The following is a 474,115-nucleotide window of genomic DNA, read 5'->3' as shown; positions in this document are numbered from 1 at the left end:
AGTGCGGATGTGCACCGGTGGTACAACAGCGACACCTGGTGTCTGTCATGGGTATAGCAACATTTTCCACACCAGCCTTACAGTGACCAGTCTCTTCAACGTTGTAGACAGGATTGAATGTGCAAAGTTAGAATACAAACAGACCCGTTTCTTTAAAATACATATATTACAAAGCAATGTATTCACCAACTGATAACCGCACTTTTTTTCCCTAATTACTTAAAACACCAACACCAAAAGTTAACATGTTTAAATATTGACAAGCACAAGAACAGGTCCCCAAAATTGGAACTCTTTGATGATCAAATCAACAAATAAATAATCGATTTATATCTAATTGCATGAACAAGGTGATAAAATAATTCTCAGTTTGGCACATTGAGGTTGTGCATGTCTGCATCATGTCTCTGGACGGGAAAGAATTTCAAGAAATCAATCTGATTGTCTTCAAAAAGATGACACAAGGGATGTGGGGAGATAGGCGACCGGCTTAAACGAATGTGTGATGGTGCCATGAATCAGAGCAGCAGTGGAATCGACCTAAAATCAAGTCACACTGCATTTCTTGCACATTCTTTAGAAATACAGATGTGTGCCTTAGATTTGGCACAGGTGTTATAAATAGAAACCGGGGTTCGTGTGACAGCCCGGGTGGTGTGAAGAACACTACACAACGACATGAACAGATGTTTGATGAACATTGGGAGCACATTCAGATGACACATTGGTTTGGATATATTAGTTATACTCATATCCGGTCCAGTATGTTTGGCCAAGAATGCCACAGTGCACCAAAAGTGAAGCACAGAGTAGGTAGTGTAATGATGTGGGGGCTGCGTTGGTGAAAAAGAAGTCTTGGGGAGATGGCTGCCTTGTTTATTTATTTTTTGTTTTTTGGTGAAATAACGCTGAAATGAAATAGATATCCCAGCATGAAAATGACACAAAAGCACACTGTTAAAATCACACAAGTGTTTCTGAAGAAGCAAAAGTGAAAAATGTGACCTGGCCAAATATGTTGTCTAACTTCATTCTGGACAACTACCTCTGTTGTGTTTAAATGATCAAGTGAAACAGGAGAAAAACTTCTAAGATAAATCAGCTGAGAAAAAAAAACAACCTAAAAATCAAACCTTATGAGGCAGCTGCAGCTGGATGAGGGTTCTGTGTGAGACACCATCTGTCAAGTGAGATTTAGTCACACTGTTCAGTCTGTAAAAAGACACAATGAGATGTAAGTAAAAGAAAAGGACAATCTTTGAATCTCAGTACATTTCTTTGATATCATGTTTTGTGTATGTGTTTGTCCAATAAAATAAAAAATCCAGGATGATTGTTTTTCTCCCTCTATGTGTGACAACAGGAACTGCAACTACCGTCATTAAACCCACTTCCTCATAGTTTTTAGGTTTCTGGTGCTGTGACAAAAATTCATTGAGACATGACATGCAAGTGGAATTTGCAAAGGAGGGGATTTTGTTTTCTTCTCTCCTCTTTACCTGTATCGTGGTGCAGAATTTCTTCTGAAGTTGTGAACTTTTTTTTTTTCTAAAAGAGTTTAGTACTGTCACGTTATATTCGAGCCTTTGTCAAGGCAACAGAGCAGTCAGCTGAGTGTTCACTTCTCCAGAGGAGGAGGAGGAGTTTGGCAGGCTGGGCTTTTATCTGTGCATTTTTGTTTGTGTGTTTGTTTGCAGTTTGTACAACTTTCCACAGTGTTTTAGAATGGGAAACATTTTTTTTCACATCGCAGCTTTGATCTACAGCCTCCTACGATTATTTCCCACAGGCTCTGGCAGCGTTCATATGAGAGCACACAATAAGTGGCAGTGTTGTTTCAGATTCAGTCACATGCAGCAAAAAGGCTTCCTGTAAGAGCAGTTAGCCCAAACTGATGAACATGACAAAATGTCTTCTGATCATCAGTAAACCTCACTGTCTTTGAACCTGGTTTTGATCTCATTCCATGATATTTTTTAAAGGATAATAAATGTCTGTGCTGTCCTGTGATAGAGTGCTTTATCATTTCCTCTGCTCTTCAAAAACTGCAATATGTCCAAAACTCAGCTGCCCGACTGCTCACTCACTCCCCCTCCAGAGAACACATCACTCCCATCCTTCAACAACTTCACTGGCTTCCAATAAAACAGCGAATCAACTTCAAGATCCTTCTCATCACCTACAAAGCCCTCAATAACCTTGCACCTCCATACCTCACAAACCTCCTCCACCCCTACTCCCCCACTCGACATCTCCGCTCCTCTGATGCAAACCTCCTCACTCCCATCACCAAGACCAAGTACCGCACCCTTGGGGACAGAGCGTTCTCCATCGCTGCCCCTACCCTTTGGAACTCCCTGCCCCCCACCATCCGGAACTCCGATACACTCCCCTCATTCAAAAGCCAGCTCAAAACCCACCTGTTCAAAATCACCTACAACACCTGATAAAATGTTCCTCTCCCCCCCCCATGTGCCTAAAGTCTGTAACAGTGTTTTTCTCTTGTTTATAATGTCTTGTTTTTTTTTTTTTTGTTTGTTTTTTTTTTGTTTTTTTTTTGTCTATGCTTTCTGTTTGTTCCTTATGTAAAGCGTCTTTGAGCATTTGGAAAAGCGCTATATAAAACCTATGTATTATTATTATTATTATTATTTCAGTGTTTTACATCTGGAATCAGTTGCCTCTTAAGTTTACAGGACACACTCTTTGCTTGTTTACACCCTGACATTGCTGTCTCTCAGAGAGAATACATAACAGACACCAGGGAGGTCCATTTTCCAGCAAAAAATGGATTCATTTCCTGTCTACATGTAATGACACCCCATGTGGCCTCTAATTTCAAAAAGCGTTCAACAGGCGTTCAAAATGGCCTTTTCAAATCGTAGCCATCTCTGCTTCTGCCCCTGCTGCCCATTGGCACAGCGGCAGGAGCAGGAGGATCACAAAGGGGAGGGCCAAACGGGCCCCCTCTCCCTCCTGCACCAGAAGATGTGTGCTCCTCTGAGTGGGAACTGTTTGCGAACGAGCTCCGAGTCCTGAGCCAGAGTGGTCAGCTCTAATTATCAGGTGCTTTGAGCAGCCTCTGTCTGGAGTGGACACCAAGAGGCCTCTCCATCTGAAGCGCAGCCAGAGAAGAAGAACTCTTGTGGTTCCCATCAAGCGTGGAGGCCTGAGAGGGAGAGCCAAACATGGACACGTGCACCTGCGCCTTGGAGCTGCTGGGGATGCTGGTCTTTATTGGGGCCTGGCTGTGCGCCTTAGCCACCACCATCTTACCACAGTGGCTGACCATGTCCACTACGCTGCTGGCGATGGAAAGCTACGAGCTGGGCCTGTGGGAGACCTGTGTGGTCCAAGAAATTGGAGGCATGGAGTGTAGAGCTTATGACAGCCTGCTGGGCCTATCCAGCGACCTCAAGCTGGCCCGCATCCTAATGTGTACTTCCCTTGCTGTGGGCGTCCTGGGAATTCTAGTGGCTATACCTGGACTTCACCTGGTCCACAGCTGTAAAGACCATGGAAGAAAACGAATTAAGAAAACTTTAATCATCATAGGAGGGGTGCTGGGGATGATTTCTGGAGTGCTGTGTCTGATCCCTGTGTCATATATGGCTCATTTAGCAGTGATACAGTTCCATGATGATAGCATACCTGACGTGGTACCTCGATGGGAGTTTGGAGACGCCTTGTTCTGTGGCTGGGCGGCGGGATTCCTCAACATAGGGGCTGGGCTGCTCCTGGTTACCTCTTGCTTGTGCTCACAGGTGGAGCCTCAGCCTGTGCTGCAGCGGAGATACCAGGTGATGAGTACAGATGTTAACCTCAAGAAGCGCTCAGAGTACGTCTAAAGGGGGAAATGACCTGTATAGAGACAGACAGCACAACACAATCACTTGTAGAACTGCACTTTCAACTGCTTTGCCACGATGATGTCAGCAACATGTTTTTTTTATATATATCAAATGCAAAATAATGTGTAATGGTTGCTATATCAAAAAAACGGTTTTAATCACCTCGTTTCAGCTTTTTTAAATGACTCACCAGTACAATCAAACATTACGTTTCACGATGACCTGCTGTGATCAGTACATGTACGTTTTTTAAAGATTCTCTTTTAGAAATTGCATGGTATCCCTTGTTCTGGGACAACTTCAGGATCTTTCACTTATCAACATAAAAAAATTGCTTTATTAAGCTATACTCTATTTTAAAATGCTGTGATTTGTAATTTATTCATAATGCTAAAGCATAGAAATGACATTTTGAAGCACAAATTGTTCTTTGTCTTGTTAGGTTTGCTTGTGAGCTGTATCCTGCAGCACATTTCAGATGATTCACATAAGGTGTCTCTTGTTTCATTAAAATGTTCATTTTTGCTTGTGCTTATGTATGTTGCCTAATGAAATGCGCTGGATATCTTTCTGTACGAAAATGGTGGTATTATGTCAGAGGTAGAAACACGGCTGCTCTTACTCTCATTTACCATCAAATAATTGGAGGTGGGGGGAGGAGGGGTTAGGGTGGGCTAAAAACAACCGTCTTGGTTTGTTAGGTGTATCTGCGGTGGTGGAAACACAGCTTAAGACTAATTCCATCAGATTTCCTGGTCACTCGCTGAGCTAAGCTGTGTTTAATGAATGCTTTAATGGACAGTGTGTACTGAGAAGAATGTGGAACAAGTTGACATGATTACACAGATTTGCCAAAGTCAGAGTGTGTCTCCGCTGTCCCAAACTGTCCCCGTCATTCACACACACCGGTACAGCGACGTAAACGTATTATTGCATGGGAGGAGGATGATTAATGAACCTTTACGTCCAATTGATGGAACTCTCTGAGGAGTCAGCTCACAAACAGTGAAGTTAATGAGAGATAATGATGTTGTCACGGTAGCATGTTCCCCAAGGGGCCCGAGACATGTCAGACTTAACTTCTAAGTAGCTAACAGTGGGTCTGTCAGAGCCAGAAGAGCACAAAGCAGATTGAGAGGCACCCTTCTAATATCTGCTGCCACGCAGAGGCTGCAGGAGGACACTGAAAACAGACGAAGAGACACCTTTGTGTATTTATCAGAAGATCCCAGCTGTTAAGAGGCTGGGCAGTGCCCCAGCAAGAAGGAAATGACATGTCTTCTTCATGAGGAAATTTGTATAAATGCATCTAATTGCAAACAAATAAACATGCTCCGAGAGGTTGATAAGCAAGCTGCTTGCACATGCTGCTGACATTTTGCCCAAATGACTTATGATCTATGGCAATGATAGTGAAACATAACAGTTAAGATGGTGATAAAGATCATCCGAGCCCAAGTTAAACTTTGACAAGAAATGATAGATAACACATTAGTTGTAAATTACTCAGTACACCCATATGTATGCATCTTGGTCTTGTAGATCTTTCACAGTAAAGAGAATATTCCCCAAGCCATAAGATTGTCCATCAAGGACCAGAAAGATGAGAACAAGCTCATTACATTTGTAAATAGTCAAAGCAAAAGAGGCAAAAACTTGTCAAAACAGACTTTTCCTCACATTTTTGCAAGGGGAATGTTTGCTGCACGGTAGGTTACACACAAGAGAGTTTCATCTGTGATCTACGGATAGTGCTGAAAGAGGCATTCGCAATCTATGTTGAACTAAAAGTATCAGTGCAACAATGTTAATCTGCTCGCCTGCTGCTCGAAGTGCACAGAGTTATTCTCAAAGTCCCGAAGAAATAAAATTCACGGTTTAAACATTTCTAGATGGTTGTAATGAGATGCTAATAATGCCAATAAACTGGCACTAATCTCTGAACTACATAAAAGAACATTTAAGGCATAATAGCTCATTTGACACAGGCTTTAGCACCAGTGATCTGTTTGATCTGAAATTAGTGTAATCATTTCAACTTCACTGTCATCCAGCTGTGGTTGCCTTTGGGAAAAATTATAAATACTTTGATTTCAGACATTTGCAACAATGACTTTTCTTTGCAAGAAACCTCTTATCATTCCTCCACTATATATCATATCCATAAGAGTGGATGATTTAGCATGACAGATTAGATAAACCGTGACAAACTGGGGGTATTATGTAAATCTTATCTGTGAGAGTGGTGGGAAGGTGGGGAAAACAGAGATATGTATGAACGGATGGAGAATTAATTTAATACAATTCTCAGATCTCTTGTCTAAAGGAATGTTTTAAAATAACATTTAGTTATGCTCAGTTATGTCAACATCCTGAAACGTCTGTGATAAAGCCCTGCAGCTCCTTTCTGTTGGGGTCACAGCAGTTCTGCCATTCAGCCACTTCTGAGACTTGTGTTTTAGAAAGTGAGCTGTGCTCTGAAGTGAAGAGGGCCTTTTGTTTTCACCAACTATCCGCCTCCAGAGAGGTGCAGCAAGCCACTGGACCAGTGTGTGTGCATGCCTTCCCTGGCAACAATCACCACAGTGAGCCGACCCCCTCTCCATGCTCACATGCCTGCTCTCGTCATCTTCCTACACAGGTCACATGAGCCGTGCCCCAGTCAACCTGAATTACTAATAACCCTCCTCACATGGGGCCTGTCAGAAGCCCACACCTTGCCATGTCCTGTCACCTCCCCAGGCCTGTGTGCAGCGATAACACTGATCAGTCTGTACAGGTCCAGGAATGCTCAGCTGCTTTACTGCTGACGGCACTCCTTGATAACATTGAAAAAATGAAGTTACGATATCTTTTGATAAGAATCTGTCCGTGAACTTCAATCCAAAACATGTTAAGGGAGCCATAAGAACTCAAAACAGATTGATAATACGCTTGTTGACATGTCATGTGTAGATTTTACAACCCTCATTCTGTAAATACTGGAAAGTTATGGGAAATGGAAATAAATGTAGAATGCAATTTGCAAATTTCATCAAACAATGTTTTATTCACAATAGCACATAGAAAACAAATCAAATGTTACAAATCAGACATTTCCTTATTTCAAGGAAATATTGACCCATCATTAATTAGATGGCAGCAATATGTGTCTGATAAAATTGGGATAGGGGCAACAACAGGCTGTAAAAGTAAGTGGTATTAAAGAGAAGCACTAAAATGACTGTGCAGTCCTTCAGAAGACAACATGGGCAGAGGTTCAACAATTTGCAAAATGATATATAAAAAAATTCGGAGAAAATTGTTAGTGTTCCTCAACGTAGATTTGTAAAGACTTGAAATATTCCTTCATCCAAAGTACATGATATGATGATAAAGGATGAAGCTCTATCAGACAAAGAAAGTCATATACGAACATGATCCTGCTGTCTTCTCTGGACCAAAGCTCATTTAAAATGGACTGAAGCAACATGGAAAACTGTAGCAAGACAATGCTACACCACAATGCATCTGTTCATAGTTGAAGAGTCCAGGTGCCTGAAGGCCAGACCTTACACCACTTGAAAAAAAAAAAGATGCATGATGAAACACAAAAAATGACAAAGATGAAGGACTGATGATCAGCTAGAATCCTGTATCAGAGAATGAGCCAACCTTCTTTTTTTATCCCAAAGGTCCAACAACTGGCCTCCTCAGGTGCCAGATGTTTACAGACTAACATCAGAGGGTTGTTGGCCCTGTCCCAACTTTTTCGAGACACGTTTCTGAGATCAAATTCAAGTTGAGCGAATGTTTTTCATGAGATCCCGCAAACGAGTGAATTCTGTTTTTTTTTCTTTCGCATTTGACATTGTTTCAAGAATTGGGGGCACCAACCAACCACCAACCTTCTTTTATGATATTATTATTATCACTCACAAAACAGCTTGTGGGTGACAAACCTGTATTTCAGCCCAAGTGGTGTTAGGGTTAAAGTTGATTGCACAAGAGTGAGGTCTATGAGTGTTGACAAAATTTTGAACTGGGAGCTTGAAAACCCTTGGAACATAAAACTCTAAAAGATGAGGCCCTCTCCCAAAAGGACGTACAACATTAGCTAGCTGGTGAGCATAATTTAACACGAAACAGCTCAAAAGCTGATCTCACAAGTTTACTCGACCAGATTGAGAGACTGCATTAGTATAGACCAACGAGAATTAAATAGAAGCTAAAAATCCATTTTTTAAAAATCTGGGGGAAATGTTCAATTCAATTCATTTTTATTTATATAGCGTCAAATACAACAAATGTCATCTTAAGGCACTTAGATAATAAAGTCCAATTCAAGCCAATTGGAATTCAATTAATTGTAATCATAATTATTCATAAAATAATCCAATTCGTTCATATAGAGCCAATTCAAAAACAATTTCCTAGCTAAGGAAACCAACAGATTGCACTGAAACTTTTTTTTTTTTTTTCAGTCCAATCTCCAGCTGCAGCTCCAGTTCTCAGCTGCTAAACTTGCAAACCCTGACACTGTATGTTCGCACTGGAGACAACAGAGGACCTGCATAGTTGAGACAGGACGGTGAACACAGTTGAGCTTTTAAACGCTAACTTGAGCCAACTACCGTCCGCCCTGAGTTAATTATAAAGACCAAAACATATGATCAGATAGACATAAATATGACTTCACACGAATGCTCAACATGAGTAAGAGAAAAAATAAGCAGCAATTTGGCAAACATGTTACCTGTATTGACTTAAAGGAGATAAAGTGTTTACAGCTTGTTTCTGCTGCTCTTGAGTGACAAAAAAACGTCTGTCTGAGGCAAAAAGATAATATATATATATATATATATATATAAAAATGTTTTTATATATATATATATATAAAAACATTTTTATTGCTACTGGTCTACATATCTGTCATAAGTTGAAACGTATTCATTTGTGCTCTCCTTGCACCGCCAGGCTTGTTTTTCAATGATTGTGTAATTAATCTTACACTCAATCTATGGTCAAGGTTAAACCACTTTTATTCTTCAGGCTCTGATTCTGTAAGGATGAAAGGTTTTCGTTTTTAAGTTTTAATTCCCTTATTTAGCCCGGTTAGCGATTAACATATCGCTAACCGTCTTGATCCTAAATTTGCCTAAAATCTGTCCCTTTCTTCAGGCATTTGACACAGTCTATTTAATTTCCCATGGACGATAAAGCTGGAAAAAAAAAGAAATAAAGAAAAAGAGATATAAAAACTTCATGAGATTTCTTCACTGTGGAATGCAGGATTGTCCATGCCCTGGCTATCTCTTTTAGACAAATCAGAGTTCTGTGGCAGTGTTGTTGCTGTCCAGGGACCGTGGAGTGGGCCCTGCGTTTGCTCAGGGGCCCTCCGTGCAAACCAGTAGTACAGGCAGAGAACGCCACTTATAAGCATCAGGATGGAGGCGAAGATGCCCACTCCTATTCCGGAGCCAACTTTCTGCCTGATAGGAGCAGCAGGGAGTTGGTACTCAGGAGGAAAGTTTATGGTGTGGTTGTTCAGCACAGAGCTCATGTTCCACACCAGAGGGACCAGAGAGAGCGTCGCAGTTAGCACATACAGCGCCCCCGCCAGTGCAAAGAATGTCCTGATGTTGCTACGATTTTCCAATGAGAAGTAAGCCAACCTGATGGCCGCTCCGGCACTGATGTTCCCCGCCAGGCCAGAGATCACGGCGAGCATCATTAGCACCTGGGCCACGGGGATCTCAGGTGGAACGAAGGTGCCCGAGATGCTGATGCTCTGACAGTTCTCTGCACTGGGAAAGGCGTGGCTGTGGAAACACGCCCTCCAGATACCCACCCAGGCTTCACCTGAGGTGACGATGGACACATCGTCCACGTACCACAGCCGCCACTCATCGATGCCGACTGCTGCCATGGTGAGGATCCATGCCAGTACCCCGGTCACCAGGCCTAGGAACTGCCAGTGAGCTGTGTGAACCAGATAAATCATTGCCGTTCTGGGCGACTGCAAAGATTCAAAGAGACAGAGTGCTGTAGTGTGCCATCACTCCTGCTGAAAAGACAAATGTGCAAGATTGTGTGAATACAAATAGGATGTTTAATTTGGAGAAAAAGTCTGTGTTGTTTTGTTGCCTCTGAGAAACTTTAAAAAGGTCATTTCACCAAAATGAACAGTAACTGGTGAATAAAGAAAAATGAAAAGATCCTTCAAGTCTAAATAATGAGATAATGTCTCGAGATATTGACGTTGAATCTCAAAATTCTGACACAGAATCTATAAATTGGAAGTCTTCATGGGCCCTCTGCATGTCCTTTAAGCAAACAGCTGAAAACAGACTGGCTTGGATATTCCTGCCGATGTCTTTGAAGATTACTTTATACTTTGTTAACAAATCAGGAAATTTTAGGGATTTTGGAGGAATTACATTCAAGACAAAAAGTTAAAAAAAAACGACAACCAACATCTTAAGATGAGACACTTTAAGACTTATGAGCTATTATATTAGTGATTATAGACAGCAGTAACGACTGAAACGTCTTTAGTGAGTGTCACACAACAACAGGGAACCAGTTACCATGACCAGAGCCTCCATTGCTCTGGATTAACCACAAACCTTGAAAATGTATTTAATTGGCAAAGAAAACAAGAATATTAAGGTAATGCTGAGAGATGTGGACGGGTCATAACTGGACTGGACTTTAGATATATGAAATGCTGATTATTTCAATCTCATTTAAGCAGATTTCTGGTGCTCCACATATTTTCAAAAATCATAAGGAACATGTGGTGAAGTTAACCTCCTAAGGTATCATCCCATACTTTTGGGAACTGCATCCATAAGAAAAGTCCAGTTTTAAATACTATGGGTGCCTCTATAGCCCACCTGGTGGAGGCACAGCAACACTGGTAATGAGATCAACAATAAGGAAATGAAAGTCAGCACAGCGTTTGCTACCATCCAGTCGTCACCACTCATCTGTCAAAGCGCACGATGATAAATGTTCAGATTATTAACGGAGTAACATTAAATGGCAGCTAAAGCAAGCACCGTATTTGAAATTCTGAGAGTTATGTCCCAAAATTTCATGTGAGGATATAAAAACAATATTTTCGATTTCAACTACCTAAATATTTTACAGGTCTGGACTCAAATTTTTAATTTTTTTTGCTGTGCTTTAATACAACTGTGTAGTCCGCTCAAGTGTCAAAGCTGTTCCGCAGTTAATGACTGTTCACTAAAATCTCTGAAGGTTACACGGTCAAAAAAAAAGAAGAGACAAGTCTGTTGTATTTTGCTCTTTTACTCACCTTAACGCGTCCCAACTTCAGACGTGTTCGTTATGAGTCTCAAACTGAGCACCTGTCCGCATTTGGCTCCAGCCGCGCGTGACATAACACACCAGTAACACCTGGATTTTAACGGGAAACCAATGCCATGTCAAAGTCTTTACCCTCTATGTTATCAGTAGAGCGAAGGGTGTGGTGAAGTTAATGACTGACGCTGGAGACAGAGTGAAACGCTGAGAAGAAATCCTTCAAACTCTTCGGTGGGATTTCAGCAGACTCTTTATTTGATAAGAAGGAGCATAGCTGGCAAAGTGTTAAAGAGTCAGGATGTAGCAGTGCATGAGGTGTAGGACAAACTCAAACGTGCCAAACAAACGTTCTCCACTAGGCCTTACTTCTGGGAGCCTGATTTCATCTATAAAGTCGGAAATTCTAGTATCAGATCAGTCAATGTTTTGTAATCATTTTGTTCCATATTTGGCAGCAAAATGAGAAACCTGAACGCATGTTTTTTTGCGTCTGAATGAAACTAGAAGTGACAACTGTGGTAACAAAGCATTCCGTTAAACAAAGTAAATTAATTAAGGTAAAATACACAAACACTCGGTCAACTTGTAAGTGGTAATATCATAATATAGACAAGACTCTGAATGTGAATAAAAAACAAAACAAAAAAAAACAACAACCTGCAGAACAAGAGCGGAAGGTGTTGATAGTAGTTTGGGTGATTCTCCATGCACTTCAAAAAGATGAATTTAGAGGAGCTTCAAGTCTGAATAAGATGTGCTTCGTCTGTTTAGTGAAGCTGAATGAGTGCTCTTCAAGTATTTGCACAGCTTCTGTGAACAGGAACACTCGCCTGGCCGGTGCACCCGCACGCCTCCCTGTCGCTACGTCTCGTCTTTAAGGCAGAGGAAATGCTTCTTCAGTGAGGAAAGTGAGTTCACAAACATTGTAGTGAGAAAAAGGCCATTAGTTTCTGCGTTAATGGACGTTGAATTTGAGTTGAGTGTACAGAAATATTTGGATTTTACAGAGGGTTACAGGGCGAAATTGTTTAAACGCAAAAACATGATAAATACTCATGGCCTGGGTACTCCGATCCGCTGACGACAAAATACTGTCTCCTTCTGCACAGATTCAAAAGGCTACAATAAATTACTAAAAAAAAAAAAAAAAAAAAAAAAAGTAAACGTACAACAAAGCAAAAAATAGCATTTAATACATAACATATAGTGGTTGGTCGATGCTAAGAAAAGCAACATCTTTCAAAAAGGAGTTACTTATAGATGCTGGGAGTCCATGTGATGCTATTATTGTGATCCAGTCCAAAGGCCTGATGCTCACAGTGTCAAAAAAAAAAAAAAAAAAAAAAGAAAGGAAAAAGAAAAAGCACCAGTCCTTCTTTAGACAGGCTTTCTGTCTGCCATTCAAATCTTTGTCCCCCTCTGCTGGACACAGAGAGCAAGTGGAACTCGTGGCCACATTTTCTCACTCAGTTTGGGCCATTTCAGACCATGCAGCGTTCTCACAAGGCCAGTCTCTGTTCTATGGGCAGGCTGTCCATCAGGCATTTAAGCTGCTCCTCACCAAGTTTGATTTTGTCCTCGAGCTTGCGCTGCTCAATGATCAGCGCGGACTTCATCTTCACAAAGTGCTCGTAGTCTGTAAGGCTGTCCTCGGGCAGGTAGTTAGACAGGATGTCATAAACAACACCTTCTCTGCGGTCCAGGTTCTCCTTCAGCTCCTTTGCATCCTCATGCTGTCGGATCAACAGTTTCCTCTTCTCAGTCAATGTACGCTGGGGAATAAAAAACAAAAAAAAGGATATGTTTGACTTCCAAAGGAAACACCAAGACCTTTTTTTTTTTTTTTTTTTAAAAAGATGCATTGGGTCGTCAGTGGATTGCTCACCCTCTCCTCAGGAGTAGCATCCTCCTCCAGACTGTTGAGGGCGTTCTCTACTCTGGCCAGACGGCCCGAGAGGGACAGCAGCAGGCTCACCACCTTGTCCAAATCCCCGACAAACATCCTGAACTTGTCCAGCTCGTTAGGTTTGCAGACCTGTTGGACTCGGGCCTCCACCTCGTCTCCCAGAGCGTTGTTGTCCAGGACGTCCTCCTGAAGGCTCTCCCTAGCGTCTCGCAGCACCTGGAGCTTCTTGCTGAGGCTGTCGATCAGCTCTTGCTGCATGAAAAAAAGGAACAAAACATAAAAAAAACAAAAAAATAAAAAAGACTAAATCCAAATTTCATTAACATGGATGAGATCTTTGGTACCTTCTTGTTGGCCAAATCGATGTCCAATTCATCCTCAGAGTCTTCTTCCTCGTACTCCTGCATGTCCTTCATCTTGATGAGGAGCTCAGCTTTGGGAGCAGATGTGCTGTAATATGTAGAGCTGGTCACCATGGTGACGGCTGCTGCCATACTGTCCTCCTTTTCCCTGAAATGCAAATATGTAGATTGTTTCTCAAATTACCAAACAAAACTCTACAAACCTGGAAAACCGTAACCGAGCTACGCAGTCTTCTATTAATCTGGTTTGTAAGTATAGCTGACACAGCCCACAGGTCATATATACTAAACCAAAGCATGTGTGTGTAAAACATGGCTACACAGCTACTCAAAACCCAGTTTTTGGGGAGGGCTTGCAGAGGTGTGGCTCATAAAAGTGGGAACGGGCTCAGTAAAACTGTAGAAGAACTAATTTTCCTTTGATTCAGACCATGTTTATATCAGTGGTTAAGGCCACTGATAAAAATGAAAACGAGCCTTTTTCACTCGTATGGAAGCTGTGTGAGGCTCACCTCTCCTCGACGGGCCGCGAGTTTGTTTGTTTTGTCTGCACCTTCCTGCGCTGATGAGCTCCCTCCAATAGCTGCTCCTCCTGAGGGAAAATACCCTCCATCAAATCCATCGTGGTCTTCATCTTGCTCCGATCCAGAATATCAGCCAGTGATTTATCCTTTCCCATGATGTCCCTGGCCAGCTCCTCTCTCTTGTGCTCCTCCTCCTCGGTCAGCCCTGTGGTTTCACCCGCCCGGTTGCTGCTGGGCTCATCTGTGGGCTGCGGCGGCTGCTGGCTGTTACAGTGACCTCCTACGGTGATCATGTAGGCTTCCCTCTGAGGCATTTGTTGCATCCGAGTGTCCGGGGCATTGTCAGGCTCCCTGTGCCGGGTAAATGCACAGAAGACTGAGTCCTGCCCTGCGGCTCCCAGACTGCCGAGCCTGGTCACACCGGGCCCCTCAGCTTCGACCGGAGCGAGGTCACTTTGCTGCAAAAACGGAGAGTTCTCCTTCTCCACGTCTCCTCCCGAGTGGACAATCTTAATGGGCACCTTTCTCACTGCGGTATTCTGGTTTTCCAGGACACGCTCCATCCTGAAACATCAAGAAACAGCGAGAGAGAATCTTAGTGGAAATAGAGGTTTTCTCTGGAAGAAGAAAATCTCTCGTTGCAGTCATTCCAGCCATGCCCTGATTTCAAGTTTCACTGCATGATGGCAACTGAGATTTTTTTTCCATGCCCAGTGTGCTGGAACATCCAAGACATCTGGACTCCTCCCACCCCTTTGGTTTCAAATAGCTGTAATATTCCTTCTGCACAGTCTTAGGTTCACAACAGATGATACCAATTTGTTTGGAATTAAGAAAATGAACACAGACTCATGTTTGGGGCTTTAGTAGTACATTTCACATTTTCAGCATTTCAGGGAATTATCCTGAAACTACCAGTGGCTTCAATAGAAATGCAGAGAATCCCTCTAATTTGCCGCAGCTTGATAGCACTCACATGTTGATTCTACACAGGCAGCAGCTCTCAATAAGCTCCTTTGTACATGTAGCAAGAAGACACAGGAGCTATGCGATCTGTGCTGTTACTAGTTGGAGCAACACTGTGGGAACTGTGAATAAATCTTCCTTCTGGTGAAACAACATTTTTTACCTGTTTGATTCGTCATCCTGAAGTGACACTGGAGGCTTGTCGCTGAGTCTCTGTGGTGAAAACTGTGGAGAGGGTGAGCGCTGCCCCTCCATGCTGGACAGCCCGGAAGATCTGTAGGAGGAAGCCTGGGGAGAAGAGGCAGGCTGAGGATTGGATGTTGATAGATGATGTACTGCCCCTTGTCCTTTGTCCACAAGTCCTTTGCCCTGCTCAGAATCTCCCTTAGCAGAGTGGGTGGGGTAAGGTCCAACCTTAGGGGAACATCGGGCAAAGGCTTCACTCTGAGAACCGGTGAAGGATTCCTGGGAGTAGACCTCTGGGCATCTGTTAGGGGGAGAGGGCTTCCTCCTCGGACCAGACGGCAGCTCTGTTAGGCTGCGGTCGTCAGGCTGGGGGGGGGCGGGCTCAGTGAGACTGAGAGAAATAGATGTGGGTTTGTGGTTCAGGGTGGCAGGAGCAGCTCTGTGTCTGCAGTCGGGATTGGCTCCTGTCATGGGCGGAGCGGTTGTCACTGAGTCATTTTCAAACTCTGCTGGCTTTTCTCGCACTTTGCAGTCACCTGAACCGCTGTCAGAGAACCTGAGGAATACAACAGAAAGCTTTTAATTACACAGCCAGGCGGTGCGGACTATCATCTGCAGCTCATTCAAATAATAACCCGGCAGAGGCCTTGTTCATCTCCCCTGCAGCCACTGTGATTATGCACTATGACAGGACACACGTCTCCTGCTGCCCTGCAAGCCTCCTTCCTGGTAACTGCTCAGCTGGCAGCCTGAAGAGGAATATTTTGGTTCCCACAAAGTCTGCAAGGAGGAATAAATAATCCTCCAGAGCAGAGAAGCACGACGGATCACTTTTTCCTGCCGGAATCACATTTGCAGTTTTTAACTCTTTGGAGGTAAAGTTAGGCAATGGAAGTCTGGGGAGTCATTAGAGGTCTGATGGTGAGGTGATTGTAAACAGACTTAAACCTTTAAGTGTTCAATCATTCAGCATAATCTAACCATACAGCACGGGGAAAAGCTGTCATTAACTGAGCCTCACTGGGTGTTTTGTGTGCATGAAAGAACAGAAAACGGCCTTGCACTGTGGTTTCATGCACACAGATTCCATCTTCATGCATCCTCTGATATAAATTCAGTTAGGCGCACTCAAAGAACATGAACATATAAATCACGCAGCTTTGATTAAAGCCACAATTGACTCTGCAGTCACAGGATAAAATTCAGTGACTTGCGGGCAGACAGACGCCATAACTCAAAGCTCCCACTTGGGACCCCTACAAGCCATAACAAGTCACCCAATGAGCAACTGCTGCTGCGTACACCCTCCCTCGTGCCTCAGCTTCAGCCCAGCACAGTGTGAGAAAGTTACCTTCTGGAAGCATGAAACGTGACACCACACAGAGCACTGCTGTATCCAGTCGGATGGATGGGAGTTACTGTATGATACTAAGATGTAAATCCTCAACTGATGAGACATTTATTTATTTATTTTACATAAAAATGAGATTATTTCATGAGAAGTCTGAAAATCGTTAACATAAGCATTCTCTGAGCATCACATGCAACTCAAAGCTGTCCACTGTGAATCTGTCGTCATCGCATTAAATTACAGTTCTTGTTACCAAAGAGACAAAACAACCTGTTTTAGTTGTTTTTAATCTTTGCAAATGCTAAAACTGATGATGCAAACACTTCAATTTTTAGAAAATTTAGGATAACAACGGAATTAAACGATGGAAATAGAATAATATCTACATATGAGGACATAAACCAACTCACCCGATGTGATGATTTAATCCTATCATTTCCTCAGAGCAGAACTAGAACCTCTCTGCGACTGAAGCCACCTGTTCGGCGTCTCTTTCCACCTGTATCAATATCACTATCTGGGTGGAGCACACCTCACTAAGCTCATCTACCAGACCTTTCAATGATAATGTCACCCTCAGTACTGTTGTTGTAATGCAAACGTTGAGTGTCATATGGTGTGGCTCCTACAATGAAGTTGCTCAAGATTGGTTACTCTACACCTCTCGGTGAGTTTCACCTGTAACAGTTTAGATAATGCGTTAAGACTCTTGAAAAACTGGTTGCAAACATCATGAAGTCATCTGGAACACGTCACTACATAGCTTAAGAATGATGCAAAGTCAGGAAAAAGGATTTGCTAGATAAATACCCATTTCTTTCCAAATTCACAGCTTTGCACAGTGGCATGTGTTTTCCTGTCATAAAACCCAAACCAAGATAACCATGATGGTAGATTTCTTCATGAACAACATCAGCGCAATGCCTTAATTTCAGCAAAATGACTGAATATAGTTGGCTTCCACTGAATTGAAACAACAGGTACAATGGGTGCCAGCACAACTCAACAATAATGTTTGACTGTTTTTTATATTCCTACAGGATCATTGACTGTTACTGTTTACTCCATTCAAACACACAGTTGCCATCTTTATCGCATGATGCCAACCACTTTATAAACACGAGCAGCTTCATGGTGTTATGAAAGTTATTTAAACATGCTTACGGTAACCATTCCAACCATAGATGGAGTTAACGTTTTCATACTTTCCTCCACAAATCACAGCTGAGGATTAGCCCGTTCAGCAGACTGCACGTCACCGTTTAAAAAAAAAACCAACTACATTTCCATCACTCCATCATCTTCTTCAGGCAGAAAGCCAAAACATGCCACTCCTTGGTCCGATCAAGCAGCTCACAGCTCTGAGATGCTGTAAATGGGCACAGCTGTGAACTAAGATAAATGCTGACCATCGCATTTTCAATGGGTGCAGTGACGTGAAAAAGAAGCTGCATTCACTTTCAATTCCAAGGTTTTATGCATCAGGACATAATGAAAACAATCCGCTGGTCCTCAGCAGGTCTTAGAATGAGATGAACACAAGCCCCGGATGAGCAGGCACACATGGCGTCATTATTTAGTGAAGAAAAACTCGGCAAAAACTTCAGTTAATTGAGGTTTGTGAACATTCATTTATAGACAGCTGGCTTAAAGTCCCGCCACATCATGTCAGTAAAGCTGAGGTCTGGCTTTGACTGGTGCTGACCTCGCGGTTAACTTGCTGGGACGTCCACTCTTGGGATGACTGAAGAATGATGACACGGTTTGATATCACATGTTGTTGTTGTTGTTCATGTGAGATTGTATTTGCCTTATTATAAGGCCTGACGGGGGTGGAATGATTTTTTTTTTTTTTAAATGCTTTTAAGTATTGATAGAGGGTGTAGTCTCATTATCACAGTTTAATCTTTCCTACTGATTGTGTCACCACGCTAACATGTGACAAACTGAAGCACATGTCAGTTTTGAAGGTATTAAGTCAGAAACTTCATAAAATGGTGATAACAATTAACCCTGAAGGAACCCAAATTTTCACATTTCATATGTAAAAAAAATAGAAGCCAGTGTGAACCAAAGTGTACCAAACAATACTGCATTCTAAGGAGCTACGCGACCAGTATGGATAGTAATGCAACTTCACAGAGAAACAGATCTTATTGGTGATAATGTCACGCCTTCAGGCTGCCCCCGTGAACTCGGGTCCTCATTAAATTCCAGCAGAGGGCTGAAGAAACACTTCCTCGCTGTCACGGACATGGTCAGAAGCCTCGCCTACACCACTGAGCCTCCAATAAACGACACAAAGCGCGGCCAGAGAGAGACGGCTTATGTTGCCACAGCTGCTCCAAGGCCCCGCCGCTGCTACGCTTTTTCAGATAATAAAGACTTCAGTGTTTCCTCTTCAGGCTTACTCCCCTCTTTCAGTGATTAAGCTCGAGAGCAAAAAAGACAGCAAGATGAAGCATTATATATGCTGAGATGCTGGTGGAGGAGCGCAACAGACCATGTTTAGATAAAAGAGAGCCACATTCAATGTAAGATTAGCACTCAACTTCTACTAATCCTGTGATGACAAATAATAAGAGCAATACAATCCCTCAGATATGTCTTAAGATGGCTAAAGAGACGCTTCCTTGTGTCAAAAACAGTTGAAAAGTGTACTGCGTGGTGATGATCAAAAGCAGGCACACAGTTGTAGACACTGGTGTTCCAGTGGGTGCCATCAAATGAATTTACTCACCCTCTGTAAGTGCTGAGCTGTTCAGCAGGTTTACTCTCCGTCTGGGAATATTCTGCATCAGACTTTCTTGCGGGAACTGGAAGCCTCTGTAAATGAGGTCGAGCACACACAGACGCACTTATGCAAAAACATTCAAACAAAGAAGGCTTCCACCCCAACACCCAAGTTAATGTCTTTTTAAATCTCCTCCAACTACCTCGTGCTGCAGCTTCCTGGTTTGTTACTGTTGAAAAATTGGATTCAGCGGGCTGATGCCGCTCTCTTAAGCTGAGGGTGTGTCTTTATGTACAAATAAGGACTAATATTTGACTTGGCTTTCTTCTTTGTTGCTTGCACTTCAGTCAGCAATAAGGAGAAAAGCTACCCTATGGGGCTGATACATGAGTAGCTACATTTGAGTAGTTAAAACCAAATTACAACCACTAATGTACCTTTAATTGTTTTTTTTTGTTTTTTTTGTCATAGCTCCAACAAAATGCTAGTTCATCTGAGATTACAGACCTTGTGCCTCACCTGCCCATAGATGTCTGCTGAAGGAGATGATCGGGATCTCTCATGGAAGCAGGTGCTCTTGGTTCTTTCTTCCGGTCCTGGATCTAAAATGTTGTCAGCTGAATGGTATCGCCCAGAGGCTTTTTTCTCTGAGGGTTTCCTCTGTATATTCCACCTTGCCTCATACTCAGCGAATGTGCCCAGCCTTTGCTGATCTTGGATGGACTGTGCAGAATAAGGAAGTCCCTGGAAATCCTCAGTGGACTCTGTGCCCTTGACATTTTTCATCGTGTCCTCTGTTGCACTGCTCCAAGCTAGATCTTGGCCTTGGTTCTTGGTATGGCTTTGAAGGGGCATATGATTAGGAAGTCCTGGTCTCACACTCTCTTTCAAGAGATTTTGCTGGTTTAAAGAGGAGCTTACTTTTTCAGTGAGAGTTAGATCTTCATTGACCCCGACTTCATGGATTTTGTCTGGTTCAGAGAAAGACCTAACCTTCTTTTCTGCAGGGAAACGCTTCCGGCCACCAATGCGAGTTACTTGACCGCTGGGAAGCCCTGAACTTCTTGTTACCGACTCTGTAACGGTGGGCAGAGGGTTGACATCTTTGCGAGCATGTGCTGAGGATGGGTAGTTGGGGAGGGCCTCAGCTGTGGAGTGCTCCAGTAAGACAGGCTCCAGATCTTTCCTCCTGAAAGACGTAGCCTTGAGGACCCTCGCTTGCGCTTCCTTCAAATGATCTTTGTAGATGTTGGAGAAGGACCCATCTGCAGATGTTGGGGTGGAACTTTCAGAAGACTTCCAGACATCCTGACCTTCCTCCATCTCACATTCAACACCAGGAAGGGCAGCTGCGCTTTTACTTTTCTGCAGTTTTGCTCTTCTCATCTGGATTTCGCTTCTCAAAGTGGTGGCAAAACGGCTGCTGCGCATCACCTGCTTGCCTTCAGGGGACTCCTCAGAGTTTGTGCCTCTTGTTTTCTCCTCCTGGCCCGCGGCATCCAGAGATAAGGAGTGAAGCATCGGCGTTGCCTGAGGGCAGATCTTGTTGCTCACTTGGTTGTGATGTCTGAGGTCTTGGGGAAAGCCTTTGAGCTGTGGTGGCAGAGACCTCCGTTGTTCAGACTGTCTGCCTGTGAGATGACTGATGAACTGAGGTTCTGCATTTTGTGTGCTGTGTCCTCTCTGGCCTCCCCAATCACCAGAGCTGGGTTTTGCTATCAGAACTGGGTTCTCTGGTACAGTAGACACTTGGTGCTTGCTGTATGCATTACTATCTTTACTGTGTGAGGAGTGTTGCTGTTGTTGGGGCAGATGATACTTGAGTTTGGTGACTGTCTGCGGGCTAAGAGAGCTCAGCTCGTTTCCAGTCTGTGCCACACCTACGCCCGATGCACTCCTCCCGTCCTCGGGTATTCCTGACAATGACAGGGGGCTAGGTTGTGTGGGCTGACATGTAGTGACACAGTAGTATCTGCTATGTCCACTGCTCTCAGTTTTTTGCTCAGTGGTTGCAGAAGACAGGGAGGTGCTGAAGTTCCGTCTCTGGTTCTGGCTCAAATGTTGTGTCGAGCCGTTAGTGGGCAGCTCCTGCAAGCTACTATAGTAACTACCAACATTATGTGGCTTTGGTGCAGATGTGGACCAGGGCTGAGGATAAAAAGTGCTTTTGTCACTATGGTGTCTTTGATGGAAGGGCTGGCTAACATGGGGCACTTGGCCTTGCCGGACATCACTGCTGGAGAGGGAGTGCTGTTTATTTGAGTTGAACTGTTTGGGACCAAACTTATCAGAGGAAGTGTAAACATTTTCACTGTCAATCTTGGAGGAAATGCGGCGGTTTTCAGTGGAAGCCTTACACGCCAAGTGGGAATCAGCTCCTTCAGGGTGAGCCATAACGAGCCCCCTTTCATGTACCCGCGTGGCAGCAAAACTATCGCTGCGTGCAGGAGGAGGGGGAGGGGGAGGAGAAGGGGAAGCAGTCTTTTTTTTCTCAGGGACATTCCACACAGGTCCAAAGCTGGTTTTACTTGAAGTGGAATGTCTGCAGCCAGCCGGGTCCTCGGCCTGTGGACCATCGTGGCCTGAACCAACTCCTGGCATCTGAAAGTATGTCAGCCTGTCATCCTGTTTGACTCCCTCCGCAGCAAGGCTCTGGCTGTTTCTGCCATTGTTGTGCTTTCCTCCTGCATCCCACTGACTGACTTTATAGAGCATGTTCTCCGTTGATGCGGCGTTGCTTTTTGAGAGGGTGTAGTCTGGTGTACTAGAGCTGGTGGAGAAGGAGCTGTAGGCCGAGTCTCGCTTCCCTCCTCCAAGGTGCTCCATACTGTTGTTTGACTTAGCAGGCGACAGCTGACCGGCAGGGTACGAGTGCGAGACATGCTCTAGACTGTCCACGCTGCCGAGAGAGCTGAACTGGTCAGACACCCTGTGGAGGTTCGTCTGCTCCCAGCCGGCGGAAAGGTCAGTTGCGGATGAGCTGGAGGTTAAAAAAAATTCCGAAGAGAGAAAATATAAAACAGCTTGTTTTTCTGCTTTTAACAACCTGTTTCTGTTTAGCAAAGACAGACATTTAGTAAGAGACTGCTGTTGACAATGAAATGATGGGTTTAACTTTGTTACATGTTGATCTAGGAAGCTGTAAACTTTTTGGGCAACAGAGAACACAGCAACTTGAGTAAATTTAGATTAAGCAAATACATATCGGATACATCCAAATTCTACACACGGTGCAATGCAATTTATATAATTAATTAAAAGTGTTTGATGTCTGGTACTCAGACCCGAGAGAGGAAACTTTAAGATCCCAGTGTTACCTTGCATCATATCTGGTGTGCCAAACTGCCGTGGGTGGAGACTGTGCTTTGCCAGTCTCTGATTGGCTTTCATTGAACTTGGTAGAGTGCCAGGAGTGAGGCCTGCTTATGGGTTCATTCCTCCTGCAGAGAAGGCAAAAAAAACCAAACAAAAAAAAAAACCAGACTGGATTAGCAACCAAACCCTTATGGAAAACAGTATGTGCTTCCCCAAATGAACCAGTGCATCTACAGATTATAACTAAAGCTATTAATGGAACTCAAAGCAACAAAAAAATCCTCTTTTGTTTGAGGTTGATCGATGATTCTTTCATGAAAAAGTTCTAGCTTGATTCATTCGTCTTTCTGATTCATAAAAACATGCGAGAGAGATGTTTTTAAAAATCTCAGCAGTCTCATCTCTGATGAAAAACCATTTTATTTTTTTTAAATTCACTTGAAATCTCAGAGCACTGCTACTGTTGGTGGATCTGGATGTTTTTGGGGCAAGCTGAAAAGCTTTTGAAAAGGAAAATTGTGTGAGGACAGAGGCTGGAGCTGAGGTTTTGAATGATACACTGAAATGTTTCTGTGACGTAATTCTTTTATAGAAGTTCAATGATCTGGTACATTACAAAATAATGCAAATAATGTATAAAGCTAATGCAAAATTACTCCCAGTCAGGATACAAAGGTTCTTCTCACTTCAAGATACAGGGTATAATTTAAGAGACACCTGCAGACTTGCCGTGCCCATGGCCAAAAAAGAGATTAAAAGGAGATGTATATCTGTTGTTGGGGTTGCATTGTGGAACGATGCCAATATAAAAGTAAGAAATTGTTGTCCTTTTTTGGTTTTCAAAAAAATGGTTTGTAAGGCGATTTTTGAGGGCTACAAGTGTTTATAATTTGTGAAGGATGTTGTACTTATTTATGATTTTGTTGTATTTTGTTTTATAATTTTTCTACTTTGACTCTGTTACGTTATCGTTATTATTATGTGTATATGTATATCTATGTATATGTGTTTGTATACATATATACGTATGTGTATGTATGTGTGTATGTGTGTATGTATGTATGTATATATACTGTACGCTGATGGGCAGATTCATTTGTTAAATAGGACAGGCTTTAATATAAGCATTATGCTTCAGCCTGTGCCTTTTCAGTCACTTTATGATGTTTGAGGTTATTATGATTGTATTGTTATTATTGTGTGACTGAATAAAAAAATAAAAATAAAAAAAAAGAATAATTAAAAAAGAAAGAAAAAAGTCCTTTCTATGGTTCGTGTTTCAGGGAATGATTTGCTACATCTTTGTTTCCCAGACGGGAAGCTGTTTGAGGATTTTTATCTTTGTTTTAGCTTTTAAAGAATCTTTGAACAGTCAGTGAATCATAAGAAACGTACCCTTTATAGCAGCTCTTTCTGAGACGGCATGTAAGAGGGTAAGCATGAAACATATGAAGAAGATCAAGCTTAATAACTTCATTTCTTTGTAAATACCGACACAAGGCATTTTGACATCTTACTGGCCGACAATACACAGCATGCTGTAGAAATGGGATGAACGTCATTTATCTAGTGACGTGAACCACGAGACGATGTAGAAAGGCATGCCAGTGAGGGCAGGTAATGGACCACAGGAGAGGGAGAGTTGCTTTGAGAGGAATGACCGTAACATTGTTACTAGATGAATGATTTCTACGATTATGGGCGCAGGGCAGGCAGGAAGGAAGCATGAGAGAAAGACAGGGAAGATGTACTACTTCTTTATGGTTAAGCCACAGGACCGTACCTCATGGAACTTCGTAAAATCTTCGTAAGAAAGCTTCTTGCCACATGCACGTCATTCTCAGAGGGCATTTTGTGAGCTACAATATCCACCATTTTCAAATTCCTGTTCAGCAGGGGAAGGAACACACATACTAAGAGCCCACCGACAACAGACGGGACAAACAGCATTTTACACTGAAATCTGTTGGATTGCTGAACATTTGCAGGAAAAATAATAAAGAATATAAAAAGGAGGCCAAATGTCTCATGAAATCACCAGGACAACGGTTCCGCAAATCTCTTTCAATTTAACTTAGTTATCCAGTATGTATTCTGTAGCACTACTGTAATGTTATAGCCCCCTCTTTTGGTCAAAACAGACATTTTCCATGTTAAGACAGGATTCAGTTACAGAAAAGTTTGGGACATTTGAGAAAGGCCACATGTGATGGACAGAACAGAACAACACAAAACTCAGCTGCAAAACAAACAAAAAGCACAAAGTTTCAAGCATCCCTCATTCGGCTCATTATCATAACAGGACGTCGCTGAGGTGAGCGGGCTGCGGTCGGACTTTGCCATATGGTCCACGGGGAACACAAGCCCAGCATGAGACAGTGGGGCTTAAGAGAATTGAGAATCTCTTGCACAATCAGATCAGCCACCTCGCCGCTTTATCCAAGCTGTCGTCTGCCTGCCAGACAACCTTTCTGCCCCCGATCACTTCCAGAACTGTGTCAGTTTTGGAAGTGACAGGCACGGGGGCACCGTGTGGCTCACACCTGCAGTGAAACCAAACTCAGTGCACTGGTATAACAATAATCACCCATCCAATTCTGTGGAGAAAAGAAAAGGTAATATTGAGAGGGTGAAACCTTTTTTAATAATGATTTTTCTTTGATATAACTGTTTTCCAGGTTCGTATTTCTGGATAACCAGCAGAAATCAGCTCATTGATTTACTGAAGTTTTACTTCACAGATGGAAACACTGGTACAAAATGGGTCAAATAAATAAATAAATAAATTCCCTAAAATTGACAGAAAGCCATCAGTGACCTGATGACGAGTGGCGCAAACAATGTCTTCCCTCAGATGAAGACATGAAAAACACACTTTTTGTTTCAATTTAACAGCAATTTCCTCCAGATTGAGACAGAAATTTTGTTAAACTCAATAATGTGGGGCAATTCCACAAAATGAGTTGTGGATTAGATTAAAGGCCTATTTAGAAGACAAAGATGGTCTTCCTCGTCTCATCTCAGCCCCCCCCTGCCATTTCTGGGGCGCTCGCAGCTAACCACACATGGCGCCTGCTATTGGTATGCAAATGAAGCTGGTTTTATTAGGCCTATCGTCAGGGCTACAGCTGGGCCGGCACAGATATGCTTGGAAAGTGAATCAGTTGGCTGCTGTGGGGGCAGGGGGAGATACTGTTTTCTGAATGATCAGTTCACAGCTTAGATTTCCAATCAAGTGTGGCCAGTACCAACCAGTCTAAATTCAAAAAGACACATCATGTACATATGTGAAACCTCAGAGAGAATACATTAAACTTTTGGGCAAAATCATAGTTAGCTACTTAATGATTCTTAAGGAGAGTTTTTTTTTTGGTTTTTTTAAATGATCGACATAGACTGACCTAAAATCCAGTGCAGAATAATTTGCATCTGCATTTGGTTTTGAAATGCTAAGTCTTGCTGATCACGGCTTAACCTAAATGATGGATGACCTCCTAGAGACTGATAAGACAAAAGCATTCACAACAATAACAGAGTATTAGGGTCAAAAACCAAGCAAAGGGGGCCTCACCGACAAAAATATCATTCACTCACATGTGATGTAAAAAACAAAAATATCAGTGGGTCAAACACACGTGAAAGGTTTCAAAATGAGGAATGACTAAAACTCATAATAAAGTTCAGTTTGACTCACCAAACATCTGGACGAAGGAGCACACAAATGACACGCAGAAGAAATGTGGTATCCTAAAAACAACCCAATAATATCAGGCTGGAGCTGTGTTTGGGCAACAAAGTGAGACCACTTGTACCCGTGTGCTGGTCAGGCACCACATTCCACAGACACTCCAAAGACAGGCCAAAATGAAGGGGCATGCGGCCACTGAGGCCTGAGCATCATCACACAACTCTAGAACTGGTCCCCGACCTACAAACACGAAGCAACTGACAACTCACAGAGTATGAAAGTCCAAATGGTCATCACTAAAACTAAAACTAAAACCAAGTTTTCCTGACAGAAACACTTTGAACAGAAGGGAGATTTCCTTAAGGATTACTGGGGTTTTTCCCCTGAGAGGGGGTAGAAAAGTGTACAGAGAGGGAGGAGGGCTATTGTCACAGCCAGTCCCCTTTGAGTATTCCCCCTACCTTGCATGGTCTCATTGGCTCTAACGGGCTAATATGCTAATGATGGGATGAAATGCCGGACTCTTCTCTTCGCATATCCCCTGTTGGGAGGCAGACATGCATTTCTAACATTACCATGGCAACAGGTTGATCTTTTGGGTGCGAGAGCACCCCGTTTCCTGAAAGCTCTGGGCAAGTAGCTGTGCAACTACCCACAAGGGGATGACGGCAATGAATGGCAAAAACAGCCCTGTAACAAAAACTAGTGAATTTATAGTCTATTTCTGACCAGTTTGATGTCATATAATGAGCACAGCAAAGTGTAACATGTTCTCTGGTTTAAAACGTCTTTACAGATTTAATATTAACAGAAAGTAGATGCGATCAGGCAGCTTTTATCAGTTATCAGAAAGATTAAAAATGCAAATGTGTCCTTTGATGCATCGGTTCTTTACCGTTGGACGTACAGTCAAATGCAAAGATGTCTGGAAGAACTTTCTTAAGAAAAACAATGTAGTCATAATTTTCCACTTGTAAATCTTTGAGATATCCCAAAGGGGGGAAAACATTCCTGCAGAGTGTGTGTTTTTTTCTTCCCCTTAATAAAAAATGTGCTCTGGCACACCAGCCAGAGGTCTGGTGACAGGCAAGCAGATTACTGAAGAAAGATTGCAACCTAAAGCTGATAAAAAGGCAATAAAAAATTCAGTCACCTATTGTGAGGGAAGAAATCGTGCACACAAGGATTTTATTGTGCGGAACTGCGGCCAGATTATGTTGTTCACAAGTTTAACAAATGCATCCGGTATCAGATTTAATGTTAATGCCATCAAATAAGACAACAAGAATAAACAAATTTAACAAAACATACATCATATGACTTAAAAAGGTAAAGTGGTATCAGTTTTTTTTATTTTCTATAAATGGCTTAATTTGCCGCAGGTCGCTGACCTTTGATAAAAAAAAGTTTGACCCCAAACGTTTACAAATGATCACTTTGAAACCCGTCCATGAAACTCTGAGCAGAAGCTGGCCATTGAAATTACAGACATCTGCTCCCTAACAGCCAGGCTGGTTCGCTTAGCAAAGCAGTGACACAGATGAGAGCGCAGCATCACCTACTGCACAAAAGCTGAGGTTGATAGCATCCAACCCGTGCTTTACAGGTGAGCCGTTAGATCCCAATCTCTCACACAGACCTTCTTCAGCTAACCCCACAATCAAACCACACATGTTTGGGGTGAGAGAGGTGGACATTCCTGGGCTGAGTGGCATACCAGCTGTCAAGTCACGGGTTGCCTGCGCTGACCCATGGCCCAGAAACACCGGCAAACCTTTTGTCTGAGGCCGAGGCTCTGAACTACATCACAATAAGTTCTTCATGTCATGCGTCGTAAACACCGTCTGCTTACTGCACCTCATGTTTTCTAAGTGCAATCAGTGGCTAAGAGTGAAGCCGCAAATTTGTTGACAACCTGTTGTTTATAGCATGAAACTGGATCTCACAGCCCCAGAGTGAAAAAGCAAAGCAAAAACATAGAATAAGGGAATTAATTATACTATAATATGTTGAGGAGTGCAATAGTAAACCAAAAACGAGCTATAAAAGTGTCATATTTGGTACAGGAGTGCAAATAGCAAAGTATAAAACTGTTAAGACAATAAACGGTGTGAGAGGCTGTTAAGTGTTTAATTAATGTCAGCCATGACTTACTGTGGTTGGAGTTCCCCGAGGGTGATCTCCGCCATAAAGACCTTTTATAGGCGTTATGCGATGACACATATTTCTAATGTTAGGCAATAAGTATGAGTGAAAAACACAACCAATGGTGGAAAACAACATTCCAATGACTACTTTATATAAAACTGGTGATTACACTGTACACAATAAGTCCAACCAAACATACAAAAGTTATTGCCGTTTTGTTATTATGAGTAGTAGAATCCCCAAAACCCTTCTCACTGATCAACATGCTGTACATCCCTCATGAACTGTTCACCAGGAACCAGCATGTCTTCACATCATCACAGAAGAAAACCCCATTTGATGGAAGTGTATTTTGCTGTTAAAAGTTCTTGTAAAAAGAAGTCAAATCTACCTTGACGACTCGCTGGCGACTCACCTTGGCAACGGAACAATCCATAATGGACCAGAGGGGTGCAGTTGAGACCAGGAAACGCTAAAATCCCTAAACTATGATTTCCTCGCTTGAGACGCAAACAATTTTAAGAAAGCTACTTAAGACAAGAATTCTGTGCACGGCATTCCAAACATTCCTACATAGGCTTATTAAGAAAAACAAAGCCCACTGAATGTAAGCCCCTGCACTGGAACCCCTTCTGAATGCTTTCACTGTAACTTACGTCAGTAAGCTTTTCCAGGTATAAGTGTACTGTGCACTTTGTGCAGCTTTCACTAATCTAAAAACAGCCACTTATGTGGAGGATGGTACGAGAAACCGCTTTATGGATGCTGAAACAACTGCAAGGACGAAGCATAGAGGCAGGCCTCTGCTACAGCAGACGGCCTCTGAGCACAAAATGATAAAGCATGTTAGTGACTCTGGTACTTCTGTGACAGTTCCAGAAGGGGGAAACCAAATGCCACAACAAACTTCAAGCCTCATGTTGTGCCGAGTGATCACTCAGCAATTAGCTGTGTCAAATGTGACCGTAAAAGAAAGACAGTACAGACTGCAGGGGTCCTTATAAAGGATGTCTTCAAACTGCATAAGTAGACTAAATACTGTGAACATAGTACGGAAAAAGAGATGATCACTGTGATATAAACCCATCCATAGCATGACAGGACAGTCACTGGTGGTTTAAATGTTTTTAAACTCCAGTTTTAATTTCCCCTTCTCTCCCGAGTTACAAATATACTGCAGAAGTGCCTTCCAAATAAAGTTTAGTGGCCTCGAACTTGCTACAAATTAACTAAAGAATTAGCTGCTCTGAGCCAAAATGCAACTTAGGTTTCACAGTTGGCGAGGCGTAAACATAAAGTGGAAGGCATGTAAACACGATGTGTAAATGGGGGAAAATGATAGTGTATTGTGGCAAACTGTGCATGAAATGTGCAACTTGGCTGCGACCCGCTCCATGGTTACTGTAGTTTTAATGCATGGGTGAGTTTAACCCAATAAAACCCACAACGTTGATTTATGTAAACTTCAAGCATTTCTTTATTTAACAAGTTGAAGAGTAGCTTTGATGAGGCATGAGCAAAATGCTTTCCCACACAGAACCACCCCTATCTGATCACCACGTCACTTGAGACAACTACTTTAAAAAAAAATAATAAAAAATGACATCACGCCAGCTATCTCACATTAGTCACCGCGTGCAAAAATGCATGACTTGCAAATCAAGCTCCGCCCTTCAGAGACCACACCTGTAGACAGGAGCAGGTTCTGACAGCTTTCCGATCCCCATTCAACTATCCAACATTATCTCTCAGATAAAAGGTGTTTCACAACTAACACTTTACACCCACAGACACAGCCAAAGCTCAAAGAATAACACAGTGGGTGCCGTACAGTCAGGGTTCAGTTGGTGCTGTGAGAGCTACATGATAAAATGTTACCGAACACAAACACTTGTTTTCAGACTGCAGCTGAATGAGAAGTAGGAGAAAAGGAGGCTGGAACTGAAGCTTTGAGGTTCAGTAATGAACCACAATCACTTTGCTGTGTTCTAAATCAGATGCAGACTTGTTATTGTGGCCTTGGAAAATGACTGACTTGAGATGCTATTTGAGACAGTCGGAACAAAGCAAATTCTTCAACACAGACGAGCAGACGGAACCGAGAGCCTTGTGGGATTGAAAGATTGTGTAAAATGCAACGTGAACAGTAACACTGGTACTTGTATGGAAAGGTCTTTCTCCATTTAGAATTACGAGAATATGGAGATGACAGTAACCAGATCCTTTACTCGTGCCTCCTGCTCTTTGGTAGCTTAATCCATCCCAAATTTACTCCCCTCTCTCCCAACGTTTCAACAGAAAAATGTTGCAGGCACAAATGGTGTGAACACAAAGACATGTCTGCTGTCTAGCAAGATAGCAAATATTTAGACAAGATTTCTTGCCAAAAAAGATTAATCTTTAATTTAAAATCCATCAGTCAGAAAAGAGAAATATAATTCAAAGCACCCTCAGCTACGCCTTAAAAAAATGGTATTAACCCATTGAGACCTGAGAAGAACTCTACACGTACCTGCAGTCAATAATTTCTTAACTGGTTAATGCAACAACTGTCTCATATCACTTATTGTGGTATTGTTGCATTTTGTTACACGTTTCAATCAAAGAGTGTTGGGATCTGAGTAAAAGATAAATAAAAACTAGGGCTGGGCGAGTTAACTCGTTACTATTGCGTTAACGCATTAATTATTTAATGCGATAAATATTTTACCGAGCATTAGCGCAGGTTTTATTATTTGTTTTATTATTGTAAAAGTCTGTTGCTCACAGGCTTTTATTTTGTAAAAGTCTGTTGCTGTCTGCTGCGGAACTGTAAAAGAAAGTAATCGGCGGATCCACCAAACATGGAGAAGGGTACGGAACTTTTACTCGGCCATTTTCATTTTAAAGTTCTTCCAGACGGCGGAGTCGACAGAACCAAAGTCATCTGTAAACACTGCCAAGTTGAATTGTCTTCTCACCGTAGTAGTTCCAGTTTAAAATATCACTTAAAGGCGAAACACACAACTGATAGCAGCAAGTCATTCAACAAAACAGACAGTGGAGCGAGGCTTCTACATAAAAACTACATAAAAATGCTGATGTTAAAAGTGTGTTTGCACAACAAATGTTATGGCACTTTCATTCATATGGCAGCACATTTAAAATAATTCTAAATGCTAAAAGCTATACTCTACTTTTGAATTCATTTTTGGATTTTGCGTACAAATCGTGATTAATCAGGGAAATCATCTGATTAATTAGATTAAAAATTTTAATCGTTGCCCAGCCCTAATAAAAACAGAATGTGATTGTTTGAAATCTCAAAAATAACTATTTAATTCACATTAAGGCATAGAAAACGTCAAATTTGAATGTTTTATTGATTTTTCAGCAATTGAATCATGCACAGAAATCCTTTTTACACCAATCTACATCCTATTTTTTTGTGTCTGCCGCGTATGCGGTGGGTTTGGAGATTTACTGATGCTGTTGAGGTGCGATTATTGTGAGAATGCTGATTAAGCATTCTCACTAAAGTGATCCTGTTTCCCTTTATTATTCCGTCATCTTAGTTCTTCCATACATTTTTGGGACTCCAACTACTCCTGCATACTTTCACGGATTTTAACATTTTTGGTCTCAAAACGTCCAACTCATTCAGGAGAATTATGCTGTTATTTTTTGGTGTTTTTAACTTTTATATTTTTTCAAATTTAACGTTTATTCAAATTTTCCCGTCCATCAAATTAATGGGAAATGCTTTCAACTCTTCCTCCTCTTTTCAACCTAACTTCTGCATACTTTCAGCTAGAGACACTATTCAGACTTCAAACGGGTCACAAGACATTCAGACATTACCAAATTGTTCAGCTTTTTCAAATATTAAGCCAATTTTGAAATATGACAGTTTCAAAAACATGAACATTTTTGCTCCTTCTTGATTTTTATGAATGAGCAGCCAGCAGAGTAAGCAATGATTACTTGCAGCTTTTTTAATTTTTTCAAATAAATTCCTCCAACTTTCATACAGTTTAACTTACAAAAACAAATTATACCTTAAAATGTAGGAAAATTTGTCCTCTTTCAGCCAATGTAACCCATAAAGACCTGACATTTACAGAATTTCAGCTATGAGCCTTAAAGCGAGAGAAACCTTTCAAATTCTCTCACTAACTCCAATGGAAAGATTGGTCTGCTACAGCAGACAGCTTCAAGTGTGTTCAACTCGCTGCCATTTAAAAATATTTCACTCCATTGAAATATAAACTACATTACTGTGTTCCTCTAACCCTTCTGGTGCTGACGGTCTTCAAATTATTTTCCTCGCTCTTATAGTTTTCTCACAGAAGGTCATAGTATCTCTTCAGCCATTTTCTGCTCCTGCTGGGCATGAGCTCGTTAAGCCGCAGCCGTTTACAAACATTCCTATCACTGTGAGGACATCTCTCTTCCACTACTCTGCTACATATTACACTGCAGCCATTTTCAGCTTTTTTAGCATGGTCATCTATCCCCAGTCAGCTTTTCAGCATTCTCACTCCCGTTTTGCAGGAACAGCTTTTTCTAGTTTGATTTATCCTCCCTCCTGTAAAAAACACTGGGTTTGCTAGGTCTAACCATAGCTTTGCATCTCCATAGAGTTGCTAGTTGGGTCTCCATGCGCATTTGTATGATCCCGCCGAATCAGAAAGACCCAATTTAAAACACCTTCCTGCTGCCATTTCAGTCAATCTTTTATGATGTTAAAAACCAGTAACGAAGGCTTTAAGATTTAGACCTTTTTCACTCAAAACCCAAAAGTAATCTACCTCAAAACATTCATGTGGGTTCAGAGTGGCCTACACAAAAAAAGGGAAAAGCAGATCAGCCTTTTGCTTCATTAAGGGGAAAAAAGGCACAAGTTCACAAGTGCAATTTAGAATATCCTAACTCATGAGATGAACACAGACTCTTACTGACAGTACATCATCATTGTTTCTGGATTCTAAAATAAACACGTCTATTGAGAATAAAACACAATAAGAGAGACTCCCAGCTTCGTCCTTGTGGAGAGATAAATGGTGAGTGAACTTCCTTGTATGGTAGGATTTGTTCAGGGATTACGCTATGATATGATACAATGCAGAAAGAAATGCAGACAGCAAAGGGAGACAATGAGACCAGTGTTGCACACTCAAGGCCATTTGTGAAAGGGCGACTCAGTTGACAAATGATTCATCAGTTAAACCAGATATGAAACCTCAACAATTAGACAAGAGTCAATACACTGCAAGAACCGGCTTTAGTCAAGAATTGTGAATATAATTCTACACTTTCTCCAGAGTTTACAGTTTCCTTGGTTGAGTGGAAAGACGGTAAGTGGAAAGAGGGTGAAGGCTCTATTAGAGAAAACAACACAAACCAAAAAGGCCTCATCATTGAGCGAACAAGACTAAAAGTCAATTTATGGCCGGTGACGCAAGACGCAGACAACCGCCGACAAAGCAAAATGAAGCATAAACGTCTCAAGTCATTAACGCAAGCGCAAGGGCAGTTAAAAGAGGTATAAATTAAGCTTAACTGATTCAGTGAACTGAACTGGAATAAAAGAAAAGGAAAATAAACCCTCAGTGGCATGGTATCTTTTGCATAATCACTTCCCCTTGTGTGTCCCAACACCTGCCTGCGTGGGATCTAACAAATACAATGAGGTCATCCTCTCTTCCTTCTTTCAAAAAGTGTCACAAAACCAGGAAGTCCTGCTGCAAGCAACCTAGTTCAACCTGGCAAAACAGGACCATCCAGCTACAAAGAGCTCAGCAGTGACAAATTAGAAATCAGAAAGAACAGACCAGCTTACAGACACACCACACAGGCAGCTGCTTGGGCCGGGAGCCTTCGTCTCCACTCCTCTGTCACCTCGGTTTGTTGGAGATGTTGCTATGGTGAATCATTAGGCTTGTAGTGAGGTGACGTTAACATATGCAGGGGAAATTAGGCCCTGAGCACCTACCTTTTCACCACGATACTGAGGTTCTTGTGGGAGCCTTTCACGAGGCAGATTGCCTCCTGTCTGAAGCCACTCAGGGGAATCTCGTTGATGTTGACAAGCTCGTCTCCCACCTGGAGACTCACACCTGCTGCCTTGCTCCCCTCCTCAACCTGGAACATAAACAAAACAAGAGATTCTTCAATATTCAGGATGCTAAGCTAGGCCGGCAAGTGAGAATCCTTGGCACATAACATTTCTGCAATCCTTAAGCAATAATCAGTATCTCTTCATGTTTTGTTTTCTCTACAAAAATAATTCCTATGCCCCTTTTGTTTCAATAATACCAGTACGATAGGCATTCAGGGAACCCTCCCGGGAACATCACAGAGTTATATAACGTGCTAGCAGTGGCTAAAGTAAGCTGTTAGAAGGCAGCAAAGCTCAGTTCATTTTTGGACGTCCAGAAACACCAACACCCCCATTTTGTCAGAGTTAATAAACAGCAGTTTGGACATCATCAAACCAGTCAGAAAGACTGATAATGGATGATCCAGAGAGGTGACCAACTGGCGAAAATTCAACACCGTTATCACTCTTCAATTAAGCAACAATATTGGTAAGCTTATTAATTTACACAATTGCCTAGGTGGCAATCATTTTCTATTTTTGTCAGCTTTTCTTCCTGCTTTGGCTGCAGCAGTTGTGTCTGATTGGTAAGCTCATGCTAGCTCCGCCCGTTTAATCTGAATGCGCACATATCTAGGTTAGAAAAATCTGGGTTGATTTACCGAGTTGGCAACCAACATCGCAGTAACGCTTTCCAAGATCTCCACTGTAGTTGTTGCTTAAACTAAATAACCAGAAAAAAACCCTGAAACGTTGAACCTACTCTCTAAACAATGTGGTGCTAGTGTCATAGTTTAGGTCTTTTCTGCTGCATCTGGGTCAGGATGGCGCTCCATCATAGATGGAAGGATGCCATAAGATCATGACCCTTGACCAAAGAATGAATAAAAAAGAAAAAAGTAAATATTTCGGAATGGACAATTCAAAACCCTGATCTTAGTCCAATAAAAGTGTTGTGGAAGGACTTCAATAGAACAGTTCATTATAATAAATCAAACAACATTCCAGAATTCAAGCTGTGTGCAGCAGAACAGGCTAAAATTCCTCCAATCATCAAAACTGTTTATTTTCTGTGACACATCAGACATTAAAAAGCAATGAATCACATGATTTTGCCATTCACAATCATGTAATTATAGATATTTTCCCTCAATAAATAAATGGTCACGCATTTTATTTTATTTAGTCAGGGACCATGTGCAAAGTACATTAATTACAAAGTAAAGAGATGACCTGCACCAGATTGTAGTTTAGAAGCTAATTTCCATCTGCAGTCCCATCTGCATGTCACAGACACGACTCCATTGCAGCTGCGGAGCTGTGGCCATGCCATACAAGGCTATGGGCGAGGCTTACGACCGAGTGACGAATCAAAGTTTCGCTTTCTCTCACGCGGTCATTTGTCTGTCTCTAAGTGGGTTGACCCTTCAATGACCAGTGCAGCCCAAGTAGATCGAATTACACTTTGGCGCGGCGCATACTCATATGACTTGTTGTGACCTACCACATTTTAAAATGAGTGACACAAAAGTGGTTTCCAGCGAAAGTTGGCCTTTAAAAAAAAGAGAAAACTTGATATTTTTTATCTTTTGGAATTTCAAAACCTTCTGGTGATACAGATCTTATTCATTTAGAAAGATAGCAAATTGGACGCTTTTCTTGCAACAGTACATTTGCAGAATGATTGCAAAAAGCATGCAAATCTGAAAGATACTTTACATCAAACTCTATGCATCTTAATGCACGTGTACCACTGGAAAATGGGCCAAACCATTATGCCACATTAACGGCAGAGGTATCTCTTTAAATGGCAACCAGCTAATTCTGTAAAGGTCACACAGATTTAAAATGACTGCAAAGAGACTTCTCGTGTTTAAGACGCTTCCCAGCCTCTGTGTTATTAAAGAGATTCAGCAACCTTTTATCAGTGCCTTTCAATAGTTTAGAATTTTAAACAAGATATATATATATATATAAATATATATAAATAAGATAGACTGATATACTGAAAGTTGTCAGGCCATCTTCTTAGAACTGGAATGGCAACACCCAGTCTGAGATAGGGCTGCAACTGACACCTTATCCCGTTTTTTTTTCTAAAACACCTACTTATTGGTGTAATTGTTGAAAAAGAAAAATGAAATCAACAAAACTATAACTAACATTTCAGTATCTCTTACACATCCTCAATGACGAATCATGTGACACTCATCATGAACAAAACATTCATAAAGATGACCTCTCTCTCACAGTTATCATATCTTAAGGAGAGCTAAATTATTAAACCGAGGGTATTATAACTAGAAAAATAAAAACAGAAACCAGCAGGTAGGCCAGCTTCTAAAGACCAGAATCAAAAGCAACAAAAATAGTTCAAAAAGCTGCTGTCCAAACCAGAGGTATGATTAAAAAAAAATAAACAGTATTGTGTTTGTTTGAGGGAAGACACCTGAAATAACAGAAGGGGATGTACGATGAAAAGAGTACTGTGCACTGAACTCATAAACGGCTGGTGTTAGAATATCACCGGCGAAGACACTGACGTGAAGATAGAAGACATTAAACTGACAGGCGCGTAGCCACAGCTTGGTATTTCTAAAGTGTTAGAAGTAAAGCGCGTTAAGGTCAGAGCTGTCCTCACGCTGACGCAGAGACTCAGATATGAGACGCGGAGGACAGCACAGCCCAGTGTGGAAAGAAAAGCAGCGAGAACTTGCTCAGCGGTTGGCACATTAACACGCAAAAGTCAAGCTCTGCAGCTGATTATCAGTTCTCCTCTGAACCTGTGACCGGGGGGGGGGGGGCTGTATGACTCATCTAGAAAAGTATGTGTAGGTTTATAGAACATTATGTCTTATATGGCCTTTATCCTCAGCAAAGAAAACTGGAGCCCCAGATAGCACCAATCATACTGTAGCTTCTTCTCATTTTTCTATAATGGAGGGTAAAGCGGGGTGGATGGGGGGGTTTCATGCTGGCTGGCAGGTTTCCTGGGCCAGTCCCGATATGGTAGTGTATTTTGTGCAGAAACAACACGATACATGCACCGTGAGCTGCAATGCTTAAAATGGACACAAACACTCAAGTTTCACTCAAAGTGGAAAACAATTTAGCTAGGCTAAGTAGTTTGACTAATTTTTAACCGAGCAGGAGCACCAGATAACATTGAGCCAAACTGGTTATCCGTCACAAAGATACACGAGTGGTTTTAGCTTGTGCAAGATTAAGACGTGGTGTTCGATAGAGGTGTCGGAGGTGAGGCAGAGAGTAGTGGCAGTTTTTGGCCAACTCTACTTAAACCGGATAAAACAAGAGAAATAGTCTCTGTTGGGAATGAAAACACATTGAGCATTTCTGTATGCGATTACAGAACAGTTTATGTGGAAATCACAGAAAATAAACTAGAGAGCCGTTTTTCATTGTAATGCCAATAAACATGTCACCCAGAGGAAAAGTGCGGCTTGCTGATTTGTTGTGTCCATAGATTGTGGACAACAATGAGGCTGTATGGCATGCCGATAAATGCTCAACAGATTCATTGCTGGTTTAAAACTGTCATAATGAAGCCAATTTAAAAAAAAAAAAAAAAAAAAAAAAAAAAAAAAAAAAAGGGTTTGGTAACACTGTTGATTAGATTAAACTGTGTAACAGCACAAACACTAAAAGTACAATCAGGTGGGGCTCCAAAGGCTTGGCTTGAACAGACACAGGATGAGGTTCAAAACCATTACTTCCTGAGAACAAGTAAAGATAGAGTGAAAATACATTTATATGCCTCAAAAAGATCGAACGGTCAGTTCAAAAACCAAATGACAGCCCAGAAGTGTATGCATTTCTCTGGACTATCTTAAAGGATAAGACCGGTTTTTTGACATTGGGCCCTTGATTTCACATTATAACATGATGTTCTACTCACCCCTGCTTGTTGTTGAACATTTGGAGCTGTTCCGAAGATATTCGAGAGGCGTCTGGCTGCTCTCTTCAGATATTCGGCCATGAAACGGTTTCCTATGGGCAAGCTTATACAGGCACAAACTATGCTGTTTATAATTTATTAATTACTCTACACTAACACTGATAACGTGGAGGTGCGTCGCTTACTTAAAAAAATCCGGGTTATTGTAATTTTGATTTTTTTGTCGTAAAGTGGGTGTTACTCTCTTCATCGTCGTGCTACTGCCACAGACAGCCCACAGACCTGCTGCCTATTTATTCATTCGGCTAAAATTCAAAATTAGTAACCCGGATTTTTTTAAGTAAGCGACGCACCTCCACGTTATCAGTGCTAGTGTAGAGTAATTAATAAATTATAAACAGCATAGTTTGTGCCTGTATAACATTGCCCATAGGAAACCGTTTCATGGCCGAATATCTCAAGAGAGCAGCCAGACGCCTCGCGAATATCTTCGGAACAGCTCCAAATGACCAACAACAAGCAGGGGTGAGTAGAACATCATGTTATAATGTGAAATCAAGGGCCCAATGTCAAAAAACCGGTCTTATCCTTTAAACAACAGCCTTATATCCTTCTGTGGGTCATGAAGGGAAGGATGTGGTGGCAATGAGGGTGAAGAATGTGTCTTTTCTGCTGACAGATGTCCTGTGCAGCATGCTTTCAGGGCACTGACCCCATGTACGGTTTTAGGCACTGCCTGCCCACATCACTGACTTAATTCTTTGTAGATTGACAAGGCACGAGCAACCACATAAGCAAACTCAACCGATGCTGCCCTTTGTTCATCCTTCAGGGTTTCAAGTTCAGTGACATTGGCCTCTACAGCTGTAGACAGATGTGTGCAGGTTTGGTTGTGCAACATTTTGCTGTACAACACTGTAACCTACATATTTGCAGTACAGTTACTAACACTTTTAGTGGCACGAATGGAGTTGAGTTCACTTCCCAAAAGGACTGAATTCAATTCTCTGTCAGGTAGAAAGTTTAAAAAAGAGATCAAAGAACAATTCTTACATTTGCTCATCCTTTAACTATGTTTGCAGTCTTTACAAAACCCTGACAACCCTGTATTTTGAAGTGCCGTATTACAGCTCCTTTGCAAACACAGGCTTTGAGCTGCGGCTAAATATAACAGCGATGGCGGCAAGGAGAGTCACAACAGCAATGCTGCCCAAAGTCAATCGAAACAATAGCTTGGAAACGGCTAAAACACCAGAGAAGAAGAAAAATACACAACGGTCTGATTATAATTCTCTTTGGGTTCGTAAGTGCATGAGTCTTTTTATATATTTTATATTTTTGACTTGATGTATTGGTCATAAAAATTGAGCTTCCAGAGGTTTCAAAGTAGCTTGAAAATCGATGTTCGACTGTTTCTATTCATGTTACTTTGATCTCTGACTACTCTTCTGGATTTGAAAAAAAATGCATCTGTCCAACTGAGTTTCAAAAACTGCAATATACTCCAGGCCGCCTACAGAGTGCCTGATCACATTTAACTCCACTTATTCTTTCCTAAAATAAATTCAGAACTTTAAATGGACATTTTTGAAAAGCTAACTGGTCATCAATATGATACCGATCCTGCTTTTGAAATCCCAGTAAAAACATAAATTCAGTTGGTCATTGACCCATTAAGACCCGAGATAAAATATATGCATGAAGCCTGTTTGCGTGTCTCTTATGTGACCTTTGCAATAACAGGGTCTTGATTACACTCGGATCTAATTCTCAGGTTCTACCGAAGATTAGGTTGAAGTTAGGCGATAATGTTTCAGTTGCTGTTGTCCTGTTTTGTAGAACAGCCCGTCTGCTGCTGCTATAAGGTCCATAACAACAACAACTTATTTTTCTAGTGGTACTAAGAATTACTGTGTGTGCATTTATCTATTTGTATTGCAGTGGTACAGTTTTCTATGCATCTTGGTATTTGATTATTATTATTATTTTTTTAAAGTATTTGTTTGGGCTTTTTATGCCTTTAATGATAGGACAGTGTGAGAGAGACAGGAAGCAGGGGGCAGAGAAATGGGGAAGACACGCAGCAAAGGGCCGCTCGGTGCGAGAGTCGAACCGGGGCCCGACTAAGCCTCTGTAAATGGGGCGGCTGCTTAACCCACTACGCCACCGACCGCCCCGGTATTTGATATCTTTTGACAGGTTTGGGTTTTTATTGTCGCTACCACTTGAGATTCCAGGTATCAGTTGTGCTGTATGCCTGTGATGAATATTTTCTCTCGTTTTGCCAATACTTCTATAATATGTTTCTCAGTGTTCAGCACACTGAGTGTATGTGTCATAAAATGTGCTATATTACTAGAACTGCCATTACTGTTAATAGGTAAAGTAGAACCCAGCTGATACTGTATTTTGGAGTTGATGCAGATCCCAATTTTTCTGATGGTTAAATCAACCAAGAACCTGTTTGTCTTTCCGGCAATGAATTTTACAAACTAGTTAGAAAGCTAGAGTGGAGGCACCGTCTGATTCTCCGAATACTGTGAAAGGACTGTAAACAATTGAGTTAGGGTCACTCTGCTAGACGAGCCATTTTGAGATCTACCCAAATACCTTTGACTGGACAATGCTCTTCCAAGAGGAAACTACTTCACATTGACATACACTGCTACCCATTTGACAGTGACAGGTCAAAATTGTCCGATAATGTCAGTTGGCTGATGTTAAACGGACATTATATCAGTCGGGCTACCATGGAATACCATGAAGTTTATATAGTTCAGCTTAAAATCTGGATACTGTTCTTTTTACTGTAGCACAGCACTGTTTCTTAAATCAACCTTTACAATAACATCGTATAAGAGCTCAATCTAAGAATGATAAATGCTCCACCTTTTCAGCTTTGTCTCATTGACACATTCACAAAGACACTGATAATACACCTCTTACCATGTATGTATGTATGTGCAGTCTATATACAGTGTGCAGAGCTTTTTTCTGTATCATCAAAAACCGGTGAACATGTTGTGGGCAATGTGGGGTTCAGTGTCTCATTTGTGACTGAATTGCAGACCTTCCAATTGAAAGATGACCACTCTGCCAGCTGAGCCATGGCTGCCCAAAGATACACAAGACACACACTCCAATTCCCTCTTCTCAGGCCAACCGAGAAATGCCCCCCCCCACCCCAAAGCACTGCTACATATCCGTACCTCAACAAACTCACCGATTTGAATCCTTTGACTGTCCCGTGCTCTCTGAATCATCTTTGCTCTGGAGGTTGAGCAATCCTAAAGGCAGTCAAATCTAGCCCACAACGTTGCCACACAAAAGATTCAGTAATTGGTAAAACCTGTTTACCTGCAGGTGATTTATCACTGTGTGTAATAACAGAGACATTTCTGCTGTGCGTCTGGCACTGGTTCTTAAAGAGCCAGCAATATTTTTTCCATATAAAGTTTGATCCTGGCAGAGGAAACATGTGTATGAGCCGCAGGCCCAGATGGCTTGTGTAAAACAAGATTATTTAAGTTTATTGAGACTAAGGACTTTAAGTCCATGAGGACCTTGAGCATAACCTGAGCTATGAGTGGAATCTTAAGAATTTTAATTAGATCCAGGATTTTTTTTTTCCCCAACCAATACTCCGAACCTGTCATCAAACTGTGGGCCCGTTTTTCTTTATTATATTTCCCTGCAGTGAGTCGTTAAAAAAAAAAAAAATGCAGAGAATACAGCTGCGAGAGCGCTGCCAAGAAAAAAATATTAATTAAGGGAGAGAAAGGCTTGTTAATGCTGCTCACCTTTGTGCCAAGAAAAAGTAAACTGTGGGCACACGGCTCACACTCAAACTGGATTTCACAAGTCCATCTTAGGACACTTTTCAAATCTTCCAGGGGGAAGGTTGAAAAGGTGTACTGTGGCTGAACAGAAGGCAGTCGTTTGAGACTTAAAAAGATTCTGCCGGGTGATACGGTCGCACACCATGATGTGAGAAAGAGAAATGACTTTAACATCTACTTCATTGTATAACTTGTTTATGTCTGAGTTCCTCACAGAACCACTGTGAATGCAGAGTTTGACGTCAAATATATAGAAAAAGCTCAATCTCCTGCACTCATACACTTCTGTCAGTTCAGGCAGGATACAAATGGGCTATTTCAAAACAACACACACAGAGTAAGAAAAGCATGCATTAGGTTTATCTCAGTTTTAAAGTGCAGAGCTCAGCTCCCACTGTGTGTACGACCATGTCTGCTTATTTATGCCGGACAAACAATGGGAATAAGAGGCCTCAAACACTTTCTTTGTCAAGAAAGTGGGATGTGGGTCTACAGTGAAGAGCGTAGTAGGTTTACTTACATCAATAGCCATAACCTGAGTTGTGTTCCAAAGGAGCACAAATCACCAACCTCACTTAATTCATCCCATCGTGCCATCCATTCCAACAGGCTTCAGGCTGTCATGGATAATTCACTACATTTGGAAAAAAAAAAAATCAAACAAAGCTCCAACTTTCCTCCCCTGCTCCTGGTACCACTAGCTTACCCTTCGAACTGAGATTCAACTCAGCACAACAGTGTGAGAAAGGAAATGTCCAGGTGAGATCTACCAACACGCGGCAAGTGTTAAGTCTACTCAGTGACTTATTTTCTCTTTAGGTGCCAGATGGGGAGACTGTGGAAGAACCATGTTTCAAAGGAATGTTTCAATACGAATATAGAGACAAAGTAAAAAAAAAGGGAGCAAACATCTTACCATCTGATAAAAAAAAAGGTCCACTTTTGGAGTACAGATCTGTCACTCAGTGACAAAACAATCCCACCAAAGAACTGCAGCCAGTCTGGGCAGTGGGTTCACCCTTTACTGTGAAGCAATATGACCCTCCCACTCGATCTTACCCGACTAAAAATGGTCAAAACTGTTTGCGAAACCCGTGGTAACAGGTTGGTTCCAGGTGTATTTCCGCAAGCCCATATGGTTGAGTTTCGACCCTCTGTCATGAACTTTGGACCCCTTTTTTTTTTGTCAGCACAGAAATGACTAACAAAATTCAAGAAGAGAAGCAGCCCATGACGAACAGGTGCTGCGATTTCCCTGTGTCAATTCAACACGCAAGGTCTTTTGTAGTAAATCATTACACGGTCAACAGAGAGGTGAGGTTACAGGATTTCAGAGGCACTCTCCTTCTTAATGGAACTGCATACATATCGTAGCTGACAAGACCTACTTAACAAAGTCATGGCATAAAAGAATTACAAGCCACAGAGGATGTTCTGTTTTCCGTTTTTGTTCTGTGGGCGTACACAAGGCTGATCATTGAGCCAAAATGTGCCAAATGACCAGAACGCTTTGACCACATGTCAAACAACTATTACAACCCTTAAAAGGAGACGGCGACCGCTCTCTTTGTAGAGGAACTACATTTCCAAACACTTGGACGGAACGAGTGTGGGCTACTGTCATAGTAACAGCTGTCCGAGACTATACTTTGACAAGGTTTAGCTAAATGATCACAAACCTGCCAGTGCGATTGCTTTTCAGTTGGCATGTTAACCTCATTCACCTTTTAAAATTATTTTTTTGCAAGGCAGTATGTTAACAAACACCTGAGGCTTATGGAATTGTGATTAACTTTGCAAAAATGTACTCTGAAGTCAGAGAACCGAATAAAAATCTCATTTTTGCTGTCAAACCAAGTTTGGTTTCACTTTATTTTGCAGACGTTCACACATTTCATTTGGATATATGAAAGCCTTCACCTTCTGAGTAAATTGCATTCCAACATTTCTTCTAGTGCCGCCATAAAATCCCAAGACTATCCTCACTTTAGCTGCCGAGGTATGGCAGTAAATTTCAAACTGACCAGACAAGCCACAGACTGATTCTGTGTTCCACTGGCATGGCTATAAACAACAGGTTCCTATCAGTGTTCTCACAGAACAAGACAGAGAGTTGAGTATTTGCCATATTGAAATAAGTCTTTTATCGGCCACACTCTTCCATATTTTATTCTAATCTCTTTATTTTAAGTCAGCGACTTGTACAGTTAGCTGTAATGTTTTAAAGGTCAGAACAGTCAGTCAAGTTAGATTAGAGCAACCTGTAAAATTCACGTCTCAGATATTCTCTGCAGTCACTGCCAAATGTCATGTTCGTATGAACGGAATCACCAAAATGAAAAAACTTCTTGAAGGTCCTGTGACGGTTGACGAGGATCTTCCCATTAGGGGAGATTAAGGAGGGATTGATGTCATTTTTAAACGACATAAAAATGGCCTTTTCTGACTGATATTCTTTCAGCATCTTTTTAATTTTTTTTATGTTCGTAAGCCTAAAATTTTAAATGATGAAATTCAATATTTCAAATGTTGCAATGGAATTTCACATGAAGGAAATGTTTTATACACTAGTGTTTGAGAGATGGATCAAAACAAGTCCAAAAACCTGCTCTGCAGCCAGCAAACTTGCGCACAACCCCTTCATTCTCGACCATCTTTTCATTTCATTCATTTACCTTGGTTATGAGCAGTGGCTCCCGATGTTCCAGTCCCCCTCTGAGCGTAAACCCCCACGGTGCACCTCCCGAAAGAAAAACCTCCACCAACTTCCAAGTCTCTCCATCTCTAGTCCTCTGATCCAGATCTCCCGATTTCTGCATCACGTACCAAATGTTCTCGGTTTCTGCATCATCTCTATATCCCCCGGTATCCATTGTACTGTTGTAAAAGAAAAGAAACGAGAGCATTGAAGCAAGTCCGCTCAGCAAATGATTATAAGTCCTTCATCTAGAATACGAGACAATTATGTTTCCCAAAGGAGCAGCATGGATTAGGTTCTCGTTCGGACCCATTCTCCACTGAACGGTGTCCAACACAAGCTGCTGAGTGTGTTCTTTGCTTGTAAAATCCACTGAGATCACCTAAACAAACAGGCTTGTGTAGAGAAGCAGAAACACAGTAATCATATTTTTTCGAAAAGTTGCTCAAGTGTTTAAGAGTAAATACTTTTATCCTCCTACTATTTTCTATATTCAATATTTTTGTTTTCCTTTCACAGTTTGTCAAGTCTGCTTTAGGGATAATGATTTATTATGGAAAATATGCAACAATAGAACATACATAATAAATGGGTTAGCGCTGTGTTATTGTATATCTCTTGGACATATGAACACTATTTTACCACGTGACACACAGAGATGTAGCTAGAAAAACAAAAGAAGGCTGATCACAGCGTGTCAGTGTTGAAGTGATATAATAGGTTATATCATTCAAACATGGCCATTAATGAGAAAATATCATCTGCGGTCACTTCTGGGCACTTAGAAAAAGCACGAATATACTTTTATTTTGGCAGGAACATAAATACCAGATGAGGATGTGACAGCACGAAAAAAAAGGGGTGATAGTTAAATGAAACCATTACTGAATGAAACGTGACTTTTAGGAAAAGTGAACATTTATGAAACATCTTTTCACAGTATTCAGTACATGCATGTAGCTCCCATCTTAAGAGTGGAGCATTAATGCAACAGTTCAGAGCAGTCCATTTAATATATCATCCCACATGTTTCAGGTTTAAATCGGGTAAAGCCAACATTTTGGTGGTCGTTTCACTACTTTTGCCTGGACGCCTGAAGTTATGGAGCGTTTCTTTTAAAACGAACTCGGACACAAACTGAACATGTGAACGCCGGTCAGTAACTTCCCTCGTCATGGAAGATGTTTTGCCTCCGTAGTACATATATGGATTTACATGGTATAAAGAGCAGCCATGTGTGACTAACGTAGGAAACCTGTAACACTAAGCAAACACCTGTTGTCATACTCCAGACGGGCTGATTTAAACTTAATGCTCTTACATGCGAGAGAATTAAACACATCATTACTGACGAGCAGCACAATGGAAAACATGCTCGGCTACATCAACAAATAAAGCAGAGTCAAACAGACCCCCTTGTTAACACAGGTAACCCGTTTCAAGTTTATAAACGCTACTATAAAACTGACTTGCCATGTCCATGACTTCCAAGATAATAAAAAATATCCCCAAACTCCCACCGGAACGTCTGGACTTACCTGGAAATTCAAACTGTGGATAAAACCGGTGAGCACGAGAGTTTCTTCGGGTGGCACGCAGCTATATCCCGGGTTTACGTTACACTTACTTCATGTTTTCCCAACAGGCTTTATTTTCAAAGTACCCACTCTTGAACCGTGCGCCGTTTCGGGCTGGAAGCCAACAATGCGACGAGTTTTAAACGCAACAGTTCAACCCGTACCCTACTTCATTATACAATCCCAAAACGAAACACTGACACACTCAGGAGAGTTTAAATTAGCTAAGCTAAACTAGCTCCATCCATGGGCCTGTTGGTAGTTCCGGCTGGAGCGGAAGCGCGGACGTGGAGTAGATTTGAATTTTGAAATCGAAATCGTAGTTCGGAGGAGTTGGAGGTTTGGAGAGACGTGGCGGTAGGGCGGTTGGCATAAACTGATTTGTGACTGGATTGTATGGCGTCTCAGGGTGAAGATGAGGGAGATGATGAAATGGAAAATGGAGATTGGAGTCAAGTATGTGGTAGTGGTAGGGCAGGAAAAGAAAGAAGGACAAAGGAAGATAATATGAGGGGAATGCAAAGTAGTAAGCGAAGTTTAGAAGGAAATAGCTCAGACGAAAATAATATAGTGTGTAAGAAGGTTGTCAGGGAGGAAACCAAAATAATTATAAAATTCAGGAAAGAAGATGAGGGTATTCAACTAAGTCCATTAAATTTATCTAGGGAACTAAAAAAGAAGTTTGGTGAGGTGATTATGGCTAAGATTCTGAGAGATGGGAATCTTTTGATTATTGTTGGGAGTGAAGAGCAGAAAAACAAAGTGTTGAGTGTTCAGAACATTTGCAAAAAAATGGTGAATGAGACAAAGATTTTGGGAGAAGCTAAAATAGCTAGAGGGGTCATTTATGGAATACCGGTGGAAGAAGATCTAGAAAAGTTCAGACGTAGTATTAGTGGAAATGAGATAAACAAAATTAAAAGATTAATGAGAACAGTGGAAGGAAAGAGAGTGGAAAGCCTGTCAGTAATGTTAGAATTTCAAGGAGAAGTTCTTCCGGAAAGGATCAGAGTGGGATGTATGGTATTTCCTGTTAGGCCATATAATTCTCCTCCGCTTAGATGTTATAAGTGTCAGAGATATGGACACATAGCAGCAGCATGTAAGGGGAAACAAAGATGTCCAAAGTGTGGAGGGGAGCATGGATATGAAGAGTGTAAAAATGAAAAGGATATTTGCTGTAACTGTGGAGGGCAACACAGGGTGACTTATGGAGGTTGCGAAGTTAGAAGAAAAGCAGTGGAAATAGAACAAGTTAAAGTTGCTCAAAATATAAGCTATGCAGAAGCTGCAAAGAGAATGAAGAAGCCAAGACAGGTGTCAGGGGAAAATCAAATAAATACAACATTAGAACAAAGACAAATGAGAACAGATACAGTGGTGACAGCTGAGATGAATACAACATCAGAACAAAGACATATAAGAACAGATACAGGGTTGACAGCTGAGAAGATTATGTTGTTCATTGCATATGTCATTAACTGTACAGAGCAAGTTAAATATAAAACAGAAAAAATCAAAATAATAGTGAAAGGAGCAGAGAAATTCTTTGGGATAAAGGACATATCTTGGGAGCACATAAATAAAAAGTTGGGGGGAGAAGGGAAGACAGGAGGACAGGAAGACAGAACATAATGAACATCCTGCAGTGGAATGCCAGGAGTTTGATTGCAAATGGACAGGAGTTTAAAGGATTTATTAAAGAATTTAAAAAAGATTTAGATATTATATGTATTCAGGAAACTTGGCTTAAACCTAATTTAGATTTTGTTATTAAAGGATATGAAAGTGTTAGAAGAGATAGAGAGGGAGGGTCTGGAGGAGGATGTATAATATTTATAAAAAAGGGAGTTCAATTTAGAGTAATAGCTAAAGGAAAAGAATTAGAATACATTATTATTGAAATTTGGACAACAAAAGGGAACATTAAAATAATAAATTTTTATAATCCATGTAAAAAACTATCTCTAGAGTTAATGGAGGAATTTGGGAAGTATTTAGAGGGTAAAGTGATTTGGTGTGGGGACTTTAATGGGCATAACTCATTATGGGGCAGTCATAATGATCAGAATGGGGAAGTAATTGAAGAAATAATGGATGTTAAAAATTTGGTAATATTAAATGATGGGAGTGGAACAAGAGTTAATTTTAGAGAGAATACAGAGTCAGCCATTGATTTAACGATAGTGTCAAATTCTTTAGCATGTAAAAGTTTATGGAAAGTACTTAAAGAAACGACTATAGGAAGTGATCATTACCCTATTATGATAGAAATTCAAATGCATATAGAGAAATATTGTATGAATGAGATGGAAAAATGGTGTTTTAGATCTGCAAATTGGAAACTTTTTAGGAATAATAGTGAATTAAAAATACGAAAAGTGGATGTAAATAGTAGTATTGAGGATTTGAATCTTAATATATGTAAAGCTATAGTAGAAGCGGCTCATCAAACTATAAGGATAAAAGGCGGGAAAAAGGAAAGGAAGTTGGTACCATGGTGGACAATAGAATGTACTGCAGCTATTAAGAAACGAAATAAAGCGTTTAAAGTATTAAAAAAAAATCATAACTTTCAGAACTTGAATGAATACAAAAAATTACAGGCGATGGTAAGAAGAACTATTAAAAATATAAAAAGAGATTATTGGAGGAGTTTTTGTAACTCAATAGGGAGGGAGACAGAAATATCTAAGGTATGGACAATGATTAAAAGAATGAAAGGAATTAAAAGAGTGACTGCATATCCAGTATTAAATAATGGAGAAATAGCAGCAGTGACAGATAAAGATAAGGCAGAGATGTTAGCAAAAGTGTTGGTTAAAATTCATAGTTCTGAAAATATCAGTTTAGAAGGGAAAAAAGGGCGAGAAAAAACAATTCTGGAAAATAAGGAGCTTTTGGAAAAAATGGTAGAATCGGATGATGTATTGAATATGTCATTTACAATAATGGAATTAAATAGGGCACTTAAAAAATATAAATTAACAGCACCAGGGAAAGATCAGATTTGTTATGTAATGATCAGTAATTTAAGTGAATTTTCTAAAAACATTTTATTGGAATTGTATAATCGAATTTGGGAGGAGGGAGAAATACCAAAAAGTTGGAAAGAAGCTGTGGTTATACCAATTAGAAAGCCAGGGAAAGATGACTCCAAACCAGAAAATTATAGACCAATAGCTTTAACATCCAATATATGTAAAATAATGGAGAGAATGATAAATGAAAGATTGTTATATTATATAGAAAGTAAAGGACTTCTATCAAAGGTTCAAAGTGGATTTAGAAAAGGGAGGAGTACAATGGATCCAGTAATATGTCTAGAGCATGAAATTAGGAAGGCTCAAGTAAATAAAGAGAGTGTAGTAGCAGTATTTTTTGATATTGAAAGAGCGTATGATATGATGTGGAGGGAAGGGTTATTAGTTAAAATAAGAAGAATGGGTATAAGTGGTTGCATGTTTAAATGGATTAAAACATTTTTAGAAGGAAGAAAAATACAAGTGAGAATAGGGAAGGAATATTCTGAAAATTTTATTATAGAAAATGGGACACCACAAGGAAGCATAATAAGTCCAGTATTATTTTCTGTCATAGTAAATGATATGTTTAAGGAATCAGAAGGAGGAATGGGTTGTTCACTGTTTGCTGATGATGGAGCAATGTGGAAAAGAGGAAGGAATTTAAAATTTATTGTAAAGAAGCTACAGGAAGCAATTTCAATGGTTGAAAAGTGGTCATATAAATGGGGATTTAGGTTTTCTGTGGAAAAAACTAAAATAATGTTTTTTACAAGGAAAAGAGTGGATGGAGAAATTAAGTTGAAAATATATGGTCAGGAATTGGAAAGAGTTAAGCAATTTTAATTTCTTGGGTTATGGTTGGATGAAAGATTGACTTGGGGTGTACACATTAAGAAAATAATAGAAAAATGTAGGAAGGTTTTGAATATAATGAGATGTTTAGTTGGTACTGAGTGGGGGGCTGATAGAAGGTCATTGAAAGCTATTTATACAGGTTTAATTAGGTCAGTATTGGATTATGGGAGTATAGTGTATAATTCAGCTGCAGATACAAATCTAAAAAAGTTAAATACTATACAATATCAGGCTTTAAGAATATGTACAGGGGCCTTTAAAACATCTCCTATAGCAGCAATACAGGTGGAAATGGGTGAAATGCCTCTAAAAATGAGAAGGGAACAATTAGCCTTAAACTACTGGTCAAAATTACAAGGTCAGAAAAAAGATAATCCAACAGTAAAAGTGTTAGAAACAGGGTGGGAAAAAGGAAAAATTAAAAGTTATGGAACAATAGTAAATGATAAAAGTAGGGAAAAATATTTAGATAAAGTAGATATAAGTCAAACGATTCCATTACATACAGTTCCACCATGGATAATACCTGAAGCAAAAGTAGATTTATCATTATTAGAAAAGAAGAATAGAAATAATTTTAGTTTGAATAAATATATTGTACAGGAGCATATAAATCAATATTATAATTATGTACATATATATACTGATGCATCAAAAACTTTAGATGATAGGATAGGGATAGGTATGATTGTACCGCAATTTAAAATTAAAGTGGGGAAAAGGGTAAGTGATGGAGTATCAGTATATACTGGAGAAATGATTGCGGTACTTTTAGCAGTTCAATGGATAGAAGAGGTTAAACCATTAAAGTCAATTATATGTTCAGATTCAAGTTCTTCATTAGTTAGTATTCAAAATAGTAAGTCAGAAAGTAGACCAGATATATTAATAGAAATAGAACAAACACTATATAGAATTAGTATGATGGGGATTATAGTTCATTTTATATGGGTACCAGCGCATTATGGAGTTGAGGGAAATGAAATGGCAGATAGAATGGCAAAACAGAGTGTAAAAAGAGTAATGATTGATATTAATGTAAGAATGAGTGTAAAAGAGGTAAAGGGTATTATAAAACAAAAAATGGAAGAGAGATGGCAAAAGGTATGGGAGGAAGAAAGAAAAGGACGTTGGTTGTTTAAAATACAAAGGAAAATAGGGAAAATGAGAAGAACAGAAAGAAGTAGGAGAGAGGAGATCATTATAACAAGACTTAGAATTGGACATAATGGATTAAATAAAAACTTATATATGATAGGAAAACATCAATCAGGGAAATGTGAGTGTGGGGAAGATGAGACAATAGAACATGTTATGATATATTGTAGGAAGTATCAGGTTCAGAGAAATAATTTAATTAGAAAGCTTAGTAGGATGAAAATGAAATTAGATATGGTAGATTTATTGCAAAAAGAATCAGGAAACAGATGTTATCAGGAAATTTTTTATTATTTAAAACGGTGTAGGTTATATAATAGAATATAGTACAGATAAAGTATATAAATGAGGGTATATGAGTAGGGAGTATGTAAAAGTGTAGGCATAAATAGATATATGGGCGTATAGATGAGTGTTGACGTATAGGTATGTATAGGTATATATATATATATATATATATATATATATATATATATATATGGAAATAGATAAATGTCATGTGATCCACACTCCATATCAGTAGGTGGCGGTAATGCTACTAAAAGTTGTTTGCCAACCGCCAATATAAAATCCGAAAGAGAGAGAGAGAGAGAGAGCTCCATCCATGGACAACAGGGATAACGAGCGTAGCACTAACGGCACAAGCGTGCCATCTAGCGTTGGCTAACAAGCAGAAGAAGCCTTTTGAGTGGAACGCGTGCGTTTCCATGACAACTTTTTAACCTAAGGGTAGGCAATAGGATCAAATTCCACCGATTCGCGGAAGTTAGGGAGTTGGTAAACGTCACCAGGTAACAAACTATAAAAAAAATATCGACATATGAAACAATAATCACCATAAGAGGATCTCAAGGAGTTTATTTGACATTTTGGGGAAATTATTTAAAGTATGTTAAAGAACTGGGGGACCTGGCTTGGAATAGAGAGCGAAAATGGCCAAGTTGAAGAAGAGAGCAAGTCTGCCGTTGGTGGAAAGGAAGACAACAAACCGACAAATGTTTGTGAAAAGAAACAGGCTCCTCTTAAAGATACTCAGCTTTTAGAAAAAGCCAAGGGTTTCAGTGGTGAGTTTTGACAAAGCGCTGTAAGAGTTGTAAAGGTAGACTTTCCCGAATGTGCCCATTTCCCTTTGCCGGAAGATGAATTTAATTCCAGTGATGCTAATGATACCCGCTTTCTTTGTAGGTTACATGTATACTTTTGCCAGCAGTGCCTCTAAGAAACTATCTGACTCTGTTGTTGGAACAGCCCAAACCCTCAAGAAAAGCGTGGAGGAGGGGAAACTAAATGAAATTATTGATAAGGTAATAGCTTTTCCCTTCGTAGTTTAGTAAACCTTCTTTGTGCTAAATTATTTCGAAATGTTTGAGTAAATGTTTTCTTCCCTCAGACCATATTGGGTGATTTCCAGAAAGAGCAACAGAAGTTTGTGCAGGAAAAAAAGGCAAAAGAATTTGGCAAGTATCTCAAGAATATACCAACTATTTGTATACGAACACTGTTTCTATTGTAGCTCTTCACCAAAATGTACTCAAATAAGAGTTAGATATTGAAAATGGGCTTAAAGTGCAGATTCTAAACCTCAGTTTGAATCCATTTACATCTAAATTGAAGGAAGTATTTATCAATTAGGCCTCTTTGAATTTTTCAGACTGACTGGAGGGGAAAAAAATACGGAGAAGGCTCGTAATCCCAAGTGTACAACATGATCTGATCTGTAAAACACACGAAGGGAGTTTGATAGCATGGGGATGCATGGATCCCAACAGGCACTGGGCCACTAGTGTTTAATGATGATGCGATAGAAGCGTCCGGATGATTTCTCAAGTCAATAGGGGTGCACTGTCAACGCAGATGCGTCCAACTGTGGCAAAGTTATCAAGCATGCCAGACAACCCAAGAGTTTTTGAAAGTAACACCTTGCTGAAGACAAAACTAAGGGCGTAAAAAGACGGTCAAACAGACCCTGAAAAAGAGGGTTCGATACATTTAAAAAGCTGTCATTTCTAAACCTTTCATCCTCTTTCGATGTGAATATCTTCAAATTACATTTTGGTTGATAAGTAAAACATTTCTGGTCCTTTTTATACTTTTATACTTACTCCTTCTAGGTGCTGCTGTGCCACCATGGGTTGGTTATGATGATGAGGAGGAGACTTTACATGAGCAGATTGTGGCTCTCTCAGCTGTAAGTATCTTCATGAAAGCACAATCTTTAACCCAACTATGTCATTATATTGCCAAAGCAATTGAAGCTCGCATTTTATTTCGTATGATGGCAGGACAAAAGAAATTTTCTGCGAGACCCTCCTGCTGGTGTGCAGTTCCATTTCGACTTCGAGCAAACGTATCCGGTCGCCATGGTGATGCTGGAGGAGGACGAGCTCCTCAGGAAGATGCGCTTCCATCTGGTCCCCAAAGAGTGAGAACATTTGACTTGCATATTAACTTTGTTGCCCTGTGTTTTCGTCTTGTGCATCCCAGCAATAAGAGCGCGTTTATTGTTTCATTTCTAATTCGTGTTTTTCATTTTAGGGTGAAGGAGGAAATCTTCTGGAAGAATTACTTCTACCGTGTGTCTTTGATAAAACAGGCAGCTCAGCTCACTGCTCTGGTAGCACACCAGGCTGCCAAAACCGAAGCTCCTAATCAGAAAGGTGCAGTCAACTGAAACGCATTCAGTTCGGATAATTTCATCAGTATGCGTGTCTTTAATGTCTATATATCAGTCTAAAGTGTGACAAAAATTAAGAGTTCTCCTTAGCAACTCTGTGAGCACAGCGGTTTTGTGATTTTAATAAATATCACGTGGCTTGAAAGAGTATAAATATCACTACAAATACACCTGAAAGATGATGCCCTGTTTTTCTTTACAGATGCGGTTAAGCGTCAGTCAACCCCAGCCGTTCACAGTCTCAAATCAAACGAGGTAATCCAATTGCTTTCAGAGTATAACATGGCCAAGAAGTTTGCTTATTAAGCAGCGAGTGGACTACTTCTGACAATCTGACCTCCTTTTTGTGTCACATCAAGAATGAGGAGATCTCCACCAGTCCGCCGGCGGCCGAGTTCATCAGTGAGGCTTTTGGCTCGTGCACGATAAATAAGGACGAGCTATGCAAAGGAATGAAACAGCTGGTTTTGGACCAGAGGGAGCACCCAAACTCACAGCAGGGTAGGTGTTTGGGTTAACCTGGGTTATTATACGTTGGTGGACCAGTTTATTAGCGTTTAATTGGCTGGTTTTGTTCGTGTTGCAGAGGAGACTGCAGACTGGGAGAAAGAGTTACAGGAGGAGCTTCGGGAATACGACATCTTGGCTGATAGTGAGAACCATGATGAAAACTGGGACAGAGAGATTGAAGAGATGCTAAAGGAGGACAGTTAGAGTGATAACACAGACTCCCCCACCTTTAAGGTCAGAAACATTGCAGTGTTTTATTATAGGACTGGTTTCTGAAAATGAAGAGTTACCACAGGATATCATCAGTAAGTTTAAGCTTGGGAAACTGACTCAGCCATGTTTGTTAAAGAGCAGTTTGATGGTTTAATACTGTTAGCTCACATCAGCTGCTATGAGTTTCCGGTCAAACCAGACCAAGTAAGACTGTTACAGCAAAACCAGCGTTACCAGAGCTTCTCGAATGTGCAAAGCATTTGCTGCCTTTTCCTTCAAAGGTTACACGGGATCGTTGTCAAGGTACCTTTTAGACACAAAAAGCATCTTAACGAGTAAAAACCTGAGATAAAGAAAACAAAAAGTAAAAGCTGTTTGTGACGAATGGACTTTTATGTGCCTTTATCATCCTTCAGACATCAGCATGAATCAAAACCAGTGATATTTTCTTGGACTTCTGGAGGATTTCGTGCGACTAGTAAACCAATCAAATATATATATATATTTTTTTACTCTACAACGGCCTGAGCCAACTTTCTTTTTCTTTTTAAATATATACATGATAAAGCATGTTTTGATATCACTTTACTAAATGCTGTTAAGTATTACTGGATAGAATTAAGCTCAATGTAGCAACGGGCTGTGGGTCCCGTGTGTTTTATCAAAAATAAATCAACGAATGACTAAACATATTTCTGTTCTTTGTGTCCAAAAGCATGGCCTTCTCTGCAGATCTCGACTTGTAAATTCAGAGGAGACATGCCATTCCCAACAAGCTATTTTTGGGAGTTTATATCAGACTTGGCTCTGAAAGAAGGGTCTAATTCCCAAATAGTTTTTACTCTAATGCAAACTGCAGTACGTGTGTCATCATATTTTATTACATTCTGAATAAAAAAAATCCTTTCTCTCTGCTGCTTCTCTGCTTCATACACATCAATCTTGCATTTACGGAGCATTTCAAGAGGGAAAAAAAAGTTTAATCTGAACATCGTGTAACACTGTGTAACACATTTTCTTTTTCCATTAAACCTACAACACTACAGTTCACTCCTTCGAGTCATCGGTAAAGCATGAGGGAGAAAAGAGAGGAAACTCTCAGTTCTTGACTCTCTTTCTGCTCCACGAGGGCCCTTTATTGCTGAACATGACAAGAAAAGCACAACTTTTCCCCCTTATGTTGAACATAACTGTATATTTTACTTTATACACAATACAGACGGTCGTAAATTCTCTCAAGTCACATATCAGTTAAACAAGAAAATGCTCATATGAAGTTCTAGAAAAAGTGGGAATGGCAAGATTTACGTGTTTCAACATGTAAAAACAGGTCTGACACGTGATGCGGTATAGTGCAAGAAAACACAAAATACAGACACAAGTTAGTTTAAATGTATTCCTACAGTCCTGTGTGCAAGGTATTTAATGCTAAATATTTTAACAGGAATTTTTCCAATAAAGTGGCTTAAAGTGACAGTTTCAACACATGAAGAACATTGTAATTGCTCTTCGTCATGCAGGCTCATTTGAGCTCTTCTTTTGTTCACAGCGGTAAATAGGTGGCTACATACTACAGGATCAAACGTGGCCGCCACAGGCCAAAAAGGCTCGAGGCACATTATAAAACCCTTTCTGTGAATGAGTAACGCAGGTTTGTTCCTCAAGACTAACACTGATGATATTATTGTATTAAACGGTGATTCATAGTAAACACTATAGCCCCATTTTATTAATATCCAAATCATTCAGTCAAGCCTTATTAAGAGTAAGGTTAAAGCTGTATCAGTCTATGTTTTTTTCGGTTTGAATTTTTTAAATCAAACTAAAGTGTGTGAAGTTAAACGTAGGGGGCGGGGGAGCTCTGTCCAGCAGCAACCAGCTGTTTTCGAGCAGAAAAGCTTTGTGAGGCAGGTCAAAGAATCCTGATTCAAATGGAGCATCTATGATTCAGTTTAAATAAAAGATAAATAAGAGAGAGTCACAGTAGTAAACATTAAGGAAAAAGTAAACTTGCTGCCAACCAACGCAGTGTGTTTTCCTGCCACACTGCACTGGCATGAAAACACACCTGTCATAACACAGTTATATAGCCTCTTTTTTTCTTTTTTTTTTAAATATGGACATCGGTCAGTGGTTCAAGGCATTCAACAATTCAAGATCAACCAAACACCAAACAGTCCAAATATGCTGTAAGAGTTGGGCCTGTAAACTCATTTTTAAGCCACTTCGCAGTTGTACAAGTTCAGACTGCAGCGGTTCATTCCAGTGTAAGCACAGTGAGTGGATTTTAACTGATAAATATGTAAAACTGTAGTCCATCACTAAGTTCAGGATAATCACAATGAAATGTCAAAGGAATAAAAGGTGAGATGAAACATTGCTCTTTGGTTCTGTAATACTTTTGACTTCCCTTTATGATAGAGTCTGATCTGAAAGGTTGACCAACACACTTGAGATTCTGCCTTTAATTCGCAGATCAGCTGTGGTCACACTGAAATCAAGCAGAAATTCACTCAGTACAGCATCTTTGTGTCGAGTGGTGCAACACTAGATTTTGCGGTGCATTTCTGTCTCAGGAACGGTTGGTCACGTTCCTCACACTGAACAAACCGATAACTCAGCAGGACACGCGTAAAAAGTGCTACGTTGTCAATAAAAAAGTAGAAAAAAAACCTGAAACACTGATGCACAAGAAAACCATCTAAGTGTGTGAGTGTGTGTTTGTAACTGCGTTTTCTCAAAGGTGAACCGGAGTTTTCCGCTACATATGGCAGGGTAGCCGGCAGGGGAAGGGGTGTGGGGACAGTGGATTCTGATGAGGACAGCGTTTATGTGAGTCCAATTTCTTCCAGCACGCTGCGGGGGGTTTCCGCTTCCTGTGAGGGGAGAGAAGAACCACAGCACCAGTGAAGTGATCCGTGAGCCACACACCAACTACACTTCCAACTGTGCACACACGTACATGGGACACCACTTGCCTGCTCTTATGTCAACAAATTAAAGATGGCTTACATTTATATACATTTCATATATTGTTTGCATCCCCGTTTGTTCACCCACTTTGTCACTTTTGTCACTTTCAACAACGATACATTGGTAGTAAAGAGAAACCTTCAAAAAGTTGCATTAAAGGTAAAGTTTTTACATTTTTATTGAATCAAATTAAAGCACGTAAAAGAACAACCGGCTCATACTGAGCGACCCACTCAGTGATTTACTTAGTGATTTATAACACAATATTGACACTATGTTTAATATTGCGATTGATTCTGAAAAAAAGCTGTTAAAGCTACATAAATCACCTTTATATTCATATGCACTAGCAAAAAAAAAATATTCTGCATATATATATATTAATTATAATGATTATACATCCAATAAAACAAGATGAAAGAGTCAAACTCTTGACTGATTAAACAACTGGCCTGTACATTTTCTTGTCAATTTTAATATGCTTGATACAAAAGAAGGGAGTACTTTCCAAAACAGTCTAATTTATAGTATCTCCAAATTGTACATTTCGAATTATTTGCAAAAAAAAAAAAAAACCCAATTCATTAATTTATAATTGCTTGATTTGACTCTACCCCCCTTTCCTCATTCAGTGACTGGGATACCTGTGAAAATGGCCCTCCGGCCCACATCTCCACCCATCAGCTGAGTTTGCACTGCGAGCTGGCAGGTTTGCCCGGTTCCTTTCCCTTTCCAGCACATAGTTTCCAGAGCTCGTGGTGCAAGCTAGCAACTTTCTCACTGCCTCGCACAGAGTGCCATGGCTCCGTTTTCTCCATCTAGCCTGCGCTAACTTCTCTTCAGTTTCTCACATCGCATACAAATTAATTGTACAGCCCCACCCTGCAAGTATAAGATTGGTTGGTGCTGGTTCCTCCTCATAATGACCTTGCCTTTCTCAGACTTTCATTGGTGCTCTGCAGGAAACATCTTATAGACGTGTTAGAAGACCAAAAAACAACTCGATTTTTAGCAGAACTGGACTTTAAATTCATAACTGGCCACTCACATTTGTTGTGAATTGGTGAATTGAGTCGAGATGCTTCACTGCACTTACATCCTGGACAAGTTGACACCATCCTTTGAGGTTATTCTTTAAGCTTTCTAGCTGCTTTCAAGTCAAAGCCAGGGATGGCAACGTTGGAGCGTAGTGTTTGTTTCTTTGTTAAATGAGCAGTCATGACTAAATATACAAACAAACCAAAAGAAGATGACAAATTAAGTGTTTGAAACAGTTTTCGCTAAATTGTTAACAGGTATTTTGGTTTATCCACAGGCAGTCAACTATACTATACTAATACTAATTTTTCTCTAGTGTAGCTTTAAATCATTATTCTCACACCTCCGTGCATCATTGTAGAGACTATGCCTTCGCCCCCGAACTCCTGGCCACGTCCATGTTAAACATGCTCCTAAGAATCCATTCTTGATGATTCAGATTAGTGGTAATGACTCTTCTTTTTTTTTAAATTCCACCTGAACTATGTTTTTTGGCAATTTCTTTAGTTGGTGACTGATGTTTCTATACCTTTTCCTTTTTGAAATCTCACAATCGTAATTTTCTGTTGGAGCTATAACAATTGAGTGAGAACGCAGTGTCCTACCAAGTAAAATCTATCCCATGAAGAGAGATGTGGCCCATAGTCCAAAACATGATTTTCTGACAATGTTCATGAAATGCGATAAATAAGAAATCTGTTTTGTTTGACCCACTCTCACTTTGGAATATAATAATGAAGTCTTTGAAAGTATTTAGTTTCGATTGCTCACAAAAGAAAAATACTCTGCTGATTTATAAATAATGCTATCACTGTAATGCACTGCAGCTTTAAATGATATAATCTTCTGATATTCACAGAGGTGTACTTCTGTTGATTTTTGTCCCAGAAATCATGAGCACTGATGGTGTGTGGCAGAAAGAAGGAGAGGCACTTACTTTGGAATCCTAAAACAAGGTTCAGCACAAAGATAAAGAGAGGAGTTTCATCAGAGCAGTGAGACAGAAAGGAGAAAAACAACACATTTCTACACAATAGCTTCTTTAGAGCGAGTGTATGTTTTCAGTGGGGGAAAAAAAAACTCAACGACCCTGAAACATCACTAATCCTATTCACCTTTTTCTTGTTTTCCTTAAATGAGGAATTCCTTACCGGCTCTTATGGAGGCCGAACGTCTTAATCTGCAAAGCAAATTAGTCTCGACACAATCGGTTTGCGTCTGACACAGATGAACACAGCTGCAGCAAAGGTCAGCCTGCATTCAGCAGTCGCTACATGGCAAGGAAACGTCATAGACTCAGGGAGAGACAGGCGGTATAAAAGGAAGACACCGGTGAGCTTAAAGCTCAAATAATTGTCAAACATTTATTTCTTCTTTCTAGTGCTAAATGTATCATTCAGATTATTAGGATGGTTCATTGCTGCCACTCATCTTTATTAGGACACAGATGAAAAAGAACAATCACATAGAAAGTTTTTTAGTGCTTAGTCTGTGCGCCTTCTTGATTGATAAAAGACTCGTAAGGTTAATTATTTAGATTAATTTCACCTGTATGTTACATTGATATGGCAAAAAAGATGCCTCAATCTGTGCAAAGTGCAAAAATAATTTAGCGTAATCCCACTTATACCACTTACCTTAAGAAAAAACATGCAATCACAGTCTGCGCAAGTTTCAACAGCAAAGTTAGCAACTCGGTGAAGTAACAGAAAGTGATTTAAAAACTACTGGGACCTTTAGTGTTTGCTATAGTCCGAGTACAGGTTTGTTTTTCATTTTCAAGCTCTTATCATGATTCCCAGAAATCATATCAAGGACAGGTCAAAGACAACTGATACAAAGTTAGAAAAAAACCAAAAAACAAATGTGAGCAATCAAGAAAAGACATGGTGAAGGAACAGAAAGCAAATGACGTGGCTGACAAAAGCATGACCTGTGAGGCCACCAATCCAAAGCTCCTTTTGGGTATTACCAGAAGTAACTAAAGGTCAAAGATTCACACGATCGTATTCTGCTTTTCAAATATTTCATTTTTGAGTAAAAAAAAAATACTGGGGTCTTGAAAGCATTTTGTGCAGATAAACACAGACCCTCTTGTGCAACTGCACTACAACCTCTGCAACAGGGGGCAGACTCTCCCCACACAGCGAGGGGCAGTAGCACAGGTGAACAGACAAAGAAATGGGCATTTCTGTCATATAACATCCATCCTGAATAAAAAGCACTGATCTAATATGTCGTATTCAATCAGAAATATGTGGTTCAAACTAGAGGCCTTTAATCATGTGCCATCCTGACCCAAAAGTGTTGCCCAATGCCAGGATTTTGGAAGAGGCAGTACAGAATGGAGTACAGACTTTATTTAAGCCAAAGAAAAAGTAAATGTAATTCATTTCCACTTACTAAATCTCCTCTCAGCTTTAAGCTCCCCGTTAGAGGCAAAGAGAGGCAGCGAAAGTTTTGGAGGTTTTAAAAAAGAAGATGGAACTCTTCTTTGTTTAAAATAAATGTCAAACATCCCATTTTGAGCCATGGCAAACACATGATGCAAACCTGCTACAATCCCTGGTAAAAGCTGTGGAATCACCGCACTTTGAGGATGTGCATTCAGCTTTTTTATTTTGTAATGAAATAAGTTAATTCAAAACAAATATGACAAAAGGCAATGTGTTTAATAGCTGAACTTTCTAGCTTTGCAAAACACACTTACAAAAGAAAAGGGTTTTAGGAATTTTCCCTCAGAATGTTTAATCGGGTGTTGCCTCCTGACAGTCAGCGACTGCTTCTCTTCAGCCCACTATAGCCTCCCTCTCTTCCGTTTAGATGTTAGTGATGGCTTACATTTGGCTTTTCTGGATGTAAATCCCATTATCTTCCGCTGGTTTCATGTAGTTCGGTCACAGACACTGATTCCCGTTTCTGCCCATTTGTTTTTCATCCCAGTTTTTCTGTTTTCAGGCCTGATGCTCGCTGAGTTATTTGTCCCGAAGCTTTGGCGTCTCCCTGGGTTGGCTTGTATCTTTCCCTTTTACAACCTCCCCAATCCCTTCCAGTTGAATTATCGTGTTTTATAATCCTTCCCATTGTTTCCACTGACAGCTCTCTTGTTTGGGGCCATGTTTTCTGCCAATCAGCCAGGTGCAACAGCTCATTAAACTCGGGAAGCTTTCTTTTTTAACTGCAGACTCATTTGCATATTTAGACTTGTGCAGGTTTTTGTTTTAAGAGAGCGAATTCCAGCAGATTTCAGAGCTTTTTATACAACTGAGTTATCCCTGTTCCATTTAGTCTCTACTCCATCTGAAATTAAAACAAAACTTCAGCTATTAAATCATCTCATTAAATCATTTTGTGCCTGAAGCTGAATGAATATCCTCCAACTGTGGTGACTCCATCATTTTTTCCAGGGGTAGAACTTAACTGTGATAATATTAACGAGACGTTTAGCTGTTTAAATGATACATAATTCAGTAGACCAATGACAGGCATGTAACAATACATCGTCATGAATTGTACAATGACTCATTCAACAGTGAGTAATGTTTTCATGTCCCAGTAAAAAGGACACTGAGCTTCTTGTCTGTGTCTATCAGAACATTTTGCCAAATCCAGGCTAAATATCCTCGCTTCCTTTCATTTCTGGTAGTTCTAAGATTACGTTGGACAATAGTATTGTTACATTGTCAAACCAATGACAATGTCAGGTGCTCAGAGGGCAGAAAGAAAGGTGCCAAGCACTGAGGCGCTCAGCATGCAGGGTGGATAGCAGCAGCAGCAGCAGCAGCAGCAGCGATGGCAGCCAATCAGTACACAGGCACATTAAAGTACTCATGACGGGGCTGGGGAAGAGAAATGCAAACAGCTTAGAAGACGACGTGGCATGGGGTTCACACACTTCACCCACAGGACATGCAGGACAACAGAGCAGCAGGCAAGAGACAACATTTCAAGACATACTATGCTCTCTTTTTCCGTTTCCTCAGGCAAGAAATAGTCTTGTTAGATTTATATATATTATTTTATAACATATCAATTTGAGGCTGGAGATGGAAAGCTTAGCTGAAGGAGTGAAAATTGGAAAGCCTGAGTGGTAAGCTTTGCCTAATTTGGAAATAGGTACTCACGCTTCAGTGAGGGAGCAAAAGGAAATATAGTAAAATCCAAAAGTGTGAACCACTTACTTTTAAACTGTGCACTGACTCATTGTCACACTCACACTTCAATTGATCTAACTCTGGGTATATCAATGTGTTGTGCAAACACGACCTAAATGTATAACGCATATAAAAAAAACACTCAATAGAGGACAGTAGTGTGGATTAAAATGTAAACATTTAAAACGCAAACAAAGACAAACTTAGACAGACTCTGTTTTAAACACAATCATGTCCCGTCAGCTGTACAGAGACTACTTCTATGAACAGGAGACCGTGATAACCGCCTCACGAAACAAGAGCTGAGCTACACACAGACTGATACACCGCATACAGAAATGTATAGACACAACAAAAACACTCAGACTACAGGGCTCTAGTGGTACAGACAGCCTAAAACCACAGACACAAAGTATTCACCTTAGCGGGCCTAATTCTGGAAAAGACCAGAGGATTCTGTGGCCATATTTGGGACCATCACACCTGTGAGGCAAACAGTTTCATAAGCACAAACAGAATGATGCACAGCCTGTCGACTCCCACCAAGTCCGACAACCTGCGACAGTACTACACTTCTACAGGATGAGCTGAGGGAGCCGGAGGTTTTACTGTGCGCCACCTCAACAACTCCACCCAGTTCACGGGGACGTCTCTCACGCAGAGCTGAGCTGCGAGGCTTCATTATTCCAAAAGAAGATCTGCTCACTGGAACCAAAGTAATGGACAGCCTTTAAGTATTTCATTAAAGGCTTATCAAAATAGCTTCCCCTAAATCCTCTGTGGAATGTTTTCTGGATAGTTAGTGCACTGTGCACCTACTAATACTCAAAAATCTGTTCTAAAGCCCCCGGATTGCCTGTTTTACTTTTTTTTCTCCCCCAACTGCACAGTGTTTGGAATGCACCAACCTCAAATTGTATTATGTCAAAGTAATATACTTTCTATTCTTAACATAATAATCACTGCATGGATTTTGCTCATCTTGTGCACCCCCCATTATAACACAGTGGTGTTTTAAAAGTTCCAGCTGCGTAGCCTAATTACCAAATTACACAGTCAAGGACTCTGCAGAGTTAAATTGGCTCTCCACTCCAGCACCAGAAGCATTTTTGTGGATGGATCTGATTGCTGTTCTGATTCTAACAACAACAATATTAAGAGGAGGCACCACAATAAAAACAATGATTGTGCTCCTTTTTTTTTTTGGTCCACAAATGATTCAGGTTTTCTTTTTCCTGTCGATTTAATTTCCTCTTTGTTAATCGGGTCATGGAAATTAGAAAATTAGAAAACCGACAAATAAAAGGATCAACTGAACTCTCCCTCCCTTCGCATGGTGGAGCTACACGGTTCCGAACACAGCAAGGAGCCGCCTTGTTGCACCGGGTAACCTTGAAAACACACCCCATCCTGCAGCTGCAAAACTCACCAAATGGGTAAAAATCCTATTTCCAGACAGGTTGAGAAGTCCCTCCCCCCCAATATGACTTTAAATCTTTAATTTGTTAATTAGTTTGAACTTTTATTTTACAGACACAAGTACAAAGGAAATCATTTCATGGCCCATCTTCATTATGTTTAAAAAGCATAAAACACATGTAGTACTCGATGCCGGTAAAATGTTCTAAACAAGCTGAGGCAGAGCCAAGTTTACCATTGTGTTGCATCACCCTTCCTTTTAATTACACTGTTCAATCACTCAGAAACTGAGGATGTTAATCAACGGAGTTTTGGGAGAGGAGTCTGCATCTACGCTTGCTGAATACAAGATTTCAGCTGCTCAACAGGTTTTGGAATTCAATCTTCCTAATGTGCCATACGTTTTCAGTAGAAGACGGTCTCACGTAAGTAGTGTCGAATGAGGTGTGGCACCGTCCTGCTGAAACCACAGACCTCTTTGGACAAAAAAGTTTCCTCAAAGGCAGCACCCGTCTCTCCAAAATTCTAATATAAGCTCTGCATCTATGGCACAGTCTGTGGGAGGTACCCATGCCATTACACTGTGAGAAACAGCGGCAGACTGCGCTGGGTGGCAGTGGTTTACCGATCTCATGCAGTGCCATTAGAGGGCTTGAAGGTCACGCACATCTAACTGTAGTTTTTCTTTGACCTCACACAGATTTCCCAAAACTCCATGAATCTTTTACCAGTATGATCCATTGTGTATGCTGAAAGACCAAGATTCATTACAATTTTACATAGGAGAATTTGTTTTTTTTCCTCACACAAAGTGGGGAGCCATGACTCATCCTTGCTTGGAAAGACTAAGTGGTGGACGCTTCTGTTTTTATACCCAATCCTGAAATCTCACCTGTCATCAGTTAATTGCCGATTGTAGAATATTTAACAACTTATTTATTACTTATTCATTCCATAAGCTTTACTTTCATTCTCTGTGTGTCACCAAATGTATTTTGAGTGTGTTGCGGCGTTCTAAAGACAACGAAGCACGTCTACAGGAAAGTAGAAAAATTAAAAAGGGACCAAAGCTTTACTTTTTTAATTTTTTCTTAAAATGTTAATCCCACTGAAATAGTACAAAATCAAGCTGTGTATGTCAGGTTATTTATTCCCAATAAAGTTGCTCTCATTTACGTATTTTCTTACCGTTACTTTTGTCAGACGGCTAAACGCGTGAGAAACTTAGACAGAAAATCAGCCCCTTTAAGACAACGTGCGATCATTTAAGGGATTTCCAGAGCGTCCCTCTGCTCTAATAAAATCCAGATTTTATAACCAGAGCGTCATCTGAATTCAGCTGTAAGCTACATGTACCATGATCTCCCACAGGGAAAGTTTTAGGCGGCAGAATGTCTTGAATGTTTATTCACACATTTCCACAGCGTTGTGCCGTCGGACGTACTTAGGTTAATAACTCAACTCCGCTCCTGTGCACGTATACTGTGACGAGGTCGGTGTGCCAATTATATGGCACAGTTTAGCTATAACCGGAGCTCGACTTAACCGTGCATGTAACCATGGTAACTTGGAGTAATTTTCTTTGTACTCGTGTCTGTTTAATGATGGAAAGTCAGCAGGTTTTGAGACACAGATCGAGACTCGATTGTCTTTTTTTTCCATGTTCTCACGGAGTAAGAAATGAACATTTCATTTATCACATTGGCATTAGAGATTTTTGGAGTAAAAATGATTATTTTGGATCAGATACCATCAAGTGTAAAAGAGAAGAATAAATATAAAGTAGAAAAAAAAAGTGTCAAATACAGTTTCTAACTTAGTGATATTGTTCAGAAATTAGCAATCGGAGCAATTTCATTCATTGCTGTTAGTATAACAGGCTGGTCACAACACAGGCAGCATAGCCCTTTCGCTCTAAATTACTCCTCAAAAATGATAGATTTTTGCAGATAATCATGTGCATCAATGATAAAGAAAACAAAAAAATTCTGATTTTCTGTAAATATCTAATCAATAAGCAAAAGCAAGGTCACCAACAGCTCTGGTGAAGCTGAAAAGCGTAGGACTGTGCTGCCCGTTAGTGAGTGTTTTCAGGCATGTCTTAAACAATCAAGTTTGAGGTCATGCCCACTATGACCCTTCCAGTGTGTCATGTTTGTTTCACTCAGAGTTATGGGACAGTCAGACTAACAAAGGTACATGCAGGTAGAAGTTCACAGCACGCAGAGCTAGAAAACCCATGCTGACTGACTGCACCAGTCCACTTGTTACCAATTGCCTGGATGAAGGCATGGATAGAGTCAAGGACCTTTACAAGATCTCCTCATTCGGCAAACTTCCCCAGTCTTCATTCTGGCTCTAGAAATACAGAATTGAGCCAATCAGATACCCTTTTCTCTCTTCCCCTCAGTGTAAGCTTGGCTTGGCCTACTCGAGGTTTTCAAGTCAGAGAACATCTTGTCACTCCAAACACTCAAAAAGAAAAAAAACAAAACACACTTAGAGCTTACCATAACCATTTTATGGCCACAGCACAGTATGTTGTCTACAGTCTGGGTACTTGATGGTCCAACTGACTGTAAATCAATGAACAGCTTCACAGTTGGTTCCAAGACATTATGGACTTGTCTGGGCAGCTACTTTACAGCTGACAATGATGGACCTCACTAAGATTTCCTAATACTTCCCATCTTTATTCCCCATTCTTCTTCACTAAAACTTTGAGCCAATTTAAATTCCCAGGTGGGCTTCAACTTGGCTGCCCAATCCTGAGTAATCTTACACATGATGAAGATGGATTGGTCAAACATAAAAAAAGCAGAACAGTTATCTTTGTTAATTCATATACCGTTCATCGTGGTGACTTCTGGCAGAACTTTTAGCATTTTGCTTTATAGAGCCTTACTTACTTCCTGACATATTTGTAAGGTTTTGTGCCTGCCAGAAATACTAACTTGTGAAGATCGGCAGCCTAGTTTCTCTACAAATAACAGTGCTTTTCTCCAGTGGATGTTCACGGGTTGCTTTTTTTATTTCCCTTCCCAGAACTAATTTGCTGTGGCCTTTTGGAGAACTAGCTGACTGAAAATGTTGTGCAAATAAATGCAGCTAACTCATCAGCCTGACTGATCAGACCTATGGCACCCTTAAGTATGCATTTTACATATTCACTTCATCAGTGAGGTTCTTGGGGCCACTGTGGGCTGCGTACCTGAGAATCTACAACCAATCACTTTTCAGTGATTTGAAAGATTTAAAAAGAAAAACAGTCTAACCGAACCTCTACTATCATATATCTTGTTGATGTCTGATAACAGGGCAAAGACATCCAATATGTAATATGTTTAAGTTTTTTTTTTCTTAAATACAGCATCACATTAAAAGCCAAACTTGGCAGATATATTCCCATTTACTTAAGCTGAAAAGCAGCTTTAATGATATTCAAGTCAAGGACAGTAGCATTTGTGTGCTCTCAGCAATGCAGACAATCACACTTTGTTTCTAGGCTGCAACGTGAGCTCTGCTCTCTTCCACCTACAGTATGAACCGGGTCTGACGGAGCGCTGAAGACTGAAATGTAACTTTCTCCTGAGAACAAAATGACTCCCGTTAACGTTAACCCATTTAGACCCGAGGCACTCTGTAAACAGGAGAACGGGTATACTCACATGTTGCCTTGAAGAGAGACTGGTTAGTACCTAGAATAAACAGGTACCTCAAGAGATATGAGGGTTGCTATAAGGATAGTATTAGGCAGAAAAACACACTGGCAACTTCAACATTCATGGCGTACTTCAGTCACTTGAAATATTGCCGTTGCTGGTGTGTTCTCTCTGCTGGCTCTCAGCATTGTGTTGGGGATTCTACAGTCTATCTAAAGCTACTGAGCTAAAACTACAGCACGGTTTATTTGGAGTCTGACAAACTGTACCTGCAAACAGACGCGTCTGAAAGTCTATATTCTGCAAATCACAGGAGTGAAGAATACACAAGCAAATAGAGAACAATGTGTCAGCAGCAATCAAGATAAGAGATCAAAGCAAACTACATGCAAAACACACATAGTACCGTGAGGAGCGTGACAAGAAACAAAAAAAAATAACACGAGAAAATGCATAAGAAAGCAGTCCTCACTCCCCCTCCACCCACTACGGCGAGCTGAAGTGAAAAACAGTGAGACAGAAACTCTATATACGCGGCGGGTAAGGCAACTCTAGTGAAGGTTAAAAGTAGCAAGGTCCAAATTTCTTAATTTTCTTTTCTTATTGGGAAGGAAGTACAGTGAAATTCAACAGACAACCCTAAAAAAAACACACCATTTATGATCCACATCAAAAACATTGGAGGAGCAACACAGATCTGAACTTCTCTCCCAACTTGGAGCAACATTTACAATTATGTACGAACATGTCACCAAAAAAAAAAAAAAAAAAAGTCACCCTCTTTCAGTTCTAAGGTTATTATACATCATGTTGAGATGATGTATAGCAGGCCTTAAAATGAGCTAAATACAGCCGGAGTTACATACACATGGTGTATTACAGCGTATAATTATTAATTCAACAAAGATTAACACAACGTGCAGAAGCAGTGTGTGAAAAACTATGTATACTCCATGATTCCGTAGTTTGTGAAAGCAGCTTTAGCTTCAAAAACTTGTAGTAATCATTTTCTGTGTGATGTTATCAGCCTCTTTCGTCAAATAATTTTTCTTTACATGGTAGGTTTCCTACAGTTAATTGAGGTTTGTGGGATTTGTTAATGCAGAACCCAAATAAACGGTCCCATCATAGCATTTCAACCAGGTTGAGGTCCGGACTTTGACTGGACCACTGCATCTCCTAGATACTTTTCTTTTGCAGTCGGTAGATCTGCTGCTACATTTAGGACCAAAATAATAATTTAAAAAAAAACCTAGAACTGAAAGGAGGTGTACTTTCTTTTTTCACACGAACGTATATCATTTTCAGTATCTGACTCCATCTTTGACTTACTTTGCTGTGAGAACAAAGTTCAGTGCAACCATTTATGATTCAATCCCAATATATTGCTCTCACCACTCACAGGCCATTTTCTCAGGTGTATCAGGGTTTTCCATCTTTTCTGTGGATTTTCTTTTAAAAAGGTGAAAAATGAATGGAGCAAATACGGTAGAGCTGGATTTATGGCCTATCCAAACGGAATGTCTAGTAGCACCTGCACACACTTTTCTGATGTTGAATGGTAGGTGTGTGCGTGACGCTCATTGTACATCGTTTCGGCCGCCTGGGGAACCGAGCGGCGCTTGGGATCGTTTCTCCTGGAAGTGGAACTACAAATGTGTGCAAATTTCTCAGATTCTTCTTAAAAAGAGTCTTCAGCCTTTGTATTAACTATGAACATATTTGATATGTCTCTCAGTGGATTTCCATCTATCCATTCATTCATTCATTTCCTATACCATTTTCACTTTGCACTTCAAGTCTACTTTGGACTTCCTGGAAAACTTTCCAAAGAGGGTTCCCTCTACAAATAAGAAGGTGTTTTTTTTAACATATTCACTGTCTACGGTATTGAATACAATTTAAAGGAAAGAGAGGGGCAGATTACAGATTATTGGAAAAATAGAGAAAATTCCACAGAAGTACGAACAGACTATCATTTAAACATTGAATTTGTTAAACATCTCACCTCCTGCAGCAGGTCGGCCTGCTCAATGGCCTTCAGCACATTCTTTTTTGACGTCTCCTGAGCCTCCCCACCCAGCAAGAACTCATCCAGAATAAAATAGGCCTTCTCAAAGTTGAATATGATGTCAAGCTCACAAACCTGTTAAACAAAGATTTAACAATCTCACTTCTTACAGTATTTTTGAGTCCAAGTTCAACAGATGGCAAACATACGGAAAAGTAAACATATCATGGTTGCACGTAATATAAAACTAGGGAAAACTGGGGTCCAGAAAGCACAAACGCACACTGCCAAAGTATTTATCCAGCAGCTCTACATATCTGTGGATGATCTCCAGCGTGATGAGCTCGTTGTCCTGGTCCTCTATGGCACAGCAGAAGTACAGGCTGGCATATCTGCAACACAACAGCAAGCCAACCAACTTCAGCTCGACAAGCCAACAAACTGCAACGTCAACCAGAAAAAAGAATGCAAGAAAAGTCTACTTTACGGGTCACTTATACGGGAACCTTGTGTGAAATTTATATCGTCTCCTTTCCCACTTAGATGGTGCTGAGAAAGCACTTCAAAGTTATTAACAAGACGTCGGTTTACTGTGTGAACTGCATGGCGTTCATTTAAAAGCCAGGAGCTAGATGGAGAATGCTGAATCAGTTGAGGCCCATTCTGCCATGGTTCTTTATCCCTGATAATCCCAAAGGCACTCTTTAAGCATGTGATGATTGGCTAATAAAGGAGTTGGTCAGTTGATCCTTTGTTGCCAGAAGAGCGTCTGGGCAAAAAAGTACTGCAAATTAGATTTTCGACCAACAAGCATTTAGGACTTTCCCACATTTCAAACAGACAGAATGGCGGCTTTTTGCTGGTACTGGACTCATTTGATCCTGAAACTTTCTTCATGGTCCATGTCACAATTGTGTGCGGTTTGTGCTAATGAGTGCAATACAGAGCCAAGCTCAGGAAACACAAAAGGCTCAGTTGGGTTGTTCAACTGCCTGTGATACGCAGAAGTGAGGAAGCATTTTTTAAATTGTGGCTGACTCATGCCAGTGTGCGTGGCTGTAGGAAGTTTGAAACAAGAGCAGAGTCAATGTAGTGCAGGTTCTCAGAATAATATGCATCTTTTTGTTGCCTTTGGCAGCTTGAAGGTACAATCAGACATTGTTCCAATGAATCAATTGGTCTTTGATAAAAATCTGTTTTTTTGCATAGTGTTGCCTTTGACTTAAGGCTGAAAGCTCAGAGGCTTCCTCAGTGCAAAACATCAACCAAATCAGCAGAAAACATTAGCAACACTGCCAATAAATGCAGCTTTTACTGTGATCGTGGCTCAATTTTGACACATCAGATGGGTTCCAATTTGCATCAGAAGAATTTTGATCGCTAAAGTACCCAGGCTTTTATTAAGTGGCCTGTAAATAAGCAATCAAACAAAAAGAGGTGGCCTAATTGAATCGCTTTAAATTGTTGGGATTATACACAGGAGATTGTCCATTGTTTAGTTTCACATTTTCCTTATTCAAGCAATCCAACAATCAACACCAAGCTCTTTCTCCACTTTGTGGACTAAGGCTCAGGTGTACATATCAACCATGGAAAAAAAAAAAATCTGTGTCGCTGTCTTTCTCTGTGGAATAAAAGATGCTTAAAGGACAAGACCGTTTTTTTGACATTGGGCCCTTGATTTCACATTATAACATGATGTTCTACTCACCCCTGCTTGTTGTTGAACATTTGGAGCTGTTCCGAAGATATTCGCGAGGCGTCTGGCTGCTCTCTTGAGATATTCGGCCATGAAACGGTTTCCTATGGGCAACGTTATACAGGCACAAACTACGCTGTTTATAATTTATTAATTACTGTACACTAGCACTGATAACGTGGAGGTGCGTCGCTTACTTAAAAAAATCCGGGTTACTGTAATTTTGAATTTTTGTCGTAAAGTGGGTGTTACTGACGTCATCGTCGTGCTACTGCCACAGACAGCCCACAGACCTGCTGCCTATTTATTCATTCGGCTAAAATTCAAAATTACAGTAACCCGGATTTTTTTATGTAAGCGACGCACCTCCACGTTATCAGTGCTAGTGTACAGTAATTAATAAATTATAAACAGCATAGTTTGTGCCTGTATAACATTGCCCATAGGAAACCGTTTCATGGCCGAATATCTCAAGAGAGCAGCCAGACGCCTCTCGAATATCTTCGGAACAGCTCCAAATTACCAACAACAAGCAGGGGTGAGTAGAACATCATGTTATAATGTGAAATCAAGGGCCCAATGTCAAAAAACGGTCTTGTCCTTTAAATCTGCAACAGTGTGAGCAGCCCTAATCACTTTTTAATAACACTTAATAGCCTTACCTTAATAGAATCCAATAAGTGCCCACTCAATGTTTTATTGTCTAAAATTCTGTAGAAGGTAAACAAACCCATGTCTTATTCAGCACCCCAAGTCCCTGTTTTCGTCTCTCCCTGTCGGGTCACCCTGGGTTCACCAATAGTTTACATGCTTTGTCTGTTGGCACGGCAACAGGACACAATGAGGAAAAATTAATACCTGTTCTAATTGTAGTCTGAGGGCCACAACGACTCCCCAAGTGAACCATGTATATGAATGATAGGTCTGCGAATTGCCCAGGAGAGCGAGAGAATGTTCCGTTTTGTGAGCGCACAGCCAGAAAACGTTCATGTCCATTTACTACCCACCTCTTGTATACAACCTTTAGGTCTCTCCACTCCAGAAAGCTGCACATTTTTGGCTTCCGAGCCAGGACGGTCTGCACCAGCTCTCTGGTGATCTTCTTTTTCTCCTTATCAGACAAAGGCACGTACCATTTCTGAAGCCTGAGCTTGCCTTGTCGACTAAACAGAAGCATGAACTGCATCTGAAATGAAAAGATGACAAAAAAAACAAAAAAAACAGAGGTGTGACTGAAATGATGAGGGGAAGCAGTGGGCGGTTAGAGACAGCTGCATGAAAGAGACAAAAAGCTTTCAGAAGAGCGAATAATAAGACTTCCTAACGGAAGAATGATGCAGCCAATCTTTTTTTTTTTTTTACAACTTAAGCCAAATAAAATACATAATAACAGTTACCCATGTCAAATTTGACTGAATTAGATCAAGCAATCTCATAAAGCGTTTGGCAAAAGAACAGCCCTTGCTGAATTAAAGTAATAAAAGCTGTCAGTAGGTCAAGAAGTTGCCCTTCATATGTGCTCTGCTTCCATTTGTTTAAGATTAACGGCACACTGTCTCACATTCTATCTGAACAGATTAGCAGAAACAACATATTCTTTTTAATCTTAAATCGTCACATTATACTGACACAAATCATATGACACTGTAATATTTTATTGTCAGTTATTCTGACCATTAATAAATAATAATAACGCTTAATTAGACAAAAAAAAAAAAAAAAAAAAAAAAATCCCATTGCAACCATCTGAACCGCTATCAACACACTGTAACGGAAGTACCGTTAACACCGTAATTCAGTGATTAGCATTAGCATTCTTTGCCACCCCCTGGGCTTGTTTGGAAAGGGAAATGTCAACAGGTTTAAAGCACATATTTTTACAAAAGCCAAATAAGATATTATCTAAACTACTTACCTTGAATAATAACAACACTGTATTCCCCTCTGAAGAAATGAGCTGCCCAATACTAGTAACACCCTGTAACACGGCCAGTTGAAATCAAGCATTTTATTGGTTACCGAGGCGTTCCTGACAATTTCCATTGGTTCACATACTTTGATAATCCCCGCCTTTTTGACGCTTTAACTCATTGGCTTAAATATTATTGGCTGTTATAGCCAGCAATCACACCACAAGGTTACGCCTATTTAAAACTTCTCACAAGCATAACTTGAATGTTCAATACATAGACATATAAAATATATATATAATACATATGTCTATGGCTAAATAAAGGAAAAACCAGGAAGAGTCTGGCTTTTTCCCTTCGAGGAGGGAGAGATTTGAATCTTAGAGAAGAGGAAAGTTCTTCTCTTCTTCTTCTTTTTATTTTTTACTTTTATTTTTATAACATTAAGAATATTATATGAACTAAGTTACTTTCAGTAATTTAGCAACAGGCACTCCAACTGTTTCAGAAAATGGCTGAGTAATCTTTGTGTGACTGATAAAGTTTGGTTAAGGTTTGAAATTTTTACCTTCTTTGGCATAAAAAAAAAAGAAAAAAAAATTGCTGGAAGTGAACTCACACTTGCCCGCGTCCTTTCTCATTTAGGAAAAGACGTCCCTCCTCTGTGGAAGTCAGACACACTGATCACCCAGCTGACGTCAGGGCTTTAGGGTTGGCACGCTTACTCACTAAATGGCTGACGAGCTCATGCTTAGAAGTAAACCGATGCCAGAGCACAGCTGATTGTGCCAGTGTTTAGCCTCAAAAGCCTCCCAAATTCATCTAGGACGATTTTCTCTTGTTCCCTCTCAAGACAGTAACTTCAGGTTGAGAAAAGCCAGAGGACTCAGCTTGCACCTGTTGACCATAGCATCAAATCTGGACAAAAAGAAACTGCCAAAGATTGAAAAACATTCCCAACAGTGGCTCTAAAAGCCAAGACTCAAACATCCTGCAGGGTAATGAGATGCAGCAACACTCAGTCTCTTGTGTGAGAGGGTCGTATGGACCTGAAATGCATCACTGCTATCAAGAGTCACTTTTGACTGTTCAGGTGATGGCATTTACAGAAGTACAGGTGCAGTACAATAGAGCTGTCTAAGGGTCACTAAAGAGTCTTAGATAAGGCCATGACAGGCCAGTGGATTACAGTAATCCTGTCCACCAGTGCTGGGTATCACACACATACCATTCCAGCACCGCTGAAGAAGAAGATGGAGGTCACTGCTCTGCGCTGGTGTGCTACTGTGCTGTTCCTCCTCCTTCTATCTCAGGGTAAGTCACCATACACCTACACGAGGGACATTATTAACAGAGCCTGTCTTGAAAAGTTAGGGATATACTCATTGTTCTGGTGATGATATTTCCTTATGTAGACACGATGATGGTTACACAGGTAACGAGCACAGGTGTGAAGTACTGCATAGAAATGTTGCTGCAATTAAGAGTCGGCCATGCTTCTCTGTGAAGAGGCTAATTGGCTATTCGGTATTTGTGCTGGTTCAGCAAGGTTTTTCTCTTTGTTTTACACCGTTGCAGGCTCCTTCTGCACGTGTAGACTGAGTCATTAGAAATGTCTGTTAAGTTGTACAAATGGCTTTAAACATTTCACAAGTTTACGTCTCACACGGTGAGTTCATTTTCCCCTGGAATTTCCTCCTCCTTTTTTCTTATTTTCTTCTTATTTTCTGTGAAATTCCATTTTGGGTTGATTTATTCTACCCTTTGCTTTTGTATTGGCACAGCCCTGATCACCGTTCATTCCCAGGAGGTAAGACAGCAACCTTAATAGAGGTATGAAATGTGATTTTAACTGATTTCGAGAACGACCTTGGATTCACTCCTCCTTGGATGTTCTTCAGGAGGAGGAGGAGGAGGTGGCTGTCCAGGAGGAGGAGCTGCAGGTGGAGGAGGAGCTGCAGGTGGAGGAGGCGCTGCAGGTGGAGGAGGCGCTGCAGGTGGAGGAGCAGCAGGAGATTGAGACATGGACGGGGAGCGTTAAAGCCTGCACCTGTGACTGTGAATCTGCTGATTCTCCGACACGCATCCCCACTGCCTTCTCACCTGTCCCGTCAACCCCAACGCCACCACCTCAGGGTGACTCACTGAACTGCATCCCAGGTTCGGAAGCAACCAGGGTCACCTGATCAGATTTGACTTGTTTTACCCTGTCTGTGTTAATTAGACAGATGCTGGATGTTCTTTATTTGTCAGGCAGGTGTGAAGGGCGATGACATGCAGGCGAACGTCATGAGCATTAAGATTAACGATGGGCAGAGGGGATCCTGTGGTTTTGTTTCGGAGTCTGTGGGCACTCTGTTGGTTCCAGATGGTTTGATAGATCTCACCACTAATGTTAGCTGGCTGTGTCCTCATATCCCCTCTGCCTAACTCTCAGCTCAGACTGCTCTGATGAGCAATCCCCATCTAGTATCTTGACATTATCGTTTTTTAGCCACTCACTTACTTTGAAATAAAAGGGGTTTGCATTGTCAACTGCGCTGAAGAAGCCTGGAAGATAGATAAATAGATAGATAGATACTTTATTGATCCCGAAGGAAATTCAAGCAAATGCTTTGGAACGACAAATGCCATTCAGATAATCTCATTACCTACGCGGGAATGAGAAGAGCAGATTAGGGAGCTCAAAATAGGGCGTGCCCTTCACAAAGTAGCATGATAGTGTGCAAGGAAGCACACATCAGATAATACCCTGATCATCTTTTCCCGCCTTATCACACAAGCTTTCCTGGTATCAAAGCTCACAATAAGCTAGATCACCTCAAGCAGTAACGTTGGGCAGAATAACCTCACGAGAGAACAAATACCTTTTGAGTCAAACATGGAAAAACAGGAAAGTATCCAGTCACTGCAGCTCAGGTCAAATACAGGCTTTAGATTCTCTTAATTTCAAGTGATTTCAAAGACTAAATTAAACAGTAAACCTTCGACTGTCCTCCACAGAATGTCCATACCACAGAGCCCTTGGGTTTGAATCTGGATCTGTAACCGCAGACCAGATCAGCTGCTCCAATATGGATCAGTACACTGGCTGGTACTCCTCCTGGGTCTCCAACAAGGCTCGCCTTAACAACCAAGGATTTGGGTGAGTCTTGGCAATCCTCTCTTATCTCTAATACATGTCACATACTGCGCATTTATCAGAGGGGGGGGAGAAAAATAATTCATGTTTGTTCTCGGCAGGTGTGCATGGCTGTCCAAGTTCAATGACCAGCACCAGTGGCTCCAGATCGACCTGAAGGAAGAGGGCGTGGTGTCTGGCATCCTCACTCAGGGCCGCTGTGATGCCGATGAGTGGATTACCAAGTACAGCGTCCAGTACCGAACTGTGGAAACTCTCAACTGGGTCTATTACAAAGACCAGACAGGGAACAACAGGGTAGGTACACAAAACTGTATTCAGGTAATGTGAAAGATGTCTCCATCCCATTCTTTACACAGTAACTCCCGACCTTCCTCTGTCTGCACTGTATGTCACAGTTTGCTCCTACTTGCACTGACACATTTCATACAGAAAGTGGTTTCTGCTGTAAATGTTCGGAAGGTTTTAGAATTCATAATGACTTATTCGTAGATTACTAGTTACTGTGCTGAATCAACATGTAACGTTGGTGAATGAGCAAAAGCATAACAATGAAATCTGTTGATTTACACCCCGTTTGCTTTCTTCTCTTCAGGTCTTCTATGGGAACTCTGATCGCTCCTCAACGGTGCAGAACCTGCTGCGCCCACCCATCATTGCTCGTTACATCCGCCTGCTGCCGCTGGGCTGGCACACCCGCATCGCCATCAGGATGGATCTGCTGATGTGCATGAAAAAGTGTTCCTGAAGCGTTCTGCCCTCACTTTTTCCTCACCGTCCATCCGTCTCCTGCCGACCTGCCACTTGCCAAAAAAGAAGAGCATTGTTTAAGCTCTGAAAGATCCATCGTGTCACACATGACCTCGAACATTTATATCTGTCTTTGGTGAGGCTTGAAGAAATTAACATCTTGGCAGGTCGATATATTTGGTGCCCTTTGACGCATTGTTTATTTGTCTTAAAGTTTATTTGTCTCGAAAATGTATTGTGTTGAAATGTACATAGGAGAATCCAGCCCAAAACGTAATCTAAAGATGTGTCACCGCCAATAACGCAACAAGAACTTGAAAAAAATTTAACAATTTACTCTTAAACTTTCTGTGAATTGAAGTAAAACACTGCTTTGTGGAAATAAAAAGAGATGTAACAGTTAAAGAGATCAAATGACTTGTTTTATTGAAGATTTACTGTTACATATATAAACATGAATATTCTAAAATTGATAAGCATTCATTGATTTATGGGTTTATATTCTCATGAAAATGCTCTGTTGGAAAAAAAAAGCAGATAAACACTGACTATGCTACTAATTTGTGTCTGTAACAAAAGCACAAACGTAATACTTGATTTCATTTAAACAGCTGATAAACATTTTGTTATAAATATTACCAAACAAGTAGTCACACATCAGTATTAATATAATACACAGTGCTCCTTCAGCAGGACAATAATTCAGAGAGAAAAGAAAACGTGTACAGGGTGTGCACAGTCCTTACAGTTGCACAACACACAACACAACACGGTCATGTCTGGAGTCGCTGTGTTACTGCTTCAGTTCTCACACACGCCGCACACATGACAAAACATGACAGAGTGAGGCAGAATTTACAGTCAGGGCAATATTGCTGAGCCCACAAAGTCTCTTCAAAGTGCAACGTTAGAAAAAGGTTTGAATTTATTTCTGCCAAGCTGCTCTCATGGCACTTTATTTCCAACACAAACAAACGTTACGGTACAGATTCTGCCCTCACTGTGCTCCCACTCTGAGATTTCTTCTCTTCCCAAGTGGTTCGCCGTGAGCAATCAGTTAAAAACACAGCAGTGCAGTGATTCCCAAGCAGGCGTACCTGTTGCCAAAGAGGGTTCATGTAGATGCTGAAATGAGGCTGAACTGAAAAATACAAATTACAGTGTACTGACAATTAAAGTCAGCAGTCAAAAATGAAAGATGTTTCACACTGCACGGTTCTGTTAGCTAGCTTTCCATATGTTTTGTTTTAGAAAACATCTGAAAAGCTAGTTTAAAAACCAGTGTGCACAGTTGGAGTGAGCTCAAAGGCTAGGTGAGGAAACTGCTTAATAAAACTGTTTAATAGATGGACATTAAACTAGAATCTAAAAAAAAAAATGATGACACGATGCTAAAAGCAGGGGGACAAAAAGAAAAGAAAAAGACGATAGATAAAAGATTAAATGGCAATTGATAAATTATGAAAAATCTATAAGAAATTGATCAGATTAACTTAAATACTAACAATAATCTTAACTGTATAAAAAAAAAGCGCAATGATATCCACTTTTATGTAAAATGGAGTGTCAAAAACCCAGAGGGACACGGTAACGGGCGGTAATGATAGAGGAGTGCTTTAGTTCCTCTTAGAAGGCTCTTGGAGTACGTCAGGAAATAAATAAATAAAAGTTGGGAGTCACTGCACCAGTACACCCAGAATGGCTTTTATGTTCCTCCAACTGCTGTGAAAATAACCCTCCAACAATGACAGGGAAATAAGCAGTTCATGCTTTGTATGTCACATTGTTACAGCAGCTAATTTTCTACGCTGTTATGAGTGTATTTGTGCGGGTTTATAACTGATGCGACCACTTGGGAGTTGCTCGTGTGAAAGAGAGCAACAGATTAGACATTCAAGGGAGAGCAGTGATCAGAGTGACCAAAGCACATCCTTCAGTACCAGCTTCAGATGTCCCCTGTCATTTACCGGAGTTTGCTCAAAGCGCTGCAACTATTAGGAATTTTAATACATCCATTGAGGTGTGTTGTAACACAGATTAATATTAATATTTCAACACGTTTTTTTTTGCCAATTAAAAAAAAAAGAAATTAGTTACAAGATTTGCTGCATTTGAAAGCACGTGGAATGATTGTTTCATTGTTTTTTTATAACAACAAACGCGCGTTACATCTTCATAACATGTAATACAGGATTCACATACATAATGTATGATGTGTGTGCCTATTCGCTAGTACAGGATGACCTGTCAGAATACAGTGTGCAGTGCTTCATAATGTCCTGCAGAGGGTGACACAGGCTAGAATATCTGTCAGTTTATGGCACCAGTTTCTAAAATGGCTGCATTTCATTAAGACGTAATAACCTAATTATCCTAAAAAAAAAAAAAAAGAGCAATTAAGTGTAAGCTCTAAGGCTGTCGGATTGTCAGCACGGTTAAGCACAAGGCGTAGACTTGTGGTCGCACATTTGAGCATCTGCAACTACTGGGACAGAACACATCCACGGGTGGGACGGCTGAGACAGTTACAATCCTGGGTGAGGTGAACAAAAGTTACTGACGTTACCAGTCTTTATTCGTTTAGAATGCCTTAGATTAGTCTTAAGGAAATACTACACAGTAAAATTGACTATATTTCTATATTCAATAAAAACCAAAATACTTACATTCAAAATCTACAGTTTATCTATCCATATATAGAGAGTCTGCAATTTATTTACTTTATAATACAAATTATAATCAGAATTACATAAGCAATAATATAAAGTCTATCAAACATGGACACTTTAAAAAAATGAAGACATAAAAAGGCTTTTGGCCTGTTTGCAAGCAGTGTTTACAACAGAGGGTTTGGTAATCCTGTGTGTGTGTGTGTGTGTGTTCAGCAGGTGCACTGATTTACAAAGGGAGTTGTTGGAGCAACAGAAGGGAAACAGGATGCTGAGGTGGATGCGAGAGCTGCAGGGTGATGAGGCTTACAGAGCTGTCTCTTTCAGGTCGTTGAGGTTTGGCATGCGGGATCTGGACGGGCGTCCAAAGCCGTGCCCGTTCTGGCCTCCCTTGATGCCCATTTGCTCCGGGTAGGGGTTGCCCTCAGGGCGGCCAAGAGCGGATGAGTGCCAACCGGACTCCAGCTGTCCAGGCAGCGGGTAGGCTGTCTGTCGGCTCTTAAGCTGGGGCGTGCTTAGCCCTGAGTGACCCCGGCTTTCGGGGAAACCACCTTGAGCGGACGCTGAAGTAGCAAGCGGCTGGTAGCGCATATCGGAGGACGCCGTCTGGTTGGAGGACGAGGATGAGAGGTGCAGGAGCTTGCGCAGTGACTTCAGTGGCTGGCTCTGAGAGATACATTGCGCATTACAAATAATAACGATGATCATACAAACATTTCAAAACAACATTTGGAAAATACTGATCTTTCTTCTGTGAGACTTACTGGAGAGTGTGAATCGGACAGTTTCTCAGGCGGCCAGTCCTTTTCCCTGTCTCGGTCTCGCTCTTGGTTCCGGTCTCTGCTCTTATCACGAGTCCGGTGGCGGCTACTCTGATGACCTGAGGACCTGGAGGACTTCTGGATGACTGTATCCATACCTTCGCTGGGAGCCTGCCACACAGAGTATGAAGGTATCACTGAACACAAACTGTGCTAAAAGGTTTTGAATTCAATGAAAAGCTTAAAATGTGCTTAGAAAACAGATTTGTGGGATTCATGCCATCATTTATGTGTATTGTTATTATCATTAGTGAAGTTATATTTGAGAATACACCTTTGCATTGATTGGTTGGTTAATTTAGAAAAAAAAATCATGACATGCATCTGAGGCAAAAGCCTAAGGATTTGCTGATCTGAGAAAGAGACAAAAATCATATTTTCAAATGATCTACTCTTCATTTTTTGCAAATTATTTTCTACCAGCTCTGAGTCTGCCCGATTCCTTCTGGCCAGATTGTGTTTATTTGTGCTCTGTCTTCAGCAGTAAACCCTCCCTCTTCCAGCATCTGAGCAAACTGTCACATATAAATAGAAGTGTGAAAGTAGCCTCAAACACCTGTTTCATGCTGAGCCGTTTCTGCCACAGAGATGGTTGTCAGTTAAAGTGTCAAAAACTCCAATTCCCCAAAAGTTGGGATGCCGTGTAAAAAAAAAAAGAATAAAAATTAAATGCACTGCCATATTTGACTCATATGCCAGTTGTTAAAAGGGAAATATTTCACGATTTCATTAAAAATATCAGCTCATTGTGAATTTGATCGATTTGATTTGAATTTGGAGGACAAGGCGTCCATAATTTCCAAAAAGAATTTCATATCTCAATTGATCTGACCACAGAATGGTTTTCCACTGTGCCTCAGTCCATTTTAAATGAGCTTTGGTCCATAGAAGATGGCTGTGTTTCTGGATCACGTTCACATGTGGCGTCCTCTTTGCAAGATGAAGCTCGAACCTGCATTTGCAGATGAAGTTGGCTGAATGATTTCTGGAGGTGTTCCGGAGCCCATGCAGTGATTTCCTGACAGAATCCTGCCTGATCTTAGTGCAGTTATACCTGTAATAATAATATTCATCCCTTGCACACAGAGACATCACCAGATGCTCAAACTCTTTTGATTGTATCATGAACTGTAGATGATGGAGTATTCAAACTCTTCATGACGTTAAGGAAGATTATTCTGTTATTGTGCCACAATTTTTGGAATTGGGTCGTTCACTTATTAACTATTTTTGAACTTCCCCCATTCACATATACTCTCTATTAAAGTCAGCTTTGAATACACTTTGAGATGATAAAATGCTTCTAAGTGATACAGGTGAGCAGCAAATCTCATGTGCCCTCGCTCATCCTCAGTTCATGCAGCTCAGCCTGACACGTGCTGTTAGATTGTGGCTGAAATGATCAGAGGCTAGTTTGAAAAAGATGGTCCAAACACAAAAAAGAACCAGTCAGATCCATCTTTTTTTTTCTTTTTTTAAAGTAGTTTTTCCCCCCACTACTGATGCTTTTCTAAAACTTAAAAAGTCCAGATGTTAAATCTAACATCAACTCCCTGTAATTTAAATACATCTAAACTTAATGGCTTTGCATTGTTTAAGAGTTGTACTGAAGCTGTGTCTGTATAGATGGATCTGACTGGTTGGCAGTTTATTATCAAAAACAGCTCTCTGTTGTTATAAAACGATCTAAGAAAGCCAGGCTTAAAATGGACCAATAAAACCGTCGTGATTAAAGTTGAAAATACATGCAATGTCAGACGGGTGACACAGAGGTAGGAGGTGAGTAGGATATTGTAAAACAAGTTGTACCATGGGAGAGGACACTACAGGGAGGACTCTCACAGAGGAGCTATGCTTTATGTTATTCTTTGGACTAAACAGAGGGAAAAGACATTTCTTGATGACAGGGGGCCTTCCTTCATGGACTTCCATCTGTAATATAGAGGCACATGACTGGTGGCACAGGTAAGCACGATGCACATGACAACAGCAACAAATGGTTTCTGTAAAGCTTCAGAATCAAACATCTGAAAAGCAGTGGAAGAGACAACAAACAGGGTACTGGTGCCATTAGCGGGGGAATCTGCATCCAAAGCAGGCCTTCTTTCTGCAGATGTACATAGGAGACAACTTACCATTTGGGGTTTTTTCTTTTTCTTTTTTATTGCTCTGAAGAAACCCTGCTTTTCCTTCTCTTTGGATGGCTCAGATGGATTCAAGACTACAGTATCTGGGCCAGTCCTGAAAATAAAGCAGAGAGGACAGAGTGTGACGTCCCAGCGATGAAGTTTTTTTTACTACGAATGAGACCTGACAAACTGTGTTAAACCCACTGTGTCGTCATTTGAGAGCACCGCTTCAACAACAGCGACGGACTGTGAATTAGCGTTGCTGTCAGGCCGTCAGGGTTTAGAAAAACTTTTATCTTTGACAAACAAAACAAGTATTTTTGGAGTTGGCTGCACGATATATTTACCAGGGGTCAAATGCAGGCTGACGTTTGGAGTGATTTGTCAAATTGTTGCCATCCCCGGACAAGCCAGAGCCCCGGCTCTCACCCCTTCTATCATGGAAGGAGTTGTCTGGCCGAGGAGAAGGGACTGCACACAAAAAACACAAAAAACTGGGTCATTCAGCTTACACGTGCAGCTAAAAGAGCTAACTAAACCCTTCGAAGTGCAAAACGATTTCAAACCATCATTAGTCATCAATCTATTAGAGAAAAAAGGCCTGGTATTGTTTCTATGAAAAACCTAATGTTTTGATGAGTAATATACTGAAAAAAGACAATTAAATAAATCCCGATCGTATATAACACACACAAACGAGAGAATATGGTGTAACTCCGCTATGTTTGTAGCGAACAGCTGTTTTGTGTTGCCCCATTCATTGTGATGTCAAAAAGAGACAAAGTCAGACAGAGTCAGACAGAGTCCCAGTACTCCTACACACCCTCTGCATCTTTCACACCAACAATAACAATAACTTTCTTTTTGATCTCACATTTACATGGGCAACTGGCTCCATTGCTGGCATAATTGTTCTATGCCAGTTACCAAAGGATTCAACGAGCCAAGTTAGACAGTACAAAGTTCCAGATTTTCAGGATGTAAACAATGAACATGACGACCATGACAAAGATGTGAGCTTGGTTGAGATTAGGATCGAGGAAAAAGCAAAAGCTGTGGCATTATATATGGTGTTTAAAGGCCCTAAATGAAAGAAGTTGGATATCCCGTCACAGTGGACACCTCTATGCTGCTGATTTCAGAGGACTTACACAAACAAAAGGATGATACTTGAGGTAGTTACCACCTGCACATGTTAATAAAAGTTCATTCTAAACCTAAGATAATATGTTTTAGTGCCACACTGCACACACCTGAACTGTGTTTGCTTAAACAATTTTAAGAAAAGAAAAAAACCCACAAAGGTTTTAACATTAACCATAATTGTCCCCTAATGAGTAGCAACTGTTATTACAGTAATGCCAAAATTTGAGAGTCAATGTCTTTTTTGCAGACATCGTACACTAGTTAGGACTAACAAGCTTATTTTCCAACCGTCTCCAGCTCTGCACATACCACAGTCACAATCTTTAGCTAAGCTAGCAGTGTGACATCGGTCTGAACAAAAAATGTCCAATTTCTGCCCATTTTGGTGCAGAGAAGAGTCTAATCGATGAACATATGTGAAGGATTTTCTCCCATGCAGTAAACTCCACTAAAATGTCCAGATCTGAACTAAGCTCTTGACCTCCAAACAGTGCAGAAAAAAGGAAGAAAAAAAAAAAAAAAAAAAAAACAACAGCCAGAGATATGGCGTCAGTCTAAACAAACCTCTGTAGAAGCTGCCCACCCGTCTCGGCATGGATTCACTGTAGATGTTGCGGTTCTCTTTGGAAGAGCCCCCATCTTCTGTTTGCTGGTCGTGATATAAGCCGACCTAAGTCACAACAGAAGCACGAATCATACAAAACCTCAGAGGCTCAAAGCATGCTTCTTTGTCCGAAATAATACCTTTTATTTACCTGAAGGAACAGAAAAAAAACACGGGGGTGTATTGACTTACGAATGGCCGTTACAACAAAACATCTGCGGAGGCTACACATGCCTTCCGGAATCAAACTGAAATCTGCTGCGATGACAAGCTTTACTGTGCTATCGTAAGAAGTCACATTAGAGGAAAGCAAAGCAAAGAAGAAAATGAGGAGGCATCTGATGCAGAGAGACAGAGAAAGAGAGACGGAGAGCAGTTCATGACAGCAGTATCCACCCACATCCGCTCTCTCAGAAGACTCGATGTGGGTGGGGAATGGTAGGTGCAGAAAGAATGTCGGACCTCGCTTTTTTGCCGCTGTGTGTGAAAAGATGCGGTGTTGTCCCTTGTTGAGTCCCTTATTGGGGGTCTGCTGTGGGTGACCTCAGTGGGTGCCTGTTCACTCTGTTAATGAAGACATGATGAAGCATGAAGAGAGCTCAGCATTGCAGCACATACAAACACATACACATGCACACACTATATATACTATATATACAGTATATATATATATATATATATATATATATATATATATATATATATATATATATATTTACACGCATAGCATGACTCAGCATATATCTTAACTAGAAAACTGCATTCACAAGATATGCAATGTTCATAGATGAAGCTGCAGTAATGGTAAACCTGCCTTTTCGGTTAAATGAGTCACAAGAAATGGCTAAAAAACCTAAATCATGAAATTCTGGGAGTAAATTCTGGCTGCATTGCTGGACAAACTGAGACTGAGGCAGAATTATCCAACACAACCTAATGTAGGCATTTAATATGATTAGATCCTGAGGACTTAGGCTTTACTTTAGTTTGGAAGGGGTTGTTATGGGCTGATCACTGACCCTGCTCATGTCTTCTTCTCTAGAGGAGCTTCCAGAGTGGCGGGGCAGCGTGCGGTGTTGTAGCTGCGGAGACAGCAGCTGTAGGCTACTGGCTCTGGTGGGCATTCCCTGCCCGACTGACAGCCCCTCGTCTGCCCCGTGCGTCCGCTGATGATCCCTGCGTACGTACATGGAGTGGCGGTGCGGCCTCTGCTGGGAGGAGAAGGGGCTGGTGTACCCCTGACCGTACGACAGAGGGTCATGTGGGGTGGACAGAGAGTGAGCATGGCCCCTTTCCACGCTACCTTCCCCAGGATCCAGGGCATCTGATGATTTGGCCTCCTCTGAGGTCTTATGGCGGGTAGACGAGCGCCTGTAGGAGGAGTCCAAAGTGTTGCTCTCTCTGTCTGAGCGCGTGCTGGCTCGACCAGCTGTCCCGGGTCCCAGTCGTTCCACTCTGCGGGATGCCGGGCTGCTCGGAGCTGTGAGGTCGAGACAGCTGGAAGGAAAATAGCGAGACGTGGGCTCATCTGCATACAGATGCACATCATTTAAGTTCCCCACTGACTTGGCATCACTAAGTGTGCCATAGCTCTTAGACAGGTTCAGATAGGCAAACTTTGAAGAGGAGGGTGCAGAGTTGTGGGAGTCCATGTAGCTGTGTCGACCGTGTTTTTCCCCCGACTGAAGTGTGTTGTTCTTCCCTTCCACGAAAGAGTGGCGGTTCTGCTGTGAGCGAAAGTTGGATTTGAGGTACTTGGCGCCTGGACCATCTGACATCTTAGACCCCATGTTCATCTCAAAGTCGCCCTTGCTCTTGGCCTCGCCGGGACTGTGAAGATGGGGGAGGTTGCTGCTGGCCAGGTCCATGCTGCAGGCGGTGGAGTGGTTGAAGATCTGCGGCTGGTAGTTCTTGGGATGTAGGGTGGGGCTGAGGTTGATGCCTGCGGACATGTTGCCGTTGAGAAAGCCGTCGTTGCTGGGATGGACGTCCTCGTGCCGGGGCAGGCTGGAGCACTCTCTGCTGCTGGAGCGATGACTTCCTGAGCTCTTCCCCCCATGGCTCCTGTGCAAAGACAGAGAGCAAGGACAACATCACCTTCCAGTGCACAATGGCTGATACAAATGCGACCTTGAGTTAATGAGGGGCCGTTTAGGACTTAACTAGTGAGAAACTCTCACACATACTAATGAAACACTCTTAAGGCTGAGTTATACTTCTTTTAACTGCCCTTGCGCTTGCGTCTTGCGCGTATGTTAATGGCTCGAGACGTTTATACTTCATTTTGCTTTGTCGGCGGTTGCGTGTGCTGCGTGGCGATTCACCGCCAGGACAGTAGGTGGAGTAGCGGGTTTTTTCAATGACAAGCCTACTACGATGAAAGGAAATTCACCGCCAGGAGCTCTTTGGCAAGTCTCTCTTCCATAGATTCATGCTTCTTCTTCTTCTTGTAAATAGCCGGTATTTTGTCAGATTTTCAACACCTTGGGGGTCTAAACGACTACTTTATCGCCTGAAAATGTTTCAAATGTTGCTAAAGTTATATATTTACAGAGTTTAGCCTATAGCTTAAGGAAATCAGCTTTTCAGGCCGGCTGATTTCGGCTCGGGCAGGAGTGAAGTGCACTGTGTGTAAACGCTCTGCATACTGTCAGATCGATCAAGTAGTAGGCGGTTTCGACCACAGCCAGTGGCTTGCGCTTGCGTCTTGCGTGAAGTTTAGAAAATTGAGGTGACACACGCAAGCACGCAAGGGGGGGCTTGCAACCGCGCAAGGGCTTGCGTTTCGGCTTGCGTTACCGACTATAAACCAGGCTTTACACTCACAATTGAAACACTCTCACACTCACTATTGAAACACTCACACATACATAAATACTCTGTAAACCTATGCACGCTCATATATAAAACATTATACACACTCGTCTGAAACACTTACACATACATATGAGAAACACACACGCATACATAAATACTTCCGTGTCATATACACATACATATGAAATGCTTGCATGCATACAAGTGAAACATTTATACGTATCTATCTGAAACACTCATGCATTCACATATGAAAATGTTATATATACATATATTGTTGAACACTTATACCTTCATAAGTGAATCTCTTGCATATGATTACAAAGATATAAAAAGTTTAGATACATGTGCAAGTGTTTCACATATATTTGTATAAATGTTTCAAATGTGTATGTATACATTTTTCAATTATAAGTGCGTATGCTCTTACATGAGGATGTGCAAGCGTTTCACATGTATTCATACAAGTAATTTCAGTTGTGACCGTGAGAACGTTTCAATAGTGTATGTAAGAGCGTTTCAGTAGTATGTATGAATGAAATCTCACTAGCATACGGAAGGTATCTCACTTTCACCGGAAGGCGGAAGTAAAGAGTGCAGAATTTGAACAGCGACAAACTTAGTGCCAGTTCGGTAAAGTTGGAAAGATATTGGCAGATTCGGACTTCCGGGATCAATAACTCAGAAGTGAGACGTTGTTAAAACACAAAACACGCATATTTTCAACCGTAGTAAGACAGACAAGGAGCTACAACCTAACTTTCATCAAAACGAGCCATCCACGGAGCCACACCAATAACATTAGTGTTTCTGTGCAGCCGGCTGTGAGAGCAGCGAGCAGAGACCGTCTACAAAGTGCAACCCAAGAGAGACGTTACAAAAAATAATCATACAAAAAATTTCTTTCAAACCAAGAGTTGTAGTGTAATCTGTAGGAGACCAGTGAAATGTGTAGTGAGTTTGGTGACACTACACTGTATCCTAGTGAAGTTATTGGATATTTATTGATTATTTTTTGTAACGTCTCTCTTGGGTTGCACTTTGTAGACGGTCTCTGCTCGCTGCTCTCACAGCCGGCTGCACAGAAACACTAATGTTATTGGTGTGGCTCCGTGGATGGCTCGTTTTGATGAAAGTTAGGTTGTAGCTCCTTGTCTGTCTTACTACGGTTGAAAATATGCGTGTTTTGTGTTTTAACAACGTCTCACTTCTGAGTTATTGATCCCGGAAGTCCGAATCTGCCAATATCTTTCCAACTTTACCGAACTGGCGCTAAGTTTGTCGCTGTTCAAATTCTGCACTCTTTACTTCCGCCTTCCGGTGAAAGTGAGATACCTTCCGTATGCTAGTGAGATTTCATTCATACATACTACTGAAACGCTCTTACATACACTATTGAAACGTTCTCACGGTCACAACTGAAATTACTTGTATGAATACATGTGAAACGCTCGCACATCCTCATGGAAGAGCATACGCACTTATAATTGAAAAATGTATACATACACATTTGAAACATTTATACAAATATATGTGAAACACTTGCACATGTATCTAAACTTTTTATATCTTTGTAATCATATGCAAGAGATTCACTTATGAAGGTATAAGTGTTCAACAATATATGTATATATAACATTTTCATATGTGAATGCATGAGTGTTTCAGATAGATATGTATAAATGTTTCACTTGTATGCATGCAAGCATTTCATATGTATGTGTATATGACACGGAAGTATTTATGTATGCGTGTGTGTTTCTCATATGTACAGTATGTGTAAGTGTTTCAGATAGATATGTATAATGTTTTATATATGAGCGTGCATAGGTTTACAGAGTATTTATGTATGTGTGAGTGTTTCAATAGTGAGTGTGAGAGTGTTTCAATTGTGAATGTAAGAGTGTTTCATTAGTATGTGTGAGAGTGTCTCAATAGTTAAGTCCTAAATGGCCCCTCATATGAGTTGATGCAGAGCAACAACGTAATCAGTGAGATTGTGGCTTTACCAGCAGATTATTGTTGACCACTTTTGTTTCTCTGTTGGAGATTTATTATGTCAACGATTAATGACACAATAAACCTCAATGCCATTCTGGAAACTCCTCCCTCGCCACTTATCATCACCTCTAGTTGGACCCTAACTGGTTTATAGAGTTGGGCCTTCTCTCATCAGGTGAAAAAAGTAAACTTATTGTGGTCAGCTGAATCGTGCAGGTGATGGTGGTGCTGGTTCAGTTTAGTTGTGTTTGAACTTTGGTTGTTGCGGTTTTTTAGGCTTGAATGGCTGAGAAAAGTGTTCAAGTTAACAAACGATGACCGACTGAGATTCAATTCAATTCAATTCATTTTTATTTATATAGCGCCAAATACAACAAATGTCATCTCAAGGCACTTAGATAGTAAGTCCAATTCAAGCCAATTGGAATTCAATTAATTAATAATAATCATAATTCATAAGATTGAGCGTGAGAACCAGTCAGACGGTCAGTGTTTGTGAAGAGGAGTGTATCCAATAAGAATTGGAACACTTGTCTAGTTCCTGGCTGCCACAAAAAGCAAAGAGCAAACTTGATGGGACCTAATTATAGACACAACTTTTACAACAAGCAACACTCATGAGCTCTGTCTTGTAAGTTCTAGTTGACAAATGTACCAGATGGATCATCGAAGATGAGAACACATGTGCCTGACTTCAGGCTCATTCTGTTATCTAGGAAAAGCTGTAAAGACTCACTTTCCTTCCCTTGTTATCTTTTAGCTGGAAATTAAAATCAAGAGGCACCGTGTCTGGGTTTCCATTCACTACAAAGCAAGTCTGAAGCGATCTTTTGAAAACTTGCAAAGAAGAAAAATGAATCACGTACACTAGTTTGAAACGAGTACACTCAGCCATTTACTGTTGCCAGAAGAAAGCCATGTAGGCCATGTTGATTGTGGCTTATATTAGCACCGCCACAGAAGAAGATGTGGAGTGCTAACTGGAAACAAACCTCGGGAGAGAAAATATCCCAAATACCCAGTGGACATCCACAAGAGGTAAATGGTGAGCTCTTCTCCTGGAATCATTTTAATTTCTGGCTATATCTGAGGTATCATATAATATCTGGGAAGGTGTTGTTTGCCAAGCTCAGACCGGAACAGCTGGCGGCGTCGGGATGGTAAGACGTGATTTGAAAAGTTTCCATGACCTGTAAGCACGTGTCAACTCTTCGAAACGGTCACAAACAGGCTCAAGTTTTTTGTGCGTCAGTGGGAGTTTTTTTTATTTTACCATTTCCATTCACCTCTGCTTATTTATGTCTTCTAAGTGCAAATTAAAAATGGAAATGGAAACCATGTGGCATTGAATTATCATCTTAACGTCACTGACCAAGAACACAAAAAACTTGGAGGATTTTTGTGTTTTAGTAGGGGAGGGTCTTCTGATGCAGGCCAGGCCACTTCAGTATGTGGCTAATTGATCTCAGGGTGATGTTAGCTGGACACAACCCGTCGCCTTCGGATAAGACACATCAACACACGTGTCTAAGGAGACAGTGACGACTTTAAACTAACTATGGTGCTCGCTGCCGACCTGCTGGGGGTGTTGTTGTCTCCATGATGAGGCTTCCTCTTGGAGGAGCGCACAGGTGTAGGTGTGGGTGGGCCGGGCCGCTCCACCAGTCGCAGGGTCTGGAAGGCGTGGTGGTTCAGGCACTGCTCTGTGAGAAAGCGCTCCGTCGGGTTCAGCAATAGAAGGTTCTAAGGCACAAACAGACAGAATGAATTCTCCAGACAAACATCCTGGAACATCCTGATCTCACCAGCAATCTGAAACAGTCACGCTATTATGAGTCATCGTCATTATCATGTAAGTCAGGATGCTACTGCACTTCATTTTGTCTTCCAGTCACCCAACAAGTCAAACAATGATGTGAAATATGATTGGTGACATTTGCTTTTTTCTTACCTAAATATGTGCGTTTAATAACCTGTTTCCATAGACTTTAATGAATTCTGAATCCTGTATGAATGCACTCAAAGTAACACGTCATGTGAGGAAGGTTTGCGAATTTTTTTCTTTCGGGAAAATGCACGAGCACAACTCTTTACAAAGCATACAGCTTTGCAAAGATAATAAACAATCATATTTTGTTGAAGTGAAATCTGACCTCGTCTCAACAAACTGAGAGAGAGTGATGCCTGTCCTCTCTGAAGACAGTCCTGGGATGACATTGTGTTAAGAGTGAGTCATTATCTGCAGGGAAAAGTGCACAAGCACAGCCCACATTCTTGACATGGAGCTCCTATTTACAGTGCAGACACGGCAATAACAGCAGTGCTGGAGCCATGATATGAACTGAGAGATGCCGCAGCAGTGAAGAGGCACTGTGCAGTCACGGTGTAAACTGGAGGATAATGATGCACTTATCAGATCTCTAATTTGTGAGGTCTTTTAATAAATTGTCTGCCATTTTGTTTGTGACTCGAAAACAAACTGAAACTGGTAAAAGGTAACGATCCCCTCAGCAAGAGGAGCATCAGCGTCTAACCAAACCCATGAGCCTTACCTTCAGCAGGTCGAGCAGGCCTCCACCGATGATTCCCAGGTATCTTCGCTCCAACGTTTGGGGGTGGTTCACAGCAGGAAACTAAAGCATTAGTAGAAAATAGTCAGGACAGTCCATGTGACCGCTGGATGATAAAATCCCTACTTTTTAGAAAGACTAAGACAATAACACATTGGCCCTCATTTATCAAACTTGCGTAAGACGAAAAACATGCGTAGGTCGTGTGTACGTTCTTTTCTGCGCAAAGGTTGGCATTTATCAAATCCATCGTGAGCGCAGGAAAGATGAAATCGCCACGACAGGTCTGAAGCCGTGTACGCACTTTTCCATTTTGACTTGCGGTGACTGCAATAGCATACATAAACAGCAGCGTCACTAGTGCGTGCCTCATGAGTCGCAACAAATCCCTAGGTTAAAATTACAGACTTATCACTTCAAAGAAGGCCCATGTTTTATTTGACTTCAACATAAATATAAACATAAACGCAAATTAAATAAATTAAACAAGTACAACTCCGTAATTGGAAGAGTGATGGCTCATTATTCAACCGCGCACCCTCACACCGAACGCATACGCGCACGCGTGCCACTGTGGAGAGGTTAGGGCTCCTAAAGGGCAGGTGGATCTGTCTCTCGGCTGCGGGGGGAACCCTTCTATATACGCCCGAAAAGGTATGCAATATTATTATTGCATGCGGGGTTCTCCATAACATTGCCCAAAAAAAGGGAGTGCCATTTCCAGATGTACATCCAGAGGACCCCGTACCCAGAGATCCCTACCACCAGCCTGCACAGCTAAGAGCGCTCAGGAGGAGAGAGGAACTTATTCAGCGATTCTGATTTTTGGTAAGCATTCTGTTATTCAAGGAAAAAAGACGTAGCTCCGATCAGGCCAGCCACCCTCTCCTCCAAGGCACTCAAATCCAAACCTGGATCGGAGCTCCCCCCCCCCCCCGTTTGTGACATGCTGCGTCGGAGAGCTGCGACCTTCTTTGGTGGCAAATTTCATATCGGACCACTTCTTCCTGATCTTATTGGAGAAAAAGTAAAACATCGTTCAATTTTAGATTTCATTTAATCTGGAGTTTATCACATTTTATTGACCATCACAGTAGGGGAAAATACATAACTCGTCCGGTCTGCGATTTACATCGCCAACGCTGTTGACAGCGTTTCTTTGCCACCTTTCGTCTATCCATGTCGTAAATTCCAGAGGTGCGGCCTCTCAACCCCCTTTTGTAGAAGGCGTGATTAGGATAATTACGATGGATTTCAGCCGCCGGATTTATCAACAGCCGCTCGGTCTTACGATGGGATTGGTGTGGTACGCATGTTCTGTAAATCTCACTTGAGCCTCTGCGTACGACGAGTTCTCCGCTCATATCTACGATGCTTTCTACGACGGCTTGATAAATGAGGGCCAATGTGTTCCTGTTGGTACAGAACAGAGGAGTGAGTGTAATGAATTAATTACACTTACAATTCATTTCAAATGGTGTAAATAACCTGAACTGTGAGATAACAACTCAAACAAGCTAGCTACGAAATGAAATGACAGACGATACCTTTTTGACACTTTGCAGCTTTTAAGCTCTTTCAGTGCCACAGACATGTTCTCTTATTCTTTCTTTGATCTGTGTTTTGACCTGATCTTGTCTCAGATTCTTCCGTACAAGTTAGTTGACCTCATAGCTTGAGTTCAACAACATCCACTAAGAGGCCCTTACATAGGCAGGTGAGTGCTGTCCTGATTATGTTGGATTAATTCAGCTGGGCATAGATGGAGTTGAGTCAAGTCATCAAAGCAGCTCAAAATCACTGATTAAAGTACAATGTGTGCTACCTGGGCTCAGCTGTAAAATGTACACCAATATGAGGCCCGCACTGAAAAGAATGTTGTGTGTGTGAACCAAAAAGTGTATGAATAAGAAAAAAAAGAAAAGAAAAGCAGCATTATTGAGAAGGTATCTTCAAATTCACTGTCAGAAGGTTGGTTGGAGGCAGTGAAAGGATGATAAAGACGACCTGGGTCTGATCTATCACCAGCCTGCCACAGCCTTCCTTCACAGTGCATACAGGATAGATGATACACGATGAGTCATTGTGATCCAATCAGTCACGGCACAGCAAGCTCAGCCAGAAAAAAGAAAAAAAAGAAGAAGAAGAAGAGAGCATTGAGACGTAGCAGGGAGAGAAAATAAATAAGGGAGGAAGAAAAGGAGGAGGCAGAAAGAGACGGCAAAGAAGTGAGAAGATTAAGTCAAGAGTGACACAAGAGAAGCTGTAGCAAGAGCAACATGGCAGGAGAGCTCAGCAGACTGAGGGTAAAGAGTGTGAAGAGTGGTCTGATGTTACCCTCAGCCCATGGAAGCGAGGGTTGTTATAGAAGAGCTTCATCTGCTCCGGTGGCAGGGGTCCCAACACTTTCTGGATGGTGAAGAGCTGGTCAATCTCACTCTCTCCCGGGAACAGAGGCTGCCCGTCGCTCAGCTCCCCTAAGATGCATCCCACTGACCACATGTCCACTGCCTTCCCGTAAGGAGCCCTGCGACCACAGATTCAAGGGGTTGGTAATGAAGGCAAGGCATAAGTATAGCTAATAAAATGATATGCTTGTGTAGTGACTAGAGTCCTGAACAGAGCTAAAACAAAATAGCTGGTGTACCCGAGCAGGAGCTCTGGAGAGCGGTACCATCTAGTGGCCACATATTCGGTGTAATTGGCATCGGTTCCTTCTGAGAGATTACGTGCAAAACCTGGCAAAGGAAGACAGAGTGAGCAATTTCACATAATGAGGAGGTTTTTGATGTGTTCCACATGCTAAGAATTCTAAAAATGATTTCAGCAGGGTACCACTCTGGAAGCTCATTATGCTCCAAAGGTGCCAGTTACAAAGCAGATGAGTTCGGTAAAAGCTGCACTGATAAAGTAGATGTGATGAGCTGAAAACCACACTTGTACAATTACAGTAATCAGATTAGAATTGGAAAGTTATTTAATACACATTAAGCAACACAGCAAAAATATGAATCATAATTCTGAAGCAAATTCAGAGCAATAGCAGTCGAAAGGCCACCTTCTTTCACATGTTTCTAGCAATTATGCTAAGCTAATCATGCCAAGCTGGGGCTGCAAATTCAGAGTTAGAAATGGCATTCATGTTTCTACAGCAAGCAAGTGTAGATCTGAGATATGGAATGATACGAGTGCCACAAAGGAGAAAAAGATCCGTTCAAAGAAGAGGAAAATAAATGAGGAAATATATGCAAATATAAAGAAAAATAATAAATAAATGGAAATAGCTATATATATACATACAAGAAAATGTGAATAAGTTTAAGCATTTATTTTCACATATATCTATTCTTTTATTTATGTATATTTCTAATTTGATCTTTTTTAAATTCTTTGACCAATATTTAGAAAACAGTTTTTTCCCTTTCTGCTTGTCTTCCATTCTCTTTGCCATTTAATTTGTAACTTAACTTTGAACTTTTGCTCCGAGTCAACTGTGCTCGAGCACGACTTTCCTTGTTTAAATTCAAACGTCGGTTAAAGCACGTTTCTAAACAAACCAGAGGCAAAAAAATTTGTCACATCTTCCACTCATATCACACATACTTTGCTCTGACTTTTGGAAGACACACGACCACTACTGCACTTCTGGTGTGGCACTAAGCTCTATGACCCATCAGATTCTGTGATCCAATTCCAAGTTGAGACGCTCCTATCATTCCATACCCGGAATTCCTTTAAAATGATGAATTACGCTGATGCAGTCATGTCAAATGGGTCATTTCCCAAAGCTGCCTGATCTCTTCTTTACGATCAAAACAACACATGATGAAAATGGCTGCGCAGTCCCAAACGTAAACCTTCACAGCAGAGTCTGTTTGGCCTGTGTCTGTTCTCTCGATGCCTTTGGCTGACACAGAGCAAACAGCAGGTCTCCAGTCTCTCACTCCAGATTGCCTGCATGATGTCGGCAATGCCATGTTTTACGTATCTCTCTGCTTGTTGTGCTGCCACAAGACTGAATCAAGGCATGATTAGACTCATGTTTCCAAACATGTTTCTTTAATTGAGATGAGAGAAGAATACAGAGCAGCCGCCTGAGGAGCAGCAGAGCTTTAGATAAGCAGATGAGCACGCTTGCTGCCCTCCTGAAGCACCGGTTTCAGCCAAATATAGCATCTATTGAAAATACTCCTTGTGCATCACAGCGCTGACTGTTTGGCCACCTTTCTCACAGCTCATTCAACGTGAGGATTTATTAGAGGTGCTCACCAAAGTCACAAAGCTTGAGGACGTCATCAGAACTGATGAGAAGATTTTCTGGCTTTATGTCTGAAGAGGAAGAACACAGATGGAGAGTGAGCTGGCTTGGGGGGGGGGGGCAACGTCATTACATCGTCAGTTTCTGCCACCACACCTTCTTCTCATTGAGAAGACTAAATGAATGATTTAGCTTTAAAAAAAAAAAAAAAGCTTCTAGCGGGTAAAAAAAAAAAAAAGCACAGATTGTAAAGAAAAACTACAACCCCTTCACCAAACGGCATCATGTGAGCCTGGGTACCCTACAGGCCATTTGGATGCCGGCTCTGTTGCTCTTAGAGTGCCAAAAGCTCACATGGGCCATCTGGCTGCCTGATTGGCCGCCAGCGATTTGCCGAAAGCTTTTTTTTTTTTATGAACAATATGAGGGTTGGTTATAATCAACCAGTCAGACAGTATTTAAAACCTGGACTTTGTGAGAGAAGAATCAGCTCTATGTTTTCAACCTTAAAATCTGACTGGTTCTAGCTGCTTTTCATAGCGTGAGCTCAGACTGTGCCGCACTCTGAATGCTGCATGAGCCTCTCTCAGCTGGGAGGGCCTCTTCTCACCGTATCCCTCTGTGTTTTTAATCATGTGTTCAAACTAAGCAAAAACTAAGAAAAATACAGATACTACCTCGGTGAACAATGTCATGCTTATGGCACCAGTGAATAGCTTTGATTAACTGGAAGATGTAGCTGCGTGCTTTGTCAGTCGGGACACCGGTGGGTAACTCCTCAAGCAGCTCGAGCATATTCTGAAAGAGGACAGAAGAAACAAACAAACAAAAGAAAACGAAATGAAGGTCAGGTGGCAGCGAGGTCTTTATAAAAGCTCTTCCTTCAGACAATGCTTACCTTCTCCACATACTCAAAAACAAGATACAGCTTCCCTCTTCTGCGGAAGGCCTCCTTCAACTCGACAATATTCTCCTGCTTGAGGGTTCGGAGCATCTTAAGCTCCCGTAACGTTGTTTCTTTAACCTCCTCATTTTCTGCATTAGAGTGAGTCAGAGAGGGAAAAAAATCATGATCACACTGAGCTGCTGTGTACGATTCATTTGGGATGCAGCCAGCAGGAACAGAGGGGATGACCATTAAAATCACAAGTGTCCTCTGATGAGGACTTCTCATTGGAGACAAGAACTCTCTTACCTTCGCTGTCCTTGAATTTTTTAATGGCCACAATTTCATTGGTCTCCTGCAAGAAAAACACACGGTTGGCCTGTTCAGAATCAGTGCTACTTTTCACTGCTGCTGACATGAATTGTGGCAATGGAAAAACACAACAACACACACGGCAGAAATCATAAATGCACATGACTGTTGCTGCTTTCCCTCTTGCTTTATAGAAAGTTTTGAATTCAGTTGTGTGAACTTTAATCTGCAACACAAGCACACACAAAAAGCCCGCCTTATTAAAGACCTATTGTGTACAAGTTAACATCCGTTATACCTGTGTGTGTATCGTGCAAATTGGCAGTTCCTAACATAGGAGACATTTGCTCTTCCTTTTTGAAATACTGCCCCCTTTTTCACCCTTTCAGGCTGTTTCTTAAAAAAAACATCTGCTGTAGGGACACAACAATCAGTCAACGGGCAGTAAATAGCTGGGTAAAATGCCATAAAGTTGATGTAAACATGTTCCAAATATTCCTGCTTTTGCTGTTACATAGTAATAAAAACATATCTTGGGGTTTGGATTGTTGGTCCGAGCTGTAAATTATATCAGGAAAAAAGCACAAATCAATGATGAACGTAATCAATGAGAAGGGTTGAAAGTAAACTTTGCTTAACATTGAGCATGCGCAAGTTGGGTGCCACTATCCTAAATTAATGATTCACTGAAGAAATGTCGCAGGAATACAGAACCAGTAGATTTCGAAATGTTTTATGCTTATGAAAACAAATAATCCTTGTCAGGTTTGACTGACACAAAGTAGTAATAATGGAGCAAACCAAGAAATCAAGAGCTAATCAGCAAAGAGTCACTCTCATGGCTGCCTGTCCATCAGAGGATAGACTTTAAAGTTCTGATGCTGGTATATAAAGCTCTGAATGGTCTAGGACCAAAATACATCAGTGACCTCCTGACCCAGTATGAACCTTCCAGACCTCTCAGGTCATCTGGATCCGGTCTTCTATCAGTTCCCAGAGTCAGAATCAGACATGGAGAAGCTGCGTTCAGCTTCTATGCTCCACATGTCTGGAACAAACTCCCAGAAAGCCTCAGATCAGCTGAAACACTCAGTGTATTTAAGTCCAGGTTGAAGACACACCTTTTTTCAGCTGCATTTGAATAAAGCTCCAAATCTGAAGCTTGAGTTTCAAAACTTAATCACATTTTAACTACTGATTTTATCAGATTCTATCCATTGTTCTTATTTCTTTCTTTTTTGTTTAAAATTTAAATCATGCTTTTTATTTCTACTGTTTTAATGCATCTGTAAAGCACTTTGAATCACCTTGTAGTTGAATTGTGCTGTACAAATAAACTTGCCTCATCTATAACAGCTTCCTCTTCTTCTTCTTCTTCTTCTTCTTCTTCTTCTAATCCCTTTACAAAGTTCTCTGTGAGACGCCCAACCACCACTAGCCCCGTTTCTTGACATGTCCTACTTAGGCCTGGTATTTCTGCCCACGGCTCAGAGCTGTGCTCCAGTTCACCCCCCCCATCCGTCCAACCGTCCTCTTCCGAAAGCCAAAGGCAAGCATCGCACCACTCAGTGAAAAGCAAGCCCCCCCCCCCCCCCCCCCCCAGCACTGAGAGATATAAGACAACAAACATCAGGGTCAAATCTTTATTTGCATTACTGTACTGTCCTTATCTCGAGAAAAGGAGCAGCGAGCAGCATTACAGTCCTGACATAATAACATGGTTTACGTCTAATGTTGGCTCACTAATGTAAGGAATGAAACGTGATCAGTAGATAAAAAGAGTTCAGTGTGTCCGCAGGGCCGTAGAGTGGTGGTCCCAGCTGTCATTGTTCTGACAGTAGAATGAACTGTCTCTGTTAAATCAAGTCATATTTGAAGAGGGGATATAATAATATATCAATTCTGATTTACAAGAAGTCTTTATTGTAGGCACTTTATTGTATTTACAACTCACAAAGGTCCACAACATTAGACGCCTCTTTGTTGGCTGCTGCCAAAGATATTGATGATCAGTGTCATTTAAAAACCTAAAGAAAAGACGCACTTTAGCCGTAGCAGATTTAGATAAACACTTGCCCATGTGAGAGCAATACAATTGGCTTTCCTGAGATCTCCGTATTTGTTTTCTCTCTGACGCTACGTGATTCATAACCAAACTTTCTGAGTATTTAAGTAAATTGTAAAACATCGGGAAACACTGCATCAAAGCCTCATAGTCTGAGTGACTGCATTAGCTGCAAGTAATTTGATACTCAGCGGCAATATCTGGCCAAATTACTCTGGCTTGAACAGCTTCAATTTCATACAATTTCAATGAGATTAAACTGTTTATATGTATTTTATAAATGCAGTTTTTGGCTGACTACTGCTGTTTCTTTCTAGTGTCATTTAACAGTGCTGGCTATGTCATCGACTATGTTTTTTTTTCTTACAATTATAAATAAAGCTGCATTGAACTAAATCAAAGCTGGAAAAGGCCTTGGCGTGCCAAAGAATCCTTTCTATTATACTTCACTTGTACTATGAAGATTTTTCAATCTAGGATGAGTCCTCATCGGGATTCTTGAAACCAAAACGTAAGTTAAAATATTTGAACTTTTTTCGCTGAATTTATTAAAACGATAATGTGCAGAGGAGCCAGTTATCGGCACACCTTTCACTGTACTTTCCCTGGTCACTGCTAGCTGGACGTATGTGTGGCCGCATGGTTCCACGGGACTCCAAAAACCCATCAGCCAAATAACAGACACGCCTCCTTCCCAACATATCACTTCATATAGCACTTTGAAAAGTTCCTTTTTTGACATCAACATCAATAGAAAATGGCTTTCGACCCTCTCTGATATGGACACAGCTGCAATCCGGTCGACAGACTCTTATTGTTCCAGTAGAAGTAAGAAGCGCTGTGTCGCACAACCTGAACGTCTCAGACTTGACTCCTCACAAGCGCCCCTCCCACCGCCACCTTCGCAGTATGCTGCTAAAACTACACAGCTACACAGCTGACTGGAAATCTTCGGGGACCCCATGTAACCCCTTTCTTTGCTCTAATTCACAGCACGTTACGTCATTTAAGTTATTTCCGCTTCAAGTACCAACTGTACAATGCACTCCAGTCACGCAGACAGAAGATCCACACTCATACCTCATATGCTAACCTCAATCCAAGAGGAGATTATAACAATTTAATTAGTTTGTATATTATTATGAATTATCATGAATATTATGAGTGAGCGATCAGAGCAAAGTGCCGGGTGCTCGGATCCTTTTACAGTAACATTTTGCTCTCAGCTCATTAGGAATTCCCATCTGCCGATGAACTCCTTTACACGGGAGCAAAATCAAATTGGATCAATTATCGTCTAATATAAGCACGTTGTCACACTCCGATGACCCGTAGAGCACAGATTAAGCTCCTGAGTCAATCACTTGTGTGTTACTGCCTAATATCAGGCAACCCGAGCAGCAATATCAATATCTAACACAGAGCGGCACAAAGGAAGGGGATTTTTGTTTTTAACCAACACAAAACTTATCCAGGAAGAATTAGGCTGAATATAAAAAAAACAAACTATCCAGTGTGAAGTATCGTGTGCAAAGAGCTGCCGCATACGAACTGATTTTATTCTACATTCCAGGCAATCTTAACAGTCACTTCCAGGGCTTTCCCTTGAATCCTATGAATTTCTAGATCAGCAAGTATTATACATTTAAAACATCTGGAAGATATCTGCTGCGACCTGAACTAGGCTTCGGTCAAAGTTTACAATGTGGGATTCATGTTCAAGTTTAGCTGCTGATTCACAAATCAGTTTTTTTTTGTGCACTAGACTTTTCTGCGAGGTTTGACGTCTTTCCTGCACATATTCTGTAGATAATAGTATAAAGCGATCGCAAAAAACGCCAAGAGCCCATATTCACTTTATTTACACTTTCCAAACAAGAACTGCTTGGCTTTAGTGCGGGCGCCCTGACCGTCGCATGTCTTGGATGATCTTCCTTTTGTGTATGATCTTCTTTTCAGAGAAACCCTTCACATCGTGTCACTGAATATATAAATAGCATTGCTGTCTGACTCCACGTCCGCTAAGTGAAAGAGGGATTGGCTGCGACACAATCAGGACGATGCTTGCTGAATGCACCATGCATCTCGGAGGTGTATGCCATTCTGTAAACAGAGGACAGCATAGCATACAGAGGAGACATTCAGCAAATGAATGTTATAGGAAAGTTTGCAGGGGACCTGATGGGACAACTGCTGGTAAAAACCATCATGTCAAATAAAAACGTTCCACAGCACAGGCTGAAAATGTATCCTTGCAGTCAACAGTGCACGTATTACAGCAGGCAGGAGGACCCAGAGGAGGGGATGTATTTGCATTGTTATATGCAACTGCTGCAATGAGTTTGGCATTAAAAAGTTTCGTTCAAATAAAATCATGAGAAAATATTAAGAGTTTGGCTTTCAATAGCCAAGGTTTAAAAATATGAGAGAAAAATGATGAGATCAGATTCAACTTCAAAAGACTGACTTCTGAACTTCGCTGTTAAATTTATTAACAGCTCTGCAGGTTCCTCAATCCTCCAAAACAACACTTCAGAGACTTCAAAGTAGTTTTAATCACACTTTGTGTTTGGGGCATGAAAAAAACGACTGTCCGTACTTACTGACCCCACTTGTCAAGTTCATTCAGTTTTTTTTAAAGACACATCATGCTATTCGAGAGATATCCCAAGTTTTCAGCTGATAGCTCTTTGGGAATCAGCTTGTTGAGGTCTGAGCTCTTTGACTTTGCAACAGGCTGAAAGTGACAAAGTGCCTAAATATTCAAGAGAGCTGCGTCTTTCATAAATGGTCTGTGATGTAAAGACAGAACACTGGTGCAGCCCTGGAGTTTGGGGCTTCAAATAAACTCCAGAAAGCCTGGAGAACTATCAAAAATGACCTAAAGAACTCTCTTGTTCTATTCCACACATTGATCAACACATCTTAAATAATCTAAATGAACATGTATGTGGTCCACGCTCACGGCCTATATTGTAACAAGAAAGCTTAGCCTGTGTCACTGGTAAATCACAGGCTAATGATTATGCTTTTTTCTGCTGTTCCTGGTACACTGCTTTGGCCATTATTGAAATGAGCTGGGTGTGGCTGTATTTGGAGATAAGTTCTACTTTAGAAGGATACCTACAGAGCTGGACACTCTCACCGGTGAAGTTTATGATTTGCGGCCACACTCTTATTTGATTGTGGTTAGTAAATCTGCCCCGTCATGCTGTTTGGCTTACAGCTTCAACTCTTCCTCAGTAGATCTTTTTATATATATACGATACCCAACAGGCCCTGTGATGATAGATTTTCCTCTTTTGGCCCACTGAATACAACTAAATTGCAGATTGCTGAAGCAACACTTCAGGCAATGCAGACAAGTGTAGATGATATTCAACATGAGACCCCACATGTCTCTGGATATAACTCCAACCTACTTTAACACTGGAATGGACTTTAACCTCTAGGTACGGTAGACGTCATAATTCAGAAGAACTTTTTCATTACGTAAAAAGGGAATTTCACAAACAAAACTGGGGCCAGTGACGCCAGATTGTTTTTTTATCAGCAAGTACTGATGTGAAGGTTTGGGTCTAAGGCAAAGATACTCATTGCGCGGCTCGCGAGCCAATTGCGGCTCCTCAAGCGTTAATTGGTGGCTCACACTCGCATAGTAGCTTATAACAATATGGTAACAATAACAATAGTTTTTTTCAAATAAAATACAGCGAATACTGCACAGTATTAAGTATTTTTATTAAGTTTGCGTTTTTGTAGTATTAAGTATTTTTATTAAGTATTAATTAAGGCTTAATGTTGTTTCCTAAAGGGGGCACTGTTAAACCTGGCAACGCAGCCCGCTTAAACCACCGTCACACTTGACCGCAGTGCACGCTAGCTCCTTTAGCCAGCTCGAGATGCAGGCACAATGGATCGTTTTTTAATTAAAAAAATGCAAAAACCAGCACAAAAACCATGCTCACACTGAATGTCTCACTAATTACAACAACAAACTACAAATACAACATGAAGAAAGTCAAGGACATGCATGCCAGCTTCCGCTCATCCCAGTATTAAAGGTGATAGAGAATGGTTGAATGGGGCATTAATCCTTGTTCTGTGATGTGATAAAAAAAAATTGGTTGGGTCTGTAATGGCTCAGAACCTCCCTAAAAGGCTCTCTGAAACAGCTGTTACTATGCTGGGTTTAGAATGCGTCTTTTTCCTTATTAGCGTCGTTTCAGAGCTTATCTGGCAACCTCATTATGAAATGCAGGTAGGTGTTGGCGCTATTCGGTTGACGATGCTTGATTGGCTGCCCTTGCTCTCACTGACAACAGAGCTATAGAGTAATACACTGACTGAAAAGAAAGCTCAAGCTCAAGCTCATCAGAATCAGAATTCGTTTTATTGCCATTGTTAGTGAACAGTGTTCACTAACTAGGAATTTGCTGCGGCGTAAGGTGCAAACATGTAACATAGGATATAATAATAAAAAATAAAGAATAAAAATATATGAATATAAAATGTACAAGGTGTGTACAACAATACACAGTATCCAATATACAGAGCAACAACAGTGCAGCGTCATTAGTGCAATTTTATTGATGGTAAAGTGACTGGGGCAGGTTATGAGCTGATTATGAAGTGTTCATAAGTCCAACTGCAAGGGGGAAAAAACTGTTCTTGTGACGGGAGGTTCTGGTCCGAATGGAGCGAAGCCTCCTGCCCGAGGGGAGTGGTGCAAATAGAGAAGGGTCAGCTGTGATCCGACCTGCTCGCCCCATAGTCCTGGAGACGTGCAGGTCATGGATAGATGGGAGGCTGCAGCCGATCACCTTCTCAGCAGAGCGCACAGCTTGCTGCAGTCTGTGTCTGTCCCTGTCGGAACTGACCATCTACTGAGCAAAATTCTGATTGAAGCCTGCTCGGAATCGTGCAAGCTTTGTGAAACTGTACTCCGTGAAATGCGCAGCGCAAAGGAAAAGTCGGCAGTTGTATGTACTGGGGATGCTGTTAAAAATAAATAAAAGCCATTGATCGCGAACATTGCTTTCCGGGGGAAGAATATGTAACGATCGTAGTCCGCTTTCACAGCCTTGGAAGGCACACCAGTTCCTGTTTCTGGCCGAAGGGGCGTGTCTGTAACGGGGTGGCTGTGGATTTGGGTGTGGGGGGGGCGATTGCTGAAAAAGTGACATCACTTTTTCACAAAAACAGATTGGGGGATATTCTGGGGGATATTCAAAAAAGGGGAGTACTTGAAACAGAGGTTCTGACACTTGCTGGCACTTCGTGTGTACTCCCCACAGCGGGGAGACTCAGAACTAACACCAAAAACGTGAAAAAGACGATTTTGATTCTCTATCCCCTAAGGTAAATGTGGTCTTAATTGAAAATGTATTGGCTGTGTTGTTACTTTTTTTGTGGGATGTTTTATTTGTAGAAATGCATATTTGCAAAAAAGGACTTAGTATGTTGTCGAAAAAGTGGCTCTTCCCTTGATTTTGCTCTGCCAATGTGGCTCTTGTGAAAAAAATAGTGAGTATCACTGGTCTACGGGCACAGGTGCTGCATTTTCACATTACTTTCATACTGTGGTGATGTCACAAGGTACTCTTTTCTTACATAAAAGTGTATGAAAAGCCAAATAACATCCAAAAAGACCAGAGAACAGATATCGACCAGTTAGGCCTTTCTGTCGTCTGACATGTCAGTTCATTTTCCCCCCGATAGAAATTTTTGCTCCTCCTAAGTAGTCGGCAATAGACAAAAATCACCAAGAATAAGCCGCTGTTGTCATGAAATTGTTTTTAACTACTTCTTTGGATTGAGTTTTCTTTTACTAAAGCTTATTAAGGATGTCTGTAACACGAATGGTGAGAAATGATGATTTCTAGTGATGAACGACCCCAGATGACAAGCTTCAGACAAAAAGAGAAACTCTGAATGGATAATTAGCTCACGAGTGCAAGAGTGCTGCATAACACCCTGGGGCTCTCTATCCATTGTTAGCATTGTTAGGTAGTTATCAATAACCAGTAGGAACTTGTGAAAAAGTTTACATTCAATGCAGTGCATCACCGTCATCAACAAGTGGGCCGAGCCAGACGGTCTGCGCACAGCAGCACTTTAGTTTTAGACTTGAAATAGCCAACGTATGTCAGGGGACAAGGACGACATTAACACTCAAACAGGAAACGTGTGTCCTCTCTGCATCTCTCCGTCTCTTTCACTAGCTCCCAATTGGACCTTGTGCTCCTCTCAAGGTGACCCATTTATTTCATGATGTGAAAGTCCTTTTTTTCCTCTTCTGTCCCAGTTTCAGTTCACTGGGTGCAAAAATAGCTGTTCCCTTCAAGGGGGGGGGGGGGGGGGGGGGGGGGGGGTTGCTCTGATTAATAAATCTAGACACTAGTGACATGCAGCTTATTGTGGCAAAATAAAATCTAAGCAGGCTGCATGAATTCTGTTATCTGTGGAAAGTGTGCCCTTGGTTATGCGACAAAAAAACATGTGGTCGAAGCAATGATAAAATAAAAGATATAGAACATTCCATCAAGACAGGACAAACAACAGATGACAACAGAGTAGTGGTGACTCATTTTATATTACACAGCAGCTCCTAAAAGAGTCGGTTTACGTGTAATCTAATCAATACACTAATTACTCATTTCTTGACTGTTGTGTATATATATATATATATGTATATATATATATATATTCACCAACACAAGCTCACAGGCAAAGCAAAGCAAACCTGAGAAATTATATCCAGCATATCACACATTTCTTGTTCAGTGGGCAAATTGGCACGGCATGAGAGGGTAGATTATCCATTAATCACTCAGCTAAGGAGTCCTAATTCACATGGCAAGTTAGAATTTTCAGCTTACTACAGCGGTGGCCACACCCTCAGTAGAAATCCTGTGTAGGTCTTTACAGACTTGTAATTAATATGTGGTCAAAACTGCAGAACACAACCTTTTTCAACCTTTAGGACATTAACATTAGTGAAGTGCTTAGATTCTGTCCTACTATCTCGTATGTATCATGATGTCATAATATCTTCTAAATTCCCGTTTTACACTGCAATGTGGAGCAAACCTGCCCACTGAAAAGCATGCGTGTGCCGTGTGATACTTTTTTTGCATCATTTGTATCAACAACGATGGAAAATGCAGAATTTGTGAGACTATTTCAGATATGAGTCACGCCAACGGAAAAAAATGAGGATTTGCATCACTTCCGCCTGGTAATGTGTATGTAGCCTCAGTATCTGCTCTGCACGGCTCTGCCTGTCTCCTTCAGTCTATCTCCTGCCAATGTGTACATTTTGGGTCCTGCTCCATACATTCAACGTTGAGAATAGCAACATAGCGAGTGACAAAACATCTTGCCTGTGGATATGTTATGCTAAATGTTTGTCACTTACTTTAGCATTGCTTGGAACTTTGTTAACCTTCACTTAAAGCCAGAGAGCATGGTCACTACTTAATACTAGACACCGAGCACATAGATATAACACCACCGTGGTACAAATTCGATCAATCTCATAATTATATTTCTTCAAAATACGAGGATGATGGAGTCGCTGCATGAACAGATTATAATATATGGTTTCATACTGGCTGTATCATTCTGAAAAATGGCAATAACTATCATACGCACTGCTTCACCATTGGCTGAACACGTTAACTAAGAGTGGCTTCATGTTGGCGTCTGTCGTTAGCCCACAGGGGTTCTGTGAACCTGAACCATGCCAGGAAATTACATCCCCACGCCATGGTGAAGCTGCCAACAGCCTTCACCATAGGAAGGGAGGCATTGTGCCTGAAGACTCCTTTTGGCATGTGCCACATATGTTCTCGCTCACTTGCTAATAATAGCGTGACTCATGATCATATGAGGCTCTCTGCTGCTCAAAAGAGCACTTGCTGCGTTATGTGCTCTCACATCACAAAATGACTTGTTTACATTGATCAACATGATTTATCTCGCAACGCGAGAGTTTGTATAACTGTCTGCCAGGTTTCCTGCACACTCATAAATCAGTTGCTGACTTCCTGTTTGAGGAAAAACCAATTTACTCACTTACTTGGCTGTCTTTTCTCTTCCTCCATGTCATGTAATCCTTGGACATCCCTGTCAAAAAGATTTTCTGTCGACAGTCGATTCAAGTTCATGTCTTTCCTTTTGATTTTCATGGCAATGTGTCATTAGCCACTGTTGTCCTGGACTACCGCATTCAACAGTCTATCTTTTTCTCTTTCAGTTAACTCATACCTGGGGTTAGAATAAAATTGTAATTAATATCTTAGGTAAAGCTTTTGCTCATATGTGAAGACTCAAGTGTGCGATTAACTGCAAAAACACAAAAGTGTGAAAGACACTGAACTGAATATGTCAGATGATGCATTCAAGTTTATTCGCCATCATTTTTTTTGCTTTTAATGTCAAGCACTATTTCAGTTGAATGCTACAGGGAGCCAAAGTAAAGCTTGAACTTTCAGTTCTGTTTTAAAAGTGTGCGTCATGCTTTACTGACATATATATTGGTGAAGGAGCTTAAGCTTCCATCATGAGTCAGAATTTTTTGGAGGATATTTAAGGTTGGGTTAGGTAAGGTTTTTTTTTTTTACCAGGGGAGATGTCACACAGAACGTTTGTGAATGTATAATATAATTAAAATGGCAAAGAAGGTCCTGTGTGGAACACACAGATATGTATAAACAGACATGCATCAAGGGTAATTGGACAAAGGCCCCATGATAAGAAAAAGTAGGTAAGCTTGAAATCAAGAAGCAGGTACTGTGCGTTTGGATGGCTTTGGCCATGCTGTGTTCATGTTTTAATCAAACAGAGTTTGATATGTAGCGGTACAAGACCCAACCTTTTCAGGGGGTCCATAGTATTCTTGTTTAGTGTGCATCAAGGTTCCAAACTCGTTCTCCATTTTTTTCAGTGAAACTAAATCTGTCACACCTTTGGAGGACTTATACTCCAAGCTGATAATTGGCCATCTGTGAATGTATGTTTTTTTTTTTCAAATCTATGCTGACTTCTGGTTTTCCTTATTGCATGACGTACCTACTACCGCCCCCTTCCGCACTGGCAATCTATGTCTTTTTGCACAGGCGTCGGTTGTGTGTTTTGGTCGGCAGTTGGAAGTCGCATTTGCCGTGTTTTCATGTGCTGTTTTGTTTGTTTAAACTATGGTGACACGAGGAGACCCACGTTAGGAAGGAAGCGAGAGCACCCATTCAGACACAGGGAAAACAAGGCAAACACCACACAACCCGAGTTCAAACCAGGAACCTCAACTGTGAATAATTGGCCTTTTACATGAGAGTAGTTGAGTGTGTTGTGAGTCACGGCCCTCAACATACTGAAATTCTGTCCTAAAAATCAACTGTGAAATGTTATAAAATTAAACATGGCTCTATCCACTCAGTCGTAAGCACACTTCCAGCATTTTTTTTGATGCCTTCTCATTTCCATTGTGACACCACATTTAATGGGATCTTATTTTATTTATAGAAGGCCATTAATCAGGGGATTGCCAGCCCATATACTGTCAACGAAAACAAACATGACCGGCGCAAGTTTACCTAAAGCTGTGTTACTGTACAGGCCGTACGATTTCTTTGTTGGCACATACTTTCCCAGTAATGGCAACATATTTAAGAGCTGCATCTGAATCCAACTGAAATCCTGACTTAACGTAGCCTGCCAACACCATTGCAGCCACAGCTTTTCACAGGAAGCTCAGTTCAATAATTCTCCTTACAAAAAACAGGTAATCCTGACTTTGAATTAATCTCAACGGAACAATAATCGAGGAGACATGACCCCCGCAGTGGCTCTGATAATGGAGTGGCTTGCCAAACAAGTTCATGGGATGACAATTCAGGCCCATTCAGGGTGCTGCTGTGTGTTCTGCACATTCCTGTGAGTCGCTGCTGCTCTGTTTACCCTGTCCCTTCCACAGTTCTCATACTGCTACATGGTACAGAATCACCTTGGCCATGTACAAGCCTTATCCAGGATTTAGATTAGCCGCAAGAGAGAAGCCTTTGTATTTGAATTACTTCAGAGGTAAGTTTCAACAAAGGGTTTCATTTTGTAAGTCAACAGGTCCCAGATTTGAGTCGGAGATCTGAAAACACAAGCGTACCACAGAAGCCTGCGACAAGCAGAAAGTGTGTCACGTGTTCAAGGGCAACGAAAAGAAACCTCAGTTCTTTAAATATTTTGTTGGCAGTAGAATATTCACAGTGCAAAGAGGCAACTATTGCAAAGGAGTGGAGCGATGGCCTCAAGCTATGTAATCGATGCTGAGCAAACACATCTTCTAATGGGTAGTTTGACTCAGGGTCAAACTTAAGTAAGCAAAAAAAGGCGTGAGTTTCGCCCCCAGCGCTGAGGATCCCAGTTTCGGCAATACTGAGAATTCGCAAACAAAACCGAAGCACCAAACGATAAACCGAGCAACACCGATAAACGAGTCCAGCCGGTATTTTATTCCAAAGTAAACATTTAGGAAAAACACAAGATGCAAGATGAGGAAGCATCAATTCAGCACACAGGACTGAAATCTTCCTTAAAAAAAACCAACAACCTCAAAGTGAGAATTAATGACATGATCTGAGTTTTTCAAGTTTAATTAAGCTGTTGTTTGGGTCTGTGAAAGATATGGAAATTGTGAACCAAAAACAAGAGATGACAAATCGATCGAACTTAAAGCACCATAGATACACAGCCTATATATATATATATTAAAATATGGTCTGATTATGGTCTGATCTGTATAAATATGCTGTTGTGCCCAGTTTACTGATGATTGTTTCTTGCCAGCTTTCTACCTTGCCTTGAGCAGTTATGAAACGTTTTTGGCCAGACAACGCATCATAAGAACTTGTTCTTTAAAATAAAAAAAACTTTGCAAATGAGAAAGCCATTTGAAACTCATTTAAGTGTCTATAAAATGTCCAAGGCGTCCACAATTTGTCTAAGAAGTCGGTATTCCTTTTCCTGACATCTGTTTTAGCTTCATCTTCTTTCTTTTAAAAACAGCTGCATACTGATGTGTTCCAGGCTCCACAGTTATGACTTTTAATTACAGCAGCTTATAATAAATTTGTATAATACATGGGGTTTTATCAAGCATCAACACAAAAGAAAAAAAAAAAAGTGAATATGATGCTGCAGCATCCTTGGAGCATCTTGAATGTGTTAAGCCCCCTCATTTTGTGTTACCAGGCCACTATAAAACACTGCAATCCCAAAAGAAACTGGACCGGAAAAGACTTAGAGAGGCCAAAACATGTACTTTTGGTTATCCATAATTTACATGGACAAGAGGCAAATTAAAAATGAAACAGAACTACAAGACAAAAGCTTCTCCGTCTCCCGATTTGCTCAACACTTTGACATACTCAAACAGTATGTTGCAACTTTATTCTGCATATTGCCTTTATCAAAAGCTGTGGCAACACTTGGCAAAGTAGCACAAGATTGAGTGATTAAGCATCAAAAGATATCAAAAATAAAAAGCGTGCACCTGGTAGGGGTGAGGTAATGATGTGGGGTTACGGCAAAGTTCCATATTTGCTTAATCTTTACACTGAGTCTGCATTTAGTGAGCTTGTATGACAGAACCGCTAAATTGCCCACAGCCCTGCCTTTCTACACACTGAGACCAAAGAATATACATATACATTCACAACAAATATTTGTGTAAGTGTCTCATTTTGACGGGAACAAAAGAGATTTGAGAGGACCTCGGGGAAACATCTGTTGATTCAGATGGAACAACTTTAAGAGCTTTGTTGGCCTCTTCAAGAGAGGTCGACCAACACAGATAACTTTGAAAGAAAGGTGGGAACCCAGGGAATCTTCTAAGTAAATAAGGGCGAATTAACTCCAGTGTCTTAATGTCTGTTAGTCTGTGATCAGAACAATTAACAATGAAGTGTCCATGTCAAACAACAAACCCACTGCTCTCCAAAAAAAGCTCATTGGTGCTCAGCTGCAGTTTGATGAAGATCACATGACTGGACTAGATGGTTGTTGGAAAATCTTAGACAAATTAGACCAAAACAGTTTTTTTTGGGAGGAAAAAAATCCTTAAAGAACCTTGCCCCGTCCTGTCAAACACAGTGGTGGTAGTATCATGGTTTGTGCGTATTTAGCAGCAGCTGGGTCAGGACAGCTCGTTACTACTGATGGAACAATTCATTCTTAATCATATCCATGAATTTTACAAGAATATGTCGGGACATCTGTACAAGAACTGGATCTCAGCAGAAAGTGGGTTTATGCAGCAAGACATGGACACCGCGCTCACCAGTTTTTTTTTCTCCAAAGAATCGTTAAAGATGAATATAGCAAATGTTTTGGAATGGCCAAGTCATAGTCCTGACCTGAATTCAACGCAAATGTACTGGAAGGAAGTGAAGTGAGCAGCTCGTGAGAAAAACCAACCAGCATCACAGATCTGAAGCTGTTCCGTACAGAGGAGTAAGCTACGACTTTCACAGGACTGACCCAGAGTTATCGCAAATGTTCAGTTCGAGTTAAGCCAAGGAGTTCACAGATCCCGAAGGCAAAGATTCACATACTTTTACCACTAGATGTCTAACATTGGGCCATTTTCCCCAATTAATGTCCAGGTATAGCATTTTTGTCCACTGAAACTACTTTTTGTAGGACAATGAAAATCGGATGTTTTTTGGTCCTATTCCATTCTAAAGGTTCACAAACTTTCAAGCATCGCTTTAGGCTACGATGCTGACAATAAAAACGTGATAGCTTAAACCACCAAACTGACATCAACACTTTCTCTGTGTCCCCCTGCTTATGCCACAATTAGCCCAGCTGTCTCTTCTGCTGACACACGCACCCCGTGGAGTAGATGTGGAGCTTTTTAAATAGATTCAGATTATCATGTGGAAACTGGTAAATGTAACTGAGCATATAGATTCTTTGTTGATTTAAACCCACGTCTTCATTAAATCTAATCATCCATGTTAAAGACATGTATTGTATGAGTAAAATACTGGTGGGGGGGGAGGCGTGCCTCTGGTGAAATAAGTATGTTCTGTAAGTGCAGGCAGCTGCAGCTCCATATAAATGTAACCATCTTCTCTGGCCATGGCTCGTCCCTGACCGGAATCAAAGCACCACCAAACCTTCGGTCTGCTTATGTGTTTTTCTGCAATGTAACGTGTCAGCTGATTACGTGTGCTTGTGTGCACGAACCGTGTGTTTGACTGTGCGCCAGCATAATTATGCAGCATAGATCTGCGAGCTGGCCCTTGAAAATACACGGAGGTTCATTCACACTAACAATGCAATATTTTCCAGATGGCAGTGGTCCATATTGATCTGCAGCCAGAGAATTCATCCTCCTGTGCTTTCACACGTCAAACACAGCGCAGTCACCTACAGATATTCCATCATTACTGTGTATATCATAACATTTCCAACACACACAGGGCCCAGAAAATGTGTGGCAAAGGCTAAGGAGTTTGGAGGATAAATGATCTAATTAAAATGACGAATGCTTTAATTATTTACATACATATGCACATATATATATGTTGTAAAAGGAAATCTGAATTTCCTCAAGGATGTCGAACACTGCCATACCATTGATGAAGACGGATTTTTTCACAAATAAACACGACAATGAAAAACATTACACAAAGCAGACCCCATCTGTTGTGTGGACCAAATTGAGATCTATTGATGTGTGTGCTGTTGTTTAAAATGGCGACATTGGCATTTGCAGCTGCCTAGCCCTGTGATCAATCAGTTTGAATAATAAAGCCCGGTAATTATAGGCTGTGTTTCCGGCTTACAGCAGTGGTATCCTTGTTTTTTTTCCCTCTCTTCTGAGAGCTTGCTGAAAATAACGTCTCTGTGTCGCCTTTCTTACACTTAAGCTAACTCTCTGCCATTAAAAACCTGGCTACACTGAGTTAAGACCATTGCTGTGATAAACAATGTAACGAGGGTAGATGCACAGTTTGCAGAACAAGAAGAAATGTCAAGAACTTTGATTAAAAGGGCTGAGAAAATGTTTTGTCTCCTTTTTGCAGAAAGTGGGAGGTAGTTTCTCTTCTTCATAGTGGATTGCTGTCATTTCTTGGCACAGCGTCTTCCTTAAATGGACCAAGATGACAAGGCTATTACTGCAGTGTGGGCTGTCTAATTTTCATGGTGCTGCTATTTTCTTTTTTTGTCGCCGTTACGGTTTTCCTTAATCTTGTGCTAAAAATGAAATGCATCAAGACAACCTCATAAAGCCACTTTAGCATGAAAAAAACAACAACAAATCAACTATTGGAGGAAATGGATGTAAATTGACTAATTTGCTTCTTTTCAAAGCAGATCTTACTCACGAAGAAACTAATCAGACATAAAGGGGCTACGAGTTATCAAGCACCCTTTGTACAGAAGTGTTTTGTGACCTGCTTTGAACAAACCTCCTTTAAAGACAATATATTGAGCTGATGTTCTGTCTCTGTGCTCTTCTAGATCGCTAGGAACCCCGAACAGACAAAAACATGACGTAAACTAGCCTCGATAAGATCATTGGACACACAAAGAAAACTCTAACTACCACGATGAAAACATGAACTGCAGCCAGAGCCCAAGACAATCAAGGTATGTAACTTCTTGATGTCCCAAGCATGATTAGACTTTAAATCCAAACTCCAAGTCCGATGAAAGAGTGATATTTGAAAGGGAAGTCATAACATTGTTTAGTTTTCAGAACAAAAACATCTGGGCGTTTGGGGATTTTTTAACAAACGATGCCGAAGTAAAAAAGTGCCCTCCTGCCGTCAGTCATGGTTTAACACGTAATAATGCTCTAATGAGTATTTACAGCAACAGGGGTGTGTGTGTGTGTGTGTGTGTGTGAGATGGGCTCAAGATACCATCAGTGTAATCTTTGCAGGGTTTTCTAAGTGTTGGTAACAAACATGAATACAGAAGTAATACGCTGACTTTCTGCCACAGCGTTTTCATGTGAAAAATACAAGACTGGAGATACATAACCACACAAAAGGAAGTTTTGACCTTACCTTGTGTCGGCACTTCAGAACAACACCATAAGCACCTAAAACAGAAGTAAACCGCATGATTACCTGTCATTTTTTCATGAATATTCATCACATGCTTCATATGATCTCTAATCAAAATCAAAGGCTACCCCAATTTGTCTCATTTCTCAGGATCACACAAAGCGTTTGGTCCAATGGGGGGAACAAGTGTTTCAAACAAAGCTGAATCAACAAAGTGTTTTAAATTGCCCTTTTGTTGCTTCTTATATGCGCACAGAAATCGAGAAAAAAAACCCACCTCCCTTTGTTTAAGGACAGGTGGTTCAGAAAGTAGGACACAAGTGTTGGCAAGCAACTGTAGTTCTGATGTTATCGACCCTGGCAGTCACACACACACACACGCACACACACACTTCCCCCGAGGGTTCGAAAGGAATTTTTGGACTGAGCAAGCATATGACAAACTGTTCGGTGCTCCTTCACGAGCCCATCAGTGCTCTACACGAGACCGCTCTGTAAGTACTGCCGTTGCTTTCGTACCAACAGAGTTTAGGCAAATCCTGAAGACGTATCAGTTCACAAATGAACTGTAAATGAACCCTTTCCAGAAAAGCTGGGAGGTTGTCTAAAATGCAGCTAAACTTATATTCAAATCTGTTATTTGTCAAATCGTTTGAACCGTTCCTTTAAAGACCCAAGTTGAGAGGAAATGATGAGGAAATTATTTTCTGTGTCTCCACCACACATGAAAAATTTAAACAAGGTTGATAGCAGCAGCTCAAAAAAGTTTTGGGAAAGAGGCAAAGACAGACTAAAGTTTACAGAAAAGCTCTTTCTTTCCAAACAAGGATGGGCCATGACTCAGCACTTTGTGCCAAACTCCATCAGAAAAATATTGCGAAGAAGCGTGGTCTGTCAACATATATACAGTGCATAATGTTGTGAGAAGATTCAGGCAGCCTGGTTAAAAGCAAAGGACAGAAACCACTGCTGGGTGTGCGCGACCTTTGAACCCTCGGGCAGCACTGCAACGAGAAACTGCCACCCTGATCAGCGTAGCCACATGAGCCCAGTAGAAGCTTGGAAAACCATTTTCACGCATTGGGTTATCTCAGATGGACAGAAGGACAGCGGACATGTGTTCTGTGCTGAGGAAAACTGTGATTTAGGAAAAACTGAAGTTGTAACTCTACCTGCCAAAGACAGAAAGACCACCCAGGCTGTTCTAAGTCAAAAGGTGCAGAAGACAGCGTCTTTAATGGTATGGGGTGAATTCAGGCCCAGGGCATAGAGTGCGTGCTTTACTGACCTACCTGCAGCGCAGAATGGTCTCTTACTGAAAATATATGGCTCATAATGAGGGGGAGAAGTAGACAACAATGACTATAAACTATTATTATTTATTGTTCTAATATACAATCATTGTAAATATATATATTTTTTTTAAAGAAAACATTTTGAACTACTTGACTGATTTTGAATTTCCCCCGATGGGGGATGAATAGAGTATTTTTCTATTCTAATCTATTGAGCAGCTGAAATATTTCTAATCAGCAAGAATGGACACAGATTCCTCCTCTTTTTTGGGCCCTGAGGACTCTGAAAAACATGTAATTCTGGCTGTGTCTGTTTAGTAAAGGTTCATATCAGTTAACTATTTTACAGATTTAAGTAGCGTGTTACATTCTAGACAACTTCCCAATTTTCTTTGACAAATATTATGGATTCGTAGATTTTCTATTGTGTAGTTTTCACTCACTCTGACCCTTCTGCCAGTTAACTTACAGACACTTATTAATTAATTACAGACAGCATTCAGACGCTCTCAGGATTGCTCTTTAGTTCATTTCATAGCTAGCTGGGAGCTTTTAAAAATGCTTCTGTGCTCATGAATTTTAAAACACTACTAAAAGCAATGAATCTTTAACAGTTAACTGGACAGAAAAAAGAAACCTCAAAGAAGAGAGAGTGGCCTGGCATGGATTCCAGGTGATAGGATGACTTTCATTCAAAGAAACCGCCTGTATTTAAGACCCTAAAATGTCAATAGGCAAACACTGTAGTTTAGAAATGTTGAAAAAGAATGGCTTCCTGCTTCAAGATGGTCACCAGCTCGTACAAACCCCACCTCCTGAGTGAATAGCTCCTAAAAAAAAAAATTATAATAAAAATAAAAAGAATAGCACAGTTTGTGTGCTAAAAGATGCAAAACCACCTTAAACTTCTCCTCTTGTTCACTCCCCTGTCCGTCTCTCCTAAGATACGGTGCTGAAGATAATTACATGAATGTTTTTTTAATTTCTGGAGTGAACCTAAATGCAGCACTTAGCACCAAATCATTAACAACATTGACTGACCTCAAGATCACAGAGGAAAAATCTATGATGCTGGATCGAGTGGAGCGCACTGCATCATGGGTTCAAAGGCAGCGGGTGGAGTTGGACAGAAATACCTCTTATAGCTTTACATCCTAAAGTGGCACTTAAAGTGCTGACTCTCTTCCAGACAAACTCATCATTGGACAAGCACTTTTTTAACATCCATCTCAAAGTCTCCCTGTGTCCTCTACCGGCACGCAACCCAGACATTATAAATGTAGGGGTGTAAAAACTGGGAAAAGCCTCACCTCAGGGCTGCTGCAACTTTATATTCACAAAATGGCTCAAGGCAACAGTAACGCCAAGAGAAGGTTTTAGAGAGAAGCCTACAGGCTCCTTCTAAATGAATGACAGCCATATGTTTCCCAACACTAGCTTTGGCAACAAAAGACATGTTGTTTAATGTAAAAAACAAAACAAAAACACAATAGATGAAACATTTCGCATCTTTTGAGGCTATCTGGCAACTGGTCAGTGACATGACTGAATCCCAGAGAGGTTAAGTCCCTGAGAAGTAAAGATGGGGATGGATGAGCTCACCTGTATGTGGGTGTACTGCATTGGTAGACAATTTAAGATTCCATCATCTATGGAACATAAGATTAAAAGATCCTAAACTAAATTGAGAAGGACTGAGGTGAGGTGGAAAACTGTCCTAAAGTCTGATGAAACAAGCTTTTAAATTAATTTTGGGAATGACCGACACGGCACCCTTCAGGCTGAAGGGGCCACCTTGCTCATGATCAGCACATAGTTTAAAAGCCAGCGTTTGCAATGGCATGGATAACTTGCACAGCCGTGAATGTGTCAGTATTTCTGAACAATATATTGCAGTTTTGGAGAGGCTGCCATCCTTATGAGGTCCTTTTTTAGAGAAGCCTTTGCTTTTTTTCAGCAAGACGATGCTGAACCCCGTTCTGCACGGTTCCCAAATGCAGCATTGAAAGATGTTGGAAGAGTAGGTAATGCCCTGGTTCTAACCTTTTTTCAGACTTGGTGCTGGAATCAAGTTCCAAATAAGCATATATTTTCCAAAACGTGATGAAATTTCTCAGTCTCACTATTTGATATGTTGTCTTTGTACCGTTTTCAGTTTGGAAATAAACTGATTGCAAATCTTTAGCAACGTGGCTTTAACCATCAAATGACTGACCACCAAAAAGCCCTTCCACAAATTTGTAGGTGTACACAAAAGACTGTGGCTAAAAGATTAGACTGGAAAATGTATAAAACAGTCTTCAAATCAAATAAGCGCTCTTACCTTCACCCACAATCCCAAGGACTTCAAATTTATTCATTACATCACCGATGTTAGGGATCTTCATGAAGTCAAAAGGTGCGCTGTGTGAGGTGCGTGGAGCTCATGCACAGGGGCCCCGGCTACAGGATGGCGTGAGGCAGCCAGCTGTCGGCTCCCGAGGTGTGTGCGTCTGCTGTCAGCCATAATATCTGCCACATGCCTTCTTTAGTGGCTCATCTTCACCTGCACGAAAGCATTGCACCAAAACAATGATTTGTTGTGGGAAAAAAAAGTTAAGGAAAAGATACTTCAGTTGCAAATACCTGGTATATATTGAGTTAAATGGCAACTCTACTTTAGCTATCTGGCTCTCAAAATAAGTGCAGCAGAGGCTGACATCACACACCGAAAACCACTGGATCCAGCAGTTCCCAGAAAGCAATTTAATACCGTCTTTCTTTAGACCTCCCTCGCCTAAATGCCCTCATTTTTCAGTCTCTTTACTTCAAGTTTATAACACAGGCTTTCTTCCAGATGACTGAAGTCTTAAGCATTACCCAAGATAACCCTGATCATATTTGTGGGACTACTTTCTTTACAAAGCTACTCAAGACATGATACAACCTTCTCCAAGTAGACTGTGGAGCTCCCCACAGATTGTGTAAATGCATCTTAATGTGGCATATCAGTGGATTGCCCCTTAAATATAAATCATCTGAATAAAAAATGATGTCTATATAATTGAAAAATAATGGAATTAAATACCCATCATCGATGCCCCTTCTCCAGATTCCTTCATGTGAAACACCAGCACACACTTTCTAAATGCGATCAAAGCGTCTCCTCGGGTATCCACTCACTCTTTACGCTTATTAAATCAGATAAAACTCCAGACACCACTTTCTCCATTTCATCTTCTCCTTGCTGGAAAGCTCAAGGACTTGCATAGCCGACCCACACTCCCAGTCTCCTACAGTGCTGTGGGCACAGGAGCTGCTCATCGCTATGCAAAACCTCGGCACCAAAATAAACTCTGTCTCCCTGAACACTAAACACTGCTGTGTGGTCTTATCTTACTCAGCAGTAGGTAAACTGATAGCAACTGTGGTTCATCTCCTCACTTCACAGCCTACATGGGGTTGGCGTGCAAGCTTTTTTGTTTTCCAGGGCAGATTTGAAGCCCTTTACTCACAAGGCCCACGTCTAGAAGGCTTATATGATCAGGAATGCACTGGGCATCGCTGTGGATCATATATTTTGTCTGTATCAACAGAATGACTCATGCGTGGTAATGGACTGAACGTGTGGAATTCACTGTGAAACCTGTTCACGTGATCAGTGCACTGTTATCTATGCTGAAATGGGTCTGAGGTCATTAAAATTACACAAGGTGATGGGAAATGTGCAAAAAGAATTACCCAGCTCACAACGTCACAAACATTTATGGGTTTGTAGCAACATATTTTTTGGGGAGCTTCACAAAACTAGAACAACAACGAACAGAGGTCTCTGTTCATGGCAAAGATGTTGCATTGTGAGCAAAATAAAACTGGATGTTAACATCCCACGTGCGTTTTGTGCTGATGCTTTATAATACACATTTCCTACACCCTCAACAACAACTAAACACACATACCAGAGCGAATTGTGTGTGGGAGCGCGAGTATGTGTTCGCAACGACTGCCCACAGAATGAATGTTCCTCCCTCATTTCCAATGCAGAGCAATAAATCCAACAAGTCAAACATACAATATGACTACACTGAAGCCAACTTAGCGCGAACTGACAAATTAACATTTCTGGAGGCTTGTTAGTTACGTTATCATTAAGCCAGTTGCGTTTCTGCTGCGCTCTGTCTGATTCACTAAACATAGAATATCACAAATTAGCCAAAAACAAACCTCAAGCTTTCCTGGTTTTTTTTGTAGAACATGAGATATTCATATTCAACAAATACTTTACAAGTCTTATATAAGTAACGATAAAATAAACTACTCACTCAGTCAGTGTTTGGGGGGGAAAAAAATGATGGAACTGGGCCCATATATATCCACCCACCAACGACGATATTTTCATTGCAGCAGGCAGCTACAGTAACTGGATCGTGCGGTTGACAAGCTGCAAGCACATCACCAGGCAACAATTGGAGTGACGTGGCAGCGACCAATGAAAACGGCTGAAATGCTTGTTTATTACAACGCCCCTTTCTTTCGAACCAATCACAGAGCATAATGATTTCTGTGTTGCCGTCTTAGGGTGTTTCGTATGAGGTGGGATATTATTGTTCCAATTTCTCAATTACATAATTCACAAAATGACACCCTGCGTCCAGTATGATAATATAATTTATCTAAAGGTCATTCCAAAATCGACTGCAGCTGCAGAAAGCCTGCATTATAAGGGCAAAATATGGGAACCAAATTATTTAACAGGGAATTGAAATTCGGAAAAGCACTACAAAAGAGTTGAACAGGTGCTTTGCCTAGGGGTTGTATGAATGTACATCTCACCGTTGTTCTTAAGTTTATTGAATTGTGTAGATATCTATACACTTTCTTTGTGAGGACACAGGGTCATTGTTTGCACTCAGTGAAAAACGAAGACGATGGCCGGAAATTCCAAAGTGACCCATCAAAACTACATCTCTCATCCAGTGAATAAAGTCATACACAAATTCATTTTCTTCCATTGACCTATCTGAATTTGCTTTCAATCACCATGCTTAGACAAAGTAAAAAGCGTTTCTATGGCAGTACTTTATCAACATGTCAACTGAACACCAAGAGGTATGGATTCTTAATGTTGCACATATCGGTTGTGGACATGGAGGTCACATCTTGCATTCATTATTACAGACAGAAAGTTAAAAGCTATGACTCTCCCATAGCAATAAGACAACAGCTGTGTTTATCTTTATTCATCACCCCAACCATGACATTCTCCACATAACTTTTTTTTTTTTTTTTTACTGTTTTGTGCTAAGCAATGCTGCCACCCACAGGATTCGACCTAAAACTGGAAAAAAAAACAAGCAGCATTGTGTTTGGTTTTAAATTATCTTCACCCATTGCAAACCTTTTTATTGCATGAGTAAGAGGCTACATGTGAGTGAATATGACATGATTAATAATGACTTCAACACAAATGTTGTTTTACAACTTGTAACTTTCCACTTGTTAAGATATTCCAAACACAATCATAGTCATTATTGTAGCCTTAATCCTGACAGTGATACTAATCACAATCCTGTCATTACAATATATCTGTTAAACTGATGATTAAAGAGTTGTCCCATTCCACATGTTACACTATTCTTAATGTTCATTGATCTGATGGAGTATGAAAAGGCAAGTAGCCTACCTTCGGTGGGGGAGGTCGGAGATTTGGATCCACATCCAAGGAAGAAACACCTAAAGCAGGTGTTACCTCCATAATTACAGAGTCATAAATATGCCTCTGTGAACAAGAAAAGTGATTTGATAGATCTTTAAGAAACAATGGTGATGTTGATAAAAGATACATGACTGAAAACCTGTGCTCTAGATTTTGGAACATGTGGCAAAGTGTTAAAATCTACAAATGGTAACTGCATCTTGGAGCAGAAATTATACAGAGACTGATTTGCATTTTGAGAAAATTCATAGAATATAACTGTTTGCCATGCTCGTCATGTTTTATTTTTGATTTAACTTTTATTATTTTTCATTCTCTTATTCAAAGCTCCATTGTTTTAATGTGGAAGATATTGAATGAGGTGTAGAGATTTTTTTCAAAGTATGATCAGTTTTAGCTCTTGTAAGAGAGTGATGATGTCCCTTGCATACCTGAATCAAACTTCAGCGTCACCACTGACATATAAGTGCACGGAACCTCTTTAACTGCTTGCATCTTGACCTATTTGAAAGATCCAATTCTTTCCCGCTGAGAGTTGGGCTATAATAGCACACTTCAGTGTGAAGAGGCACAACGCTGTAAAATATTTCTCGGATTATGAAGACTTCTTATTTGGTCTTACCAAGACATTGCCAGCTGTGAAATTAATCTTAACTAACAGGGATATTGCAGCTACCATATCATCCTATAAGTTCCTGAAATCCCATGAATGTTTAATCATTTTCAATGATAATTCCAGATCCAAAAGACAGTCTAAATGTTTACGTAAAAAATAAAAACACAATTTATTCTGAGAAACATTATTTATCATCCTGTAATATATTATTCAAATCACTGTTATCAACTGAGGATGAAACAAGGGACAATTCTGTGCTATTAGAACAAACACAACATGTAGTGGAGGAATTATTCACATTACCTTTTGAATTATAAATGATATAATACCCTACAGCTATAACAAGAACACTTATTCACTCAAAATAAAACTTAAAACGTTTCATTACAAAATGGCCACTATTACTGTTGAATAACTGTACATTATTGCTATTATTATTATCAATACAATCTTGTTGCTGATCAAGACAAAATTTAAGGCTAATTGATCCATGAAAATGTATCTCATTTTGTAATATGATGAAAATCACAAAAAGAATCATGAAGCATCTGTCTAATTTTATCAAAATGAATGTCACCGTTGTCATACAGACCGTTTTGACTCAGTTTGTGAGGATGAGCATACTTGAAAATGTTTATAATTTCAAAATAAGATATAAAAGAAGATTCGATTGGCCCATTTTATTTCCTCAGTTTCGTGACTTCTTTGAGTGTGTGTGTTTGGATCATTATTGTGACCTTTGTTTGATGTCGTAGAATAATAGACTTTATGGAAAAATTGTGGGCGGGGAAAAACACAGGCGTTTGAAACCGGAGTGCGACAGTTATCGTGAGTCATGTGCTATTTGGTTAATGTGATGACGCATTATTTTCTATTTCAATTGAGAACGCGCCGTCACCTCTTTAACAGTTAACCAAAAGGTTCATATTTATATTTATATATATATATATACATATATATATTTTTTTCTTCACTTACGTATACTCTAGATATTGAATGATAATAATAATAAAAAATCTTTTTTCATTATTTTGTTTTAGAAGTATAAAACCTAGAAGATTACGACCGAGTCGTTTATTTAATTTATTTAAAGTACTCTCATGCTGATATAGGTTATACAATCCAGCGGTGTTTGTGTGTGTGTGTGTGTGTGTGTGTGTGTGTGTGTGTGTGTGTGTGTGTGTGTGCCCCCCCCCCCCCCCCCCCCCCCCCGACCTCACGTGACTTTTTGGAATAGCAGCCCTTTGTTTTCTTATGTTATTTTAAGAAGATGCCCGTTGGCAAAGTACTCTAATGGAGTTAATTTGACATGTTTCGAATTTTTCTCAGCTTCAACCCAAGGCCAGGGACGCGAGAGGGAAAAAACCTTGCGAAGAAAACAAAAAGAATAAAGATGGATGACTCTTGTTACTTTCTGGAGTCCCAAATTACAGATAGACAAACGCTGATTGGATAACTTGAGTAAACCTGTTTTTGATTGGCTGATAACGCGAATAGCACTGTAATGGATTGGCCTACTGAACTACATGCTTGTATTTCCCCTGTCGTATTTCACGATCTTTGGCATAAATTACGTGCGTGTAAGCATACACTACATTCGTGAAAAAATGGCAGCTGGCGAATAGAAAAAAGTGGATCTTCACTCGAAAAAAGACGGCACCTGTAAGTTTGTTCTGGAAAATAAATGACGTATAGTTTGGGAAAACTGTCAATTGGAGCTACTCGACCCTAGTTATGCGTAATTCTCCTTCATAATAGAGGAGAAACCTAACTCAGAAGGTTAACGTTAAGGCTAAGGTTAGCAAACCTAGTTATTAGCCAGCAGTGGTGGCTAGCGAATTAAGCAGTTCCAGTTGTCAACATTGGGCCCAGACTATTAACTGCAGCCGCATTACATCACCGTAAAAACGGCTCGAGAATGCAAAGATGGGATACAGACATGATAGTTAGCGCAGCATTTCATTTAAAGTGAACCTGCCTCGGCGTTAAGCCACGCTAGCTGTTACCGAGTTAACATTAAAATACTGAGGGGTGAGGTGTCATGCCCAGCTAACAGTAAACGATGATAGGAAGCATTCAAGTTAAAGAGTAAAACATTGGAAAGTGAGCAAATAAGATATAAGATGACCTTTAAAATAAGTTGCAACATTAGGTACTGTTAATAACCATATCTTTAGATATCCTCGGTGGTGGTGAGTTTTTTAAAATGTTAGGTAAATCATAATATTGTCTAATTTTCCCGTCAACACCGAATGCTTTTCATTATTTTCAGCATCAGCTTTATTTATTTATTTATTTATTTATTTTCCTTTTTGTCAGCGGTCTTTTGAACTGGGAACACCCGGCTCCTGTTTTTTCGTGTTGTTTTGTTCTCGCTAAACTTGCTGTGTCGTGCTTCTGTCTTGGGTGACATTAGTTGCTCACTGAAACTTGAAAACTACGAGGGAATGTACACATAGTTAAAACACGTCGTGTGGGCTGTCCCAGCTGCCTACAGGCCTGCCGTTGGGCTAAATGAAAAAAGAGTTAAAAAAAAAAAAAAAAAGAAGTTACAGGCCTGCTGTGTCAGTGGGAGTCGATTGACTGGAAAACCACACTACTGTACACAAAGGAGGTTCCAACATGTTTTACTTTTCTAAAGCAGTTATTTCTCCTGTGAGCAGCAGCACCAGCTATCCCCCTTAGGCTTCAAGAGCCTTCAGGTTAAGAGCTCTTGTCAGGAGAGCTTCTATTCTCACTTGGAAGTTAAACCAAATATGTTAAATTTCCCCTTTATTCCTGGAAAAATAGACATGAATGTTAACTTTTGCTTTTGCTTCAACCTTAAAGCCTGCTGAGACAAAGCATAGCATCAGTGTTTGTTTTTAATAGTTAATATTTCTGTATTGAAATGTAAGTTTGTTGTTCACATAATAAGCTTTATAAAGTGCATTGTTTCCGTTTGCCTTGTTTGCATTTATTGTAAAGTTTCTTTTTTTAAATTTTATATATCATCTTGTATTTTCAGAGTTACGGACAGATCAACAAACTGGGTGAACCTCCTGCACCCTGTTTCTCCTCGTAAAAGCACCACTCTTGGTCATCTGTCACCATGGGGAAAACTCCGATAAAAGGCACGGAGTCAACCTTTTGTTACTGTTTGATTTTTAAGAGAAAAACCCCCAGCCATCTTGACTTTGGAGGTTTTTGGTTGTCCAAATTAGTCTCTGAGAGACTGGTTTCTCTATCGAGTGTTTGTTTCAGACGGTTGCTGTTACAGACTCAGGTTGTCCACTCAGATTCAAGTCAAAGCTGGTTGTGGAACAGTATTATCAGAATATTATACCAACTGTATTTGTAAAAAAAAAACAAAAAAAAAAAACTTTAATCATAATACAGCTGAGGACTTTTCACTTGATATTGTTTGGATTATCAGCTTGGATCATCATACAGTTGTTTGTTGAATACTTTAAGTCAGTCATAAGAATTTTTGTTTTTATATCTGAGTTCTCTTCATTCTTGCAAATGTGGGGGGAAAAAAGACCCCGGTCTTTTCAGACGAATGCTTAAGCGATGTCAGAAAGGAAGAGATGTTTGTTTTGGTTGAGGGAAATGGATGCGACGTAAAGCTTCACCTTCTGCTCAGATTTGTAGCAGTTTTGTAAGTGTCGTTAAATTTCTTAAATTCTTTTCGTATTACTTTTAGATCAAAGAGATGGTAAAAAAGAAAAAACAGGAAAACCAGTTCCACCACCAGGTGCAGCCCCTGCAGCAACTAAAGGTGAACATTTTATCTGATATCTTGTGTTTTTTTTACTTGACTTTACTTGCATCCTTGAGTCCTATTCCAGTAGATTACTTTGAAGCTGTTTATTTAATGGGAAGAGCCTTAGGGTTGTTTTACATGAGCTTTGTTTTTTTTTTCTTTTTGATTAACCAGCTCTTCTTGTGGATAATTTTACTAAAAACCGTAAGATAACAGCATTGGCCTTTAGTGGAGGGTGTCTTTCATTGCACGTCTTTGTGAAGAGCTAAGGCTTCATATTGGTATTTTCTCTCCATAACCTGAGCTGTTGTGGGCTTAGAGTGGAGCAGGTGCCTAGAATTATAACTTAAAACTTCACAGCGAGACGGATAATATCAAACAATTCTGCTCAAGTATGATAAGTGGATTTTATGGAATTTTCACTTGCAAAACGTTTTATAGTTCCATCAGTTATTACAGTTAAAACTTTAACAGTTTCATGGTTTATATTTAGATGCTTTCAGCTGGGAAGAATATCTCAAAGAAACCTCATCCACACCGGCTCCAGCAGGCTGTTTTCGTCAGGTAAGAATTTGCTGCACTTTAATCTTGGACAAAAACGGTGTCTGTCTGCCGTTGGTTCTGTTTAGTTTAGATGTGAGTAATTACTTGGTTTAGTTTTATTTATTTATTTATTTTTTTGGTTAAAGCTCTGCAGGTGGATCACCATTCTAATGCACTCCACTAGTCAGTGGTCTAATTAACTTTGGAGGGAACAACGGTAGGCGAGTGCAGTTCAGAGAACAATAAATAAATAAATGAGTAATCACCCTATATTCTGCACATGCAGTCTGTCCAAAAACAAGACTTTAACAAACAGCGTACACAACCTTGTATCTCAGCTGTCAGTGCCTTACAACTAAAAGACCACATCACGATTCTCTCTGTGGCTTAGCTGTCTTGTTATGTGGTTTTAATGAGGAAGTGTACTGTGAATCACAGCAGAGCTGTTAATAAGGCTCTGGCTGTTGGTTGACAGTGAGTAGATTTCACTGCTGAGACATTCTGAATTTGTCCTTATGACGTATTTCAGTACATTCCCCTAATATGGAATATTAATCAATCCAGATTTCTTTGTTCGTGCACTTTGTTCAGCATTCTGAGGGTGACCATGTTTCTATTGATTGCAGTGAGTTGGACAAGCTGGATTTGTATCCTCTTTACTTAAAAATCCTGCAGTTCGAAGTTTGAACACCCCTCCCACTGTTGGCTGTCACACAGTCATACCGCTCTCTCCAGTAGAATAAAACTAAATCTGGGAAATTCTGCCACCAACACTCGTATTTTGCTCATATCTGCAGGCAAGAGTCCCACCGTCCAACGACTTCAAGGTGGGAATGAAGCTTGAAGCTCATGACCCACGTAATTCCACCTCGGTTTGTATTGCCACAGTGATGGGTTTAACCGGGGTTCGTCTGCGTCTCCGCCTGGATGGGAGTGACAACAGCAATGACTTCTGGCGACTGGTTGACTCCTCTGATATCCAGCCTATTGGCAGTTGCGAGAAGAATGGCGATATGCTGCAGCCACCATTGGGTAAGAGGAACAAGGGAGCACATTGATAATGGGATTTATAGCTATGTGTGGGAACATGTCAGTCGTCTTTGGTTAGTTTTTACTCTCAACAAATGGTCTAACGCTGCAAGTGAGATTTTTAGAGACTCATTCCATTAATAGATCTGATCTATATGCATCTCAGCAATAAAAGCTCAGAAATGGAAAAACATTTTTAAAAAAAGACCATAACAATAAATAAAATTCCATTCCAATTAAAATCCAACCTGAAGTCAAAAGGTTTGGCAGAAATATTCTTATAATAAAAACTGAAGTCAGGAAGTGTTTAAAGGTGCACAACATAATTCTTTAAGTGTTGTACTTTGAACTTGTTCTTTTTCAGATTCAGTGCTCATTAGAAATCTAGCAACTTAAGCTGCATTTCAGCTGCAGGAACCAGGGGCTAAAATATATTAACCCCCCCCCCCACACACACACACACACACATTTGCACTGGTTGTGGTACTTAAAGCTGGAATAGTCGTTACTGTCTGTAAACGCAACTTTCAAACTAGGAATGAATGAGGAGACGTTTCAGATTGTGACAAGAAAGCAGATCAGACGCAACAATGTAACATTCATCTCTGATTGGGTAGCAGCAGTTGTGCTTAAAGCACAAATAAAAACACTTACAATCTTGTAGAAATTTGTAACATAAACATTTTGTAACACTGGAACAGTTATGCCCTGAAGCCTAATTTCAAAAGATCCAAGTGTGTAACATAGACCGGTCTTAAGTTCATGCAGAAAAAGTAGACTTCCTGGTGTTACTGTGGGCCAATGGGGATCACTGTCGAGGTGCAGCCATACTCTGGGGGACTCGGGGCAGAAATATTCTCGTAGTTTCTGGATTAAAAAAAAAACCCGGGTCAGAGTGTACCCACGTCCCATTGAAGAATTGGTGAAAAAAGGTTACTCCAGTTCAGTGAGCATTCTATTTTCATCACAAGAGCAAACCAAACATTACTCTTAGACAGTAGTTGATTTTAACACCAAAGAACTTTAGGGTCGGTTAATAAAGATATGTTTTGTCATTTGAAAAGGTAAAGTTCAGTTTTAAGTTCAAATTGTTTCCTCCAGGATTTCGAATGAATGCCTCCTCTTGGCCGATGTTCCTGTTGAGAACCTTGAATGGAGCTGAGATGGCACCATTAACGGCCTTTAAAAAGGTTCGTATTATCTTTCAAAGGCTTTGAAAATGTCTCTTTATCAACACTAAGGCGCCATATGCATAATCTTGCGTTTATTTTCAGGAACCTCCAAGGCCCCAGCAAAACAATTTCAAACCAGGAATGAAGCTGGAGGCCGTGGACAAGAAGAATCCATACCTCATCTGCCCTGCCACCATAGGAGAGGTAAAGGGCGACGAGGTGTTCATCATGTTCGATGGTTGGCGGGGTGCCTTCGATTATTGGTGCAAGTACGACTCCCGGGACATCTTCCCTGTGGGCTGGTGCTCTCTCACCAAGCACAGTCTCCAGCCACCAGGCAACAGTGGTAAGTGTTGGACTCTAGGTGGCAGCACATACTTGTGTGTGCGCCTCACCGAGGCCTTAATGATCATTGAGGCAGATGCCATTGTTTGTCATCAATTTTTCATCCATGTTCATTTAGTAGCAGTGGAGCGCCTCTCACCCCACATTCAGGAAATTGCACCCGCAGCTGGAGTGATATAAACTCAATTAGCATTAATCTCCTTGTCTTGTTGCACAGCTCAAATGTGCAACAGATTTTTAGCAGGTGGTGAATGTGCAGCAAAAATAAGTTTAATCTTGCACACGATACTGCAGGTAGAGTGTGGAGTCCTGTATGTGTGTTTGTGCGTCTCTGTTCGGGTGGGTGGGAACAGGCAGAATTACACGAGGGAGGCACAGGAAGAAAATTTATGCCCCTCACATCAGACCTGTTTACATTGCAAAGAATTGTTTACATAAAAGCAGCTCTGTTAATACTCAGCTGCAGCATGTCTGTGTCCGAGACCCTGGATGGACAGGATAAGATGATCAACCACCAAACACCTGGAAGACTTACAGCTTTACTGAGGTTTTCTCTTAGATTTACTTAAATTACCAGTTCACGAGTGAGCTGTAGTAGGTTGGAAGTGGAAATGAAAAGCACACATCTTTTTTCTCTACCTATGTGCCGTCTAATACTAATCGTCTGTTCAGTGCGACGCCTCCAGAAAATCTTTTCACTTACTTACGAGAATCGTAAGTGGACATAGAAACAGAAAATATTTACCATTAAGGTAAATGGTGTGTTCTGTGAGCAGGTGTGTGCGTGTGGAAGGTTTCTCTGTCAAAATGCTGAGACAATACTTACTTAGGCAAAGAAATGTGTTATGTTGAAGGAAAAAAGCCTCCAATGAATAAGATAAGCAGTAGGAAAGGTATGAAATTAAAATGATAGTTGACTTTTAGAAAATCGATGCCACATCTGAGTATCTAAGAGGGTTTGATTTTACTAACCACGACAAAATAATTCAATAATACTTTATTTAAACCCAGAAGGAAATTCTATTGCCGCAGTATAGATTGTTGTTATGGATGAGGCACAAAATAAAGTGTTAGCAGAGAGAAGGGTGCAGTTGAGACTTTAAAGATTGGTGTTCGTAGCTCGGCAACAACAGAGCTGATGATGTCATGCGAAGTGTTGGCAGGTAACATTTGTATTAAACACGTTGGGGAAAAAAATAAAGATATTTTACTAGAAACTTTAGATTCCAAAGAAAAGATTCCATTCACAGTTTAGATGCTGCAGAGATTTAAAAAAAAAAAAAAAAATGTGTTTGTTCAAAGCCGATATTTGTAGAAGGCTTTCATGTCAGTCTGTTCCCTCCACAATTCAATTCATTTTTATTTATATAGCGCCAAATACAACAAATGTCATCTCAAGGCACTTAGATAGTAAGTCCAATTCAAGCCAATTGGAATTCAATTAATTAATAATAATCATAATTCACACAGTGTGTCCTAATGCTGCCTAGTTGCTGTCATAATATGGTTTTAATACAAACAAATGCAATGCTATTTTTTTTAAATTCTTATTACTTTTTCAAACACAGATGGAAAAAATGATGAAGTCAGTGACTGAAGCTGACAAGCGTCACATGTCTCACTCTTGAGTTTAACTTTAATTTCAGCCTCCAGCAGGAACACTGCGTTAATAAGAGATGATGACAAATAGTTTGTCTCCCTAGTAAAACTTGGTGAGACCACAGTGATGGGCCATGCTTCAGCTGCTCTGTTAATGCTGTCGTTGCAGTAACTCTTCCAAAGAGCCTGCAGATTCTCCCATCGTCGCCCTCCAAACCCAGCAGACGGTCCATGCCGTCCTCCTACAGACTCCCCAACCCTCTGCCCCCTTTGCCCGTCAGGAAGGGGGTCAGAGGTCGTCGGCCCAAGAGCGAGACCATCGCTCTGCTCAAAGCGGTGGCAGAGGCGGCGGCTGCCCAGAACGGAGCCGTCCCAGACGACGCACAGCTCGTGCCCCGGGTCCACAAGAAGAGGGGGCCCAAACCTGGAAGCAAGGTGACACTTGGCTTTGCTCTCAATGATTCCTAAACGCATCATCTGATTTTTGTTTTATCTCCAATAGTATTCCTGCAAATGAAGATGATGTTTTTTGTTTTCTTTAGAGAAAGTCCAGGATTTTTCAGAGCCCAACACAGCTGCCGAGCATCCAGGTTCCACAGGAAAGCCCTCCCAGCCACAGCTCGGTGGTGTCAACAGGTAACCATTAATGCTCATTTGCTCCCCGGTTAGCTGTTCTGCTCTCATTTATTAAGATGGCTAATTTGTTCAACGTGTCGTGCGTGTGTTGTTTCAGTGTGTGTGTATGTGAACAAGCATGGAAACTGCGGCCCCCACCTGGACAGGAAGCAGATGCAGCATCTGCCAGACCACTTTGGCCCGGGGCCTGTGAACTCTGTGCTCCAACAAGTAGTGCAATCATGTATAGACTGCGCATACCAACCAAAAGTCCTGCTCAGTGCTCTGCAGTCTGATTCAGGAGGAGGAGAGGTTGTCAGAGGTGAAAACACACTCCCAGTTATCATAACCTGCTGTTTGGTTGGAGTAGACTTGGAAAAAATGTCATGAAATGGCTTCAGAAGATTCTGGATAAATCGGTCAAAGATGTTGTCTGTCACCCCAGTGAGAACAACCGGTGGAGTTCGTGTGATCAGACTCCCGTCAGCCTCCAGCGCTTCCTTTGTGTTGCGCTTCTTGGAAACGATGTGCCGCCATCTTCAGTGTGACAACCTGTTCAGTAGCCAGCCGTTCAGCCACTACACAGTTTATGACCGGAACAAGTCGGGTAAGTCCTGCATTCAGGTGAGAAACACCTGTGCTTTGTTAGAGTCCCTGTTTGACCTGAGTTTGGACACATAAAGTAGTCCTGGACTCTGAGTTTTTCCTCTTTTCTGTGTTCCAGTGAAAGAGGAGGCGTTGGATACTCCGTCTCTGGCCCGGGGCAGTAAACGAAGTCTCCCTGGAGTCTCGCCATTGTATGCAGCCCCTCTGTCTCCCAAACATTTACGTGCTGAGGCCCACCCATCAGAAGGTACAGCCCACTTTACACTGACACACAGAATCTTGCCTGAGAACCATGAACATGTTCAGAAAGTGAAAGACAAGCTGCAGCCAGTTGCAGAACAGTGCAGTGAATTGGAGAACTAAACCCTAATTTATGGATACACAGTAGTGACATTGTGAAGCACAAAAGAACACCCTCGACTCCTCCAGGAAGTCCTGCACAGTCAACTTTTACTGTATGTGAAAGTCCCCTGATGCCTGATGGAGCCTGATGGAGCCTGATGGAGCCTGACTTGTGTTAGGCACAGACGTCCACAGACGGCCGACAGGAGTAAGGAGGCAATGACCGAACCGAGCTCTTTGTTTTCATACATCTCACACTCACTCACACTCTGTCACTGGCTGGTGTCTGCATCCCCTCTGCTACAGAGGTTGTAGATCAAAAACATCCCAAACAGCCAGATAAGAAGACAGGGGGAAATACCTGCCATCTCTGCAGAGAAATACTGGAGAGGGGCAGCTGGGAAGGGCACAACAGGCATGATGCAAAAATAACTCTTAGTGTTTTGTTCACAGAACATTAAGGATGACAGATGAGGTTACCAGCGTAGTATGACTGCTTTTTAAGTACCATTACATGTTATTTGTGTTTTGTGTTTTTTGATGGTGAACTGTGATGTTCAGTTTGAGATCTATGGTCATTTTCATTTTTCAGTTTAATGAGCAACATTTTAACATGCTTTGTATTTTTCTTTCTCCAGCAGAGACTCTGCCCCACGAAGAGAACGGTCACATAAAAGAGCAGCGGTACATGGATTCTGCCTCCAATTCCATGACCCCGCGGCCCCAAACGCTGAGGAGCTCCTCTGAGTACCACTCCCAGGGCGGCAGCCTCTACCACCTGGGCAACAGCGCACCGATGCGGCGTCACTCCTCTCACCTCGCAGAGCTCAGCTCCACACAGCCTCTGAGACGGGTCGAAGGTACGGAAAGAACCGGAGAATGAGAGTGTTATCATTTCAGGTCATATTCTCCAATCGCACATTATCCTGCACTGATGCTTCATTTGTTGGATCTGTCTGCTTCGCTAGCAGCCAGCTCCACCACAGGTCCCGAGGCTCTGGGGTCTGATCGAGAGAGTCTGCAGCTGCCCAGTAAAAACCCCTCCTGCTGGTCCATAGAAGAGGTGATGCAGTTTGTCCGGGATGCAGACCCCACAGCATTAGCACCTCATGCTGAACTATTCAGAAAACATGTAAGTTTACAGAAACGTTTTTTTTTTTTACATGCCACACAAATATTAAGTTCTGGTTTCAGACGTGTTTTCATGAGAGGAATCTCCTGTTTGTTTCCTCAGGAGATCGATGGCAAAGCTTTGATGCTTCTGCGGAGCGACATGATAATGAAGTACATGGGTCTAAAACTGGGCCCTGCTCTGAAGTTATGCCATCACATAGAGAGGCTGAAACAAGGCAAACTGTAACGGGGGGTCATGGAGGGACAGACCCGACCAGACCCACGAGCAATAAGCCCAGAAAGAGCCAGTCTTTGGATCCTGACTCGCGGGCCATGCAGGGGTTAGACATTCCGCTGGATTCTTCCTGGAGGAACAGATCAGATGTTACAACTTCATCCCTACTTACAGAGTGGAAACAGTGTGCCGTGCATTGCTGACACATTACCTCATCCCCTTATCAGTGGACAAAAAGCTGTTCAAGTCTCATAGACAACACTGACTTTAGAAAAAAAAAAAGAAAAAAAAAATCCCAAAGGAAAGTGTAATCCCTGTCGTGTTTACATTGCATAGCACATGTGGACACTTTTTTTTTCTTTTTTTAACTTAGATGAAATGTTTTGATCCTGGTTTGGGATCCCCAAAGATGGAGAATGTTTATATAATGTTTTTATTCTTGTTGAATTTCCAGTTAATAAGGAAGATTTGGTATAATTGTTGTTCTTCCTCCTGCTCATGAAAAGAATTTTATTGTTGTGTAGCTGTTTTCGTACATTCGTCTGCCTGAAGGACGCCAACGTCTTCACATTTTTCATTTCACACCATGCGAGACGGACGCTTTCCTTAGCTCGAACCCCGTCAGTGTCATAGCTAAGGGTCTTGTTATATTTTTTTTAAATTGAACTTAGTCTCCCAAGAGCGTCCTGCGGAATCACTACCTGCTGTGAGGCATCGTGGATTATTGTCTTAGTGGGTCCAGAGTTGCCTCCTACCGGTCGTCATGCAGTTCAACATCGGTTTACTCCCAAGGTCACACGCGAAAACGGTTTATCAATTTCAATGGACGGAATGTTTAGGAATGCACATAGGACATTTCTAAGGGCTTCTGATGTTAGGTTTTTAATGTGGGTTTTTATCAGTCGTGTATCCCTTGAGCTCGCTGGCCTGCCTGAGACATCAGTGTTGACACAAGTCACTGTTAACAGTGTAAACAGATATGTACAGTTTTATGGGTTTAACCATGAATATCAGCAACCGAATGTAAATTTTGTAGAAACTTGATATTTTAAGAAAATCATATACGTAAGATAGAAATGTGAAGACAAAGGGGATGGGGGGTGAATATTTAACTAAATGATTTCCATTCTTTTTAATACCTGCAGCAGCCCTTTTAGTTGCGATGCTCCCAGTGCTCGACCCTGCCTTGCTTTACTTTCTGACATTTCTCAGGTTTATGTGCTCTTTGTTAGTAGAAGCTTTTTGTAGCATAATGTTTATAATACACTTAAAAGAATTTTCCTGTTACCCCCACCTCTCACTTTAAAACTTGTGCCATATTTTTTTCAACACAGGATCGAATTGCTGTTGATTTCCCTCTTGCATCTTTAAAGTACTTGAAAATATGTTGCAAAACATCACCTGTTTATTAAGTCACACCAGATAAAGGATGTGTTCATGATGTGTTTTTAAAAAAATTTTTTTTTTTATATATATATAAAACAACCAAAACCAACAGAATACACACGTGTGTCTGTACTGTTTACACTTTTTTTTTTTTTTTTTTTTTTTTGCTTGAGGTTGCTGCTTAAAGGGGAACTCCGGGGCATTTGAAGCACGTTTCCATTGCTAGAGGTTGTCAAATACTGATAGTAGGACACAGAGAGGTGCAAATCTGCGCTCCCTGTGTGGAGATCGCGCTGTTCGCACAGCGTGTCATGCGAGGCTAATACGTGGTGGCTAAGGGGCAACTGCTAAACCTTCCACGTAAAACAACAACTTGCACACTGCAGAAACGTCACACCACTTTATAAACCATCCGACAATAAAGTCACAAGCCTTACCATCAAAACCATATGCATGGTTCTCACATTACTGGCATGGGGACGTTACAAAACAACTTTATAAACAGCATGTCACTTACCGGTTAGTTGTACGCTCGCGCATGTGAAAGCCCAAAAGAGTCGATGGACGATAATCCCATATACAAAACAATTAATCTTCTCTAGAAAAACTGCGTTCAAGTATTTAAAACATTACAACAATATTACTGGGCATGTATTGTAATGTTTTAAATACTTGAACGCAGTTTTTCTAGAGAAGATTAATTGTTTTGTATATGGGATTATCGTCCATCGACTCTTTTGGGCTTTCACATGCGCGAGCCTACAACCAGCCGGTGAGTTACATGCTGTTTATAAAGTTGTTTTGTAACGTCCCCATGCCAGTAATGTGAGAACCATGCATATGGTTTTGATGGTAAGGCTTGTGACTTTATTGTCGGATGGTTTATAAAGTGGTGTGACGTTTCTGCAGTGTGCAAGTTGTTGTTTTACGTGGAAGGGTTAGCACTTGCCCCTTAGCCACCACGTATTAGCCTCGCATGACAGGCTGCGCAAACAGCGCAATCTCCGCACAGGGAGCGCCGATTTGCACCAGTCTGTTAGCCTGGGTGCCAGCCGAACTTAGCCCCGCCCATAAAAGTTTTGGTCGGGAAGTTCGGTCTGGCTCTGCTCAGTTGGGAAATCATTATGCCCGACCAAGAATTGGTCGGACCAATCAGATTGCCAGGGCGGGCTTTATACGATGATGGACAGATGATCAACAGGGACATTATCGACTACGTCACTAAAGAGCTGAACACGGCTGCCGCTGGAGAGCTAGGGCGTGTAGATTCTGCCATCGAGTCTGTTCTACAGGATCTCCACATTACATTAATTTTGAAAGACGAACAGAGGAACGCGATAAAGGCTTTTATCGATAGAAAAGATGTTTTTGCCGTCCTTCCTACAACAAGTGTGTGTCGCTTAATCTACGTCACATACTACGTTGCTCTGATTGGTTGTAGGTCTATCCACTTGAGCGAAGAGGCATTTTTTTCTCCTGGTTCGGTTGAAACACGCCCCATACTCAAATCTCTATTGAGCGGTATCAGACTCACATTCTGACTAGAATCGTGAGTATGACGTAGTCAGGCTACCAGTCTGTGTCCTATCAGTATTTGACAACCTCTAGCAATGGAAACGCGCTTCAAATGCCCCGGAGTTCCCCTTTAATTACAACTAGAGTCCAGGTCTAAAATGTACTGTGTGGCGGATCAGGCAAAGAAAACGTATCACCCCTCACACTGTACTATGCTTTAAGTCAAACTTATTATGGATAGAATGTCTTATTTTTCCCAAAAATCTCATGAGAAGAAGAACAGCAGTTTGGCTCCATTTACAGCTCTCATGATGATGTGTGATGGACAGTAAGAGTCCTGTTAATTTCAACAGTTACACATTTTAAAAACAAACATTTTTACCCAAATCACTTTCACTTTAAAGTCCAAAATTTCCTTCTTCCTTCCCTCAAATCAGCCTCTGGGGCATTCGTTTGGGAATTTCATCTGACAAGTGACAGAAAAAGGGCTGTTTGTGTTTATGACCTCAAACGCAAGACGACTGTCCGAACAATTTGAGAACAAGTCATTGGCATTAAAAAAATTCTTCAGATTGATGGCACATGCTTTATCGTAGCGTGTGTTCCTTGGACTGTTCGCAAAGCTCACAGGTAGACTCACTGAACATTTCAGCAAAGGCAAACCAGAGCCGACTTCTGAATAACTACATCCCACTTAGCTCAGAGTTTAGAGGAGAAATGGTTGAATTGCTCAACTGTTGCCCGACAGATCCGTGGGTCTGGAGGGATGTCAGTTGCCATGGTAACGACGCCATCACTGATCTGGACTAAACTGAAACATGGACATCTATACACTTCTTTGAAATAATTTGCACAGACATCAATAATGCGTTTTAAATTGTTTCAATTTGAAAGTGATGATGGTGAATCAGGCAAAACACAAATATGATGAGTTCATCTTCCTTTTCTTTCTTTTCTCTTTTGTTTTCCGGACAATTTCCTCCGATTTTAATCCAGTTTCAACAAGAAAGCACTCACATTTTTCAATAAAAAAAACAAAAAACCACTCGGACAGAAAGGAAATGTGGATCGGGAGATTTTAGTTCACCTCCGTACAAAAGGACACATACAGTACAGTTGGCAAATATTTCACTTCCAGCACATTTCGACTGGTCTTTTTTTTTTTTTTTTTTACTTTTAACTGTGGTCAGAAGCAGAGAGCACTTCCAGAGGTCGACGCCTTTATATCCAGTCTCATATCTGACCGTCCAAGTCCATAAAAACACCATAAATAAAAGTAGCACAAATAATAAATTAGGGAGAAATTCAGTCCAAAAAAAGCGTTTCGGTTCAACCTGCTGAAGCAGAGCGCTCTGCTGCTGTGAGTTAAGATGTTCTGGAGTTGCTAAAGTACATGGTTATAAATAAAGGAACTGGTTAAAAAGTACAGCTTGTGGGTATTTTCCATTTCTGATCACTCAGAGCGTCTGCATATGGCTGTTATTAGTTCTTGGCCTGCGACTTGCAGATTTACATAACTGCTGGAGTCACAGAGGGGATAATGCAGTTTTAACAAAATAGGTAAACACCATGTGAGTTTTTCCAACTAAACTATGACAAAGTGCACTAAATATGATAAATAAACAGCACAGACACAACAATACGCTCCACATTCATAACTCATGACCACGAGAAAAAAAAACGTGCTCCACAAACCAATGAAAAAAATAACACTCCAAAATGTTTCACACCGACTAAAGGGGGAGTCTGATCAATGATGATCCTAATATCCGGCTAATCACACACGAAACAGGCCTTTCTTTTTCTTTGTTGAGAACCTTCCCTTCGGCTCCCCTTCGCAGCTGATCTTAAAAAAAAACGAAATGACCATCGACACTTTCACCTTATAATCTAATGGAAGCAGGAAGAGGCTTTTACACACTTGCTGCGAGGCGTTTTGAGAAACTTTGGCAAATCAAGTCCCCCACAATGCTTTTGTTATATTTGAACAGGCCCCTGTGGAACGGTCAGTTTAAATGTGAAAACAATGAAAAAGCCCCCCCCCCCTGCTTTTCGACAAAACAAGGATGTGTCGTGTTGCATCTGACAGATGTTGCCAGCATGCATTTGATGAAATTGTGGCTCTGGTCTTGCCAAGTCTTCATTAGGCTGTCAGGCTAAATCCCAGCCAATCAGCAGAGAACGATTCGCTTCACTGAGCTAACGATGACTGAGGGAATTTCCACTGAGGCAACGTGTTTGAACTCGGTTACATCCTCCCAGTATGCAGCTTTTTTTTCTTTTCTTTTTTTTTTCTTTCATATATATATATATATATATATATATATATAGGTTTTCAGTGCTTTTACCTAAAGATGACATGAAGAAACAAACTATGAACCCGAATGGAAGGATGGAACCCACGTGTCTTTGCTGTAACGGTAACGATAAAGTCCGACATGTCTGAGTTATCCAGACAAAGACACACAGAGCATCCATCAAGCTGCCAAACACAAACACCGATAAAAAGACATTTCTGGTTTAGTATAACACTGTAGACTAGCACATTATCAAAAAGAAAAGCCCCCCAAAAAACTCCACCAATTCAGAGAAGTCCAATGGAAACCATTTTGGTAACTTCTACTGTCAGATGTTCAGGAGCCTCGCTTTTGGCGACGAACTGCTCTCTGATTAAACAGACAAGGGGTTGGCTTTGATTACCAAATGCCGCCTTGTGTGTTTTATGTTCTATTCCCACAGAACTGTCCAGCGTTAATCCTCCCTCTGCTGAGCGCTGTCACTTCCTGGGGAGCAGCGCTGCGAGTCTCTGCTTCTTAATAGGAAGGAAGTGGATCTCCTGTGAGCTGACTTTCTTCAGTTTGATGGCTCTGTTTTTAGAGACCTTCTTATGAGGGTTGTTGGGGTCTTGCTGGTCCCTGTGAGGCGCTGATGGCATCCCGTAGAGCTGCTGCAGGGACGCCGCCTGGCTGCCGTCTCGTTTTATGGAGAAGTTCTTGGTGGAGACCCCCGAAAGGCCTTTAATCTTCCCACAGAGGATGGCTGGGATCGCGTCTTTCACAGATACGATGACCTTGGCCGTCTGCGAGGTGCTGACTATCTCGAGGTTTCCGCCTCCGCTGAGAGATGCCTCTTGACCCAGAGAGCTAGATCCAGCAGCGCTGGTGTCAACCAGCCACTTGTGCTGCCGGCTGAACTCCAGCGAAGCCAAGCTGCCCAGCAGTTTGGAATCTAAACTCTGAGTGCATTCAACACCCAGAGACAAAGCAGTGCCGCTCGTGTCCTGAGCTGACTGTAAAAGCACTTGTCTGTCTGACTGAATACACTTTTTCCTCACACCAGGCATTGATAAATCAAGCACACTGTCCTCCTGTGGACTGAGATATTCCTGTTTTGGTTCGATTGGGTATGCTCTGACAGATAGATCGAGAACCTGCCCTTCCTGCAGAGGCATAGAAGATGGCGACACGTTTGGCGGCTGGAGCGGTTGCATGAATTTCCTTGAAGACAACGAGGGAGAGGTAGTATGTTTTGGTGACGTCTGAGTGCTTTTACTCACAGTGCAAACTGGTTTTGGCATGTTCCCCTTGGAGTCCTCAGTCTGAGGGACAGGGATGGGGATGGGAAGAGGGACAGGCAAAGGCACAGGGAGGGGAATGATGACAGGGTAGGGGACGAGGAGTGTGGCAGGAGGGACCAAAGGGGCGAGAGGGGAGGTGTAGGGAGGTGTGAGGGAAGGGAGGGGGAAGACAGAGCCGGGCGACTGACAGGTTGACGAACCCGCCTGAGGAGGGAAGAGGTCCTGCAAGATGGCTGCAAACGCTGGATTCTGCAGGAGAGAGAGCAGGTTGGCGTCCTGCGTCTGTCCAGCCGCCTTCGGGTCAACAGCTGAAGGTAAAGCAAACGTCAAAGGATTCTGACACAGGACGTTGTTCTGGAGCGGCAGCTGAGCGCAGTTAGTGCTCTGAGGGATGACAGCGGGACCCATGTGCTGGAGGACCTGCTGGTCCAAAACCAGGGGGAGGGAAACTGGACTCGGGCTCGTTATCAAGTACGGTGCTCCCCCCATTTGGCCGAGCTGAGGCCCGGCCGCTCCGGCCATCTGGAGGTGGATGGGCAGCATGAGCGGACTGTCGCCCAGACACATTGGGTGGAGTACAGTTGTGGCGACTTTAAGAGCCACTCCTGCTGGAGATTCAGCAGCGGGACTCACCACCGACGGCGCGGGATTGTCCGCGGGATTCTCGTGGCCTCCTTTGTTCAGCAGGGAGTCAGCAGGCAGTGGAGTGGCTCCTTCTTCCACTTTGCGGAAGACTTCTCCTCCTCCCTCCTCACGGCGGCACGCATCAATCTGCGGCTGTGTCGCGGTCAGAGGCACGTCGTCGTTACTTTCCATGGTTCAGCCAGAAGGGTTGGTAAAAATCATCAAGTGTTAGTTGGAGGTCTCGTCCATTATTCCTCTGGGTAGCCCTGAAACGCAGGAAACAGAATGTTTGACGGTGAGCAGTGGTTAAAAAATGTCAGATTGTGGAAAACGCCACGTCCCCAAAACATAGAAAGACAGTGTTCCTGAATCCTCTGGAATTTCTACCGAGGAACGCCACTGGAAGGACACTCGCTGCTTGTTGTGTCTAATGCAGCTCAGCAAAGACTGCTGTTATGGTGGAAGGAGAAATTAGAGCGTTTGTTATTTTGTTTATTATTAAAAGTTGTGGGGTAACAAAAGGCTGGGAAAGCAAGAGGTTCTAAAAGGGTTGCTACCAGTGACGTTCATTGGCAATGGGTCACTAACGTAATTAGGTTAAAAAGAGCACGTTGACAAAAGCAAAGCTGGAAAAAACTGTGTCTACAAGTTGTGAAGTCATTTCAGAAAAATGTTCTTCAATGTAAAATCGCAAAGAGCTTGAACATTCCATCATCTACAGTACACAATATCATAAGAAAAATAAAATCAGTATTGGACCCTCATGGTCTTCGGGCCCTCAGGCAAGGCTGCGTTTACATCAGGCTCCCATGTTGATACCCACTTATTCAAAGCTTTTTCAGGGGAAGCGTTCTGCTGTAAATTCATTCATCTACAACCCTGATCTGATGTGACATTTTCTCAAGACTCGACAAAGCTTCTGCCACACGAGTTTATATAACAGCTTTTACGGTCTGAGGAGAACTTCCGGCAAAATGTGAAGTAAAATCAGAAGAATAACTTTAAGAAAAGGCCAATAAATGGGACCAAGTTTGACACAGTTACTCTGTGGAAGTAGCCGCTAACTGATCTGAGTTCAAAACCAAAAGGTAGGCGTAGACTAGTTCGACCTGAAAGCAACGATAGTAGTTCTAAGTCTTGTGTACGACACTTAAAATTACTTCCTTTTGTTTCAGCTGTTTTTCATTTTTTTCTGAGGAAATAGTACAAAAAGTGTTATCTTCATCAAGCAAGACACAAGATTTCTTCTCCAACAGCTGAGATACAACAGTCAAATCAAATCATTGTGTCTTTGCAAGCAAAAATTCTAAATATTCTGAAGTGCATTCTTTTTTTAGCTTTTACTGGAAAGTTGCTTGACAGGAAATTGGGCAGAGAGCGAGAGGAAGGACATGCAGCAAAGGGCCCCGAGCCGGGATTCGAACTGGGGGACGAAGAGGTGCGTGTGGCCCTAAAACAACCCACTGAGCTTTGGTCTCTTTGAACAAAATATGTTATTAGTAGATGTGTTTTGTAAAGATTTTCTTTCATTTTCCTGCACCCACCCATTGAATAATCGAGCAAATGTCTCAGAGATTCGTCAGAGATTAAAAATAATCGGTAGTCTACCTCCTGTGCGGCCTTAAACAACTGATCTCAGGGGCAGTGCGCACAGTTCTCACTCGATTCTGTGTCCTATCTGTCCACTCTCCCAGTTCCTCCACCCGTCACCTTTGCTTTGGATGAGGTGGTAATATGCCACTTTTAGATAAGGAAGCGTTTAAAATGGGAGGCACTGGCACACCAAGCCTAAATTATCTTCATAAAAAGATGACTAAACCCAGTTTTAATCGACACATCTCTCGGTTAAAGACTATACCTCAGACTGTGAGCCAACTATGTGTAGGCTGTCCTCACTACACAACACATGTCCCGCCTGCGATCGCTGACAACCCCCATCCATCTGTACTCCTAAAGCGTCCCTTGGGTGCCTGGAGAGACATTGCATCCAATATCAGCAGAGTCAATTATTCATACTGATGGGTGCAACAAGGACAATGGTTGGGGGGGGGGTACGTTGACTCCTTTGGAAGAGAACAACATTCGCTGTGCCGTTTATGTGAAAAACAATTAAACGCAGTTATAATTTTCTAGTGAAACCCTGACACCTTTTCCCAGTGAGCAGCTTTCATGTGGAGTTGGGTTGCCTCAGTGAGCAGCAGGGAGGACACCTCCACCCCCCCTAGGCTGGTTTTATATTGTTCTGTAACACAGATGAGACACTGTAACAGGGCTCTGATGGATTACACTGTGCAGTCTACAGGCAGGCAGTAATCTTGTTTGAAAACATCCTTAAACATACTTTATTAAAGTCCAATAAAAGCTTTTCCTGCACTTCTAACTTTAAGCTCCCGTGCTTATTCCCCTGCATAGTCTGGAGGGGTTCAAAGAAATAATAAAGGGGCGTTAGTTCCATGAATGATGGCGAACTACATTCCCTTCTTGGTCCTCACAGGGCGGACTCATCCTGAAAGTCATGAGATCACAGGCCAGACAAAAAGGACTTGAGCAAATAGTTGACTCAATGAAACCAAAGGAACGTCTGGGTATGCAGATAGCAATGAGAGACTCTTTCAACATTTTCTTTTTCTCCTAATTGGTACCAAAATTTTCTCTGTTGCTCCCTTTTCTGTAAAAACACAAACAAAAAATTGGGTCTGAAAGTCTAATTTAAGACGTTAAATAGGAAATTCAGATCTATTTCTCCACTATTTGGATGCTGTGGTCTTACTTGCATTCCAGGAAGTTTGAGCCAAGATATTTCCTGCTTGATAACACGGTCATGAGGTCTGCGACACGATAATGCCTCCCTGACCAATATGAAAGGAGTCTTTCTTGGTTGAGACTCCCCTACTGTCACAGACTCCAATGATTTGTCCCGGTTGTGCACAAAGTGAGGAAATAACCCAGATAATGACCTCACTTAATCGTTCCTCTTAGCTGAGCTGCCAAGATGAAGCCACTTTTTTTACGAGAGAAGAATTCACACTGCATTGCCAGGCACCGCTCCAGATCAGGTGACCTGATGCTCAGCAGTAATCACCGCTCCAGTGACATGTTGTCGGTCCCTCCCGCCGCCAGCCTGCGGTGCAGTTCACAGGTCACTGCGTCACCTCCAGTACACTCGAATCATGTGAGAACAATGTCAAACTCTGCAGACAGCAGGCAGAAGAAGGAAGTTTAACCAGCACACTTTGGAGTGATCCAAAGTACACAGGCTCTGCTCATCTTTGTTTTTTTCCTGTCACGTTATCTGACTCGGTGACTCTGCTTTGTCTCTGTGTTATCACAGATAGGCAAGGTCGAAGAAAGATGTCACATCAGCATAATTTAATAACACTCTAATAACACCGATCTGCTACGTGTGAGCCGAAGGACTTAAGTTAGTCCTTCTCCCCTGATGCATTAAAGTCAGCTTGCATAACCCATGCACTTATGGTCAAAGAGCGCAGCTGAAATTCGGACATAGGCTGAGCACACAATCAAAATAGAAGCTCTGACAGTTGTCCGACAGATAACCTAACTTTATTTCCACGAATTCCTTAAGTCAAGATCCTAAACTTCCCAAATCCAGTGTGTCGTCTGCGCAAGCGTTTCCCGTGTCCACACGGTTACAGAGTTAGTGGGTCAGGCTGTTTTAAAGCAGCTCGAGTGGAACACAACTTTCATGAAACGTGAGCTAATGTAAGAGGCATGCAACAAAAACAAACCTTCAATTACGTGTTCGAATGAATGCAGAGAATCTTTTCTTTTCTTTTTTTTTTTTACAACTGAGCAAATCAGCAGCACATTTGCCTTCGTAAATCTCACACGTCATCTGTAAGAGCTCTGTGGTCACAAGCCAGCAACAGCTAATTGAGTAAATAGGCATGAAGAGACCCAACGACGAGCCAAATGAGATCCCTCCCCTGTCCGTGTTACTGTAATCATTTCCACACACACCCCCCCCCCTTTGCCTCATTGATGGAATGTATACCGTAGTAAGTCAATAGCAGGGAGAAAACAACAATGCCTTAATCTCAATTGAATTGAGCTGCTCTGCAGCCCACATACATTACAAGAACTATTCTGTTCTCTCATATAATGTTCCTCATGGGTCTAGAGTTCCACATGAGCAAACAAAAGCAGCGGGGATGGATGAAGCACAACAGATAATCTAAAGGTCATCTCCATCAACACCCCTCCGCTCGACTAGCCAATTACATCTCATTAGAGATTCACAGACTGCCATCATGATGCACCCTCCTTTCACATCAGCAGATGATCTTTTATTCAGCATATAGTCCTCCAGCTGATCCCCTAAATGCCCCCAATGAAGCCTCGGTCTCTACAACAGCGCAACACCCCTACCTAAAACAACTGAAAGGGTGACAAATGGTTCCTCTTTTTTTAACTTCAACCAGATTGCATATAAATCTACCTGCACTACAGTGGCAAGTATTTCAAATATGACTATCAGAACACATCACCCTTGATATAAGCTGAACGTTATTTTCAAAAAGAATTAGATCAGAGACATTGGACAATTGAGATTTGGATGTCCATATGAGTAGAAACCATGGGTGTTAATGTAATACATCCATGGTAGAAACCAATTGTAGGGTTGCTAAAATGTTCTGTTTTCTCATCAGCTTTTCCTCCCCCGCTTTCACTGCACTTCACCGGGTCAGGACAACAACAAGCACAGCCCATGAAAACCAAGGCTATCTGCAACAGACCCTGGCTGTGCAACTGCCGGGTTCATGTGAGGATATTATCCTCCCTTCTTCAGGGCTAATGCTTCCATTTCCCCGTAGCGACGGTGCTCACGGAAAGATATGTGTCGTCTCTAGCGCAAGCCGACGGCTCGCCATGAAAAGCAGGGAGGCTGTGCGCCGCGTATGCGCACACCTCTGAATGTCGAAGGACCGAGGGCGCGTGAGGCAACCGCTGACGTTGTAGCAGTAAACACGGCACAGAGAGGTGTCCTCGTGCTGAAAGATAACCTGTTATTGCTAAAATCTCTCCTTTGCTCCCTCAGCTGGCGTACATTTAAAGGCAGAGCTTGCGCTGTCAACCGCCGCGCGATATTGACAACGCAAGCTAGCTGCGCATATCGCCTGAGAAATTGGTAAAAAAAAGAAAAAAAAAGAAGAAGAAATAGTAATTTTAGAGCCGAGAACACACAAGTCGCCAAGTAACTCATAATGAATCGACACGCTATTGTCATTTAACGTTTCAGCCTATCAGCGACATAAAAAAACCCCATAAAAGCCTTAGCTCACCCTGTTTCATCCCCCTTTCCTTTTAATCCTTCCATTAAATGCGCAGTTTTACTACAAACACCAACATTTTCTCACCTTTCAAAAGGACGAGAGCATTAGCAGCTGTCTTCTCGGACCGCTCCCTCTAAATTAACAATGAAATGAAACCCGTAATACTAAAAAAGAAATAGATAAGGTCGCTATTTATCTCTTCATTGCGGTCCCGTCGTAGAGACTCCAGACGAGAGCTGCGCACGCAGCACGCAGCATCGTCAGCGAGTTTCTCCTCCTCCTCCTCCTCTGTCTTCCTCCGTCTTCCTCCACAAAGAAACATATAAAAAATAAGACATTTGGAATAGAAATGTACAATAAATAACAGTAACGCATCCTAAAAGATTTATTTTAAAAGGTTATAAGGTTGAGCATTTATTATTATTTTCTCTAGCACGTCTTAAATTATTATGTAATTTCTTCTCAGGCTAAATTCAGTCTTAACTTGTTTGTACTTACATTTCTTTGGGCTATTTTATGTTTTTCATCTTTAGCTTTATTTAAGGATTTTTTTTACACTGTTATTCTTCTCTTCTGAGCATTTTAAAGCATTTTCTAGCACTATATGTGGCCTTTGTAGAAGAAATGTGCTTTAAAAAGGAAATGGCTTCGTCTTTTAATTTACAAAAGAAAGCAAAAATATATGATGACACTGTGTGTAATTTGGATTCACAATCCTGGCATTATATAATTGGGAACTTTTTGGAAACGTTTGACCTTTGTTCTTTCCCAATAGTACAAAACCATATTTGCCCGGTGACAGGCTGATGACTGAGGCAAGAGGAGAATGGAGCTTGGCAGCTGAGGACGAGAGTCTGGTAGTGACAGGCCTGGGTGAGCAGGATCCCATGGGTTTCCATATCAGTCCCAGCCAGCCTCGGGCTCTGCCTCAGGGCCTCTCATTGTTCCGCAGGGATGCTGTTTAATGCACTATAATGAGCCTCACAATATACCCTGGTGGCATGATGGTGACTTTGGTGTGGTTGCCTCCTTCGGGCGTCTCCCCCTTAGTATCCCCTCAGTATGTGGTCAGCATCCCTCACGTGAAGAAACACAGCAGTTTTAAATCTACAGTTATGACAGAAGGGGAAAATGACACGATTCTAAAGAATCATCTTGTTTTCACAAGTCATTGAAATGAAGTAAATACAACCTCAGATGAGCAATGAAACATGACATATTACATAGACAGGGTCCTTATTAATTTAACAAAAACTAAGCCTGAATACAGTTTACCCCCCACAATGATTATACAGCTTGTACATCTATCTTTAAGAGTAATGCCATTAGGTAACAGTTTTCTGTATGACGCCTGTATCAGTCTCTCATGTCGTTTCATGAGGAATTTCGGCCCACTCTTCTTTACAACATTCCTTCAGCTAATTGACGTTTGTAGAGTTTGGTTTATTCACAGATGTCTTAAGGTCCCGCCACAGTATTCCAGTCAGGCTGTGGTCTGGACTTTGACTGGACCACTGCAACACCTTGATTCTTTTCCTTTTCAGTCATTCTGTTGTAGCTTTGCTGCTGTATTTGGAATCATTTTCCTGTTGCATTGCTCAATTTCAGAAAAGCTTCAGCTGTTAGACACAGAAGGTCACATTTGACATCTCAGTTTGTGGTCGACCGAATGACTGCAATTAGCCCAGTTCCTAAGGCTGCAAAACAAGCCCAAATCATCAACCCTCCACCGCCGTGCTGCGCTTGAAAGTTGGTAAGAGCTATGTGTGCTGATTTGGTTTCAAAGGAGCATCAAAATCTCGCTTTAGATGTGAAGTCGGTGATCACTAATCACTATAGATTTTTTAGTAAATCACAGCTTTTTTTTAATTGAAAAAAATGGAAAAATGGGATTTGAAAAACAAAAGATGTGTGGATATGACTTTAAAGTGCTATATGAAAGGTAAGTGCAAATATTCCTCAAAAATGCTCAAAAACAAGGTTAGTGTTGCTAAATATTTCCAGTAGAAAATCAAGCAATGAATAAAATAAGAAATTGGTCATCATTGCAGGATGAGGTCATATAAAAAAAGTCATGAAATCACATTTGCATTCTGCTTTATGCCAGCCTTTTGCATCAGTTTGCTTCTCTCCTACTGTCTGTTGTCCTATGAAATGTGAATAAATACAGCAGAATGAAGCAGCTATCATTCACACATTTTTATGATTAAGATAAAATCTCAACTTTGATGTCACTTTCAAACCTTTGCGAGACTGCCTCTCTGATAACCCATAGATATTTTAAGGGTCAGTTGATGAAACCACCATCCACTTATGTTAAAGACATGTCTGTGCTGGGATTTTGGCGATACTAACACGTTTGATGATCATTCAGGAAGAAAGTGAGAGGCCGCAGAATGTCTCAAAACACTGACAGGCACAGGCTGCTGCTCGATTTTCTCAGCTCTGTCATGCCGGTGACACTGCGGCTGTGAGTACGCGTTCTCACACAGCAGACAACTAGGTCCCACCCTCAAAGTGACAGTAATGGTGACTCTCCACTCTATGAAGTTGCCAGATTGTTCTAATAGTGGCCAGATTTGTCTCTAGTCGCCAGTAGTCTATTGAAAAGGAGAAAAGGGGAAAGATGTGGTCTTGAAATGCTGCCGTCACAGACATGAAAATGAGCTTTACCAAAGGCTCTGATACAGCCTCATACCATCTCAGAGGCTTTTGGACTTATTGCTCAAACAGTCTGGATGTGTTTTGTGTTTGGTCCAGAGCACACATTGTCAATTTATTTGAAGAAAAAGAAAAAGATCTGAAATACTGATTTGTTTGATGTCTGAGAGTCCAGAGAAGTCGACGCTGTTGCTAAACAAAGTTAACAAGGCTTTTTTTTTTTGCACAGGGGAGTTTATTATGGCATTCGTGAATGTATCGCTGTATTATAGGGCGTGACAAAGCTTTCTCACAGTGATCCTTTTTCAGTTTGGTTTTATTAACTACTAGTGAATAACATATCTTGATTCAATTCAATTCAGTTTTATTTATATAGCGCCAAATACAACAAATGTCATCTCAAGGCACTTAAATATTAAAGTCCAATTCAAGCCAATTGGAATTCAATTAATTGTAATCCTAATTATTTATAAAGTTATCCAATTCATTCATATTGAGCCAATTCAAAAGCAATTTCCAGCTAAGGAAACCAACAGATTGCACCGAAACTTGTCTTCAGTCCAATCTCCCGTCCTGAGCGTGCCTGAGGCGACTGTGGAGAGGAACGACTCCCTTTTAAGAGGAAGAAACCTCTGGCAGAACCAGACTCATGCAGTGCTTAATGCAAGAGTTGAAAGATAATGGCTGGACAACTTTGGTTTTCTCCCTTGTCCTTTTATGCATTGAAATTCTTCTAGATTGCTTCAATGATTTTATGATATTATGCAGTATAGATAGAGAAATATACAACTCCCCTCCAATCTTTTCTTGGAGGAACATTGTTTGATTTTTTTCCCCACACATGTTTTTAGGAACCGAAGCCCATTTTTGCACCTCAAAGTCTCAGCCTTTTGCGGATGCTGCTTTACCGAATCGTGATTACAATAATCTGTGGGCATCACCTATTTAAAAATAAAAACATCACTGTCATTATAATGATACATTTTTTCTACCTCATTATTAGGCCTCATCTCAACTTTTATTAGGGTTGTGTTGATGGCCTGAAAAAAAATCATTTTTCATGCCATCCCGACCTTTTCTGATTTGGGGTTGCAGACGGGCTTCCTTCTGAAAAGCACAGTCAGTTTGACACCACCCTCTCTGTCGCTCTCCAACCTGCTCCACAACTTCCATGCTGTCCCGCACAGCTGCGCTGACGGAATAATGGGAAACCGTGTGTGTGTTCTTTTGGATGCCCTGACTTGCCTTTGTCTCCCCTCTTCAAATTTAAACAAAGATAAAAAATAATGCTGGGAAGGCCTATACACTATCTACAGTGTTGTCTGTGAACCCTGAGGACAAATAATGATACAAAGCCTGCAGTACATCACAAAGACAGATAGAGATCTTTGAAGCTGACCTCCATGAGTAGCTGGTGAGATACTGCAGAGCTAACCTTGACATGCCACATGAAATTCCCAGTCTGGGCACAACAGTCTACGTTACATTTGTGATGCTTTCCCGGACATTTCTCCTGAGACCAACAGCACTTGATTTCACCACCGGCTTACCGCCGAGCCCTCTCGGCTCCAGTGTAAATCAGGGTCAGGGATCACGGTGAGTGTGACTTTTGATGGGTACTCAGTTGAGATGCCAAACAGTTCAGGGCTTTGTTTACATTTTTTCAAGTTCTTCTCTCACAGTCCCAGCTCAGCTGACATGCAAGGACCCAGAGAACAAGGCGTTTTTGTCCATTACCGGCCCATCTGACATAAGCCAGAACAACAAAGGGAATTCATGCACTGACTGTTTGGCTGGAGCAGGACCAAGAAAATGACAAAGCAAATGTAAAAGCGGCACGTAACCAAGAGTTGGGTATGTTATACTGAAGGAACTTGCTGAAACTTTTCAAATATTCTTCTTTTTTTCTTTTCCTTCCCCCACCCCAGAAAATTTCCAGCCAGTACACAAAGTGACCTACTTTAAAATTTATTTCAATTTGCATTAAATTGCCCAGACGACTTTGCTCCCTAGATTCAGCTAAAGATCACCCTCTAGTGTTCATCCGGAATCAGTGTCCGTGTTGCCGCTTCCGGGTGGTTTACTCAACATGTATTTAACCAGGAAATGTCCCATTGAGATAAGAATAACTATTTTACAAATTAGTCTGGACCGAGATGACAGAAGCAGAGCTAAATCAACACAACTACACAGTGAGACTACATTCAGCACATGTACAATACCGAAGTATTCACATTAAAAAACAATGACCTGTCAAAACAGACTTTTTTTTTAGGCCTGAAACATTGTTTTAGATAACTTTCTGTGTGCAGAGAAATAAGCATTTGATAAGGGGATTTTAGTCATTTTCAGGACGGACTTCTGTCTGTTAGAGAGAAGCTTGTCAGATGAATCATTAAGAAAAATGAAATGGAAAAAAAAATTGATGAGCAACACACATGATCTTCCACTTACTAAGTCTATGGAATAACTATGCAGAACTCCTAAATTGTGTTTTGGAATGAGGATCAGACAATGAAAAAAAAAAGAAAATAGATTGAGTATTACTCACTGAGACAAATGTTGTCAATCATTGATGATGATGGTGTAGGTATTGGAGAATAATGTGTTGAAAAAGACCCTTTATGAAAGACATGGATTCAACAGAGGAATTGGAGAGAAAACCTTAAACAGAATTAAAGATAGAATCGTGTTTGCGAAAGCCCTTTAAGTGTTTTGAGTCAGAAACGCCAAGCGGATTCAGTGAGAAGAATCAGGGGTTTTTATTGCTTTATGCCTTTGACTCTGAGAATCTGCCAGACCACAAACAGCCAGAGGGGAAATCTGCCTGTGGTGTGCAGGGGCTGCACTGGCGAACACTTGAAAAAAAAAACCCTGCAACACCTGACTGATGCTGACACATCTAACCCTGAAGAATCAGACCCCCAGTTCAAAGGAATTCAAAACGAACTGATCAGTTTGATCTTGAAGAAACTGACTTGAATTAAACCGAAATAATGAACCTGAAAACTTTTACAGTGAGACACTTCAGACAGTGATGATCACAATTTACAAAGATATTTGAGATCCAGTCAACGATAACTTCCCCCACTATTCAGGTTGAAATGATCAAGTTTGATTTAATCCTGTGAATTATTTGAACAATTACAGTGCAGTTCAGCTGTGTAGCTTGAGTTGAAGGTTGTTGCCATGAATGCATCTAATAATCATGAAATACAAAAAGAAACACCGCATGAAGTCAGAGAAGTGCATTCATCATCTAACCCCGAGTTGGATGTATATTATTGATTTGGAAATGGATTAAAAAAATCAAGAGGACAGCAGCTAACCAGCTGAAACCCTTTAATACAAAATTTATCGTGCTGTTTTCAATGGTTTGAATCTAATGTCCAGCATTTTTTTTTTGTAATTGACTTTTTTATTGCTTTTCAACAGTACGACAAAAGGAACAACATATATGAACAATGACAAGAATAAAACAACATAACATGAGAAAAGAAAACAAACAAAAAAAAACAGAAAAAAGAAAAACCCACACACAAAACATTACTCGCCAAAAAATGCTTACATAAACTAAACTAATCCAAACATAAAAATAATTACATACATCTACATACACAGGGTTAACATCTCAAGCATCTCACCAGGATCCGGTTATTTCCTTCCACTTCTCCATAGTTATCTCACCCTGTAGATCCTCATCCCATGCTCTCTTGAGACCCTCAAGTTTTGGTGGGTGGGATTGTCTCATAAAACTGTAATATCTAGATGCCCCACCCCTAGTCCCCTGGTTGCTCTGGACTAGTTTTTGTAACTCAGTTTGAGGTAACAAGGGGAGTTTTCATTGTGCAGACATTATACAGCTTCTTAATTGCAGATATTTCCAAAAGTCTCGTTTTGGGATTCTGTATTTATTTGCAATTTGTGTAAAAGACATAAAATTGTCCCCCTCAAAAACATCCCCAATATAGCCAATCCCTGCTTCAATCCAGGACTTCCAATAGAGAGTTTTTTTTCCCACTTTCAATAGTTTGTTATGCCAAAGGGATGACCTTCTAGTAAAAAAAGGGTTTAGTCTAATAAGACGATGTGATGCTTGCCAGGTTTCCCTTGCAAACAACAACAGTGGGTTTCTATATGGAATTTCTCCTTCAGTTTGTGAAATAAAAGCCTGTAACGGGATTGGCTCAGTAAGTTCTTTTTCAATCACGACCCAACCCGGAGCTTGGTCCTCTGCAGTATATATTTTGGCCATCTGATTAAGAGAAAAGGCATAGTGGTACCAGTCCACTCTTGGCAGGTTGAGACCTCCGTCCTCCTTTGCAGCACACATTTTAATTCGATTTAAACGAGGTCTTTTACCTCCCCATAAAAAGGCATCTACTGCTGTATTGAATTTTTTAAGTAGTGCAGGAGGGAAGCTCATGGGTAGTAGGTGTATGATATAGTTAATCTGTGGAACAACCATCATTTTAAGAATGTTTATTTTTCCCAGCAGAGATAACCCTAATTTAGCCCAGTTTTGTAGGGTGCTCTCGATTTTCAAAAGTAGGGAGAGAATATTTTCTGTCATTATGTCTTTTAAACCTGGTGTAAGCTTTATCCCTAAATACATTAGACCTGAAGGAAGCCATTTAAACTGCCAATTCTGTCTAACACTTGGTGGACACAGTCTAGAGAGGGGCATTGCTTCTGATTTTCCCCAATTTATTTTGTAACCTGAGATATGAGAGAAGGTATCAATCACAGACAGAATCTGAGGGACAGCTGTTTCCGGATTTGTGGTCAGTAACAAAATGTCATCCGCATACAAAAGTAATTTGTGTTTCATCTTTCCAGCTTGGATACCTTTGATATTTGTGTTATTTCTAATGGCAGCTGCTAAGGGTTCCAACGCTAATGCAAAAATTAGGGGGCTCAGCGAACAACCCTGCCTTGTACCCCGGTGAAGGAGGAAGTGTGGGGACATTCTTCCATTTGTTAACACTGAGGCCTTGGGGTTACAGTATAGAAGTCTAATCCATTTTATAAATGAGGAGCCTAATCCAAACCTAAATAGTGTCCTAAACAAATATCCCCACTCCACTCTATCAAACGCCTTCTCAGCGTCGAGAGACAAAGCGACCACAGGTTCAGGGTTATTTCTTACTTGCCAAATTAAATGAAGTAATCTCCTAACATTATCTGCAGATGACCTTCTTCTAATAAAACCAACTTAGTCTGGATGAATAAGACTGGGCAGGTGCGCCTCTAGCCTTATAGCTAATATCTTGGCCAATATCTTTGCATCTACATTAATTAGAGACACCGGGCGATAGCTTCCACATTGCTGCGCATTCTTACCTTTTTTATGTATCAGAGTAATTACTGCCGATTGCATACTTTCTGGCATTTTGCCCCTTTCAATTGCATCCCTGAATACTATCACTAACCTTGGTGCTATTAGGTCCACAAATTCCTTATAAAAATCTGTCGGTAGTCCATCATCCCCAGGGGACTTCCCAGAGCTCATTTTTTTAATAGCTTGCTGAACCTCTTCTAATGTGACATCTCCCCCTATTTTTTTTTGTTTTTCCTCGGACAGGGTCGGCAGGTGTGCCTGTGACAAGAACTCATCTATATCCTCCTGGTCAATTGTACCCTGGGATGAAAACAATTTTTGGTAAAATACCCTAAATGTTTCATTGATCTCCCCCCTGTCTGCCATTAAGGTCCCTTTTTCATTCTCCACAGAAGTTATTAAAGTGCGATTATACTGTTGTTTTACTCTCTGGGCCAGAAATCTCCCTGCCGCTTCACCTTGCTCGTAGTATTTTTGTCTACATTGAAACAATGCATACTCTGCCTTCTTCTGTAGAATACAGTTTAATTCAAGTTTCATTTTGTTTAGCTGTGTAAACACCGCTGGATCTAATTGGGATGCATATATTTTTTCAAGATCTTTAATTTCTTTCTCCAATTCAAGTAATCGCATAGTATTTTGTTTTTTCAAATAAGAACTGTGTTGAATTAAGCGGCCCCTCAAACAGGCTTTGAATGCATCCCATTCTAGGCCTGGGTTGGTAGTTGATCCTTCATTAAATTCCCAATACTCAAGAATTTCCTTTCTAATAAAGTTACAGGATTTTTCATTCTGAAGTAGAGAGGTGTTGAGTCTCCAACGGCTTCTAGGGTTTTCAGATAAAGACCCCAAACCTAACACCACTTCAACTGGAGCGTGGTCTGATAATACAATATTACCTATTGAGGTAGTGATAGTTGTACTCACTAATTGTTTGGATATTAGGAAATAGTCTATCCGTGAATATGAAGAATGTGGGTTTGAGTAGAAGGTGTATTCCCTATCTTGGGGGTGCAGAGTCCTCCAAATGTCAACTAGACCCAGCTCCTCTTCTAAAACATCAATAGCTACTTGGGATTTATGTACTAATCTTGTATTGGCAACCATTGACTTATCTAGGGTCGGGTCTCTTACCTGATTAAAATCTCCCCCAATAATAACAACGTATGTATTCCCCATTTGTTTCACAACATTGCAAATGTCAACAAAAAAATCTGGAGAATCTATATTTGGTGCATAGACATTAATAAGAGAGCATCTGCTGCCACATAGGTCTACACTGATAGCAACCCACCTACCTTCCCCGTCCGAGAGTTGTTTGTGGATAGTGATGTTTAAATTTTTACGAATTAGTATACAGATGCCTCGTTGGCTTGATGAATAAATATTTTACCAACCCAATCCCTTTGTAACTTAGTTGATTCCTCATTATTTAAATGAGTCTCCTGCAAAAAGCAGATGTCTACTTTTTTTGTTTTAGATATAGAAGAAATTTCTTCCTTTTAATAGCAAGATTTGCAATGTCCAGCATTTTTAACAGAAAAGGTGTTGAAAACATTGTTTTGATTTCAATCTATCTTTTTTTTTTTTAGAATTAAAGAATAAAGGGGAACAAAGATGAGAAAAACAAAAAAACACAGGGGGTTAGGGGGGGTTATGGGAAGAAGACAAAAACATCAAGTTCAGGTTAAGGATTAAGAGCTAAAGAAACTTAGCTAGGAAGAAAGGAAAAAAAGGTTGTAAAGGTTAAAGTGTGAAAGTTTCGAAAGAAGAGAGTTTTGTGAGTTTAGCAGAGGTCAGACTGAGGTGGTGTCCTTTCAGATCTGGAGGAATCTCTTCCTAAGAGATTTCTTTTTTTGGTTTCTGTTTCTATAAGTTCTCCATCAGCTCTTCCGAGTTTTTCATTCCGTCCATCAAGCCCTCTGACGATTGTTTTCTCTCCACTTCTTTTGCTTCAAGTGCCTCTGTCATTGCAGATAAAGATTCCAGAAGGCTGGACTTCTCCTTCTGCCACAGCTGCCTCTGGTTCTCCAGGTCCTGCTGGGCCTCCATCACAGCTGCTTTCATGCTACTTCTGCTCAGCCAGGAGACGGGACTTGTCCTGCTCCCACTGGCTTTGTTGCTCTTTAAATTCAATTTTATTGAATTCTAGATACAGAACAGTTGTTTCCTTTTCAATTTCAGCTTTCTGAGATTTCACTTGTTCTTTTACCAGTTCCACCTCCCTTACTTGGGGAGCTCTTGGCTAAATTCTTCTTCTTCTCTTCTGTGCTTTCTGCTTCCAGTTGTTGTGCTTTCTTGGAAGCAAAAGAATGAATGACGTTCTCTTTGTAAAGCAGATAAGACAATATCTTCACTTAAGTCAGCCAGGCGCTGTTTTGTTGTTGAAGAGTTAATATTGTTTGGTCTTTAGATCCTAGAGTTTGATGAAACTCTTATTCTGATACTGTGAGTAAACCTTCAATGGGATTGAAATTCTCACCTCCAGCACTGGCGTTGCTTTGAGCAGCCTGCTGGTTTGTTGTGGCCTTATCTCGCAGCAGTTTCAGAATGTCATGTGTGGCAGACTGTTATATGAAACTACGATGGCCTTTTCAGATGAGGTGGCTGACAGTGAGGGGATCAAAGCAGGTTGTGGTCCTTTGGCTGCCTCCTGGTTCAACAGGCAGAGCTGCAGGCATGTTGGGTACAAGAGCTGACACTGAATGGATCCCTTTAGGATGTGGAAAGTATATTCAACTTTCAACAAGAGTCATGATGTATATCTAAAAACAAGTGTCACCTACAGAGAAAGCTGCCTGTCCTTCTATCAGTGCTGTCATGGACCACATCCTGTCCAGGGTGAACCTGGCCAGTAAGCGGGAGGGTCAGTGAAGGGGGATCTGAAGCAGTGATGCGCACAGGAAGCTGACAGAGAGATGATATTAAACGGATTAAAGCAGAGCTTTAGATACCGAGGAGTCATTTTGACTAATAAATCCTCTCAGCTATTCACAGCTAAGTACGATCATCTTGTTTCGCAGATCAAAAAGGGATTTTTAAACATGAGAGTTGCTTCTTCAAACCTTAATTGCCATTCCTCAATCCTTAAAACATTTCTTCTCTCCAACATTCGTGTTTCTAGACAGACTTGTCTAAAAATGGATATGGCCCAGTAAAAGGCCTGGAATGATACTTCAAGTTCTTTGTTCTCTTAAAAAGAAAAGTGGCTGAAGCTCGCCATAATTCAGAAGTTACTACTGGGTATGAACACTTGCTCCGGTGGATTAAGTTAGATGTGGACACAGGCTGGCCACATAGAACCAGGCTTCCTAACTAATGAGTCATTTCTGCTCTCGCCATCCTAAAGCTGTAGAAAAGGTGGAAACTTAACATACTTGTGACTAGGCCAGCCAGTATGGATAGTGGTGGTGGCGTGAAAGGTTGCGTAAAATTCCTTGTCAAGGGACCTGTTTTAGTAATTGCTGGAAGAAAAAAAAAGTTGCATCAACATAAAAGGAAACCGTTCAGCAAAATATCATCAGTAAAAAAATCAAAACAGTTAATGAAAAAATTTGTGTTTTATGATTACTGTTATACAACTTTAAGCAGGCTGCTTCTGCTACTTAATGATTTTAGGTTTATGCTATGAATAAAATATTTTTCTATTATATTATATTCTATGTATAATCTTCACAGTGCAGCAAGTAACTGTTTGCTCAGCTTGTGCAATAACTTTCGAGAAGTAAAACATGCGCAGTTCTTCTTCTCTACGACGGCAGTCACCATCACCACAGACCCACAGAGTCATTTTCAAAGCAGTCACATTTATTTATCTGTTTATACACATTTGCTAAGCAGCTTGTTGTGCTAGCAGTTGGCTTCGATAAGATTTACTATGGGATTTCCACAACGCTTACTAAAAAATAAATACAAGACAAAAAGTGTTCCACAACTCGAAAATATACAAAGGTTTTGAAATCAATGTAAACTTTGAAATCATGTTCTTTTTCCTTTTTTTTTTCACTTAGAAACAATTCAACAACTTTTGTGACATTTCAGAAAAGTTATTGTATTTACAAGTTTGTACAAAAAACTCCAAAAAGCTAAGCTGATACCTACAGTACTGAATGTAGAGGTTGAGCCAGGGTCCAAATCAAATGGATCTAGTACCATATGCTCTGCTGTGATTCTCCTTTAGTACTTCACTCAAGTAAATGTGAGGAGAAAAACAGTCCAATGCCATCAACATGCTCGAGCTTTTGGCCATCTATGTCCTCCACTCCAAAAGTGTATCAGACTGTGAACATTATTCAAGGAAAGTTAAACAGCTCCATGAAAGGATCTATAAATATCTGCAGGTACAGCAAGAGACAAACAAATCTTTACAAACATCACTTTATCAGTGCAGACGAAAAAAAACAAAAAAACCCATCTGGAATGAAGGTTTAGAGGCTAAACTCATGGTGTACCCTGTTGTGTGTCGCTGCACTGTATGGAGTGTCGTTGAGGCCAAAATTGAGTTGGCATTGGCAGTGAACCTGCAAGGAAGAACAATCTTCTATCAGACAGCGTGGTCACATGGATTCTGTCAGCTGTTCGTCGTGGTCCTGTAGCGTCACACCAGTAAACACAATGTGCATGTGAAGTTCCTGGGACAGAAACACAGACTCGGAGTGCGAGGGGGTTCCAACTGAAACCTCACGTGTAGCTTATGGCTGTTAACGCCATGTTCCATGACTCTTAAATGTTTCTTTTCCTGTTCGTCTCCGCCACCAGTGTCTCAAATAACATCGTAGATTTGTCTCTTATAAACAAAATAATCATCTAAATAAAACCAGTCTTTAAAATACCAGCAATTCGCTGCTTGTTAAAATTGTAGTTCATTTATTCTTTTTTTTTAAAGGCGAAAACCAAATCTCGGGGCGCACAGAGAATTTCTGTGTCTGGTATAAAAATAAACGTATTTCGATTGTTAATTTACACAGAAAAAAGGAGAGTTCTATTTTGGATGGGGGGGGGGTCGAGGAGCATTTGACACAAAATAGCAGCAAATGCCAAAATCCTGAACAACTTTTTTTTTCATCAGACACGATAACCCGGCTCCACATTCGACATCCTCCGTCAAAGCTGAAAAATCCCAACCCCCCCAAAAAACACCGCTGCTTTGTCACTTATTCTGTCACTTATTGTCTCCTGTCGAGTAAAATAAGGCATATCTGATCCTCCTGAGCACTTTCCATTCATCTCTTCCAACAGTTCATAAACCCACCAAGTCAGCAAACCAGAAATGACCATTGTTCTTTAACCTTCTTCTTCTCTCTCTGCGATTTCACCACCTCTAGCTTTTTGATCACTTTTTCATCTCCCATATTAACACATGCTCCCTTCTCGTCTCCAGAGATTGTCAAGTTATTGCTTGCTAAACCATTATTAACGCATCTTGTTTATTGCATAACAGTTTTGAGATGTTGTAACAATTAGCTACATAAAAATGGAATTGATATCAAGCTTTAAAAAGGACTTTTTTTTTGTTGTAAATGCTGTTTGCAACAACAATAGAGAGACTCGAGGTTCACATATTGTAGTGGGTCGGGCCAGGGGTCAAAATGATTTGGTATAACTGGCTTAAGGAAATGTACAAGTTGTGTGTTTTATTGCATAGGTATTCACAGAATACATAGAGTAAATAATAATCTATTTTCACAAGGTACCAAAAAAAAGGTTCAGCCGGTGAGAATTATTTCTTAAACTATGGAGAAGAATTTGACAGCAGAACAGATATGATGAAACATCAATGTGCTGGACTGAAGGAAGGCAACCGGTTAGTGTGGGTATACATGGCTTTTGGAAATGTGCCTCCAACCAACAGGTACATTTTTCTTGTGCGGAATAATGAAAAAAAAAAAACAGTTTTCAGTCTCATCCACAATGACTATATTTCTGATTGCTTTTGTTGTTGAATCAAAATGATTAAATAAATTCTTCTGCCTCAAGCACATTTCATCTACATATATATCTATATATATCTATATATATATATATAGATATATATGTATATATTTATATATACACACATATATATATATATTTTAATTTCATTCTGGTCCATTTGTTTTCTCTCTAAATGTACATGATTCTTTCACCTCTGACCTTGCCTACATGGAGCCCTGTGACGAGCGGTCGTCTTGGGGGCTTCCGTCTGAGCTCTCTGTCTCCCCCTCAGAGATGGCCTGCATGGGTGCCGAGTACAGCCTGCTACGCACGCTGTAGCGGCTGCTGTTAGCAGGCGGGGGGATTCTGGAGCGCCCCTGTCTGGAAGCAGCAGATGTAAGGAAGGACTTTGGGGAGAAGCCCTCAGCGTTGGCTTTGGGATAGGGGCTGGAGAACTGGTCTTGTCCTGGCTGCTGCTGCAGGGGGGAGGCGGGCTCCTCCGGCTGTCTGGGGGACTCCGTCAGAGAATCTACAGGTGACTTAGTAACGGGGCTTCTGAGGATCTCTATAGCCGACATGCGGTAACTAGAGTCCGAGCGGCTTCCCTTTTTCAGCAGCAGCAGTTTAAACTCTTCGTTGGATGTGCTGGACTTCTTTACGTTCCTGTAGATGGGGCCAGGGGATCTGTGCAGGCCTGGTGGGGTCACCGCAGATGAGGGGGATGGCAGCGGGACCGGGGAGCTCACAGTGCTGGAGGGCGGCGTGTTTCCCGATGCAGCACCATGGCGGTTCCTCGCGCCCAACTCAGTGGAGTCCTTCCTCCCCAACACTTTCCTTTTGGACCTGAGGATGATGTAATGCATTAAACAATCTGTAAATCCTCAGCAGCACTGAAACAAAAGAGGCCCCGATCCAAACACTCACCTGTGAATCATAGCAAACAGATCTTCAGTGGTGCGGGACTTGCTGGGTGACAGAAACACGTTGTCATCCTCTGGTCTCGACTCATCGTGCGGTGAAGACGAGTTGTCACTGGGTGTAGAGTCTGCTGACAAACATTTTGACACATTTTAATATTTTTTCTGCTCTATGTTCTGTATCAACCTTCTTGATGCTTCCTCTTTTTATACATTAGTTCTTGGCACAAGCCTCAGCCATGACATAAAGAATAGTCATTCGTGACTTCGCTCATTGCCCTTTGTTACTTTCATTGGAACGGTGAGCCATATTCTATTTTCTGTCTCAAGCACTTTGTGAAATGAACAAAGTGTATGTATTATTGTCATTATTACAATGAAACAAGGGTTGGGAGGATACATCAGCGACATTGACAATCTACCTTTACTGGAGTAATCATCTGCCTCTGCTGTGGACTCCTCTTTGCTGTCCGGCGAGGCACTTTCGGCTGAAACACTCGATGAATCGTTTTCCACCCCACTGCTGCCTTCGTTGCTCAGCGAGCTCTCTTGTGATGTCTCCAGCTGGCTGTCAGTAGCAGGCGCTTCATCCAGACTGTTTGACCTCTTGGGTGAGCTGTGCAGAACTGGAGGAGATAGACATGTTTCTTCTTCAGTCAGTTCATGTTGATGCGGCAGTAAAGGCTCCAACTGTGAGCTGTAATCTCCAATGCAGACGAACGTTTCCTGTGACTCTCTGCACGGCTCTTCTTCATGACCAGAGGAGCTCGTAGGGACGTCAGAACCTTTCTGATCTAAACATGGTTCTAAGTACAGCCTGACAGATGTCATGCTTTCTGAAGGAGCCTCTCCTGTTTGCTGCTTACTCGCCTCGTTCCAAAGCTCTTTGTTTGCAGTAAACACTGATTCACACAGCTCTTTTGTGGATTCACTATGATGATGATGCGAGTTGTGCAGTGGGGGACTTTTGCGCTCTAAAGTTGGACTACTGGAGAGAATGCTGGCTAAGTTCACAGTGGGACACTGGAGTCTGGAAACTGCTTTGTCATCATGTCCTTCTTTGTGTTCTTTATTGATGGAGCGAAGCTGGACTGAGTGCAGCACTGACGGTGTGATGGACAGCGAGTGGGTGTTGAACACCTCTGAGTTGGGAGGTGCTACAGGTTTGGCCGTCACCACAGCATTTTGTTGGTTTTCTCTCTGGGTCCTGTAGGCAGAGGCCTTATTGCTCACACTGTCAAGGGCACTTAAGTCAAGGTGGGAGGGAGGAATAATCGGCAGTTCCAGATCTCTCTTCAAGGTTGCTCCGTCCCTGCAGGACCGTGACTGCAGAGACTGGGTGGACAGAGAGGACTTCCTCTCTGGGACTTTGGGCTTCCTCTTGCCACTTGCTGGGGACATTGGCCCAGGAAAGAAGGCGGAGGGAAAGGAGGAGGTGGGAGTTTCTGACTGACTGGAGTAGCCGCTGGATGGGCTGGCCAGGCCTGCCAGCTTCTCTGGCGACGTCAGCTTAAACTCCCCTTCCACTGATGGGAGTGAGGGGGTGGTGGCTCTGGAACCCGACTGGGATGTCTGGGACTCGGAGCCTTCCTGTGACTTGATGCATTCGATCACAGTCGTACCTGTCGCCGTGCTGGAGTTTGATAAGGATCGGTAGGGATCGCTGGATTTTAGATCATTCAGGAGCCACAGATCTGCATAGTCTGACTGTACAACGCCCTCATCCTTAAACGAGTGTGCATCTGTAGAGCTTGATACGCCGAAATCAGGTAGATCAGCTGAGCCCTTCACCCCCCAAACCACAAAGGGTTCTTGGACTAGCGTAGAGTTTTCTATGTGACCTTGCGAGCCAGACAAAACTAGCTGCAGTTTCCTCTCCTTGGAAGACAGAGGAAGTCGTTGCCCGCATGTAATCTTTGGTTCTTTCTTGTCAGGAATGTTTCCCTCACTGCAAATTTTTCTTAAGGACGAACTCCTCTTTGGTGGAGACGGCTTCGCCTTTGGTTTTCTTAAAGAGAGGCAGCGTCTCCCCAGCGTCAGGTGACCGCCAAAGTCCGACAGACCACAATCAGAACCAGGGGGTGCATAGTTATAAGTGAAGCTTCTGCTACCTTTCAGACCGCAGTCAAAGTGCATGGAGGTGTAGTAACCCTCAGTGTCTACAGAGTAGTGTGAGACCGTGTCTGCTTTCTCTGAGGGGGGTTTGTCAGAGAAGCTGCTCTCACAGGTGGCCATGCTGGTGTAGCTGGGGCAGCCCAGGCTGCTCTCAGCCTCTCTGCTGAAGCCCTGGGAGCGCGATGGATCTGCATGGGTATAACCCCATTCCCCCTCGACAGGTGTGCAGACTCCTACTTCCTCTAATATATCCATAGCTGTAGAGGAGAAGGAGCCTGCTCGCTGGGTCCTGAGTCCCTGGTAGGTGTCCAGCGTAAAGCTGGTCTGGTCGTCTGTAGTGTGAATGGCAGCATTTAAGGAGAGCTCAGAGTCACAGTGTGAGGAGCCCGTCAGGGGGGGGGAGGCTGCATGGGGGATCGTCTCCGACGTCTGGGAGGGGCAAGTGGAGCTGCTTCCACTCCAGTTCCCACTAGAAGACTGGTGGTCCTCTTTATGATCCATCTGCCCACCCAGCACCCCTGCAGCTGAGACAGAGCAGACGGGGCTGCTGAAGGTGTCGGAACTGGATGAGATCTCGTAGCTGCCCATGTCGGCCTTCCTGGGCAGCTGCGATCTGGCCCGTTCCATCCAGCTGCACTCCGGACTCTCCGACAGCTGGGTGAACTTCAGGCTCCCCAGCTGGTGCTCAGACATGGCCTGGTGATCGGTGCTCTCTTCTTCATCCTTCAGAATAATTTCCCTGTGTCCAGGCAGGAAGGCCTCAGTGTTAAAGAGGGAGAGGTCCTCCTCATCGTCGCTGTCATTGTGCCCATTGTTCATCATCCGACTGGTGTCTCTGGGCAGACTGCGTGAGCGCAGGCAAGCTCCCACAGAGGCTGTGAACATGGCGTCAGCGCTGTCGGGCAGGGAAGAGATGTTGCCTGCAGAGTGGGATAGTAGGAGGGACACTCCCTGGCCTCTTTGGACTCTGATCCTCCTCCGAGACGGAGCTCCTGAGATCAGAAATTCTTCCGTCTGGCAACCTGAGTCTCTGGTGTTGAGATGTCTGGCCAGCTCCTCGCTGGAAGGAGTGATATCTGCACTGGTGTGAACGATCACTGTCCGCTCTCTGGAACCAGGAGAGTCATCAGAGTCTGCCGATAGAAAGAAGCAAAAGCACCATAAGAAAAAGAGAATGCCATTTTACACATGAAAACTGGGACGTGAATACTAATCAGCTCTTCATACAACATTTCTGAGACTTGGGCTAATTTGTTTAAATATTAGTTTAGAGATCTTTTTTTTTTTTAAGGGTTTACAATAAATCAGAAAGGTTTTTGTAAGACGGTCATTTTTTTAGCGTGTCATTTTCTGTCATCTCTCCATTGAAAATAGTCAACAAGTTCTATAAAAGGTAAGCAACAAAATGTAAGTTTCTACAATGACTTTTAGGTTATTTTAGTTTTTAAAATATAATGGCAAAGAATTGCTGTTTGCAACAATGTCTTTAAAGTGAAAAAAAAAAAGGTTACCCAACAGCACTTCCATGACAGAAATCCTGTATTTCTGACTGACAGGGAGAGTTTAAATTGCGTACCTAAATCTTGCTGCACCTGTCTGGGAACTCCGGCTACAGTCCTCCGTCTCCTCAGCTTCCGTCTCCTCTGAAGCAAAGACTGCGAGTGAACAAGCGAGCAGCGCACACTAGCATCTCTGTCAAAGCCAACCCCTGCAACGGAGAAAGGACATGTGAGGAATCTTTTATTTGGTGGCAACTTCAGAAATTCCTTCTTTAACTCTCACGTCGTTGTGTAGAAAAAAGAAAAACAAAATACAAAAGAAATGCTTGGCTGAACTAAATTAGGTGCTCTAAGAAAATAGCAGTTAGGAGAGGCTGTTAGAGATCTGAGAGAGCTCAAAGCCACAGCTAGACAATGCATCTGCTTGAACTCAGAATGTGGAGTTATTTACAGCTTAATGGAATGTCTAAGCTGCAACATTTTTTAGAATAAACATAAAGAAATGGTAAACAGAAACATGTCAAATGACAAACATGGCAAAACGTGTTTTTGGGTTTACAAACCAAGAGAAGAGAGAGGAAGGCTTCTGCTTCAGTTTACCTCTTAATCCTCATGTTGCCCCAACGTCACATTATGACTATCATGTGACAACAAGTTGGGGCTTTCAGCACCATGGCAATTGTAGGACTTTGCTTACAATGTGCATTTTTATGTTCAACTGTCTCTTACTTAACTGAGTGTTGGCAGACAGCTCTCCTCTTGGGCCACAGAGACCGAGAGTAAATAACATCAAGCTGGCCTTTTCAACCATTTGAAATAGAACTAATTGGCATTCGTGTCACAGCATCGTGCCTCTTTGCATTTGCAGGCACAAAGTGTCAAAGATGACTTGCACATTGAGAGTGACACTGAGGCAGCATCAATGTCTATTAACAATGATACGGCTTTATGCTGAAATGCAGTGTTCTGCTTTTTTCCCCTAAATACTGCAAAAAATGCAGTATTAATGAGAGTAAAAAAACAACCAAAAAAACAGAAGTAAAAAGAAAGGAAGTGACTGTATGTATTTCATGGCACATTGTGCACCTTTTTGTCTGTTAGCTTTCTCACAATATTCACGGTTTCTGTGTGTTAAACAACCTTAGCTGTTGGTTTGAAACTTGGAAAATCTTATACTGCTGGGAGATGAGATGATTGGGACTAATTTGATATCATTACTAAGAGTATGAAGCTCTGGAAAAATTGACAGCTTAGCTTAACAGCTTCAGCAAAGACTGGAAAAAGCCGACCTAGCTAGTGCTTGGCAAGCACTAGTGATTACAAGCTTGTTCATAGCTTTACAATCTATAATATTTAAGCTGTTAAACAATGGGGTGATGGTAGGCAGAAGTATAATTTGAAAAACATGCTACTTGGCTGCCATGACTTAAATAAGAACACTAATATCATATATGTGCGCTAACCATTCAGCTAGTATAAGAAGACATTTAGCGTGACTTAGCTTAGCATAAGTATTGAAGGAAAGAAAATAAGCTAACTTGACCCGTCCTCAAAGTGACAAAGTCAGCTTATCAGTTTGTTTAAAGCTAATTTCTAAAAATTTTAACAAACTTTTTTCCAAAAAATTGGTTCAAAATATAAAATTCATTAATTTAATTGGATGTTGGTAACATATATTATATATATAATATATATATATATAATATATATATATATATATATATATATATATATATATATATATATATATATATATATATATATATATATATATATATATATATATATATATTCCAAAGACAACATATTATGTTCTGAAACTGCATATAAGAGGCGATGCGCTTACGTTACTCAGTAGGCTATGTCATTCCATGCCTTTATAAGAGAAAAAGAAGGGCACAGCAGCTCTGCCCTGTCACAATAAACAGATTTAGCCTGAAAACAGGAAGTGATTTAAATTTACCAGTCACATTAATAGGGATGACACATGAGTTGACGACTTGGGAATTGGTTTTCATTCTCTCCTCTGGGGTAGGCAGCGGCAGAGCTTTAGACCAGTTAGTCTGCTTGTCCAGGGTGGAGGGGATGTTAGGGATGGGAAACTTAGACCGGTGACCTAGAGCCACCCCGTCAGTGTCGGGGTCAGAGGGCGTAGCCTGCAACAGATGGATATTTGCATGATTAGATTGTTACGGTTAGATGGCGTTACATGAGAATTGGTGCGCCAGAGTTTAATAAACAAAAGAGACCAAACTCAGCTTCAGAGAGGGGAATGTATAGAGTACAGTGTCTCAAGTCAAGGATTACACTGGTATTGTCAAAGTGTTTATCTGGGAAAGAGCAGAAGACTAGATGTAGAGATTAGTGTCCTATTAATCCCAGTCCTATGGCTTACTGCCTGAACAGAGGCAAATCATTACACATGACCTTCTCAGCAGCTGAGGTTGGAATTGGAGTGAAATGAATTTATTAAGAAATGGAAGATAAAACATGCTTCAGAGCAAAGGAGAATGGAAAGCACAGGAAACATTCAAAGAATCAACTCATAGAGTTTTGTGCAGAGGAAAAAGAAAAGAAAGAGAGTTTAAACCTGACAGTGTCCGAGCTCGCACAAACTCATGACCAATGAAAAGCTTGATGCACACTGTGCAGTAAATCATAACAATCGCAAAGGAAGACGTGTCTTTCACTCACAACAACAGCGCAGGGCAGAGATGTAACAGAGTAAACTGTCATTTCCAGTCACAACATGCTGCTTTGGAAACTCCTGCTCATACTCCGGAAATCTGTGGCACCTCTGTGAGCTCTGTGAGCATAATAATGAGGCTCTGGAAAGATTTGAGAGGAAATACTTCACGGCAGCATTCCTCTGAGCTTCAGTATCATTCACTGCTTATTGCCCCCCCCTCCTGCAGACTTCCCCAAAAACTACAGATCTTTTTTCCATGGGCCCACTCAGACTCTCAAGTTGGAATTCTGAACTGAAGAGCATCTATCACTTAAATCTCCTTGTAATACAAACTTAGGATATCAATGTCTTACCTTAAGTTGCCAACAGAGAGACACGTGTGAAACTGGAAATGATTCTCTGGCTGAACTGGTTCCCACCTCCACAACCCGACAACCTCCCACCCCCATTTAAAGCCAACTCTCCAGCCTTTGTGCCCTCTGTTCCCAGCAGACCAATGAGACCCCGACAAAACCCCAGCCACAAAAGAAATTGGTTTCCTTGGAAACTTCTCCCAACTAGTAGAAGAAAAAAAAATCAAAGGGAGACCATTTACAGCTGATTTGTTGAGAGAGCAGAAAGGCGGTTTTAGGAGAGTCTGAGAGGCAGGATGAGCCAGACGAAAGAGTGAAAAAGTGACGGGGAGAGAAATGGAGGAAGAGTGGATACAGGAGCAGAGAGAAAAAAGGAGTGGCAGTGTTTGCTGTTTGTCTTTGTCTCATAGTGGGCATCGAGCATGATATATCTGACCAAAAAGCAGCTCAAATGGAGAAACATGAGGCTGTCAGCTGTGCAGTGAGGAAACCGCAGCACAGAGGGATCATGGGTAATCACAGACGCAAGATCCCAGAAGTCAACCCTGTCATTAGAGACCCAGCCTGCTGGGCGGCTGGGACTGCGGCCCTCACGCATACATTCCTCACATACTTCAAACTCAAAGCCTGGCCCTTTGCATGAACCCCTACAACAGCTTGAAAGCGTGTGACATGGTCGAATTGGATTAAACTTAAAGTGGTGACCTCCGTCGTTGGCCCCGTGCTCGGCGGAGCAAGATGCCACAGAAACTGTGAGGAGCCATGCATTTCAAAAGACTTTCATTATGTAAATTCGAGGAAAAAACAAACAGACAAGGTCAGGTGAAATAAAGTGAAATAAAGAGGAGTCAGGAGCCAGGTGGGAGGGGAGGACCAGTACCTTTCTGCTCCAGGGAGAGAGGTGGCAACATTCGGTGGGGGAGGAGGAGCGGGTGGATTGGAACTGAATTACAGGGCAAAAAAACAACAAGACAATAAAAACAAAAGACAGAAATGAACATGGGGATATTCTGCATGATCACACTGAGACGGTAATACAGGGATAAACTTAGAGGGAATGTAACAGAGATTTGGGTCAGAGCAGGCTGAATTAATTACCCCTGAGAACAATTAATGCAGCACTGGTGAGAACTGAATATGAATCGGGGCTGTGAAAAGGGAAACCATTCATCCCCCATACTTACAACAATATGATGGACATTACAAACACATTACACAGCCCACTTTCCTCTTTACCTGTGTTTGTGCTAACTGTGTGGCCGCATCTCTAAAATGCCTCTCCGGCTGCTCGGGAAGAGAGGAATATGACTTCATCACTTCAAAGGTTTAGGAAAAATCTGTCCATCATGCACGCTTAAAGCTGTATCAATATTATTGAAAATACAAATGAGCGGCACGTCTGTGCACGCTCAAATGTGGAAGAAGTGTCGCTTTGGATAAAAGCATCTGCTAAATGCATAAACATAAACAAGTGTTGTTTTTCACTTTTTTTTTTCCTTCAAGCCAGCTCCAGTATAGCACCTTGGACATAGGCATACAGTTAATAAGTTGACATATGAGATTAATTATTGACATGAATAATTCGCGGTTACGTTTTCATTTCAGTTGCTAAGCATTTAGTCTATATATCAACTTTGGATTTGCACAATGATAAGTGGAACATCGAGAAGATCTTTTACAGCTCTTCAGTTCAAAAGAGGCCAAAAATGTCTCACCGTAGTTGAACTTGTGCCCCTCTTTTCTTGCCTCGGGGTGACGGGAGGGGAGGGGTACATGGGCATCGGGGGCAAGTCTGAGATGGTTACCCTCCGATGTCTGCTGCCCGATGGGGTCCTCTGGTGATCTGGGGCAGAAAACACGTAAAAGGCTGATGACGCACTGTAACATACGCATCCAAAACACACACTTACGGTCTGTGACGAAGAGGAAAAAAGACAAACATTTCAAAGCAAAATTTGAACTCTGTGGCAAAGATGAAAAACGTTTGGTATTGATTAAAAGAGATGGTGACTGAACTCCAGAGCATACACTGGAGCGATGTGTTTCAGTTCAGTTGCATTTACAAATTAAGTCCACGAGGGGGCAGACCAACACAAGAATCCCAAGATCCAGCCCCTCATATAGGGATGCATCTACACCAGAGGTGATTTTTATTTAAGAACTTTTAAATGAAAGAGGTATAAAACAGGGAAGTGGGGCCCACCTTGGTCCAGGGCCCACAGGCTGAAGTTGGCTTGCCTGTGCAGCTCTTCTACACATGCTGGACGTGTGGAGGGGTGCAAAACGTTCCTCTGCTGGTGCCAGGGAGCTTGGAAATGTACCGTCAGCTTACTCTCCACATCCAGGTTAGATACGGCTGTCAGAGAAAGATATGGACAGGGTCAGCAAAAGTTGAAAAATAAAGAAAGTTATTATTTGAACTGCATCACAAATTATTTTCTAAGTCTATTAGACGACCTGTGCCAGCTGTTAATTACACAGATATCTTGTTACAGCCACGTTTAATCTGCCCTTCTCTACTTAGATACTATGCAATAGCTTATAGCTTGTTGCCAGTTTAGTGCAATCACTCAGTAACAGTTTAGCTAGCAGAACCAGACATAAACTAAACTCAAATTACAACATCATTGATTCATTTTGTATAAATAGGTTATAGCACACCAGATCTAAGGGTTCTGTTATCTTGGTAAAGTAAGTATAGCTTCACATTTTACTCAAACATGTTTGTGGTGACACACCGGTTAAGATCGTCAAGGATAACTCCACAACTTCTGACAAAAGTAAATTAAATCAGCCTTCCTTTGTGGCTGTAACGTGAGGCTGCATTATTGTAGCTGAGGCCTGAGAAGGAAAAGCAAGACAATCAGACCCAGTGTTAGCGGGACCTGTTTACTAATGCAATGCTATTCCCCACAGCCAAACAATAGGTCTTAATGTAACCTGATAGTGTGACTTTTATCCTCTAAACGTTGACCAATACCTGGACTAATCACACTGAACTCCCCCCACCCCACCAAACGCTCACACAACTCCTCAAGTTACAGAGCGGGAAATGCTTGACTCTGAAATTACACCAAAAGCATGAAGGTGCTGGATGAAAGGGAGAGGTTTGAGAGGGGCTGTTTGGTCTGTGTGCTGTTGTGTGTTTGAGTGCTGAACACCTGAAATGCACAGAGAAGTGACTCACAATAACCATGTGAACATTCAATAGATACGCCGTTTACCCAATCAAATGACCTGAGAATATTGTAAGTTTCAATTTTGTTTAAAAAAAAAGATCATCGACTGAAGTCAGACTTGATTCTGTCAAGCACCGTTTTTTTCTAAAACCAAACGTACAAGCAGCTTTTAGAAACGGACAGGAGTGAATAAAAAATAACAGCATAGTAAGATCGTTGGTGTAAGATTGCATATTCTATGTCTGAAATGAAACCTTAAGACTGTCATGAAGATTAACTGCTGAGTCTTTGCTTTAGCAGACAAGCACATCTGTCAGTCTTCTCCTACCTGGTGGATAAATCAGGACATGTTCATGACCTGCGAGCTCTGCTGAAACACACCCTGCCTGACCTCCATGTCTGATGAGGGGCGGCTCTGGCTGAGCACACTTCGAGTTTGGTTTGTAGTGCAGCTACGAGCTAACTTTAGTCCCTTTCAGTCAAGGAAGACATAGCTCAGCTCCAGACTGCTTCCAAAGGTCAGGGCGGCCCACTGAAGCTCAGCAACTGCTGCTTATGTTGAGTGTATTTCTAACTGCACTACTACCCCAGCAACAGTCTGGCAGGGTTTCTCCAAGAAACATGGTGAAATACAGGCAGCACCCAGGAGAGGCAGTGGGTCTGTCTGCTATTCAAAGACAACCTTTTTGTTAAAAAAAAAAAAACACCCCGGAGTGACCTAAAAACCCTCTGGTGTGGCCCTGCTGAGCTGGGAACACTCAGCACATTTATTCTGGTGGAGCAGTGCTGTGGATCCAACTTGGCCCCTGGTCTCCAGCAGCTGTTGTTTCCTGTCTCCATCTCAGAGCTTATCGTTGGTAAATATTAGTTTTTTTTGTGTTTTTCAGCGAGCTGTGCCCGCTCTTGCAGCTTCGAGCGCAGCACCTTCACCGAATATTAGCATGTGCGCACAGTTGTTGAATTTCCATAAATATCCACCCGAGGTAGAGCTGAGTTGTTTGGTGCAGGACTGAATGCTGACTGAACATTGTGCCATTGTACTCAAAGCCCAAGACATTAGCTGGTGTTAGTGCTGTTTTTGATCAGCGCTAAAGGGGCTTGACAGCATTTACAGATGTGTGCACAGATTTAACCAAAAAGAGAGGAGCTATGCAAAATCTCAAACACTGGTGGGTATATTTTCAAACTTTGCAGAATAACGCTAAAACGCCCAGAATCTTTGTGATTTCACCCTTTATTAATGCTAAGCTAATCAATCAACTTAATCCAACTCTGCAAAATAACACAAGTAAGTACTTAACCAAGACGTTCCTATGTGGGTTGTAATGTGTTGCATACCATTTGATTCTTATCATTCCTTCACTGATCATAATAGTCAGTAACACAGATTCCTGTGGCTCCATCTGCATTTGTTGCGCACGATATTTGTGCGTGACACACGGACCGCAATGTATTTCTGCTGAGAACTGCAGTGAGATAAGGAGTCTCACTATGTGTTTGTCATACCCCGCCCTCCCTTGCTCCCTGCTGAGATATGAACTGCTGGCCCTGTCGTGACACCCTCCGTGTCTCCATCACACTAAAACCCCATTTAACAGCAACAACAACTGGGGCACACCGGCTCCATTCAACTGTCTTTGCTTTAATCTGCCCCGCTCTAAAGAAGCTCATCAGTTATTTCCTTTGCCCTCTCTGACTTTTAGTTAATGCATGCATGAATGCATGACAGGCCTCCAGAGAGGTTGTTCTGATGGGAGATATCCATATGGGGGAAGACTTTAATGGTAGTTTAGTGGTCAGCTGCTGTTTCAAACGAGGCCAAAGAAAACACAGCAGGCTTCTGTCATCTCATCGACCTCTTGCAGCTTTCTCTTTCTTTCACAGCCAGGCTGAGAGATCGATCTTCAAATAAGCCAAATGGATTCAGGTGAGAAGATGAAGTCTTCTGGCACTTATTTGAGTTTTCATTTTGACTCAGCTTTTTAAAGACAAGGAACACTCTCTGTGCTTGTCACCTGTCATTACTTTTTAAATGAAACACCTTCTGTGAACTTCCCTGTGGAGCTGAAATCACACACTCCATTATCTGCACCATCCTATCAATCCTCTCCTCCTCCTCTTCTTCATCTGCAGCAGGATTATCCCCCTATAACCCCACTACTATCAGCCCTGCAGGCCGGGAGAATGGGAGGGGTGACGTCTTCAGACTGCTTCTGCCTTGTAATTTACTTGGGATTGGCCCAGACAGGAGCCAAGTCAAGCCCACCCCTGCACCTACACTCACACTCTCACACACCTACAATTTTCCTGTGGCCTGGGAAAACACAGCCAGTCTGAGGCCATACTCGGATAAGAAGAGAGGTTCATGCAGACAGGTGAGCAACATGGCCCTCGTTCAACTCTGTGCACTTGATAAGGCGAAGTCTGCTTCTACTAAACAGACGCTGCTTTCCTGCAGTCGGGTTTTGTTCACACTCTGTTACACAGGTTAAACAAACCAGGCAAAACAATTAAGGAACATCTGTTGAAAAGAGGAACGCCTTCCTCTCATTATTTCTTACATCTTGTGACAACCCTCCAACAGAGCGCAGGCATGTCTGTGTTACTGCTGCGGTTGCAGTCGTGCTTGCAGAGCAAAACGAAATGGGAGGCTCCCGCTGTGCAATCAAAACCCCAGAAAATGATATAGTACCTTCAGATGTGACTGTTAAGCACCATCCAGGCCCCATGACAGTGCCGTGTGGTTTTAACTCGGAGCATCAGAGCAACACATTGAACCAGTCAGCAATCTCCCCGTCAGTCACCTCCGCAGAAAACACTGTGTCCTTCATATCTTTCCAGATATATTCCCTCAGTTCTGCTGCCACACTGCCCTCCTGCTCCACTGGAACATCTGTTCACACTCCTCCCCCATGTCCCCTTCCCCATCCAGCGCAGGGTACAGATGGTCCGCCAGGCCGTGACTTGGGCTACCACTAATCTATTTATGGTGTGCTACAGGAGAGGAGGAGTGTTAATCCAAACAGCTGCAAAAATCACTGACCGCCTAACACACAATGGAGGATGTAGAGGAATGCCAGAGGATGCACAGGATGGTGGATATCAGCATCCTTTCTGTAATTGTCATGACATTCAAGGAGTTAAGTTTGGAGCTGTGATTCAATGTTTGCAGACATATCTGATGCTCTGAACAATACAAATCCAGTCTTTTTGATGGCCAATGAAGGAGGTGGAGAACGAAACACGCAGCCGACGATTCAATCCCTCACATTTCATATAGAAATGAAAAATGTACGCGTCTAAACCGAGATGTTTTTCACTTCACGCTGCACAGACATTACAAATGTACGAACTTACCTGAATGGAGTCAGAAAAAAAAACTGAAAAGGATACAGGTGACACCGCAGATAGAATTATCCACATTCAAAAACAAAAAAAGCCAAGTAAAAGCCTCTCTCGTCACAGAAAATAATGTCACTGTTGCAGTGTCGGCCGCCGGAGAAAGTCCGCTCAGAGGTCTGATTAGTAAAGCACAAAGAGCAGAGTCCCAATGCCAGCAGACACACAATAACATCCGTCTCCCCGGTAATCCGCTCTGAGCCTTCATCTGCCCAGCTGATGGTCGCTGATGCTGCTGACCCGCTGCAGCAGGTGGGGCACCAGATTGTTTACACTCAGCGAGGATGCGAGGATACAGCCCGCAGGCCTGATACGATAATCTGCTGAGAGAAATCATGAGGGGAACAACTGCAACGGCTTTGTTCTGGGGGGGGAGTTGTTGAAATGTTGAAATGATAATCATAAAGTGATGTGTAAAAAGATATGCTTGTCTATGAAACGTATCATTTGACGATGCAAATGTTTTAGATCACTTTTGGACAGGAATACAAAATAAAAATCAAAGAGTGAGCTAGACTTTGGTACTGCAGTTAAAGGGCCAATTAGAACAAAAAAAGTTCTTAAATCTGGGGAAGGCTGTCATCAGTTTAAAATAAAAGACATATGTATCTGTAATATGTTTGTCTGCTAGTTGTATTTATCATATCAACCCATATTTAACAGAAAAGCATATTTTAATAACAATTATGCACAATGTTTGAGCTTGGCAGGAAAGGTCTAACAAAGCTGCATGATGGAAAGTGCAGGATCTAGGATCAGTGGAGCATGACCAACACCAAAGGCTAAAAATCTGATTAGACATTGCTCTGATTCCAAACTGTTCTTTGAAAGCCCCCAAACTTTATGGAGATGCAATAGTACAAAGTGGCCCTTTAACATGTGTATTTTTCTTTTTTTCTCTCCTGATTGTTAGTCTAAGAACTACCTGATTCCTTGAAAAAGAAAGTTTTATTTAACAAACAGAAGTACAAGCAGGGACTGGTTCAACTCATCGGCAACCCTGAATAGGATAAAGCAGGTATGGAAAACCAGTGAATGAATGAATGAAAGAAGTGCAAAGGATATTATTTCTATTCAGTCTCCACTCACCAACTTCATTGTATTTAGAAAATAAAAAAACAATTCTAGAATTTGATGCCAGCAGCAAACTCAAAATGCTGCAGAATCATGCAGAATGAGATCTATCATTGTCCTGCTGAAATGACTCCATACCTCGAGGGAGAGATTGTCACTTTGATGGTAGCACATGTTCTCCAAAACTCTTACTCTTAACTGACACAAAGGCTGGCTTTTGCAACTTTTTGTAGCCCTTTAGTGGTTGTGGCTTGTTGGTGAAAAAAAGACATCTTCGTGAACCCGCTGCTGTTCGTATTTTGTAATTCACACATGGCAGATGGAGCCGGCTCAGCTCTGCATCATTGTGTGCTCATATACATCAAGCAGGTGTCGCAGCATCAGCTGAGTGATGGCAATGTTGTTGATTAGAGCAACGTGTTTCACAATGTCAGCTTGTCCTTGCACAGACAGCCTGTTTTGTCTTTGTTACTACCGCCCTTGCCAGCTCATAGTAGATCAACTAAACCCCCCCCGGTTTCGGTCCGTGGCCGTGAATCTAGCTAGGAAAGGGTTGGAAAGACTAAGTTTGTGGAGGATGCTCCTTTTATACCCAATCCTGACACCCTCACCTGTCACCACTTAATCTCCTGATTATAGAATCTTCGTTCTTTGCCTTTTTTGCAAACTTTTTCCGAGAGTATTGCCGGCATCAATTTCTAGATTTGTTTATGTTTTCTAAATCCAATGAAGTTGGCCTGGGAATCATATCTTTTATACTTTTTGTCTGTTTAATAAAGATTCAAATGGATGAAAAAATGATATATTTAAGTTTATATGGCACTTTTTGAAAACTTCGCAACATCTCTAGAAATGGGCTTTGGAGCTCGAAAGAGGATGCAACACTAATTCCCTTGATAATTTACTAATACGTCACTTCATCAGCAAACTGCCACCGAGCACATCCACTTTCAGCATGTGCGGACCAGTCAAAGCTGAGACTAATTTTAGAGTTCCTTGTTCTTCCTCTTCCTACCACACCTTTTAAAGGAGGCTCTTTCTCGTGTCACCTGGCTTGAAGCTGCTCTCAGCAGCCTGCAGGTACCACTGCAGACGGCTGCTCGACTGTAATCACACCGCTAGTCGACTTCCTGAAGTGCTTTACTGCCCCTCAATAGTTAATTACGTGTCTGAATAAATGGATAAAAGGCACACGATGACAGCTGACTCGATTCATTGGCTGGTAAAACTGAATGACATTTGGTTGAACTACTTCTTTCATACAGTTAAACTTTTATGTGAAAGAATTACCTCACCGGTGCAGGAAAAACAATGAGCGAGCAACTGTCCTTGTTTAATTGCAGCTCACTAAAGTCTACTTGTATTTCCTGACTTGAGGTCAGAAAGCACGCGCTGGCAGCGCTACAAGCCCACACATGAAAATTCGTCTGGTGGGGGAATGAAATCACACGTGTGCTTCAGGAGACATTGCTTTACGCTCAGATCTTGGACCAGCGCCTAGACCACAGAAGTGCCCGCCTGCTCGTGTGCTGGGAGGTATAGTAAGAGTGGAAATGTGGAAGTAGTGGGGGAAATCCCATCAGATATCACAGTTTCCACTAAAAAAATGCATTACCTCACAATAAACACAATGTTCTGCTGATGGCAAATAATGAGACAGATGTCATAGTGTAAATATTCAGCGGACTGTATCAACACTTTCAAATGAGCAGAGACAAAAAAGATATTTGAACAACAGGAAAAAAAAGATCTAAAACCCGCCATCAAACCTCAAAGCTTCCCACTAGTGACACACCCCTCAACAGAGCTGTACAATTTATAATGTTTATCCACATCTAAAACACACACACAGTGTTTAAAGCACATTGACAAAGAATTATTTTGGATAATATCTGAGACCACGCTGCTGTTCTGAAAATCCTCCCGAACTGCGCCCAGAGCTCAGAGCTGCAGAAGAGGTGCGGTGTGTGACTGAGGCCTGTTTTCTCAGCTGCTTCATATTACCACTACAAAGTCTGACAGCAGGCTGCGGCGGCTTTGAAATACTTTCCATTTTGAAACCCCCAGAGTGGTGCATATCGCAGGGTGGGCACAATGCCAGTGAGAAGATCTCTCACTCTGAGAGGGAGAGCAGATTTTTGGGAGTAGTGGAGGCGGACGTGTTAAATGACGGTTTCAGTGTCTGATGTTCTCTAAAACACATCGCTTGTAAAACTTTTCCTGTCTGTGTAATGCGCACGGGAGCGTGTGGCAGGTTGTACTGCACGGCATTGAGCAGGCTATGTCGTTAGAGTGTCGTAACAGACTTTTTTGACAAAGAAAGTTTGCATGAAGGAGAGAGAAGGATGGAAAATGAATGAAAAGTTCAATTCCCCCAAAAGCAGATTTTTGTCCAGTCTCAATTCAATTCAGTTTTATTTATATAGCACCAAATTACAACAAATGTCATCTCAAGGCACTTAAATAATATAGTCCAATTCAAGTTCAGTTCACTGTAATCATAATTAATTTCAAAAGAATCCAATTCATTCATATAGAGCCAATTCAAACACAATTTCCTAGCTAAGGAAGCCAACAGATTGCACCTAAACTTGTCTTCAGTCCAATCTCCCGTCCTAAGTGGGCCTGAGTGGAAAGGAACGACTCCTTTTTAACAGGAAGAAACCTCTGGCAGAACCAGACTCAGGAAGGGTGGCCATCCGCCTCGACCAGCTGGGGTCAGCTGGGGACTTCTGTCTTTTCTGCAGCAAGGCAAAGCTAAAGGACCGACAACAGCACCAACACAAGCAAGCACAGCCTTCACCTCAGATTGCTCCACATTTTTCAGACTGCTGTCAGGTGGGAGATAGACTTGTGTTTTCAGAGCACCAACACAGAGCATACGTGCTACCACGAATGCGCTCTTAGGCAATAAATCAGTGGAGCTCGCATGAACAGGGTTTATGGAACTTTGTTGCTTATTGAAAACTCAGCATTACTATGTATGTATGATGTATTTGTTGAATTTTATATCCAAACCTAGCTCATTTTGTCATGTCCATGGGGTTTTCCCCATGTCTTTAGTTCTTTTGAGTTTTATCATGTGCTAGTTTATGTCACGTCTTAGTTTTAAGTTCATGTTTAGTTTAGTTTTGCCATTGTTTTTTCCCCTCATTTCCCATGTCAGGTCTTTAGTTCACTCACGTCACCTGTTCATTGTCTTCAGCTGCACCCATTCACCAATCACCCTCCTCAGTATTTAGTTTCCAGGTTTCCCTACGCACTTGTTCAGACCCTTGCACCTTCACGACGCCAACCCAAGCCATGTTAAAGGCCTACAGAAAGGTGATTTTTTTGCACAAAACTGAAATAGCAGATCGATTCCTTATATACCATGGAATTTTTTTATGATTTTAAAATAATTTTAGGCCCCTGGATAGTCCTGATTAGGCCCAATAAACTATCACCACATTTGACTCGAATTTGGCAAACTGGAACGACAGGTGCGTGACATCGCGAGTGCCAGCTGCTGGAACAACCCCCAGTAGTTCTAGTAGCGAAGCCAGCAGTTTGCCAGACCTGGACAGCTTCTTCACGGCAAATTTCGATGTGTGCCGCGGGACGTCGCTTGGAAATATAAAACGTTGGGTTCAGTGCAGTTTTTATTGCGAGTAGATGTACGAAGTGCTGTGGGTGCGTGTGTTGCCCTCAGCAGCTCACACCACCGGGGACAGAGGAAGCAGAGAGACCTGGCGGAGAGCGGACACACTCTCCGCCAGGTGGAGAGTGGAAATCTCGGCAGAACGATCATCAAGAGCCCCGACGTGGACACACCTCGGGGCTCTTGATGATCGCCGCCGACGATCGGCTGATTTCAGGGCATCCATCCCAAGGTGTGTCCGCTCTCCGCCAGGTGGATTCCCCCTGAGTGTCCGCACCGCAGGGAGCTGAACACGGCGGGATGCGCTCCGGCTGATTTCACCAGAGAGGAGGCAGGCGAACAACGAGACACAGAGTTCCGACCGCAGGTCTCTCTGCTTCCTCTGTCCCCGGTGGTGTGAGCTGCTGAGGGCAACACGCGCACCCACAGCACTTCGTACATCTACTCGCAATAAAAACTGCACTGAACCCAACGTTTTATTGCCTTCACCACTCAACAAGCATACTACAATAGCGGCCGCCAGGAAAAACCATGGCACATGTGACGTCGATCGGAAGCCCCGCCCCCAGTCTGGAATTCCAGGAAGGATTTCCAAGCGGCAAATTCAAAATCGCAAATTTCATGCGTTTATGAAATGTTTTGGTGTAGAGTCCAATGATCATTATTGTTCCTCTGTGTATGTATTATCATTATGTATTGGGTGTAGTGTCAGCTTTCTGTAGGCCTTTAAGTTCTTTCATGTATTACCCAGTGATGTTCTTTGTTTTGTTTTTTCTTAGCCATGTTTTCTTCACCACAGTCTAGTTTTGTCTTCCGGCTCAGACCTTGTTTTTGAAAATAAATCAGTTTGCTTTTACTTCTGAAGTCCGTATCCTTGTCCTTCTACGCCTCGCACCCACCCTTCGTGACACATTTAAAGTTATCATAGCACTTTCACCAAATGTAGACATTTTTAATTTCAGGTTAAAGACATTTCTTTTCTCATGTGTCTATGCATGAAATATCTTTTAACTTATCTAGACTGTTGCCTGTTTTTAAATTCATTTAAATTATTTTATTTGTTTCTCTTTATATTCTTTTATGTATTTTTAATGCTTCTTGCACTCCCTGCTGCAATGCTTTTATTTTATGTAAAGCACTTTGAACTGTTTGTACATGAAATGTGCTATATAAATAAATTTGATTTGATTTGATAAAGAAGCTATGCTAACAACAACCTGGAGTTTAAACCAATTTTACTCAAACAATAAAATAAAAATGCCAGTAATGAAGCCAGGATTTTTCATAGTCAGGGGTCATATTGGGGCTATATTTAAGAAACAGTGGCCAAGTATGTTCAAGTCTATACACCTTTCCTTTTTACAATTCACTAGCCATTCAAAAGAATTTTTGCTTTTGGCTACAGTTTGAGATCTGAGCCAAGATCTACTGTTGACCAGAATTTCCTAATCGTACTTTCTTGTCTTGTATCCTAGATACTAGATAATGTTGGAGGTGCAATCAACCCTAAGTAACACCGAAAAGCTGAAACAGGAAAAGCCGGTGGTTTTTTTCAGTTAAAGTGAAACAATGATGAGATTCACTGTAATCAAAGGCTCCCTGATCAAAGTCTCAAGAGTCACCTCTGAGTAAAGCCACTGCATATGGCCTCACCTTCTGTTTTATTCTCACTGACTCATGCCTTCTTGGCAATAAATAGGAAAACTGCAGCATGACAAAAACTCTGAGAGCGGCTCCCAGAAACAGCTTTTTCATTTTTCTGTCCATTATGTGTTTACTCAGCGGGGTCAGCAGGGGCCAGGACCCACATTCAGCAACCTTTTACCTCCTGACCTTTACACACCTCATTATTAGGCCTGCATATAGACAGGAGGTCAGCTCACATCATTAAACACTCAAGTAAATAACCAGCTCATTGGCCATCCACTCCACTTAGCCTCCCGTGACAGTGAATGCTGGCCTTAGAGGTTGAGTTAGCATATGTTTTATATAAAAACAACACATTCATTAAGTTCCAAAAAAGAGCTACTGCAGTGAGTTTGTTCATTTTGAGGTCTTTAATCATATCTGGGACACGGAATTAGTGTCAAGCAGGTATTTAGCGGTGTTTATGCACCATAAAGAGGAAAAAGAACAAAAAAAAAGGGGGGAAGAAATACAAAGCCTTCACACTGAGGTCCACTTAAAATTTCCCTCAACCCTTAAATCAGCAAGAAGCTCACTTTACAGCTCTGCCCTCCTGATTTGACACAGAAACTGCAGCACACCCTCTCATATCACATCATTTAACGGTCTTTGAGGTCACAGCTGATTCCTATTCGGATGTAATAGCACTCCCGCTGAGCTTGGCCCGAGTCCCTGCTTTCGCTAGCTAGACCTTTGAAGTACTCGCAAACTGCTATGCCCAGCCTCAGCAGAGGTGGAAGGGGAGTAGGGCTGGGTAAAAAAATCGATTAAATCGATTTTGGATCGATTTCATTTAAAATTTGCATAATCGATTTGTAGGGCATGAGATCGATTTTTTTTTTTTTTTTTTTTTTTTTAATTTTTTTTTTTTTTTTTTTTTTTCATGAATGATTTTTTTCATGAAGTTACTGGTTCCAATCCACACGGCTACGGTAAGAACCATGTGTTCCCCAGTCCAAGCAGTCATCAACCCACTAATTCTGGGCACCTGTAATTATACCTAGAACTAAGTTAGCTACCATAAAAGAAGTGCTCCCCCAAGTGGCTAAATCTAAAACTACACTAAAACCTACCTATAGGTGAGACTAAAATGGCTCCTACAAATGTATTTAATTAAGTAGGCTGTCACGTTGAATATAGTGTAAAATCTTGCTAATACTTCTTTCCACTGGGTGGCTTCAGGTGTTACTAATATAATGTAACAATCTGTTAACACTGTCAAGCCACAGCCCTTTGAAATATTGATGTCAAAATGCAACATTTTGAGGTTAAATCCTGGCGCCAAGAGAAGCAGATGGAACCGATTCGGATCGAATCGAATCGAATCGAATCGAATCGTGATTAATCGATTTAAAGCCCTAAGAATCGAAATCGAATCGATCCAGGAACTTGGCGGTGATACCCAGCCCTAAAGGGGAGTGTCCCTGCTGAAAAGGCTTTCAGGCTTTCCGTACCCTCCAGGTACACCTGGCCTATTAGTCTCACAAATGAAAACCTGTGCCCTTTGACCTCCTGCTTTTGTTCAGTCTGCGCTCCCGTCTTGCAGGCACCTCAAGAAAGGCGGGAATTCTCGGCAGGAGCATTTAAAAAAAAAGAAAGAAAAAAAGAACGCGTTCCTGGCTTTACTGGAAATAAAGGTAGAGTTAACCACAAGGCAGAGGATAATGAAAAACCCTGAAGTTAGAACAAGGGAAAAAGTAATGTGAGCGGCCTCTGCACAGTCAGTTCTGTCAACAGGAGCCTGAGGGCTTACGGGAATGAGGCTGCATTTAAAAAGCTGAAACAAAAGTGTTTTCTCTCTGGCCAAACAGGATGAGCAGCGCAGGAGTGAATTTACCTTCCCACCAGCAGAAAGCTAAGAAAAACAAGAAGAGAAGAGCAAATAAGATGAGTCTTTGACATGTAAGCCTCTGCATGTCACGCTTACAGTGAAGTCTGCGTCGTGATGCCTATTAACTGTAAATGTTATCTGCCTTCAAAACAGGGCCATCAGGATGGCACTGGCAGGAGAATGTATCTTATTTCAAAATCTGAGCCAGCAAGCTGTGAAGTCGCTCACCACTGAACCACTGCGCTGCCACAGAGAGAGGGAACCGTTATTCATCACTTACAACATCCTCCAGCAATTTGCTTGTGCCAATGCGTAAACAGTGAATCCGCTGCTATGGCCTTTACAATCACAACACTGCATCTCAGTTAAACATCTTCGGGAGATTCTGAACTGGTGTATGACACGGTATACATCACCATAATCACACAAGATGAGGGAAAGTCTATTGGAAGAATGCATCTCTTGCATCCCTACAGCAACAAGTTCAAAAAGGCTTTTGGAATCAATTCCTAGGTGCACTGAAGCCCTCTTGGGGGGGACGTGGTGGTCCAACAGCTTAATCTGACAGTAGATGTTAGATATACACATGAGCACAGTCCCAGAACCCATCATTACAAAAAACTTCAAAGCATCTACAAAAAGAGTGGGTCCTTTTACCCCTTACAAGGGTTTATAGTTGAAAAGTCAACTATAAACCCTGCCCCCCTCAAGAAAGCAATCCGTTGTCCCTGATTCCCATAACCTAAAAAGAGGCAACAAAGCAGGTGCTATTTTGATCTCTACTAAGTGGGCTAAAGGCATAATTTTGTCTTCAGGAAATCCGAGAAATTTGAGGAAACTAAACTGCCTCCAACAGCTGGGAATTAGTCTGTGGTACAGCATGTTCCTCACCAAACTAAAACAAAATTTGTCAGCAAGCCACATGCTAGTTAGCATGGGTAGCATTAGTGATTTCTGTATACGTCGGACTACCTTGTGTTGCTGTGAGCACAAAATGCATTTACTTTACGGAATTGTGGTGGAATTTTCTCATAGTCTTCCAACACTCCATTTTTAATTTGCATCTGAAAAATCTCTGTCAAGAAGAAATGTATGCTTTTATATCGCTGGATAAACCCCCTGAGATGGGCCCAGGCAAAGAGTTCGCAGAGCCTTTGGACTAACTTCAGCCCGAAGAGAAAGAATCAGGACGCCCCAGAACTTGGGATAAACACACAAAACAAAGGGATGTGGCTAAGCAGTTGGGGCGAGTGAAATAGGATTGTGTTGTTGGACTCGCTCGGTACTACAAGATTCAAACTATCATTACATGGCTTGTCTGTAAAATGCTGACTGAAATGCCGTGTATTGTATGACTGCTGCCAGCGCTCAAAAATGGAAGCCCGAGCGTGTTTTGTTCAGATGTCATTCATCAACTTGTTATTCAGTGTGTGAAAAAGCTGAGGGGTTAGAGGGGTTACAGGAGTGCATAGAACTACAGTTTCGGGTCACAGACGGAGCCACAGAGGTTATGGAAACACACATGTGTATCTGTGTGTTCAGGTGTCTGTACCCTCACACCTTTGGACAATCGCTTTGCAACCTGACTGAAGGTAGACAGGAATATGCAGACTCTTATGTAAGTGTCTGAGTGGTTTAATCGCAGAGGGTTTTTCTCCACTGTTTCCTGTGTAAACACCAGGGCTGGGTGAGCCTCAGACTCTGGTTTCTCCAGTTTACTGGCATCACTCACCGCTCACATGGAGCACAATAAGCAGAGCAGACAGACTGTGAAGGGAGAAAAATACAACGAGGGGAAAAAAAAAAAAAGCAGCCCTGAACGCAGACATTCGGGAAGGTGTGGTTTGGAAAGAGAAGAGGAGGATTTGAAAGAATTTGAATCGAACGACTGCAATGGAAACCTTTCTTTAACTGACAAATATGGACGGGCTGAGGTCAACTTTGCAGGCGGGTGACCTGTGTTTGTCTGTGGGAAAGTCATTAAGCGGGAGTGGCATTAGTCTGAGTTGGCAGGACCGAGCTGAGCTGAAACATCCCTCAACCAACTCTGCCTGGTGGGATTCAGTTGAGAAGGAGAATAAACTGGAGGCCTGACTGGTTCAACATAAACCAACAGTTGGCAGGGAGGATGGAGTCAACCCAGCAGCCCTTTCAGTGGAAACAATGGAGAGGATCAGACCATACCAGCTCCTGGTGGCTTCCAGCACCACACCCAGCTGGCCCCAAAAACACATGCTGTTTATGAGGAGTTCTACTGGCAAGATTTAGGGAGAAGACATATACCTGACAACCAACGGCTATTTGGAAGATTTACTTTAAGTTTGACATGCCCGAATTAGACCACGTGTACATATCTATTTTTAGCTCATCTGAGTAAGCACACTGCCACAAAAACACAAACATACACTGCTGGAGATCGTTATGCTAAAATTTTGACCTGCAGTGTGACTGCCAGTGTGTGGGCGTAGATTTGAAACAGAGAGGTGTGTGTGTGCACTCGTTAGCACAGCAGACGACATTAATGAACTGGAGTGAACAAGCTGTGGAACTCACAGCTGGGCTGTTAGCACCACACTGACACCTTCTAGGAACTCATGCCAGCAAATTACAAAAAGGACGCTATTGTCTGTATTACTTCAAGCTTTGCATCTCCATGGAAATGGGCACACATGCACCAAGAAATGTGCTCAAGTGAGGGTGTACCTTCACGGTTCATCATACATCAGCTGCGGGAAGGAAACTCAAGTACAGTGTCGCAGTGACCCATGAGTCCTCTGCAGATGTGTGTATGAGCAGCAGTGGGGGAAATTAACTACCAAATGTAGAATTTAAAGTCAATCAAACAGATTGGTTCCAGTCAGATGTACTTTTTTCTATTTATTGGTACTTACCTATTGATCATCAGCAGGAAAATGTAGGATGTCCGGGGGGGACGTGAAGAAGAAAGAAAGAACACATTATTAGCTGATTGGAGCAACATATCAGAAATCCATCTTGTTTTGATTTAAACATTTTTCTTGGGGCTCAAATGAATCTCTAGAGAGCGCACGAGCAGTAGTGTTATTTTTCATGAAGTTAGGGACAACTGTACTTTGCTTTTCCCAGATAAAATCTTATCATCCAGCATGTGAGACTGTCCCGAGCAGGGAAGCAACCCTCTTCACCTCCTTCTAATCTTGACATGTGTGCTCCCTGGGGTGTTTCTCTTTGACACAACTTTACAGATGCCAGACTTGGGCCTCTGATGGGGCAGAGCTCACGCGTCGGCAGCCTCGCTGTGAATGCGGCTTTATCCCGGGGGAGTTTGTTGAGAAAAATAAAGAAATGGTCCTGGGTGCAGGCTAAGAAGAGAAAGTAGGCCTGACTCTTGAATAGCCTGCTGCCCCTGGAGGGTTTGCTCTTGTGAGTGCTTTGTGAATGGCAAGCCAAAGGGATGAATGCCAAGAAGCATTGAAATCACAGAAGTCGCTGGTTATTATGCTACAATGGACAGGCGCCATCCAAGTGAAAGAGCAAATATTCTTTTTGGCTAAAAAGCAGTAGCTAAAGAGCAGCAGTGCCCTCTAGATTTGCGATTCTGTCTTTTCTCTAACGATTCCCTCATTTCTGAGGACAAACCGTATGTCTCTTTAATCTCATGCGCTCTGACTTACGCTGAGATGTGCCCACAACTAAACTGCAGCAGCAGCACTTTGGTAATGATGGGTCCTGTTGTTATGTCAAGATTTAAAATTGATGGGTGAAGCCAAAGACACAGCACCCATGACACACTCTGCTGGGTATGTGGTGACAGTTTTACGCAAGTCAGAGGCATTGAGAATACAAGTTGCTCTTGTTGTTATTTTCCTCTGATGCACGGAGACATCTCCCGCGGAAACAAAGACACAGCATGAGTATGTAGTGTCCAGTAGTCTGTCAAACTGGATAGAATTCTCCTTAAGGGAGAAACCTACAAGAACCACAGGAGAAAAGTGCATGCAATGACAGATTTGGCACCACCGAAAAAAACAAAACAATTCTTGAGGTGTCCGTGCTCTTTCTGTCCTCTAAGGTCCGTGTAAGGTAAATTCAGAAATTTGCATGTTAGCGTGTTTTATGTGTTCGACAATAGTAGGTTAAAAGTTGTTAAAAGACTGAGAACTGTGTTTTACTGAATTGTGGTGTTGGACTGTTAAACAGTTGGGCTATCTACTTCAGTTGCAGAGGAATAATGAGAACAAGAGGAACTGGATTCATTTCGTGAAGAGTGAAGCAGAAATTCAGCAGTACCACAAATCTGGCAACCCACCAGTTTAGAGAATCAGATTTATGCTCAGTGGATTTAAAGGGCCAAGGTAACAATCTTGAACCGCAATTGTTACAGGAATGAATGTGCACAACTTTCAGGAGTAACTACAGTAGGTGGACACTCAGTGGGTTGACTTTGTGCAGAGCTACGGTGATAAAGTTGAGGATCACCAACAACACCTGCCTCATTTTTCACCTGGTAGCTCTTGTTTCACCTGGGATCAACTGATATGATAATGCACGATAAGTCCCCTTCCTCCCTGGCTTGCATGCTCATGCTGCTAAGGTATGTCAGCAGAACATACCTGCCATGAAAAAGTAGAAAAAGGTAAATAGCATATCGAAACAATGTTGTAAACAAAGTCCGAAGCTTGCAGGCGACCAAAATATCTAATAATTGAAGAATGTAATTGTATTTACCTGGTAATCATTTTAGTAATTTATTTTTAGCTGAGTGAGTAATTAACAACACATTTGTCTGTGATGTTACAAAAGCAGAATATTGATTTATTTCTGTTTAAATCAGACTTTAAAGCACTCTTTTTTTCTGGGTGTGTGCGCCTCATAGTCAGTTTGAGTGGCTGCACGTATTTGAGACCACCGGCGCACAGCAGAGGTGGTAGGGGAAAAGTTATCTTCATCCAGTCAAGCTGTTTCTAATGGAATCCAAATTCCACCAGATGGCCTTTCTCAACAGATGGCGGTCAGAGGCATACCGTAGGACAAGTGTGTCAGAGGCTAAAATATAAAGATAAGACTGAGAGAAAATTTGAACCTGAGTTACTACACTGCCGCTTCGACTTCAGTTACACTCACAACTTTGGAATCAGAGCAAATGCTGAGATATGCAATAAGATTTTCCAGTAACAACACAGGAATCCAAACTAAAAGCAAGCTGTGAAACAATGCGTCCGCACGAAAGATAACAAATGACCGTGAGTGAAACTGAGCTGCTATGGCCGATTCTGGTGTCACTCAGGGCCCACAGTGGAAACTCTTCTGTATATTTCCTGTCATTTTACACAGGGCCTCAGCTTGACCAAAAACACAAGCCAAACAAGCTCCTTTCGGGGGCCAAGAGTAGCGACATAATCATAACAAGCGAGTTGGGCTCTTTCCCCAAAAGCACCTGTGGGAGCTGCAGCCAAGTAATAAAAACATACAAGCCCTTAAATCTACTCTGCATCGCTCCCAAGGTCGCTACCCAGGAGAGCAAATCAGGGCTGAAAAATACAACATCTGCTTGCAGTGCGCCGCCGCCATCGATGCCCCTGACACGGGAGAGGTTTCTGTGGAACTATGGAATTTAACTTCCTCGCTGAAAGAAGAGGAGGATCTCCTGCTCCAGCTGAACAAACAACTCTTGCAGCATATAGTGGTGTATGTGGGTGTGTCAGTCAGGGAGGCGGGAGTGCGTATCGTATGAGTGTGTGTGTGTGTGTGTTCATACAGGATGTCTGTTTATTGAGGTGAGCATCAACCTAACCCTCTGCCTTTCAGCATACCAGCACTGCTGATAATACACTAATATGACAAAAGAACAGAACCCAAACACTTCCCACATGGTGCCATTCAAGGAACTGTGGTCATGTGCCACAGTGTCAGCTACTGTGCCATGAGGCATTTTCTGACCGTTGGGTGTATCTCGTAAATAAATGTCATAGATGCGTGCTTGATAAAATAAGATTAAATTAAATCAAATGTTTCAGGGTTCCCCTTTATCTGATTCCAGGAATACAATTTTTTTTTATAAATGCCTCAAAACACACAACCCCCAAGAGTACTTTTAACCAAAGCAAGCACCACCCTTTGATCCTTAAATCATCAGAAAGACATGGAACTTTTTTTGGACTAACATTTGGTACTCGAGCAGGAATGTGTCTTTAATTATTCTGTCTTCATGGCAAAGAAGGGGCTTTGATAGCACTTTGTGAATTCGATCAGTATTTTCTTGGTTTGAATGTCATCACTTTCCCTCGAACAGTTGCTGTTAAAAAAAGCAACAAAATTCCAAAGAAAAAACACAGATCGTTTCGGTGGATGAGTCATTTGACTTGCTTGGGAAAATAATTCACTTGAGACGATTAGAAAGGAAACTGAAACCACCGCATGTTTATGAATAACTCTTTCTGACTTATGGAATAGTATTTTTACAGTGAGAATGTGAATGATATACAATGCCGGCTCGCGAGGAACATATCGGGCGCCACATGTCAGTTTGATGCCGCCGTAGGCACATCTAAGATGTATCAGAGGAGGCTGCAGAGCTATAAATGCCACACGTCTGACTGTCATGATATTTAGAAATCTTATCAGAGAGGAAGCGGGTGTCACTGAGCACCCTACACTCTGCTACAGTTACACGTTACAGCTGTAGGCACTTTCACAAAGCTGCTGAGGCAGCCGCTTCGGTTCCACTGACGCCTCAGGTGTCTAAACGTGACGCTGGCAGGCTGGATTGCCATCCAGGGACTCAAACCACCCCAACACGCTCTCTCACTCACACACACACACAACATAACATATCCCCTGGCATTATTGCTGTCCGGTCTGCCTAAATATCACAAGTCAGCCGGAGGCCTCCAGAGATTCAGGTCCTCCCGAAGCAGTGAACCCAATCTGAGCAGCTGCTTTGTGTTTCATAGAGAAGGCGTGTAGAGTTTCTTGTCGCAGTTATTCCCATAAGAGTAGTATTTCATTTGAAGTTTGATGTTTCTGTGCCTTTTTTTTTTTCACTGTTCTGACAAGCTAAGCTTCAGCTAAACCAATCTATGCACGTGCGATAAATATGTTTCTTTGTTTCCTGCAGAGAGTTCTGATCGCATTACGATGCAAACATTCAGTGGGCTGCAGCGTCAGTATCTAATCTAAGGTGTTATGTAAGTAAAGCCATTTCTGGATATAAAGTAGCTGTAATAATGTTGATGAAAATGGAACCAGTTGAGAAAACAACCCTCATATCTATACAATTTTTTTTATACATGAAGCTTTTTTTGTTGTTGTTGCTAAACGTTCCACTTTGTTCACCAGCTAATAACTCGGTTTGTTTGTCTACTGTTTGGAGTCTGGCACCAGGGATACAATGAATTGAATGGAGCTGAGATAGGCTGAACAACAAAATAACACCTTTTAAAATCATTAAAATATTTCATTGTTGATATATTTCTGTAGTGCTGATTGAGAGCCTCACAATCAGCTAAGAGGTGATGAATTAAACAAGACGCACAGAGAGAGCAGCGCGCCTGACAATGAATTATTCAACGCATGCAACAGCTGCAGTTAAAACTGATGGTCTGCAACAGAGCAAGTGACAACTCTATTGAATTATCTAGTAAATTGGGGGGGTTCTTAATAAGTGAACGTATCACCATGGGGATGACTGTTGTTATCGTAAGGAGTCAACCTGATTTCATTGGACAACTAGATTTCAAAAGGACCAATAAAGAGTAAATGGATGCTTCTTTGTGTGTGTGTTGAATGTGCATGAGTGTCCGTAGCAGTTTGTGAAGGGCTATGAAAAATGGAAGCTGCCCCGTGTGTGAAAGGGCTTTTTAAAGGGATTTCGTCTTTGTGAGTCGGCCGATGGCGGATCCCACATGCACAGAAAGGATCTGTGGCTGTGCGCCTCAAAGGTGGCTCTTACAGCTCATGTTTGTGTTTAATTTTTCCTCTATCTGACGATCAGCTACTCTCTCTCTCTCTCTCTCTCTCTCTCTCTCTCTCTCTCTCTCTCTCCCTGCCTATGATCTGAGGATTTTTTGACCTTATATAGATAACACACCGGCCCGCTCCACTCACAGCGCGTCTTCGCATGATCTGAGGCTTGGAGGACGCTCCCAGGAGTGCTGCCTGTCCCTTCCCATAACGCAGGCATTAGGGCGAACTAGGCATAGGCGGCCAATAAAGAGAGAAGGAGGGCATCTACAAAAGGCAGATATGGAGAGATCAGCGGGGAGAGTGGAATTTCTTCATTACTCTCTCCAACTTCTAAAGCCCTGCTCTGAATCATCGTTGTGCTGCAAGGCAACCCAGTCTCACAGAAAAACGTGTAATAGCTACGTTGGTCCACAAGGGAAAACGTGGTATTGTCACAATTTGGCCCCCAAAATTGTGACAATACCACGTTTTCTTTGGCCTATTCATTTACATTGCTTTGCAACCAGGTCACGTGACTATCAAGTTTCCCTCAGCTAAAAAAGAAAAATGGCCGACTGTCAACCATTTTAAGAAAGCATCTGCATTTGTATGCATTTCGATGGCATTTCTAGCGAGAACTATGCATAATATTTTCAGAATCTTCGTTCAGAGAATGTAGACGATCTTTCGTTTAGTAGTTTCGCCGAAGATTTTGGTATCTCCTTGAAAAAACGTAAGAATATCACGTTTTCTACCGTTGTTAAGGTGGTTGCTATGGACGCTGCTATCTCAACGTCAAATGTAGACGAAAGATCGTCTATTCTATTGACTAAAAGCTAACTTCTCGTAAAACTCATGCTATGTTATAATGAATCCCTTAGCTCAGGATTAAATGCTGACTGGGCAGAGCCTGCACAGCTCAACAGCGGCCGTACCACAAGATTTCTGCAGAGCAAGCCCAGCCAAAAAGGGCCAACCTGGACTATAAACAGGTCCTGTCGCTATGCTGAGATATTCTCAGTTTCAACAACGCTCAGCTTGGAACGCCTGCAGAAAGTCTTATAAACAACAACGGCAAGCAGAAAGCAGCAGGCATTCTCTCTCATGGGGAAAGATGCGAAAAGTTTAACCTCCAACTGGTTTATGTTGAAACGGGTCGACGCATGCCATTTCCCAGATGGTTATTTTATACAAACCGGTCCATGTCCAGCCAGGTAAACAAAGATCTGACCTCCCCACACTCTTTGATCCCAGACTATTCCGGTGGTTACACGAACCAGGAACTGCGACCAGGAACCCAAACAGTCAGCTGGTACGATCCGTGTGTCAACACTGTCAGTCATCATTTAACTGCAACCAGTCTGAGATCTCACACTAACTGTGCAGGCTCACCATCCATTTCAGACGATAAAACATAGAATTAGCAATAAAATTCACAACTTTTCACCACTATAGAGTTCACAGAGTGACTTTTCCATTCGTCTGAATGAGCGACGTTGCATATGAAATGTTTCCATATCGAACACAGAGCAGATACTTGCTGTTTAAGGCCTTGTGATGACCGCATAGGAAAATAGTTATTTAAGGTCTGGAAAACCCCAAAGTTCTTGTTTCTTTTAATATTTTCTTCACTAAAACACAAGCTGCTTCATAGCCCGGTGATCTTTTCTCTGTAGAGCGAAGGATGAGGGTTTGTATTGGGGTGAAAAGAGCTACAGGAAGCAGCGGTCTATGAGCACGGGGCTCCTCAAATACTGAAACCATAAAGGCTGGGGAATGAAAATTCATGTGCTGGCCTGTTATGATGCAATCCAGTCTGTTTTCATATTACAGGGGTTGTGTATATCACGTGTTGCAGAAATATACTAAATGCAGTGGATTAAGATGTTACAATCCCAGCTTTTTTTCTGGGAATTCATGCCAGAATCCGCCCGCACTCCCAAATAATAGCTGCGGGATATGTGTGCGTTCATGTGTGGCTGTGTTCACATACTGCAAATTACATGAGAAATATCAAGCTCATACCAAAACTTCATTGTTGCTGAATGGCTTTCATTATGGGCAAAAAAAAAAGAAATACAGGTTTCCTCCAATAGCTTTCCTTATAAAAGGGCTGCTGGCAATTCCTCTGTGTGGTATTGTGTAATTTCTACATGCATAACAAGAGTTACCATAGTGGAGAACAAAATATGTAAACATACTCTGTCAACAGCCCTTTCCCACAACACGACTGCAAGTGAAGCAGAGACTTCATCGACCGTGGCCGATATCCAGTACTTTTTATGTCTGGCTGTCTCACAGGAGCGCAGAACATAACGTTGAACAGTAATTGATGCCTTTCATGTCAGCTTCTGAACGTCACATGGACAAGTCATCTCCATTTAATTTACCCTGTACCCTAAATAACCCCTGATATGTCCCGCACAACCCTCTGATTCTCACACTGTAAAGGATGAAAGGATGATATGAACTGTTCATCTTTCTGAAGGCAACAGAATAAACGGATAAGGGTCCTGTTTATCAATTAGCTATTTTCAACACAACAGCCGTTCCCAGCAGCCCTCGTGTTTCCAAAACACCTTCAGTTCCTCAGAAAATACCTCAGAAATAGATACGCTCTGCCAGGAGACGATGAAGTCACCACGGGGGCCGGCCCCTGCATGACATGCTCACATTATGTAACCAAAAGTCAGAGTCGGGCTCACATGACATCAGCCTGGATGTGCGGTGAAGTCTAAACATGCTTACGGCACCTGGTTCTTCCTCTGATCTCGCTTGTAAAAGTCAGAAGGTTATCAATAACGAGCTGACAGCTCATTATCAGCTGACTGATAGTTTAAGATTACATACCCCCGCACTTAAAAGACCACTGTACAGAAAACAAAAGGTCTGTTTGATTGGCTTTTTCAACCAAACTGCACTGAATGCATGCAACACTCAGACTGCTGCTCCACACAGGCACAACTTCAGTTAAAACCCAGAGTAGGAAAACACACTCTCTGGGGAACTAAATACAGTATAATCTTCATGTGCTGCTATTGGCCAGAAGTGCGTGGTCAGATAGCCAATGGTGTGGCTCCGCATTGTTACTGCATGTGTGTTCAGCTCTCTTCATCCCTCTGCTGTGGTGTGTGTGTGTGTGTGTGTGTGTGTGTGTGTATGGGGGGAAGAGGAGGGGGGGGGCGGTTCAAAACAGGGCCGACCTCAATACTGAAGCCAACCAAGCAAGATGATTTCATTGTCTCGTCCTTTCATTGCACTTACCCATTAACACACATAATCTGTGAAATAACCAGCCCTCACAGTGGCACATCTCGTGCTCACTTTCACTACTGAACTGACTTGCTCGTGCCCATTAGCCCGCACATACAGTGAGCATCGTAAACAGGTCGCCAGATCATGTCCAACACAAAAAGACTGAATCAGCACATTCCTATCATTTGATCGGTCTCAAAACGCCTTTTCTTTGGTCTCATTCTGCAGGAAACCATTCTCCAAAGGCTGCGTTGGTTTTCATACTTCTGTCTGAGCATAGTTACAGAATGATGATCTGTCTCTCTCAGCACAAATACTGGGCCAGTATAAATACAAGCAGGCAGCTTAGGCTCACCCTGCCTGGCAACACAGCTCCGGAGCTTTGGCAGCTCCGCTCCGAGTAATGCGTGATACCGACCGGAGTTTCCCCCCCTCTCCTCCACTTCATGAAATATCCTGCAACTTGTCTGAGAGGGAGCTACCTTATAGACTAAAGTGAAGGCAGGTCCTCTAAAGTAGCAGCTTGGACAATCTGGGCACAATTACACCCACTTTAATTTCATAATGAGTGTTTTCTAAAGGACAGATTGTAATTTTGACTGACCTTCCAGGCTGATATGATTGTTAACGTCTGCGTGGATCTTACTGAGTGTTTATCCACTGTGAAATCTGGTCTTTAAACTCATCTAGCTGCGTCACATTACAGTTATGTCCCAGTTTAACTACAGTGTGCTGTAGACCGTTCAGTTCAAGTCAAATCTGTTTGTCACCAAATGTATCAAACACATCACATAGGGCAGTACGACCATCTTAAAGATCCATGAAACTGAAGTAGAATCCGATAACCAGCAGTCACATCTGCAGCTATGGGAGGTGACTACATCTGGAAACAAAATTTTAAATATGAAGACACCAAAACTGTTTCCTCTTATTTCGTGGACCAAACCATGTGCAGGTTAGTCCAGAAGATAATGAAAATGACTCACGAGTGCTTCAAACTCATGGTTAATGTTTAAACAATCTGCTTCCTTGAGAAAATAGTCATAAAACTGCATCCATTTTCAAGGCATTCTCAAATCCACACCTTCCCAAATGCCACAAGACCTTTCTGTGAGGGAAAAACACTGCCAAGTGACATTAAAATTCTCATTATATATGCGGCTACAGCGCTAGAGACCCTAAGGAGAGCACCATTTAACGAGGAGGATTCTACCAAACCCAAACTTCAGGCTCTTTTTAACTGTAACACATGGAGAAATGTGCATATGTGTAATGCCGAGTGTGTGTGCGGGGGTAGGGAAGGGGGTCAGAGATGCTTTCTCCCCATGTGAAAGACCCCACTCTCAGCTACGCATGGCCACCAGCCACTCCCATCAAATGAGCTTTTATCTTGTGAAGAGAGCCACTGATTTGTTTGCGTGGTTTCGTCTTCAAGCCCCTAAACAATTTCTCGGCCTCACTAATTGTAACAGCCAATTAAACTCTAATTCCTCCACTTCCGAGAGTCAAAACACTGTCAAAGGCTCATTAATCTGCTTCCTGATGCCTCAGATCTTAACACTCTGCCAACGCGCGAGCACAAGAGTAAATATTTGATAACTGGCAAACTCTGTCTTTCCTCGGCTCCGTGAGCCTTCTTGTGTGGTCAAGATGCTGTTCGAAGAGAGCTGCAGGAATGCGAGCGCATAGAAAAGCCAACAATGCTTTTAGAGCCACTGAAAGCCTGTACACAAGCCACTTGTGTAGTTCCTGTGGTTCCGTGAAAGCGGAATGAGCTCCCCTTTAAGGAGAGGCACAGTAAGATATGGGGGGGTGTTTAATTGGCACATGTTTCTTAGGGCAAAGTCAGGCCACGGTGAGAGCGGAACAGAAGAGGAAGAAAATGGACTGCACGGAGGAGGAGGTAAAAAAAACTTTGGCAAACTTGAAGCAAGAGGTAAAGTATATTTTTCCACTTTTTTGACTAAGCAGAAGAGACAGTCCGCTGTCTGAATCAATGTCTCAGAGAGTGTGGAAATGATCCTGAGAAGTGACTGTGATTAGCTTGGCTCCACTGGACATGCTATCACAGTGGGGTGAAACTGGCTCCACGGGAACGAGGAAGACGCAGCGAGAGACGCCGTGAGACGCCGTGAGACGCCGTGAGACGGGGAGCCGAGCAGCGAGGGCTTGATCATGTGAGACAGGGAGAGAGGGAGAAGCAGCCAACGGAGCGAGCTTGGTAATTTGCTCTCCGCGGTCTGACAGCGATTTCTGAGATGGTAATCACATCAACTTTGTAGCCGAGGCACAGTGACATCACTGTGAGCTTATCCCAACCTGGCAGGCCTCAGTGGAAATCCAACGCACCAGTCTGGGAGTCCAAAGCCTCGCTGCAGCTCTAAAGACCCTCTAATCATGAACAAGAGGATTGTGAGATATCAAGTAATATGCTGAGGGTGTTAAAAAGCAGCATGTTTAGGGCTGACGGATCAGAACATCACTGCTGACGACCAGCCCAGTTATTAAGAACTTAGGCTACTCCTATGAGCACATCAGGAAGAAGCTTAAGGAAATATGGTTTTGTGTAATCCAAACTCAATAAAAATAAAACACTGTTTACTGGGGGGAGGTGTGGGTGACTATTTTCTGGATAGGCACAGTGAGCAAGCAACCATTGGGGAATCCCGGAAGATGTGAGATTTAGAATATTAACAAGTCAACATCACAGTCTGTGGTTGGTGGAGTTTCTTCCCTTTGGGGCGAGCCAGATGAGGTTTTATACAAACTGATCAGCTGCTGCTTCATGTAGCCTCACTTTCCCTGAGTGACGTCTGTCTTTTCATCTAACTAACAAGAAAATCAAATGAGATTATTACCCCCCCGGACTGAAACAGACCTGCGTCTGAGTCGGCAGATATTTGAATAAAAACACCTGATTAAAGAGCAGTTTGGGTCAGTGACATCACAGATGACACACCAGATGTCACTCGAAGCCTGTGTGGGTGGAGTTTGTGATCAAAACTGAATACTAATGAGAAGAAAAAGGGCTTTTCCACATGCTCTGTCTTTGAATGGGTCAGCATTACACTTCACAGTGGGAGGAAGTGTACCGCCTAACACGGGGATCCCTTTTAAACAGCAGATTAGGGGCGACCAGCGTCCCAGATTAAACAGATCTGTCTGAGGTCAGGTACGTACCCCATGTGTTTCCTCACTCACATATACGGACAACACTTTGCATCTCAAAATGACAGTTATTATATATCCTTATCACTCAAAGGGGGCAGCAATTCCAAGTTTTCTTGTCTCTCACAATGTAAATACACCTGTAACAGCTTGAATTCTTTTTAAATGGAATATTAGACTTTGCTGCAAGAACTGTTTGAGAGCTGATTCTAAACTGCACTCAACAGCTGGCCTCTGAGCGCCACGAGCCCAAACACGAGCACCAACGCGCGACATGGCGGCATTGTACAAAACGTCAGGCATCTTTGGTCGTGGCGGCTGTGTCTGTGAGCACCGGTGAAAAACAAACAGTAATTTCTCATGTGTTGAGAGATGAGAAGTTAAGAGACTTCGACGTCTGATCCACCCCTTTTTTCCTCTCCGTCTGTGAGAGCGCAGCCTGGAGGGACACGAAGGAAAAACAAGCGGCGGGTCACGGTGATGCTTACCTAGTGTGACCCCTGACACGATCCCTTCAACAAGCCCTGATGTGATGTACATGTGTACGTTTGTATGGTGAACCTCTCGTGCTTTTAAGAACACAAAGAGAGCACGCTCTGACCAGGTCCCTCTAAAGACCCTCCACAGTTTGTTTGTAGAGGGAAATGAGGTCTCAGTGGATTGTGGTTTTAGGCTTGTCACTCTCTTTGGTGAGAAAACGGCAGTTTTGCGGTGCAATATCTGACAAGGAGCATGAGCAAAATGACAGAATCACACTTCCAGTTTCCTTTGTTGCCGCTCAGCTATCTGTGACCCCCGTAGAAAGTAGAAGTCCAGATGGGGAGGTCACATCTGCGCTCTGAGGAATGCATCCCCTGTCACCCCTATACTCCTCCACCCTCAGGGCTTTGGGAATGTAAAGACTGTAATGTTCTTCTCTTCGGATTTTCTAGACTTGCACTGATGACCGTGACCGAGGGGAACCATGTGGCACGACAAGGACTATAGAACGAACTTTGAGAAGAGGTGGGGAAAAAAAAAGACAAACCTGAAAAACTAACCTCGAGCTGCTCAGTTGGATGAAAACCAGAGTGTCATAACAGACAGATTCAGTCAAAAAATCCAGAGGATCAGGGAGATATACTGTGCAAATACTCGTGCTTTCCAGTAGCTCTACAAGCTAAAAAAAAACAAGATTTGAAAAAAAAAAAAGAGAGAATTCACACCATACAAACACTGGACCATCCTCATGTTTTCAAAGTTACATGTGAAATTCTGTTCCCTGAACAGCAAGCGCCCTGTTGACATCTCATCATAAACTTTCTGCCCACTGTGAAGGGCTGCTGAAGAGCCTCTTTGTCTCGGCCATCAGCACCGTCCCACAGAGATCCTCCCACGCCGACCGGAGCAGCGGGATTACAACACCAACAGCCCGCACTGTCGCCACTTGCAAAATGCAATTCATGAAAACAATCCCAGCTAATCCAACGCTAATAAGCATGCAAATTGTTTTGCTCAACTTTCTTGGCAGTCAATATGCAAATTTGTGTGTTTGCGGCGGGCCAAACGCACCTATTTGTTCTGGAGTTTAAAAAAAGGGAGTATTTGTCCACGTTGCGGTACGAATGAGGTCGTAAAACTTGCTGTGAACACAAAACAACAAGAAATTTGTGTTCTATGTTTGACAGCGTGTGACCTGGGACTCTAAATGGATTCACACGACCCATGCATCCCAGTGTGTTTACTGCTGCTATGGAAACGGTCATATCAAGTCAGGACACCTCGGCTCAGCTCGGGTTTGCTCTGCTTTCAAACTTGGGAACAAAAAAACACAGGAAATGAAAGCCCCGTTCAGAAACATGTAGAGACAAACTGCAGTCTAACATCTGGCTAAAAAGATTTGAAAAAAAAGTTGCATTGTGAGGCTCACTCATAACCTGCATTCATTTTTGTTTTGCGATTGTCATTCATGCCCTTAGTGCTATTTCAACTGTAAGCTAGACTCCAGCAACATTTGATGTCTTTTGAATGCAGAACGAGCTTTGATTTGCTCAGACGCAGAAGTTTGGTGGGAGAAAAAGCTATTTCTGACAAAGCAAAAAAAAAAACCCGATCAGCCTCCCAGGCAGCAATAAGCGCAAAGCTTGATGTGCGAAAGGTGTATACAGCTGCGAAGCCCTTCAGGGTAAAAAATAACCGTTGTGCGCTTGTGAAAGGGTATGACCGACAGTATGAAAACACAGATTGCATGTCTAACTCTCTGTCTGCCCACACTCAAATAAGACAGATGGCTTTGTTGATGCCACTCCTTCTTCGTTTACTTTTGTGCACTTGCAAAGATTTTAATCAGGCTGCTGAAAGACGGTAACACCTGGTCCAAATTAAATTGCATTAAAATACCACAAATGTGTATATTTTCCCAATGGGAAGCCACAGTGGGATTCAGAGCCCTGACCCTGGGTCGGTTCCATCACCGCTGAGCAACAAAGGCCCGTGCTGAACATATACATTTCACAGATGGAGAATGACGACGCAGCTGCCCAATGCCTTTCAAAGAGGAAACTCGGCTTTTTCTTTTCTTTTTTTTTTAACTTACTGGCACGAGTGGCAGCGCATGACATCACTGGGAAGACATGTGTGCTGCCACTGCAGGAAGGCATTGTTTGTAGGAACTCAGAGGGTGTGCGCAGTGATGGAGGGGTGAGTGATGAACTGAACTCTGAATTAACCCAGAAATGTTAATGGCTCCATGAGTTTGGGTTATGCTAGTGTGGTCCTCCGTTGTCATAACTCTACTGCACGAAATGAGACACGGCTTCTCTTGTGGTGCAACATGATATGCTCAAAAGGCATTTAGAAAACCTCAGCCAAACATGTGAGCTATTCTGCAACATCTTGAAAAAATTAGACCTGACCATCGGCTGTTGCGATGAAGATCTTGTTCGATGAAGAAAAACAGAGGTCAGAAATGATTATGTAATGAATCAATGGTTCGTACTCGCACAATAATGACGTAACAATGCCTTAAGATACACAGTGTAGACCGCATATACGCAGTAACAACAATCATTTGGATTCAAAAGTCCGCTGACAGACTCTGGGACTGTTTCACTCCCTCACATCAAGTCATAAATTACGAGGTGTTTCACGGATGAGGGAGGTTTAAAACAGAGAGGTAAATCACTGTAGGATACCTTAGCCTTGAATCCTTCCCAGCAGCTCATATTTCTTTCGTATTCTTGTGGCAGAGGTCATGAAAACAAAAGCTGTGAGAGGAGGAACCAGTCAAGTGATTGTTGTGCAATCACTCAAAATTCAGTGTAATGCCAAAACACACAATTGAAAAAAAAAAACGTATCTGTACTCCATGATCGTTCAAATCAAGAGATGCATCACTGACACAGCTATTCGTTTTTGTTCCTATCCTAATAAATAACCTAGCGTAAAGCCAAGTACCTGAGCCGTCTTAAATGAGGAAACCAAGATGTTACTTTAAACTCGCACTTGCTGGCAAACACCTACTTAATGAGATCAGGATGGGCGCTCTTTTCACCAAAAGACCCCCAAGGAAGCAGAACAGGAGGTGGGATTTAGCCCTGCCTGTATACATGTGTCATGAACAAACGTCAGACTCTGAAGAGTGATTAAGTCGCTATGCACCCAAAACTAATGCAAGTGACCCACTGAGCCAGACTGAAATGATATTTCATGTGCATGAATGTGTCTCTGAGCTACATAAATTTAGGTTCAAGGAAAAGTTAGTTTCTTCCTTCCCCTGTTAGTACAGCCCAGAACCTTCTGCCCACTCATCACACCATGTGCCAGAGTACTGTGTTTCACTCTCGCAGCCATGCAGGTTGAGCACATAGATCAGTCTCTGGCACGTTACCAACATCAACAAAGATCAAGAAACACCAAACAGGGTGTGGAAATGTGCTTCATGGAGCAAAGGCTTGATACAATGATAAAAAAACAATTGAAGAGGGAATTTTTTTCTTTTTCTTTTCTGGACCCCCGCTTTCCAGCTCTGGCCTCTGTAAATGATTACCATTCTCTTGAAAGCCACCATAAAAAGCCCCAACACAACAAAAGGCAGCACAAGTGCCAGTGAGAGACAACTGGCCAAAAAGCTGGGAAAGCCTGCGTGAGACTCAGTCCTCCCACTCAGCCTTTAAATGTGAGACGACTTGCGCTGTCCTTCTCAGTGACTTTGCATCTTATAATTCCCTGATGTTGATACAAAAAACACTTTCAAAGATCAGGGCACCAAGCCCCTCCCCGTGTCCTCAAGTCCTCAGACTGTGTTTAAACCAGGAGATCAGACACCCGTAATCTCCATTGTCCCGTCCGGGGTAGACGACAGGGTCCTACCGTGGCCCACTTTAACAAGCAGGGCCATCTGCAGAGTCACAGATGGCCCCGGTAGTGTCTTACAGGTTCCCACCCTCAGATGGAAGGTTAACCTGATATGAGCTGATTCACTGAAATGAAAAACCACACAGCCCCACACACAGAGCAAGGGTGAAGAAAAACAGAGAAATTGTTGTTGCTTTTGCTAAGTCGTCATAATCTGCCCGAGTATGCAGTTGGGTATTTGTTATGTTTCTAAGCCCGGAATAACACTGTGGCTATTTTTCACAGCATACCTGCTCCCTCATCCCAGCGCTCCGTCTACGACCTGGATTTCCAAAGACATGCAGCATATGCTTGTGATTACTGTGTTATTCCATCAGAACGAAGTCGTCTTTGATCCACCTCACGCACTCCCTTTTTTTTTGCTGCACCTATGAAAAACACACAGCTCCCCCACCTCAGAGTCGGCCCCGCTCAAACTAACAAGGAAGCCGAGACAAAAAGCTTCAGCTTTATGATGGGAATGAATGGTCATCATCAAGGAGACAAATGAGGCATTTCTGTTGCAGACTGGTGCCACCGTGGCATTCAGCAAACAGAGAGGGTCAATAAAACAGACCGGGGCACACTTTAAGGACACATGTAGTGAAAGAATTCAAATCAATAGTCATCAATGGGTCCCGCCAAGTTGGTTTCACGGGGACATTTCTCCGCTTTCTCAAAGTGCTGCCGAGGTAACGGCGCAGGCAGCCAATGAATGGAGAGGCTTCTGACTGACAGCCTCATTCAAACTGGCCATGTGACTAAGATCTCTGCTACTCATTGGCTCCTGGCTGACGAAGCTGCAAGGCGTCGTCCCAGCACGAGAGCCGTGACACTGGCCCCGTGTTGAGGTGAAGACGGGAGGCCGGGAGACAAGTGTGCCCCGTCTTTGTGCCTTTCAATGGAGTCGTAATGAGTCACACAAACCTTCCCAGCAGCCAGCCAGCTGGCGTGCAGCGAACTGCGAGGGTAGATCTTTGGCCCCAACGTTCGTCTGTCTGAGTGTGCCAGTCATTCGTGACCTGCTTTTCATTTCATTCGCACGAGTGCTTTAATGTCTGTATCTAGTAGTCAGACATGTTACCGAGTTTGTGTTTATTTTCTATACAGGGATCATCTGACACACCTATGCTGCGTTGTGCTGGCTGGTGGGAACTCAGGGGTGTGGGCCCTCTTCACTCCTTATACCTGAAACAGTGTATGTAATCTCAAGCTGACAGCTCTAAATACACGTATTAGTACGAGCAAAAGGCTCCGAGGCTTCACTGGGATGGGAGCAGTCAAGCTTGCATTTGGAGTCAGAATGCAAATGCAACCTGGTCTGCTTTGAAAGGTTATCTAGGGAAATTTGTAGTGTGTCTCTCAAACAGAGACGTATGTGTATAATTTGCTTATTCCAAATACAGAAGAGTTTTAAAACTAGTAAACAGCCAGTGCTAACCACCCCAGCAGTCATATGACTGAGAGCATGTTTAGACATCACAATAATGCAGCAGTTCCCCACAGATGCAACTGATGGGGTTGGATTTCCTAAACTGACTACTTGAACAAATTTTCCATGGAGTATAGACATCATAGCTTAAACCTCACGAGTGCTTTCGGTTGGGAGGAAACATTCATTTTAATCATTTCAATTCAAAAATAAGAAAAAAAAAACAATAAATAACCTTCACACAAAGTTCCCACATGGTTAAAGGAAAATGTTACACACACTGATGTCTGGTTAGAGTTTAGAGTATTCCTGCAGGACAACCGACTCGAAATGAAAGTCCGTGCCACTAATGAAAGACACCTTCCACAGAGCTATGAGCTGGGCTGGCGGCCAACAGATGGGGCTTTTCAGCCGGTAACAACACAGCAGCACCTTCGGGGTACTTTCCTCCCTGTGCAACGTGCACCGTGCGCAGCTACCATTTCAGGTCCATCCTCGAGCAAGAAATACTTTCCTCAGATAAAATGATGTGAACAATCCATGGCGGGCTGATCCTCCGTGAGTCCTCTGATGCATTTTGGTCAGCAGCCCTCGTTTTTTCCCATGAACAACTTGCCATAAAAAGTTATTTCCAGGAACTGTTTCTCTAGGGTCTGACAAGGCAGAAAACCACAACTCTAGAGACTGGGACAGTAAATCATGCTTTTTAGACGTTTGTAGTCTCTTTTTATTTCCAGTTTTCATCTACAATAATCATACTTTAACCAAAAAGAAAAAGAAAAAAAGAAACCTAATGCCATTGTGCAGATTCCATTTATCCCCCTGCTTTGAAGGATGCCCCCCCCCCCCCCCCCCAGGTTATCCTCCACGGTGTACAAAACAAGGGCCAAATTTTAAAATCACATCATTAATTTCCTTCCTATTTTTCCATTAGTTTCTTCGGGAATAAGAGAAAACCAGAAGAAAATCTGACTGCTCTAACGCTGCATAACTGAGAATGAAGCATAAACCCTCACATTTATAAGTTGCTCTGCGATGGATGGTTCCTGGAGTAGGGTGGCGGCCAAGACAGACTGGGCAAAGCATCACAAAAGACCTACAGCAGCTTTGATGGAGGATAAAAATCTGGGTTAGTCCCAAATATCATTTTCCTTTATTCCACGTCTCCCCTTTCCAACCATCAAAGGCTGTGGAGCACACAACAAATGGGTGTTATCCCTCCACTTGACGACTGATATTTCTTGGCTTCTCAAGTGCACGGTAAACATGGATGTCGTTTGTTACAGAAGAATTACACTACTGTTTAACGGTAGGACGGATCTGGACAGTTCTGAAGAGGCAGAAAGATCTAGCATTGTATGTTGAAATCTAAGCAGGTGGAGTCTGAGGGTTTAACTGTTTCCGGACCATCATTATAGAGTCGCAACAATACAGCGTTTCATTCAGCACTCGTTTTCAGTGCTCATATGTCAGTGGAAGTTCCCAGTAAGTCAGACCTCCCCAGTGGGCATTAAGGATTAAGGATAGATTGATGACAAAACTTCCTGTTTTCCACATAATCAAACATCTGTAAGCAAAAGCTGTGTAAAGCACTGGAAGTCTGTTGTCTTCTAAGAGCTGGAACAATGGTCAGAAAGAAACTGAAAGGATTTACTGGGAAATCAAATGAATCCAATAAACTGAGCCAAGAGACATTTGATTACTCATTTGACTGCCGGGAAGTTCTGGAAACCCAGAAAATAGTAAGCTTGGATTATGTTCTGTCAGTTGGAAATTAGTGCCAGGAAACTGTATCAAATATTAAACCAAACAGATTTAATCAAAGCTTCGGTTCCATGGGTTGATTGGTGGTCAGTAAATGTTTAATTCAGAGGGCTGTGAGCTGAAAAGCAGTACATAATGGAGGTCATCTCTTTTTATGGCCCAGCACTTTTTTGCTGCTATAGCAGGATGGTCTTTCCCCAGTGGGGCTGCTGGGAGCGGGACTGGCTGAATCCCAAAATAAGAAACTGGGATACTGAGAAGATTTACAGTGATAGAGAGAGAGAAAGAGAGAGAGAGAGACCCAGAAGCTCAGGGAGAGAAAGAGAGAGAGAGCTTGGAGTCAGACGAGAGGAACAAAGTATAAAAAATGCCTGAGGGAGCGGAGGCACAGAAATTACAGGCAAGAATAAAAGATGAATCTGGATGGTGAAGAAGTGTCCCAGAGGGGAGAAGCAAAAGTCACAGAAGGGTGAACTAGTGCTGGTTTAAGAAGCCGTGTGACCTTCATGCTGGAGATTATCTATAATTTCTTTTAAACTTTGATTCCAACTCAGTTTGCACCAAAAGACCCTTTCACAACCCTGCATGTTGAGAAAACATGCAAAACTCAGCTAACACACCCAGATAATGCAGTTGGAAGTCAAGTCACTCCTGCATCAAACTGCTCCAGCTGTTAGAAAAGAAAGCTAGAAAACCGGGCGTGGAAATGTACCGTCTGTGAGGCCAAAAGGTCTGAGAAAAAGGCATCAGTATGTGGCCAGCTGGGGGTATGACTGGAATCTTTAGGTTCGGAAACCTAAAGGTGGCCTCTGAGGACATAAACACAATCTGTGTCGACGGTGACGAGATGCTGAAGTGACAAAAAGCAGAGCTCCGAGACCTCTGTATCCAGGTCAGCGATGCTCGTTCAAAGACACTCCACTGGTCTCTTACAGGCTGCTTTCAACCCCTTGAGCTAAAAGCACAAATCAATGTGACAAGAGCAGGCTCACAGGATGGTTCAAGCACAGCAGGAAGCAGATAAGACCGTGAAAAGGGAGTTTGGCCTGAGATGACTGAAGTCTTGCGAGAAATGAAGAAGAAAGCTTATCAGACACCCTCCTGGAGTGAAAGAGACAGAAAAATTGAAGTGGCAGGAGATTCTTTCTGAGTGAAGCTCCATCTGTGTATTCTTTTCAGTGTCAAAAAGATTCAGAAAAGTTAAGTAAAAGGGAAAGAGGGAGCCCACCAACTACTCAGGCTGAAGCTCTGTGCGGCGGAGCGCTTTATTACCAAAAAATGAAAAGCCGGAGGAGCCTGCGGTTATGGTTACTAAGTTAGGACAGAGAAGGTAGAAGAAAAAATCTGCGTCTAAAACCAAACCTAAACCTATGAGCCTCTTTTCATCACCCTCATACCAAACAGGTGCTTCCTACTTCTGCATCACCTGAATGATGGTAAGATGATTGATGAAGAGGCTCTTTCAACTTTAAAGACTCAACCTGGCTGCTCTATGAGCTTGTACACAGAGGCGAGGTGAAGGGAGTTCACATTCCAGTCATCTCCCAGTCTAAACACCTGCATGGCAGAGACTGCATGTTCACATGTGTTTCCTTCCTGTTAAAACAGCAAGTCAGTCTAGCTCACTTTTTCTCCATTATGCTGCATGAGAATATCTCCTCGAAACGTCCGTCCCATGACTGCGTTTATTTTTGCCCACAAAGAAAAGCTATACACCGCGGTTCACAGCAACTCTCTATTGGGAAAATGAAAGTCTTTCAGACAGAGGGGGTGGATTCACCTCCTATAAGGCTTTAATGTTTTTATAGCTGTGAGTCATCATCTCAGATCCTCTATCTCTTGCTTCCAACTAATCTCTTCTTCTCACAAGGACTAAAAACAGGATAGGCCATGAGAACTTGATCTGACTTTTTATTAAGATCCAGAGATGTGTCACAAAAGGAACTCCATTGCATAACATTTAAATGTGTCATTAAGGCGGCGGCAGTGTCGGGGGTGGGATATATCCTTTAAAGACACTCTGAATGAGAAGAGGACACTAGCACAAGCGGTGTGAAATGCTTCTGGCTAACGGCGGCGAGACAAAGACCAGCCGACAATGGTTTTATAGCCCTCTGAGCTGTCAATATTTCTCCTGGTTGCCACGGAAAGGAATGCGGTGAGGCGCTGTAAAACGCACACTGCAGTAAAATTTGTTTAACCTGATGTCTGACGCGTATTTATTTGTTCTCTGGAATAGTGGGTGAAGCCGCTGCATGGATGTGCGGACGGTGGGCCGGGCAGATGTCGGAAAGGAAACAAGAATAGAGAGCCGATCTCTCGCTGTGGTTTTAGTTGGTGAAGTTTCTTGCTTTGCGCAGAAGATTTGCTCGGATGCAGGTGGCACAGGTCACGAGGACCACAAATCAAAAGCCAATTGTTTCTGAGCGGACTTTCAGCACAGCTCAGTGAGTTACCTTACAGAACCTGGAGGGAAGTAAGAGACAAGAAACATCAAAAATTAGCCATGGAGCTGTTCAGCAACGAGTAACAACCTGGACGAAGGGCTTAGTTTACCTTATTGAGTGGACAGTTCAGTCAGACCAGGCCGTCTACTGTGTTTCACAGGTCTGCTGACCTGTGGCAACCTAGTATCACATCAAATGTTAAATCCACTCTAATTGGCAGGTCAAGTCTTTAGAGGGCAAGTGATAAGCAAAATGGGGGCGGCCGTGTTTGCTCTTTTGTGTTTTGATGGCTTGTGTCAGCAGGCTTTTGAGGTCAGGGGGTTGATGACTTTACCACCCCCCCACCTCTACTTAAGGATAGGCTTTTAATTGTCCCTGTGGTGCCAGAAGTCCATAAAGGGTAATGACTGCTGGGGAAATTTATTTCATAAATGCATATGAGTGCATGTCTCTGTGTGTGTTTCTGTGTGTGTGTGTGTGTGTGGGGTGGGGGGGGTTAAACACACATACCTCAGGGCAGGGAGATATCTTATCATGGCTCCTGATTTCTGCAGCCTCAAACAAACGATACTGCCTCTTGCCAACAACAAACTAAACCTCAACTTCTTCGGGAGGAACCCGATGTTACAAAAACAGGATTTTTCTAAAACACATATGTGACACTGGAAAGGCCCTGAATACAAATGTAAGCCTACCCACCTGAAAATATACACAGCACCAGCGGAGGGATTTGAGATGAGTGTATAAAACTAACTCAGGAGCACTTGCTCTCCCGGAGGGCCCACCACAAGAATGTAAGGTGTAATAACTCCCACATTTCCACTCCGGTGAGGCCGTGAAACGCCTTAACCTTCATTTGAACAAAACGCCTCCTTTGATAAACAAATAGAGCCTCCGGTTTCTCCCTAATGACACCAGCTCTGCGGGCCAGTTCAGGGCTGGGGTCCAAGGTCGCAGAAGTGCAAGCGAGCGCTGCGGTTTCCCGGCCAGTGGATTTCTGGAATGCTTCACTTGATAAAACGGATTAACAGAAACGACTCTGAATGCAGCCCAGCGAATCTACCTGGGGGCCGAGGCGCTGAGATGAACACATATTCATGGGGTCTGCTGGGTGGGAGACCGCCAGTTCGGTTTGGTACCCCTGCAGAACTTTCACATCATTACGGTTAAAAACAATATCTGTTTGTTTCATTTTTCACGCTCTGGGAGTAGAAATGAGTGTCATCAGTTGTTTGACAGCTGAATGCAAACAAGTTGCAGCATCAAGGCCGTGTAGGCTTTCTCATTGCCTGTCTGAGAAATAGGAGGACAGAGGGGGTGGGTGCACAAATGAGTGAGCAAAGTCTTTGAAACCTGCACTATAATTAGCAGGGGTAGTATATCAGTGGCTGGTTGTCTGGACCTGCACAAATATGCCTGTGGTTCTGGTAATGAAAGAGAAAAGAGAGCTAGAGGCTCTTGATCCGAGTCACACTGATGTATTTACTTTCTTCGGTGAATTATTGGAAGTCTCTAAACCTGTCTGTCCCTCCGCCTTTTTTTCAACTCACATCTTCATAAATGAAAATTGGACTGCGTGAAACAGCGCTGGCGTTGAAGCTGAATTCCAGTCACTGACAACGTTCATTAACTGAAGCTCTTTTGCAAATTCCAGCGCTGACGGATATCGACCACGGATGGAGTGCGTATTGACTCGTCAATGCGGCTTCACTTAGTACATCAAAGTCACAGTAATGGACAGACTGGGTCAATGAAACGCAGAAGGGAGAGCCTGTCAGCGAGTTAATGTGGTTTCCTGCTCTAAGCTGCTCCAGTGGAGTTGAAAAGTAGCTCAGGTGATTTGCTTCTGCTGGGCCCACAGAGCAACTCTACTTCCAGGCTCACAGAGATGCATTAATGCTACGGTCAGGATCTCTGGGCTTAATCTCTGAGCTGTGATAAGCTAAATGAATGCATCTGATATTTAAAACTGTGTATAAGTCAGCTGGCTGATTTCTAAAGGTTTAAGAGTGAAATGTCCAGCGTTTGAACTGTAAATGCTTCCTGTTAGCAGGAGCCATCTCCTCCAGTCGCCATATCAGAGAAACGTGCTTATCTAAAAGATAAGACTTTGACATCCTGTCTGATCTTTTTTATGTTGGCTCTGCTTGTTGTCTTATAAAATTAAACACCATTCATATTTCCAGGAGCATGTTTATACTAATTTTGCTCAGGTAGAAATAAAATAAATAATGAAGGAAACTAAAACTATGAGCATTTTTTTCTGACTGATTTTTGTGTTGTCCGGCAAGTCGTGTCACAAGACTCTGCTGTTTGCAACACTGCTGCACTTTGGATTTAGGTAGATTCCGGGGTGATGAGGAATCATTACTGTTTTGTTTGCTGACGAGGTTTACTGAGCAGTGAGACTACTGTTTTCCTCTGTTTGGGGCTGTGAGACGGTCTCTGGCGCAGTCTGCACGAAGAATGTGTTTAAACTGCCAGCCATGTGCTCTCAGACCAGAAAAGCCAGAGGGCCACTTGCCGCCGCAAATATTACAGCTCCCCTTCCACACTGAGCCGGTGTAACTTAAAACCCAGCAGAGTGCTCTGACATGGGACCGCACTACAGAGTCCGGTCTGCCTGAGGAGCTCTGATGGTAGTCCAGTGCAGACATTGATGGGGTGTCACAAGAGAGCTGTCCAAACACAAGGCTGAGGGATATATGCCAGGTGCCTGGTCTGTTTCTGTGTGTTGTAGTGTGTGTGTGTGTGTGTGAGAGAGAGAAAAAGACAGAGAGAGAAGGAAAAACGCAAGAAGGATTTCTTTTTTTTAGCGTTGGATCACGAAAAGTGCATTTTTATCTTTGCTAAAACATGCCTACATTTCAAATGTCAACTTCCTTGAGCACTACTACGTCTCACAAATAGCCGGTGCCACTGTGAGGGGGCAGCGAGCTCAATGTGAGATGAAGCAAACCTGACAGACAGTGCTATCTAAGCAAACCTGCATGAGTCAGCATCTCATGCCGGATTTAAAAACACGCCCGACATGCAGATTTTACCACAGACGATTCAACCTCAATTCAAATCACGTCCATCTAATGCACAACCAGACAAACTCTGTGTAACCAGCAGGGTACCGACGTGGGACAGCCCTTGAGATACTTTACCAACAGGTAGGCATCTGCCTCAGAGTGTGGCAAGTGAATCTGTAGCAGTGTCAGAGCCTCATCCCGAAGGCCCACCCCCACCCTCTGAGGTCTCCATGCCTCAGACTGCTCCATTTACACCAATTGTCCTTCAGATGAGAGAGGATACTGCTGTGTTGAAGGCTACGCCTGGCACCATTAATAACTAAAGCACAAAAAAGGGCAATTAGGCTCTCTGAGGCCAAAGGGGTTCACTAGAATATCATTTAATGTTAGTGTCTCCGTTCATAAATTTCCACACAGCAGTAGAAAATGGCTGGACGGGACTGTGGACGGCTCATTTTGAAGTGCCTCTTTGTAACATCACTGTATCAGCCCGAACTTTGTCCACACCTGCATGGAGACTGGTGGAATCAAGAGAGCTGAGTCACAGGACGCTAGAGAAAGCGAAATCTCTTACACTCGTCCAAAAACAAGTGAAACTGTTAAGGTCACAGAGGAGTAGGAATAGATAAACCATTCTTAAAGACCAAACAGCAAATGTAGCTGCTTCTATCATCCATGACCAGGATGGCGTTTCAATAACGTGACTCCATATCCCAAGATGCCATGCACAAAACCCAGAAACACCTCTCAGTCAAGAACCGCAAACGTTCACTGATGGAGAAAAAAAAGAAGAATTTCTGCAGATTAAAATTGGGTTTAAGAGGTCACCTCCCCCCTCTTTTTTTTTTTTTTTGTGGTAGTCTACTATCCATCTCACACATAAATACCTTGAGGCAAAATAACCCATTCACAGACCACAGGAAGCAGGCTCTGTGGAACATGCAAAGACTTGCTGAACCTAAACTAAAGGGGGTTAAATCCACTGGGGTATGTCCAAGCTGAGGGGAACTTCCAGGGATGGACAGGCTGCTTCTGGGAGGTGGGAGGTGGAGAGGTTTCAGAGAGGGTGCACAGGTTTCATAGGCAGGTTTACACACCACACACACACACACACACACACACACACACACAGAGGGGGGGGGGGGGGGGGGGGGCGCAGAGATTAGAGGATCCAGGGATGGCCACATGCTGCGTTATCAGGGTAATGAATTCTTGCTATAGCAGGCAAGCAAAGTTCAACACACAAAGCGGGGAAGCCATGAACGGCATGTCAAAGTTTTAGACTTCTCGGTGACACTAAGGAGACGAGAGTAGCCTATAAGGAATTTTACGATACTTTGACGTATGCGTTTAAACTTGCCAAAAAAAAAAAGAGTCAGCGTTGTAAGTTAACGAAGTTAGAAGGGGGGAAAACACTCAAAATAGCTCCCCTCCCCGCGCCACCCAACCGTCATTAACAAGTTACCTGCGACTGAGTGACAAAAAGCCACAACGTTAAAGCTAAAGACTGTTCTTGGGACAAGTAATACCGGTGTAATAGCTAAGCGGCTGCTGCTATGAGGCTGGGGCAGCCTGACTGTCACACGCCCCTCTGCCCGGGAAGAGGCAGAGCTGCACTGGACTCATGGCGACCAAACGTGCGAAAGAAATATTGAAGCTTATATTGACTTAGTCATAAAAAAGAAATAAATTAATAAGTAAACCTTGTCGGAAGTAATAACGTAGCTATCGTATGCTATAGTTGCTGTACTGACCTGACACTAAGTAGCATGGGTTGTGCCGGACTTGGCTAACTTTATTCAACCACGTCATTAATTTTGCTGAAAAGTGGTGGAACTGATGCCTCCTCGTGCGGTGCTCTGTCAGAGCCGCGCATAGGTCTCGCGCTGGCAGCTCCTGTATGAAATACATTTTTTTTTAAAAACTCGGATACTCACGCACTGCCTCCTCTTTGGGGTCCAGCTCGGAGCAGGTCTGCTGAAGTTGGTTAATTTTACCCTGAAGCCCCCTGACCCGCTGGTTGGTGGATGCGAGGTCGTTTTCCAGTTCCTGGAAGATGGAGCAGGCATGTTTGGCCAGGTCCGACAGCTGCCGCAGGGTCCGAGATAGAGCCACATTACTGATGGAGACCAGATCCTCGAAAACCAAACCCTCCTCGTTTGGAATTTGATACCTGCACAGGAGCTGAGGTTGCACGACTCTTTTGGCAAATGGCATGTTTTTGTGGACTGGTGAATAAATCCAACAAAAGTCGCCCAAAAGTGAGCAGAAAGCTGTTGTCTGCCCTCAGTCCCTGATCCAGCTTCTCTGAATTCAGCTGCTGCTAATGCCCCCCATCCTTTCATTTGTTAGAGAGGACTGTTGTGCTCCTCGCCGCTGCGCCGGGTCATCTGCTGCCCTAATGCTGGTGTGTTTTTCACTGCTCTAAACTGGAGGTGGTTTTTAAAAAATAGTCAGTGGCAAGACCTGGAGTGGAGTTCCATGGCTTTATGGATCAGGACTCCTTGGCTTCAGAGCAGTCAGAAAAACAGCCTGGTGGTCCTGTTGAGACTACATTGTGACATCGTAAGAGGAAAGTTATAAATATATGTTAATCGATATGACAGAATACTGAAAAACACCACAGAATATGAAAAAAAAACTAAAACATATCAACACGTATTAAAGAGTTTTATAACACATTCAGGAAATCATTGCCTTACCACTTATCACAAAGTACTTTTTTTTGCTCGGTTTTGTGTAACTATGAATATATTCTCTTTGTTCCACACATGTATTAAGCATTATTTATTTTGGATTAATCTTTGAATGTCCAATAAGGACTCCCTTTAGTGACTGGTATGTGCAATTTGCAGGGCCAAAGCAAAGCTTTGAGATCCTTTCAAGTTTTCCACATGGTGTTACTGAGACTCGTGTGAAGTAAACAATGACAAAGCTGAAGCAAGTTTTTGCTGATTTATTTGAAATAAATTGAGATGAGATGCGCCAACAACTGTGTTTGCCAGAGAGAACAGGAAGCCGTTCGGCTGAGAAAAGTCGTCCTTTTCAAGGCCCGCATCTGTGAAAGGATACAAGAAAGTCTTTGGAGCATTTTAAAGTATCCAAAAGTACAGTACTCTTGATTATTCTAAAACTGTTTGACAGATAACCAACAACCTGATGGTCAAACTGAATGAGATTCAGAATTCCTTTGAAGAGTTGAAAAAACTTTACAGAGGCACAACCATTAGAGCAACATCCCTCCTGTCCAACCTATTTGGCAGAGTGGCCATTCACCAAAAGACACATGACAGCCCGTTTTAAGCTAGCCAGAACCGCACCATGTCTGTCAGACGATAAGAACCAACATTTGAAGTGTTAAAGGGATAGTTCGCCTCTTTTGACATGAAGCTGTAAGACATCCCATATTAGCAATATCATTTATTAAATTTGACTTACCCCCTGCTGCGTCCTATGAGCCGAGTTCCAGCCTCGTTTTGGCCTTAATGAAGGTAGTCCGGCTAGTTGGCTGGGGCCACAAAAATAAAGCGTTTTGCTTCTCAAAACAATATGCGTTCAAAAGAGTAATACATTTGCATCACAAAATCGTTCATCCAGAAAAAGTCACATCTCACAATCGCTTGGCGCTATTTTCTCTCTCCCTTCGTATCACTACGGGCTGTGTAGAACATGCAGACCGAAGTGCAGACCGAGCAGCCCCCTGCTTCCGAGCAGTAAACACCGTAACAGGTGCGGCTATCGCTAGGTGGCAGCATGCAGTGATGAGAAGGGAAAGAAAATAGCGCCAAGCGATTGTGAGATGTGACTTTTTCCTGGAGAACGATTTCGTGATGCAAATGTATTACTCTTTTGAACGCATATTATTTTGAGAAGCAAAACGCTTTATTTTTTAAGCCCCAGCCAACTAGCCGGACTACCTTCGTCAACGGCAAAACGAGGCTGGAACTCGGCTCACAGGATGCAGCAGGGGGTAAGTCAAATTTGATAAATGATATTGCTAATATGGGATGCCATGCAGCTTCATGTAAAAAGAGGCGAACTATCCCTTTAAGCAACGATTCCCATCAGTGTGTGGAAGAAAGAAGGCACTGAGCATCTCCCCATCAATTACCGCCCCCACAGTCAAACACGTCGACGGCAGCATCATTCTGTGGGGATGCTTTTTTCTGTGGTGCTGGCAGAGGAAAAGATGAATGCAGAAAAATACAGAGCAAACCTGAGCAAAAACCTGCTCTGGAATGTTCAGAATCTCAGACTTGAGGCAAAGGCAAACTGTAAAGACAGAGGTGGCTTCAGGAACATTCTGTGAGAACAGTGGAGGATTTCAAAGAAACCTAAAAATGAAACTATGCACTGACTCTCCCCATTCAGCCTGGGTGAGTTCAATTGTTTCTGCCTAAAATGGGGAAGAAAAGGGAGTAAAATTCCAATGGAAAAACCGTGAAGGTTTGAGGCTATCATTGACGCAAAATGTGCTTTGATGAAATGCTAAGTTGAGCGTCTCAACACTTACATAAATCATGTTTTAGCAAAACACCCAAACAGTCAAAAATCTGTTTAACCATGCCGTTCTTGAGATGGGCATGAAATATAACTAATGTGGAAAACTTGAAAGTGTATACGTACAGACTGGGAGACCCGACAGCCTGGGCCGAGTTTCATTCACATTTGCTGAATGAGTGTTTTAGTTAAATCCCACCAGCTGACGGAGCCAGAATCGACAGAGGTGACAGTCTGAAAGCTCATCCTGTGGCCTAACCAATGTCCACACCAGAAGTGCAACCTTTGCAAAGCCCTGCTGCACACAAAGGAGAGACCAGAGGAGCGGCGCATGCCGTCATCTTTGAGTAATGTTGCTACAACAAAAGGGCCAACTTAAATGGATAAAAGTGAGTAATCTTAGTTGTGAGAAGAGTGAGATTTACCATGTAACCACGGGGATGATATGGATACATTTTCTTTACACTGAGCTTGTTTGTTTCTTTTGAATACATCTGAGTGACTGTAGTTTAAACCAGGCATTTTAAATTATATGAATCAATATGGAGGCCTAATTCTCTCACTGAGAATTTGCTTCTGAGAGCACTAAGTATCTGTCTCCAACTACATGCATCATTAATAGTAATAACCATATAGCCTACATGATGATAAGACAGTTGTAGGCTAAGTGGAAGACAGCGAGATGGCAATTATATTAATCAGGCGTGTACTTAAAGAAAACACACGGCTGACTTAGTTTCCACATCAAGTGCAGCTGTCATTATGCAATACAAACCATCACTTTCAAGTAGTATTTATAGTTCAGTGATAATGGCTCCCTTTTTAATCGGTTAATTTAATGACTACACATACCCCACTCTTGATGTATAAGATTAAACTAAACCTACAACATGCGCAGGACTATGCCAAATATTTGTTGTGGCAAAGAGGAATTTCAAGTGCCCTGTTGTTGCCGTCTGGCATTCAATATCTGTCTCTCAGACTGAACTCCCTTACTCTGGCTCATTTATTCTTTCCATTCCCTTTTTCAGATGTGGGAGCAATGTATTCTTCCCATTCACCTTCACACAGGCTCAAGCACTATTAGCTACTTTCCTTGGATTAAGAATCTCTTTCACTCTGCTCTCATCTTGTTGTTTTAATTACCCAAAAAGACTAATTCAGTCGTGCTTGTCTTGGGTTCTCTGCTACACTCAATTTAATGTTGCAGAACACATCCTCAAAATCTACTATTTTCAGGAGAAACAGGGGAGAAAATACACAACCCAGAGACTTTGGTTCATCTGTAATTTGAGTTTGTTTGAACTAAATGCTAACATTAGCATGCTAACATAAACATGCTAACGTGTAATTGAGCCGTTTTGGTCAGTTTGGCACAGTTTTTTTGAGACAAGGCCACCCAAAAGATGAAGAGGGGGCAACCACTTAAAGGTTTTTCTGCAAATTTCGACTATAAAAACCTCTTGCTAAGATTGTCTTAATTTACAACAAACTTTTTAAGGGCCTCTGTTACTCTAGACTACAGGTGCTTAATCTGTCTGACAGGAGGCTCCAAAAAAGGCTCCATAATAAAAAAAATGCATGATGTGAGACAAATAAGAAAAAAACATTCGTGAACACATTTTCAATCGTATTAAAATATGTTTTCGTGCTTGTTTAGGGCTTGATAATACTATTCCAAAAGTTTCCTTTCACCATATAATGAACCTTTTAAGAACATGTATTTCTGGGGAAATTCTAAAGGTACTTAATACTGTTATTTATCACAAGCAAAATTAATACAACCAATTCATACTCCTCTTCTGGTGAAAATAATGAGCAAAATTTACTTACGGAAGCCAAGGACATATCTAATGTCTGCACAAAGTGATACAACCAAGACCGATAGGCTGAACAAGTGACCTTACAAAACCACAGTAATGATATCACTGCGGTGATGTCACATGTTCATTTGTAGTAACAATATCCAGACAAAACCATAGTGCTTCCATGGTCCTGAATAAGGGAGAGAGCGAAAGACTTGAAAAACGGGCCCATTAGTATGTTCAGTGTCTTAAATGAGAGCCAAGTGTGTGGACATATATTTTCGGGCGTCAGAGAGGATCTGGGAAGCCAGCCATTAGTGGTGAAATAATTGAGCATCGGCGGCGTGTCTGTGAAATCCCAGCTGCTTTGTGATGGCCGTGGGGTTATGACTGCAGCCTGTTTGATCTCTGTCTGATGGTGTGACAATAGCTTCTCCTGCTTCTGTCAATAAATCACAATGCCAGTAGATTGCTGTTGTTTCTCCCACAAAACCTAATCTGAGCATTTCATTAAGTTTTCTGTTTTTAAGGGTGTCAACATTCATGCCGCTAAGAGCACCAAGTCAATAAATATCAAAGCAGTAAAAGGGTGAAAAAAGCAATAGTTGTAATGAAAGAGATCACGAGCAATAAAAATAGACAGCTTTATTGACTAGTTTCATTTGCATCTTAAGCCCATTAGCTCAGTTGTGCACGATTACAGTCCAGCTCACAACATTTCAGCAAACATGCAGAATCGGTCATGCCATCACGAAGTTCAACCGTCTCATCACTTCAGTCCTTTCAGTTGCGTGGACACATACTACAGCAAGCTTTAAGTGGCACCGGATCTCAAACCCATTTCTGTGTTAGCATCCATTCAGCAGATCGTGGGACATTTGTGCTCTTTTCTTTATTTCTTTATTTTTTTTTCCAACTAGAATATGGGCAAAATCATCATGACAGCAGGGATGCAGCTCGGTGAAAAACTCTGTCTGATAATAAACATGAATGAATAAAAACAGACAAGGCTCAAATGAAAGATGGCAAAACTTTCATTTCAGGGTCGACATTCTTCAGTGCTCTAATGATCACGTGTGTCCCAGCTTTACTCTGTCAGCCGCATTTTGTGTGCAGGCTTAAAATATATAGCCAATTCAAATTCACCTCACGTCTCGTGTGGTTTTGGCCAACAGCACTTACAATGTTGTGCGTTTTAGTTTTTCTTTAAGTGCAAACAGTAAATGATTGAGAAAGGAATCTGTAGCACCATCAGTTGCTTTAGACCACGGATGGGGAGACACATGAAGCGCATTGTATATATATAAAAAAAACCCACAGAGGATTCTAGTTCCCATGATTACCACAGAACATTTACACTCGCCACACTCATACTGTACTGTAAACAATTTAAGATTTATATGGAGAAACTAACAGGAAGTCAAAAGAGAATAATAAGTTAGAATGTCACAATGGAAACATCATGATACTTTAACAGGTGCATCATACACAGTGATCTAAAAATACACGTTTATTCCTGCAAAACGTCATTGAAAGTCACATACAAATGTGGGGCAGGAGTTCCCGATCAAGGAAGAATTATATCCCTGTTTGTTGAGTCGACAATGCACTTTTGCTTCCGTTATCAGCCCTTTAACATTCACTCAGCACTCATGACTCAAAACAACTTCCTGTTTCTGGCCTCAAACAGAAACTCATGCTCTCCGGTGAAGGCTGCCAACGTGACCCCAACCAGACCTCAGGCTCGGTCATGTCGAGGCCAGAGGCCGCAGGAGCTCCAGCTTGGTCTCCAAGGTGACTCTCTCCTGGTGAACCACCTGCAGCCAACCAAAAGAAAACATGACCTCTGATCACTGCAGTTTAAGAGAAAGAGATGCATCTCAGGCGCTTAAAGCATTGTTTGCTTTATCTGCCGTGGTGACGACAGTCAAGAACACAACCCTGCCAGAGGCCCCAGAAAGGTTCAAATATCAAATCTGTCCTAAAAGTAGTGCTAGAGGAGAGGCCGCAGGATTGATTCAGAGAGCCAAAATGTGTTACAAATTGTGTAAATGTATCATTTATATCTGAAATCAAGGCTCTGACCTGGTCACTCCCTTCAAGACAGAACAAAGCTCAGCCCAGCGGTTATGAGAAGACCTTTCCTCCACGGGGAACACTACCAAGTGAGTAAAGCCTGTTTGGTATCGTAACAATTCTCCCTAAGATTAATCCCCTAAAAGATGTCCTGTAATCTTCACGATAGCCTAAACATGAAGGCGTTGAACAGAGAGAGAGAAAATCCCTGATTCTCAGAGTTTTACCAGCAGTCAAAACTTAAGATTTGTTCTGAGGCTGATGAGTTCCACAGATTTACCTCTTCACCTGGAAATGATTATTATGTGAATGTGGAAGATGTGCCACATTTACACTTCCTGTCAAAAGTTCAGACATAGTTACCCGTTCATTTCGCTTAAGCATGTGTAGTAGGAGAAGCACTCTGAATCATCCTCGTTCTGAAACTTTTATTGAAAGCACTATAAATAGTTCCCTCTTTTCGAGATGTTCTCTGGAACGGTGTTGGTGCAAAGTCAGGAAAGAACTTCCTCTCCATCGAGCCTCCTCTCCGTGCTCACACACCCTGTTGTAGTTGGATGCCTGACCGACCCAAGCTCTATTTTGAAGAGGACAGTTGTGAGTGCCAGTAGCTGTTTTGGTATTTCAACAAGGCCTGAGTCTATATAAAGACACATATGCCTTTCTCTGCAGAATTCCACAGATGCTTTCAGGACGCAGACAGAATATTTATCATCCCAGATGACCTTTTGAAAAAATGTGAGAAGAATATGATTATAAAACACTAATATCGAACTGCATTGTACAGAAGAATGGCACAGAGTAGGCCATTTGTTACTGGTCCTGCTCTCTTTGTCATCCTTCAGCCTCAGTTGCATCAAAGCTATAAAAGCCCTGCATGAGAGCGTGAAGGTTTCACTCTTGGATCCCTTACAAGGAGAATGACAGGCATGCAGCATGTGTTCGTAATGTGAGTGCGTGTGCCACAGGCAGATCCCCAATGCAAACAGGCAAGTCTTAGCCATTAGTTCAGCTATGAGTGATGGGCAGGGGAGCAGACAGTTGAGCTTGGGGCTTTTCAGCAAGTTGGGCCGGCGGGAATATTTGCTGTCAGTTGCAAATGAGTAGAATCCAACTTCCCACACATAGTGGAGAGTTTTTGAAAAAGCGTTAACACAAAAAAACCCAACACTCTTGTGGCTGGGGTTAAAATGCAGTGTGCATTGTTGTCTCTGTTTCTTGACTGAACTGTTAGATTTAAATGTGCACTCTCTGATGTGCTCTCTAAGACAGACAGGACCCGTTTCCCAGAAGAGGCAGAGGGCAGGGAATGTCATAAAGTTCACACAGATGGACTCACACTTCTTCAACAAAATACTGTATTGGTATCTACAAACTGTGCTTCAAGAACTAGAGAATAGACTGACCTTAAGTTGCTGTTGAAGCTCACTATTGAGGCGTTTCAGCACCACGTTGGTTTCCTTGTTCTTACGGATCGCCATCTGGATTTCCCTTTTTTGTCTGGACAGCAGCCTGAGACAAGATCACCCCAATTCATCAGCTTTTAAACTCACTTCTTAGCTTGATAACAAAGGGTACACAACTTGAAAAATATGAAACACACGCTTGATCTCTCTGGAGGTGGAATAAAATGCTTTGAGCTAAAATGACCCAGAGCTCGATGAAAGGATCAGACCAATAGAAAAGGCCACAGCGGCTCCACATCCATCAACAAGACATCGCTGGGAGCCACCACTGTTATTGATGGTCACCTTCTACTGCACTGACAGTTTCAATGAGATGTCTGGTGGTCAATACGGAGACAGAGGCACACATGCTAGAGTCATTATGGTGAATTAGTGCGGGCTTCAATGTCTGGTGAATTCCCCTTTCTAGGTGGGTTTCATGGGATTTCCTGACACTTTTGGAGTACATAAAAGGACTCACCCAAATGCTGCAAGACGCCTGACGCCATAGTAACTAACGCCCCTAATCAGTACATATAAAAATCATATACAGCCATTACCATAAAAAAAAATCAAAACGGGGATACAGTACGTCGAAATTATAGAAAGGGGTTAACAACATGATTTTTTAAAGTTATTCTTAGACTAAGAAATGTTTTCTTAGTACCTAACTGGAAGAGTGGCATAAAGCCATATGGAAGGCTTACAGCAAGTTGCAGTCACACTAGAAACCGACTGCAACTAACTGTCATAATATTGTAGGCGCATCTGTACTCTCTTTTGGTATCAGGCCACACGCCAACAAAGCTTTGAATATTCACAGAGATTTCTCAAGCTTTCAAAGCCTAAAATAGCAAGATGTTGTCCGATTCATAATAATTGATGGTTTTAGCCACTAGAGGGCAGTACAAGAAGGCATAGCAGTTGTAAAGGCTGGCGTTTCAGTCTCCGGATAAAATTGATCTGGCTAACTTGATCGCAAACAGCAACTTATTACACATGAAGCAGATATAAGAAATGTCTCATAGTCTCTGAGTCTTTTACAGCTGGGGAAGATTTTTGCCGCTTTAGCCCCTTAGCTTTCTGTTATCATTGCTAAATTAGCTAATCATTTCTGTTGATTTAGTTAGTTAGTGACAATACTAAAAAACAAAAAACAAAAAAACAATACTATGCTATTTTTTTTCCCGCTACTGCTACCAGCTTTAGGTAAAGTCGCTCAATGACAATAAAACGTAATATGATTATACTGAAGTGTGAGGATTTAAATGTTTGACGAACTTTTGGCTTGGTTTGGCAGGGGTAGGAAACGGCATGGCGGGAGGCGGTACAGTCTCCAGGTTTTGGCTCTCCGGGTGATACTTCCTGCGGATTGGCTTCTGTGGCGGCTGATTGTGAGAAGTCCCAGAGATGTCCTGAAACAAAAATGACCATGGTTGCAACAGACACGCAGCCACTGACTTGCACAACAGAACCGGAATGGCCCCTTTGCACGTCTCGTCTGCAAGAAGCTCTGACCTGTTTTGAAGTATTTGACAGGTCTTCAGCACTTGGTCCAAAGCCAGGGTGGCCTCCCTGCTCTTGAGGTTTCAAACTGCTCTCCTCCTGCAACGCAGACAGAAAGCATGAGCAAAATTAAAGATCTGAAAAACTGTTGGATAGAAGATATCTACCGGCAAGAGAAGAGTGTTGATGTCATGATGGGGTGAAATGACACAAAAGAATGGCGATAAAGAGACTAGATGAAATGCATCTGCCCTGACCGTGGATAAATCAGCCCCGTCCCCATAGGGAACATGATGTAGTGCTCTCCAGACACAGCTACTTGGCTGCTCTGGGGCAACTGTGATGAATTAACATGATTTAACGGCATCTCCTTGCTGAATTTTAGCTATTCTTCTTTTCTGGACATGATGCTTAATGCATCACCACCTGCTTTCATTCGGCAGAGAGGTTAATAGTGCAAAAGAGTGAGAACAGGCCTTTCACAGTGAAGTTCTTCATTTCACAATACTCATAGTTGTTAAGTTGTTAAAGACACTGGAAGCGTTCCTTAGAAGGCAGCCCCTGGATGTGGATGTCGTCTGCACAGAGCTTCACATGCGGTAAAGGCTGGTAGTAGTGAATTTGTCCACGTAATTTTCGATGGGTTGCTGTCTCCATTATGGAGGCAATTGAAACGTCTGGGCTTTCCTGAATGGCTTAAACAGTTGGTCCACGTCCCCAAGAAACCCAAGAATGGACTTAGCTGAGAATGCAACGGACTTGCAGATAAATGGTCCTAATATTTTCACGACACCGCTGGACGTGAAACACAACCGCAGCACGGAAACTTTTAAGGGCGCCGTAGTAGTTGCTGCAGTGGCATTAAACCACAGGAGCCCAAAAGGCAGTGTGTGTGGTCACATGAGCTGTAGGTCAGGGCCGTTTCACTCCAGTGACGCGAGGGCCGGGATCTCTAAACAAGTGTCATCACTGGTCATCGCTGTCATCAATGGTTTATTACAACAGATGTAGTCTCCATTCGGGTCAATACTGACTGCCTCCACTCTCAGGAGGAGCGAGCACTTATTCCTGACCCGCTTCAAAAACAATTACAAACAGTTAAGAGGTATTTAAGAGACGCAAAGATGACGCAGCAGCAGGAGCATCAGTCCTGGTGGTAAGACCCAGGGCCCCAACTGCACCGCAGTGTCTTGGAAAAGATGGAAAAGGGAATAAAAATATGATGAAGTGAGGCAAAATTGAATAAAGTGGGGGTTTTCAGAGAAGTGAAGTAAGTAATAAGTAGTAGTGGGGTGAGGTATGCAAAGAGAAGAAGTAAAAGCCTAAGTAAAGTTAGGGTAAAGGGAAAGCTGGTTGAAAGAATAGATGCTATCTCTTAGTATCTTAAAGGTGTGGTAAAGAAAGAAAAGTGAGGCCAAATAGAAGCTCGGAGAATAAAAAAGTGAGAAGTTAAGTGACATGAGACGCAATACGATTTTTTTTTCCCTGAGAAAATGAGAAAGCAAGGAAAATTGTAAATGTCCAGATGTGAGTCTGCAAACTGAACTACTCCTTAGAGTTCCCCACAGGTTCAGGCGGATTTTATGTTGAGGAAGCCATTTTTAACGACACTTATAGTTCACTCGCGTACAAAACATGTCTCTGGGCAGGTACGGGTTACAGTTTGTCTTAGTAAGTGAAAAATATACATGCAACGTTAATCTTTGGGCTCATCTGGTTTTAATTAGGCTAAACAAAGAAAGCCAAGATTAAATTAAAGAAAACGGGGGGGGGGGGGAGGCGCTTTGTCTACAAGACCAGAGACTATATGCTTTATCATGGGGAAAATATCCGATAAATTATGGGTTAAACGCTGAGATGAAGGTATGCTCACCACTCGTTCTGACGGACTATAAATCATACACTGGAGATATATGGACCCCGTTATGATCTCCAGTAAATACTGCACGTTTATTTTCATGACCATTGCAGAAGTACCTCCTCACATCCATGTAAGTTGCTTGTTTCTATCAGTTTATTTTTATCTTTTTGTATCCCGTTTTTCTTTTTCTGTGACGTCTGTGGCTGGACCCCAGAGGATGGGGGTTTTCCCTTGTTTGCCAATTACACTTTTTTCCGTCCGTCCGTCCTTTCTTTAATTTTTTTTTCGTTTAAAGGCTGAAAAAGCTTGGTTAAAAAAAGAAAAAGAAAAAGAAAAAGAAAGGAGCAGCTGTGGCCTTTAACAGCGAGACTGCGTCTGATTTGTCAAAGAAATACCAGAAGGTTGGATTTCATTAATATGAAGTTTCAAAGCTTTACTCCCAGGAGGACAACAAAAATAATGCATAAAGCTGTGTAAATACAAGGGGAAAAGGGTCCATCTAATTAGGTCTAATAAATACAATATTTTGCAATCTGTACATTTTGTTTTTTTATGCCTGGCAGGCAAACAACTGATTTAAACAAACATACGGGGGGGGAGTCACAAATGCGGCACGGTAATCAGCATGTGCATCATTTATCACTCGGCAGTAATGAAGCTTATAAAGGGGATCTTGAGCTCGCATCTCGCAGGCACCACAGTGTAACTTTTCGAAAGCATGAACTGAGCGAGGATACTTCCTAATATGGGGATTGCTTAGGTTTCCTAGAATCGGCTCCCTAGTGACAGAAGAGGAAACAATAAAGGTTCTCGTGTGCAGCAGTATAAAAATGACAAAAAGAGAAATAGGAATGAAAGGGCATCAGGTGGTGAACATGAGGTTTTACAGAGGAAATATCATGTTTAGCTGATCAGAGACGGCTTGCTGGAGGATGAGTGACTCTGAGTAAGAATATATCATTATTTTTTCCTGTGTAATGGTTTCCTGTTAATGTTTTTTTTTACAACCATTAAAAGTGTTTAGAATATTCATCAATAGGCTATGAAACATCCACAGGATTAAATATGCGGTGAAACAGGCCTTCGGCATTCAGGATCTCACAGAAGAGACTAAGTTTAAGTCACTTAAGCCATAAATAATTCTTTACATCTTCATTTCCTCTCAGTGCACAGACACAGACTCTGATGGTCACCGCTGCCATAACCTTTGAGTTTATTTATGCCTGGAAATAGAGGCTCGTAAGCTTGGCAAACACAACCCCGGTGACACAATTATGAGGTGGAAAACGCTGACATTCTGAAATGGAATTTTCCCGCTGGGTATCTTTAAAAAATATTATCATTTTCTTTTGCAGAAATACTTGGTGTTGCTGCTTTATGAAAATGGAGAAAGCAGGAACAGTAAGTTGTGGCACAGCAGGTTTCACTCTCACCTCTTCCTTGAAGTGGCTGAAGTCGGCGAAGTTTGGCTGCTGCACTTTATTCTGAGGAGTTTTCTCTGAGACGTTGATAAAATGAGACACCTGACAAGAAAAATATAAGGTACTGATTGACCGAAGCTTTCTTTCTACATCAGTTTATGAGAAATTTACACTGGCGTGGGTCAGAGGAACAACAAGTGTCTTTTCTCATTTGATAGAGGAACAATGTGCAGACTTACCTGTGAAGTCGATGGTCTGGGAGGGAGGGCCGGAGGAGGCAGGGGCCATCCACTCTTTATTCCTAAAATCCCCCCAAAAAATGATCTAAAATTATGTTATGCCTCTGTTTGCTCTCAGGAGTCCGATTTCATTCTTTAAACATAAATATGTCACCCACACTGTCCTAATCAGTACCTGACTTTCACTGCTGTGAGCTCATCTTTCACACTAAACAATAACAAACAGCCGTTTCCATTTCTGCTTTTGTCCCCTTGAAAAGGGAAGTGCCACAAACAGAACCTGATAGCTGGGTCGGACAATGCGCGGTTGCTCCTGGCTGCTCGCGCCGTCACCTTCTGTGTCACAGCACTAGTGTTGTGGGAAGAAGCCGTGGGTGCGGACAGTACCTGGAGCGCCCTGCTGGAAGAGCTTGTTGAGGTCCAGCGAGGATGCCCTGGAGTGGGTTTTCTGCGGTCGAGGCGGAGGGGTGGGCGGCTCCTCTGCCTTTTTCACGGCATCTTCGAAAGAAGTGCTGGAGTAGGACCTGTAGTGGCAGAGCAAAGAATGGAATGCTGGTTAATCAGCAGCACACGATAAAAGGGTACTGTTTAATCCAGTCCAAAGAAAGACAGGGGTCATTTTCACCTTGGTCTAGTTTTTGACCTCATCTGTGGGTCCAGATCCTGAGGCTGAGGCTCTGTGAGAAAGGCTGCATTCGACAAACACAACTGTGTCAGGCTTTTACTGTCGTTGGAGTGGTCGCAAATGAGAAGCAGCTACTTCCCTTTAGCCATGAGCTGCAATCTAACCTGGTAACGCAGCTCATTCAACACTGCACATCAAAACTGCAAAGGCATGCTTTTTTTTCCATGCTACAATCTCAACTAAATCACACTACAATTGCCAACAATCAGAGGACAAAAAAAAGAGATTCTCAGGCCAGTGTATGGGGTTTCTGTGGTATTACACTACGCTGGCTGAATCTGAAACTTGCACCACTTTATGTACGTGAACAGAAAAACCTCTTTGATTTTCCCAAGTTTAAAGGAGTTTCAGTATCACCTGGCCTCTCAGGAAGGGCACCCAGCCGTCGAGTCGGTTTTTCTTGAGATGCGGCCAAACTTTTCACCCCGGCGTCTGGACACACGAAAAGAAAGAAATCAGAAGTGCAAACAAAGAGGTGTATCTAATGGTTTTAGGCCTGAAACAGCGTCGCTCAGCTTTTCTCCCATTGATCTGAGTTTATTTTCTAACAGTCCGAGGGGGTAACAGGTGTGGAAGTTTGTTTGGTTTTATATGCATGCAGGATAAACTCATATGCTGAATCTCGCATGTGCTCATTTTCTCACATTTTCAATGGGAAAAACTTCTTGCCACACAGTTTTGGACTTTTCAGACACCAACATCCACCAAGGACAAGTTCATTTAATGTTGTGACTTAAGAGGAGCGCCAAGTTCACTCAAAATAAATGCACCTGTTTTTTTATCTGCATTTAAAAAAAAAGTATTTTTTTATATATTTGTTTCAGCTGAAACTTAAAAAAAAAAGACTTATGTTTGACACAATATTTACCTTGTGTGCTGGATTCTTCTTTCAAATCTTGTTTTATTGCGGCAAAGCTCGGCTGGGACCTCTCTATAATGCTTTGATCCTAAAAAAGTTAACACAAACACACCATCACCGCCTGCGAAGACTGATATAATGTTTAAGTGTGCAGTGCATTTCAGGAAGCAATATATTCTGCTCCAAGTCAACACGCTGCTGAGACTCCAGTGGGTTTAGACTGAGCAGGACTGTCTCATGATCAGCTTGTTAGTGCCCCCTACAGGCATAGAAGTGGGACCTCACATAATTAATCAGTCAGAGCAACTGAAGATTCAGCTCACCATCTGACCGGGCCTCAGCTCTGCATCCTCAAAGACAATTAAAGGCTCGGCACTCTGCCGAGAAAACGCAGTTTCAGGACTTCTATTCTGAATCGAGACTAAAGTACAATCTTAACAATAAAGCCTGTTGAAGGTACATTGCTTACTTCAGGGGTATCGGGTGTGTCCTCTTCATGCTGCAGGAACCCAGGCTGCAGGGTTGGAGGGAGGCTGTCTGGGAGGGGGTAACCATTCTTGCGAGCCACAATCAAATGAAAGGCTATGCAGAACTCAGAGAAAGTAAGAGCTCCATCTCTATCCACATCACTCAGCTCCCTGAAAAAGAAAATGAAGAGAAAAGAAAAAATTCGTTGACAGGATGAAGAACATCTGCTAAATCTGAAAGCCGAGTTATAATCAAATCCTCAAAAAAAAGCATATTCCTGATTGTAACATTTAGGAACTGTGTTACTTGTTGCCATGAACTATATCTTCAGCCCTGCAGCAGCTAGCCTTCTCCAGCCCTGCAGCAGCTAGCCTTCTCCAGCCCTGCAGCAGCTAGCCTTCTTCAGCCCTGCAGCAGCTAGCCTTCTCCAGCCCTGCAGCAGCTAGCCTTCTCCAGCCCTGCAGCAGCTAGCCTTCTTCAGCCCTGCAGCAGCTAGCCTTTTCCAGCCCAAAAAACGGATACACTTCTTCCCAGCATTGTTGTGCCTCCGGTTCATATGAGCATGTTTCTTCACACGACATCTCCCTTACCTCAATGGCTCGCGTTTTCCATCATCTGCCTGCTCGCTGTGGCCCAGTTCCCTGGACATGCGGGTGGACATTTGCGCAGGTCAGCAACAGCCTTCAATGGTGGTGGCACGCTGGACACTAGGCTGTTGCCTAGAGACACTTCCACCTTTTGGATCACTACAAACACAGGACTTCCAAGTTTGTCTTTGTCATGCTCTACAATCTATTCTCTTATTTTGCTGCAACAATTTTCTTCCTCCTGCCTGCAGGTAGATCCTGACAAACCTGCTATGAGTCACATCACTACACCATCAAAAGCCTACTTTAGCCTTGCTGCCAGGCGCATTGTAATCATTCTCATGCTGTTAATCTCAGGTAACATCCATCCCAACCCAGGCCCAGTTAGTGCTATTCATGCAGTTCCTAATCTGGCATTTAATGAATTCTGTGATCGCACGTGTTTGGGGTTCATGCATATCAACATTCGCAGCCTGTTGCCTAAACTTGACCTGTTGAAATCCTGGATTCACACTATTAATCCTGATGTTCTTGCTGTTTCTGAATCATGGCTTAAGAAAAGTATTGCCACTTCTGTTATCTCCATACCGGGTTTTAACATATTTTGCCAGGACAGAGCCACTAAAGGAGGTGGTGTCGTGTTGTATGTTAAAGACCACCTGCAATGTTCTGTTTCTCTGTCAAAATCTGTTCCTAAGCAGTTTGAACTGTTAGTGTTAAAGATCATCCTGTCTAAGAATTTTTCTCTCTCTGTTGCTGTCTGCTACAGACCACCCTCGTCTGCCACACTGATAGACGTTATCCTCACTAACGCTCCCAATATTTATAAAAGTGGTGTCTTCAGTCAAGATCTGAGTAATCATTGTGTTATTGCCTGCACTCGCTCCAGTTCATCAGTTAAACGCCCTCCTGTGATCGTTTCCAAACGTTCCCTGAAGAACTTCGACCTGGAAGCTTTTCTTCATGATACTGCCGCTGTGAACTGGGACATATTTAACACTTTCACTTCTATGGAGGCGGCCTGGTCTTTCTTCAAGTTGACCTTCAGCCAGATCATCAATAAACATGCTCCACTCATAAAATTACGGATCAAGGATCGTTTTAGTCCCTGGTTCTTCCATGATTTGGCTGTGCTAATCCACCAGAAAAACACACTTTGGCGGATAGCTCGTTCTTCCCAGGCTCCTGCTGATTGGCTCGCTTTCCGGCATTGCAGAAATAAATGCACTCAGGCTGTCAGAAAGGCCAAAATCACTCACTTTTTGGACAAATTTGCTTCCTGCGGCTCAGATGCAAAGAAGTTCTGGAAAACGGTTAAATCTATGGAAAACAAGCTCACTCCTCCCCATCTTCCCAGTGCATTGACCTTTAGTGACTCTGTTATCACTGATAAGTCTCGTATGGTCTCACTTTTTAATCAGCACTTTGTTAGCTCAGATCCTGTTTTCTCTGCCAAGCCTTCCAATGCTGCTCCGTCGTCCTCACTATCAAGTACATCCTCCAGCTCTGGCTCCTTCTCCTTCAGATCCATCACGACTGCTGAAGTCTTGAAGCATCTCTCCAGCCTGGACCCCAGTAAGACAACTGGCTCTGACGGGATCGATCCCATGTTTTTAAAAGCTGCTGCCCCGGTTATCGCAGCTCCCATCTGTCAACTTTTTAACTTGTCTCTGGATCTGTCCATCTTTCCTTTTGATTGGAAATCGGCTCTTGTTTTCCCCCTTTTCAAAGGGGGCATCAGCTCTGACCCCAACTGCTATAGGCCTATTTCCATCCTGCCGTGCCTGGCTAAGGTTCTTGAAAAACTGATTCATGAGCAGCTTAGCCTCTTCTTATCCTCCAACAACATCCTGTCTGACTTACAATCAGGCTTCCGGCCTGGTCATGGATGCACCACAGCCACTCTGAAGGTCTTGGATGACATTGTTTCCTCTCTGGACTCCAAGCTGTCCTGTATCGCTGCCTTCATTGATCTCACTAAGGCCTTTGATTCCGTCGTCCATCGCATCCTCCTTCAGAGGCTCTTCAACATTGGTCTGTCGTCCCACTCATGCTGTTGGTTTGCCAGCTACCTAAGTCACAGAACCCAGCAAGTAAAAACTGAAAATATCGTGTCAGCCCCTCTCACCATCACCAAAGGAGTACCTCAAGGTTCTATTTTAGGTCCATTGCTGTTCTCCATCTACATCAACGACATTACAAAAAGTGCTGGCAAATCCAAAATCCACCTATATGCTGACGACACCATTTTGTATTCAGTGGGCCCTTCTCTCCACTCAGCGGCAGCCACACTTCAACTTAGTCTCACCTCTGTTGAACAGCATTTCCATAGTCTCCACCTTCTCCTCAATACCACAAAAACCAAATGCATTATCTTCAACCGGAAACACACTTCCCCTTCTGCCCCAAAAATCCTCTGTGCTGGCGGCTCTGAGCTGGAGTTTGTGTCCTCTTATAAATACGTTGGCCTCTGGTTGGACTCCTCCCTCTCTTTCACCACCCACATCAAGCACCTACAGTCTAAAGTCAAAGCTCGCCTGAGCTTCCTTTACAGAAACAAGGCCTCATTCACCCGTGCAGCCAAACACAAACTTGTAAAAATGACCATTCTGCCCATCCTCGACTACGGTGACACCATCTATAGAGCAGCTTCCCACTCCACTCTTAGCAAACTGGACCCCCTCCATCACTCCGCCATCCGTTTTGCCACTGGAGCTCCATTCACAACTCACCACTGCGACTTATATAAGTTGGTTGATTGGACATCACTTCACACCAGACGGCTTCACCACTGGTTTATTCTCATCTACAAATCCATTCTTGGCATTACACCTCGCTACCTCTCGTCCCTTCTGCACATTGCCCAGCCTGCCCGTAACTTAAGATCCAATGCCTTCCTCAATTTATCTATTCCCAAAGCCCGGACTGTCTTTGGACGTAGTGCCTTCCGTTTTGCTGCAGCATACGACTGGAACGCACTTCAACACACCCTGAAACTGTCTGTCCTCACCCCAATCTCTGTCTTCAAAACAAACCTGCTCCAAGCCACAGTTGATTCCTGCACTTGTTAATATGCCCTCCTGCCCTCCTGCCATACTGTTTACTGTTTGTCTGTATTTTGTTTTGTACTGTATTTATTTATTTTAATTGATTTCTTTTGTTGTATATTTTATATAACCCTATTCTTTTAACTGTTAGCTCCTCCTCCCCCTTCCCTTTATCGAGCCTCTGCTCTTGCAGGCTGCTATTGAAAATAAGAATTTTTGTTCTTAATTGCTTGCCAGGTTAAATAAAGGTAAAAAAAAAAAAAAAAATATGATCTGGTATTCACTCCTAAAAGAAAAAAAAAATTCTCATTAAAGAAAAGCTAGATCAAACACTGTATTATAATAAGGCTTAACTTTCCCCACAATATTTTCATTTCCAGCTGATATGCTGTGCACTGACTTTATGACCAATTAGACTCGCAATTTTCATAATTTGTTCCACATTATCAAGTTCTTTCCAGGAAGCTTTCTCATAATTACATGACATTTAATAATGCTTAATTAAAGACCAGTGAAATGAAGTGCTGCTGTATTAACTGTTAGCATATAACTGGAGCGGGTAATCTGTGCGTAATCATATGCTTCAGTATTACAGATTTGCTCAGTATTTATTAGCAATAAAAGTTAAAAATCACAACAAATGACTAGATAAAGTGTTTGGACACGAGTAAATACACAAGGAATTGTTTGACAAAAGTAATTTTGCTAACTGTATGCTGTAAATTTACGCTAAAGTAAGCCAGGTGATGCCAGAGTGCACTCAAGCTAGAAGCTTGAGTGTTAAATGTGAGGGCTTTCCTCTATTCGTGCTGCACTGAAATCGGCAGTAAATTGAGCCCATTTGTGGCTTACGTTTCCAGAGAAAGACAACATGCAGTATACAGTTAACACTGTGGTATTTTTCACAGTATGAACAAATACTTCCAGTGGAAAATAGCTAAAGCCTGCTTAAAAAGTGGCTAATGTTATCACATGCTAATTAGCATATTCGTGAAATTGTGTTCGTGTGTTTGCTTATCCTCTCCTATTTTTGCTCAAGTGTACTGTATAGCAGTACAGCCCGGTTCCCAGTAAAGCTGCTCTCACTTTTTCTGTTTCTGTTGTCAGACAGTGAAATCAGTCTGAATAGTTTTTACTGAAAAACACTCCATTAAGACTATATGTTCCCACGCGGTCCCTTTCAAGGCATTTCCAGGCATCAGCTCTGCTGCGATAAAAGCCTGATTTTATGACTGCAGCATCATCTGACAAACTACGACAAGGACACTGCACATGGGCTTTAAGCACCTGTGACTGTTTGCCCTTAAAGTTGCTGCAAGGCACTTAAAGAAAAAGTAGGCAACAGTGAGAGTGACAGCAAAAACAGTTTAGTATTTGTTTTAAGCAAAGCAAAAACACAGTAGCCTCTTAGCTGAGCAAACTAAGAGGAAACTAAGAAAGAGGAAAAGGCTAAAACGTGTTGTACTCTGTCAATTTAATTTGTGTAAAAAGTAAAATAAATGTATTCACTGTGGTGGTAACTAGATTTCACTAGCTTTGAATAAGAACCAACCAAGCTTTGAACCACAATTTCTGTCTTTGTGCTAAGCTATGCTAACCCACTGTTGGCTGTAGCTTCATAAGTCATGAAAGTGGTTTTAGTCTTTTTGTTTATGTACAAAACTAAATGTCAAAGTCTTCCTTTAATATTGTAACAGCCCACACATTTAAAATTATGTGGCACAAAGCCAGATTTTTTAGTTCGGATTAATTTATTTTTGAAAGCTTTTTTGTTAAAAGAAATATGAAAAACAGGGATCATCAGCCAGATCAAAATGTTCTTGTTTCTGCTCCAGATGGTATACTGAGGCACTCTGCTGATAAACAGCCAACTGACCTCAGAATGGAACAAGGACAGCTGTTACACTGAGTCAGCGCTTACCAAATGTGAGACAGCTCTGGTATTGGTAGCTTGGATTTAGTGAAGAATGTCTTTGCTACAGCTCCTGTAAAGAGAGCAAACAGTGCTAAGAAAATTAAAAAAAAGTTTGATTGAATCATTTTCAATCAGAAGCAGGTATTTGTGGCGTCCATACCCAGGATCAGAGCCCCTAGGTCAGGTTGGAGACTTTTGAATTGATTGGTGTAATACTCCAGCTGTTCCTCTGTGATCCTCCAGGGGTCATCGTTCACTGTGCCCTGCTGATCGAGCCTCTCTACAGAGGAAGCCTGAACATATATAAAGTAATGCAAATTAGACATAGTTTAATGTACACTAAATAAACTGCAAAATTGTTGTCATTTTTAATCTGTCTGTACCCGAGCCATAGCTGGATGCTCCATAGCAGGTTTGTTTCCGTAGTGGCTGGGCGAGGAGTGCTGCTCTGGCGGAATGATTGAACGTGGGGAATGTTTGCTTTCATAGGCTGAAGGACATGAGAGAAACACACCTTTGGAGAAACCGGAGCCTGACATGCAGAGATTTCCTGCTGATTACACTTCTGAAAAATGTGATCTGACAGAATAAGAGATCTAAAGATCAAATGGACCAGGAGAGACATCAGTGCATGGAGGAATGAGCAGGAGCCTAAGATGGAGTCTTAGTATATTTCAGTTTATTTCTTATTCGTATTTTCCAACACAAGTGCGCATGTGAGCTCCATCAATCTAAAGACAGAATAACCACTTTGTTAGAAAAAAAAAAAAAGACTGGAAACTGTCTTACTGATCTGTGTGTCAACCCCGTTTCTCTGCTTGGTGTTTGGGTAGCTGCGGTAGGTCAGCGGAGAGTGCGTTGGTGAGCTACATGGTGATCGAGGAGGGGACCAAGACTCCTTCGTACACAGAGGAAGCATAAACATTTGTTATTCAACACACTTTAATGGTATCTAGCCTTTACACACAGATTTTTAGTTACCCTTGGGGCAAAAGTGTTCCCATCCTTTAGCTAATGCAGAAGACCTTGACATCAAATTTAGGTTTGACTCAGTAAGCCGAACACGGCTCGGCGTTCCCTAATCTCTCATTAAACAGTAATTTCTGCTGTAACGATTAAGACTCTCTGCAGCCCTAATGGCCCTGCGCTAAAAAACATATCTGAACAGTAATCCATTCTCGCAGCTCAAAGGCTGAAGTGTACATTAGAGACGCAAGTTGGCAGCACACATTATGCTTTGCAGCACTTTGAATTTCATCACAGACCTCACCTTCTTGTCTGCACTAGCCTCCAGGTTTCTGACGGTGCTCCTATCCGCCGGGGTCCAGGGGACAGAACCAGGCCCACACAGAGCAGCCTGAGCATCTGTGCCCGGGGGAACGGCTGCGTATCGCATCTCTGGCTCATTCTTCAGCCCAACAAACCTGGGCAGAGGTAGATCTACAGAGACATGATTAGGATTCTTTCTGATTTATTCAGTTTCCATGTAAGACTGTTTTTCTTGAAACTGACTAAAAGAAAAACAAATTCAAAGATTTTCTTTTTAAAAGCTGTCCGACCAGCAATCTCTTGCATGGTGACCTTTGCTACAACTAGAATAAGACTTAGGGAATTAATCATGATGAGCCTCTTACAGGCCTTATACAACAAACCACAGTGCAAATGAACCTCTGAACAAACTTCCACATATAATCCATCAAACTATGTGGCGTTATGGAGAAAACTGATTTCGTCTTTGGTCAGGGTCCAACTGATTGAGTAGTCTTGAAATAAGGGCAAACCCACTTAGCTCTTTCCACACGACTCCCCTTTCAGCCAGATTAGACCAAATCCTGCCATGTTAAGATAATCTTCTGATCCCCTTTTGCACTCATAAGACGCCTCCTCTCTGAGCAGCAGACTTACTGGTGGTTACACTCTCCAGGCGGATGGGCAGACCAGACTGGGCAGCCGCCAACAGTTTCAGGGCCACGTAAAACTGAGGTGTTCCAAAGTAACCCAGATGCTTTGCTCCACACACTTCGGTCACCTGAAAAAGAAGAATTATAGAATTTCAAATCAAAGGAAAAGTAAGGTCCATATGGTGCAGTACTTTCAAACCAGTTCAGTTTCAAAAGAAGTGTTAAAAAAAAAATCTGACACATTGACCTACAAGGACCACAGTGAGTTAAGCATGTTATTTTTTTAGACTCAGATCAAGATAATGCGCTGTACAAAATTATGAGTTCTGTTTTCAGAGTAAAGCTGAGGGAAACAGTATGTGAGGGATAAGCAGCACAGTGGGATCTGTTTATCCCCCACTCTTTTGATTAGAGGTACAATGACTGCTTTAGGGGCAGCAACGGAGATTAAGGTTTGTAGGACAATCAAGGAAAAACAAACCACAAACATATAGTTAAAAAATAAAATGTCCTCTGTTATATCATGCTTGTGCACACACACTCTCCTCAATTATTTATCCTAGACTACAAGACACTGGTTAGTGTTTTTGTACTGGAAGACTAACTTGCCTTATGTTCACTGTATGCAAGCCAGTTTTGGGTAATTTTCCTGAAGGAAAATTAGTTCAAGACAATGGATGTGTAAATAATATTAAGTTACAGTAGGACTATTGAATTATTTTTAAGATGAGACACCCTATGGATGGGTCATATTGTATGGGTAACAGGCTAACATGTTGGGTAATATGGTAATTTTCTGTATGACAGAGAAGACTGGTTCTAGAATTCCTGCCATCTGACAGGTTAGCTTAGCTTAACATTTAGAGTTGGTGATAAAGAAAAAAACAACAGTAGAACTGCATGTCAGTGGGAAATCTAAAGTTAAAACCACCACATGTTGCTTTCCACTATAGTTTTTCAATGGAAATGTTTTAATTAACTAATTCCTGCTTGCTACTTTTACAACCAAATATTGAGAAAGTAACAAAAGAAAGGATACTATGAGCTAATCTGGGCTAGCTGATGGCATGCTAAGCTAACCATCAGCAGTTGGTTGGTTAGCTTAACTTAACTAACCTAACCATGTCCAAAACCAAAAGGAACATAATTATCATCACACTTTAAATAGATCACCACTTAATATTTCACACAAAGTGTAAAAAAAAATTATTATTATTATTGGATAAGTTAAATCACCGCAGGTGGGAGGAACCCTCATGGTGTTTTCACTTTTTATGAGGTAGGGGATATTTATATTTTTATAAATAGAATTAAGGATCCTCGATAAAATCAGGTTTATTAAGTATCCAATTTCTCTGTTAGCGCATGAAAACATTAATTAATTTTCCATTTACAGCCAATCCCAACTGCAATTGAGTGAGAGGCTGAGTACACCCTGGACCAGCTGCGAGTCCATCGCAGGGCCAACACATAGACAATAAGACAGACAATTATACGCGCTTCTACGGTAATTTAGAAACACCATTTAACACCATTACTGTGTGATGAAGCCAGAGCACCCAGAGAGAAGGCCTTGGCTGAATTTCGAACTAATAACCTTCTTGCTGAAAGACAGCATTGCTAACCACTACACCATTGTGTATCCCTACATGATAACATATTACTAATTCAGAAACCTGGACAAGCTCTTATCCAATTGTGTACATCTTTTCATTGTTTGTCACTGCTGCTGACTGACAAAATTTATCACAAAGTACAAAGTTCAAGTCTTTCTTAAAAATTCACATACACTCCAGACTGAAAAACACATCTCTTTTCCCTGGCCTTCCACTAGCTGAAATGGAGTTTACCTTGGCTTGCTACTTTTATTGTTACTGTTATTGTTATTTTATTGCTAATGTTATCTCAATTTTTATTTTTATCTGTGATGAAGTTATTCTTATTGCTATTTTATTGATGATTCTCTTAATATGTGATGCAGTTGCTGTTGAAGCACTTTGGTCAGCTGAGGTTGTTTTAATGTGCTATATAAATACATTTTGAATTGAATTGAATACACTTGAAATTAAAGCTGAGTTCATCACCCTGACCTAAGATGATTCCAGCAGCTTCTAAAAGTAAGTCACTTTTATCATTACTACAAACACGCTGAAAGATTCCAGAGGATATGTATTCTTGTGGCAACAGGGGATTAACACTAGCTACCTAAGACAAAAAAAAGAGAAGATTGTAAGTCAAGCACTTGAACACAATGCTGTGCAAACCTACATGAACACACATTTTAGAAAAGATTTGCTGCTATATGTGTTCTAAATAAGAATGACAAGGGAGCAGTTAATTCCCATGGTCTAATGAGGGTGGGGGACTGGTTAAGTGCATGTGGCTCATACTGATTTATGAGAGATTATTTATGCTTGACCTGCATTGTGTTCATTTAACAGCTTTCACAGGGACAGGACATACAAAACAAGTGGTGTTGCGTGAGAGGCTGAGCTCAGGGGAGGTCAGGTCTGCTGCAGTGTTAGTCAGTGTGCACAAGGCCTGTGGAGAAGATAATGAGATTATTCCAAGGGAAACTGCGAAGGTCTGGAAGAACCAGACTGACAGGTCCGATCTATGGCCTGAGGAAGAAAAGGTATTTAAGGGAGAGGGAAATAAGCCAACATTTCAACGTACATAATGTTACTACAGGTTTGACTTTGAGCATATTAGTGAGTCGCATGCCTTGTTTAGACTGTCAAGGAGAAAACTACATTTGAAAATGAGACAAACTGTTGCGTGCAAGCTCGCTGTCACACATTTCCACTTCCTTTATTTTTCAGTAGAATTACCTGTTTAGGACACCATCAAGTATTGCCACAGAAAAAAAGCTGATTATTCTAAATTACACAATTCAACTCATACCAGAGTTCATATATTTTGTGTTGATCATATTTATCAATAAAAATAATTTGATTGATTTTAATAAAACCCACATGTTTGCTGTGTCTTTGAAGTAATGATGCAGGCGTCTATTACACTGAACTTCACAGGGAAAGGCTTTCTATTACTTTAGCCTGAAATGTAGAATTTTTAGTTCCTTGTCTGATCACACGTTTACATTAAAAACTATATGATTAGTTTATGAAATTAGAATGCATTATAAAAAGATTAAACCAGAGACACAAGCTTTTGTGGCTAACTGTATGTGGATAGGATCCTAAATATATATAGTTTCTGCTATATCGATTTGAAAAACTGATTATTGAAAAAGCTAAATTAGATTAGATCGCAGCCAGCCTCAAACTAATCCTTTAACTCTTAGAAGGGACCTGAGCCCAAGGTTGAAAACCACTATGCCAAATGCCAAATACGTTCAGGTTTAACAGTAGGGCTTACAGTGGCATAATTCTATATGGTTAGTTGCACAAATACAAATCTATGTAGTTCTTCCACCACAGCGGGCAATGCTAACACCATCAGACCTGGATGTGACACCAACCAGAAGAACCTAAACAACACCTCATTCAGCCAGACCAGTTTGGCAACTTCATCTGTCAACATAGACGTGAACAGGCATCTGAACATGCCTCCGAGCACAAACACTGGCTGGTGTTGCTGTTATCATACTCCTGTGATAAAATGCTACGGGAAACATTTGCTTTGTTGACAGCACAAATGATATCAGCCAATAGCAGCGTGACCTGAAGTCCATATGCGTCTGAGCAACAACTGATCTCACTGCAGCAGGAGGAAGTGTCGTGCTTTTCTATTCCTCTGCTGTCAACACAGCTATGACAAAACGCTCCTTCTTCAGTAAGTCTGGTCTATGTAGGTGGATAATAAATTATGCACACGGCAGATGATAAAAAAATGTTCTTTGTTTTGACAAATGTCAGTGTTTTTACAGTAAAACATAGGGATCCCGAATCATAACATGTGTGATTCAGCATGCAGCCAAGAGGAAATAAACCTTTCGCTAATACTGTGTGACACGGTGACCCAGAAGAAAGCCCTGACTCCGGGAGTGATCCTGCAGGCATCCTGCTGCAGGGCTGAGCACAGCTCAGAGGGCTGTGTGTCAATCATCCCCGTGTGCTGGCGGCAACCCAGGCCGGACAGGAAGGAAGCGCAGCTCAATGCCAAACTTCCTGACACCCACACAGACGCACAATGGGCTGCCACTGCCGGGTGCCGGCCTCTCGGGACAGAGGGTGTATCGTGAAATGGAGGCGGCAACACGCAGTGTTGTTCATCTGAGCTGGAAAAATGTGTTTCTGTTCCTGTGATGGGTCAGCAAAATGACTTGGTAGTTGTGCGTTGGAGCCAATGAAAGGACCGTATATCACCAGCTGTCAAGGGTGTGTGGGATCAGCCCCTTAAAACATTATCAATACCATGAAAAAGAAAAAAAAAAGGTATTTGTCCTATCTATAAAAATAGATATTTGGAACTTTTTTCAATTCAAACACTGATGTGATAGTTTTGCCTGGTTTAGGACATGTTATTGTGTCTTTATCTTGGTCCAGGCAGCCACTGATGCAACCATTCATATATATATATACATATATATATATATATATATATATATATATATATATATTCTATGCCAAATAGCACACTTCTGAAAAATCTCACATTATGTACAGTGAGCATCATACTGTTAAGGCTGATAAGTGTTCTCAGCAATAACTCAGACTAACAACGTGACTTTGACATAATATTATTGATGTTTTCTGTGATGGTTTCCACAACAGACACAAGTCTTTGATTATCATGCTGGATAGAAAAGGATAGAAGTCAATGGTTGGCAAGAGCTGCAACAACAACAAATCAAATGATGGACACATCATTTGATAATACTGTTAACTGAGATGGTTAGGGTGATTTAGAGAAAGTTTACAGCTATTGCCGTGCAACTTAAAAGTGATGTGTGACACAATCAAACTAAAATGTTAATACATGTGTTGGAAATAAGGGGAAGAAACTGGAAAGCCTTTTAGGTTCTTTAAGGACAAGGAGGTGATTTTCAAGCCCTAGCTCTTATTGGCAGCTGACGGCTACAGATTCAGTGCCAACCTTTCCACCTTTAAAACCTCCTCCCATCATTACAAATAAGAACTAAAAGCCTGACCTAACCATAAAATCTGTCAACTGCCTTTTGAGGACCAGCTGACTGCAATAGACCAAACGCACAGCTATGTACTGAGAAGGCTTCCTGTATGACAAAGGGGGAGAGGAACAGGGGGTGTGTGAAAGCTCTCTTTCACACACAGCGTTGACAATGAAAATATGACTCAATAAAATACATAGGAGACGCCGGATCAGTGAGATCCTGCTCACCACTGGGTTTGGGGCGCAGCAGCCGCAGTTCTCAGCCTCTCACACCTCATCACACACACACGCAGCCACACACACACACTCACTTTATGCAGGGATTCGGGAGGTAGCTGGGACGCCTTGAACAGCTCTGCCACTTTGCTGGACGACAGCTTTCCTGAAGTGTCAACCTGACACAGACCGTGGAGACCTGAGTAATACCTCTGCTCATGTTCATTCAGGGAGATGAAACTACTCCCAGACGCCGCAGCGGATTCCTGATCCATTCCCGGGGTTGACGCATGGAGGATCCGCTGGAGAAGCACTGCAGCCAAAACAGATCAATACATTCTGCTCCAGGTGCCGGTTCCTGTTTCAGGTCGGGAAAGAAAGGGGGGTTGGAATAGCGGTGAATGGTATCACCTCCTAGTGATCCCCGTGAAGACAGACCGCCTGCTCGGCTCAGGCTTGTCCACTCCTACTGCCTATTGTGGCTGATTGTAACACTTCTGCTCTGCGCCTGCAGGGGGCGGCAGAGCACAGGAAGGGAGGAAATAAGAGCGTGCTTCATATTCCGACATATTGAAATGATATATTTACAAGTTATTTTGACACAGGTCATTGATTTTGTTAAATTGTATAATTACAGAAGACGTGTTGTGTTTAATGGGCCATCCTGTATGCAAATATGCAAAATGAAAAATGATGAATGACATGACTGGAAAATTATAGTATTTCCTCATAAGTCAGAATGTACTAAGAGTAGTTAAATGTGTTTCCACTAGTATTAAAACTTCAGCATAACCTTTGACGTATGAAAATAAAAACCGAAGCAGAACTTTATGTACTTTTCAGGAGGTTTCAGACAAAAGATGCTGGCGAAGTTAGAATAATGCTGAGTATAGCTGAAGTGACGCTAAACCAAGGCTAAACATTCTTCCTCTTACAAATGGAAAATTGAGCTCTTGGGCTGTAAAACTTACTTTATTACAGATAATCGCATAGTCACACCTGCAGTTATTGCCCATAAGGTGGTTAATGTTAGCCAGTGTTAGTAAACTGTGGGGTAATATTACAGTTAACTTTATTACTGTTCTTTTCCGATGCTGTGAAATTGTATTTACAGTGATATTGTTCCCAAGAAAACAGAGATTATTTATTTACATATTTTCCTGTTTTTTTTTTGTTATATGAGCACACAAACCTAAACTGGATCTTCTGTCACAAGGCAAACTGAATGTTTTATGTGTGCATATATTACAGTACAGTCTGACTATTTATTAACAAAGAATAGTAAAATATTCTTTTCTGTTTTTTTTGTGCATTTATATAAATATAAGAGTAGAGAACCAACCCAAGTTTTCGAATAATACTTTCTAAAGTAGCAACAGCACCACTTTATTTAGTAATGACATATCTGATCACCTATGCCTCCAAATGTATTTCATCATGAGAAGGAGGGAACTTTACATCCTGCCAACACTGCGCTGCTTAAAGCCGGTGTTGTGGATGATAATCCACAGGAGTAAATCATTAAATGCCTCTCCAACCACCATCTTCCCAGGAGCAAAATAGGCAAGGCAAGGCAATTTTATTTGTCGAGCACAATTCGTACACAAGGCAATTCAAAGTGCTTTACAGTTACATAAAATCACAAGAATCATTCCAAAAAAACATAAAAAATAATCATTAATTAATTAATTTAAAAGTGAAGAGTGCAGATAAAATACTTTCAGGTGTCATATGCACAGCTAAATAGAACTGTTTTCAGCCTGGATTTAAACATTGTCAGAGTTGAGGCCTGTCTCACATCTTCTGGAAGGATGTTCCAGATGTTAGGAGCGTAAAACTGAAACGCAGCCTCACCTTGTTTAGTCCTGACTCTGGGCACCAGCAGGAGACCCCTCCCTGAGGTTCTCAGAGTCCGAGTTGGTTCATATGGCTCTAACATGTCAGAGATGTACTTTGGCGCTTGACCATGAAGAGACTTGTACACGAGCAGAGCTGTTTTAAAGTCTATTCTCTGAGCGACAGGAAGCCAGTGCAAAGACCTGAGCACTGGACTAACATGGTCGTATTTCCTGGTTCTAGTCAGGACTCGAGCAGCAGCGTTCTGGATGTACTGCAGCTGTCTTATAGCCCGTTTAGAGAGCCCAGTGAGCAGGCCGTTACAGTAGAATACCATTTCACACGTTACAATGGCGATTGTCATCCATCCAACAATCACAGTAGATACGAGGTGTTTGACAGAAAATGTGGTTTTATGTTGCTAAATTACAGTTGTCTACTTTAAGAAAGTGTAAAGCTCACAGACTGCAGAAGCTGCTACATAATTTGCAGCTTTTATAAGACGCTGAGCGGTTGGCTTGTCAGTCTGACTGTGTTTTCCTTACTCAAGACACCAAACGCTCATTGTCTCCGGTGTGTTAATCTGTGTTGATTTATGATAGAGAAAAGCCCTTTACTGTATAGATAACTGCTTATTTGAGTGCTATATTTTATGTGCATGTGAAACATTGTAATATACTTGGCTGACTTTACTATAGAGTTAGCAGCGTATCCCTTTAAGAGAGCACTGAAGTGTACCCAATCTAGATGCCAAGAATACTTGTTAGTTAAGTTGTTTTGCTTTCGAATGCATGCTTTGCCAGGTCACAAGTCTCTGTTATTGTTGTGCTGTTTCTGGATGATCTGGAATTAAAAAAGCTGAAAGAACTAGTATACACCTAAAGCTACTAGTATTTTGTCTGTGTTCAGGAACACTTCTTTCTTTCTCATGATATAAAGCTCCCCACATATACTTTCAGACAGAAATTTTGGACAAGGGGGCAAAGAGCGGTTGTCGGGTGTTGTCAGTTTTATGGAAAAACACTTTATGAGAGCAAAAGATCGTTTATTATAGGCCAAGTGCACAGTTTAGTGGGAGACTTTGATTGGATTGGAAACTAAAAATACAATCTGCTCTCAGTTCAGTCGACTGAGATTTAAGTGACAAAATTGGAAATTGATCCCCGAGTGAACTTCTTACAAACAGCTGAAATGGTTAAACAATTAACTAAAAATCTGTCAGGGTAAAATGGATGATTAACCTTAAATATACAGTGCGTCTCATTTAGAGACATTAATTATTCACTGAGAGTTTCTGCTGTCCATTAAGTTTTTTTTTCCCCCTCCAGAAAGGTCTTTTGGTTAACATGCTGAGCTCACTAGAGTCTGGGAGGTTTTATTTTGGCATTGCATAATAAAATGATTGTTAGGCCCGATAACTTGGAGAAACAAAGAATGAGAACAGTACAACTTGTCAACAAAAAAAAAGAAGAAGCTTTGTCAGACACAAACTAGTGGTGAGTTGTAACCTGTGTGCAAAACCAAGGTTTTGCCCCACAAGGAATGCAGCTGCAGTTCTTATCTGAAATAATAAGCAGATTTGGTCAAACACTTCACTCTTTTCGAGATAGCTGTATTTGAATGCAAGTGTTTTTGTTTCCGAGTCCTAGAAATGGGGAAAAAATATTGCTCCTTTATATAAGAATGTCTGAGACACTGGGTCACAAGCTCAGAGCTGAGTAAACAGAGGCACTCTCAGCATTGTGTTTTCCTGTGCAGGTCGGCCTCTCTTGCATTAGCAGACCTGTCTGGCTCCTTTAGGCAGCTTGAACAAACAGGAGCACATAAACTGCAGGATCCACTGCACTGTATCCAGGTAGTACAGTGCAGTGACTCCCATTTCATTACAAGAGGTCAGGTTAGTTTAGGTGTGTCCTGGTTTAACCATTAAACTTTAGCCAATGAAGTCCTTCTGCTGACCTCCTCAAATCACTGAACACTGGGAGCTACACCTGAGCTTTTGCAACTTCGGTTTATTTTGCTCCTTATTGTCCGGGGAAATGTTGGAAAGGATCTTCTTGCTGTTCTGTTTGCCGTCTGCTTTGGCAGCACAGCTCTGTGAACCAAGTAAGTAATCTCTTGAAATATAACTTTTGATTAAATCATTTGTGTTCACACTCAATATGTATACCATCAGAAACCACATATTGTTACGGTAGTCGCTCAGGCAGTCAGAGAGGAATGTATCTTCTAATCTCTTTGCTGGAATACAGTCAGATTAGATGCATCACTGAGCTGTTTGTCTCCTAACAACTGGTTTAAATCAACAATGATAGTAAAACATATGCGAGTCAATCGCCTGCCAAAAAGGATGAGAACAGCTGATTGACATTATTTTGGCTTCACTATCAGTACTTACATTTGGATTTATTAGAAACTGAATGGACACAATACTGCTACATTGTTTAAGGCTAAATGTGTTGACGTAAATTCATGGCATGTAGAGAATACTCAATATGTTTCCTCCTCTAGATGCTCCAAATGCCAACAAAGTTCGACTAAGCATCAAAACTGCTCTCGGAGATCAAGCTGTACGTACCTAATTTAATATACCTCATAATCTTGAGAGAAGTGTTTCTATAAATCTCTGACAACTTGAAAGCACATAACACAGCGCCTGGCAAAGGTATTGTCCTCCATCATCATTTTCCTGTTTTGCTGTCTTATAACCTGGAATTAATAACGTATTCTTGGGGATTTTGTATAATTTGATCAACACGAGATATCTAGCAAGTTGAAGAATGCAAAATATATGTGACTGTGAAACAAACATGAAACAAATACAGAAAAATATTTGAATTTCACTTCACCAGTTTGAATAAATTCCAAACAACTGTTCCATGTAAACAACAGGTTGAAGTGCAACCAAACAGGAAAAGCTAAGAGGGGTGAATTCTTCTGAGGCGATATAGAACCTTTGTTGCCAGAAAAACTGAGGCCTTGGTTAAAATGGAAATGAAAATAATGCAATCATTTGCAAACCAATGTTTTTTAAATCAAAAAAAAGATATAATTTTGAATTTGATACCAGCAATATCTTTCAGAAAAGTTGGTGCAAGAGAAACTCAAGACGACTGGTATATTTGCTGACGCCAAAACCGAGAATTTGAAATCTTTTTTTTCCAAATCGTGGACACCGCATCTTCCAAGTTAAAGAAAAAAATAATTATTTGGCTCATTATCAGTACAGAGTTCAAACACCAGCATCTGTGATGGGATGAGCAACTTACACGTCTGAAATGAATTATGCAGGTGTTCTTCAGGAGAGACATCTTTTCCACAGATGGCCTTACTTATTTCAGCAGTACAATGACAAACCAAAGTCTGTGTTGGCTGTATTACCACAGTGACTTTGTGCTTAGTTGGCCTTCTTCAGTCCACACATGTAACCCAATGAAACCACTGGAGCATTACAAATATTAAAGGATCTGCTGAGCTGTTAAGCATCTTAAGTCAGAAATTTAATTTTCAAAACTCAAGTAATTCGGCTCCTCGGTTCCCAAAACTTTGTGGTAGATGTTACAAAATAGTGTAAAACATGACTGTCCCAACTTTTTGTTTTAAAGATGCTGCTGGTATCAAAGTCACTTTTATATAGTTATTTACATCACCTCACAACTTTTTTTTAAATTGTATTGATACCCTGAATATTGTCTACAATTCTCTGTAAGTGCATGTGACTTCTTTTAATGAGAACAAGGTCCATCTCATAATCTGAAAACCCTAAAGGTCTTTCATGCAAAACAGCCATGATCTGATGTTGTTGGTATTGCAGTATGACTGGAATGAAAACGAAAGGTTCCTTTTTCAAGCAACTTTGGCTTTTGCCATGAGGAATCACATCGAAGGACAGGAATTTAAGTAAGTAAACTGTTACGGGTTCTTATTACCTTCTTCTTGTCTTTTGTTTACCACTATGAGATCTGTGAGTCATGGTTTATGAGAATGACGTGGTCTTTATTGTCTTGTGGAACAGTGTGTCAAACATCGTCGTGTGTAATGAGACTCAGAGAGTGTCCTTTTGGTTTGTGGTAAGATCGCCGCTGGACGCGTCACGCCTTGTTGATAAAAGAGACGTGAAGGAGGCTGTGAGGTAATCAAATGATCACATGGAAAAACATTAAATTACACAACACAAATATAATATCTGGATACAGATACTGTAAAAATTAAACTTGGATTTAGACATATAAATTATATTTCTCTATATTTCTCGAAGATTCTCAATTTTGTCTGAGAGAAAATATGGGATAAGTGTATTTTGGCTAATTAGCATTAGCATAAGACAGAAGCGAACCCCAGGGAGTACTAAACCCAATGGAGATGCCTGTTTTTTTCTTTTTTTAAAGAAATTTTTAATTCAGATCTATTTTCATGAGGGCGAATATGAATATGAGAGTGTTATTTTGCTAACAGAAGCAAAAATTAGCCACTTTAAGCTCATACCAAACCTAGTCAGAAAAAAACAAGACCAAACCACAAGGCTAATGCCTGTTCTTTTCATTCTGTTTTAAACTTGCCGTTGCTATCTAGAAAAAAAATATCAATGTAAATATATTTGCCAAACAAACTCACAAGAGGCTGTGCATACCTATAAATGTGCTATTAACGTAACATTAGCTTAACTTAGCCACCGTGAGCAGCTAATTCTAGAACAAGTACATAAGACTAGCATCTGTAGCTAGTTTTATGGTCATTTAAAGTACAAAAACACGAGAAATTTGGACAATAAAATGTCATGTGTGTAAAAATGTGTATTTCTTCAGTTCAAAATGACATATTCCTCTTAGAGATGAAGTTGGATTTACAACCAAAAAACAAATCGTTCAATAGGCTGTGGCCTTACTTGTGGGATTTGCAAGCAGCTAAAATAAGCTAATTGGATGAATGTTGAATTAGACTGATGTTCATTTGCCGGTCTGCCTTTCCAGCCTAAAGCAGACCAGTTGCTCTGTTCCTCCATAGGTCAGTCAGCTGTGGCATTGTGTAGAGAAAGAATTTTGTAGCCCTGAACCACACAAATGTTTGCAGTGGTCAAAGGATTTGTCAATGAAGGTGAAGGGTGAACGCCACTTTTATTGGCACAAAGTCATGACTGCTTTCTGCTCTCAGTCGTTGAGTTAGAACAAAAGAAATAACTATTCCATTTTCCAGACCGCTTCTGTAATTTTAAAAATGAAAGTGGTGCATTTATTAACTGTCAGGTAACTAAATATTTTTGCCTTCTGGTTAAAAACACATCTACAGTAGAGACAATAATTCATTTATTGCACTACACCTGTACAGGTCCCAAGTGGTGATACACGAGGTCATATGGCATGGTTCAAAAATCCCCAAAAGTTAACTTAATAACTTCCAAAATGCGCTTTGTGACATTTTTTCCTGTGACAGGAATACTCAATAATCTCCATAAGGAGGCACTGATGAAAAAGTTGCCAGGAAAGAATTTGGGGTTGTACCTAAAAGTGCAACCTTGACCAGAATAAGCTAAACTTCTAAACTAGATAATTGGAATCATCAGTGACATAATGTCACACCATTATGTGCAGCAAAGTGTGACGCGTAAAAGACACATGGTGGCCAACAAATAGTGATATTCCTATAGCATAGTGTGGTAAACTGTGTTGAAAATATAACTGCCTAAAGGTTGTTATTGCTGTCAAAAATAAGGAAGCAACCACTGTTTACAGTTTCATTTTGAATCCAACCTTCTTCACTTAATAGAAAGTCCAGGAATCGCATCAACAGTGCCTTTCTGCTCTCTGATGAAACTCTGGAGTTTATCAGCATCCTTCCCACGCTGGCAACGCCCGTCTTCCCCAACACCCCTCCGTGGCTCATCGTGTTTGGCGTGGTGATGGGTCTGATCGTTGCCGGCATCGTCATTCTGCTTGTGACCTCTGCGATCCAAAGGAGACGGTGAGCTGACGATCCTGGATTTTCTTAGATTTATCATTGTGAAGACATGACAGCCGAGCTTGATTCGCCCAGAGCTATAGAGCAGGGATGTCCAAAGTCGGTCCTCGAGGGCTGCTGATCTGCAGGTTCAACACAACTGATTCAGATTAAAAGGATCTCTCAACAGATTGTTAAGTTCTGTACAAGCCTGTTAATGATGTCTTGATCTGAATCAGGTGTGTTGAAGCAGGGCAACATCTAAAACCTGCAGGATAGCGGCCCTCGAGGACCGACTTTGGACATCCCTGCTATAGAGTAATACAGAGTTGCGACACGCTTTGATGTCGCTGCTAGGGCTGTCACGTGGTTCATGTGAGCCTCCGGAGTTCCAAACTTCACAGCGCTGTCAGTCAGTTTGAGCGGGTTTTAGCGGAACGGGGCACAAAAACGATAACTTTAACATTTATGACGCAATTTTCGGTAAATATTGACCCATAATGTGCATTGATCACTTCACCGACAATGTATTTTGAGTCACATATTTCTTTCTGGTGTCAGATGGACAATGAGCTGAGTAGCAAAGCTGAGCTGAATAAATTATTTTAAAGAAGCTTTAAATGACTTGGAGGGAAATATGTGGCTGTAGATGCTTTGACTGATGAGCCGGGATCAATTCTTTTCTGTAGTAGACATCATTTTTCGAATATATCTCATGTGAACAGAATACATCTGTAACCCTGTTTATTGTGCTTCAAGCCAGGAAACTATTGTAAAATATTAACTAATTGATTAAAATATGGCCCTGTGATGGACTGGCAGCCTGTCCAGGGTGAACCCCGCCTCTCGCCCGATGACCGCTGGGATAGGCTCCGGCCCCCCCCGCGACCCGACCGATGGATTCAGCGGGTATAATGGATGGATGGATGGATTAAAATATGAATTTAATAACTTTTTTTCTGGTTAAAACTATATTAATGACAAAATAAATGTGTCAGTTGTGCAAAAAACACCAAACAGATTTAAACCAAACATTTTATTATAAAATGTCATCATGGAAAAAGTAAAACAAGCCTTAATAAAGAAGTTCTTTTACTGCTATTCATACTGTTGGGTAGATTAATCTGCAACAATGAACTGTATTTGATCAAATTTAAGGGTTTGGACATTGTAGAAATTTCTGAAGCCCTAATAAGGGTTGATCCATGGCAGCATGACAGCAGCGACCACCACATCTGCTGACCTCATGAATGATCACGTTAATTACCTCACGTTAGCCTCCGTTACTAAGCTTTCAGTTAGGTCCCTAAATCCATTACATTTTTAACATCAACACCGATATTTCATGCCAACCAAATGTAAAAATAACGATATCTAAGAGTATACTTCTGATAGATAATGCTTAAAAATGTAAAAAACGTTTAAAATGCTGTTATTTTATTAACTTACCAGTAGGGATGGGAATTGATAAGATTTTTACGATTCCAATTCCATTTTCGATTCTGCTTAACGATTCAGTTCTTTATCGGTTCCCTTATCGATTCTCATTTGGAGAAAAAGGACAACAAACCGGTCGATTAGCATCAACTTTGTTTAGTTTAGAAGTAACACGAGTCATGACCTCACAAACCCAACAACGGTGAGGTCCACATTGGTCTATCATGGCCTGGGTAATTTAACTCTTCCCTGCTCTGGTGAAAGGAGAAGCTGGAGGTAGAGGTGAACTGGGGGTAGTACCACCAGCCTCTGGCTCTGAGCCAGTCAGGCTCTGTCTCTCATGATTTCATCTAAATGTAATGCATGAGAAGGCATTCATTTAAACTTAACCGTTACTAATAGCAGGTTTTACAATGAGGCAAATGGTGCTAACATGATAGGCAGTGTTTGTTAGTTAGTTACCTGCAGTGTTAGCCGAGGACATGCTAACGTTGCTAGGTTCAGATTCACCGACGTTAATCATTCATTCATAGTTATTGCATGTTGGTAGTATTTCCTCCATTTGGTGAAATATTCACTTTGCAAGTTGCCCTGTTGTCGTCTTTTTTAGGGATGTGTAATCAAACTTTCGAGCGTTTGTACGGCTTGGGCACCATGTTTACTGTTGGCTGCTGGCTGCGCTGGACTCGCCACGCAACGTTGCGTGGTGACGTCATTCGCACCCACTGGAATTGATAAGGGAGTCGTTTGCAAAATCGCCAAACGATTCCAAGGAATTGAAACACTGGGAACCTGTTCTCAACAAGAACCGGTTCTCGATTCCCATCCCTACTTACCAGTAATTGTTCTTGACGAGCAATTGAGGTTAACGGAGCTGCGTCTCTTGTTTGGAACTCTGGCGTCGCCGTGACCCACGTGACTTCCGCATTCCTTTCTTACAATAGAAGTCTATGGGAGTGTCGTCACTCTCTTTTTACAACACTCTGGATTCGCCTTTTTTTTTCTTTTTATTCCAGCAAGAAGAACGAGAAAACAGACGAGGAAGACGATGAAGAGACACGGGTGAAGACGGTGGAAAATGGCTCAGCAAGTGACGGTGTTTACAACACTGCATTCTCAGATGATGAACGGTTCACACAGATGTAAAAAAAAAAAAAAAGGCCTCTCACAGAAAAAGTCTGCCATGTCAGAGATAAGATGGGAAAATTTTTATTAAGCTGCTCTATGTGGAACTTGTTGCACTGAGATATTCTTTTAGAAATGTGCAAAGTCATGATTTTAGTGTCAAACTTTATTTTCCTGATTTCGTTTTCTTTTGGAGATGTCTTTTTTAATAACTTCATTGCCTTTTATTCCTTAAATGGGTCGGTTTGGGTTGAGGGATGATGAATTAAAGCTCGCTGTGTGATATGAGTGTAGTTATATCAACAAATGTTGCTTTGATGATGCTTTTAGAAAGAAATCCGGTGACTCCAGTAACCATTTACAAGAAAAGACACGAAGGTGCCTGCTTTTAAAGCGGTGTGTAAATATCATGAAATGCTGAGTCAAAACCCTAAAATGTGCTTATCTGTGCACTAAGTTGGTGCAAAGTTTGAAGATAATGTCTGAAAAGGAGTCAGCCTGCAGTCGGTTTAAAACTCATGTTAGATTAACACTCTACCGCCCCCTGCAGGCCATCTGGGGTAAAGTACCTGAACTTTTACTATAGCCTTTTGTCATTTTGTCCACATATGCATTGTTCTGCTCACTTCAAGTGACGACTAAATAAAAACACAATGAAATATATTTTTCCCTATTGTCCCTGGATGAGAGCAGACTGTTATGCTAGTTCTGAATGGTTTCACTTCCACAAAATCAACTGGAAGAGAAGGTAGTAACTCTAAAGGAAAGCAACCCACAGTCTCACACAGACCAACTGGCTTGCCTGGACGCATTATCATGTTGATAAAATAAGCTTGCTAGCGGCACTGATTATAGACTTTAAATCCAGTTAGTAAAATGGCTGTTCCAGTTGGGATATTTCTGGACTCACTTTCAAACATCTCATGTGATTCGTGTCTAAGGTACATTTGTTCGGAAAGCTGCAGAGAGAAGGCGCTTTTGCTCTTTTGGGCATTTCTTCACAGTTGAATGAATCTCTTGAGTGGAGAGAGAAAGATGTGAGGTTCTCAGAAACCGTAGAGTCGCAGTAATCACATTAAATGGAGTACACGCACTTAAAATATAACAGTGTAACAAATAACTGGAGTGAGAGTAAAAATAAATAAATAAATCACAGAAATTACAGAGAAAATTCTGAAATGAAATGAATCGGTCTGCCAAATGGCCCAGTGGTGTTTTAATGACACATTCAACTTTCATTGTTGTTCTTGTTTTTTTTAAACTTCACAACTACAGCTGTAGTTTGTTAAGGCAAAATCAACCTTCATGATCTGGAGTGGCTTTTATCTACAATAAATTAGAAGAAAAAACTAACAAAAAAAAAGCTGCAAGGCCCCCGTAATCTAGAAGCCTTTTTGTCTGGCCTGCCTTCCAAGGTACTCTTCACATCGTCTCTTTGTGTTTCCAGATAAAACTCATCGTAAAGACTTTGATTATCTGACACATGATGCATTCCTCAGGTTTACCTTTAGGTGGCACCATCGTTCTGTCATTTGCTGCTTCCAGGAAATACACCGACTTCCTCTACTCCACTGCATTTGTTCTTAGATCTCTTTCAATGAACATAAACGCCAATGCACCTGTAAAACACTTCAAACATTCCAAAGCGGTGTCATTTCATTTTTGAACCGAAAGCTCAGACATGAGCTTATATTCGCCTCATTTAGTCTGACTGTTGCGAGTTAACTTGATGTTTACAGCCATCTTTTGTGAAACATTCCCACTACTTGCGACCTCACCTAACCCCAGCCAGAATAGGCTGCAGCCTGCTGCTGATATGCAGTTAACATCTAGCCCTCTCCTTTTTACTCTGCATTTCATTCTCTCACCCAACGAGTCCAGTTTTCCCTTCAGCACATTTTTTTTCTTGACAAAATTCGGCCGAAGGGATGATTAAGGCCTAAACTTCTTAATCTGCTGAGGAGGAGACGAAGTGGCAATAACTGCAAAAAGCCAAATGCATTTAACCACATTACTGAAAATAACGTCCATATTTTGGTCATTCCAGCAACTATCGGAATAATAAATGCTGTTTGGGAATCACTCATTATGCATACTCAGAGTGAAATATTGTTTTCCTGCTGCCCGTGTTCTGGGCTAATCACAGGAACAATGTCTGCACGTGCGTGCTGCTTCGCATAAAAGCTTTTGCTTTATTTTGTCTCTTAAGAAGGTGAAAAAAAATCATTCAGAACACGCTGACACAAAAGACGATTACAGATAATCTCATGTGCGGGGGGGATTTAAGGGGGGTGGACATCGAGTCGTGTGAGTGTGCATCTCAGACACTTCATTTCATGTGTGGTCTTTCCAGTAAATATCCTGCACCCAAGATAATGTATGCAACAACAACTGAAGCTGAGGTTGATGTTTATCTACATGTGAATGTCACTTACTGTACTTTTACAACAGTACACAAGACTTTGATAGTGCCAGTCTGATCATTTTCAGCTGTGAGCAGTTTTGTTTTGCTGTAAAAGTGACAAACTTGAGGGAACCATACTGTGAAGCTGCATGATAGAAATGATCACAGTCCCTCAGTCTGAGCGGCTCTGTGTACGCGTGGCAGTGTGAGCCCACATCTTTTAACTGTACACTTTAAATTCTCCAAATATATTCTGAATCCAGAGATCTTCCTGTGGTTACGCGACTGTTAGACTATCAATATTAAATATCACAATTCCAGTCAATATTTGATGAGGCCTATTTTCCAACAATGCTGCTTTCAGGATTTAGAATCAATATTTAAAAAAAAAAAAAAGAAGTTAATTTTTCATAAGTTTGGCTTTGAAAGCCCCAAGTGCATTATTAATATCAGTTACAAGATCAGTGTGAACAGTGACGGGTTCCATATGCATCATCTGAACACAGTGGAAGTGAAAACTATGCACTGCACTGATGGCCCCACAGGTCCTCACTGCACTGGCAGCTGTCTGGATTCTTCATGGCAGGGAGAAAAACAAGAGGATTTCTGTCAGAGGCTCTGTCTTTTGTCACCCCTGCTGTGTTAAAGATCCATTTCTGTCAAAGACCGTTCTCCTGTCTCTAAAGTGTCTAATTACTGGAGTCTAGAAATCCCATCTCTGTACTTCTTTTTCTTTGTCCTCACTTTGTTTATGAGTCTCATTGAGAGTGGCCTCTGCGGTTTCGCCTCCCTCGCTCCCCTGTGTTTCCTTCTCCTTCTCCTTCTCCTTTCTCCTGTCTCGGATGATCTCCACCAGCCTCCTAAACTTCTGGTTGAGCTCGTCCATGCCTCCCTCCTCCTTCCTGTCGTCCTTCTCTGCGTCGCTCTCCAGTGAACTCAGCGACTCGGCCCTCGAATCGCGGCCCTCAAACTCGTATGTCTGCAGCGAGTCATAGGGCGGCTGCGACATGTCAAAGGTGACCTGATCCAGGCGGATATTAAGGAGCTCTTCCATCCGGAGAGGCTGCGGGTTGGTGGCTTCTGTTCTCTCAGGCTCCGCCCCTGACGCCCAGCTCTTGTTGTGGCCAAACAAGCCCCCCGGTAAGGGCAAAGACTGTGGGGTCATGTCTTTTCTCTGGAGTCTGCCCACGTTCAGTAGCTGCAGCCCCGCTGAGTACAGCCCGCTGCTGCCTGTCCCGTTCATACACGTCCCCAGGCTGTCTGGGTTCAGCGAGCCCACAATGCTGTACGTGTCTCCTTTCAGATACGCAGGAAGGTTTGCGCTGCCGACTTGGCTGGCGTTTGAATAATTTTGCTCTGAAACGGAGGGAATGGAGGAATCAGTTTCAATGTCATCCACTGTGCAGCTGGTGGCTCCAGTGCTGATCTGCGTCTGGGATGACCCTGGCCGACCCTCTTGCTGGTTTGATGAGAAGCTGGTGTGACTTTGGCATGAAGACTCATAGGTCAGATCTGCAGCGATGTCGGCTGCTGTCGACTCCGTTTCTGTTTGGTTTATCTGGAAAGGAAAAATACGCTGAGATAAATGGATGGAAGCAAAAAGTAACTATTATTCCTGAGAATAAAAAGAAATAATGACTGACAGAAGTCATCCTGATTTGACAGCAACTGGTTCTTTGCTGACTCGGCTTCTTAATCTTACAGGTAGGTCAGATTTGTATGTAGATGACACAGAAACCATGCCCTTGTTTTTCTTTGTAAAGGATGGAGAGGGATGTGAGGGCCTCATGAATATAGAAGTCATGTAAAAAAGAAACTTCTTTCCAATGCTGTACTTATGAAAAAAAGGTGCTAAAATGATGTCAATACAACTAAAAAACACTAAGTGTTTGGGATCATTGTCCTGTTGATGACCCAGTTTCAGCCAAGCTGTAGCTGTCGGACAGATGGCCTCACATTGGACTCGAGAACACTTGGATACACAAAGGAGTTCATGGTGGACTCGATGACTGCAAGTTATCCAGGTCCTGAGGCTGCAAAACAAGCCCGGATCATCAGCCCTCCACCATTGTGGTCGACAGTTGGTCTGTGCTGATATGCTGTGTTTGGTTTTCTCCAAACGTGCTGCCGTGCGTTATGACCAAAACATCTCCACTTTGGTCTGCTCTGTCCAAAGGACATTGTTCCAGAAGTCTTGTTTGTTAAGATGTAACTTTGCGAACCTAAGCTGTGCTGCCATGTTCTTTTTGGAGAGAGGATGCTTTTTCCTTCAACCCTTCCAAACAAGCCATACTTGTTCAGTCTTTCTCTAATTGTGCTGGCATGAGCTTTAACATTTAACATGCTTACTGAGGCCTGTAGAGTCTGAGATGTAGCTCTTGGGCTTTTTGCAAATTCTGTGAACAGTGTAGTATCTGACCGTGGGTTAAACTTGCTGGGACATCCACTCCTGGCTGAACTGGCAACTGTTTTTATCACTTTTCATTTCCCATGCACAATAACTGACTGAAAATTCGCTGTAAATTTCCTTCCCAGATTGATGAGCAGCTTCTCTAAGATCATTGCTGATGTCTTTCCTCCTTGCCGTCACACACACCTGAATGCCAGTACTGAGGTTGTATTTACCTTATATTAAGATGTTCTGTTCTGATTCAGTACTTTCTGTTTGACACGAGCGTATTCTCTACCACGTGGGCACACTTTTTTTTTTTAGTCAAACTTGACACGGTAATGTAGAAATAAAACACGAGCTGGAACAGAATTTTATCAGACAATATAGCAGTCAATTTCACAGACTCTGCATTTCTTATTAATAGTGTAAAGTTTTCTGATTATAAGCACGCACGCACATATTAATGCAGTGTACAAACCGCATTAACACAGCGCATTAATGATGGCTGCTGTGCTGTTGTTGAAGACCTGGTCATGCATTAGCAGGAAGGCCTGTATCTTTTATCAATTTACTCATTTGTTCTTTTATTTTAACAACTCCAGGAGTCGATAGGCCCTATTTATTTTTCTGTTCAGCAGCTGTCCTTCTGATTCTGATCTCACAACAGATAAGTTTATTTCCTTCATAGAAAGGATGAGAGTCTGAGTTTAACAATAGTTGAAACGGCGCTCCTACCCTGCTGTTGATTTTATTGCCGTGTCTAATAACTTCTGCTGCACACGGTGCTTTAATATGCAAATGATTCAATCGGGGGAGTGTCTACATCCCTTCATGTCTAACATCTGAGAGGAAATAGGTTTTGAATGATTGAGATGATCAAAAGAGAACCATGCATTGGCACAGCTCCTTAGAAATCTGACATAAGAATATCCACGTACATTTGCACCTTTGTGTTCTTTTTATTTGTAAATCTGCACAGTAGTATGCATTCATCCCGTGATGTTTAAGTTGGAATACTTGACATTTTTGTATTCTACATTTTAAAATTCTATTTACCCCACATTACTAAATCTCTCATATCCCCGTTAAAACAGCTGCTCTCTGTCATCTCAAATGAAGAGAAAACCAAATCTTCGCGAGTGTTAAATCGAACCTAATGTCTTCAATTTTGACCTGATGCCAATTCACCTACTTTGAGTGTAGCTCTTCGACCGTTGGGGCGAAATAATTTCTTACTGAATTTGTGGGAAAAGAAAAAAAATGAAAGACTCTGGATATTTAAACGATGGGATTCACATGGACACATATTTTTGGGCTTTTTTCCCCTCACAGGTTTTACTTTAGTGGTAAAAAGCAGATGTCTGTCAATGTGCACCAATCATAACCAAACTCAACACGCATATTAAATATAAAGCAACTGTGTTGTTGTTTTATTTTGACAGTATTTTCTGACCTCGGTCTGGTCCTTATTCTCTTTTGCACCAGCTGCGTCCGCTTCGCTGCTTTCATTTCTGTCTGTAATTGTTTTCTTCGCCAGCATATGTTCTGCTTCAAAACTACCGAGGCTCATCTCAGGAGAGCGCAGCAGAGGCTCAAAGGTGCTCTGGTTTGGGATGAAGAGGGAATTGCCAAAGTGACCTCCTGTTAGCCCTTGGGTCAGCTGAGTTAGCTGAAGGCCTGCCTCCAGTGGCCCGGCTGGATAATCTCTGAGAACAGGCAGAGTGTTGATGCCGTAGCAGAGACGTCCGTACAGCGGAGCGGAGCCCGGACGCTGCTGGGGGCCCAGGCTGGGGCGCGGGTGACGGCTCCAGCTGTACGTCCTGGCCCTGGGCGGATTCTGTTGGGTGTACCATCTGTGCCAAGAGATAAAAGTCAGAAAAGCACACAGTCGCACACAGCCATGAGCCACCATGACAAGGATAAACTTGGTTTTTCTTTTTTTTTTTATCTTTTGGAAGAGCTCACATGTTTCCGTTGTTGTGCATGTGCTGTATTCTGTGCATGCTCTGCAGCGCTGTTATGTCAAAAGCTGCGGTGTCGGCTTCCCCTCCCCCCTCATCATCGTAGGATATGATGTTTTCCCTGACATCATCCTCCTCAAAGGGTGAGTGGGAGTCTCCTTTCTGATGCCGCAATGACAGCGAGAGTGCACACACCACTAAAGGGCAAAAAACAGACAAATGAGAACACACTCCTCGAATGTTACAGAAGCAACCTGACAAAACTGCTCAGTATCTTTCAAAAAGTCACCAGAAAACATATTTATAGTATTTCAAAGGCTTCAGAGAAATGACCAAACCTACCCAGCAGAGTGGTGACACAAGCCAGCATGGCCAGCAATGTGACCAAACTGAATATGAGAGACGGGGAGGCAGAAGGCACTGGCAGACAAACTGTGTGTCTCTCCCATCTCCTGTCCCTCGGTCGGCCCCTGTCCTCCGTCTGCATGCCTCCTTGCAGACACGGGCAAATGGTCACAGTGACCGTGCCAGTGTTGGTCAGACCTGAGGCCCCGTCACGCAGCACGACGGGCACATAGAGGGTGAGCAAAGATGAAGAGAAGCCAGAGAGCGGCTCCAAGGCTGACTGGAGCACCAGGCTAGCTGTCACACCTGATAATGTGACAAGAACACACACACACACACACACATGCACATGAAGAATGTTCATAACCCAGCAGTCATGCATCAGTTTGGATGGTGACATGTGTCTGATTTCTGCATGACATGAAGAAAAAAAAACCAAAAGAAAAACCTGAGCCTACCTCCAGATTCCCTGACGCTGAGGTTGAGAGCAGAGCTGGACTCTGGGGAGATGCTAAAGTGGACCGGGGTGTCCTGTCCCTCCTGGTCCCTGTCGATGGCTCGAAGAACCTGAACTACCTGTGAAACATCAAGACGTTTAAAACAACAACTTGGAGGTTAGAAATTCTGTTAATTCATCCACCTGAAGTAGATTTCGACGAGTGACGTGAATTACCCCAAGAGACGAATGCAAATCTGTCACTTCCAGCAGCAGCTGCTTTAATTCAGTGCAGAAACATCTGAAACGGCTGTGTGTTGCACTTGAGTGTGTTTTCTTTTTAAAAATAAATCAAGTGTCTTATTTCTATAATTAAAATCATTACCATAAAAGCGACCTGCGGATGAAACACGGGGCGGCTTTAATCGTGAGGTGGTCACGGCAAACATAGACTGCTAAAAACGTGATCAATTCAAAGAAAGTGCAGGATTAAATTAAATCAGGGCTGAATTATTACCCTACAAAAAGCATTAACAACTAAAGCCTAGCACAACGTATTTCACCAAATTCACCAAAACTGCCCATATTAGAAGGAAAAATGAATAAATAAAACAAAATATCCCCGTCTGTTAGACTGTTGAGGGGATTTTGTCTGTACTTTATTGCAAAAATGGAGGAAGACAAGGCGAAATTATTCCAGTTTGCAGACAGAGGCTTTAGCAGGAGTCTGAGACTATAATATCAGGCAAAAACAAAACAAGAACAGACCTGACCAGGGGCACTGGAGTCACATACTGATGTTGTGTACTGTCTGTCCAACTCCGGAGCATTATCATTCTGGTCTAGTGTCTCTATGGCAACCACGATCCTTGACACAAGATTTGGGTTGTCTGATGAAAAAAGAAACCAACACTAATATTGAAATGATCACAGAATTAAAAAAAAAACAAAAAAACAAAAAACTAAATTTTTCACTCCAGTCCACTCAGTGAAATGGGAGTTTCGTCAGCCGTGAAGCGCACAGTGCAGAGCTGATGTCATACCCCTTTGTGTGGCGATGACTGTGATGTTATGCCACTGCTCCTCCTCACGGTCCAATTCCATCACTGTGCTGATAAAACCCGTGTTGGAGGCAATGCGGAACAAAGCCTCGGGGTCTGACTGGGGATCAATGGAGTACCTAAGACACGGAAATAGACACTATCAAGAGTTGAAAGGAAAAAGAAAGCACTGACAGAGGGTGGGCTGCTAAATGAGTGAGCGATGGTGTATTAAAAACCTGATATTGGTGCTTTGTCCTGTGTCTGGGTCCACAGCATGGACCCGACCAACAGAGCAGATGGGGGGGCAGTTCTCAGACACATCCAGATGGTACAAACTCTGGGAGAATCGCGGTGGCTCATCAGCATTGAGGACCATGACCCGGACTGTTGCCTGGTCCTTAAAGGGTCCTTTCCTTATGTATCGGGCATCTACGAGAGGGTTCACAACTTCCACAGAGAAAGTATACGAATTGCGGGTTTCGTAATCCAGAAGCTGTTGGGTGAAGAATGAAGCAATCAGTTGGCTACACTTTACTAAAGGCCTCTCATATATGATTAATATGTTTATGTGGTCTATTTCTGACCACATACTGTAGAGTACTTCATAATTCATTTAAAGTCCTTTTCCCACTTTTATTTATCTCTATATAGTTCACATCTTCCATTTGGGACTTTCTTTTATATCTGGCTCTGATAGATTTCTGAGTAACTAATCACCAGCTTCTCCTCATTGTTTACCCTTAATTTAATACTTCACAGCACAATAATTATCTTTGAATGCCCAGTGTTATTAAAACCCTTAAATGTAAAACGACAGCTTCACACTGGCTGCTTTTAACCTCCTCACTTCAAATGAGCTGCTGTTTTTTTTTTTTAAATAGCTGATTTCTAGTTCATAATTGCTCATGAATAGTTCATTTTGGAGATGGTCTCAAACTATCAGCGACAGAGGGTGTCTGAAGCGTTTTAAGGCCTAAAAGAAATGTGTCCTTCTAAGCGTAAACACCCACATATCCCTTTAGAGCTTCTTCCCAATTACCGTGTGTCTGTACCTGCATCTCGACCCTCACCTTGTTAAGCACAATGACAGCCTCTTTGTCTCTTCCAGTCACATTGAATATTTCAGCCTCCTCTGCGTCCAGGATGGTAAACTCCAGCTGTGCATTTTCTCCCAGGTCAGGATCGGTGGCGGTGACACGACCCACCTCCACACCTGGTGCAGCCAGCTCCGACACAGAGAACGACCACGCACCTGCAGGGAGGAAAACAATGAATGTAGCAGTTGGAGCACTGGCACTGAATGTTGATGAGGACAGTGTTTGGCTCAGTTTTGACTCAAAACAAAGCTGCTATTTACGTAACGGACACAGCTGCACTCTGAAAAACATTTCATGATGGGGTTTGAAGCATTGTTCACCCTTTTTTGTTAATATCCACGTCAAAATGCTTTCCTGCAATGGAAAGATTCCTTCTTAAAGCAATTAAAGTAGGAAAGTGGGCAAACAGTCTCGGAAAGTAAAAATGCATTCTAAGCAAATGCAAATATTCTTTAGATCAAAGATAAAAGGAATTGTTAACAAATGACCCACTTTAAACCAACATACGAGTGTCTTTAATTCGGAACTGTACGATCAAATCATGTGTAGTTATTGATTTAAATCCATTCGATCATAAAAACCTATGTATTTTGTCCACGTTCTCATGTTTAAGCTGAGAAAAGTCAGCCAGTCATGGGTTTTGAAGTCTTTTTGGCTTTTTCTGGTGAAACAAGAATGACATAAAAATGTCCGCCTCTATGTAGACGGAGATGTGGTCAGTGCTCCCTCCGGTGAAAAAATGTCTACATCACCTGACTTCTTGATTAGGTCGACATCAGTCTAAATTAGTTCACGGTGCAATGAAATGTCTTAAGATGAGTAAACATCTGGGTGCCTGGGTGAAAAAGATTCTTAGAAAAAAAGGCTGCTTTATGTTTTTGATCTTATTTAAGTCCCTTTTCCCATTCTGTTAAAACATGCTTAAAATTGCCGATCCATGGCAAACCCAAAGTCAACTGACAGCTGCTTTAGAACCACAATGTTTGATTACAGATGATCGAACATGCTGAATATATATATATTTTATTTTGTCCTTCTAAATTATAAAGCAAACTGACGTCCTTCAAATATCTTGTCATCTATTAGTTAGAAAGCACAATCCGCCTACAGCCTGATATTTTAGACAGTCCTTGTCCATTTTAGATAAAAACATCACAAAGAAGAAGGCTTTCTACAGTTTTTTCATTTAATAATGTCCAAAAATGTCCAACATCCAAGTACACTGACCCTTGTTATGCACATTTCTGGGCCTGAGACTGCCCTGGAGCTAGTTGACATATCTGATTCATCATGGTCTCTGTGTCATGTGCACCCCATTTCCTTTAGCCATCTTGTGAATTCCTCTCCCACAAAACTTCTACAAGTGGGTGTGATGAGCTGACTTCTTTGGTTAAGACCAATTATCTACAAATCAATAAAACTATATATTGCATTCACTGTAGTCAGAAGATATCAGCATGCTAACACACCAAGAACCTTCGACATCGGCGTGCTAACAGAGTCACTACATGTTAGCATATTAATATTATTATTTAGCTAGAAGCAAAACTGTACAGCAGAGCTGCTAATATGACCAACAACACTAATGTGGATCGACAAACTTAGCATTGAGAAAATATTCGTGTTAAGAAACAGATGATTGATCAGTAGTTTTATTTGGCTGACTAACTATTCAGCAACAGCAGCAAACACGAGATAGCTCAAACTACTGAAATGTGAAGTTACGAGCATTATGCCAGACTATTGTTTGGTTCTGGAAACCTGGGCACAGAGAAACACACAAACTCACAGTTGCATTAATTCAGCCTTGCAGAGTTAATCTGTTCTACTGTTATTGTTTAGCTTGGATTGAAGTCCGTCCCCTTTGCAGGCATGAAGGAGCAGCCAGTGATCTGTGGCAGGTTACGCCGTGCACTTGGAATACAACGATGAGTTCTGCTTGGTGTAACGCAGCACGGCAACATACAGCAAATCCAGAAAAATGATTCTGGTTTCATCAAATCAGCCTGCCTCCTCCACATAAGGAAAATTCAGAAGTCCTACCCCTCGGTTTCAAAGAGCATACCAAATGAGCCGTTTGCTTAAACTGTGGCATTATTGTCAAACTGAAAATAATGGCCTGCAGTGAGGTGGGGAGAGAGGGAAGATACAGCCAGATATTGGTAAATAAATAACCCTGCCAACATTTGGAATTATAATATTGCTTCTATAAAGCTGTGTATTGCAGCACAATATATCAACATACAGAGAGGGAGCTTTAAAGACTAAGATGAATGGCAGTAAGCAGAGACTGTCTGAAAGAAAAAGCAGAAAATACGAGGGAACAGAGAAAAACTAGTATATAAAGAAATGCAGGGTATGTCTGAAAGTGTTAGACACATTTTGCAGTGATTTCGCTGTCTATTGAAGCAGAAAGCACTGAACTATAAGATGAAATATTAATAGCACGGAACAGGGAAAAGCTTGGATAAGAAAAAGAGGACATGATCTTTCACTCTTCTAGCTCGAGATGCAGTCCATTTGAGGTGCAGGGACCACCAGGGAATGCTTATATGAACGTTGATGCCAGCGCTTTTTGCAAAGGTCATGTTATTTCAACTGATGTTATAAACAACGACAATTCAGAAAATGAAAGAGGAAAAGTGGACTCACAAGCTGTTTAGCTACTTTCGAGCTTATGTCTTATGTTGAAACTGTCAAGACAGCTTGTACCAAAAGTAGGCAAAACATATCAGAATGCTGTCACAAGTGCCATTGCAAGATATTCAATCACTTTAATCTTCTTACACTCACATTTCTCTACAGCTACAGGGAAAGCAGACATCAGCTAGATCTGGGATCTGATAAGGTAATACTTACTCCTTCTGAAGTGAGGAGGGTTGTCGTTGACGTCGCTCAGTTTCACAGTGACGGTTGTAGTCCCTGATAATCCGCCCAGATGCCCCCCCATGTCTTTGGCCTGGAGGACAACCAGATATTCATCCCGCGTCTCCCTGTCCATGTCTGGTACTGCTGTCCGCAGGACGCCTGGTGGAGAGGAGAGCGGAGCATACAGCAAAAAATCACAACAGCTACAGATTCCACAGGGACACAGTGTCCCTTCTCATAACCATCAAAGCGAGTCATTTAGAATTCGGATTTTTTTTTTTTTTAAAACCTGACTTCAGGCCCCCTTTGTTTCCAAACACATCATATAAAAGTCAAGTTGTTGCAAGTGAAGATGTAGTGGGAAAGGATGAAACATGCTGTATGATCTGAAAGAGCTGGGATTTACAACATAAAGTGTAATCATCGGCTGGAGAGACAATCTTAAAAAAATTGCTTTAAATGGGATGTGTGGTACATGTGAGGATATGAACAGACCTGTCTCAGGGTCCACAGAGAAAAAGTCCTGGCCCTGTATTATCCCATATACCAGTCGGGCACTGTTTCCATATGTTGGATCATCAGCATCTACAGCTGTGACTTGGATTATGGATGTGCCTGTGAAACAGAAGCCATGACGTGAGGGAAAAGTCACATAATCTTTTTAAAATGAAAGTCATAAACTGTCATTATGACCTAAATCTATACTTTGAAAACCAGATACTTGTATAATCAGTCAGTGTTGCATAATTGTCCTCCTTGAAACTTTTTGGACAATATGATCATTTTAAATCCATATGGAGGACATGAACAGAAAACTGGACTATTGATTTTACAACAGAAATAGGTTACGATAACTGTGCCTATTAGCCACAGTATCTGAAAGCTGACACAGTCAGTTTGTTTGTCAGTCCATCATTTTAATTCTGACTGAAATATCTCAGCAATTATTGGATGGCTTGTCAATCAAATGTGACGGTGTCCAGCAGATTAATTCTCATCTCCTTGCCGAAAAGTCCTCGGCAAGCCGAGGACTTTTAATACAGCACCTCCATCATTGTCAGTTAGCGACAAGTATCTCCATGACAAATGATATTTTCACTGTGAAATCCTCACCTATACTTTGCGTTTGCTGCAAAAGGGCTGGTCAGCATACTAACAGGATCAAATCAATATGCTGGCAATTCTCACTTAAAAAATTTTATGTTAATGTGGTCTTCGCCTAGCCTGAGTGCCAGCCGAACTTAGCCCCGCCCATAAAAGTTTTGGTCGGGAAGTTCGGTCTGGCTCTGCTCAGTTGGGAAATCATTATGCCCGACCAAGAATCGGTCGACCCAATCAGAGAGCTGGAGAGCTAGGGTGTGTAGATTCTGCCATCGAGTCTGTTCTACAGGATCTCCACATTGCATTCATTTTGAAAGACAAACAGTGGAACGCGATAAAGGCTTTTATCGATAGAAAAGATGTTTTTGCCGTCCTTCCTACAACAAGTGTGTGTTGCTTAATCTACGTCACATACTACGTTGCTCTGATTGGTTGTAGGTCTATCCAATTGAGCGAAGAGGCATTTTTTCTCCTGGTTCGGTTGAAACACGCCCCATACTCAAAACTCTATTGAGCGGTATCAGACTCACATTCTGACTAGAATCGTGAGTATGACGTAGTCAGGCTAGTCTTCGCCCATGTTATTCTGGTAAATACTGTATAACCTCGCTTTGCCTCCTTTGCAGCTTTTGACACCGTGGACCGTAACATACTGACGAAACTGTTCTGCTTAAGTTGATCAACAAGAGACAGTATTAATGAGGTTCACTTCCTGCTTGACACGCAAAACTGTTTCCGTCAAAACAGGAAACTGCTGATTTCCATAAAACATGGAATCCCTCAAGGCTCCATCATGGACCCCCGTCTATTCTCTTTGTACATCATGGCCCCTTTGTTAAATCTGAAGGTATTTCACTGATAGTACTGTTCAGCTGTCTTAAAGGAATGGTTCGGCGTAAAATGATAATTTGAGCATCACATGGTCATGCCACATAATTTATATGGGTGATGAGCCTTTCTCCGAAAGACCGCGGCATTCCGAAGTTGGCTAATTTGAAGTGTTTTGTTAGAAACGCAGCCAATGCAACTGTACGGGGCCAATTTGGAAAATATAAGAAATCGGTTGTTTTTCCGCGATAAACAAGCTCAAAAGCGCTACATACTTCAGCTGTGCCATAACAAAGGCCTCGTCAAGCAAACCGAGGCACAGAGAAGTTCATCGGACCACACAGCCTTTCACTGGCTGTTTTTTGAGGCATCACCGGTAGTTCCAACTCCTAGTCTGACCCGGATGTAGGCCTACTGCTTCAAGTTATCAAAGGGAGGCTGAGACGCAAATATGGCAGAAGACGACCATAATTTTTTCGAAGACGAGCCATTTGCGTTTGAAGGCCAACCATACTTGTTTGAGCCCGAATATACAGACGAGGAGTTGCGGGAACGGGAGGAACAACAGGCATGTGCGGAGCAAGCGTCAGTGGGCGCTTCTGCTCGGTCGCGTACTGGAGGTACATGGTGGTATAGCTTCGAGTGCTGCGAGGTGATGCCGTCGGAGGAGGAGAGCTTCTGTTGCCAGGAGTGGGAACTGTTAGGCACAGATATGCTGAATGAAAACACCTGTTTGTCATTTAAAAGACATTTTGTGTCGCTAATAGACAAAGGTGAGTTTTTTTGTTTTGTTTTACATTGCATTTCTTATATTTTCCAAATTGGCCCCGTACAGTAGCATTGGCTGCGTCTCTAACAAAACACTTCAAAATAGCCAACTTCGGAATGCCGCGGTCTTTCAGAGAAAGGCTCATCACCCATATAAATTATGTGGCATGACCATGTGATGCTCAAATTATCATTTTACGCCGAACCATTCCTTTAATGACAATAAAGGCTGACAATTAAATGAAGAAAAAAAATAAAATATAACATCTGGTCAACCTGACTCCATCAGCAGTCTCATCCATAAGCCTGGTCCTCAGTATAGCAGTGTGTATGATACAGTGAAAATCTTGGTGATTTCTTTTTGTTCATGGGACCAATTCTGTCCAACTTTTCCTGTCAAAATGCAGCCTCCAGACTTCCAACTGACACATAGAAAAGGCACATTGGCACATTGCTCCGCTTCTGGCTCCACTGCACTGGTTTCCAGTGAGACAGCATTGATTTTAAGATGTTATTTGTTCTTACAGCCCTTCGTGGTTTAGCTTCACAGAACACTACTGATATATTAATCCCTTCTTTCTACCGCCAGGTTACTTAGGTCATCATCACAGCTTCTATTCTCAGTCTGTCACTCACATCTTAAAATCAAAGGTGACTTTTCAGTCGCTGCTGCCAGACTCTGGAACAGACTTCCATTTCATAATTTATCTTGCTCCACCGCTGGTGAAATTAAATCTCTCTTGCTTTTAATTCTGTATGGTTGCTTGATTTATTTCTTTCACCACCATAAATGAAAAGCACTTTGGGACAGCTTCTACTCTTTTTAATTATACTGTATGAGAAGATGACTTTACTAAAAGTTGTTACATGGATTCATTGGAATCAATTCAAAGCAACGCACATTGAAGCCGAGCAAAGTCATTGCTCTCAATGACGAACGGCGCCGCCGCTGACATACCTACGTTGGCCATCTCCGGCACCATGGCAACATAGGGTGCACTGGGGAAGACAGGTGGGTTGTCATTGATGTCCTGCACTCGGATGATGAACTCTGAGGAGGGCTCCAGGGCTCGGCCAGTCTCACGGTCTGTAGCTGTCGCAACAAGACGATACTGGTCTTTCTCCTCTCGATCCAGAGACTTGGTGACATGTATGTTCCCTGTGTTGCCGTCAATAACAAACACAGAACCAACTCCCTCCCCTTCCAGCATGTATTTAGTGTGCCCGTCTCCTCTGTCCATATCTGTGTGCAGCTGCAAAATCAAATACAAGCAGAGTGAATCGCCATCGCACCTTTAGGCAGCAGGACTTTCTGACGTGAGTAAGTGATGCAGGTATCCCTTACTCACGCTCCCTTATTTGTCTGGCATGTACAGCAAGCCTTAATGTGTGAAATGGGTGAGTTATGTTAAGATGGGATGTGTTTGGTGAATCTGAGAGGAATGGCACCAGGTGTGGATGATATATATGGGACCAGGCTGAGTGCGGATGCATGCAGCTAATAAACTCATTGGACCAAATATGCCATCGGGGGATTGTTGAGGGCAAATCCACATCAAGGCGGAAAGTGGCCCCGCAAATGCCATGTATGTATATTCACAGATGCATTCTGATGACCCAGGCAGTATCCATCTGTAAATCTTTCAGTCTCTTTCATCCATCTGCCCCTTCCATCCCCTTCTAGTACATCCATCTGTCTGACTCTGCCTCTACCTTTTAAACCACCTCTTTTTCTTCCCCCCTCTTTTTTCATCAAGTTACTTCGGTTACACAGATTGCCCATCTGCTCACATTCTTTATTCCCCTCTCTGTCTCCCTCCAAGTCTGTTTCGCTCTCTGGTGTAGAGTCCTGGATTGGTATTTAATAGCAGAGGGGATATTAGTGGCAGCTAGATAGGTAAAAGGCCAAATAGATAGAAATAGAGATTACTCAGCCTTCATCACACTGAGCTTTCTGACCAGGAACACTCACACTCACTCTCTATCCTTAAGGCACATCTGCACATGTACATAATCCACAAGGCTTACTCACAACCCTTGCTGAGGACCTTAGATACTAAGAAGAACTAAAGCCTTGACTTTAAAAATGCAGCTTCACCATCGTCTGTTTTCAAATTGTAAAGAGCAATTACTAATGATTTTTGCAGGACATATTCATTTTCTTGCCATGAAAATTGCTGGTGCATCAAAGAACAAGACACATTTAATTGCCTAATTAATAAGGGTACAATTATTGAAACCATTTGAGTGCTAAAGACAGATGTATGCTTAAAAGTAACTAGGATTTACAGCACACTGCGTCAGAAGGGCTCCAGAAATGTGAACCAATCTGTTTTAATAACAATGTTCACACGAGTGCAACTCTGCACAGCATGCAAACAGAGAGGAGGAAAAAAGACGTGTCCACCATGTGTTTGCTACATGTTGTGGACGATGAAGCTGGGGATTATACGGCCTCATAATGGTATACCCTATAAATTGCCACATCTTTATTCATCCTGACACCCACACCTTCTCTCCCCTTTCTTCCTTAAAACCAGCTTTGATTTTGATCCCCCTCCTCACCACGAGAGACATCTTTGTTAGAAGTCTGTGCCCCCCCCCCCCACCTGTTACCTCCCCCTCGCCTCCCACTTTCCACCCAGACCCCCTCTCCCCACTGTCTAATTGCTGACTCAGTCCTGCTGTGCCTCATACAGCATGGAAAAACACTCTCACAGTGTGGAGGAAATATATCCACCCCATCTAACAAAGCAAGAAAAGGAGGAAACTGCTCTCCTTCGCTGTAATCTCCATTTTCCCCTCCTCCTCCTCTCACTCATCAAGTACACCCACCTCAGGGTTTATATCTACTTCACACTGCGTTCACCGGCAGAGACATTCTTGTTTCTTTCGCACTGGTTAAAGCACCTGTGATTTAAACTGTTGATAGAACACCTCAAATCTTGTAATGGTAAAGGCTTTGACAGGATCATCTCTATCTATTTTTGGCCAAGTGAGCTCCCTTTGACAGAAAACTTTGTGCTTCTGACCGTTTTACAAAGCAGGACAACTTTACAACATGAATATCAGCATCAAGGATGTGCTTGCAATCGGAATGAGCAGTCTCGTGTGACCGCTGATTGCTTTGACACCCCTCCCTGACTGTATCAATAACAACTAGAGAGCGAGATTAAACATTTATGAGGTGTATGCTGCACTGGTAAGAATCCAATCTAGACTGTCACTGTAAAGTATACTGCTAGCTACAAAGTGGCTGGCAGCAGTCCCTGTTAGGGTTCCAGCTGATATAATCCTACTCTGACTACACTGTAGCTGCCAGCGGCTGCATTAGTGAGGAGTGGCTGACTGTGAAAAGCTACAAGTAAACCCCTGGGACTGAACAGTTCAGGTGCGCCGCGGACTAAATCATCTCAGTCACTTTTCATGTCGCGACACCGACAGCAGATCAAGGCTGCTGGTGCGGCGGCTGGAGAAGCTCAAGTATGTGACACGACGGCACGTGGCAAACATCCAAATTCTATTTGTGCCGCACTCCGGAGCAAATGATGGAACAAGATAATAGAGATTGTCAGCACATAAATGGCACTTCCAGAGGAACTATTATTGTTCAAAGAAAATGTAAAACGTGCTCCTCATCAAACGTGTTTGCATGTTTCAAATATCCACATCAATGCTCAGTTCTTGCATTTACCCGCGCTGGGTAACATCTGAACATCTGTTTTAGGAGAAAACCCATTCGAGAAGACAAATAGGAGGAAAATACCACGAGGCAGAAATGAGCTTTGCTTTCTGTTGGAACTTTCTTAGGCATGGGTCCCAATTCCAATGAATCGGAAAATTGGATTTTGATGGAAAAATTCTGTATGACTGCCTCTATTTGCATTACTATAGGTGTAAAGTAAAATTGCTGGGATAGGTTAGCAGGTACAGGGTTTAATCATATGAAGTTTATAGTAGCTGTAGTTGGTCATCTACCAATTTTCAGGAATTTGCTTCTTTTCTTCTTTAGCCATCCGACAAAAGAAACAGAAATATATGTGAATAAGAGCGTCTTTACTGGAAATTTGGCTGAATTGATAGAGGCGTAAACTTTACTGTTCACTGTTTTCTGTAATTTCCTAAAAAAAATAATAGCTAAACTAAGGGTAATATATTAATTTGGCCTTAAATGTTATGTAAACTGCCTTAAGTGTTCAATATTGCATTTCATTTTCTAATTGATGAGGAACAGAGTTCATTAGTTCCCGAATCAAGTTTAACACATCCCGGCACACGTGAGAAAGATGTTAAATTTTCCATGTTTTCATCTTCAAACAGCAGAGAACTAGTTTCATTAAATGAATCTAGGCTGGATCATAGCTGGTTACTGGCTTCCACAGACCAGGCCGCTCTGTTGATGAAGAAGGGTTGCAAGAGATTTTTGTAGCACTCTTAAATAAGTACTTTATTTCCTCTGAAGCCTTCTAACACCACGACGCTGCAGCCTGGACACGCTGACACCCACCATGAGAACTCACTGCCTGTAGCATGTACTTTACTGGGGCTGTGATAACATGCGGGTGTTCTTCCCTCACACTTCTTACAAAACCTCATTTCGTGTTGCAACTTACCTTTCAGAACATTTTTAACAATTTGCGCATTTAAAAAGTGACGGAAACGAAATGAGCCATTTCAGACAGTGGTGGGGAAATGTCCCAACAGTCCCCGTGGTAAATGACACCGATGTTGATATGCCAATTTCTGCATCTCAGCCAAGTGTAGCGGACAACTTTTGGGTGATCTTTCACTTTTTTTTTTCGAAAGCACAAACTCGGTTGTATTGCACACATGAAGCAGGGCGACAGACAGACGGAGGCCACCTTGGTAAGTTTTATCACTATAATGGCAAACATGTAAATGAATGTATTGAGAGTCGTGTGTCTCTTTGTTTGTTCTGAGTAAATTATGTTTTTTGCATGTTTAACTTTCACCGACAAAAATGTGCCTGCAAAAAAATCTTTGTCTGCCCTCTGGAGAATTTGTGTTTGTGCTTTAGCACAAACACAAATTCATACAAATAGATGCGGGTGACTCACATGCGCATGCTGACAGGTTGTGACAAGAGCTTACGCGTCCAATGAGCACAGGCTCGGGCCCTCTGTACTCCTCGATCACAAAGAACTGGTTCCACAGCCAGCTCCTGCGGCCCCGGGGCCGCGGACCTGAGAATCGACGTTCAGTCTCTGCGACCCTTTTAGAACCGCGAGTCCTCTCAAGTTGAACGTCACCGCCATCCGTGCCCACATATTGCTCAGGCTGGACAGCGCACACCTGCTCTGACCTTGGCACCGGGCTGAGCCCATTAATTACACCTTCAACCTCCCCATTAGTCAAGCTGCTCCTTTGCTTGCGGTTCACAGCGAGTTCAGGGCTATGTTTAGACGTTAGGGGTGTAGCAGAAGATTCAGGGCGGCTAAGCATGCGAGTTTCCTTTGCTGGGTTTAGCCTCCCAAAGTCGAAATCATTGCGTTTTCGGTCCCTTAGCTGAAAAGCCACATTTGGCAAATATCTTTCATCCCTCTTCACATCCTCACCGAGGCCTCCTAGTTCTTTCATTCTCTCAAAGAAAAAGTCCATGGTCTCTGGAAGAGATGAGACTTGTTGCTTTTTTGCATCTTCCGCCGAAAGGCCAGCAGCCTCAGAAATGCCACTTCTTTCCCCTTGACAGAACAACAAAAAGAGAAGTACAACGCGTGCTGCCATTGCTTTTATTCACTGACCAGTTTGTCTCAAGGAATGTCCGAGGATCAGCTGATCAGACGTTGCTTTTTCATGACGGTTTATTACCGCGGCTCGTCCCTCGGTTTCTCCTCTCCTCTCCCCGGAATGCGTCTTCATTTCGTTTCTCACACTTTCCACGCAGCGCACATGCTGCACAGGATCACCTAAGAGGAAACATAATTAGTGGGATCTTGACTGCATTCATTAATGTGGGTAACAAGTGCTTCAAGATACATGAGTGAAAAGATACAAACAAGCTGACGTCTTGCTCATTATCTAGCAAAGTGGAGGTTATTTTAAGACGAGTTTCTCCATGAATGTTTCTTTGCTGTTTGTGAACAGCTTTGTTTGCTCATCTGAGGTCTCGGCCAGCTGCTGTAAAAATAGCTGCGAGTTTTAACTCAGGATGATGCAAGAAGAAAGCTCGTAAAAAGGAGAGTTACTTTGTGCTATTGAGGGTGAATCCGGTTGTTGATCACGCTCTCGGAGAGAAGTGGGGTCTTTAAAATTTTCAATTAATTTAGAGCCCGAGGACCTGGCGATGAGGTGGTGCTCAGGTGCTTTACAGCGCCTTGTCACACACAATTGCCTGAACAGCAGATGATTGATGTCATCCCTAATGATGGTCTCCCTATGCCTCAGTACCCAATAGTGAAAGAAGTTCCCCTTAAGAGATTAATTAGACTCATAAATAACATAATCGATGACTTGTCCTCATTTCCCAAAAGTTTAATGATCTTCAGTTCATCAGTATTTGAGACAGACACTGATCTATGAAACCTGACGCAGTGGAAAGTGTCGGCGACAGGATACAACCGAACTGTGTGATTGCAGTTTTTTTCTCCCTTTCGTGTCCCCTTTGCATCCATCACTCTGCTTCACTGATTTCCTGCAATGAATGGAACATTTTTTGACATCTACTTTCACCTTCATGCACATATGAAGGCATGCATTACCATCTCCACAGAGCAACAGAGCATGAGTCACATATGCACAGAGAGACGGGGTTTTCAAACATATTCGATCAAGATTTTATCAACGCATTTTCCTTTGTTTCAACTCTAAAAAGAATTCCTATATTTTGCCCAAATTTGGCAAAGGGACATGAGATGTAGCGCTGCTCATACAGACAAACCTAAATCCTCTGCTCTGCTCTATCTTATGAATGTCCAGATAAGCACGTGCTTTGATTAATTTAGAGGCAGAGATTGTGCCTGTAGAAATTCAGAAGCCCTTGACGGCTCTGTGCAGTACAGTAGAATATGAGCCATGACATTCTATGATGCATAAAAACTGATATGCTCCATATGAAAGGAAAGACAGATAAAAATTAAACCAAAGCACTTATCCCCCCCCCCCAGATATTGACCCACTTAAACGAGTGGGCTTGAGACCAGACAAATGAGCAATTATTTATTATTGACCAATCAAAGTCCACCTTCAAATGTATTTATTTCCTTCATCAAATACGCCAATAACACAAGTCATCCACATGTAATGCCTCGTTCACCATCTGCATCTGTTTGCCTGCATCTTAAATCTTTGAAAACACAAGAAGTGGCCCTTCTATAATACTTTTGTCTTCCCCAGCTATTGTGCATTAGCATAGACTGAGCTCTCGGCTTACATTTCTCTCTGCCAGCTTTGCTCCAAAGCCCACATCGCCAGCAGTACATGCCATTCACCGTTGTTTGAAGTCTTTAGAAAAGGAGTGTGTATGAAATGTGTGTGTGTGTGTGTGTGTGTGTGTGTGTGTGTGAAATGTAAGGCAGGGGTAGAGGATGAAAGCGTGAGGACGATTTGTTGTTGCTGCCTCAGAATGGAATGATGAGTGGTGACATAGCCCCAAATTGCAAATCGTTGTTTCAGTCTCACTTCACTCTGCATCGAGTCGCCTCACTGCAACAACGCTATTTCACTTTTATTAAAAATAGCCTGTGCATGTCAGGCCTTTTACATGGGGAAGAAATGGGAGATGGAGGCATAGAAGTAGCAAAGGGTGGGGGGTGGTGGTGGGAGTACTCTAGGGAGGGGGGGGCAACGTTAGTAGCTTTAACTGCCAGGACTTGGACAGATTCTGCTCCATTTGCACATCTCTGGCTTTCTCTGCCTCTGCCGCTCCTCTTAATGCCTCCAAAGCTCCCATCCATTTTCACCAGCTCGGTCGCACACAGGGAAATCTCTTAAGTCCATCCGAATCAGACTGCTGAGGAGAGGCCCACTGTACTCAGCACATCAGTCACCTCATTATTGTCAAGGTTTAACACTCAGACAGCTTAAGTGATAGCACAGCAAGCGCATTGTTGCTGAGCAAAGAGTCCAGCCGTGTACTTTATTTGTCAAATGAAAATGCCTCGATGTGTTCTGCGACAGTAGACAGTGAAGGCGGAGGGCTGTTAGGTTTCTCAAAGCACGCTCATGCCTCGTTACAGTCATCTTTGGTCTGAGTTGCACACAAACACACACACACACATCTGGAACACTTATTAGTATGGAGATACACTATAGCCCGGAGCGTGACCTTGTCTTGTTAGAGCAAACCGGAAAAATGACCTACTTGATGCATTTTAATGTGATTAAATACACTTGGGAAAACTGTTATAATGAACGCAACGTCCCAAAATATTGCCGTCGGCTGTTAACCGGGGTCCACTCCGATGATTTTGGGAGGCGAACATCCCAGCACGCTGCAGGTGAGTAGCCTATGGCGCGCGCAAATTAAACGAGCGCGTGCGCTACACATACCTCGCTGAAAAAACAAAAAACAAAAAAAAAACGAGGGGAATCTCGGCAGTATCAACTAAATGAATGATAGTTCTTTTCCAACAGTGCCTCCTTTAACCCTTTCGCTCAGCCGACCACCACTTCACCTAAAAGGCTCAAACATGGAACCAAATGAACCAGAAATGTTTGATTTCTGCTCATTATTTAAAAACTGACGGAAACTCGCCGTGACAGAGAGCCCCCAAAGACGAGAAACCGAGCGGCAAAGCAGAGAGACGACGGCTGGAAACTTGTCACGTCTCTCTGTGAACTAGTAAATCACGAGGATATAAAGTCATTCATTGGAGTAGGAAAGAGCTTACTGTGTGTTTGCGGCGGTGTTCCGGTGGTCCCGAGGTTTGACGGAGCTTCCCAGCCAACGTGAGAAAGGATGCCGAGGTTCGTTGGAACTCAACGCGAGGTTTGTCCACTTAGCCCAGTCTGTCTCCCGCTGTCTGTAACTCCCTCCCTCACTGTGACTCTTTCTCTCTCTCTCCATTAGTCTGTTTGGACCACAGAAGGACCGAGAGTCACCCTAAAAGCCTACTATTTTTGACACATGTGACCAGTGAGTAACACGCGCGGTGAGATACACGCGCACACACAGTGGAGACCTACCCTTACAAATGAGGCTGTCTGATATTGTAATTCCTGGGCAAGAATGTCTTCTGATTCCTAGCTTTTTCTTTTTAATCCTCACTGTTTTATTGCGTCTTTTGTTTAAAGTATCGTGTGGTTTGGCTTTTCTTACAAGCTTTGCAGTGTCTTCTCATTTGCTTGGACATTACCAGTTTGCAGAAGCATCTCCAGTGACTTTGAATTTCCTAGTTTTTGCCACTCAGAAGCTGCTCCAGAAAATTGCCATTGGCTAGTACAAGTTAACAAGATCCATTTAATCAGTGTCCATGTAAACTTCTTAAAAACATGTCTCATGGGTTTGACTCTACTAGTTACTAGTATATTTCAGGACTTGACCAACGGGATCTGTCACGATGTTTTCTTCATGGTAATAATGAACAACCTAATAACCTGCACATTTCTGTAACTACCATAAATCAGGAGCACAAGGGGAATCTGTGAGCTTAAATTGGAGACACTAATCATGGGTGCCCACCTACTTAATTCTTGCAAAGATTCAGCTCAACATATCATTTAAATTTGGACAGTTGTGCAAGTAGCTTCAATATTTTGTTTGTAAATAACCCAAAGCCCTTATGTTAAGATGATATGATTGAATCTATCTTTAGCTGCATTTTGGATTATTTCATGTTGCATTTAGGCACAGATGTTTGGATATTCTTCATTTCAAAGAAGAAGACAAACGTGTCGTTTGATTAATAAAAGAGCACCTTAATTGAAACAGATGCGTAGCCTCGGTGTTTGAGCTTGTAGTATTGTAAGAAGTGACTACTGGGCACAGTCTTGATCATTCTTTGTTTTTTTTGATGACTAAGAATCAAGACAGCCTGTAAGCAAGTTGGGTAGAAGCTGGGATGACCCTGAGGTTGCTTGTCAGATTCCTTGTACCCGGCAGCGTGCCGAGGTTTATTAATGACAGCGACACAAACTCAAGCAGCAACCAGCCTGCTGGGGAGATCTGTGAGTACACCAGGATTTAACAAAACATGTTCTGAGCTCATACTGTGAGAGGGAGCTGTCGAAGGATTTTTGGCAAATTTCTGCTTTTTAAGGTCATGTTCTCAAAGTGCTTTTAGATGAATGAAAACAGAATACATGCACCATCGTAGCTTCGAAGGCTGGGTCTGTGACATATCACATTCTGGTCGAATCCAGAGGAGTTTTCTCCATTTGCATGGACATTGTGTGTGAGGAGCCAAGACTGCCAAAGCTTAACAAAAAGCTTTGAGGCCAAGCAAACGCAGAAATGCTGCTCGCTCAATTTTTTAAGGCTCAAAACTTTGATTTATGAATCTCTCCTCTTTTCCTCTATTGGAAAAAAAAACACATAGCTCTGCACTGTGCAAGAGTGTCCCTGCAAGCTTTAAAATGTGGACCATCCAAATCGGTTTCCACTTGTTTTTTTCTTTTCTTTTCACTTGCTCAATAATTCTGCCATTAATGATCCTGCAAGGATGGGAATTACGGACGAGGTCGGGGAGTAAGGGAGGCGATCCCCTCTCACTCGCGCAGCTGCAATCACTCATAAAGTGGTACTAGCACACATCTCCACCCGTGTTGCAGTTACGCAGCTCTGCGTGTCGTTTATTTCACACTGTTAATAACACACAGACATGCTGGCTGCACACATAAGAATACTTTAGCTATTAAAGTCATACACTTTGCATTACAATACTTCTGAATGAGCTAATCATATTGTCGTGGAGAAACAGAACTTTATGCAGCACTCCAACATTTTGACACGTGCTTTACTGCAGCGTTATTCATATGCTGTAAACCACTCCCAAATGGTAAACTGTGTTGCCCTGGAAACTTTTCATCCCCACATTTTGGCTATTTTCACTCAAATATAAGAAAGCTAAGCACCGAGGGTGAGGGTGAAGGGCTTAACACGTTTCACCCTGTCCGTCCAGAATCTTTGTGCCTTAAATAATATCTAGTTTACTTAATTTATGGCCACAGCACTCAAACAAAATGAACAGGAAACTTCAGCTAAATCTAATTTATTCATTCATATATTGAAGTGTCATAGAAAATCCAGATGTATTCTGACAGCGGACACAAATCTGTTTTCAGTTTTCTGTACTTGGAATGATGAAATGATTCATAATGCTTTAACGTCTACATCAAAAAGCCAGCCAGCAGAGCGCTGTTAGAGTACATTTTATCATCAGTGCTAACAAAACATCAGCTGTTTATTAAATGGAACGATATGCAAGCCCAAATCATTTGAGAAATAGCCTGGAGGGTGCAACTGCCTGGCTTGTTCATTAATTTAGTATCTGCTCCAAAGACGCCGTCAAGTCTCTTCAGATTACTCCCTGATGTTTGCTTTTCTTTTCTTATGACATTTGTGTCTTTACTCCGGCAAAGTCACGCTGTGTTTCTCCCTCGTGTCTTCGCCTTTCCTTTTCTCTGTAGTATTCTTCTTTCAAGTCCTCCCTGGTCCTGCGAGTCCATCCCTTTGAGGTGACGTGATAGATGTCTACACAGTTTCCTGAGTATGCGTCCCTGTGTGTGGCTCTGTACACAGCTTCTCGAGCTATTGATGTGGCCTCCTCCACTGCCAGTGCCCAGTGAACGCCTTGGTCCAAAATGGAGTAGGCATAGGGGGATCCCGAGCCCACAGAGAAGAGCGTTCCCTGCAGGCGTGTGCCATCGCTGCATACATAAACCAGACTGGGTCCAGAGAAACTTCTCTCCTTTTTTTCACAGCACTGCTGAGTGAAAGAAGAGCTCTGAGTCTTTGCCTCTGACACAGAGACCTTTTCATCAGTGGCATCTCCAATCGTTTCCGGGTCAGTCTTTTGACTCGTTCTTATCTCTGTGGGATCAGTCTCTGTGACTCCAGAGTCACAGCATCCATCATGCAGCTCCCCTCCATCCCACCCACACAGTGTGGCAGCCACACAGAGCTCAGTTCCCTTAAAAGGGTGAAGCATGTGTGAGAGCAGTTTGGCAGCTCCTCTTGTGGACAGCCGGCGACCATGGCGGAGTTGGTAAAGCCGCAGCTCTCGAGCGAGAATCCGTTTCCAAAGCGCGCAGTCGGCCGAAGTTCCTGAGGTGGTGCCCACCAAGTGACTGTGAATGGGCAGGATCTTCTGGGCGGCTGGGCACGCCACGAGGCCGGAGCAACTGGAACGAGTGTCCGCTGCAGCCAGTACGCCACCCTGAAAGATGAAAGCTAAGGTGGTGGTCCCGTGAGACATGGGAAAGGGGAGCGGAACAGGCTGAGAGGATGCAAATGGAAGGTTTGTGGGCAAGGAGGATGTTAAGAGAGAGCCTTGAAATGAGACGTCATCGGAGCTCTGGATGGGGCTGATCTGCCCGAACTGTATTGGACTTTCATCCAGATATTCTGCCACAGGTATATAAAACTGCAAAAGACTTGTGCTGTTGCCGAAGGGTAAACGGCTTACATAGTCACAACCTCCAGTCTTTTGTCCAAATGAGAGTGAAATTCTTTCTGTGGATATACCTTCATCAAATGCGTCCCTGCACAGATCCTGCAAAGCCATTGAGCGTGATGTCCTGTTTTTTTTGAATAGCCACAAAAGAAAATACTCTAAAAAAATATTCTTATCCAGTATTTCCTGATGGTTTTACAAATCCTGTCTCCAATCAGGTCCAGTCCAAAGTATTGATGTCAGTTGCCTCATAGAGACACATACACGGTCTCTTTTAGCAGCAGTCACCGTTTATATAGACGACAAGATGATGCTCATGTTCCTGTGTGGTCAGCTAAAACAACCTGTCAGCAACTTTATGAATGTTTCATTCTCTTTGAAACATAAACACTGAGTTGCCCATGGGTAATTAATTTTAGCTGTGATATCAGGTTGTTTTCAGATCATGTTTCTTCAAAGTCTTTCGTGGGCGTAGGCCAACGGGAGCGCAGGATGACGGCGATGTCTTAGCCAGTGCACAACAAATTAAGGTCAGACTCTACGCTTTGATGCAGACGTCTCATGGAGGAGTTCCCTAATAGAATAACAAAGGTGAATCAAACTTTTTTCTTGCACGGCAGACTGTATCTAGGTAAGCCGTCTACGGCTCGAGCCCTTTGAAGGTGGTTCATACCAGTTGCAGAACTTGCAACACCAGAATATCAGGTACTGCTGCATTATACTGGGTGTACGCTTACAGCAACTGCAAACTGTTTGGGAAGTATGCTGCGAGGTGTCACACTAGGAGCCTATCTTAAATGACAGCAAACAACATTGTCGTATGGGGTAATAATGAATCCACGGATTAGATGCTCTTTAAGTTCTACTTCTTAACCCCAAAAGACCGAAAAAATGAATCGGTTTCAGTCCATCATTTTTGGATATGTCTTCACTTCCTCCTTTCTAATGGTAAGCAACTTCAACACAACTTATTTTTGTTGAGAATTAAACCACAATATATTCTCTACATAAATCTGAACATAAATGTTTTCTTTAAAGTACTTTCATACTAAAACTGAATTCGGTTACACGTGAAAACAAAGTGACGCTGTGGTAGTGATTGCTTTTCGAGCTGAACTTAGTGAATATTGTAATTATCTAGCTCATTACCTAAATTAGATTACAGAAATCCACAGCACTTCTCAGTTTAATAAGGCTTCATAAGAAGTTTCAGCTCATTGTTTATCGCTCCGGACATCATACTGCACTCAGAGTGTTGTTTTCAGATAAGAGGCAGCTGGAAAACAACTCTCATTTCCCACCCCACACGCATTTGTTTGAGGGAAACAGACTGAACACTTGCCTGTTTTTCTTTACCCTCAGTTCATTTCATGTAATTTCTTTTCACTCTTCCCAGGGACAGTGTGCGCTACAGGCTATTTCAGCCAAGAGTGGTGACATCATGCCTGACAATTTCATAGGGTTTGACTCAGTCCCTGACAAAGTGGCAGATGGCTCAGTGGTCCGTGTGCGGTATCAGTGCTTCAGGCCATGTCATCTTGCGGTGGAGGTGGTGGTGTCAACATTAAGGAAGACAGATTTGGTGGTGTTCAGGAGAAAATGGATCAGCAGCACAACTCGAGTCTACAGAATCCAGCAGGTGCTGCTCAGATTGCCTCCGTCCATTTCACATCATCATAACTTTTTCAGCGGTAACATGCTAGACACCCAGAATGTGACAGTTCGCGCCTGGCTGGATTATATAAAAAAAGGCAGTGAAATCAGCACATACCACAGGTCCATGTTGAAAATTTACAAAGTGCTTCAAGTAAAGCCCCTTTCCCAGAGGATGAGCCAACCTCCCACTGGGTGCCCGTCATGGTCTGCTCAACTGATACGGCAGATGACCACCGACAGAATCCACCAGTGCCCACATGAGACAGGTTAGACTCTTAATCATATTGAAATTTTTTCTCCAAAGCATAAGGAAACATGAGAAAGCTGTTTGCGAATGTAGTCTTTTGTTGTGTTCTTTATTCACAGATGTAATCGATATGCTCAAATTCCCTATGGCAAGTACTGGTGAGCACTTTGGGGTGGTCCGCAGATTCCAGCCTTTCCTTAATGGAGCCCTGGAGAGAGCCCGAGTTCATGCTGTGACACGGCCCAGGTGAGATTTCACACACTGACTCCTAATTTACCTTATTTAAGATGGAATTCTTTATGGGTTAGTTCAAAAACATCGCCTGTGGTGTCAACAAAGGCAAAGGTAGTCTTTCAGATGTTAAATGTTGATACCAACACACATACCTTAAAGATTACAGCATACAATGCCGGTGGTTTGTGTTGAGATCAGCAGGTTGACAGGCTACAGGTCAATGATTGTTTCCTTTTCAGCGCAGGCATCTGTTTGAGCACACTCCTCTTTTAGTTTTACTTCAGTGTCTTCATGAAATGACTTTATGAGCTTCACCAAGCCTCTTCACCAGAGCATATAAGCTTTTTATTTACGGTCACTGAAAGACAGCGAGGTCAGGCGTTTTTAGCAGACAGCGCAGCGTTTTAAATCCATCCTCGCGCTCGAGTGGCTGAAGAAATGATTTGTCAAATCTCGTTGCTTGGTTTTCAGCGTCACCTTATCTGTGTGGATCTACCTGCTAAAACGGTGTCAAAGCAAGCGCTGTGGGATCATCCATCATGTCAGCAGGAAAAATTTCTATGACTCCGTCCTGCTGCAGCTCTCAGACACAGGTGGGTCACAGCAGCCTGTGTAGACACAAACTGCCATACAGGATTTGACTGAGGTATCATGAGACGTTCGTGAGGGATGATGTGTGTTTGTGAGACTGAGGAACAGACTGTGTCATGTATAAATAAAGCTTTGGATTTCCTCTAGTGAAATATCTGTCTGTCATGTTTTCCTTGTAGGAGAAATCATAATTCAGGCACATATGACAACAGGAGAAGATGAAGCATTCCAAGCCACTATAGTGTTGCCCCTGTGGAAGTGGATTAGATTGGACTGTTACGTACTCGACTCAAAGGTACAGCACCCCAACTTGAGGGTCTGGGTGGTTGGATTAGAAATTGAAATTGAAACTGAGCTTGTAGTCAATCGTTTTCTTTTTGTGCCCTGGCTCTTGGTTTTTTGCTAGAACAGCTGTAAGATCTTGAAAGATGGTTTCTTTCCAGCTGGGAGACTTGAGGCGATTGCAGTGTGTACTTCAATTTAAAGTTGTTCACAGTTCAATGGGTTTTTTCTGGCCTGATGCCTTGTTGTGTCTGCCTTTCAGGTAGTGCTGGATGCAACATGGGATGAAGAAACTCACCGATTTGTATACAAGTAAGACTGGAAAAACACTGTCCTTAGTCCAGAAGTGACTTTGTTAGGTTGCAACATTATTAGGATTTCTGGTTATATTAGTATCAAATATCTTATAGATTTCAGAACAGTATCTACTTTGATGACACTGACGGATACTTTGTGATTGGAGGAGGGAAATACATGCCAGGCATCTATGGCTACTTTGGGCCTATCAAATACTACCGCTTTGGAACAGAAGAGGTGAAATGTCTACTCTGTCATCATGAATTAAACATCACTGTGCTGTTTTCTGGCTTTGAATTCCAGGTTCAAATGTGGTGCTTTTCATTTCATAGGTAAAGAATCAACTTCACCCCGAGTCAACATTACAGGGGCTGGAGAGGGCTCATAAAGAATGCCGAGAAATAAGAACATTTACGAAAGCTTTTCTACGAGAAGTAACTAAAACTCACCTTTTCTCAACAACCAACGAAGGTGAAATATTATTTTGGCATGACTTATAAATGCAATGTCCATATCCACAGACAAACCTTGTACATAGTGTTTGCCTTATCCAGGGTGCAAATACTCAGTTGCACCGTTAAGGAGAATGTGAACATTGCCGTTGACAGATTCTGTTTTATTTCAGCTGTGTGTACTCCTGACTTCCTAAGATTGTGGGATCAGTTTGGAAAGAAAGAGCAAACCTGCACACAAGCGTGGACGTGGGAAACTCATCTCAAACACAACACATTCTTTCACTTCTTGCTAGGAAAAGAGGGTGAAATCAGAGCAGGTGCTACAGATTTACATACAAACCCAATAAGGTGTGTGCTGTGTTAGGGATTTATTGTGCAGCTCTACAGCACTGTTATCTGTTTCTGCAGGATCTTTGGGTATCAAGCACCTCAGAACTTCTTTGTTTGACCTGGCAGTTGGTACAATGTTCCCTGTGGTTGAGGGACAAGTGCAAATCACAAACAAATCAATTGCTTTGCTCGAAGTATCCTCCTGCTTTGGAAATCACAGAGCGTCGCTCTTCTTGGCCACCACCCACCTGTCCGGACTGGGACACTCAGTCAGTCAAGAGCAGGTAGATTTAATACCTCCCATGTATCCTAATTGCTACTTACTTTAGCAAACGTTTAATCACACTGGTAACAATGACTCTTAATACCGACCTCCTGTGTGTTTCAGGGTCACGTCTATAGTTTGATTGGTGCCTTGGCCGATGATCGTTTTGCCCTGATGCATGCAGGATATAAACACACACACGGAGCTGATGGGTTTCCTAAAGACTTGAACATGGCTTATGGCTACTATTCCAATGCTGGGGCACAGACTAGCGTCGACACTTCCCGGGGACACGAAAATAAGGTATCAATCATTGTGCATTTCATCGATGAATATAAGCAGCATTACAGTAAAGGTGTCGGCAGTAATGGGGATTGCAGTGGTAGAAATACATTTAGACTGTGCTGTTACAGGTAATTGTCTTAGTGTAAAGGTATCTTTTTGGGACGTGTACTTCTTTCCTTACATTGCCCATCAGATCTAAATAAAACTACAATCAGGCAGTTAGTTTAGCTTTGCTTTAGCACAGAAGAAAAATGTTCATACACAAACAGTAACTCCCTGTAAATACACAATTAGTTGTTTTTTGCACATTGTTTTTGTGAGGATTAAACAAATTAGAACCCATATTACCTAAAAAACACTGAGGCCTTGACTTACCTGCACTGGTTAGAGTGCTGGGCCTTTATTAGAGGCCTTTATTTTTGTAATTTGTATAACTGGTCATAGCTTTCTGTAATGTTTTATTTCAAAGGCTCAAAACTAAATCTGTAAGGGTGCACAAAACATTCACTCCCCATTTCTACATATGCAAGTGTTGTTTGAGAACGTTTGAACTTGCATTGTGTTTTTGTCCCCCTACCAGTGTTTGTTTACCTTGAGCACATTGACAAATTTACCTTTTGCAGTTGACTTTAGAGAAACCACACAATGTGCCGAGAGGTTAGATAAAATTAGTAGCAAGCAGGCTACCAGCTCGACAATGTCACAAGCCATTGTGTGTCGTTATGGTGAGGAGACAAATGCAGATTCTACTCCAGAGGCAGGCAGGTGGACGGATTACTGAAGTGTGTTTTAAAACAGGCTTTAGGGCACTGCTGATGCAGGGCATCCAAGAATGCAAACCCCCCCCCAAAAAAATACTGAGAGCTAAACCTGACAGGAACAGACAAACTTGGAACAAGGATCTGGTCCTGAAAAGAGAAAAATAAAAAACGGAGAGTATTTATACAGAGGGAGCTAAGGGTAGGTGTGGTAATTGGGTAATTGAATCCAGGTACGCGGGAAGAGGAGAGAAAGCAAGACTACAAGGAACTGATGAACTGATGAAAGGACTGATGAATACAGGACGTGAAACAAAACAGAAAAAAGCCAAAATTTTAATCTAGCCAAATTTAGCACAGAAATCAGAATGACTATCAGTGAAACAGGACCAAAAACAACAAAAAACTACTGACCTGAACAAACAGTCAAACTCATATATTCATATTCAGCTAATCGTAAAAGTGAATTGATGGGGCGGTCGATGGCGTAGTGGGTTAAGTGGCAGCCCCATGTACAGAGGCTATGGTCCTCAGCTGCAGCTGTCCCCGGTTCGAGTCCCGTACCGAGCGGCCCTTTGCTGCATGTCTCCCCTCTCTCTCTGCCCCTTGCATTCCTGTCTCTCTCCAACTGTCCTATCATTAAAGGCATAAAATATATATAAAAAAAAAAAGTTAATTGATGGGAAGCCTTGATACAGCTTGCAGACAGAATTATTTATAAAGAAACAACTCTTTGAAATTTCTGTTGTGAGCTCTTGAGTCACGGATGAGCTTAAACTTCCTGAAGCGAAATGAAAATAAACCACGGTGACAGTCTTTGGAAATCCTGAATTTCTTGGTATAGGTACTTCAGGTCCACTTGCTTGTAAAAATCACTGTTCTGTGAAGAATCTTTGAGTACATGTTGATTTTTAAATTTGTCTAGCAGATCCCTTTAGGTGTCAGGTCCAGTTTTTTTCTAATTAAGAGTTAAAGCAAAAGTAAAGCCTCATCTCTCCCCTAAAGATTTGGAGAGGGCCGTCCGTGCCCTCATAACTTCTCAGCTTGATTACTGTCATTTTTTTGCAGGTAGCTTTAGATCGGTCATAAATTCGACGCCTGCAGTTAGTTCAGAATGCTGCCCGCTCGGACCGATTTGAAAACGCTGTTTACTTTTTAAACGCCTTCATGGACAGGCTCCAACTTACTCCCTTGACCTCTTAAATGCGCAGACCCCAGCTAGAGACATAGTCCAGCCAACCAGCTCCTCTTTGATGCGCCCAGAACCAGGCTAAAAACAAACGGGGATTGAGCTTGTGCAGTAGCTTCCTCTAAATTATGGAACATCTTACCTCTCTATGTTAGATCTGCTCTCAGTGTTGAGCAGTTCAAATCATTGCTCAAGGCTCATCTCTTTTTCTCAGCCTTCCTTTCAAATTGAGCACTTTTCTTATCCCAGCAGAAAAAGTGTAATTTTTATGATGTATTATTTATTGTTGTTTTTATGGTTGTTGCATTTTTATACTGTGAAGCGCTTTGGTCGACCTCGGTTGTTTTTAAATGTGCTATATAGATAAAGTTAGCTTGACTTGATTGAAGACCCCCTGCTCTGCATCAAATCTAAATCAGCAGGATTTTTATTGAGACAGACGTGCACACATACCGTGCGCATCGGCAGACTGAACTGATCCCAAGTGGTTCCCAATAAATGAGTCAAACGGCACCATTGTAGGATAATCGTGAGTCACCAAGACAAATGCTTAATCCGGTACGTCTAAATGTTAAAAGCGGCTTGATTATTTCATTAAATTGATGAGACGAAAGTGGTAAAACAAATTGGGTAGCCTTCTCATTGAATCCCAGTTTTTTATTCAAGAAACATGTTGGAAACATGTTAATTAGCAAGATCGAACTGGTTCTTGAAGACTTAAAAGGTGCTAATAGGCAGTTTTTGTGGTCTTCACAAACACCCACACTAGCTGTTTCTCTTTGTTTCCAGCTCGAACAGATGTGAGTGGTATTGATTTTTTTTTTTGATCCTCTCTTGGCAAGAAAGAGAGTAGACATAAAATGTTAATAGAAATGTTCTATATCAGATGTTTGACTGTACAGTAATAAAAAGTCATGCACAAGTTAATTTGCACGTACAAACGTGCTGTACACCTGACTGCAGTCGCACTCAACGTACTGTCTCCAAAATATGATTAATGGCTTGTTTGTTGGTCCAGCCGGCTGGATCAGAGGAGGCTGGGTCTTAAATCTTCATTTAAAAATAGAGCTGTCTTGATGAATGGGGGAGAGCACTCCAAAGATAAGGAGCCTGCTCCGAGAAAAGGCTGCCTCCAGCTGATTTCCTGTTTATTCTCTGACTATTTCAATAAGCTGCATCTAATCAAGAGAGCTGCATAGAAAGAGCAGAGAAGCCTTACCGTCCGCTCTAGTTTGAATAGGCAGGCGATGCATCAGGAAAACAATATTTTCATCAGCAGAATTTTAACTAACCGGGAACTTTTAAAGGACTCGAGTAGATGATAGAGCAGAGCAGCGCTTGCTTACAATTATGATTAAGAAATATAGAACAGAAATAAGCCTGCCTCCACTGCACAGAGCTCCTCTTACTGACGCTGAGTGAGCTTGATTAAAGAAAAAAAGGTGATATCTGAGCTCAAACCAGGAGTCAGCACTATTTAAATCACAGTCTGATGACAGTAATGAGGCTGTTTGCTTACGTTGCCAGAACTGTCAGTCAAATCTCAAATCAATTAGTTGCAATGTTTATAATAGTGATTCTGTTTGGATTTTCCATAGCAGTACACACCTGAATATATCTATCTAATCAACCAAGAGGATTTACACAGCCTGACGCACGAGACGAGTGATGTGTTCCAATTTTTAAAATTCCAGGCAGAGAGGGGAGACATAGAATCTCAGGTATGTCTGACTATTCATGAGATGTTTTATTTAATTAAAACTGTGTGTGGATATCTGTGTAAGATGTACGGTATAGAGACATAAAAAAGAGGCGTTCGGCCCTTTTGTAATTTCTCCTTTGGGGTCAGTGGCAGAATCGGTATCCAGAACAGACTAATACAAACTCTATTAACTTTAGAAACGCTTGGGAACAATGCTTTACTGGGGACAAAATGGAATCTCAAAAGACATAGCGAGCGCGGTGAAGTGGTTTGAGAGAAGCGCTTTGCAAATGAAGGATCCCTCGGCGACGTACGACTACTCCATCCTCCTGATGAAGGTTGTGCAAATTTATGAAGACTCCTATTTTGTGAATGAATTGAACACTGGACAATGAGTGTGCGTGCGTGGGTCTGTGCGCACCGTCTTTGTTTTGACACTTATTGATTACCTGATTGATGTTGATTCCTCCAGGGCCAGGGAGTGAAAAGAAACTACACTCGAGGATTTCAGCTGCTGAAAAAAGCGGCCGCAATGGTGAGCGAGTGGCAATCAATGGCTGTGTTTACAACGTACAAGTTCAATCTGAATAGCAGTGTCTGCTTCCTTGTTTTAGGGTTCAATTACCGCCTTGAATGGTTTAGGCTGGTACCATGGGACTGTGCTGAACGACCACAAAAACGCAGTGAAGTACTTTGAGCAAGCTGCTTTAAATGGAAGCGATGATGGGATGTTTAACCTGGGAATTTATCACCTGAACGGGAGAAATCCTGACAAACCTTGGAGGAACGAGGTTGGATTCTCACACCTTGACAAAGAGGAGTTTTTCGCACTTTTCAGGTACGATGGCGTACTTGATATGTTTTTGATGTTACCCACAGAGTGCTGCGTTCCAGCAGTTTCTGAGCGCATCTCGACATGGCCACGTAGCTGCGTCAGTGGAAGCAGCATGGTACCTTTCCACAGGAAGCCTAGAAGGGGTGTCTCAGGATGTGGAGAGGGCTGTGATGTAAGAGGCTTTCATTAGCTTGGTGAAAAAAAGCATTGTTATGGGCTGTTGCACTGTAGCCTGCAGCTCAGTGGCATCTCATTTCAATGACGGTGGCTAATTCAAGGTCAGAAACCCGGCATTTGCATACCTAAAAATAAGAGCCACTGTCACCGCATTAATGCCGGGCACAGAGCAATACTGCTGTGCCAAGTTCTTCTGGTGTCTTAAGAATTTAAAGAAGCTCCTTTTACTAATGCTTTTTTTTTTTTTTTTCAAGGAAAAACTTCAGCACATCTGGAACTTTTTAGATCATGCTAGAATATTCTATATTTATGTAAAGTAAACTGTATTCCACAATTCACCAGCAATCTTTAAACCTCTGCGCAGAATGCTTAAAAGGGTCTGTGAACAAAACGGACACCTTGGATTTATCATCAGAGAGGCTCTTCAGGCCTACATCCAGGGCTCTTGGTAGGGACATTAATTTCAATTACTTTTCGATCATCCCCATTTAATCATTTTCTCTGACCTGTACTGTTTGTCACCACCTCTTCATGTTTGCTTTACTGTGTTGCTAACAGGCGAGAGGCATTTGTGAAGTATGTTTTGGCAGCTGAAACTGGTCTTGGTTTGGCACAGAGCAATGCTGCACACCTGTGTGAGGTAAATATACGCTCTTTCTCTAGTTTCAAACCCTTTGCGTGTATTGTTAAAATTATCCACCCATCCATTCATTTTCTATACCCGCTTAACCCAACTGTCGGATCGCAGGCTTGTTAAAACTAGTACCAGTGATTTTTAAAAATTGATTGTTAACACAGTCCTGCAATCGATGTCTTATAATTGGAGTTGTGATGGGGGCTGATGGACAAATTGCACTTCATTCCAGTCATGCAATTAAAGAAGGGAACAATGCCAGGGGGATAACGTAACCTTCATTATTATGCCGCTCTTTCTCACCATGCACCCAGGAGCTGAATCTCAGTAACGATTGTCAGTGGAGATATCTCCACTATTCTATATTAAACTCTGATCCTCATCCATCCGGTGAGTTCAACTCATTTCTTTTTGCTTTAACCTTGCTCTGTACTGTCAATTTGGTCACTGAGCAGCAAATATTTTTCCTCTTTATAGCTCTGCTGAAAATGGGAGACTACTACTACAACTACTTTTCCTCCAGCAGACGAGAGGAGTCATTATCCATGGCTGAGCAGGCCATATCAATGTATAGCAGAGCAGCTCTAGTGGGCAACCCTCAGGTGACAGATTTACTTGGGCTGTAATCTCATCACCCTATGATAAACTTAATTAGACTTCCACGGGCTGAGGCCCACCGCAATAAAAACCACAAACAGCATTACACAGTGTTATTATTTGGAGACTTTCCGACTGAATACCCCTGCTGTTATGAATCTGTTTTCACACTGACTCGCAGGGAATGTTCAGCTTGGCTGTTTTGGCGAAACAAGGGCACATTTTTCCACCGAGCGTCCTCGGCTTGTTCGATGCGTCACGCCGCGATGAGCCGGACTCTGTGGCTGAGAAGATCTTAAAAAGGTGCTTTTTAAAAAAAATCCGCTGCCACAACAAGGCGCAATGATAATCAGATGATAACATTTGAAGGCAGTTGGAGTGGCGTGCTTCTGTCGCGTGTGCAGAAGTGTGAGGACTGAGGGTAAATCTCTTATCACGAGTAACATGGTTTCCATTATTTTGTATCCTTAGATGTGTAGAGGCTGAGGATGAGGAGGCCGTTACGCCTTGTTCTTTAGCTCTGCTTGGTCTCCAGATGGGAAAAGCCTTGAGGAGGATGACTCAGAACCGTGCACAGCTCTTCTTGGTAGGCATGAGCCAGTCGAGTCATACTGTATGTAGTAGGAGGAAAAAAATCAACACACCACAAGTTGCCCTCCTACTGTATGTTATCATTATCTGTCTTTGAATCATGGACACATGTGAAATTCCAAATTTGACTTTGATCACGAATAAGACATTAAATAATTTAAAGGCTGCACTTTTGAAAGAGAAACTGTAATGATTCTTTTCTCTCCACAGGCATATGCATCTCTTGTCTCCATCTTAGTCATTGTTATCACTGTTCCATTGCACAGCTGCCTCGGTAAGTTATGGTGTTGTTCACTACTGCTCACCACTTGCGAGTATCCGTCACAAGATGGCGTAATTTCCCTATGTCTGTATGTGTTTTTTACAAGCTCATTTGCCATGGAAGATGTCTTAACCTTGTTTTACCGTTTTCATCTGCAAACGAACGCAGAGCACAGATATTGTGCATTTTCTCCGAGGAGAAGGAGATCCTCTGTCAGCCAGCAAGGTGTTGACTCGAATAGAGAGCGAGGTGGCATCGTGGGAAGAACCTACCGAGCAGCGGAGGACCCGTGGCTGACCATGAATGGCGAGCAGTGGCTTCGCCAGACCAGCGATCTGGCTGTGACTCTTTCGGGTGTGTGCCTGTGCGCTTTCTGGACCGCACTCCTGTATCACCTCCTATGACATACAATGCCAGGTGCAGTGATCCAATAGCCACAGCAAAAGCCCTCAGACACTACACATTGTGGGAGCCCACATTTAGACGATGAGTTGCAGAACTATTCATGTTAAGCTGTTGTGCCTCTGAAAGTGACTCATTTTAAGACTAAAGGAAGAGTAGCACCAGTCAGGTTATGACAGCTACTTTATCTTGGTGTTTCCTTAATAACCACTAACCATTAATTTGTTTATAGAAAATAAAACACTTATTTTGATACTGAGCCCAGCTTACACCTTACACCTTCATAAGGGTGTGGAGCTTAAGGAGGAGTGTGACTCTTACAAATAGAAATAGAATAAGATTCTTTATAAATACATAGAATGAGTCTCAGAGATGGATTTGTTGAGAGATGTTGTACCAGCTGTGCTCTAATAAGTCAACTATTAAGGCTTGTCCCATAGTCCTATCAGTGACATGTCGATGATAAACATCGTGCAAGAGACAGGACATGCAACAAAAGCATGCGGGGTACTCAAACAGTATGTCTGGTTTGAAGTCAGAGCAGTGGAATTTCAAATGTTATTGATTTAGGCTCTTGCTGGGCAGGTGTCCTTGGTTAATAAGTATGTTAAGCAGACGTCAGCTTAAAACATGGCTATGGAAAGATCGGCGGGACAAGAAGTTAACTTAGCAATGGTTGACACTTCAAATGCACCTTTAGAGCCCTGTTGGTGTATTAGTCAAACAATAATGCATCTCTGTGGTGTCTTTGTTTCTGTGTTCATAAAGACAGAGTGGAAAATAACCTTTGAGGGATGGAGGGTTTCTACCCTTGCCAGCTATTATGAGGAAAAGTTAATGTCACTTTGGTGCTAACAGTTATTTACAGCGCTGACTGACTGTGATGTGATAATGTGCAGTTTATGGCTAATGTTCAGGGAGCTGTCATTTGTTAGATTAGAAGTTTCCACAGTGTAAACAGCTCCATGCAGAGCTGCTTCACTTTAGAGTGACTGTGTATAATTTGGGGGTTGACTGATGGTCTCCCTCTTCCTTTTTATAACTCTGTCACGGACGTCATCTGTCTCTGTCTTTAAGGAAGCCGGTTAACAAAACAACAGCACAGCACGCGTGTACTGCAGTAATCTCTTAATGTATCATTGCAGTTTTTGTGGTAACATTTTCGACAGGTTACCGTAACTACCATCAGCGAAACTCAAAACAAAGCAAAACCCAGTTAAAGGGAGGGAAATCCATACTGTTAATCCACCTGAAGTAAATAGTGGGTTCTTTAACTTTGTCAGTAACAGTACGTGCTATAAAAAAGTTCAACAGCTAAGCCATGCAAGCAGCTCTGCAAGTCAGTACTGTGCATCAAACCCGTGACAAAAATGCACCAGATAAAGCTGGTTCCTGGTTTGCCATTCGGCCGTGGCCCTCCTGTGTGGAGCTTTGCATGTTCTCCTTGTGCCCCATGATAGCGGCGATAGGCTACCAGCAACCCTGAACAAGAGATCTAAGTAAGCATATGTGTGTAGTGATCTCTGTAAGTGAAAAGGTCAGGTTTCAGACAGTTGTAAACACTTGATCATTAACAGTGGCAGGTGTGATGATCAGGTCATGAGACGTTAAACAGAGATGTCCTGCTGAAGACTGCTTTGCTGAGGATGTATATGCTGTCTGCTCTCAAACTCTTTGGAGGTGGTGTGTATGTCTTTAAAGCTCAGGACTGGGAGTTTGAGTGTTCCTGCGTAATATCTTAGCATTGGAGCCACTCTCCCTGTCTGGGATTCACAGCTCCTAATGCTCTTACTCCTACTGGGACCACTTTGGATTGCACCTTCCACATCTGCTCCAACTGTTTCCTCATTTGGAAAAGGGCTTAGAAGTATATACAAGCAAAACCATTCAAAAGTTTATTGACCGATGCTGTATAATACAGTGCATTAAACATCTCTACTTGTGCCATCAAGTGCAACTCCATCAGCATTGTCAGTGTCAGTACAAAGCTGATATTGTTTGGGGTGTCTTTCTCTTGATAAGATGATCGGTTTGGTCAGTTATCGGAGTCATTGGAAGTCATCACCATCATCTTATGTTCTAACTTTCATGGCATCTCGTTGTTGGAAAAGATATTTCACTTGAAGTCAGATATTTTAGCGTAGACTATGTTTTAGAATCAGTTTCTGTGTTTACCTTTGGTGTTTGGAGCAGTTTATTAAAGTACTGAACATAACAGCTGACTCTCTTTTCACTCTCTGACATCATTCCTATCAAGTAATGATTAACTGATGCAAGTGTTTCATCAGGGTCCATAGTTACACCACAATTCTATGCTGTAGTCGTGGCTCAATATGAAAATTCCAAAACTAAACCAGCAACAAAGGCCTCTCATCAGCAAATAGAAAATCAAATCTTTAAATTGCCACTTTGTTGACTTTTAAGACTGGAGGGATTTTGAGTTCTTACATTCAGCATTGATATTTTCTGTCACTGCATTTTCTTTGGATTGCTTCATGGGTTGACAAAACAGGGATTTATGTGATTCAGAGTTGTTATCCTGTGTATTGTTGAGGCTGACCAGCATCACTCCACGCTGAAAGACCAGCTGACATACAGTCCTCAGACAGATCACCATTTCTATCTGACTAAAACTCCCATGCTTTATGTTTTGTGGTTGCTTCCAAATCCCCTGGCGGTAAACTAGCTTACGTCACACGTTCATGGGATGTGACAATGTCTTCGCTACTTATATTCCACATCTAGAGCTACGCAGCAGTGACAGAACTATCTATTCAAGTCACTTTGTTGAGTGAAAGTTCTACTCTGGGTTGCTGTTTCACCACCTATGAAATAATTTGATAGCATGCACAGTATATGGCCCTGCTGCATTTTAACGTCTAAAAATAGCTTGTATCTCCAAACAACCTCAGCTGGACTTTGGAAACATCGAACAGTTTCCCTGCAGATGGTGAGGTGATAAAAGGACATAAAATCTAAAACATGCAGTCATAATGTAATGAGCAGGTTGAATTATTATGATAAGATTATTTTCCATCAGTTTTGTGTTATCCCACACAATAAGGCTGCCTAATTTGAATTGTTATTTAGATTTAACACGTCCTGCTGTAGGCTTCATTTAGTCATTATTTCTGTATGCATACATGTATTTTGGATGTCTGATTTTTCACTGTATGCTGCCTTTGATATTTCAAACTGATGTTATCGTCTGTAATGGATTTCGAAATATGAAAATGTATGTTGGAGAGAAACTGCCATAATTCAAAGTAAATGCAAAAATGTATAGATTCCTCAGTAAATTATTTAAACCAAATAAAATCTACTAAAATAAAACAAAATATCAATGTAATATTGAATGGATATGTGAAATAAAATTATATTTCTGCTTTTATTTCCAATCGTTTTCTTTGTCATTTAATTTTCTATTTCATTTATTGATTTAATGATTCGTCATTCATTAATTTCTATATTCTTTATTCTATATTCTTTATCTCTGAATGTATATTTTCATTTACGTTTCCCTTGATTCATTTTCCTAAAGCTATTTATTAATGTATTTTACTGGGATTTTAAAGTGCCTGTTTTAATTAAATTATTGTACATTTTGGACATAGAAAAAATTATTTCTCCAATATTTACTCTTTGCATTTTTCCACCTATATTTATATTTTCCTAAAACCTTTCATTTACATGCTTTTTTTCCGTTTTTCTTGTACATTTTCTTGACTCCATTATGCAAATTTTTTTTGTATGCATTTATGCATTTCTGCTTCATTATGCAAATGTAGGAGCCTCTTGAGGAGGCTCATTATTGATGAGAAATGACATAGCTGAAGTGGGCGAGTGGGTTGATGGCATGGTAACGTGCAGCATGTCAATTATTCATGTGTTTCTGATGTGAGTTCAAGACCACCATGTGAGTGTGGACCTTTTTCAATTCTGAATTCCGTTCGGTTAATAACAGCATAGACCACTTGTCTCGTGGTTGGGTTTAGGCAATAACATTTACTTGGTCGAGGTTAGAGAAAGATCAAAGTTAGGGAAATGCATTCTTTTTAAAACGTGACCATTTTTACAATTCACACGCAGTTGTTCTCATGATCGCTTGAGGTCCTATATTCTATGGACGTATGTATAGCCTGTTAGCTTACATCAACAAACGCTGTGCTGGGACATATTCTGGTGTAAGACAGCCTCCTTTTACTGTAATGATAATCACTATTGTAAGCAGTTTTTGCACAAATCCCCAGTTGCAGACCTGCCGGCCTGCCAGATGAACTCTATTTGGCCTTAAGCCCTGGTTGACCACAGGAGTCAACAGCTCCTGCGCACATGGACTATTTTAATGCGTGTTAAATGTAACAATTGAGTGAATGAGTGACGACAAACTCACAAAGTGAGTCAGGAATGTTATCAGGGTTTCTGCTCCCCTACAGAACAGGATATTTTTTGCAAAGTATCCACAATTTCTGGTGATACAATCCCAACTCCCTTGCTGACTCAAGGTCAGAGTAGCACTTTGCCTGAAAATGTCATCAGCAAATGAAAAGTACTGAATGTTCAGTGTTGAGGCACTGTGCCCACATGGAGCTCGAACAGACAGCCCTCCTGGGAAAACTTGTGTCATCATGAAAGTGCGCTACACTTCATCACGTTAACCCACAGTGGGAAGTCATTTTGTCAACAGTTCATAGAGGTTGCACTGCTTGCATAGCACTTATTGGCAGTAAGTATGATAGTTATTACTTTGAATTATGAGTAAATGGGCAAAGGCAACGAGCCAGGAGATCATTTCAGGCTCATCTGAAGACTGTTTACTGTTTTCTGACCCCCAGTTGTTTAACTTGTCACCTTGTGAAAGAAGTGTGTATTTCACTCACGGGTTTCTCTTGACATCACTGTTGGATGTGGTCATAAAAGCTGCAGTGAATGCCTCTGGTTTGACTGAGCCAGAGTTGCAACAAACCTGATACCTTCATCCGCAAAGGTGTGTTGGAGTGTTACGATGCAGTTTCAACCACAAGACAACAGAACAAGTTAAACTCAGTCTGAACAACATGAAAGCTCAAACTCAGCAGGGAAAATGTGTGTTCTGAGAGGGATCAATTGCCTAAGCAGCCTTTCATATGTATGAAAATGTTATAGCTGATGCAGGATAGCATCATGAAATGCTGAAAATATTGTCTATCGAAGCTTCAAAACATCAGTTGTAATTGAATGTTTCTTGAGTTGGCAATACAAGCGAACGATGTGACTTTCCATGTAATTTACCTGCAACTCCAAAAGTTGGAACATTGTGTAGAATGTAAATAAAAACAGAATGCAGTTATCAGCAGATCTCATGAGAGAGTATTTTATTCACAATAAAACAAAGAAAAAAGATTTTTAAAAAGCTGACAGTGAGACATTTAACTATTTAATGAAAAACGTGCTCATCTTGAGTTTGGTGTCAGCTACATATCTCAAACAAAGTGGGACAAAAACAGGACACTGGCGTCTCTCCTTGTCTGTGAATGTCCGTGGAGTGAGGAGCTGGACCTTTGGAGAAGAATGGAGTTCCTTTCTTGTCTGAAATAGTATTCTGACTGCTCAACAGTCCTAAGTATTCTTTAACTTATTGTTTTTCCAGTCCAGCACCTGGACTCTTTTACTACAAAACCATGCTGTTGTAATAACCGCAATGTGCAGTTTAGAATTGTCTTGCTGACATGTTCAATTCAATTCAATTCATTTTTATTTATATAGCGCCAAATACAACAAATGTCATCTCAAGGCACTTAGATAGTAAGTCCAATTCAAGCCAATTGGAATTCAATTAATTAATAATAATCATAATTCATAAAATAATCCAATTCGTTCATATAGAGCCAATTCAAAAACAATTTCCTAGCTAAGAAAACCAACAGATTGCACTGAAAACTTTTTGTTTTTCGGTCCAATCTCCCGGCCTGAGCGTGCCTGAGGCGACTGTGGAGAGAAACGACTCCCTTTTAACAGGAAGAAACCTCTGGCAGAACCAGACTCAGGAAGGGTGGCCATCCGCCTCGACCAGCTGGGGTTTGAGAAGACAGAAAGGGGGGGAGGGCCGCAGCGGCGGCGGCGGCACTGTAACACCATTCAAAGGATATCTGTTGGAACAGGGAAACACGAGTTAATGACCACAATAATATCACATATACATAAAGAGAGTAAAGTGAGGAAAGGTGTGACAGATGAGGCCCCCAGCAGTCTAGGCCTAAAGCAGCTTAACTATGGGATGTTTCAGGATTACCTGAGCCATCCCTATTCAAGGTAAACACAAGAAACTTGTGCTAACGAAAAAATAAATAATAAAATAAAGGACCAGACTCAGTGAGTAATTCCCTATACTCCCTATATAGATCTGCTCCTCACACCACAACAACCATCTTTTTACAGCCACAAGCTACCTCAGCCTCTCACCAACTGCACACCAGTCACAGCGGGGTGGGGATGCAAACCCTGGTTCGGGTAGGGGGAGAAATAAAAGAGGTAAGATAAGCGGGAATGGGATTCAAACCCTGGTTCGGGTAGGGGGTAATGAAAGTATAGAGGGTGCCAGAGGTGGAGGCAGAACAAGACACACTAGCAGATACACTATCAGATTCAACAGACCTAACTATAAGCTTTATAAAAAAGGAAAGTTTTAAGCCTGGTCTTAAAAGTGGAAAGGGTGTCTGCTTCCCGGACATTTACTGGCAGCTTATTCCACAATAGAAGGGCCTGATAACTGAAGGCTCTGCCTCCCATTCTACTTTTAGAAACTCTGGGAACCTCAAGTAAACCTGCAGTTTGGGAACAAAGTGCTCTGTTAGGAAAATATCTTACAATGAGATCTTTAAGATATGATGGAGCTCGGTTATTAAGAGCTTTATATGTAAGGAGAAGAATCTTAAATTCTATTCTGAATTTAACAGGGAGCCAATGAAGAGAAGCTAAAACTGGAGAAATATGATCTCTCCTGTTAGTTCTCATCAAAACTCTGGCTGCAGCATTTTGGATCAACTGAAGGCTTTTCAGAGAATATGTGGGACAGCCCAATAATAAAGAATTACAGTAGTCCAATCTTGAAGTAACAAATGCATGAATTAGTTTTTCTGCATCACTCTGAGACAAGATGTTCCTGATTTTAACAATATTACGAAGGTGAAAGTAGGCAGTCCTAGAAACCTGTTTTATATGCGAGTCAAATGATAAGTTCTGGTCAAAAATAACTCCAAGGTTCCTCACTGTAGAACTAGAAGCCAAGGAAATACCATCTAGAGTAACTATATAGCTAGACAATTTCTCCCTGAAACGCTCAGGTCCAAAGATAACGACTTCAGTTTTGTCTGAATTTAGAAGCAGACAGTTCTGAGTCATCCAGGTCTTTATGTCTTTAAGACATGCTTGTAGTCTGACCAACCTATTGGGTTCATCTGGTTTTATAGATAAGTACAGCTGAGTATCATCAGCATAGCAATGGAAATTTATGCCATGCTGTCTAATAATGTTACCTAATGGAAGCATATATAAAGTAAAAAGAATCGGTCCAAGCACAGAACCCTGGGGAACTCCATGACTTACTCTGGTGTGTGAGGAAGATTCTTCATTTATGTTACGTCCACTTGGTGACCCAGTCAGCAGACAATAACACGACAACCAATGAAATCAAACAAGTCTTAGTGAAAGTGAACAACGTGGTTTATTAAAACAAAAAGACACACTGAAGTGGGGGAGGATGGGATAAAGAGATTGTGCCAAAACAAATGAAATTAATATAACAAAAGGAGGCCTACCTAAACTACCTCTGAAGAAAATAAAGTGCAAACAAAATGGCTAACTGGCTTCTCTAGCAAAAGAACATTTCAAAACATTACAGGAGTGGCACAACCAATAAACCTAGTGAGATAACAATTTTCACCTACGTGCATGAACAAATGTAAAGGGTACCCCAACTTACCTAGACCCAAAACCTCCCACCACACACAGTCCAAATTAAGAGTCAGAGACACTACTTAGCCAGACGAGGACAGCAACAAGCACAAGCAAAAACCAAAAAAGGGGCCAAAGGTCTGGGATGTCCTCCATTTTAAGGCCTCTCCCTTGTCACCATAGGCCAGCTGGGGAGGTAGAGAGCCAATGAGCAGCCGAGCCTGCTTGCACAGGTGAACAGCATTTCTGCTGTAAGCACCTAAAAGACACAGGGGAGGGGGGAGAGACACAGACACAACGCACACTCACACATACATGCCTGGCATGTAACAATTTACAAGAACAAACTGAAATCTATCAGATAAATATGACTTAAACCAGCCTAATGCAGTTCCTTTAATCCCAATAACATGTTCAAGTCTGTGTAATAAGATACTGTGATCGACCGTATCAAATGCAGCACTGAGATCCAACAGGACAAGCACAGACACAAGTCCGCTATCAGAGGCTAAGAGGAGATCATTGGTAACTTTCAGCAGTGCAGTTTCTGTGCTATGATGCACTCTGAATCCTGACTGAAACTCTTCAAACAGATTATTTCTGTGTAAGTGATCACAAAGCTGAGCTGCAACTATTTTTTCAAGAACTTTAGACATAAAAGGGAGATTGGATATAGGTCTATAATGAGCCAACACTTCTGAATCAAGAGTAGGTTTTTTAAGTAAAGGTTTAATTACAGCAACCTTAAAAGTCTGAGGTACATATCCTGTCAACAAAGACAGATTGATCAAATCCAAAATGGAAGTGTCAATTAATGGGAAAACCTCCTTGAACAGTCTGGTTGGGATTGGGTCTAAAACACAAGTTGATGGTTTAGAAGAGACTATTGCTGTTGTTAGTTCAGAGAGATCAACTGGGCAGAAGCCGTCTAAATACAAATCAGGTTCTAAAGATACTTCTAAAGCTGCTGTACTTGATGATACATCACTGATAATAGTGGGAAGGACTCCATCAATCTTCTCTCTGATAGAAACAATTTTATTAATAAAGAAGCTCATGAAATCATCACTGCTGAGAGTTAAAGGAATAACTGGCTCAGCAGAGCTCGGACTCTTAGTCAGACTGGCTACAGTGCTGAAAAGAAACCTGGGATTAAACCTGGGATACATATGCAATGCCTTTCCCGAAAAAGACATCTAAATGTGAACATACGTGACTATATATTGCAGGATTGATGGAGGCTTTCCAGGTGTATAAGTTGTCACTTCCATTGGCACTAAAGGATCCCAGAATCATGCTTGCTCAATTTAGCAATTTCCTTTGTGAACAGAACTGTCCCCAGATACTCTGAATCTATCAATGCTATTTTCAACTCTAAATGATAGAATAATAATAGAATCATTTTGCTAAATTGCTCCAGAATTTGGAGACAGTTTTTTTGCAGATAGCTGAACATCTTTAGTTCTGAGAGACTCTGCCTCTGTAAGGTGCTCTTTTTTTCTTTCTAAAACCAGTCATGTTACTGACCTGTTGCTAATTAACCTCATTTGGCACAACATCTTCCTCCATAAAACATATAATTTAAAGAAAATAATAATAATGAATCAAGCGGAATCCATATCTTTAGCCTTTTTGCCAAACATTCGGTATTTTTCAACAAATAACGTTCACATTTCGCTGCTCAAAGAGAAAGTGGCTTGACCCCTTGCATCACGTTATTTGCTCTCTGTCTGCTTCATCATCTTGAAATACGAGCCACCGCTGAAGCATAAATACACACTTTCCATTCCAGTGGCAAAAACCTTGACGACAAAAACTGATTACCTTGAGCTACAGTCCCTGTGTGTGCTCACTTGTCATCAGGCTGCTGTGGATCTTCTCCCATCAGCAGCCGGTAATTTCGATGCTGTAAACCGATGCCATAAAACCATTAGTAGTATCGTTAATAACGAGATTAGCTCTGCCTTCTACCAGATTGGTGCTGATGTGCATGCCACCTTACACACATTGCTACATGCATGTTCACGTTAATTCCAAGAGGAAATGCAGCAAGTCCATTCATCCTTCGGATTTGTGAACTGATGCTGAGTATGAGGAGCCTAAATCGATAACACCGGTCGATTTAGAATCAAAGAAAAACAACACTCAGCATGCATGAGTTAGGCTAGAGGGACACAAACAGATCAACTGCAACTCCCATTATAGTCTTCATTTGCTGGAAAGGCAGTCAAGAGAAGCCAGGATTTTATTTAAACAAATAATGTGCAAAATTGCAAATGGAAGGTCACAGGAATGTTCCTTTTTTGTACACATACACAAAAATATCTTTGTTTATTCAAAGTCACAGGCTTACAGGGAGGTGGTATAAGGACAAACACAGATTCTTGTTGTTTTGCTTCACTCTCACGGCTCTCTTTAGCAATATTTCCATCTACTGCATCCACTAGTTCACTTCAGTTCAGTTTTTGGGCTGAAAAGCGTGAAAAATATTTAATTTTATTGGCAGAATTATTGGCAGAAGTTCAAATAACACAAAATATGGTTTAGATTTATCATTTTTATTCATTTAATAAAGGTCAAACGATTGTGATGTAAAGCAGCCCTTGTGCTCAACACATTTTATTGTCCTCATTTGAATCCCTCAAGATGCCAAATGTTTAACAATGATTGACCTTGAGAGTTGGACATTCAGTTTATTGCCTGATAGGAGCGGCACTCTTAAAAGCAACGAGAGTCTTTTAACCACTGAATATTTACCATTGTTTATGCTACAGAAAAGGCAAGTTTATTTCAAATTTCTGAATTTAAAATCCAGTTTTTGGAAATTTGCCTATTAAAACCGCATCCATGAAAGCCCAAGTATTTGAGGAGCAATGATGGGCAATGGATCTCTAATTTTTCAGCACAAGCATGAGAAAAGTCATTGGACTGCTTAAAAACAATGTCCCACAAAGAAAGACTGAAATTGATATACTAAGAAATTTAAATGTGTGAAGACCAGGTCTCAAATAAACAGCAATTGAAAATGACAACATTATAATATGCTTTTGCATTCCATCCCATATTTTCCTGATTTGTGAGTGTACATAAATACTTGGATTTTTAAGTGGAACAGGTGAATACAGTAAGTCCATTTCATGTTAATGATGAATATATTTTTCACAGTTATTATTCTATTTTTTTACAGGTCTTGAAAGCGGTGGTTTCTCCTTATTTCTTAACAATAACGATAATGGAAGAAAAAAAAAAAAAATAGACACACAATATGTCATTGCACCCAAACAGCTGACTTGATAGTGACTTTTGTAACTGCTATCAGCTCTAAAGAACAGTTAAATATTTACTGTCGTATAGCCTATGTGTTTTATCACTTTTCATTTCATTCCCCCTTTGTTCACCAACATTGACTTGAATTGTGCAACTATGTTTTATGTGCGCATATTTCAGGAAGAAATAAGGTAAAAGAGCTTAATTCCTTCCTCCGAACTCCTAAATCTAACACTGATAACAGGCAGCTGCAGCTCAGGACACATGGGCTGTTACCAACTGTGTTCATTAGCTTACTTTCATTGGGCCCTCACATTCAGCACAAATAGATAAAATATCGGAACTTTTGAGTAATTGTGCTGCATGACGGTAATTTGACAAAATTAAAGCTGACATACTAGAACTTAAATAAAGTTTTTTTTTCTGCAGGGTACTGACCGAAGTTGTCTTGATTAATGATCCATTAAAGAGCACATATGGCATGGAAAAACGTAACAGCAACCACTGATATCAATCACCTACCTCTGACAGCATTGTCCACTGTGCCAATAAGTGATTATTAGCAATGACTGAATAATGAAAAGAACTATAAACGACATGGTTAAAGCCTGATTTTGATCTGAGCGTCCTGTTCTTTTGAGGCTCTTTGACCTCATAAATACATAAAGGCCAGAGTTCAGGTGCGACTGTGTGGGCAGTGGGATGGGAGGAGCAGATGCTTTAATTGGGCTCTCAAGGTCGAAGCGTTCCAGCAAATGCAGGAACATTTACGGCTGCTTTAAAAACTGAAGAGACGTTGTGTTTTTTTCTATACCCAAACACTTCAAACACCCCAAATGTATGACTTCTTTGCATTAAAAAAATGGTTTGAAAGAATAAATCATAGGTACTTTTGCCCAGTCAAGTGTGGATCCTTAACACATCACCAAATTTTTGCCAAAGGACTGCTCTGGTGTCAAGGATCCTTTGAAGGACCGGGTCCTTCTTTTGGTGAAAATTCAAGGATGCCTCTGTTTATCCTTCTCAAAGGACCCACAATCCTTTACGCACCTCCAAGATAGCATAGAGAGCTTCATAAATGTGCATTTAAGTAAGTTACCGTATTAGCATCTTAATGTGTCAAGAGATTACAAAGGTCAAATTGCCAGCATAAATAGCTGTTTAAGGTGGGACCGCTGAGCTGTGCTCTTTTGCTTTTATAATTCTGAATTGAAGATGTAGGAGGAATGAGGAAGAAGGAAGTCTTTGCACACCTAAGAAGTGCCCTCTTTGGAAGGTTCCATCCTACTAAGGGAGCATCCTTGACTTCGAGATGCGCTAGTATTCAGTGACCTGCTTTATGTTGCCGTAATATTATTGTGGTTAGACTTTGCGATGTGTTTCAGTCTGAAGTCCCTGTTACAAACCTGCCATTCAAAGGCTATCAGATATGAATGTGCTTACAGGGTGCCATCTTCTTCGAGCACACTTATTTTATCTTCTCATCCATGATGTGAAACGCATGCATGGCCAGCATTATCTCAGCTGACAGCCTAGATCAGTTTGATATGTCCAATCAGTAACTAGACTTTCAACTCAATCTCGGTAATGGAACTAGATGAAAAAAAATGACTATGAGCACTTTAAAAATAGCAATTTTCTTTATTTACAAATATTATATCATCTTAAATACTGAGGGATATTATATGTAAAAAACATTGCATATTAAATGCTACATAAAACATTTTGAAGTTGTTCAAGGACGAAAAGAAAACCAAAATTTCCTTCCACACGTCATATTAAATATAAAAATAAATCAACGTATCCGCATCCACTCCCACATGAAGTCATATCAGACAGTGAGTCTGTACAATACTTTGAAAACATAAGGAAATAAACACTACATGCCCAACAACTGAGGGCTCATGAGAATATGTGCAACTCTCCAGCACGAAGGCGACAGACAGTGATTGCTACAGTACTTCGGATGATCAATGACATAACACAACCTGAGAAGTAAGGAACAATCACAAGTGTGTTATAAACATATTACTGCATTAAGTATTGCATATGGACACTTTTAACATAATGATCTTAAAGATGCGTGGATTTGACGTCTTCGTCTTGTGACATGGCCGGGTTATCGTACATCTCCAGGCTCTTCCTGCTGTTTCTCGAGATCTTTTCATCCTCCTCATCTTTGTTGCAGCAGTTGCTGCACCTGCAGCAGCAGCAGCGCGTGCCGCAGAAGCTAAACATTGAAGTCACCACAGCGTCCCATGGCGCCATGGAGCGAAGGGGCCGGGGCAAAAAGTGCCAGGTCCGGAGGACCTTGGGCAAGAAGCGGGGGCATCGAGACTGCATCACATTGATGATGATGACGAAGATGGCCAACGCAACGATGGGTACGCCAACGCCGACCAGGACTTGCCAGCCAGCTAATGACAGGCCAAATACACCCAGAGGGAGAACCAAGAAGCACAGAATGAGGTAGAGGGCGGCAAACCAGCGGTATTTGGCTGTTTGGTTCCCCAGCCCTCTGGCCAACCTGATGGGCAGCCGTGTGAATGGGATCGGATACCACAGCAAGATGCCCATGATGTTAAAGAAGAAATGGCAAAGTGCAATCTAAAAAACAGAAAAATACGATTACTTTATTATTATTATTCACCATTGTTGTTGAAAGTGTCAGAAACATTTGCTCATTAGCTAAATTTTGTTATCTGAATGAATGTACCCTTAAGGTGATTAAGGTTTATATGATGCATTCTCTGGTGTCTGTGGATATCTTTAATTTAAAATAACTTAGTGGAAATCCCTGAAACCAGTTGTAGTTATAGATATACTGCACTTGTTCATAAAAAATTTGTTTCACAAAAAAAATTTGGATCCCAAACTCTATCCACCAATTTATCATCAGACCCTACCCATGGATTTTTAAAGCCTAACCCTTCGGATCAACAGACAAACCAGCATCGCCACTTTAAGAGCTAACATTGCTAACATGACTGTGAACAGGGGCATCAGGACAACATTTGACTCCGTCTTACCTGCAGCGAGTTCGCGAGCGTTTCTCCAGGGCTCGCCATAGCAGCAAGTATAGATGTGGTTGTTGTACCAATGTTTGACCCCAGTGTCAGAGGATAAGCTCTCTCAAGGCTAATGACACCAATACCTGGTGAAAGAAGATCGAAGAGAAGTAAGTTCTGTTGTTTAAAAAGAAACAAATAGAGTGAAATCAATGTGCTGATGATGCCTTACCAACAAGAGGTGTTATAGCTGAGGTGAAGACAGAGCTACTCTGGACAATAAAGGTCATCCCTGCTCCCACCAGAATTGCAATATAGCCAGTAACCCAAGTGAAGGGGAAGGGGAAGTCTGTAGTAAAAAAAAACAAAAAAAACCAAAAACGCATGAGGTAAGCAACAAACCCGATAAAGTGAGCGGGTTTGATAACACAATCAGAGCGAAAGAGCATTTCTGCAAAAATGAGCACTTGTGCCTGAGCTCCCTGCATCACACACTAGAACTGCTGGACCTGGGGGCAAGCTGGAAGCAACAGGAATGCTGTACCTGTGCTGCTCATCAAGCATCACCACCAAAACAGATGTGCTGACTATCGAACAGGCCGGTTCAGAGCGTACGGAGAAGGCTCTCTCTTGCGTTTCATTTTCTGTACCTGTGTTGAGCACCTTCTTGATGACCACAGCCACCTGTCCTTTCAGCATGGAGTTGAGCAGCTTGACGATGAGGATGAGGCAGGTGCAGAGGACGAGCAAAGACAGAGCCAAGAGGATGAGGCCGACGGCGAGGTCTGGCAAGTTAACGTTGACAAAGATGTGTTTGCCTGCAGAGGATGGTTAAAGGCATGAAGGGTCAACTATGAAAAGCCTTCTATGTTTAACATGTTCCAGAGCAAACCATAAGAACTAGAGGTAATTGTAATATAAGCTGTGGGTGGTATATTAGTGGAGGTCACTTTCTGATGGTATCAAGTTGAAAAAAATAAATATTTCTGTTTGCAAATTAAAGCAGTAATGAAGCAGTGATCCATTTGATGATCACGAGGCACTCAGGAGCTTCAATATAAAATGAAAAGACCTATTGAGGACATAGACTTGGAAAGCGAAGGTATAAACTGAGGCACTATCACATCTCAAAGGTAGGCTTTGTCCCAACATCAGAGGGTCTGGAAGAAGGAGGCTGTTGTGACCAAATGGCTCTCTCATATTTCACTGAGCTTTAATGGACCTAGCTGCTTTGTAAATCCTCCCCATAAAAAAAAAAAAAGGTATGCATAGAGGCGTGCTTACATTTCTCTTGGTAGTCGGTGGAAGTAAAGTTCATCTCGGTCCAGGTCTGGTTTCCTTCCAGCCAACAGACTGCACCTGCAGGGCAGCTCTCCACTGTGGCATTCCAGAAAGTCTGAGAGCGACGCCGAAAACAAGAGATAGCCCGGTAATTAATGCCGCTGCAGATGATAATCTGTCTATGACTGCGCATGGGATTTCTCCCTTATTATAAAGCATGATCTAACAACTGAATCACTGCGGTCACAGCTGGGGAAGGACAATATCAGTCATTAAGAGCAAAAAGCAGAGGTAACCATAGCTTTGAGATGTGTTTTTATGTTGGAACTAATCATTTTTTCTTTGGCGTGATGCAGCTCTTGTTGATTTCTTACCGTGTTGGTCTCTGTTTTGCACCATTTTTTGATCAGACTCTTGTTTCGTGCTGCCGGGTCACCGGTTGCAATCCCAGTGATAACAGATTTGTCCAGCTAAGAGAAAATACTTTATGTCAATAGAAGGCATCATTTTGAACATCCCTTCTGCATTTTCTTGACAGTGCCTTTGTTACCTGGATGATGGAGTTTGTGAGAGGGTCTGTGATGACGTTGAGCAGGTCAGGGGCGTGCTCTCCGCCCTGGATGTTGAAAGATTCGATCAGGAGGTGGGTGAGTTTGTACAGAACGCCTGTGGCGACTTCCAAGGGCAGAAGAATCAGCACAGACAGCCAGTTGAAGAAATCGTGGACCGTTGCACCGGCAAATGCCCTAAAAGTGCAGGAACACTTGTCAGTACATTGTGAGATTTGAGTCCTTTTCCTGAACATTTTTTTTTATCATTGCTTGCTTTGGTTTACCTGCGGAACTCATTTCGGTCTCCTGCCTGCATCAGTGCCACTATAGTGTTGGTGACAGACGTTCCGATGTTGGCTCCCATGATGATCGGCACTGCGGACTTGACCTCCAGCACTGAAGAAGAAACGTAGCTTTTAACTGATAGGCATTCGTGGTTCAAGCTTTTCAAATTAGCAGCTTTGCTGCATTATGTATGTATGCATGTATTTCCTGTTGGTTGCAGATGCTGCATATGTACAAAGTCAATAAAGCTGTGTGCCCACTTACAGCCGGAGGATACCATGCTGACCACAATAGAGGAGGAGGTGCTGGAGCTCTGAACCAACACTGTGACTAACACCCCGATCACCAGCCCGGCCACAGGGTTGGATAGCACAGCATTGTCCTGGAAGATATCACCAGCAACTTTGCCTGCATACAAATACGCACACGCCTTCAGGTCAATAACTCTATATAACTCTACATGCATTAAGTAAGCACTTTGCGTTCTTATCATGCAGATAGAATATATTAGATGGGTGATTACACATAATGATCAACAGTATTCAAAGGAATTCTGTTTTCACCTCCGACGAGCTGGAAAGCAGAGCTGAGAATATCCAGCGAGCAAATAAACAGGTAGAGTAATCCGATCAGCAGAACCAGCTTCACAACAGCAGACAGCACTCTCATAATCTTTCCTTTTGTATCCAGCTCTGTAAAGGAAAAAACGAAACACAAAATACTGAGTCAGAGTCAGGTTTTGTGCAGGGATCTGTGCTATGCAGGGCGGTTTGAATGCAGAGCTGCCTCACCTGACCACTTCACCCCCGTGTCTTTGAGCTCTGGGAGATCCCAGGGATCTTCCTCAGGAGCCTCATCAGTCACCAGGTCCAAGGTGGAGTAGGCTGGTGGTATCTCTTTGTCTTTAGCCGGAGCGTTGTCATCTAATGAAGGACAGGCAGGAGGGAGTATTAGAAGAAAATAAGTTGCAACAACTGCATGAGGAGGTTCAGAATGATCTAAGAGAGAAGGACATACTGATAGTGGCAGAGGAATCATTCCCCTCTTGTGGTCTTGGAGCCATGACTGTCTGAGACAAAAAAAAAGTTACAAAAACGTTAAAAGAATAAATAATCCACACATGGATTTAGATGTAGGTAAAGGTTTTAGTGATCAAGCTTTCATCACTAAAACTTTTCTAAATAAATCACCGTTCCAATGCAATATACTGTACTTTTACATAAAGCTGTGTAATAGTCAGAGCAACAATACAACAAACAATTTTATGAGAAACTAACATGACAACGTCTGTGTTCGGTCAACAGTGGATCAAATGTTTAAGAATTGACGCATCAGAACAAACAAAAAAAAAAAGCAAAAAGGGTGCCATTTTAAGAAGGCGCATATCCCACTCCGTGAAACCTCCAGGTATTTATTTCGACTAATTTCTCCACTCGGGCAAGAGAACAGTGGCAGGCAGAGTACGCACCTGTAGGAGAGCGTTTGTGTGTCCGGAGCTGAGAGCAGGAGTCCTCACCTGGCTCACCTGATGCTCGGTCCAGGCGGAGCTCCTCCTTTATAGCGCCGCACCGAGCGCACACCCGCCGCTCTCAGTTCAAAGGTCGTGCACCTGTGGGCAGAGTCCGAGCATCTGTGCTGAGCATCTGCCCGCGTGCTGACCTGTAATAAACCAAATGAGAAATATCATGATTATTCATGAGAGAGGGACTCCGCTGAGGCCGACACTGATCACAGCTCTGAATGAGGAAAAAGATGGGAAGCTTTTCTTCACTTCACCTGAATCTCTGTTCCTTTAAATTGGTGAAGTTTTCTGGCAGGTGTTAATTATCACGAATTATGCTAAGTAACGTTAAGGCAAACAAATAAGACAACCGAATAGTTTGAAATTTCTCACAGTGAGCTGCACAATTCTGCTCCAGTCTGAGCAATAGGTACAGCTTTGATAAAATCAAGCAAACTGCTCCCTAGTGGTTGCAGTTGGAACACTATTCACCATTTAGTGGTAAGGGTAACACATTTCACACCTTGTCAGATACCTCTCAGAACAATCAATATTTAATGTCATTGCGTGCCATTTTTTGTTGCTTTTTAGAAAGTAATTCATGCTTTCATCTCTCCATTACTCTTCACTTTGAAAGAATCATTACGAATTACTCATGTCTTAGTAAAGAGTAATAGGAGGTAAAAAGTAGACAATATTGTTCAGAAAGCCCACATAATTTTGGTCCTGTAATTTCTGCTGCAAGCTGCCATAAGTCTTCAATTGGGAAAAGTTGGCTGATCAGAACTGAAAAAAAGAATAAATTAAAAAAAACAACCTATCAATCTATACCTTTGATTACATGCCTGGTATTCACTTAGGCCTGAACGTGCATTCGTATACACACACTCACTCGTGCACAGCTTTACAGCTCTTTAGATAACACACACACGCTTGCTTGTGCGTGCGCATATTTATTGCTAACTGTGTTTGATGTGGGAGATGCTGCAGAGATAGGGCAGCAACAACATATCATTTTATCTAAAATAAATGGTGTGAATACGAGTTAATGATTAACCAATTATCACATTTACTTATCAGTTATCACGTTACTCCCAAACTGCAATAAAATAATCATGATGGCTTTAATGTCCTGCCTATAAAAGCAGGGTTCACTGAGTTGTTAGAAGAAAAAATAAATCCACTTCAGAGATTTCACGCAGATCAGATTAGTTTATTTAACCCATTGGCGCCTAAAGCACCTGCAAAAAAAGCTGCTCAATGCCTAAGCCAGTTTTTAGAAAAGGTCCCCAATGCCTGAGGTTTTTTTTAACTAAAAACAATTAATTGAAAACACCTAAGAACAATTCAATAGTCTCAGCCTCTGAAACACATAAAGACATGAAATAATTTGCATTTTAAAGGTTAAATTCTCTGCTTTTATTCCGTCATGTTCATTCAGCATTAACACCAACACATTTTCATTAAAAAAAAATGAAAAAGATGAGTCAATACACACACAAACACACACACAGACACACACATGATTCAGGATAATACCCAATGCTGCTATTTATTATACTACTATTACTATACTATAACTAATCATCATTACTATTATTATCATCATTATTATTATTAGTATTAGTAGTAAATGTAGGCACCACTTCAGCTACATTTCTGGCCATGATAGAGACGTCATTGCAAAATTATAATATCAGCAATAATAATGAATGATAAAAAACCCTGCAATATATCTTGCATTTTGCAGTTATACTGTAAACTTCAGTGACACGACTTCTAAAACATCATAGTTATACTGCAGTAATTCGCACCGGGCTCTCTTTTTTTTTTTTTTACATAAGGGCAACGCCACTCAAATAAGAATGAGAAGTCGTCAGAATGAAGCGCAAGAATAAATAATTACCTCCAGATCATGTCAAAACGATCTCGTGCCATCACTCGGGCGACATTTGTCTGATACAGCCACTTGCTCTGCCTCCAGTAATCCCGGCGAGTTAGTAGTTTGATTATTCCAAAAGTTAGGCAGATACCGATGAAAGATTTCATCTCCTGCTTTGACACGGGGCTCCACTTCGAGTTGGGTGGTGTGTGGCCGCGCGCCTCATCCGCATATAAGTTTGTCTGTGTCACCAACATATCCCAAACTTCATCAGTGAAAATATGCGAGAACACATCTAAAGGACTTGCATCTTCAGATATTGGCACCTTCAGCCCCGGTGTACGAGTAAACTTTTGTTGACGTCGGGGGCGAAATCCAGCGGACTGCCAGTCTACTTGAAAGCCAAAAAATTCCTCGTCCTCGTCCTCATCCTCTCCAAACAAATACCAATCATTGTGCATTACATGCGCCTTGAAAATAATGATAAATGAACAATGTTGCGCTACGCAACAACCGGCGTTAGGCACAATGTTGCGCTACGCAACAACCGGCGTCAATGGGTTAAATGAAATTTCCGTCAAGTTCGTTTAGATTTCTGTTGAACAATGATGATGATGATGATCAAAACACACATTTAGCATAAAATTCACTGGTTTTATGGTAAATGTTTTGCTTTGGTGGTGTTTTCTGTTTGTTTTTACACTCAAACACATTAATTCCGTCTCTGAAAATGAAGTCCAGGGGGTCTTAAGGGTCTCTTTAATCTGCTTTGTTGGCAAGAGTTCACTTCATGCACTATCTACTTTTGGTCCCTCTAGATCCCTAGCTGCACATTTATTAAACAGTATTTTCTTCTGAATGTTTTATGTCTTTAAAGAGATGAACACATTGTATTTAAAAAGGAGAGAAAAACAACCATGAATCCAGTTAATGGAAATATATCATAGAGTCTATGCTTTTCCCTGTTCTTTGCCTTGATTTGCAAACTGATCCTTCTTGTTGTGGTTTCTAACCACCGCTGACCAGCGATTAATCATTGTACTGTACTAACTGACTGCGACACAATAAATACGATGATTACATCTCCAGGCAGTGCCAGGTTCAGTATGCAACAAAACAAAACAGCACCCACATGTAAGCTGGTATGTTGAAGAGCTGGTCTTCAAACACATAAAATTGCAGATTCTAAATTCTACTCAGAAATAAAACAACATATGATCATATCTGTGTCAAAGCTTGATGCAAATGAAGTGAAACATTAGCAACTCAGCATTCACCTTAAACTCTGGATGATAGATTAAAACAGTAAAACATAAAAAACATAAAACAGTAAAACTTTTTTTCTTTTTCCTTTTTTAAAAACAACAACAACAAAAAAATAAAGTTTATTTCAAAGTTGACTTTTTTTTCCAGTAAAAGTTTGACAGTTCACAGAATGACCAGTTGGGGAGAACACCCCACCCATACCAAAGTTGTTACGTAACACATACTATAAAAAAGACTCATAACTAGAGAACAACATAATAAAATCCCATTTCAAAGAAATTGATGATAAGCTGTTGGCATTCTAGAGCAGTACACTTCATAATAAACAGTAGGGCGCTGTGACTTACACAGAAACATGCAAAGGAGGGAAGCAGGAAAAAAGTACCCAGAATCTGGTTTTGATTGTGAACAACTTAATTTCCATTTCAAGATACGAATGCTTTCTCTTTTAAATTTCGTATCATACATTCTGAGACCTGAAAAACGAAAGCCATTTTAAGAGGATTTTGTGTAGCTGTGACATAACAGTTGGGTATAGATATATGGACAGCTGTTACGTGAGCTGCGCTCGACATCCAGTTGCGTGTGTTCACATTTGCACATGAAACGATTCTGGGGAAAGTGAGTTTTCTGGGTCAAAGTATTGGTGATGCCTATACAGGACTAACGACCCAGACTCACAGCAAAATGTGAAAAAAAGCCACAGAAATTGAATCTGTTGATTTGTACCCACTGAAATCATTTTCCCTGTTTTGGGTGATGGAGCCACACACACTTTTATAAAGCCGAACAACTGCGTTTGAGTCCCATCCAAGCCGCTTTATTCTTAAAGTAGCCTAAACGAAACTGTTGCTTTTTTTCTCTCTTTTCACTTTTAGCTGCTCTATCTTTTTTCTTGCTGTTTTACGCATTAAAAAAAAAACTCAGTTAGGGTTAACAACTACAGTATAGTTGGGTTAAGGTTAAGCATTGATGACTACATGGTTAAGGTCAGGAAAACAGACACTGTAATAAAGATTTCAGCAACTGAAATACATCAATTTGAAAGTGATGCAAAATGGAAAAGAAATGACATGCTGTTTTGTGACTATTTCTTGGTTTTGAACGAGACATGGTTGGGCTGGGGCGAAGACTGCACATCCTTGAATTGTAGCAGATTGACGAATGCTCTAGAGTTACACTGGTATCATTAAGCTATAAACTATAATTGTGGACCGCTGGGATTGGCTCCAGGCCCCCCGCGACCCGACCAACGGATTAAGCGGATATAGAAAATGGATGGATGGACTATTATTGTGACTCTTCATTTAGCATTATTAAATAAAGTGTGGAGATACTGTATTTCTAAGAGCTAAGCGGCACTATAGGTTGACAAATCTTACGCCCCAGCCATGAATCAAATGCAATATCAAAGTTACCCTTAATGTTCCCATCAATATCAGTCCCATTTAGCCAGGTGCTCTTTGATGTAGCCCTTTTTTTCTGCGTGGTCTGTGTTGGGATGTGGGAGACATTTGTTCACGTTAACAAATTCTTCATCAAAGCCTTCATTAGCTGGGCTTGCACACTGAAAACATGCATTCATGCAAGGTGCTCTGGAAGTGTCACTTTTGAAATTCTCTGGCAAAAAGAATTTGAAATGTCTTTGACATTTTTGAGATTTTTTTAACTGAAATCAGCTCGCAATGACAATGCAGAACAGGAGGGAAATTCATCATTTTCAAATTACAATCTGTTCACCTATTAGCAATAAAAATCAACAGACAAAAATTCCTTTACATTGCTATCTTAGGCACCTTTCAATGTTTCAGCTATCACATAAAGAATATACCTGCAAACTGTGTGCATAAACACAAATGACCAAATCTCCCTTTAAGTCCAAATTTCAATAAATTTCATCAATTTTGTTTTCCTCCATTCATATCATGCAACATTAATCTGAATCTCACCGCATGAACAATAAAAAAAATAAAGAAATTAAATGTATTTTTAGAATTAACACATGACAAATATTTTCCATATGATGATAACGGCGGTTGAGGGTGGTAAATCCCTGCAACATTTTAATCTTTTCAGCAAATAGAGATTGCATTTCACGAGAAGAATAATTGCTTTAATTGTGTTCGAGATAAAAGACATAAAGCTCAGGTGGAGTACACTATCCTTAGCTGAATAATGATTAAATATCTTTTTTATCTTACTGATAATTTTCATTGTGCGCTGGCGGCCAAAGGATTAGCTTCTGTGCAGTTAGGAGCAGCAATATTGCAAATGTTATGTACCCGAGTCTCTCCAGCAGTATTTCTGGCTCCGACCTTGACCTCACAGTGTTTACAATAATAAAGCATGATCTGAGCATGACATGACTGAAGGCTGGTGGTAAAATCAAATTAGAAGATGCATCAAGAAGAGGCAACATTTTACAGTCTCCCCTAGTTATTCATTGACTAACCCATTAGATTTGATGCTGTGCTTTGTCCCCATGTGACTTCAGAAGACCCACATATAATGGAAAGATCATCTGAGGCTTACATTTAACCTTTGGAATTTCACTGTCCTTCCACCCACATGCAAATCAAAATGCTTGCTGGTCATGCCGGTAATCATATATTGGCTCGCTTGTGTGGTAAAAACAGCTCTTCTTTCTTTAAAAAAAATCTATTAATAAAAAAACAAAAACTTAACCACTCCTCCCTGTACTAAGCAACATTACAGAATCCTAGTCCTATTATATAAGTTTAGAATATTTTGTTTTCTTTTTTAGTTTTAGTTTTATATTCATATGAATATATTCAGAATATATTCAACTGATCATGTTGATCCTGCCGGTCTGCCATGCTGGCACATTCCAAAGAGGGTCAGAGAGTTTGCCCTCGTGTTACAGCGGGAGGCGGCCCTGTAGTACTACGCGCTGCGTAGGCTGGGCTGTAAAACCATAAAGCTCAGCTGTTAAAACTTGTCCGAACTAGTTAAGTCATTGCAGGTAGCTGGAATGAGCGACTATAAAGGTTAAAATCAGAAGGGCACAGAAATGGAGCGTGATGGAAGGTCAGTGTGTTTCTACAGGCTCTATCTTTGGTTTCCAAAGAGACTGAAGCAAACACTAACAGAAGATTCTAATATGCTGTTTAGAAGGATGATATTTATAATAAAAATCACAAGGTTAAGATCCAGCATTTGACAGCCTGGTCTGTTTTTGTGCGAAGGGAAAACAACCTCACAAAAAAAACTCCAATTGATACTTCATGAAGAGAGAGCACGAAATAATCCTAAAGTGTATTTTCTAAATTTAGCTAAATCTACATGTATTTATTCTGATAGTCTGAGGCACAAGGCACAAGGGACGGCATCAGATGGAGCCCCTTGATCCTTACTGACACTTAAATGTTAAGATTTTATTAATGAGTTATCAAACGCAGGATAAAAATGCAGAAGAAGAGTTTTACTTGAAGCCTCTTTGCATTAAGTTTCTCAAAGCTTTGAATGAATCTGAGAAACAATAGATGTTGATTAAAATTCATTTCCCACACAAAACCAAGGTGCCTGTTCATTACAGGGGCACACAAAGACAAGCAAGGCAAACAACCATAAATGCACACACTCACTCAATAAATCTAGAATCACTGATCGACCAAACATTCAGGAAGCCAGAGGACATGCAAAGCCCACACCGAAAGACACCAACCAGGATTCAAACCGGGAACCTTCTTGCTGTGAGGCAACAGTGCTAACCTCTACACCACAGCCTGTTATTGTAGTTCTGTGCTTTAAAACTGCCTTGAAAATCCTGCCTAAAATCATGGTGTGTTTCCTTGTTAGGTTCCAATTATAAGAAATTTGTCGTATTTGCAAATTAAACAGCGATTTGTTATGAATATTTCAGGAGAATATTTTTTATTTTTGCCCCCAAAATATGTCTATAGGTCTTCCCTTCCCTCTATTCGGTACAATGTGCTGGATGAAGCATTACAATTGAACATGGAGAGAGAAAAACAACATCGTTTGATCACATGTCCTCTCTGGATCTCAACAGGAGGCTGGTGTTTGAAAAGACAAAAATAGACAGTAGTCTAAGTGCAGTAGGCCAAAACTATTCTTTAAGGCAGACACCGCATGGTGTGACATACGGTAAGGAGCCAATAGCAGTCATTTCTGCACACATTCTTCATCGTCCCCCCCATCGTCCCTTCCCTTCTGTCCACTGGGTGGAGTTCCAACATGTACCAGCAGATGGGGAGAGACGAGCATCAAAAGGAATTGAAGCAAAACCTGAGACATCAATTCAGTGCTGAGCTGACCGTAGTTTTTGTATAAGATCAGGCAAGATAGAGGTCCATCTTCTCTTAAGGTAAGAAACCAGAGAAGATACCCTTAGAGATGGTGATTATCTTAAACATCAGACAATATTCAATTGAAAACTGATTTGGGATAGAAATGCAAACATTAAAGCTGCAGTCGGCAGGTTTTCAAAATTGCGAGTCTAAATTCGGAAAATTCGAACTGATACAACTTTCAGGTCCCTCCCCCAACCTCTAACAAGCTCCGAATCGCCCCCCAAACCCCTCCCCCTCTGTGGACGAGGTTGTGCACGTGAGTTCACACCAGTGTGATTGACAGGTAGGATTCCTCCACCCTAACTTGATTGGTTAAAAACAGCCGGGAGCGCTCGGTTTTTGCAAGCATGATTACAGGCTTCAGAGGGAGCTACAGATTTCGTTATTTTTCCTAAACAGCCTATTTAATATTCTACTTCCAGAATCCCATGACAGTTCAAGCTAATATGACTAAAAAAAAGTTGCCGACCGCAGCTTTAAATTATGGTTTAAATGATACTATCTTATGCCTGTCACATTAAAGTTGTTAATGTTTCTTGTCGACAAAAGTGTCTACAAATTTAAACAAATGATGTCTCTTGATGACAAGCAGCCGTACAAAGTGCCCAAAAGTTCAACAACACCGGTTCATCTCTCGGGTTCCATATGCTTGAACGATTGAAATGTCAGTGTTAGTTGGCTTGATCAAAACAAATGAATAAACAAATTAATTAATAACAACAACAAAAAAAAGGTACAAAGACTGGAATTAAAATGAGAGAAAAAGCAGCCAATGTCCAAAAAACAACTTTGAAAGCCTTTCAAAAAGCCTGGAGAATTACAGTTCATGATAACTAAGCTATCATAAGAACGTCTGGTTCTTTAGAAAATACAAACGAATGAGGGGTGGATCAACACTTTTGTAAACCGCTGTGGATTTGTCTAAAGCAGCTCAATCATGTTCTGCTATGTGATGCAGCAGTCTGCTAAGGCCGTGCATCAAGGTAACCTATTGCTGCTATTCATCTGATGTGAGATAGCGCTTTCCAGCTCAGCTCCCACCTGCCTGCATCCAGCAGTATGTGTTCACCTGCGCCGACACTTGGCCGACCTTGGTGGTGATTAATAGGAAGTACCGATTCATAAGTCCTCCACATGCGCTGATGGGAAGCCATCCGTCTTTGCTCTTATCACGCAGCAGGAGAAGTGACCAATGAAGAGCTAAAAACTGAGTGGGAAGCCTACTTCATTTTTCCTTCATGTTTTGCAAAACAATTTGTTCGATTTTGCATGATTCGAGGATTTAGATGATTGTTGTTCAACAAGTATTAGTGTGATATTATAATATTTAAGAACAACACAAGTGTTTCAAATACTTCATTGTGAATTTTTTTATTTTTGAAAATTAAAAGCTTATCTATAAACTCTGGCACTGGCCAAAGTATGAACAATTCTGTGCAGACAAAGAGAATTTTGAACTTGTATCTCAATATTTTTTGGTTGTGATTCAAGTGGTATACAGCAGCTCTTCAGTACTTCAGCATGACCTGCAGAAACAAAATAATGTATTGACATGAAATATTTGATTCATTGCTGCAGTACGTATCTGTGTCTCCATAGACAGACCTGTGCAGATGTGAGGTTTCACTGCACATCAACAGAGGAGGAACCAAGATTCATTTACCTCACTGAGCCACTCGGTGAAAGCAGAGATGCGAGTGAAGACGGTGGGTTTCTTTACTTCGTTGCAGATGCGAGAAGAAACAAAGCTTGTTACACCCTGGACGTACCACCTACCATCCTGACCCAAACAGTTCAGAGGACCGCCGGAGTCTCCCTGAGAGAGAGACAGAGACATATGCGCAGTGTGAAGGAGTAAACTCTCCTCAGGTGCAGCTGTTCAGCTCTGACAGGTCCAAACTGGTTTCTTTTGATGCCTCACACACATTGCATCCAGAAACAATGTCCCCTCCTGCACAGACCATGGTGCTCCTCACGTTGATGCCCCACCAGTCGCTGTGGCTGCACACGCTGTGCTCCACTACAGGCAGCAATGCTTGCTGCAGCTTATCAGGCATGGGGCCATGGGCTGATGAACAAAGAGGACAGAACTGCTTCAACATCTAAATATTTCATCGTGTATATTGCAATCAATAAGGAGAGTTGGGCAAGTTATTTGAAAACGGAAACCAACTTTGCATCATTTTCTATGAACTTAGCAGTAAAAAGCAGTTTGAGACTGTATGCGTCAGGTAGTTAATTATGAGGTGCCATCAGAAACGTAAATTAAATGAATTAACTTCCATATGCACATATGAAATTAAACTCTTCCACATACTATACTCAAAACCTTGCACAAACACAAGTGAAAAGCTCTCACATAAACTAGTGAAAACATTTACCTCTTATTTAACCTACTCAAAAGCTCTCATACACACTACTGAAAAGCTTTCATACAAAATATTAAAAAGCGTTCATATAAACTGGTGAAAAGCTTTACCTTTCATATATACTAGCAAAAAGCTCTCATACACACTACTGAAAAGCTTTCATACACACTAGTAAAAAGCTCTCATACACACTACTGAAAAGCTTTCATACACACTAGTAAAAAGCTCTCATACACACTACTGAAAAGCTTTCATATGTTTATATGGAAGTTAATTCTGATTTATGTCCCTGGTGGCACCTCATATTTAATAAGCTTTTTGTGCCCTGACCTGAACATTATGTATTTGCTTGCATTGTAAAGTCCACAGCACAGCTTTTCTCTGTTGGCCACACCTTTATATTTCTGCTCAGGTCATGACTTTACATTGTGATCATGTCACAAAACTATGATTACATTTTTTCAGCTATGGGAACGTTCTAAAAATGAAAGAAATTAAATGTATATGCATTAGTAATCAATGCGGACAGTAAAAGCGGATTTTCCTTGTCAGCTCTTTGACAAATGTCTCCTTAATCTTATTTTCATCTTTGAGAAAAGGAAAAAGGAAAAAGCCAGTCCCACACACAGATGTCTTACAGCCATCATTTGAAGATACAGGGAGTTGCTTTTTCTGACCTGAAACTATGAACACCAGACCAGAACACCAAAGAGGGCTGCTGGTAATTTCAATAAGATTTCCTTCATGAAAAAAAATTCTAGATCTGTTGCAAGGAGATTCTGAGTAGGTGCTAAGTCCCCACATTGGCAACAACAAACTCCAAATGTGCATTGGTTCTTCCATTCATTGATTCCTGCCTGGCCAACAGGGTTATGGTGACTCAAAAAAAAGAAAGAAAGAAAGAAAGGAAACTTAAATTTGCAACAAAGCAAAGCAGTTTGCATGTCCTTCTCTCGGAGCAAAAATCCTTCTGAGTTGGACATAAATGGACCTATGGAATGACCTGCGCTGACGTACAGTGCAAAAACAGCAGAACAGATGAGTATGCAGTGACATTACTGTAAAGGTTTCCCCAGCCGGAGATGTAACACGGGCTCCCGTGGGGGAGGATTTCTCCTGCTTCTGGAAGGCAAGCCACGCCGACGCTGTCATTCATGATGGGGCTCTTATCCAGCTTAAGCAGGGCAAGATCATTTCTTGGGTAAAAAAGACGTATGGTAAGATTTTTACTGATCAGGAAGATCAAAGAGACTTTTTTGGTTGGCTAATGTCTTTCTTTCAGATTTGAATAGTTTTCAAATTTTGACGATAAATATAATGACTAGAAAAATATGATACTTGTTAATGTGCTGCTGCATTTACTTGATGAATGAACAACTGTTTGCTCAGAGCTGTACATTTTTTTTACAGTTTTTGGAGATACAATTTCTGTTTATTTTTTACAAGTAGACTATATAGAATGTAGAATATATATGACATTCTCACCCATCAGCCACATGGTCAATGTCCCAACTGGGATGAACGATGATGCGCAGGATATCTCTGATCTGCTCTGTGCCCTCCTGCTTGCTCATGTCGTGCTCTCCTAAGACAATGCGATACACATCTCCTGGCCTGCGGATTTTAATTTTAATTTTTTAATTCAAAGGTAAAATTTAGCAGCAGTTTCTCCTTATGATGTTAATCTTTTTCAGCCCTTGCATTGTAATGAGATTGCACTGATCACACAGCAGGGCGTTATTCACCAGATGCAGTGTCCAGCGGTAAGCACCCAGCGAGGTCCAATTAGAGTTCCTCCACAGGTGTGATGGAAACGGCTGCCATGCTTCACTTGCAGGGAGATCTGAGAAAAAAAAGCATAGATAATTCAGGATACAATACTATACAATACAATATAAATAAAAGAGTAGGTACAATATAAGAAGGTGTTGTGGTTACCTGCCAAGGCCAGCTGTGGGGGAGAGCATCCTCTCCATTCACAACCCTATTGGTGTTTGGCTGGACAGCAGGTGTGCCACATCCAAAAACTAATTATACAAAATAAAAAATTCTATAAAACAAATGTATTTAGTACTTGATGTCAATGTGTGACATGTGTATTTTGTAAGAATGAGAGGATTTTTTTTTCCCTAGCCAAACCAAACTACTCACCAAATACTGCCTGAAGCAGGAGGACGGCCAGCGTCTGCAGCATGGTGTCCGTGTGAAGGGTAGATTTAAACTCTCTCAGTTCCATTCAGCTCTCTTATACCTGCTCAGTCTGTCTGACAACCCAAAAGCAGATCATGCTGACCCTGGGAAACTTTGTTATCAGCATTCTTGGTTGACTGTGTCTGAGAAAAACATCTTGTACCACAGATGCATTAGTTGGTCTGCCAGAACTAAGAAATGAGCAGATTGCAGATGGGAAAATATGGAGCTTTAACAAATGTTACCAAGAGAAACCTATACATTTCCCCAGCAGTTTCAGCCTGTTTTTTTGTGGAAAGAAAAACATCCTTTTATCATATCCTTAAATTCTGCAATCTACACAGTAAAATAAAAACATTCAAATGGCTGACATTCAAAATACTGTGGAAATTTACAATACCAATGTAATATTTGATAAATACAACCCCAGTCGCTAGACCTTTGGGAAAGGAATGTTGTTTCATTCTTGTCTGATAAAAGATTATTCAGTTCAATTCAATTCAGTTTATTTATATAGTGCACTTCATTATTGCTGCTCAACAGTGCTGGGTCTTCTTTGTTTTGCTGCCAGTTCCAAAGGCATGAATGCACTCCCATATCATCACAAATGCAGGCTTTGGAACTGGGAACTGATAACAAGCTGGATGATCCCTCCCCTCTTTAGTCCAGAAGTTATAAAAAGAAAGTTTTCTGATTAGTTTTCCACTTTGCCTCAGTCTATCTTTGGCCCAGAGAAGACTGTGGCTCGTCTGAATCATGTTCTCACTTGGCTTCTTCTTTGCTTGATAGAGCATTAACCTGCATTTGTGGATGGTACGGCGAACTGTGTCCACAGAGAGCGATCTCTGGAAGTGTTCTTGAGCCAATGCAATAATTTCCATGACAGGACCCTGCCTGCTTTTAATGCTGTGCTGCCTGAGGGCCCAAAGATCATGGGACTCCAATATTGACCTTCGACCTTGTTCTTTGCCCACAGAGATGACTCCAGAGTCTCTTGAACTATTGATGATGTTAAATAATGTAGATGAAGGACTTTTAAAATTCCTTCAAGAAGCAATTTTACATTGAGTAATATTATTCTGAAACTGCTCCATAATTTGGAGACACAGTTTTTGCAGATTGCTGAACATCTTTGCATCTTTACTTCTGAGAGCTTCTACCTCTCTAAGGTGCTCTTTTTATCCCCAACTGTTACTGACCCATTTTCAATTAATCTAATTAGTTTCAACATGTTCTTGGGGTGTTTTTGTTTTGTACCAACCACAAGTTGCTGTCATCAAATCGAAGATGAGATAATATTTTTGTTGAGATGGTAAAATGTTTCACATTCAACATTTGTTATGTTTTTTATGTTCTATTATAAATAAAGTATTGTTTTTTTGAGATTAGAAAATCACTGCACTCTATTTTCACTTTTTTGGAATTGGGATCGCTCTAGAAGTGTCACACGTAGCAGGATTTTAATGAATTGGTGGATGTGGGACAAAAAACTCCTTGCCAGTAGTCCACCCAGACTCTACTGACCCAACACTTCAGTTTTTTTTGTGCAAGTTAGCGAGGTGACAACACATTCCAGCATAGCCCCACCATAACTGATCACTTGTCTGATAAACCAGGAAAAATTTTACCTTGCCTGAAATGTGATCGATAACACACATAAAAAAAAAAAGCATATTCAATTAAAGCTCAAGGTAGTTTGTATGTGTACAAACTATATCAACTCTTACATTTCTGAATATATTTTTATTTTGCTTTGTTTGAAATAAAATGTGTACTGTTTCTTTGACACTCCTCCCAAAAACGTCAGGTATTCTTTGTTCATGCAGGCAGTAACAGCCTCTACTGGTCAACAGAGCAATCTATGTAAGGTCGACCTGGTAACGTCTGTTTTCTCACCCTAACTAAGTGATATTATTGTTAAATTCAACGAAAAAGTGACAAAGTTTTGTTGCAACATTTTGTGTTGACATGTCATAAAAGCATCTGCCAAACAGCGTCCATTAAGGTAACAGTAGCAATGTAAAAAGAATGTATTTTAGCCCAAACCGTTATCATTTTCTTCTAACACAGTAGTTTTGATTTCTAACTCTAATGATGTTATTGCCTAAACCCAACCAAGAATGTACCAAAGTGTTCTTGAAAAGTGTTGAAGAAGTTAAAAAACAGTTGGATAATCTGCGTGCCAAAGTCACACACAATGAAAGTGCTATTTTTCGCGCCATCCACCCCTGGACCCCAACCCCTGCTTTCTCCTCAACAGTACATTCTGACTTGTAAACATTGCTCCTATGTGGAAAAGCTCATGTGAGCTTCCAACGTAATTCTATCCTGCTGCCTTTAGGTAGGTGGTACTTTTAAGGTTGCCCTCATGGTTATATTTAGAGGTATAAACAATATATATTTGGTCATTTTAACTGGAGAAATTTTGGGAATCTCTGGATGAATTATAAATCTATTCCCCTTTTTTGTAATAATTGTAAGGTTAAAACTCAACACACTGCATTTCCCAAGGCAGAACTGCCTCAACAGCTTTAGTGAAATCTGTAATAATGCAAGAAGAAAGACCTCTGACTACAAAAGCATCAACCATGTATTTATTTACAACCAAGTAATACAAAGTAACCTCCGGGACTAATGCATAGTCAGTTGTTTGCATTCATTGCACACATAGAGAAACCCTCCATCTTGTACAGTCTGTTCCCAAATTGAAAATGTGGGCTGCGTGAAAGAGATGGGAGGTAGCTGAGGAGGCAACTTGGGGTGAGTGAAGAAGAAAAGCAGGCAGAGGCTGAGACAAGGGGTTTAATATCGTCAGCAGTCTTTGTGCTCAGGGTACTGCGAGATATAAATTTTCTTCCTGTGACCACAGAACTGGATAGCTTTGGGTTACCTTCAAGAGCAACAGTCCTGTAACAACTTTCTCTCATTTAATAACATGTTATACATTTACAAAGGGGCCCATGCTCCGGCTGAGTCTGGACCCAATTCTTCACGCTTCGCTCAGACAGTCTCCTTTCCTCCTGAGGGAAAGTAATATCACTCTCTGGAGAGGATGCAGTGCATCTATAAATTTCCCCTTTTAGGGAGCAAATCAAATCAATAGTGCCTCAACAGCTAAAAGGCTTTGCTTGTTTTCTTGCCATGTCGAGATAATTCCCTGCACCAGATATGGTGTGAGGATTTATGAAGCAGACATGTGCTGCATGTTTGCATAACACGGCAGTGACAGAACTGTGAATAATTCTGATTAGGGCTGCAAAACTTACAGCTGACAATGAATTAGACGTTGGTGCTGTTTACAGAGGTCACTCAAGTGGGAGTTACTACATTTTATGAATGAGTGTGTATGGGGCAGTAAATTCTGCAAAGCTAAACAGTGTGGAAAAGAATCACTTTTAAATCATTTTCGTGCTTGTGATGAACTGTTATTTTAAAAAACAAATAGCAGACCTCTCAACCACAAAATGACATTAAAAGTCACTTTATTAACAAATGTAGCACATATTTTTATAGTTTAGAAAGTCTTAAGAAAATAGTGCATTGGGCAGAGAAATAACAGCAACAAGAATACTGGAAAAACACCAAGTAAGACTAAAAGACCACAACAAAGTACTGTAGATTTTATGAGGCCATCATAGTGATACACTGTGGTAGAAAGATCACATTTAAACGAGTTCATCAGAATGACTACATTACGGTTGTACGAATCAGTCAAGTTGCAGTTTACATCCATATTTAACAGTAGTTGTTCATGTGAACTAGCCTTAGGAGAACAGACTGAGCAGCATCTTGATAAACATTTCTGATTTGTGAAATAAGGATGTGCACTCACCACCCACTTTAGCATAAACAGCTGTGAGATGTGATATAGCTTTGCCATAAAATCTACTCAAATAAAGCATACATACATACATACATTTTCAGTGTTTATGTAGTAATAAAGGCAATAGGCTTTATGGGCTAATGTTGTTTGCTGGTATTTTCTCATATAACACAAACCAAACACAAATGTAATAAGAGCTCATCAATATGGGTACACAAAAACTTTTACTACATTTCAGCTGCTGAGACGTTGGATGCAGATAAGCAATGCCGTGGAGCCACTCACATGGCCCAATGTAAGCCCAATGTAAATAATTATGCTATTACAAAACTTTCATATAAAAAGCATGATATGTTGAGGTCATAATAGAATGGCTTGAGGAATATAGTTTGTTGTAAAATTATAGAAACTATTCTGCAAACTGCTGCCGTAATCTTTTATGCTTTTTTCTTTCTTTTCTTTTGTCCATTGTAAGAAAATTTCCACCAAGACATTGTTCTTCTGAACTACGGTATGTAAATCAATATTCCCAAAGAGCAATACAGTCAGCCCCAGCAGCAGGTCAGCTCTTTATTCAGTACTAGGTCAAGACAGAGATAAATGATTTGAAACCAGCCTGCACAGTTTAAGGCCAAACATATATCTCCCAAGGTTTTCAGATATGTCAGAAATCTGATGAGAGCCGCCTGGAGACAAAGGACGTGCTGCCAATTAGATCTCTGAAACATAAATCACACTTTATGCTCTGTCATATCAAGTGGCCAGTATTCAGTTTCCAGCTCCTCGCAGTTATTAATCGAAGGCATAAAATTGGTTGGATAAATTCACAGCCCATGGGTTAGTTCATGATATCTTCTTTCAACACGAGGGAGAGAGACTCCACGATACAGGGAAATATTTCTTTTTTATTGTACCATCCAAAACGATACTTTCCTACAGAATGAAATGCAACATTAGGAAAATAGCACATTTTGGAAAGCATGCATTAATTTTCCTGCAGACTGTCGGATAAGTTGACTAATACCACAGAAGTGTAAAAAAGGAAGCTGTTAGCTAAAGCTCTACCTGGTGCCTGACCCCCCCGGCCTGTTTGATGGCCACCTCTGGCCCAAGTGTTTGAAATGCATAAACATCAGCAGTTAGCTTTCGAATGTCCAAAATGTAAAAAAATTCAAGAAAAAAAAAGATTATCTGATTCGTAGATGAACTTGTTCTCTTTGTCCCCTCGGTGTAAAAACTGTTGTATGCCGTCATAAATGACATATTTAAGATAAGCTCAGCTTATTGGTGACTGACTGTAGTTTTATTTTCAGCCAACCAAAAATTAGGAGACACACACTTTTCCAGATATCAAACAATTCTTTCAAAGCCATTTGAATGCTTTAATTTTATGATCAATCAAATCATGTTCTTCCGGCTGTTTGGGTGCCATCCGTGTTCTCCCACTGCCTCTGTGTTTGCAGTGGACTATTGCTGGTGATTGAGAAGCAGAGTGGACTTTGCCTCAAGGCTCCAGACAGAGACAATCATGTCCGCCAGAAGCTCTGCACACATTGTAGCCTTCAGGTATGCTTTTTGACATGCAGTCCCATTCTCTAACTGAGCTGTTTTGCCCTTTTCTTACTGCATCTGCTCTCACTTGGCATGGATGAAATAATTTAATTGTTGCCCAAGTACTTTTTGGGCTTGTTGAGTCTTTTTTTCTCAGCAATACCTTATTTCACATCTTTCTGGTGGTTGCTGAAGGTTGAGTGCTTTGTTCTGTTGGATGGCAACAGAAAAAGAGCGTCTGATCTTCGTTTACACATTACAGAGAGAATTACAAGAATGTTAAACATTGTTGCTGATATCTGCTGCATATTTAGACGTCACGTTATATTTGGACCAACTTGGCCAGTGTTCTCAGGTTCAGGATATTTAGGCTCACGCCAGGAAAATAACAAAGTGATATTTAAGCTTGTTGTCATAAGGTTTAAATCAGCAAAATAAAATGAAAGTCACGTTTGTTTTGGCCTCGACCACCTCGTACTGATTCCGAGGTCATTGTCCAAGGGAAGAACAACTACGTCTTTGTTGTCTGTCTTGGATCCTCAAGGCCCAAAGAACAAAAGTGAAGGAATAAAAGAAAGAGACTTTCATAACAAAAACCCCATTCTGATGATTGGCACTGATAGATGAAGGAAACCTAAATCCAAATAAGCGTAATCCTCCTCTGTGCTGAACAGCTGGGGCTCCACTGGTTCATTGCAGAAGAATCTTCTATAACCATTACATTCTTTTATATTATACTCTGTCTAAAAGTCTGTTATTAACGCCTCAGACCCCACCGGACATTTGAGAACAAGTGAGTTTTTATCAGTGATCGACTCCATTTGGGCTCCTGTGGCAACGTTATTCAGTTTGATTCATTGACGCCCCTTTTTTAACCTCCTCTTCCTCCCACTTTGTTGCCTGCCATCTAACTAAAGCCTCCCTGGTCAAATTAAAAACAGTTTAGCCCCTTGCACTGGCTTGCATCATGAGCACATAAACACAAATTGCTTTGGTCATGTAGGATGGAGGCACTGCGATTATCTCTGCTTCTTTTACTCACAAATCAAACGTGGGTTCAGCCACAGGCCCTGATGTGATAGAAGCATTTTATTAAGGAAAGTGAAAATGAGAAGACTACTGTTTCTCTCTGGGGCTCGGCTCAATCACAGTGAAGGAGCATGTCGGCACATCTGGATCAGTGAGCGGGATTTTGATTGTGACGATTGAAGCACAACATCAAACCGTGACAACAAAACTGTTGTGACAGACGGAAATGAATTCTGTTCACATGGAAGATTTAGGAATAACACTTTTTGGCACTGACCTTTCAGGGGAGCCACCTGGTGATTGTGAGATTTAATTGGACTGAACAGATCCATAATTCAGGGTCCAAAACATCAAAAGGATATCGACATAATAAGGTTTAATCGGCAACTTTCTGGTGGCTAATGACCCCAAAATGAACTGTCGGGTTGGATTAGACTGCTCCATGCTTAACACAAACCTACCGGAGCTCAGATGAAAATGCCACTGAATTTAATCTTGAGGTTTCAGAGGAACTTTAAGATACCAGCAGGACAGTGACAGAAAAACTTCAGACAGGAAAAGCTGAGAGATGGTCCTCCTTTTGAGTCCCCTCTCCCACAGAGGCTTGGGTTTCCTGGCTGTGACTGATGGACAATAACAAGTAGGCCCTATAGAGTGTGTTACTCCTTCAGATTTCACCGTTAGATGTTGTCATTTTTTTTCTCCCCATAAGAGGAATTCTGTTGTTAGGCTCCACATGAAATGGAGAAACCACATGTGGGCTTATTAGGTTTCAGAGAGTCTTTGTTTTCTTTCAAAATGAATATCAAATTTTTTTAAACAATGGCTATGTCTGTCAGCCAGTTGCTCTTTCTCCTTGATATTAAGACCATATTTGTGTATGTATTTTTTAAATTATGTGTGTGTGAAATATTTCCACAACTGTCAGCGAACATTATATCAGCGATGCAACAGTCCCGTTAGTTATTCTGGTCTCATGGTCAAAATGGCCCGGATGAGTAATAAACTCCTCTGGTTTGATTGCCAGTGGAAATGATTGACCGCATCTTTTACAGAATAAATAGGTACAAGTATGTGAAACCATATTTGTTTTCCAGCACATTGAAGAAATACCTGGTCATGTAATACCTGGTCCCAAGTGTAAGGGGAAAAATTGCAGTTGTGAAAGTTAAAAAACGCAGTTTGCTACAAAAATCTATTCATTGTTAATGTGTGGATGAATTCAGCATGTATGGCACCATCCCTTGATGTTAATGAGAAAGCATTTAGAATTTGACAAAACCAACTAGTTCCTTTTACATAGTGCCAGAGGCTGATGGTATTTTAGCCCCTTTCAGCCTGCTGTAGAGGTAGATATACCAGCTGGTTCTGGAGTATTTTCCCCCCATTTTATTTGAATATCTTATATTTTATTTTATTAAGAAAAAAGGAAGCAGTCACAACCATATAAATTCATGTTAAAAAAAAAATATATATTTTTTTATTTATAGGATGTTGAGTCTAACACATAGGGAAGGCAAGGCAAATTTATTTGTACAGCACAATTCAACAACAAGGTGATTCAAAATACTTTACAGATACATTAAAACATTAGAAATTAAAAGCACGATTTAAATTTTAAACAAAAAAGAAAGAAATAAGAACAATAGATAAAATCAGATAAAATCAGTAGTTAAAATGTGATTAAGTTTTGAAACTCAAGCTTCAGATTTGGAGCTTTATTCAACATAGTCTCTCAGACAAGTGGAAAGATAATATCAAGATACATTTTTCCATCATTATTTTACAACAGTTGTCACTTCATGCACTCAGTACATGTTAATAGGATAAAATACTATACTTGCATATTCCAAAATAAAAAGTCATAACAATTTATAAACATTTATAAAGATAAAGATAGATAAAGAAAGATGTAAGTAATCAACTGTGGAATTTTAATGGTCACACCCATAAGCGTTTTAACTAATTTATTGTGTCTCTTGGCTAAATACATTTATTTACATATTTTCCAACACAATAACTTTTAGTCATTTAAAAGGATGGATTTCAGTGTGAAAGTTACTTTAAGACTGTTTAAATTTGATATCTTCAAAAGGCAGTTTATATTCTAGCCAAACAGATTCAGCACATTTAGAGAGACATTTCACTCATCCCAGAAAACTAAAATACATTGTTCATAGAACCATACGTGCCCTTTATGGAAATTCATGCATTTTTAAAAATATTCCTGTTGTCATTCTTAGATCATTTTTACAGGCCACGTGTGGTTCCAGAGGTGCCCAAATAATTTGACCCACTTTGCAATTTTTATACATCAAAGCATTAAACATAAAACATGATTTCGAAAGAACAAAGTTGAAATTGGAAAGTTGGAACTGGTGGCCACAATATAGACCTATACAATGTTAATACCCAGGGGGATTACATGGTTCTATGAGGTAACACTGAGGACAATTATTGACAAAACATGAAAAAAGGGAAATTAGAATACAGAATGGGGGACAAAAAATACCTTGGGGCCTAACATGCAGGTACAGTGTAACAGGGCCACTAATGAGGCTGCATGTATTCTCTTTGGTTTATTTTGTTGCTCAAAATGTGTTTCTGCAGAAATATTCCCTGGAAAATATCATTACTGCACTGGCTGCAACCTTCAAGGCATCTTTTGTGATTATCTAGGTGCGTGATAACGGGGAAGGAAAGAGAGAGAAAATTAAAAAGTATGCCATGCCGAGTGGCTTTAATCTCAGCAAGGCTTACATATTTGTTGTTTAACAGATGTGGTCTGATAATGGTAAGAACCTCAATTCAGGATGTTTTTAACCCTCTTTTTTTTGCACACATGTAGGGTTCATAATGGGGCCATTGAGCAGCTTGAGCTCACCTCACACTTCCACTGACACTTGCAACACCCCAGCAGTGGTTTAATATACTGAGCTGTGAGAAGTTCATAAATCTCTTGCAAGCTGGATAATACTGCAGCTTTGAGGCCACCGAGGTGGGAAGGCCAGTCTAGATGCATTCTTTTTTTTTTTTTGTCCATTGGCTGTCCTGCACCTTAAAGTAAAACTTCGTAACGCTTCTCAAAGAAGACACAGAAAAGTGACAGATCCCCCCCTCCCCCGTACAGGATGAGTCTTAGAGTAAAAAATTAGCATCCAGTAAATTAACTTAAAACACAAATACAATACATTTATTAAATCAACTGACGCAATTAAGAAAGTACCAAGCTTTAGTAACAAGAGAAATTCTGTATACTGCTGCAGATTTTCTACCCCATAAAATAAACGCCACAAATGGTAACCACAAAGTGAGAGCGTGTAACTCTAGATGACCTTGCAGTCCCATGGCCCGGAGCACCAACGTGTTAATGAAAATGACACGTACTAAGCTAAACCTGAAACCCGAGGCTTAAACAAACATACAAATCACAGGCCCGATGTGTCCAACACCACCTCCGCAGTGACTGCTCTCAAAGACCAAGTGGGAAAGCAGAACGGTTCCCCCGTCCACGCAGATAAATACACCTGTATATTCAGAATTTTATGCAAACATTATATAAATATTGTCACAAAGTCGTTGACATGAAGTTGGGGCCCGATGAGTGCTGGTGCCTCCTGAAGTTTGGAGTGAAACACAAAGAGCTCACTGTGTAACATGTAAGCATTCACACATGCCCTGACACTTGAAAACTGAGCACTCAAACACCAGCAACACACGATGTGTTGGGAACTTGCTGCTATCAACATTTGCAACCACATTTACAATATATACAAGGTTTATGATTTATTTTTCTCCAAATATTTAAATATCTCCTACATCATCTCATGTTCCAAACATGGAGTACTTTTTTTCATTATTTGTAAAGAATAGACGGGGAAAGGATTGTGTCGCTGAGCATGCAATTTTTTCCAGACAAAAGCAGAGTATATGTGTGAGTGCTAGTGTGTGTGTGTGTGTGTGTGTATTTGGGCCCATGTGCTAGTGATTTTACCTCTCTCTACTGTGTACGCTGGGATGACAGGGGCTGAGGTCTGGGCGGCAAAGTGCTGGCACCGCCATTGTCAACAAGGACCCAAAGCTGTTGATATAAAGACGGTAAGCCGGCTGCTAATTGGCTGTTGGCCTTGAGGTCCAACACTGAACATCGTGTCATGCTTTATAAAAGATTAAGCAGGGGACCACAATGGAACGCTGTCAAAAATAAAATTTACTTTTATGGAGAAGTTGAAGTTAGATGAGGAGATTGGTAGGCTACTACTTTCATTTTCCTTCATTCAAAAGGAATATGCGGTCTCATATCAACATGTGCGTGTGTTTTAGTTCGCAGTAAAGAGTGTACAATTGCAAGATTTAACCTTTTTTTTATTTAAACTGTTGGAGTTGGACTCATGAAGCGACACTGCAGAAAATCGCACTTTGTAACACCCAGGTGACTAGCGACAAATCTTCCGGCCTTAAAGTGATACTCCGGAGTAGATTCAACCTGGGGTCATTTGAACCGTGATATCCAGCCAAGTAGCCCACCCGCAGTTTTTCCGATATTGGCTGAACATCAGCTGAGTTACTGAGTTATCCCGAACAGCTTCGTACAAGGGTTAATGGATCCTGGCAGTATCTCCAAAATGACCACACTAAAATCACATGCCATGACACCAAACTTCTACAGTAGTACAAATATGGTCTGTACTCACAAAGCGATGCATTTGGAAGTTTGAAAATAGTCCAGGAGTTGATTATTATCAACACAAGCCTGATAGCTTCTCTGCAGCTAAAGCTGCGTCGACGTCACTTCTGGAGCTGGGAGCTTCAAAGTAAGATGAGGGTTGATCTACTACTGTAGACAACAAAGTAAATGCTATATTCTACATGTTTTTTTTTTATGAATTTTTATGTTGTAGAGTTGTGAAATTATTTTATCAATGGAGAAATTGAGCAGCCTTGCTTTGTTGTCTGCAGTAGTAGATCAACCCTCATCTTACTTTGAAGCTCCCAGATCAAGGAAGTGACGTTAACGCAGCTTTAGCTGCAGAGAAGCTATTAGGCTTGTGTTGATAATAATAAACTCCTGGACTATGTACAAACTTCCAAATGCATCGTTTTGTGAGTACAGACCATATTTGTACTACTGTAGAAGTTTGGTGTCATGGCATGTGATTTTAGTGTGGTAATTTTGGAGATACTGCCAGGATCCATTAACCCTTGTACGAAGCTATTCGGGATAACTCAGTAACTCAGCTGATGTTCAGCCAATATCGAAAAAACTGCGGGTGGGCTACTTGGCTGGATATCACGGTTCAAATGACCCCAGGTTGAATCTACTCCGGAGTATCACTTTAAGGACAAACATCACCTTGTCCTTGCACTGCTGTGCAAAGACGAGGTCTCTCTTCATTTCTGTGCTCCATCAGAGGCAGCAATGCCTGTGAGGTTCTTACTCATCAGTGTTGTCCTTGTGCTGCATTGAGACATTTGGTCTCTTCTATATTTCTCTCTAGGAGATTATGATAAATGTGAATCCAGCTGAAAAATCGCAGCCCACATGTTGTCTTTAACTTATTTGGATGGTGATTTTTTCAGATGATGTTGCAGTTATGAAATAAAGATGCAATTAGAGGAGAGAACAATGCTGACATTATTTTAATTTGACCGCAGATTAACATGTAGCCTGAAAGTGTCACTTTTCAGTCAAAATTTGACACTTGTTTTGCCATCAGACAAAAAATAAATACTTAAAAAATATACTAAGAAAATATATGAATGAGAGCAGCTTTGATGAGAATTCAGCTGTTTAAAAGCACATTAAAAGTGAACAGAGAGAGGAGAGAAACAAACAGATGTAAATGTCCAGCATTAAGCAGAATGCAAATAGGTAGTGTTGCAGAACTCCGTGAGATTCATTTTTACATTGAAAAGTTGGATCCTCCACAGTTGTCAAAAAAATTCTTAAGGTGATTGAAATACCTTAGTATGCAGCATAAGAAGACTAGTTTAACACTTTGGGAAATGGGATTTTTTTTCTGAGTTGATCACACTGGATTTATAATGATAGCTCAAGCTATTCATTCTCAAAAAGCTGCTAATATTCCCAGCATTTTGATCTATCATCCACAGATGTGCACCTGTTACAGTGATCCAGATTCAAACAATAGATGATATTCATGTACACATGAATGTAAGCATGCTCTTGAGCATTTGTGTGATCAGTTAGGACTGATGTTTCTAAACTGATCCAGAGGGGGGCACTGTTTCAAAAGGCATTTCAACTGACATAATCACCAACTGGCACCATGTGTTGAGGCTCTAATATTGCTGAATGTAACAACAAATAATGATTCTCAGATAGTAATAGTGGCAATATAACCACAGGTATAAACAGATTATGTTAGTTTATAAAATCGAGGCATTTGTCTTTCATTAAAGAGGTTCCAAACGTTTTCTCTTGACGTGTTACCTGTTCAGCAAGAGCAAACAGGTCCTACAGCTCCTAATTTATGACGATTAAATAAAAAACTTAAGCTCTAATTCGTATTCTCCTTACTTATGAGTCAGAGGAGCAAACTTTTTTTTTGTTTCGCCTTTCACTTTAATGAGACTGGCAACAGGACAAAGCGCAAAGAGGCCTGACCTCATCAGAGTCAGCAGCTCCTGTGTTCATATGGCTCACACTTGGTGCTTTATTCTTGTCTTTGGCTACGGTCGCTCCCCACTCACACCAGTGTTGTGAGATCATATTTGGATGTCGGAGTAATGATCCTCTCGAGCTGCATGTTGAGAATTTAATTGGGAGTTTTGCTTTCTGAACTGCAGCTGAATTTCATCAGCTTCTGGTGTGTTTTTAGGGTTTCCATCTCTTGTTTAGAGCACACTGTGGTTCCAAAACTTGAAACATAAGAAAGTAATCCTTCTTTTATGCAGTCATCGGTGGCAGGTGTTACCGCGTGGAGGACATGTGGACATAACAGTTTCCAGTAGATGGTAGTAGTGGGTAACTCTAGATGTGGCTTCTGCACCACAGAGAACATTTAAAGTTGTTTTATTCATTAGTTGAGTTGACACTGATCGTGCTATCAGTTATTGATTATGATACTGAGTCGAACTTGTTCCTGCACTAGTCAGTGAATAGTTTGTCTGTAGTCCTAAAAAAATAGCGTACATGCAGGGAAATGACATGACATGAGTCCAGCCTGGCCAAAAGCCAAACTATTGATGCAACAGTTTGATGTCTAGTTGTGTCGTGGGATGTGTGAAAAAATTATTGTTTTCACTACAAATGAGGCTTTAAGCCGAATAGCCTATATACAAGTAATTTCTGCTGTGAGGGGTATCGCAACAGTAACCAGAAATGTTGATTATGTTGAAGTCATGAAGTTGCATTGAATCATTGGAGTTTCTATCTAACAGAATTCATGTTTAAAGACTACAATTATGTGTCACACATACACACTGAATCGCTGGAGCAGCCACCATTGTTTTAATGCCTTTTAAGGTGTCACACTAAGTTTCATCTTATGTTAAGACGGATCAAATGGAACAACTTTAATAACAACAGCAGTAGTGAGCTAATTGCGTCAGCTAAGACTGCTGACAACACAAAGAGCAACTGCACACATGGGTCTTGACTTGTCTTGAGGGTGCTGGGAGAGAAACCTAGGAAAAATGGGAATATTGGCTGATGTGTAGTACGATATATTATCTATTCAGTGTAAGTTGTTTTAGAAATTGTGTAGGTACTGAGTAAAATTAACAATAATCTGGCACAAAAAAGAGCACTGTTCACTCTAAATTCCTACTATGGTTTTGCCTCTACCAATGATATTGTTCTGTGATGTATTCTGCCAAAACAATGAGCTGAATGACACTAAAAAAGATATAGTTGTGTAAGGAAGGAAGTTTAAGTACTAACTCACAATGCAAAAATGAAAATAAAGATAATCAATGTTCCTTTGGCCTATTGTGTTAATATCTCCTGAACCATTAAATATTAAGCAATCATGACCATAAATTTATTGAAGCTGACTCTTGTAGACATTTTAGTATCCAGAATATTTTTTTGCAAAACATCTGATAACTCAGTTCAGATGTTACACCCGTGGCTCACCTGTGAATGATTTCCTCTGCAAATGAAAACTTACACAGAGAAAAAATATTTCTTTATACCTATGTTCTTCCAGTTTTTTCTCAAAGGTAGAAAATCCAATTGATACTGTTCCTGACTGAGATTAAAGGGCCAGTGGTTTAAGTGATGTCATCACATCATAATGAAATTGCCTCAGTGCGGGGCTGTTAAAAGTTTAACACAGATTCAAATTTACAAACAGCGTATCTGGATGCAACAATATTGGTTTGGAAATTTATTGCACAGCTGGTCGCTGAAAAACAAAACAAAGAACAGCTTTTAATAGGTAAGATGCTCTAACATCTTCCTGCCAGATGATTTATTTTATTTTGTGGGTATGAATATGAGCATGTGTGCTTGGTCCCTAAATTGTCAACAGGATTGTTTGGAGTAGGTCATAATGAAACACAGATCATTTCATCGCATCGTAAACTAATAAAGAAGGACAAACAACGGCTCACGAACATAATCAGACCTGACGACAAGTGACAGACCGGCATTTGCTACAGTTCACAAAATTAACATTTAACTCTCTGGTGGGGCTAAAAGTCCCATTTAAAAGGTCTGTGAGTAAGTTCATGGGAGTGATTATGATACTGGCCTGTGGCCCTGTGGAGACCCGAGCAGAAACACAAGGTCAGAGGTCACTCAGACCATTAGCAGCCTCATTATGGGTTTTGCTTCACGTTTACAAAGATCAAAAAAAAAGAGAGAGACACAATTAGGTCCGTCAAAGCTGTCATGAACACTTTGCATTCATGTTAGCATGCACACTCCTTTAAGAGCATTAGCCACTTGTCATCATTTCCCCCCACTTCATTAGAGTTCTATCTCTGCAGAGAGCAAGCTTTCTGTGGCAGCTGAATACACCCCAGTCTGAAATGTATCATAATCCAGTTGATCTCTGAGATGTTTGGGAAGCATTAGTGAGCTTGATTTCTCTGATAACCCAGTTTGCAGGAGATTAGATGTGCAGCAGAATGTGTTAGAAAGTAATCTAGAGAAAGAGCTCTATGAAATGGTAAGTGTAAAGAGTTGAGGGTTGAGTTACTTTTATCGGCTCGCAATCATACAGTGTAATCACATGATCCTCTTCATCTCCTGGTAATTAAACCAAAATGAGAAACATTTGCGGTGTCCGTTGTCTCCTGTGGCGTTGGTCCAGATAAGGACTCTGCTTCACATTCATGGACTGTCGGGAGGATGGATTTTATCACAGCTCCTTGTGTATTGTCACCCTGTGGAACACGCACAAACCTGTGCACATGCACACAAAGCCCATAGAACAGTTTGTGACTCTAATGGCTCTTCCTATGGGGGCACTTTTAATTGTTTGGTCATCGTCTCCATGCTCAGTGTGTCACAGTCAATAAAGCCACATTAGAGGAGACAGGAGGTGAGGGGTGAGGGGCTGACACAGGGGGTTAAGACCTCTGCGTGGAGAGAATATAAAGTGACTGAACCCTCCCAGAGTGGCATTCTCCGTCTATCAGAGCTGTGCAGAGGACGGCCTGTCACTGTGGCCCATTGTGAGGTCAATGACTCATTCTTACTCAGGCAGCAACCTTAGAAAGTCCCAGGGATTTAAAAAGTGGGGGAAAACCTCTTGGATTTGCCTCAGCTAATGTGTGTGTGTGCATTAGCGTGTGTGTGTACACCATATTGAGAAGACATTCAACTGTGTCTCATTTTTAGCAAATTTAACAAAATTCTTGATCAGATATCATTCAGCCCTTCCAAAGCAAATAATTTTTTGGTAACCTTTGCTGATGTGTTCAGCCTCTTGGTCGGAAAATGAACCAGGCAGAGATTTAATGTGGCTCATGTGTTGCAGTAAAAGGGCTTTTACACGCATTGCTGAAGCTCTTTATTTTACACAACTTGTTGCTTTTAAGCTGCTGTCGGTGATAGCCATAACATGTCACCAGAACCTGCAAGGTGTTCGATGGTCACTGCGATAACCTCCCCGCCTTGGCTGAGCCGCAGAGATCCCAGGTTTTAACTGTCACTCTCTGCATCTGCAGACCACCAAGCTAGTCCCATTGACCTCCCTGTGACCTGCTCCTCCTCACTGTCACTAAACCTGCTCTCCACACATCCACCTATCTGTCTAATCCATGCCTGTCAACTGTTCAACTCCAAACCTCACGTCATTAGTGCTATATGTTCACTCTGAGTTCTCTTCATGTTTGCAAATCCGTGCAGGTGTTTGGTTGTTTTTATCACTTAAATGCATATGCTGTAAGAGTTAATGGTGACTGAAATCACCTCTGCAACCTTAACATCTGAAATTCCCGTCAACTGGTGTGCATCAGCAAATTTGAATTTCCATTTAGATGAGATATTGCTCTTCTTAGAATACACAAACTTTTCTTAGTAAGAGTATTTAGATTAAAAAGTCTGCCATAAGATGATGATGATTGTAAAAGTCTAGCTGAACTTTGATTTAAGTTCTGCTGGACTTTTACAACTGCACACTCCATGAACCATCACTTAACACATTTTAACTTCCAGATAGCAAGGTGCAGCGTCGATGCAGCAGATATATTGAGTGTGTGTGTGTGTGTGTGTGTGTGAACTCCCAGGCAGTGTTCCAGTTGGTAAGGCTCCGCACTGCATGGTAGATGTATGAATAACAGGCAATTCTCCTGCAAGGTCTCTCCACAAAACAGTCATCCATGTTTCTTTTGCCTCGCTTCTTCTTTGTCAGGAATGTTGTTGTCCTGAATGAAGATGGAACTATGTGCACCCATAGTTGGCGCGCTCATGGATTACTAGATTAACATCACACGCAGAAATCGATGAGGAAACCGTGAATTGTGTTTTGTTTTGTTGTTTTTTAAATATTTTTTTTAAGAAACATTTAAGACAATATAACCTGGAAATATGTCTGGAGAAAAAACAATTGTATAAGAATATCAAATGACTGTGATGAGGCTTAGGCTACCAGGACAACGTTAGCTAACATTTAGATTCCAAAAAAGTTGGTATACAGTGTAAAACGTAGATAAAATCAGAATGCAATGATTTGCAAATTTAATAAAAAAAAACAATATTTTATTCATATTAGAACTTAGAAAACACATCAAATGTTGAAAATGAGACATTTTATCATTTCATGGAGAATATTGGCTCATCTTGAATTTGATGGCAGCAGCGTGTCTAAAAAAAAGAAAAGTTTTCTTCTTTTCTTTTCTCTTTTTTTTACTGAATGCTTGTGGCCACTTGCAGGCATGAAACTGAAATAGTTGAACACAGACCAGATTACAGCATTTTATTAGTGCTCCTTGCTGGTCTGCGACTGAGGACAAGTCTCTATTGGACACATAACTCAGAAGTGGTTCTTGGACGTACTGTTCACCTCATATAAATCCTTTTCATTTTATAAGTCCCTGGTTAACGAAAGCTGCCCCATTCTCCCACACACGACCACATGCATACACATACACACATCTCCAAACTCCTTACCCAAACCACCACAACTGAATACCAAACCCTAACAAAATCCTTAAAGGTATTCCCAAGGTTTACCTCTAAGCCAGGTCTCAACCCAGAGAAAGCAATCAGCAGTTTTTTCGATGACAGCTGTCCCTGTGAGGAAGTATGCAGTTAAATTAAAGCTCCGTCCATTATGAACAGTGTAACCCAAACCCTAACCTTAATATAATCTCAGCTCACATTTTACCTCTAACCCAGACCCAAGAAATTATGTTTTGTCTCATTGAGATGAACTTTGGACCCCATGAGGGCTGCTAGTCCTGTGTTTTTGCCAGATTAGGTCCCAAAGCAGTAACAAAAACGAAGACACACAAACTCACAGAGTCCACTTATGAGGCGCAAATTTCACGCTTCAGAGTCATCATGTGTGTCTTTTGGTGTACTTTTCACAGTAAAGAGTTCTCACTTTTGTGTTCAAATATAACAGAGGGTATTCACTTCCGTGCATGTAAACTCCGAAAAGAACTTTCAGTATTAGTTACTCCAACTGAAACAACCAGAAACTTTTCAGTTTGCAGTCCAGGCTTTTCTCTGATGACTTGTAAACATCACCATGAAAAACGTGCTTAATACCAGCCTAGTGGGGCCACAATCATATTTGACCCATCAGCTGACCATCAGAGCAGACGGGGCCCTTAAAGAGACAAAAGCATAAATTAAGTGTTTCAGACAGACGGTGACAAGTTTTACAGCACTGATACGCAGAATAAGGAAAATAATGCATTTTCAAAATCAAAGCAGAATCCCGTTTGCTCAGTATGGGCTCCGAAAAGAGTAATCGCAGTCTTTCCACAATGACTGGTACCCAACCTGTGAATCATATCAACATGACTTTTGCACCATTCTGGTTGTTATCACCATTCCAAGGTTTCAAGAATTAGGCCACACTCTCAGTCTGGGTCTTTGTCTTGTGTGGCCCTCAGTTTATAACTAAACTGCCAAACTAATTTATGACCCAGTGATGGGAAACACTGCCCAGGCTCATGAAGGCTGAATTTCTGGTCCCAGCGCTGCTACAGTATTTCACGATTATCAGGCTATTCCTGGTGGTATCATAAAACACCTCATATTACCACACTTCCATGTCTGTCTCTGCTTTGTCCCTTTTTTAACACCCTCTCTGTGGTGGGTCACAATTTAGGAGGAGGTCATAGTTTCTCCTGAGAGTCAAAATTGGCAAATGTCTCGGTCATTAAACGAGGGAGTTGGCCAAACTTTCTGTTTTCGTTGTTTGTATATTTTATGACAATACATTTTGTTCCAGAGTGGATGTATCTTTTGTTGACAGATATGTTGATAAAGAAAAAAGTCACAATGGGACTTCCCACAGTGCAGTTTCTCAGAGAAGTGTTTTACTGGCAGGTCTTTCACTAAAGCGTATAATACTGGTGTTGATTTTAGCTGGCGGTAGATGGACTGCTGTTAGCCCAGTCAATGGCACCGTTCAAGGCCCCTCCGTCCCTCTGTGGGAGCAGAGCTGCAACCAGCTCGTAAAGCTGCCCATATACTGACACCAACTCAGCCCAGATACATAAAGCATTTGACGGGACACACAAATGCATTAACTGCATTGTGCTAACAATAATTTAAAGCACCAGTGGTTCCTTACACCAGAATAGGACTATCAGAGTGTGATTAAATGATTGCCTGAAATGTAAAAATCTTTCAAATGAACTGCAGCTAAAGTTTCTATTAAATTGACTTCTTAAAGCTTTGCACTTATCATGGTGATTTCTTTAAGAGGTGACCCATGAATCACCTTAAAGGGTTTGACTCTCAGCTGAAAATCAACAAAAAAAGAGATTAAAAGGAAAGCTGAATTAATGCATAAAATGTGAAAACCTCTTTTGTTAGATGAAATATAATCTTGCAGAATGTAGGAGACATTGGTCGATCAAGCCGGCACTGAATTGAGGAAGGGCTGAATATATGCTTAAATAATGGCCCGTTACAAATGAGTTAATCCTACTATTATCTGAAATTAGAACAACTGGCCAGACCTTGGGTCTGCTTGGCTGGGAATGTTTTGTGTCTTTGCTTACGGTTTTAATTGTAACAAGCTGAGGGAAGAAAGCAGAAAGACTGAAATCTATTATGCCAATGTCAGACGGGTAAGCATTCCCATTAGTGCGTTGCAGCAAAAAAAGAGGTCTTTAGGTGCAGATTCCCACCAGAATGCCACACAAACCTGGCCCAGAAAGCCAAAGGCAGGTCTAAAGAGAGAGCCTCATTTTACTGGAAAATTGTTTAATTGAAAAAACTATGAAGCACAAAGATTGCAATCAAATGGGGCAACAAATGAAGCAGATAAAAGGGGTCAAAGGTTTTTGTATTTTGTTGTGAATGGAGGCACAGTGACTGACGAATGAAGACAGAGCAGCATTTAAGGGCCCACAAAGCTGTGCATTTAAATAAACAGGGTTACGTCTTTTTCCTTTGGGCCCAATGAAGTCCATCAAAGAACATGGTAATGTTCTACTGAATGGACGCAAGGACTCACAAACTCCTGCCTTTTCACTTCGTGTGAAAGAATGTGACATAATAAACACAACACCCCCCTCCTCCATGACAAACAGACATAAACTGAGCTTGGAATATTTTCTGTCCTGGTAACAGCATTAAATTGTTATTGGCGTTGCCATGTGGGCCATTTTGCACCGTGCAGATGTCATCATTTGTTGGAAGTTAATAAGTTACGTGGTGCCCTCAAGCAGTAAAAACAATAAAGCAATAATCAATAATTATTGCTGTGGGGCAGAGTGAGCCCCAAGAGCAGTGGAAAATATGTCAGCTGTGATGTAACCGGTAAATCTGTGTCTAGTCGGCCTCCAGTATTAGCAGCGTATTGTATTGTAACACAAGAAAAACCTCTATTATAGAGACGTTAAGGGTGATAAATATTTTAAAAAGGGTGCAAGCCTTTGAGAACTTAAAAACTTAACATTTTATTAGTGTTGTGGTCTCTCAGAAAATGATTTTAAAACTGAATAGATATGAGTCCTCAAAGAAATGTCCTTTTGTCAAATTAGTTTTCACTCTCCTGCTTCACTCTGTTGTCCAAATATGGTCATTTCTGGCTCCAGAAAGGCCAACGTCGTGGTGGCCGCAAACCACACTCAATCTTTCATAATGGCAATTTACCAGAGGTTGCAAAAATACACGTTATCTTTACTCTAGTAGAAGTACATCTGTTCAAAAGAGGTTTTTTGATAAAAGTAGAAGTACTCATTTAATTTCTTTGCCTGATTCAACGCCTTTACTTGAGTATAAGTGAACAAGTACAGGCTCTGAAATGTACTTCAAGTATAAAAGTAAAAATGGAGGATTATCAGAAAAAGATGACATGTGCATGTTCTCTCTAAAACCTACACGGTGAACAAACATTTCTGCACATGTTGATGCACAACGACCAACGTAAACACAAGTAACATTTGATTACAAAATAGAACAAAATAGTACAATTTAGTATAGAATTATTTCTTGTCAAGTTCAGAATTTAAACCTTTTCAGCTTCCGTCCACTGCTGCTGGAAGTTCAGAGCACTGAAAATGAAACATCACTCTCACAGAAAAATATTTGACAAACTTAATCCTTCATTCCAAAATGAGCCAAAATTCAGGAACAAGAGAGGATTTTATGACCCTGAACAGATGTTATTTTCCCTGCTTATCACTTATGTCTGTTTAAGTCAGCACATCCACACGCATTCATGACTCAACACTGAAAATTTTGTTTACGATGTGGGCTCAGAGAATATGGACTCGTCCAGTCTAAAGACAGGTGTTCCCCACCAGCTCAGTCCCAGTTGAGCAGCTACATAGACGCAGCTCTTTCACTCTAAAAAGCATCCACATTCCAACTGCTTGTAATTTTACTAGAGCCCAGGGGCCACTAGACCCACTCTGGCTCCAGATCTATGGGGTCTGGGCCTGGGCCTCGATTCTTTCCTTGGACCCCAGCCTTACACACACATTATCCTGTGTAAATACTGCAAGCTGGGCCAAACTAGGGCCAAATTGGGTGGCAGCATGCTGCTACGCTTCTACTTCGACATCTGCTCATTTAACTGTTATCTACCATCATAACCTAAGGTCGTCTGCTTTGGCTAGCCACTTTGTTAAGTTAGAGGGACAGATGGAATTCTATGTTATGATCCAGTTTGAAAGTAAGCTAAGAATTATGTTTACTTCAGTTAAATGGAAAGATAGATTGGTACTGCTCCCTTTTAGGTGTAAGGGCTATTCTGCTGCCATAAACAGGGAGTGGCAGGATCATTTATGTTTCCTTGATGTGCAAATGTAGCTTATTTCTCTCTTATTTGTCTCTTTGTCTGTTTTCTGCAGACAGAGTATCTAATGCCACTGGGTGCAATCCCTTTATAAATGATTAAAAACCCCCATCAGCGTTAGGTGATATGGCCGCAGTGGAAAAGGTCTTGGGGAGAGACAGACAAGAGAGGGAGAGGGCAAAAAAAAAGCCATGGAACAGATTGGGCAAAGAGGGGGGGGGGGTGGCAAGCCAGAAGGTAGGAAAAAACAGATTGGGGTAGGGGAGGGGTGGAAAAAAAAGGAGAATGGATGGCAGGAAGCAAAAGGGTGGGGTGATGAGGGCGCTGAAACAGCAAAGGGAAAGAGATGACGGATTGATTGAACAGTTTTGAAAGTTCCAACCGGGAAAGCAGCTGGGTCTCACTCAGAAATACAGCATTCCCACAACATGAGTTGTTGATCTGTAACATTTCCAGTGCTCATATTAAAAAGACTTGTTTGTGAATCGAGAGGAGAAAAGGAGGCTCCTGTAATGTGGAACAGAGTTTGGGGATCTACCTGAAAATGTGATTCTTATAGAGAATCACCTGTAATCCTCTTGTAGTAACTCTTGATTATCAATGCTGTTCCCTAAAACGCTCCAGTGTAAGAGCTGACATACTGCACAGATTTATTTATTAGACAGGGAGCTAAAATATCAACCAATTGCACTTTTCTAAATAAAACCTAGTAAACTTTGTCATCTTTGGTTATAACTCTTGTGTGTCTGTGTTTGTTAGTTTGTTAGTGTGTGTGTGTGTGCATGTGTTTTTTGTGCATGTATGTGTGTGTGTGGCGTCTTAAAAAAGTAGATGTTACAACACAGTGTTGAAATAAATACAACCATTACAGACTATTCCTTTAATCAATGATTTATAGCGCTCTACTTTCAGCCTTTGGCATGGATGAATTGTATTCAGGAGCTTGGCTTCTGCCATAACCTGTTATCTTTGGGTCTGATTGTGATCAGTATTTACCCACACCGTGCCAATAATACCTGAATGTTGAACATAGTAAAGGTTCCAGAGATAAGAGTCTAAAGAAATAAATTAAGACAAATTAAAATACTACCAAGACTGATTGATTTGATTACCTCAAAGGATTTTTTTTTCTTGTGGTCTTGTGTGAAGTAGTTATGAGCTGTCAATATTTAAACTGTAGCACTGTTATTAGGGTTATCAGGTTTAGTTTGTCCTGATGGTTATAAATAAATTAGCAAAAGATTAATTAAACAAGCAATGTACTTCTATCAAATTTTCTCTAGTCAAATGAAAAAGTAAAGTAAAATAAGCAAAACCCTTACATTTATATACAATTCATGACAACGTAGCCACCCTGACTGTGTCTACTAAAAGACACGAACACACCCGGGTCTTGATCAGTCTGTAAAGGCAGGGCTCAAGATAGCACTATTGTGGAGTTCAGTAACCTGACTGAATGAACCCATTACACAAAATTAACTTACTGACTGGATCATGCAGTGCATGTTCATGTGTCCCAAACATCCAGACAAAGAGCACAGAAATACGCAAACTGTGATAAAATTCTTTTACATTGTAGTGTTTCTCTTATAGCTAAAGTGCACAATTGGGACTCCAGGTCCAGGCTTGAAAAACGAAAACAACGACAAAACCCCCCCACATCTGAATATAATTTAATTCAGAAGGCAATAATCATGTCCTTTTGAGAGCATACTTATGGGGCTGTTTCTGTGTCATTCCTTGAGACACTTTTTGACTCCTTGAAAGTCTTGTCTCTGAATCGAAGGCATTTTTACTCAGTCTTGTCTCGGTCTTGGACAGATATGACCCAAGTTTGTTTTTTAAGATCAGTCAAGACCATGGCTGTGGGAGTGTCATTAAAGTGCCTGTGCATTGTCTGAAATTGTTTGGATACAAAACTCCCTGCTTCAAGGTTAACTCCTTTAGCTCAGTTCCTGTCCTCTTCATCAAGTGCGCCGTCAGAGAGGAGACATCAGACACTTCCTCCATCACTGAGTTTGTCATGCTAAATCACAAAGCAAAACAGCTGCATCTAACTTTTATTGACACTTAGAAATGAAAACTAAAGGTATGCTAAAGTGATGTGATGTTAACAAAGCTAGCGTGTTAGCTTTTGCAATCTTCCTCTAGCAAAAACAGAAATATCTTGACCCTCACCTGCAAATGGACATTTTGGACATGTAAACAGCATTAACTACTGCTATCAATCTGTTTAGATCATTATACAGCTAGTAATTAAGACAAGCCAAGCAAATCTACATTTTATTAGAAATATATATAAATTACAGACCATATGTTGCACCAAAGCCAACCATGCCAGCATGCTATCCCAAAACACCAAGTCTGTTTGTTCTTTTTGGTACATACCAGGCCTAACAAAAAAAACAAGGGGAAAAAACATTTTAAAATTAGGCCATGTGCACCATTTCATGGTATGTACTGGAGTTGATTGCAAAGATCAGAAAAACAAAGCAAAAACTGGACTTTTTTCTCTTAGATAAAACATTGACCTACATACTTAAATACTCTGTTAATAGATCACTAATGACATAGTCTGTCTGAGATTTGACTCAGTTACAACTGATATGAAAACTTGTTACACCATTAACCCCAGAGCTGTCATTACATAAGGCTGAAAACACACTTTAACATTCAGCATGCAGGGGGTAAGGGCATCTCAGTGTCAAGGTTCCACTCCTCCCTCCTTGATGTTACAGCAGAGCTGCCAGCGATAAGCGGCTGGAATGTCTTATTTGGATCCACTCTTAAACTTAACATTGCAACTTCACAGCATGCCCTCCTTTGTGTAATTTTGGTGAGTTTTACTGCCTGTTGATGGTTTCTCACAGTCGTGTTCTCAGGCTGTTGCTGTCTTACATATCAATGGTTCCAGAGAAGTCGTGACAATGTCTGACATCTGCAGCAAAGCAGATGAAAGAAAAATGAGGCCAAGGGAGGTGATGCTATCTAAAATGTGCAGAGTGAGCAATTTCCCATTTCTCCATTTTTGACAAAGAAAAGCAATTAACAAGCAGTGAGGCTGCTAATACGTCTCATTATAGACCTTAAACACCCTTAGCGAGGCACCATACAAAAAGAGAAACGGATGGATGAAGAAGAGCAATAAATGTGAACCTCAGCTATAGTGCATAGCTGTTTTTTTAACTGTCTATAGTCCTGCTATAATGTTAATGAACTTCTGTGAGAACTCTCACAGGCGTTGGGTTGTGGGGGCCAATAGATAGATTAGTTTGCATCTGCACATGCAATTGGTGATACTAGGTAAGGGAGAAAAGATGGACATCAGTGCCTTAAACCTGCTGTCTTTCATTCTGCAAAATCAGTGGTTGCAAAACATCACATTGTATATATTCTACAAATAAATGGTTCTTGCCTGATTTATTACCACAATAAAATGTTTTCCAATTGATTTTACGGCCTAAATGGCTACTTTTAAGTCTTCTTTATTACACCATGATGTGAAATTTTTCCATGACAGTCTCAAAACAAAAAAAAAAATCAAGAAAATAGAGTATGCTTTGTCCTACCTTATAAATGAAAATCACTACCCATATGCCACTTCCAGGCTTCTCAGTCAGATCCACCTCTCAATCACAACATCTGCTTTCAAACGATCAAGATGCCAATGGCCAGAATGCAAACTTTTAAACAAAACTGTCATCAAGAACCAGCCAGTTCAGAGGGGGGCGATTGTGTGTATGTTATACAGTAAGGGAAACCAGAAGACCACCAGAAGTTAAAAAAACAAAATAAACAACAACAAAAATGAAAACATAACCATAGCAATGTGTGTTTTGTGTTCTTCGGTAATGCCAAACAGAAGTGGTCTGTTAACCCTTAACTACAGAATCTTCACTCCCCCACGGTCATATTGTTGTGAAGGTGTTTCTCAATTTAGAGAAATAAAAATGACAATAGGAAGATATTTTATGTGACATAAAGTTAGTACTTTTTGCTTTTTGTCATCACTGCCTCCAAGCAGAGTGAGCTCGCTTACCAACAAATAAAAACAAGACATCAACAGAGGCCAACAGTACTGGTCCTGCGCACGGAGCAGACACATGTTCACCTTCACTACAGATGTTCTGGACGGTCGATTGTCAGCTTGGTGTAAAAGGCCCCTAAGATTGCAGCCCTGCTTCTTGGTCTAATCCTTATGTCCTCATTATTTTGAAATTTTCTAAAAGTAAGAGCTTCACCAAAATAGAATAGCTTCACTAAATAGATCGTTGTGCGGCTGTTCAAATGTGTCAAAAAAAAATTGCAACAAAAAACGGGGAATTGGGGCATAGTTTATGCAACGTTTAATATTGAGTCATGTGTAACCGACTAAAAATTCACATTTTGCCACAGGACAGTATAAGCATTGATAATTGGCAATCTGCTGGTTCACCACCAACACTAACAGTTGCCTTAGTAATTGTTCTGCTCTCGTCCTGCAATAAAAGTAGGACCGAACACACCTTCAATAGAAAAAATGTCTCACCTCAGTAACAGGACAGTAAAGGAAAGTTTAGGGGCGCTCTAAAATGGAAGCTGTGTCCTAAAAAGAACTCGACGGCGTAACATAGCATTTAAGTACTTCCTTCTGAGACGCGCCCATTGGTGTGTTTTAGCTAAGTGGGGAGTGCGAGTGGCACGTAGCTTTAACATTTTTGTGGTGCAGTTGCTATAAACTTATTGAAAGTCACTGTGCAGGTCAAGGACAGCAGAACAGAGCATTTAACACGTATACAGTGAGAAAATGATCAGCCTGCTCTACACTGATGATGACCTTTACAGCCTCTCTCTGTGGTTATTTGGGCTCCTGTCAAATCTTATAAGCAGGTTCCAAAGTTATTTCCAGAGGTCTCTCCAAACTCATGCTCATCCATCACTGTGATCTCTATTATGGAGCACGCTGCCCACTGTGTTCCAGGACCGTGATAATAAGACAGTGTGGAAACAGATGTGTATGAAGGTGACCTGAGTGCATGTTGAAAATGGAAAAGGTGAGCAAACACCTTTATTAATTACTGAGCTAGTTGTGAAGAAAATGACTTGAGAAGTGCGAGGTTCAACGAGGGGAAGGCCAGTCACTGGTCACGCTGGGCACCAGTTAAACTACAGTGTATTTATCATTTCCAGCCACTCCAACCCCCCACCCCTCCAGATTTGACTTCTGGAGCATACAGTGTTAAATCACAGAGTAATGACCCTTAGGTTGTCCGTCATCTTCAGTCCGGCACACTCACTCGTTTAAGGCCTACACTCAGCGGGGTATTACTGGCTCACCTCTTCACCCTCTCCTTAATTTATCAGTTTCCTTGGAGAGTACGGGACATCTTTTACCCCATATAGTGAAGTATACCTCAACCTATACACTTTATTTGATCGACGCCTTACAGAGACCCACAAGCTCTGCGATGGATGTCCGGTAGTACTCTCGTGTTGTGTGACCATTTTGTCAGGAGGGAAGTGTGATAAAGTTCCCTTTTCTTTGCCTGTCTATGTTTGACTGTGTCCGCAGTCAGCAGTTGGACTCCCACCGCTGCGGGGGGGGGGGGACTTTGAGCACACAGGCGATTGTTTTACGTGAGGTTACAGGAAGGTCAGATCTAAAATCAATGAGGAAACTGCTCTGCTGCTCTAAACTCTATTTCTGCCGAGCAGGATCCTCAGAGAGGAGCTGGGATATCAGAAACCCCAAATGGGAGGATCATTAACATGACAGATGGAGGGAAAAGGAGGAATAAGAGGAAGAGTATAGGGAAATAAAATGAACAAGAGAGAAGAGAGCTGTTACTCGTGTGAAATGTGAAACGCATCGGTGTAAAGGAAGTACAGAGTTCTCTTGATGACATTCTTGGAGCTAAGCGGAATTTTACCCTCTGGATGAATTTCAAAAGTCGCTGACCATAACAAGCATTATTTCACACTGCACCCAGTAAATTACTTTACACCACAGAATGTTTTCACTTTGTGATGGTACAACAGTTGTCAGTACCTGGAAAAAAAAGAATAAAAGAAATAGAAGAAACTCTTTTCATTTGTCTTCAAAAAGCAAGTTAAAGTAAAGGGCTGGATTCTTTTAGAGAATATATAAGGAGTTCCTACAGAAGAAGTCTACACAGTGCAATAATGTTCACTGTGAGCCTTATAGGAAACCTCAGGGGTTTGCTTTTATGTTTTTTTTTTCTTCTCCTTCTTTGCATCTTTGGAGCAGAGCGGATATTGCAGATTGGAAGCATACAGTGACTTTATAAAATCTCACACTGATTTCGGGGGGTGTGACTTTCACGGTATTTAGTTCAGAAACTCTGAACCCAAATACTTTAAGTTTGAACAAGACACTGAACTTTGGTTCCACTGGCTGCAAAATAAAAGACCATCCTCAGGGGGCTGTTTCCATCAGTCAAAAAGAACCCCCCCACCTGCTACTCTCACAGTTGATTTATGTACCCTAACTTCAGTAGTTTGACATATTTGAAAATATGCTTCATGCCTTTCTTGCAAAAAGTTACAGATAAATACAGTAACCACCCTTGTTATTTTATTAATGTTTTTTTACTCAATGTTAGGGACCAAGCAGTTAGGTAATGAGGGCACAAGTAAAGACATTCAAAAATGGGTTTTTATTTACACTGAAATTCCACATTTTTACTAAGTCTAAAAAGAATGATGAGTAGGTCCATCAAAGAGGTCTAGTAAATGTAACCATATTCAAAAGAAGGTAGCTTAACATGTATTTAACAAAACAAACCAAATAACCCAAAGGGCAAAACAAAATGAATGTCAATAATGAAACACAAGACACAGACTAACTAAACCCAATGTGACGATCCATGTATTTTTGTGTGTTTTTTCTGGTTTGTCTGTTTAGTTTTCTCATTATTCTATCCTTCCCATTTCCTCACCTTTCCTCAGTTCCCTCCTGCCGGTCATCAGCTCCACTCCCATCACCTGTATCAATCATCCTCAGCTTCACTAATCACTCCCCCCACAGTATTTAGTCTCCTAGTTCCTTTCAGTCTTTGTCAGATCATCCGTCAAACTACCCATGATCTTTCCTGGCGTTATTCCCATGGTTTTTCCCCGTCAGTCTTGGTCCTGCTTCTGCGTCATGTACAGTCTGGTTTTTGTTTCTTCTTGGTGTTGTTGTTTTTCTAGTTAGTTTTGGGGTTCTCCAGCAGTTGCTGTGATTTTTATTTATATTTATAATAAACCCCTTTAAGTTTCCTTCTGGCTCCTGTCTCGTGTCTGCATCTGGGTGCTCCTCCTTCGTCTCCATTGCCAAACCGTGACACCTAACCCCCTGTAGTCCGGCTGCACATGGTATAGCTTGATGAGCTTGCTCCAAGATTCAACAGCTCTCAGCCCTTGGCCAGACCTTTTGCTCCACCAAGAAGAAGGAACACCTTACCACAGTCACTCAAAACAAAGAAACCTAAATGAAAAAACTGGAAAAATGTACTTAAAACCCTTTAGTATTGCTATGTGTGCATTTCATACCAATACTGTAAGTTTAAGAAATAAAATAAGAAATAAAAAATGTTGATATAAATGTTGTTATATTATTATATTATTAATATTCATTTTGAATATTAATGTTTGTGCCTTTATTCTCTGCCATCAAACTCAATTTCTATGCTAGTATATGACAAAATTGTGACGGGGACTGTTGTGACTGTTTACCACTATGTTGCAACACCTTTTTTTAAAATTAGTTTTTATAACACCACGCTGAAAAGAAACAAACGTGACGAGTTACTGTAGTTTTGAAAGCAGATTGTTTTCCCAGTATAGCTTGATGTCAGATCCTAACCGCTCAACATTTAGAGCCTTCTCATGTTTCAGTAAATTACAGGTCGTAGCTGCTGGCAGGCTGGATTAGCACATGGACTCTCACTGTGGAGCCATGCTGTTGTAGTACTGTAGACTGATGCCTTACCGTTCCAAACCATATAAAAGATGGACGTAGCCTCCCTGTCTGAAAAATGAAGTATCTCAAACATAGATTATTTGTAATGGCCTGCACGATGGTGACCTGTGCGGTTGCAAAAAATGGCATTCTCTAATTGTGCGTAAGTCTGGTGTTCGAAGGATGTGCAGCTTGCTTCCTCTGTAATTAACGTGGCACGTGACGTTTGTGCTGAACAATGTGTAGTTGTAGCATGTCTAGCAACTTGTCTTTTCATAGCCAAACATCAAAATTTGATGCGCCGCCACAGATATGCCATTTGACAAAAAATTCAAGCTTTTAATCATGTTTTACAAAACAAAGGCTATAAGAATATGCTGTCCAGTTTTGATGGACATGTGATGAAGTCTGTGGGAGTTCGTTAGAATGTGCATGTCAAAATTGGAAAAATGACTTCTTTTGGATTTAGTCCAATGGCTCCAATAGGCTTTTTTGTAAGTCTTGACATTTGACATGTATGTAACAAATCTAATAATTCTTCATGAAATGCAGTTTTATGTCTGTCACAATAGGTGATGCTATTGAGCCATGTTGCCCCGCCCATATACAACACCCATGAAATATCCAATTTTATTTCTCTTTCCCGAGGAAGTACACAAATTTCATGACTTTCTGAGCATGTATGGGCACTGAAAAATGTTACGAGAAATAAACATACACAGGCGTTCTCACTGCCTTTGGTGCTCGCTCTTAACAAGTTGTGATTATGTGCTAGTCTAATTCAGCATAGGAATTAGTCTGACATTTAAAACTGGACTATTGTTCCTTGGTTGCATCTTACCGTTTGTACAGTTGTGGAGACAAAATGAGAGGTTTACTGCACCTCTTTGGTGGCAGTGAAAAGTCACAGCGGCATATTTCCGTGTATGTGAAGCATAAAGACAGCATGGTGAAACACCCTGCACTGAAAACCAATGTTTTTGTCATGCTTCTGATTCCTCAGCAGTGTGAAACAAGCCTCAGCAATTTAAGGATGCAGTGAAGTGCAGTGAACGTTTGAAAATGCTGTTGTATCTGCAAAAAAAGTAAAAATGTTTTAAGCTTCAAAGCAATTTTTTGAACACTTAGTAAAGTCCAATTGTAAACAGAAATGGGTTTATTTGTGTAATTCATGCTTGTAACTTATTTGATTTATTTAAACTTTGAGGATAAATGTAATGGTTGTTAATCTATGCTTTATATTCTACAGCTAGCAGCTAACTGTTCCTCCCATTTGATTGTATACACTGCAGTTTGGTGGCTTTTTAACTGATAACTGCCTGCTGTGGTGATATCAATTGTAGCTGCTTTAAGCCTGAAGAATAGCTTCTAAAAGAAATCGAAAAGAAAAGTAATTTACATTGCTTGATCGTTTTGCTTTGTTTTCTTTTTTCTTGAGTGAATCAGTCCTGGATAAAGAATAAGAAACATTGATGCTGTTGAGTTGTTAAACTACGCACTACTGTATTCTCTGCAGATGTTGTTGGGCAGTTTGAGTATATGTACATTAACTTGTCTTCTAAATTTTGTTGTAGACATTTTGAGAAGCAGGGGAATTTATGGCTATTCCAGTCAGAGCAGCAACAAATGGGCAGATTATGTTTCTAAATGTTCCAGATCTGAGAGTTTGGCATTTTGGCAGAACAGTGTGGAATGAGTTTGCAGTGGCTGTTTTGTTTTAACTGAATCTAAGAGGATGATGTGAAAATTCATTGTGCTACTTTAAAGGTTGAACTCAGACTGTTTAAAACTGAATAGTCAAGATCTTCTTGATATGGAAAAATACAAGACTGTAGCTTTTCTTTAATAACGTATCTTACTTTTTTTGCCTAAAGTCTGTGTATGTGAAATGTTGCTGTCACACAGAAGTTTAGATGACATTTTTGGGAATAAAACCCTCAGAGTGTTTGAAGTCTTTTTGAGGGATAGAGAGATAGTCTTTTTTTTTTTTTTGGGGGGGGGTATTTATGCCTTTAATTATAGGACAGTTGGAGAGAGACAGGAAGCAGGGGGCAGAGAGAGGGGGGAGACATGCAGCAAAGGGTCGCTCGGTGCGGGACTCGAACCAGGGCCCGCTGCAGCGAGGACTGTAGCCTCTGTACATGGGGCGGCTGCTTAACCCACTACGCCACCGACCACCCCAAGAGAGATAGTCTTGATGGTCTGCAGATGATTAACTGTGTTTATTCAGTGACGCTGAGACTGCACTTGAGAAAACATCAGTTACAATAGATTGTTTTGGTGGCATTTGAGTTTAGTGCGAGCGGTTTGGCTGGACCAGCGGAGGCTGGGTGATGCATGTCTAGTGAGCTCTGACACGGTCCAGATCTTGGTTGATCCTTCCCCACTGAATAAGCACATGTCTTTGGGGACAAGAAGATTGATGCTGCTCCCAGTGAACTCTGGGATATCCCTGTCCTTAGCCGGGCAACTTTTCAGGGTTTGTGGGTAATGGGGGGGAAACCACTTCCCTTGCTTGTTAAACAAGACCATTAAAAAGCATTATGTGCTGGAATCTGGAAAGGCTTTTGGATGTCATTGCTTGCATCTGTTGAAGGGCGTTTCTTGTTTCTTTTGATTAATCTGCAGTAATTCTGCTCCCAAGTGTTATAAAAGTTAGTAAAACTGAGGCTGAAAAAAAAGAAGACACAGCGGAGACATTAGACGTGTCAAAGGATCCAACTTGCATGAGGACACCTTAGCAATGCTTTCCAGGCAAGTTTTTGTTGTTGTCAACCATAGCTGAGATATGAACGTATAAACTGAAATGAACATATTAATTGCAAATATTCTGCACAACCCCGAGAAAGGAATGGTGATCAAAACTGACATTTCTAAGAGTGACTTCAAAGCTCTCACCCAACATGCTGCACATCCCATGATCTGAGCCATCCAGAGATCTGTCATACATTCTAACTCAGCTAAGAATCACATGTTTTCCAGGTTACACTGGTTGGAATTAAGTGGTAAGGCAGGGTTTGGTAGTAGCCTGACAACATTGTCCCTTTTTTGTTTAAAGTAATGACTGATTGGTCAGATTTGTGTTTTTCTAGCTCAGACTTGAGATGAATGCAATCATTTATACAGAAAAGATATCCTCTATAAAGGAAGATTTCAATCCAGTATTACTGTTAGCACAGCTTTTAGTCAGTACATGAATATTTTTGCACAATATAGAAATGAATAATTATAATAAAGAATGTGGAGCTGGGCTTTTGTGAGGAAAGGTTTGTTGTGTTTAATTCTTTGCATCAACGCTGCTTAATGAAATTACATTTATGGAAAATAGCCAAACAGCTTCTACTGCTAACTCCATTAGCATAAATTTTTTGCAAAGTGCAGTGTAACAAGTATTTTGAGTATTTGCAATAATTCTCTTGTTTATTTATCTGTCATTAAAAACTATACAAAAATCATATAAAATGTTTAGCCTGGGTGTGCTTCCAGAAACTCATCAAGACTTGCAATTTTATCCTCTGTGTCAACTTTCCCATCTGTTCATAAAGCGAATGCATGAATACTCTGCTGGCGATTGTTGATTCAATTGTGTACTATGTGGTTTAATAAGGATTAAAAAGATCATTTTCAAAGATGAACAATTGGTGCAACTGAATTAAATGATAATTTGCAAACAATTCTGTGACATCATAGTGTTTATGTGAACATTTAATTCAGTATGACTGGTGCGGATTATTTAGCCTTCGCTTTTGCAGCTTTAAACTGATTGATGATTACCATGCGGTCTGACAAACAGCCATAATTTACTGGTACACAGTAACTCAAATTCCAAAAAAGTTTGGATGCTGTTAATGAAAATATAAATAAATACAGAATGAACCAATATTTTACTCACAACAAAACAAATCAAATGTTAAAAGTGGGGCCTTACTTTACTTTTTTTTTGTGAAAAACAGTAGCTCAGCTTCAATTTGATGGTAGCAACGTGTCTCAAAAGTTGGGACTGGGGCAACAAACAGCTGAAAAGTGGTTCTGAAGAGGAACATGCCGCAACTATTTAGATTAATTAACTACAGGTCAGTAACATAATTAGATATAAGAAGAGCATCTTAGAGAGGCAGAGTCTTTCAGAAGCAAAGATGGACAGAAGCTGAGCAATCTGCAAAAAGCAGCATTTAGAAATTATTAAGCAATTTCAGAATCAACATCTATAAAATTGCAAAGACTAAATATTCCATCATATACAGTACATGAGGTCATTGAAATATTCAGAACATCTCTGTGTGGAAGAGACAGGGCTGAAAACAATACACGATGACACAATGTAATCTGTATGCCCTCACGCAGCTCTGCATTAAAACTTTCAAAGTGTGAAAAAGAAGACCCAGGACTGCTGAGAAGCTAGAATCCTACATTAGACAAGAAGTGGACAATATTCCTCTCTCAAAGGTCCAGCAACTGATTTTCTCAATTTGTAGGAAATGTAGGAATCAACTGTAGGAATACGAACACAGAATAGTAACTTGAAACATGAATATGAGTTCTGAATATGAAAATATCTTCATTTCCTGTCAATCTGTCAATGGGAAAGAAAAAGAAGAAGAAAAAAATACTTTCCTAGAATCTTCTGTGGCATTTTGTGGTGTTTACACTTGGCAGTGTAGCAGAACTTAAATTCTTGGACAACCTCTACTTGGGCTCTACCCAACAGAGCAGAAGGCTGGATCTAAGTTCAAGCTACATGTCTGGCACATAGTGGAATAAAGGGGGTTAATGTGATTAAAGTTGTGCCTGAATAGAGACTTTCCTGTTAGAAGTCCGACAGGGGAGGATTAGATTTGTCATATGCACGGAGGAGCCCTTACTGTGGTTGTACACACTTCACTGCTCAGGAGGAATCCGTGAAGCAAGTGTCCATGGTGTTTGGGATGCTCCTTGGACAAAGTAATATGAGGGTAATGTCAGCTGGAGAGGTACTGGGCTCAGTTCCCAGAAACAACACCCTTGTGCACATGGATATTACCAAAATCCCTGTATAAATCAATGAAGGCACCAAACACAGTAGGTGTAAAATAATTTGTGTTGTGCAGTTAGATTCCAGTGTTTGAGGGTCATTAGATATACATGTTAACACAGAAAGAGAATGGCACTGTTTCTCTCCCTCCTCCACTTTACCATCGTTCCAGTGGCAAGTGGTTGGCCCTCTTATTAGGTCAGTTGAAAGTGGGAAATTAGCACAATTCCCCCAGGCTGGGATTTATCCCACATCTCTTCCAATTAGCTTCATGAGCTTCTTGAGATAATTGCAGTGTACAGTGAAGAGACAGTAGCTCCCACAACCTCGCTGCTGCTGATGCTTCTGCATTCCTGTCTCCATTTTACAGTCACTTGTGCACTTCCTTGGAGAGAACGGGCGGAAAAAAAAAGAAACTTCAGGAACTGAGAGAGTAACTATAGGATCAACATCCCATCTCTCTTGCTTAATCCAGCTTGAAGGAAGCCCCATCCCTTGAGCTTGGTTCCGTTAAGTACTTACATACCAAGAGTTTAGAGTTGGGAGAAGTTTTGCATGTGTTGTCATTTATAGCGCTATCATCTTTAATAACGGGGAGGGATTAGCGCCATTGCCTTTTGATCCTATAATCCGCACTCCTCGAAATCCCAAACTTTATCGGCTTGCCTCTCTGCTGGACCCGCTGATCTGCTGGGAAAGACAGAAATTGACCTCAAATGAGGCGCTGTCCTGTGAAATCTCCGACAGGTGACAGCAGTAATTCACAGAGAGGAGAGCAGTTGGTCTAATGTGGCCATGGGAGATGAGCCTGTTGGCTCATACAAGGCTGTTGTCAAGGGAGATTAAAGGACTTCATAAATATGCCTTTCCATTTCGCAGTGCTGTATATCACTGGGTTGCATTAATCATCACTCTCCATCCATAGCATAGTAATTGCATCTGAAGATGAAAGCTGAGAAACTTCATGTCTCCACCTGTACCATACATTGCACTGTAGATTTGTCACATATGGTTCCTGTCAAATATGGAAATAACAGAATATAACATCCTCCCTGCATCCATACAATTACATCTTTAAACGTACAATTCAAAGGAGCTGACACAGAAATGTCTGGAACGCAATAAATTAAATCCATGCAGTAAAAAGTTTAAAGCAACAAAGAAAATAACGAAGCAAGTCACCGCACCCACAGTCAGGTCTACTGTTACAACTGGCCTCCCTTGCTCTCTTCATTAACGTGACATTGACTCCCTTCCATCGCGTCCACAGGATTGATGTTCCACTTTCATTTATGGCCCTCCCTTCTCCACCGCAGTGCTTTAGAGAGAAGGGAAAGGGTTTGTTTCAGCATCTGAGAGCAGCGGCTTGTGATCACACACTGGAACTAATCAACGAGCCAAGCCTCAGTTTATGTTAAGCAATGTTTGAGAGCACAGAAAGACAGGAACTTAATTACATAGTTCCGGGCACGAGAATAGCCACTAAATGTTTCAATGGCAAAAGTGTGCAGGGTTGCAGTGGTGTGTAGACCTCTCTCACATGTGCTGTCACTGTGGATATTAAAGTCGCGTGTTACATTGTTTCTCTCGAAGATTTGCGAGTATCATATTTCTAGTTGGACGTGTGTGGGATTATGTGCATACAGTAGATTCATTCACCTCTTTTTTTTTATTTTGTTCTGGTCCACACACTCCATGAACAAAGAGGTTCACTACTATAGGGCTGTCGAGTCTTGGCTTAGGAACAATCTGAGACTGGAATTAGGAAACCTATGCGGTGTTACAAAAACAGTTTTGTCTGCATACATTTAAAGCTGCAGTCGGCAGGTTTTCAAAATTCCGAGTCTAAAGTCGGAAAATTCGAACTGATACAACTTTCAGGTCCCTCCCCCAACCTCTAACAAGCTCCGAATCGCCCCCCAAACCCCTCCCCCTCTGTGGACGAGGTTGTGCACGTGAGTTCACACCAGTGTGAGCGCACACAAGCTGGGGCAGACTCAAGCCTGATTCTTAAAGGCTGATTCATACTCGGCGCAACCTCGCTCTTACTAGCTGGTCGCAAATGGCGCAAACGGTCACGTGTCCCAAAATTCCGCCACGCCCCCCTTCGCAAGCTAGAAAATCCTCGCGCGGCGCAAGGTCGCGCACACAACTTTTTTTCTGACTTCGCGCGCGCTCAACCGGAAACAGCTGACCAAGAAAAACAAAAAATGAACACTTTCGGAAGTACCCAAAGTGCTTCTGCTCGTCCATCGTCCTCATTGGCAGAACAAGGACAAAGAACTCACCAGTCTCTTCTCTGTTCTGGTGCAAAGGACGAACATTCCACCTTCTCTTCTGTTTTTGCCGCAGCCGCTTAGCTCTGAGATACATATACAGTTCTACACCCAGAGTAAATTCATTCCGCATCAGATGTGCCAGCCTCTGCTGACGTGACACCACAGGTGGCATTGTGTATGCTTTCTTCGTATGCTTTTCAGCTTGTTTCCTCAACAGTGACGCCCGCTGGTCTGGAGAGAACTGCAAATGTGACGCATACTCGGCGCAAACTGCGCTTATGAGCTGAAGGAACTGTGAAGGGGCTGGCGCTTTCGATGACGTCATTAATGGTTCTCGAGCCAGAACAGTTGCGCGTTTGCGCCGAGTATGAATCAGCCTAAGGCCGATTTCAGACCAGAGCGTGGCGTGGCGGCAGCGAAACGACGGCAGTCTACGCCGGTTATCAGGCGGTGTGTTCAACTTGGCTTTTCACACCGGACAGTCCGCGGCCGCGGTAGTTCTGCTCCAGCCTTGTCTGCATTCCCCATTCATTTCAACGGGACACCGCCGGCCGCGGCCGGCCGCTGCCGTCCAAATTCCGCTCGAGTTCTATTTTCCAAAAGCAGCGCGGGACGGAGGCCATTTCAAACCAGGGCGGCAAAGCGTGGCGGAACGGAAGCGATTTTCAGCGGCGGAGGTGTAAATACATGGAAACAGATCTGTCCTTGCACACCGACGCGGCAGTAGTCGGGCGGTGGCTTTTGGAAAATAGAACTCGAGCGGAATTTGGACGGCAGCGGCTGGCGGCGGCCGGCGGTGTCCCGTTGAAATGAATGGGGAATGCAGACAGGGCTGGAGCAGAACTACCGCAGCCGCGGACTGTCCGGTGTGAAGCCAAGTTGAACACACCGCCTGATAACCGGCGTAAGACTGCCGTCGTTTCGCTGCCGCCACGCCACGCTCTGGTCTGAAATCGGCCTTCAGGCTCTAGCATGGTTTCCGCGTCTGCTCGCGCTAGCGGTGTTGATGACGTCACGAGTTCGTGCCCGCCATAGGACCCTATATAGTGGCGCAAGTCGTTGCGCGCCAGTAGTTGCAATTTTCTCCGTCACAGAGGTGGCGCTGCTACGTGAAGGTTACCTCTACTCTACAACCAGGAAAGTGGAGAAGAAAACAATGCCGCTGTCAAGAGCAGGAATACTGTAATTAATGATACTGCTGCAGTTTTCGGATCATTTTAATTTTTTAATTCAGTTAAAAGAGGTGAAGGTTTGAAGCCCCCGGCATCAACAGAGTCTCTACCCTCTTCTTTGCCTTCACGTATCTGTCCCGTAGCTTCTTCCACACATTCTTACAGAACTCTCCCTCTTTCCCCAAAGTTCTGCCCATCTCTGTGCACGGGTTTTGGGAGTTTACGTGCTCCCTGTGCTGTTTCACTGCAGTTTCGCACAGCTGCCTGTACAAACGCACCTCCTCACTGAGCCTGGTCTCACAACAGTCCATCCGGTTCGTTGTGCTCGGCGCCGCCAAGTAACAAAAATCGACTGGTGCACGACAACGCGCTGCGCCGTCTTTTCAAGGGAAGCGCCATGCCTGAAACGTCATTTTGACGTCACGGTGCAACACCGCCGTGACAGACGCGGCAACCATGCTACCGCCTTTACTCGGCGCAAACGCGCAACTGTTCTGGCTCGAGAACCATTAATGACGTCATCGAAAGCGCCAGCCCCTTCACAGTTCCTTCAGCTCATAAGCGCAGTTTGTGCCGAGTATGCGTCACATTTGCAGTTCTCTCCAGACCAGCGGGCGTCACTGTTGAGGAAACAAGCTGAAAAGCATACGAAGAAAGCATACACAATGCCACCTGTGGTGTCACGTCAGCAGAGGCTGGCACATCTGATGCGGAATGAATTTACTCTGGGTGTAGAACTGTATATGTATCTCAGAGCTAAGAGGCTGCGGCAAAAACAGAAGAGAAGGTGGAATGTTCGTCCTTTGCAACAAGACGAACTTTGTCAAATGTTGTCCCAGTGTAACTTCATAGACGTGTCGTACAGATGTTTGTAGAGGCGCACCCTCTCGGTCACCGCGGTCTCTGCAGTGTTCATTTTTTCTTTTTCTTGGTCAGCTGTTTCCGGTTGAGCGCGCGCGAAGTCAGAAAAAAAGTTGTGTGCACGACCTTGCGACGCGCGAGGATTTTCTAGCTTGCGACGGGGGGCGTGGCGGAATTTTGGGTCACGTGACCGTTTGCCCCATTTGCGACCAGCTAGTAAGAGCGAGGTTGCGCCGAGTAAGAATCAGCCTTCACGCTCAGCAGCGTGTGCACAAGCTGTGATTGACAGGTAGGATTCCTCCACCCTAACTTGATTGGTTAAAAACAGCCGGGAGCGCTCGGTTTTTGCAAGCATGATTACAGGCTTCAGAGGGAGCTACAGATTTCGTTATTTTTCCTAAACAGCCTATTTAATATTCTACTTCCAGAATCCCATGACAGTTCAAGCTAATATGACTAAAAAAAGTTGCCGACCGCAGCTTTAACAGTTGGGGTGAGTGGACACATGCTGGCAATTGCAGGAGCAGGACCTAAAACATGAGCCTACCTCAGTGGCCAGTGGACATCTTATTAGTGTTGGTCTGTTTGGCCTGTTGTCAATATTTTCATTTTCATTATGACCCTCTTTCTCCTGATTTATTTATGGCATGGCAGGGGAGCAAATCAGAAATTTTGATTTGTTGTTGGTGCAACCAACTTAGAACCACTTCTTTCTGTTTCAACAACCAATGCAGTGGCTCTGGAACAGTAAAACTGGAGCTAAAGTAGCACATATTTGCTGGTCTAGAGCAAAGAACTGCAATTGTCAAGTCGCTATGAAGGGTTATTGAGACCAATCAGACAGCTACATTTTATTAGTGCCATGTCTGAAAAAATAGGGTCAGTGCACCCTCTAACTTCCCTAATCCAAGAGAAAACTAGACTATTGTACACTATAATATGTCCCTTTAGACATTTGTTCATGCAGGCTGAAATGACGAATACAAAAAATAGTGGTCATGACAGTAACTAATGGTAAAAAAGTGGTTTGCATTGTAAAAAGAAGGTGTTTTAGTCTCTTCTAACCCTAACCAAGAGAAGTTATTGAATAAACCCAACAAGGAAGTCAAAAAGTTTCTTTGTAACATGTCTTGTTTACATGTAACCAAGACAACCAGCGAACTATGTCTATGAGGATGACACTTACATTGTGAAATATGATTTAGTTCTAACACGATCGTTTTCCAACCCTTACCAAATGGCAGTTGACGGGACGAATAAATGACTGAAGGTCGTGCCCATTACGGCACAACTGTCTGTTTCCACCAGATTAAAACAGAAAAACAATTATGATTTAGTAAATGAGTTAGAGTATTACTAAAAATAAAATAACAATGACCTTTGCTTGCTCTGCAGCAGGAATGCATCTCTCTGCCTCCACTCTGCTGCTCCGTCAAAGGGAGCAGCACCTGAGAGCTGCTTGCACATGCACAGCGTTGTCTTTAGGTTGCCTTATTGGAAGATAAGGAACTTGTGTGAAAAACAGTGGAGATATTCTGTCACTTATGACTTATTCTCTGTGACACCCTAACCCTTTAGCAGATTTGGATTGCAATTTGTTGTGGATTTTGTTCTAATGTATGGGTTGGCCCCCCCTGGCCCCATGTTTTAGTTAAATAACCCAGGCTGACATTTAATTAGCAGTCAATAGTACCCTCAAAACATATGCATTTGCTGCAGAGTTCTCTCTTTTCTAAAATATATATTTATATATATATATATATATATATATATATATATATATATATATATATATATATATATATATATATATATATATATATATCTTTCACCAGTAATCAAAGATAAACAATAAATTTCAGTTTAGTTGTGTGGGTGAGTGATAAATTGTTATTACCTATCAGTAGGTAATAAATAATGGTATTTTCTGGCATTTTTCTTGTAATGGGATCACATTATGTGCTGCTGTTCTGTGCTCTTCTGGTGAGCGATGGTGGAGGACCCCCATGGGTTGCCTGGAATGCCGGCAAACCTAGAGTCTAGCCTGTGGAGGTTAAGAAGTGAGGATGAGGTTCGCTCGGGGGGCCTTCCAAAAATTGTAGCAGTCATAAAACAATATAATCTCTTGAGATACTCCTAAGATAGTTCCTGATATACAAAGCTGCACAGTTGAAGGTGTAAGTGGGTGAGGTTAAATTTCAGGCCTTGAAAGGAGGAGACTATTTAATGAGGGTCATGTGATGAACCCTGAGCTTGGCTCATGTCCCATCCTCCCTTTTATCTTCTTACATCTCAACCTCAAAGCCCCGATCCACCACCCACAGCTGTCCATTAAAGATCCATGTGACTTTGCGCACCTTTGATTCTATGCATTATTTCTATAAAAGTGAAAAAATCTGCAACTTCTCCCATGAAAATTTTTATAATAGTAATACAAAAGCGCTTCCAGATTTGCTGCTGAACACCTACAGTATGAAGTAGTTTTTTATTTCTTGGAAGTTCCTGTCATGCATATTTTCTACATTTATGAGATCTGCAATAAGTGATTTAAAATACTTAGAAGGGAGAAGAAATGTTTTGGGTCAGTATTTTCAGTCTTTTGTTCCAAAAGGAAGGGAGGCAAAGTCTCATTTTCAACATGAGGTTACATTACTCAGCACACACTAGACTCTCAGAGTGGATGCTGACAGTTTAATCTTCTTATGGAAACATTTTTGTAACTTTAACCCAGTGAATCCAATGAAAAACATATACCCTGGCTTATTTTGAAGATCTTTATATGGGTGATATACAGCTATATTGTAAAACGGCATGCCATTGCGGTGGTTTATGCTTTACGATAAAAGCTAAGCCAGTTTGGGGGAGAACACGGAATCAGTTTAGGCAGAGGAATGTGGAAAACTCCAGTTGGTCACAGAGTCTTGTTAGTCCAAAACATTTAAACAGTTCGTTATTTATGATTTTAGATTCCAGGGTTTCAGCGCTCACCGGGATCTCACCTGCTGTCAGGGTTCAGCAGGAAGCCTCGGAGCAGACAGACTAACCTCTGGCAATATGTGACGGGCAGAGAGGAGAGACGCCCGCGCTGGTGACGACAGCTTGGTTTCATGTGAATGAAGACAAAAAGAAAAGAAACAAAGTTGAGTTGGTGAAGGAAAAAAAAAGACTTCTGTACTTGAGCTTGGGGAAGAGTGGTTGGTCTTTTCCCTGCTTCCCCTGACAATAACCATCCTGGAGAAGTGGCTGCCAAAGCCGCAGCTCTTATAGAGGAAACCGTGACCAGCTGTGACGCAGCTGCCAACACTTGACACTCCAGCATCACTGAATTATTGCATTCACCGTGGTGTGCTGACCTGGACATTCAAGGCTTGATACTCCACTCTCATGTGGTCTACATGATCTCAGTCCTTATCTATTATCAGACTCCCATTTACCTTGGCGCTGCATCACCTTCAGTAAGCTGCTTTGTTTAGCATTATGTGATCTATGCCCACTTGCAGCTGTCAACAGAAAACCACATGGAATTCCCCCATGCCTGTAGCCTGGGAATTCCCATGCTGCTTTGCGCACGATTTCATTCACACTGCAAAGGCAGCCTGGAAAGCACCGCCCTTATTTTTGCCTGAGTTAGGGAACCAATCACAGAACGGGGGGGGGGGGGCAGCAAGACGATGACGACGTCTATGCGCGACACCGAAGCTTGTAGAGTGCTAATCCAACATGGCAGCGGACACAACGTTACCGTTCGATGCAGCCTTAGAAAGTGTTTTAAGTAGCCTCATATTAACTTTGTACAAACGACAATAATCGTTAAACGCCATCGTCTTCTCATACACAGTAAAGCGTCTTCTTCTTCCTCGTCGAATTTCTGTCACTCTACATACGTCATCTGGTATACGTGATACAATTGGCTATGAATCGCGTGCAAAGCAGCATGGGAAGAACCAGACGCCATATGATAGACATTCGTACCGCCCAATAAACGGCTCTAGGCATTCGTAAACCACGCCTCAAATACGAGAAAATGCACACCTAGTTCCCAGACCACCATCTCATCGAGATGTGGACGCGTCAGCCAGGCTACCATGCCTGGGTAAATGTCACATATCTGAAAAAGGAAAGCCTTAAGGCCGGACTTTTCCTTTTCTGTAGGCTACTGTGTGGACTACTTGTTGTGTCATTATAGCTTGTGGCTCTTTGGTCCACAGCGCACAGGATGTGATTTGTATTTTTGTCAACCAGTGATCAGCGACAAACCTAATTACACACTAATCAATCCAGTGTAAAGAGTCTGAGCCCGGCTGGGTGTGGTCATGCTCCACCCCTCATCCACTGCATCTGTTTAAGGGTGATTCCACAACCACACTTATTTAACTTCACACGCCAAATCTTTATTTTTGTTGGTGTTGTCTGTTACTTTCTCATACAATCATCTGCACACATCACACTGGTCTTGTGTTTAGTGGACATGGGTAGAGCAGAAACAGAGGACAGGCCAATCCAATATACATCAGTCTACATCATATGTTTCAGCAGAGCTGTTATTTCCGGATTGAAAACATACCCGAGTTACCTCTAAAACTGCGAACTATCTGTCAGTAAAATGTTTTTAAGTTGTAAGAGAAGCCCCGCATGCTATATTTCTGAAAAGAATGAAGACCTATAGGTTGTAAAACATCCCAGTTTGGGGTCATAAAAACAAGAGTAGAACGGTGGTTTCTCCATTTCCAGTCATATATCTCTGCTCTTTTGCTACTTTCTACAGATCTTTATGAGAAAATCTTTGCAAGGATCTCTTTTATTTTGCAATTCTCTCAGCTCGACTCTGCTGGTGTGGTTATTTCATGACATTTCAGTAATTAAAGCCAAATGGCATATTCCCCGATTAGTCTTGCAGCTGCTTGCATTTAATTCTATACAATCAAAGTGTCCTGTTGAGCTGCTTGCTGTCACAGCTACCAAAGCTATTTGTCACATCAGTGGCAAAAGAAACATTTATGACCAGCAAAAGAAATTGCCCCCGTCGCTTTATTAGGCTTTTTGTGTTTTTCAACAAAGAAAGACGTATAACATTTCAAAAACAGCGTTAGCTGCAGATGACTGTCATATCCGCAGAAACCACATTTCACATGAGTTTCTACAGAGTGACGCTGGTAGAGCCACAGAGAGAAGTGTTCGTTAAAGTCAAACACAAGCCTGTTGGGATCTTGCAGTGAAACCCTGTTAGACACATACGCACATACGAGGGCTTAACATTTCCAAATTTGACACTTGGGGAAAAAATACAACCCAAATGTTACCTGATATTCTGCACCCCGTGTCATAGGTTCCTCCAGATGGACTTTTTTTTTTTTTTGTTCCAAAACCCCGTGACCTTTAGAAAGCGGCAATGGTGTGTGATCCTATGAAGAACCGCAAAAGTCAGAGCACAAGCTTGTTTTTGTTTTTGGACCCGTTTCCTCATGTTTTGACTGGGTTGAATGTGCGCCAACTGTGGAGTGAGCTCATGCTTTTACATAAATGAACTCATCAGTGAAGTTTATTAAGGTAAGAAGAAACGTTTCAGTTCTACACCAGCAGCGTGTTCTCTCTTCTGCATTTTACATCTGCTCACTCGAAACAACACATTGAGGATAGAGGGGGTTTGTGATATAATGTGAGATTACTTTTGTCTTCTTAAAGTCTCCTGACGTTGTAACAATAGATCCAAGAAATGCTAGAATTCAGTGGTTATAGGATAGAAAAAGCACATCACAGGAGGCCTGCCTCTCACAATTACATACATTTGTTTTCAAAGAAAGAGCAGTCATATAAAACTTTCCAGCCTTTTAAAACTGTCTCGTCTTCTCTTGACTGTGGGCAGTTTTATTCTGCTGGGAAAAATCATTTTATTTCTTTGGATGCAAGTCTTGATTTTTAATGCCACGGTTCCAAAATTAGCCCATTTTTGGAGGACAATCCTTTTTTTTTCCTCTTCTTATTGGCATTTTCTGGAAAGAAAATGAACTGAAAATAATTTCGCTCTTTTCTACTCTGTTTTTACTAATCATTTCCAACAGTGAAGACATGGACTGATTGCTGGCCCATTGTACTGGATCCAGTAGGGAAAAGCTTCCACTCCAACACAAGGCCTGTCCTGTATCCTGGAGACAAGAGGACTAAACACTTCAGCTTGAATTTAGTACGATTGTTAAACTATTCTGAAGTAATTATGAGCCATTAAATGAAGAGTGGGATTGTCCTGTCGCCAGTGGAGCAAAAAGTCACTCCACATGAAGGTGATTTCAGTAGACGCAAGGGCCTGAGTGTCCGGGCTGTGGGCCGGCGGGTTCTCCAAGCAGGCAGACCTCACACACTCACACACAAACTGGAACTCTGAGGGCTAATGACATGAATGTGCACCAAGGCTGCTTAACATTCAGGCGGGTAAGCATACACACACACACTGATGTGATCACTTGCACATCTCTAAGAGGACCAGTATATTATCTCAGAATTTGTGAAGCATAAAGATTTAGTTCAGCACCACATTAAGGGAACTGGCTCATCCTTAACTGCTCAAATGAGGGCATGAGGTATTAGTTGAAACACGACACACACGATTTTTTTTTATACTAAATCCCTTCTTTACTTTACAAGTCATGCAACTCAATGATAATTGGTTTTTTTTATATGTTTTTTATCACTGATAAGATGATTAAGAGTAAATACGGAATTAATTCAACAAGAAAAACATGAACAACAACTCTTAAAAAAGAAAAAGTTAGATTCATTTTCACATGTTACTTGGGAAATCAGACTTGGCAATGGATCAGTCACATGGTTGAAATTGAAGTTAAAGTACAGAGCAAAATAGAAATAAAAGATAATCACAAGAACAGCTAGAGAGAAGGTTGGAAAAGAGAAAGCCACCAGTGCAGATCCACTCACCACACATCAATCCCAAGTTTCTGCTCCACAACTCTCACACACATTCGCAGCACGCAGTGGGGGTGTAAGGTGCAAGGGCAAAACGGGCTAGTGAAAAGGAAAGTGTGGCTCACTGTAACGAACTTACAGAGATTTATCACCTCAGTCTGCTTTACATTCAGTTCTACAGAGCTGCACAGCACATGTTAATCTCATTACTAGGTTTTCTGGGCTTTGTTGTTTATATTTGGCCGGCAACACTTGCGCAGTGTCATTTTTGGCTCCAACAGGTAGCTGTTCTCTTTGAAAAAAACTCTAAAAACTACATACAACTTGCTTAGTGCAAAACCGTAGACTATATACTGCAGAAAACTATCTGGTGATCTTCGAGTTAGGGAACATTGAGCAGCTAGGGTTCAATAATCTATCTCAATCATGCAGAGGCTTGCATGGAGTTCTCCAAAAACAGTGAGAGACCATCAGAAATGATGCTGCATATAGGTCAAATACTGCGATTAACTGAAGGTTAGCTTGAGCTTGAAGGGGCCGACAGCAACCGAATTTACAACGAAAAGGTCAAAGCACTAACATGATTTCTGTCTTTTCCATAGAAGAGCAAAGTTGAAGGACCAACAACAGCACGCCAACACAAGAGTACCCGAAACCAAGAGTTTTCCACATATTTATAAGATGGTCCCCAAATGGCAACATGTAGATGTGGGTTTGCTATGTACCAATGCAGAGTGGTAGCAGAACCAGTAGTCTGAGTCCTAACAGAACGCATATTTCTCCTAGAAGTTCAAAAGAAAATATTTTACTCACAAGGAGAGAAATCCCAACTGTGCTAATTTTGTTCAATGTCTGCTTGATGGGGGAGTAGGAACAAATATTCAGCATCAGCATTATGTTCAGGTGTCTGTTGTTCCCAAGAGGCCAAAATATGTTATTGTAACTTCAAAGTACGAAGAACAAGACATTGTGTCACATGCATAGAAATATGGTCAGGGGGTGTTTAAATAGAGGCCATGGTTTAAGTCAAACAAACATGGCGTCGACTGATGGGATGTTTTCATTCATGTTTCTAATCTGAAGTGCAGATTCAAGCCAAGTCAGGAAGTGAAAACTCATAACTCAGGACCATCTCATGCTTCATAAAGAGCAGCAGCAGCCCAGGCTCCTCAATTAAACCGTCAGAGTTGCTCAACCTCAGTAACATCTTATCTGGCTGGCCCATCACCCCCCCCCCTGTGTCAGACTCACGGAGAGATACGAACTTTGCTCATTCAGCTTCACCACTCAGAAATGTCCCCCTCATCTCCCTGTGGATACAAGGGACTGGAGTTGGAGCTGTGAGTGCAATCAGTGTGTCCCGGTGCTGACACAGCGCTGTCCGTCGAGAACTTAGTCCAGACGACTGGACAGATGTGTTTCATTTGGTTTTATCTGTCAACGCACCCTGTCTGCACTGCATGTGTAGGGAGCCTTACGTAGCGACAGAGTTGGAGGCAGCAACCCCCGAATGAAACCTGAACTCAGCGATGCTGTCTCACACTACACTTAGCTACCATTACTCCAGTCTGCTCACATGAAAAATAACACCTCAGCAGAGTTTAGAGCTTTCAAAATAACCATTTGAATTACAGTTAGAATAACAGCACCAACCAGATAGTGTCATTTTTAAGCCACACAGCCAGCTTGACTATAGGGATGGGAGTTACTTGGGCAAGATTAATCTGAACAGCAACTGCATGGATTAGCATTGGATTTTGTTCCTAAATTCGTGATGCATTTGGTGATCCTTTTGCTTTTCATTTCTCACCACTACAGGGTTCACATGGTGACATAATTATACTGTAGTTGTCAAAATAGCCATAAGCTTGAAGTAATTTCAAAACCCCACTAGAATAAACTTTAATCATTTTGATCATCCCATTCTAAATTGTTTTATTATTATTCTAATATTCTAATTTGCTACATATGCTGGTTTAGAGCCAAAACCTACAAAGTGAAAAATATTCACATCGTATTCAAAATTAAATTGTGTCAAGTTCTGGGGTGGTCGGTGGCGTAGTGTGTTGTGCAGGCTCCCCATCTATAGAGGTTATAATCCTGCATCGCACGGCCCTTTAATGCATGTCATTCCCCCTCTCTCTGCTTCCTGTCTCTCTTCAACTGTCCTGTTCATTAAAGGCATAAAAAGGTTACTTTTCAAGTCATAGATCTAAATAACACATCGTCCTGCTGTGACTGAGCCAACATTGCACTGTGCATTGAACTCTGCTTAAGTTCCACACTCCAGTCCAAAAAGTTTGGTCTTTAGTGCATAAACACTTATTGCCAGTGATGTTGTCTCGATCTCTTTTTGTAGCTGACGACAGAGGAGCCAGAGAGATTTAAAACAGAAAAATAGAAGTAAATATGCTAATGGAAAAATGTGAATGGAAAATACTATAGTTATAAAAACATCTATGAATAAAAAAGACAATAATTGAAAGGAAAAAAATCACTGTAAAATGTAATACATGAAAATACAAAAAATGAATCATTTTTAGGGATAAATGAAGCTCACCAGAACAGCTGGTTTACAGACTCTTAAGCACTGTTAAGATCTCAAGTATATACTGTACTGCTACAATTGCAATTTATTTCAAATTTACAACAGAATATGCTGTTTTAAAAGTAAATACGGTCATTAAAAAGTCATGTCTATATCTTCAATGTCTTCCAACTTTAAGGACCAAAATCCTCTATTTAAATAGAACAACCTTTGACTCTAGAGAACAAATCTTTTAAGTAAGCTTAGTGCAATATACTTAAAGCGTCTCCATGGAAACGGATATTACTGATATTCATCATACTTAAACAGAGTAACTTTGAGGGAAAGACCCTGGATCAGCAGTATCTTCACCCACACGGGAAAATCTGGCTTTCTTGTTGGCTTGTTAACATGTTTTTTGAAATTCCTTCCTTAATCTATATTCAGTTCTCTGCATGGTCCATTGCTTCTCACTGCTCTGTTCTCTCCTACAGAGAAAGGGGCTACCTTGCATATGTATAGATGTCTTGGCTGAACAAGAGCTGACCTGCAGTGCTCTGATGTGGTGTAGGGAAGTGACCCACCCTCCCACTTGCACGACTCTCCTGCTGATGACTCATGAATATGGCTCTAATTGAATTCACAGAAGACAAACGAGTGTTAATTGGGAGGATAACGATGGCTGCGGCCAACTATTCACGGAACTGGCCTTCAGAAAGGGGGAGGCCTCCTGCCCTCCGCAGGCCTGTTCTTCCCAGCAGGAGAGTGGGTAGGGGGCTAAGAGGGGAGGTCGAAAAGGGAAGTGCTCTGCAGTCTCTTGTGCTTCTTTTCTTTGGGAGGAAGCAATAAAGCAATAAAAAGCGCTGGTCGATGAATCCTCTGTGTTGTGACTCCCTGTATGCTAGTGGGAAGGGGTAGTTTGGAGGGGGGGGGGTTCTGGTGACTGGTAATAACCACTCACAATGACTAGGCCTGTGATTGTGGTGTGGTCCCTGTGAGGGACCGTTTGATTCTCTTGAAGTTGTGCTGAAATTTTTAAGACAATAGGTCAGTGTCATTCAAGTACTTTTTATGATATAAATGCAAAGCATCTGCGGCATAGACATATCCATTATTAAACACGCTTGTGTCATAACCGTGAACAAATACACACACACACGCACACACACACACACACAAGAATGTCAGCTTTCATTTTATACAGCATATGAATTAGCCTGTGGATCATTTATCCAGCATAGGAAGTGGCCTGCTGAACCCCAGTAAGTTGCTCTGGATATTGCCTTCATTTATTTTATTACAGTTCACAGACGTCTGTCAATATTTAAAAAGTTTTAAGGCAATTGTCTTAACACGAGCTTGGCCTTTTCATATTTCTTATTGCTTTGTAATAAATTATTCATGAAGTAATATGATCAGAAATACTGCTGAAAAATAAGCTGGGAAGTTTGTGGAAATAAACTGCGTGCAGGTTTGTTTTATTCACATCTGAATGAAACTGAAAGATGCAACATAAGTCAAAGTTCAAGAATTGAAAAACTATTGAATGTAGAAACGTTCATGATATACTTTAGGTTCATTTTCTGAAAATTCTTAATTCTTTTTATGTTTGTTATATAAAATGTCTATTTATATTATTTATCATTAGAAAACCTTTAAAGTTGTGCTAATTTCAATAAATACACACATCAATGTTAAAAGCTGTGATGAAACTTACCGCAAAAGCTGAGATTGTTTTTGGGCTTTTTTTTTAAAAGCCGAGGTTGACTTCAGAGTGCAGTGTAGCAACCCTGGCTTGAGGTATGGCCATTAAGATCATTTTCGGTCAGTTGGCTCACTGAAGACAAGTTCTCATTCTTTTTCCTCTCCTCCGGGAGCACAGTAGCACTTAATCACCCTCAGCATGACCCTGGACTGTGGCATGAGTTCAAAGTTACACACGGCCTCCGCATCACCCAGAAGAATCTGTCCAATCACCTCTGTGTCCCACTGCCTCCCTCGCTGGCATCTGTCCTCTTTCCATATATCACAGGTGAGCTTTGGCCATAAAAGGGATTACTCCACGGGGAGACTGCGCATCCATTTCCACCATTAAACCGGATTCAGGTGCGGCCTCTTCTGCTCTCCATAGGCATCCAGTGAGTAATGGATACCCCTGTGCCTTTTGCTGCCCTTTCTTATCTACTTTAGAGTCTGGAGACGCTCACTGATTCACACAGACCGAAAGATGCAGGCACACACTCACCTACTAAAATAAAACCAGTCGCTTTTAGTTCTCATCTGGAGGCTTTTATACCGGAGGTAAGTGTTCAAAAGAGGAATTTTGGATCATGACGCATTGTGTGACAGATTGGCCTCTGCACTGTACCACGTCCTTCATCTCCTGTCCACCAGGGACTCATAGAGGCTTAATGTGTTCTCCAGAATTTTACCATTAAAGCTATGTGATTAATCAGTCCTTTATTTCAGTGACCTCTTACAAGACGGAACCGTGCTGATTTGAACAAGAGCTGTGGTCTGACTTTGTTACTGGCGCCTGTCTGTTGAGTGGCTCTAAACTCTAAGACCATGTTGCGAAGCCAGTAACGCTTCATTGGGCTCACAGTGCTAAAAGCCCATGCCACAGGGCTGTGTCTTAACACAAGAATGATTTTTGCAGCTGAGAAGATGACTTTCCAAATGAACTTTTGTGATGAAAGAAGAGGGTTTGTCTTTAACTCACAGCGGGAAGAGGGTGGACAGGATAAGATGCACACAAGAGATGAGACCCAGGAAACTCAGGCTTAAACTTTTTAAGATTGAAGAAAAAAAAAAAAAATCTAAATGAAGTCTTCTGTCAAAAGATGTAATTGTGTTGCATATTATTATGGTGGGAAAATAACGGTGTATTCAAAGGTCTTAAAGTTCTATTGTTCTGTTTGTCAACAGCTCATTTAATCAGCTGTTTCTTTTTTTTATCCATTACCAACTGCATTCCACTTTGTCATCTTCCCAAAATCCCCAGAAATACCATTGCTTGAAGTTTTTCCCCAAAATCAGATACTAACCATCTCAAATACAGTAAATACAGTATATACCATCTTTTGGCTCACATGTGCTGACATGTAATCTGTCCACAGTACATTTAAGAGGATTTGATAACAGCAAATTACTCCTCAAAGCAAACCATGTTGTTCCTGTGTTCCACGTCTTTTCACTTTTGGTATGTTGTTTTTCTGAATGCACATTGATGCAGGCGCAGACGCAATTGGCGCATTCAATCGACAGAGTTAGAATTATCTTGCTGCACGCAGTTGGCCGCAAAGGGACCCTTGTGGACCGCTGAGGATGATGAAATTGCCATTACATCACACAGACCTCGAAGATGAGTAGACACGGAAAATGTGAATTGCCTTAAAGTGTCAGACAAGAGTATGAAGAGAACCTCTCCAGTTTCATGACAGCAAAAGTGTTAAAATCTCATGAAAGCTGAGTTGTTGCAACTAAAAATAAAAACATCTGCATCTATAGTGTGGTGGAAAATTCTGTTCAAAGCACAGTGAGTCTGCACCAACGTTTCCGAGGTTTAGTATGTTTAATGGCGCTGGGCTGCAACTCTGAAGAAGTCTGAACTTACATGAGAACTTATACATGCAAAAGTGGAGTGTTACACAAAAGGTGGGCAATGTGTATGGGACCAATAAGATTATTACTTGCTGGCTTTGCCATCTCAGCTGCACAATAAGCTGCTGCAATCAGGAAATTTCAGTGATAGAAAAACGTGTGTAAATGGTGTGAAAAACACAGGATGAAGCACCCATTGTTTGTAAGACAGAGAAAAACAACACGGCACATTCTTAATGAGGAGCAATACATTTTCCATCACAACAGTCACCTTGGAAAGATTGTATTAACATTACGCAGTAAAAGTACAAATCCGGTGTATTAATAATTCATGGATCCATAAGTTCAGTTTGTTTTTCTGACATTGCCCAAGCTTCAAGATTGCCAATATCTATACACACACTACATTCAAATTCCACCCATCTGTCATTAAAACCTGGCAACACACAGGCCAGTTCAGGAGGCGAGTGGGCAGCTGCCCTCTGTACTCAAGGTCAGACCAGCGGAGTGCTGAATGAGCGGGATTGTTTCTTAGCTGTTGCTACTTCAGTTTTTGGCTAAGAAGACAGAATAGAGTGCAATGTACCAGTGGCATTTCTAAGCGTCAGTCCAATGAATATCTTTAGTTCATTTGCTACCATCCAACAACTAGCTTGTCTTATTATCACTGATGTTGGTACTGCACCACAAAGTCTTATAAAGAGCTGTTAAATGTGAATAAGTACGTTTAGAATTTCACCGAAGTAAATCCATCCAACAGTATCACATGTAAGCACATAACAGCAACATACTCTTACTCACTTCATATGTTTCTAAGCTTTCTTTCAACAAAAACTTAAGGCAGCGAATCTAATCAAGAACATCTATTTGAAGCCTGCAAGTTTCATATCAGGCTTACTATAGGCTACACACACTCATAGTTTGAACTCATCTTACAACCTAAAATACTTTAAACAACCATCTTACTGGTTGAGCTACTTATGTTGCAGCTGAAAGCAGCTGGTTTGTTCTGCCTCTGGTGCTGCTGGGTATATGAGTGTTACAGCAGAAAGAGCTATTTTTAGTTTTACATTGCTGTATCGTGTATATATAGTATACAGGCAGAGTGATTGTATTTTCTGACACTTACATTTTCTCACCAAAACCTTTGTCACGGTTATACTCTGCAAAACATACAACTAGTGAAAGTCTTCCTGAAGTCTCAAGAGCCTTTTTCATCACTTTTAACCCACTCTAACATGTCCGAAATGCTTAAAACCTTATTGTTCTGTGCCCAGTCACTTGTGCCAAGAGCCATCGATTTGAAGAAATCCAAAACTTGGGTAATGTAGAAGACACTTAAGATGATGGCTGAGATGAAATGTTGTCATGAAGGATTGCCTGTTAACATGCATCTGTCTGCTGCATGATGTCATGTCTGTGAGGCCCACTACGGCTGTGGTACTATGGAAAAACCTGAGACCCACTGTATATCCTGCCAGGATAAAGAGCATTTAAGTCCAAATCCCACAAAGGATGCACAGTGCACAATGCCATTTTGTGGTGCCCAAAGGCAAACTGAAGTCGTAGAAGTGGGGAAACTGTGAAGGCAGTGCTCCGGGAACAGGTACCGGGCAGCGTAATAAAACCCTCCCCTGGAAGGGTGCTAGCCAGGCCATGTGTTTCACGTGAAATGTTCCAGAAGTGTTAAATCATTCTTTTGCACGAAACCTTATCGTCACTCCAGTTTGGTCGCATTTGATCCTGCCACCTCATATTAAAGTTGTTCACTCTGATAGGCTGCTGTTTCTGAGCTTTCCTGCATCACAAGTAAACAATCGGTATAATGTTAAGTCTTTTCTGGAGCACAAGATCTTTGATGACTGAGGTAAAGAGCACCAGAGACTGTCTGTCAGGGGACTCCTATTATTCATCAAAGACCTCCAACAGAACTATAACCCTACCTGAAGAATACAAAACCAAAGCTGAGGGAAAGGCTTCTGGGAGATGTTCCATATTAAATCATCTCTGAACACCTGAAACAGCAGGCAGCTCACAGTAATGGGAAATTCCCATGTCGTCAGAAAGCCATGGCGACATATCCTGAGGGTTGCCGGGAGAACCTCGTAGTGTGTAATTACTGAGCTGGAATATATAGTTCAGTGCTCCATTCAGACCCCACACACTGCATCAATGTCACCACAGAGATGAGAAAATCAGACATTTATTGTGAATGACAAATGAGGGAAGGATTTGAAAAATAGCCTCTTGTTGTGAAGAAATGTTCTATTCATGAGTGAGCCTTACTTTTGTTACCAAAGAGCAGCAGAGGTGTCATTCAGAGCAGTAACATGTGTAGATAAGAGAAACAAGTTTTAAAATTGGAACTTTCTTTCCTGTTTATCTCGACAAAATAGTAACAGTCTGAGCTGTGAAAGAACAGTATTTTTGTTTAAACTCTGTGAAGCCACAGCTTTATTGAACCCCTTTCATCAGCAGCAGCTCTGAAGGCAGAACATAGGCAGAAACTGATAAAATGAGAAGCTGTCGCAAGCTACAAGGAGAAGTTAGTACGAGCTGGGTGGAGAAGAGAGAAGCAGAAGCAAGAAGGAGAAGCTGCTTTTTAAGTTTCAGGCTTTTTGGGAAGATTGTAGATCGGACGTGTACTATTTATGGGCGGAATACCACAAAATCCCATTCTGTAAACCATCGTGTCTTACCTATAGATGTTTAACTGTGACAGAAAATATTTCTGTTTATTTGGAGACATTACAGCATCTGCAGTAGTCATTTTTTTCAGAAAGCTACATTGCAAATTTGACTAAAAAGAGCTGAGTTTTGCCATGTTGGTCAACCAGTAAGTTATCTATCTATTTAGTTCACAGTTCCTGTGTTCAGCAGTGAGTCTCTCAGTACACAGGGATGCTACCTGCCTGCAATCCCCCCACTACTTGGGAAGTAGCCTGGAAGCAGGGATCTACTAAGATTTAGCTCACATTAGTAACACATTACCAGCTGATAACATTGTCAGGCCAAAGGCTAAGATTCGTAACAGTTACTTTTTTAATGTTGTTGAAACCAATAGAAAGTAAATGCATTACCACTCTGATACTACCACTTGCCTGCAACCTTGTATATATATTTACATATATATATATATATATATATATATATATATATATATGTGTATATATATATGTGTATATATATGTATTTAGCATGTAGACAGGAAGGTGAGTGAAGCCAGATTAGCGTATGAATTTAACTTCTTTATTAAATGGAGGGGGAAACGTGTAGTGTCATACCCAACCATTTTAAGGCGAGAGGTTTTTCGAGAGCCAAATGAGTTTTAAAGGATTAATAACAGGTGGAGTGAGACTCTAACCAAGATAAATGAAGAAATGTAAATTAAACAAATATTTTATTGAGTTAATTTAGTATTATGAGTGCTGCAGCTTCCTGGTGTTGTTCACACTGTCAAGATTAAAAGCTGGCAAAGAACTTTTTCTAAAACAGACAAAAACAAGCCCACCCGAGTTAAACTATGACAGCTGAGTACAGACATCGGCAGTAATAGTAAAGCCGGTTAGTCCAGTCGAAACAAACTTCATAAAGAATGTGAGCTACATGCATAGGGTTATTGCTTTTGACTTAAAGAGCACATGGAAGTTTAGTTAGCGACGACAGAAGCTGTGTTTGTGTAACTTTCACTGACTCAGAGCCAGACAGCGGGGACGCAGGGCACTTCATGACATGTATGAGAGGTGACTGGATGACAGATGCTAACGGCAGGACCTTGTGTAAACATGAATATTGAAGACAGTGTCAATCAACACCCTAGATTAGTGCTCAGGCTATTAGTGAAGTCAGAAATCCTTCATCTCTCCTTCAACAGAACTTTAAGCAGAACAGAGAACTAATTGAAGAGTTGCTACAATAAAATGACCCACAGATAGCAAAGCAATTATGATTACTACTTACTATGATAAGAAATGTAAAGCTGAAGTATGTTTGAGATAAACGTTTAAAGAAGTCATGGCTGATTAGCGAGCATTCATTTTCACAGCCATCAATAATCAGGGGCATGACAAAATATTTATGCAAGGGCATCCATAGTTTGGCTCGTACAGGAAACGTAGAGCGCGGTTACCTTAACCAACGTAATCAGCTTCTTTTGCCTAAGGTTCTGCAGGGATCATCACATAATTCACATTACCAGTCTCAGTCACAACTTGAAAGTCAAACATACTGTATGTGTGGATGGACAAGATGTTGAAAACCTCATTACATTCCAGTTTAGATTGGGCAAGATTGTTAGTTTGATTTATCAACCAAGTAACATATCCAAATGAACTATTGTTGCATTGTTACAAATTACCAGACGTATGATAACAATCTAAACGATTACTTTTTAATTGTATCTGGTGTAAATGCCACTGATTTGGTTCAAGGTTTTGTTGTCACTTTGGTACCTCAAAACTTGGGAATATGAGATGTTTGACAACAGCAACACATGGTATGAGAGGCTGATCTCACTCAGCTGCTTACAATCACAGTTTGAATGCCATCATGTGAAAACATGTCAGCGTGCCATTAGGTGGTTTTCCACAGCTGGAACTCGAGGACCATTTAGGAGTGGATGGCAGATTTGTGCGAGTTTCAGTCATGGGAACTGCTTTGTAGGACTTCTTTCAAAACCTTTTTTCATGGTAGAACAAGTACTGTATCTAAATTCCAGCTGTGTGCTCTGAAACAATGCTTCATTTATAAAAAATTTCAGGAGAGGGAAATATCGTAAAAAGCAACAACCGTCTTGATTCCATTGTTTGTTAACGTTGTTTAGCATGCTACATGGCTATCCATCCATCCATCCATTTTCTATACCAGCTTAATCCAATATAGGGTCGCTCGGAGTCTATCCAAGCTGGCTACATGGCTAACATTTGCTAATTGGCTGACAACATCATTCTTTCTACTGAAAGGTATATAGCTGCTTATCTACAGTCCCAATTAGAACTCTATCACAGACCCAGTCTGAGCAGAACAATCCAACCTCCTCATCTTCTTCTCAACCCAACTTGAAATCATGCTGCATTCGTGCAAATCAGAAATTTTGGAGTTGAGTGGCTCAGCCCTGCATACAAAAACCAGCTGCTTGAAAAGAGCTGTAAATTGAAAAGGTTCAAAAGGTACCAGTTGTTCTCTATTCCTGTGGTATTTATGTTGAAGACATTTCACCTCAGGAAAACTTTGTTTTAGTGGATGAAAAGTGACTGACCATCTTGAGTTATTATTATCCTGAGACTCTTAGGGTGAAATCCCTTCTGGCAAAGATCAAGTGAATGTTTAGTAAACCAGAAGTTGTCGCAAGGCACCTCTGTAGCATTTGATTGAGCATATACTCCACACACCGAGGCCCGAGATCCAATTTGACCTGTGGCCATTTGCAGTTATTCTCGCTCTCTGTCAAATAAAGGGGAAAAAAGAAAATCTTTTCTTCTGAGCCCGGCAGCCATGGAAATCCAAATGAAAAAATGACTGGAAAATTTGCATTCAGTACCTTTGTAGAGGAGGTGATGTCATCTGGCAGGAGAGGTGATTATCTTATCTCGTCACTCATCAGATCCTCCAGAGTTTATAGAACCTGCATACTTTAACTTTTTTTTGGGTAATCCCGGTCAGTGAGCATTATGCTGCATTAAAACCCTTATTTTGTTTCAGTATTTTAAGCTGACTCCTAGATTAGATGGAGTGAACGTTGCATTATTAAAATCATGCTGGTGGCTGTAGAAAAGTTGCATCTTGCTTGTGTCAGAGTGATGTGACATGCACAACCTCTGGGCATATTTGTTAGGAGGAGAAAAACGTTCATGTTTGTTTGAGCACATCACAAATCCACTGTGTGTATGGATGATGTCATCACAGCAACCGCAACCACCCAAACCATATCGGTTTTCATAGCCAACAAAGATTAGCTGGGAACACAAGCTACCAACTCGAATGTAAGACAAATATCAATAGGACAGGCACATTCTCAACACCCATAACAGTACAGCACAGCATCAGGTGCCAAAAGTGCACATATGATTCCTATTGTGCCGAAGAGTTCTGTTTTACAGATCCTTTTTCGCTTGTGAATCTACAGCTGGTTCTTAGGTGCCTTTTTGCAGAGAGTCAAATCACCCGTTTTATGTATTTATAGGTCACTCTCCTACGACACCAGTAAATGCAATATCTCTGTGTGCAGGTTTTTACAGTGTAACCTGATGATTTGCAAGAGAATGCAATACCAGTTTGAGATCTCCTTTAATAGCTTCATCTGAGACAGTAATACTGGGAAGGTGACTGAACTGTCCAATCTGAGTGGGAAACAGGAGCACAGTTGTCTTGTATTTGTATGAAAGTCAAGACCTCACCGGTTGGTGTTTTTAGTTTACGTTTACAGTTTGGAGAAGTCAGATACTTCTAAAGTGGATAACCTTATGTAGTAGGACAAAACATACCTCAAACATCCATGTCCTACGATCATGAGGTGAAACGTAGAGATAGCCTTTCTAAGACCGTGTACACATGAACACGGGTATTTTCCTAACTGCAGATTTTTCTATACTTTTATACATGCAAACTGTCATGGGACTATGTTTAGGTCATGCTGGGTTTTTCACGTTTTAGATCATGTCTTAGTTTAGTTCCTTTCTCATGTTTTAGTTTCATGTCATGCCACCCTCTCCTGCCCTGCCATCAGCCTCACGTCCCTCACCTGTGTTTTCCCCATCAGCTGCACTCAATCCCTAATCACCCTCCACAGTATTTAGTTTCCAGGTTCCCTTTCATTTTTTGTGAGATCCTTCCCCGTCACAATCCATGCTACGCCACGCCACAGAAGTCTATTTTTCCATGCTATGCCAAGTGATTTGTTTTGTAATATATTTTTCCACAGTTTAGGTTTTTGAATCCGGCTCAGCCGCGCCTTTTGTTTGTTACTTTGTTTTGTAAAATAAATCTACTTTGCTTTTTTTGAATATCCGCATCCGTGTCCTTTTCAAACCCACCATTACTGACAGAAGGATCTCACACCATGGACGCGGCGGATTATACAGCCTTCTGGGAACTGGTGGAGGATTTTTGGAGCCGCTCGGGACCGGGCAGCACCTCCTGGAGAAAGCTGGAAGCTGCTAATGACTTTATAGACTTATTTTTTCAGAAGCAGGTCCTCCAGCACATACCAGGGATGTCAGCTATCTGGGAGGAGGTCAGGACTGTACAGCGCACTGCCTCACTGGAAATTTTCGGCTTGGAGCCAGAAGAGGTAGCTGCGCTGTACAGTTCCTCCTTTCCTACACCACAGCCCCAGGACCCGCAGCCCCAGGACCCAGCTGCCACAGAGCAGGCCCCTGCCACAGAGCAGACCACAGCCACAGCCTCAGAGCAGGACCAAGAGGCCACAGGGCCAGACCAAGAGGCCACAGGGCCAGACCAAGAGGCCACAGGGCCAGACCAAGAGGCCACAGGGCCAGACCAAGAGGCCACAGGGCCAGACCAAGAGGCCACAGGGCCAGACCAAGAGGCCACAGGGCCAGACCAAGAGGCCACAGGGCCAGACCAAGCCTCAGAGCCCATGGGGCCCTGGCCCATGGACTCACGTTTTCGAGCCCCTCCCTCCCACCCCCAGATATTGGGGATGTCTGGGATCCATCCCTTAAGGGGGGGCTCCCCCCTCGCCGTCGGAGGTCTGGGCGCCTACCAGACCACCGCCTTCTCCTGCCACGTCGCCGGACAGTTTCCGGCCTCTCCTGCCATGTCGTCGGTTGTCCAGCCGCCTGCTGGACGGTCACCGGTTCCTCCTGCTGCCACGTCGTCGGGGGTCTGGGTGCCAGCCAGACCACCGCCTCCTGCTGCCATGTCGTCGGGGGTCTGGGTGCCCGCCAGACCACCGTCTCCTGCCGCCACGCCATCGGAAGTCTGGGTGCCAACCAGACCATCGTCTCCTGCCACCGCGCCGACAGAAGTCTGGGCATCCGCCAGACCACCGCCTCTTCCTGCCATGCCGTCAGTGGTCTGGGCGTCCGCCAGACCACCGCCTCCTGCCGCCCGAGGCCGGTGCTTTTGCCGCATGCCTGGTCGGCCGCTGCAGCCACGCCACCGGGGTTCTGGTCCCCCGTCTGACCGGCTTCGAGCCCCTCCCTCCCACCCTCAGACTTTTTAGGGGCATCTGGGATTCGGCCCTTGAGGGGGGGGGGCTCTGTCATGGGACTATGTTTAGGTCATGTTGGGTTTTTCACGTTTTAGATCATGTCTTAGTTTAGTTCTTTTCTCATGTTTTTCCCCATCAGCTGCACTCAATCCCTAATCACCCTCCACAGTATTTAGTTTCCAGGTTCCCTTTCATTTTTTGTGAGATCCTTCCCCGTCACCATCCATGCTACGCCACGCCACGCCACAGAATTCTATTTTCCATGCTATGCCAAGTGATTTGTTTTGTTATATATTTTTCCATAGTTTAGGTTTTTGAATCCGGCTCAGCCGCGCCTTTTGTACTTTGTTTTGTAAAATAAATTTACTTTGCATTTTTTGAATATCCGCCTTCCAGGGTGAAGATTGTCACAGATATTTATGTGAAAATAAAAAATTGGCAGCAAAGTCACACATTTGTGAAACTGTGAAATTCTGGTTTATTTACATGTGTGAACGACTTGTAGATTATATTATCAAGTCTTTATCTTTATTTTTTAAGATTCGATCTTGAGCAACTGGCACAATAATTCATAAGCTTCAAACATTTGTATGTCAAATGATAATTCTGAAAAGTCACAAGTAATAAAAGCTTTCTGATAAATAGAAATGGCATTAAAACTACAATATATTTCTCTTTAAAACCTGAATTAGAAGTAGGTATTGTAAATTCAGGGCATATCCATATAGAGGCTTATTTGATATAATCTCTTTATTCTGGGGAATCATTGACCCCGACACCTCTAGCTTTTTCGGATTCATAATTTAATGCTTCATTCTCTGCTTTACCCGCCAGCCTTTTTTTTAAAAAAGGAAAAGAAAATAGCTCACAAAGATATTGATCATAAGGGAAATGGTGTTTGAGAACAACTTTAAAAACCATCAGTATGTCACTGACGGCATGGCAGAACACTGAGGTTATTATGGCATCTGACTAATGCATACACGCTTGTGTTCTTTGCTTTTCTTGGCAGCCGCTCATTTGATCCACTTTAAACTTGAAGAGGTTTGGTGCCTATTTGATGCCAGCATGTGAGAATTCATGTGAAAAGTGGTCAATTGTAGGATGCCACCCACCACCACAAGTAAATTCTCGAGCTGTAAGGAACTCTGACCAGGTTTCATATTTTCCATCTACCATCTCAATGTGAATATTCAGCTGATACACCAAGATAAACAGCTGTAAACAGCTGACAGTGCCAGTTCTTCCTTACATTATTAAGGTATTACCAAATATTTCATGAACATAGTGATGTCATTGTGTTGTTACTGATATCCATGTTGATATGAACTTCCTTTCTCACCTCAGCCAAGCATTAAAACATTTTTTCCACACAAATATTTAACGTTTCCATAAAAGCATGCAAATGAAAACCATCTTTGGTTTCTTGTACTCTACTGTGGCAACACTGCATCTCAGTCACACAGTTCATCACATTCCTGGGTGCTGTGTTGGCCTGTTGAAGGTGTCTTGCTCAAGAGCACCTCATCAGGAAGAATTGACAAAGGGAGGGAGTTAGTCATGGGTTTTCCTCTGCCAGAGTGGATCTCAATGCCAGCTTTAAACAGTTCCTCGGCACAGTGCTGCTGGCATGCAATCGTGTACATCCACACACATAGACACCAACATTCCTTATCCTCTGGAGATTCCTCTCTCCTGTTCTACACGCTGAAATGGGATATATGATCCACTGCTTATTAAACAGAGCTTACTTGTAATTAAGCTTCCCAGATGGGCTTTTGCATGAGATTCGCTTTAAGCCTCTCTCTCTGTCTCCCCATCTGTCTCCTCAAAAGTGATGAGTGAAGAGTAATAGGTTTCATAATGTGCCATAGAAAAATGACAGACTGCTGAAAAAAGAGAGGTGGCCGTGAGAGCACCCAGACAGCTCAACTTAACCAAACGTGCAATCGTCACCATTTTGATCCTACACCTCCAATGGTGCTGCGTGAAAAAACAAATATCATTACAGTGTGTTATTATAGCACTGTGTGCACAATAAGGCAGGGAGAGGGAAACCAGAAACTCTGAATGTGGCTCGAAAAGCCTTCTCCCATTGTTTATCTTTACATGTCAGAGAACAGATAAGATCTTCAAAGGCAAGGTCATTATGTAATAAAACTATAGGAGTGAGATATAGGTTTAACTTTTTTTGTTTGACTGTCTGGACCAGCCTGAACGTGATGTAGCACGCAGCCGTGCACAGCTGTACAGTGAGCCAGGAAGCCAGGTGTCTCGCAGGAGAGCAGTCCATGATCCTGACGGGTCTCTGATGCATGCGTAGGCCTCCAACACCTCGCTGCGAACCTGTGCTAACGGCTTACACAGAAACATCTGGTGGGCGACAGGTCTCTCTTGCCAATTAGTGTTTCCTTGCACTCCTCTGCGTATGTTCCCATGCTGCACACACACACACCCACACACGCTCAACCTGCTGACTCCTGCCAGGCTGGACACAGGGTAGCGAAAACATGAAAAGAAACCAATTTAAAAGGGCTAATCTCCCCATTTTAAACATGAAGTTTATTTTTACAGTCTCCAGCTGGACTTGCTTCGAGTGTGTGGAAGCAATCAGGAAAAGCAGAGAGAGAGCAAGAGAGAGACATTATGTTCACAGATTTGAATGTTGCTAAGCCTCAAGGATAAAACGCACATATTTATAAGGGCCAAACTGAAATGATCGGCCTGCTTGAGCAATTGCCTCCAAATGGATGTTGCATTTTGACTTTATTTGTTCAAGAGCGGGGCAGAGGGGGTATCACTTTATAAAAATAGAAACATTTGATTTGTGAGACCAGGCAATGTTCCAATAATTTGCCCTCAAAAACCACTTCAAAGTGTGCGGGTGTGTTGATCTCTTAGTGGAGAAATACAAGAAAAAGCTTGGATTATTTTCATGTCTTTGAGTGCGTTTGTTTTCACTTATCATGCCTATAAAGTGTTGTCTCACAACCATGTGCCTGGAATTATCTGGCTGTGCTGTGCCATTTATACATTTTAATCGAGTTGCTGCTAGTGCAAGAATGTTTTTACTGTATTGTTGTTTGCCTTCAGTTGTTGGAGGTATCAGCGATGAGAATCAGAGATGTTGTAGTGTTTTGTGCACATGTTGTACTTACTGATTGCCAATCATTCTTAGATCAGTGTAACTATGAACAAAAACGATTGAATTACAGCTGCTGTAAAGTCACCGTAAGACAACCATTAGCGAAAAACTCTTAGTGTGCCAGATATTTTTCATCTGTTTTTCCAACCTGGACAGTTTCAAAACAAGACTTGCGACCATGTTGTGCCTAAAAGAGCAGGCCCGCCGCTCTGCATACGCAGAGTACGCAGAGCGCGTAGGGCCCCAAGTACCTGGCGGGGGCCCCCAAAATTAAGGTTGTTAAAAAAAATTAATGATAGTTATTATATTATTACATTAAAGAAATTATATAAATTAGTTATGAACAGGCCCAGCATTGTTTTTCTTAATTGTGTGCCCTTTTACTCAATTCGGGCAAATTAGATGTGTTTACCTTATCTATACCCCCCCCCTTCCTGAAATGGTACAGTCTTCAAAGTTACCGCATCGGAGGTGCTGGAGCATCCTCCTACCTGACGTTTTCCGAGTTATGCCCGTTAACAGTGAAGAAGATTTAGAATGTCAAGTAAAAGGCCACATGATTCTGGCGCTGACAAAAGAAAGAAAAGAAAAGGGAGAGATGACGCTCGTGCATCCCTTGCTGGTAAGTTTGTGTTTTTGGTGTAATTGTTTAGCTAACCTAACGTTCAGTGATATTGCTGCCAGCTAACGTCAGCAACCTAGGCTTGGTTAGCGATTGGATTTGACAAAAAGTTTGGATTTACGAACAAAATCTACGAATGCTGGCGACCGTGTGTAGAGTTTGTGTAAAGTACAGCACTGTCACACGCTGAGTGGCGTAGCAGGCCGCCAACAGGTGTGACGGGAATGATTGACATCTACCCATCATTCCCCTAAAAAGCGAGAAAAGTTAACAAGACAAACGCCGTAATGGCATCATAAAGAAGTTATATTAGTGGCGCGGAAAAACGGAGGAAGAAAAACGGCCTGAGGACAAAGGTAAGGCATGTGTTGGGTGATGTGGGCTGGATAGCTGGAGGTGGGACGTTTTTTGTGTTTATTTGTCCTGCTAGCTAGCCTCGGATAAATGTTGTGTGGCTGGCTGGGATTTGTTCGTTATAAACTCGGCTTCAGTGTTTGCCTCATGAAAGTTTGCTTATATAAGATGAGTATGACAGTCAGTCCTGCCACGGGAATGACTGACTGACTCCAGTTTATTCAGATTCTAGCAGGGAGGGAGGCATGTTGTTGTCCTGCTCTGTCATTGTTCAGTGGAAGTTGTCTCTCAGGTATTTGACACGATTTTGGCATTACTTAGGATTCATTTACCAAGTTTGGTGTGTTATTTATAGGCCTCTAATTAGAAGTGTTCTACTGTTAGTTTTTTAAGTGATATACAAATATTAGGCATCCTGTTGATTATTTTAGAATATTGTGGCAGTGGATCATTTTTCTTAGTTTTATTACTTTAACTAGTACAATGTGTAGATAAATGCAGAAACTTCTTAAAAGTGACAACTTCAAAAGCTCTTTTGTTCCTCTGGCCATCAGGATGTACAACAGCTTTAAGTGATGGCGCTTCTGTATTTCACTGGCCACTTTAGATTTTTAAACTGTTTTTAAATAGTTTTTTAAATTCTTAGATTGTTTTTAAAGTGTTTATAATTGTATAAACATTTTTTATTGCTTTATAATGTCTGCTACTGGATGCTTGAATTTCCTTCGGGATCAATAAAGTATCTTTCTACTTTGTAATTGGGTACAATCTTTAAAGGGACGCTGTACATTACAGTTTAATATTTTAAAAAAACCTTAAAATATTTTATTTAATGTTTTCTTTGTATTATATATTCTTATTAGTTTAACTTGCCTGAGTGGTTCAACTTAAGATGTTTAATTTAAACTCTAGCCTGTTTTGCTCATAAAGTGTAATAGATCTTAGTGTTCCATCTAAATGGTTAGGAATCTCTTCATTGTTGTTTGACAAACTAGGGGCCCCCAAACGGTATCTTGCTTAGGGCCCCCACAAAGCTAGAAACGGCCCTGTAAAAGAGGGATTAGTACTGTCTGTGGCCTAAATGCATGTGAGGGAAATTCAAGTATTTGTGAAATAACTGGGCTATGTGACTCTTTGGCCATTAGCAAAGTTAGCATGTTAACATGCTAGTTCAAAATGAATGTTCTGTAATTCGACCAAACTGCACACTTTTTGGTGTGTAAGATGTGTATTTTGGTGTGCATGTTGCTGCTAAAATGACTCCAAAGAAAAGAGTTGAATCTAACTGTGGACCAACTATACTTTATCATGGAAGCAGAAACCTCCATCCATCCATTTTCTATACCCACTGAATCCATCAGTCGGGTCACGGGGGGGCTGGAGCCTATCCCAGCGGTCATCAGGCGAGAGGTGGGGTATACCCTGGACAGGGCACCAGTCCATCACAGGGCCACAAAGAGACAAACAACCACACATGCTCACACTCAGTCCTAAGGACAATTTTTTTTAGAGACACCAATTAATCTAACATGCATGTTTTTTGGATGGTGGGAGGAAGCTAGAGTACCTAGAGAGAACCCACACATACACTGGGAGAACATGCAAACTCCCCACAGAAAGGCCCCAGCTGGGAGCTGAACCTGGAACCCTCTTGCTGTGAGGTGACAGTGGTAACCACCACACCACCGTGCAGCCTGGAAGCAGAATTTATACCACTGATCTCAATAGACTCAGAAGAGAGGGAAAGAGTGGGCAGTAGGGAAGATCCACCAATCAGCTACTAGCAGGAGCACAAATATTGTGTTTAATTGTAATATTTCAGTTACGAGATAGTATTACTCTTCATCATAGTCTCAACTTAAGTTCGGACATGAGAGTTGAAACGATATTGGCAAACATTTAAATGCAGACAATATGGGACATTGTAAAGACAGCATCATTGTTGTTGTTCTGTTATCACCATTTTGAATAAGAAAAAGAGGCTTCCTTGGCTGATTTTTGTTGTACTTTTTTACCTTGTAAAAACGCTCTTGGTAAAAAATACTACAACATCTATTTTAAGTTACAAGTACACTGTGCAGCAATAAATATTTATTAACATTCAAAAACTCTTGCATAGACCCTCAAAACGGCCGGCAACAATGTAAAAATGACCAGCCGCTTCCCATTAATATTCAACCAACAGCACTATTACAGGGGTGTTAGTCAAGTTTAAACCCGTCTGACCGAGCCGATACCCTTCTTTCGCCCTGACGACGACTCTGCACTGCCCTCATCGTTTGACATGGAGCTCTTCTGATGGATGTTTGCCTTCCTGACAAGGTGGCCCTGTGCTTTCATCAGGTCCTCAGCAGGCAGACAGATAGTTGGAAGGTGTGGGGCGACCATCCCCTGCCTCTCTGCACTGGGAGATAAAACAACCGCCCTATGTCACCGAGCAGGAGATAAAACAAGGTTGCTCTTCACAGATCATACATCAACATTATACCATCTGACACTAGGAAGCTGCAAAGCATGCTGGGTAGATGACATACCTAGAAAGATGGATCTCTCTAATCTGAGGAGTAAACACATAAATTCTCCAGGGATATGTTGAAGCACATGGATGGGGAGTTGGTTTCAGTTTAGCTGAGATGTAGAATTTAAGCATGTTCATTTTTAAAAAGATTTAATTTCATGCGACGCCAGCATACAGCTAATGATGGAAAGAATAGAAGAATTTTTTTACCTTGGTAGAATTCATCATTGTGTGGGTGTTTGACAGTGTCATGTCATGACCTCACTATACTGGTGGGACCGGAAGGTTTGACAAGTTCATATATAGCGGTGTCCCTTGTCACACCCTTCATCTGGGAATCAAAATGCATCATCATCATGTCTTTGCTGCATGTGCATGTCTCTTTAAGATTGACCGTGCTGTGATTTTTCATGTGACCTTGACCATCTTGTGCAGAAGAGACACAGAGAGTTGATCGTAAAGGTCCTCATCTTTTACCTCAGCATGAGCACCATTATTTCAGATGCTCTATGCACATATATTTCTCTCGACAGGATGCCATAAACACACCCTCACACTCACAGACGCTTACACCGAGTTTGATCCTTCACCGATCCGAGCCGTTTCCAGTTGAGGTCTGACAAACACTTGACATCAGAATCTCATTGTATCACTCCACAGTTCCTCTTTGTGTTCTCAACCTTTCAAAACTGATTATTCGTGATTGTTCTGTTATCCTCGGAACATACCAGAGCCACCTGTCATTCCTCCTGCCACTTACCTAAATGTGGTTTTCATTTCTCAAACATGGTTTTGATCTTTCTTCCGAGCTGAACGGCCTTCTCCCCTTTCCACCTCTGTGAAGCGGATTATGGTGCTCAGATGCCCACTGGTTTGCTAGGGGACTGTTTATTTGAAGAACTGGTACTCACACTGTCTCAACAACCTCCCAGTCAAGTCCACCCCAAGCTTTAATTGCTGGAGTTTGAAATGAGGCTCCATTAAAATGAATGACCTTCATTAAAGCGGTATTAAGGGACAGATGCCTCCATTGGTGGGGTGAACATGCACCAAGAAGTGGGGAGTGGGAGCACTTGTCCAGACTCACAAGTGCCTGAATAAACAGCTCTGCAGGTTTTTCTTTCTTTTCCCCCTTTGAGCGAAGCCCCACTGCGACTGCCATCGAGATTACAACCACCTGGCTGGGCGTCCCGCTCGCCCCCTACCCCAAACATTTTAATCATGGATGAAATTCATTTATATGTTGCGATAATTGTTCCTAATTGTTTCTTTGAAGGGGAGTGAGACCAAAAGCATCTGGCTGACATATGGCTTGATGCTTGTGAGAGCGACTTTGTGCCTAGCAGGAAACTGCCGGCCTGATGGGATCTCCATCGCCCTTTTAGCCAGAGTGCCATGGCCCGAGCCGTGCCTCTGAGATAATGAAGCCGACCTGGTGACTGAGTTGAACAAGTTCCTTTTTCCACATGTGTTTGAAACTGAGTGTGTGTTCTTCACATTAGGAAGAGTGTCAGCTTCTTCAGTATGGTTTCCTGCCTCTGGCTGGACAACATATTCCACACGCCCCGCAGAGCTTGCACAGCAGCACATGATGCACTTTGATGCATCTTTGCATTAATGAACACTGTATTCGGCAGACATCCTTTCAACATACTACCATCCCTGGAATCACCGTTTTATGGACACTTCTGTACCTCACACTTTTGCTTTGAGTGCAGACAAAGTCTCAAAGCATGTTTACATTGAGTTAAAATCGCCAAAGTTGGATTTTTAATCGACATCTAAGCTTGTTGGTCCATATCGCCCAAAATCAAGTTCCATCCTTTTGCACCTTTTGGTAAAAAAAAAACAGATTGTAAGTGTATTTAAACACAGCAATTTCCAAGAAAGCCACTTTCATTCGTTTTATTTTTTATGGGTGGGTGGGGGGGTGTCTTTGGTATGACGGCTAAACCGTCAGAAGTTGTGCTTGAAAATCAGCCCTTTAACACAATGTATGAACTTGTGGTTGCTTAAAGCATTTCCAGACTGCGGCTCTGCTCGAATAAAATCTGGATTCTAAAACTTCACACTGGGCCGAGATCATGCAACGCATCCAGCAGATCAACACACAGCTTGGCCGCTGGCTTATTTCTTTGTTTTACTAGAGTCTGATGGTGTCCTCTACTCTCATTTTAGCATCCTCTGGGTCACTGTTTAAATTCTTATGTGTGTAAATCATGATGAAAGTGGTTTAGTTTCTAAGGGCTATGTAACAGAAACATCAGAAACAGAACAATCTTCAAGCATGTTTGTCAGCGAGTAGTTTTCAACATAACAGCAGGGCAGGGAAGTTGGCTTAATTACTTCATGTTGCAATAGAAATGTGCAGTCTGACACCTCCAGTTCTTCATCACACTGTTGCTGCTCCTCATCTTGCCCTGTTACTTTTTGGCAAAATATTAAAATGATTCCCTGAAACTGCAGAAAAGCATCCCTGTTTTATTATTTAAAATGCAGTTTGCGTGGACCAGAGGCGGGAATTTTGTGTTTCGCTGGTTGAGTGCTTTCAAGGTGACTTAGAAGTAATAGAAAGTGTTGGGTTTGAAAAAGTGAAGCACAAACATACTGGCTTACTATTGTTATTGGTCGATACTTAGCTTGTTGACTGTATGAAAACATCATTAGTGGTAGTGGCTGATAAGTATCTGGTATGTCTTGTGTTACATTAACTTTGCCCTGAAAGGGACGAGATTCATTTACATTGAATGTTTGTTACAAAAAAAAGAAAATTTGAATTATTTATTTTTTTACACAACAGGTTATAATAAGGGTTTTTGATACATTTATAAAAAATAATCTCTGCTGTTTTTTAAGATAGTGGGATGAAGGGATGAAATCATTTAAAACTGCCCATTTGTTTTTTTCAAAGCCTATTTTTACTGTGTATAATATCAAAGGGAAAATAAATGACAAAACTAATTGGTTTTATATGATGGAGCAAAGTGAAAGTCACTTGTCCATGCAAAGGAGGTTGGGCCAGATGCTTAATGGTGAACTTCTGGGGGCTAACGAACAGCTCGCTCTTGGCAGGCACAGTAAATTTCATAGTTCTGATTACCAGACCTCATTTGGTCAATGAAAAGTTAAGTCAACTCCTGCTCTGAGCTCGTCACGAATAATGAATATTATTATTATTATTATTATTATTATTATTATTATTATTCTCATGAATAGGGTTTTTTCTATTTCTATGTTGTTATCTGTATTACTAAAGTCATATTTTAGGTCCCTATCCATAACACTTCAGTGGACTTAATTTTTAGTAAATGCTTTGACCAACCTTCACCATAGCTACATATACAGCCATGAGCATAAAAATTCAAAGCTCATAAATTCATAGGTCTTCAGTTGGTGAGTGAGTGACTATGTGTCCTGTTTTCTCACACTCACACCCTCATGTCGGCACATGTAGTTACTGAAACAAGAACACAAGCAGGATCCATCTCTCTTCAAAAAATATCTGAAAATGCAAACATGAGCTTCTATTGAAAGTACAATTATTTATCTCTCTCTCGGATTGATGTTCCCACTCATTCTGTCAGTCAACTCCCACCCCATCAGCATCTCCACCTCATCACTGACTGTCGTTGATGCTGACATGTCACATCTGGAAGCTCTTCTCTACATGTGCTGCATGGACATTTCTCTGCTCACTTTCCCTTTCCCAGGAGGTCTGATTGTGAAGCTCCTGTAATGATGGGAATGAAGGAGACTTGAGATTTCTACATAACAGCTCTGGGCTAATGAATACGTTTTGGACACATAACCCCCCCCCTGCTGTTACGGGATCAGTTTCCTTCAATAAGGGGAGAATAAAGAAGGATCAAAATGGTAGCAAATTGCTGTGAGTCCCAGAGTCTTTAACACCTCGTTTGTTCTGAGGGATTCTTTGACAAAGGTCAAAAAAGTGAAACCTGTGTTTAAGGATGAGGTGCTTTGTGATGTGTGTAATAACATGGTGGCATCTACTGTTAGCAAAGCATGAAATCTTAGAAATGTTTGTTTGACATTTCTTTGCCTTAGCAGGCAGCAACAGAACCACTTTAAGCCTGTTTCCTGTGGAAAATGTATGCTACGTGTGCTGCTGCGTTACAGACCAGGGTGTTTCCTTGGCAGGAGGAGAGAATGAAATAATCATTAATATGTCTGAGGGGTAAAATGATGTCATAGAAAACTGAATGTGTGCTCCTGTCAAGCCATTTGGAAAGAGATTGACACATTGAGCTATAGTGTTTCACAAGCACAGATACGTTACATACTGGAATACTGGAATCTATGTTGCACACCAGTGGTTGTCCGCACTCAAACACACATACATCTGCAGCCCGGCTTGAAGAAGGTCAGGATGATCTGCTTCCAGTTAGGTTGCACACTGTTCATGTTCCGCGGGTGAACAAAGAGGTGGATCCAATTTCAGGACATGCTTTTAATGAAACTCAAACTGAAACACGTTTCTGATTGGAGAACAAAGATGGAAAATCAAAAGCTGGAGCAGAGGTAACCTGGGCAAAAGCATGCTCGCAACTCCAAACACCAGGGCTTCACAAAAGGCCGACTCCAAACAAGGCCCCATCTAAGCATCCTGTTCTCCGAAACACTGCAAAACAGCCTGACAGATGTAGACAGACTTCTTGGCTTTGCTATCTAGAATTACAGTGTGTTTTGAAAAGTTTATGACATATGGATAAACTACAATTTAGTTGGCTTATGACTTCAAGGGATGTAAGGGCCAAAAGCTTAGACTACTGAAAGCCTGGAAAGCTTTGAAGGTAAGCAACATTCTAAATATGAGTGGAAAGACCTGCAACTCCTACAGTACACATCATGATTCTCTAGTAAGAAGCAGACAACAATTTCCTTTTAAGCTTTTTTAGCGCTCTGTAATTTATACAATTAGTTTATCAGTTTAAATTGATTATGCCTGAACCTGAAATTCATATTTGGTAATATGAATTTTTTTAGCAGGTTTAGCAGGTGTCCCGTGTACAGAGGCTGTAGTTCCTCGGCACAGCTGGCCCAGGTTGGCATCTTGGCCTGGGGCCCTTTGTTGCATGTCTTCTCCTCTCCTCTCTTTTCAGGATCAGTTATTTATGGAAAGAAATTATTCTTGTAGCGTCACCATAGCATAAAATCATCGAGAGTCCAAATCTCATCCAAGAATTCTGTATCAGGCCACTCTCCCAGTCAGGCCACAAGGCAGGCCTCTCACTTTCCCCACAGAGACCTTTGTGTTTGGTGGTCCTCTGCCCCTGAGGTCTCTGCCTGCACCTGCAGCCGGTCGTGTCCTAACTCAAGGAAAAGAAAACAAATAAAGTAAATAACTGCCCCTCTGCTTAATGGAGCTTAAGAGTAGCCATGCTCATTTACCAGAGTGTTTGAAACGACCGAGAGCACAATGGCTCCCAGATAGTGTGAGCAGCCCTCCACTTGCACTCCACTGGTGTGCATGAGTGACCTTGTGATGGTATCAGCTTAAACTGTGTGGTAGGGGAAAAGGAGATGTGAGAGCAATGGCTGTAAAGGTTTGGTGAAGAGGTTAAATATACGGGTTGCCCACATTTGCCAGAAGAAACAAGCGGAAAGTCCAACACAAACATCATTGTGTGCCACTGAGGCACAGAGACTGAGGGTTATGGCATCAAAGACTCATTCGAGGACATGGAGGTAAACTGTCTCAGATCCAGTGCAAGCTGAAACTTGAGAATGTAAATGAAGTCTTTCTTGATTCACTATCTGGTTCTTTTCTTTTTATGGACAGAAAAGCCTTTTTGTCCCTTTGATGCAGGTATTGTCTTAAGAAGACAATACTCCTTCACTATAATGGCGGACAAGAGCATGATGCTCTGTGTTATGTTCTGCCTTGATTTTTCATCACGGTGAACAGCAGCCAGATTTCACCACTACTCCCTGGTTCACTCTGCAGACAGGATTTTATTTATAACAAGGGTGTAATTTATGAGAATGTGAAGGCCCCAACTGCACTGTAACCCAGGTCGGACTCACTCATTCTTCAGCATGACAGCGCTGGGCTCCTGGAGTTATGGGATCAAGGCTGATGTCTGACAGAGCACCGCTCGGGGGAAACAGGTATCTGCACTTCCTTATCTTATCCCCTTTCCAACAAGTGACATGAAAACAGGTTCAGATAAATCATTTGTTTCTGATGACAGCTGAGAAGCAAGAGGGCAGAGCATTGCCTGACGTGTGTGCCATCTATTTTATTCCTTGATGAAATATAGCACCACAGACTGAGCTCCCCTCTGGCCTCTCTGTAGATTGACTGCAGTCTGGGTATAAACTGACTTTCTTAATTGGTTAACTGCCAGTTGTGCTATTATGTTATTGAGTATCTTTCTCCATTATAATTATAATTATAATTAAGTACAACAGTACTTTGTACTAATATATAAATTGTGAGGTGCCCAGACTTTGATCATTTCCTTTAAGACACAGAACTAACAATTTCCCCGTTGTTGCCTGTTTATCTCTCTCATCCTTTAGAGGTAGAAGGCACTGTGTCAAGGTTGGACCCTGCCTCAGTGTTTTTTCTTCTTTAGCTGATTTGGCATTTTGAATCAGCATTGACTGACCCAGTGAGAGGAATCTTTGTGATCTTTGTGAGCTGTGAGAATTCATGATTTCACCCAATTAGTGCATTTTCCTCTTGTTTTTCCCGTCTCCCTCTTCCTGTCTTTTACAACCAACAGGCCACACATTGCCAGTGCCGCTCCTTGAACAAAGTTCTCACTAGCCATATCCTCAAACCACACAAAGACCACACAAACATCTAGAGCGAGTGAGCGACAATGCTGTAATGGTAATTAAAAACTGCTTTGCTTGCACTTTCAGTTTCCTTTGTACATTGCTGTGATAGATTACTGCCCCCTTCTGAACTGGAGAGTTATGTTCTCATGTGCAGTTGTGGATGGTATATCCTGGCCGGCAGCTCAATTCAATTCAGTTAAATTCGATCCAACTCAATTAATTTGAGTTCAATTCAGTTTATTTATATAGCTCCAGTATATAATCTCAAGGCACTTTACGTGGAGAATAAAGAAATCAGTTATAAGTCCAGTTAAATCAAATTTTAATCAAGTTCATTGTAATCCAGTTAGAATCTAAATGAGTCCAATTTCTATTCTCCAGCTCAGTGTAAATCAGCCCAATCTTTCATGCATGAAACATCTACAGCATGCCAATTTATTGCCAAGGTTAATACTGTTGCTAAAAAAGTAATGCAAGTTGAGAATATAATTTAATAACATTTACATTACTTTAATTAAATCCTATTACATTACACAAGCTCACCTCAAGCAGGAGCTTGAATGGATTTGAATGTTTCGTATGTACTTTCACCTTCACTTGTGAAGAAACGCAACAAAAGATTTCCAGTGTGCGGTTAAAGTAAAAAAAAACTCAACTTTGTAACATAAAAACAGTCCTATTCACTCTCTGTTGCGTGTCTTGGACTTCTGTTTCTGTTGAAGTCGTTTTAACAGCACTTTTCGGTTTATGTGGCCAAAAAGGAAGTGACACACCTCATACCTGGGTATCCCACTCTCTACCCATTAGATAACTGACTGGAGGAACCCATGAGAAAGTGTATAACAATCAATTTCTGCTTGCATTAAAAACTATTATTAAAAGCCATAAGACGCACTGATAAGCTGCCTTACAAGCTCTTTTTAAAGGTAAAAAACACTGTCTAAATGAATGCACACACACATATCTCACATGTTTACCCAAGCTACTGATCCAGTGCCGACGCCAGATGGGTGTGGGAGCGAACTGGCCTTCTTTTATTCAAGAGACCTTGATGATCTTTCCACGCCACCCTTTCTGTCAAAGGGAGAAGTGGGAGGAAGAGAGAATGAGAGCGCAAACATGCACATTTGTTGTTTTTGTGTATGTATATTAGTGTGGGCTGTGTATGATAGGGGGAGACAGATATGTTCACAGTCACCAGGACAAGAACAATAGATTTGTTACATTTGTTTGACCAATAATTTCCTGTGGAAGAGAGATGTGTTTTGGCCCGAGCAGCTGTTCTCTGACAACAGTCGCTCCCCTCACATGATATCCCTGTATGGCGAGGGAATTATCATTCGGTGCATGTCTGTCTATATGTGTGTGTGTGTGTGTGTGTGTGGTCTTGGCAGCCAATTCACAGGGCCCAGACAGAAACCCCCGATCCCACCTCACACTTTTCAGAAGGGCCACAGACACTGGAGACCTTTTCTCCATTGAAGCCTCCGTCCTTGTGAACATTTGGCTGTGTGTGTGTGTGTGTGTGTGTGTGTTTGTTCACTGGACCAAAACCCAAATCAGCACATGAAAGGTGTGTATCTCAGTGTTGCTTCTCCTGCTGCTCTGACAGGAAACAGACCCTCGCTGTGGTGTATGGTTTCTCCACGCTCACACACGACTCGATTTCAAACATGCTGCAAAATTCAAAACAGAAACGTAGCGTGAACGGGGACAATAAGTCCAATGTTATATTCAGGTTTAACTCCACAGATTGCTCGCTGCTGTTTCCAAATACATCAGTGTAATATAGTTCACACATTTTTCTGTCTTTTCATGCGTTACTGGTTTAAATTTGTTTAGCATGTTTTAGAGTAGAGTCTTATCACTTATTGTCACTTCAGACTATTCAGGGGATCTGCCTCTTTGCAATCTCCGTGTGTGTTCTCGCAGTCTTCACCCCCGATTTTCCTGCACAGCGGGAGTTTGGTGTCATTTGTGCTGCGCCGTGTAACACGGGTCTCCCTGAGATTATGGGGGCTGTGACAATAACAGCACACGGGAGGGGGAGGATGAGCAACTGTCTGACCAAAGAGAAAAAAAGAGGAATCTTGTCGCATCGCTCAACACATTCCCACAAATGTTTTGGCTAGACCTGTTGAGTCGTCTCTGTCATTGCTAATCACCTTACAATAAATCCCAGAGCAGCTCTCTGGAGGCACGGACAGAACCAGAGAGTGGAGTCTGGCTGCAGGATGGGGCTACCATTTCCACAGCATTTTCAAACATTCACAGACTAACAAAAAGAATGGGGGGTTTGAATTTGGCTTTTGGCAGCTCCTCACAGACATCTTCTCTTCTGTGGGTCATGCTGAGTCTTGGCAAAAGTCGGAATATTATTGGATTTTATGTTTTGTTGTATGTTTTCTGCCAAGTTGAATTTCTGCTTTGGCAGCTGAAATAAAGCACAGCATCAGTGCTGGTCCATTATGTAAGATCGCAAAACATATCAAGAGCTCTCGCATCTGCTTTGTTGCTACAGTGAAGTGCATGATCACGTGACAGAGACCAGAAAAAAACATAGATGTATCTGAAGTGAGGACAGCCTCACGAGGACGAGGAGTGATGACATTAAGCAACAATGTGCCGCCCGACACTGAAACTCCAGAGCATGACCGGAGCACTGACTGATGTCTTTAACCCTCAAGCCTTTCAGAATAAGCCTACAACCTCATTTCCTTACAGTAAAAGCTACCTTTCTGGTTCATTCTTAAACAGTTTGAGAACCCTAAGAGGACAAAGGTGAGAAAAAGAGAACTTTTTTTTCTGTGTTTCCTGTCCCAATTCTTTGCCTCTGTATGTTGCTGGGTTCTAGTCTTTCTCACATGGGTGTGTGCAAGGCACCATTGTGCACTGGTGTTTAAAATATGGCTCCATTTCCTGCAAGCAGTTTTAACATAAACAACGAGGGCATGCCGTTTCCCAGCAGCATACATGATTCTAATTCTAAAGGGTTCTCTCACATGGGTAACAAAACTTTCTGCAAAATGATAGTATTCATTTGGATCATGATAGTTGCTGATAGCTGTTGTTTGGCCACATGGTGACAGTAGGGAGAAGCTGCAATACAGCACCGACATATTATAACCTTGCTGTGATTGCCTATTTTTACAATCTGTAGACAAGAGTTTGGCAACCTTGTTTTGAGTCCAATATTCACTTACATGTAAGTATTGTTCTGGTCTGGACCATTTTCTGAGGGAAAGATCCATCACTTTAAAGAATCCCTCACCATGTCTCTCTTCTGTCTGGTGCTGGGGAACCGACATTCATCAGGGTTTAAAGAGCTCCTTTGTAGTAAAAAGCTGGCTGACACTGATGACTGTGATAATGAACACAACAATTACGGACAAAAACAGCAAAGCTGGAGTTCATAAAACCAGAACAAAAAAGTTTACAGATACTAAAATACGCCAATACAGAGTTTGATGATAATTCTTTGTTGGTTTGTAACCTTGTGCGACTGTTTCCACATTACACAAAGTCATTAAATACATTGTTAGTATGAAAATATAAATGTAGAATTCTCTGTTTTATTCTCTTTTTCACCAGTTGATAATTTCCTGAGCTCTTATTGGAAGGTCTGTGACACGCTTTGGTCAAATCACCACAGAAATACAGTATAACAGCTCCCTTTTCCACCATGAATTTCCACCTCTATTCACATAGTCCTGTTTTAGGGTGGGGAGTCAGCAACAACACCCCTTTCTTCCTTAAGTTCTCTTGAGATTGGTAACACTCGATAACCCATGCAGACCAATATTACAATGTGGAAGAACTTATAGTAATAGCCTCAGAGTTAACACTAGCATACACCAAGTTGCGAGTCATGTGTCGAATTGACCCAGATTGATACTACATCGCTACAAGAACATAATGGTCAGCTGGCCAGTTAATACAGATGTAAAAAAAAAAAAATCATTTTTGTGTTTTTAGAGGCTGCTTAAGAATCATTACTGAATTATGGGTGAAGTTAAACTGACGCTTGTCCTTTGAATGGCAGCAAGGTGTTGCAGGGATGGGAATTCTCTCTGGGAAAAAATGAAACAATGTCAATTAGTACGCAAGTTGGATTTCCCTGGCAGGATCTAGAACATTAAACAAAATACTGATAGAGCAATATTAGTTCTTTTTTTTTCCCCTTCTAAGGTAACTGCTATTGAGAATTTGTTGTTAATAGCAAAGCAAAAAAGCAAAAGAGTTTCGACTTCCCACTCTTTTGGTACAATAAATACAAAATGACTTTAACTTCAAATGGGAATCAAAGATGGAGAGGTTAGACATTTGTAATTTGAGCACAAAGTGTGACGTACAAATCCGACTGCAAATATGAACGTCTCAATGAATTAGATATTCCAAAACAAAGTGCCAGGGTTGTGTTGTTTTTTTTCCTTTTTGAATTAGGGACTGGAGATACCCAAATATATGTCCTCAGGCACAGAAGAAATTCCTTTTTTTTTTCTTTTGCATTAAATTTCCACACAAGTGTATAACATGTTAGTGTTGCAAAATATCCTCAAATCTCAGAAAACTAAATAATTATGAGTATGTTCTATGTTGAATGCTGCACTCAGGGTGGGGGTGTGGTGTCTGATGATAGTACCTCTCTCAGTTGGGTCCTAATGTAATAATCCTTGTCTACCTGACCTCATACACTGCTGTTTTTGCCCAGAGAGGAGTATGAAAATCACATCAGAACCGTCTTGTAAATCACTGAGCAGGATAGAAATATCATGAGAATGGGAGGACGTGCGTGTGCTTTTTCTTCAGATACAAAAGTTTCCGACTCAAGTCCTATGGCCCGGTGCAAAGCATTTGACCTTTTGCTGGATTTCCATGTCATAGCTTCTTTTTTTTTTGGTACCCAAAAACTGCTGTCTGTTTCCATGGAAAAAAGGCTTTGAGAAAATGTCCATCACTGCTGAAAGGGAGACCCAGAATACCCAACACACCCTGCCCAATTGTATTAAAATTCCTTTGCATGGCACTCTACGCTGGGCACACACATTCCACATTTCTATGGTCAGTGGAGGGGAAGGCTACCTGTTGCTGGGCAACGGCAGCCAAACACAGGGGTCAGACAAGCATGTCTGTGCCATTCCTAACGTGACAGCGGTTCCCCATAAACCCGGGCTGGCGTGGTAATGATACTCCTGTGCAGTGGGCGGGGCTGGCGTTCGGCTCTGTGGACGCTGGTCGGGGCCCAGTCTGGCCCACACTCACAAATGGGGAGGCAACACAGGAAACTGGGGCTTCCAGTAAAAACATGTAATTAGAAACACATTGACTGGGAGCTTTGGCATGATACATCCGTCAGGAAAGCAGAGACACACACATGCAGGGATGCACGCGGGGTTTATGAAAGGAATGATTGAAGTGAAGAACCATAACAACGGGTCGCTGCAAAAGTCCCAATGATAAAAATCAAACGTTGCTGGACTGTAATGGAAAAGCATGGAAACACGGACGGTGACAGGCACGACACGTTGATGCAGACAGAAGCTTAAGAAAGCGCAGCGAGGATCAGAAGCAGGGACAGCTCAACACTTGGTCTGTCCTGTCAGTCACTTCAGTTTGACACGTGGTGGACAATGATGTTGCACTGTTGCAATTCTCTACTTCCCCCTTCTGTTTACAAGATGCCATATAAATGCCACTGTGAGAATGCGTCAGTATGGCCAAAAGGGCCTCACCACTAAAGAGCAGGCAGCTGGCAGCGCAAGCTCAGCGGGCAGAGCGGGCCTCAGCAGGGCCGGTGGCTCAGGCCGCGCCCTGCGCTTCCATGCGGTGAACCGAGCTCCAGGGGAAGGGCAGGTTAACCCGGCTGCCTGTCATGTAAGAGTCGTTGCAAATCACGTTCCTCGAAAAAGCCCCACAGAATCCCAGGGAGATCTTGCAGGCTTTGATTTCTGCGTTACGCGCTGAACACCCGAAGATGAACGCCCGAAAGGAGTTAATCGTTGAACAAACAGCACACGCTCAAAAATGAAAAGAAAGACATACTGTAATAGTTAGGTTTTTAGGAAGCCAAAACCACACATGGCAAGATTTAGTGATTTTGAACAGCAGCCCGCGTGATGAGAATAACTCGCAGTCCTCCCACTTCAGTCCATCTCTCACAAGATTCTCACAGTTTAATCCAGAGATACCGGAGAGCCTCTGTGGGGGATGGATGTGAGAAGAAGTCCTCGGATCCACAGAGAGAAACCATCAGAGGCACTCTTTGGTGTGTGGCTTTACAGATCAGGCGAGTGGTGACTGTGGTCTCAGAAAAAGAAAAAAAGCCTTAATTATCCTTCGTTCCATCACACTGCCAACCTAAGAATAGGGGTTAGATTAACAACAAGAGCTGAATGCTTTTAATCAACTCTCAAAGCCATTTTTTCCCCTTGTACCCCCTCTCCAAGGTCAACAGTTCACAAACACATAAAGAGAGCAAGTGGAGGAAGTGTGGATGTTTGGTAAGTGATGGGGTTTTATACATTTCAAAATACAAAAGTGTGAGGTGACAATTCACAGTTTCCAGATGAAGACTAAACAGCTAGGAAACGGGGATCGGAGGGGAACTAAATGAGCGAGCAAACTGAAATGAATGGAAAAAAGGACAGAATAGCACTTCTGATGAAATCCATAACATTCTGTATTGAACAGTGATTAATATAAAACAACGTAAACACATACTGTAAAGTACAACACATGGCAACGCTCAGCAATTCCTTATGAGAGTAAACAGAGACAGCACTTTGGCTTTTCTTTTCATCCGTAGTTTGGGACACATTTCTCCACAAACTGGTGACAAAGAAACAGAAACATCCCTTGAGCTCCACCGGTTTCCATACAGTAAGTCATGGGAAAGGTTTTCATAACTGAAGCCATACATCTTAGGCTAATGATGGAGGTCCAACAGCTACATCAACAAATCCTACCGAAAACAGACAAAAAATACATGAAATTTGGCTCTAATTAAACTACCTTGCCCCTACATAGGTGTGGAAGGCTGCATGAAAGACTAACGACGGCATGTTTATACGATCTGAATATCACGTAAACAACAGCAGAAACTCGTGAGCTGTTTCAGATGATGGAGCTGGTTGCTTTTTTCAGAGCTCCACTTCTCCATCTACAGATCAACAATACTGTTAGGTTGCATGCATAGTATACTCCTTCAATAATCAAACACGACTAAAGATGCCTAAAGGTGTGAACACGTGGAACACAAACAGGTAGAACTCAGAAACAGGGACCTGAAAGCTTTTTTTTTTTGGTCGCGGGTTTTCTTCAACATTTGTTCAGCGACGTCTTCAAACAACAGTGAAGGAGGTCGAGTTGAGACAGTAAGATGTTCAGTAACATTGATCAGAGCTGAGGAGGACCGGAGGTGAAATGGAAGACATTTCTGGGAGCAGACACAGTGGCTCCGGAGGCAGGTCCAACGTATCTGCAAATCTGTTCGAATATCAAAAAACAATGTGGCTACGGTATGATGAAAAAAAAATTACAAATGTACAATCTATGTTTCAATTTCCAAATGCTCGCCTTAATGTTTCCCATGTTCTACATGTGTCTATTGTTAATGGCGACATTTCTGCTATCTATCCATCTGTGTATACAGTACGTATGTACTTTACTGGTACATGAAGCACGATGCTGAACTTTATCTGAGGAATCTCATTTGGGCTCCTGTAATTGGCTCTAGCTCTCCGTCTCCCCGTGGACATTCTCCATGTGTACTTTGAGGTAGTCGTTCCTGGTGAACTTCTTATGGCACAGCTGGCACTCTGCCATGGGCCGGTTGGGGTTGTGCGTCAGCTTGTGTCTGCTGAGCATCTTCTTCAAGCTGAATGACAGGTCACACACCTTCAAAACACAACAAACACTGGGTCATTTCAGTCATAATTTCAGCTAACGAACGGGCTTTATTTCAGTCTCATAACCACAGAGTTTAGGCTTATCGCAGACGCAACCAGTGACGCAGACTGATCTGTGAGTAAGACGCTCAGTGATAGACATTTGCTTTTTTTCTCTACCAAAAGTGGGAGGGATTGCAGGCAACCTTAACATCCATCCTAAATGAGTCATTTCATGCTGTACAAATGACTCCTCGGCCCTCCATCAATCAGGATAATCCACCATTGGCAGGCGCTCAGTTTTGACATAAAGCTTTGGGGACTCACAGCATGCGTCCTCCTCTCCTCCATCTGTGAATTACATTCAGAGACTCTAACAGACGACATACATCTGTGGGTGTACAGCATAAAACATAAGCTGTGAAAGAAAGCTTACGTTGTGCGACGTCAATAGTTTTTCTGGTAACTTACTGCAGACATCTTCATTTATCTGAAAGCCTGTTGTTGCTGTGCGTGGTTCAGCTGCCTTCAGCTCCCGTGCCAGTGAAATCATTTAAACTTTACAGCGTAAAACAGTGAAAGGAGAAGAAGAGAGGATGGCCTTGGCCTCCCGTTGTAACCCAGATGTTACTGGATGCTTCTGCAACATTTTAATGCTGTTAAGACAGACGCTGCATCACCACAGCTCCGTCAGCGCATCTGGAAAATGTTCCTCAGAGTGTGCAGTCCTTTTGTCTGACTCAAAACACGAGTTATTTCTATTTTCTCTATAAGTTTAGGCTCACATTTATTGCAGGATATGTCTCTTCCAAAGCTGAGAAAAAGAAAAGAAAAATCCAGAATCAGGTTGGATGTTGTTGGGAGACACTTTCCGGTGATGACACTGATTTGAAAGGCCTTAAACTCCAACTGTAGATGGTTCTCTGGAGATATGTGTGTGTTTTGTGGTTTAAGAATCCAGAGTCTGACTTTCTAAAAATCTAAGAATTGTTATATTCACTATTGTTCATGACCCACAGTCCAGAACAAAGGTGTTCAAAGTCTGCCATGAAACAGTTCATTAATCTTCTTTCTAATTATTTTCTTTGACTTATTCTGGGGATTCTTTGAGTTTGTAAGGTTGCCATGGTTTCAGATAGTCAGCCATTATCTACTAACCCGATGCAGTTAGATGGTTACCCCGAGTCCTCTAGATAGTCATAGATGGTAATTAAGAAAACTGATCGGAAAAAAGCGAAAGCGCTTTCAAAATAAAGAAATAAGAAATAGTCGAGAGTGAACATTAACCATTTGAATCAATAAACTACTGGCAGAGGAGCCAGTTGATACAATCAAACTTTGTTTGTAGCCAGCTGGGAGGAGAGCTGCAATGTTCTCCAAAAGTTGCTCTTTGCTTTTCATTTCTTAATTTTTCTGAAGCAAAAAAAAAAATCTTTTGAAAAGCTGCAATAGAAAAAAGAAAGAAAGGAGAAAAACGAATGAATTAGACACATTTCCATCAACAGGTTCAAAGTAAAGTAGGACTGGCCAGGAAAAAATAAAGAAATAAATACTGCGATGGACATCCACAGGAGCAACATCGGGAATCTTTTATCTCTGGGAACGTCTGGGATATCATATCATATCTGGGAAGATGCTGGTCAGTCAGTCTGCTGGCTCAGACAGCTGGAGAGTCGTGTTGTTTTAACTCTTCGGCCAGGTGCAGGTCAGCCACACTTTGTAGTTTTTTTTCTTAACAGGTAAAAACACCTCAAACAAGTCAGTGAACATTTTTTGCTCATCAATGTTTTTTAAAGTCTCCTAAATGACATTTGCATCAAAAACAGCAACAGAAACCCAGCAGGTGTGAACCGGCATCGCACCTAAAGCCCTCCTGTACCTGTCAGTGGAAGATCTTGATTGGTCCAGACTCATGTGACTTTGTCACAGATGCATAGCCTGAAGCCTGGCAACATGGATTCTGTGATAATGATGATTATGGTGATCTTTCAAAGCAATGCAGCTGCCTTGTAAGGTAAACAACTCGGGCCACACTTTTAGCCTGTATTTATTTACACATTGATAAACTGGATCCACTAAGTATGCAGATTTGGCTATTGACAGCTCCTTTGTTGTACAATGTTATTATTAATAAGTGGGGAAATATCAGTAAAATGCAACACGACAAAAGAGAAGTTTTTTTTGGGGGGGGGGGGACTTTTCCAGGATCTCAAAGTAGACTCCTGAATTTATTCACGATGAACATCAGAGATAATGATGTCCTTGGAAAATGTTAGTCACGCGGAATATAAAAAACATCTGTGGGTTCATATTTGTCCACGTTATGACTCCAAGAGGTAGTAGCTTACTTACAGGACTGTGTTAGTGACAAAATGTGAGCAGTGTTTAAACAGCGTCTCTGTGCATTTCACCTCACACACCTTCCTCCGTCCCCATCCCAAACTCTGCAGCATTGTATTAGTACCAAATGCATAATGATAAGAATCTCCTGTGCTAACTTGCAGCGACTGGTCTTTGCTTTATCTTTATCCATTACAAGAAAATGTTTAATGATCTAAAAAACATTTTTATCTAATTTAAATTGAAGAGACTTTAATAAACACTGTTGTGATATCTTAATATAAAACTGAAAAATTCCAAACCGCAATAGGTTTCCAATTTTCACAAATGGTGTAAACATTGTAAAAGTTAGTTCCAAACGCTGAGAGCAAATTCTGTCGCGTGTTCCCTCCTCCGGTCTGAGAATAATTATGACTCCAGCAATACTATAAGCTGCAGGTAATGCATCCCTCTGAGACTCTCACTGTGTCTACGTGAGATCAGCCAACTCTGCCCCTACAGAGAAGCAAGATCCCTATCTACTTCTAACCCAGCTCCGCATCTGGCCTCGTGCCGGAGCTCTGTCACATTTACACACACGCAGGCAAAAATGAGCAAGAATCGAGAAAAGACAGCGTCTGGTTTTTTGGAGGTAGCGTGAAGGTAGACGGAGACTCACATCGCACTGGAAAGGCTTCTCTCCTGTGTGCGTCCTCATGTGCTCGTCCAGTCCTCTTTTCTGGCTGAAGGCCTTGTTGCACTCGCTGCATTTATACGGCTTTTCCTGCAGCGACACACAAACACAAACACACACTGGATTTAAAAAGGGCACCCCATCTAACCGTGTGCAGCAGAACTTCCATCCAAAATAATCCCCCAGTTTTGATCACATATGGACAAAACCTGGAGGAAAAAACTGTAATGACACACACATGTTCGTGCAAACACACACAGCAAAAACAAACAGGCACGCACAGAACAGAGGAGAACACAAGGAGATGTGGAAGTATCCCTGCAGCACACACTCATTCACTTTCACACATACATGCTCTCTCACTTAACACCACAGAGGTCTCCCTGTGTGTTTCTGGAGATATGGAATGAAAGCCTGCACAGCCCCTGCAGTTGGGAGGAAATGGCTTGCATAGGGGCCATCAAAAACACATGGATTCCTAAAAAGAGTAAGGAAAACACAGAACAGAAAATCCTTTTGAACATGTATCAGTGCGCTGGCACTGTGGGGCTGTAGAATATCAATCCTCTGTCTCCACACCTCATCAGTTTACCAAAGAACATTTCCTCTGTGCCTTTTAGAGGCAGTCAAAGCTTCTATCTCTCTGTTGGTGTGTTTTCACAGAAAATCTCCACTCCTTCATGAGTGTGTGTGTGTGTGTGTGCATGTACAGTCTGCATGATGGAGAGGGCGAACAGTAGGCGTGTGCTGCTCCGGCTGAGGGGAAACAGTGCTGACACCTGAAAGACTTGAGGAGAAATGAGAAGGAGATAGCAAGGGACTGGTTCCCAGTGGCACTCTTTGGGAAGCTGTTTTTGACAAGCCTGGCTGATAGCAGAGGCTCTACCCATTTTAGGCTTAGTTGTCATGGGAACAGGGTGAATGCAGGAAGTAAGGGTCCTGGGAAAGGCGCTATCGTGTGGGCTGGGCAAGGAGTGCCCAGTGAGACAGGATACAAAAGGAGGTAAAGATCAGGTTCACTGCATGTGTGCCTGTGAGGGGCTTTGAGGATGCAACTGTTTATGTGGATGTGACAGAATAAAGGGGGACAATGGAAATAAAGCCCTATATGTGTGAGAGAACCCCCCCACACACACACACACATACACACACAGAGAAACAGATCCTGTGCTGATCAATGTAATGCAAATCTCAACTTAAATCCTGAGCCTTGACAGGGATCATCTTCTTCGATCGAGAAGAAGAAAAAAAAAACTGCAAGGGGTTAAAGTTTAAAGGTCCAAAAACACATGGATGGACTTGGGTGATGGGGAATACCCAGAATGCATCACTGTGACCCCTGGTAACATCGAACATCTGTACCTGGTGACCTTCACTCTTCAGCAACTGTTCACCCTCTGACCTGTGACCCGACCTTTCCTCTGAATCTGACCACTCTCCACAAAGAACACATAGTGAAATGTGAGGATAGAGTCTTGTTTACTCACTCCAGCACAGAAAAAACTTCTCATATGACATGTTAAATATGCAGGCATTTGTAAAGCAGCACGCCAGCAGGAAGTTGCTGTGCACCATGAGCCTTCAGGCAGAAACCAACAACCGGCCACACAGTCGGTTTAAATGATTTTTAGACATTTGAGTGGTTGGTCTGCCACTTTGGTCTAATATGTAAGCAACGATGGACTTTCTGGTTTCTAGAGTAATCTGGTGCCACGTTGAAATTGTATCATCTGATACCAAGAACACTGACTTTTACATTTCCTTTTCATGAATCTCTGAATGACTTTTTTGTCCAAAACCAAAGATCAAAATATTAAGTTTGTCAAGCTTTGGTTCATGACTCAATTATTTCAAAATGGAACACGTTCTCATCAGCCTGGAACAAAACTGCTTTCACATATGAACACTGGATATTTTCTGGAAACTGTGCGTGTAATTTGGTCTGGATTTTCTCTGCAGCTACCACTAATGCATACGCTTCACAGCAGGAGATTCTGTGCTGGAGATGCGCTCTCACGGCTGTAAATACAAGGAAGCTGAATCTGAGTCGAGCGTAAAAGAGGCAGGACATGAATGCTGTTTTGTTAACGAGGTGCATTTGAACCAACGGCATCCAGATCTTAAGCCCCCAGGGCCTTTTTTCCCCCCCATGAGCTAAAAGATTATTTCAGTCCTGGATCTATTGCAATTCCATTGAGGTCTAAGGTTCAGGGTAGGTTAGACAATTTGGGTCCACTGAAGTGTGTCACTCCACCCCATCAACGCTTGCCGTTGATTTAGCACCGCCAAGTTGAGCCTGCAGTAAAGCCAGGAATCTGCAGTATTATTTCAAAACCTGTCCATTGTACACATACCATGTTTTTTTTGTGTGTGTCTTATAGCATCACTGGTGGGGGAAAAAAAACAGATTAGTAATTTATTGCTGCTTCCCTGTCACAGTCAGAACAGGAAAATGCAAAGAAGTGCCCCTCAGCTGTAGGGTTTCAGGTGGGTTTTTTTGTGCATTAGAGCACAATAACTATGAAACACTCACAGATTAATGATTCATTGCTCTGATTTAATTGCATTATTAACCCAATCTGAGTTTTGTCTCCTCATTCATTCTGTAGGTCCCATAAAGAATGTCAGTTTGAATGTTGAGTTCACAAACACGAATAAATATTCCTGAGGTAAATCAACTGATTTTATGAGCTATTGCAGATATCAAACCTGTAACAGAAAGGTGGAAATAAGAGTCAGGGTGATCTTAAAAGCGCTACTTTCCAACCAGGGCCCTTTTTGGGGCTGAAATTTCTCCTCTGGAACTCTTTTCAGCCCCTGGTTTCTGTGGTTGAAACAGATGGGGCCAAGGAAACGCAACCTAAAAAAAACCACTAGTTCCTTAAAAAAGGTTCCGGTGGCAATTCAGCTTTTGCGAACAGCAGATGACACTCCCTGATTACGCTCAAATGAATCTAGACGTATTTGAGTCCGCAAAAAAGGATGGAGCAGCAACTCTTACTAGTATGCATACTCACTCGCAGTAAATGCTCCAGAAGGTTAGCTGCTACATTCCCACAAGGGCTCAACTATAAGTTCTGTGTTTGAAATAACTGTTATAGGAAATAATTCCTATAAAGTCTGTTTGAAACTAGCTTAAACCTGGCCCAAAACAATCAACTAGCTTCTTTCTCAAGAACAAATGTCGGAAATGACACAGACGTAATCATTTATACTGGGGATTTAAAAATATTTAAACATCCAAAATGTCAGCAGTTCATGTCCACATCATATGTGTTGTTTTTTTTTCCCGTTCACCAGGGATGTTGTTTGTTTTGTGGTATAAACACATAAAAACTCCAATCGCATCCACCTCGAATCATCTGCTCGTTAACAGTGAGCTGCAGCTACTTTGGCCAAATGACATTGCTTTTTCTCAACTGTGACTTCATCTGGCTCTGCTGTTTGTAACTGTTCGGCCCATGTTTCAGAGCACCGTGAGCAAAGGCAGATCTGGGAACATTCGGAACAAAACATCAGTCACTCTAATCAGCAGCACGCCAGGAAATTATACCTGCCTGTTTCTGCAGCAACCTGGGCAGGATGCCTTCACTATCCACACACTGTAACAGCAGAGCGCTGGACTCTGGTCAGCATTAAAAGAGAACAGAGCTTTGCAATGAACTGTGATGACAGGCCTCGACTGTTACAGTCATCGCTGATGACGGAGTTCAATGATAAAACAGAAGTGACACAGTGACACACATAACCAAAGAGCTCACAGAAAGTGTCACTTTGCTGAAGAACTTCGATGATTTGAAAAAGAAAAACAGTTTCTTTTCTCCATGCTGAACACCGCTTCACTTTGCATTTACTTTACACGTTCAACGCACAGTTTTTGCTGTGAATATTCTGCTTCCTCGCACAGTTCATAAAGAGTGAAAGGGTGAGAGAACGTTAGAAGCCAACACTGTCCAAGTTAAATGCATTCAATTTAAATTCCACCTGTAACGGATGTCTTTTGTGTCAACCCATAAAACTGGAACATGAAGTGAGAACCAGCAGTCATTAACTCATGATGAAATGTGAAGGCAGTGGTCCGTACGTGACACAGACACAGAGGAGTCTTTTTGTTTCTAATAGATAAAGTGTGTGAGTTTCTTCATGCACGCTTTTTTTTTTTTTTTGTCAAACTAAAAGCTGAAACATAACACACAAAGATCATACGATAAAAATCAGTGGGTCACCTGGTACAGAGTTTGAATCTCTTCCCATCTTTCTCTGTCTCTACCTTTTCACTGTCTTGTCATTTTAATCAGTGTCTAAATTGGGCAGACACACTAAATAATAATGATGTTTACACAGACGCTCGTATATCTTTATCTGTCGGTTTATTTAGCTTTTAAGGTCAAAGCGAATTTAATTCGGTCAACTATAGTCGCTGAGATTCGAGGCTGAATACAAACTCAGGACAAATGTGCAATATGAAAAGTAGAATTACCACCTCCCGGGTTGTATGCCTCCATCAAGCCCCCAACTCGTAGTTTCCAGTTTATCATTAATGTCTTTCATGTCCACAAACACTGGCCGTGTTTGATGTCCAGTGGCGGAAACAGCTGCCTGCTCAGGTGGTCGGTCATGTCCGTCACAAAATCACATCAAGACTGATGTGATTTAGAGTTCTGCATTAACTCATGTGGGTGACAAGTCTTGTTTTATACAAAACATTCTGATGCCACAGTGAAGCGTGGCATCAGAATGTTTCGTTTCTAAAAATGCCGTCACATCATTAGTTTTTCTTGTTGGACGTGGAAGGAAGGTGGTTAAAACCCAAAAGACCAGTTGAGAATCCGAAAAAGGCGTCCAATTTCAATTCTACCTGGAACGGATATCTTTTGTCATCAGATAACAGTGGAATATAAAGAGAGAGCTTGAGTGACACACAGACAAACACCTCTGAGGAACAGGGAGAAAGCCTACCCGGGTGTGAGTGCGGATGTGCATCTTCAGGCCATCGTTCTTGCTGAATGCTTTGTCACAGTAGGGACACTGGTATGGACGCTCACCTGGGAAAGGAAAATCATTAGTGTGCATGACACAAATAAAACTGAAACTACAACATAGAGGAGAAAACTTCTATTTAAGCTCAAATCTAGATGTTGGAGATATAACAATAATGTATGAATGTGTCCACAAGCCCATTCAGAAGCCTATAAAAACATCAAAAAAGCTGTAAGCTGCCTCCACCTCTGTCCCTTCCTGTAAAGGAGTTTCCTGATGTGATCGAACACAAACTTGACCTAACCTCTAGTGGAGCATGTATCATTCGCCCGGATTTGTTTGTGTCCACACATTGACTTTCCGCTGCAGCGCTGAAGCTTGTATTGGCTACACTTAGTGGCTCTCAATCCGAGCTTCAACTGGCGAACAGCACTTTAGAAAGCAATCCGGCTTCTCCCGGCTGGATCAAAAACAACCCAGCCAAAGTTTTGCAGATCCTATCTGATCCCACACTGCTCATGACAAAGAGAAAGCGACAGGCTGTCAGTCAAACGCTCCACTGACACATGGGTCTGTTTACCGTGTTCTGATCCACGGGCCAGATAAGAGCCCCTGAGTTGATTACTGATCTACAAAAAGGAGGTGAGGTAACGAGCTATAGGACTGTGCTGAAATGAAAGATCTTGATGAGAATATTCAGTATAAAAGATGACCCCAAATATCAGGATTTAATCATTTCTTAATTTTGTTTTATACTGCAAAGACTAAATGAATTCCTGTGTCCAGAAAACCAAAAATACATCAGGGATTCAAACTGATCTATATTTTCTAAAGCGCCATGCCTCGTGGGGGACAGTTACTCTCTGCAGAATTCATCTATAAGCCCGCAGGTTAGCACTGTGCAATTTAACCAAAACAGTTCCAAAAATAAAACCTAAAGCTACATGCTGTTTTTCATTCCTTCAGTAGAACCATCTAATCTCTTATCCTCTTTACAGTAACATAATCTGTCTTCAGTGACTGAGTGTTGAACAGGCAAGCAAGTAATTTTATTGGTGGGGGAGATGTGTTGCCCCTTTAAGTAATAAGGTTAATTAGCTGTGTTTCCTTGGGATTCAAAATGCGAAGATGCTCATTAGAACAGAAAATCTATCAAGGGAACATATGAGAACAGTAATATCAGCTGACTGATATAAACACAGTTGTGTAGGGTGAACGTTTCTCTCCTGTTTCTCACATCAAGTCCACGTCTGCTTAAAGGGTCGAGACGTGAAGCCTTGTTTGAGGTACACACTAAGTATTTAATGGCCATTTTTTTATTCTATTTTTAGTCGACCTTTAATAGAATTCTATTAAAGGTCGACTTGCAAAAACTTATGTTCAAGAGCTTTATCTTGACACTTTATATTTATGTCCCATAAACCCTGCGTCTGTCAACAGAAAAGCTACAACAGCTGTCATGTAGCAGATATACACGTCGGGGTCTAAACCCACCATAAACCTCCCACAAGAGGGCTTCAGAGGAGCACCGGGAGGAGCAGTGACACCAAGTAATAAAACGTCTAACCTCAGTTTAGTGTGGAAAGGGTTAACGTGACATATGTGGCCTGATCGTACATACAGAGACATGTGCACGAGGACAGCTCGGCACTCTGTCCCTAACCCCCCGGCACCTTGCACAATCTCAGCCTCTAGGAGGCCTTTTGTTGACAAACAGGAAAATCTGAATCCCAGATGTGTTTTGAGAAAGAGGAGAGCAAATCCCATGTCTTATGTAGCATGTGTGGTATCGGGTTAAGACCCAATGCTAGCCTTGAGGAGTCCTGGGGAAGGCATTAGTGAGCTAATAGCACTGGGGCGCAGTGTGCTAGGGTACTCTGCGGCTTGGAACACATCCCTTCCAGGAGCTGGCTATTGTCAGTTAATACCCAGCACATACAGCCACGCCCTGCCACACTGAGGCTACACACCAATGCACCTACTTAACCTATACACTCTTCTGCTCTGAGCATGTGCGATTCATCCAGAAAATGCTAACAGGAAATTATGGTATTCGATATTCTGAGGGAGGTCAGTCATAAATATAGTCACTTATAGTGCAAATAACCAGCACTTAATGACTTGTGTTTAAAAGTCATGGCTCTTATTCTGTTCTGGCCTGCTTGGAATAAAACAAGAGCAAGTCAAATAAACAAATGCTACTTGGAAACTGTAATTGTAACATTCCTTCATCATCGCTCTCTGTTATGCGTGTGAGTGTCTGTTCTGCTGAGTGTTACTGTAACTAGAAACCCCCCACTTATTCCCCAGATTGAGCCAGATTGTTTGGGGATTATGAGGGGTGGCTGCAGCACTGAGCCAGGGCTTTATGTGTGTGGAGATGGTAACTGATTTAGCATGTGCTGAAACAGTACACCGTCTCTTTGACCCAGGGTGTCTCCCCCCACCCCCCGCTGTGGCCCTCACACTCCTGGTCTGCTAATCGATCCGTTTGGCACCCCTTGTGTGTCGTATATGTGTGCGCATACGGCCATGTGTCTGGTTAGCAGATGGTCGGCTTTGTCGTTTTGCCTGCTCCACAGCATTCAAGTTACGGAGAACTCTTTGTAGCTTCGGGGCTCCAGTCTGAAAGACATTAGCGCTGTCCATCAGAAATTAATTCCTGGCTTCCTCCAGTTCAGGCAGACAGTGGCCCTCCACTGTCCTTCTCTCTACCCTGTGCCACATGCCAGCGGGGGCCATGGAGGTAACGTGATATCAGCGTGCCAAAGATGATAAGACATCGCCTTTGATGAGCCTACGGAACGCCCAACAACTTTTACACTTGACCTTTCCATTATAGCCAGGGTCTCAGATGATTTTGCCACTTCCTCAAACAATTCCTTACACAAGTCTGAAGTCGCATGTGTATGAGACAAGTCCATGCCCGGGCCCTGCCACACATGCTGCACATGTGAACCTGACATATCTCAAAACCAAATCCTGGATATAAATCATGCATCTCGGCTCCCTAAAGCAGTTAAAGCTGCAGCGGCCAGGCCCCATTCATCAAAGAAACAGACAATAATTCAGTACATGGCGATTTTGCTTTACAAGATTGTAACCATGACCACAGTTAAGACAAACAAAGTCATCTGTACGTAAACAGGTTCAGTGATTCCAGAGTTCTGCCAGATGTCAGTCTGGGGGCAGCTGTTCTGTCTTGAATTCACATAAAGCTGCAACGTAGCTTTGAAAAACACCAAAATATGGCTTTTTAGAAGAACCACAGTAGATGACACTGCTATCCAGACAGTTGGTGCAGCACAGTGTCAGGAATAGGTTAAAAACATTCATTTTACACTGCTCTTCCATCACCTCTTTTCTCACTTAGACACTAATATTTGGACAAAGAACAGAGTCCTTTTTATCTCGTGCCACAGAACAGTCTCAGCAATCCCACATGAAGCACACAACGTGAAATGCACACAGAATATTAGTTTTCTGCCAGCGCCATTTATATAATTAGACAAATATTTCAAAATTCACATGGCAACGATTTACTGATGTTAAAGAGCTACATGTAGTACATAAGTGCAACACGAGCCTGTGGTTTGTTGAGGTACATATCAGAGCAAATGTCAGGGAGCCACCCCTCACTCAACACAGCGTCTGAAGAAAAACAGACCCTGGGATTTCCCCTGTATGTATATAATCTACTGAAAACAACCTGTTAATAATGGAATATAGGGGGGTTGAATAATTATTACCTGGTGGCCCAGACCAGTGAGAACTCTGCCCTTTGGCTTTATCTTTGGGTGCAAACTGTACATGTGGGATACTGTAAATGCAGTGTTTACATGAAGAAGCATATGGCTCTATTCAGACATGACAGGACCTTTTGTGGAAAGAACCACATGTGAAAGTAGCCGCGCTGCAAGAAAACTGCAAGAGTATGAAACGTTTCAGTGGTCACCGATGGATTTGGAAGCTTAAATTGCCATTGAATCCTGATGTGATCATGGGACACTGGATCGCTTTTTCTCTCTGGAGGATCTTTTTACATTTTATAATCGGTTTTACTGTTTCCAAGTCAGGAAATTCTGATGCGTCATAACTACTGTGCAAAAATAAATGGAAATACGGTCTGTAAGGCAAAAACAGTTTGTACAGTCCAAACGAGCTTAAAAAACAATATTTGGTCTGAGCATCTTTATTCTTCAGCACAGCCTGAGCCCTCTTAGACAAGCTTTCTTGTAATTTCTTGAAGTCGTCTTCAGGAATAGTTCTCCAGGCTTCTTGAAGGACGTTCCAAAGCTCTTCTTTGGATGTGGGCTGCCTTTTGTTCCGTTCTCTGTCGAGATGATCCCACACTGCTTCAGTAATGTTGAGCTCCGGGCTCTGGGGAGGATTCATCCCTCCATCAGACCTGTTGCCACTGATTTTCAGTCCACTTCTTGTGTCATTTGGCATAGCTCAGCCTTTTCTCCCTGTTTCCCTTCCTTAAGAATGGCTTCTTGACAGCCACCCTTCCATGGAGACCATTTCTGATGAGGCTTCGGCCAACAGTAGACGGATCAACTGAAAGTCCAGATGCATCTCTCAGGTCTTTGCTGGATTTCTTTCCCATTTATGCTTGATCCTCTTATTTTTTCCTCCACTTGCCCAGTTAATTCACTTTTTTGAGGAACACACTGCACAACGTGCTGAGATATGCCCGGTTTTCGGCTTTGGGAATCCCTCTGTTGGTGCGAAAATACTACTGTATGTCTATCAAGCTGTTATATTTGGCATTTTTTGTAAATCAAACTAAAAAAACGAGAACAAATCATGTGTCTCTGCAACAGGCTGCAAGTATCATTGAAATTAGTCTTATTTGCTAAGTTATGTGTAGACACAACACTGGTTCAACCCTTGAGTTGAGTGATTAAGACTGAATGATGAATAGGTCAGTGAAAACATCCTCTGAAAATGAACAAAAAGGTCAAAAAGAATAACTTCATGAGATCTGCAGAATGCCTGGAGAACTATCGCTCAAGACAACTGCAAAAGAGCACCAAAAAGTCGGGCATTTTGGAAGCAAAATACAAAGAAATGAAGGACGGCTCAAGACTTTTCCACATTTCTGTCTGAGAAGAGTCTTTGAGTCAGCATACGAGCGTTTTTTTTCCTGCATGTTCAGTTATTCCTCCATGCATCTGGCAGCGACTAAAGCTGAAAACATAACAAAGGAGACACCTGGTCTCATTATTGAGGTTGCCTGATGTTTGTTTTGTTTTTAATCACCTTTCTAAACTGCAAGAAAGAGAATGTTTTTATAAGGTGATCTGATATGCAAAGAATCCCCATAACAACCTCCCTCAAATTGGCTCATTCACATAGTTTCATAGTTTACTGAGTGGTTTTATTTTCAGGTTCTTTACAGAATCTGTCTGATTCTTTCCATGCAGCTTCTCCAAAAAGCTGAGAGCATTCACTGCAAATGGCTGTTGTGCTGGGGCTAACTATAGGTTCTGTGTTGCTGTTGACTCTTTCATGCCTGGTGACATATGGTGAAAGTGATACATCCGATGTCAGACAACTTCAAATCACTCGGTGTCATATCTCTGCTTGTTCAGTTTGCGGAAAAAGTCTCTTTAAATGTTTTTCCGTTACGAGGATCATTTTGTACAGGTAGCCAAGTCTAGAAGTTTACAAATGTTCCTTTTTGGGAGACTGGACATGTGTAAGCACCCTACAAACTTGTTGGCTTCATCGCAAGTGAAAAAAAAAAAACACAGCAAAGCTTAATTTTTCCAAGGCACACACACCAGTTTGTTGTAACACAGCTCATGGGCTGACAGCGATCATTGCTGCCAAGATGACATGTCCTATGATGTCAATATGACAGCGAGTCACTGGGTTCTGTCAGCGTTTCCCTTGGAACAAATCCTTTTCATGACCCCACCATGGTTATTTGCCACATCGTGGCGCATATGGTGGGAAAATCTGCTCTCACCGCGCTGTGATGTGGAGGAGGAGATATCTGCTGCATCACGGCGGCCAAAAAGAATCGTTTAGAAAAATGGTAGAAACATCCGTCATGACAGCTGAGTTCCACAAGGTCTTCCTACAGCTTTTTGACAGCTTAAACTTTATGGGTTGTCTGTGATCTCATAAAGGCTGCTTTCTGAGAACACGCCAGCCTTTGTGGCACTACATCTAATTTGTTTGAGCTCAACAAGATGTTCTGACCAAATGAAACTGAAACTAAATCCAACTCAAATACACAGTACATGCCTTCCCTACTGCTTAATGCTGTCGCGTTGATTTTCTTTCAAATTTCTCTTTAATCTGTTTCACACTTTGGCCTTTATACTCACCGACTTTGCTCATAAAGCTCTATTGTGTTAGGAGTAAAATGATAGGGGAAGGAAATCTCCGGGGAATTCTTACAAAGTCCTCAGTATTTAGCGGGTAAATAATCAATGCTGACTTTTTCCTGTGAAGCAGGAAGACAAACAAGATCAAGCTTTCCTGTCTGCTATCCAGCGAAGCCGCCGATTTAAAGGCCTCTTTTAAAGCCCGCACATACATTGACGGGGTCATTTTACAACTTTGCAGCAAAGTTTATCTCACAATCCCCACGTCCACTGATGAGTAACATGAGCTTAAATTACTCGTCACCGCTTGAGAACAAGGTGTCAGGGGTTGTCGCTCAAGGAACGACTCGCAATGCCCATCTGAGCTTTTTTTCTCCTCTCTCTCACACACACACACACACACACACACACACAAAATCAACAAACAAACAACAACAAAAAATCCTGACTATAGAATGAGGGGACAGATTTACAGCCAGTCAGGGTCACAGGTCATCCGGCTGGATGCTTTCTTGGAGTGGGCTTTTCTTTATTTGCTCCTTTCTTTCTTTTAGGTGTCCCTTCGGCTCCCACCCCTCCCCCAGCATTCCTCCCTTTTGTTTATTCCATATAAATACAATCAGACTGGCCTGTGGACCACACTGGTATACATTCTCTCTTTCTGTTGGTTAGTCCCTCACACATACACATGTACGCAAACACACACATGCAAAGCTCGCATGCACACAGATACAAAAGGAGCTGTTGACAAAGCGTGGTGGGCTTGTTAACAGACCACCACTCAATACGCGTAAACATTTTGACACACTAATCTTACAAGCGGCTGCAGGGAATGTTTGACAAGTTTTCATAAATACTGTTGAAATCATTTTGGATTTGATGGAGCTCTAATGAGGCTGACCGATAACTATATGGAGGGAAGCGTCACAGCATGCAATATTTACTGAGATTAAGAGACTTACGGCAGGTGAGTCCGTAGCCACAAATGGGGGGGGGGGGGGGGGGAAGAGCAAACAAGACAAGAAGAAGAAGTTTAAGAGGCAGCGAGAAAGAGAGGAGGTTGGGCAGAGACAGGAAGAAGAAAAAAAAGAGGGACAGAAGCCAAGAAGTGGCAGTGTGGCTGTGCCAGGTCTCTGCACCAGTCTGTTGGTGAGGAGACGCACAGGAATTTGTAGCTTTCCAGTTTAAGGCAGTTTAATGAACATCCAGGGCTCTATTTTTGTGGCGCTCCAAAGCCGTGCTGCAACATTTTCTAACATTCTAACGTGCTCCTAGCCTGGGAATTCCCATGCTGCTTTGCGCTCAATTTCATTCTCACTGCAAAGTCAGCCTGGAAACCACCGCCCTTATTTTTGCCAGAGTTTGGGAACCAATCACAGGGGGGGGGGGCAGCAAGACGATGACGACGTCTATGCGCAACACCGAAGCTTGTAGAGTGTTAATCCAACATGGCAGCGGACACAACGTTACCGTTCGATGCAGACTTAGAAAGTGTTTCGGAGTAGATTCACCCAAGGGTCATTTGAACCGTGACATCCAGCCAAGTAGCCCACCCGAAGTTTTTCCAATATTGGCTGAACATCAGCTGAGTTACAGAGTTATCCCGAATAGCTTAGTACAAGCGCTAACGGACCCTGGCAGTATCTCCAAAATTACCACACAAAAATCACATGTCATGACACCAAACTTCTACAGTAGTACAAATATGGTCTGTACTCACAAAACGATGCATTTGGAAGTTTGTACATAGTCCAGGAGTTTATTATTATCATCAACACAAGCCTGATAGCTTTTCTGCTGCTAAAGCTGCATCGACGTCACTTCTGGGAGCTTCAAAGTAAGATGAGGGTTGATCTACTACTGTAGACAACAAAGCAAGGCTGCTCAATTTCTCCATTATTAAAATAAATTCACAACTCTACAACATAAAAAATCATGTAGAATATAGCATATAGGCCTACTTTGTTGTTAATTTAAGTAGCTTAGAGCGCAAGTTTACTTTTATTTTACTGTTTTTTCTTCTTCCTCGTCGAATTTCTGTCGTCATCTGGTATAAGTGATACAATTGGCTATGAATCGCGCGCAAAGCAGCATGGGAAGAACCTGACGTCATTTGATAGACATTCGTAGCGCCCAATAAACGGCTCTAGGCATTCGTAAACCACGCCTCAAATACGAGAAAATGCACACCTAGTTCCCAGACCACCATCTCATCGAGATGTGGACGCGTCAGCCAGGCTAACGTGCTCCATCCATTGGTTATGGTTTGGTTTTGCCGTGTGTGGCAAGATGGTGGAAGCAGAGGTGCATTCAATTTGTACATAAATGCTGTTATCGGGGCTTTTTAGAGTCTTTGATACAATGCTGCTTAGGATCAGGTCTGTTTGTCATGCTTAGATGATGAAACTTTAAAAGAATAATTCAGTATTTTGGTGAAGGAACCTACTTGAGACCAGATGTTGTATCATCAACAGGAAGAAGCGGGGTCTTCTACAGCAGGGGCTCTCAAACTCATGACTGAATGGTTGCATCTGATTGTGTTCAAGTCATTCCATATTTGCTAAAAGGTAAATTAGCTTAAAAAAATCTATATTATAATGTGATTAAAGCAATAATACAACTTAAAGGAGACATCATGCCCTTCCCTTAAAACTCTGCGTCATGCTTTGGTCAAAGTCCTTTTCTTCCAGCAGGTTTTGAGTCCTCAACAACCTTTAGCACACGGCAAACTAATGGAAACATTCTTCACAAGCATTTTTATTCTCAAATACTTACATTTCCATATAGACGTTGGTGAAGGACAGCTGGTACTAATTGCTCTTTAGGCACATTTTTGTCGCCGGTCACAACTGGTTGAGGTGTTAAAACATCGCGCCAGCCGTTAATGTGAACACATCAGCCAAAAACCACAACATAATTCCTCCACCGCATATCGACTCCATAAATCCTGAACTTCGCTGTAGCTCTGTTTCTCTCGACTGTTGTTTAATTTCTGAATGGCTAACGATAAGGACTGTTGCTTAAATGAGCAAAGTTTTACTGATGCTCCAGGTTTATAGTCGACATAGTCCTGCATTCAGTGACAAACGGGAAATTGAAATGTCCAAAATCAGACAGGAAAAAAATGCAAGAACCCCAATAAGAAGTCAGTTTTCTTGCTGGGATATGAAATGTTAAAGGAGAATTCCGGCTATTTTACAAACATATCCCATCTGTTGGAGACCCAGGAAAGTTGGCCAAAGGGAAAAACGCGAGAAATTTTCATGCCCGCTGCGCAAAGTTGTCCAATTGCGCTGATTTCCATGAAAGCGGGCTCTATCGGGCAATCTTTTAACCTTTCCTGAGGCTCTTAACGTGTATTAAAAAATACTTTTGACTGAATAGGCCGTGGTGTCAGTAGCAATACAATTCAACCCAGGGGCTAACCATACCGTTAGCTAGCACAGACATTATACATTTTGAGATTTCAAAAACAGCGCTCTTACCTTTCTCAGCTTCCGTGTTCCACAGGCGTGCGCACAAATCGATCGCCGAAGTCATACACTATAGTATTCCAAAATTGTCTTTTTGTCCACCAAAAACGACCCTCGGGAACCGAACTACACATTGCCATGTTTGTTATTGTTTCCTATCGAACAGCTGACTCGTTTCAACACCCATTTTCGCCGTGATGTCATGATGTGTCACATGACTGCTGGAAGGAGCGCACCTTCGCCCATTATTCAGCTGCGGGAGATAAGAACCCTCTGGATTTTATTGGAAGCACGTCCTGGACTTGAACAGTTGAGAAAATGAGAGTGTGTGCCTTTCCGAATTGCGGCAACATAATGAGGAGGTATTTGGCCTTGAGTTTTCTTCGCCTTCCCGTCCGCAACCGGCAGACGCCTGTGGAACACGGAAGCGCTGTTTTTGAAATCTCAAAATGTATAATGTCTGTGATAGCTAATGGTATGGTTAGCCCCTGGGTTGAATTGTATTGCTACTGACACCACGGCCAATTCGGTAAAAAGTATTTTGATACACGTTAAGAGCCTCAGGAAAGGTTAAAAGCTTGCCCGATAGAGCCCGCTTTCAAGGAAATTGGACAACTTTGCGCAGCGGGCATGAAAATTTCTCGCGTTTTTCCCTTTGGCCAACTTTCCTGGGTCTCCAACAGATGGGATATGTTTGTAAAATAGCCGGAATTCTCCTTTAAACAAAAGACTGTTAGAGAACAATTAGTTCATTTCTTTCTTATGTTAAGGGAACTATATAACTAATGATGAGAACGTGCAAAGAGAAAAATCAACTGCAAAAGAGTTTCGACTTCCAACGCAGTGTGAGTTAGTAGCAACTTTAGAAAGTCTAATAAATACACAAACATCTCATAAGATGTCCTCTTTAAGTAATTTTTGCTCATCTGTTGATTCACTTGTGAGCACTTAATGGATATTGGCCAATATGCTGCTGACTGCAGCTGCTGTAAGGTGAATTCTAAAGAGGCGCTGAATTATAGAAGGCCACTAACCTGTATGGCTGCGGATGTGAACCCTTAGCGTGCCGTTGCTGGCGAACTTTTGTCCGCAGTACGGGCAGATCTTCTCCTTTTCCCCCGTGTGTGTCTGGTGGATAAATGATAAAACAGACGTGATGGAGGTTAAAAGAAACCAAAAAAACATTCATCCTCACATCGTTCCTGCATTTCAAAGTGGGATCTACCGTGGTAGATGGCTTTCAGTGTCAGAACATTAAGCTTGTCGGATATTCAATCAAAATCCAAGAAAAAAAAAAAAGAAAAGCTTTTTAATACCATATCCTTAGATAAGGATTCATCCAAACATAATCACGTTTTTTTTTTTCTGAGGTAAAAGCAGTCCCAGAATCTGCATTTCACTTTGTTCTAAACTTTGTGTTTGGAGCAAAACTAGCCTGTATCATGCACATCACAGTGAATGGAGATAAACCTCAGCTCTCTGGATCAGAGAAGACAAACAGGCGATAAAGATTTAAGAGGGTCCAGAGCCCTAGGGACCTTAAGGTTAGGGTGCAAATATGCATTCATCTCTTAATCCTGCACCCCCCTTTTCTTCTTCTCCTTTCAGTTCCAAACAGTCCATGGTGTTGAGCCCATAAGGGCTGAACATGCAGCTCCTCTCCTTCCCCTCGCCTTGTTGAAAAGTAGCCTCTGAGTTCCTCCTCCTGGCCTGCTGTTAATTCTCCAGAAGATTTGAGAGTATGAAAAGCTCAAACTCAGAGCGACAGTTTCAACAGCAGTACAACAGTACAGGAACACCTCCACTCCGGGCCCCCGTCCTTCCTACCATCGCCCCAATGTGTCCCTCTGACACCTCGGGTGTTTCGTTACAAAGCCCTCCATCCACACTCTCACACACACACACACGTTCACAAAGAAACGGATACGAGTACCCTAACAACCACAAACTCACACACCCTCCCACACACAACAATGCACAAACAGATCCACTTATACGAACACATGTGTCCCAGATGGAATAAAGTTGTTGGCTGTTGTTTGTTCAACCGAGAAAATATCATCGGTGTGAAGCAGACAGCAATTTCACAAAGAAACATTACAAGTGTATATATATATATATATATATATATATATATGTATACACACACACACTTTTAACATATTCGTATGTACAGTGTATCTATTTGCTCAAAAAAAGATTATTTGTTCAGTCTTCCAGAGGTGAGACTATCTTGTACAAAGTGCTACACATACAATATAATGCTTGCAGATGGATGCTGACACACACTTACACACCCTCTCATATAACATGAACCCAGGCTCAATGAGGAGAAAGCATTTACTGTAACACAAGAGCTCTTCTCGAATTACTCCGGCCTGTTCTGGCAGATATGTGCAGCTTCGCTGTTGCACATCCACATACCGAATGACATCTGATGTGGCACAGAAGGATTATAAAGCATCAAACGGTCTATTTTTTTTTCAAATTCATAAATCATTCAAATTCATCTTACACCCTGAAATCTTCTTTTCTTATTCTAAAAACTATATGTGTATAAAATCCTGGTTCAGGTGAGATGCAAATGTTTACTTTTAATTTTCAACATTTGTGTTAGTCAGACAGGCTGCACAGAGCTCCAATAATCACGGACGTCTGTGCAGAAGAATGGTGTCAAAGTTTGCATTCAATTAGATTTCAACAATATTGCAGTCAAAAGGCAGGTAACTCCGCCGTGTAAAAACAGCCAGCGAGTTGTCATCTCCTCGGCAACCTGACTTTGATCAAGGACAGATCTCTCAGCGGCCTCCAGAAACCGTCATCAGTGAGACACTTCAGCATGCCTGCTTTCGTCCTACCGCTCTCAGACATTTTCTTTTGCTGCGTGCCAAGAAGCTGCTTGGTTTCAATCTTGATCCGTAACCACACCGGACGCCGTCAGATTTAAAGCTCATAATCTACAGAGAGATCTGTTTGGGGGCTTTGAAACCCTGCGGAGCTAATGGACTAACTGCCATTTCTAATCGATAAAGGAATTTATTTCATATGCGTCAATAGGCAGTGAGACAAGGAGTAAGACAAGATGCAAATCAATAGAAATATTTCAGTAGAGGGTAAAGCTGTCATTTATTCTCCAGCAAACTTTGTTCAGCAGAAGACTGGTGATAAAAAATATAATACTTTTTTCCTTAAAGTTCAACCTTAGGTTTCATAAGTTGTTTTCTAACTTTTCTACAACAACACCAATTTTCTCTGAACTCAATTTCAAAGTGACTGCAGACCTGTAATCACTGTGTGTGATTGAGGCTGGCTGGCTCGAGCCCTTTTCATTCACCTTCTTGTGGCTCTTGAGGACAGAAGGAGTGACGAAGGCCTTCTCGCACAGGTCACACTTGTACTTCTTGTGGCCGTCGTGCACCACCTGGATGTGGACGTTGAGCGTGTCCTTCCTCTTGAAGGTGGCGTCGCACTGGTCACACTTGAATGTCCTCTCACCTGCAGCAAGGATAGAGGATCATTTGTGGGAGCAACTTTCTCTCAGCTATTGTTGTGCTTCTAAACACACAGCCATCACGCACAGCAAGACGGGACCCAATTTCACTGCAGTGATTGTGTGGACAGAAAACTACATAAGAGAAGGTGGGGTTTTTTTTGCACCAGACAGCTCCCACACAATGGTCTTTAGAATGGTCTGGCTCTGCTTTATTTCTGTTTAAGTGAAAAAAACATGCCCGATTTAATAATCATTCCACTGAACAGCGCTGAAATGCCAGTCAGACTGTCCGTAGACGCATTCATCGGGGCACAATCTCAGCTGTTCTCAGAGTGAAGCCTGATGTTTCCTTCACGCCTCTGCTCTCAGCCTCCACACAACAGCCTCTATTGTTGTAGAGTCGATGTTTCCATTATATGGAGATCATTCAATTTCCACAGAGTAGTTTAGTTTGGAGGCAGCGAGTGGCTACAAGCTTGTGCTCATTCTCCGATTACCCAGTGTGATGATGGTCAGCTCAATAAGATGGAACAGCAGTGGAAGCTGAGGTTCACCGTGTTTTCAATCAGCCCGGAACATTCACTTGATGATAATCAATGTCAGCGCCACCCTCAGACAGATTCCATTAATATACAGAGCGGGGCTTCAGTCTGATATTAGGCCATGCATGCTCCTACGCAAACAGGGACAGTCACACAAACACACACATGCACAGGGTTATGCTCAAGATCTTAAAATAAGGTTGAAACACAGCAGCTGACACATAAATGTGCAGTGCTTCATGCGAGAACCACATGTGCTGATTTGAGTGTGAATGTGAAACTTTTTGATCTCTATCTGAATGGATTTAAAGGTTACATGCCCTACCAAATAAACCAAAACAATATCCTAATCACCTGGAAAATAATGCATTTTAGACACTTTTAATCAAACAGTTGTGCAATTGTGAGGAAAATTCTCAATCTCTGTCAGCTAACTGAGGGTTATGTGACGGTACAATCATTGTATAATATTCTCTCACTGGTTTAAATTACTATTATTAGACCACTGTCCAAGAAACTTCACCTGATGTGACTCGTGACAGTTACATTCACCTTTCCTGTTTGCAGATTCAGACAGAAAAACTTGTAACATTGCAGTGAGAAATTCCTCTTTTGACTCCATTCTCATTTTTGTGAGTTAAACTCGCACAAAGAGTGGAACACGATCAATTATCGGCAACTTTTGTGGGGTTTAAAAAATAATACAAGTTCCAGAATTGAAGAAAATTAGTTCTGTAGAGTTTCACCTGCGAGTGCTGTGACAGATGTGCTTCTGCGAGCTCAGGTGCTCCTCCAGCTTTAGAGACAGACAATCTCATGGCGCAATAAATTATTAACAATTTATTTAAGTCTCTCACGTACAGTAGAGTGAAATTTCACACTTGATCCCAAAGCCCCAGATACACTGTCCAAAACTTGATACATCATACAAGTGCTTGTATTATGTTGCCAGCCGCTTGGGACAGCGGCAGGAAATGCCTTGAGCTTTACAATCTCTTTTGTTATCTGGCTCAGTTCGAAGACTAGAGCTGCATCCTGCCAAGCCTCAACCGCAGCTCGACTGTCCACGAACAAAGTTTCTGACAGAGTGTGTCAGACTAATGTCCCTTTGGGGCGAAACTGTGTGTTGTTAATGGAAATATCTACTGGGGTAAGTAAGGGATGACGGCGAATAAAAACGCAGGACTATTGGCTATAAAACTCACTCAGCTGGTTTTAAAAGTAACTATTCTAGATGACTTAAGGAAAGCACATGGACACAATGACTTGGGTCATTTTTTCCTAACACTGCTTAAGCTAACAGTCATCAAAGATGGCAGGGTTTGTTTTGGTATTGTTCAGTTTCAAATTCAGAAAAATCTGCATTCAATTCAAAATAACAAAACTAAATAAATCATCCTGACATTTCAGTCCCTTTTAAACACAGACAAATATTTCAACCCTTTAAAAAAGAAATGTCTTCCAGAGAGATTAGGTTCCTTTTGACACAAGAAGCAACACATTCTTCCTCTTGCAGAACAGTTGAATTCAGAGGCAATTACATGCATCATTACACCATGAAAATACACACAAGAGTTTTGCAGCTGCAGCCTTTCCTGGTCTGGTACAACCAGAGCCATGTGGTCGCTACTGTTTGCTAATGCTGGTAAAAATGAATTGAACTGATAACCAAATCTATCCTATATTTGCCAGTTCAGTTCAGCCCAGTCTGCAACATATCGCTTTAGCTCTTCTTTCCTGTCATAGTGAGCTAGTTGGAAGGCCCTCCCACCCATTTAACTCACTGTGTTCTGATTGGCCAACCCCTCCTTCAGGTCTTGTCGGCCAGAAGCATCGTTACTGGCTGCTCTATAGAGGTAGTTATACATGCACGCGTTTGGAGTTGAGAGAGAGAATCTAATGCAATAGCAGCAGTACTTCAGTAAGTCACAATCCTAGCACCGGCAACAACTGCATCCACGAAAAAGCATGTTAGAAAAGGAAGATGGCATTATTAAAAAGAGAGGCAAAAAGACAACATTGGCAAATCCTTTCAGGGATGGAGAGAACTGAGTGATTACACTGAAGCTGGATCCTGAGCTGAAATGCTCTTCTCCTGGATAGGCAAGCCTCTAACGCCACATCCTAGCGATTTCCAAATGTGTTCTAGTTGCTTATTGCGAGCTGGTAGCAACAATGAGTGTCAGCTGTTTCTAAAGGAATAGTATTCTGTTGACAAGGTCATGCCGCTATGGTGGATAACGTGACATTTTTCCTCACGTTTAAGTCACAAACATCAGAAAGTCGATCCACGGTATTTAATCTAAAATGATCTAACCCTATATAAAGTATCTGAAAACAACATGACTGTATTTATATGAGAGCTCCCTTGTGTGATGTTACTGTGATGAATTCAATACATGACCGGTGAGAATGTCTCCTATGTGTAGTTTTTTTTGACTGGTTTAGTTACCCCAGTTATCTAATGAAATGCCGGAACTATAGTCAAGGGTCGCGGCTTTCACAATCATTTGTCAACATGATATGTGAGATAAACGCTTTTCATCTTGAGCTTGGTATGGATCGGCCCAGTATCAGACTGTTTTTGCACTGGGGTTGCTAGCGGCTGCCTCCAGTCAGCTGTAGATGGATCAGCTGAAGGGCCAGAGGCATCCTTGAGGTCCTGTGTCAGATCCTGGATTGATTTTTTTCTATTTCTCTAAGATATCCCTTTCAGATAGTGTTCATCTGTTCTGGATAGTTTTTTTTTTTTGGCCCAGCACTTCTTTTGCCCTCCACTTGTTTTTGTTTCTTCACTTTTTTTAAGGACAGACTGCACGTCATGCCACGTTTTCAGCTAATAGCTCTTTGGGAGTCACCTTGTTGGAGCTAAAATACGATTTTCTGTCTGTGAAACTGTTATCTTTGGCATTTTTTTGTAGATTGAACTAGAAAAAAAAAATTTGTAACAAATTATGTTTCCTTGCCCCAAGGTGCTAGTAAAAGTACCTAAAGATGGAATTTAAAGTTGTTTTTTTCTAAGTTGTCTGTTATACGTAGACACAACACCGGTTCGGTCCTGGAGTCAGACGCCTTTTCATGCTTAAATGGTTCATAGGTCAGCGTTAAGCGGCTTAAACATAAAGAGAAATTCCTCTGAAAGTGGTTAGGTAGAAGGGCTGGACTCAAAATTAGTAAAAGAAAAAAAAAAGTAGCCAGTAACAAAAAAAAAAAAAGAAAATTGAAAGAGCTTCCTAAAGCCTGGAGAATTATTGCTCAAGACAACTTTAAAAGATCAAAAGAAAGTCTGGCTGCTTAGAAGCAAAATATAAAGAAATGAGGGGCGGCTCAAGATTTCTGCGCAGTACTTTTAGGACATTATAACCTTACATAAAGCAAACGTCATATAATCCCAAAATGTGTGACATAACTTCCCATCAGGTAAGAACAAAGACATTCATACTCACTGTTGTGTATGAGAAGGTGGCGCTGCAGAGAGAAGGGGGTGCGGAACAGCGCTTTGCACTCCTCGCACTGAAAAGGCCTTTCTTCAGAGTGCGTCTGCAGAGAGAGAGAGCAGCGGTGTTCAGCATGTGTGTGCTGAGCTGCCTCAGCAGGAAAGTCAGGGAAGCTTCAGAAACTGGCTCCACTTCCTGTCTGGTCTGTTTACTTGATGAAGATGAGCAGCTCAAGGGGATTTCAGTTCAAAATGCCTCTGCCTATTTCTCCAAATGACACCTCAATCCCAAAAGTAAACATGCAGAACCTGAGGGAGGTGGGAGGGCCACCAACAAGACGGTGATTGATTACAGCCTAACAAGTGACCAGCTTTGAAGTGACAGAATATCTCCTTTAAAAAAAACATGAACAAGCTTGTGGTATAAAGACGATAATTACAACTCCCACTTAACGACAGTAGCAGATAAATGGATCAATTGGTGTGATGGAACATTTGCTCACCTTCTTGTGGTTCTTGTAGACGTTGCGGTGAGCAAACTCTTTCCCACACAGCTTACACTTGTACGGTTTGTCTTCGCTGTGGATGATCTTGTGAGCCGTCACCTGGTCCAAGCGCTTGAACGATCGACTGCAGATCTCACAGGTGTACGGCCGCTTCTCTGACGGGTGAGAGATTAAGACAGATCCTTTTCTAGTAAACCGCCGTGACACACCAAGGGATGCATTTGTTTGCTGGCGCATGCTCTTACCGGAGTGTGTGATCATGTGGCGTTTCAGCTGATTGGTAGAGATGAACTTTTTATCGCATGCATGGCATTCAAATATTTCATGTATCTACAACACAAAAGCAAACAAAAGTGAGCTTTTACACTCTGGTCTGGCTGATCTTTTGACAAAAAAACATGTCTGCAGAAGTTGGAGGACAACGGTCTGCGATGGTCAACTGAAGCTAAATCTTCTCTGTTTTCATTAGACTGATGTCTACACACAGAAAAGCAATTAAAGTGATGAAAAGTTTCAATCCCCTTTCTGCTTCGGAGCACACTTCCAATAATTGCACACTGAATAGTTCCCAAGCGCACGGCTACAATAGCATATGCTAATGTAACACAGCTCCTCTTGTCACAGCTGCTTCTGCAAGAGCTTGTTCAGCTAAATGATGATAATGGAAGCTTTAAGCCTCTTTTGAGCTAAATTGTCATTATGGAAAGTTTGATTGCTCCTCTTCGTGAAATATACTTCATGCTCCGATGGCTTTGATTGTAGCTATAAGAACATGTCATAAACGTGTCATGTTTTATAATAACACTTTAAGTTTAAGCAGGAAGCCATCCTTTGGTACATCTTGATGTTTGGTAGGAAAAAAGTAACTTGTCAAAACTTGATGTGATTGCGACCTACATTACTGAAGCACATTCTGCCTCCCTGATTTCTATTTTCTAACAGACAATAGCTCAGACGTAGCGTGTGATTAGACGAGAATTCGAGGCTCCTCGGTTCATGCCTTGGCCTGCAGTGTCAGTCAAGGTGCAATCAACATTTATGTCTTTTCCAGACTCAAATTAAATACAGCATAAAAAGGAAATTTAATAAGATCTTAAGTCAAGCTTGACAAATAAAGCCCACTGTGAGTGTTGAATAATGTCAAAAAAAGGGTTTTTAGAGGCAACTAAGACATGAAAGTGAAGCTGTTCTTTGAACTTGTGCACATAAAATGTCAATACTTTATAAATTTATCCTATCCGACATCTCCAGTGAAATTTGGTCAGAATTAGCCTTTGAATTTTTGAGTTATGCCCAAATATGTGTTTTATGAGGTCAACAAATTCTTTCCTCTTTGAGTCCAAGTGGATGATTGCGCCAAATGTGAACGAATCCCCTCGATGCTTTCAGAGTTATCCTGTTCCTAGAAAGGGATGTATGCACGGAAGGACAACCGCAATATTGTATATGTGTTTAAAAGCCAGGCACATACACACTTTAGTACGCCACATAGAAATATCACATCACCCCTTTTCAAAGAGATCTGAAACAGGAGGGTATTAACTCACAGGTGAAGTACGTTAAATGATTCAATGCAGATCAACTGTATGTCACAGCTTCCAGGTTACAATAAAGGTGAAGCATATATTTGGGTGTCTGAAGTCACTACCAACTAAATAAACTCAGGAAAACACAGCCGCATTTTGTTTGGGGCTCCTCAGAACTGAAAACATGTCATTCAATGAGCTAATCAGTCCGGTAGTGGAAACTCGTGAACACTGAAATGGTGAAATGTTGCTCGTTTATGCAACAGTCCTTAATTTTAGCTGCTAAAAACTTCAACAAAACACAGAGGAATGGAACAACAGTGAAGTCCAGAGTTTATGGAGCGGATGCGAAGGCGGAATTACGACGAGAGTTCTCAATGGTGTTATTAACTGGCAAGCGGCCGTTACATTCTGTGCTGTTTCAAGACTTTGGGCCGGTTCAACACATGACTCGCAATAAGATTGTGTCCAAAAGAGGGATCAGTAGCCCACCAGCTGCCCCAGGTTAAATGCAGATGAAAGAAATGTAAGTATTTAAGAATAAAATTGCCAGTCAAGTATTTTCCTATCAGTGCGGTGTGTGGTCTGAGCTCTCGGGCTATTTACTGTATGCTCACTCATAGAGACCTCAGGCGGACCCTTAGGAAGAGAGGGACTGAGCGGAGTCGAGTGAGTCAAGCTTCACCCTAAAACGATCCGTTTCAATAGAATAATACCTTTTGGAAGAGAAACGAACTGCTGTGCAGTCTCTTTGTCTTATTTTGACCAAAATATGTCTGAAACATTGCATTAAGACTTCAGGAGGGTCAAAAGGGCATATCGTGTCTCAGTTAAATGTCACACAGTTTGTGGCCTGATGATAAACAAGCCGACAGGGACATAATGATGTCTGCGGGTTAATCTGGATGATAACTTTTTCCAGCAGAAAATTAAATTCCACCATTCTTCATTTGAATGAATGTTAATGAACGACAGACGGGAAGATATATTACATGAGACAACCTGAATACTAATATAATGCCCAACTTCGTCCAAAGTGCTGCGCTAAACTGGATGGAGAGCTAAAGGGATCACAATGTTGACAAGAAAATTTGCTTGACTAGAATTAAGTGATTGACCCGTCGCTCTCAAACATAACAGAACACATTTCATTCATAATTAGACATGATTAATCCAGTAATTTACTGTAACAGACATCAGCTCACATTTTAAATCAATATATTTCTTTACACAAAAAAAAAAAAAAAAAAAAAAAGACTGTTCAGAAAAAAATCTAAAATGAGATGAGATGCTGGCAGCAGCAAAGACAGATTTTCTGTCTGGCACTTTGCTCAAACAGACTCTGCCTTGAGCTCTATGTGAAAAAAAGAAGACAGCTTCTCCTCTCATTCATTTTTACAGGGGAAGCACATTAAGGGTGCCAACACTAGGGGTCGGAAAAACAATTCCGTCTCCAATGGTTTCCAATGGTGATTCCCAAATTCCCAATGCTTTGAGGCGTGATAGCTTCACGTTTCCAATGAGACTGACATGACACGAAAGAAGGGAAAAAAACAACACAACAATATTTGCTTCTTACACAATGATTAGGAGGGGGGACTATTTCAAGGAAAAAACAACATAAGGTCTCTCAGAAAGGTGTAAGGTGCCGCCACGTGATACCCCAACAGCCTTAAATGAATGTTGGCACTGATTCGACAAGTCTGTGAAAGTCTGCCGAGGGATAGAACATAATTTTTCCACAAGATATTCCCACATTTGGTGTTTTGGTGAAGGTGGTGTAGACTAAAGACTGTCGAGTCGGTCCAGGATCTCCCACTGCTGTTTAACTGGGTTGAGCATGGTGGCTGTAGCATCTGAACCCCTTTGTTCGATCCATCAAACCATTCAGTGAGCTCTCACTGCTACAACATCCCTACTGCATCAGTGTAAGTGTTGACAGACTGTTCCTGGTGACACAATCAGATCACTGCGCTGACATCGTCAGTACGCTGAGGAGGAGCCGCCCTTCTGTCTTTTTCTTTCAGTTTCCACCAGTTCACAAACATCCCGGTCATCCAAACTGTTGACTATAATTTACGAACCCTGATTTCTGTCTTTCCATCAGAAAATTTGGAAATGCAGATGTCACCTTATCCGTACTGCACTGGAAACACCAGTCAGATGAGCAGTCTGTGACTGAAGCTCTTGCCAAATTGATCTTTTTCCTCCTGCAATGTTGATACTTAATCCGAATCAACTGGGCCTGCTCGACTGATTTAGCTGAGCCATGAGTGCACCTTTTTGGAAGCATCTGCCTTTGCAGTGCTTCTCGACCCATTTCCTCAAGTTTATCCTTAAATATGTCAACGATTTGACTGTTTGTGACCGAATGAGCAAATCTCTCATTGTGAATATGAACAAAAGGTGAACTTTGACCTTCACATCTGCCAGTGCCAGAGCAGAAGAGAAGGGGAGGGCCGGAGCAAAAAATTTGCAAACTCGTGTCATGTGGCCGGTGCCACTTCCCCGCTGTTTAGCTCGCGATCGTCATAGCAAAAATTGGAATCACCATTCATCCATGTCAGCTACATTAATAATAATTATTCAATGCTATTAATTTAATAGCAGGTAATTACAGTGAAATTACATGAGTGCGCAACAGAAGAATGTAGCCTGGAAAGGACAAGTCGAACATAAGTGACTAAAACAGCAAACGCATGAGCTGAGAATGGGACGATACGCACAAAGCAAACAATTATCTGTATGAGAATAACATTCAAACAGCCGTGTTCAAATCTGCAATCCATCAATAAGTAGGAGAATTCTGGCGCCAAGGTTAAAACCTTATAGTCTGCCAACAGAGCCTCTTAAATTTCACAAGACCTGTGGGATGAGCTAGTGAAAAGGAAACCATCCCTCTGCTCTGTGTCACCCAGAATACATTTGATCATAAAGACATAAAAACAACAACTTGATCATAAAGAGCGAATAAGTGAACTCAGAAACACGTGAAGCAGAGGAGAATGTGAGATGGAGAGGTTAGAATGGGTTACAGAAACAGTGGAGAATGATGGATACCACCGCGCGACAGAGAAAACGGCACCGAAGAGTCGCCTCTGTGAAAAATGGAACATGCAAAACTGCGCGAGCTGAGTAAATCCTCGCAGATCCGATGCAAAGTATCTGGCTGGGATTACTATTGAGCTGCGCAGTAGATAATGTAGGAGCCTCACCTTTCTGTGTTCCTGAAGATTCAGAGAGGAGGAGCACTTTCTGTTGCATATGGTGCACGTGAGTTTCCGTCGTGCGCTCCCTGAAAAATTCAAAAGAAGACGATTACAAATTACAAATCCCATCTATCTATGGAACTGACAGCGTCGAGCAACAATTTCATGAAGCATGATTGCAAATTAAAGGAAAACTGCCGGTAATAATCACATGCTCTGTGATCCCACCATTTTGGGACCAGTGACATCCTCCATTTATCTCCATCTAAATTACACGATCAACATCTGTTGCGTCTGATCCACTTCCCCCCTCGCCCACACACAGACACACACACTCACACACCCTTTGTCCTGACCACGTTTAGGAAAAACATAAAAGCCCAGATCTAAGCTCCATCAGCCTCTCGGAGTCTTAATCTTGGCTTGATACTCGATTCAAATGTGAGGCTGCTCAGATTCCCATTGCCCTACATCCCATCCTAAATAGCTATGGAAGTCCAATTATCCGACAGTCTGAGCCACCCCAGAACATGCAGGTCAGCAATTATCGAGCTCAAGTAATTAGAGATGTGTCTTAACATTACCGAGGTTTTAACTGATCGAGGTCATTCCTCGTTGCTGCAGTTCTTTGAGTGCCGAGGCTGCTAATGGACAATCATGTTCATTACCCTCGCTCTTGAAAATGCAAAACACCTTATGCTTGTGAATGCGTGGAACAGTCCTCACAGAGAAATACAGCGAATGAAGTTAAGACAGAGATTCCAACCTGTGTGAACGTTGCCTTTATGCTTCTTCAGAGCATCCTTGCTTTTGAATCTTTTGCCACAGCTCTCTGCTTTACATATGAACCTGGCATCTCCTTTACAGGCTTCTTTGTGTTGTTCAAAACTGTGCACATGAGATAAAGAGGAAGAAAAAGAAGGAAATTAAGTCAAAGAAGAGAGAGCACTTTTACGGTACAACAACGTACCATAGGGACTATTTAAGCAAATTCACGTTGTTCTGTAAACGTGTTGGACGGTGCACGTTACCTGGATTCTGAACTGAAGGTGTTGTGGCAAAGGGAGCACTGATGAGCTTTAGAGTCACCTGATGGATCCAGTGACTCAGAACAATGCAAAACACTGAGGAAGAATTCAAAATATAAACAAATATGAGGCCAAATAGAAACATCCAACCAGTATAACAGGTAAAACAATTAGAAATAAAGAATCAACTCTCAAAAAAGGGACATTTTGTGACGTTTTTTGGTGAATTCTTCTGAAAAATGAACTTTTCCAGTGGATCAAGTCTGATTACTTCAACTTTAGCTTGCCTGTCAGGAGAGATTTCTGGTTCAGCAGACACAGAGCACACTGACCGCTGTCTACTGCAGGTGAGACACCGACGGCTCATAAGTGCTGCACAGAACCCAGCATAAAAAGAAAAACATCCCATTTTCATAAAAAAAAAAAAATCATAAGAGAAGTATCCAAATGTACAAAAAACAGTTTGATGAAAAAAAAACCAATACACCTCCTCGTACTAGAGCTGGGAAATACATATATTAGCATTTAGACTGGAAACAAAGAAAAACTCTAAAGCCCTTTAACTATTACCCTGTATTTAATTTGTTTAGTTAGCACAAGTGCTGTCACTCACTCCGTGTAGTTAATCGCAGTTAATGGCAAATATAATGACAAATTTACTTTCATTTGTAATCTGTTTACTTCTAACTAATGCTCTATACAAATTGAAGTGTTACCTTCTCCTTTAAGAAGGTTCCTTTTTCAGTAACAGGGTCATGACCCTGGGAAGTGAGACAACAGAACAGGCCAGCTGCTCAACTCACAAGCCTGAGTTTCAAAATGCCTGTTATCTAAAAGGTTTGTTCACCTCATTCAGTGTCTCCGAGGTGGAGATAAAGACCTGACTGATGCAGAGTCGTGAAATAAATCTGTCTTCCACATTCTGGATTTTTACTGACACACAGTAAAAAGAAAGTTAGCCCCCAGGCTTTAGTGAAGACAAACACTGCCAGGAGCAGCGGTTTCTGAAATCACTGCAGTATGTAACTCTATCGGATGACCAGAACACTACAATCACTTTGCTGTGGACGTGTCTCTCACAAATTATAAGGGCTAGCACTGACGGTGTTAACATTAGCTTGGCTGGGGTGTGATATGTCGTCAGCTGGGTGTTTATGAAGGACAAATGCAGGACTTTTCCTTGGCTATGTGCAGTGACACCGCTAATTATCCACTAGGCATGACAACAAGACTACAAGGCTAATCAGCTGCAGGCTCAAGTTATGAGACTGATGTTGATTAACTGGTGTAATTCACAGCAAGAACGTAAGTGAGTGCTGTTCCCAACTATGACGGACTTCTGCTTAACACATTATCAAAGTTACCTAAGATACCTAACTGACAATCTGGAATCTACATTGCACTGATTTAATGCATTCAGGCTTCTCAACAGCTTAATGCCGACTGTTATAGGAGAAAGTTGACCATTAAACCGGTCAAGCGATGTAACAGTAAACCCACTGGCGCTGCAGAGCTTGTTTGACGGGGAACTTCTTGCCACAGTTCCTGCACTTGAACTCCTTCTCCTCTGTGCTGGGTCTCTGGTGCAGACTCTGGAGGTGAGCAGCCAGGATCTCCTCGCTGGGAAAACTGCTCTCACACAACAAGCAGGGGTGGTCCTCCTTCTTTATTACAAGCTCTGCAGATATTTGGCGCACACAAAGAACATGCCACGGAAACGTGAGAGGCAGCTACAGTAGATTTCTTTCACGTGGGTGTCATAGATGGATTAATTAAGACCGGAATATTCAAGAAAACAATGAAGGACCTTCCTCTGTACCCATTTCTACAAGGTGCTTGGCCTCTTTACTGTTCTCATCTTCATCTTTAATGACTTCTTCCTCTTCTTCCTCCTCCTCCTCCATATCACTGTCCAGGTAGCCTATCAAGAGCTCCGTGTCAGTTTCTATGTCATCCACAGCCAGGTAGAAGATGTTCTCGCCATCCTGGCAAATAAAACATGGGTTATCGCTGAGTGATCGCACAATGGAACGATTCTTTGGAGCACGGGCGGAACACGAGGGAATGTAAAGGCAAAACACTCCGACCCAATGCTACACCAGTTCCAACCTTTTATGGCCAGGCGCACTGAGTAACTATTGAAGCTCGCTGAGGTTTGAACTCATTACACCCGGACAGAAGTCGGTTAAGGTCTGATTGAGGCCACAAGTCAAAGGCACAAAGCCTTAAAAATGTGTTCATTAACTTCCCTGTCCTTAAAGGTCATGTTAATGAAATCAAACCGTCATTTTGTTTTAATTATGGGATTCTAAATGTACATAAATAATGATTAGGAAGAGGAAGGCTAAACAATAAATGTCATTGTTGATGAAACACAGAGATTTAACTCGCATGCATGACCTTTAAACAACCAATCACTCTGTGTGTTTGAGTATTAATGGCAGGAACTTGGCCCTTAAACCTGAAGTGGTCATATTCTTCCCCTTCCACTTCTATTTTTCTTCTCCAACTTAAGAGAGCGACCCTTTTTTATCTTTTACTTAGAAGTGCAACGTGGGGGGAAGTTTCCCAGATCCAGAACTCGTCGTTCAAAAGTGTGTATGAATGTTCATTTCCATTGTTTAACATTAATTCTAATTATTTTGGAAAGAATTAAAAAAAAAAAGAGTAAAAGAATTTCCCTCCTTATCCAATTTCACACCCTATTAACACTCATTTGTAAAGATTAGAACGGCTTAAACATCTGGCCACTGAGGGACCGGAGCCAAAGTGATGTGTTTTGCAACATAATTGAACAATAAGAATCTTTTAGCAAGCAATTTCATTTAATGGGTTTTTCCCCTTTAGCTCTAACCTATTTTCAGAATAAAAACAGTCATAACTGTCAAGCGTGTTTACTTTCCAGTTTGTGCGGTTGCAGACTGGTCTTATCCCATGTTATTACTCACTGCGTTCATTTTCTCACAATTACTAAAACTCACACAATCATGTTGTGTGTTTGACTAAACAAACCCCCTCCCAAAACAACAACCCCACTGCTTTCTTTCCCACCTTCAATCTTGCTCTGAAGATTTCCATGCCAAAAAGAGATTTCTTGATTTGTCTTCTCCGACACATGTGTGTTGCCTGTATTATTTATCCTTCACTTTTTCTCTTTTTTTGGGGGGCGGGGGGGGGGGGGGGGTGAGCGGGGTTAAGTCTGAGGAATTCATTGTCCACTGAGTGGAAATGTACCTGAATTGCTGCCAAGTTCTTCTGCTCTTGTGAAGGCGCCTGATGGACAAACCGCAGCCAGTTGGCATAGCGAGGATTACTTGCATCCAGAATATACAGCACATCTCCTTTACTGCCACGGACCTAAGGAGAAAAAAAAAAAAAAAAAGCAGTAACTGCAAGAGCTGTCAGAAGTTAGCAACCGTTTCTTCTCCTCTCGTTCCTTTGAATGTTTGTCTTCTCTTGAAGTGTGCTGGCCTCGCACATGAACACCTACTCACATGCACGGCTCTGTACCTCACAATGTGACGGCTACAGATAACTGCATCACTCGTCTTAGTGGTTACCATCAGCAGCTTCTCTTCATCGTGAGATGAGAGTTTGTTCGCCTTTATCACAGAGTAACAGAGAGCATACTTTGATCAACCTGAGCTGGCAAAAGCAGCTGCGTCATGTGATAAAGGATGCGCCTTCCACTGGAGTGCAAAAGAATGCTCATTTCCCCGCTGCTTCCCATACAGCTGCTGCTTACGTGGCTGTAGTTCGTTCGAAAGAAACTTACAAACGTTTCACGTCTTTAGTACAGCAGTCCCCAACTTCAAAGTGGGCCCCACAAGATAAATCTGAGCGGTCGCGAGATTTTTAAAAGGGAGCGAAAGTTCTGCTGCACAGTTTAGTGTTTCTTCCTGGACTGTTGATAAATTATAAATTAATTCTGGAATTCACCTTTTAAGTTTGGTGCAATTTTGTATAAACTGATGTCACTCGGCTTCAAACAGCAGTTTACATTAAACCGTAAACAATGTTTTTGGATTTATATACCGTCTGCTGTCGTAAATGTAAGACGATATTTGTAACTACCTTCTCACCAGGTCGGAATCGCATAGAAAAAGAAATATTTGGGGGATTTTTGCGACCTTATATTGAACCCTTTAAACGCGCAGACACTGCTGGTCTTCCTTTTCGTGCTCCATCATGTTTCTACGGCATCAAAGAACAGACAAACCAAACACTGTCTCTCGGATAGCTTTTTTTGTGTGCGTGTGTTGCAGCCACCGCAGCTTCTCCTGCATGCCTGGGAGGGGGGATAAAGCTCAGCATGTTCTGTAAGTTGCAAACTGTGACGTCACTGCTGGAAATCATATCAGAGACATGAAAAAATACATTTAGACAAAGATTTCTTTGAATCACTGATTCAATCACTGACTGAGTCTTAAAGGACGCATACTAATTTAAGCCTATCGTATACAGTGGCACTCAGAAGATTGGACGCACGTACCCATTCATTTGTGTGGGTCGGTGGGTCCAAACTTTCTTTGCTTTAGCTTTAATAAAGAAAACAAAAAGTTCATCAACAGCCTCTTGACTGAAGTTGAAGAGCTAAAAAGGAGTCAAATGTATGCTCTCCAATATTTTATTACATCAACGGTATTTTTTCCATTGTCACTGGTGTTATTTGGAGCTAGAAGTGACCTAATTTACTCAAGAGGGTGGAAAGGGGGAGTGATACTTGACACCTGATTGGATGAAAAAAGGCATATCTCTGAAGAATATCTATTCTATAACGAAGGTTTTGTTGTTTTTTGTTTTAAAAGGGAGACTGTTGGCGCCATAGATGTTTTAAGAGTCACTCCCTAACAACTGTCGGCAGTATTTTACATCTCGTTGGCTTCTCTCACAGGAACGAGTGCTTCATCCGTCTTTTATGCGCAGACTGCTGTTTTTTACAGGGGCTGAAAGAAAATAACCATCAGCTCGCTGTACTGTGGGAACTTGAAATGTTTGATCGAGCTTTACAGGTGTTACATAAATGGCCAATAAAAAAAATGAGGTCAACTTTGAGTGAAACCTTCTAAAAAAAAATAATAATAAAAAAATCACCACCTTCATTCACTCTTCCTTCTAAAGGCGTGTGCCTTGAAATGTGTTGGAACATTGCAGGATGCGTGTGCATTCACCTCCCACATCAGCCTGGTGTCGGAGCTTTCATCCAGCTCACTGGGCAGCTTTTTCTCACCAGCAAAGGGGCCAAACTTTTCTCCCTTGGAAATAAACAGAAGGATCCCTTGTCAAATGTGATGCCTTTATAAAACAGAGTGGCAGCCAAAATGAATTATATTGAAACATAATACACCTCAGCCCAGGACATGACTTCTGCACTGCTGATCAGTGTTGAATGGCACATAGGCACGCCTACTGCTTGATGTGACATGTGAGCACATCCCTCAGTACTGGTCATTTTTATCCTTCTGACCTTACAAGGGGCGTGCTCAAAATGTGTAATTCATGTTGAATTCATATTCATCTTCTGCTAGTGTTACATATTTGAATGACAATGCAAAAACATCCCGACTGACACCCAAAAGCCCAGCCGTCCACTGAAGCATTCCATAGCTTCATACGCCTTCCCTAAACATCTGATGAAACTGGGACAGTGTGTATAGTTCAGAAGAATGACGTGAAAAAGTTCAAATCCCTCTTATAAATCTAACATTTATGTGGGGTCCACGAGACCGACGCCGCGCGCCTCTTCTCTGCCGACATGAATCCATGAAGTGGGCTCAGAGAAACCACTGCAGTTACTGTAGCTACGTGGCACTTAACGTCACAGAAGCCTTGGGTTGAGACTGAGATTTTGACAGCGACTGCAAGGAAAAAAGCGACCAAAGAACGTTTCTAACTTCTAAAAAGTAGCTCTGAACGCTTCCGGCGACAAACCTCGGCTTCAAAGTTGCCCCAGTCAAAAACGAACAAACCTTTTTCACTCGCCTCGCCGTGTAAAGACCGATTCCATCCTGGACCTTAGACGATTTCAGAGAAAATCTGTCTGGCACGTACATACCCAACATTGTCATCACTCGGAAACGTTTCCTTCAGTGACAAATGGTTGGCTGTGAGATATGTCAGCGGAAGTGAGAAAGCATTGTCAGTTTGAATTTCAAGCGGATAGTTTCTTCATGGAGCAGTCCAGGTTGAACTTCTGCTGCTCCTGTTGTAGGAAAGCAGAGCGGCGTCCTGATTGGTCCAAAGTTTGTAACCAGAGGCTACCTTTCCGTCGCACAACACGCTCCAGCCTGCGTTTCATTCAGACTGCTCTGCCTGCCTGCTCAGCACGACAGGCTCAGCGTTCTTACAGCCATGCATTGCCGTTTGTCCCGTAGTGGAAGTTTAGGCCAATAGAACAGCAATATAACATTTTTTACACAACCCTATTTCGAGTAAAACTCTTGCATTCATTGGTCAAAGTGGAAACCTGTCAGAAAAATCCAATCAAAACATCAATCGAGGTTAACTGTGACGTAATGGCACAAAGTATACGGTTGCTATTATTACTATTATCATTATTCTGATTGTTATTGTTATTGTTAATAAAATCATAGCTGGTTGAAGTGGGAAACGTTTATATGGGGAAATTAGTCTGAGGCAATAGCCTGCTTTATTATAGGTAAAATCTTCATTATTACACTCATCGGTAACTCCAGCTTTCAGATGAGAGTTGTACAGTTAAAACATACAGTATTTCCCATCAAAAGTGAAGCATAGAAAGTAAGATAAAACAATCGTCAAAAATTGGAAGTATGCTACATTAGATTTATACTCAAGATGGTCACGGCACTTGAGTAAGTGTTCTTAATTTCAGTTCAAGCCTGAGTTTTTCATACATATTGCAGAGACAGTCGCTGGCTCTCAGCAACCCTGTAACTATCAGGAGGCTTTGGAGACTCCAAAATATGTTGTTGAAATAGTTGTTAGGTTTGTTATTATCTGTTGAAATGATCTGTGAAGTAGTATCCATTGTGTGACGAATTGATTTACAAATACAACAACGTGATTGTTTATTGTAAATTGTTCTTTAAATATACTAAACTAATTCTCATTTTCCCATTTCTTATTAAATGCTGTCTCTTTATCTCTGGTTTGGAAGTTCTGAAAGCAAACTAACGCCCCCATATAACAGAATTTCTTACTGTAAATGGCAACCTCTCGATGCCCTCCATGGATGTGTGAGCTCAAATCCAGACAGGAAAATCCGAATGGAAACAGCAAACATGCTCTGCAACAAATGTCATAGCAGAATTTGCCTGTAAAGTACATATAACCGATTCATTACCTGCTTATTGTGTGACACAGTGATTTGACACATGATTCAGTCTTTAAATCACAGGCTGTGTGAAAAACTGATTCCTGGTTGTAATCAATCTATCGAGTAAATCTCAGTTTGATGCAGATATCCGCCTGCTCATCTGTGATGAGCTGGTGTCAGAATAGTCTCAGAGGGATTACTTTACCTTATCATCACCTGCACTCATGTTTAATAATATGATATGACATGTCACCAGTATATTTAGATATGGCAGGAAACAAGCAAAGTTGAAACAGCTCCCCTTTAAAACATGAAGGAATTAATTTTCCATGCACTGCAGACATATTTTTCCAGCCCTTTCAAGTTTATACATTATCGTTCAGGCTCATTTTAGAATGGATTTGATTATCTTTTCTACTAATCAATCTACACATAACTATTGACAAAGCAAAAACAGCTTTCTGAGTCTTTTGTTAACTTGTCAAAAATTATAACTTCAATGTAGCATTTAAATAGGTATTTAGACATTTGAATGACCCTTACAATACAGCTCTGGTGGATCCCATCAATAGTCACTGTTTTTTAAAAAAAAAGCACTGATTGTAAAACAGAAAAAGTTTGGAACCACCAACAAGAGATCTGGTTGCCCAGCTCAACTGAACACATAAGGCCAAAGGGTATTAGTTAAGATATGCAAACAGCAAAGCAACGATCAATGCAACACTTGACCAATCAGGCCTTTATTATACACTGGCTACAAAGAAGCGATTTCTCTTTAATAAGCATGTAACAGACTACTAGGAGTTTGCCAAAAGGCACCTGACTGTCAGACAACAAGAAGCAAAAATCCTCCCTGTTGTAGGTTTAAGTGCTTAAGCACAATTCTCAACAGTGAATATGGAGGAAGCCGTGCACTGAGCATCACCCCATTTATACTTTTTGATGTTAAACATGGTGATGGCAGCATCATTCTGTGGGATATGTTGCGCTCTGATTTTTCCCAACAGCCCCAGTTGAACACTTAGAGCTTGAAAAGTGTGGGAGAAACCGCCAAAGGAGAAGTGTACCAAGTTGGTAGAATCATTCCCAAGAAGTCTTGGATGCCTTTTGTTGTCAAAGGTGCAGAACTAGAAAACTTCAAAACAGTTTTTGGTTTGTAGATTAAGAAAGAAATGAATTAAATGATAAACTGTGGGAAACTTGGATGGGGCTGAAACTATCCCAAAGGCACTTTCAGTTAGATTAATATGAACAGGACCTAATGTTTTTTTTGGTTAATGCAGGCAAACTTATTATGTTACAGGATGAGAAAACTCCTTATTGTGAACTCTCGAATGCAGTTTGTGCGTGCAAACTGAAGAAAATGAATGGCCCAGGTTGATCATCATTGCAGATGCAGAGTTATTACACAGGAAATTGTTGCACTTAACTGCGTTCATTCAATTCGAAATACCTCAAGAGAAACCACCATGATCAGTTTCCCCATTTACAATTTGTCCCAAATCCCTTTCGAAAACTGAAAAGTTCTGTGTGTCCCATCGTGAATTAATTGATTCACTGCCAAACCTTGAAACTGTCCACTCAGCAGATAAGAAGAAAAAAAAAACAATTCACTAACAGTCTACGGCTGCTGGAAAGGATGGTTCTTGTGGTTCTGGCCTAAAGCAGGCAGCACATCAACCGCGTGAACCAAACCCTCCTGCAAGACCCTCTTTAATTTAAATTGATAATGACACAATGTAATATGTCGCACAATGTTGATCATCTGTGGTTGTATCTACCTCATTTTAAAACCTGGTAAGGACCAGATTATTATTTTATGATGTCTTGACATATAAAGCCTTCAAACAAGGTATACCGTCTTTTCCTCGTGGCTCTAAGTCTCGGTTTATGCAGAAGGTTTTGGTTGTGCTGCCTGCTCCAGGCAAGAAGAACCATGAGGAACCATCTTTCCCATCAGCCTTAAAACATTAGTAAATTGTGGTTTCTGGGCTGTTGATTGAGCCATTTCAAGATGAAAAGGTTTGCCGTACCTCTGGTCGACAGACAGTTGGCATCAAAGCTCCTGTACACTGGAAAACAAATTACAAGCTGCGCTATTGGTATGGCACGGTAAGGACTCGCAGTCTCCTAAGAGGCAGTGAAAGCAATTTTTTTATTGTAAGAGGTAAGTTGCCGAATGAATAGATGACATCACTTGGTTAGAAATCAAAATTACTGGGGCTGGGATAGAAAAAAATAAATAATAATGTTGGTTAGATTTATCAAAGACCATAGGGCAAAATAATCAGTCATAATTTATACTCATGATCACATCTTCCATGAGAATTCATATTTGACCAGTGGCTAGTCTCGTGAAGTCAGTGGCAAAAACCATGTGACACGGATACAGGAAATGACTCTCTGGTTGTCTGCCTCATTTCTGAGCTGTCTCTGTCAGTACACTATGGTTTCTGAAGAAGAAGCCGAGACTCCCGCATCTTTATTATATTCTGAGAGTTTTCAGCTTATTGGTGAGTCAGGAAAGTGATGCAGGTTGTTTTTCCTAAGATATGAGAAATGCACGCATGTGACAGTGCATGTGAGGTGTCCATCTGCAACAATAATTTAAACCGGCAGATCCATTTTCTTAACCTTGTACACAAACTGCACCAGAACCTCTGCACATACCACAGGATGTAAGAGAACTACTAATATTGTTTTCCCATCGTTTTGGAAATTGGGTTGTATTCTGTATTAAATTCACATTATGTTCAGATGGTACTGCATTTTTATTTAGTCATTTTTGAGGGATAATATTCAGTGAGAACATGGGGATACTGGTTTCTTTGCTAACAACACGTACTTTTATTGAGTGTGACCAAAAATACTGTTCTGTTCTCAAGAATAGTCCCTCTGGGGAGGGGACGTCCTCAAGAAAGTGATCAAAATTGATTTGGCACATCAACATTTCAAAAGACAGAAATGAAAGAGTACAAACTAGAAGGGAAAAGAGTCCTGACTTGTCCAATTAAAAGCATGTAAAGTAAAGCCAGATGGCTTTTCTTCTCTAAAATGATTAAAAGCATAAACAGTCAGCAACGAATGTGATTTGTAAATAACAACTTATGAACGCACTGTTTGCAAAAGTGCTGGGACTATCAGGCGACCAACAGACCTCACATGAACTCCGTTGTATTCTTTCTATCTCCGCTCACCTTGATTTGTTGACTTTCCCCCTGCGCAGTGAGAGATTAACATCATCTCTAATCACTGATTGTTTGTGTATATTCTGTTTTCAGACACCTCTTCAACAAATGTTCCCTCCTCTTTAATCAGCAGTGTGTCAGTGTTCTATTGCTTTTGTTTACTGTGTTTATAGCTTGTGTTTATGCCAATGGCTTCCTGTTGTGGTGTGGCTCTTTGCCTAACTGCTCTCTGATTGGTCCAAATCACAAGCATTGGTTGAAAATTGCGGCAAAGACCGGATCACGATGTACATGTTTACATCAGAGTCAATGAGCCAGTGTGACTGAATGTCCCAGTTGCTGTTTTGAAATAGCTTATTTCTTAAACTGGTGGTAAACATGTCCTTCTAAAGGGATTTCTTCCTCTCAGACCACAACTGTATTTGAGATGCTGTAATCAGTTGTCTGGATTCATATTATTGGTGTTTTTTTATAGCTAAGCCATGACAGAGGGTTACACTCGGGCGACAAGCCTGATCACAGCTCCGAGAGAGTCTTTGTGTGCATCTTCCCCACCCGTGCCCTTCGTGATCCATTTCTGTGTTTCCCCGACTCCTCTGTCAGTGACTTGGCCTGTCAGGGCAGGATGATCAAATGTCATGACCCCTTTTTTCCTCTCTACCCTTTTAAAACCCTTTAACTTTCACTCAGCTTTCACTAAGATTCCTGGGTTATCCCCACCACCTCTGATCTCTAACACCTGCACAAGAAGTCACACATAAGTCTTCTGTGAAAGCAGGGAACCCATCACGTAACAAAGTGATAATCTAGCTTTGGTCATTTTATTATCACAGACATCCCGCACTGGTCAAACTGGCAAATTGGAGCATTCCATGTTTGGAGAATATAAACATCCTGTTGTTTCAGTCACAAACTGAGAAAGTCAGCCATTCACTGTCATTTACCAAATGTTTGACATTTGGCTAGAACTCAACTGTACAAGACTAGAATTGTTTTTGGACCGCAGGAACCTTTTCATAGTTTTTCAAACTTTTCCAGGAAGCCTCTCCTCTTATTTGTTTCAGCACCACAGAAACAACGGATTGTAATTCGTAGAGCTCCTCTGATAGGGTCTCTTTAAGCACATACATAAGTGTACGGTTATTCAAACACATGAACGCTTCACTGGAACATTGGTAAAATAAAAAAACAACAGTTTTAAGAAAGCGCAATGATCTGACAGTGAAGCCCTCGGTTTACCAATCTGACATGTGGTATTTGCATGCCATGCAACTGGAGAGGCCATTACGGTAGGTTGTGCTTCAGAGATTCTCCATAACCCTTAGCAATTCCTCAAAACTGTTTGGTCTGAAAGCAGCTTATGGGTCTACAGCCCATTCTTTTAATAAGGCATCAAATTACACCATGTTTTCACGACCTTTTAGCACTCTGAAGTCAAGGTTTCTTTCCGTTGAACTATTTGGGATGTCCTCTGTAAAAAAAGGTCTGAAAAGAGTCCCTCAAAAAAGTTGATTGGATGAAGCATCAAAGTCATGAGAAAGAAATTAAATCAGTCAGATGAACCAAGCTTGAGTCTTTGAAGTAGTAAGTGAGGAGGAGTAGTATAGAACGCAAATTGGCCTGAACATTTGCGTTCCAATTCAGAGACTGAGAAGATGGGCAGTACAATGTCTTTGTTAGATTTTGGTACTAAACATGACCTCAGGAACTAAAACTAGGCTACTTGTTTAGGTTTAGGAAAGAATTTAAGTTTGGCCTTGCCACTTCATAATTTTACTCTTGCACATCAGATTTTGATACAGAAATGTACTGTTTCATTACGTTTCCAGAGTGCACTCTCAAGAAAGTATGTGCTTATGACTCACTTGGAAGTATACTGACATTTGTTATGCACAATTGCCGGGTCTAAAACTGTCCCGAAGCACGCCAGGGGCTGAGATACTGCAGTTCATAACTTTGGTTTCCAGCCCCGCACTACAGCGTTTTGCTTTATGGTCTGTTGAAATTTCTGTAAGCTTTTTGATGGTATTTTTGTAGCTTCTGCAATGTGACAAAAAAAAAAACATTTTTTAGGGTTGTACATTTGCTGGACTCACTTTGAACTTTGTTTTTATGACATTGAAGTTACATCCCAAAAACTGTAGGGGGTGCTTAAGGGCAAAGAATTAGCCAAATTCTCTAGCGTCATTTTAAAATCGATGCTAATAGTTTCAAGAGTGCTTAGTCTCAAAAGCAGCACATGTGAACAGGTACACACAGAACAGTATCCATTAGTGGAAAGCTGTTCTTGGGAGGGATAATTTCTTTTTTGCAAGACCACAGAACAGTTTTCATTAGCAGAAAAGCATGCTCATGAGGAGGCTCACATGAGGACCAGGTTGGGACTACTGTCTGCTTGACCCTCCCTGCATATTTGCAACTGCTCACTTGCTCATCAGTTTCACTTTTCATGCTTTGAGGCGGAGACAGTGTCTGATGTCTGAACAACAATGGTGGAACCAACGAACCAACTGACACATACACTGACACACTGATGCATTAAAGACTTAGAAATATGGCATGACGTTTTTTTTCAACAAACCTTTTCAATTTTTTTGAAACTGTCTTTTAAAAGGGAAACAGTCTGAGCCACAAACTTGCCGTCCTCAACAGGAAGCAAGGAGTTTGTTTCTTCCTGTTTACACAGGTCAGACACGTGATGGAGGCGGAGATAAGGCAAAAAAACATGGTGACTGAAGATCTCATCGGACCGCATTTGGGTATTAATTAGGGTGTTAATTCAAAAAGTTTTCAGTTTTCCAGCTTTACACTCCACGTGTAACACTACAAACAGGGTTTCTGAATGTCTTCAAACTGGAAATATCCAAAAAGATATTTTGCATGTTTGCATGTGGATGAAAAGCGGAAACACATAGGAACAAATAGCTTCCAACATCTGCGATTTGCAATGAAAATCAAAACTATAAATGTCCATATGTTGTATTCTATTGTGCAAGAAGAAATTTAGAGATGAGAGAAATGGTATGCTGTTAATGACCTAAGTGAGCATTTTAACTATGGAACTGAAGTGTATCAATGACAATATCAAAACCACAGGTTCAAACAGCAAGAGTTGTACAATTGGTACATTGATTTGTGAACTGCCGTTTTGAAGCCTTGCGTTTACCATTTGGCCATTGTTGGCCTTTCTGGGGCCAGAAGTGACAATATTTGGACAGGACGGTTGGGGCTGGAGAGAGATCCATCGGTGATAGCGTTCTTTAAACCAAGGTTTGTCTAACGTGATCCACACATCATGAGCCATTACCCAATACATTCTAGCAGAGGAGTCGCGCGTGTTTGAGTAGAGTCAAAGATAGCAGTTGCAACAATCCAAAACAGGCGGGGCTGATTTGCAATGTCAAAATTCCCACATGTTAAGCAAGTCAAGGTTGTGGTCAGCCATTCTGACATCTTAAAGGATTGCTTTCAAGGAAAAAAAAAACACTTCTAAATATGCCATTTTGATTAACATAGTTGAGTTTTAACAGGTTTAATAAGGTAAAGGGGGAGTCTTAGAAAAATATCTTTGTGGGTGTGGACAAGGCCAAAGATGTTTAGATGATCAGCTCCACAGGTTGAAGACAACCTGAGCGTACCCATCTTTGGAACAGAGCCGCTGCCAGTCTCCGAGGGACAAAAAATACAGAAACCACAGTTACGACGTGGCGAAGGAAAGGATTGCATTGAAATAAATACTTTCAGAGTTTTTTTTTTCAAAGTAAATATTTTCACTGGGGGAAAACCTCACTTTGGCAAACATACAAATGGTTCCATACAAGATTTTCCAAATGGATGTGTGCATTTTTCTGAAATCTCCTAAACCTGATACTGTAGATTGAAGGGCCAGACCACCTTTTGTTTCATGTTTCACAAACCCCTGCAGTCCCTCACCACAGCTCCTTTTTTTCAAGGCTGTCGCTGAATAACCGGCAAACCATTTCCTGAAGCTTCGAGGCCACTGGATAAACGATGTTTTCATTTGACAACCCTAGGTCGCCACTATAAGGAGGGTCTTTAGAGGGAGCCTTTTGAAATTACTGTACTGATGAAGCATGAGAAATTACAACCACTTAGATGTGATTTCATGAGCACAAGAGAGCGGAGGGACCACCCCTAGGCAGCTCAGGCGAGAGGGAGCGATGGCAGTGAGTACACAAACACACACGGCCCTGCATGTGCACAAGACTATTACATACGCACATCAAGACCCACACACACATGCACAGAAATCTTGTTCAAGTGCAGACATATCAGCAAAGCAATTTCTTTATCCTCAAATGCGTATCATGTGTACAGGATTACTTTAATCTGGTGATATGATGGTATGATAATAAAAGTGACCTTAAAATTGAATATACAATAAAATCAAATGAAAGTTCAGGAGCCAGTCAGTGTTTTTTTTTTCTCCACCGTTTGAGTTATCCTAATGGAGATCGGCTGAGACGAGCAATGCCCCAGGGCCACTGGTCCCTCTCCGCCCTTCCTGGGAAAGGGCTCTTGGTCAGGATGGGTTTGGAAGGAAGCCTCAGATTTTTTGCTTGGCCCTCTGGTAAATCAGAGCTGTGTAGAACTGGTTTGGACCTGATCCTCAATAATGATCTCTCCCGAGAGCAGCTGAAGTGGAATCATTTTCATTTGGTATACTCCTTTCTTCCAAGATGGGGCTCCCTGTCTGTATGCAAGATTTTAAGTCTCATGATTTCATTTGACGCTGTTTTCTTTGGAGATTTCTGCCACACTGCACCAGTGTTAGTATGAATGGTTTGATTTAACCACCTTTTAGTTTTGTGCCGTCCCCGTATATGGCAAAAGTCCTTTATCCAGTCCTAAGCATTTTGCACACAACTGCTGACCTGCTTCTCTGACACAGCATTTTTTCACAGAGCTCTTCCAGTATTTCCGCCTGTTTACTGTATGTCACTATTTGGATCGGGAGCAGGTCGTTTAGGCCATTGGCGTTTAGGCCCCCCTGCAGTCGTTTAGGCCAACCGAGGAGTCGTTTAGGCCAGGCTACCTGAGCAGCTGAAATCGTTAATATTGTACATTCGTTATTATAAGATATAAGTCAGCTCTACTGGTCTGTCTGGGTAGCCTACATATCTATGGTAAATTATTTAATAACCAACTTTAGTGTGGAAACGTTTTTTTATTTAATAAATGGTGATTTATAAATTCATAAAATTGTGGAAATAATCATCCGCATTGCCACATTCATTGGACAATAATGCTGTAATTATTTAGAAGCCCGTTAGATTTGCGCGGCTTGTGAGAATTAAAATAGTGATTTATAAGATAAGCATCGAATTGTCATCGTAAGCATCCGCATTGCCACATTCGTTGGACAATAATGCTGTAATTATTTAGAAGCCCGTTAGATTCGTGCGGTTTGTGAGAATTAAAATAAATTACAGCATTATTGTCCAATGAATGTGGCAATGCGGATGATTATTTCCACAATTTTATGAATTTATAAATCACCATTTATTAAATAAAAAAAACGTTTCCACACTAAAGTTGGTTATTAAATCATTTACCATAGATATGTAGGCTACCCAGACAGACCAGTAGAGCTGACTTATATCTTATAATAACGAATGTACAATAATAAAGATTTCAGCTGCTCAGGTAGCCTGGCCTAAACGACTGCTCCCTTTGGATCCTATTTGAGCTCTCTTTTCATGAATTCTATCCAAACGTGTCACTCATTTTTCCATTGAACAGCAAGTGTATTCACCCACACATACACAAAACACCCACAAATACCAACTGCAAAAGCTTACAAGAAATGAAAGAGTGATGTCAGAGCATATTTACGGTAAAGTTTGTTAAGTTAATTTTGTTGTGCATCGCTCCACATCTGCTGTAATGCATTAACAATAGGCTAGGAAATATATTAGCTAGCACATACGGGCAAACATTCAATGAAAAAAATTCCCTGAAGTGCCCCAATCAACATTGGGGACAATAATCTAATTTCACAAAATATTGACCTGTACATTAATATTCGAATATGAAGATTTCCAAGTACGAATGGGGTTCAGTTGAATTGAATTCAGTTTATTTATATACCGCCGAATCACAACAAATGTTATCTCAAGGCACTTCAATGATATAGTCCAATTCAAGCTAATTAGAGTCCTTTTAATTGTAGTCAAATCAAATTAATTGAAAGTTATATTAAATTTAATTAAATGAAGGGTTCAGGTTAGGGTTACACAATACTTAAGTGACACAGAGAACATAAACAATCACCCTGGCTTTCGTCCTTAGAATGGTGGCAAAAAGAAATGGATTACAGGGATCAACCCAAAAACCAAAGTTAACAACTTTAAAATATAGGCCTATATATTGTGTATCAAATTGACAAGAAGTGAAATAGGAGTAATTAAAAACAGTTGGTATACTGCAACAACTTGAGCTGCAGGCCAGCAAATCTTTGAGAAGTTGCCTACCCCTGTTTTTAGTTTTTGTGCGAAACTAAATAAACTTGCTGCATTTTATATTTACCATGGGGAGGATATTTCCATTTATGTTAAAAATTTTGTTTAAAGTGCTTCAAAAGCTGACCTGTTACCATAATACACTTCATTGTTCACTTGTTCACAAAGCTGTGATGGTAAGTTGGGTTTAGGCACTATTTTATCAGTTAGGATCTAAATCTAGTGAGATTTAGGAAGGTTTAGGAATAAATACACTACTTCTATTGTATAGATAGTACCACTATTTTACTCTTCTTTCATGTGACCACAGGATGTCCATCAGTTGGGATATTGGAAACTCAGTGAAACCTATTCTAGAATCACAAAAGTAACTCATACATAGGCTAGCAGCCATAGCAAATTAAGACTTTATCACCAGACCTGCTTGTTTAGAGCAACCAGTTATAGGCTTTCTCAACCCTACCTATCTTTTCTCTTTGAAGTACCTTCAGTTAAAAACAAACTCCAAATTTTGCTAGAATTCTTTGACTTGCTAATTAGCCAGTACAGACTTGGACGCAAACCAGCAAAGAGAAAAGCCAGACATACATCAGTGCATGTATCCATGTGTACTGAGCAGTCTCAGGTACAAAGAAAAGTTCTCAATGTCTGATGTGGCCAAGAAAAGCAGCTGTTTCTTAAGAATTGCCATGCTTCCGTCTTGACACTGATTCTGGGTAGCTTCACTCCGATTTACCACCACGACTTGCTGTCATTCAAGTGCTCTCGGTTGAAGGAAATGCAAGGAAGCTCCACCTGGCTTCCATTAACCTGTCGTTGCCCTGGAACAATGTGGAGGATCTTTCAGAGAGCTGTGGGAGTGTCATGGGTATCCCCGTAAACTGCCACTAATAAAGCTGGGCAGACCCACTTAAATGATATTCTGTGAAGGATATCAGCTGTGAAGCTTTAAAAAAAACGGCCTGCTCTCTGATCAACTCAAGAGGTCTAGAATGGGGGAAAAAAAGTACAGACGCTTCCATTTTTCCAGCATGCTTCAGGAGATCGTCTCACAAACAGTCGTGCAAACATGAACATACAGAGAAACCTCTATCTGAGAGCTAACCATCTGCAGAACTAACTCTGTTTATCTTTTATGTTGTAATGAGTGGAGTGCTTTGATGTATAGGTTTTGTATATAAGTGTGTGGCAGGGCAAGGAGTGGAGTCAGACATGTGGGACCATGTCATACCCATAAGTGGTGGAGTAATCACAGCAGTGCACGGAAGAGTTGCTTATGATTTCTGGTGGTTCTTTTTACCCGCCACGCGTTTAGATTTAGACTGCTCAGTGCGTGAAACGACAAAAAAACAAGCAATTTGTGTATGATACCTTAGCTCAAATCTCTTTATGTTTTATGAATGTACCATAAATATAATATAGAATCTACAATGCCTGGGCTTTGAGCTCACATTATCTTCATGGCCCATTCCAACTGTTCGGAATATCAAGGATGAAACACACCTAGGTGACGATTCTAAAGCTCCAACTCCAAAGGTGTCATGATAAATGCACTTTACTCAAAAACATATGCAGATATTAAAGATGTGACTTTATGAGCCAGTTTTTAATAAAGTGAATATAATCTATATGCACTAATTAAATGATCATATTCTTGTTTTTTTTTAAGGACAAAAGCTATGCATGAACATACCTGCATGTTAACTTTGAATGTAACTGAGATCTTCGTCTGACTGGGACAGGCCTAAAGAGATGTGTTCGATGTGTTTCAGCAAAATAGCAAAAATGTAAACGATAATTCAAATAAAATTAGAAAATAATCCAATTTTTCACAAACAAAACTCCAAACAATTTTGTTTGCATGATAAAGACAAAAGTAAATCTAGACTTATGGTGGATCATTTTATCCACTCTTTCGGAATATTTGGTTATTCAGCATCTTTGTAACTCTTGAGTTCTAAAATATTCTTTTTTTTATCATCTTACTGTGCCATTCTAAAACAACATGGCAGTAGCACAATTATAAATACAGCTAGGTGGATTCTAGTAGTTGTAGTTGTCTACTCTGAGTAAACTGAAGTCCATAAATGATTATTGAATAAAAATACCACCATGTATTGTAATGCATGTTTGTTTCATTAAGGTTTGCTTTAAAATGTTGTTGTTTTTGCCTTGGAAAAAAAAAGGAGGCTATTCTCTCTATTTTGGGATCACATTTCAAGCGATTCATGTCAGCCTTATTTTCACATTGTAATGTACGCTGCTTACTAGAAATTTAAAAAGGATTGTGTATGAAATAACATGAAATAAAGTGGACTGGATGTTGCTAAAGGCCCAATATTAAACTGCCACCTCATTACACAGTGGCTCTCAAATTCTCCTAAGAAAATGAAAATAAAAATGATCAGTTGGGCTGTATATGACAGGAATAATTTCAACAGATTATGGTAAGAAATTTTCAGCATTGCTGACCCCTTTCATCAGACCTGTTATACTGCCTATTAAGACACTGATTTGCCTAATTTCATGTAACAATTTCCAAGTCATTACCAGGGTCTACAGTCACATTACTGTATTTAATCACAGCTAAGATAATCTAACATATCAGTGATGTTACTGTTCAAACCATGCAAAAACAACTTTTCAACTTTGCAGCACTTTCATGTGTATGAATACTATGCTTTTTCTTTTTCATCTACACATAGAACATTAATGGATCGTGGATCTTGGGCAGAAATGAACAAATGCTCCCGAATAAGGAGCCCAAATAGGCACTTCCTATAGATCTATGAGAATGCCTGACTATCAAGTTCTGCTTGTGCAACCTTGCTTTAGGTGTCTGACTCTGCAGACATAATGGTGCAGTGTGCTTGTTCATCTCAATTGTGAAGTTAACTGCTTGGCAAAAGAACATGACACCCAGGGTGACACAGGGATTACTTGTTCTATATTTAGTCTTTATGTACATGAATATTGGCAGGACAGCTCTGTACATGTGACACATACACACACCCGCGCGCACACACACACGCACGCACGCTCACACAGACAGAGCGATACAGTGATAATAACACAGATCTCCAGCACAGAATACATTTACAAGATGAGCTCTAGAGAAAACACTGGCTGCGATACATAAGGGAATGTCTGAACTACGATAAGTTCCTCATAAAACTGGAATTTTCTTAGAACAGCTATTACTGCCATCAATAAAAACAGACAATCAAAAAAAGATAGACGAGAAGTATAAAATAATTTAAATTCCTCCTAAAACATGTAGCGAATATGCAGTGAGAGATCTATACAAAGCGGGCAGCCACTGGATCTCCTCCAGCCATCGTGATCTGTAACTGAAGGAGGTGACAAATATGACGGACAAAAGCAAATGTCATGCAGCAACAAAGAAACATACAAGATGAAATATGATCCTCTTTGAAGTTCTGCCTCCCGAGCGGCAACATGATGTCAAGATGACAAGCCTGGTAACAGAGCAGCTCACGCTATGGGCCACTCAGACGCGCCACAAAGAAATGTAAACATAAATATACAGGTTGATATCTCTCTCTACAAAGTTCAGTCACTGCCACAGGCCCACCAGCTGCGTGAGTAGTCAGTCTGTATACACTCCTTAGTAGAATATCACTTAGTGTTAAATAAACTTATTTAATATATTTATATATTTATATATATAATAAATTTCTTCTTTGCAGAGTCATTTAGCAGTATTTCCTCGTTTTCACCAGTTTGCTCTGGTATTTCACTGAGTGACCACTGTGTCCCACCACGTAAACGTCCAGCAGGTAGGTCTTGCCTGGTTCCAGACCTGTGATGGTCTCTGTGGTCACAGCTTTCTGCAGGTTCGGGCTGTGGAAGTACTTGCACAGGACCTTTTCTGACTTCCTGCGGGTCTCTGGCCCGGCACATTGATTTTGCTCCCGGCGCCGCTGCTCTTCACCGTAATTGTCGGCCACCTCCTTGCGGTAAATGCAAAACTTGTTGCGGTCCTGCGTGCCCAGCCAGGCAACCGTAACGGAGGAGCAGGTGCGAAGCTTGTCGAAGGCCTTGATGCGAGTATCCTCTGGAAGAGAAGGGAAAGGCTGTTTGCTGCTGGGTCGTGTGGTGGCGAGCAGCTTCAAAGTGGAGGCCCCTTTTCGGCTTCCTCGCAAGCGGATCAGATACTTGGCTTTCGGCTTGCCCCGTAGCTGGAACTGCCGCACCCCCTCCACATTCTGGGAGAGAACCAGCTTGCCATCACGTCTCACCTGTACCTGCACTGCATCCAGGCATGAGTGGACAAACAGAGTAACCCTCTGGTGGGAAGACACGGGAGCAAAACGCAGAAACTTGCTGCCCTTTCTCTTGATGAAGACGTCTGATACTTTGCCATCTTTCAACTCCAAGGTCTTCTGACGAGCTTCCTCTTTAGTGCGGGCAAAAGTTCCTACATATGCTGTGCTGGTGTTGGTGGCAGAATTCACAGCAAACACATCAAAGTAGTACTGTGTGTCTGGTTTTAGGTCTGACACGGTGAAAATGTTTTTATTGCCAATGCACACCTTCAGAATGTCTGATGCTTTGGGCTTGGCTGTGTATGCCCGTGAGATCTTGTTACTTGTGAGGCCTCTGTCCCTGCCAAAACCACTGTCAGGGGGAACAAAGCCAAAGTGCACAAAGTCAAATGGGCTAAAGTCTCTGCCGGGTTTCGGAGCCAACATGAAGGCATCATCAGCGCTGATTTTAGCCTCAGCGGCACACATGCTCTTGAAATTGTGCTCTTTGTTGATCACCACACAGTACTGAACGGGCTGACCCATCAGAGAGCCTGTTGGGGTCGGCTTCCAGGCCAGGGTGACAGTGGTGCGACCCAGTGCGGTCACATCCACACGGGGGTCGTATGGAAGCTCCGGATAGGGCTGGTCTGACTCTGGTGTTGTGGTGGCGTACACCTTGAAGTTGCTGTCTTTCTCAGTGGACAGCAGCTCCAGCTGGTAGAGACCAGAGGGCGTGCTGGTTGCCACATAGGACTCCACATCGTTACCCTTGTAGGTGAAGAGCTCCGTGCCCTCGTCTACAGTCACCTGCTGTTTCTGCTGGTCCAAAGGTTCAGGCTCTCCTGGAAAGAAACACAAACACACACGACATGAGCTCTTTGCTTAATATAACATCCAAATTGACATTACCAGCCTCACAACTGCAGCCATGGCTTTCAAATATATTGTATCTAGTATTTGTCTTTGATTAATAAAAATGTACCCCCTAGTTAGGAATGTTTAATGCTATGAGATCATGATGAAACTCGAAGCCTCATGGTTGATTAACCCCCTGATATTGCAGCCATGTTTTTATACCAAACATCCCAGAGGATCAGAGGCCAGCATTCACTTGGTCTACAAAGAGGCGCCTTGTACCTTCTATGTGAGAGAGACAGTCTAAGAGTTCTTACTTCAGCTTGAGCAAGAAAACATAATATTATGTTTGTCAACTAAAGGGTGTTCTCTGTGGTGTTCTAAAAATTCATGTTCAAAGATCTACTCCCACTGGAGACATCTAAGCAAAAGGGCTGCAAAGGCAGCAAGCGGTTCCCTGCCTTAACCTTTGCTGCAGCCCATCTTGTGAAGTCAGACTTACTGTATGCAGCTGGCACTCCGTGTGTTGAGGTCATATTTGTCATTACTCTTTCAGTTCAGGATGAATTACTTTCTCTTGAAGCAAGACTCAAGTCAACTCAGCGGTGCAACAACCCAATAAATCATTGGGGAATATTTGATCTGACAAGAGCACAGACACACACACACAGGTGCTTGTGTATTGACATTCAAATATATGCTCACATCACACATCTATGCTCTAAACCACTGCTTTAGTCATCTGGCAAGATCTAATGTGCTGAAAGGACAGCCTCCAGATGGAGAAAGTTTTAATGTGAGGCAAAAAAAAAAAAAAAGTAAAGGGAAAAAGAGGAAGGAAGACAGACAGACGGAACAGTAGAATTTACCTTAAGAAGACCAAGACAGCTTAAGTAAAGGGATGCAATGGCGTTGATTCAGTAGACTGACTAGAGTACAGCCCTTCTCTGAAATTATAGACGTCAGCTTGGGCCGAGTCAGACCTCATTAGTGGTCAGACTAGACACTACGACTATGACTTAATTAAAACCCACCAAAACACAAAGCCTTACATCACTGTGTAGGTTAATTGTGTGGGGGGATAGTGATATTTCCACATAACATGCCATTAACCTCTTCCATTGCTGCCTGATGTCAGTTATACCTGATCCCTCTCCACTGGACTCCTCTGGCAGCTCCTGCAGGGTGAGTTTCCACTCCAGAGGAGCATCACAAGGTGTCACTGTCACAGACAGGGGTGTGTTGTCTTCTTCCACCACAAAGTAGTACCTGAGAAAATAATAGGTGCAATATGAACACTGGCATAGTTTGACGTTAACCTAAATATTGTGCAAAGTATATGCATGAATTCAGATGGCAAGGCTCAATAACACAGTGATATTGTTTCACCGTCTATGTTTTCCACTCGCCTTGTGAGTTGACAGACTATCTCATCTATTATTTAGTTTCTGTCTCAACATAAAAGGTCATATTACAAGGAAACACTTGATCTTTTTTGTATTTGCAAGAAGAGGACCTGAGCAGTTCTTTTGCAGTTAGGACTGAGTGTGGTCAGTTTTAATCGCCAGAATAATGACATTCATTCAGTCTGTCTGTAGTGCTCTTACCTTTTGGGTGTGTCCCTGAAGAGGAAGCCACTGATCTCGGCTCCATCTGGTATGACAGAGGAGTCGTGGAACAACGATTTGTCTCTGATCTGCATCTGAAAGAGCCCTTCATCTCTCGTAGGCAGTTTTTGGGCCAACGATCCCAGCCCCAATAGCATCAGCAGCACCGAGTTCCAACCTTTACACTGCTTCATTCTGAAATACACAGATTAAACTACTTAAATTTAATAAAGAATATAAATATGCTGGACATTTTGATGTTTTTGACTGGTTAAAAAGAAGTCTCTATACCTGTGTCAGAACAGTAAACATACATTTCTGGTCATCAATCACTCAGCTTAACCGGGTATGAAAATTAAACAAGTGGAAAGAGTCCATTATGGACTTCTAAAATGCACAAATGTACATGTTATATCTTGTTTAGTTTAGCTGTACCCCTGTAAAACCATTGTTTGTCATTCAAAAAATTATGTTTTGCATTTTATTCTATAAACCTGTTCATTTGTGAGTGTTTGAAATATGCCCAAGTACACATTCATAGAATAGAATAGAATAGAAAAATACTTTATTCATTAAACATTAAAAAGAGCCAGGCTAAGCTAAATGGGTCCAGCCCAATTTTTTTTTTACAAAATTTGTTAATGTTTTCATTAATAGCTAAACATGGCACTTATTTTTGTTTTTTAAAGTTAAATTCAACCAGACCTTGCTTTCAGTGCGTTTCCACATTGAAAACGGAAAGGGCGAAGCTGATGACATGTCCTTCTACAAATCCTGTAGCTTTAAAATGGCGGAGCGACATGGAGACATTCATTGTCCGTGAAATATTACACATTATAGCTTTAAAGTACATTATAAATCAATATACATACAGTACATGTATTTTGCCAATGTGTTCAAAATGTCTAATTTTTTGATTACTTAAGTTCTCAATAGCATGTTTAATCTTTTCCCTCATTTTAGCATTCGGTTGCTAATTTTCCATACTAGCGTTATCCAATTCAGGGTCACAGAGGGGCTGAAGACTAACCCAACTTCCATCGGGAGAGAGACAAGGTACATCTTGGACAGATCGCCAGTGTTCATTTTATTATTGTCAAACAAAATGAGTTTCCACTGAGTTATGTCTATTTGGCATTACCCAGTTTTGAATACTTGCCTTCCATTTTTCCCCATTACAAATCACATTTCATGTTGAAATGTATTCTGACTTGCCATACTTTGCTTTTCGTTTAACCGTTATTTGACATGTAACAAAACCCTCATTATAACAAATCACTATCTGTGAGAGACAGTGAGAAACATAAAGAGAGTGAATGAGTACCCCTGGCCACATAAAGGAAGGAGGGATTCGATTTAAACAGTAAAGTCTGAAGGAAAAGACATTGCTTAGTGCCCCAGGGAACCACACTATGATATTTCATAAAACTCTTAACATAAAATCCCCCAATCCGTGTCGATTAAGTTTTATTGATGCTCATATAAAAATGTTTGGTGGTACAGCCCACAGTTGGAGCTGCGCTCAGGGCGAGGTGCAGCTGACCGTGCCTGAGAACCTCTCACATATCCCCTGTCTATTGATTTTGCCCCATTGATTGCAGCTGATGGGAATGCTAAATCCCTGGTGATTTAATCAGTGTAATGATGGCAGATTAGCCAGATACTTTACTGCCATTTACTGCAAGCAAGATGGTGTCCTTTTAATGACCCTTCTCCCTCTCCCTTTCCCTGCTCACCCTCTGTCTCTTTCTGTTGATCACAGTTTTTTCATCCAGCAAATAATCTCTTTCACACTTGTGCACACATACCCTTCCCTTTCAGTTCCTCTTTACATTTCTCTTCCTTCACTACCTCCCTAAACAAGGAGAGATAAAGTGAAACCTGAAGACTCAGGCCTGGATGGACTTCCACACAACAAGTGTAGGTTAATTTCTCCATTATGGACCTTTAAAAACACAAGCAAGGGAAAAATCCCTTGACAGCTTGTGTCAGTGTCTTGGTCTCTGCTGTTGTCTGAGCCAAGCCTCCTGTCATAACGCCAGACATCAGAGAGAAAAAGAAAAGCTGCCTAAGTGGTACTTTGAGGTTTGACTCACACAGAGAGTTGAGATCCTTATCGCCTCTGCTTGACTCATTCCACTTCAAAAACGTGTCAGTCAGAACAAAGACGCGGCTATTAATACTCAAGACAGCTCTAAGGTGGTATGTACATAGCTGCTCAGAGCTGTCTTTCATTCCAAACTTCTCAAAACACCCCACAAACGCAGCAACACAGCCTCATCTGGCTATGGTCACCGCACTGAAGTCACTACACCCATACAACCAAGGGTTTTATCACCCCTGTCATTAGCACATTTGATGGGTGCCTTCAATGTGCTCCTCATATATGACACTTCTGCCACACATACCGAAGCACTCAGTCCCTCATACTAGCATTCTGTCTATTGCAGAGAGATGACATCTGAATATCAGAGCAGCTGTGCAGGGTCGCCGCACTCACACGGACCATAGCAGTGTCAAAACGGTCACAGAACCTGCACTGGAACTGCTTCGACATGCAGGCCAGCACTACTCTCATGCCACAGTTACCACTGCCAAAATAACACACTGAAATAAACTGTATCTGGAACACATAAAATTTAGTGTTTAATTAGAACAGGGAAGAATGTATGATTACATTCTGAGGACGGGATTATTTTAAGGTGGAGCAGACTGGAATCGTGTGAACTTTATTTTGTGGTTGCTTTTTATCCGATTATTTACATGTTTTTGTTTGACTTCAATGGGATTTACTGAGGAAAAACCTTTTGTATGTTCTAACTGGCAGGCTGTAGAACTGTAGAAAGCTGCGTAGATTAAAGGACAAACACAGCTCTTGAGTCATAAGTTGTTTCTTTTCCCATGGCTCTTTTTTTTAAAAATCAAGTGCACAACAAGAAAAACTCAACAATGCCCGCAAATCCTTCTTCTGAGGAATGGCATCCTCTCAACAGAATTTCTGCTTTAACAGCTTTGACCCAGCTCTAATTTGGGGTCATTACAGGCAAATCAAGTGCAAAGCCAAAACACAATGTTCACACTTTGTATCTACATCCCCCCCAGATGGATGCAATCTTTTCAACGACAACAATCCACTGCAAAATGAAAATAACTCACAATCCGCCGAAGATTAAAGCAAGTAAATATCGATTACATGCTACAATTTTCATGCACCTGATCTCTGAGTGCAGTGTGTTTCCAGCAAGAACATACTGATTACAAGCACACGAATCCCGTTTGTGGGGTGCTCCTGAATATAAGGCAGACCACATCTATGCACCCCCGGCCCTGTCATGCGTGGACGCACGTATATGTGCCTGTGCGGATGAAACTGCCCCCGACCTCCTCTTTCTCCCTTCACTTTGTTTAACTGGCCTCTTTCTCCTTCCCTCCAGCTCCTTGTCAAGATGGATAAGCCTCCTGCCTGCTGCCACATGGAGCTCATTAACAGAACAGGAGGGAATAAAAGACAGTTTAATTTCAACACAAATAAAGAGACATTTCAGATTCCACCCATCAAGACGCCTGGCATGGGCTCGCAAGACCTAAAGCCTCCGTGTGTTTTCTTAAAACAGTCTGGGGGCAGATTTATGGTGAGTCCTCGGTAGAGTTCCACCACCGCTGTCACTTCAGGGCCAATGTGGGGATTACAGTTTGGGGGGACCTGGAGCCAAGGAATAGAACCACACAGGACCTGGACCTGTGCTATAGGCAGGCCAAACCAAATCAGGTCTGGATCTCTTGGACAGCTAAACACCTCATTAATGAGCTGGTAGAGACTGTGGTAAGAGCTCTGGTCCAAAAATGAAGATTTTTTTTATCTGGTGTTAGTGTGTCCAAACCATCACATTCCTCATTCCCACTCTGTGTGTTAAGTCTAAATCATCACTCAGGACCTGTCACCTCGCCATCTACAACATCACTCGCCGTTTGAGTTTTTAAGCTATATCCACATTATTCGAATCAAGCCTGGCACAACGGCATCGAGGAGAGGAGAGCCTAGTTTCCTCCAAACCCTCCCCTCCCCTCCTCGCACCCTGGACATTGCTTTTGCATCCTGGAATGTCTCTATGAAGAGGGTCGGGTCGAAGGGCCGCTCTCTGCGTAAAACAACCATTCAGATGGAATTGAGGGTGGGGGAGTGGCGGAGGCTCTGACTGATGTGCGGGCATTGTGATTGTGAGGGTGATTATAGATTACGAGAGAAAATGCCCCCCGTCTTCCCCCCCGTCTTCCCTAATGGGAAAGTCATCCACCCACTGCCCATCATGCGGGGGGCACACAGGCACTGGGCCCCGGCTGCGTCGTGGGAAACGGGTCCATCGTGATCCGAGACGTTGTGCTCGGCTGAAGCCGAGAAGAGGAGCACAGAAAGCCTGTTCAGAAGTTCTGCTTGCGTCCGTCTGGGGGAGCATAATGAGGGGCTTTGCAAAGTGAGCGTGCTGGGGAGAGGAGGGAGGGGGGGGGGGGGGGGTTAAGGAGCGTATGGGATATGATGAATAATTTAACGAGGAAATAAAAACTTGCGCGCTGACTCTGGATATGTGACAAAAGACAGCAGCGCGGAGGAGACTGTATATACACTGAAGCCTGTCACCTCTCAGGACGCAACCGGCTGCAGCAACACTGGTGGAATTCTTTCAGCCGGAGAGTTTTCATATGCAAATCACGGTTTAGTTACGGTATGCGACGCAGACCTTCCCATTTCAAGACTTTTTTTCCCCCCTTCTTCTTCTTCTTGTTCATGATTCATTCTCCTGAGAAAGTAGAAGGGAAGCAGTCAGGCTTCACCCGGCTGCTAAATACAGTTATTCAAATCCTCGCTCCGGGTTTGTCTCATTAAGACGCCGACTGAGAGGCTCTGACATAGACCGGATGAGGAAAACAACAGCCAGCACGAGCTAAACTGTGCTGTTTAATTTAAACTATTATTTATATATATATGTACATATATATTAATCTTAGTTTTCATATACATAAAAATGATCCTCATTAAGCGCTCTGCTGTTCTCCAAGAGGGCCCTCACAGGTGCGTAAAAGCACCCACGGTTGACATGGTGACACTCAAGTCTGGAGAGAAGTGTCTCACTTTGCAGTTAAAGTTGAGAGTGAAGAGTATAGCTACCAAACATAGGGCAAACATACTTTACTGATAAATCTGTGTCACCTGTGAGAGCATATGGACCGTCCCGGACTGAGGCGCAAACGCAAAACGATTTCCTAAAGTTTATCACGACCTTTGCACCGCGTGTCATGGCTATAGCCACAGCCAAGAAATAAAGAAAAGCTCAAATAAAAAAAGAAAAGAAAGAAAACCGCATGCGAGTTGAGGCTTGATTGAAATGTGTTAGAAACTTCCCGGAGTTGTAAACCGCAAAAACCTCTTCTTCCCCTCAGACGTTTCAAAGGAAGAGGAGTCCCGTCGGCTCTGATCTTACAGAAGGCTTTTATGCGTGTCTTTGAAAAAAAAAAAGAAGAAGAAGAAGAAGAAGAAAGAAAGAAAGCCTCAGAAAAGTTTTTCTGCTTTTTTTCCAGAATTCAAAATTCTCTTGAATCTCCGGATCAGACTCTATACAAGCAATAAGGAAAACCGTGCGTAACATAAAACACGATCTTTACAGGAGACAGTCTTACCTCTCGGAATATGAAGAGACGGAGTTATCTGAAGGATGCTGCCTCTTGTCGTCAAAACTCCTCTGAAATGAAAGAAAATGGAAAAAAAAAAAAAAAACTAAAGCGATTTCACCGGAAAATTAAAAAAACAAAAAAACCTCCGGTCGTCCTCTGCGGGTGTCCGGTAGTTCCCTCCGCTTTTCACGCGTGTTGCTGGTGCCTATCAATCGGATTAAGCGACTGCTCTGATGCGTGTTTGCAGTTTTCTTGCAGATTTAACTGGTCTCTAGTGGGCAGGAGCGTGTGTGAGAGAGTGTGTGAGTGTGTGTGAGTGGGTATCCCGAGTGCTGGCAGTGCGTCCCTCCCCTGCCGCGCCGCTGCTATTGAAACCTCCACTGGATTGGAGGCAAAACTGGTGCGAACTTCTTCTTCTTCTTCTTCTTCCTTTCACTCGAGACTCCAAGGCACAGAACCAGCCCACTCCTTCAGGAGCACGCCACAAAAAAAAAAAAAAAAAAAAAAGCCAAACAAGGACCAGACAGAATGTTCCCTTCTGGCCCTTGAAAAAACGTCAGGCGAGAGAGGAAATAAAAAAATATTCATCAAAGATGATAAAATCATATTAAATTTAGATCTATTTGATTTGGAGCAGTGTGTCACCAGAGCATTAATGTAACGCTTATGTGTTTTGGGTTTTTTTGGGGTTTTTTTGGAGAGCGGGGTTCCCCCCTCAGACTTTTTATATCCTCGCTGTTTACTCTGATGCTCCTGGGAAATTATTGGTTTGAGCTCTAGCACCCTTCCAGAGTCACGCAACCCTCGGGGCTATATGGCGTGAAGGCAAGTTTTATCACGGGCCCTGATACCTGGGATGTGGATGTGTGTGCACGCGCGCACAGGCTTGTAGTCTTTGCTCTTTCACACAGCAACTTTTTCTGCGAGCAATTGGAATGTGACACACACAAGCTCACCAACACAAACTTTTTGACTGATCAGCCGCGGAAATTCCCAGCGAGGCATCGTTTGTGTTGTTGTTGCCTGTTCCTGTGTTGGAACCCTGGGAAGTAAATATTTATCCAAGATAAGAGCCATTGACTGTCTCAGAACTGAATTGTCCCCCACAAATTTATGACTTGATTGGGGTCCGCCTGTGATGAGCAGGTCATTTGCATTTAGGGGATGCCGCTTCGTGCTGTTTCCTCTGCAGGAGGACCGTTTCTCACGTGGCGTGTCCGCAGGTTGTCACACATGAGCAGGATGCAGGTTGCGTACAGCTCCCCGCTGGACTAAAGAGGCCATCTTCATCCAGCCTGCAGGTTGGACCAATCTCACCAACAGTACGCCAACTGTGTTAAAAAAAATTGCATGGACCCGAACGACAAGTGGTGTTCTAATAACATCTGAAAACTGTGACATCCACCAAAAAGGAAACAAGTCATGACATCATTTCAACGGGTAAAGAGAAAGCAGGTAAATGGAGAAAAATGCAAAGATACACTGGCAACCACAACGTTGTGTTCTGAAGATTTTAAAATTCATTTGCCAAAAATTAGAGCACTGCTATTGAATGTGAACTTTTAAGCAGTGGCACAGTGTTAGTACAACAGCGTCATCTAGTGTTTGCAAGGGTAATGTCAGCGTGTGCATTGTTCAGTGTGTCCTCATTGAGTGGAGTTTACTCACTTTTTTGGGGTGTGTGAATTCCTTACAGACAGCTGAAATTGAACACTTTTTTGATAAACGTCTTTAAAGACTACGAAACAAGTGCGACATGAGATAGAAATCTGTTTTTCTTAAATAGATTTGGGTCTCTCGAATTGGAACCTGTTAAATCGTGACAAAAATGCAGCCACTGTTCCAAAAAGTTGGGATTTGTTTAAATGTAAATGAAAACAGAATGAAATGGATTGCAAATCTCATGAACCAACATTTCATAATAGAAAAAAAAAAAAAACATTTTCAAATGATGAAAATGAGGTACAATTTCATGAAGAGCATTTGCTAGTCTAAACTCTAATGGCAACAAGTTGGGATGGAAGCAACAGAAACCTGGAAAAGTAAGCGGTACTAAAAAAAAGTAAACAGCTTGAGGAATATTTTTGAACTAATTAAGTTAATTGCCAACAGACTGGTACCATGATTTGGTACAATAAGAGCACTTTACAGTCTCTCAGAAGTAGATGGGCAGAAGTTCAGCAATCTGTAAAAAAAAAAAACTGTCTACAAATTGTTCCGCAATTTAGGAATAATTCTTTTTCAACCAAAACTGGAAAGACTGAATATTCCATCATCTGTGGTACGTGATATAAAAAGATTAATAGAATCTAGCGTCACCTCTGTGTACAAGGGGCACGGCTGAAAATCAATACTGGTCTGGATGCCCATGATCTTCAGGCCCTCAGGGGAGACTACATTACACTGTGTTTACTACACAGGCATGATTATGTCATGGAAATCTCTTTCATTTTCAAAAATCATGCACACTGTGGACTCCAGACTAAAGAGGAAAGGAACCATCTTGCTTGTTATCAGCTTTTAATTTAAAATCCTGCATCTCTGATGGTGTGGGGCTGTATTAGCTCATATTGAACCGATAACTTGCACATCTGGAGAAGTACCTTCACTGCCGAATGGTTTTAGACCATCATATGTCCCCATCTAGATGATACCATTTTCTTTGCATTTTTCAAGACAATGTTAAACCCCACATTTCATCTATTGCAACAGCATGGCTTCATAGAAGAAGAGAAGAGTCCGGGAGCTGGATTGACCCACCTGCCGCCGCCTCGAATTCAAGTCAAGCTAATATTTTTCATGAAATAGTAAAACTCACTTTCAAGAATTGATGTGTTTTTCTATGTTCTATTGAAAATAAAATATTGGTTTTTGAAATGTGCAGATCGTTGCATTCTGTTTTTATTTATATTTCATACAGCATCCCAACTTTTTTTGGATTTGGGGTTGCATGAGTGAGTAAAAGTAAAATTATCAGAAGGGAATGTCAATCTCCAGGTAAGATGCGCCCGGTGTTCAGTTAAAACTGTCTTTGACCAACTACAGCCAAAATTACTATTCAATTTTAAGGGGAAACTACAGTCTAACACTTAACATTTGCTAAGTCACAGCACCAAAACCCCACCAAAAATCGTACATTAAGAAGTTTTCTATCTGACAGAAAAAATGCATTTGCAGAAATTCGAGTAAAACAACCAAATAAAGAAGTATTAATATTGCCTGTAGCTTGGTCCCCTGTTCAATATTTGCACTTAATGATTTTCTTTTTTTTTCTCTCTCTCCTTCCTGTTTGCCACATAATCTGCAATTCATAATTGTTAAAAGAAAAGATGTGAAGCTTTCACGCGGTTGGTTATTTTAGCCCAATTTGTACCTAAATTTCTATGTAACTTCCATATAAAAGTGTGGTCCGTTTTAGCTCAAAACTGTGACCTGTTTCAACTTGCTGGTAATGTGATGGGTTGTAAAATGTTAAACAGTTACAGCCAACCCATCTGTAATGAAGGGAATGTTCATTACTGACTTTGGATCACATGAGTAATGTGTAAATAACGAGGCACAAACAAATTGTCATGTTTTATTGAATATGTATATTGACAACATGTGGGTGTGCAGGTCCTGTGTTGCCCTCAGCAGGGAAGGAGGGGGGACCAGGCCTGTAAAAGGGAAACATCCAGTTTGTTAGTAGCCTGAAGGCTCTGATGAGTATACATTTAGCTGACTGATGTGAAACTGTGAACATGCTGTCTTGTAATTGAAATGTGTGTAAGTCACTCACCTATGTCTCCTCTCCAGGGTGCTCGGGCAAAAGAGTCCCTGCAGCAGTCTGCAGCATTTGTACGATCCGGGTCATACCATGTGCTGATTGGTGTAGGGGGGAGTGCACCAGAATCAATGATAGGAAGTATAATTGATTGATTTAGTACTATGGTTTCAACATACTAGGAAGTATAATTAATTGTATTTTATAATAGAGGGAAATGTATTTTAAGGTTTTTGTGTGTTGTTTTATGGGGATGTATAATGGGAGGAGCAGGAATCCCCTAGGGGTTTCGGTGGTAGAGCCTGAGTAAAATATAAGGCTGCCAGTTGTACCACACTCGAGAGAGCTTCCCAATTGTTAGTAATGCTGCTAGGACCACAGTGCTCCTGGGCCGGAGTATGTGTCTATGTCCAAGTCTGTCTGATATAAATGTTGGTGAATAAAACACCCGGTTGGTTCAGCACGACCTCTGCCTCAAGCCTCCTACCTTGCATATCCAGTCGCTACATGCCCATCCTCACACCATCTTTGGTCCATCCAGATAATCTTACCAAAGATTAATGACAGAGTGCAGCTTCCACAGGTCTAAACCACTTCTTGTTTGGTCGTGGGGTTATTGATGTTTGGTACTGCTGTGACTTCAGAATCTGCTGACTTGCAAAAAATGCCAAATTAAACATGCTATTAGCCACACCGCCGAGTCGTGGAAAAGAATCCACGCTGGGGACGTGTTATTTCCACAATAACCCAGTTAAGTGCACGCACACGCATACACACACTTGTGCACTCACCCAGATACATGCCAGAATGTTGAAATTATAATCTACATCAGGAACAGTTTGCTACAGGCGTAGGGAGTTCAGGAAGAAGGAAGTCTCTGCTCTAAAAGATCATGTTCTAACAGACTTACAAGGGGAAAAAGTGCACCACACACATTTTTTTACTTTTATAGAGTCTGAAACATCATTTATGATCTTTTATAGCACAGTCCTGTTTCATACTTATGCCATTACTCTGTATGCACAAGTGGTAAAACTTTATAATAAGGGTACAAATCATGTACTTGGAAAATCTTCAGTCAATGCTTCACCCATGACAATTTATTGCATGCATTCATTCGGGATAAATAAGTCCTGTTAGTCACAGTGAACTAATAATTAAATCACAGCGAATTTATGAGATTACTTCACACTTAATAAATATTCATAATGAACGTTAATATTAATTCATTTATATATTATCACAGAACCAACAGACAAACCAACAAAAGAACCAACAGACATAACCAATGAACTGGATACTTCTTATAATCAGTGGAAATGGAGACCCGTTATGTTCATTATGTTCAGGTACTGCAACTCTAAGGCATATTTTGTCAGGTTGTAAGGTTAGTCTGTCACAAGGCCGGTATACATGGCGACATGACCAAGTATTAAGAAGCTTAGCTGCAGGTATTGAAGATAAACGAAGGCAGGTAAACTTAGGAGGGTCTAAGGTGAAGAGAGTGGCAATTCAGTTTGTTCAAGAGGGTGAGAAAGTTAATAAGACGATAAGGAGGCACGGCAGCTTGGAGGATGCTTGTGATTGGGAGATGCAGGTAGATTTAGGAAATAAGCTTGTTGTTCCCCAGGAGATAGCCTCTACAAATTTAAGGCCTGATATAGTTTTGTGGTCTAGGAGTAGAATGAGAGTCTATTTCATAGAGCTGACTGTTCCTTGGGAGGAATTAGTAGTAGAAGCATATGAAAGGAAAAAGCTTAGATATGTGGAGTTGGGGGCAGAAGCAGAGCAGCGAGGATGGAAAGTTAGAATCTGTCCAGTGGAAGTAGGATGTAGAGGATTTGTTGGAAAGTCTGTTGTCTCATTGTTGAGGGAGCTGGGTGTAAGTGTTAAGGATGCACCGATACCGATGCTGGCATCGGCATCGGCACCGATACTTCACTTATATACTCGTACTCGTACTTGTCAAACAGTTGCCGATACCATGCACCGATACCACCAGTGTTTCCCGCATCGCTTTAGCTATAATCGTCCTCCGTGAAAAAAACAACGAAGTAGTAGCCTAGGTAGTTAGACCTAATGCATTGTCCTTCAGACAATTAGGCATTCACTGCACGAACCCATTTTCCATGGCGAGGATGTGTGCAGTCATGTAGCGTAACAGTGGTGCAGTCACGGCCAACATCTTTCTCTGACAGTCATTTCTAACGTCAGAACTGTCTCTTCCACTCCCTTTCGCTGCCCGCCTACCCGAAGCTGTCTGTTTTTTTATATTCACTTGCGACATAACAATTATGAAAATCCGTGTGCCTGTGGCCAGAATGTAATCCGTCAACGCGGCACCCCTTGCAACATTAGGCTATTACAACGGTAGCCGGTTACCTACTGCAAACTAATAAGAAGCACCCTAAAGCAGTTGAGTTGACAAAGCTGCGCAAAGCCAGCATCAAAAACGAACAGTGGTGCCATTTTTTCACATCTCCCTCCATTTCCATTCGCGCAGCCGGCTTAAAAAAAGCAGGTGTGGCTACACCTGCTTCACGCATATCTCTCCCTCGCTCTCCTATAAATCGAAGAATTGGTGATAGAAAACAAAAAAAGCCACCGTACCTCTATTGATAACTAATAAGACCATTGAAAAGCATTCGAGGTGATATTGCGCCAATTTTTCCTCTCCCTTCCTTTCCTCCACAGCTGTTAAAAAAGCCGACTAACCCTTCCTCTCTTCCGCATAACTTAACCAGCCCAAGCACATGCGCTAAAATATAAATAGGCTATAGTGTTTTATCACACTGCCATTAAATGTGCCCGAGAAAGGGAAAGAAGGAAAACATTAGGCCTATAAAGTAAAGTAGATAACTAACCCTATAGCGTACTACAGCATTAACAAGCCTATTTCAGCTTTCCAACCTAAAATAAATGGAAGCGCTAAACCTATATGCTGCCAGCGAACAGCTCCGCTTCATTTCACTGTAGCGCCAGAGATTGTAAAAGCAGGCCTATAATATCCATTCTCTCTGGTAGCGCGTGTCTTCTGCAACATGTTGCAAAAATTAAATGGATTAGAATGTTCAACTTTCTAAGACATTGAACACAGTTACAGGACCAATTATGTAGCGGGGAGGGCGACCAGCTGAGTGACAACACAGGCGCACAGACCTAGGTTTGGTTTAGCCCAAAAACACCGCTTTGGCACAAAATAAATGTGCAGATAAGACGACAAACATTCTGGAACCAAAAAGGCGCCCTGTGCTATAATCAACAAAAAAGACACACAAACAGGAGACATCTAATTCGCATTGTCATATGTTCCAGAGTTGTTTATATCGGCCCCAGCTATATAATTAAAGAAAAATGCCGGTTGGATTTTTATTCGATTTTTATTGTTGCTGCAGTAGCCTATTCATTTTTCGGGTTTATCTAAAAACATTTCGACACCAGTGCAAAAGAGCGTGGACACACTGACACAGTTACCCCCCCACCGTCTCTCTCTCTCTCTCTCTCTCTCTCTCTCTCTCTCTCTCTGTTTGTGCCATAAATGAGTAGCTGTTTGTGCGTCTTCTTGTTGATTGTAGCGCAGGGCGCTGTGTTGTTCGGTTGCTGTTTTTTTTTTTTCGCTTTCAGTGCACATTTATTTTGTGAAAAGACGGCAAGTAATGTATACTAGGAGGGCTTGGTTTCGAGTAGCCTATCGTACATGTAGGCTATTGCCTATTGTGCGCTGTTCGCTGGTGTGTTTTTGTCACTCCTCGCTCTCCCCACTCCATTACACAATCAGTCTAGTCGCAACAAGTGTTCCATGACTTCGAACGTTGAACATTCTAATCCAATTAATTTTTGCAACAATGTTGCAGAAGACACGCGCTACCAGAGAGAATGGATATTATAGGCCTGCTTTTACAATCTCTGGCGCTACCGTGAAATGAAGCGGAGCTGTCCGCTGGCAGCACAGCTTAGGCCTACTCTGCCCCAGAGCAGGGAGCAGCGGAGACTGTCAATCATGCATCATTATCACCCCTGGTAGAAAACTACATTCATGGCAAATATATCATAATAATAATAATAAATCATATATATACATACATTTTTTTTTTTTTTTTTTTTTTTGGCAATTTCTGAATAGCCTAAATATGGGGCATCGGTATCGGTAGTACTCGGTATCGGCGAGTACTGTAATGATTGTACTCGTACTCGTATCGGTTTTCAAAAAAATGGTATCGGTGCACCTCTAGTAAGTGTACAGAGTGTGAGGAAAATAGTGCAGGAAATGTCAGCTAAAGCAGTAAAATCCAGTCAGTGGATTTGGATAATAAGAAGCAATAGCAGCTGGGGGCCCAGCAGGGGGAGCACTTAGGGTAAACAGACTCTTGGAAGAAGCAAAGAAGAAATTCAGGATATTTAAGTGGAGGGTTTGGCCCATGTGATCCTTTTGAAATCAGGCGGCCATTTTGGGTGAGTTGGCTTTGAGTGAGTTGTATGGCTTAGTTTTTGCTGGCATTTTTGCTGATTATAGGACTGTTTAGGTGAGTTTGTCTGTTGAATCTGCTAGTGTGTTTTGTCCTGCCTCCACCTCTGGCACCCTCTATATTTTCATTACCCCCTACCCGAACCAGGGTTTGAATCCCATTCCCGCTTATCTTACCTCTTTTATTTCTCCCCCTACCCGAACCAGGGTTTGCATCCCCACCCCGCTGTGACTGGTGTGCAGTTGGTGAGAGTGAGTTGTATGGCTTTGTTTTTGCTGGCATTTTTAGTGATTATAGGGCTGTTTAGGTGAGTTTGTCTGCTGAATCTGCTAGTGTGTCTTGTCCTGCCTCCACCTCTGGTACCCTCTATACTTTCATTACCCCCTACCCAAACCAGAGTTTGAATCCCATTCCTACTTATCTTAACCGCTTTTATTTCTCCCCCTACCCGAACCAGGGTTTGCATCCCCACCCCGCTGTGACTGGTGTGCAGTTGGTGAGAGGCTGAGGTAGCTTGTGGCTGTAAAAGATGGTTATTGTGGTGTGAGGAGCAGTGATGGCTGGCATTAGGGGGGTGACTCTGGGACGCCAGTGGTCATTGTCTAGCCTCCTGGAGGTGTCGTGGGCCCAACTAGACGAAACACTGATGAAAGGAGGTCCCCACCTGATGACCCCAATGATATGTTGGTCAGCACTGCTCACTGGTCTATATAGGGAGTATAGGGAATTACTCACTGAGTCTGGTCCTTTTATTTTTTTCTTCAGCACAAGTTTCTTGTGTTTACCTTGAAACATGTAAAGATTTGCTTCTGATGACCAGTTAATCTTCAAATATTAATGTTTGACATCAGGTGCAGATCTTCTTGCATACAAGCTCCAACGTCACTGATCTTAAAGGGGTAGTTCGCCATTTTGCACATTAAGCCCTGTTTTTAGGTAGTCTGGGGTGAATTATAGATGTTCTGATCACAATTTGGACATTTGGTGCTGAACGGAGCATTTAGGTATCCACTGCTGCAGCCCCCCCAACTTTGCATTGAGTCAATGACCACTCAAGCAAACAATCATAAAACGGCATTAAACTTTCGTTTGCAGAGACATGAAACTCACCGTGTGGTCTGTGGTGGACAGCGATACGTTGGCTCAAAAATCACCGCGAAATACGCTTCCAGAGAAGTTATATTACCATTATTGTCCGTCTTCATTGATTTGTATTGTACACAAACAACGCACTATCGCCACCTACTGGCTGGATGTCTTGCTGCTGCTATTCAACGGTGTCCGGAAAAATAGGTCCACCAAATGCTAAAACAACTGTTAGAAGGCACATTTCGCTGCGATTTTCGGGTCAATTTCAATAAATTGACCCGAAAATCGCAGCGAAATGTGCCTTCAAACAGTTGATTTAGCATTTGGTGGACCTATTTTTCCGGACACCGTTGAATAGCAGCAGCAAGACATCCAGCCACTAGGTGGCGATAGTGCGTTGTTTGTGTACAATACAAATCAATGAAGACGGACAATAATGGTAATATAACTTCTCTGGAAGCGTATTTCGCGGTGATTTTCAAGCCAACGTATCGCTGTCCACCACAGACCACACGGTGAGTTTCATGTCTCTGCAAACGAAAGTTTAATGCCGTTTTATGATTGTTTGCTTGAGTGGTCATTGACTCAATGCAAAGTTGGGGGGGCTGCAGCAGTGGATACCTAAATGCTCCGTTCAGCACCAAATGTCCAAATTGTGATCAGAACATCTATAATTCACCCCAGACTACCTAAAAACAGGGCTTAATGTGCAAAATGGCGAACTACCCCTTTAAGAAAAAATCTAATCTACAGATGCTTCAAATTAAACTGATATACAAGAGTCTAGGCAAACATACCAATTGATGGGTAAACTGTTTGCCATGTTCAAAGTAACTTTGTCATAACTTGATTCATTTCTATAACTCATTTCAAGCATAAGTGCACGCCCCAAATGTTTTACAAGCAGAGAAATAAAGCAGTAATAAAAAAAGAAGTGACTTTGAAACATGAATAGAGGCAATATACAAAAGGCAGTAGCATATATTTTAAGCAATAAAAACAAAACTCAAAAGGTTGAATATACTAAGAACAAATGAGCATGTTGAAACAAGTCAAAAAAACTTGGAGGATCCATGAATTGCGTACAAGCTTTTGAAAAAGGTTGATAAATACAGCCGAGTGTCTTCAGCGTCGTGAAAATGTATGTGCTGCTTTCTGACTACATTGCCCAAATGAATCGTATAACTTGATTAACTGATGCAGTTTCAGTACGATGGTGGACTAAATCTAGCAAGTAGGAGGTTAGTTGTTTTAAACAGCTATTAACAGTTTTTCTCAAAAATTTTAGAGACAAAAGTAGATATTGGTCTATAAATAATTAGCCAAAAGATCAGGATCCAGAGTCGCCTTTTTAAGTGTAGAGCATCCTTACACTATCCAGTCCAATTGACACATTGGTTTAGAATTGTTGACATTAACTCGGGAGGGTAAATGGGAAAGAACTATTGTAAATGAGTGTCGACATCAGACCTCGCTTTACTTTCTGAAATTCTAACATCTGATAGTTGTAACATTTTGTGGGATGAAATAGCTTAATTCTGTCTCTAATGGATACAGTTTTGTTGGTAATAAAAAAAAAAGGTAATGAAAACTGCTGGTGAATGTGGTGGAAAAACATTGTTCAGTGGCTCGCTGGCAACAGCGCTGAAAAGAAACCTGGGATTATTCCTATGCTCTTCTTTAAACAGTGAAACATATGCGGTTCTAGTCCTGCACCAGGCTTTTTTGTAGGGCTTTCCTGGCAGAGTAATACTCTTCGGTTTTTGTGGAACACCATTTCTTTTCCAATTTTCTCATTTGCTTCAGAAATAAGTTGTGCGTAACACCAAGGAGAATATTCAGAGGCAAGACTTTGTTTTATTTATGATATCGAGAGTCAAACACATTCTGTTGCACTGTCAACCAGACGGTAGACTTGTGTAGGAGTGAAATTGGTCAGATAAGAAAGGAGTCTGAGGGGAATACCACCCTTTGTTCCATTTCTGTGGCAAATGTCAAAACAAGATCTAGGCTGTGGTTATGGTAGTGGATATGTAGTGGTCCTAATCTGATAAAATCCTGTTGATTTTAATGAACGCAATAGCAAGGATGCCATTCCTAATGTCAACATTAATGTTGAAAACACCCACTGTAATGGCTCTGTTTGTTAAGGTTTACAGGTGGGCAGGGTCCAAGATGGAATCAGAGACAGAACAGGTGGGTAAAAGGTAAGGGATTTATTTACAATAGTGAACTTAGGTTGTGCAAAAGTGGAGGGAGCGTTCTCCTCTGGTCCATGAGGGCATGGACTGGTTAACAGAGTAC

At 41.7% G+C, this 474,115-nt stretch overlaps 19 protein-coding genes across 35 annotated transcripts; 6 read left to right on the top strand and 13 right to left on the bottom strand.

Annotated features, from left to right (window-relative positions):
- Positions 1-2,990: 2,990 nt before the first annotated feature.
- Positions 2,991-4,375, top strand: LOC142400966 (claudin-24-like). Its single transcript, XM_075486209.1, has one exon. It carries the CDS (start codon positions 3,189-3,191, stop codon positions 3,846-3,848), a length of 660 nt encoding a protein of 219 aa, XP_075342324.1. The 5' UTR covers positions 2,991-3,188; the 3' UTR covers positions 3,849-4,375.
- A 4,392-nt stretch (positions 4,376-8,767) lies between these two features.
- cldn34a (claudin 34a) lies at positions 8,768-11,216 on the bottom strand. The gene is made up of 2 exons (XM_075486208.1): positions 11,155-11,216; positions 8,768-9,897 (listed from the first exon to the last, which is right to left on the bottom strand). Exon 2 carries the CDS (start codon positions 9,832-9,834, stop codon positions 9,094-9,096), a length of 741 nt encoding a protein of 246 aa, XP_075342323.1. The 5' UTR covers positions 9,835-9,897; positions 11,155-11,216; the 3' UTR covers positions 8,768-9,093.
- Positions 11,217-11,394: 178 nt separating this feature from the next.
- On the bottom strand, positions 11,395-52,164 carry shroom2a (shroom family member 2a). 2 transcript variants are annotated; one of them, XM_075484766.1, is made up of 12 exons: positions 52,101-52,164; positions 46,413-46,703; positions 44,852-45,053; positions 34,317-34,465; positions 22,509-22,631; positions 19,711-22,171; positions 19,198-19,283; positions 15,084-15,662; positions 13,943-14,518; positions 13,413-13,578; positions 13,048-13,320; positions 11,395-12,934 (listed from the first exon to the last, which is right to left on the bottom strand). In XM_075484766.1, exons 3-12 carry the CDS (start codon positions 45,047-45,049, stop codon positions 12,662-12,664), a joined length of 4,884 nt encoding a protein of 1,627 aa, XP_075340881.1. In that variant the 5' UTR covers positions 45,050-45,053; positions 46,413-46,703; positions 52,101-52,164; the 3' UTR covers positions 11,395-12,661. The 2 variants fall into 2 exon arrangements, with proteins under 2 accessions (XP_075340881.1, XP_075340882.1); XM_075484767.1 differs by lacking the exons at positions 34,317-34,465; positions 44,852-45,053; positions 46,413-46,703; positions 52,101-52,164 and adding an exon at positions 24,290-25,209.
- Positions 52,165-52,243: 79 nt separating this feature from the next.
- On the top strand, positions 52,244-57,872 carry LOC142400119 (synapse-associated protein 1-like). Of its 3 annotated transcripts, XM_075484760.1 has the most exons (10): positions 52,248-52,554; positions 52,676-52,794; positions 52,881-52,947; positions 53,602-53,678; positions 53,773-53,912; positions 54,026-54,147; positions 54,367-54,419; positions 54,524-54,665; positions 54,751-54,908; positions 57,740-57,872. In XM_075484760.1, the coding sequence occupies exons 1-9, from the start codon at positions 52,380-52,382 to the stop codon at positions 54,876-54,878; spliced, it is 1,023 nt and encodes a 340-aa protein (XP_075340875.1). In that variant the 5' UTR covers positions 52,248-52,379; the 3' UTR covers positions 54,879-54,908; positions 57,740-57,872. The 3 variants fall into 3 exon arrangements, with proteins under 3 accessions (XP_075340876.1, XP_075340875.1, XP_075340874.1); XM_075484761.1 differs by lacking the exon at positions 57,740-57,872 and having other exon boundaries at positions 52,244-52,281; positions 54,751-55,575; XM_075484759.1 differs by lacking the exon at positions 57,740-57,872 and having other exon boundaries at positions 54,751-55,575.
- Positions 55,998-73,828, bottom strand: LOC142400120 (AP-1 complex subunit sigma-2). 4 transcript variants are annotated; one of them, XM_075484763.1, is made up of 8 exons: positions 73,759-73,828; positions 72,851-73,029; positions 70,428-70,536; positions 70,142-70,279; positions 68,403-68,433; positions 63,473-63,535; positions 59,836-62,737; positions 55,998-57,763 (listed from the first exon to the last, which is right to left on the bottom strand). In XM_075484763.1, the coding sequence occupies exons 2-6, from the start codon at positions 73,027-73,029 to the stop codon at positions 63,483-63,485; spliced, it is 510 nt and encodes a 169-aa protein (XP_075340878.1). In that variant the 5' UTR covers positions 73,759-73,828; the 3' UTR covers positions 55,998-57,763; positions 59,836-62,737; positions 63,473-63,482. The 4 variants fall into 4 exon arrangements, with proteins under 4 accessions (XP_075340878.1, XP_075340880.1, XP_075340879.1 ...); XM_075484765.1 differs by lacking the exons at positions 63,473-63,535; positions 68,403-68,433; XM_075484764.1 differs by lacking the exons at positions 59,836-62,737; positions 63,473-63,535; positions 68,403-68,433.
- A 1,178-nt stretch (positions 73,829-75,006) lies between these two features.
- On the top strand, positions 75,007-77,937 carry LOC142400964 (retinoschisin-like). The gene is made up of 6 exons (XM_075486207.1): positions 75,007-75,067; positions 75,538-75,563; positions 75,664-75,913; positions 76,757-76,898; positions 76,997-77,192; positions 77,491-77,937. Exons 1-6 carry the CDS (start codon positions 75,007-75,009, stop codon positions 77,641-77,643), a joined length of 828 nt encoding a protein of 275 aa, XP_075342322.1. The 3' UTR covers positions 77,644-77,937.
- Positions 77,938-78,045: 108 nt separating this feature from the next.
- LOC142400118 (cyclin-dependent kinase-like 5) lies at positions 78,046-120,686 on the bottom strand. Of its 3 annotated transcripts, XM_075484755.1 has the most exons (19): positions 120,600-120,686; positions 118,622-118,843; positions 115,004-115,038; positions 97,856-97,901; positions 97,559-97,695; positions 97,338-97,458; positions 96,672-96,731; positions 95,050-95,140; positions 94,740-94,929; positions 92,385-92,465; positions 91,409-91,575; positions 86,034-87,078; positions 85,477-85,578; positions 84,975-85,080; positions 83,612-83,735; positions 83,271-83,376; positions 82,945-83,067; positions 81,079-81,246; positions 78,046-80,980 (listed from the first exon to the last, which is right to left on the bottom strand). In XM_075484755.1, exons 2-19 carry the CDS (start codon positions 118,683-118,685, stop codon positions 80,621-80,623), a joined length of 3,126 nt encoding a protein of 1,041 aa, XP_075340870.1. In that variant the 5' UTR covers positions 118,686-118,843; positions 120,600-120,686; the 3' UTR covers positions 78,046-80,620. The 3 variants fall into 3 exon arrangements, with proteins under 3 accessions (XP_075340870.1, XP_075340873.1, XP_075340871.1); XM_075484758.1 differs by lacking the exon at positions 82,945-83,067; XM_075484756.1 differs by lacking the exon at positions 85,477-85,578.
- Positions 120,687-124,163: 3,477 nt separating this feature from the next.
- Positions 124,164-135,457, top strand: LOC142400116 (sex comb on midleg-like protein 2). 3 transcript variants are annotated; one of them, XM_075484754.1, is made up of 15 exons: positions 124,164-124,271; positions 125,617-125,722; positions 126,295-126,369; positions 126,848-126,918; positions 127,695-127,929; positions 129,028-129,116; positions 129,201-129,444; positions 131,212-131,477; positions 131,585-131,678; positions 131,776-131,979; positions 132,103-132,264; positions 132,382-132,510; positions 133,247-133,465; positions 133,574-133,737; positions 133,840-135,457. In XM_075484754.1, the coding sequence occupies exons 2-15, from the start codon at positions 125,701-125,703 to the stop codon at positions 133,963-133,965; spliced, it is 2,100 nt and encodes a 699-aa protein (XP_075340869.1). In that variant the 5' UTR covers positions 124,164-124,271; positions 125,617-125,700; the 3' UTR covers positions 133,966-135,457. The 3 variants fall into 3 exon arrangements, with proteins under 3 accessions (XP_075340869.1, XP_075340868.1, XP_075340867.1); XM_075484753.1 differs by having other exon boundaries at positions 124,165-124,271; positions 133,244-133,465; positions 133,577-133,737; XM_075484752.1 differs by having other exon boundaries at positions 124,165-124,271; positions 133,244-133,465.
- A 2,335-nt stretch (positions 135,458-137,792) lies between these two features.
- rai2 (retinoic acid induced 2) lies at positions 137,793-146,573 on the bottom strand. Of its 2 annotated transcripts, XM_075484751.1 has the most exons (3): positions 146,434-146,573; positions 142,914-143,025; positions 137,793-141,321 (listed from the first exon to the last, which is right to left on the bottom strand). In XM_075484751.1, the coding sequence occupies exon 3, from the start codon at positions 141,245-141,247 to the stop codon at positions 139,631-139,633; it is 1,617 nt and encodes a 538-aa protein (XP_075340866.1). In that variant the 5' UTR covers positions 141,248-141,321; positions 142,914-143,025; positions 146,434-146,573; the 3' UTR covers positions 137,793-139,630. The 2 variants fall into 2 exon arrangements, with proteins under 2 accessions (XP_075340866.1, XP_075340865.1); XM_075484750.1 differs by lacking the exon at positions 142,914-143,025.
- Positions 146,574-158,153: 11,580 nt separating this feature from the next.
- On the bottom strand, positions 158,154-212,414 carry nhsa (Nance-Horan syndrome a (congenital cataracts and dental anomalies)). Of its 3 annotated transcripts, none has more exons than XM_075484747.1 (9): positions 211,964-212,414; positions 170,041-170,193; positions 169,553-169,680; positions 168,718-168,780; positions 166,759-166,951; positions 164,873-165,004; positions 161,604-164,429; positions 161,189-161,312; positions 158,154-161,107 (listed from the first exon to the last, which is right to left on the bottom strand). In XM_075484747.1, exons 1-9 carry the CDS (start codon positions 212,241-212,243, stop codon positions 160,489-160,491), a joined length of 4,518 nt encoding a protein of 1,505 aa, XP_075340862.1. In that variant the 5' UTR covers positions 212,244-212,414; the 3' UTR covers positions 158,154-160,488. The 3 variants fall into 3 exon arrangements, with proteins under 3 accessions (XP_075340862.1, XP_075340863.1, XP_075340864.1); XM_075484748.1 differs by having other exon boundaries at positions 161,189-161,309; XM_075484749.1 differs by lacking the exons at positions 168,718-168,780; positions 169,553-169,680; positions 170,041-170,193; positions 211,964-212,414 and adding an exon at positions 167,490-167,867.
- A 4,542-nt stretch (positions 212,415-216,956) lies between these two features.
- On the bottom strand, positions 216,957-240,120 carry reps2 (RALBP1 associated Eps domain containing 2). Of its 2 annotated transcripts, XM_075484745.1 has the most exons (19): positions 239,747-240,120; positions 234,346-234,469; positions 233,711-233,880; positions 233,230-233,338; positions 232,824-232,930; positions 232,601-232,733; positions 232,447-232,510; positions 226,893-227,061; positions 226,747-226,800; positions 226,433-226,511; positions 225,922-225,996; positions 225,505-225,568; positions 225,267-225,403; positions 224,880-224,941; positions 224,653-224,742; positions 221,371-221,457; positions 221,134-221,267; positions 219,814-219,919; positions 216,957-218,148 (listed from the first exon to the last, which is right to left on the bottom strand). In XM_075484745.1, exons 1-19 carry the CDS (start codon positions 239,924-239,926, stop codon positions 218,080-218,082), a joined length of 2,013 nt encoding a protein of 670 aa, XP_075340860.1. In that variant the 5' UTR covers positions 239,927-240,120; the 3' UTR covers positions 216,957-218,079. The 2 variants fall into 2 exon arrangements, with proteins under 2 accessions (XP_075340860.1, XP_075340861.1); XM_075484746.1 differs by lacking the exon at positions 226,747-226,800.
- A 3,016-nt stretch (positions 240,121-243,136) lies between these two features.
- Positions 243,137-250,646, top strand: cltrn (collectrin, amino acid transport regulator). The gene is made up of 6 exons (XM_075484743.1): positions 243,137-243,593; positions 243,999-244,057; positions 245,302-245,387; positions 245,503-245,619; positions 247,251-247,445; positions 249,875-250,646. The coding sequence occupies exons 1-6, from the start codon at positions 243,527-243,529 to the stop codon at positions 250,002-250,004; spliced, it is 654 nt and encodes a 217-aa protein (XP_075340858.1). The 5' UTR covers positions 243,137-243,526; the 3' UTR covers positions 250,005-250,646.
- Positions 249,244-270,872, bottom strand: LOC142400111 (cadherin-24-like). The gene is made up of 13 exons (XM_075484742.1): positions 270,339-270,872; positions 266,185-266,479; positions 263,025-263,144; positions 262,521-262,688; positions 259,635-259,816; positions 258,801-259,057; positions 258,565-258,701; positions 258,290-258,411; positions 257,544-257,661; positions 257,083-257,391; positions 256,745-256,937; positions 256,233-256,632; positions 249,244-253,945 (listed from the first exon to the last, which is right to left on the bottom strand). The coding sequence occupies exons 1-13, from the start codon at positions 270,843-270,845 to the stop codon at positions 253,091-253,093; spliced, it is 3,663 nt and encodes a 1,220-aa protein (XP_075340857.1). The 5' UTR covers positions 270,846-270,872; the 3' UTR covers positions 249,244-253,090.
- Positions 270,873-276,733: 5,861 nt separating this feature from the next.
- psmb11b (proteasome 20S subunit beta 11b) lies at positions 276,734-277,909 on the bottom strand. Its single transcript, XM_075486163.1, has one exon. The coding sequence runs from the start codon at positions 277,907-277,909 to the stop codon at positions 276,734-276,736; it is 1,176 nt and encodes a 391-aa protein (XP_075342278.1).
- A 650-nt stretch (positions 277,910-278,559) lies between these two features.
- LOC142400110 (protein sel-1 homolog 3) lies at positions 278,560-292,978 on the top strand. 3 transcript variants are annotated; one of them, XM_075484740.1, is made up of 24 exons: positions 278,560-278,746; positions 279,195-279,720; positions 279,821-279,947; positions 280,407-280,528; positions 280,706-280,821; positions 281,071-281,120; positions 281,219-281,342; positions 281,438-281,576; positions 281,731-281,877; positions 281,969-282,174; positions 282,279-282,458; positions 285,989-286,108; positions 286,287-286,427; positions 286,562-286,624; positions 286,704-286,880; positions 286,969-287,096; positions 287,466-287,549; positions 287,660-287,741; positions 288,050-288,125; positions 288,213-288,337; positions 288,514-288,635; positions 288,804-288,918; positions 289,134-289,197; positions 289,354-292,978. In XM_075484740.1, exons 1-24 carry the CDS (start codon positions 278,690-278,692, stop codon positions 289,587-289,589), a joined length of 3,327 nt encoding a protein of 1,108 aa, XP_075340855.1. In that variant the 5' UTR covers positions 278,560-278,689; the 3' UTR covers positions 289,590-292,978. The 3 variants fall into 3 exon arrangements, with proteins under 3 accessions (XP_075340855.1, XP_075340854.1, XP_075340856.1); XM_075484739.1 differs by having other exon boundaries at positions 285,986-286,108; XM_075484741.1 differs by lacking the exon at positions 286,969-287,096 and having other exon boundaries at positions 285,986-286,108; positions 286,704-286,927.
- Positions 292,979-302,859: 9,881 nt separating this feature from the next.
- Positions 302,860-306,974, bottom strand: LOC142400963 (sodium-dependent phosphate transport protein 2B-like). The gene is made up of 12 exons (XM_075486206.1): positions 306,929-306,974; positions 306,703-306,834; positions 306,475-306,603; positions 306,176-306,319; positions 305,911-306,022; positions 305,626-305,821; positions 305,450-305,545; positions 305,079-305,190; positions 304,445-304,612; positions 304,027-304,143; positions 303,816-303,940; positions 302,860-303,393 (listed from the first exon to the last, which is right to left on the bottom strand). Exons 1-12 carry the CDS (start codon positions 306,972-306,974, stop codon positions 302,860-302,862), a joined length of 1,911 nt encoding a protein of 636 aa, XP_075342321.1.
- A 9,362-nt stretch (positions 306,975-316,336) lies between these two features.
- Positions 316,337-319,462, bottom strand: LOC142400962 (chymotrypsin-like elastase family member 3B). Its single transcript, XM_075486205.1, has 8 exons — positions 319,415-319,462; positions 319,202-319,290; positions 319,009-319,106; positions 318,749-318,877; positions 318,323-318,459; positions 316,820-316,962; positions 316,558-316,710; positions 316,337-316,420 (listed from the first exon to the last, which is right to left on the bottom strand). Exons 1-8 carry the CDS (start codon positions 319,455-319,457, stop codon positions 316,403-316,405), a joined length of 810 nt encoding a protein of 269 aa, XP_075342320.1. The 5' UTR covers positions 319,458-319,462; the 3' UTR covers positions 316,337-316,402.
- An 80,906-nt stretch (positions 319,463-400,368) lies between these two features.
- prdm5 (PR domain containing 5) lies at positions 400,369-439,286 on the bottom strand. Its single transcript, XM_075486204.1, has 16 exons — positions 439,096-439,286; positions 438,298-438,381; positions 436,361-436,483; positions 434,946-435,111; positions 434,627-434,804; positions 433,130-433,222; positions 432,865-432,986; positions 432,105-432,184; positions 427,609-427,693; positions 427,361-427,518; positions 426,868-426,961; positions 422,721-422,881; positions 420,421-420,514; positions 409,552-409,637; positions 404,578-404,682; positions 400,369-401,589 (listed from the first exon to the last, which is right to left on the bottom strand). The coding sequence occupies exons 1-16, from the start codon at positions 439,192-439,194 to the stop codon at positions 401,425-401,427; spliced, it is 1,893 nt and encodes a 630-aa protein (XP_075342319.1). The 5' UTR covers positions 439,195-439,286; the 3' UTR covers positions 400,369-401,424.
- A 13,741-nt stretch (positions 439,287-453,027) lies between these two features.
- Positions 453,028-462,927, bottom strand: ndnf (neuron-derived neurotrophic factor). The gene is made up of 4 exons (XM_075486203.1): positions 462,500-462,927; positions 456,827-457,021; positions 456,364-456,488; positions 453,028-455,206 (listed from the first exon to the last, which is right to left on the bottom strand). Exons 2-4 carry the CDS (start codon positions 457,018-457,020, stop codon positions 453,810-453,812), a joined length of 1,716 nt encoding a protein of 571 aa, XP_075342318.1. The 5' UTR covers position 457,021; positions 462,500-462,927; the 3' UTR covers positions 453,028-453,809.
- Between the last annotated feature and the right edge of the window lie 11,188 nt (positions 462,928-474,115).

The sequence above is a fragment of the Odontesthes bonariensis genome, chromosome 15 (genome assembly GCF_027942865.1).
Source record: "Odontesthes bonariensis isolate fOdoBon6 chromosome 15, fOdoBon6.hap1, whole genome shotgun sequence".
Classification (NCBI taxonomy): Eukaryota; Metazoa; Chordata; class Actinopteri; order Atheriniformes; family Atherinopsidae; genus Odontesthes; species Odontesthes bonariensis.
Note: the sequence above shows the minus strand (reverse complement) of the source record. Positions and strands in the feature narration are given on the sequence as shown.

Coding starts and splice junctions, on each gene's coding strand:
- LOC142400119 (XM_075484760.1), top strand. CDS start 52,380: ATGTTAAAGAACTGGGGGACCTGGCTTGGAATAGAGAGCGAAAATGGC. Junction 52,948..53,601: donor AAAAAAGGCAAAAGAATTTG/GCAAGTATCTCA, acceptor TACTCCTTCTAG/GTGCTGCTGTGCCACCATGG. Junction 54,148..54,366: donor CGAAGCTCCTAATCAGAAAG/GTGCAGTCAACT, acceptor TTTTCTTTACAG/ATGCGGTTAAGCGTCAGTCA.
- shroom2a (XM_075484766.1), bottom strand. CDS start 45,049: ATGGATACCGGGGGATATAGAGATGATGCAGAAACCGAGAACATTTGG. Junction 14,519..15,083: donor CAGGATGACGAATCAAACAG/GTAAAAAATGTT, acceptor TTGATGTTTCAG/GATGGAGCGTGTCCTGGAAA. Junction 13,321..13,412: donor TCGATTTGGCCAACAAGAAG/GTACCAAAGATC, acceptor TTTTTCATGCAG/CAAGAGCTGATCGACAGCCT.
- LOC142400116 (XM_075484752.1), top strand. CDS start 125,701: ATGGGGAAAACTCCGATAAAAG. Junction 131,980..132,102: donor AGGAGGAGAGGTTGTCAGAG/GTGAAAACACAC, acceptor CTGTCACCCCAG/TGAGAACAACCGGTGGAGTT. Junction 132,265..132,381: donor TTATGACCGGAACAAGTCGG/GTAAGTCCTGCA, acceptor TCTGTGTTCCAG/TGAAAGAGGAGGCGTTGGAT.
- prdm5 (XM_075486204.1), bottom strand. CDS start 439,194: ATGACAATGTTGGGTATGTACGTGCCAGACAGATTTTCTCTGAAATCG. Junction 434,805..434,945: donor CAAGCACCTTGTAGAAATGG/GTACAGAGGAAG, acceptor AAATATCTGCAG/AGCTTGTAATAAAGAAGGAG. Junction 422,882..426,867: donor CCACCTTCTCATACACAACA/GTGAGTATGAAT, acceptor TCCTTGCTGCAG/GTGAGAGGACATTCAAGTGT.
- psmb11b (XM_075486163.1), bottom strand. CDS start 277,909: ATGGCTTTGCAGGATCTGTGCAGGGACGCATTTGATGAAGGTATATCC.
- cldn34a (XM_075486208.1), bottom strand. CDS start 9,834: ATGATTTATCTGGTTCACACAGCTCACTGGCAGTTCCTAGGCCTGGTG.
- LOC142400964 (XM_075486207.1), top strand. CDS start 75,007: ATGGAGGTCACTGCTCTGCGCTGGTGTGCTACTGTGCTGTTCCTCCTC. Junction 75,564..75,663: donor TCACCGTTCATTCCCAGGAG/GTAAGACAGCAA, acceptor CAGGAGGAGGAG/GAGGAGGTGGCTGTCCAGGA. Junction 75,914..76,756: donor CTCACTGAACTGCATCCCAG/GTTCGGAAGCAA, acceptor TGTCCTCCACAG/AATGTCCATACCACAGAGCC.
- rai2 (XM_075484751.1), bottom strand. CDS start 141,247: ATGGAAAGTAACGACGACGTGCCTCTGACCGCGACACAGCCGCAGATT.
- LOC142400110 (XM_075484739.1), top strand. CDS start 278,690: ATGAATCGGTTTCAGTCCATCATTTTTGGATATGTCTTCACTTCCTCC. Junction 282,175..282,278: donor ACTCAGTCAGTCAAGAGCAG/GTAGATTTAATA, acceptor TGTGTGTTTCAG/GGTCACGTCTATAGTTTGAT. Junction 288,338..288,513: donor CTCTAGTGGGCAACCCTCAG/GTGACAGATTTA, acceptor ACTGACTCGCAG/GGAATGTTCAGCTTGGCTGT.
- cltrn (XM_075484743.1), top strand. CDS start 243,527: ATGTTGGAAAGGATCTTCTTGCTGTTCTGTTTGCCGTCTGCTTTGGCA. Junction 244,058..245,301: donor CTGCTCTCGGAGATCAAGCT/GTACGTACCTAA, acceptor TTGGTATTGCAG/TATGACTGGAATGAAAACGA. Junction 245,620..247,250: donor GACGTGAAGGAGGCTGTGAG/GTAATCAAATGA, acceptor TTCACTTAATAG/AAAGTCCAGGAATCGCATCA.
- LOC142400120 (XM_075484762.1), bottom strand. CDS start 73,029: ATGCAGTTCATGCTTCTGTTTAGTCGACAAGGCAAGCTCAGGCTTCAG. Junction 70,537..72,850: donor CTAAAGGTTGTATACAAGAG/GTGGGTAGTAAA, acceptor GTTGTGTTGCAG/ATATGCCAGCCTGTACTTCT. Junction 70,280..70,427: donor TGGATAAATACTTTGGCAGT/GTGCGTTTGTGC, acceptor TTTGTTTAACAG/GTTTGTGAGCTTGACATCAT.
- reps2 (XM_075484745.1), bottom strand. CDS start 239,926: ATGGATCAGGAATCCGCTGCGGCGTCTGGGAGTAGTTTCATCTCCCTG. Junction 227,062..232,446: donor CCAGAGCTGTCTCACATTTG/GTAAGCGCTGAC, acceptor TTTCTTTTTCAG/GGAGCTGAGTGATGTGGATA. Junction 224,743..224,879: donor CCAGACCATCGACTTCACAG/GTAAGTCTGCAC, acceptor TTTTCTTGTCAG/GTGTCTCATTTTATCAACGT.
- LOC142400962 (XM_075486205.1), bottom strand. CDS start 319,457: ATGCTGCAGACGCTGGCCGTCCTCCTGCTTCAGGCAGTATTTG. Junction 316,963..318,322: donor CGGCTGGGGAAACCTTTACA/GTAATGTCACTG, acceptor TTTGTTCATCAG/CCCATGGCCCCATGCCTGAT. Junction 316,711..316,819: donor ACATTGTTTCTGGATGCAAT/GTGTGTGAGGCA, acceptor TCTCTCTCTCAG/GGAGACTCCGGCGGTCCTCT.
- nhsa (XM_075484747.1), bottom strand. CDS start 212,243: ATGCCATTTGCCAAAAGAGTCGTGCAACCTCAGCTCCTGTGCAGGTAT. Junction 164,430..164,872: donor ACAGGTGCAGCAAGATTTAG/GTACGCAATTTA, acceptor TTCTATCGGCAG/ACTCTGATGACTCTCCTGGT. Junction 161,313..161,603: donor AGATGATTACTCCAGTAAAG/GTAGATTGTCAA, acceptor AATGTTTGTCAG/CAGACTCTACACCCAGTGAC.
- ndnf (XM_075486203.1), bottom strand. CDS start 457,020: ATGAAGCAGTGTAAAGGTTGGAACTCGGTGCTGCTGATGCTATTGGGG. Junction 456,489..456,826: donor TTCAGGGACACACCCAAAAG/GTAAGAGCACTA, acceptor TTATTTTCTCAG/GTACTACTTTGTGGTGGAAG. Junction 455,207..456,363: donor GTCCAGTGGAGAGGGATCAG/GTATAACTGACA, acceptor GTTTCTTTCCAG/GAGAGCCTGAACCTTTGGAC.
- LOC142400111 (XM_075484742.1), bottom strand. CDS start 270,845: ATGGACTTTTTCTTTGAGAGAATGAAAGAACTAGGAGGCCTCGGTGAG. Junction 257,392..257,543: donor CAGCGTCAGGGAATCTGGAG/GTAGGCTCAGGT, acceptor TCACATTATCAG/GTGTGACAGCTAGCCTGGTG. Junction 256,938..257,082: donor TTGTGTCACCACTCTGCTGG/GTAGGTTTGGTC, acceptor TTTGCCCTTTAG/TGGTGTGTGCACTCTCGCTG.
- LOC142400963 (XM_075486206.1), bottom strand. CDS start 306,974: ATGGCTCCAAGACCACAAGAGGGGAATGATTCCTCTGCCACTATCA. Junction 306,604..306,702: donor CACGGGGGTGAAGTGGTCAG/GTGAGGCAGCTC, acceptor TTTCCTTTACAG/AGCTGGATACAAAAGGAAAG. Junction 306,320..306,474: donor TGCTTTCCAGCTCGTCGGAG/GTGAAAACAGAA, acceptor ATTTGTATGCAG/GCAAAGTTGCTGGTGATATC.
- LOC142400118 (XM_075484755.1), bottom strand. CDS start 118,685: ATGAAGATCCCTAACATCGGTGATGTAATGAATAAATTTGAAGTCCTT. Junction 94,930..95,049: donor TCTCCAGAGCTCCTGCTCGG/GTACACCAGCTA, acceptor CTGTGGTCGCAG/GGCTCCTTACGGGAAGGCAG. Junction 92,466..94,739: donor CTCGCTTCCATGGGCTGAGG/GTAACATCAGAC, acceptor CTAATGCTTTAG/TTTCCTGCTGTGAACCACCC.
- LOC142400966 (XM_075486209.1), top strand. CDS start 3,189: ATGGACACGTGCACCTGCGCCTTGGAGCTGCTGGGGATGCTGGTCTTT.